At 40.8% G+C, this 532,846-nt stretch overlaps 6 protein-coding genes, 2 long non-coding RNA genes, 1 other non-coding gene and 1 pseudogene across 12 annotated transcripts in view; 5 read left to right on the forward strand and 5 right to left on the reverse strand.

Moving 5' to 3' along the window:
- Positions 1–5,783: 5,783 nt before the first annotated feature.
- On the reverse strand, positions 5,784–57,572 carry ZNHIT6 (zinc finger HIT-type containing 6). 2 transcript variants are annotated; one of them, XR_012086480.2, is made up of 11 exons: positions 57,414–57,572; positions 52,423–52,488; positions 52,232–52,338; positions 50,868–50,953; positions 46,082–46,185; positions 37,901–37,969; positions 35,489–35,569; positions 35,213–35,293; positions 22,705–22,847; positions 16,041–16,177; positions 5,943–6,204 (listed from the first exon to the last, which is right to left on the reverse strand). XR_012086480.2 is itself a non-coding variant. In XM_020795053.3 (10 exons), exons 1-10 carry the CDS (start codon positions 57,503–57,505, stop codon positions 6,128–6,130), a joined length of 900 nt encoding a protein of 299 aa, XP_020650712.3. In that variant the 5' UTR covers positions 57,506–57,571; the 3' UTR covers positions 5,784–6,127. The 2 variants fall into 2 exon arrangements, 1 of the variants encoding a protein (XP_020650712.3); XM_020795053.3 differs by lacking the exon at positions 22,705–22,847 and having other exon boundaries at positions 5,784–6,204; positions 57,414–57,571.
- Positions 34,273–38,761, forward strand: LOC144588796 (uncharacterized). Its single transcript, XR_013544504.1, has 2 exons — positions 34,273–36,350; positions 36,869–38,761. It is a non-coding gene; the product is annotated as an uncharacterized LOC144588796 (long non-coding RNA).
- Positions 57,573–61,790: 4,218 nt separating the features above from the next.
- COL24A1 (collagen type XXIV alpha 1 chain) lies at positions 61,791–306,929 on the reverse strand. 2 transcript variants are annotated; one of them, XM_020795023.3, is made up of 60 exons: positions 306,418–306,929; positions 287,778–287,842; positions 277,231–278,519; positions 271,172–271,225; positions 261,849–261,902; positions 254,716–254,769; positions 253,118–253,171; positions 246,483–246,527; positions 245,138–245,191; positions 235,228–235,272; positions 232,178–232,231; positions 230,663–230,707; positions 226,627–226,680; positions 224,099–224,143; positions 217,538–217,591; positions 217,360–217,404; positions 216,880–216,933; positions 213,364–213,417; positions 212,452–212,505; positions 191,827–191,880; positions 180,458–180,511; positions 179,818–179,862; positions 178,320–178,373; positions 177,721–177,765; positions 162,158–162,211; positions 159,921–159,974; positions 155,684–155,737; positions 152,725–152,778; positions 149,068–149,121; positions 148,629–148,673; positions 148,469–148,513; positions 143,410–143,463; positions 138,924–138,977; positions 138,200–138,253; positions 136,201–136,254; positions 133,321–133,374; positions 130,909–131,016; positions 123,106–123,159; positions 122,774–122,881; positions 118,703–118,756; positions 116,461–116,514; positions 108,391–108,447; positions 107,318–107,371; positions 106,030–106,083; positions 105,825–105,878; positions 100,596–100,649; positions 96,516–96,623; positions 95,597–95,704; positions 94,263–94,370; positions 94,122–94,175; positions 93,603–93,665; positions 90,870–90,923; positions 89,119–89,154; positions 79,390–79,425; positions 79,265–79,291; positions 75,461–75,526; positions 72,352–72,520; positions 71,170–71,279; positions 68,221–68,436; positions 61,791–62,919 (listed from the first exon to the last, which is right to left on the reverse strand). In XM_020795023.3, exons 1-60 carry the CDS (start codon positions 306,471–306,473, stop codon positions 62,773–62,775), a joined length of 5,064 nt encoding a protein of 1,687 aa, XP_020650682.3. In that variant the 5' UTR covers positions 306,474–306,929; the 3' UTR covers positions 61,791–62,772. The 2 variants fall into 2 exon arrangements, with proteins under 2 accessions (XP_020650682.3, XP_072853997.2); XM_072997896.2 differs by lacking the exon at positions 235,228–235,272 and having other exon boundaries at positions 306,418–306,583.
- On the reverse strand, positions 127,164–127,327 carry LOC140707258 (U1 spliceosomal RNA). The gene has a single exon (XR_012087178.2). It is a non-coding gene; the product is annotated as a U1 spliceosomal RNA (small nuclear RNA).
- LOC140707152 (U1 spliceosomal RNA) lies at positions 280,703–280,857 on the reverse strand (annotated as a pseudogene).
- Positions 306,930–364,739: 57,810 nt separating the features above from the next.
- LOC144588797 (uncharacterized) lies at positions 364,740–376,717 on the forward strand. The gene is made up of 2 exons (XR_013544505.1): positions 364,740–370,742; positions 374,396–376,717. It is a non-coding gene; the product is annotated as an uncharacterized LOC144588797 (long non-coding RNA).
- Positions 376,718–406,400: 29,683 nt separating this feature from the next.
- Positions 406,401–444,165, reverse strand: ODF2L (outer dense fiber of sperm tails 2 like). 2 transcript variants are annotated; one of them, XM_020795070.3, is made up of 19 exons: positions 444,026–444,165; positions 443,009–443,107; positions 441,211–441,381; positions 440,025–440,197; positions 439,247–439,373; positions 436,752–436,883; positions 434,787–434,849; positions 434,218–434,289; positions 433,780–433,896; positions 430,680–430,859; positions 423,978–424,087; positions 422,340–422,475; positions 419,850–419,960; positions 416,434–416,538; positions 416,138–416,296; positions 414,109–414,194; positions 413,839–414,001; positions 410,954–411,079; positions 406,401–408,057 (listed from the first exon to the last, which is right to left on the reverse strand). In XM_020795070.3, the coding sequence occupies exons 1-19, from the start codon at positions 444,038–444,040 to the stop codon at positions 407,929–407,931; spliced, it is 2,274 nt and encodes a 757-aa protein (XP_020650729.3). In that variant the 5' UTR covers positions 444,041–444,165; the 3' UTR covers positions 406,401–407,928. The 2 variants fall into 2 exon arrangements, with proteins under 2 accessions (XP_020650729.3, XP_078248328.1); XM_078392202.1 differs by lacking the exon at positions 436,752–436,883 and having other exon boundaries at positions 444,026–444,157.
- Positions 444,166–454,587: 10,422 nt separating this feature from the next.
- Positions 454,588–475,465, forward strand: LOC110079756 (calcium-activated chloride channel regulator 2). The gene is made up of 11 exons (XM_078393065.1): positions 454,588–454,788; positions 458,325–458,475; positions 463,664–463,772; positions 464,008–464,176; positions 466,566–466,793; positions 467,146–467,373; positions 470,865–471,042; positions 471,522–471,628; positions 472,440–472,661; positions 473,532–473,802; positions 475,234–475,465. The coding sequence occupies exons 1-11, from the start codon at positions 454,588–454,590 to the stop codon at positions 475,413–475,415; spliced, it is 2,046 nt and encodes a 681-aa protein (XP_078249191.1). The 3' UTR covers positions 475,416–475,465.
- A 989-nt stretch (positions 475,466–476,454) lies between these two features.
- CLCA4 (chloride channel accessory 4) lies at positions 476,455–509,028 on the forward strand. The gene is made up of 15 exons (XM_072997900.2): positions 476,455–482,611; positions 485,479–485,657; positions 489,244–489,384; positions 490,200–490,350; positions 490,996–491,104; positions 492,194–492,362; positions 492,746–492,967; positions 494,146–494,370; positions 497,019–497,196; positions 500,216–500,322; positions 500,983–501,213; positions 501,439–501,709; positions 502,758–502,922; positions 504,783–505,022; positions 506,936–509,028. Exons 2-15 carry the CDS (start codon positions 485,502–485,504, stop codon positions 507,373–507,375), a joined length of 2,805 nt encoding a protein of 934 aa, XP_072854001.2. The 5' UTR covers positions 476,455–482,611; positions 485,479–485,501; the 3' UTR covers positions 507,376–509,028.
- A 2,604-nt stretch (positions 509,029–511,632) lies between these two features.
- LOC110079459 (calcium-activated chloride channel regulator 1) overlaps positions 511,633–532,846 on the forward strand; it is a 46,043-nt gene continuing 24,829 nt past the window's right edge. Inside the window, exons 1-9 of the mRNA XM_072997902.2 lie at positions 511,633–511,833; positions 512,398–512,538; positions 515,168–515,318; positions 516,881–516,989; positions 517,953–518,121; positions 520,757–520,978; positions 524,550–524,771; positions 529,288–529,465; positions 532,757–532,846. The exon at positions 532,757–532,846 is cut by the window's right edge and continues 17 nt beyond it. Coding sequence (XP_072854003.2) covers positions 511,633–511,833; positions 512,398–512,538; positions 515,168–515,318; positions 516,881–516,989; positions 517,953–518,121; positions 520,757–520,978; positions 524,550–524,771; positions 529,288–529,465; positions 532,757–532,846 — 1,483 coding nt within the window. The remainder of the gene's footprint in view (positions 511,834–512,397; positions 512,539–515,167; positions 515,319–516,880; positions 516,990–517,952; positions 518,122–520,756; positions 520,979–524,549; positions 524,772–529,287; positions 529,466–532,756) is intronic.

Raw genomic sequence — 532,846 nt, forward strand, 5'->3', positions numbered from 1 at the left:
GCAGAACTAAACTGTCTCAAGAATTAGTAAAAAGTCTTAAGTGACACAAAGACAGAACATCCAATGCTGAGTTGAAAGTTGCTAGGGGTCTCAATATTCTATGGAAAGTAAAGTGTGGTATAATACCAAGTATGTTTGACTGAAACTTGAGAGGCAAAGCTTCAAGGTTTCCACCTAATCATGAAACACAATGGTAGTCACTAAATAGCCTAATAAATGATATATGAAGACTGAGTGACAGTGTTGTTAGAAAAACAAAATTGATCTAATGAAACCATGATTTTACAGGACTGTCGGAAATGAGCCTCAGCAACAAAGCATCAGAAAAAGCACTGCTGACTCCAGGGACTCATCCAAATAGGAAGGAAACATGGGGGAAATGTAGGCTGGCTACCATATAATACTGCTTGGCAGGATACAAGCCTACCTCATGTATATGATAATTTCCCTAACTTTGTCATCTGCAGCCACCCATTCATTTTGTGTGCATTTCTGTGGTGTGGTATTTGTGGCACTTGCTTGTTTGTCTTGCATACATCTGACTTCCTTCCATTTCATTGCAAATGTCCATGAAATAATACCATATGCTCTGCCATAGCAACATTCTAATACAAACACAGACTAATCTTTGTTCACTGGAGTACACAGCTCATTTTTTTCCCTCTTATTAACACAATCGGCATCTGCATACTGTTCAACCAAATTCCATAGCAACCACACAAATACAAATGGCTGTTTTGGGGATTTAATTTTTTTTCTGGGAAATAGCTTGGAACTTGAAAAGGCAAAATGCACTGTTTGTAAGCAAACACAGCTTGAATTGTGTAGCACTACTAACTATAAACTGATTCTTTGCATCTGTCTTTTTGCAGGACAAATGAATCCTTCAGTTTCATGAAAGAGAAAAATGTAGAATTTCATCTGTGTCTCAAAAATGTCTTCTGTTATACCAGTATTGTTTCAAAAATAATTATTGCAAGCAGCATCCGTAAGAGAAAGCCATATATTTAAGCCTAAAAGGGACATTATACATTTAGATCTCCAGTTTTGAAATCACACAAGTGTTTTGGCGATTAATGACGTTTATTAAGGTTGCAAGTGGTTGAAGACCAAGCTGAACGGTTTGGGTGATCAATTTCCCTTACTCTTGTTTTTATAAGCAATTAAGGGCTAAATCCTACCATTAGTCCCAAATGTGGTAGATCCACTAAGGCAGAGGGAGTTTGGTTAAGTTCATACTTGTGTAAATCTCTCCAATTCAGTGAATCTACTCTCAATAAGATTAAGAAGCAAGTTAATATACGGAAGCATCTTGAAGATTTACAAGTTACCAGAGGTACTAAAAGGACTCACAAATACAGAACTCTTCAAATCATCCTTTCTTTATTTGTGTTCCCAACCTCATTTTAATATCTAATTTTAATACATATGCTTGAAAAGTATCTAGGTGACTTTTTTGTATTATCTATACCATATAGAGATGCATAACATAGGTATGTTTAGTGGGGACCGGGAGAAGGCCTTCTCCGTTGCTGTTCACAGACACTAGAACTCCCTCCCACGGATAACTGGTCTACCCCATCTTTGTTGTCCTTCTGCAAGCAGGCTAAGACCTTTCTCTTCAGGCAGGACTTCCTTTAGTGACTGAGAAGTGTGTTTTTTTAATGGATTGCTGTACCTTGTTGATTTTTAATGTGTTGTTTTTGTTTAGTTTCTACTGTGGTATTTGTTTGATCTCTTTAGTATCTGTATAGTGTACTTACTGTTCTAGCTTTACCTTGAAAACCCTAATAAGTTGGCACATAACAACAAATGTATCCTACCACATGTTCTGCCTGGCTTGATAAATTATAAACAAACAAACAAATGTGCTTTAGTATTGATTTTATTTATCATTTTTAATATATTTATTTTAAAATATTTGTATACTTACTGCTTTTAGCTTTTAAATATTGTTTTTTTAAATGATGTAAGCCACCTTGGGTCCTGTCTAAGGAGAAATTTTAAAAACTAAATAAAGATTAGAGAATCCCAAAAAGGTCTGATCACAACAGAATAGTGGTATTATTCATTTTCTTGATCTGGACACTATATTTCTGTTGATACACGCTAGCACAGCATTTGCTTTTTTTGCTCATATTCAGCTTGAGATTTACTAAGACTCTGAAATCCTTTTCACATGTACTGATTCCAAGCCAACTTTCACTTCTTCTACATATGCGCATCTGATTTTTCCTGCCTAAGTGCAACACTTCATATGTTTCCCTGTTGGAACTTATTTTGTATTCTCAAGGGCTTTCACATCTGGGATCTGATGGTTGTTGCAGGTTTTTCGGCCTGTTTGGAGGTTTTTCTTCCCAACGTTTCGCCAGTCTGTGGGTGGCATCTTCAGAGGACAGGATTTAGAACTCTGCCTGTGTTCAGAATTTTAACTCCTGTCCTCTTAAGATTCCGGCCACAGAGACTGGTGAAATGCTAGGAAGAAAAACCTCCAGAACACAGCCAAACAGCCCAAAAAAACCTACGACAACCATTGGAAGCTCATTTTGTTTGTATTGGCCAAGCTCTATAATCTACTTTCATTGGAACTGATTCTGCCTTACAAAGTATTGACTACTCCTCCACGTTTGGTATTGTCAGTAAATTTAATAAGCATTCCTTCTATGCCCCCATTCAAGTCATGTACAACACCAAGTTCAGGGTAGAACCCTGTGCCACCTGACTTGTCACTCCACTCCAGAATAAGAAGGAGCAATTGGCGATTTCCCCTTTAGAAAGCAGGTCTGAGAAATAGAAATCACCCTTTTCCGTTTTATTAGGGGGTAGGGAATTACTTGACCACAGTGAACAAGATTCAGAACAAGGTCTGATCTTCCTTCTTTGCCTCTCATCCAATAATCTTGGAACTGCAGAGTTGGAAGATCTGGGCTGTGCTTCCAACAGAAAAATTCTCTAGTTAAGATTTTCAGGAACAGCTTCAGTTAGTGCTGATAGTACTTGGCCAGACCGATCTTTTGTCTCGCTTAGTATAAGTCAGTTTCATATCTCCTATTCCTGAGGGTCCTCTGAGCAGGCAGCTAATCCAGTAAACAGACCACAAGACCACATGAATTGCTTGGCTGTCACTTTGATATTCCACAAAATTTCCATGTGCCTTGGAACAGTTGTGGAGTTTGCTACACAACCTTACCTCCCTTTTTGTAAAACCAAGACAATAACATGATCATCATAAATACTTACCCTTTCATGCAAGGACAATGAGCTAATGTTTATTTAGTACTTTTAAGCTGCAAATGTACCAATACAAGAACTGAAGTTGCTATTACTACAGCATTTTTCCAGGGCTTTGTCCAATCTAGCTTTAAATGACTCAGTTAATGAGAAGCTCACAATTTCCCTAGGGAGATCATTGTGCAGTGCAGTTGAACAAGTTGTCAAGATTTTTAGGCTATTCATCCAAAATTTGTCAACTGCTTAAATTTGTTGTTTTTATTTTTAATTGAAGTTCATTCTGAACCATCTGGCCCATCTGGCAGTCATAGTTATGGACACATCAGTGTCCGTTGCTTACACTATGAAAGTATGCAATGTGACCAGCCCAATGGATCAGGTAGCTAACAACATGAATGGCTGCAGGTAGTTATTAATGAGAGCTATGCCTGAGTTATGTTGAATCATTAGGCACAGGTACAAGACATACTATATTTAGTTAACATGATGGCCAGAATCCAACTGGCAATTTACATTTGCATTAATGAAATCATGTAATTCACTGTGGCAAACTGCTACTAATTAACAAGGTGCTAGTTGCATTACAGGTGGTAATTTGCTGCTACAATGTACAGAAGTGTAAATTACCAACCTTTTTTTAAAAAAATACTTGCATACATAATGTTTTTAGCTTTAATATTGTCTTTGAATGAGGTAAGCTGCCTCTTTATACTCACTGTCTTTAAATGTTGTCTTTTAATGATATAAGCTTCCTTGGGTCCTTTTCAAGGAGAAAGGTGGGGTAAAATATTTTAAATAAATAAAATAAATAAATTGGATTCTGGTGAATACTTTGACTAGCCAATAGTAGAACTGCAGAGTTGTAAGGTATTTGTTACTCCTTTGGACACCACTACAGAATTTTAGACTTTCCAACTACATCAGATATTTTGACCTCAAAATAGTTTACTTGCTTTATATCTAGCTAGATACCCTAACTTACATATAAACAAATCTTAAGGTAAATTAAATATTCAGCTTATCTCAACAACTTAGATAGCAATTGAAAATACATAACAGAAGAACAGAAGAAGGGAAGACTGGAAGCAAACTATGATAAAAGGAATGACTGGATGAGTGGTAGGTATGTTGAGGTAGAAAACCAGGTAGGTAGGTATGTTGAGGTAGAAACCTTCACACTACAATCAGGAGAACTACTGAAGAAATACAGTCCAGAGTAAGGAGATTTGCCAGGGACAACTACTAAAACAGCAACGAAGTGTCAGGCTTATCAGTTGCTAACAGATGCATACAAAAAACGTAAGATAGTTTTTAGAATGAAAAACCTAGGGCAGGGATCAGGGAACTTTTTTACTCTTTACCCCCCCCCCCCAAAAAAATTATATAAGCCGACATTACCCCTTTGATTCGAAAGGAAGGAAATGATACAGTATTTGAATTCAAAACTTTACTAAATTTATTTATTTATTTGATTTATACCCTGCTCATCTGGTCTACAAGACTACTCTAGGCGGCTATTCAAAATTATAGTTCATAGTTTTGATTCAGTCTCTCTCTCTCTCTCTCTCTCTCTCACACACACACACACACACACACACAAATCAACCCACCCTCCCTCCATTTTCTCCATACATTTAAATAAGCTTGATGAAGCCCTACAACTGGATCCTTTCCCTCCTCCTGCTTGCTTGCAGTCATCTCCCGCAGAAGCAGTCATTCACAAGCTCTGGATTGATTGATTGCCCAGGGCTATTCCACAGCTGTAACCAATCAAGCAGGCTTATCTCCGATCTCTGAAAGAATGGATTTACAAGTGCCCTGCTGCAACCAAGGAAGTATCAGGGAAAGGTGGCTTACAATTTGAGGTTTGGCTGCAGGGGGTGGGGGTGAGTGGGAGGGAGGGGGTAGCGCTCTTCTGATTACCCCCAGGATTTTCACTTTTACCCCATTTGGGATAATTTACCCTGTTCCTCGACCACTGACCTAGGGATATCTCAGATCAGGACAATATGTTTCTTTATCTAAAAGTAATCTTCTTTGGCTGGGGGTCCAATTACACTTTTGAAAATGTATTGGTTGGAAGAATTGCATCAAAGAACATCGAAGGAACTTGCTTAAGAGACTTCTGAACCACTGTGTTATTTTATTGCAATCATGGAGGATGGGTGAAGTGCCATAGGATTGGAGGGGGCTAATGTTGTCCCTGTCTTCGAAAAGGAGAAATCTGGGAAGTACAGATCAGTCAGCCTGATATCAATCACAGATAAACTTGTGGAGCAGGTCATAAAGTAGTCACTCTGCAAGCACCTTGAAAACAATGCAGTAATAACTACGGTAGAAGCAAACATATATTTGTCAAGAACAAATCCTGCCAGACTAATCTTCTCAAACTGGGAGGAGGTAACAAGTGGTTTTGTCCTGGGCCTGGTGCTCTTCATTTTTATTAATGACTTGGATGGTGGAAGTTGTAGAAGGGATAGCTGTGTTAGTCTGTGCAAACATTATAGGTAAAAAGAAAATAAAAATAAAAAGCAAAAAAAGACAAAAAATGGTGGCACTTTCAAGATTAACTTTTATATTTTTAAATGTGAACGTCTGTGGACAAGTCCACTTCATCAGATGAGACAGAAAAAGTAGCAAGCATACACAGCCTGGCAATCCTACAAAATGGTAATGTTTTTGTCAGTAATTTTCTCCAAAGGATGCTGAAATTAAGCACCATAATCTTTATTGAATATGATTACATTAACAGAATACAATCCTTTTTAACAGTTACAGAACTGAGATGTTATTTATAAAAGTAGATGTTCAAAACTAATATATCTGCCGAATGTTTTTATTGTGGACATCAGGTATAAAATAAGCAGCTTCAACCTCCACATCAAATTCAGTTTCTTCAGGAGCTATCATGGATTTCCCCTTCTTCTTCAGATGAGCTTTCCTTAATTAAATCTTCACTGCATGCATTGGTTTCTAAAGAGAAGAAAAAAAATGTTTGTACAGTTTTTGACAAAATATGACGACTCTGATTTGCTGCTTCCATAGGTCTGTCTATTCACAAGAGGCAATTACTAGCAAAATACTGATAGAAAATAAAAAAAAAATATGTGGGCTTTCCTATGAATTGTTAATTCGCAAGTGAAGGTGTGTAGCTACAGATAACATGGAAGAAGTCCCTTTTCTCTCAAAAGCCTGTTATACCATCGGAAAACATCAGGTTCAAAGAAAGATTCCACTGTAGCATGTCAGAAAAGAAATAATGAAGGAGGCAAAATTTAGATACACATAGAAATCAAGATGCCAACTGTGAAGACATAGACTCAATTTTGCATCCTTCAAGGAAGGAAACCAGCAAGAAAAAGTCTAGTTTATGAGATAGAATTTAGGAACAGGTTGGAAGGATCTCCAGCCTCCAAGTAAAAAGCAGAAAGAAAAAAGAAATCTGTATGAATATAAAAAACTAATGACAAATAAGCCAGATTGTTCTGCTCTGGCTCCCAACTCTCACCCCTTGTGAAAGGATATGTTGAATAACAGAGATCTGAGGGTGAGCATATCAGTGAGCTTCCTGTGATTGACTCTCTCAGAAAACCCAATGTGCCCCAATTCACACACCTTTCTGATCACCCTTGTGGTAAGGGGTGGATTAAAAATATCAGTAAGTCCTGTATGTTATCCTGATAGGAAGATGCTTACTTGATCTGTTCTCCTCCCCTCTGTCAGCTTACACAAAGAGTTCAACATTCAGTCTGCTAAACAATGAGCCATTTGGTGCTCATTCTGTCACGTTCTGGCTTTAGTGAGGGTCCTCTTTACATGTGCTACTGAAACCATCAGGACCTTACAGTGGGGTCTTGACTTAAGAACGGCTTGAGTTAAGAACATTTTGACTTAAGAACCGCTCTCATAGGAAAATATTGACTTGACTTAAGTACTTAGATTTGAGTTAAGAACTGAAAAAAACCCACGTGGGAGGCAGGGAAAGTGCAAAATGTGAACTTTCAGTTAACTGTTGGCCAGTGAAAAGGGTGCCTGTCTGCTTCCTCACTCCTCCCAGCGTTTAGAGAGTGGACTGGGAGACAGTCTTCACACTGCCTGGTACTGCCTGGACTGTATTTTCCCTGCCTTCCCTGAACCTTTCTTGACCTAAGAAAAAAAAGAAACAAAATATCCCCCTCTAGTGGTCGAAGGCGGAATAGCAGCTTCCCATTAGTTTCTATGGACGGAAAAGAGCAGATACGGATCAAATGGTTTTCAATGCATTCCTATGGGAAATGCAGATTTGACCTGAGAACTTTTTGACTTGAGAACCGCCTTCCAATACGGATTAAGTTCTCAAGTCAAGACCCCACTGTATTAGACTGCTGTGGAAGAAATGGAAGCCAAAAGCAAGGAACCAAGGAGAAGAGCACAGAACTGGAACTGACACTGTGTAACTGAACCAGCTACAGGAGGACGACTAATTCAATGAGTTGCTTCTGAAAGCTACTAGTGCTTGGAATTGCTGTTGTCTATGGGACCAGGAAAAACTGTCCTATGGAGTTTTGAAAATTTTTTGGAAATTCAACAATTGCTGGCAGAATCTCTACAAAAACCTGTGCGGCGTTTGCCCCTTTGTGCCCCTTGCCTGACTTTCCAAACACAGAGCACACAAAGGCAAACTAATACTCCTTTTTACCCGCTGCCACCAGTTGATCACTAAATCAACATTAATTATGGAAGGATGAAGATGCAGGTCCAAACTTCACTGTCTTTTAAATAAAACTTGTTTATTGATTACAGAGGTTATTATTAATCACAGGTAACTTCTATTATCATCAATCACAATCTTCTATTTGTTATTACAGTCATTATTCACTTTTTACTCTAATCACCTCAGCTCTCCCAAATACCACACTCTATCTCCCTCTCTACTTTCTCACTCTCACTCTCTGACTCCGCCACTTTATTACATATCTCTCAGCTCCGCCTCTCAGCAATATTAGCCTGAAACATGAATATTCATAGCTACTTAACATAATAAGGGTGCCAGTCCGTGGCCATGGCAGGACCAAGTCGTGGAGACAGATCTCCCATCCCCACATTCCCCCTTGCACCCCACCCACACAGCCCGACACCCACATGCACGGGTGCCCTGCCCACCTGCGAGCACACCCCTCTGTGTATGCATGCCCCTGCCCTCCATGAGCGCCCCCCACCCCTGTGCATGAGCGTGAATGTGCCCCTCCCATCTGTGAGCACCTCCCCTCAGCAAGTGCACCCCACCCCTCTGTGCATGCACGCCCCTCTCTGTGCATGCATCCCCCGCTCCCCATGCACAGACCCCGCCCCACCCAACTAGTCCGTGGTTCAGAAAAGGTTGGGGCCCACTGCCCTAAAGAATACTTTGGTCAGATTGCAGGCAAAGGCAGCCTTTGTAAATACAGATGGTATGTGGAAACCCTTGAGACTAAGGATACAACTTCTCTCAGCTTTTCCAATTGTTCTCAGGAATTGTTTTGCATCACTCTCAAGTTGTTCTGCAACAGTTTTTTTTCAACTGAGCCCTGCATAAAAATGCCTACCTGAAAGGAAGATCAACACAAGAGGCTCTCTTCCTTTGAACTTCACATCTGAACACTGCTTCCCTGATCATGGAGAAGAGAACTTCCCTGAGCTATCTGTTCTCTCCTTCAATGGCCGCAATTGGGGACATAAATGACATATATAAAATCCTACATTGTCAGACAATAAGTCAATGGTTTCGGTATCTGGCTGTAGAGCTAGAGGCTGGGAGTTCTATTCTCCACGGTGCCTCCTTGACAAGGGCTGAATTCGATGATCCAGAGGGTACCTTTCAGCTCTGCAGTTCCAAGATTATTATTATTATTAAAGCTGTGTTTGATACTTTGCTAGACTTCTGATTTACACAAAGGGGTGCTGAAATTGTTTTAAGCTGGAATTTCTTCGACAAAATAGAGATGTGATAATATCCACGATGATTTTGTATACATCAGTGTTTCAACACAATGAGAGCCAAGAAAGATACAGACTCAAGCTGTCCAGCATTTCGAGACCCAGTGTGATTGTGCAGGATGTCATACTATGGAGAATCCATCCTTGTCCTTCTGATATCTTCCAAGCTCATCGTAGTTCCCCTACCATAGCACTGCCATTTCCTCCTTTGATGAAGTCTTTCTGCCTATTGCAAAGAAAATATATATAATGCTTCTTGGGAGTGTTTCCACTACCTGAAATTTCTCAACATGGATGTGCCTTTTTGCACATAGGATGTCAGGGTTCCTTGTGAGAGAAATATTATAAGTAGGACTTAATGGGAAATCATTTTTACATTGTCTAAATAACTGCCATGCCGAAGGGCAGTAGTGGAAATATTAGGCCCTAATGTGCACCTGTATAGCCTCAATGGAATCTGGACAAGAAAATTAAAGCATTTTACCCAGAAATGTCACATTTTACCCAGAAATGTCACATTTTCTCTACATTAAATCTAGTGTATAATCAATTAACATCTATATGCCATGCATTGAGTACTGATATAGAAACTATTGTTTTTGTCACCAAGTCTTGTAATAACTTCAATAATCTTTTCACAACTCTAGCTGCAATTATGCCTGTAGACAGAATGATGAACACCTGGATTTTCTTTAAAAAAACTGATCATTATGACTTCATAGAACAGAATAAACTAATTTGAAATGGCATTTAATGAATGTTTAGATTATTTTTTTATTGGTAAAAATGGAAAATAAAATAGACTTTTATTGTAGAATACTGGCAGCTTTTTAAATGACACAATTTATTTTATTTTTGGCGCTGCGGATTAAACCTCAGTAGCCTCTGTGCTGCAAGGTCAGAAGACCTGCAGTTGTAAGATCAAATCCACGCGTCGGAGTGAGCCCCCGTTGCTTGTCCCAGCTCTCGCCAACCTAGCGGTTCAAAAGCATGCAAAATGCGAGTAAATAGGTACCACCATGCTGGGAAGGTAACGGCCTTCCGTGTCTAGTCAGCCACGCTGGCCACGTACCAAGCAAGATTGTCTTCGGACAAACGCTAGCTCTATGAGTTGGAAACGAAGATGAGCACTGCCCCCTAGAGTCGGACACGACTGGACAAATTGTCAAGGGGAACCTTTACCTATGAATTAAATCTGTTTAAATATATTGCTGTTAGATGCAGAAGTAAATAACAACTAGACTAGAGTATCAATCTAGAATTTTGGTTAACACTTTTGGAGTATCTATTTAATTTTTTTCACAGTGACCAGAACAGAAAGAATGTGTAGTTTCTACAGCTTCATGAATCTCTTGAAAGTTCTTGAGCCTCATAAAAAAAAACCAACAATCGAGAACATTCAGTTTTTTTTTTTTTTTTTTTTTTAAGAAAAGCCTAGTTATGAACTCAGCTCCTATTCATGACACTGTGGACATTTTTATGCAATGAGAGAACATTCTATGCAATCAATTATGTCAACTCAAGCTTGCCTGAGATACAGAGTTAACATTATTTTGAAACAGTTTGCTAACTTTTTTGACTGTTTAGTTGCTTATTCTTATTAAAATATACATGTACTGATACATCTGTTTGATGGATTGTTTATGCATATACAGTACATATATGACAGAATATCACAGGCAAGAAAAAAGTGGAAATGATATTTAATAGTCAATAACCAAGAATATACAAATGCAGGAGAGGTGATGCCTTTATTAGACCGCTTAAAAAATTGAAAAAGATACAACCATGCACAAGCTTCCATGGTTCAGTCCACTTCACAAGGCCATGTACCACAGATAAAGTGGAGTGAACCACAAAAGGCAGCATATTGTTTGATTTTTTTTAGTGATCTAATAAAAGCTAATAAAGGCATCACCTCTCCTGCACTGTGTAAGGACTACATGGTTCTCTTTGGGTCCCCCTCCCGCCCTAAATATTCAGAAGTACATGCAATACTACTGTCACACTCTATTGGAAGGATTCTTTGACCAAACATTATGATGGTGTGTCTGCAGCAGAGGTTTGGCTGGGCTGACTGAACCTTGTCAAGGGACGCCCCAGACAATCCTAAATACTGCTCAAACAGCTGATCAAGCTCCAGGAGACTTGGCACAGACTTTAGCAGCAGATGGCCATCACAACTTTTTTCTTCTGTTATGATGCCTGCAGAACCTCAATGGTGCAATGCTAAAGCACTGGGATTCACTTGTCCACAACTCTGAAACTTACCCCGAAGCACTTAACCTGAAATCCCAGAGTCAGAAATGGAGAAAACCAAACCTGCAAAATATCTAATTACTTTCCACACACTGGCCTTAGCTAGCTGCAGGAATCCCACCAAACATTCCAGAGCTAAGAAACATTTTCTGTATAATTTCTGGGGTAGTTATTTCTTTAATTTCAATAAGGTATGTGGGTGGGGAGGATCCTTTAAAACATCAATGAAACAGAGTAACACAGCATAAAAAGCTGCAAGAATAAAATAGAATATTCAACTAAATCAAGGGATTAAAATATTTTTCCAGTTAGAAAGACTCATCTTCAAATTTTCTACCTCCAAAACTGCTGCACATGCCAAGAAGGAAGGTTTTAGCCCTCTTCTTAATGAAGAAGAGCTTAGAGACAGCATGTGACATGGCCTTTCCTGTGATGGATCTAGGTATACAATGAAATCACCCTCTGGCATGAGAATATTCTGCAAACCACACTGGAAAGATTCTCTTAGGAATGTGAGAGATTCAATCAGAATGACATAAAAAGCAAAGCTAACTCTTCATGAAGCTCGATGGTAAACAAAGCAAGGTGGGGGAGGAAAGGGAAAGCTGGCTGCTGTTGAAGCCACAGAGTCTGCCATTTAGTTACAGTTTTGCGATGGAATGTGGAGGGAGGTAGTAGTCACCCAAATTAGACTCCACTAGATGCAACCTGAAACTATCATAGCACCAAAGGTACAATCGTTTGAGCTTACCTCTTTTGGTGGGGCTCATAAAATTTCTGCCCTCATATGGATTTGAGAATTTTTATATGATAATGCCAATTTAATCGATAACACTCATGTTATTTCAGTAACTGAAATTACTCAGAAGCAGATTCAAGATCCGTGTGGAGATACAGTACTTATGCTTGTGTAAGGAGAGAGGTCTTGCAGAGATGCACCAAGTGCACGTCTCTAGCGTGGCTATTCCTAAAACCTATTCAGCTAAGACAAGAGCTAAACCAGGATCTGCAGATATGGAGGAGTAACCCAGAGGGAAAGATTGCTTTTAATTCAGGTCCCTGTTATTTATTTGAAAAGATAAAAAACAAAGGTGGCATAAATGAACAAACCTCAATTTTTTATTGTTGTTGTTGTTCAGTCATTAAGTCGTGTCCGACTCTTCGTGACCCCATGGTTTTTATAGTGAGGGATTAATAAGAATAGAGTACCATTAATTCAGATCCTCCCCTCATCAATATGCGGATGACACCCAGTTCTATCCTTCCACCCTTCTGCAGTGGATGCTGTCCTGTCCCTTGAGCGCTGCCTGGGCACCGTGCTGGGGTGTATGAGGGATAATAGACTGAGGCTGAACCAGTCAAGATGGAAATCCTGTGGGTGGGGGCCCCTAGTGTCAACGGTCTGAGTGCTTCCCTTCCCTTCCGGGGGTCACTCTTTCTACGAAGGCTGAGGTACGCAACTTGGGTGTACTTCTAGATCCAGCACTATCAATGGAATCTCAGATAGTGTCTGTGGTCTGCACCGCCTAAGGAGGATCACCCAGCAACGTACCCTTGACACCGGGTGCCTCACCACACTGGTTCACACACTGGTAATCTCGAGATTAGACTACTGTAATGGTCTCTATGTGGGGCTGCCCCTTGGTGCTGTCATGGAGACTTCAGCAGGTCCAGAACTTGGCCACCAGATTACTGAGTGGGGTAAAAAGATATCAACATATCTCCCCCACCCTGCCCACCCTGCACTGGTTACCTGTCTGTTTCCGGGCCAACTTCAAGGTGATGGTGCTAACATACAAGGCCCTAAATGGTTTGTGACCTCGTTATCTGGCAGAACGCCTCCTTCTGACTAGATCTGCCCACCCTGTAAGATCTTCCCAAGCTGGGCGGTTGAGAGTTCGGACCCTGAGAGAGGCTTGGAAAACAGTGACCAGAAATCAGGCCTTGTCCCATGGCAACCCCACAACTGTGGAATGGCCTCTCACATGAAATCCACCTGGCCCCTTTATTGGGAAACTTCAAACGATCACTAAAAGCCTGTTTACAGAGGTAAGGTATGTGCCGTTTTGTTCTCTCCTCAGCTATCTCAGCTTACTTCCGTGTAAAAGACACCCCTCAATTTTTAGGGTAATGATTTTAGGAAAAAAGTAGTGTCTTATAGATGAAAAAATACGGTAGTTTCAGACACAGACATTAATTTGAGATCCAGAATTCAGGATGCCTTTGTAGTTCTTCCTATTTATCTCATTCTTTCAAACTGTATGTCCACTGATTCCTAGAAGGGCATTTTATATTTCAGCTTAATCCCACTTATTTATGTAATTTCTATACTACCCATCTGGCAACCAAGGCCATGCTTAGCGGTTTACACAATACAATATAAAGCACAAGTAGAATAAAACAGAACAGTAGGACAAAATAATCAATACAGTATAAACAAAATGAAAATAATATCAATAAAAACATTAAAGTAAATAGTGAAAGAATGGCAGAGGGTTGAACATTAGCAAATTACTGGTTGTTAAAGCACTATTGTATCAGAATATTACAGAATCTGGGATGGCCCGTCTAAATAACCATGTTTCCTTCAGCCACACGGCCTAGTTTCCTACAGTCAGGAGACTTAGCTTCCTCCAATCACGAGCCTTATGGAACTGACGTCAGCTGATCCTGAACAATCCAACTGGAACACACCTCCTTGGAGGTCGAGCCTGTAGGCTCAAGACTCAACAGAGACAAAATGTCCGATGTTCTGAGCCCAGAGGCTGAATCCTCAAAGCTAAGTTTTCTTAATTTTGGAGTTAGAAAAGCAAGGGGGGGCTCTTATAAATGGGGGCGTGTTATAAATGGAAAAATACAACAGACAGCAACTGGGTTAGAGCTATGGTATGGCCAAAGACCTACTGACATAACTTGATGCAGCTAATTGACACAGCCACAGGGCACATCTCCGCTGCACAACTGGATATGTACCTCAGCAATTACCTGCAATAAGTTATGGAAACCTTACACAAACATTAATAGGATTCTGGCCTATGCTAGCTGAATTTGACTTAAGTTCTTACAGTGAAACTAAAACAGGAGCCAATCTGTTAAATTTCTCTTAGTTGTAATTCCCACTGCCAGATTAACTCCTTCTTTTGTATGGTTTAATTATTCTCAAATCAGTAAAATGAACATGCAGTTCACTAATGAGTTACAATGGGTAACAAAATATACATTTTGTCATAAGAACAGGCAAACCTTTCTGGATAATGCCAAAGGACCAGAAACCAATTGCCAACAGAAAGTCTACAATTAGAACATAAGGGCAATCATCGTTTCATGATATTGTTCCCATGGAACATGGGGACTGTGATCCTGGAAATATCATTTATCTATCACACCCTTAACATAAAGAATATTTATGTAACAAAACATTAATCAATATTACTATCTCTGCCTCAAATACTGATGCTGAAATATTGTAGACAAGCACAAAAATGAATTAGAACCATCTTTTTCCAAAATATTAGAACTATTATTTCACCAAAATATAGGCTGCAAAGCAGACGAAGCAGAATTTCCTCAGTTATATGGCCAATCACAACTTGAAAGAGATATTGCAGCATGATACATGCCTTCAAAATAATATAAACTTTAAATTACAAAACAGACACTTGATCTGGTAAAGCAAATCAACCACATATGTTAAGAAATGTTACAATGAAAAATTGCTCAGAGGGTCATTTCTATAGCAGGTGGGCATTAATTTGCCCTATTAAATGTGATGGTTAAAAAGAAAAGAGCTGTAATTTTTAATGCATTTTACACATAATAAATTGGGAAGTATGAAAGTATCATGCTGCAACATCTCTTTCAAGTTATTGTTGCCCATATTATTTAACTGTAACTTGAATTTATTTTGGTAAATAACTGAAATTACCAAACGTGTCCAATTATTTCCAAATCTAACTATAATTGAGAAAATTCTGCTCCATCTACTTTGTAAACTTTAAAATATCCTGGAAAATAATGGTTCTATTTCATTTTTGTGCTTGTTTGCAAGATTCCTGCATCATTATTCATGCTACTGTGATGGTACCATCACATGAATTCAACAGAAAGAGTAAACATATGGACCAATCTCTCTCTCTCTCTCTCTCTCTCTCTCTCTCTCTCTCTCTCTCACACACACACACACACACACACACACACACACACACACACACACACACACAATGTATGCATGAATACTCTACATAATTGCAGCCAAACAAAAATACTTTATATTTCCAGACAAGTATCAAATCAAATGTCCATTCCTTGTATAATAGATAAGATTAAATACCTCAGTTTTTGTTTGTTACAATATTTTTGGTTAAGTAACATATAAGACACCCAGTGGCACCAAATGTGGTGTACTGGATACCGTGACAGACTATGATTCAGGAGGTCCAGGTTTAAATTCCTGTTTGGCCACAGAAATGTACAGGTTGAAGGGTGATGCTGGTAAACCACCCCTTAGATATTCCACTTTTCCTGAAAGCCCTGTTAGGGCTGCTTAAGTCAATTCTGCCTTCACAGTACATAAAACAACATATGAGAATACATACCTTTATTCTTGTCACGTCCAAGAATTACCATATCTGTCTTGAGTTTTTGCAAAACAACAAGCACAGTCGGATATTCCACGACAGTTTTCCCTTTCAAATTGTCTAAAAGTCCTTTGTTAACATCCAGTTCTTCATACCTTTGAAGAAATTATTTTAAAAGTTAATGAGCATGGAAATATTTTGAGAGAGAATGCTAGAGTAACAAATCTACTTCTGAATATTAATAGAATTCTCCACCCATCTCAATATAAAAAGACAATGGAACACCTTGTGACCCAATGTTTTGTTTGTGGCTACTTGCTCTGTATAACAACATTGGTTATCTATTATGTGGTAAACTATAGGTCTCAAAATCTGACCATTACAGAATAAAGTTGTACTATTTTATGCTTTTTCAGCATGTATTGGGCACAGGTAAGAACAGGTGAAGTACCATGACTAGCTAGTATGCAGAGCATCTCCATTATTTCACAAATAACTCTTCCCATTCTGACTTTCAAGTGCCGAGTTGTTGGATCTGGTATGAAGTGTTGTTGCTATGTAATTTATGGCAACACTATGATTTAGTGACCTCCAAAAGGTCCTGTCATATCAGCCCTACTCAGGTCTTGCAAACTGAAGGCCATAATTTTTTTTTGTTGAGCAAATCCATCTCATGTTTCGTCTTTAAATTTTTCTGCTGTTTTCAGCTTTTCCCAGAATTATTATCTTGCCTTCTCATAATGTACCTAAAGTATGTTAACCTCAGTTTAGCCTTTTTTTTTTGCTTTAGCACCCACTTATGTATTTCTTGTGATCCATAATATCCTTACACCTCTCTTCCAACACTACATTTCAAATGACGAACATTTTTCCCCATCAGCTTTCTCATTGTTCAACTTCCACACTGGTACACAGTAAATTGGAGTACTATAATATACCCTAAATGGTTCAAGAATAACCCAACCCTAAAAATAACCTCATGAAAAGCCAGGATGGAGATGATGAAACCCAAGGAGAATGAAAGTATAATGCAACTAGACACTGCTATAAGGGGAGATCATGAAAAGCTTCTCTAAAGAGCAATTTTTAAAGATCTGTCTTCAGAATGTTAGGAGGGAAAGGTCTGATGCACCCCCTTCACTAACATATTCCATAAGACAGCAACTACTGAGAAGGCCTGGTTTCTGGACACAGACTTCCAGGGCTCCCTTGGGGTGGCCACCTGCAGCATCAAAGCTTCTGAAGTGTAGGTGGTAGATCTCAGGGAAATGTGATCCAACACGTAATGAGGTCCCCAACTGTTTTGGGCTTTGTACGTCAACATTAGCATCTTGAATTTGGCATGGAAGCATACAGGCAATCAGTGCAGATAAGCCAGGTCCAATGAGATGTGATCATATATCAAAGTCTTTGAAACAGTCTGGCCACCACATTTTGCACCTGTTGCAACTTCTGTACCACCTTCATGGGTAGCCCCACATAGAAAATGTTGGAATAATCAATCTCTAGGATTACCAATGCATGAATTATTGTTGTTAGGGATTTCCTGTACAGATTGGGCTGCAGGTGTGCTATCAGGCTAAGTTGGAAACAGGTCAAGATTAGACACGGGGGCTTTGCATTCGTCCAGGAATATGAAGCCTGCCGGCACAGGTGGCCAGCCCAATGATCACCCATCTCCAGAACCCGCCAGACCACTTACTGTGTGGAATGTAGTGCATGGCCAGGATCATCTTCAGCACTCCAATAATGGCTCTAGACCAGCTCCTGCACCCCTACCTCCCTGCTCACCTGGCCACCCTGGCAAGGGGGAAGGGAGGACGAGTCTCCCTGCCCAGTCACAGAGTGGCTGGGCAAGCAGGGAAGCTGGGCTGCAGCAGCCAAGCTACTGCCATGATTGAGGTGCAGATGACACCTGCCACATGCGCCACATGATGCACGGTAAGTGGTCTGGCAGGTTCTGGGGGTGGGTGTTAACTGGGCTGGCCACCTGTGCCTGCAGATTTCGTATTCTTATATAATGTCTAGCGAAGATCTGTTTCTCTATCCAGAGAGCTGGGTCCAGGAGCACACCCAAATTGCAGACCTGGTCCTTCAGAGGGACTGTAACCTTATCCAGGCCAAGCACACATACCCCCAACTGATCAGGATCTCCTCCTAAGAACAAGACCTCCATCTTGTTAGAATTCAAGCTCAGCCTGTTAGGCCTCATCCAATCCATAACTGAGGCAGGCAGTGCTCCAAAGTCTGCAGAGCTCACCCCACCAAAAATGAAAAGGAGAAATTGAATTGCATATTGATGACAATGCACTCCCAATCTCTGGATGATCTCCCCTGGTGACCTCATATAGACATGAACAGCATTGGGGAGATGATGTTAGTATTTTCTTGTATGTTATGCATTAACTACTCTGAGAACCCTATTGGCATGGAAGATGCAGGTGAAAGACAAGCACAAGTAGGTAGATATGCTTCATTCTCTCTTTTTCCATATACTTCAAACTATATCAAATATTAATTTAAATGTTTATTTTTCAGCTTAGCAAATCCTATAGATGTATCTTCATCATTCTAGAGTGCATCATGTTTCTCTTTTAAGGCAAACATATACAAACATTCTATTCTTTTTTAATGTAAATGTGTGTGTGTGTGTTTATCTGTCTGTATAGCAAATGCTCCTCACCTTGCTGTTATGGGAAGAGTAGCCTTTTGGTGCAAACATGTTTTAAAAGACAAATATAAAAATGTCCTATTTTTAGTTTTTTAAAAAATATTTGAGTATCCTGGACAATACATGCAGACTGAAAAGTCAGAAGGAGCTGAATTCTGAACACAGAGAATCCATTTATTCCAACTTGCTGAATGATTTCCAGCACATGGAGCTAATATACAGTCTACAAACAAGTTTGGAACTCGGAGATTCATTTGTTTTTTAAATTAATTCACCAGAAAGGTGCCATCTGAAATTTAATGTGAGAAATTTAATTATTTAGTAGAGCTAGTAATTGTTTGTTTGTAGAAGAGAATTTAAAATAACTTGTAATTTAATCCGGAGTGCCTCACATCAAACAGCTGGAGACTAAACTCCCCCAAGGAAACCTAATTTATATTTGTGTGTTTTGGCTTATCCATATGACTTGGATCTACCAGCCAATTCCATATAAGGGAGACTTTCTCCTTCTTTGGAAGATGCATTTAAAGCCAGGAACAAGCACTGATGCAGTGTTACTAAATAAATAACTGAAGTCATCTTAACCATGTCTATTCCTTAAAATTATGACATAAAAATGCTACAGCCCTTTCAAATTTAGTATATGTCAGGAACAAAATTTCAAACCTTAAAGCTATTAACAACTAAAACTGTTAGCAATTGCTAAAAAAGGAAAATGAACTGCAATTACTACATTACTATGCAGCTATTAAATCTAGCAAATCCCAAATGTATATATAAAGTATGTCTATAAAATAGATCAGTACCATCTAATCTAATTTTTATCTCTACGAACTACATTCAGTGTAAATTCTTGAACAATATTTATTTATTTATTTAGAATACAATAACAAAAATATATAGATATTGCTTGTCTATTACTGCAGATGATATATGGGAATAATATGGCACATATTTTTATCAAGATTCAGTGCTTAAAAGAATTCAAGATGTTAAAATGTGCAACTTGCTTTTTCTTGTTTTGGAAGAAGGAAGTATAAGTAATGGTATTTCCCTCAAATCCAACTTCAATCATCATGAAAACATTTGGTTTCATGTTTCTCTTAACTCAAAGTAATTATTACCATTTCTTACCGAAACCTTTTTTTAAAAAGGATGACAGCATACAGTATTCTAATTCAAAGAGTACCTTCATAACTAGTAGATTAACACATGAATAGAAACATAATTACTGATTTATTTACAGTACTCTAATGCGAAGCACGGAATACCTTTCTACTGGCAAGAGTCTCAACACATTCTTTTCTGGTTAAGCAAACATTTACCACCGAAAGGCTGAAGTTATTCACATGCCACAATACACTTTCCATTATCTCATGTTTTAGACAAAACATCTTCAGCGTCCAGCTTGGCACAGCATAAAACATTTGTACTTTAAACTATTTTATGATAGTAAATTATTCAAGTGTTAGATCACCAAAGCATAGCTTTAAGTAAACTTTATTGGTTGACAGACAGTGACAGCTCTTGGCAAATTCCCAAGACTTTGTTGCTGGGTAAACAGCCAAGAAATAGGGAGAAAAGAGTTATTCTATGGTAATCTGACTAAACATCTAAAACGTGTTACTCTGTTTTGTTTTTAAGCCCTTCCCTTCAAAAGGAAGTCGACTGTACAGTACTCTATTCTCCCTTCCTCCTGCACATTAACTCTGTCCTTCTTCCTGCACTTCACACACAAGTCTTGGGGGGGGGGGGGAAGGATAACCTGTTATGAATGTTTGGTGTTTTTAAGTGACAAGAATTACTGTTTGACTTGGCACCTTTTCATATTTAACAAGAATACATATGGAAATGTCCATCTCCACACTTACCTACAGCCCATCATGCATGAGGGCTGACATATGGGATATAAATATCTTTATGAATTTATAAATAAATATAAAAAGCAAACTCTGTTTTGGAAGAGTTGGGAAACACAGAATTCCCCCCCCCCCCAAACCTTCACATCTCTAAAGGGGAGGAGGCAATTTCTCCTTCTGCATCTACCTGTGTTCCTCAAGAGAAAAAAAAAAGTCTGCTCCACATGAAGATGGAAAATACTGCAAAGGTTTGTAATGGGGAAGTTAAAAAAAAACAAAAACAAAAAACACACATACACACACACACACACACACACAAAACCCTCCAGCTACTATTGTGACTGCAGCAGCAGATCTAGCCCATAAATTTCATACATCAGCTACAGAGCTAAAACATTTTTGCCCTTTTCCAGTCTGTCTTAGAATAATCCTAGTCTCTTCTCACCGTTCTACTATGGTCCCTGGCAAAGAACAAAAAGATTATGTTTGATGCATTTTAGCATTTTGTGTCTTTCACAACATTTGGTACTACTAAAGTGTATTTTGTCCCATTCTGCTACTAAAATTTCTTTATAAAATGACATCTGCTGCTTCTATAAACTATATTGAGTAACATATTTGAATGAGACTTTAAAAAATAAATACAGTGGTGCCTCGCTTAATGGGCACTCCATTTGACGATGAAATCGCTAGACATTGATGTTTTTGCGATCGCAAAACGATGTTCCCTATGGGGGAATTTCGCTTTGCGATGATCAGTTCCCTGCTTCGGGAACTGATCATCGCAAAGCGATGATTTTCGGCCAGCTGATCGGCGGTTTCAAAATGGCCATCAGGTAAACAAAATGGCCTCCCGCTCTTTTCTGGCACGGATTCCTCACTGCACAGGCAACGAAAATGGCAGTGCTATGGGTTTTAATGCGTTTCTATGGGTTTTTTAAAATCGCATTACGACGTTTTCGTTTTACAGTGGATTTAGCTGGAACGAATTAATGTCGTAATGCGAGGCACCACTGTAAAAACAATGTATATATACCCTGCTCCAATAGGTGTATAAATACAATTCTCAAAATGGATCAAATGAAGCATTTCTGTAGTGGGCAAAGACTATAAATTAGTAGGTAGTTAGCAGTTAACGTTAAGTTAAACACATACTGGCTCAAATCCCCTCCACACAGCTATGCTGCATAAGGTAAAGTCATCCTGGTGGCAGCAATTTTCAGAATTTACTTGCATAGGAAGGATCAACAACACACAGCGCTTGGTCCTCACGTGGCATTTGCACTCATTTTTATGGCTTCTGTGGTATCCCTGCACAGCATGAGCAGTTACTACTAGCATCTCCCCTACCAAATCATGGCAGCTTCTACCTTTCCTCCTATTCTTTTCCAGAAGAGAAAAAAGATGATCTGCTTGGTGGCTCTGTAGAGCTCATTGGTGCCAAGAATGCTCTGACACCCTCCTCCACCACTGCAATACCTGTCAAAATTTGGCAGCAAATCCCGGAGCAAAGCAGTCCTTGAAGGGCTGGTTCAGAGAGGGATCCACTCTGATTTCCTGGCTCTGTGCCGGTGGGAAGGCTGAAGGTAGTATTCTGACTCTGCGATATTCTTCTCAGGAAAAATGTCTTAACCCCTCTAATTATCTGATAAGTAAAATTATGACTATTAGTTGCATTTTCTGTTTAAACTAGCATTTCTATTTCTGGAACAACTACGATGCAGTCCTCATAGTAAAAAGATGTCTGAAAAACATGAGCCATCATTAAGACACAAAGGCTGAAATCCCATTGTATAGCGTAGCACACTACAATTAAAGTAGGCCCATTTGAATCAATGAAACCTATGGAGGAGTTCACTCATCAAATCTCCACTGATTCAGTATGTCTACTCTAGTGTGATTTACTCCACTAAGCAATAGGATTTCACGCAATGAGTTGGATTCAGCTCTTGTTCATAAAACAGAAGAACAGTCGAGCAGCTGCCTTACTGGCCAGGGCTCCAAGTTTGCATTTCCGTGCTCTAATAATGTTCATCATATCAGTCTGAAGTCATAAAAGATCCTATTGCCTCCCAAGAAGGCAGAAAACTCAGTTTGCTAATCCTTCTGTAAATTACTGCATTATAAGGATCCTCCCAACCTAATGGCATACCTCTCCAATGGAGCCTCCAGCGATTATCTCAGTGGTGAACTCAGCTATCTTTGCCAGCTCAGACAGCAGGAAATTCTCTAAGATCAGTCCTTCCGGCATGTCATCTGCAGAGTCTTTAGTTTTAATAATGGAATTTTTGTCATCTATGATTAAAGATAAACATGAAGATCCTAAGCAACTGCTCTCCTGGCTGCTGCAGTATGAATACTTCACTCAAGTGTTTGTCAGTTGAACAATGTGGTCTGAAAATAATTCCTTTCACACTTAAGTTTTAAAAACCAAGCTGACATCAGCATATGACAAAAAATGGAGAAGGCTCCTGAAGCAGCTATGATCATTGTCATCACATTTTATTGGAGCATTCCTTTAAGAGGAAATCTTGTCAAATGAAAACACAAATGAAAAACTAAGAATATGTGAATTTGGGGGAAACTGAGTAATGTTCCATGAGACTGAGCAATGTTAATGGAAGATTTCCTACTAATAATAGCGCACAGTGTTTCATCCCATTTTGGGAAAAGGGGAGGGTGGTTAGAGAGCCAGCAAGCATAGAAGAGATGTACATAACACTTAAGAACCCTTTCAAGTGCTAGTTTTGAGGGGCTGCAGCACAGCAGAGATAATAAGTAACAGATGGACATTCATTCCTATGTGGTGAATAACCCTTCCCTGTGGTTATGATTTGTGAACAGGAAAATAGTGAAATACATTTCTTAGTTATACAGCTAGGAGAAAAGTACATTTTGGATTATAAACTTTGTGTTGCCCAGAACTGCAATATACTGTATTTTAAAATTCTGCATTCATCTTTGTCACATTACAATGAAACTATTTTGACTTTGGAAGAATTAAGGGAGTCAACATTTTTCATAAGGATTTACACTGGCACTTCGCTATACAGCTTGCTTTAAACTATACACCTAAAAATATTAGGGCACTAAAATAAAATACAGCTTCATAGATATGGTTATGTTTTATTCACTGCTTATCACCTCAGCTGACCAAAAGTGCAAGTGCATATCAGCCACTCATGTACTTGCCAGCTGCATTCCACAATAAAAATCACTGTTGGGTGCATTTTAAACAAGAATAGCAATTCTCTTCACTGCTGTTTAGCTCTAGTTAAGAACTTTTGGGTATCTAACTACAAATGATGCTGTATTTTAAAAATACCAGAATATTACACTGTTTCCCTAAAATAAGACCTAACCTGAAAATAAGCATAATAGGATTGTTCAGGATGCTCATAATATAAGCCCTACCCCCAAAATAAGCCCTAGTTAAGTGAAACCCCAGCCTCTACCATTGTGCAGCATCCACAAGATGACCTGACTGTATTTGAATAAATGTAGATTGTTGTACATGAAAAAAAAAATCCCTGAAAATCCCCTACTGCATTTTTGGAGCACAAATTAATATAAGACCCTGTCTTATTTTTGGGGAAACAGGGTATGCACCTGAGAAAGGCCTAAATTAGAAGGCATTGAGGCTTAGCTAGGCTACGTTCCACCCAAACTTCCTGTTCCTGCCCCAGTGCTAACTGGGAACTTTATTTCTGAGAAGGAAGCTTGGGTGGACCTTGGTCTGGCTAAGCCTCAATGCCTTCTAATTTAGGCCTTTCTCCCAGGTGTATCACACTGAGTTGTTTGTAAAGTGCATGCAAGGCAGGCAGAAATCCCAAAATGGAGATTTATGGTATGCCTATAAAATCCAAAACTCACATCTCTATTTGTAGACGTATTGTGGGAATAGAATTAGAGACTAGATAGTTCTTTGGTCTGATCCTAGATAAATGGAAAAGGAACAGTCAATGCCCAGGCAATGACAGAATGTCCCACAGGCTCTCGGGGGGGGGGGGGGAGCAGACCTAAAAAATAAATAAAATCAAATCACATAACCTTGGATTACAACTATTATAGTTCATAAGGCAGAGAAAACTGGAACAAGGATAAGTCAGAGAAAACTGGAGCAAGGTTTCCAAGAAAGATATGAATAGGTCTTATGGGCCTTAAAAGTCTAAATCAGCACTTTTTAATTGGCCTTGGAAACTAAGAGGAAGCCAAAGTTTTGTCCAAAATTAGGATGATCTGTTCTGTTTACTGCTCCAGCCAAGAGCTTGGAAACTGAATGCTGAACAAGGTGCAACTTCATCTTACTTTTCAGAGGGCTCCTATGTAGACAGTGTAATGGTAATCCTATCTGGCTATCACCAAAGCTTGGATTTCTATAGCTAGGCAATTCCTCTCCAGAAAAAAGACACAACTGGCACACTAACTGAAGCTTGGAATATGCCACTGCTATCTTGCAAGCAATCAGGAGCAGGACTAAAATGAAGAACACACAAAGCTGACTCCTATCTATATGGCCACTTGGAAGATCAGCCACGTTTCCAAATAACAATACTTCCACTTATCCAGAATAAATATTTGTTTGTTCAGTCTTGTCCAGCAAGAACTGCACATCACTAGCACACTCACAATACACTCAAAATGTCCAGACAATCTATTCAACAACTTCATGTTAATCATCAAAGCTGTGTCTCCATTTTAGATGTTATCAGGAGTAAGTGAACCAACAATTTGTCAGGTGGAAAGTACCAACAGATACATGAGAAAAACCATCAGTATCCCCCAGTGTACAAGAACTGACTGTTTTATGACTAGTATTTGAGGCTCTCCATACATCTAATATCAACTGGCAAAATGCTCTGTTGATGATCAATAAGACATTCAGATTCCTGAACAAAAATAAAAAGCATATATGTACCTTAGATATAAATTTAAGGCAGACCACAAATCTGCCACACCATGACATGAATAATATTGAATGATGCAGAACAATCGTAGATCTGCCTTTTACAAGTTACAACATATTTGCCCAGTGGTCTTTCTGGCTCAATTGATTGTGCTGTTGGCAGCACACAGAATTCTTATTCTAACTTGAGAACCGAGCACCAACTACATCCACTCAAAACTGGGATGCTATTGGACAGGATACCTAGTGAGGGAATGTAGTAAATAGCAACCACAGAGATATCACCTTCTTGCCCACTTACAAGTTGTGGCACCAAGAACTGAAGCAGTTTACATGTCATATTTCTTTCCACCATCCGGAGATTATGAAAAAATATAGGGGAGGGAAAAATCCATTCATGGAAAGGAAGATATATATATATTTTAAAGGCAGCCATGACACCCACAGAAGGAGAGAAGTGGTGAGGAACACTTTTGAGACAGCAAGAGACATTATTTACCCTCCAAGGATTTTATTTTCTGCTGCACATGTAGCACAGAGGGAAGGGATGGGTGGAAAGTTTGATGCTTTCGAAAAGCAAGAGGCAGGGGAGAGTCCAGTAAAGCTAAGGTATAAATACACAGATAGCAGCCCATCAGAATCCAGGTCTCACCGAGAAGCATAAAAAGGAAGATCCGAGCCAAATATAGTTTGCTAGCTTGACATAGGAGGCAACCATTTAAAAATTCCAGTAAGTCTTCAGGCGTGACAGAATCAGGAGGAATAAATGAAGGCGGGGGGCTGTAGGCAAATATCTAATTTCAGGAACAGAATTATTCACTGGATACCACTGGAGGTAAAGGTCAATTATATAAAGGTCAATGTATATACATCAAGTATATACATTTCAGAGTCTAACCCGAGACCAGCACACATGAACAACCTTTAAGCTAGCAGCAATCATTTCCTACCCTATAAGAGCAGCAGTAAGGAACTTGCATCTCTGCATTCCAGTCATTACTTTCAATTTAGCAAAGACAGTTTATAAAACACCAGTACAAATGGGAGCCGAATCCCAGGAAAGCAGATGGTGGGAAAATATTCTGCAACTAAGACACAATAGGAGGAAATAGGAAAAGTAGTTAGGGAATCCCAGAAAACAGTGTAATCAAAACAAAGCAGGAACCCCCACAACATGCACACACCTCTTCCTTCCCAACTGTGGCATTGTGTCATGGGGTTGCTATGCTGCACTGCTCAAAGTGAATGCCTAAATAGCCAATCTGTAACTGAAAGGAGAGGAAGAGAGAAGTTCAGGGAAGGTTCAAGCCAGCTGAGAAAAATATAAACATGATGGAAAAAAAACTACAACAGCAAAACACAACTTGCGAAACATTATGGAAACTATCTGGGAAATGGGGAGGAAGGGAAGAAGGGCCGACCACCAACAGAAGTATCAGAAATCTTAGAAGTTCCTTTTAGAAAACTTTGTACAACAAAGTTTGTATCATTTGGGAGAGACATAAGCCTAAAAACAGGCCAAACTTGACATTTAAAACTACTATGTAATGGCTCTAGCCACTGTAGAATTATGATTGATGAGAAGCTTCCATAGTATCTCCCACACACAAACTAATGGTACAAAGTGATCATTTTTTTCCTGGCAATCTTAACTTTACAGCTTTTATTCATTGGGCAAAATCCTGTCACATAAAGCTATGTTGCCACAAATCATCATCATCATCCTAGAAGTGCAGAGCTGGAAGGGACCATAAGCATCATCAAGTCCAGACTCAGTCAAGAGGCACAGTGTGGAATCAAACTCCAAACCTCTGGCTCTGCAGCCAGAGTCCTAAACCACTGAGATATCCAGCTGGCACCAGAAATAATTACTGGAGTTCAAATGAACTAACAGCTTCTTATCCCCTCCCTGCCTTTTCAGGTTCTGAGGTCACTTAGAGCTCCCTTTTCCCCTGGAGAAGCCTTCAGGAGCCTCTGAATAGGGGGAGGGGAGAGTTTTAATTGGTATAAATTGCTGCCAGATTGCCAGCAGATAGGAATATTTAAAGGAAAAAAACTTGAACACAAGGGACTCTAAGCAGTCTGCTCTAAAAAACAAAACAAAAAACAAAACAAAACAACTTGAACACAAGGGACTCTAAGCAGTCTGCTCTTTTTGTCAAATCACACAACAAAATACAGTAGGAATGAAGAGTGACACAACAGGAATTGCATAATTCTGTGCAGTCATTTGAAATTCTGAACAATGGCATCTGAAACAAATACACAGGATCTTTAATAAACAGCATGAAATTCTACTGAAAGTGATTGTTACTGTCATGCATTCTTTTTATTTGGCACGTATCCTATGAATAATGGAAGGCTATTCTCTCAATTATCATACACTGGGATGTGAAATAAAGATCTTAGCCTCTGCATTCTTACATTCCGCTTATAGTTTTTTCTATTTTTGCAAAGGTTATTTGCTGTCTATTTGCCAGACGCCACAAACGTTGAAAAACAAATATTTTCCAACTTCTTTGCCAAGGAAGGAAGGTCAGCATTTGCCTGACAGGGACAGAAGAACAGGTCCAGTTCCTTTCTGTCAGCAAGAGATAAACAGAGGGATTCCCTTTTGGCCATGAGAGGTGGAAATAGTTTGGGGGTCTCTTTCCGACAGTAATATGTAAGATCCCCTTCGCACACTCAGTGAAAGAAACGATTCAAACAATAGCCCTATTCAGGCATTCAGAAAAGGGTCAACTTGAACATGTGGGCAAGGAGAAAGTTCTACCACTGCTTTCTCCTTGCTACTGCTTGTGAAAGCTCTGGGTTCCTAATCCTGTGGAGGGACTGCATTTCTAGCAGACTGCAATGATGATGAGGGGGACGGGGAAGGCTAGAATGCTGTCCCTGGTCATACTTTCAAATCAACTCCTTCTTGAATGCACGGATAGGGCAAATAGCAATCTTTGAACTAAACACAACCAACCAAATTCTATAATTTCTCAAAATATCTCTTGACAGCTCCATTGTGAAAAGTTCCAAGAACATCTAAGGCTTGTATGAATATTTATTTGTATCTACTGAAGAAAAGTTACAGTTTACAACAGTTTTGCCAAGATGGATACAGAAGACACCTTTGGGTTTATACAGTACTGATGTCCTAAAACCTCCAACAATGTCTGTGACCATCATCTTATGCAAGAGAGAGAATTACAGAGGTCCACACCAGGCTTCTTTCTACAAAGGAAGGAGAGAGTGAACTGATACACCTGGCACCTCAAAAAACAAACAAATGTCATGTGGCTCTTACACAATCCAAAAAACGAGGACAAGTGACACTTTCATTATCCTCCTCCGACACTAGGTAACACTGCTAATTTGGCTGTAATTGACTTTGCCTGGCCCTAGTGGATAGAATAAAATTTATTCCTAATTATCTGATGGGGTTTGCCACCAAACATTTCTGTGTAACCTCAATCCCTGGTTAAAAAGGAACCTTGAGTTTCAAAACAGATGATGGGGGAGGGGGAGGAATGCTGAATAGCTGGCAGCCCTTTGTTCAGTGAGCTGGGAGAGATAATTCAACCAACAGCCAATAGGGATGGCATTTGAAACCTGCACTCCTGAGTTGAAATATCAGACAAAACAGAACAAGAAAAATCTCCAAGAGACAAAAAGGTTGTGTCACCTTAGAGCAGTGCTTCCCAACCTTGTGTCCCCAGATGTTTTTGGACTATAATTCCCAGAAGCCTTCACCAATACCTGAGCTGGTCAGGATTTCTGGGAGTTATAGTCTAAGAATACCTGGGGAGCCAAGGTTGGGAACCACTGCCTTAGTGACTGGTGTATTTCCATGTGAGCTTTCATGGATTAAGTCCACTTCCTCAGACGTAAGAGTGAGACTACATGACTGTCATATTTATACATGGCCTCAAATACAGGTACAGTGGTGCCTTGCCTAACGACAATAATCCGTTCCAGGAAAATCACCATTAAGCGAAAACATCATAAAACGAAATTAAAAACCCCACTGAAATGCACTGAAACCTGTTCAATGCGTTCCAATGGGTAAAAACTCACCGTCCAGCCAAGATCCTCCATATGGCGGCCATTTTCGCGGCCTGTATAGTGAGGAATCCATCCCTAAACACAGCGGGGAGCTATTTTAAGCACCCGGCGGCCATTCTGAAACCGCCAATCAGCTGTTAAAAAACACATCATTTTGCGAAGAATCGGTTCCCGAAGCAGGGAACCGATCATCGCAAAGTGAAAAAAACCCTATTTAGACCATCGTTTTGTGATCGCAATTGCGATCGCAAAAAGATCATCGTACAGCGATTTCATCATAATGTGGGGCAATCGTTAAGCGAGGCACCACTGTAACAGACAAAGTGACAATGGTTCATTAGTAACAGAATAGGCTATGAAACTGTGAATACTGTCAATTATCAGTGAACAAGGTAATGATAGCAGAACTGACACAAATGACAAACTGTAGGAATCGGTGTAGAATTTCATATTTGGTAATGACTTAAGAACTAACTTAAGTAGGTATTTTAAGTGGGTCTCCAGAATCTGTATATATGTCCTGTTCCTGCCCTGGTACTAGTTATGAGCTTTCTTTATGAGCAGAACACTTGGCCAGAACTTGGCCTAGCTTAAGCCTTGAATGCCTTCTAATTTAGACCTCTCTCCCATGTGTATTACATTCAGGTACTTGTAAGGTGCTTGTAAGATAGGTAGAACTCCTAAAATGAAAAATTATGGTATTTGAAGTTTAGGAAAAATAATCTATGCCTGATTATGGCATCTCTAGCTTGATACAAATTGACTGACAGGGATTCTCTAAGGAGTCCTTCTGAATTCTACTTGCATGTGCCAGGCACTGGGCCTGTTAATTTTCTCATTCATAGTCTTCCATCCTATCTTTATTTGGAAAGGAGCACATTTTGTGATGACAATGCACAGGGTGGGTTGCTTCTAGACCAGAGGTCAGGGAATTTTTTTACCTATTACCCCCTAAAAATTTTATATATGCCAACATTACCCCCTTGATTTGGAAGAAAGGATCTCGGTCATGCGCGGCCAGTCGACCACTGCTGCCCGGGCCACTGCCTCCTCCTCCTCCTCCTCCCACTGGCGGGGCCGCGCTCAGTCCTTGGCCCCACAGGTGCAGCTTTCTTTCTCTGCCGGTGGGCGGTTCCTGGGTGGCCGTCAAAGAGCAGCAGATGGCTCGCCCGCCGGGGGTGCCTGCCGCCGCCTCCTGCTCCGGCACAGGCTCCAGCAGCTGCTCGCTGGGGTAGCCGCATCAGGCCTTGGCATCAGGACTCCCGCGGGCCTTGCCGTTGATGCGCTGTGACAGCTGCTGCACAGAGGCTAAGAGGCTCTGCCAGGCCTGCCTGGCTGACATGGAGGTGTCTCCAAAGGAAGCTGTGTGGCCTGGTGAATACCGCTGCTGCTGGACGGGCTCCTGAAGGAACAGGGATGGGGTGGCGGCCCGGTGCCGGGAGGCTGAGCCTGGCCCGGGCCACTGTTGTGGCCTCACCTGCCCCCCTCCACTGCAATCCACCTCTCTAGGCACTGGAAGGAGAGGCTCCTCCTGGCTGGGGCACTCCGACCACTTGTCCCCGCCTCACCCTCTGCCATGGCCAGCCCCGCCACCGCTGCCTCGGCTGCCATATGCCGCCAACTGGGTCCTGTCACCGGCCACCATCCACTGTGGCTTGGTTGCAGCCGGGCCGGAGAAGGGGGTGGGAAGGGGGTGATCGGGCAACTGGGGATGCCTCCCCTGGGTAGAAGAGGAGGAGGAGGGACAAGGGTTAGGGTTGCATCCTCATTACCCCCAGCATTTTCATTTTTACCCCATTTGGGGTAATTTCCCCCTGTTCCCTGACCACTGTCCTAGACCATTTTCACCACTGTCTGTGGATACTGCAATGGATATAATCCACCACTTTCTTTCTATTATAATACAAGAAACTTAGAAACTGTACCCAGTGCAAATGTTTTGAAAGAAAACAGTAATACAGCAGATTTAAAGCACAAAGACACAAGTGTTCTGATCTAACTAAGGAGATCCATGTAAAAACCAGGTGTCCACATATAAACTATATGCTGGATTGGGAAATGCCATAAGCTTATCTAAGGGCAGATAGTATCTATCTTTACCACATCAGCAAGCATTGAACATTTACATACAGATGCTACTAATCTTAACTATACTGCCTTTCATGTGCTTTTAAGATATGCACCCTAATTTAATTCTGGCAGAATTAACCACATGTCAATCTTTCTAACATGGAATTAAAAACTGAGCAGAAGCAGCACTGTTCTACTAGCTAACTCAGTAAGCACAGCTGACCAAACTTTTGACCCAGTGACAACACTGATCTTCACTAACATCCTGCATTAAATACATATTGAAATAAGCAAGAAATGAGTTCTACTGCTGAGGAAATGAGACAAAGACAGCTAACCTCTCAGTAGAAAGCAAATACCCACAGGAAATTGACAAAACATGAGAAAAGACCAATGCCTAATGCGTGGACCCCTTAAGCCTATTTCTGGTTTAAGGTATGCAATGCTTTGTTAAGATCCCAGAACAATGACAAATTGTGAAAGTTATTGGTTCTACCAGAAGTATACTTTTAAACACTCTCAAGTGATCAGGGGTAGAAAGCCTGTAAAGAACATTTGTATTAGACTACATTTTTTAAACCACAACTGTACGATAAAATGTTATGCTTTGATACAGCTCACTGTATTATAGATACAGTATGTATTTACATAACATACAATTGCATGTTGAGAAACAGTCACCTGAGGAAGAGGTGATCATGGCTACTGCAGCTAAGATCCATGCAAGTCCTAAAATCAAGGGCAACACTCTTGAAATGATAAGTAAACCCCTTCTGTAGCAAAAGCAAACAGCAGTGATACGAACTGAAAGCAAACTGTAATCTTTACATATTTAAATAAATATAAATGGCATTCAGGTCTTTTTGGGGAAGAAAGAAAAAGAATCACACATTTGAAATGCCATGTTTCCCCGAAAATAAGACAGGGTCTTATATCAATTTTTGCTCCAAAAATGCATTAGGGCTTATTTTCAGGGGATGTTTTATTTTACAGTCATGTCATCTTTTTCTGGTTGCTGCACAATGGTGGAGGGTGGGGTTTCACTTAACTGGGGCTTATTTTTGGGGTAGGGCTTATATTATGAGCATCCTGAAAAATCATACTAGGGCTTATTTTCAGGTTAGGTCTTATTTTCAGGGAAACAGGGTAAGCGTTGGTTCTGAAGGTTAATCTTGAAGCTAAAGTTTTACTGTACGTCCCATTACCTACCAACAGAGGAATGGTTTCTCCATCTCAAATAAGACATAGCATGTGCTTACCAGCAGAGAAAGAATTAAGCAGAAAAAAGTCTTGGGTATCCACATGCTTTGTGTACTAAAACAAAGACCGGTAACCAAATACACCTGGTCTATTATCTGAATGGCCAATATTATAGGAAGCAAGGGCAGTAGCTCACTATAAATCACCAAAAGAATCTCTCCAATGAAGGCAAAATGGACGGGCTCCCAATACTTTATTTCTTTGGTGGCAAAAAAGTTGATCGACATGAAACTAAGAATTATATTTACTCAACATTTATGTACAAATGGGAGCAGTAACATTCCTGTCTTTAGGCAGAAGCAGCAGATTCTTCACAGATGATCTAAAGTTGCCACTAATAGCTACAACTGACATAATGCTAGGCAGCCTTTAAAGGCAGGAGTAGGCAATCTGTGCTTCTCCAGATTTTGCTGGACTTCAGCGTCTATGAGCCTTGGCCAGTATAGCTGACAGTAAGGATGATGGGATTTGCAGCTGCCCAACCTGGGTTTAAGGGTTGGTCATGGGCCACAGACTGCATGGTTCAAGTGTACCATGCACTGACATTATTCAGAATTAAGAATACTCCTGAGGTATTCCTAACTAAGCATATAAAGCCAGATAACCCCGGGCTCCTACACATGCAAAGAAGCAAGAAAATACTAAATAACAAATGTTTGTCCCCGTGAAGGCTCAGAATGTCATATCCACCATTTGTGATTTATCACCAGATCAGTTGTATACATTAATTCATGCAACACTCCAACTCTACGTTAATATCAAATTCTTTGCTCACAAAGGCTTCTCTGACCACTCTACTGGGAAAATGAAAAGGTGTACTTCCCTAACGAGACTGTGTAATTTGGCAGTTGTTTCTTTCCTTCCCTTACTGGAAAAAAGCAATAATCCTACTGCATGAAGTCATTTTAAAAGCATCCCAAACACAAAAGCATTCAACAAAGTTAATAATTTATTTTGTAGAAGACAAACAGTTACTTCTGAAATGAATGGAACAAGAATCATCCAAAGCATCAAACATTTTGCTCCCCAAAATAGAAGAGGAAAAACACAATTCCTTAATGTATTACCAGAGTGTTATGTTCATAATGTACAGTATCCAAATAATTGGCAGTCTGATCATACCCAGAGGGAAAGTGTACATTTCAAGTTTAACAAACCTGCTTAGATGTTCTTTAAAATGCCATGGCATTTCCTAAATAATATATAACTATAGTTTTAAGTGATAACCTATTCTAGACTCCTACTTTTGATTTGTGTAATATATTATCATCTGCATTCCAGAGATGATCTCCTTGGAATTTTAAATTGTACAGTTTAGACACATACATAGGAACATGTTCAGTGAAAATCCCTCCCAAGTAAGAGTCTGTACAATTGTACCTCAAGTTGCTCAAGTATGGAAATAAAAAATCTGGGAAGTATCTATGGAGAGGGATAGCCATTCTTTCAATTTTGCTATATGGAGACTAGTGATAACCAAAATAATGGCAAACTAGTAAGCCAGATCAAAATTGCTGCCACCAACAGGATCAGGACCCGGCTGGGTTGCAAGAAAGAGGGGATTTTGCTCCCATTTTTATAATATGCTTCCCATGGGCATAATGACAGTACAGAATGCAGCTTCTGGACTTCAAACCTTGATTAAGAGTGAAGCCTGGGCAATTTTAGAGCAAATCATATACCACATACATCAGCTTAATATTATTGCCAGATAATGGAATCTGCATTCTCTTAATTATTGTTGAAAGGGACATTCCAAGATGTCTGCACTAGCTAAAGTAACAAATTACCCCACCCCCAAAAAAGCTTGCAACACAAAAATATGCATGGCTAAGATGAAAACACAGTTTCATGAATTGCAAATGTGCCCTTATATTTGACTTCTTAACACAAGGAGCTGACTTATACTGAGCAGCAACTTTGCTGTGTTTTATAAAGAAGACTTTTGCATTCTAACTTGAAGATACAGTATGAGAGGAAAGGGGAACTTAATGTGCCCCCCCCCTTTTAAATATAATCATGTTCTCTAACTCAAATCTCTTTTTTATGTACCAAAATTTAGAAGAAACTGTTTGGTTTTCTTCTTCATTCTTATGCTTTGAACATAAGGGCCTATGTCTCTTCCTACAAATTTTAGTGTTACTGTTTTGTAGTCTCAAGAGATGGACTTGAGGAAGCCATGGTATTAAGTGTGTAAGTTGTAAGTAGCTTTGTTAATGATAGGACCTTTTGAAAATTGGTAATTTATAGATCACGATACCTCAGAAGTGACCTGATGGCACACAGCAATACTATTTTGTAGCCATTTTATAATACATAGCATACATGGAGATAAAACTTTCCTTTATAAAAACAAAATTACATCTCTTACCTGGTGGAATTATGTGGTCTGTTTTCTACCTTCATTAGAATTTGTATGTCTGACTGAGGTGACATTGTGTAGATTTTTAATCTAAAATAAAAGACATAAAATTTAGAATCCTATTATATAACCAGCCATTTTTATCCAAGAGAAATTTAACTGTGCATGTTGCATCAGTACAACTTTTAAGGCAAGATGGAACACACCCTGTTCAGTATTCTGTGCTTTTATAACATTTTTATATTGCAACAGGTGATTTAAATAGCAATAATTTCAAAAGCATACCTTTGTCGAATGACAGGATCAGACTCTTGAGGATCAACATAGGGCTTAAGAATGTCACACAGTGGTTTATCATCCGGCACCCTTTGACCAAGAAGACAACACCATATCATGCACAATGTACAATACTTGCATGAACAGACACACCAGTCACTTCACGTGTATGAATATGTTTTATCAACTCCAGTATCATAAGTCACTGAACAGACTTCAACACGAGAGACTTATAAAGAAGATATACGACAAATGATCCAAGAAAAGCAAAGGCATTTCTGCTAAGGTTTTGCTGTTTTGTGTATCGTCTTGCACCAATAACTGGAATTAATGCCAGTTCTTAAAAACCCATCTATATTGGTTCTAATAGAAAACAGGACAGACAGAAGTTCTTTGTCTCCTATTTGTTAAATAAGAAATTATGATGGAGTGAATCACTAACTATTTACTGAGCAAAATATAAAATACGTTATAATGCCAAGTACATCAATGCATCACAATGAAGATAGCAAACATTATATAATGTTGTAAAATTCATTTCATTGGATAAATGGACAAAGAAACCCTAAAAGGTCCATAACAAGGCATTCAAGGAATAAAATCATATTGGTGTAAATTAACACCAGTGTAACCTGGACTGGGCAGGAGAAATACTTAATTTAACCCTCTCTCACAGACATTTTCAAATTCTGAGGTGCCTATAGCTCTTTAACCTTAATAACCTTAGAACTGCAGAGCTGGAAAGGACTCTATGGATCATTGAGTGCAGCCCTTGTCAAGGAGGCAGTGGGGAACTGAACTCCTGGCTCTGCAAGAGCTCTTTTTTTGCCCTAAGGAAGCCTTTAAAAACCCTGAGATGGGGGGGAGGGAGGTGCTGTGACAACCCCAGCCCTACTGGGATATGCCACAGTTTCACTAAGCTGCCACCAACCATTCCCTGTAAGGAGTCACCCAGACCAGGAATGGATTTTTAACAAACAAAGGAATAAGGTTTATTTAAATAACACACAGGGAAAAATAAAATGATCAAGTGAATAAGATACAGTAACGTGGCTTTGTCTCAATCATACATACACCAGTTTGGTTCACACAGAACACCTTTCAATAAAGCACAGACCCTGAACCTATCAGTTCTGGCTACCCATACAGACACCTGAACCTATCAGGTTGGTACTGACTGACACACAGTAGTACCCTGTCTGACACACAGACTCCCACACCAGCTTCTTCTCTCAGCTCTCCTCCAGCTTCTTCTTCTTCTCCACACAAACTCCACATATATATACAGTACAGCCCCTCCTCCTGATGTCCCGCCTTCCACTCCCCATAGGATGGAACTTTCCCTCCAAACCCATGACAGACAGGTAACATCAGTGCTGTATGTAACAGGTGCGTTTAATAATAATAAAAAATAATTGCTCAATTGATGGCAGTGGCCCTGGCCATGGCAGTAGCAACCATCTGGCAGCATTTTTTTTACTCTTAAAGGGCCCATCCACATCCTGAGGGTTCCAAAGGCTTCCTCAGGCGATAAAGTTCCCTAGCTTTCTATTCTAGATTATACTGGCATAATTTTATATAACAAGATTTTGCCCAGTTTTTGAAACACTTTGGTTACATCTCTAAACCAGTCATTTTCAGTGGGGACCATACTGCCCCCTGGGGGGGGGGGCTGGCACATTTGAAGGGGCCATATACTGGAAACAAATCTTCACACACCACCTTCTGTTATGCAATTTATAGAATCCTGATTCAGCCTCCCTCTGGGGTGCCCCAGAGGGAGACCACAGCTGCGATACAAGGATATCTGCAAGCGAAATCTGAAGGCCTTAGGAATAGACCTCAACAGATGGGAAACCTTGACGTCTGAGTGTCCAGCCTGGACGTAGGCAGTGCATCATGGCCTCTCCCAATTTGAAGAGACACTTGTACAGCAGGCTGAGGCAAAGAGGCAGTCCCGAAACAAGCAAAACCAGGGAGCTGGACAGGAGACAGATTGCATTTGTCTTCAATGTGGAAGAGATGGTCACTCTCGAATTGGCCTTCTCAGCCACACTAGACACTGTTCCAAGACAAGACCTCCATACAGAGCACGTTACCATAGTCTCTCAAGACTGAAGGATGCCTACACACACGATTCAGCCTATAGTCCTTTCATATTGTGTTTATCGCTGTGGCCAAAGAAAGGCTGAAAATGGTTGCTTTAAACAACAAAGATCAACGTTTTCAGCAAAAAGCTTATGTTCTTTCATACTACACTTACATACACACCCATTCCTCAAATTTAATTTTATTAATGCAGTTAACCAAGAAAAGGCTGCAATTGTAACACTTTTGAAGCAAACTCCAAGCAAAACTATAGTAACATACAGTATGCTTAAAATTGTTGAAGAGATGTTGCTGACTGAAGTATTTGGATACCTTTTCTCTGTGAATTTAGCATGACTGTGAGGAAATACGAGCTTCAAATGCCAGTAGAACTTTTGCTCCCTGAAATGGAATCAACACAGACTTTTTAATGCTTTGTCATGTAAACTATTAATTACAAATGCAGTTGCTAAGGCTCCATTGCAAAGAGTCCAAAATAGACAAGGAGCTGGATAAAGTAAGAACATCATTATACTGGTCAGGTTCATATGATCACTTATGCAGGTAATAAACCTCTTAAATAACTTCCACCTCAGATTTGCTTACACAACCAAAGCTTAATCTAATTTTGAACAAACTAATTGCAACAGCTTTACAGAAGAGGCTTCCTGTACTTTCTACAGGGTTTACAACTTTGTAAACTGTTGCAGTCTTCATACTTAAGATCTCATAATACTTCCTTTCATAAACAGCCCTATATATAAACGTAAGTATCAACTTTAAAGGAACACTGATATTGGAGAAAGAAAACAATGCAGTGTTGCCATAGCAAAGTTACTTTGAGTATCAGGCAGATAAAACAACATTCAGTTTAGCCCAACTGGCCAGCGATACAGGCACAGTAGCAAAAACAGTAGACTAATTTGTTGCTATGTACAATTAAATACACATTGAGTTACTGATGAAACCAGCAGGACATTTTGCAATGTTTACATAAAAATTCAAGACACATGTTTTGCTAGCACGAAGGAAAGATAACATCTTTCAGAAAATTATCAAGTGGAGTGTAAATATCCTGTAAAAAAAGTTCTTAGAAGGAAACTAGCAAGGTTAGGGTGAACTCAATACCAACATGGTCAGGCCTTGAACTTGGACCTCCAACAAGAGACTCTAGAAGACAGATCTCCAACAAAACGAGATAGAAGAGAATTTATAGGCAGGAAGGGGGCAGACAAAACAAGCAAGCAAAAGAAGGAGGGAAATCAGGGCAGGGCAGGGCAGGACTGACGGACGAAAGGAAGAAAGTAAGTTAGTTAGTTAGTTATGGGAAAGTAGTAAGATGAATGTAGTTTATGAGAACAAAAAATGGAGTAGAGGCTGGAAAGAAAAATATGGAATGAAGGGCCAGAAAAAAAAATAGGGGTACACCTTGGAAAGGGGTACTGAAATGACAATAAAGATGAAAAGAATATGAACAAGAGAGGGGTAAGTGAAAAGGATAGAAAAAGAACTGGGAATAGGATAAAGCTATTCCATTAGACAAGTTTAACTATCCTGCACTAAGTGTTGCACTGACAAGACAACGGAATTTAACGGCAACGTCATCTTTGCTGCTAGACATCTTTGCCGCCATCCATTTCCGCATTTACTTCAAAGTGTTAATGCTTACATATAAGGCCCTAAACGGTTTAGGACCTCAATACTTGACAGAACGCCTGCTCCCACCTAAATCTACTCAGATCACCCGCGCGAGCCAGGAGGTGAGGCTGAGGAGCCTAACGCCGAGGGAGGCCCGGAAGGAAAGGACACGAAATCGGGCCTTCTCGGTGGTGGCTCCTCGCCTCTAGAATAACCTTCCTCTGGTGATTCGTGCGGCCCCTACGCTGGGCACTTTCAAGAGTCAACTAAAAACATGGTTATATGTTCAGGCCTTCCCTCCTGTCAATATTTAATTCTTTCTTTATTTTTTCTTTTATTCAATATTCGTTTTATTATTGTATGTGTTTGGACTTATGTTTTATTGTATACACCTTTTTGGAAGCCGCCCAGAGTGGTCGACCAGACCAGATGGGCGGGATATAAATCAAATAAATAAACAAACAAACAGACAGACAGACAGACAGACAGACGCCCCCGGAGATGGGGAGTGTACTCCTGTCATGCAAAGCAAAAGGAAGAGGAGAGGTGTGCTATCTCAACAGCCATGTAAGGCCCTTTTAAAAACTTCTGTTGGGAAATGTGCTGTGGTTTTGCAGGTATAGCTCATTAAGTGAGAAAGTAGCACGCAGGGTCCAGTAAAACTTGAAAAAACAGTGTACAAACTTGCAATAATAGTGTACAAACTAACATGCCCATCTTCTCTGGCAAAAGCAATATATATAAGCCCAAAACTACAAGAAAGTTTGTTGATTGCATGTCTTCTCTCCAAGCTTTCTGGACAGTACATTTTCATATATCTCTAAGGAAGAGGGCAAATCCTAAGCACATTGCAGTCTGCTATAAAGTGTGAAATCTCTTTAGGAACACAACCACTTAACTGCAGAGCACTTAGTGCTGTAAGCCCAATCAGAGAAAAGTGTGAGGAGCTAATTCATTCTTATATAATTTTGAGAAATTCTAACAGATTAACAGTTAACTTCTTGAAAACTCACTTAATTCTGAGACATGTTCTTTTATCAATTATACTAGTATACAGGCTTGCCAAGACATCATCTGCTAGTTCTTATTCTTTATCTATTCACAATTAGCAATGTCTACTGACTTGGGTGGATTTCAATTTGATATATTGATTATACTAATATATTTACATTAGCATCCATTGTCCATAAATCATTAAAAAAATCATCGTTCAAAGAAAACACCCTATCTTTTTTTTTAAGTTTAACTAATAACCTAGCAGTAAAGAAGAAAAGTTTGGAAAGTTAGAAGGCCATCTGTTGCATTCTTATGGATGTCAAGTTAGCAAAATAAGTACAGTATGAAGAGTGCTTTTCTTTTTTTTTTAATCTAGTAACTACTGGTTTGTTTTAATATAACAATGAATTATAAGTCTACTGTATATGGACCACCACATGCTAAGCATCTGTTATGCTGTACTCAATATAATCACGAGTTTGTCAGGAAGTCTTATCTATCATGTTGTGAAAAGTGCTGCTGAGGTATGCTAAAAACAACACTGAAGCCACAGGAATGGGGTGTTATAACTACTACTCAAACATAATTATTTTCTGTATTTTTGTGCAGAATTAGGCATCTGAGAAAGGGCAGCAAAACAGGCTATGTTCGAATGGCCTGTGCTGAAAAATCCTCTTTATTGCTTTAAACATACTGTACAACTTACACAAGAAATAACCCTTTCTTCTAGACATGACATCTGAAAATCTTGTTCCACACCAATAAGGTGGAAGGAGGAGCTAGGGAAGAGAGTACTCAAAGGGTAAAGTAGAAATCATCCTTGAACCCCAATGAACTGATTTACAGCCTTGGTTAATTCACTTTTCAGTAAACTAGGTCCCTACAGTATTTTATATTTCTACTAAGCTTCTGTAAACAACACGGATCTGGCCTAATTAAGTGATTATAGTCTCCTGCGGAAACCCCCAAAATCTCATTAAAGTAAATGAACATGGAAGGTTTTATGATACACCAATCACAGAAATTTCAATATGACATAGTTGAAGTTCGAACAATATAAGACACCAGAGGAGCCCCCAGCTTTCCTCAAGCTTAGCTAATCGTCAGTAACTACCCAACAGAGATTTTATATATAAGCAAGAAAATTGTGTTAATTTTACTGCAAGTTCAACTATTTATTAATAATTATAAGTTGTAAAACAAGAGGATTCAAGAACTGATTGAAGCACATTTTCACTGTATATACAAACCCTTCAACTAAGAGACCTCAGAACAGCAGGACTATTCATTCAACATATATGCTGTAATGCTCAAGTGTATTACAGCAGAATCAAGAACCACGAAAAATGAAAAAATGCTTTCAAGGTAATTAAATATACACCAGTTTTAAAAATCTTAAAGACTTCCAGCCTATGCTTTTACTAAACATTGATTAAAAACAATATTCACTTATCCTTTTAACTCATTTTTGTGAATAGTATTTCAAGATAATAACAATTTTGCATGCACTACAATGGGTATCAGTGGGAGTGGGACTTTACAGCCTAATGTGATTTTTCTTTGCCACTATTTGATTGGAAAATGAATTTTTGCACCTCTGGTACTTGGTATAAGCCTCCAAACTCCCTAGTTGTTTTTGCCTTCATTGTTTTGTTGATAGCCCCTCTTCTTCCTCTGACCATCCTCTTGAATGCTAGATACTCCATTTCCCCTTATTTCCTTCTGACTGTAACTATGGATGGTAATTGTAAGTAAAGACACCTCTTTCTGTTTTACATGCTTCTAGTGATTTTATCATACAATGAGTTAGTTTGTTTCTAAGTGCACTGAAGAGATCAGGGAGTGCACTGATGAGATCAGGCTGATTTATTTATTTATTTATTTATTTATTTATTTATTTATTTATTTATTTATTTATTTATTTATTTATTTATTTATTTATTTATTTATTTATTTTTTATTTCCTGCCCATCTGGTCTGGTTGACCACTCTGGGCGGCTTCCAATAAGGTGTATACGATAAAACATAAGAATTTTACAAACAGTCCATAACACATACAATAATAAAACAAATAATAAATGAAAGAAAAAAATAAAGAATTAAATATTGACAGGAGGGAAGGCCTGAACATATAACCATGTTTTTAGTTGACTCTTAAAAGTGCCCAGCGTAGGGGCCGCATGAATCACCGGAGGAAGGTTATTCCAAAGGCGAGGAGCCACCGCCGAGAAGGCCCGGTTTCATGTCCTTTCCTTCCGGGCCTCCCTCGGTATTAGGCTCCTCAGCCTCACCTCCTGGTTCGTGCGGGTGATCCGAGTAGATATAGGTGGGAGCAGGCGTTCTGTCAAGTATTGAGGTCCTAAACCGTTTAGGGCCTTATATGTAAGCATTAACACTTTGAAGTCAATGCGGAAACGGATGGGCAGCCAGTGCAGCATGGCCAGAGTACGAGAGATATGTTGGTATTTTCTCACTCCAGTAAGGAGTCTGGCCGCCGCATTCTGCACCACCTGAAGTTTCTGCATCAGCTTCAAAGGGAGCCCCACGTAGAGCGTGTTACAGTAGTCTAATCTAGAGATTACAAACGCATGTACTAAGGTAGTGAGCGCCCCCGTGTCTAGGATAAGGTCGCAGCCGGGCAATCCACCAAAGGTGGAAAAAGGTGGTGCGGACTGCCAACGCCACCTGCGTTTCCATGGTGAGCGTCCAGGTGTACCCCTATTTTATTTATTTATTTATTCGATTTATATCCCGCCTATCTAGTCGGTTAGGCTGCGGACCCCATTCTTCGCGGCCAGGGCCACCCCCCCAAACATGAGGGAGTTTCCCAAGCCACCATCCACAGGGCCACCCACCCTCAGAACTTCCGTCCTGTCCGGGTTCAGCCTCAGCCCATTCTCCTGCATCCATTGCAGTATGGCCCCCAGGCAGCACTGGAGCGACAGGACGGCATCACCTGCAATTGGTGAAAAGGAGATGTAGAGCTGGGTGTCATCAGCATATTGATGACATGATGCTCCACACCCCCTGATGACCCCACCCAGCGGCCTCATATAGATGTTAAACAGCATTGGGGAAATAGTCGACCCCTGTGGAACCCCACATTTGAGACTCCACGGGGCCAAAATACTCTCCCCAAGCTGCACTCTCTGGGGCGGTCCTCCAAGAAGGAACGGAACCAGGCCAGAGCCAAGCGACCGATACCCAACTCAGAGAGCCTCCCCAGGAGGATACTGTGGTCAACGGTATCGAAGGCCGCCGAGATGTCGAGGAGGACCAACAAAGATATTTTACCCCTGTTGGCCTCCTTCAACAAGTCATCGTACAGAGCGACCAATGCCGTCTTTGTACCGTGGCACGGCCTGAAGCCTGACTGAAATGGATGCAGGGCATCTGTTTCATCCAGATGTGCCTGAAGCTGGTCAGCCACCACCCTCTCGACCACTTTGCTCATGAAAGAAACATTGGCGATGGGCCTATAATTGCCAATTTCATCCGCCGCCAAATTAGATTTCTTTCTTATGGGCCTAATGAGTGTCTCCTTGAGGGCAGAGGGAAACCTGCCCTCAAGGAAAGACCCATTTATTATTGCAGTGGCCCATTCTGTTGTTATCGGCCTGGCTGCTTTGATTAACGAGGCCGGGCAAGGGTCCAAGGAGGAGGTGGTGGCTCAACAGCGGTCAAGCACTCTGGCCACAGAATCAGGCGTGACAGGCTGAAAGGAGTCAAGGGTTACCGGGCAAGACGGAGCGCTGGACATCTCTGCTCGACTCACTGTGTTCAAAAAAGGAGAGAGGTCCTGTTGGATGGCCTGGACAGGTGAAAAACTAGGGGGAGGCCTATCATCCAGACCAGTTCCGGATAGGTCGCGCACTATACGGAATAACTCCGCCTGCTGGTTGGACGCTTCGCTTATCCGGTTAGTGATAACATTTCTCCATGTTTCTATGTTCTTGTTGTTTTGCAGCTAATACTGTACTCTGCTAACAGGAATAACCAAATTCCTAGAAACCTCCCCTTTCATGAAATTGTCTAATACAGAATGCAAAAGCTACATTAGTACCCACAAAACAGAAGACAAACGTTCACATTCTTGTAGAACAAAGAGTACACAATTTTAAAGTATTATCCAAAATGTATTCTAAACAAAAAGCTAATTTAACATGAATTTAATACTAGCTGAACCTCAAGAAACCTTCTAAAACACACTCTCAACAATCACTGTGGTTGAACAATTGTTGCATAATGCATTTGTAAATTGCATTTGTTTTATGCTTACGTTAATGCTTCCTTGATTGTTTCTTCCACTCTCTGGAGAAAGGTGGTATACAAATGCAATGAATAAATATAATTTTATTCTCCTATTTTGTTTTGTTGGTACCACTATGGAACTGTTTATAAAGAGTGTATGGGATGAAGCCATCATTTACATAAGATATCAGCTGAAATCCTATAGCGCTTCTACGCAAAAGACATCACTTTTGGAGATAAACTGCCTCAAGTTAAAAAAATATCCACACACATTTATCTGTTTCATGATGAGTTGCACAGCTCCATATGCACCAAATGTCTGTGGAGGCAATTCACCTTAATTTGAGGCAATTCACCTCCAACGGTTAGCCCTTTTGCGTAGCAGCACTATAGGATTTCAGCCACTGAGAAATTAACAAGTTCGCACTTGCTTGTTAATGCATGCATCAGTGTCAAGGACTACACTCTTCTTGGATCAATATTCACTCAGTGAAATTGTTGCAAGTTACACAAATAGTCCAAAGTCTAAGGAGCTAGGTGAGCACTGTTGCTAGGGCCTCGTTTCTATATTTTTGGAAGGATGCAAATAAACAAATGCTTTGCAAGACCATATTTTGCAGACTGGATTTCAAAAACACATGTAACATTTTCACATATTCTTCTGGTCCTTTATATCAAAAAACAGATTGTTTATTAGTAGCTAAGAAGACATACAGTAAAAGCAGAAGCACAGGTTCTGCAGGCTGGCTTGCTAATTAGTCTCTGCAAGCATATTAATACAATACAGTACATGTATCTTGTTTGTGAACATTTTGCAAGAGAGACATCTACTGGTTCATAGCTGAAATTTCACCTTCCTTTGCTACTGCTATCTATAAATAAGATGTCACAAAACTTTCGCCCACATCATCCAAGTCTTCTTAGTTTCTATATAATCAATACTGTCTTATGCAACGGCAATGTCACCTGTCCAGGCACAATTAAATAGATGTAAACCATAGATATAAATCAGTTGCCAAGCTCCCCGACTCAAAATCTTTCAAGGGTGACTGCAATGTCAACATAGCCATCCCCACCCCCATGTCAGAGAACCACCATTTGTTCAAGTCAGCATCACCTTCGTGCAAGGTGATGATGCATCATTAATAAGTCCAATACAGGGTCTTTCACGTTACTGAGACATTCATTATAGGACCTCATATTTACACAATATGAAGGATAGATATACACATACAAAATATAAAGGAAAAACTAATGACAAACCATTAAGAAAAACATTTGAAACACCACAAATACACAGAAGCAAATTCAAACTGTTAGATTTCCATGGGTTTAACACATCAGCCATATGGAATTGTGGCTCGTCATTTACAATTGAGCGCATGACAGGAATATCTAGAAATGAATTAACCAGCTCTGGACCTGCAAGCTATCTGTTCTGGGTCCCGGTTGCTAAACATCATATGCTTTCTGAAAGTCCTATGTATACAAACAAACAAGTTAACTGAGTCAATGTATTGAGCAACTGGAATGGATTTAACTGCAAGAGGGGCTGCAAACCATGGAGATCTAATCCACAATGAAGAATTCAACCAAACTATTCCACACTGATTCTAACCAGAAACTTACTTATTGCTAAAGAATGTAGAATTCTCTCGCCTCTTTGTGAATCCAATTGGTAAAGTTTGTAGCTGGATGCTGTGCTTTCGAGCTCGGTTTCTCAAAAAATGGACCTAACAGAAAAAGTAAATGTGTTTCAAAAGACAAAGAAAAAGAATTACTGACAACCTGGATTCTGAGTGAATGGGCTTATTTGGGCATAGCTATATCATGGTCCAGAGTTGTAGGACAAGACAAAGTGAGCCTTAGATTTCTAACCTTACTTCTCTATCTCCAGTAAAGCTGCAAGGAGAATGTAAACTTTTAAGTTAGATAGCCTCTAGCTTTATGATATCTGAACATTGATGTGGATACTGGATTTACAAGTCAACTTCAAATCATAGTATTTGAAGCTAGCTCATTTCAACAGATCATATTATGGCCTTACTGCAGTTTACAGTTTAGACAGCTGGCTAAACTGTGGTTAATCCAAATCAGAAGCTTTCAGTCACCTCATGGCTCTAGAATCAAAGAATAATGAAATTGGAAAGGGACTGTAAGGCAATTGAGCCCAACCCCTTGCTCAATGCAGGAATACAAATCAAAGGATATATGTCAGATGGAAGATGCAAGGACAGTGCAAGCCAGAGGCTTCTGTATTTTGCTACCCAGAGTGGTCGATCAGGCCAGATGGGTGAGGTATAAATCAAATAAATAAATAAATAAATATTTTAAGGCAATGGTTCTCAACCCTGATCTTGCTGTTTTCAGGCTATAACTTCCAGAAATCTTGGCCAGCATAGTTTGTGATGAAGGCTTCTGGGAGTTTTAGTCCAAGAACATCTAGGGACACAAGGTTGGGAACCACTGCTCCAAGATCTCACAACCTTTTTGTCTCTTGGTTGTTCTTTTTGTTCTTGTTCTTGTTTTGTCTTATATTTCAAAATGCAGGCCATAAACACAAGTCAGGAGTTCAGCACAATGATGAAGGCTTCTGGAAGTTGCAGCCTGTCTGTACACCCAAGGTTAGGAATCATTGCTTTAAACTGTAATTTAGCGTTAGGTCTGAACAGTTTAAAGTCCAGATTATTTTGTACAGATCAGAACGACAGCACATTGCAGCAAGTCCACAATTATACCATTAAGTGCAAGTAAATCCAATTGTTTTTTATAGGATTTATATTTCAGTAACAATGAGAATTGAAATCTTAGTTAACACTGCCATTTATGTTCCCATTTTTCTTATTCTAAACTATATTCTAATAATTAGTTTTAGGTACTACCAGAATTATCATTGATTGTGCTGCTAAGAAGAATGCTTGACTTTAAAATCAGGCAGTTGAATTACCAGAGAGCTCAGCTACCTCTCTAGTCCTTTCTTGCTGCTATAAATGAGAAATCACACACTCCCTTCACATCCACTTCATTATTTCCTTCATAGTTTATGCTAACTATAAATCTGTTGTGCTTTCACGTGAACCATCAAAATGTCAGGCCCTGCTCTCAAATAGCTGTGTCTGAATAAAGTGTAAGTGGTCCAAGCACTTTTCCAACTACTTCCACTTAAGACTGAGGTGATCTGTAAGACACATCTCCTGCTTCTGTCAACTACAGTCACCAGGGAGGGGGTTGGGTGGCCAACTTGTTGCCATCTAGATGTTGCTGCACTACAATTCCCATCAGTATCAATGAACGCAAGCAACAGTAAGAGATAATGAGATTGGGAAACTAACAATGTCTTTAGGGCAAAAAGATGTTCACTCTATTTTAAATGGGGAAAAAGGCAAAACAAGTATCTTCCAAAGAGTACAATGGACAGTACTGTAGCCGCCTAGAGTGGTCACAATAGATAAATGAAATAAATAAATAAATAAATAAATAAATAAATAAATAAATAAATAAATAAATAAATAAATAAATAAATAAATAAATAAAAATAGTTGCTTACAAAATTCTCGTATCTGTTTTGTGACATGTAGCCTATATGCCCATTTAGAGCAATGGTTAATTACAAGAACAATCTTATTCCACCGTGTATAAATCCTGCAATTGTTACAAAATTACTACAACAGCAAGCTAAATTGGTGATTTGTTTCTGTTTTTCTAAAACACAGAAATGCACTGATGCTTTTGTACTGATTCTCTAGTAATCAACAGAGTACAACTAGACTGTCAGATGCTGTTCTTTCATGTTTAGTTTTGACAGGATGGAAACAAGAGGACATTCCTCCTACATGAGTAAAGCAAGCCTTCATTAAAATTGTTCCTGTACTCCTTCATAACCAAGAAGCTGCAGTTCCTTGACTCAAGTCATAAAATCTAAGATACAAACAATCAAGGCAAAACAGATCACCACTTCTTCCCTAAGGAATGCAATTATCTTATTTTTATCCCTCTAATGCAGGACACTGCTGCATTTACTTTCCTTAAGTTCTCTGTTGTCTGATCTGAAGAACAAAATGGATTACAATGTACAGTATTATGACTGTTATAACTGAATATACAAGACTGTGATGATTTTGATAATGGAAACGACAAGGCATTACTCACTAAAATGTTTTATTTCTAAAGGCAAACTTAAGTAGAAAGTGTGTATTTATCAAATAAATAAAACCTTCACTGTGCCTTTTCTTCTGCAAGCTAAAGAGGAGTAACTCACTCCATGAGCCTCAGTCAGCCCAAGTTCATCGCTTGCTCTTGGCCTATGGATGCAGAGAGTTTTGCTGGAGCTAGCAGTTTTGGCTGCAGGGAGTCAACTGAGGAAGCAGATTTGGCAGGGAAGGGCCCCTTAAATATGTCACCTTTCTAGCTGGACTTGGAAGAAATCAGAATGAGGTGGGCAACATGAGAATTGCAAACTGCATGCAGTCGCTGGGGGGGGGCAAATGCACTCCCTTGGGGTCACTGGAGGCCCCCAGCAGTCCCACACCTTCTAATTTTATTTTATTTTTTAGATTTGGCTCAAATCTTCCCCTGTGTCCTCAAAGAGGTGTATTGGCCAATTCTGCAACATGTGTAGGTCCCCAGTCATCCCTGGCCCTCTGCTACCACATTTTAAAAGTTGAGCAATAAAAGGTGCAAGGGTCCCCTCCCCAGTAAAAAGTGTTTTGTTTTGTTAAAAAATGAGGGTAGGGTATATGTTACAGAATAAGAATTTGAGGCACCATTCCTCTTGAGGTTGCCCACCCCGGATTAGTAGGAATCTCAGTCTTCACAAGTTGGACTCTAAGGCGACTGAGGTGTCACCACAGATGCTACCTAGACTGATGTCCTCCAAATGCTTTGAACTACAAGTCTCATTATCCCTATTATCCACAGTATGATAGGCTCAATTTAGTCATTTTCACTTCTAATGAGAGTTCAGCCTTGATTTGATCTAGACCATACTTATTTGACTTTCTAGCAGCGCATGGTAGCCACAAACCCTTCTCCAGCACCACATTTACAGTGAATCACTTTTTTTCCTGTCTGCTTTCTTCACTGATTTCAAATTAATACACAATAACTGGGAACACCATAGTACAAATAATCTTTAGTCCCCGGTGACGTATCACTGTCTGTGACACACTACAAATGCTAAACAACTTTTTATATGCATTTCTGTATTGTTCCTCAATGTATTTTTGCTTGAAAAGTTCCTTCTCCAACGTTTTTTCAAAACATTAAAGTTTAGATGGAATCATCATTTTTTCAGCTAAATCCAATTCTTAGATCCCCTTAAAACCAACACTTAGGAAAGTCCCACTTATTCATCTCCTTTGGCAGTAAGAACTGGATTTGGGTTTTGAATCTACAGTGGTGCCTCGCTTAACGGGTGCTCCATTTTGCGACAAAACCACATAGCGACGAAGATTTTGCGATCACAAAAGTGATCGCATTGCGATGTTTTTAATGGGTTTTTTCCGCTTTGCGATGATCGGTTCCCTGTTTTGCAAAGTGATGATTTTTTAACAGCTGATCGGCGGTTCCAAAACGGCCGCCGGGTAAAAAAAATGGCCACCCGCTGTGTTTAGGGACGGATTCCTCGCTTAAGAAGCAGCGAAAATGGCTGCCGTATGGAGGATCTTCGCTTTAAGGTCAGTTTTTTTGCCCATAGGAACGCATTAAACAGGTTTTAATGCGTTTCTATGGGCTTTTTAAAATTGCATAGCGACAAAATCGCTTAGCAGCAATTTTTGCTGCATGGATTAACGTCGCTATGCGAGGCACCACTGTAGCTCTAAATATTTAGCTCTCTGAACTGTGTTTTAGAATTTACTGGCATAAACCTTATCAATATCCTATTTTTTTCTCTTTAAGTTTTCAGTATTACATTTAAAAAGTACAGTGGTGCCCCGCATAATGAGCCCTTTGTTTAACGACGAATCCGCATAGCGATGTGTTTTTCTGCGATCGTTTTTGCGATCGCATTGCGATGCTTTAAATAGTAAAACATCGCTTTGCGATGATCGGTAAGTGTTTCGCTTACCGATTTTTGCATAGCGATGTTTTAAGAACAGCTGATCGGTGGTTCCAAAATGGCCGCCGGGTAAATAAAATGGCTGCCCGCTGTGTTTTTGCCTGGATTCCTCGCTTACCAGGCAGCGAAAAAAGCGGCCGCATGGAGGATTTTCGCAGAACGGTGAGTTTTTTGCCCATAGAAATACATTAAAGGTGTTTTAATGCATTCCTATGGGCTTCTTTGTTCCGCATAGCGACGAATCCATATAGTGACGATTTTTCCGGAACGCATTATCGTCGCTATGCGGGGCACCACTGTAATAGAAAACTAACATTTATCGCTTGCAGTCTGAACAAAGATGCTAAGCATACTTACAAATTTATTGGTTTTTGGTCTATGTGAAGTATCATCTCGAGCAGCACAATCTGCCAGTCTTCCCACATCTTCGAGAAACCGGTAATCTGAAATTAACAATTTTTAAAATTATTTTCATTATTATTATTACTACTATAGATTAGATTGATACAATACTGTACTCTTCATAAAACAGCTAACAGAGAATTTGAGAATTTGAATACAGGTTTTAAAAAAGTATGAATGGAACTGGTGGTCACATCCTCAATGCAGGAATTTCATGGGTGGCATGAAAGCGACACATTACATGCCATGCATGCCAAAACTGCAATACCAAAACTGGCTGAAATCCTTTTGTGTAACTCAGGCCTGTGGAACAGTGATGGTGTTATGGGTGTGGGGCAATTTTCTGTAAGTTAAAACTTTCTGTTTCGCGAATCATCCAACTTTTGCATAGTCCCTTGCCTTGCCTGAAAGCCATGGGATGGATGGAAGAAGTCTTTAATTACCAAAAGGTGCTGTCAGAAGGAGATTTTTGGTAATTAAAGACTTCCGCCTTCCGTCCCACAACTCCAGAGCGACGAAAGGGATTACAAAGGAATCAGAAAAGGTGGAGGACAGAAGTAGGAAGTTTTTAATTACTGAACTTGCCCCTTACCTATAACTTCATTACCTTGCACTAGTGTAAATTACAGAACAGGATTTTCACCTGTTTCATAGATATGCCTTTTAACTGACAGCTTAATTTGGATCCACACCACCTGGGGATATCTGAGACAGAAAGTGGGGATATACATAGATGAACACTTTATATATATATAAAACACTTTTATATATATAAATAAAGAAACAGTAAAAAAAAAAGCTGACCTGTCAGTGCTAAAATGATCCTATTTACTGCTTTGAATAAGTGCTACACATAATTACAAAGACTACATTTTTAAAGATGAGAATGTGTGTGTGTACACACACACACACACGTATGTATGTATGTATGTATGTATGTATGTATGTATGTATGTATGTATTTATGTATGTATGTATGTATGTATGTATGTATGTAAGATTCAGAGCACTTAGTCTACTGGCCACTTACATAACCGCAAGCTACTACTGAGTCTTTGCATTCTCCACGCTACTTTAACAGTTCCGTGGAACTACACACTTGTCAATGCTAGCGATGTTTAAGTTTCAATTCAAAACAAAGTTAGTGGGGAAGAAACTTAAAAAGTACTTATCTTCTAACTGCTAGTATAACAGCACCAACCCTCTAGTCTTAATTGTTCAATGCATGGAGAACAAATATATGATAAACATCACTGTCTGCAACAGACTCCATAAGCACCTTTTCAACAGTATCCTGAGATTTCCAGAAACACTCTTACCGCTGAGAAGATGCAAGTCATTGAACTCATTCACAGGAACAAATGCTGTCTTTTCTCTGATTCCATTACAACTAAACGTAGTTTTATGCTTTTTCACACAGGCCAAACTGAAAGCACACAAAAAGTGGAGAAATGTCACTCTGTTCTCAGCAACATAATAAGAATAGAAAAAAAATTAATTTTATATCTACCTGCATGAATATTTCATACAACGAGGGCACCGATATTTAGCTTCCTCTCTGTCGCAGATTTCACAGCTTAAAGGAGAAAATAAAGCAGCTCATTTAAGCATAAGAAAAATTAGAGGATTTGTCATTAAACAAGATTTCAAGAAAAGATCCCCTGAAGCCAGAACAAGATGAAAATAATAGTTCAGGATGGAATGAGCCTGCTAACAAGTTGTTACTGTTTTGAAAAAAACTTCCGTATTTTACTACCAGCTGACTGCTACCAGAAAATTGTTCTCTTCCATTAATGGATGTGTGATCTTCAGGCTTTGTGATGGACAAATCAAATCATCCTATCATCATAGTATCAGAGCCATGAATCCTATAGAAGAGGTCCTATTTAGGGAAACATGACATGCCAGAGTAGCATGTTTATGTTCACAAATGGAATCCTTTGAGGACACAGTATGCCTGAGCAACGGATTACCAATCCCACAAGTATTTCTTTATGTGCTAAGAAGAGCAGAATGACCTTGTTCACATGCCCTCATCTCAATTGCTGGTTTTAATTGCTGTGCATTATCTCCCCCAAAGGCTCCAAATGTCACAGTATTTTTTATTTTAGTATTTTTTAAAATGTGGTTTGAGGCTGAGGTCAAATTGACTCCAGCTGGAATTTGACACGGTAAATTCTGGGAATCAATTTACAAGGAGAACATAAAATGAATGAAGAATCATTAATTGTGATACTTCTGTTTAAGGTTGCCCACATTTTCAAGGCATAGTTGTTATATGTTTAAAAGCTGCAACACAGAAAAATTGAGTACAGTGGTGCCTCGCATTACAACATTAATTCGTTCCAGCGAAATTGCTGTAGAACGAAAACATCGTAAAGTGAAAATTAAAAAGCCATTGAAATGTATTAAAACCTGGTTAATGTGTTCCAATCGGCTAAGAACTCACCGCCCAGTGAAGATCCTCCATAGGGGCGGCCATTTTCGGGTGCCTGTGCAGTGAAAAATGGCTCCTAAACACAGCAGGGAGCCATTTTGAGCACCTGGTGACCATTTTCAAACCTGACGATCAGCTGTTTTGATCATCGGGAAGCGAAAATCGGTTCCTGAAACAGGGAACCGATCATAGCACAGCGAAATTCCCCCATTCAAAATATCATTTTGTGATCGCAAACCATCATCGTAATATGAATTCGTCATTAAACGGAGCGCCCGTCTTGCGAGGCACTACTGTACCCAAATTTAGTTACTGTTGCCCAGTTTATGCTGCTTCTATTGTGGTCCTGAATGCTCGGTAACTCGGGCAAACAAACATAAATATCACTTATTTCTGATACACTGGCTGGAACAACAGGCACCTGTTTCTTACTTACATACCTTGAGAATAAGGATATGGAATATCATTCACTACACAAACATCTACTGTATGTGTAGAAGGGCAGTTAGCACTTATCAGTTTATCACACGATTTGAGGCTTGACTACAGTTATCCTGTTTCCCCGAAAATAAGCCCTAATATGATTTTTCAAGATGCTCATAATATGAGCCCTACCCCAAAAATTTTATTTATTTATTTATTTATTTATTTAATTTATAAGCCCTAGTTAAGTGAAACCATGCCCTCCACCATTGTGCAGCATTGTGCAACAACCAGAAGACGATATTACTGCACAGTATTTGCATAAATATAGGTTGTATATGGAAAAAAAAACATTCCCTGAAAATAAGCCCTGAGTTTTTTGCAGCAAAAATTAATATAAGACCCTGTCTTATTTTCGGGGAAACACGGTAGCATTCAGTGACTACTATCTTAAGGGAAATCATAACTAGCTGGAAAATTCTACAGTGCTGTAGCTACAAGTCTAATTCTAATCTAACTGTGGGGTTAGTGAGAAATTACATTGAATCCAGACTTAGACACATATTTTCAAAAGACCAATTGAAACCAGAAGTTGCAAAGCCAATATTGCTCCCAATGTCCAATGCAATGCAAATCTATGCATGTGCAAGCACAAGTTAAGACCCAGGAACTGTGCATATGAAAACTGAAAATGATCACTGAAGTCCACTCCTGAAATCTCACATTAGCTTCATCACAAAATCCTAGCACACATGGAGCAAGATTTCCCTGTTACATCCAACTCAAGAAACTCTGGTTTACTCTGAGCTATCCGATAAATAAACCAGGATTGGGGATGAGGGGAGGAAAGAGAAACAAGCAGAAAAATAAACCAGGAGAGGAGCACTTAGTCCCAACATATATTATGGGTTACAAAATACTGAATGACCATGGTAACAAGATATATTAACAACCCAACCCCAAATAGATGTAGCCCGTACTTTTTAACATGTATGAGGAACACATGGTTAAATCAAAAGTCCTCAGTATCAGTTACTAAGATTTGTGGTCTTATGTTTCATTTCAGGTTCAGATTAATCCTTTACATTTAAAAACATATGAGAAAGGAAAATATATTCAGAGCTGAGTTCCTCCTTTCTGCAATGACATTGCTGTGTAGAGCCATGGCGTCTCCTTTCTGCTGCCAACCAGAGTCAAAGGTCAGGCTGCTGCCCCTTGAATTCCTTGTCATCACCGTGTTCTTGTCTACTTTTTTGTTCACTGACACAAGGTATGAGTCTAAGCTCTCTTGCCTTCAGATTGTCTCTGAAGTACAAAGAACAATATACAATGGCCAGAACCTTGAGTCTGGTGGCAAAAATCTATTGGCATATATTTCAGCAGCAAGTTGCCACTAATGAAGGTGTACGTGTTGTTGTTTGCTGTCACGCACCATTCATATGAATCACTGCAACACCCATGCTGACTGCCAAACTTGACATCAGATGTCTATGCTGACTTTCTAACTGAAGGCAATCACAACTGAAAGTTACACTGAAAGTTACAATGTTTGCCAGTGCAATTTTTCAGTTGAATTCTGGCCTTTTTTAATTAAAAAAAAACTGCAATGAGATTAATGCTAGATAGCAAAAAATAAAGTGGCTTAATGTTTATTTTTATTTATTTAAAATGTTTTTCTCTGCCTTTCTCCTTTAAAAGGACCTGAGATAGCTAACATAATTAAGAACACAATATTAAAAGCAAAAAAAGTAGCTATATACATATTAACAAGAATCAGAAAAATTCCACACTAAAATGGTAAACAAAATCAATACCAAAACCAGATTCACAGCAACAAGACACAATACTCCATTTAAAAACCCCTCCCAACAGTCAATTACTGTGGCTGGATTCCAAAGGATCTCTTGTATGGAGAATTAGTGAAGGGAAATCACCCCAGAGGGAGACCACAGCTGCGATACAAGGACATCTGCAAGCGGGATCTGAAGGCCTTAAGAATGGACCTCAACAGATGGGAAACCCTGACATCTGAGTGTTCAGCCTGGAGGCAGGCGGTGCATCATGGCCTCTCCCATTTTGAAGAGACCCTTGTCCAGCAGGATGAGGCAAGCCGCAAAAGCAGCAAAATCAGGGAGCTGGACAGGGGACAGATTGGATTTGTCTTCAGTGTGGAAGGGATTGTCATTCTCGAATTGACCTCCTCAGCCACACTAGACGCTTTTCCAAGTACTCCATACAGAGCACATTACTATAGACTTTTGAGACTGAAGGATGCCTATAGGACAGCACATTGGATCTGCCTTATCAAAAGATGTCAAGAATCTCACAACTGATGAGAAAAACCCATAACAATCATTAGATCCCGGCCGTGAAAGCCTTCGCGAATACAAATCTCACAACTGCTTTTTTTTTTTTAATGAGGCAGTGGAGAAACAGATTTGCCTAACAGCAGAATGGACCACAAGTGGTGGGACTCAGATTTTAATGCAAACTGGTGAACCTGCTCTCTTCTACTAGAAATCTGAGCATTAGCCTGGAAGACTTTAAGTCCTACGCTCACTGTAAAAAATATATATGAAAGGCATGTGGATAAGGCAAAGATATTGGTGCTGGAGAAGAACTGGGGAAGGGTGACATAAGGCGTCATAAGAAAATGTTACTACAGTATTTGTAACCCATGTGGAAAAGGGCACTAGAATATCCTGGAATAAATGACACCTTGGATGTGCAGAGCAAAATAGTATGAAGTCGGAACAAGCACTAAGGCAGTGGTTCCCAACTCTGGATTTCCAGATGTTCTTGGAGTACAACTCCCAGAAATCCTGACTGGCACAGCTGGTGGTGAAGGCTTCTGGGAGTTGTAGTCCAAGAACATCTGGGGACCCAAGGCTGGGAACCTGTGCTCTAAGGGGACCAGGCTTCAGCTCACCCACCTTTGACGAGCCCTCGTTTTAACCCCATGGTCCCCAACCTTGGGCCTCCAGATGTTCTTGGACTACAACTCCCAGAAGCCTCCATCACCTCTGCTGACCAGGATTTCTGGGAGTTGAAGTCCAAGAACATCTGGAGGCCCAAGGTTGGGGACCCTCGTTTTAACCCACCGCCAAAGGTTGCTACGAACTTAGCACGTGTGTGTGGGGGGGGCACACGTGCTCACGGGAGTACAGACGGTTGGGGGGGCGGTTGAGGAGCACGCCCGCCGCCTTCGCTTCTTCGGCATGTCCTGCGTATTTCCATTCGTCCATCAACCCAGAACCCTCTCCAGGGAGGTTGACCGCGAGGAGGCCGAGGGACGGTCCTCAATCGCCCGCCCGCCCGCCCACCTCCTTCCTCGCGTCCCCGCTGCCCCTCAGGAAGAGCTCCAGACGTGCCGTTAACGGAAGCTTCACGACCACCCCACCGGCGGCGCTTGTGGGCCGGCTTCTCTTAAGGCCTGCTTGTTGTTGTTCTTGTTCCCCCTCCAGCCGCTTTAAGGGCTTTCCTGCCTCCCTGGATTCCTTCTGGCTTGAATGAGGGGGGAATAAGAAAAAAACACGAGGTGAAGCCAAGCCAGGAACCCTTCCCTGAAGGAGGAGGTAGGAACAGGAGGCTGCCCTCTCGAGGCCCTGGGGTGGGGTGGACGGGCAGATAACAGTCCCTACCCCTGCAGAGAGATCTTCCGCTTCACACCCCGCAGGGGGGACCCGGCGGTTTCGTCCTCCACGCTCGCCACTGCCACCAGCTCGCTCGCCATAATCACCACCGGCGCGCGTGCTTTCTTCCTCACTTAAAGGCCTAGAGCGGCCCATCGGTCTTCCGGATAACTAGACTCGCGGAGACAGGAGGCTGCCCCCTGGCGGTTGTTCGGATGAAAAACCCTCAACCGAAGGGTGGAGAAGGAAAGCGGAGGCGGGCGGCCCGCACTGTATTGCATTGCCTTCTGAGGGTGAAGACGTTTCTTGTGCATCCCGTGGAGTCTCTAGTCGGCTCCATGAAATGTGATGATTCAAAATGCCACAAGACGTTGTTTCAGCTACAATAGACTAACACACACTGCTGCTCTGAAAGCGGCATATGTGTGGTCTAACCGAGAGCTTCATGGTTTCCTCTTGTGTACATGGCCACAAAAAGGCCATTCTGTACAGTATGTGCATCTGCTTTTGTCATTGTGAAAACTATGGACAATTCCAAAGTTCTTTTATCAGTAATAATTATTATTACACCACCTCAGCTTGTTAACATGTGTTTGAAAAAAAAAGTCGTATCAGTTTAGTTGTTGACCTTACTGTGTCCAAATTACACCAGTTTAGGGCCTGTTTACTCAGGCTCTTTTGGATTCGGCTAGTGGGCACTAAATAGGGTCGCTCGGGGTCGGGTAGAGGTCTGGTATGCCATTTGGTGCAACCAAATAGCATATGGAACCTCAAGCAACCCTATTTGGTCTGGCTCCTTCCACTAGGAATTTTCCATATGATGAGGTGGCTTAAGACAGTCACTTCATTATATTGGCAAATTAAACACCTCTGCTCTGCAAAGGGGCGGATGAAATCAATTTTTAAAATACTTTAATAGGGCACCACAAATGTCCTGCAAACATATATAATATAAATATATCTTTTAAAATAAACACTGGGGTAAAGTCTTCTGTTCATTTAAAAAGAGAAAACGCTTCCTCTTGGAAGTGGGAGGAAAAAGGAGGCAACTTTTTTTAATAAACATTTTTTTTCTCTTTTTAAATAAACACTGGGGTAAAGTCTTCTACCCCTTCATAGATTGCTGCCTTGTTGTGGTGAAGGGGCTTGAGTAATTCGGAGAAGCTATGGGCTATGCCATGCAAGGACACCCAAGACGGACAGTTCATAGTGGAGAGTTCTGACTAAACGCAATGCACCTGGAGCAGGAACTGGCAAGCTACTCCAGTATCTTTGCTAAGAAAACCCCATGAACAGAAACAAAAGGCTAAAAGATATGAAGCTGGAAGATTAGTCCCTAAGGTTGGAAGACATCCAACATCCTATTGAGGAAGAGCGGAGGACAAGGACAAGTAGCTCCAGAGCTAACGAAGTGGTTGGGCCAAAGCCGAAAGTACGCTCAGCTGCGGACATGCCTGGAAGTGGAAGAAATGTCCGATACTGCAAAGAAAAATACTGCACAGGAACCTGGAATGTAAGAGCTATGAACCTTGGGAAGCTGGATGTGGTCAAACAGGAGATGGCAAGATTCAACATTGACATCTGGGTGTCAGTGAACTAAAATGGACAGGAATGGGCAAAGCAGACCGTTGGTCCCATGCCACAAGCATGGAGGACCTTGAGAGACTCCCAGGTCCCTAGCCAGTACGTGTGGGCCACTGCTGGTGAAGGAAAACCCACTGCCTGTTGAGGACAGCTGCAGAATGATGCGATGGCAGGTATAGAAGAGCAGGAGTTGCAGAGGTCACAGTTGTCATCAACCACATCATATGAAGGGGAGATGTGAGAGGAAGCAGTCATGCACTGGGACCCCATCTTGTAGGCCTCCATAGAGATCCAAGCAGGGATAGAGGATGAGAGCAGCCACCTCCTCCTGCTCAGCTCATTTGGCCATGGAAAGGGTCAGGGGCCTGAGGCTGTGACAAGGTAGCCACCACCTGATCAAGCATCACCCTAGCCTTGGTGTCCTCACTGCCCGATGGGAGCTGCAGAGCTTACCCCATCCCAGCTTCAATGCTCAAGATGCAAGTGGCAACAGGTGTGGCAAAGGAGGCTCCAAGAGGAGCAGTGCCACAGAGCCCAGATCCCATCACCAGCCTTTACTAGCCCTCCCTAAAAGGACTTCATCCCAGAGTTGGACTTATACTTGTCCGGATCTGGACTTTTGGGGACTCCAATGAAGTCAACTAGGACCCCAGACTGACTGACTGTACCCAGGGGTAGTGCTGGAAACTCAACCCCCTGGGAATGCAGAGGAAGGCGCAGTAGGGGCTGACTCTGTGCCTTTAATAAAAGATGTGCGTGACAAAAACCAGGCTGGAACCCATAGAATTATTGCCAGGGGACTCCTCAGCCCCTGGATGGGGGGATGGGGAGGGACTCAAAATATGACTGATGCTTCTTAGCATGCATATATGTATGGTTGTGCAAAGCAGCTAATGAAGCACAGGAGATGCAAGGAGGGGGAACTCTTCATGACTTTTCTCACACCCCTTTCTCGTTGCACAAACACATACTGCCCAGACAACAATAATCATCAAGATCAAGTAGGCCATGACTTAGCTCTGGAAGTGCTTCTTTGTAGACCTAGATGAAAGAAGTAATGTTTTCTGGTTCCCTCCCTTTTTTAAAAAAAAAAAATTCCAACTCTCAGAAGTGGATTAAAAGATTCTGTCTGAATCTTAAAACTTGTTTAGATTATATGCATTAACAGTAGGGCTGAATTGCAAATGATCCTTAACTCTTGTCTTCTGCAAATGTAAAATTATTTGAAAGACTGCAGTTGATAGCAATCAACTGATTTATTTACTTCCCAGTGCTGGTGTATTCCCAGCAGAAACATCTGCAATAATGAATCCACTCACCAGTGGGTGAACTATTAAATCCAGGAAGGGTGTAGAGTTCCTTGTACAAGCAGCAGTATTTTCAAATCCAGATGCATAAAAAACATGAGTCAGGTCCCCAAATGCATCTTTTCCTCTTAAAACAAACATGTGGATTGTTAACATCTGTTCGCTAGTTTCTGAATGTTTAGAACATGTAGTCCTATTTATAAGATCAACGAAGAATTCCCCCTTCCCTCCCTGCACCTTTCTTTTACAATCTTAAAAATCACAAGTTGACAGACTTTGAGAACACGTGGCAGAGGCTGGTTATGCACAAACTCTGGGGCGTAAACCAAAAATATATGCTTCTTAAGTTCAGCACATTGACACACGACAGCAAAGCTGGAGTGCCCTACAGGCAAACTGTTGTAGGGTGTGGCATCTTGTAATTGCACTTGCCTCTGACAGTTTCCCCACCATCCCCTTCTTCAAAGCTTCATTTGAACGGTAATGTTCATTTGAACATAACTGGGATTGAGGTAGTCAATTCCATACATATAAAGTGCACAACTTCAAGATGCAGCTGGTATTGATGGGGCTGCATATATACTGTACTTCCCCACTGGAAAAACCTCCTGCAAGTAGAAAGCTAGCAGATCTAGAACACTGTGTGAAACTCTGTTTTCTATGTGTAGAAATGTGTTTGCTTCCTTTTTATAAAATAGAAATCCAATTCAATATCCTTTCTGGAACTTTAAATTACAGTATATAGTTTAGATTAAACATACCGTATTTTTCACACTGCAAGACATACTTTTTTCCCACAAAATAGGGGAGTGGAAAGTCTTATGGAGCGAAGAAAACAGATTATTTTTTCCTATTTTCTTCTCCTAAAAATTTGGTGCGTCTTATGGAGAGGTGCGTCTTATGGAGTGAAAAATACGGTAACTTGGCCTTGACTTTACAGAAAGAGTAATTTAGGTTCCTATGGCATTTATGAATATAGGTAAAATAAATTTGCAATGGACAGAGAAAACTTAACATTGATTTCCTTCTCTTCCCATACATAAAGACAATAGCAGATTAAACACTGGTGACAACACAGATTGACATTTTTTAGGTATTCTACAAGAAGATCGACTCTTTATGTAAACTCCATTGATTTAATGAGTCTACTGCGATTCATAGAATCATAGAATTACAGAACTGTGGAGCTTGAAGGGACCCCAAGCATCAGTGAGAACAATCCCCCACCAAAACAGGAAATCAACAATAAAAGCATATCCGGCAGATGGTCATCCAACTTCTGTTACAAGTTTTCAGCCAGGGAGAGTCTACCATCATCCAAAGTAGTCCATTACGCTTTTAAACAGTTCTTACTGCCAGAAGTTCTTCCTAATGTTTAGTCATAATGCCCTTTCTTAGCAGTTTATTGCCAATAATTTAATGACTAAGCTAAAGTTGAAATTAATATACTTCTGAAAAAATGTAGTAAGAAAAAAACTCCCAAGAAACTGAAAGATTTAAGATTATTATAATTTAATGGCAGCCATTTAAATATATGCTGTATTAACATTTTGAACAGTTACAAAATATTTACAAAATACATCATTGTAGATTGCCTTGGATAGTTAAAATATTTAACTGCAGTCCAAAAAGTTTTAGAAGACCATTGTATGTAGCCCTTCTACAACTACAAAATCCTGTTTTTCTCTAAAAGCACCAGATACAAAGCCCTGTCTTATGCACCTCTTCCACGTCTCCAGACAGAAATATTTAAAACAAGATTTTCACATAAATAATGTTTTCGCTCATAATGATGTGTGTGGGCATTTTTTTTTTAAAAAAAGACACAATTTTACAATGAAATTATCTTGATGTAACCAGCACATAAGGTCTGAAATAAGTAATAATAATTAAAAAAGAACAAAGTCATCTTGACTAAAGCCACGAAACACTTTGTGTTATACAGAGAGCACCAGGCAACACAAACAGGAAACACGTAGGAGGTAGTGTATCATCTGTTAAGATTTCTGTGTCCAAAAGTACCATAATGAAACTTAAATGTTTAAGGAAAAGATTTATTTTATGGTGGTATAACTCACTGTCACAAGTATAATACAAGCTATTGCACATTTGGGAGCATTAGCCAGGGTTGCTCCTTAGTACTGCATTCTTCCATCTTTTCTTAAGGTGTCCTAGACAGTGCTATTAAGAATAGTCAAAACACTGCTTTTTCTGAAGAATTTCCACATAAAAGTCTAATTTTCATTTCCAGAGAATACCATGAAAAGCACCACTTAAAAATTAAATAGTTTATTCATGCTGTCAAGGTCTTTCTCTTTTTGAAAAACAATTTCTCCTTCTTAGGAGGAAGTCTTTTTCTTCCTGAGATTCTTTAAGGAATTACCAACAATTTTTTTCCTTATAATTCTTCTATAGTTGTTATTGCTCCTTGAGGCAAAACTGGGATGATGTGAAAAACACAGCTGGACTCTAGATGCCTAGAGGAAACAAACTGAACCGCTCTCGATGTAATGCTGTTGACCTTGTTTGAGACGAGGAAATTTATGCACCTGAACAACAGGAAGCTGATTGGTGTCTTGAGTATGAAAAAGGAATTGGGTTTTATGCCAGCTGCCATCTTGAATCTGTAATACATAGAGCAGATGCATCAGTGAAAAAAATGTTAAAAAGCAGGTTGAAATATGTAAACTGATTTTAATTTTTCCTACTGTTAAACACATGGGTGGGTATTTGGCTCTCCAGAGGTTGTTGGACTGCAACTTCCATCAGTCCTAGCCAGCAAAGTCAGTAATGAGGAAGACTGAGTGCTCTTGTCTAAGAACAAGACGTGGAGGGTTGCGTTTGTCCACCCCTGTTCTGGGCAGAAAAGCACCACGTAAGCATAATGTGTCATGGCTTTCTCTTCCTTTTGTCCTAGGACTTCGGAGTAGCCAAGAATATGGAACGTCCATATGTCTCTGATCTAGACCCTGACCAGGCTCACTGTTTGTTAGAGTCAGTAAGATGGCTGCAACAGTTGCTTCTGGATCATTCCTGGTTCTCTGTAAATGTATACAGTATATGTTATGTTATTTTATAGTTTCTTAATACTGTAGTGAAAATAGTAGCACAGAGTAAATCTGACAAGGATTTGAAATGTAGAGTGATGTAATTCCTTATTTTGCAATACACTTAATACTCAAACTGCTATTTTAAAATGTTATATAAAAGATCACCATTTTATATTCTACAAAGTTGAGAGTATATGAATCATAATAATGATCTTGTACAATTTATTATGAGAAAAGCAATGTCTAGGGTGGAAGAGAATTTTGAAAACGTGAAGTTTCGAGTCCTTCCTTCCTTCCTTCCTTCGCCAGTCAGTCAAAAGTTGTAAGTTCAGTGAAGGCTAATGAAAAGTGAACACCTGCAGAGAGCAATCTGTGAGATTCTGCAGGAGTACATTAGACTTTCCTGCAGAAAGAGAGATCTCAGAGAATCTCAGAAAAGCTGCACTTTTCAACAGCTGTACATTGCATAGATTATCTTTTTCATATCATAAAATTGCATTCACTACTCATCAGAGTTTTAAAAATAGCCAAAGTAGCAGTGAATATGACAGGAAGCTTTGGGTTCAAATCCTAATATGTATTTGTGAAATTTACTGCATGACCATAGGCTACATGCTATTATTCAACTGGACCTATCCTTCGGAGTGGGATAAAACAGAATGCATCTCATTTGGATTAAGAGTGGGATATAAATGTAATAATATACGTAAGATGTGTGGGTGGAAAATGGTACAAATCTAAGCAATTGGAAAATGCTGATTCGGTAGCATTTTAGCACCTACTCTGCACAGCTTCCAGAGTTTTAAGGGTTTGTCATCCTGCCATCTGTCTCCACACTAAGGTCAGTGAGAGTTGCAAAGAACAAATAATGACAAGACCAGATCATGTGCAAATGGATACTTTTTGGCTGTCTTAAATAAAAAACATGAAGTATTTGGAGTACAACATCTTGTTCATAAACCAGAGGTGATCCAATACCCATAGGAAAGAGACAAGCCTTTCCAAGTTTCCATAGAACAGTCCTAAATGTTCTGACTTTTTAAAGAAATTAAACTTTCCATTTCTGTGATTGATTTAGGACATGGGTGGCCCATATTTGGCACAGGTCTGTACGTAGCAAAAGCAGCAGCAGCAGCAGCTTCTGGTCTGTACGGATGAGGCAATGGTCATGTCAGATCTCCTATCCTGCTATCACCCCTGGTAGAAGGACTGGTAGTGGGAGGTGATGGAGACAATCATATAGTAATGCTGCTTGCTCTCTAATGGAGTCAAATTATCCAGAGTCACCAGAGGAGACATGTAGCTCTGGCAGTGTGGTGGTGTAGAGATGGGTCCTCTTTGAGCTTGTATAGTGAAGGAGTAGATGGGTGGTCAGGATAGAGGAGGATGAAGTGTAGTTCGGGTCTCCTCCCCCATCTCCCAGCATCAATAGCAAGGAGAAGGAGAGTGGAGGCTGGGCAAAGTCCTGTGGATCTGAGGGAGCTGCCCGAGTTGAGGGCATTCGTAATGGTTGAACCTATGTATTGGGAGAGGCAACTGGTGCAGGGTGTGGCACTTATCTCTGGGTCTGCAAGGGAGTCAACGTCAAGAAGGCAGGATCTGTTGATATAGAGTTGATCTGGGCCTGAAATGAGATGCTAGCAGTGGAAGAGACTTAGCACGGGGGTGGGGTGGGGTCAGCAATGGAGGAGGGATATGGCATAAAGTAGGGAGGCAACTGGGTGATAATATCAAGTGTAGGGATCTTCACATGGTATCCAAAGGGAGATGATAACAATAAGAAAGTAAAGAATGAAAAAGCAAAAGTTGATAGTGATACTGGTATTGTTGAGACTAAGAGCAAGATTGAGAGAAAGACCTACCACATTGAGGATGGCAAGGGTTCCTAAATGGTAAAGAAGATTGATACCACCTGGAGGAATGTTGAGACAGAGTCTTCAGCTGGAATGTTGTTGTCAAGCTGGCATGCAAGACAGAGGAGATATCAGAATATATGACATCAAAGAAGGTGAGAGGCCAGCGGAGATGAGCACTTGTCAAGGTAGGTAGGAGGTATGGGAAGTTGGTGGGAAGGTAAGTATAGTCCTCTGCAGGAGGAATGGTGCTAAGGCTCAGAAAAGAGAGGCTGGAGAGTCATGGACAAGGATTCCTTAGATAGAAGATATGGTGAACAGGAGTAGCAGCAGGAAGCTATGGAGTATTCAGCTAGCTCTTGAAGTAGGCGTCCAGAACCTGGTCGTCCAACAGAGTCTTGGCATTAAGAGGGTGCTAATGGTCCTTGCTTGAGATAGAAGAGGGAGATAGCAGAAGGGGAAGTACCATATTGAGCACTGAGAACAGGGCTAGAGGCTTCAGTGACAGTATGACATTTCCAGGGGATACAGCAGGTGAAAGTCCAATTAGTCAGTCCAAAGTCAGAAGTCCGGGAGATACAAAACAGATGCCAAATTGTCAAAGCCAAAACACAAACCGTAAGGTCAGAGTCCAAGAGCCAAGGGTCAAGTAAGCAAAGTTCAAGATAGCAGGAACGTGGACACAGACCAGAGAATGAATTTGTTATTTCCAAGCCTTCTAGGTACAAATTATATAGGAGCAGCAACCATCAAACTCTTAGAAGCCTTCCATCCTGTTAAAACTCAGGACTGGTTGACCTGATGTTCCTGTGGGAAGCATTCGTGCGAGCTTCGTATCTTCTTGTCATGACTCTTTGCCGAAGCTTGTCTCTTACTCTGGCTACTGGGGGAGGAGCATCTGGTGGTGATTCAGCTGTCTGTGCTTCTAATTTCCTCAGCTGAAATTAACCCCTCAGATGCCACATCTTCTGCTGAACTCATGACACTATCCCCCCTCTCAGGACTCCCCCCTTTAGATGGGTCCGGTCAATCTGGATAGGCTGCATAGAACTGTTGTACGAGGTCGGGGGGTGTAAGTCCATGAAGTGCTGAGGCCCCCCCTGGTGGATTCGGGAGTCTAGAATCTGATGAACCTTGTATTCTTCCTCACCACTGACCAAATCGGGTGGAGGTGGAGCCAGGGGTGGAGGTCGGGCGGGGTCCAGTGCTGCAACAGGGACAAAGAGGGACCGATGGAAAACCGGGTGAATACGGAGAGTGGCTGGGTTGATTTGGATAAGGTCCCACAAACCGAGGGGCCAACTTGCGCGACTGGCCAGGTCGGTGTAGATAATGGGTGGAGAGCCAGACCTGGTCCCCAGATTTCAGAGGTGGCCCTTCTTGCCATTTTCTGTTGGCCGCTGTCTCGTAGGCATTCTTAGCTTGCTGAAATTGCTCTCGGAGCAAATCTTGGAGAGCTTGCAACTTGCGCACGTGGGCATTAGCAGCAGGAACTATGGTCAATGGCAGGACAGCTGGGAAAAATGAGGGTGGTATCCATAGGTGGCTGCAAATGGGGTCTATTGGAGCTGTTGGAACACACATAGGACAAACCCGTATGTATCCTGCACAGAGACGTTGACAAGGTACTCAATGCTTTCAGTTAAGAACTCCGAGCTTAATAACTCTTAGGATAGAATACATTAATTAATTAATACAGTAATACCCTGTTTCCCTGAAAATAAGACCTAACCTGAAAATAAGCCCTAGTAGGATTTTTCAGGATACTCATAATATAAGCCCTACCCCAAAATAAGCCCCAGTTAAGTGAAACACCGTCCTCCACCATTGTGCAGAAACCAGAAGATGACATGACTGTATTTGAATAAATGTACTGTAGGTTGTTGTACATGAAAAAAAAAAAAATAAAGCATCCCCTGAAAATAAGCCCTAATGCATTTTTGGAGCAAATATAAGACCCTGTCTTATTTTCGGGAGAATACAGTAGTTCCAGGGACTGTGTGTGACTGACAGAGTTAGGAATGATTGCCAAAAAAGTGTGCAATCTGGGAATGGAGACTGGTTAACAGAACAAGATGAGAAAATGCTGTTTGGAATGCTGTGGTATCAATGAGTATGAAAGGAACAGACAGCTGGGAAAGGCAGTAGCCTTATACATTCATTCTTAAAAGACAAGAACACATGCAATGAAGAGAACATGCTAGCCCTGTTCCCATCTGTTGTTGATTTAATAATGTGAAAGCAGTAGTCTGCAGAATAGTGGGCTGTTATATCCATGTGCGTTCTCTGTGTAAACCAGAACCCTCATCTTTCCATGTTCTGCCTCATGTGGAGAACCAACACAGATACAGATTCTTCCTCTTCCAATGGTTGCTTTTGCATGAATAAACTGACAACAGAAGGAGTGGAGCTGTCTCTCTCCTCACCCTATATGCTTTGAGAAAGACTGAAAGGACTTAAATATATGAGTAAGGGAAAAGTATATTAAAGTGGTTAATACCTAGTGGTCACTTAGTGTAACTGGAACCAAGAGGATAGTTAGGAGTCATATGTAAAAATACAGTGACACAGTACTGTAATTCATAAAATAATATTTGGGTTTTTTTATATATAACGATACCCACTGTTTGGTTACTATTACAGGGGATAGTTGAATCTAAAAGTTAAAGGTAATATGACAAGACCTTATACAACACTAAGAATCTGATCTTGTAAACATCTTGGTAGAAACATAACCATGAAGGAGAGGATGACACCATTTGTGTTTGCTCAAGGGGGTAATCTGTGTAATTTAGTAGCCACTAGAGATGGATGGGGAATGAATGCTCTCAGGTGTTGATACAGGGTGGAATTGCCCCAGATGGCACCAGTACTTTTTTAATGGAATGAAACCTGCTTTGTTTAAGGAGAATTTTAATGGCAGTGTTATCTTAGTAAGAAAAGTATATATTCAGAGCTGGCATTAATTCTAGTGAAATGCCACTTTAACTGAAAATGTTGATAACGGCAAAAAATCATTTACCATGCATTCATCCAGAAGCACTTTTGGTTCAAGCGGTGTGTTTGCTTCAAACGTTTGGCCATTCCATCCTTTGAAGGTGACAGAGGGTTTCTGAGCATGCAGTTCAGGGGTTCCCCATACAGGAGTGTTTAGACAGTGTATTGTGATTGTATGGGTTGCTTCTGAACTCAGTAAGTGAAGAAAATTCATCTGCACTTTTCCGATGCCAAATTCCAACTGTTTAATAAAACACACATTATTATGCAAAGCAAGATTATACTTCATATCCACAAAGAGCAATGAACCACTCAATGTAGAAATACCTTTCCAAGTACTTCATAAGCATGTATTTCCACTGATACAGCAAAGTATTGGCATATAATCTGTTAAAGTCAACTATTTAGACAGCACATCCATGATTACTAACCACAAAATATGTCCTTACAAAAAGATTTATGCAACGTTAATATGAGAAGGAAGATGAGGACATGAAGTTCATAATGTGAAAAATAAAATTACATTCTTTATAGTAATGCCTGTCCTTTAAGATGTCATTCCCATATGGTTTCCACTTATGGCATCACACAGACACTGGGGCCACATTCCCAGTGTTTCTACAGCAGTCCATTAGCTTGTGACTCCCAGGGTGTAACGACGTTTGCAGACAACTCCCATCTTTTTTCAGTTTTTCCACTCAACCCACCAAATATTTTCTGAGCTAGGGTGCAGTGACAAAATAACAGAAATTACTGAATGATAGCTGTACTCGTAGCTTTGCTCTGTGTATGTTGAGAGCCTAACACATGGCAAGGTCTAACCTAATCGAGGGTGAAAATTTATTCTTGCTTACTAGGATAACTGTGAATCTTATCCTTATGAAGGGGACTGGTGGAATATGATGTTAAAATAGTCTCTAGTTTCACCCCAGCTAAGTTGGGCTGCATCTCCCATCCACTCCTGCTAACATGCATGAGGACTATGAAAGCTTGAAGTCCAGATGTCTAGGGGGCACTGGTTTGGGAAAGGATGGTCTAGAACCCTTTTAAACCACTGCAGGCAAAGAAAGTGGAGCATGCCCATTGTAATATCGGGGCTAGCCCTGACATTAGGCCGGGTAAGGTAGTAGCCTCTGGCTGTGGAGTGCTGGGGTCAGTGAGTAATCCACTCCCCCTGTTGCCACCGTCATCCTAGAATAAGGCCAAGCAGATCTGGTTGTGAAAAGAAGGAAGTGCTGCCATCCCAATGATTTAACCAGACAAGGAATGAGGCTGTTGCTGCCACCACTTAAGTTTTCTTCCAAGTCACGACCTTCTCCCCTCCGGGCCCCCATCTTTGTTGTAGAGAGGGAGCAAGAGGGCTGCTTTTTTCCCCTCCTCAGATCCAGACCTGCTGCCTCCCTCCCCTACCCCAACCAACTAAGACAAAAACGAGGAACGGTGAGGGGCGGCAACAATGATGGGTAACAGCAGGCAAGGCAGCCTTGTGCATGTTGCCCACCTCAACCGCCAAAAGAAAAGGAGGTTTAGGTGGTTGAGAGCTAAAAGCAAGCTCCAAGCAGACTGAGTGACTTCCAGGGTCCGAAGGTTCTGAAACCAAGTCACTGAGAGAGGGTGGAAGAGGATGATGGCCTCCTGAGCATTCCAGTCGGTATTTTTCCTCACCTTCCTTCTCATTGTGACTTGATTCAGACAACCCTTAGAGCCCAGCGTAGAAGAAACTGCCTGCTCTGCACAAACTTGAACTTCGCTGGCCTTTTAAGCCTTCTCCTTCTCCTTCTCCCCTGGCAAAGGGAGTACAGAGAGTGCCCATGTGCCCTTGGCTGCCATCCTTCATCATGACCACCACCACCAGCACCGGCATTTTCTTCAACCTTCTTGTGCCATCCTTCTGCATCTTCATTCTCGGGGTGGGCACAGCTCTGCTCCCTTCTCCTTCCTAATGTTTTGCAGTGGGGAGGGGATGTACTGCCTTTCAACCGCTGCCACTACCTCTTCCTCTGGTAAAGGGCAAAGCAACGCCTCCTTGTTTTGCAGAGTGCATGGCTGGTTGGCGAGGGTGATACAATGCTTCTCATCTCCAACGGCAGAAGAGCTTGCTCTGTCCCTGCATACTATTACTCAGAAATGCTGATTTCCCTCCTTTATTTGTTCTTCTTTGAACAACCAAATAGTATAAGAGCAGGCATTTTGACTCATGCCAAACAACGTGTTACACTCGGCCTGTGTGTCCTTGTTCTCTGCAAAGCTCTTTCCCCACCTGTTGCTTTTCTCTTGCCAGTGTTTTGAACCTGTTTATTTTGCAAACATCAGCCTGCTACCCTACAGGGGAAAAACAGCTTGGAGGAGGGGGGTTCCAAGAAAAAAGCAGCTGATGGACATTGTGCTGAGCAGATCCTTCCCCTGCCCCTTCCCATGTGCTAAGCACCTTTCCCTTGGAAAACATGTTGAACAGGTTTTCAGGCTGAGTTACAGACAAATACAATATAAAAGCAAAATGTGCTGCTTATAGGCCACCCCACGGCACTTAAAACACTCTCCAGGAGGTTTACATGCTAAATATGAAGGCTAGACATCCCCCCCCCAAGCAAACTGGGTACTCAATTTATTGACCTTACCAAACAACAGAAGGCTGGGTCAACTCGAGCCAGCTACCTGGGATTAAATTCAGGTCATGAGCAGAGTCTTGGCTGCAGTATTGCAGTTTAACCACTGCACCACAAGGCTCCTGTAATGAGTTGTTTGGCACCCAGAAATCTATACATGGCATTACAATTACTCACCGGTTTTAATTTACTCACTGTGTGAACTAGTTTTTTTAAGATGGACTCACACAGTCATTCAACCTTTATCTAATACAATAAAGCCCTTCAAGATGTTTTAGCTCTTACACAAACACAGCAAGGCTACACATAAAAAAGACAGAAGTAGAAACAGGATTATTATATGAGTCTTACAAAAGAAACCAGTATACCTTTGCCACAGATACGGGTGACAAACATGTTTGGCCACCAGCAGTGAAGTTGCAGAAAACTTCAATGGCATCAGAAGGGCATCCGATATTTGGATCAATCCAGTATTTTCCTCAGTTGAAAAAAATAAAAGACGTAAGAATTACAACAGGTTTTCCCCAATAAAATCCTCAATTTCATTTATTTTCATTTATTTTAATAAAATAAACTTTATTTTCCTCCTCCCCACATACTGGTATGAAATTTTATCTCAGTATGTGGGGAGGGGGAGAGAGAGGATAAAGTTCCCTCTTTAAATTTTCAGCTGCCTCAAGAGAAGAGGGCAGGAGAATGAAACCTCATAGAGCTTGGACTCTCTTTCAGAGAGAAATCCAGAGCAGGAAAATAGGTCACTCAGACTTCTCTTTCCTTTGCCCAACTAGCTTTCCTGCAAATGGTGGCACAAGTGCCATGTTTCCCATAGCAACAGGGTCCTGCGCTACCTGAGCCCTACAACACTGGCAAGAGATTTATCTAAAATGTACAGTAGCTGGGAAAACTTTGCTGTAGAGTAATGTCCTTCCAACATGGTAGCAGTATCTCAGAGGGACCAAATCCTAATACCCTGCCAGTTGCTGTCATGCTGTGCATGCCATTGCTATAGAGCTGGGGTCCCCAGCCCCCGGACCGGTTCTAGTCTGTGGCCTTGCCAGGACTGGACTGTGGAGACAAATCTCCTGCCCCCCTGCACACGCATGCACGGCCCCTCCCACACATGCATGGATGCCCTCCCGCCCACCCAACCGCTAAACCAGTTTGTGGAGGCAAAAAGGTTGGGTACCACTGCTATAGAGGACAAGTCCAGATTTATACACACTGCAGTTAAAGCCCCACAACTCTGTATAATTTCATAAATAGTTCCTCAGTTCTTTGTCAAAAAATATACGAATAGCTTGTGTAGGAAAAGACAATGTGTGTAATTCCTTCGAATCCGTGCCACTCGCTTTGAAAGCATGCCTGAATACATAAACTACACTTGTTAGAAGTATACATTCTGATTTGTTGCCGGCATGGAAAAAGTACAATTTGTTGCAACCAATGTGATTTTTAAAAACTCATCTATTTGCAGACTCCCTTAAGAGAACAATATTTGGTAAGAAAACATCAGTATCTGAATTTAAGTCAGGTTCTGATGGAAAACTTACCATCAGATACTTTACGTTCACAGTTAAGCAAATCTTTGCAGATACGTGCTGGGTTATCTCGAGTTCCTAGTGGGTTCTTGATACTGTGCAGCAAATTGCTAAGATAATGTAAGGTTTTGAATATTTCAGCACTGTGATCCAGCAATGTTACTTCTGTATTCTGATAACTCTGCCAAAAAAACAAAACAAAAGAGCCCAAAACATTTGACAATCAAGGCATCAAAAATATATCATAGTACTGGGAAACAGCCAAATCCCTAACTCAGCTTTTAAGATATATTGGTTCCACCACCTTGCCAAGCTCGTTTGGTGAGGACATGAGAGAGGGCTTTCTCAGTGGCTGCTCTCAGGCTTTGGAAGGACATACCCCAAAGAGCTAGGTTTTTCTATCCTTTAACTGCTGGGGAAGGGGCATAAGAGTTATGTGCTGATGCTGAACTACACAAGTTTTTTGTTTTCAGGCAGGCTTTTAGTAAATGGTTTCAAAAATGCTAGCTTTAACTTGCAGGTTTTAAAGTGTTTTGGGATTGTTTTTAAACTTAATTTTTAAAATGTTAATATATGTTTAATTGTTTTTAAATATGATACTTATATAGTATTTTAAAATCTATTGTTTTATCTTATGAACTGCCTTGAATCCTCCTTGGGAAGAAAGCCAGTATATAAATAATTTAAATAAATAAATAAAGGTATGAAGCCTGCCCCTTGGGCATTCTCTCTAGGTCAGCGTAATTTAGATGTCTGTAAGAGTGGGGTCATGCACATGAGGCTCCCAGAAAGGAGAATTATAGAATCTATAGTCCAAAAGATCCATACTGCACATCCCTATATGTAAACTGAATGATAACAGTAAAGAAATCAAAATTTTTGAAAATTTTCCATACACTTCTCCCTTCAACAATGCCAGGCTTAGGGACTCCAGACCCTTGTGTAGTTCAGCATCAATGTACAGTGGTGCCTCGCTTGACGACGTTAATTCGTTCCAGCGAAATCGCTGTAGAGCGAAAACATCATCAAACGAAATAAAAAAAAACTCACTGAAATGCACTGAAAACTGTTCAATGCGTTCCAATGGGCTGAATACCTGCTCGTCCAGCGAAGATCCTCAATACGGCGGCTATTTTCTGGTGCCTGTTAAGCGAAAAAGCCTTCCTAAAAACAGCAGGGGGCCATTTTCTTCAGCCGGCGGCCATTTTGAAACCCGACGATCAGCTGTTTGCTGATCGTCGTAAAGCGAAAATCGGTTCCCGAAGTAGGGAACCGATCATCGCAAAGCGGAAAAACCCATTTAAACCATCGTTTTGCGATTGCAAAAGGAATCGCAAAAACCTAATCGTACAGCGATTTCCTCGTTAAGCGAGGCACCACTGTATAACTCTTATTCCCCCCCCCTCACAAAGCAGTTAAAGGATAGAAAAAGCTTCTATCAGAGAGGGAAATGGAGACACAATCTTTCCCCCTCTCCAAGAGCAGCACAGTGCTGTGACCTCCCCTGACCTGCATCAGCCACCTGGCATGCTCCACTCGCCATGTGGACCTGCCATGCCAGGAAGGAGGCCAGCCACACCGGGGGCTGCCATTCTGCCAGCAACAGAGGCCTCAGTAAGTGCGAGATCCACCTTTCTCAGGCTACGTCCTGGAGACAAATAGCAGAACAATATTCACTGAATATTTATATACGTAATGTTTGTTTGTTTATTTATTTATTTTAATGTTTACTTTAAAAATCCATGGATAACCAAAACTGTGCTGCTTGGACTCACACAATTCAAGGGAGAAGTGTACTTCTGTTCAACTATCAATCCAAATAGAAATTCTGTCTAAGAAACCAAAAGAACACTGGGACTTGGAAGTGTGATCTCTCCATAGAAGCCAAAATGACTGAACTGAGGCTACTGTACTTTGGACATAGTATGAGAAAACAAGACTCACTGGAAAAGCCAATAATGCTAGGAAACAAAGGAGATGTGTTTAATTGTGAACTGACACAATTAAGTCTTTAGTTTGCAAGACCTGAGGATGGCTGTTAATGACACATCCTTTCAAGTTCATTAATTCACAGGTTTATCATAAATTGGAAGCAGGTAAAAGGTAAAGGTAAAGGTTCCCCTTGACAATTTTTGTCCAGTCGTGTCCGACTCTAGGGGGCGGCGCTCATCCCGCTCTTCAAGCCATAGAGCCAGCGTTTTGTCCGAAGATAATCTTTCCGTGGTCACATGGCCAGTGTGATGTAGACACGGAACGCTGTTTACCTTCCCACCGAGGTGGTCCCTATTTATCTACTCGTATTTGCATGCTTTCGAACCGCTAGGTTGGCGGGAAAATTGGAAGCAACCTGACATCAAATAGGAACCACATGTAGAAAAAAACTTCCTTTTTTCTGTCCTTAGTCTCTCATAATTGGATGACCTTAGGTTCCATCATCACAACTGAAAAAGAAAGAAGCCTTTCCTTCATTTGTTCTCTCCATACATGTTTTATACCTTTCTATCAAGTCTTGTTTATCTCACCTCAAAATCTCTAAACATTGCCTTAGGAGGAATTGTTCCAGCCTCTTGATTATTTGGGTTGCCGTACTCTGTAACTTCTACAATATTGAACTGGCCACCTTATTATAGATTTGTCTAAAGGTATTTAAATACTGCCAGATTTATTTTAATCTCCAGTGACGGACAAAATGAAATTTATCTTTTCACAGCACAGTGGGTCAACATTCCCATCAAACTCCAAGATTCCTTTCTTAGTCAGTCAATTCCAGTTCTGATCCCATCAGACTACATTTGAGCATGTTTTCTTTACAATAAACATCTCCTTACAGTTACTTATGCTGAACTGCAATTGCTGTTCAAATTGTGATATCTCCAATTTTTGGAGATACTGAATAATTTGCTAACAAAACAGCCTACATTTTAGTTTCAGACAGTAAAGCCAAAGATTTTAAAGACTCCCATCGAAGGTATCTTTTTATAGTCTACCATTAATTTTCTCCATACCAAGCAGCATATTTGAAAATATGTGGATAATGAAATATATGTAAAAATGTACCTCATCCTGATAAGCTCATCAGTATAATGGAAATATGCCAATCTAAACATGTAAATACAGTTACCTCCATCTGTAATGCAGCATTTGATTCAATCAAGGCTTGAATAGCAGCGTTGATGTCAATTAGCTTCTGCATAGAATCAAACATTTGCATATCAGCAGCATAATTAACCAGCAAAAGTTCAAAATTAATCCGATATATTTCTTGCTATAGAAGAAACAGATATTTTGCTACAGAAACACTTCCTGCAAAAGACTAGGGATCTGCTTACTACAAGAATCTTTGAACAGAATCATAGAATTCTATTTTTTCTCTATTTTTTTCTGCCAGACATTATAGGGACATGTTTGTAATTCCTAATACTACAATTTCTAGTCCTTGAAAATGATTCATTAAAAGTAGCAACGTAATTTTAAAAAAACAGGACCAATATCATTACCTAAACTGTTTCAGTGAACGTAAGATTAATTCTGTTAAATGTTATCTTGGGAGTACAGTGGGGTCTCTACTTAAGAACGTCCCTACTTAAGAACAATCCAACTTAAGAACAGCTCCATTTGCTAAATTTTGTTTCTACTTGAGAACAGAAATTCAAGATAAGAACAGAAAAAAAAAAACCTTTCCTGCTCTTTTTTTAACCTTAGGTCATTTTAGGTTAAAAAAAATTCTCCCCCTAGTGGTAGAGTATGTATTAACCAGCTTTGCATTAGTTCCTATGGGAACTAATGCTTCAATGTACAAACGCACCTCTACATAACAAAAAAACAGCCAGAACGGATTAATTGGTTTTCAGTCCATTCCTATGGGAAATTTTGCTTCAACTTAAGAACGTTTCAACTTAAGAACACCATTCCAAAATGGATTAAGTTCTTAAGTAGAGATTCCACTGTAGTTTCTATGGATGGAAAAGAGTCAATGCATTCCTATGGGAAATGCAGATTCAACATAAGAACTTTTCAACTTGAGAACCACCTTCCAATACGGATTAAGTTCTTAAGTAGAGACCCCACTGTAATTTTTGAGAATTGTTGTCCATTTCTCATACTTTAGAAATTAATGTGTAATGCATCACAAATGAACAATATAATGACCTACTTTTTTGCAGATTTTATACAATATGTGCAGCAGCAGCAATATTGACCACAATCCTGTTGCTTTGTGTAGTAAATCACACTAATCCAATAAATCATTGGGAATGTAGTGAGTCAACTCCTCCATATGTTCCATTGATTCAAATGGACCAGCTCTAGCTGCGACTCCCTTTGCCATGGTAAGCAACAGTTAGGGTAAGCTCATTTGAATCAATGGTACTTACAGAAGATTTGGCTCACCAAAACTGATCCAATGGTCCTACTCTAGCTACAGTATTTTGGCCATTATGTTATATACTACTAAGACCTATATTGATCTATCACTTCTTTGGATCATCCAAGAAAGCCTGAAGTGCTGAAATACAAGTACTCAAGGGAGATAGGATAGTGTGAAAATGTTTACAGTTTCAGCCAAAAGAGAGACATAGCAGGAAAGTGTTCACAGCAATATCTGAACAAATTACTAACAACATGAATAACTTTTGCTTTATAGCACATGTGTACAATGGTTAACATATGCATAATGGTTCAAAACATCAGTGATATGCATATGCTTAGATGTACCTTATTTATGTGTATACATACACAAGAGTTCAATGCATATACAGTGGTGCCTCGCATAACGATCGCTCCGTTTAGCGATGAAATCGCTTTGCGATGATCGCAAGAGCGATCATTTTGCGATGGCCCCTATGGGGAAAATTAGCTTTGCGATGATCGTGGGGGAGCACTCCCCCACGATCATCGCAAAGGCCCTGCTGGTCAGCTGTTCCAAAAAACGGGCTTTGCGCTGCTCGCGGGGAAGTGCTTCTCTGGGAGCAGCCCAAATGTCCGTCCCTCAGCTGTTCCAAAAGGCGAGCTTTTGGGCTGCTCACGGGGAAACGCTTCTCCGGGAGCAGCCCAAATGTCCGCCCCTCAGCTATTCCAAAAGGCGAGCTTTTGGGCTGCTCGTGGGGAAGCGCTTCTCCGGGAGCAGCCCAAAAGCCCGCCCCTCAGCTGTTCCAAAAGGCCAGCTTTTGGGCTGCTTGCGGGGAAACGCTTCTCCAGGAGCAGCCCAAATGTCCGCCCCTCAGCTGTTCCAAAAGGCGAGCTTTTGGGCTGCTCGCAGGGAAACGCTTCTCCGGGAGCAGCCCAAATGTCCGCCCCTCAGCTGTTCCAAAAGGCGAGCTTTTGGGCTGCTCGCGGGGAAGCGCTTCTCCGGGAGCAGCCCAAAGGCTCGCCTTTTGGAACAGCTGACCAGCGGGCCTTTGGGCTGCTCGCATGGAAGCGCTTCTTCGGAGCAGCCCAAAAGCCTGCCCGTCAGCTGTTCCAAAAGGCGAGCCTTTGGGCTGCTCCCAGAGAAGTGCTTCACCGCGAGCAGCCCAAAGGCTCGCCTTTTGGAACAGCTGACCAGCGGGCCTTTGGGGGGGAGCGGGGGCGCTCCTGACTGGCGCCTGCCTCCGGAGGAGGGAGGGAAGGAGGGGTGAAGGGCCTGGCCCCAATCCCTGGCCGCACTCCTGGGGTGGCCGCCGAGCCAGAGCGCTGCAAAGGAGGAGGCGCCCACCAAGACTGGGATCAGGGCGGCAGAGGCTTGGGGGGGTGGCGCACCAGAGACCTCCTCCTCGCCCTGTCTGTGCCCCGTCAAGGAGACCGGGCGTGCCCCTTCCCGGCTGCCTGCCTCCGATCCCTGGTTGGCTGGAGACAGCCGCGCTCCCTCCCCCTCACTCTCGCCCGGCCATGCAGACCGGGCGTCCGGGGCTGTCTGGCTGGCTAGCGGTGGGTGGCGCGCCCCTTCCTGGCTGCCTGCCTCCGAGCCCTCGCTGGCTGGAGACAGCCGCGCTCCCTCCCCTCGCTCTCCCCCGGCCATGGAGACCAGGCTTCCGGGGCTGGCTGGGCTGGCGGCGTTAGGCTGGCACACCCCTTCCCTCCCCTCCTCCCCACCCGGGCGGCTGCCTTCTTCCAGCTCGCTGCTCGCTGGCCTTAGCCGGGTGTCTCCTGGGCTAGCTGACTGGCTGGCGAGTGGTGGGTGGCTGGCGCGCCCCTTCCCACCCCCCTTCCCACCCGGGCGGCTGCCTTCCTCCGAGCCCTCGCTCACCAGAGAAAGACCCTCCGGCCCACCCGTCTGTGCCCCGGGACAGCCCCAGCAAGGAGGCCGGGCGTCGTTCGGGGCTGGCTGGCAGTGGAACTTCGCTTTGCTATGATCAGTTCCGATCATAGCAATGCTTTTATAAAAGCTGACTGGCGGTTTCAAAATGGCCGCCCGCTGTTTCTGGGACGGATTCCTCCCTTACCGAGCAGCAAAAATGGCCGCGCTATGGAGGATCTTCGCTGAACGGTGAGTTTGAAACCCATAGGAATGCATTAATCACGTTTTAATGCGTTTCTATGGGCTTTTTTGCCCCGTATAGCGACAATTTTTCCGGAACGGATTATCGTCGCTATGCGGGGCACCACTGTATCAAGAAAGATGAAAGGCAGAACTGGCAAAATGTTTCAGCACGATGTATTTTGAGGTGACAAGCCTAGGCATACTTTTGGGGCAGTAAGCCACAAAGAACTCAAAGAGTTCCAGGTAAATCTGCATATGTTTGAACTTTACATCACTTGGTAAGTGCACAAAATCTCTGGAATCTATTGCCATGCAAGCTTGGCTGAAAGGCTGCTAGGTAGAATTACCCTGTTCATCTCCTATACATCATTATTAATGGATGTGCTGGAGAAGTTCCAGAGGCCTGTTATGTAACTCTGAATTTTATTACCCACTTCTAAAACCATGATAGGAAAACATGGTACTTACTCTTGGACCAGGTGCCCCTGGTGGACCCTGAAAAACAGAGGGTGGGTGGGTGGGGGAGATAAATGAGATATGAGTCTAGTTTTATATAGTCACAATTATTTTAAAATAACTTTGAATTTGCTTACAGGTAGACCTGGATGACCTCGTGGTCCTTGAGGGCCCTGTATAAAGAGAAATGATAAAAATGCATGAAATATAGTTGAAGTGTTATGTTTTTAAAGTTTGCATTTCACTTTGAAATGATATAAATGAAACGAAATGTAATTTACAACAAAGAACAACAATTTTAATGTGTGTAATAAACCTGCTATAAAATGGATGAGGAAGACAAAAGCTATTCTCTACTACCTCTTACCTACACAAAGATTTCTCAGTACAGGAGATCATTTGGTTATGTTCCTGAAAGAGCCTGCTGTGTATTTGTAAATAAATGTGTAAACTTTAAAAAAAGAAGTTTCCAGCCAAATATTACTGGGTGACTGAAGTTCTTTTGCTTACCAGTCACACCTTAAGATATTTTACAGTGCATTTACCATTTAGAAATGATTAACTAAAGGATAGATGCATGTTACAATCACAAGTAACAGTAAGCAGCCAACTTGTCTATCTGTAACATTCAGTTATCAAAATGCTTATTATTAATTTATTAGTATCCATAAGGTATTGCAAGCTGCAGACTTAAATGTACACTGTGTACAATTCTGTTTTAAAACCCCGTACAAGCATTTCATGTAGCAGGAATGGCAAACAGCGGCCCAGGTGTCGCATGCCACCCTTGGAGGATGCTGAGCGGCCACCAGAAAGTGCCTTCCTCCATCTTGAGATGGTAATGACATTCATGCCGCTTTCACTTAAAGAGACTGGAGGGCATCCAATGTCTATATGCCCTCTTTCCCAGCAGAGATGGGCTCTCAGCAGCCTACCAAAGACCTGTCTGATGGACTTCTGCTGGGGAAAAGGGCCAGTATGACATTATTGTTACTTCCTATTTCCCAAGAGAACAAAACACAAGTGGGATCAACACTGCACTTCTTCTTCCCTATCTATATTCTTTCATTCTGAACTGGATTGCTGGAAATTCAGGGTTCAAAATCTATCCTGCCTCACGCCAACCTGGATCATGTGTTTTGGAAGGCGGGGGACGTTAACTCTGTTCCCCTCTCAGTGATTCTGTTCTATAGCAGGAGAAGATTTAACTTCAGCCCCATTCGAGCAATCCACCTCAACATGGCTGGAGTGGGGAATTCAAGTTTCACCATCAAGCAATCTGGAGTAGGGAGACCTAAACTCACTCTCACTTCATCATCTAAATCTAGAGGCTGGTGATATTAAAACATCTGTGTTCCAGAGTTTGGAAGGAATGTGTTAGAAGTAACAGCATTGTGTAACCAAGGAAGTACCTGTGGGTGGGTGTTTTTGAGGTAACATAATGGCTGGTAAGGTGTATTCGATTATTCTTTACTCCTAAAGTTCTGCTAGATGAGGATTTGGAACCATTTGTACATTTAAAATATATACTGTACTATTGTTGTTGTTGAAGAAACTAAAAAGTAGTGCACTAATAATACATTAGAAGAAATGCATGTTTTAAATTGTAAGCAAAATAGAAATAAAAAGTTAAAAAAGACAAAAACCATGGTGACACCTGATGTTGTAAGTAACCTTTATTGGCATAGGAAAGTTAAAAGCATGCAAATAGAAAAAATAATAATAAATAGACATAAGCATAATAGTTACACAGCTAGAAATGTAAGAAACGTAACAAGAAACACGACAGGAGATACTTAGGACAATCTGGTTAATTTTTAGAACCCTGGGAGGAAAGAACCTTTGCAAGGAACTCGGCTACTAAGGTCGTTGTTTCTTGTGAGTAGTCGTGGAGGAGGAAACCTGTGAGAAGCTGGGGAGGGCAGGAAAAGCCTGAGATAATTGGGCCTAAGGTACAAGCCTGAAGATCTTTAAACTCAGGGCAGTAACAGAGAATGTGTGTAACTGAGTCAGGCTCTAAACCACAGAGGTTGCAAATTCTTTGCTCAAAGGGTACCCGAGCATATCGTCCCTTAAGAACCTCAGAAGGGAAAATGTTCAGCCGGGCGAACATAAATGCCCTCCTGCTAAGAGGGTTCATCAAAGACTGGAAATAAGATTGTCCAGAACCAAAGGAGAGAAAAATACCGAAATGGATTGGGGAACATGTCTGATTCACATTGGTAACTAACTGGAGATACTCAGACTCCCATAGTCTCTCCTCGATAAGGGAAAGTGCCTGTTTAAAGTTACTGTTAAAAAGGGAGTTTAAAGATATGCCAATGGACACGAGTTTGGTTTGACACTGCGTAAACCATATGGATTGATAAGGGTCTTTAAGTAGGTGAACAAGGAGAGAATCTGGGTCTATTTTAAAAAAGAGACACAGCCAGAATTTAAAAGTGAGTGCCCATGCCGTCATTGAGGGGAGGTGCAGGCCTAGCTCTAGGGCTATAGTAGGTAATTTAATTAGGTTGGGAATCCCTAGAATCCGTCTATAAAAGGAAGCAGCCAATAGATCAACTTTATTGTTCATGGCATTGACCCAGATTGGGACACCATAGAGCAGGCGATTAATCAGTTTAGCTTGGAAAATATGAATGGCAACTGGAACGAACTGATTCCCAGCATTATGATGGAATTTAGTTATAGCTCTGAAAGGTGTGAGACAGAAGCTATCGCAGAGTCTCTATGTGTAGTCCACTTGAGTTGGAAATGAAGTGATATACCTAGGTATTTAAAGGATCTGACCTGTTCAGTGAACTGGTTATTAATTTTCCACTGAAAAGGCTTCCAAGATTTTGAGAAGACCATAATTTTAGTTTTCTCCACATTGATAACAAGGTACCAGTACCTCTTTTGTTATATGCGGATGATGCTGTCCTTCTTTCTATATCTAATTCAGGCTTAAAACAACTCCTCTTCTTGTTTCAATCATATTGCTGACACCTTAAAAACTTTTGTGGACAAGTCTGATGAAATGGACTTGTTCCACAAAAGCTTATATTAAAAAAATATAAGTCTTTAAAGTGCCACCATGTTTTTATCTTTTTTCTATTTTGCTTTTACCTGTAATGTTTGCACTAACACTGCTATACCTCCTACAACTTTAAATTATAAGTAATGTTAACAAGTTACTTTGATAAAGTAATGCATAATTAAAGTATGTGTAAAACATTCCAAGCTCTGGTATCTCCTCCTCCCAGTAATCCAGATCTGGATACATAGGTGTGCATTTTCACAGTCCTTGGCTACACATAATACCACATGTGGCTTTTGTAGTCATCAAGATTTTCCTCATGCCACGACATTAAGAAGCAGGTCATGTCTGCATGCTCTAAGTCAGTGGTTCTTAACGTGGGCGATAATGCCCCCCAGGGGGCGATTTCATTTTTCAGGGGGGCAGTAGAACGAAAAGGGGCGGTGTGGGGGTGCTGGAGCAAGCCAAACCTGTGAAGATGGCTACAGCCTTTTTACAGTGTGCATGAATATATATTTTCCTCCAATATTAATTTAGTTTCAGAGTTTTTGTCTTGAAAGTTTTAGTTCCTGCATTGCAGTTTGTTTTTATGCCCTTTTTAATATTTCTTTTTGCATCTTAAAATTCGCTTGCAACTAAATCATTAAATGTTACTTTTTGGGGGCATTTCATTTTCTTGGAATTGAATTTTGTTTTGAGGGGTCATTGGATTTAAGTGTCATAAATAAATAAATAAATAAATAAATAAATAAATAAATAAATAAACAAACAAACAAACAAACAAACAAATAAAAAAAGATATCATCACCGTGGGGAGGGGGGCGATGATAACTTTCTCAATGGCTCAAGGGGGCGTTTCTTTCAAAAAGGTTAAGAACCACTGCTCTAAGTGTTCTGATATAATTCCTTCTTAACAGGTAAACTTGCATTGTTGCTTAATGGAATGGTATTTTCTCAGATATGCTAAGCCCTGGTTCACATACTGACTATTAAAGATATATCACATAAGAAGCTGCCTTCTGGGGGTGATAATAGTCACTGGCCCCCAATGTAATTACAGGCAGTCATGGCTCCCTCCTTCAGCCCTCACTGCACCTAATGCTTTCAGGAATTAGAGGTCTGTTACCTTTCATTTCTGACAACCCTGTTTGTTTTGTTAGAAGGAACAAAGTAATGCTTGGGAACTGGTCGGTGGAGGGACTTCTAGCTCTGACAAGTCATGGTTCTCCCACTCTAACCTGCAGGAGGAACTGCAGTTATTATTTTTACAATACTTGAACCTTCTACAGTAAGAAAAAGTGACAAGGACAACTGAGGCAAAATGGTAAGACTACAAATGGATGACAACACTACATAGATTTCAATAAAATGTGAATGAATGAATCAGAGTAATAAATTGTTAATAAATGTGTCCTTTGGAAGCAGTCCTTGTTTCAACTCTGCATCTGATATCAAAACAAAGCTAGACCTCACGTTTCTGAATGAGCAGCCAGAAGTCCTCCTTATTCAAAGGGTGAGATGAAGACAGAAACGAAAAAAGAAGACTGTAGAACTACTTGGGAGCCACTGTAGTGGCTAGAAGCCTTCTTTCCCAAGGATGCATTGTCTTTTGAGGCAAATGAACCCACTACTTCAGCTTTTTTTTTTTTTTTGTAACATACTGGAAATCTGGAAAACACTGATAACAATTATTTTTCTGACTCAGGACCTAATTTGCTGTATGGATTAAACCCAGGTTAGAATGTTTTGATGTTATGTACGGGATTGACCTTTTAAATCTGCTTAAATTTCACCATGATCAAAGGCTAATTCATTGGAGGAACAGAGTATAAATCTAATTTTCTAGTCATAAAAAATATAAAAATTAATCTTTTAAGCAAATTGTTTAATAGTTAGCACAAAGGATCAAAGGCCAACCCTCTTTCCTTCAGAGAATCTAAAGACTTGATCCTACAGACATGTTAACAGATCTGCTTAACTTGAAATGTGTCATGTGTTGGACTAACAAAATATTAATACCTGATAAGAAACATGTGCTGATAAGAAATAAGCTGCAGCTTGTCTAAAGAAAAAAATCACTCAAAACAAATGAACTGACAGTTTAAGATTTATCATGTGTATGTTGGTAGAAAAAAGCCTTCAGCGTATTTTGAAGAGTGTGTTTACCACATTCATGTCCCACCTTTTAGCACAAAACGGTGTCCTTTCAGTGTTAATTTTTAAAAGGTATTTTAGAAGAGTAGACATTCAAAAATAAGAGATATACTTTGTTATATTTTTCCTGTGCATTCAGATTTGCAACTCACACTGAATATCAGTGAACAAATGAGAGGAAATGGTAATGGGCAAGACTGATGTTTCTGGCATCGTATGGCTGACACACAGATCCTTCAGGATTAATGAGAAAGCGTATTGCTTAGGAGTTGCAAACACTTATTTAATAGCAATTTAAAACTCATTCTGTAGAAACCCGATCCTTAAAACTGTCCCCAGGATTCTGAAATCACAGGCACTAGCCTAACATAGAATGAACGGCACTCATTACGACATTAAGGATATTTTTTGCCTTGACTTATTTAATAACTGATTGAAAAAAAATTCAAAATTTGTGCAGAGATTATTTCTTCCTCTTAGTGTAGCAGTGGTGCTTTGGAGAAGTACAGTGGTGCTATACTATTTAAAGATAAAAACTAAAAAAAAACTTATAAAGAAACCACTGTACTTCTCATATACTTCTTCAATATTAGGAAAACATGAAAACTCCTTTCATCTTTTTTCTTTTTGAAAACATTGCTGTGTCTCTTTCTTAGAAATTATGTCATTATTATTCAAAAATTAATAGTGATCAGTCTTTATTTTCCTCAAAGGAGTATGTTCAGATTCAGTTTAGAAGTAAATGACAATTATTTAATGTCTATGAATATAGCTGACTGAGGGTGAGACATCCCCTGGTTGTAAAGGGCAAGTAATTTGATTTGTGCTGCCAATAAGTTATAAAACCTTTTCTTGCAAATGCTGCATGCAGTGAATTCATGATGGAAGGAAATTACAAACTGCCACCGGAGAAGAATTTCAAAGCCCCAAACAATAATTAAATGAGATAGAGATGCCCATTTCCCACCGAAACTCCCTGGAATTGTCAATTAACTAAGAAGTGGAGTGTTTATGCAATAGTAGCAAAGAGAAAAATAGGCTAAAGAGACAAAAAGGAGAAGACCAACAAGAAAAAAGAGGAACATTTAGACAATGAATTTCCCAAAGAAAATTAAGAATCTCAAGCTGCAATTCTAAATGCATATAGTAAGAAATAACTACCACTGAGCACTTCTGGTACAGGACTGTACCATGTGCTGCATGTATCTCAGGAGCTGCTGAAAATACAGCTAATGCATGCAAATAAGAGAGTAAATTATGCAAAACAGTACAAGTATAAATGCATTTCATACAAAATCACAAATATATCATAAACCAAAGAACATTTAACTGCTGAAGAAGCAGCCTGGTTGAAACAAATTCAGTTTATTCATTTTATAACTGTATGTTGTATGATGTAGTCACTATCATGCGAAAATTTGTGATGTCACTGTTATTACTGATTTAGTTTATTATTTGAGATTTGTTATTAAACACATTTATATTGATTCTATTTTATGTTCTTATCCTTTTGATGGAATGCTGTACCATTCCAAGTAAGAACAGCATATTTTAGTTATGTTGTCTTTTTTGTTTTGAAAATGAAATTATTAATCACAGAAACCAGGGGTTCTTATGAAGCCATAGCCTGGCAAACTGCTACGACTGACCAGCTGAATATTAAAACAAATATTAATAAGGTCACTTCACCAGAATTAACACCAAATACTGTGTTTCCCTGAAAATAAGACAGGGTCTTATATTAATTTTTGCTCCACTAGGGCTTATTTTTAGGGGATGTTTAAATTTTTTTATGTACAACAATCTACATTTATTCAAATACTGTCATGTCATCTTCTTCTGGTTGCTGCACAATGGTGGAGGGTGGGATTTCATTTCACTGGGGCTGGCTGTGGAGCGGCGGAAGGCTTGAGCTGGCCCTCCCGGCTCGCCTCCTCACTGCCCTCCACCATTTGAATTTCCCGCCGTCGGCCCATGGAGGGTGTTGCGGAGCAAGTGGAAGGCGAGCTGGGAGGCGAGTGGCCAAAGAAACCTGGCCAGGCTCAAGCCTCCCAGCAGCAGCGGTCACAGGCTTTGGACGGGTAAGGTGCTCCTTTTTAAAAAACTGTTCTGGGTGGGTTTTGGAGTGTGGGTTTAGACTGGGGGGGTTTCTGTATTGTGTTGTGTTGTTTTTGGATTTGTGTGTGTGGTTTTTTTTTTTTTTTTGCAGTCCCAGCGTGGGACTTGCTCTGTTGTATTTTAATTTTAATTTTTGTTTTTTGTTTTTTTTGAAATGCTGGAACAGATTACTCCCGTTCCCATGCATTTCAATGGGAAATGGTGCTTCGACTCACGAACATTTCGATTTACGAACGCCGTTCCAATACGGATCAAGTTTGTAAGTCGAGGTACCACTGTACATCTGCTGAAATACTGTTGCTTTGTTTTACACATAGGGAAGGCAAAAGGTTTTTAACATTTAGTCCCTTCTAGCTGGTGAAGACCAAGTCGTTATTGGGATTCTAAGTGATATGCATATTTGCTGGCTTGCTGCATGCTTGTGAATCCCGTTAACTGCCAGCTAGAAGGCACTGAAAGTTATGCTGTTCACCTTTTGCATCTGTAAAAAACGCAACTGGATTTCAGCCTAAAACTATGTGCGGGTCTGCAGCATCACTGTTGATCTCTCATGAATGTTTCTCCAATATATTGCTAAAACATGAAGGTGAGCTTATATGTTGTATAAAGCCCTAAACAGTTTGGGATCTGGATATTGGAAGAAGCACCTTTTCCTACAGAAAACTGCTGGATCACTAAGATCTGGTGGAGAGCCTCTACTCTTTGTGCACCATTGATTTCATTATGTGAGACATGGGGGAAGGATTTTTCTGCTGTAGCACTCCACCTGTGGAAAGCCTTCCCCTTGGAGGCTAGATTGACACTGACACTAGATTATTTCTGCACCAATGCAGTTATTTATCAGAACCTTTGGAGGCTGTGGATCATGGCCTGTACAGGTTTTACTGCTATGCTTCTAATGTTGTTAATTTGAGTGGTTTGATTTTATATTGTCTGGTTTTAAACAGAGATGGGCAAAATAGCTGGTTCAGTGTGCTTCATTTCCCCGCTGAACAACTGATCTGGTCTTGTTGCCCCACCCCCTCCAGCAGAGTTGGGATACTACCACTGAGTAGGCACCCGCTGAAGGAGGCAGGGTGCCAAACTGTGGATCAACTGTTCGGCTAGGAAACAAACCTCACTGAACCGCCGAACTAGCAGTTTGTGAAGTTTTTAGGAAGATAAGCTGATCTTTGGTCCGAATTTTCTTACCCTATTTTCTTACCCACATTAATGTTCAAAATTTACTCTGTACTTTTAACTGAAGGTTTTTCTTCTTCACTTTTTGGGAAATTGCTCTATTTTTTTAAAAAAATACAGGAACACAGAGATACTAATGTTGAGGGAAACAATACCTATCTTGACCAAACATTATATGGAAGATAATTTTTTAACTACTGTATAAATTAACAAAGTGAACAGTCAATGGCAAAATAAATGACACCTACTGATAAAGAAGATAAAGGAGTGGTCATTTAACCCATTTTGTAACCCACCTGAGGATCTCAGGGTGAGTTACAAAATGGTATGAAATCATTTCAAAATGCAGATGTATGAAAATGCAGATGTACAAAGTTTTACTCATACATCTCCCCCCTCCAAGCATTTGCTGTAGTCATCAAAGTCCGCCACTCTAAGAAATACTGTCCAAGATCAGACAAAAACTAGTACTATCTTAGTGGAACAACAATTGTCACTTTATAACTACTATCCTAAATATTTAAAGTGGCTTACCATTCCCTTTTTCCTTTCCCCCAAGACTACACAGGCTAGCTTTTCTCCCAGGACACATAATGAGGAATTGAAACCCCAACCTCTGACTTGGTAGTAGCCATAATAATAAAAAGGTTCCAAAAAGAAACAGCCATAGCCACACCACGCACCATTGATGTCTTTGGGAGAAATAACATGGAAATCTCTCATCCACCATAAGCACAGAACTTGAAGCCTGATATAATCCAAGATCACCTGTCATAGCTTCCCCTAGAAAATCCTGGGAATTGTAGATTTGGTGAGGGTGCTAAGAGTTCTCTGTTAGTGATTTCAAGTTCCCCTCACAGAACTACATTTTCCAGAGCTTCCTGCAGAGAGGAGAGGCCACTTTCATCCTCATAGAGCTGATGTGGGGGTAAAGCTGAATGCAGCAATAACATTACAAAGTATCCCTAGCTGAAGAAGAAAAGATTTCTCATTCTGTTTCATTCCCATAAGCAAAAAAAATGATAGGGGTGGTAATGGGGTCTTGTTCAAAACCCCAAAGAGCTACTGCCAGCCAGTGCAGATAATATTGAGTTAAGACAACACAGTGTTCTTACTTGGTACAAAGCACCTTCCTCTGTTCATAATGTCTTAGCACCCTCACCAAATCTACAATTCTCAGGATTATCTGGGGGAAGCTTTGTCTCTTTATTCAAAATCTGTCTCTGTGCAATCTGTGAGCACAGTAACAGAAACTCTTGTAAAACCTGAAAAGTATTCCAGTAATGTGCTCTCTCTCTCTCTCTCTCTCTCTCTCTCTCTGTCTCTCTCTCTCTGTCACACACACACACATACACACAACATACAAAAGGAATTAACATTAATTGTTCTCACTTACAATTTCACCCCTGGCTCCTTTTTCACCCCTGGGTCCCTGAAAAAAGAAGTAAAATGAGTTATGTTTAACCTGTATGTCCCCAATCATTTGCTCTCATCACTGTTGAGACTTATAGCTCACAGACATTTCTATGTTTATATGAAGAATTACATTCCTGTTGACTAATTGGTAGAAATATTTACAGGAAAGAATTACTTTTTTGTGCTAGGGAAAACTAAGTATTAATGAATTTGTATAAACAAAATGCTCAATATTTTGATTTAATAAAATTTTATGTCTTGTATTTTAATAAAGGATTGCAAGGAATGTATACTAAAAACAGCAAATGACTGATTAATAAACCATTTATTACCATTAATCATACTAGGGCTTATTTTCAGGTTACGTCTTATTTTTAGGGAAATAGGGTACAGTATTTAAATAGCTCAGCAGCATATGGAGTGTGGAATGGAACTCACATGGCCATACCTAAATAATATTAATATGAATTTATTCACATGTAAGTTTAGAACATAGTTGTAGTTTTTATTTTTGGTGAGAAGGATAAGTAGCAATGATCCCTGTTTTTTAAACAGTGTGTGGAATTTCTAACTCTTGCCATTTTACCTACCTTTTATAGATGTATAATTTAGTATCACAACGTATCATGAAAAGATCATGACACCTCTTAGGAGGAAAAAAGGAAAACCATCCAAGATAAGAAGGAAAGGAAACCGAAGACCACATAGGTTGGAGCACATGAACTTTCTAATAGGTTTAAACTGTGCAAATTATTTTACTTTTTAAACTTGTTTTAATTTTTTTAAAAAAATTCTACATGTTTTAAACTGTTAACTTGATTTAGGTTCTTGTTGCAGCCCACCCTCAGATCTCATATAGTTCAATCATCATGACCATCATAAAAAAAAAATTATCAAAAAAATTATCTTGAGATATTGAGTATTGGAAAAAAAATGATATTTTGAAACGGTGTATAAGACTGTTTGGTTTTCTCCCGTTTTCTTCCATAATAATTCTCCAGCAGGAACATGCAGCAAAAAAAGCAAAAAGGCCTTTCCCTCATATTGTTCTGATTACAGAATTTTTTTATTATGGATAAACCCAACACTGTGAAATCAGGAGTTCACTTGCAAAACTACCGTATTTTTCGCTCCATAAGACGCACCTTTCCATAAGATGCACCAATTTTTTAGGAGAAGAAAACAGGAAAATATAATGTTTTCTTCGCACAGACTTTCCACCCCCCTGTTTTGTGGGGGGGAAAGTGCGTCTTATGGTGCGAAAAATACGGTAATTTTCTCTTCCTGTTCTCCTGAAGCCACAGGGGGGGAAACCCTCAAACTGTTTAAGAAATGCTTCAAACAGAAGCCTGAAGTTGACTGTTCTTCATTTAATTTTTTTTTGTAATATACAACATTTTCCCATCCACACTCTAGCTGCTTATGCTTAAAGCTACTGAGTTAGGTGAAGGAAACTGGTTAGGCTCTGTTCCCTTGTCCCGCCAAACTACTACTAAATGTGTGTACTCAAACATGTTCAGATTAATGTGACTGTGGTTGGTGATGAATGTTGGTTATTTTGAAAAGAAGCACCCCTGAGTCAGTCCTATCTGTATAAAGGAGAGAGCACATGTATCTTCTCCACAATTCTCAACTACTGTTCAAAGTGCAACAACCTTACTCTGTTGAAAGGCAATGGTAAGAAACAGTACTATATAAAGGAAAGAGTAAAGTGGAATAAACTGTACTTACAGGCTTGCCAGCTGGGCCTATCATGCCTTCAATACCAAAAGGACCAGTGTTTCCCTAAAACCAAAAAGCAAAGCAAAATATGTACAGCAATAAATAACTGCAAGTGATCAGTGAAAAGACCATATTGTGACATTTAAATATTTTTTTAAAAAATGTAGTTCTGGGCCTTTCCAAACCACATGAGAGTGAAATGGATTTGAGTTGCCACGCACATTCAAATAATGCCAATTTTAGTTTCTGGATAAAAGACGGAATCAAAAGACAAGATAATTTTAGTCTGTGTCAGTTTTGTTTTCATTCACATTTCCACTAGAATAAAGGCATTTATGAATATCTCAATACTGAAGGAACAGGAAATTGCCCATTCTTGTTTATCTAAGAATGAAAAATGACAGAGGCAGTCAGACTATACATTTCATGTTTAGACTAAAAGGAATCTCATCCAATATACTGAAAGCCAGGACTAATTTAAGAAAATATACAAAACCACCACTGAGTATTTCTAACAAATATGTGTTTTTTCAACATGACAGTACATAAAAATGGTGGTTATTTATGGTCCTATTCTGATAAAGCAAAAACCTCTCACTCAAACCGTTTTTCCGGTTAAACAATCTTATTTATTCATTTAAGTCTTTGTTTCAATTTTATGTTTTAGGGACTTCAAAACATGAAGAAAATTACAAAGCATTACAATGAGAACTATGATAAAATATTCTCCAAATCGTGTTCTTGGGGAAAGGAATTTCCCAGGTATGGCCCCTCCAATGAAAAGACCCTGTAACTCCGACACTCCAGAACCACATCTCCCTTAGGAGTGAGCTTCTTTAGCAGGTTTTCCATGTCTACTATTAGAGCTCTCATTACTGTATTATGGGGTAGGAAGTTCTTCAAATACTATATGAGCGGGCAGCTTCAGAATTCAGCTGAAGACATCACAAAGATTAGTCTGAAATAGTAGGCAACACATTAAAAGTGTTCTGTTATTTTGTGTGAGAAAGCTTTCAGAAAGTACAATATGATGTGAGGCATACAGGACTGTCCCTGAAAATGGCAATTCCATGGCCAAAATCCTGTAGCTTACCCTAGTAAATTGTACTAGAGAAGGCCCATTTGAATCAATGGTGTTGACTCAATAAATTCCAATTGATTCAACAGGCTTACTCTATTACAATTTATAAGCACCAGGATTTTGGCCAATGACATGTTCTTTCTCCCTTAAACATGGAAGAAAGTAGGATGACATAATCCTAATTTTTCTCCTTGTTTTTTTTTTCAGAGCAGTGACATGAGAGAACACCAGAACAGGAGATCCAGGTGTACGTACAGAACAGCATGTTACAACACAACTTGGGCCCAAACTACTTGAAAGACTGTCTCTCCTTTCATGAGCTTGCTGAGGTTCAAAATCATCAAGAGTCCTTTCTCTTTGTCTCACCACCATCGCAAGTGTGTTTGGTGAGGACACAAGAGAGAGACTTCCCCATTGTTGCTCCCAAGCTGTGGGACTTTCTCCCATGGAAAGTCAAGCTGGACCCCTCTTTGATTTCTTTCCACAGGCAGGCAGAGACCTTTATCTTCAGGCAGGCTTTTTCATAGTAACAAGCTACCTAAGAGGGGGGCTGCTTTCCCCCACTTCCACTTTATATATTGTATGTTTTAATATTGTAAGTCACCTTGGATCCTCTTGAGGAAAAAGATGGGGTATAAATATTTTAATTAATAAACACACACACATACACACACAAACTGAGGAAGCAACCCAATGCAACGGTGCTATGTGAAATGACAGTCCAAGGTTTTCACTAGTGTGTAGTTCTGCTATAAATACTGGAGAAGGAAAAAATTTATGCAAGCCATTTGGTATTTCATCCTGATCCTGAAATGAATTAAGATGGTTTTTCCATCGACACACTGTCTGGCTCTGAGGCAGTCAATCAACTTATGACATTCTAAATCAGGTTTACAAACTGCAACACCCCAGTGAAGGTTTGCTAGTTCATTCTTGATTTTTTTCGTCTGTTGTGTCAATTACTCGGAAAGATGAAGCTAACTTTAACATCCTGCTAATTTGCTATTAAACTTCAGGTGATCAATTAATATTTTCTCCTTTAAATCTGCAAATAATAACCTCAGATAAATTAATATAAATGAAACAAACAGCTGCATTTTTTGCCTTTGAGTGTAGCCCAATGTGGGAAACTCCTGCTTAAAGGTTGTAGCTGCAATTCTGTTCCAGTGACGTGCAAACACTCCTGGCAGGAAGTGGCAGCTGCCAGCAGGCAGGACGGCCCCTTCTTCTGCCCTTTTGCTTAGAGGTAGAGCATAAGATCAAAGGGTTATTTTAGCCAATCCTAGTTACAATTAGGTAACTAGTATCCTATCTGTTTCTCTCATAACATACTATGTAATTATACTAAGTCAGTAAAAAGATCCCTCAGGGTATTGCCAGTTGGCTCCGCTGGCTTGGACTTTCGCTGTCGACTCCTTTGTTCTCTAAGGCAATTAGCCATTCCTTTGTTCTGTGACAACCCACAGCCCAAGACTTTCTGCTTCAAACAAGCTGCCTCATCCAGGATCAGCTCTGGTATATATAAATTCCCTATCCCCCCTATTTCCCCCCCCCCCGCTATTTTTGGGCACAGCAAATGGCCACTACAGGCCTGAATTTAAAGAGGAAGGAAGCAAATAAACAGCTCAGTAGCTGATAAGCTAACAGGCAGAAAGACTTACTATTTGGCCTGTTGGGCCTTTAGGTCCCAGAATTCCAATTAAACCAGGGTCGCCTTCAGGGCCCTAAAACATAAATTGAAATAAAATAGTTATTCATAAAATTATTACTTGATAATAGCCCAACATTTTTGAAGTTATAGAAAATGCAGTAAAAATTTAGTAAAAGGAGTGAGTACAAAATGTGTAATACTTTATTTTGGACTCTTTTCTCAAGATCTCTGATTCAGTGTAAAAGTCTGCTTATAAAAAGGAAATGTGGATTAAGTCAAATTTTTACAGTTGCTTCTACAGCGAGCATCACCATTATTTCTTTATTCTCCAACTTCTGGGAATTCATAAAATACTTTGTTGAAGATATTTCATGAGAACATGGCCAAAACTCATTTTTTCAAAGGGCACAATCCAGCTCATGATTAAGCGGGGGACAACCAAGTACATGTTGAACTATCTCCCATAGAAATCACTGGGCCTCTAAAATGCTGAACTTCTGTATAAACTGTATCCAAAATAAACACATACCTTGGGACCTGGGAACCCCTGAAATCCCATTAAGCCTTGATCTCCAAATTCTCCCTGCAATATTTGCAGACAGGGAGATTAATATTTTGGAGCTAAAACAGAATTACTTTAACCGACTTCCATAAAATGGTAGATACATACAGCATGCCCTTTGGTGCCAGGATCTCCTGGTGGTCCTTGATCACCTTGGGTCCCAGGAAGGCCTCGTTTACCTTGCTTTCCTGGATGACCCTGAAGCCCTTGTTCACCCTGCAACAAGGGGGAAATTGCACATTTGTTATTGTTCTTACATAGGGGAATCAGATGGGCTCTCTAAATTTCTTTATGGAGCATTTATTAATAATACAAAGCTGATCTTTATGCTGAGGTTCAGCAGCAGGAATACTTCCAAACTGTATTCAGGATCTTAGTGAGCTTTGTCCGCCTCATCCTGATAAATGCAGACAATTCATAAGAATGAAATGTCTTTTTTTGCGGTGCCATTATTATTGCCTCTTGTTTTCTCATTATGGTTTTAGAAATAAAAGTCTTGCATGATCATGAGCGAATGAGTAAGTAAAAGAAGAGAATTCTTCATTTCCATGTAATACTGAATATTATGTTGTTATTAAAAAAAACACAATTGATATACAAAGCAGAGCATATTCTAATACACAATCTATCACAGGAGACTAACCTTTTCTCTCCCCTGCCCTTTTGTTTTACAGTTTTAATGAGTTTCTATAACAAGGAACACAGAAATCAAGAATCCTCCCACTGTCTACACCATTAACAGTCTAATAATAATGTGCTCTCCCTGAGAATCCACCTCTGTTTTTGTGAAGTTAGGATAAAAACAGAAGGGCAGTGAATACAAAATTGTTGCTTTTCTTTTCTGTGCAGATAGCAACAGACATTTTTGAAATAAATATTTCAAAAATGTCTATTTTGGGTATGTGTGAGACACAGCCTGTCTAACTCTTGAACTTGTGCAGATTTCCCATCCTATTTTAAAGTGTCACAAGGTTCTTTGTATCTTTTTTGCAACAGGCTAACATGGCTGATCCTCTGGGTTTTGCTTTAAGGCCACTCACATACATGGAGTTTTGACAGAGGCAGCCATGTGACTCTGTTTCAGCTGAAAAACAAAGCAAAGCAAACAGAAAAGCAAAGCAAAAGTATTGTGGTACTTGGAAGATGAATAAATTTATTCCAGTGTGAGCTTTTGCGTATTACCGTTTGCTTCTTCAGACACACTGAAATAATTCTTGTAGTTACAAAAGCCCCACAATATGTGTGTTTTAATGTTCCTTTGTTTAACATATACACATTTTCTCATGCTTTTGAGAAGGCAGCAACATGATGCTCTACAGTCCACAATATCAGATGCACCAGCTTGGTAAAATCTGCAGTTGTATTATCTTACACCTGAATGAAGGGACAGGGAGATTTCAAACACAGTGTCCACCAGCTGAAGAAGCTGACATTCCAAGTACCTTTATTCCTGGTGGTCCAGTGTTTCCTGGCATACCTGGTAACCCCTTGGGTCCCTGAGTTCCAGGATATCCTGCCAGTCCAGCTATTCCTGGCCTTCCTCTAGCACCCTTGACAAGCAAAGAGTAGTCAAATTAAACATTTGCTCAATGTGTATTCAGCAACACCAAATGCACGGTTCTATCTGTTTAAACTAGGAGTTTTTATTCATAAATATATAGGGGGGCATCTACTCATCTGTACCCAAATAGATGCATCAGCGTGCACACAAACCACTTTACAGCACAACACTGAAAGGATGGCATAATGCTGTAGATTACCATGCAACTATAACACTGTATAAATAATCCAGAATTAAGAAGAAGGGAGAGGAGGAGACTGGGAGAGAGGAAGAATTAAAAGAGCAACAACAACAATGGGACAATATCCGGAAATGCTATCAACATAAATTTATTACTACTTCAAAATTAAGTTGTGACATTACATAAACTTATATGCAGAGTTACTAGACCTACAAGATGTAACAATAAGGATCCCCACTGATTTGATTAGGCAAACATTGTGCTAAATTAAAGCAACTGGCTCCCTAATTTTTTATGCCATAAAGACACAAATATTTGCAAAACAGTATGGAGAAAACCCTGCTTATATGTTTCCACTGCGGTATGTGAGATGCTGTTGGAAGTCTTGGTTCTGAACTACAATGGTCCATCAAGAAACAAAAACTGCACAAAGAACTAGATAGTAACTGCTTTCTGTATTAAAGATTCATAATGAGTGATGACGTAAGCTTAGGAAGTAATTGCATAAGTCTCTTGTTCCATGTTATGTTTAGAAATGTCAGTGATGCAAATAAATCATTTTAAGTCTCTTGAAGACAGAGAACACATCTGGAGGAAAGGTAATTTAAGTTCTACTTACAGGAAGGCCCCGTTGCCCAGGTAACCCAGGCTTTCCAGAATTCCCAGGAACACCCTCTGGTCCAGGATAGCCAGAAGCACCTTTCTGGCCTAAAGGACCAGGTTTACCCTGAAATACATTTGGAGTCTATTTGAATAACACCATTAACTGCAGACAAGTTATATTAATGCTATTTTTTACATAATAAGAACACATCATAGCCCAACTTGATTACTTGACTTTGAGAACAGGTGTGCTGTTTGCTTTTAAATATGCTTTCTTTTTGGAGGGAAGTATGTAAGTTTCCCCTTTTATTTGAAAAAAGTAGTAATATCTGATGCTTATTTTGTCTCAGCTGCTCTAACACAGCACCAAGTGACAAAGCAAAAGACATTTAGAAATATACAACACAACTCCATTTTGCCTCAGCTGCAGCCACTCGTTTTTTTGATGTTTAGTCGTTAAGTCATGTCCGACTCTTCGTGGTCCCATGGACCAGAGCACACCAGGCCCTCCTGTCTTCCACTGCCTCCTGGAGTTGGTCAAATTCATGCTGGTAGCTTTGGTGACACTGTCCAACCATCTCGTCCTCTGTCGTCCCCTTCTCCTCTTGCCTTCACACTTTCCCAACATCAGTATCTTTTCCAGGGTGTCTTCTCTTCTCACGAGATGTCCAAAGATGTCCAAGAGCCTCGTGGCGCAGTGGTTAAAACGCTGTATTGCAGCTAAAACTGTGCTCACGACCTGGGGTTCAAATCCCAGGTAGCCGGCTCAAGGTTGACTCAGCCTTCCATCCTTCCGAGGTTGGTAAAATGAGTACCCAGCTTGCTGGGGGGGCAATGTGTAGCCTGTATAATTAAAAAAAAATTGTAAACCGCCCGGAGAATGCTTGTAGCGCTATGGGCGGTATATAAGTCCAAAAAAAATAATAATTATTGGAGCCTCAGCTTCAGGATCTGTCCTTCAAGTGAGCACTCCGGGTTGATTTAATTCACAATGCATAGGTTTGTTCTCCGTGCAGTCCAGGGGACTCTCAAGAGTATCCTCCAGCACCACAATTCAAAAGCATCAATTCTTCGGCAATCAGCCTTCTTTATGGTCAAGCTCTCACTTCCATACATCGCTACTGGAAAAACCATAGCTTTGACTATGCGGACCTTTGTTGGCAAGGTGATGTCTCTGCTTTTTAAGATGCTGTCTAGGTTTGTCATCGCTTTCCTCCTGAGAAACAGGCGTCTTTTAATTTCGTGGCTGCTGTCACCATCTGCAGTGATCATGGAGCCCAAGAAGGTAAAATCTGTCACTGCCTCCATATCTTCCCCTTCTATTTCCCAGGAGGTGATGGGACCAGTGGCCATGATCTTAGTTTTTTTGATGCAGAGCTTCAGGCCATTTTTTGCACTCTCCTCTTTCACCCTCATTAAGAGGTTCTTTAAGTCCTCCTCAGTGGCATCACCTGCATATTTGAGGTTGTTGATATCTCTTCCGGCAATCTTAATTCCGGTTTGGGATTCCTCCAGTCCAGCCTTTTGCATGATGTATTCTACATATAAGTTAAATAAGCAGGGAGACAATATACAGCTTTGTCATACTCCTTTCCCAATTTTGAACCAATCAGTTGTTCCATATCCAGTTCTAACTGTTGATCCCTGTCCCACATACAGATTTCTCAGGAGACAGACAAGGTGGTCAGGCAATCCCATTTCTTTAAGGACTTGCCATAGTTTGCTATGGTCCACACAGTCAAAAGCTTCTGCATAGTCAATGAAGCAGAAGTAGATGTTTTTCTAGAACTTTCTGGCTTTCTCCATAATCCAGCGCATGTTAGTAATTTGGTCTCTACTTCCTCTGCTCCTTCGAAATCCAGCTTGTACTTCTGGGAGTTCTCGGTTCTCGTACTGCTGAAGCCTACCTTGTAGGATTTTGAGCATAACCTTGCTAGCATGTGAAATGAGTTGCAATTGTATGGTAGTTGGAGCATTCTTTGGCACTGCCCTTCTTTGGGATTGGGATGTAGACTGATCTTTTCCAATCCTCTCGCCACTGCTGAGTATTCCAAACTTGCGGGCATATTGAGTGTAGCACCTTAAGAGCGTCGTCTTTTAAGATTTTAAATAGTTCGACTGGAATGCCATAACCTCCATTGGCCTTGTTTTTATCCATGCTTTCTAAGGCCCACTTGACTTCACTCTCCAGGATGTCTGGCTCAAGGTCAGCAGCTACACTGTCTGGGTTGTCCGGGATATCCAAATCTTTCTGGTATAATTCCTCTGTGTATTCTTGTCACCTCTTCTTGATGTCTTCTGCTTCTGTTAGGTCCCTACCATTTTTGTCCTTTATCATGTCCACCGTTGCACAAAATGTTCCTTTCATATCTCCAACTTTCTTGAACTGATCTCTGGTTTTCCCTTTCTATTATTTTCCTCTATTTCTCTGCACTGTTCATTTAAGAAGGCCCTCTTGTCTCTCCTTGCTATTCCCTGGAAGTGCATTCAATTTTCTGTAAGTTTCCCTATCTCCCTTGCATTTTGTTTCCCTTCTCTTCTCTGCTATTTGTAAGGCCTTGTTGGACAGCCACTTTGCTTTCTTGCATTTCCTTTTCTTTGGGATGGTTTTTGTTGCTGCCTCCTGTACAATGTTTCGAGCCTCCAGCCATAGTTCTTCAGGCACTCTGTCCACCAAATCTGGTTCCTTAAATCTGTTCTTCACTTCCACTGTGTATTCATATAAGGGATTTTGGTTTAGATTATACCTGACTAGCCCTTGGTTTTTCCTACTTTCTTCAGTTTAAGCTTGTGTTTTGCTATAAGAAGCTGATGATCAGAGCCACAATCAGCTCCAGGTCTTGTTTTTGCTGACTGTATAGAGCTTCTCCATCTTTGGCTGCAGAGAATACAATCAATCTGATTTTGGTATTGCCCATATGGTGATGTCCATGTGTAAAGTCACCTCTTGTGTTGTTTGAAAAGAGTGTTTGTGATGATCAGCTTGTTCTCTTGACACAACTCTATTAGCCTTTGCCCTGCTTCATTTTGAACTCCAAGGCCAAACTTACCTGTTGCTCCTTTTATCTCTTGACTCCCTACTTTAGCATTCCAATCCATTATAATGAGAATAACATCTTTCTTTGGTGTCAGTTCTAGAAGGTGTTGTAAATCTTCATAGAATTGGTCAATTTCAGCCTCTTCAGCATCCGTGGTTGGTGCATAATCTTGGATTACTGTGATGTTGAAATGTCTGCCTTGGATTCGTATGGAAATCATTCTATCATTTTTGAGATTATATCCCAGTACAGCTTTTCCCACTCTTTTGTTGACTATGAGGGCTACTCCATTTCTTCTACAGCAGTGGTCCCCAACCTTTCTCCAACCAGGGACCGATTGGGGGGGGTGCGGGCTCCGTGCGCGGACCGGTGGGGAGCGGGGGCACCCCCCCGCACGTATGGGGGGTGTCGTGCTTGCAGGTGAGCACACTGACATGCTGGTTTAACAAACAGACAAAACAGATGGCTTCTTTTGTGTGCAAGTTAATCTTCATAAAGCTCTATAGTTTGTAGGGTCTTAAACAAAAGGTACTAGTAAGCAAGCCCCACTGAACACCATGGAACACTTCCATTCTTTGTGTTTGAGGTATAATTAAAGTTACAGATTTTCTGCCTTTGATGTGAGAAAAGCTGGGGGATAGCTCAGTGGTTTAGGCATCTGAGCAGTTGAGCTGGCTGGATAGCTCAATGGTTTAGATATCTAGCTGTGGAGCCTGAGGTTGGGAGTTTGATTCCCCATTGTGCCTCCACAGAGAAGCAGCAGCTTGTGTGGCCCTGGGCAAGCTGCACAGCCCTAGGATGCCCCCAGAAGTGGACTGGTAAACCACTTCTGAGTACTCCCTACCTAGAAAACCCTGAAAAACGTTGCCATAAGTCAGAATTGACTTGACAGCACATGATTATTATTACGTGAGAAAAGAGCATTCCATTTCATAGGTTGTTTATCTTTCTTTCATCAACGACATGTCACTGTCTGCATTGCATAGCTTGGGCTTTTATTGTGTTACCAGCTGTCTGAAACAGAAGTACATGATGAACAAAACAGTTTGTTTACTTACAGACATTCCAGGTTTCCCAGCTTGACCACTAATTCCTTTTTTTCCTGTGAGACCCTGGAAATTTTGAAACATTTGTTAGCTGACAAAGAGGTTGAGATGCAACAATGGGTTAGCAGCCTGTATTTCTCCTGTACTGTGAAGCAGCAGGGAGTATTTGAGTTATCCAGCACTAACTGAAATACAGTAGTAAATTACATTGAATCAGTTACCTAGCATTAGTTGAAATACAGTAGTAAATCGCTTGAATCAGTGAAAAATTGATGACACAATCCCTCTGTAATTGCATCGATTCAATGGGCTACTCCAGTTATGATTTACTACTAGATTTCAGTCATTAGACTACTCCCAAACAATGTAAGAGCCACTCCCATGTCAGGGGAATCCAAGATTATAAGCAGGTGGCATGTTCTTAATTCTTTAGGTATACAGTTGCTCAGAATACAATGCTCCTTTACAGACACACTACCCGCTACCATGCCTGAGAGGCATTCCATTTATAGTATAGCATAAATGGCCGATCAGTGGTCAATCAGCTCCAGGCCCTCCTGGAGGAAACTGATGCCCTTCATCCATTCCAGTCGGGCTTCAGGACGTGGCATGGTAAGGAAACAGCATTGGTTGCCCTGCAGGATGACCTCCTGAGGGAGGCTGGCAGGGGCAATATGACCTTGTTGGCCCTCCTCGATATCTCAGCGGCTTTTGACACTGTTGACCACAGTATCCTCCTGGGGCGGCTCTCCAAGTTGGGAATCGGTGGTCTCGCTTTGGCGTGGCTCCGTTCCTTCTTGGAGGAACGTCCCCAGAGAGTACAGCTTGGTGAGATGACTTCCACCCTGTGGATCCTCAATTTTGGGGTTCCGCAGGGGTCCATAATCTCGCCAATGCTATTTAATATCTATATGAGGCCGCTGGGTGAGGTCATCTGGAGCTGTGGGGCCCAGTATCATCAGTACACTGATGACACCCGGCTTTAGTTCTCCTTTTCTCCAACTGCAGTGGATGCTGTTCTGACCCTTGAATGCTGCTTGGGGACTGTTCTGGAGTGGATGAGGGCAAAAGGACTGAGGTTGAATCCGGACAAGACAGAAATCTTGTGCATGGGTGGCCCCGGCATCATTGGGTTGGGAAACTCCCTCTCCTTTGGGGGAGTGACTCTTCCCACAAAGAGTGAGGTTCGCAACTTGGGCATCTGCCTGGACTCGGATCTCAAAATGGAAACCCAGGTGGCATCTGTGGTCCGGGCAGCCCATTTCCTTCTTTGGAGGATTGCCCAGCTGCGTCCCCATCTAGACACGGGGGCACTCAAGATGCTGGTTCATGCCCTTGTAATCTCAAGAATAGACTACTGTAGTGCTCTCTACGTGGGGCTACCCTTGAGGCTGATGCGGAGACTTCAACTGGTCCAGAATTCAGCAGCCAGATTAATAACTGGGGTGAAAAAATTCCAGCAGATCTCCCCCCATTCTGGCTGTCCTTCATTGCTTACTGGTTCATTTCCACATCTACTTCAAGGTTATGATGATAACATTCAAAGCCCTAAACGGTTTAGGACCTAGGTACCTATCAGAATAGGGACGTGGTGGTACTGCAGGCTAAACCGCAGAAGCCTATGCTGCAGGGTCAGAAGACCAGCAGTTGTAAGATCGAATCCACGCAACGGAGTAAGCTCCCATCGCTTGTCCCAGCTCCTGCCAACCTAGCGGTTCGAAAGCAGGCAAATGCGAGTAGATAAATAGGGACCACCTGGGTGGGAAGGTAACAGCGTTCCGTGTCTAAGTCGCACTGGCCATGTGACCACGGGAGATTGTCTTCGGACAAAATGCTGGCTCTATGGCTTGGAAACGGGGATGAGCACCGCCTCCTAGAGTCGAACACGACTGGACAAAAAAATTGTCAAGGGGAACCTTTACCTTTTAACCTATCAGAATGCCTGCTCCCAGCCAGATCTATCTGTGATACCCACAGGCAGGGCGGTTGAGGGTCTTGACCCCAAAGGAGGTCTGGAGGAAAACAAGAAACCGGGGCTTCTTGGTGGTTGCCCCCCACCTATGGAACAACCTGCCTATTGAGGTCCGCCTGGCACCCTCGCTGGATGGGTTCAAAAGAGCATTGAAGATCTGGCTCTTCTGCCAGGCTTTCCCAGAGCACTAGGATCTCACCCTCCCTTTTTACCATTCATTTTGCCATCCTCTCCATCACTCTTTTTACCACCTTTATTGCCATCTTTTAATTTCCCTATTTGTTATGTTTTTAATATTATTCCTTATATTGTTGTTAGCTGCCCAGAGTGGCCTGGTTGCCAGATGGTGTGGGATATAAATTCAAATCATCATCATCATCATCATCATCATCATCATCATCATCATCATCATCATCATCATCATCATCATCATCATCAATGGAAATATATCCATCTAGTCCACAGATCAGTTAGTTTGGAATCTCTTTTATAAATACACTATTCTGAATATCTTCTGTTAGTTTCCTTGTGATCTATTTGGAATAGAATTTGGAACCATTTATTACCCTGAGATCATTACATCTGAACCAGACCAATGCCATTTCATGTAGATGTTGTCAATTTCTACATCAGTTTCTTGCTTTTTTAAAGGAAAAGGATGGGAAAAAAATACTGTCATTACAGTCTAAAGTACTCCTCATCTTATATCTGCAACCAACCAGAAGACAGAGTGCACTGGAATTAGATATTTTACTTTTTGTATGTCTGGTATGGCTCTTTGGAGCGCATGCCAGTATTTGAAGTTTTGTATTCAATTTTGCATGGCTTGATGCCGTAACAATAAAGTATGTATGTATCTATGTATACATCCTGTTTCTACTCTAGTTGGGAGTAGCAACTACTAATTTTAGAACAGTTTTAAAACACTTCAGCAGCATGCAGTCAATCAATAAATGTAAAGTATTCCACAGCAAGACTCCTTTCTTCTGTCTAATTTAATTGCTAAAAACCAGTCTAAAAAAGAAGATACTGGAAGGAATTGAGGGAAGGAGCCGACCTGGCTTCCCAAGGAACAGCACTACAAACCTAGGAGCAGGTTCTTTCTCACATCTACACCAAACAGGGCTGTGAGGGCGGTGGGACTGAGAGAAGGGCATCTCCTGAAGATCTTAAAAATCAGGGAGGTTCATAATGGGAATTACCTTCCACATATGTTGCCCATCCATGATACAGATCTATATTTAAAATGTCCCGAATGAACACAACTCCACCTCTTATTTCTGAAAGCAAATGTCTTGAAGGTATCAGGCGCCTCTCAAGGTGGGGAAGTGTATGTGAATCTACTTTTCTTGTGCTTGCCTTGTATTTCTGAGTAGGAAATGAGTCTTGCTTTTGTTGCCAAACTGGAGTTTGTTTGTTTGTTTTAATAAAGGAAAGTGGGCATTTATTATTTGAATTCCTCTTTCCGTGTGATTAGTCTTGCAGACATTATCAGCACAATATTCAAGTTATGAACATAGGATTAACTTTGTTTTAAGAACAACATTGTTCATCAAGTTTCTGGCTGTTGAATTATTTTTAGGATTAACATTGTGATTGTAAATACAAATTATATAAAATTCCAGCCTAGGAGACATAATGGAAAGTTAGAAAGGAGCCATAGAAGACTGATGGAACAATGGGGATATTAAAACTCATTTTAATGCAGGCTTTTAAAAATATATTTTAAATCACTCCTTGGTAGAAGGCAACACTTCCTTGGCAGCCTTTACTGTACTCTCAAATCAATGTGTCATTAGAAATGAAACATTTGTATTGGTGTCCTTGAAATTTAGCCAAAGCTTGTTATGCCAAACACACATGCTTTGTGCCACACAGCTGTACTTTGTATACAAATGAATTCAAATGATTTGTATAATAGCTCTAACCGCAGAAAGCTCCTGAAGGCTACAGGTTCCTGAACTGTAGCCCCCAACCCCACTCAGCACGCCACATCACTCATTCTGAAATTCAGCCCAAGTTCAAAAAAGTAGCTTGCAGAACATTACAATCCCAAAGGACTTCTAAGCATGCAGAGTCTGTTGTGTGGTTCTCTGGTTGGTGGCCTTCATCAAACTGAATGCTCCTCCAAACCTGGATTCCTGAGTGGACTTCCTTTTCAGGGCATAAAATAAAATGATTCAGGTGTGTCTTGAGAAGAAGCAACTTTTTGAAAAACGAGATTAAAAGAAGGGAAAAAGGAAGCGTCATGGCACATGAGGTCAAAAAAGAAAAATGTCTTGAAGACATGAAGCCAGAAATGCAATCTCCCTAAATTCTTTTGCCCTTTCTGCTCCTGATGTCAGCACTCAAAAGAGATGTAGCTGCTTATATTTTCCAGCAGACCCTTTCCAAGACTTTCTGTGTAAATGCCACAGCATGCACAATCAAGAGCTAAGTTCCAGCACTTGAGACCAAGTCCTAATTCTTTATGAGGAAGGCCTTTCCAGCAATGGCACCCTCATTATGGACCCTTTTTCTAGAGAAGATTTTTGGAGCAATTAAAGAAGCTGGCAAAGAAAAACAGACATTTGTGAGGCAAAACGTAAGATAATATTCAGAGCAATAACCGTGCTTTTGAAAGTATTAGGCTCTTTTGTCTTAATTTTGAGCTGTCCAGGGGATTCAGCAGAACCTCAGGGGAACACAGCAGTTTGAGAAATAAACAATAGAAGAAAGTAGTTGCTAATAAAGTGAAAGACAAAGTAGAAAAAGGATTGTAACCTATGTTTCAGGTTAAAGCTGAAGCTTATAATTTCTGGTAATGCTTTAATCTTTAAGTGGCAATCTATGGGTCCCTCACAGACCAAAAAAGAAAGAAAGAAAGAAAGAAAGAAAGAAAGAAAGAAAGAAAGAAAGAAAGAAAGAAAGAAAGAAAGAAAGAAAGAAAGAAAGAAAGAAAGAAAGAAAGAAAGAAAGAAAGAAAGAAAGAAAGAAAGAAAGAAAGAAAGAAAAAGAAAAAAAGAGCTCCAATTGAGAGCTAAAGAACCTATCAGAAATGTTTCCTTGTTAAGGACAATTGATTTTTGCTCCCTTTGTCAAAAGAAGGATGCTACAGTAGCTTCAGTCACACAAAATATCCTTTACATGACCACAGATTCTGAACATGGGAACAGACAGACAAAACTATAGGTAAGCTGATAAATAAAATGGTTAGCTTTCAAAGCATCACAAACCTCCAACTTGAAATATTTCTTAAAAAAAAAAAACATATTTCCTTTTCTACCTACTTGAGATCCCCTTTCTCCTTTTGGTCCTGGTTCACCTTTTTCACCTGGCTCACCCTTTGGAAAAAACAGAGGTTAATGTGAAACAATGCTCAGAAGATACTTTAAAAAAAGGAATTCCCTCATCCTTCCCTAGGTAATCACCATTTTTTAAATTTTTCATTATATTGAACAGAAGAAAGTTAATCCACTTTTACAGTAGACTTACTGGGGGGCCTTGTTGTCCAATGGCACCTCTACGTCCTGGAAGCCCCAAATGACCCTAGAAACAGGAAGTACAATGTTTTATTTGCTAATGTTATCAGTTTCTGTTGAGACTGTATATTGAGAGGTGCTAAATTCTGCTTCATTATGTTGTTTACATTACAAGGGCATTGCTACATCCTTTTCTTCCAGATATACCCTGTTTAATCAGCTCTGATCTGAAGCCTCCACTGCCAAAGTTACATGAAAAATACATCTATGGGAATGCTACCTAAGAAATCTTGCCTCTGCCTTCTGCATAGAATTGTACATGCCCTGCTGAGCAATTCTGGGAGCATGTAGCCCAAAAATCAAGCTTTTCCAAGCTTTGCTTTTTCATAACTTCTGATTCCTTCTCTACCTGTCTTTTTGTTGGTGTAACAAAGCTCACAAGCTTTCCATTTTTAGCGTGCACATATACCACCCAAAAAGAAGATTGTCAACACATCAGTTTAGTAAGCATGAGGATCTGTCTTTTCTCACTGTTAACTGTGCAAATTTCATAAATATCTGCCATTCATACAAATGTTTCCTAGAATTAGGGTAGCCACTTAAGAAAACGTGCTTACATGGATTGAGGTCCCCTCTAGTACTGACATAGGTTGTGAAACAGTGACATGAACCCAAAACTGCTGTTTTGGTTTGGCCTGTTGGGTCATTTTATTTTATTTTAATTTCTGTTTTGGCTGGCCAGATGCTTCAATTTGGATTTATTTGATTATTATCTGCTAACTGCATTAACATACGGCTTGTTTAACTGTCCAATTATGGCTTCACTTCCAATTTGTTATATGTAAACATTTCTTCTGTTACTGATCTTATCACTGTATTCAAGTAAGACTCTTTTTTTGCATTTTGCATCTGACGCTTATTATTGTCTTTTTCGTGCAGGTCCTTATTTTCTTCTTCTTTTGTACAATTTTTGGACCTCTCCCTGCTGTGAGTTTCTGGATCTGTACTACACTTACACTCAATCTTTTCAGTTGAAATCATAAGCCACTGCCCATATCTTTAAACCCATCTTCTCAGCACTGACCTTGATATGTAGGATCCCAAATTCTGATTAGATTCTAGCATGACTGTCCATATTTCCCCAACTTCAAAAGCCCACTCCACTCCTGCCATCTCCCTTAACAGTTGATGAGGTTTTTCTTAAGAAGTGTTCCTCTGTGTGAGATGGACAATTTTGTATTTCTGGTTTAAATAATCTACAGAACATGGTGTATTTCAATAAAAATCACAACAAGTTTTACCTTGTAACCTACATCACCAGGTTCTCCTCTCTCTCCATGCTCACCAGCAGGCCCCTAGAGACACAACAACAAACAGTTCAGAATATTTGAAATATGGCTGCTTGGGGAACTAAATAACAACAAATGAAACAAAATATTCAAAAGGCAGCCAGCTTTCATCATAAAGGAAAAAAGAAAGAACATTTGATACTAATATTCAATTACAAAAGGCCACTGTAATTTATTTTTTCATAAAAAATGACTGTATAACTATTAACACCTGAGATATTGCCTACAATAATTTATAATACAGCTGTTTAAGGGTTTGTATCTTCTTTCTTAGGCATCCTTCAGTCCCGAAAGACCATGGTAACACACTCTGTATGAGTGTCCTCTCCAGAGCACAAAGCCTCGGTAGAATAATATGGAGGATAGGCTGTTACGCAAGCAGCAAATCCCCCCTCTCCTTTCAGTGAGCTCTCCATACCTAACAAAGATCTCTCCTTCTCTTCACAGATAAAAACTAACCCATTTATTCAACACCTGAATAAGGCTACAGTCTTACCAAGTTCATGATTAAACCTTTTTAGAAAATCACATGCAGAATATGATTAAAAACAAGACAGAGTTTGCATGAGTCTAAGTACAATTGGCAGGGACGTGGTGGCACTGCAGGTTAAACCGCAGAAGCCTCTGTGCTGCAAGGTCAGAAGACCAGCAGTCATAAGATCAAATCCACGCGATGGAGTGAGCTCCTGTTGCTTGTCCCAGCTCCTGCCAACCTAGCAGTTCGAAAGCATGTAAATGCAGTTCGAAAGCATGTAAATGCAAGTAGATAAATAGGTACCACCGCGGTGGGAAGGTAACAGCATTCCGTGTCTAGTTGCACTGGCCACGTGACCATGGAAACTGTCTACGGACAAACACCAGCTCTACAGCTTGGAGATGGAGATGAGCACCATATCCTAGAGTTGTACACAACTGGACTAAATGTCAAGGGAAACCTTTACCTAAGTACAATTATTTTCAACTATGACAGTTCTAGACTCTTTTCCACAATATGACTATAGTTTTCTGGATAAAGAAAGACCTACTGGTTCACCTATGGGCCCAGGTGGTCCTAGTATTGTGTTGTCTTCCCCAGGATAACCCTATAATGAAGAAAAAAATCACAGTTTATTCATCATGGTTTTTGACTATTTTGTTATTAAAACTAATAATTGGCACGTTGGAAAAACATGTCTTGTTCAAGATATACAAAGAGGTATGGGTATGATATATACACGGAGAACTATATTTGTTGCATTTCTTTTACTTAACTGTTTGTGATCATTACCAGTAAAATCAGTTAAGATATCTTACAGTAACTTCCTAATCTGAAGAAGAACAGGTTACTTACCTGTAAACATGGTTCTTTAAGTGGATTCTCTATGAATACACACTGATGGGTTAAACAGCGCCTGCGCTGGTTCCTCTTGGAATTTTCCAGAGCTATGAGGGAAAAGATACAATGTTTGAGTTGCCCTGCACTGCGCAAGTGCAGCCCGCCAAAAATCCCCAGTTCCATGTGCCCGCACATAGAGAGAGTTGGAACTCAATCAGCAGTGACGGACACGTGGGGAGGTTGGGCGGGTCGTGTGTATTCATAGAGAATCCACTTAAAGAACCATGTTTACAGGTAAGTAACCTGTTCTTCTTTAACGTGGTTCTCTATGAATCCACACTGATGGGTGACTACCAAGCTACTTACAGGATGGTGGGCCGTCACTGCAGCAGTGATGTAAGGATAGCCCTCCCGAATCTGGTCTCATTCTTGGCCCTGAGGTCCAGCCTGTAGTGTTTGATGAAGGTCGATACACTGGACCAGGTAGCTGCTCTGCATATGTCGGGGATGTCTACCCCACGCAGCAGGGCCGTGGATGTGGCAACAGCTCGTGTAGAATGAGCACGCAGGTTTTCAGGGAGAGGTTTGTGCTGCAACTCATAGGCCAACGAAATGGTGGAAACCAACCATCTGGACAGGGTCGACGTTGACGCAGCAGTCCCTTTACGTTGGCCATAATAGCACAAGAACAGTCTGTGGACCTTCCTGAAGTCCTTGGTCCTTGAGATATAAAAGGATAATGCACGACGAACATCCAGACAATGGAGCGTGCGTTCAATATCTGAAGAGGGCTCAGAAAAGAGAGTAGGCAGTAACAGAGGTTGGTTGACATGAAACTCCGAGACCACCTTGGGGAGGAAAGAGACATCTGGGTATAACACCACCTTGTCCTTGAAAAACTGGAGGTAAGGGGAATCAGCCCGGAGAGCCGCCAATTCACTAGCCCTACGGGCAGAAGTGATTGCCACAAGGAACAAAGTTTTCAGGGATAAAAACTTCAGGTCACAGGTAGCCATTGGCTCAAAGGAGGGATGAACCAGTGAGTGCAGTACTGTCTGTAAAGACCACTGAGGTAATGGCCGTCTCACAGGGGGTCTCATGTTGGACAGACCTCTGAAGAAAGCTTTCACCGTCGGATGGGAAAACCATCTGGAGGATTGAGACCCCTTTGGTTGGAAAGTTACAATGGCTGAGGTGTACACCTTTAAGGTAGACTTGGTTAAGCCAAGATCAAACAGGTGTCTGAGATACAGTAGCAATGTAGATAAAGAGACGGGAGATGCTTGTAAACCCCGCTCTGTAGTGAATTTGAGAAAACCTTGCCACTTGTGTTGGTAGAGCCGCATGGTAGAAGGCTTTCTTGCCTTGTCCAGGACCTCCATTATCGATGGGATATCCTCCATGCTGTCAATTGGAGGGAGTCCAAGTCTGGGTGGAAGATCGACCCCGAGTCCTGAGTGATTAGGTGTGGGATGAGGGGAAGCTTGACCTTGTCGACTGCTGTCTGCAGAAGTAGAGAGAACAAGGTTGTCTGGGCCACCAAGGTGCAATCAAGATTGCTTCTGCTTGCAGCTGGAGGGCTCTGACTACTGATCTCTGAACCAATGGCATGGGAGGAAACATGTATAGAAGGCCCTTGTGCCAAGGGATCATGAAAGCATCTCCCAACGATCCCGGGCCCCGTCCTGCCCTGGACGCGTAGCGGGGACACTTCTTGTTGGAGTCCTTGGCGAACATGTCGATTGTCGGAGTTCCCCACCTGTGGCAGAGTTCCTGAAAGATTTCTGAGTCCAGCTCCCATTCATGATTTTGAGTGGAGCGGCGACTGAGCTCGTCTGCAACGATGTTGTCCGTGGTGGCTATGTGGATGGCTACCGGGTAGATGTGCTCCTGGTAGCACCACTCCCAGAGATGTATTGACAGAAACAGAAGGGACTTTGACCTTGTTCCCCTCTGCTTGTTCACGTAAAACATCGCTGTGGTGTTGTCTGTGACGAGCTGAATCGCCCTGCCTCTCACAAGAGGTAGGAAGGACTTCAAGGCCTTTATGATGGCTAACAGCTCCAGGTGGTTTATGTGCAATTTTCTCTCCTGAGGGGACCACAGAGCGTTGATCTGATGACCCTCGCAATGGGCGCCCCATCCTAGTGGACTCGCATCTGTAGTGACTTGAGCTGTCAGATGGACAGGGCGGAAAGGACGCCCCACCAAAAGGTGAGGTCGGAAAGTCCACCATTGCAGCTGCTGTGCCAACTCCGGGGTGACAGTGAGGAGCTTGTTTTGACTGTCGAGGAGTGGATTGAAGAGGGACAGCATCCAAATTGGAAGTGAACGCATCTTGAGGCGAGCATGGGACAGGGTCGCTGTTGTAGAAGCCATGAGGCCTAGCAGATGTTGTGCAAGGCTTGCTTTTACTCTTGCCCTTGGCCTGAACTTTTTTATGGCTCTTACTAGCTTCTGGGTGCATTCTGGGGGCATGAACATCCGAGCGTGTACTGAGTCTAACCTCGCTCCGATGTAGTCCACCACCTGAGAGGGATTCAGCTTGGACTTTTCGTGATTGACGGTAAGACCTAGTGACTGTAACGTCTGGAGAACATACTGAGTGTCGTTTAAGGCCTGATGTCTGGACGTCGAGACAATCAGCCAGTCGTCGATGTAGGGAAACACCTGGATCCCTTGAAGGCGTAGGTATGCTGCCACTGGAGCCATGCACTTGGTGAAAGTCCTGGGTGCTGTGGAAAGGCCGAAGGGTAAGGCCACAAACTGATAGATGGTGTTGTTGAAGAGTAGACGCAGATATTTCCTGTGGCTCCTGTGTATGGTGACATGGAAATATGCGTCTTTTAGATCCAGGACCACAAACCAGTCTCCCTGCCTCAGAAGATGGATGATGGACTCTAAGGTCACCATCTTGAACTTGCGTGCCTTGAGAAACTTGTTGAGGCTTCTCAGATCGAGGATGGGACGAAGGCCCCCGTCCTTCTTTGGAACCAGAAAGTATCGGGAGTAAAAACCGTCGAGGACATCCTCTGATGGTACCTTCTGGATAGCCCCTTTCTGAAGGAGAGTGAGGATTTCCTCCTCTAGGATCGGATCGAATGATGTAGGGCTGACCTGTCCTAGAGGAGGCAACCTTATAAACTCCAGGCGGTAGTCAGAGGTGATAATGTTGAGAACCCAGATGTCGTTGGTGATGAGAGTCCAGTTGTGAAGGTAAGGAGAGAGGCGGGTGGTGTGGGAGGTTGGTACTGGAATAGTCAGGGAGTCAAAGGTACTGTTTTTGTTTCCTTGCAGACGTCTTGAAAGACTGCTTCTTGCGAGGTGGTTGTGGTCTGAAAGCAACAGATGAAGAAGATGAAGCCTGAGGAGGACGCTGAGAAGAGGTGCCTCCATAAGAACGGTAAGTACTGGTGGATGGCTGCTGATAGGAAGGGGAGGTATACTTTGAACGCCACTGTGGTTTGAACTGTCTAGTTTGAGGTTGCACTGAGTAGGACTTGGCTGTCTTTTTACTCTTGTGCAAACTCTCCAGGTTTTCGTCGGTGTTTTGGCTGAAAAGACCTGAAGCATCAAAGGGGAGGTTTTCCACCCTAGTTTTAATGTCCTCAACGATATTAGCTGAACGCAGCCAAGCATGTCTCCTCAAGGTGATGAGAGAGGCAAAGTTCTTAGAAGTGGCTTCTGCTACATGGCGGGCGGCAAGCCGTTGATATTTGGATACCGTGAGGGCCTCAGCATGTGTATCTAGACAGAGCTGCCTTATATCTTCTGGTGCCATTTGAAGGGCTGGGAGAACCCTGGACCAAAGTTGTTTTTGGTAGGCACCCATGGCAACCAGATAATTGACAGCACGTAGGGTGAAGGTTGTCATAGAATACATGCGACGTGCCAGGATCTCAAGCTTCCTTCCCTCTTTGTTGGTTGGGGTAGGGTGGCCCTTTGCTGGAGTCTTAGTAGAGCTAGACTCCACTATTAAAGAGTTAGGAGCCGGATGCATGAGAAGGAAAGAGGTATTCTCTCCATGTATTCTATACAGATTTTCAGTCCTCTTTGAGATAGTGGTAGCATTGGCAGGATGCTCCCAGAATTCCTTGATAAGATCCATCAGTTCTGGGATGAAGGACAGACTGACTGGATGTGTCCTCTCTGCCTCAATGTCTCCGAAGATTAAATTTTCTTCCCTTCTTGGAGACTGTTCGACCGCCAGCTTCAGAGCTTGGGCCATACGAGCAACCATTTGAGTGTAGGAAGAAAAATCTTCCGACGGAGAAGATGGCTTGAGGTTAGCCGCCTCTGGAGGTAAAGGCTCCCCAGGAACAGGGATTTCTAGGGACACCTCAGACTCGTTGTCTTCTTTGATGTCGGAGGAATCCTCTTTGGGATGTTCCTCCTCCGAAGGATAGGAAGAAGGGGGGGGAAGTATCCCCGAGCCCGAGGGTGCCGTTTTCGGGCATGAAGGAATCCCATCCCGAGGTTGCAGTGGTACACCAGGAGGGACGACGGGAGCGTCCTTCGGCGCCGATGGTTTCGTGGAGCCCATATCCACCGGCCTCTTCGGGGGAGGGCTTCGACGTGGAGACCGGGAGCGAGAGGATGAGGAATAGGAGTATTTGGTTCTCTTTCTCCTATGTCTCCTTTCTCTCGAGGTCGAAGAGGACTCGGTGGAAGAATCCCTTCTTCGCCGTCTCCGGTGGGACCTCTTCCGACCCCGACTGTAATCTGAGTCGAACGGTGAGGAGTCCCTTCGGCGTCGGTGGCCTCGTCGGTGCTTCCTTCGGTGACGGCGCTTCTTTCCCGGTGGCTCGTCGTCGGCCGAATTGGAAGCTGGACGCCGAGGGATCGGGTCCTCCAGAGGTTTCGTTGGTCGACCCCGTGGAGGGGGAGGTGATGTAGAACGACCCGACTCTGAGAGGAGTGAAGGAGATCGGGTTGTTCGCCCGGTAAGTATCGGGCTGAGCGGAACGCTCTCGGTGCCGGCAACGAGCTTGTCGAGCTGGCTAACCATAGGCGATTTCCCCAAGTCCACCGGAGGCGGTTGGCGAGGTGGAATGGGAGCGCCCTGATCGGAGACCGAATCCCGGTCCCGAGAAGAGTCTTCCAGGAGTGGAGAAGGCACCGACGCCGAGACAGGCGAAACAACCAGGGTTATCTCCTTGGTCTTCGGCTTAGCCTTCGGTGCGGCCTTGGATGCAGCTTTCTTTGTCGGTCCCGAGGTCGAAGCGGGGACATCGGCAGGCTTCTTCCCCGTAGGCAACCTCTTAGACTTTCCCTTGGAAGCCTTCTTAGGAACATCTTTGGACGTCGACGGGGGCGAAAAGGAGACCAAAGTCACCTCCGAACGGACGGTGGAGACCGATTGGACAGACTCCATATCTGACGGTTGGGAAGCGGACAAAGTTCGGTTCCAAAGGAAAAACTTGAGTCGTTGCTGGCGAGATTTTAAGGTCGCCTTAGTAAATTCTTTGCAATGTCGACAATTTGTGGGCGAATGGGTTTCACCCAAACAGAACAAACACAAAGAATGGTGGTCCTGGAAGGGGAGCTTCCCGGAGCAAGCAGAACAGCGGCGGAAAGGTCCCTTTTTCGCTGACATAAGCTAAGCAGTCCACAAAGGCAGCAGAGAAAGTCAGTAATTGAAAGAATCCTGCTGGCGCGTGGCGCCTCAGCAGGAGGTAATAGGCCTCAATCAGGATCAAGCGGGAAGCGAAAGTACTTGCAATGAGCGCGCCAGAGGCAAAGGAAGGTCAGCCGGTCCGAATTCAGGGCAACGGAGATACGGATAGACGAAAGACAAGCCAGGTCAAGTCCAAAAAATCCGAAAACAGCGAAAGGAGAATAAGATCTCACGAGCTCTAACCGAGAGGTTCCAACTCCGCGGGCGGATAAATGGAACTGGGGATTTTTGGCGGGCTGCACTTGCGCAATGCAGGGCAACTCAAACATTGTATCTTTTCCCTCATAGCTCTGGAAAATTCCGAGAGGAACCAGCGCAGGCGCTGTTTAACCCATCAGTGTGGATTCATAGAGAACCACGTTAAAGAACAATATACTTGCTGCTTCATAATGGCCCCATTATTGATGTATTTTAAGAGAACTCTTACGAAGTTTTTATTTGAATTTGTGTTTCATTCATTGCCACATTTGACAAATTGTTTCTGCTCATTTTGAAGGGGTGTATTTGAGGTTTTTGTATAGAATGTCATATGGAGTTTTCTCTGTATTTGTTTGCAACAATAAGGGGCCCTGAAAAACAATATAAAACAGTTTCTTAAAAATAAAGAAAAACAAGACATTCTGTACATTTATGATTCCTGTAATACATTTGGAAAGCAGAACTGTTTATGAGTAAAACATAATATTTCAATTAGAGCAAACAGGAATGTTACAATGAACGGAGCAGGGTGGTTATACAAGTGAATGTCCTTATTTGCTTCTTGTGGGGAAGTGCAGGTCAAGCCAGTCTCCTTAGCCTCTTCACAGGAGGGCCATATGAGGTGACAGCATGAGTGACCATCTCTGCCCGCTTGACAAAGGCCCTACCCCATGCACTTGGGCAGGAGAGAGAAGAAGCAGAGGTGGTAGCAGCTCTGACCTCACCAAGGTATCTTTCTCTCCAAGACGGCATTGTGAGGCAAAATCCCAGAAGCTCTTTTTGGAGGGAAAATGATGGTGAGAGTGCCTGCAGATGTCACTCTGTCAGCGAGGGAGCTTCAGAGAAGGAGGTGGCAGAAGCTAGAGATGTTGATTCTGCGTTTGAGGGATTTGCATTTATTTGCTTTGTACATGGACTCCTAAGGAATGTGAAAAAGCCTAGTCCCATTTCACACTGAACAAAAAGATGCTCATGTATTCTGAAGATCAAACATGATTGATCTAAAGGTCATCAAAGGTGAATAACTTCAAAGTTGTTCAGAAGTACAATAAGCACAATATCTTACATGATGACCTCTAGGTGGTGTCTGCACAGTTTGCAGCCAGATGCCTGATGTGACTGAAACAATCTTTTTAAAATCAAGGATGTTATGGAAAATAAAAAAGTATCTGTGTCCCCTGCTCCCACTACAATGCAGTCAGTGCCATCAATGCCACAGCTTTTTAAAAATATGTGTGCATCTTTGGGCTAGAAAAATAATAATGCTTAGCAAATTTTTGCCAGAGCTCTCTGAAGTCCTTAAAGACATGACTGTTATTGCATGTATTTTTCCTAGTGACGTATCTTTTATTTGGTAGGTTTTGTTTTGTGAGTTGTCACTGAATGGTTGAAATTCCTCTGTGGGAGAGTAAACAAGTTGAGTGTAGGGAATGTGCATTCTCTTGAAGATCTAGTAGGCAAAATCCTGTTGCGTAGTTATGCTGGTGGAAAGGACATGGTGCAGCTCACAGCAACTGTTAACAAGTCACCACTTGGATTCTGCATTGCACCACAGTTGGGTAGCTTGGCACTTGATCAGGTGGACCCAAGCAGAGACTACTTATCTGGGAGGAAATTACAGCCTTTCTCTTCCAACACTGTAACTACACAACAGGATTTTGCCCAGCATTTTGTAAAACCATTCTCATGCCAGACACAACCTAAGTGGTTCTATTAATTCATGTCACAGTTTATCTTGACACTGTTTTATCCTCCCAGGGTGTTTCTATTTTTTATGTAAATCTGGAAAAAATCATGTGGTATGCAAAAGATATGCTTATTTTGTGAGTTTTTGTGATTTCTGTCCAATAACAATCTCTGTCAGCTACAAAAAATGTAAGAAATATACATTACTGCTCTTTTTACCTTCTCTCCTTTAGGTCCTGGAAGGCCAGGTGCTCCTGGTGGCCCTTGGTGGCCCTAAGAAAATAAAAATCTGTGTGAATTTCCTTCCATTTTTGCACTTAGAAAAATTAGCTATAACTATTAACTAAAAAGCTAATGTACAGTTTATGGTGACATGTCAGATAAATTGTTCCCTGACCAGAAAGACTTTTTTAAAAAATAGGCAGGCTCCTATTTGGATTGAGGCCATAGATCACGATGTTGACACTTTGGCAGCCGCCTTCTTCAGGAAAATCTTAGGAGTCCCCAACATGATTCGTCTTTCAACTTTAGTTTTGGAATTGGGTACCCATCTCCCTTCTACCCTTGCTTGGTCCACCACATTTAAATATTGGCTTCGTTTACATTTAAACTCTAAGCCCAATTCCTTACTATACGATCTACTCAGAGACAATTTCCTTTCCAAGTGGCTGAAGTTGATTGAGATTAAACTTCAATCCCTTGATTTGAATCTAGAATCCCTAAATGATTTAGGAATTCAACAGGCCCATGCTCTTATTAAATCTAAACTCTGGCAGCATGAGTTTGAGGTTCTTGCAGCCAAACTGAATCCTACCTGTTCCCCGCTTTCCTTTGGTCTTTTCCCTTCACTTGGTTATCATCCAAATTATTTTTCCTCACTTATCAACCCCAGGTTAAGAAGAGCATTTATGTTAGCCCGATTTAACATTTTTTCCCTCAGCGAACCATACCGGTCGATTTGCAAATATTCCTAAAGAGGATCGATTATGCCTGTTCTGCCATTTGGTTCCGGATACACTTGACCATATATTGTTTTTCTGCTCAGTTCATTTTTCCATTCGTAAGGCACTACTAGAACCCTGGTTATCTTCCCTGCCGAACACCCCTGAGATTTTTCTGAATGATTCTTCCTCCCGTATCACTGAAGCTGTCGCTATTTTTCTGCTTGAGATTCTTAAATTAACTTCCAAATTATAACCCGTTGTGTTTATTGTTAGTAATCCCAGCTGTATTTATGCCAATAAAGGTTTGGAGAAAGAAGAAGGCAGGCCACAAATGCTTACGGATCAGATTGCTAGCTTTTCAGCGGGTTTTAAACTGATTAGAGAGTAACGGCTTCTTAAAAACATGTGTTGACATCTTTAAAAACCCTGAAATTGTGATTGGTAAGTAAAATTTTTCATTTCCTCCCCCCGCACTCAGTTAAAGGTAAGTATAGCTCTTGAAAGCAATGTAGGGATCCTTCAGACCTTTGAATGATCACCTCAAATAAAGCAGGAACAAATAAAAATCCTACTTTCTTATCAGGGCAGCCGGTAATAAATAGTTTACATAAACTTACATACAGTGGTGCCTCGCATAGCGATTGCTCCGTTGAGCGACGAAATCGCTTAGCGACGGAGTTTTTGCGATCAGAAAAGCGATTGCTTTGTGATGGTCCCTATGGGTTTTTTTTGCTTTGCGATGATCGCGGGGAAGTGATCATGGCAAAGCGACCCCTTTTAAACAGCTGATTGGTGGTTTCAAAATGGCCGCCTGCTGTTTTTCCTTGCTTAAGAGGCAGCGAAAATGGCGGCGCTATGGAGGATTTTCGGTTAAAGGTGAGTTTTACGCCCATAGGAATGCATTAATCGCGTTTTAATGCATTTCTATGGACTTTTTAATTTTACTTAGCGATGTTTTTGCTTAGCAATGTTTTTTCCAGAACGGATTAACGTCGCTAAGCGAGGCACCACTCTACTACCAAAATGTCAGCATCAATGCCGTTTTTGTAAATATAGAATGTAGTTGAGATGAGATGCTAGTAAGCATTTAGTGGACAACTCACAGGCCCTGAATTTTCTGACTTCACGGCACAGAATGACTATATACTTGCAAATCCCTTGGAAAAGGAAGACATTCAGTAACCATGGCTTATTCCAGCCATTCTCCCCAAGCCCTCATGAGCACACACCAGTTGTTATAGCTAGCAAACAAGTGTGCTTCAGAGTGGCATAGAAAGGAAAGGGGCAAAATAGGTAGAAAAGTGGTGGTTTCTGAGCCTCCTCTTTCACTGGGTAATTTAAATATCCAGATGACAACCTGGCAATGATACACTGCAATCCACTCTCAGACAAATATGCATGCTTATCGCAGAAGCTGATAGACCATGACAATTAAAGTACAATATGGATGACAGTTAATATAAACACAACAGAAAATATGAAGAGACATACAAACACATTCTGGAAATGTATCGTACCCCATAACCTGGAATTCCTGGCTCTCCTACAGATCCCATGGTGCCTAAACGTCCCTATAGAAGTAAAAGCAGCAATAAAACACATTTTAATTATTTCATTAGTCAAACTGTCACTCCACATAACACTTCTAATTTGGAAAAAAGACACTGGAAAATTATGGAACACACATATTTCAGCATATGTAAATCCAACTGATCTGAAATGGAAAGAGTCGGCTATATTGTTAACTCCCAATTGCATTCATTGTAATTTAAATATACTTAGTTCTGGCTGAATTGACCCTACAGAGATTCCTCTTCTCTTTCCCATATATAACATTTAGACGGCTAAACATTCTGGCAATCACAGTGACTGAAGATACAGTGGGGCCTCGACTTACAAACGTCCCTACTTATGAAAATTTTGAGGTACAAAAAGCTCCGGCCACAAAATTTTGGTTCGACTTGCGTCTGGAGCTTTGACCTATGAAAGGCAGGGGGAAAAGGCGGGAAATTCGAAGCTGCCCCCACGCGGCAGAGGCAGTGGGGACAGGAGGCAGAGGGCAGCAGGGACGGCTTTGGAAGTCCAGGAATGGTTTTCAATGCATTCCTATGGGAAATGGTGCTTTGACTTACGAAATTTTGAAGTTGCGGCCACCATTCCAATACGGATTAATTTTGTAAGTCGAGGCACCACTGTATGGGATATGCAGTTATGAAGTGACAATCAATCAATCAATAAGCAAGCAAGCCAGTTTATAAAAACTGCAAGAAATGAAATCCAATGAATTTCTTTCCTAAAAAGTGTCTGAAAAGTTGTAGGCAAGCAGATTCCATACTTTTAAGAATCAATCTAACAGAGTCTCGGCAAAGAACACTGCATCTTCTAACAAAGCAGGCCAACTTTAGAATATTTCAACTAAACACTTTGTGGGGGGAGTAAGAGATCTTAAAGACAGAAAGTCTCAGAAGTCTTTCATTAAGGTCTTCATATTATATAGTTTGAATACCACGTCACAGAAATATTAAATATAATTGTAAAAGAACATATTCCACGCGCCATCATTTTTTCCCAGTTGTTCTGGAAAACAAAAAAGCAGCTTTGGAAAAAAACTGGAAAAATGTGTATTTCCACCACCACCACCACCTTTTCCACTTTCCCCCCAGGCCTTTTTATCTCTAAGGAGGACTGGATCATGGGTGCCCCTGTTGGTGTCCCATATTCGAACCAGGGACCTAAGGCCCCCAAACTACCTCAGTGGTTGAAGACAGTTTACAAGGCACTGGGGCCTTGGTGCTTAGCCCTTCCTAAGACACCAGAATGCAAACAGAAGACACAGTAATGATGTCAATCCTGAGAGTTGGAGGATGGTCACTGGGGGAATGGTGGGAACTAGTGCACCCCTGATGGATGAAAGATATAAAAGTAGCTTTGCTACCAGAGGAGGCAGAAGCTTGGCAGGAGACTAAGAGAGAGGAGGATATTTGCCAGGTGGAAGAAGGACTGGTGCCAAAGGAGGGAGGATCATCTGCTCCAGGGACAATAGGCACCCCTGGGCCAGAGGGGCATGCAGGTACTCCTGTGATAGGAGGGGAGGAAACAGGTATTCTTGTGACAGAGGGGGAGGAATATCACCTGTGAGGGGAGTGATGGGGGAAAACCAACTCTTGTCCAAGAGCGGGAAACCCAACCCCAGGACTCCAAAGATGCATAAGGATCAGAGGCAGAAGAGACATCCTTTGGGGGAAAAAGACTGATGAGATGCCCATGAGTAGTAAAGTAATTACTGGGCCTCAGAGTCACCTCAGGAAGACGTTCAGGGTGAATGGGACTGCATACTGTATATATGAAGTAGAGATGGGATATTTATGTTTGTATACAAATATGACTATCCTGGACTCAAATGGCCGGGATCCCCAATACCACCTCCCTGAACTGACCCGTCCACTTACGGGTCGTCACGTAGCATCGCAGCCAGCATCCTGCTTGACATGCCAATCCTGTACCCTTTCCTGCTTTTCTGGCCATTCCAGCCAGGGGGGTGGGATGATGAGTTTTCCCCTTCAGCTGGTGAGTGGCCAGAAGAGCAGGAAGGCAGAGAAGCGCTAGCCAGATTATGTTTGGGGTTGGCGTGATGAGCAGAATGCCGGGATGGTTTGGGGAGGCGGGAGATCCCAGCCACCTGGGTTCAGAGTATTTGTATACGGATATTCCATCTCTAATAAGGAGCATTCCAGTCAAGGGGTCTGGATCCAATTTCAGATTTCTAAGGAGAGTCTCTAGAGGCCACCTCCATAACCCTCCTATTAGGGAAAAAGAGAGAGGAAAGAAAAGAAGGAATGGAGAAAGGAAGGCATCTCACTTTCCCCCACTGGTGAAGAAGGAAGGGGGCACCATGACCACCAAAGCATAGTAGTAAGGAAACAAGTGATCCCAGAGAAGGAATCCCAACAAACCTGCCCCGACTCCAAGGAATACCTCTGGGAGACAGACACCTTGGGTGTCAGACTGGACTGGCTGAATGGAATGGGGACTTGGTGAAGGGAACCAAGTCACCCTGAGAGACTTTGACCCCCTTGGTGAATAGAACCAGAGAACAGAAAAGCAATAGTGAGGATGCAGGAATGTTGTCTGAAACTAGAATTTCTGATGCTGATGCAAGCCATTATTATCTTTCTCCCTGATCCAAGTTTCAGTAAAATCACACTTAGTTTGATTCATTGCCTACCGATTGTGTGGAGAAAGGGATGGAAAGCAGGAACTCAGCAGAAGCTGCAGGAGTAGTTTAACTGACTGGATAGATAATCAAACAGAGTACCTGATTGCAGAGCCAGAGGTTTGAAGTTCAATTCCCCACTGTGGATACCCAAGAAAAGAACCAGCCTATATAACCTTGGGCAAGCTGAATAGTCCCAGAGTGCCCCAGGAAGTAAAACACCTCTCTATATAAACACACTTTATACAGATAAAACTCCGGCAGGGGTTGACATAAATTGGAATTGATTTGATGGCACCCAATTATCAGAGATAGTTTGTGAAATAAGCTTCAAATGTTTCTGTGTCCACGATGGATAGAGAACTATGTTTTTAGAAACAGGTATGTGTAGGTTTTACAAGACTTTTGAATTCAACGCATAACTAAAGATGATGATGAAGAGTTTATACAAACACATAGCCAGAGAGCCAATGTGGTATAGTGGACTCAGTAACTGAGGCTTAAATCTCTACCCAGTCTTGAAAGTTCCTACTGGCCTTCAGCCCAACTTCTGTGTCTTAGAGAATGCACGTCATGAGGTTGCTGTGACAGTAAAAGGGAGGGAAGATAACCATGCATGCCACTTTAGAGCTCCATGGAGAAAAGTAGAATATAAACATAATAAATGAATGAATGAATAAAGCTGCCACACATTAGCTGAAATTCTGCTGCTTTGTTACACAGGCAGAAAGCAAAAGGCACAGCATTTTGTTTGCTTCTAGCTGCCACTGTGATTCTTGGGGACAGACATGCATGATGGCTTAAGTGTGCACTTAAGAATTTCAGCAGGGACTCGTTAATTGTTGGCTAGAGGTATGCGAATGTTACACCATTATACAATGGTTGTGTTTAATCCAGAATCATCTACTTTGGCTGGTAGTGCTTCTCCATGGTCTCTAGAAGACACCTTGACAACTCAACTTTGTTTTGGCTGCAGTCTGAATTTGGAGCAAAGAATCTGTTGGCACTGAGCTATTGTTGCTATTCACAAAGGTGCAAATGTGACTGAGTGGGAAGTTACTTGTGCAAAAACAATCCAGATATTTAAAGGTCTATACAGTCTTTTTAACGAGCATCTTTCATCCATTTTGCCAACCCATTCAATAAATGTTGACTGAACTGGCTAAAAAGTAAATTAAGCCTTAAAGATACTGCAGATATTGATGTATATGCACCACAGATTTTTGCCTTTGGAAAATTCATAATTCAAAAGACAGAAAACAACCCTATAAATACCTATTGTCTTTCATATACAGTATATAATGACATGTTTTCTAATAAAGATGCAGGACTTCTGCATAAATGTGTATACATAATTATAGGGCATTGCACCAACCAGTAGGCCTCTAGTTCCTCTTGAACCCTTTGGACCAATTTCTCCAGGCTGACCAGGATCACCAGTGGCTCCAATTTCTCCTGGGGGGCCATGCTGTCCCTTTTCCCCCTATTTGGGAGAAGAGAAAAAAAAACAGAATAAAATTAGGCTGAATGAAAACTCCTTGAGAAAGCCAATATAATCACATAATCAAATTAATGTTCTGTTTTAAAACTGACAGCTGTCCAATTACTAATGAATAGTAATTTTTTAAAAGTACATGCAATACATAATTGCTCATGAAAAAAAGAAATTTCAATTTAAACATAAGGTGAAGCATAAAGACCAACTACCTTTTTCCCCACACGACCTCTTTGACCTGGACTTCCTGGAGGTCCTTCAGGCCCCTGTAAGATTTGTCAGGAAAGAAAAGAAAATTGAGCACATGTCTACATTATGATAGGAATTTTAAATTACTTTTAAAATCCAGGCTTTTATTAAATTTAGTCTTGAACTCATAACTGGGACTATTCAATTTTGAAGAACAGCAATATCACCTTTAGGATGATTTTTATCAAGCCAATGGAAAATGCAAGAAAATATAATGTCTGGACAGAGAATAGCAGCCGAGGACCAAAATAAACTTTGTTTTCAGGGAAAATATTACATGCAGTAAAACAGAATATGCAAGCAGGGAAGGACAAAAGCATCTTAGACTAAGGCCAGTGAAAGCAGATATACATTTATGCCTGAAGCTCCTAACAGAGAGAGTGCAATCAGATGGGGGGAAAGAGGTCACATTTTGGACCATTTGTGACCTGGTCCTATGAGAGCTATTTCCAGGTGATCACATCACATAAGTGAGATTCCCAAACCAGCCCAGCCTCGATCCATACCAAGCTGGAACCTTCTTAGTACAGCAGCAGGGCTACTCTTGGGGAGTGGGGGAATGGAGTGGAGCTGTTTCTACATGGATGGAAGGGTTACTTTAAGGGAGCTTGCTCCCAGCAAAACAACTCTTTCCAGTGCAATCAGATGTGATCCTTTCACATCATTTGATCCCATCCTAAGTACAGTCAAGATGGCTGAGGACCACCTGAGTCAATACTAGGCCAAATGAACGTGTGCTGAATCCACTCACGCTCCCAACCTAGAAATGCAGGAAATTACTTAGGGCTGCTGTCAACCTGGCCTAACCTTCTGCTGGTATAGTGGCTATGTCCATAGGTTCCAAGAAACTGGGATTCAGTATAATTTGCCTGCTCCCTTTCTTATGTCTTCTGCTGCCTTTCTTTGGCTCTTCTACCCACAGATTTTAGGCAGCAGAGCAGTTCTACTGACAGCTCTTCAGAGCCAGACCTCTGAGATCAGGCAACAGAAGAGGCTTCAGTTGACACAAGGACACTTCTGCTAGCAGAAGTGGCTTCTGCCTATTCCAAGCCCACTACAGCTGGCAGTTTTGAATTAGAATTACACTGTGAGCCAGGTACAAGGGTCAGTGAAGTACAGAACTACCTAGTATTTTAGGAAAATACCTCCTAATAATAGTCTGTGAGCTCTTTTAAATGAGAATAAGATGTTAAGTACAGTATTTGAATTCATATAAGACAAAGCCTCAAGTACTGCCCCCTCACTTATTGGTACTGAAATATTACCCACCCACCCCCCACTATACTCCAAATGCTTTAGAAGATCAGAGATCAGCTAGTCTGTTCCCACCAATACAGGTTCCTCTCTCTTTTCAAATAAATAAATAAATAAATAAATAAATAAATAAATTTATTTTAAAGATGGGAAACCAGAGCTAAGGGTTCAGATGGAAAATTAAACAGAATTATGAAATGGTAACAATAATCTATTTAATATAACCAAAGAATATCAGTGAGATAAAGGAGTCCAACTACTAATCAACAAATTCCAAAAACCACTTGGATTGAGAAATTATCTCTGTATTTGAACCCTCACCATCACCAACATTCAGCAATATTAAAGGTAGGCGGGAATCATGCCAGGTGACTTATTTGGCCTATGCTATCTCTTTTCATGTAAATCCCAGCTCAGCTGCGTTTGATAACTGACAGCAATCAGAGCCTAAAACTAGGACCAATTTTCCTGGCATATATCTGTACATGACTGCTGTCTTTTTTTTAACCAAAGAGCAAGACCCAGAGAGTGTTTTGAAAAAAAGTCAGGAAATTTAGATTCCAGCTGTGGACTTTTTAAAAAAAGAATTTTTATTTATTTATTTATTTTATTTCTATCCCGCCTATCTGATCGTATTCGACCACTCTAGACCACTCTTGATATTTTTTGTTACACTAAAGTAGACTATTGTTACATTTCATAATTCTGTTTAATTTCTCATTACAACATTCAGATTTTTACAGCTACAAGTAATTTTACCCGGGCTTCATGCTCTGGAGAGGATACTCCTCGATTCAGAGCATGTCACCATAGTCTCTCGAGACTGAAGGATGCCTATGATGATGAAGTAATTTAGGGATGGAAAGAAGCTGTTTACAGTCATAACATGAAAAAGAATAGTGGAGCCAGAGTAAAAAAGATTTTTGGCAGGCATTTTCATAAACATCTAACTTCTGGATTACCCTTGTTAATGGATTTTTAACAAAATACTGCTATTATGCTTGGTGATGAAGATAAATAAATAGAATAAAACATGTTGCAGCTGCTTTGATCCATCCCCCAACACTTTTACCTCTTCCTATGCAAAAATGTACTTGAGAAAACCTAACAGAACATTTCTGGTTTGTTCAAAACTGTGTGACAATTATGAACTAAATTAAAGGGCAGGCCCCACAGAATACCAGAGTCCCAGTTCATATACTCCCTATGCCTATTTACTTTTAAAAGGCCATTCATGCAGTTGGCAAAATCCACATTTCCTAGCTGTTTCTCATCTAGTTTGCCCTGAGGCAGGATAGTTCAATGTTTCAAAACATCCGTTAAAAAACTAAGGAGAGACAGAATAATGGGAAATAAATGTTTAAATCCTGTTCATGCAAGTTCCATGGCATAAGTCTGATGATGTCAGGCAATTAAATGTTTTCCCCTCCTATCACAAATCCCTTCAAGTCCTGAGTAATTCCTTTCAACTTTGGGAATGTGTGTGGGCTAAGGGATTGGATTGCACCATGCATGCGTTTAGGTAACTTTTTGTCATGTCCTTTCCAGCACTCTCTATTGGTTGATTGTACGATGCAATCTAATGTTGAGGTGCTTAGGAACCATCTATGTAAAAGTTTAACGTTTTCCTTGATGTTCACTGAGATAGATTTCAGTGCCATGCTTCTCCATATAACTAAGCATTCTTCATATGTGAAATTTCTATTCATATCTTTTTCCCATATCAGTCTGATGCCTATGAAATATCCAGAGGTTTTGCCATTCAATATTTTTATACAGATTAATTTAAGTTTTAAACTGCTTCTTATGAGATAGTATTACTGCCTCAAAAGCAGTCAAACTTGTGGTGCCTTGCTGGGTTGTTTATAAAATATAGCACTTGATGTACAGAAAATATGGTATTTTAATTTGCTTCCTTAGTTTGTTGTCCTATAATCCGCTTATGGCCACAATATAATATAAATCTTTAAGTCTGGCTAATCTTGCACTTTTCCTTTCTTTAAATTGTCAACATTTGTCATAATGAAATCACAGTGTGATGAACTGGTGAAGATTCTCAATCATCCAGGTGAGGTTATCTGGAAGCTGAGTCTTTCTTATTAGGTTGAAATGTTTCGCTACTCATCCAAATAGCTTCTTCAGTCTGAGGAGAGTTGGTAGGAGACCCCAATATATCTTCCACATTGATTTCACTTCCCCCCTGGTCTGAATAGGCTTGTTAGATGGACACAGTGTGATCTTATGTTTATTCAGAATAAGTTCCTTCCAGACCAATGAGACTTGGATGTAGGCAAGTAAGAATGGCAAAGTGATGCTCAGGGCTTTGACTCATATGGAGTGAGAAGTACCTGATGTCCAAGCTGGATTCCAAAAAGGAAGAGGCACTCAAGATCATTTTGCAAATATCTGTTAGTTATCAGAATGTATCAAATAAATTCACTCTATAGAATACAACATAGAAAACTACCATATTTTCCCCCAAAAGTGGGTGGGAGTATGTGCGTCTTATGGAGCGAATAGTGTAAAAAAGGGTTCAGCCACCATCACCCAGAAGCCTCCCACTGCCATGTTGGGAGGCCTCTGAACAGGCACCAGAGGCTGCTCGCCATGGCAGCTGCATTGGACCTCGCCACTCTGCCATCTGCACTGCTGGCTTTCAGGATCTGCCTCCTGGAGCCCACCTCCAGGCCTATGGCAGCAAATTTAAATGGCAGAGGACAATGAAAACAGCCAAGGACCGAAAGGGAAAGAGTGATTCTAGAAAGACCAGGGTAAAGCACAAACACAGTTCCCCACTACCACAAATTATGCAGTTGATTTCCCCACATTTGGGGAAATTACAGGGATCGGCACACCTCAAGTGCAATGGATGAGCCTCATGCTGGGAAAACCACTTTCATGATCATGGTATCTCCCCTGCCAGGTAAGTATGAGTTGGAGTGGCCCCTGCACCTCCTGCCACCTTCTGTGCCCTGCCCCCCCAAGGCATGGTGACCCCCCCCCGGCTGTACCTCCCACTCAGAACAGGGCTGCACAGCCCCAGTCCCGCCAGAGGCCAAGAGAGCTCCTCAGTGTTTTGGGGTGCCCTGCGGGACCCCCATCAGGGGCCGGGTGTTCCTCCCACAATCCTCCAGTGCACAGATATTAGCATACCTAATGTGCGGGGAAGGCAGGGAAAGCGGGAAATTCAAACGTTCAGTTAGCAAAGAGGCTGCTTGTCTGCTTCCTCACTCGCCCAAGTGGTTAGAGAGCTGGGAGAGAGACCTGGGACTCCCTGGGACTGCCTGGTATTGTCATTTTAAAATGTAAAATTTAGTTTAAAAGCTGCTTGTTTTGGGTTAAACCATGCTTGGGTGAAAAGGTGTTCCGTTTGAGTTGAAACCTGCTTGTGTAGAAACATGCATGCTTGCTTTAAAAGCTGCTAGTTTTACTTTAAAAGCTGCTTGTTTGGGGTTAAACCATGCTTGGGTGAAAAGGTGCTCCATTTGAGTTGAAACCTACTTGTGAAGAAACATGCATGCTTGCTTTAAAAGCTGCTTGTTTTGGGTTAACTCGTGCTTGGGTGAAAAGGTGCTCCATTTGTTATAGTTTATTAAATATTTTATTACACTATTTGGTTGAGAATATTTTTTCCTATTTTCCTCTTCTAAAAATTAGGTGTATCTTAAGCTCAGGTGTGTCTTATGAAGCGAAAAATACTGTATATAACTTTAATGTTGACAACAAAGAAATTTACATTGATTTTTTTGGGGTAAACCTTGGTTCAATCACCAATCCAAATGCAGCCAAGAAATTAGAAGGAGGCTGATACTCAGAAGGACAGCAATGAAGGAATAACAAAAAGTAGTGAAGTAAGGGTGTGTCGCAGGAGTCCAAGACCAAGCACATCCATACTCTTGTATTCCCTATCACCATGTACGGGTGTGAAAACAGGACAGTAAAGAGAGCTGGCAGAAAAAACACCTGATCCATTTGAGATATGGTGCTGGAGGAAAGCTTTGCAGATACCCAGGACTGACAGAAAGATGAACAAGTGGGTCCTAGAGCAAACCAAGCCCGATTTATCTCCAGAGGCAAAAATCATGAAACTGAGACTGTTCTACTTCAGGCACATCATGAGAAGGCAAGATTGTCTGGAAAAGACAATAATGCTGGAAAAGGTTGGAGGTAGCAGTAAAAGAGAAAGACCAAATATGCGTATAAGATGGATCAACTCCCTAAAGGAACCACAGGTTTGAGTTTACAACAGCTGAGGAGAGGAAAGGACATTTTGAAGATTGCTCATTCATAGGGTTGCCAAGTTGGAGGCAGTTTGGTGGCACATAACAAGCACATTTTGGATATGTAAAGACTACCACCCTCTCTGTGATTTTTCTGCTGAATGTCTACTGCAGAGGACAGAAGCTTTGTACAGGACAGTTGGCAGATCTTTGGGGCCCAATCTGGGCATTTTTCTCCAATGAGGTGGACACCCTATAAATTGATACCTTTGTTACGTCTGTCTCATGTAGAGTTTAAAACTTCCTTTTGTCTTTCTGAGATTCTGACTTCACGAGCCATGGCTACCACATCTGGTTCAATTCTGGAACTTTCTGCTTGGACCCCACGTTTAGTGCCATCATTGCCTAATCAAGAGTTCTTAGAATTCAAAAAGTCACTTTATCTTACCTTAATTATACAGTAAAGCTATTGCATAACCCATAACTTTGCTTCTATGTGTATTAAATTATTCTTACGCACTTACAGTGAAGATGAATTGCATCATATATGAATATACAAAATTACTAGTAAGCAATGCAGACAAGGTGCCAGAGTTTATTAGTCAACAAAGTTAGACAAGCCACTTTCTCTTAATCCACTAGGTGAGTGCCAAGTGGGCTTGTGATAAGATGTATGCTATTAATGAGAATATAAGGACAGCACACGAGACTACATGTTTTAGCTAAATTTATGGAAACAATGAATGGTTAGACAGTTGTTGGAAAATAGCCTTTTTAAGACATATAGTACATAGTACATGGGATTATCACAATCAAGGAAACACTACAATGAACAGACATTTACAGTGCAGTCCTAGGCACGAATACTCAAAATTAAATTACTAAATTAAATGGGACTTACTCCTCCTAGGACAATGTATAGGATTACAGAAATAAATGGATGGCTCTTCTAATATCTCTTGAAGGCCTACATTTTAAAGCATACTCTGGGTTGTACAATTTTTTTAAAGAAATAAGATATGGAAAACTACTTGATTTTGAGGAAAACACAAATTTTCCCATCATTTGATTTCATGACAACATTGTAACAAGCAGCCCAGCTCTGTTCACTAGCCAATGTTTTGCTGGATTAAAGCTTTAGTATGTAAGAATCTATTTTGAGACCACAGCTTATTCACGGGATTGGGAGAGGCTTTTTATGTTAAATAAACATTGAAAACAGGGAATATAAATCAATGTGTACTTCCTGTTTTTGTACTTTTGTGTAATGTCTGAAAGAGGGAAAATAAGAAAACATAGAGTACAAATACAAGTGCTGTTGTCATTCTGACACATACTTAATTCTCCACAACCATCCAAAGTGTGGCTGCCAGAAGAAGTGCAAACTGTGAGACAGAATTCCATCCAATTATATTTGGTGTGGAATCAACAGCTTGTTTCTTATGAACTTTCAACTATTATAACCTTGCTTATGATTTTCAAGGTCCACACAACTGTTGCATATTTCTCACTTGACTGTGGAAGTAGTCCTGATGCCTCCAGCAAGGTAGTGCTCCTTCACATCTTCCCAATGCTCAAACCTCAGTAATCTGGTTTTCTAGAAAATATACCATATTTTCCTGTTTATAAGACGCCCCCTACACTTTTCTAACCCCAAAATTAAAAAAACGTAGCTTTGAATATTCAGCATCTGGGCTCAGAACACTCGGACACTGAGTCCCCATTGCATATGAGCCTGAGCCTACAGGTTCCACCTCAAATGAGGTGTGTTCCAGTTGGTTTGTTCAGCATCAGCTGATGCCAGTTCCACAAGGCTTGTGATTGGAGGAAGCTAAGCCTTGTGATTGAAGGAAGCTATTTACAGAGGCAAGGTATGGCCCATTTTGTTATCTCCATGTTCTCAGCTTACTTCCATGTATAAGATGCCCCTCAATTTTTAATGTAATGATTTTAGGAAAAAGTAGCATCTTATACACGGAAAAATATGGTAGTTGCATTCTTTCTCTTGCACCTGTCAACTCATGCAGCAGCTGTAGTAGTGGGTAGTGCACACAGTGTGTATATAAAATGTTAATGGCTCCTACTGGACACTATCTGTGACTTCACTGGTGATGAGCAAAATAATTCACTCCTCCCCTTCCTTGTGCTGTATTATGATCATGTGAAAACATTTATTTTATAGTTTCATGCTTTCTTGAGCAATCCCTTGCTACACTACTGAAATGAGGTACACTTATAGAGCAACAATAATTACATTTTTGTTAACAGTGCTGTAATGCTGTGATTACTTACAGGGATGCCCCTTATGCCAGGTGCACCTATAAGGCCTGTAACTCCTAGAATCCCAGTGTCTCCTTTTTCACCATCTTCTCCAGGTAATCCCTTGTCTCCTGTACTCCCCTAAAGTACATACACACATAAACACAGGTCAAAATGGTAGCCACTATTTTATTAAAAATAACCACTGCAGAAAAAAAAAAGTTATTTTAATGGAAGCGCTTTCTTTGAATAAAGCCTAGACCAGGAATTGGGTGCAAGGAATATGATACTTTCACCCACGACTCCAACCTACTTTTTTTACATTTGCCATATTTGCAATTCATATGCTAAACTCACTTCAGCTACAATATAAATTTGATTAGAAACCTTTTTTTTTTTTTGCTTTATATACCTCTCTGACAACTTCCACACCTATACATTAAACAGTACACGACAGTTTCAAACCCACTTAGGACATCATGTGTGAAGATGTATGAGGAATGCTGCAGACTTCTTATGAGTTCCTCTTCTGGGTTGACATTTGAATAGTCTTTGCAATATAATCATGTTGCAGCATGATACAAACAACAATCAAACTCTGTGTAGGACTAAGGGCTGGGAGTGGAAAAACATTTATTCTTGTGCTACACTGGAAGACAAATGCAGAAGCAAGAGTAATAAAGCAGGAAGGTGGAGAGGAGGACCAAGATCCTGAATGCTTGTCCTTCTTCTGATGTGCAGAGCAGATATGTATACGTTGCTTTATTAGTGAACAATAAAGAACTAACATGGCTGATCCACAGACAACTAGTTTAGATCAGAAGAGCAGTTCTGGAAAGCGTATCTGGATGTTAGTTCCCCATATTCTGACTGTGTACTGTTGCATGCTGCAGTACACAGCAGGTACTGGAAAAGCTTTACTGGAAAATCAGATTCTCTTTCTCCTTCCATTATCTCTGTAATCAAATGAATGCAGTATAGATTACATGATCTGCCCTTGTCCCTTTCTGATCTCATCATTTTAATGAAGTGGGAGAAACCTATGGTAGCATTGCATCACAATATAAAGTGGAGGTGGGCAACTATGGCCCACCAGATGTTTTCAGCCTAAATATTTACAAACATTCTTGTCTGTGGTGTTGTTTCAACACATCAAGACTTCTTATTGAAAAAATAGTCAACCATGGCAAGGTTTTTCATGCATCAGCTGTATTAGCAAAAAACGTGTGGGGGGGTTGTACAAAATCTTGTATTTCTCATCAAAAATCTTGCATTTTGTGTAAAATAAATTATAAATTATTTCTGTAAAATACCTCAAATAATTTATAATAAACATTCTAATTGGTTAAACCACAATGCATGCCTTAAAGCAGGCATGTCCAACCTGCGGCCCAGGTCAGCTCGTAATGCGGCCCAGTGTAATTTCTTATTTTTAAAGAAATTCCAAAGTTTCAAGTTACACTGCCGGCGATTGTGGCCAGAATGTGGCTGGGGCATGTCACAACGGGGGGGGGGGGGGAGAGGGAAGGAAGTAAGGAGTGGGAGGGGAGGGGACAGGGGGGCTGCGTGACTGCATTGCCCTGTCCCCATCAATAGGTGGACCCCCTCCCAGCCCCATAAAGCCACCAGAGTCGAAGCTGGCAGCCTCTGCTGTCTGAGATCACAGCTGCCGGTAAGCCTGCTTGGAGCGGGGCTGCAGAGGATGGCTAGGGCTGCCCCCCATGTGGCCCAAACCAAATTTTCATCTTCTAATGTGGCCCAGGGAAGGTGAAAGGTTGGACACCCCTGCCTTAAAGCAATGTGTGAATACGCCCAAGGAAGTTCAGGCTAAAGAAATCAGAGGCATGAAATAGAATTTCTAGTTCTGCAGTTAAATCCATAACCAATGGCCCCTCTGGTGGTCTTTGAAGAAGAAGGAGACATTCTGATTGAAACACCTTAATTTGAGTTCATATTTTGTCTTAATTTAGGCCAATCTTAGCCAGGAAAAATGTGTTCTATGCTGCTTCATCTAATTTTTTGTAACAATTTATTTAATTTTTCTCCAGACTTATAAGAAATATTCATCTTAATCCTTCAAATATTTTGTTGCAAGGCCCCTGTGGAGGCTGCAGTAAGTGTGACCAGTAACACTTGGTCAAGCCAGGGAAAAATATACTTGGAGTATATTCCACAGCGTAGTTAGGGCTGACTGCAACAGCTCATGACCAAGGATTGTGTTAGATAGCAACTTATCTGCACTTTTGTCTCTCTGATTTCTTGCTGCAAGTGCAATATTTCTGATATAGTCCACCATCATCAGGATGTAACAGAGTACATCTGTGTACGTCCATGTAGCAACACTATTCTTTTGGCCAAGATTTTCAAATATAAGTTCTTCATTTAAGAACACAGCAGAAAACATTTCACTGTAGCCATTTAACAGTAGTAACTATTAAAATTTACCTTTAACCCATCCTTCCCTTGGACACCTTCTTCCCCTGGTGGTCCGGGCACACCCTATTTTTAAGAAGAAATAAATACACCTGTAGTCATTTCCAAATACTACGATTCCCATACAAATTACACACATTGTACCTTTATTGTTTCTGGCCATAGGCCTTTACAAAGGCAGATTTACATAAAAATGGTTAAAACAAAAGGATGCCCCAGGGGTCAATAAACCCGTTCTGGGAATTGTGGCATAGTGTATAATATCAAAGTCACTATATTCAACATTTAATTAATATTATGAACCTTAACAAATCAAAGCCTCAACTGCCAGAGCAAATTGTGCAACCAAGTACGTAATATACAACTGTGTATCAGCGAGTAGTCTTATTATGATTTCCACTGATTACAGTTGGGATACAGCTGAATAATGGGAGATAAAAATCTTTCTCTGAGGACAGAGTAATAATTAGTGAATTAGGTTTTCAATCTGATTGCAGCCACAGACACATTTCTGCTCCTCCGCCGGGATACCTTTATACAGTGGTGCCTCGCTTAACAACATTAATTCGTTCCAGCGAAATCACTGTAGAGCAAAAATGTCGTAAATCGAAAATAAAAAAAACACTGAAATGCATTTAAACCCATTTATGCGTTCCAATGGGCTAAAAACTCACCGTCCAGCGAAGATCCTCCATACGGCGGCCATTTTCGCTGCCTGTATAGTGAGGAATCCGTCCCTAAGCACAGCGGGGAGCCATTTTGAGCACCCGGCGGCCATTTTGAAAACCCGACGATCAGCTGTTTTGATCGTCGTAATGCGAAGAACCGGTTCCCGAAGCAGGGAACCGATCTTCACAAAACAAAACAAAACAAAACAAAAAAAACCCATTATAAACATCTTTTTTCGATCGCAATTGTGATCGCAAAAACATCGTCATGAAGCGGATTCGTCATAATGTGGGGTAATCGTTAAGCGGGGCACGACTGTACCTCCCTTCATGATATGCTGTGGTCATCTGCTCAAATGTAATTTCTGTGAATGCTCTGCGGATCTGAGGAAAAGTCAGTGACTCAAAGTAACTTGGTTTTGCATGATTCAACTGCAGTGGGGGGTACCAGGTGGGAAAACAGGACCCGACAATAACAGCCCTGTCCTGACTGGCATCAAAGTCGAGAATCCATTTTCTAAGGTCCCGGGAGCCTAGACTGAGGAATTTTTCCAGTGGGAGGTTATAGGCTTTTAGCCAATTTACATCATAGTCAATCTCAATCTATCAGGTCAAAGGCTGATGAAAAATCAATGAAGATGGCATAAAAATATTTGCAAGGCGGTTTGGTGTATTTGCTTTTTATGTGATGTAGGACAAAGGCTTGATCTATTTGTAGTCCTGCCTTTCCTGAAGCCTGCCTGTTCTTCAAAGATGATCTAGTGTTTGCTGTCCCAATCTAAAAGCCTATCCATGAGATATCTAGCATGAAGCTTTCAGGCCACATTAAGAAAACTGATAGGTCTAAAGTTGCCGGGGTCTGGGGGGGTTACCTTTCTTAAAAACTGGCAAAACACTACTGTTTTGCCAGCCTGTAGGGAGATTTCCTGTGTTGTTAATGTAGGAGAAAAGACTGGCTATCGACCACACAATGTCAATAGCAAAGACCTCGGTAGGGATCATGTCTTCGCCAGGAGCCTTGCCTTTCCGAAGACTTAGGATCAAGTCCTCAATTTCTATGGGGGAAACAGGTGGCCATTCAGGGAGATTAGTGGGAGTCATGTGCCATAAAAATGATCAAAACAGTGGCATGTCATCCCCCCAGGACCATTTACGGTGGACCCTCGACTTACAGATCACTCGACTTACAGACTTTCCGAGTTACAGACTTCTCTGGCTGCAAAATTTAGTTTAGACTTGCAGCCGGAGAATCGACCTACAGACCGGGGGGAAAAAAACACAAAATGGAACAAAAATGGCCAGTTACGGATTAATCAGTTTTCAATGCATTGTAGGCCAATGGAGCCTCAACCTACAGACTTTTCGACCTGCAACCACCATTCCAATACGGATTAATTCCGTAAGTCGAGGGTCCACTGTAAAGGCAACACTTTATAGGAGAAGTGAGCCCAGATAGTATATCAGAGGAAGCTGCCTAATCTTCCTTCCTGTAAACTGATTTCTGGTCTTAAAAAGGAGAAGAAACAAGATGGTATAGTCCAGCCAAATCAATGCAGCAGACCTTGAGTGAGTGAATGGTACATGCGAGAGTATAACGGGGTATGTGCAGATGTAAGGAAAAAAGAACAAGGAGGTTAAGGTGATCTGAACCTTGAAATGAGAGCCTCACACAAGCATGTTGTGTGTATCACATCACAATCTGAAGTATGCTTAGTTTGGAAACACTTTTTGTCTATTTAAAACAGCATAGCATTCTAGAATATCTTTCCTTCTACCACCATATCTGGTTGTTTTTTTAAAGCAAAATGGAATAATAAAGCACACTGTAATAATCTGCATATTGTTTCTTCCATAATTAGTCTAAGACTAAAGCTGGGCCTACACGTTGTCCTCTAGAACACTGGTTCTTAACCTTGGGTTACTCAGGAGTTTTGGACTGAAACTCCCAGAAGCCTTCACCACCAACTGTGCTGGCTAGGGTTTCTGGGAGTTGCAGTTCAAAAGCATCCGAGTAACAAAGGTTAAGAACTACTGCTCTAGAAGAAGCATTTTTCTAATGTGAAGATGATTTGTCAACTTGATAATTCACTCACAGATTTTGTTCAGTTATAATGTAAGAAGTTTGCCCTCATAAAGAGCTCAAATTCACCAACCAATGTCTTATTTTGCATTTTAAAACACAACTTGTTTTATTTCCCAAATATACTTCATATTTACCACTTACTCTTAAACCTTGTTCTCCTGATTCTCCAGCATTGCCAACATGTCCAGTATCTCCCTGTTAACAAGCAATATAAGCAACAGAAAGAGATCAAACCTATAGGCTTGACAGTCCAAACAACAACATGGTGCAAACAACAGAGCAGAACGTGATGTTTGGCACAACAGAGGTCTCGTGTTAACAAGCCCAAGCAACAATAACATTTGTCTTTATGTCACTTACATCTAACACATAAACAGTATGGGTATCAACAGAAAAGCCACAAGATAACAGAAATGCAACAAGCCTGTAACTGCTGTACATGTGCTACCTTTCAAGGTTGTGTGTATGCACATTCTTGCAAGATCACTTGGGAACTGTAGCACAAAAGCAAAAGAAAGCAATGTGTTGCACTGGTAGCTATGGGACACATCATTTTCTTTTGAATATGCCAACCTTTCTTCTTTAGTGGCTATTATTGCACATTCTGTAACATGGGCCAAATGGCAATAAAATTCAGTGACAACAAATGGAGCCTTGGACTGTTTCCATCACATGGATTCTCCATGTTCCTGCTTGATATTCTCCACAATCAGTTGTGGCAAGTTACAAGAACATTGCATGAAGGCAAACAGGATTCTGTCTGTTGTATCAAATTATATGAAAACAGCTGAACTTCCAAGTCTCAGACAGAACTTGCTGCTTACAAACACAAGCAAAGAGAACTTGCAAAGGCTATAGAAAAAAGCAGCCAAGGCACATGATGTTCCTAAAGATATATACATATTTAAAAAGATAGCAGTACATCCAGAGGATTTTTCTAAGCAAGCTTGAGGATGGCTTCAGACTAATCTCCAAAATAATGGACAGGTTACTATTATAAGAAGAACAAAGTATCTTTTAACACCTTGAAGACTAATAAATTTCATTTAGCATTAGATTTCACAGACTGTCACCCACTTCATCAGATGCATCATGTTATTTCAAACTTTGATAACTGTCCCTTTAGTATGGGTCTCCTAGATTGGCGAGGCTTTCTGTAACAAAAAATGACTTCTTTCTGGATGTTGTACAGAACCCTCCATCTCAGCATCCAGAAGGACAGCTATATTGTAGTTTCAGAAGCCCTGATAAAGAATTTAAGGAAATGCCTAGTTTCCTTTGGTCTTGGAAAATTTATACTTTTGAGGACTGCAGAATGGGGGCTGGGAAAGTCACAGACATTGGAAAATTGCCACCAACCATCCTGGTGGTTGTGGAAGAACTGGTAGTGGCAATTCTCAGACTCTCTCTAATCCTGCTGCCGCAAAACGAGACCATATATAGTATTTCTGTAAACTCTTTAGTGAGATTTCTGCCTATATGTATTATAAATATGACACATGTTTATACTACATATAAATATAATGCAAACAATAAGAAAACATAATAAAAGCCTTTGGGTTTTGCTAGGATAGGTTATGAACCTTCTCCTGGGCTTAGATAATGTCTGGAACAGCTAATTGTGGGGGATGATTGGTGATCTACCTAGAGCCTTAAACATCACCTTGGGTTATGTGTTTTGCTTCATAGGGCAGCAGTTTCTGTGCATGATGGATTAAAAATGGATTAAAGCTAAACTCTGTTCCATGCACGCAAAGAACCAGTTTTTTTAAAAAAATTGATTTGGAGAAAAACATTTAGGAAAATTATGTTTATGTTACATTCATTTGGAACACTGCTAGCTGCCAAATTTGCACTTTGAAGTATGAGTTTTGCTAGGGTGTCTACTGTCTCCTATTTAATAACACCATTTCTATCAATAGAGTACCCACAACAGTCATAGGGAATTGTGTTTAAGACAATCATATGCCACTTTAATTGATGTCACAAGCCATCCAGGGCAAAAAGGACAAACAAATATGGAATTGTGACATAATCAAATGTGACCTGAAACATCAGAATGAATGTCAGGGCACCCCTTTCGCTTCTATTCCTCTTCCAAATTGTAGCCCCCCAACAGGGCACTCCAACAATCAATCACCTTTGTGCCTGGTTCTCCTTGTGGTCCTGGTTCTCCTTCTGGGCCAGGTGGTCCCTGTATTAAAAACATACTTAAGATCATTCACTGTTCATCACTAAATGCTTCCCAATATAAAAGAGGCAAGAGACTTATATGATCAGGGTGGAATTAAAACCATTTCCCCTATCGTGAGCTTGCCTTAGCATAATATCACCTCAGTACCCCTTATGGAACCTGAAATACCCTGCTGTGTTTTATCTCTGTATGTCTTATCTAACTCAGTGCAGTACTGGCAAGAAAGATATTCATTTCTGCTTATTGTTAGGACTTGTTTTGTTTGTTGGAGGGCCACCCGCTACACTTCCAATTCATCTGTGCTGCAGGAGAGAGAGACATTCTTAGGTTCTTGCCTCAGCAATGGGCTTCCCTTGATGGTAGTCAACTGAAGGACTTAACAGGGAAGCATTCTGACTCACATTCAGTTTTCCCCTGCCACCTTGGAATTCCTAGATTTATTTGAAATATGTATATTAAAAACAGACATTCTTCAAAAATTTAGACATTCTTTTTCAGTGACCTGACACCACACCTACACAACAATTAGCACTTATAATACCTTCTGGCCACTAGGTAGACTGTGGAAGTTAGTGGAAGCCATAGTGCAGTAGTTTAGTGTAGTGAGAAGCTTTCCTATAATAGACTCCTTTGTCAATTTTAAAAATAAAATAAAGATAAGGTTACTCACCTCAAAACCGATTTCTCCTATAGGACCAGCATCACCCTGTTGTCCCCTTGGTCCCTACAATTAAACAAAACCTTATGTGTGCACGCCATCCAATATTTCTTTCACAAAATGTAGCACAGTATGTACTAAGGGGATTCTACTGTTGTGAAAGAAAATAAACAGTTGCTTTTCACATTTTTAATAGCTATACCAGGAACATTTAGCGCCCATCAGAACATATGAGTTCTTTTGTCCATCTTCAAGATTAATTTCTGCTTTGGATTAGACTAAGCTTGTATTTACATCCTCTCTTCATATTAATTAATATAGACTCTGCTTACAGATGACTTAATTTACTCTCTGATTTGTTTTGCTGAATGTTCTACTGTCTAGCACAAAATAATGGGAAAGCAATTATGGTATGAAAAAAAATCTGCAATGCCAGGAAAAGCTGAAAGCAGCAGCAGAAGGGGAAGACCAAATAGGAGACAGTTTGCCTCCATAAAATAAGACCTAGCCTTGAATATACAGAAGCTGAGTAGAGTTCTTGAGGACAGCACATTTTGAAGGTCACTCATGCATAGGGTTGCCATAAGCTGGAAGCAATTTCATAGAATGTAACAAGAAACCCTTTCCTTTAAAGAAGAGTAAGAGTGTGCCCTATGCTGCAAAAATAATAAAAACAAGCCTTCAATCTATCACCAGGCTCACTCTAACTTAATTGCTATATACTTCGTTTTCCACATTAACAACAGACACTCTCATACTAGTCTTTTCTTCTTAGTACTTACACTTATTTCTCTTGGAAAATATGAACATCTATCATTCCAAACCTTTGCCATTCTGTATATTTCCATTGCTGCCTAACAGCTAGATTACAGTGGTGCCCATTTGACAACGATAATCCGTTCCAGGAGAATCGCTGTTAAGCTATATCGTCATCAAGCGGAAAAAAAAACCCTATTGGAATGCACTGAAAACCGGTCAATGCATTCCAATAGGGAAATACCTTATAGACCAGCGAAGATTGCCCATAGAGAACTGCCGATCAGCTGTTCAAAATCACTGTAATGCGAAGCTTCCCTCCGGAAAGCAGTCATTTTGAGAAGGGAGGGAAGCCATTTTGCAGAGGTAAGCCATTTTGCGGAGCCGGGAAAAAAATCATATAGCGAACAAATGGTTCGCGAAACAGGCTCCTAACTGATGTCAAGCAGACTCCCCCCATTTTAACCATCATTTTGCGATCACAATAGCGATCACAAAAATGTCATTAAGCGATTTCAACATCATGCGGGGTAAGCGTATAGTGAGGTACCACTGTACTATGAAATGTTGAAGCTTTCCAAACACAGGAAGCAGTTCCTTGCCCAGTCTGCCTTTGTGATAACTAAAGGGCTGCATTTCTGTTCAACGTCTTTCCTGGATGTGTCTTCCACATGAATCCTCCCTAACTCCAGGGCACTGCTGTGGGGAAAATTTAGCTGTGAGCAGGGTTCCACAGGGTCTGCAGGGTCTTCATTGTTATCATGACAGTTTACCCATTTATTAATTTAAGTTTCCTTTTCTCCCATAACTTCATGTGTGTGACACATTGCTGACATTGGCATTTCAGTGGAAAGCATATGGTCTCTTCTCCTGCTCTGAAAAGAGAAGACGGGGTCCACACATGGAATCTTGTGAATGGGAAGGTCTTTAGGAATGTGCCTACCACAGCTTGGAGGCCAATGTGTCTGCCCCATTCCCAGGTTTGTATATATGTGCATGTGGAGAACATTCCATTGCTTCACACACTATTTAATCCATGCTCTATTTGATTTTATAATATATGGTCTGGGGAGGACATCAGGCAGCAAGCAGGCTGGAGATTAGACCCTACAATGTCTACCAAACCTGTGACCAATAAAGTTGTGGCCAAATGGTGAACCATCACAAAATGGTTTGTTCATCTTCTGCCCCCTCCCTCTTCACATGCATCACCACTGAAGGGCATAATCTTCACCACACCACCCCTACAATGTCTATAAAAACTGACAAGTTGTTTAAAAGTTTCCTATGCTATATTTCTAACAATATATGACAATTCCTTTGTCTTCTTTCATAACCCTCAACAGTTTTAATAGTAGAGAAATGATGGATGCAGAAAGTATCTCAGAATAACCCCTTAAGTAAGAATTCCAACTTCCAAACACTTTAGGCAAAATAAAATATTACAGACACACTGATACCTGCTTTATACTCCGGTCATAAGAGTGCCTTCCCTTTCTAATTTTTTTTAAAAATTCTTTTTGGTCAACTCATGACAAGATAAGTCTAAGTGAAATATTAAGAAAGTAGCAATTCAGGGAGAAGTGACTTTCCACAAAACTATTTTCTCTGCGTAGATCATCCCCCTGAAGACATTGTTTGCGCTTTTGACTTGCATACATGATTTCCCTTAACGGAAAAAAGGAGGTGTTAACCGGGGGGGGGTGTTGGGAGTACTGTTGTTGACACTCCAGTACCATGATCTCTGTCTGAACTGGAAGAAGCACCGCTGCTATCTGTGAAAAGTTAGAAAGAAAGGAGGTCTGATCATGGACCTCACTTTCTTGTCTCACAAAGCAGCTTCACATTTTGACTGAAAGTACCATCTGTCTCCTCAAAATAGCTGTTACAAGAAAATGGATCACATATCACCACAACAATACTAAGAATTTTACAAGACAGCATTGTTCTCACATGGTAAAACAGTAAGCAATGAAACTGATTAACAGAAACCTATTATCTTCTTTTTAAAAAACTTTGTAGATGCGTATGTTCAAATGCCACATCATTTGCCTTAGATTCACACCAATTCCTCCCCCAAAACATAGTGCATTTGAATAGAACTACATAATCTCCCAGAATTTATTATAATGTTGAAATTCAGGTTTTCAGCACTCCCAGTTTTAGTGAAGAAAGGAGTGGAAAGTACATGAATTATTCACAAGCTTCGCTGGCAGAGAGGTAATGCTTGTTTGATTTTCTTTTTGTTTTCAGACATCTAAACTCTTGCAATTCTGATATTCCCTTGCTATGCTCCAGATTCTATGCATAGGTATAGAGATGGAGAATACCCACAGCAAAACAACATATGCAGCAGGACAAAACACTATGAAAAATATGGAGTTCTGAGCCTAAATGGAAGGAAGGAAGGAAGGAAGGAAGGAAGGAAGGAAGGAAGGAAGGAAGGAAGGAAGGAAGGAAGGAAGGAAGGAAGGAAGGAAGGAAGGAAGGAAATCCTCCATAAAAATGTGCATTGATACCAAGAATGCATTGGAATCATGCCATTCCAACTTTAAAATAAACCATGCCGTACTGCATTTGCTAGCTCTTCAGAACTAAGAGTGCAAATGCATTAAGTGATATTGGTCCAATATGTAAAGTTTTGAATCTTTTTTATCTCACTTCTTTAGGACCAATACAGTTAACATTAGAAAACAAAAAGTCTGCCAGCAATGCTTTTAATAAGCCCCCCTTTAAAGCTCATGGACTGATGCAATGGTTTTATTACAGCTTTGAAATACAAAGGGGTGTATAAATGAGAAAGATATCACTAGTAACTGATCAACAGTAATGTTTCTAAAACATGAAACACATTTTAAAAATCTGAATTTCTGCATTAAGAAGAAATCTACGTGACAACACAATTGACTGCAGAGCTGCTTTAGTGTCATGTAGCTTAGACTCTAAGCATTCAGCCAAACATTTTTCTATACTGTTCCCACGGAGCTCAGACAGGGTTGGCACAGATACTTCTATCTCATGACTCTACTGGAAAATCAGTAGGCCAGACCTATAGCAAACAATATTGGGAACTTTTCCAGCAGTAATGGGAAGTCAGGTAAGCAGCAGGTAGCCAACATTAAGACTGTAATGGCAGGTATGACACTTAGGTGAAATCTCTCTTATGCTACATTTAATGCTACTTCCCCATTTAAGGCTAAACAGAAACATCCTCTTGCATTGAGCAGTTGATAAGCAAGGTATAAAAGTTACTCCCGAGCTGCTGTGGAGAGAGAGGGAGGCTATCTGACAGTCTCACCGCTATGGATGAAATCCCCAAGAAATGAAGGGAGTAATCCCCCCCCAACAACCTTATTTTGTTCTTACAGGAAAGAAGGAAAACTATAATATATCCCCCCCCCCCCCGTTGGAGGAGATTACAAGAGGTTTTGTGAATTGCTTACATCTTGGTACTTTTCTGTGAAAAATTTTCAGAAGTGTTTTTTGTACAACCTCCATTCTATTTTGTGCAATATATAAGGCTAGAATTCTGTTTGGGATTACTTCAAGTGGATCCAAATTTGCAGCAGCAGTTGCGGCTACTGGGCAAGTTGCTGATTGTGTGATCTGATGCATGACTGGCACCTTCTCCAAACAATCATCACCACTTCTGCAATCAGTGCTGCTCATGGTGAAGAAAAGTTCCCAGGAAACTCCACAATTCATTTAAGAGTGTTATTGAACAGTATGGGAAACAACTTACTGGTTCACCTATGGGACCCATGTCCCCTGTGTTTCCAGGAGGACCAGACAAGCCCTAAAAATACAAAATTAACAAGGAAAAAAGCATTTTCAAAATCCATATGTAAAAGTTGTTTGATTCATTGGCCTGCACATCTAAAACAGGAAACCCATTTATTGACAATTGTTCTTCTCAGCTCATAAATATGTATCTGTAATCAGTACTGATGTTTAACTGGCTAAGTGGTTTAAAAATCTCTCCATTTTGATAAGCAGTTTCCTTAGTAGTCTTTGAGTACACAGAAATGCATATATACAGAGATTATGCTTGCAATCCTGCAAACCAGTAGTTCCCAATCTTGGTCCCCAGATGTTCTTCTATTAAAACCTCAGAAGCCTTCACCACTAGCTGTACTGGCTAGGATTTCCAGGAGTTGTAGTCAAAGAACATCTGGGGATCCAAGGTTGGGAACCACTGCAGATTGTTACTTTACTTATCTGTAGACATGTACAGGATTGCACTGTCAATGTCTCAAAGCAATTACAGTCAATGTAAGATCAGCCTGGCGCCAGAAAATGACATAAAGTCAAATTTGGCTCAGTTTCATTGCTACACCTGTTGCCTTAACTCCAAAAAAACCCTGTAAGTACAGAAAACATACAATACTATTAAAGGAAAACCTTCTTCAATAGTAGCATAATTTTAAGTTTCAAGCTGTAGAAAAAGAAAATGTATTTCGAATCACATTCTACTCCAGTAATTTTGTATAAACCACACAAGACACATACCAATGAAGGTTTCTAAATATTAACAGAGTTTGTGGATTAAATCCAACTTTTAATTCCAAATAAGGCTAGACCCACTGGATGAATGGAGCCTCTTAACACTTCTCAAAGTTCCACAAATGTGATGAGTGTAATCTATTTCGGGCTAACAACTGGATCTAGCCCTTTACTGAATATAGTGAATATTTTTGGGGAGGGGTGACATTCAGAGTGATAATCCAGTAAAATTGATTTTGTAGTTCAAATTGTAAACTGAGATATATTATGAAAAAAGCAAGAAAATAAACAAAAACAAACAAAAACTTACCAAAATCACAGAAGCATAAACAGCTATACAGTGGTGCCTCGCAAGACAAATGCCTCGCAGGACAAAAAAGAAAAACTTGCAAGACAAATGGTTTTAGCAATGGGGTTGATGACTCGCAAGAAAAATGTTCCTATGGCTATGCTTTGCAAGACGAATGATTTCCATTTTTTGTTCCTGCCTCACATTTGCTGATTTTTAAATGTTTTTTCTATGATGTTTAAAAAGTTAAAGTTTTTTGATTGAAATTTTTAAAATCCTCTGCTCAATATGTATGGCTTTAAAGAGCACTTAATAAACCTTTTGTAAACCAAATTTGACTTTGTTCTGACTTTTTTTGCCCATAGGAATACATTAATTAGATTTCAATGCATTCCTATGGGAAAATGCATTTCGCAAGATGAATTTTTCATAAGACAACATTAACAGCGGAACGAATTAAATTCGTCTTGCGAGGCATCACTGTACTGCAATGAATCTAGATGTGTATTTGTGTAAGTTTCACAGGAGGCTATTGAATTGTGCACCAACAGCTGTCTTGATGGCATCACCTTATTGGGGAATGCTCTTATCAAGTACCATCTTTATGTCTTTTTGATACCAGGCAAAGGCGTCTGCATTTTCTGTTTTATTTTGTCTTTAATTTCACTTAAACTGTTTTACCATAACAAGTGTGTTTAATATTTTTATATTGCTTTTTCATATTTTCATGTTGTTTTTAATGTGCCTCAATTTTTACAAATTGCCATAGAAATCTGGCTGAAAGACAAGCTCTACATCCTATGTGCAAATAAACATGTACATATATACATAACTCCTCCTTTACGTCAAGGCAGGTTTTGCACAATTTGAAGTAACTACACGGACTCGACATTATTTACCTAAATATTCACGTACACCTTTTAAAAGAAAAGCTTGCCTCACCTTGCTGCTCAAGGATATATATTTTTTCTTTTGTTATGTGTCCTACTAATGTGCTCTGGAGAGGACAATCCAGCTTCGCATATAGCGTCAACGTCCTCCATACAAAGCACATTACCATAGTCTCTCGAGACTGAAGGATGCCTATGAGATGAGGTTTACCTCATAAGGTGTTTGTGAACTAGTCTGCTGTATTTCCTCTCTCTACCAACTTGCATAATATTGGGGCACACTGCTGGAATTATACATTTAGGGTACTCATGTTGGCAGAATGGCAATACCATGGCAGCAGTAAAGTTGTTTCCCACTGTGCCCATAAAATAATCATCCAAACAAAGTCAGAGGGAGAGATTTGTTGCTAAGCACAAAATATGAATATCAGGCACCTAATATTTATGCATTCAGGGCAAACATGCAAAGCACTCATAAGGTCTTAGAACTCCAAAGACAAGACTACCCCCCCCAAAAAAGTTATAAACAATACTATATGCTTTCACATGGGACAGTAAGCGAAGATTCTGACAAAAATGTACTGTTACAAAATTGGTTACCACTTTGCTTGTTCCACTACTGTAAATAGATGAACAAAAGGCTTTTTTTCCTTTTACCATCATAGGGACCATGCTTGCTGATCCTTTCACAAGATAGGATCACAGAGCACAGTTTGTCCTTAGTTAACAAATCTCAGTTTGTTTGGAGCATTAAACCAGGACCCTGGGGGCAAAACAGGAACAATTTTGGGGCCAAATGGAGAGGGGCATCACCCCAAATCTTTTGGGGTGATGCCCCTCTCCATTTGGCCCAAGAATCTTTTGAAGAGACAACTCCTTTCCCAGCAACAAGCCACCTATGTTCCAGACAATACATTAAACAAAGCATATCCAGGTTACTTACATGCAATCTGGATTAGGGGCATGCACACTTACTTGTGAGCAAAAACAAAATATACCATAAACTTCATGCTATACTGTATATTTAACCTACTGGAGAAGTTTAGTCTTGAGCTCAAATAAATATTTGAACTAGATAGGATATTATGAACTAAAACTTCAGAACTTAAAGATAGTAGAAAGGATGTAGGACCAGGCATCCTCCTGTTAAGAGCAGGCTGGAGAAACAGCGCAGAATTTCTGCTCTAATTAATTACAACACATACAGCAATGCTTCTCATAACTCATTTACACCTTTTTCTGACATTTACTTAGCATGCACTCTTCACATACTGTATTTCATACTTTCTAGTGAATACTATGTTTCTAGTGAATACTATGTTTCAAAAATTCGTGAAGTGGATATAATAAAGATAAGATTTCTGTTCCTCTGGCAAGCAACAGGAAGGGGGCAGCAGACTTCTAAATTAAAAAATAACAAAACTTAGAAGTCATATTATCTTCTTTGTATTCCACCATAGTTTAAGAATATTCCTCTTCCAGCAAGCTTAATATTCTCTAGCTGTTTTAAGTTATCAGCTTCTTTTTAATGTTGCTTTTTTATTACTACTGTGTTAATTAATTTCATTCTCTAATAGTTCTGATTTTTAAATTATTTTTGTGTTGTAAATTGGTTTTGTTTGCTTCTCTGAACACCTCTATTGGCCAGACAAAGCAAGTTATATATTTTAAAGATAAAATAAAAACATCAAGAGAATTAGTCTAACAGTATATTGCACATGTTTATTTCAAGTGTGTTTGTCCTATTTTTTTCTTTTAAAATGTGCATGTTGCATATTCTTCCACCTTTTCAAAATAGTTAACAGTGGACACCATTCAGCCTGCATGCATGCTGGCCTGGTACACAATCAAGAATCTCAGCAGGGACTCATTAATTGCCAGCTAGTAATGACTGAAATGTTATGCCTTTTGCCTTCCATGTGCATAAGAAAGCAATAGGATTTCAGCTACTGATTCAATGGGTCTGTGCTAGCAATTGAATTTTGGCCTACATATCCGAACATAACATCTACCTTCCTATATTTGACCAAGGCCTATTTAGTTCTGGATTTTGTCTTCAACAGCAATATTCACAAGTAGGACATGTCAGGCAAAAAAAACAAAAAAACATTGTGGCACCTCAAGGACCGACTGCTATATTTGTATGTGAGCCTTCATGGACAAATCCATGTCTGAAGAAGTGGACTTGTCCACAAACACTTACATTAAAATACAGCAGTAAGCCTTTAACATGCCACAACATTCTTGTCGTCTTTATCTTTTTTTAACTGTTTTGGTTTTGTCTGACATGCTAGCAAAGACTAACGTGGCTACCTCTTCTAAAAATAGGACATGGTGACCCTTTTATCTTCAAGGATGTCACGGCCATTTGAGTCCCAATCTATGTATATTTAGAGTTGGGATTCAGTTTTGTCCAACTGCCACACCTTTTGATTTGTTTGCAATGTTCTTGCCAACCATTGTCACTGCTTCGCTTTCTGTATAGACTTTAAACAAAATCTGTATCAAAACAGTATTTCTAATATGGGTTCCACAGATCTACATTCACAACTGTGCAAGGATTTTTTTATTCCTTTTTGAGTACCTGAATCCTCTTTAGGCAGCATCCCAGATTGTTTGACACACTCATAGACATACAGTTGTTTCTAATAACGCAAACATCCACAGATAGCTTCAAACTGATCAGTGGACTAGCAGATGGTAAATAGCCATTTCACGTTTTTCTCCCCAAATCTGTATTTACTCCCTCAGGCTCCTCCCATCTCCTTTTGCATCACTATTTGGACTTATAAAATATCGATGAGGGATATAGTATAGGGACAAGTATATCTTAACTTATGGGGCAAAGCACTGTTGAGGTGATTTTTGGTGATCAATCAATCAATCAACCTTTTATTTTCTTTCTGCCAGTCTTCTGTCTAATTTAAAACCACCTATGAGCTCCTTTAAACCACAAAACAGCTTATTTTCTTAATAGCTTCTACAACAAAGCAGTTCTGATTAACTGCGATTCATCAACAGAAGCTCTCATATAAAATATACAAAACAATATGGGCAAAATGTAATGATTATATTGACAGTATTTTTAAAAATCTTCTATATAAGCATAAACGACTTACTGGTGCTCCCGGGCTACCTCGTTCTCCAGGGTTGCCAGCTTTACCCTGTTGAAATAAAATGAAGGGAAAGCTAGTATCATACGGATTTCAAAGAAAGGACTGGTTCAAATTGGTACATTAAATATGATGGCTGGAAAAGCACTACGTCTCTAACACGTACAATGAGTCCAGGAATGCCTTTTTTCCCTGTGTCTCCACGCTCTCCCTGAGGGAAAAGGAAGCAAGATAAATTTAACTGTGCATTTACTAGTTGATTAGTTCTTTAAGTCCTTTTCTGAATCCCAAACTACTGGCATTTATCACCACATATATTAGACAAAAGCAGAGTTCCTCTATCATATATTTGTTTGTTTTAAGATGTATAGATTTCTGATGAAAGTCCTCAGAGCACCTGACAAAAGATTAACTCATCACAATTAATTCTGAACTCCAGAATGAATATGATGAACAGAACCCAGAATTAAGGAACAACACAGTGTTGAAAAACTGTATCCCAACAGAACGAAGCTTATTTTTAAAAATCTACTTTCTCACAATATCATAGTGCTTTCTGGAACACACTTCCTTGAGCACAAGAAAGATTAACAAGTGAGTATTACCTTAATACCTTGTGTCCCTTGCTCTCCAGGAGGACCATCCTGGCCTCTTGGTCCCTATAAATTAAAAAGATAATTCCTTGTATATACTAAAATAAATAAATATATTTTACCTGGATCAAACAGAACCAGCCTGTTAAATAACTGCAACTTGCTGCCACAACAAAATACATTTTATGTACTCTCAAGCGAAATCCCAATTGGATTCTAGCTCATGTTCACCAACTACTGGAACAGCTTCTATCCCTTGTGAAAGGACTGTGAATTCAGTCCTGCTCAAAAATTATTTTTATTACATTAGGGTTCAATATTGTCCACTGAAGATGAAAAAGAGTAGCAAACTGGTACAAGAATATATTTTCAAGGGGTTGCAACTGTAGATGAAAGAAAGGCTTAAGCCTCCTCTACTCAAGTGCTGCTTTGACTCCAGCCAACAAAACCAATCTTCCCTCTGTGTAGGAATTACATCTGGAGTCAAAGGAGAAAAATACTGCATTGCTGTAAAATAAGAGAAGGAATGGAAACAATTTTCCCAAAAAGAGAGAGAAAAAGAGCTAATCATGAGTGAGAAAGTAAAGGAAGAGAAGGGCAGAAAGGGAGAGAAAGAGAAAACTGGAGAGAAGGACAGGGAAGGAAAGTGGAATGGCAGAAAGAGAGAAAAATGGGATGACCCCTCCAATTTACCCCCATTTTTGGTTTAGGTGCTTGCCTGGAATGTAGTTCATAGGACAATCCACAAAAGAAGATGGCCTTTGACCTAGGAAGAGTTATCTACTTATGCTATCCATATAAATATGTGGAATCTTCCACATGGAGCATTCGGATGACTCCTGTCGAGAAATTCTCTACCAAGTATAAAGAGAACCACTCCAAAACATTTCTCAAATGTTACTAAGTCATATGGCCAGAGATATTATCACTTTTCAATATTTCTAGAAATATCTAAAATGGAAAAGGTCCATCTATGTTTCATTTTATGAAACAGGCAAGACAATATGTAGACGTAGGTTATATAATATTTGAATGTGAGTCTTAGTTAAAATAGACCAACAAATGTACATCCAGAGTGGACTCTTACACACTTCTATGAAAGTATAGTAGTATTTCTATAAATAGCACACTGTGACTCATTGCTGGCATGACTGAACTGTATCAAACAGAAAGCATCCCTTCTCACTGCAGTGAATGAACAATTAACAAAATACTGTATGTCCTTTGACTGCGGTCAGTTGTGATGGTCTGCCTAGTGTATAAATAATACCATATAAACAAAACTGCTACAGCTGTATCACTGCCGAACTGTAGCCATTGCATATTTCATCTAATGATATAGATTCAACTTCATTTCAAAGAAAAACAAAGCATTTGGATTTAGCATTTAAGAACTTTACACATATTTTCTGTGATTATTATTACTATTGTAAGATAGGTTAGTGATGGGGGCACACCACAAACAGCAGGCAGAGATGTAGCATTTTACCTAAGGTAGTGAATTTGTAGTTGATTATCAAATTATATGTTACAGATACCGTAGAATGATATATTACTTATTATTAGAACTGCATTCACATTACCTCTATAGACATGATTCTGTCTGAGAAATTAGGGAGTGACTAGATGGAAGGCTGTTCTGGGTTGATGCAAAGTTTTCTATACCACACCCCAGCATTTTCAAACAGCTGAAATTGTTGTTGTTCACATGGAAATGTTTAACGTTTATAAACCAAGTTCTGCAGCTCATTTCAGCTGTTTCTTACTGTTATCACATATTATACACTAGGCTCCCCTGAAGGACTGAACTGGCATGGCAAGAAAGAGCAGAATAATATTAATAAAACTTTAATAATGAAGTACTGTCTTTTGATCCCATTCAGCTTACATAATAAGTTCAGAGTGATCAATCTCCAGGTGCAAACATTTCCACTATGGTGCCTACATGAATTCCGGGACGTGGTGGCGCTGTGGGCTAAACCGCAGAAGCCTGTGCTGCAGGGTCAGAAGACCAAGCAGTCGTAAGATTGAATCCACGCGACGGAGTGAGTGCCCGTTGCTTGTCCCAGCTCCCGCCAACCTAGCGGTTCGAAAGCATGCAAATGTGAGTAGATAAATAGGTACCATCTCGGTGGGAAGGTAAACAGCGTTCCGTGTCTAAATCACACTGGCCATGTGACCACGGAAAGATTGTCTTCGGACAAACGCTGGCTCTATGGCTTGAAGAGCGGGATGAGTGCTGCCCCCTAGAGTCGGACACGACTGGACAAAAAATTGTCAAGGGGAACCTTTACCTGCCTACATGAATTCCAAGTTGGCCTGGATATTGCAGAGGAGTTTTCTTTTTCTTTTTCTCATTCAAGTTCATACTGTTTTAAAAATGCCCAAGGAGGGCACTAAGGCTAAATAGAAATATCACCAGCATTTACAGAACTGTTTTATAAGTTTCAGTGTAACAGTAAGTAACTGAGTCAGTCCTTGATATCCAGCCACTGCGTACTTGCTGTCAAAGTACAGTCTTCAGAACAGGAACAGATTTACTGGGGATTAAACCTTTACGTAAATGGCAGGGAGCCATGCAGTGATTCTAGTTCAGTTGGTTATACATGTTCTAGTTAAGCCAGGGTCCCTGACAAGAGAAGCAGGACCTTCAGTTGAACAAAACACAGCTCGTATCTTTCAGGAGACAACATACAACTAAAACACAGTTTTGGCTAACGTTTACTTACAATTACCTAAGTCCAATGCAAAGGACCAGAACCAAAATGTCAGCATATTTTAGGCTGAAGCTTTTACTGGCACCAACTAAGCCTTAGGAGCACCATTTTCCCCTTTTTGAATGAGGTGGGGGAGAATGCACAGAAGTACTGAACAACACTGTGACGAGCAAAGGGCTGTGCAATGAGCAAGAACACCAGACATGGACTCCCTGAAGGCTAGCTTCACATCCAGGGCCTGATACTGACCATTCCTGGCGTACAGAAGCATTGTTTGTACAGTGGTGCCCCGCAAGACGATGTTAATTCATTCCGCAAAAATCGCTGTTTAGCGAAAACATCGTCTTGCGAAATGCAGTTCCCCACTGGAATGCATTGAAATCCGTTTAATGTGTTCCAATGGGGAAGAATCGTCATCGTTTTGCGGAAATCGCCCATAGGAAAACCGTTTTGCGAAGCGTGGATCAGCTGTCAAAATTGTCGTCTTGCGAAAAACGCCCCCCCCCAAAAATCCCGTCTTGCGAAGCACGGACCAAAACATTGTCTAGCAAAAATCGGCCAAAGGAAACACCATTTTGTGAAGCGCTATAGCGATCACAAAAACTCATTGTCTAGCGAATAAACCATTTTGCAAGGTAATCGTCTAGCAGGGCACCACTGTAATTACACCTTTCTTGCTTACTAACTATCCTCAATTGAATGATTCTCACCATTTCATGGCCAACAATTAAGTGTGCTGAACTGAATTTCTTCACATATCTGAGGAAGTGAATTATAATCCACAAAAACTCACACTGAGATAGTTTGTTAGAATTTAAGGTGCTACCCTTCTTTTGTTTCTATTCTTGTTATACATGAGAACAGATAATCACCTAGTGAATATCTTTCTGTACTGCTGTACCTAAGAGTTTAGACAAGCATATTTTAGATAGAATAAGTTACTGCTACTTACTCTTTGACCTTTAGAGCCTGGTGGTCCAGAAGGCCCTCTTGTCCCTGCAGGACCCTAAGAATTAAACAAGGTTTTGAACATTAATGATTTCAGAAGATCAGTTAAAATAGCTTGAGAATCTAACCATTAGCAAAAGATATACAGTTGTGTTCAAAATTATTCAGCCCCCAATGCTGTAAAGGGGTTTAGGGACTATAGTGTACATTTGGAATTGTATTCAGAATGAAATCCTACAAGGACGTTTTAAAGAACCAAATGCAACTAAAATAACATCAATTGTTTATGTAATACAGTAGTAAATGTTTCTTTTGTGGTTTCTTCATTGCCACAATTATTCAACCCCTTAAAGACTACCACTCTGAAGAAGAGAGGTTCATTCAGGTGTTTTCGAACAGGTATTGAAAACACCTGTGGATGTCACCGAGCACCAATCAAGCATAATAAGCACCAATTAGGCAGCTTTAAAAGGACTGTGATACTCAGCTCCTTCTAGACATTTACTGGTGTGGTTACAAACATGGTGAAGTCAAGAGAATGGTCCAGGAAGACAAGAGAAGAGGTGATTTGTCTTCACAGGAAGGGCAATGGCTATAAGAAGATTGCAAAGAAGTTAAACATACCAAGAGACACCATAGGAAGCATCATTCGCAAATTCAAGGCAAAGGGCACTGTTGAAATGCTACCTGGTCGTGGAAGAAAGAAGATGCTGACTTCGACTGCTGTGCGCTACCTAAAGCGTAGAGTGGTGAAAAGTCCCCGTGTGACTGCTGAGGAACTGAAAAAAGATTTGTCAGATGTGGGTATAGAAGTTTCAGCTCAGACAATAAGGCGCACACTGCGTAATGAAGGTCTCCATGCCAGAACCCCCAGGCGCACCCCCTTGCTGTCTGCCAAGAATAAGAAGACTCGACTGCAGTATGCCAAAAGTCATGTGGGCAAACCACAAAAGTTGTGGGATAGTGTTCTGTGGACTGATGAAACAAAATTAGAACTGTTTGGGCCCATGGATCAACGCTATGTTTGGAGGAGGAAGAACAAGGCATATGACGAAAAGAACACCTTGCCTACTGTGAAGCATGGCGGAGGGTCAATAATGCTTTGGGGCTGTTTCGCTTCTGCAGGTACAGGGAAGCTTCAGCGTGTACAAGGTACCATGAATTCTCTTCAGTACCAGGAGATATTGGATGAAAATGTGATGCAGTCCGTCACACACCTGAGGCTTGGGAGACGTTGGACCTTTCAACAGGACAATGATCCCAAGCATACCTCCAAGTCCACTAGAGCATGGTTGCAGAGGAAAGGCTGGAACATTTTGGAGTGGCCATCGCAGTCACCAGACTTAAATCCGATTGAGAACCTCTGGTGGGACTTAAAGAAAGCAGTTGCAGTGCGCAAGCCTAAGAATTTGACTGAAATGGAGGCTTTTGCCCATGAAGAATGGGCGAAGATACCCGTAGATCGCTGCAAGACACTTGTGTCAAGCTATGCTTCACGTTTAAAAGCTGTTATAACTGTAAAAGGATGTTGTACTAAGTACTAAGATTGAATGTCACTTGGGGGTTGAATAAAAACTAATAATGATGTGAGCACAGAAAAGACATTTGTGGTTATTTCATTATAAACTTAAGGTTATATTTCTCTGACCTACAAGTGCCTCTTTCATGTAAATGTAAGCAAGATGACTGAATGATCAAAATCAATGTCAAAATGGCCAAAACATTCAATTTCAGTGGGGGCTGAATAATTTTGAACACAACTGTACATTCCTGAAGTGCTTAAACCCTGGCTGTTTACAACCAGAACAAGAAGAATGATAAATGTTTCCCGAACTATCGAAAATTGTTTATTCAGCTGGATTTATATACTTTTTCTAGATAAGAAGTGATAATATGATACAAACATGAAAAATTATTTACACCTGCTACTCACTTAACAGATTAAAATTCCGAACCATTTAGATAAAGGGAAAAAAAACAGCTACATGGTTTCTAGGTGACTAATCCATGTGAAGGTTAAAATGTGTTACTTTACTCTGCAATTACAGCAGTGGTTCCTAACCTTGGGGTCCCCAGATGTTCTTGGATTAGAACCTCCAGAAATCCTGACCAGGCAGCTAGTGGTGAAGGCTTCAAGGAGTCTTAATCCCAGAACATCTGGGGACGCCAAGGTTGGGAACCAGTGACTAGAGTTACAATTTTATCTTAAAGAGCAGAAACCTGATTTCATGACCACCTTTTCTCCTACCCTTCCTCCAAAAAGCTAAGAGCAAGAAAATGGCCATGCCTCTTCCCCCTCACAGCAACCCTCTTATGAAAGTGGTCCTTAGGTTAGGCTGATATTTAACCAAACCGACAAGTGAGTTTCATGATCAACCAATGATTTAAACCAAATCTTCCCAGCCCTATTCCATTACTCTATCGGCTGTACTAGTCAGCTTTTAAAAAAACTAGAAATTCAGGATTTTTGAAAATTATTACACTTTTCTAAGCAAGTTCATTAGAAAAACACCATTCATGTGACACATTATTATTTTACTATACACAGTTTTTTTTAAAAAAGCACAATGATCAATCAATAATGAAGGACAGATTTTTCAGGGTGATGTGGAAATGGATGAAAACTATCTGTGTTGAAACAAAGCCTCTTTTGCTGGACCCAAGCACTGCAGCAATCCATCTACCTATGTAAGCATGTTCTTGTTTTATTGATTTTATAATAGTTAAGCATGAGCTTGAATGTCTTTTTTTTTTAATCAACCCTCACTGGGACTTTAAATGTTCTGAAATTTGTTGGCTTATATCCATGGCTAGTTTCTCTTCTTCCTTTCAAGTTGCTATGTTTCCAAAGTCTTTCTGCAAAGATACACTAATTACTGACAAAGCTAAACTTAAGCTATAACTAAGGACTAATGCCCAGTAGGATGCACCCAACAGTTTTTTTAAAAGTGTTTTATACTTACAGGCAATCCTTGTGGCCCTATACCACCAGGGCCACCTGGGAGTCCTGGATAACCCTGAAAAAGATGATGTAGAAAAGTTTTTATTTGTTATAGCCTGCTTGAACTCTAATGGTTGCCCAATGGCCTGCCCCATCCCACTGCTGTTTGCAATTTGAATTTGATCATGACACTCTGCCAGCCAGCAAAACTCAAGAGAGCACTGCTTATTAAGACTGCTAATTGTTCCTTGGGAAGGCAGGATACAGTACTAGAAAGCTGAAAGGTCTTTTCAGAACAAATAAAAAATTGAATGAATCTTGCAGCTTGTTCCAGAGCCTGGCCTTCTGAGGCAGGAGAGCTCATTGGATGGTCTTCTCGGAGCTTTAAGTTAATTTGATAAAATTTAAATTTTTGTGCACATACCTGGTTGATTTCTAAGTGGTTAATGATCAGAAGTATTCTTTGCACCTCTGATCAATAGTCTTTTGAGTGCGTGTGCGTGTGTGATTTCTTTTTAAAAAACTACCTCCCATGTCCCTGGGAACATGGTAAGTGGAACTGCTTTATGAAAAAGATATCTTTCATCTGCCAGCTTCTGGCAAGATTTAGTTCACACACACATCACTCTGTATGAATAGGGCTTTACCATCTCAAAGAAACACAACATCATTGTGTGAGTTACTCCAGACAACCTTCTATAAATAAATGATAATCAGCAACAGTAAAAGGCCAGTATAAATAACATTCATGTTATTCTACCATTGTTATTAACGACAGAGGTTCTTACATCCTTTACAGCACAAGCTTTAATGGAATATACCTGTACATCAAATAGGCTGTCACCCTTCTGTTAAATACCCATTGACTTACTTTCCGACCAACCAAACATCATATTTATATTTGTTGCCATTTTATATCTCCTTCTTATTATGTCTGAGGAAGTGGACTTGTCCACAAAAGCTTACATTAAAATACAACAGATTTTATGCTCCTGTCATGTTTTTGTCTTTTTTATTTATTCTTTTATATTAGTTTTTCTTTACCTATGTTTGCACAGACTAACATGGCTACCTCCTCTACAACTAAAAAGCAGTGTATCCGACATTACTTTATGTTCCTTCTTCTATGTACCATGTTTCCCCAAAAATAAGACAGGGTCTTATATTAATTTTTGCTCCAAAAATGCATTAGGGCTTATTTTCAGGGGATGTTTTATTTTACAGTTACTGTATATCATCTTCTGGTTGCTGCACAATGCAGCACAATGGTGGAGGGTGGGGTTACACTTAACTGGGGCTTATTTTTGGGGTAGAGCTTATATTACGAGGGACGTGGTGGCGCTGCGGGCTAAACCGCAGAAGCCTGTGCTGCAGAGTCAGAAGACCAGCAGTCGTAAGATCGAATCCACGCGACGGAGTGAGCTCCCGTCACTCTGTCCCAGCTCCTGCCAACCCAGTGGTTCGAAAGCATGCAAATGCGAGTAGATAAATAGGGACCACCTTGGTGGGAAGGTAACAGCATTCCGTGTCTAAGTCGCACTGGCCATGTGACCATGGATGATTGTCTTCGGACAAAAATGCTGGCTCTATGGCTTGGAAACGGGGATGAGCACCGCCCCCAAGAGTCAAACACGACTGGACAAAAATTGTCAAGGGGAACCTTTACCTTTACCTTTATATTACGAGCATCCTGAAAAATCATACTAGGGCTTATTTTCAGGTTAGGTCTTACTGTTGGGGAAACAGGGTAAGTAACTCTCAATAAAGTAAATACATTTATTTACTTTATTACGATCAACAGATCAGTACCGTAATTTTTTCCAGTAAGTTGTTTATTTATTGGACTGTATTGTTGAATGCAAAATAAGGAAGTTAATAAAGTCAACAAGGACAGAGGTCAGAATCTTCCTGGTATTGCTGAGGTCTTTATGAATCTCTTTTGACCTGGGGAAGCCTCAGGGTGTGTGTGTGTGTGTGTGTGTGTGTGTGTGTGTGTGTGTGTGTGTGTGTGTGTGTGTGTGTGTGTGTGTGTGTGTGTGTGTGTGTGTGTGTGTGTGTGTGTGTGTGTGTGTGTGTGTGTGAGTGAGAGAGAGAGAGAGAGAGAGAGAGAGAGAGAGAGAGAGAGAGAGAGAGAGAGAGAGCATTTAATATCGGAAAAATGCTGATGGTGGTCCTGCCACTGTGCCTGGAACTGGCATTTGCAGTTTTCTGATATTAAAGGCTCTCGTCATTATTTTGAGGTTCCCAAAGGCTTACTTACTTAAAACCTTTATTGGCATTAAAAGGGGATAAAACAGCAGTAACAATTTATGTCATAGTGTTACAAACCAAGAAGGACGGGCGTGAAGGTAAGAACTGGGAGGGTGATGCGGGGGGAGGATGGGGCAGGGGTTTTGACTTGGAGACCGCTAAAAGAAAATCCGCTACCACGCTAGTAATGGTCGCCGAGTAATCGCTTAAAAGGGTGGGGAGGGGGTCAGCTAGGGAAACAAAAAGGGACGACAGAAGGGGTTCAAGGATGTTGTTTCTTAAATGTTGATGAGTCGGGCAGCGGAATAATATGTGGTCTAGGGTATCGGGCTCAGATGAGCAAGAGAGACAGAGTCTATTGATGCGTGGTATGTTTGCAAATCTTCCAAAGTGAACAGCTGATGGGAAAATGTTTAGTCTTGCTAGCATAAAAGCCCTCCTTTTACTTGGATTAATTAATTTACTAAAATAGTTTGAGGGTCTACCGAGTGAAGGGGAAAGGCCGAAGAAGTGAGGGGAACAAATAGGATTTAAATTGGGGAGTAATAAATTGAGTTCCTGTTGCCAGAGTTTAGATTTGATGATTTGATGGGCTCTGTGAAGGGTGGTGTCTGAAAGAGATTCGGGGGAGAGGTCCAAGGATGCGAGCTTAGTATCAAGAATATTGAACCACTTGGATGAAAAGGGATCTTTTAGTAGGTCATTGAGTATGGAATCTGGTTGGGTATTGAGGTGTAGTCTAAGCCAGAACTTGAAGGTTAGGGACCAAGCGATAGTAGAGGGAAGGTGCATGCCTAATTCGAGTATCAATGTGGACAATCTAATTAGGTTTGGGACTCCAAGAATCCTTCTGAGAAAGGAGGCAGCGACTTTATCAAGGTCTTGATTAGCAGCCTCGATCCAGATTGGGGCTCCATATAGCAGCTGGGAGAGGATTTTGATTTGAAATATATGGAGAGCAGCCGGAATGTACTGGTTGCCACTATTGAAGTGGAAACGGGCGACTGCGTTTAAATGTGGCATGGCAGACGAAATGGCAGCTTTACAATGGTGAGTCCAGCTGAGTCGGGAGTGGAAGGTGATCCCCAGATATTTGAAAGTCTGGACTTGCTGGAATGATAGATTACCAATCTTCCAGGCTGTCGGGGCCCAGGATTTCGAGAAAACCAGGATTTTTGTTTTCTCGGGATTGATTGATAATTCATTGGAGAAGCAGTATTCTTGGAAAGAGGATAGCAGAAGTCGGAGGCCAGGTTTAGTGACAGACAGCAGCACTGCGTCATCTGCATAAAGAAGAATAGGTACAGGGACACCATTGAGAGAGGGAGGGGAGGTTCCAGAGCTAGGAAGAGCGGGAGGCAGATCTGCAAGGAATAGATTGAAAAGTGAAGGGGCAAGTATACACCCTTGGCGGACTCCTTTGTTGATAGGGATTTCGTCGGTCATGGAGCCTGTGCCATCGAGGCGAATCCGGCACGAATTGGAAGAGTGGAGGCGTTGGATCAGGAAGAGAAGGCGGGGGTCGATCCCCCAGTTGGACAGTTTCTTCCACAGTATGTCCCTATTGATTGAGTCAAACGCTCCTCTAAGATCAATAAAGGCCGTGTACAATCTGGCTCCATAATGAACGGAGTATTTTTCTGCGAGAAAGGATAGTGTGAAGGCGTGGTCAAGTGTGGAAGCACCTGGGCGGAAACCTATTTGTTCTCTGCCCGGGAGGGCTTTTGAAACTGCCCAGGTTGTGAGTCTGTTGAGTAGTAGTTTGGAATAAAGCTTCCCAATGGATGAGAGGAGGCTTATTGGTCTGTAGTTATTCGGTGAGGCAGGGTCGCCCTTTTTGTAAATGGGGTTCCCAAAGGCTTCCCCAGGCTGAAAGGGATCCCTAAGAAGCCTCAGAACCTGAGGGTTGGGCATACATTAAATTAAAGACCAGTGTCCATGGCTGAAATCATCATCCTTCACATGTGTTGAGTTTCTCATGTAAATCTGGAATCCCAATAATCACTTACCATGACGCCTTTTTCTCCAGGAGGGCCGATTGGACCTGGGTTACCTCTCTCTCCCTTAAAGATAAGCAACAAAAATAAAGCAACTAAGGGTCAGGTTGTCATTATAATGTTCTTTCTCTCTGTCAGAAGATCAGAGGAGAATGGTGATGATGGGCTGCAGAATGAAAGCTACAGTAAAAGTGAAAATGGTGACTTCTGTGTCTAGAACACCTTTTTACATTTCTATGGGGAGGGAAATAAGATTCATAGTAGTTTACTTAACTGTGTTTCTTTATGCACAATGACTTAAGTGCAGAAAATCTAATTGTGCACCTATGGCAATATTTATCCTTCCTGTTCATTCAGAGGTAAAGTGGGAAAATATCATGGTAAAAAACGGCTTTCATCTATCTGAACAAAGTATACAATTGTGTAACTCAGCTGTTCCTGCAAAAGTAGGTGGATGTAGATTTCATACAATACAATCTTTGCACACCAAGAAAACCCAACCCTTTACAATTAAATTGGAAACATTATTTTCAGTGTGTGAAATGCTACATTGCATAGAAATAAGCAACTGATGTGGCAACTGCAATATTGTTCTGTTTGTACTTCCATTCTGTGCAGATTTATTTATTTATTTATATATATTTATATATATTTATTTATATATATATATCTCCCACCTATCTAGCCAACTCAGGACCACTCTAGGTGGATCACAATCATCAAATAATAAAGATATACATATATAAAACAGCATAAATAATAAAACTTTACAAGGGAAGAAACCAAGTAGAGAGGAAAGAAAGAGGATCATCAGGGATTGTCTGGAGGAAAGGCATGCTGAAATAACCATAGATTCATACCATACTTCAATTTCTATTTGAAAAAAACACCAACATATCAGAAAATGCTTTTCTCAGAATATTTACAATTATGAAGCAATCAAAAAATAATATCCGTACTTGTAGTTATTCCTTAGTACTACTTACCATGGTTAACATCAAATTCACAGTTTGTTTTTCAGTTATTTTACTTTGAAACTGACATAAATTGACACTAATTTTTCACATACTCATGTAACTTATGATACCATTATAGGATAAAATTTTCATCTCGTATTTCGTTTTTCGAATTCCTGCTATTAAACTGGGTGAAAGAATTTTACCTTCAGGGTAAAAATAAGGATGCTAGATCATTTACCTTTCTAGCATAATCAAACCTGACATCCAGTCAAATAATAATTTCCTGTGTTTAAATTTAAGAAAACGAATAAATAAAATGCCTCTTAATTTTAAAGGAGCTTAATAATAACACTTTGAAATGCATGTTAAAATCTGTGTGTCCCAAAACAGAGAAACCTATTAATCTCCAAACCCAAATCTTCCAACTATTTTATTAGCATCATTTTGAAACCCACAAACATAGCTCTTGTAAAGATTCAAATCTAACCATTTTTATGAGAACTGTAAATCTGTTTGTATTCTCATCACCTTTGGGATGTTTTAAGACAAGTGGTGCTATACATAATGATCTTATGATTTTAATGAAGAGTAGGTAATAAATAATTGAGAAAATACAATTTTATTTAGAAACTACTTATTTAAAAACTACTGGATTGTCACTCAAGACGCAGCTCAACAAGACAACAGATCCATGACCAGGTCTTCCATTACTGTGAAGATAAAACATTGTTGGTGTGGCTCTCACAATATGGATTGGCATCCGAGAAGGTGCTATTGGCTCTATTAAGGAAAATTTTATATTAAATGTAGGTTTTCCCCATAGGAAAAAAAACAGTAGCTATAGTCATGCTGATTTCCTGAACTATGGCAAAGTTGAAGAACCCTTAGAAAATGTTAGGGATCCCACAGTCATGCCAAGACACTACATTATGCCAACAATTAAGAGGTCCAAAACATCTTATAATGCATTTTTCCTTCCTTGGTTTCTGGGAAAAGGAGGTGTATTTAGACTGTCAGCTGTATCTATTTATATATCCAGCACTGAATTGCAGAACAGGGCTCATAAATACTTGGAAATTTTCTAGGAAACAGTTTTAAACCCCTTTTAACCCCCATTAGAGATGCTAGATCCAGTCACAGAACTTCATCAACTCATTTAGCTTGTCTCTGCATTAAACAAGATCAATTGTTCAATCTAAATGAAAGATATGACATTCTACTGCTTTTGGAATATTACTAGGAATATTACTAATGTTAGTGAGATCATTACATTGCTAGATATTAGCATACCTTCTCACCAGGACCTCCTGATGGTCCAGTTTCTCCAGGTAAACCAATGGGACCCTTTAAGGGAAAAAGAAAAGTAATTCAGTGGATAGTCTATGGCCCTGCCATCATCATATTAATGGCCACACCACACACCACAGCTATTGGGAATCCATATAGCTAATTCTTAGAAGAATTTCTTAACATTTGTCATGTGTGGATAGATCAGTGAGTTGGAATAAAGAGTTTGATTCCGTACTGTGCTTCCCAGGAGATGAACCAACCTGTGTATCCTTGGGCAAGCTGCACAGTCCCAGAGCGCCCCCAGAAAAAGGAATGATAAAGCACTTCTGAGAATTTTATACCCAGGATACCTCGGCAAGGGGTCAGCATAAATCAAAACTGACTTGACAACTTATTAATTACTACGTCTTCCATCAAAATACTGCTTCCTACACATCATTATGATTGCCACATTTAGTACTTTCACAAGATACTCCACTAGACTAAAGTTCACTCTGTGAAAACTGCAATATAACTCAACCTCCTTCTGCTTTCTGAATCAACAGATGAAATCCTGTTGCAGAACTCCACCTGAGGAACAGGAAGGATCCTAGCCTCAGCAACAGCACCACCACCACCAAAGCAAGTGACTGCTGCTTCCTTTGGTGATTTTGGGGTGGAAATAACTTATACATACTGCAGTGAAACTACATGCACTATGAAATCATTAATGAAGCCTTTGATCTGCAGCAATCTTCTGCTGCTGCTGATATCATTCCCCCCTTTGCAGGCAGGGCTTCACAAGACTGGACAACAATCGCGAAAACGCATATGCTCAATGTACATCAGAACTCCCTGGCAAATCTATAGTCAGAATAAACAGCAGTAATGATAAGGAAGTATTAGACGGATCTTGAAAATTCCTTTCTTTATGTGTATGTTTGAAGGTTGCTGCATCATCCTTTGAATGTGACAATGTTAAGTTTATTAGAAAAATGAAACTGTCACTGGATCTGAGCCATCATCCCACTGCAATCACTCAGATGGATAATTAGTCAGCTACATATCCTACTCCTGCTTTGGGTCCTTAGAATATGAATTTAGGAGGTCTAATATCCACTATTATGACCTTGTGCTATGAGAAGTTTTACAGATGAAGAGAGAGAGAGAAATGCTTCAGACATATAGACAGGTAAATAAATAAAACACATCATCAGAGATTCTTCGTGGATGCCAGACTGAATCTCAGATTAGAGACATGTTTGAGAACAGACAACACAGTCATTTGGAATAAATTAATATGCAACGTTTTCAATTTCATGTGGTTAGATGTTCGTGCAATAATCACACCTTTTATTAATGTATTTTATAAACAGTATAATGTATAACATTTGCACATTGTTTTAACTGTACTATTCTATCAAAAACCATAAACAAGTGTACAAAAGTGAAAGAAACTGTACAAATTAAGCAAAAATAAGAACACAGCAAAAAAAAATTCAAACATCATCAGTGCATGTAAAGCTTCTTTCCCTGCCCAGCTTCTGTTTAAAATGACCAAAAGGGAAGCTTACTTAATATAAAAAAATTATATTAGTAGCTGCCACTCCTACCCCTTCCCTTTGCCTCTTCAAGATGAATGGAGTCTCCAACTCATCAACAGATGGAAAAAAATGTTGTGGGGTCTATGTCCTGTTAAGAATTATAAACAAGAGAGAAAAATATCTAAAAAGTCTACAGGCCTAGCAGCTTGTTCTTTCTTCCCTTAACTGAGAAATTCTGTGGTATGTGAACCAAGCAGAAGATGTATAAGGCTCGATTATTTCTAAGAAGGAACTAAACTTGATTAGGTCTTTAATAAAAATAGGGTAACACGTTCAACAAGATAATGCAAGGTAGAAAAATCACAAAGTCACTTAATAGCTATACAGTGGAATTGGCAGAATCAAAGTGAACCTTAAGAAAATAGGGGTTTTACACTAACAGTTCTCTGAAAATGTGAGAAGAACAGGGAACTTTACAACTATGTCAGTGTACTCTATGGCCCTCAGCATAGTCTATGGAACACTTGATGTTACCTGTCCCAAATGCTCCCAATGTTTCTCGTTACTAGGCAAAAATTAACTGATATATGTATTAACTACTGTGTTGCTTTTGACACCAAGCACAAAGAGAAGGGTCTGCTTTGTACATCTATGGCAGAGAATAAACTATATTCAAATATGTCTAATTAGCAGTACTAAGAAAAAAATACTTCATTAGTTGCCATAGCAGATAAAATTGCAGGCACACATTCTGTATATAACTAATTTTTTCAATGTAAATTTAGAGTTGAATTTTAAAACAGTTACCTTGTTGTTTTTCATACGTTATTCAATGTGTTTTTTTAATGTAATGTGAAGTCACTAATTCACTCCATCTAAGTAATGGGCAAAATGATTATTCCTGAAGCCAGATGCAAAACCGTTAAAAATGAAAAGCAAAATTTTAAAATAAGTGCACCAACAAAATAAGCTTTAACTTTGCAATACAATTCGCTAAATAACCATTAAATAAATAAAATGTCTTCTATGGAGGAACTACCAACATAAACTTGACCAAACTCTGGGAGGTAGTGGAAGACAGGAGGGCCTGGCGTGCTCTGGTCCATGGGGTCACAAAGAGTAGGACACGCCTTAACGACTAAACAACAACAATAAAGGAGGAGCTTTTAGAAGCAAAGAAACATAGAATCATGGAGTTGGAAGGAGCCTTGAAGGTCATCAAGTCCAAACCCCTGGTCAAGACAGGAATCTGAATCAAAGCAGATCTGATGGATGGCTGTCCAGTTTTAATTTTGTAACATGTTTGCAAACAAGTCCTATTATTTCATTGTGTAAATAGGATTTATATAATTTCACATAATTGGAATTCACCATTTCTTTAGAATTCAGACTGCCAATGTACTAGCTGTAGAATGCTTTCGCTATAGCTGATGTAGCTGTCTTGACAGCTCTGTGAGTTAGGCTGTGGAGTTAGAGGGCCCAGATGAGACTCCAGGGAGAAGGGCTCTCCTACGTGGTATTAGGTTAGTTACATGGCCCCAGAACATCCCCAGAAGAGGAGAACGGCAAACCACTTCCAAGTATCCTGTACTTAGAAAACCATTGAAAAAATTTCAAGGGTTTTCTAAGTACAGGATGTTTTGCTTTGTCAGAAGTTGGAATCAACTTAAAAGCACAGAATTATTGATATTTGTCTCTACCACTCCTTTGATTTCAGTTACTTTAAATGCTAAGATAGTAAAAGTTAAAAATAAATAAAAGTCAAATCTGACAATAAAAGAAAACAACTTTTCACAGGGAATATAAAAACGTATCTTTTTTGCCATAATGATCTTTAATGAATTTTGCCAACAAGCAGAAAACATTAAAATACAATAGGTATTATTACCTTCTTAACAAAACTAATGAACATGTCCTCTACATAAAGTGAACGTCTCTTTACAAAAAATGAGAATGAATAAGGTCTTTAAAAACACACATGTATGCATATAAAATACCCTTGCAAACATAATGACGAGCAATAGAGTGTTCCTCAATTTGCCTGCTTTCCCAACATCACAATGTTGTGCAAAGGATAGTGCTTGCTGTTATATAAAAAGAATGGTAATCTCCTTGTCCCCAGTGTGGGTGCACATCTAAATGTGATGGAGTTTTGAGAATTTCAGGGAAGCTGAGAGCAATGCAGCTAAGAGATTAAACTCTGTTATGAGTATAGATTCCTAGCAGGGTCAGCCTGGGTGGAATGTTCATGGCTGTAACACCACAGCACGATGCATCCATCTTCTTCAGGAATTAACAGTCAAATGAACATGTAATTCCAATGATGATGGAGGAGAAGAAATTCTTGAAAGGCAGCAGCAGATGGGGAGTAATCTTTCGCAGACAATGGCAATGACACTCAAGATAAGTCTTGCTAGTACTTTGAAGAAGAAAGCAGTGGTAAACTACTTCTGAATATTTTATCTTTCAAAAATCCTAAGATAAGACATTTCAAAATGAAAGAAGCGATAGTGCTGGAAGATAAATCTCCCAGGTTAGAAGGTGCCACTGGGAAAAAGTAATGAATAAGTACAAATAGTTCTGTTAGTAATGAAAAAAGTCAGTTAAAGCAAAGAGGACATCCAGCTGCTGATGTGCACAGAGGTAAAAGGAAAGCCATATCCTGCACCACACATGTAACTGGAATATAGAATGTGAGAATCATGAATCAAAGTGAGCTTGAAATCACAAAGAAGAAAAGGAATGTTTAAACACTTTAATAGGTCATCAGGTAGTTTGGAGCTTTGTGTCACCACTATGCGGATGACACCCAACTCTATTTCTCCTTTCTTCCTTCTACAGTGGATGCCTTTCTGTCTCTTGAGCGCTGCCTGGATGCAGTGCTGGGGTGGATGAGGGAGACTGAGGCTGAACCCGGACAAGACAGAGATCCTGTGAGTGGGTACCTCTAGTGTCTGTCAGTTGGGGGCCTCCCATTCATTTGGTGGGGCTACTCTCTCCCTGAAGGATGATGTTTACAGTTCATGCATACTTCTGGACCCAGTGCTATCGATAGAGTCCCAGGTAGCATGAAGTCTGTGTGGCCTTACATCTGAGGTGGATCACCTAGCTGCATCCCTACCTTGACACCAGTCCCTCACTATGCTGGTCCACACACTGGTAGTATTGAGATTAGACTACTGTAATGTTCTTTACATGGGGCTACCTATGAGGCTGCTGCAGAAACTCCAGCACATCCAGAATATGGTGGGCAGATTACTGAGTGGAGTGAAGAAATACCAGCATATCTCCCCTACATTAGCCACCTTGCACTGGCTACCTGTCCATTTTCCTGCCAATTTCAAGGGGACCTTGATGTCTAACAGAACACTTCTTCCCAACAAGTTCAACTACTTGATCTTCCCAGGCTGGACAATTGAGATTATTGGCCCAAGAAAGGCCTGGAAAGAGAATACAGTACAGTGGTGCATCGCACAACGATTGCTTCATACAACGATGAATTCACACAGTGATGGGTTTCTTTGAGGAATTTCCCCCATCGTTTAACGATGTTCTCTATGGGGGAATTTCACTTAACGATGTCCCTTTTTCGCTCCTGTAAAGTGTCTTAAACTGTTAGAAACCTGTTTTAAATGCTTGCAATCGTTAGCCCACCTCCTGAAACCTATGCAAACATAATTTGGTGTTGTTCTGAGTCGTTGTTAATTTTTGGTGATTTTTTAAATTCCCCATTGAAAGCCTTTGAATGGTCCGTTCAAAGGCTTTCAATGGAGAATTAAAAAAAATCACCAAAAATTAACGACGACTCAGAACAACACCGAATTAAGGTTGCATAGGGTTCAGGAGGTGGGTTAACGACTGCAAGCATTTAAAACAGGTTCCAAACATTGTAAGACTTAAAAATGAGCGAAAACGGACATCGGAAAGGACTTCAAAAGCACTGAAACCGGCTTCAGTGCTTTCGAAGCTCTTCCGTTTTTGCTCATTTTTAAGTGTCTTACAATGTTTGGAACATGTTTTAAATGCTTGCAATCATTAGCCCACCTCCTGAACCCTATGCAAACGGACGGTCCAATGCTTTTCAATGAGAGAGAGAAAAAATCACCAAAAATTAACAACGACTCAGAACAACACCAAATTAAGTTTGCATAGGTTTCAGGAGGTGGGCTAATGATTGCAAGCATTAATCTGTTCCAATTGGAACGGATTAACCGGTTTTCAATGCATTCCTATGGGAAATGGTGTTTCACAACGATGTTTTCACATAACGATTTTTTTATGGAACCAATTAACATCGTTAAGCGAGGTACCACTGTATTAGAAACTGAGAGTTCTTGGCAGTCGTCCCCCACCTCTGGAACAGCCTCTCGCCTGAAATGCACCTGCCCCATTCACTGGGAACCTTCAAACGATCCCTTAAGACATGGCTTTTCAGACAGGCTTTTCCTATGGCAGTCTCAGCATTTATTTCTGCTCTGCCATCTTGCCTGTTAAATTAATGATATTTATGTTGATGTCATTTTGGTTATTAGTGATTGTATACTGTAATTTTGATTTTTGTAAAATGATTATGTTTGATTTTATTGTTATTGTTTTATTAAACCACCTAGAGTTGCCTTGCAGCCAGATGGGTGGTATAGAAGGTGAATAAATAAATAAATAAATAAATAAATAAATAAATAAATAAATGAACGAACGAACGAACGAACACACACACACACACACACACACACACACACACACACACACACACACAATACTTGGAATGAGCTGTCTGCTGTATAGCTTCTGGAGAACCCATTTTTACCTTCAAAGCCTTTTACAGCCTGGGCCCCATTTAATTTGGAGGCTGGCTGCCCAGGTAAGATCAGCAACTGGTGATGTTCTGTGGTGCAGGATACAGGATATATATATATATATATTTTAAAAATCATGTCATCTTTTATGAATAGTTAGTGATACATCCCAGACCCTACAAGTGGTTTCATCAAGGAACAATTTTAAAAGCATCCTATTACATGAGCAGCAAAGAATATAGAGGCCATCCTTCAAATGTCTCAAAGTTATAGAAAGATCTTGCTGACATGATGTGAAGTGGCACAGTTCTTCTGGTGTTTCAAGTACTGTACATTTCAAATCATATCTCCTTTAAATGGCCTAAATTAGATCAGTATGGATGTCTTGTTTTTTAGTACTCTTCCTACAGAGTCCTCAGTGAGTGAGTTACTGTTAGAGGACTAAATAAAATCGAATTGTTACTATAGTGCTTCTTTTGCAAAGTATCTGAAGACTAGGATACAAATGTCTCAAACTATTTAATACATATTAAGACAAAGAAGGAGAGACAAAGCAGGGGAGAACAAACTTTTGAGATTGTAAACACTTTCTTGTCTGGTGCCTTTAGGCACTTCTAAGGAGACACAAGCAAACACTAGGCAAGTGGTTATTTACAAGCCTCACCCAAGATGGATTTGGCTAACTAAAGCTGAATTTCAAGCCTGCCTCAGGACAAGTTTGCAAGCTCCCTTTCTACAAGTAAAATGCAGGTACTGCTAACTACCTGCTATGAAAATCATATTTCGGCCCATCTTCAAAACAGGTGGCAGTGACAACAAAAAGGGTAGTGTAGGCTTCCTACTTAGGTGTTAGAAATCCCATCCACACGTAGAAGACGGCTGCAATACAGCTGTGTTCCTACATAAAAATGGCAGTAGCCGAAAAGATTTTAATCTCTGCGCAAATATCTTTGAGGCTTTGTACAACAGCCGCACACAAACTGGAAGAGACAAAACATGTTGCATTGTCTTGACATTTTAATTGCTTTTTGATTTTGCCTATACAGTGGTGCCTCGCTTGATGGGGATAATCCGTTTTGTTCAAATCGCTGTTAAGCGAAATCCTCGTCAAGCAAAATGAAAAAGCCCATTGAAATGCATTGAAAACCGCTCAATGCGTTCCAATGGGCGAAATACCTCAGCGTCCAGCGAAGATCTTCCATAGGGCGGCCATTTTCTGGTGCCTGTAATGCGAGGAATCCGTCCTAAGCACAGCAGGGAGCCATTTTAAACAGCGGGTGGCCATTTTGAAACCCGACGATCAACTGTTTTCTGATTGTCGTAAAGCGAAAAATCAGTTCCCGAAGCAGGGAATCGATCATTGTGAAGCAATTTTTCCCATTTAAAACATTGTTTTACAATCGCAAAAGCAATCACAAAAACTTCATCGTTAAGCGATTTCCTCATCTAACGAGGTAATCATCAAGCGGGGCACCACTGTATTTCATGCGTGTCCATGAGTCTGAGTTCTGCAACACTTTGATATGAATACAGAAAGAATGTGAAAGAAGCATTACTGCAAACATCTTTTGCTTCCTCAGAAAGTCTACATTTTAGTTAGGATAACAGAAACAGAATCCTTTTAAGATTGTTCCTTGATGGAACCACTCATAGGGTCTGGCATGTATCACACTATTAATGAAAGATGGCATGATTTTTTTTAAAAGGAAGATATTAAAGCATTCTATCCTATCTGGAGAGTATTTTATGTTTTTCTCCACTTACAGAAAAAGGGATAAAACTTTGAAACTAGGGCCAAGATTGCCCTCAAAGGCTTTTAGGGGCTTTTAAAAATTCTGCACACAAAAGCTCCCTTCTCAGCATCTGCCTACAAACTCTGCAGACCTCTGCATAATTCACATTCAGCACGTTTATAGTGGAATACAAATGTTTGGTCCTGGTTGTGGGGAACAAAAATGGATATATATATATATATTCTTGCTTGATAAATGCCCTGCTCCTCCTGAATTATGTTTTTTATTTTGCAGACTACATTTTTTGATAATTTGATAATTTTGATAATTATCAAAAAATGTAGTCTGCAAAATAAAAAACATAATTCAGGAGGAGCAGGGCATTTATCAAGCAAGAATTAGAACTAACAATAAGAAAGTCTCACATTAGGAGGCAGACTTTTAATGAAATCAGGAGTTAATATGAAAATATCAGGCCCCAGGTTTCCTCAGAAATAGAGTGCAAGCAAAAGTGGGTAAAACTGTAGGATCTGAACACAAAAATCTCAGGATCTGAGTCTCAATAAATGAGCTAAGCAGATCAAGGATGTCACTTCCTCTCCTTAATGTTTATCACAGATTTACTGTAAGACACCATGAAAATTAATAAGTTACTGGGTTTTCATAAAAGCACTGTCTTTTGAAATAACCATTTGCTACCAGTGTGATAATCAGATCTTGTAAGTTATATATTACAGGTAAGTATAAACTATCACAAGATATTTGTTTTATTAATGAGGCAACATCACCATCACAGTATGTTACAGTCCTTACGTTGAAAGAGGGCCAAATAATTCTTTTAGATCTTAGTCAATATTAGAGTCTGGGGCAGAGTGCTGCCTTGATGCAAGAGCCACTTAAGTTTTCTAACCTTCAGCATACAAGATGGCTGTTGAAGGGATATGTAGGTGTTTATTTGTTACCCTTGAACAACGACCCTGTATACACTATTCTATGCAGCTCACAATAATGCTGTAGAACAAGATACCCAGATATGTGACCATATTTCCTGAACTAGCCAACCATTGGATATTAAAGGCAAAGATGAGTTTTTGGATGTGTATCCCTGACACATGCATTTTTTCTGGAAAATTAATCAGAAAGTAGATTCCACATCTAACACATGCTTAGGGTAGGCGAACCATCTGTCAGGGCATCTGCTGTGTGTTAAGGAACTGGACTACAGAAAAATAATTGGAAGCACACTGCATGCTTACTAGGGGGAGGGAAGAAAGAATCATGTAATAGCAATAACAGCTATCTATTAATATATCTTCAGCAGGAAGAATGTAACCAAGCAGTCACCCTCAGCCAAACAAAACAAAACAAAACCCAAAGGCCATCAACCCCTCCTTGCCTAAGCAGTTACTTGCTGGATATGTATGTTTATATATTGCCATGTTCCACCTTCGCCTCTTATGCGACAGGAGAGCACAGCTATGTTTACTGGCTCACTTTCTCCATTATTTCACTTGTGCTCTGGTGTCCTCCATACACAGCAATGCAAATGTCTGCAACAACAAGTCCTGAAAACTCATAAGGCCTTCTCTTGCCATTCAGAACCCCACAGAGACCTACATGAGCAGCGTGGACTTCTCACTGCAGACATTTTTCCTCCAATATATGGAGGAGGACAGAGTTGGCTGACAATAATGATGCAGAGGGAGGGAGCTGGTCAGCATGGTCCTGCTCTCCTCCCCATACAATCCCAAACAGGAGGGTAAAGGGCACAATGTCTGAACAAGGTGTATACTTTGCTTCTTTTTATTCTTATAAATGGACATTTCACATACTTATTTTATTCAATCATAGATACTTGAAACAATCTATTCTTCTTACCAATCCTTTCTTTTCCTCTTACCATTCCGTGTGTATATTTCTTATCAGAGTTTTCCCCGCAGGGGAATTGGCAGCTGGATGGGCAATGATACCAAAGGAGGAATATTACTGATGGTTCAGAATACCACCACCTCAGGAATCTTAAGGGGAGGCTCTCTCAATTATATTGTGCAATGCTGGCATTGGGGTGGTATAATTAGGACTTGGATCTGGGAGAGGGATGGCTCTACTGTGCAAGCTGCTTATTTGATCTCAAGTCTCATTCTATGCAACAATATTATTGTCTCCATTAAAGATATTTTAGGGCTATTGGAGCTTTGCTTCTTAGCCATAAGTTGGAAACAGAAATAAAGTAAAGGTGCCCACATAGCATGGAAGCATGCAGTATGCTCCCAATTATTTTCCTGCAGTCTAAACTAGCAAAGAGTTTTGAAGTCTAATAACACGAGAATGAAAGACAGGACATTTGGCTATGACTAAATTATCGAGTTAATATGTAATTCACAGAGTAAATGCAATGCCTCATTACACTGGCAAGCCAATATTTACCGTATTTTTGCTCCATAAGACACACTTCCCCCCCAAAAAATGTGTGTGGGGGGAAGTCTGTGCATCTTATGGAGCGAAGGCGGTGATTTCGCCCCTGCTGGCCCCGTGGGGGGTGGAGTGTCGCAAGGGTCCGAGTGAACCTTCCTGGACCCTTGCGCCGCTCCCCCCACAGGGCCAGCGCAGGCGAAATCGCCAGCTTCCAGGTGGGGGGAGCATTGCAAGGGGCTTGGAAGGCTCACTCAGACCCTTGCGCCGCTCCCCCCACCCCCACGGGGCCAGCGCGGGCGAAATCGCCAGCTTCCAGGTGGGGGGAGCGTTGCAAGGCTCCTGGAAGGCTCACTCAGACCCTTGCGCCGCTCCCCCCACCCCCACGGGGCCAGCGGGCATGAAATCGCCAGCTTCTAGGACTTTTTCTGAGCCTTTCAAACCTCAGAAAAGCCTTTCAAGCCTCAGAAAAGGTCCTAGAAGCTGGCGATTTTGCCCGCGCTGGCCCTGTGTCTTATGGAACACACCCTAGGACCCTTTAGAGACTCACCTTGCACCCCCGGGGTCAGAGGTGGCAAAATCGCCACCTTCTGGGACTCTTTTGAGGCTTGGGAAGCTTCAGAAGAGTCCCAGAAGGTGGCGATTTTGCCCCCTCTGGCCTCCAGGGGGGGCTGGGTGAGCCTCCAAAGGGTCCTAGGGTGTGTTCCATAAGACAGATGTCTCCATAAGGCTCACCAATTTTTAGGAGAAGAAAACAGATTTTTTCCTGTTTTCTTCTCCTAAAAATTTGGTGTGTCTTATGGAGAGGTGTGTCTTATAGAGCGAAAAATACCGTATGTATGCTCTCTGAACTGGCATTTCACTTTCACATTTAAAACTCAATTTCCTGGCACTTCAGGTACCAAGAATTTTATGACAGGAACACAGGCTGCATAAAATCTCACACTGGAGGCATGAATAGAAAGGCAGTATGTCTTTCCCAAAAATTCCACCTAGTGGAATCCGGTGGCTGTTGGCACTAACAATTTTGACCTTTGAAATCTTTATCTGGAAAGGAAAACAAAAGTGAGAGATGATGTAAAGGTCTTTTCTTGCTAAAGTGCACAATTTACACAAGTAAATTTTGTGAAATGACCAATCGAATGATAAAATTTCAAAGCTGCATTTGAAATTCCATGGAATTAGCTAAGGCGTTTTTTATCTGAGATTCTTAATTGCAGGAAAGGCAATTTAAGCAAACTCTATAAGGAGTAAGGAGAACAAGGGCTTCACCTTTCCATTTCTTCACCTGTTCTCTATTGTTTATACATAGTCCACAGACCTACCACAATTGAAATGGCCCCTAGGAAGATTCCAGACTCTAAAAGCACTGCTCTGTTAGTCCTGACACACTTTTGTTTGTGTCTGGACGACAAATGGTAAGGGATGAAAATTTGTGTGGGACAGTGTGGCAAACCTTTGGCCCCACCATCCTGGAGGGCAAGAACAGGCTTGGGCATCCACTTCTTATTTTCATTTTTGGGACTTCGAGCCTTCTAGGAGCAGAAAAACCATCTCTGGTATTAAAAAAAAACTCTGCCTTGGAAGCATTGTGGGGCTCTGGAGGAACAACTTTGGGGGCCATATGCCACTCCAAGTTGTACTTTGCCCACCCATGTTCAAGAGTTAAGGCTCCTGTTATGGCTCACAAAGAACGAAGAGGGCCATTTGGAGAACCATAAATATCACCTCTGCCTCTCTGTCTTTGCTTTTCTGTAGCTAGAACAGAACGTGTACATTTTAATGCATACAGTTACCAATATATACATGTTTTCGGGTACGGTTTTCACATTTAATTTATTCGTGGTGCATAACTCAGTGCCAGAGAACAAAGGTTCTCTGGTTCAGTCCCCAGGATTTCCAACTTAAAAGATTGCACAGGATTCAGAAAGAGTCCCATCTAAGACTTCACCTTAGAAAAGTTACTTTTCAGATTACAATCCCAAAAGCATAATGAATGAATCAGAACAAACAATTGTGAGCTACATAGACTTGTGATCTGTCTCAGTGTAAAACAGGTTAAGGAGTTTATATGACATTGTTATTCACTCTTCTAAAAATAAGTTAGCATCATGGCATAGATACCACTGTATGATCCTTAGCCCTCATGTAATGGCTGAAATCCTGTACTGTACTAAGTTGCAACTGGAGTAGGTCTACTGAACTGGAGGATTTGAGGAGTTAACATCTACATAAGTTCTATGAATTCAATGGGCCTAGTCCAGTTGTAATCTACTACTGGATTTCAGCCAATATGTCAAAACATTTTAACCTACAGTCTCCCACAGTCCAAAAACTGGTTTGCTTTTCTGGTGTTCTTTTTTTTTCTTTCTTTTAATATCAAGAGACCTGTCTAAGAAGAACTGACATCTGTGAAGATCTATTTGGACAGAATATTCCTCCTTTTGGCAATGAGCTGTCATGTTTTCAAACAGTACCAACAACTTAGAAACATAACTCATTGTCAGTCACATTAATCTTCATGTGTGAAAGGATATTAGAAGAGAATCATCTTTCTGATGTGTCTAAAATCATTCACGCACTGGATTAGGCCCAGCAATGGAAAAGACAGGCTACACATTCATTTCTGTGTGTGTAACATACTGCTGTTTCACAGTTTTGCCAGCTAGTAATTTAAAAATCTGGAACCCAACTGTGCATGCCATGACAATTGAGATTTTTCTTCCTTTAATCCAGGGGCAATTTTCTCAGTAGCTTAAGCCAGTGTTTTTTTTGGCATCACTTCCAAAAAAGAAAAACCAACAACCTTTGTTTCATCAGCATTATAAATTTGCTCTGGCTGAACTTCTTTAGTGCTCATTAAATTAATCAAATACTGTCTAGATGGATCTGCTGATTCTGTAAGAGACTGCTAATCTTACCAGTTAGAAAGAGATGCAGAATCCAATGACAGTATTTAAATCCTGCTTAGCCAAAGCAACACATTTGAGATATGTTAAAACCAAATATTGTAGTTCTTCTTTACAACAAATCCTGTTGGCTGCTTCTTCACTGTTACCCTCACATTGTTCCAAAGACTCCCTCAAATTTCCAGGGTAGATTTTGGAGAGGAGGAAATGGGGACTGAAGGAAGGAGGACTAAAACAAGATCACATTACTTCTGCCTGCAGTATTGTCCAGTTTGTGGAGTTTGTTTGTCTGTTTATTTATTTAATTTATATGCCGCCCACACTACCCGAAGGTCTCTAGAGTTCTACTCTATATAACTTCTGATCCAACCTGGTATACCCTGTTCTGAAACAAACATTTTGGCACTATGGAGCACTGAAGAAGGAAAAAGGAATGAAAGGACCAGTTCTACTTGCCTTGGAGAGACAAGCACGCTATTGGATCTTGACCTGTGTATTTTGAGGACAATGACCAAACAATTCAATGAGTCCCATTGATCCCCCCTTTGGGGGGGCTGGCACCTGAGGAGTCCCCCAACAAAAAAATCCATGGATTCCAGCCTGGTTTGATCACTCATTGTAGCTTTTATTAAATGCAAAGAGTTATCCCCAACTGGCTTTTCCCTCATGTTCTCAAGGAGTTGAGTTTCTGGCACTAAGAACCTGGGCATGCCTGTCTGGTCTTGGAGTCCAAATTGACTTTACAAGGATCCGCAAAAGTCCAAGTCCGGAGAAGCAGGAGTGGAAGCACGATTCCCATTCTGCGGCAAATGCCTTTTAAGGAGGGCTGGTAAAGGTGGGTGATGGGAACCAGGCTCCACAGCACTGCTCCTCCTGGAGCCCCCTTTGCTTGCCTATTGCTGCTTGTGCTTCCACTGCAGAAGCTGAGTTGGGGTAGGCTTGTCAGCTCTCATGGGTAGCAAGGATGCCAAAGTGGGGGGTGACACTGGGTCAGCTGGTGGCTGTGTTGCCTGAGCCAACTCCTTCCACAGCTGAACAGGCTGGGCAGAAGGGGGTGGCTTTATTACACTGAGGATGGCATGCTCTACACTGGGTAGACAGAACAATCTCTGTGCAAAAGAATAAATGGACACAAATGAAACAGCAGAAATGGCAACACACAGAAATCAATTTCAGAGCAATTCAACTTCCAGGGCACTTTGCTGCTGATCTCAATTAGCAATAGAATAACAAAAGAATTACAAAGGGAGATTTGAGAGCAAGGCAGTTGAAGCAGGTGACCCTCATAAACTTCAGGGTGTATTATGAGATCAAACACAGATTTCACACTATGGCCGAAGTCCTGCTGGGTGGATATGCCTGCGCAATGGCAATTATGTGACTGACACCAGCACATTGCTGCTGAGGAAAGGCTTCCTGTTGCAATTCTGGGGTACACATGATCTTTTTGCATTGTGTGCAAGCTGTGCATACCCCCAAATAACAAAAGAGAGCTTTTCTCAATGGCAGTCTGCCATGGCTGATTACATCGTTCTTGCTGTTCAGATGGAACTGCAGAACAAGATTTCATCTTAGGAGCATTAACAAGTTCATTTCCTCTACAGCCTTGTGTACAACAGTTTTTTTTCTAGCAAAACAACACACTCAGCCAATGTTCCCTCTAATTCTCCAGAGCTCTGTGCAGAAGCTGTACCCCCTGTGCGTGGTGTTCCAGTCACAAGCAGATGCAAATGGGTGGATACACTCGCTCAGCGGTGCGTGCCTGATGCAGCGGCTTGCTCCCGCATGCCCACACGGCTTAGAGGGAACGTTGCTCTCAGCATGACCTACTACTTTCTGAAAACCTGGGTCCTGAAAACAGAAGTCATTTGCATGTACCTATTGCCAGGATGCTAATGTTATCCATATCTCGAACATCCACTACTAGTGTCAATAATCACAATTGCTACCCTTGAAGCTCATTACCAAGTGGTTAATATGCAATTGTCATTTCCTGATTTCCATTCCATATGGTCCTACTCCCATCAACAAGACATTATCACTATATAGGGACTTCTAGCCTAGATGTTGTGCTTCATGTGTCTGAAGATGTGAAGTATACTCCACAAAAGCTCACACTGCAAAATATCTGTTAGTTTTAAGGATGTTTTTATTTTTGCTGCTGGAAAACAGAAAATAACTCATTCTTACCATTTCACCAGTTTTCCCAAGAATTCCTTGATCTCCCGTTTCTCCCTATGAATTAAAAACAGACAGTAATTTAGCAAAAGACTATGTTCCCCTATTGGTATGGTGATAGTGCCTTAAAGACCTTGTGCCCAGCATAATTAGACTGTCGCTCTGCTTGTTTCACCCAGGATATGATACATCACATCTGCAAAAGCATACAAAGAGGCACTCTTGGTAGCTGTTCCTCAGATCATGTGAACAGTATATTTAAATTTATAAAATTCATCAATTTCCTCCTATTTAGGAAAAAAATACTTTGCAATCTAAAGAACCCCAAAGCACTGAGTGAGGGAGAAATCAAAACCTATAGGTTTATCAATTCAGTCTTCCCAAGCTATTTTGGCACTATTTTTGGGGTCAGAAATCTGGAGAGAGAGAGAAAAAATCAACCTCTCCTATAAGAGAAAATTTATTTTTGGAATTTCTAAGAGAAAGCTATTTAACTCTCACCCATTTTAAACCATTCAACAATTTCTACTTGTGAAGTAAGTACATTATATATTTCTTACAGTGCACGCTGGCACTTCAGATTCTCTTTTTAAAAGCAACTTTATTCCTACCTTTAGACCTTCTGGTCCTTGTTCACCAGCATAACCCTTCCGACCAGGTTTACCCTATATTCAAAAAAAGAAACACTTTTGTTTTTAAATTATGTTTGAACCTACAGTATAGTGTCACTGGTATCACTGTTAACAAGCACTACATCATGCTTGGGGAAAAAACTATCTGAGTGATTGACGGCCAAACAGAATGTTGCATGGAGGTGTGGGCATTGAATTCTCCACCGCCTCATTAACAGGGACTGGACTGAATAATCCATAGGGTACCTTTCAGCTCTACAGTTTTAAGATGATGCTATAAAGATTATCCAATTGTTTTTCTTCCTTTTCAACAAAACAGCTGTGAGATGCTACAATTAAGATTAGAGTAATGGCAGGCAAAGAAGTGTTTAACCTCTCCAGACATTTCCGTACCACTCACATTTGCTGGGAGACAAAGATATAGGAAAGAAGACAGCTGAAGTATGTGTTTGTATATGTGGTTCTGAGCAGAGAAGTGGCTTAAACAGTTTTCTCCTACAAGGAATGCAGCCTCGAGTGTTGCTCATTAACAAAAATTGGGGGAGGTTTACGTAAGTAACCACACATAATTACGATTATTATATCCTTCTGTTGAAACAAAGACTTATTTCCATGTTTCACAATGATACTCTGATCATATTCTGGAAATCTTCTGCTATCAAGAGGACATTGTTCAGTCAACCTAACCCACACAGTCAAAAATAATGCAACATCTCTTTTACCGGCTGGCCCTAATCCCAACCATACGTATTTGAAAGAAGCTTCCTCTGAACACAATAGCATAGAATTCCAAGTACATGTGTTTTGGATCAAGCTGAAGAAGCACATTGAGAAAACAAAGGAAAATAAACTGTTTACGTGGAGTTAAAATAATATGCTCTAAAACTCTGAATAATCTCCCTTCAATACTAAGTTTGCTTATCTACCTCCTGTTTCATTTTTCCTTGGCTCAGTTCCTTTATTCAAGCTTCCAAGCCTTCAGCTTTACAAGTACAGTCCCAATTTGCTATTACTGCATAGCTCCTTCATGTGCTCTTCATGAGCTTTTATAGGGGCACCTGGTTAGACTTTGTGAGAGAATGAGTGCTGGTGTACTGACCTGATCCTATGTTCGCATTTTAAAATAACTCCATGAGAAAAGAACACACTTTGGTTTTCAGTAGTATACAGGAAAGGAATCATTATGATTTTTTTCTCTGTGCAGCAGGTAGCTATGTTTCCTCTTCTATCATTTAAAACACTAAGTGCAGCGAGGGTGCTACACAAATACTAATATAACAGCTTACTATAGAATGTTACCCCACAGAGATAGAACAACATTTTCAAAGGGCACACCAAATCTGCCATAGAAACAGCAATTCCATTTGTGCCATCTCACATATATACACATTATACCAGACTACAATGGCTGCTCATTTTGAGGAGCATCACTTTCAATTTTTCCATCAGTTTTAGCAGCAGAATTTTCCATACTTACTCTTGGGCCAGTTCCTCCAATGGGTCCAACAGGTCCTTCTTCCCCCTGAAATAAAATCAGGTTTAGCAACCATTCTTTTTTGGATATTGTATTTATTTTAATCACCTGGAGAAACAGTTTCCTGGTATAACAAACAACTGAGCAAGTGCCTGGTTAAACTTCAGAGAGATTTAAAATGCATTTAATTAACAGGCATAGATTAAGATAAGAGTGTCATGCCCATCATCTAAAATCTCCACACCAAATATTTTATTACTTAGATATTCTGGGTAAAAAGACATTGTTTCAATCCTACAGATGTCATTTCATAATTCACCTGCCTCTGTAGCCTAGATAATTTATTTGCAATAACTTTAAAAGAATTTGCTGGTGTTCTAAAATACAATGTACTGAACTAAACCTTTGCTTTCATTCATTTATGCAAACAAATTCTTCAGTGTTATGTGCTAACTGCCAGATTCAGTTCATCTAAACATTGCAAGGAAGCCACTGAATAAATAACACAGCTACATGCACCTGCCAGAAAAGAAAGTTGATATATCTGCAAACCAAAACATAAACAATCAAACAAGTAGAAATGGAGTTTGGTTTCAAGGGAAAAAGATATGTGTGCAGTTGAGACAACAGAGTCAAGCCTTACCTCAATTCCTTTGGGGCCTGGTGGTCCTAGAGGTCCCCTGTCACCTAAAAATCCCTAAGTGACACACACATACACACAAAATATTCAGATTAATGAAAAAATACGTAGGTCCAGAAAGTCTAGAAAGCCGCCTTGAGTGGTCTTAACCGACTAGATAGGCAGGATATAAATAAAATAAAATAAAATAAAATAAAATAAAATAAAATAAAATAAAATAAATAAATAAATAAATAAATAAATAAATAAATAAGAGTAAAAGCTAAGACACATCACTTCCTTTTATTCCCCTACATTTTTCATTTAATTTTGGTTTATATTTGGTTCTTTTGATTATTGATATCCTGTCATTTTTGAAATACTTATCTCTGTCTGTTGCCATCTTTTGTGTCACCTATTTTTATTTATAGTTATAATTCTTGGTTCTCTTTATATTTGATGTTATAATTTGATTATTATTGAATTTTTATTTTATGTTTATGTTGCAATAATTGTAAGCCACTCTTATAATTAATCTAATTACTCTAATTATTAGAGTAGTGGCCTTGCTATTAGATGGCTAGGTAAACAAACAAACAAACAAACAAACAAACAAACAAACAAACGTCTCAATGAACCACAGTCTTGATTAACACAAAGAGTTGTCAACACTTTTAAAAGAGGAACTGCTTCAGCTCTGCCAGACACATTATTATGATGTACTTTTAATCCATGAAATGCATACAAACACACACTAGCCATGCCCCAAAATATCTGGCATGAGCCTTGAAGCCTCATAGATAGTCTGGAAGTGCTATAGTAATCAAGCCTGACTTTCACATACAGTACTGTCTACTTCTATGACAGAACAGAACAACCTGAGATAAATGCAGTGGAACCAAGTACCGTATTTTTCCACGTCTAAGACTATACTTTTGCCTAAAATCTTTAGAATAAACATTGAGAGTCGTCTTATACACGGAGGTAAGTTGAAGAGAGAACAAAAACAAGTGGAAGGGAAAGCAGAGACCAAAGTGATCCTGCAAGGCTTTGATCCCTTTCCCCCTACACTTGCTAAGTCCCACTTAGATTTCTTACTTTTGGGTTAGAAAAGTGGGAGGCATCTTATACATGGGGGCATCTTATACATGGAAAAATACGGCAATTGCACAATATCTTCCATTTATAAATGTAACCTTTTCCTCCAAAACATCAGACAATTTCCATAAGAAAAAAATATAAACAGAGACTTTAACAGCTGCAGTAGCATCTGGGGGCATGCACTTGATGATAACATCAGAAAAGACGTGCTAAAATTAGTGGAAACATCCTGACTAGCCCTTATTCGTGACAGCAAACTTTCTTTGTCTTTCATTAGAGGATCAGGAAAACGTGACTATAACCTGGAGCAGATATTTCCTAGTGAGCCTATATAGCCCAAAAATACACAAAGTCAGTCTGTACCCCAATTCCAAATATGCAGCACCTGTCTATAATATGTCAAATATCGCAGTGGTGTAACCATCAACAGTATCATTCCACAAGAGATGTAATTTTTGAAAAGACAATTGGTAAACGTTTAGTACACCATTGGATGGAACTATATTGAACATTTGGCCAACTCCGGAGGCCTATAACCAGTTCATCCTAATTGTCCCAAGGATACAGAACTAAGTACCTCTAAGGCCTGACACTGGAAATAGTTACCCAAATAAATAATTGCTTTTCTCTATTTGAATAAAATCTACTGAGTGAATAAACCACTTTGGCCGAGCACCAAGTAATTTCGTCAGTTTCAGAAACTAAAAGAGACAATTGGATAAAACCCATAGAAGAAAAGAAAACTATGTCAAGATTCTGTCAAAAGGCCTGGAGATTATTAAAGCAGTTTAACAACAATCCAATTAACATTTCAGCAAACATTTCAGCAATCAAATAGCGCATCACCTCCTCTTCATTAAGGACATCTGAATATTAGTTCTAATTAGAAAATTAAATTTCAAACTTGAAAGAAACAAGCAACTGGAAACTAGTGACCTTACAAGACCATTCAATTTAAGAGAACTGGAAAAAGCTAGCTGTAGCTGCAAACATGGCAAGGTAGCAGGCATAGATTCCATCTGTGTAGAACAGTTAAAACATTTTGGCATAATAACAAAACCTGGCTGCTTATTTTCTTTAATAATTATCCTGATCCTCTTAGGTTTTCAAAAATTTGGAGAAAGGCACAAATGATTGGTGTTCTGAAAGCTGTTTAAAAAAACCCCAAAGACTCAAAAAACTTCAGTCCAGTCTCACTACTTTGCCATATTTATAAAGTCCTGGAAAAAATATCCTTAACTCTCTGATGGAAGCAGTGGAATCAATCCTTATTCAGCAACAGACCTGGAAAGAACTGTAAAGACAAACCCTGCATTTAACACAACATGCTGAGAATTCCTTTGAAATGAGGAAGATCACTGGAGTATTATTTGCTAACTTCTCGGTCACCAATGACACTGTTCATCTTCAAGTACAACAGCAAAAACTCTCTAACCAAGGATTATAAACTAAGAAGTAATAGAAATCTTTTTGCAAAATTGTAGATATTCCATCAACTTTCAGTAACACACCCAACGGAGGTCTCTAAAGAATGGTCTGCCTCAGGGCAGTGTACTTTTATTATGTTAAAATCTGCACCAATCACTTCCTCAAGGGACCATGCTGAGGATCTCAAACTTGCTCCTCAGTTGGACAGCTTTAGATAGCAGAACAGCTTCTAAGAATTTCATTAGATGTGTCTGCCATGAATTATGATAGAAATTAATTTAAACACAACCCTACTAAGACTCAATATTCCCTTCCATCTGAGAAACAATCAGACACCTAGTAAACTTCAGTTTACCTGGAAGGACATCCAGCTAGACCATTACAGTATTTTGCACTCAAATACTGTACCTAGTTGTTACTTTGGATTATACACTTACTTGTAAGAAACATTGCCAAACATAAAGAACAATATTCTTCTAAAACTGCCAGTAACTAGTTAGTGTATACAACCACAAATACTAAGAACCACAGTGTTTGCCCTATGCTAAATTGCAGGAGAATATGCCAACCCAGTGTGGTATAGTTCAGCCCATGCATAACAGGTTGACATGGTACTCAATTAAAGCTACAGATTCAGGCACTGAACCCAGTAGCATATGGAGAGCAGCGGCAGCTAAAAGTGAAAGATCCAAACCATCTATATCAAATGTGTATCCACTCTTCAGCTACTATCCCATCATAACCAGATTAAAATCAAGGAATTTTTTTTCAGAACGTCTGTGAACCTTGAAGGAATAGCAGTGAATACTAGGACTATAATGTAGAAAGAAAGAACTACCCATCTCAAATGGATGGAACCCCAGTAAAGCCTAATCCCCAGTAATATGGAGGACTTGGGAGGGAGGGAGGATAGTATTAATTCATATTTCCCCTTTCATGCAGGAGAATATGATACTCTTCAAAGAAAACAGGGAAAAGGCTAAGCATCTTCTCCATCAACACTGCTGATGCTACAGAATTTGCAAGTTTCCAAGGTTGCACTTCAATTTTTAAACAATCAGCGGAGCAGTCACCTTTTCCTCATGTATAGTTTGGTAATAATAAGATAGCAGCTAACATTTTATAGAAGATTCTTCTATATGTATCCAGATGTGACAATCATGTTTAATTAACACTCTCTCTATTTAACATTAATTGCTGATTTATATGAAGAATGCCAGAAAAGTTCACCATGCAGAGATACAATGGCTAAAATCCAGTAGTAAATCATAACTAGAGCAGGCCCACTGAGTCAATGGAACTTATGGAGAAGATGACTCAGCAGGTGCCCACTGATTCAATGGAGAAGTTCACTCCAGACTTCCAGGGGAGGGGTACTGCTTTTTCCAGTCACGGGCCATCTACAACAGATTAGCATCTTCAACTCTATGACAATTAATGAGTAGAAACAATCTTTTGAATCCACTCAAGTATTACCTGTTTGAAAACAACAGCATATATTAGCTTCCTCACTTGTGCCAGCATTCTGCAAGCCCAACACAATTCCTATTCAGAGATATGTCCCATATCCCCAAATTGCTGACTAGTTTCAGAGATTATAAACTCAAAGGGTTACATGCACACTCTGCTAGGGTATTGCCTGGTAAGTAAACATTGTTATTCCAAAAAAAAAGAAGCCTGCATTAAAATAATTCTGAGTGATATTTACAAGTACTTTATCTGATGATTGCTATGCATGTAAAATTTTCATAATAACCAGTCTAAAAAAATAATCTGCAATGAAATCAATTCTGATTTATGGTAACCCTTTTCAAGGCCTTCCAGATAGAGCAGGGGTGGGCAAAATGCAGCCTTCCAGAAGTTGCTGAACTGCAACTCCCATAATTCCTAGCCCACACAGCCAAAAGTGAGGAGATTTGGGCCTAACCCACACAGCCAATAGTGAGGAGAGTTGGGCCTAGCCCACACAGCCAATAGTGTGAGGAGAGTTGGGCCTAGCCCACACAGCCAATAGTGAGGAGAGTTGGGCCTAGCCCACACAGCCAATAGTGTGAGGAGAGTTGGGCCTGGCCCACACAGCCAACAGTAAGGAGATTTTGGCCTAGCCCACACAGCCAATAGTGAGGAGATTTGGGCCTTGCCTACACAGCCAATAGTGAGGAGATTTGGGCTTAGCCCACACAGCCAATAGTGAGGAGATTTGGGCCTAGCCCACACAGCCAATAGTGTGAGGAGAGTTGGGCCTAGCCCACACAGCCAATAGTGAGGAGATTTGGGCCTAGCCCACACAGCCAATAGTGTGAGGAGAGTTGGGCCTAGCCCACACAGCCAATAGTGAGATTTGGGCCTAGCCCACACAGCCAATAGTGAGGAGATTTGGGCCTAGCCCACACAGCCAATAGTGAGAAGATTTGGGCCTAGCCCACACAGCCAATAGTGTGAGGAGAGTTGGGCCTAGCCCACACAGCCAATAGTGAGGAGATTTGGGCCTAGCCCACACAACCAATAGTGAAGAGATTTGGGCCTAGCCCACACAGCCAATAGTGAGGAGATTTGGGCCTAGCCCACACAGCCAATAGTGTGAGGAGAGTTGGGCCTAGCCCACACAGCCAATAGTGAGGAGATTTGGGCCAAGCCCACACAGCCAATAGTGAGAAGATTTGGGCCTAGCCCACACAGCCAATAGTGTGAGGAGATTTGGGCCTAGCCCACACAGTGAGGAATGTTGGGATTTGCAGTTCAGGAACATCTGGAGGGCCGCACTTTGCCCAGGTCTGAGGTAGAGAATACTCAGAAGTGATTCATCATTCCCTTCTTCTGGGGGCTTCCTGGGACTGTGCAGCTTGACCAAGGCCACACAAGCTGACTTTACTCACAGGAGGCACAGTAGGGAATCGAACTCCCAGCCTCTGACTCTGCAGCCAGATACCTAAACCGCTGAGCTATCTAGCCAGCTAATAACTAGCCTCCCATTGCCTTAATCAAGCCAGATTTCTACAGTTTGCCAGGATGGGAAGGCACATTAATTTAACAACTGGAAGTCTATAATTGCCATGCCAAGATGCATCTAATCTATGTCAACTTCACAACACTACTAGGTTTCATGTACAAAATTAATTGCATAAATCAGCCTTAATATCACGAATGGTGACTGACAAACATGGAGGTGACTGGGCCATTATTTCACATGTATGTTGGCAAAAAAAAATTGGCACTTGGCATTTTAACATCTGTTGATCAACTGGAAACCGAAGCAATTGGCATGACAGTTATAAAGCATTATGTGCAAGAAAGAAGTGGTTAAATGAGTAACTTGCAGGGCATCAAATCTGTGTACGGTTTATTTTATCAATTGGTGACTGATTGAAATTTCTCAGCATGAAATCAGGTAATCCACATCCAACAATCTCTTCATATACTAATCCAGCCTCAGCAGTCTGTTGCCAAAGAGCACATCTGGAGGAACTGTCTTGTCTCTAGCCTGGTACAGTTTTCCTGCCCTACAACTGTCACCACTTCAATCTTTTCCCTCAGCATGACTATCTGGTTGATCCAGTACCCTCTCTGGCTATGCACTCCATTTTCCCTTTTTCATGCAGCTGGACCAACCTCCAAGTACCAGCACTGGAAAGCTAGTTTTATCTTTTGCGGTCTCATATCCTGCAAACATACATTAAGCTTAATTATGCAAGGTGAATCACAACACAATCCTTGAGCCTTACGTGGCACTTCTAAGTGAAAGAATCTCATTCTCACTGAGATCTGCCAATCTGCGCCTTTTATAAGAGAGCTTGAACTTCCAGTTTTTACACCTTTTAAAATTATTTCCGAATTGGACAGAAGAGAGTAAAAACGGGATATACTGGATCTAAATTTGTTGGAATGAGCCAAAAATCACATTAAAAATACCAAGTTGTAAGTCTAGACACTTCAGGAACATAAATATTACTGTATGACTATGGATTTTCTTTCCAAGATACTCATCAAAGAACACAATATACTTTTCACTATTAGTTAACAAGATACAATCTGACAGCAGCTCTCTCTGCTACTACAGATTCTTAGAAATTACTTATCCTAGTGTTTTTTTTAAAAAAAACGTTTCCAGTAACTATCAAGATAATTAATAGAAGTTTCCATCCTCATTCTGAAAATTTTAGCTATAAAAAGAAAGTGTCTGCCTTTTAGAGACATGTAAAGAAGGAATTCGGAGAGTCTCCAAATAACCATATGCACTTCACATAGCCATGGAACTTTTCATTTAACTTTCTTTTATACATTCTTCATGAGCACTTACATCGTGCAAACAGTAAATGTGCTGCAGGTTTTTCAGTGCAAGATATAAATTAAATAATTAAATGTGTTTTTGAACCAAAAGACCCATATAGCTAATACCTGTTGTATTATCTATGTGATGCTCTAGTCTGGGTTTGTTCCCATGGAACCCATCTCTGCTAGGAGGCAGGTAATTGTGTTACCTATGATTGGATCACATCACTGATAAAAGAGGAGAATACACATCTCTACGACCACAAATGGTAGATGACCATAGTCATCTACCTGGAGAAAGTCCCACTTAATCATTGGGCCTTATTTTTGAATAAATAGTACAAGATTACAATATACATGAATTACTGCTCTGGGCTCAATTGCTTCCAATAACTCCAGATGGACACGTACCTCTTATCCATCAGTTCACTTTAACAATTTCTAAACTGCCCTTTATTTTGGCCGATTCTAGGGCAGTGTAGTGTAATAAAAAGCACAGAACAATATGTGCCATGCAATGCATCACATTATCTTTCACATAAAATATGAAATGAAGAGGCAACAAAATGATAAACTGTAAGACTAGAAATGCTGCAGAAGTACTTGGAGGGGAGAAAAAATTGCTCCCATGACAGGCAATTCCTACTTTTCAGTACACTATTAGTTCACCTTTCCAGATGTAAGAAGTGTGCCTCCATGTATAATTTAGAAAGAAATGGGAACACTAGCTATTAGCAGTTTGGGTTACACTGACATAAGCTTGGTTATTTGGTCATCATCGCGTCAAAGACATTTTTAAAGGAAGTCTATAAATATTTGTATCTCATCTTTCCAGACACAAATGTCTACTCAAGGTGGTTCACTCTGTCTTTTCAATAACATTTAAAAATCAAGAATAGAATATATAATCAATGCCAGTAAGAAAATACATCACAGGAATGCAAGGGTCAGGAAACTCCAACCTTAGATATAACTAAACTCAAATTTCATCAGCTTCAGTCATCATGGTTAATGGTCAGAGATAATGGGAGTTACACATAAACATTTCAATGGTTGCTGATTATCTACTTTTAATCTAAGGCCAAACTAGACATGACAGAAATCCAGTTAGTATTACATCATGTCTGGTCCTTGGAAAAGACATTTGCCCTTCTCTTACACATAATTTCGGGCAATATGACAATTGTTTCTTGCAGTTTTCTTAAGTACCAGCAAACTTAAAAAGCAAAACAAAATCTGCTGCCCTGTTAATTGGGAGGACCTCTTTCAATAGTTAAAATGTTCTAAGCTTTTTCTTTCTTTGTTTTATAGTCTGTCTTTCTCCTGATAAGGTAACACAAAGTGGCTCACAGTATCTAAAAAGAATAGAATTGAAAACACCGTGAGGTATACATTAAAATACCAATTAAAATATAAAACTGATTAGAATACACAGAATAATTTTAACAGTTAAGTAGTAAAACCATCTTAACTAAAAATGGCACTCAGGGACTCAGTCATGATTGTTAAAAATTAATAAAACAAACTAATTAATTGAGCAACTAACTATGCACCCTAACTGCAATAAAAACATTTTTGTGTTAACTGCCAGTTGGAAAGTATGTCTCATTTTTCTCTTGTGACAAAGAAAAGGCACTTGCAAATACAAACCCAACACAATTCACTTTTATGAAACGACTGTAATGAAACTGATATACTTAAGAGGCCAAAATTTCACTCGGGAATTCCAAGTCATGCACAAAGCTGGCACGCAATGAGGAATCCTATGAGGGACCACAGCAGGGACTTTTAATTAGTTGCATCTGCTGCTGCGGAGACATAATTTCCCCTATGTCAAGATTTTGGCTAGAGTTTACAAGAATTACTTTTTGGATTACAAGTGCCAGAATCTCCCAGTCACTGTGGCCACCGGCTATACTGCCTGGAGGAGTCTAGCAGCTTTCAAAAGTAACTTTCCTAAGCTCCAGAAGCCCATTTAATTAGATGAGACCATGGATCATAAACAGCTCAAGGTCAAATGCTTTACAGATCATTGTTTGCACGTTGTGCTGTTTTGTTTAGATCATCGTCCATAATGAGAATATGCACATGTGTTGATTCCTGGAGGGATTTTGGGGTGGGTGAGAAACCAGATAACTGAGTACTCCCAGACAGAAAGGAACATGGATATGTTTCATTCATGAGGGTCAACATCTCAGTCTAGTGCTAACAACATCCTGCTTTCTTGGCAGTTAGTGCACATTAACTTCTGTGGTAGCTGAAAACAGAAAAATAAAGAAAAGAGAAGCTTCATGAAGCCGTCTTCTAAAAATATGGGAGAGGAAACTCCTCAAAACCGCAGTCAACACAAGACAGCTGGGAATGCTAAAACTGAACATTTCCACTTTCATGTAGGCCTAGGCTTTTTGTATTACGGACTGTGTAAAAGCTTTTCCATTTTGGTAATATCTCAAAAGTAAGCCACCAATTTTCTCTGATTAGAGACGGCTGTCCAAGCTCTTATTCCTATGAGAGCCAAAAAAGCTACAGAGACTATAAAGTCTCTTTATACAAGTTATTCTTTTATCAAACAAATCTGAAGATCTCAGATGACTAATCACCATTTTGGCAGAATGACCTGAGTGAACAACAATCAACCAGCACACTCGGGATTGAGGATTCTAAACTAAATATTAAATAGCGGGAAATGTGAACATGTTTCCCAATCAGAAATGCCATAAATATCTGTAATGCTGGCATACTATAAGGTGTGTATGGCTGAACTTCCATAATGGCTGATATAATGTTTTTTGCTACACAAGGGTTCTCACAGACTCTTACACTTTTAAGAATTTTAAACAGTCATTACAAGAACAAAGAGTATTGTGGCAATTAATTATGATGTGATCTTTCAAGCCTACAAAAGCTTATGCCATAATAAATTATTTGGTCTTCACAGTACCATAGTGCTTATTAAGCTGCAACAGACCAGAATGGCAACCCTCTGGATTTTGTTATGTTAAAAGTAGTCCATATCATTCTTATAGGCCTAAGACATTATTCATATCAGATGTGGACTGGGGTTCAAGAAAAGAATGCATATCTCATCCCACAATTTTGGGATGAGGCATTTCACCTCTGGTCAGCCCATGGGGCAGTTACGATTCACACAACCATTTCAGACAATGGCAGCCACGGATTTTGTCCAGCATGCGTGGATTTCAAAATAGCCAATTGTTTGACAAGCTAATTAAAGACTCACTAACCCATATATTAAATTTGCCTTTGGGTGATAAATGACAACAAAAGCAAAATCTAGATTAATTTCAACATCTTCTTAAAGAACTTCCTTGAAGTATGTTTGAATAGTTACCAAATTTCTGTGTCAAGATCAATCACCTGATCTTCCCTGATTGGGATTCAATTGGAATGATCTTGATTTTCCCATCTTCATTAGATCCAGTCTCCTAGAGACCTTTACAGAAAGAAGCGGAAAGAATGTCCATGGTGGGCCATCATTTGTTCTTGGAATTGTATCATGGGAGGAGCTTTTGCCTTATGAACCAAACTCTGTTACAGTTCTGGTGCTGCTGCCCACTTAAGGCTTCATGTATAATTAAGTTGTATAGTGGTGCCTCGACTTACGAACACCCCTACCTATGAACATTTCAACTTACGAACAGCTCCAGTCGCAAAATTTTGCTTCTACTTGCGAAAAGAGCTTCGACGTACGAATAGAAAAAGGCGGGAAATTCAAACCGTTGGTGGTGAAGAGGCTGCTTCTTTGTAGCTCTTTTGCCCCAACGGTTAGAAAAAGGGAGGTTCAGCCTCCCGGGATTCCACCACCACCAGCGGGAGGTGAGCGGCCGGAGCATCCTGGCCATGCTCAGCCTCCTGGGCTTCCACTGCTGCTGCCTGGCCCGGGCTTCCACCACCGCTGTGACCGCCACTGCTAGGAGGCAAGCCGCCTCCTTCTGGCGGCGGTGGCGGAGGCAGCAGTGGAAGCCGAGGAGGCTGAGCCCTGCCAGGATGGTCCAGCAGCTCGCCTCCTGGCAGTGGAAGCGAAAGCCCAGGAGGCTGAGCCCAGCCGGGGAGTGAGTGCGATCAGAGGCTTCGGACTGGTGAGGCAAGGTGCTGCTTTTTGCTTTTTAAAAACTGTTTTTGGTGGCTTTTGCAGGGTGGGTTTGGGCTGGAGGGGTTATGTTTCTGTGCTTTGTTGTTGTTGGGGTTTTTTGTGAGTTCCCTTACCTTTTTCACCTTGAAAAGGCTCACCTTGAAAGGTCTACTCTGACTTTGGACATATCTCCATGAGATTTTTGTGGCAACAAGGAGAGACAGAGTCTGATCCTGAATTTCCCACCTTGTTTCTGCTACATAACTCCATTTAGTAGAGCCCAGTAATTGCACATATGGGCTTACTGACAGAAACACAGCTACATATAGTACAGAGATCAACAAGTTCCCCCATGCTGAGCCAGAAAATATTTCACAAGGTGACCTGTTTATCATAAGTAAATGAATTATGGTTTTCATTTAAATGAAGAGGGTTTTTTTTTTGTTCCAAATTCAATGCATCCTTCATTATTAAAAAAAATCATAAATTAAGATATTCCTACCTTAGGGCCTTCAGGGCCATTCAGACCAGGAATACCAATATCTCCTGGAAAACCCTAGGACCAAATAAATAAACATACTTAAGACCAACAATTCTATAGATAAAATGTTACATTCTTTTATATAGTTTTTAACCAACTTAATTATTTCCAAGCTTTACATTTAGTGCCATCATTAGCTTGTGGCTTGGGTAATGATTCTCCACCTCTTCAGCTACCTAACTTGGAAGATCCCATGTTTCGGCATAAAAGACCCGCAATCAAATTTTTATCTTGGAATATTGCGGGCTGGCAGACGAAGGCCTCGGATCCTGCCTTCATTGATTATATCAGTAATTTTGACATTATTCTACTACAAGAAACATGGTCTTTAAATGATCCAGTGTTAAATGGTTATGTGGCATATTCCATTAATGCCTCGCCCAGCGATAGAGGAGGTCGACCCAAGGGTGGTATGGCCACCTTCTTATCAACAAAGCTACAGGCAACAGTAGTGGCATGGGATTTTTCCATCAGGATAGCTTCTGCCTTGACGCTGAAGATTGCTACGTGTTTGTTAGTACTTATTAATGTTTATATTCCTCCGCAACAATCTCGGGCGATGACAGATGACTTGTGGGCTAACCTAGAGTATTATATTGAGCATTTAATACAACTGTATCCTGATGCTTCTATAATAGTCGCTGGGGATTGCAATGCTAGGATAGGTACAAATGATGAGGCACTTTCTGCACGGTTCAACGTGACATTCCCAGAACCTATTCTTCATCCAAATTTTAATCACAGGGAATTTAAAGATTGTGGCTGTAATTATGCTGGTCTACGCTTGAGGTATATGATCAATAATTCAGGTTTATCCCTTTTAAATGGGTGCATAATTGGTGATAGACCTGGTGAATTTACCTTTACCTCTCTAGCAGGTGCTTCCACAATAGATTATGTTTTAGTCTCCAGGGACTTGATGGATCGTATACATGATTTTAATGTAGTATATCGTGCAGAAAGCGACCATCTACCCTTGGTTTTAAAGATCTATTTTAATAATCATAAAGTGTTTGCGGATCTTGTTTCTATAACTCCCATTGCTGCCACTACAAGAGGGGCCCGCATTAAGTGGTCAGAAGAATTGGATGCTTCCATGAGACAGCTGCTGTTTTCAGAGCCTTATTTATATTTCAGTAATTTAATTACTTCCCTAAGTTCAGTGGAACCAGTCTTAGAGGCCTATAAACGTATGGTACAATCTTTGCAAAATCATCTAACATGTAAAAGGCTAGACAAACCAGCTACTGGCTTTCTCCATAAAAAGCCCTGGTTTGACTCGGAGTGTAAAGCAGTTAAACATGAGTTATTGGTCACTTATAGGACCTACAGAGAACAGAACTTGACTAGAATTCCATCAGACTGGTTTACACTTAAGAAGAAGTATAAGGCTCTGGTAAAAAGGAAAAAGCTTCAAGCACAGAAGGAAACTTGGCAATGTTTAATTACTGCTTCCAATTTGAAGGACTCAGCTTCCTTCTGGAAGATAGTAACAAAGGGTACACTTAACCATATTCCCAAACAAGATTTCTATATATTGACTAGTATATGGGAAGAACATTTCCGAAGTATTTACACAGTCCATTCAGCTAGCACTTTAACTTCTCAGAATGATCTCGATCATATACCCGAATGGCCCCCAGTTACTATAAGGGAAATCTTAATGTTAATTAAGCAACTTAAACCAGGCAAGGCTCCTGGAACTGATTATATTCCACCTGACCTTATAATGTCTAACGCTGATTGGTGGGCTCCAGTACTTGCCTCTTTATTCACCTGGATTGACAAAACAGCATGTTTTCCAGAGGATTGGGGCCTAGCCATTGTAGTCCCAATTTACAAAAGAGGAAATAGAGGGGACCCTGCTAACTATCGTCCAATAAGCTTACTAAACACTATTAGCAAACTATATGCAAGGCATTTATTGGGTAAATTACAAGATTGGCTACTCGATGAGAATATACTGGCAGAGGAGCAAGCTGGATTTAGGCTGGGAAGATCCACCATAGACCAGGGTCTTATTTTACACCACCTGGCATCTAAATACTCTGCCCTTAAAGGTGGTGCTCTATATGCAGCCTTCATAGACTTCAAATCTGCTTTTGATCTCATACCAAGGGAACGCCTTTGGACTAAATTCGAGATCACAAGTATTGATAAACGGCTTCTTCTGTTAATGCGGCGACTTCATGAAAATACACATTTGCGGGTTCTTTGTAACTCCGTGGGGATCTTATCCAACCAGGTCTCTGTACTTAATGGGGTGAGACAAGGATGCATACTAGCCCCCACATTGTTCAATTTCTATATCAATGGCTTGGTTGGAAATTTAAGTAACCCCAACTTTCACCAACCAAAACTTGCCTCTCGCCCAATTTCAACTCTACTTTATGCTGATGATGCCGTTCTATTGTCAACTACGTGCGTGGGATTTAGAAGACTTCTGAGATCCTTCTCCACCTACTGTAATGAAGAACAACTAATAATTAACTATGCTAAAACCAAGATTATGGTGGTGAGTAGAAGGAGAATAAAACACAAATGGTCTCTAAATGGTCACCCCGTAGAGCAAGTAGCATGCTATAAATACCTTGGCATAGTTTTTCACTCTTCAGGATCCTGGGTTACTCATGTAAACCACGCTGCAATGAATGCCCAGAAAAATACTGTGGCAATAACAAGATTTTTTCATACTGTTGGGGGTAAACATGTACCTTCGGTATTACAAGTTTTCAAGGCCAGGACTATATCACAAATGCTTTATGGTTCTCAACTGTTCGCCTATGCTAATTTACGACCTCTGGAGATTGTTCAGACCAAGTTTGTGAGAGCCATCCTTGGAGTCCCACCTTGTACTTCCAATGTGGCTCTCCGCTTAGAGGTCGGGTTAAAATCCATTAAAGCACAGGCTAAAGTCCTTATGCTGATATACTGGATTAAACTGATTTTTTCATTAGAAGGCTTGGCCCCACTGATCCTACTAGATTCTTTTCAGTCGGAGTGGAAGAAGCACATAACAGAAGAGATATTGAAAATTGGCTTTTCCCCCAGTATACTTATAGCAATGGGTCTTACAGATGCCATTAAAGCGGTGAAGTTAAGGGTATGGGACATTGAATTACAGGACCATGTTGGCCAGTTAGGGAAATATAACTTCCTTAAGAAATCTGCCTTTATCACCTCCTCGTATTTAGCCAGCACTATGTCATCTAAAGCCATAAGGGCTTTTACGCTAGCTAGGCTTAACGTACTACCTTCTAAGCTTCTGGAGGGAAGATTTCGAGGTTTGCCTGCATCAGATTGTCTCTGCCCCTGTAATAGTGATAAAGTTGAAACAGTTGGTCATGTTCTTCTTTTTTGTACCTGTTATCGGGATCTTCGCATGGAGCTTTTATCATCTATTATCTGTAAATCTCCTGGGAGATCAGAGGAGGATTATGTGCAGTGGCTACTCTCTGACAGTACCCCTTATATTACTAGACAAGTGGCCAAATTCTGTGCTGCAGCAATGGTTATTCGTAAACAGATGTTTGGGTAGGTGATTTTAGATCGACAATATAATATTTTTAATACAACACTATCTGTGGTTTTATCTATATCAAGGATATATTATGTTATTAATTGGAAATAAGGGTTTGTTTTATCATGTTTTAATGGAATTTTATTACCCTGCTCGACTTTCCTAAACAATAATTGTATGTATCTATTTTATACTGTTCTGGTTTTACTGGTCTTTGACCGTAATAAAGTATACCTACCTACCAAGCTTTACATTTTACAGATTTTTTGTGGTTGATTAATTACATAAACAGAGCTTAACATCACATCAACCTCTATTCACATGTTCCAATTCACTCCAAGTGGTATAAATACAAAGGAGAATGCAATTCCAAGACTTATATCTCCCTACATACGTACAAACGTATCTGCCCTAAAAAATTAAATTACTTCCTGTTCTGAATTTGAAGTAAACAATTCCACCTATAAGCTCCCCAAATGGATGCCAGCTGTTGACAACCACATATAATTTTTTGTTGTCTTAGCAGAAATATATTCCGCTTTTCCTGAAAGGTATTTGTAAATCAGAATTTTTAAATTGATATAAAACTAAAATACAAATTCAATAATAACTACATACAATTACACATTACACATTGGACTGTCCCCACCTGTGCCACCTTCATCCTTTGAACATATATTGATTATTTTGCTGGCATATAGCCTTTTCCCTTCAAAAAAACATGCTCCAAATATAAATTCCATACATCTTTAAAATTGTTAAGACTTTACAATTTCTCTTATTTTCATTTCACATGTTAAGTTATCATTAATTGCTAAACTCCACATTTCTTTATACGTACCAGCCTTCAAGGTTAATTTGTTTGTCACTTTTCGAATTCTTTGCAAATATTAATCTTGCCACTGTAACCATGATAACAATTAACTCTTTCTGTTCTTTTTTAAGATGATCATAATTATATTTAGGAGGGCAATGATTGGTGATATCTGAATATAATATCTAGTAATTTTTCTAATTCCTTTAAAAACCAGTGCCCATTCATTCTTTCTTATTTTACATGTCCACCACATATACATATACGTTCCTTTCTCCTTTTTGCATATCCAGCATTGAGATAGTTTATTTTTATTTATTATATTCAATCTTACTGGAGTAAAATACCACGCTACCTTATAACAATTTTCTTTTACCCTTATAGACATATTATTCATTATTCTTTGTGACCATATCTTATTCCAATCCTCTCCTTTAATCTCTTCCTCAAAGTCCTCCTGCCACTGGTTTTTCATCATCACTTGTTCGAATCCAGAATGTACTAAAATCTTATAAATTATGCTAACTGTTCCCTTTCTTTTGTTTTCTTCTTCTTGATCTTATCTTTGTTCGATAATCTCAAATTTTGTTAATTTTCTAATTTCACCTATTTTTCTAGTCCACTCTCTTGTACAACTTTGCATTTGGAGTATATTTAACCATGATATTCCCTCTTCTTCCCCCAAAATTTCCTTTATCGTATTTTTATCTTTAGTCTTTTTCATCCAACTCCTTTTTGTGTTTACCCCTTTCTCTATTAATACTTATTTAAGCTTAATTTTAAGAATGTTTGGGAAACTGTGAACCTCCACTACTTGTTGCAAAGCTGAGATAGATGGGCTCAATATATATCTATAATTATCCCAACACTCTAACACAGGGGTCTCCAAACTTTTCAGTATGAGGGCCACATAATATATTTTACAGATTTTCAAGGGCCAAAGGAGGGAAGGGGGACCCAAGTAATCCCCCACCCCTGCTGTCTTTTCAAGGACAGCAGGAGTGAGAGAACACTTGGATCTCCCTTCCGTCCTCTTCCTATGCCCAGGCTGGATATAAAGGCAAGGTGGGCCAGATGTGGCTGTAGTTTGGAGACCCCTGTTCTAACATATTCATTAAAAAAGGATTAGTTGTTCTCTTTATTTCTTCTAATTTTTTTCTTTTTTTAAAAAAAAGGTCCTCCAATCTATCAGAGTATTTTGATATTTCTATTTTAGGTTTCTATTGTGTGCAATTACATCTGATATGTCTAAGCTGATTTGTGATGTAATATAATTTAATATTAAGTAGTCCAAGCCCTCCTTCTTTTTGTGGAATATACCATAACCTCTTATTGATCCTTGTTCACTTGCTTCCATTGCAATAATTGTTTATTAACTTTTGCCAGTCTTTCAAATATGTTTCTCCATTCTTTATTGGGAGCATCCAAAATACAAAATTAAGTTTATGGATAATCTTTATTTCACATAATGCTATTCTACCAAACCATGACAATTTAAATTTTTGATACTGATTTATCTGTTCATTAATTTATTTCTTCAATTTATCCATATTTAATTTAATCATTTCTTGTAAATTCCATGTGATATAGATTCCTGAGTATTTAATTAGATTTTCTCTTCTTCCTTTAAATTCTTTTTTCAATCCCTTCTTATCTACTTCAGAATAATTTAATAAAATACATTTGGATTTCTCCCAAGTCACTTTCAAACCAGTTATTTCTTCAAATAAATGGAAATGTGTTCTGATTTTCTGCAACGTATCTTTCAGGTTTTTAATTGTTATTAATAATTTATCATCTGCAAAGAGATTTAGTTTATCCTCCTCTCTTCTATCTGCACCTTTAATTGAACGATCATTTCTGATTACTTGTGCCAGCACTTCTATTACCAATGTAAATAAAACTGGAGATAATGGGCAACTCTGTCTTATTCCTCGGCCTAGGAATATTGATTCTGTCGTATGAGCATTTATTATCATGTTTGCAGAATTCTGTGAATATAGTTGTTGCTTAATCAATATTTTTAATGCATCCCATTCAATCGAGCCAAAGGCTTTAAAAATATTTAGGGATACCACTGCTGCCTTAGATTTTGATTCTTTTGCCAGATGTATTAGATTAAGAACCTTTCTCATTGTATTTGACATGTGTCTACCTTGTATGAATCCATTTTGATCTTTTTCAATATATTTCCCAACGGAATTGTTTAATCTTGCAGCCAAAATTTCCGTAAATATTTTAGCATCTTGATTTATCAGTGAACTCAGCCTGTAAGATTCCATATTTATAGGGGTTTTACTCAATTTTAAAATTAAAACTATTAATGATTCTTTCCAGGACTGAGGAATTTCTTCTCCATTTAGTATACTATTATATATTTTTTTTAATTTTGGGATAAGAATTTTTTGAAAGTTTTGTAATATTCTGGGCCTAGTCCATCTGTGCCAGGTATCTTCCCTGCCTTTAATTTATTTATAATAACTTCTATCTCTTCCTCTGTAATAATTCTCTCCATTGTTTCTCTGTGCTCGTCTGGTAATACTTTTTGAAAATAATTTTTTATATATTCTTCAATCTTTTCTATAGAAGAATTCTTACTTGTATTTGTAAAATATGAAAGTATACTTGTCTTTATAATTGTTTTTGAAAAGCTTCTACCTTTTCTTTCATACTATTACATCCTCATTCTGATTTTTTATGATTCCTATATTACTCTTACTTTTCGGGGGGGGGGGGAATGCTTTAGCCAAAGATTCACATTTTTATTACAAAATTCAAAGTAATCCTTATTTAAATATATTAGATCCCTCTGAACCTTTTCCATATGTATCCCTTCTAGTTCCTCCTTTTTAGCATGTAATCCCAACATTATCTTCTTTTTATTTGCGAAAGCTTTCACAGCCGGGATCTAACTGTTGTTGTGGGTTTTTTGGGTTCTTTGGCCGTGTTCTGAAGGTTGTTCTTCCTAACCTTTCGCCAGTCTCTGTGGCCGGCATCTTCTGAAGATGCCAGCCACAGAGACTGGCGAAACGTTAGGAAGAACAACCTTCAGAATACGGCCAAAGAGCCCGAAAAACCCACAACAATCATTATCTTCTTTTCTCTAGTTATTATAACTTATTTTTTCTAACTTCTTACTATTATCTCTCAGTTCTTGAGTTCTTTTCTTTTGCTGTATCTGAATCATATGTGCCAGTTTTATGGAGTAACCTCTGGCCACAGGCTTCATGGCATCCCAAATTATCCTAGCCTTTTTGTCTCCTTTCATATTTATTTCCCAAGTCTATTCTAAGTTCTTTTGGAGCCCTTCTATAACATTTTGATATCAATAAATGTTCGTGTCTATCTTCCATCTATTCGCTTCTTTGCAATCACATTTTACTGACAATTCCATGTTTACCCTGGCACGGTCCGAGATTCGAATAACAGATTTGTTTTTCAAGATTTCGAGATTTGTATTATATACCCTTGATAACAATTCTTTAGATATTAATATATAATCTATTATTTTGTAGGTTTTATGCACCAATGAGTAATAGGAGTATCTACTTTCATCCCCTTTTAATTCTCTCCACACATATTTTAAGTCTGTGTTTTTGATTAAATTGTATACAGTGGACCCTCGACTTACAGACGGCTCGACTTACAGACTTTTTGAGTTACAGACTTCTCTGGCTGCAAAATTTAGATTCGACTTGCAGCCAGAGAATCGACTTACAGACCAGAAAAAACCAAAATGGAATAAAAATAGAATAAAAACCACTGGTTATGGGATTAATCGGTTTTCTGTGCATTGTAGGTCAATGGAGATTCGACTTACAGACTTTTCGACTTGCAGCCACCATTCCATTACGGATTAATTCCTTAAGTAGAGGGTCCACTGTAATATGGTACTTTTGTTTTGTTTATCCACTTTCTGTACTTTTGACTTATCTTTTAGAACATCCATAGGCATATTAAAATATCCTGTCCTTTCCTTACTTTACCCAGTCTACTTAATATATTTCTGAAAAAATTCTCCTGTTTCTCATTTGGTGCATACCGTGTTTCACCGAAAATACGACAGGGTCTTATATTAATTTTTGCTCTAAAAACACATTAGGGCTTATTTTCAGGGGATGCTTTATTTTTTTTAATGTACAATCTACGTTTAGTCAAATATAGTCATGTCATGTTCTTCTGGTTGCTGCACAATGATGGAGAGAGGGCTTTCACTTAACTAGGGCTTATTTTTGCGGTAGGGCTTATATTACGAACATCCGGAAAATCAGGGCTTGAAATAAACTAGGGCTTATTTTCAGGTTAGGTCTTATTTTCAGGGAAACAGGGTATATATTCATCAAGGTACATTCTTCTCCCCTTAATTTACCTTGTATTATTAAGTACCTTCCTTGTGTATCTTTTTCCACTTTTTCTAACTTAAAATCACACCTTTTGGAAATTAAAATTGCTGCTCCTCTTGATTTTGAAGAACCAAAAGATTTTTCATATAGATCGCACCAATTACATTTCAGTTCATTTTGAAACCTCTTTTTTCTGGTGAGTTTCTTGTCAAAACACTACGTCCACATTACTCTTATTTAACACATTTTGTATCTTTACATTCCATCCACATTACATCTTTACATTCATTCCAAGGCCTTTCACATGGCAAGTAATTAATTTTATCTGTTTAACCATTATTTATTATACCTGTTCCTAGTCTCAAGTTTCTTGTGCATACCCTAATGTACATGAGAATTTTAGAAATGCAAACAATCTCTTATTGCCTCTGTATGAGCATGCAGAGGCATTAAGGGATTCTTTGTATTCTGCAAAGATAGAAGGCAGAATACAAGGCAGAAAAGTAATATGAATACTTTTTTCTTCACTTTTCATAATCCACTTCCTGTTTATCACTAGATAGATTCTTTCATCTGCCACTGTGTCAAGGTTTGAAATTTTTGTTATGTACGGAGTGCTACAATGATTAAAGAGACTGTAAAAAGCCAATGTTCAAAATGTACACTGCACTTTTAAAAAATAAGGTTTGAACAGCAGTATACTAAAAATCACTGGAAGGACAGATCCTAAAGCTGAGGCTCCAATACTTTGGCCATCTCATGAGAAGAGAAATCTCCCTTGAAAAGCCCCTGATGTTGGGAAAGTGTGAAGGCAAGAGGAGAAGGGGACGACAGAGGATGAGATGGTTGGACAGTGTCATTGAAGCTACCAAGATGATTTTGACTCAACTCCGGGAGGCAGTGGAAGACAGGAGGGCCTGGCGTGCTCTGGTCCATGGGATCATGAATAATCGGACACAACGACTAAACAACAACAACAATAATAATCATTTGCAAAAGTCATTGCAAAACAATCAGCCAGTTATCTAGCCAAGTCTGGAAGCAGGGTCAATGTAAAATAACAAAAATAACATTGCCTCACAAAGGAATGTCTTACACAGTGAGATGACACTTTAATATGCATATGTAAACACTGATAAGTAAAATGGAAAAATTGGGGATGGGGGTGGAATCTAGACCATGAACCTCCTACAGTTCTAAAATGCAAGTATGCCAGATTGGTACCTGACCAAATTTGGTTGCCACCACTTTTCTCTTCTAGTATTTTGCTGGTGTCACAGGATCAAGGAACAAATCAACATATTAACAAAGGATTTCCTTCCTTATGAGTATGTTATCTTAGTAAAAGCAAGAGAAATTCTCATAGAAATTACAAGACCCATATTTCATAGGGCACCAGTTTGTCACCCCAGCAAATATGTTTACATTTGAAAAGAGACACAAATGACAGAATATAAATATTTGTGGCTGGTCTTAGACCGTAATAAAGTTTTATTCTATTCTAGAAATATAGGGAGGCAAGAAACAGCAATATGTGTGTGTACTACTATACACACACTGGACACCAGAAACACAGATTCCAGGTGCTGGCCACAAGACATAAACAGCACGCATGCAGCAGTGGAGTTCATGTCTAGAAGCCGGAAACACAAACTTCATGATTTTGCATATGCAAACTGGTTTGGCTGACTGAGAACATTGTTAAATAATTTTTGGTGTGTCTCCATATAATGTTTATGCCCCTGCATTTTGCACTAAATACTGACGTATTTGCCTGAAACTGAAGTTTAGACTTCATATGTTTTAAAGCATTTGTGCCTACTGTTTCCCCCCCAGCTGTAAGACTAGGAAAATCTTTTGAATGGTTTAAGTTTTCATACCTGTAAGACTAATTTCTGTATGAATGAAATGAGCTTTAAAAATAACCCCTATCAGGCTTAGCCCATTTTGATTCACTGTAAACATGGGTGAACACAAAATTAACAGCAGATTAATTTGGTGGAGAATCACGGCTTTTTTTGTTTTTTGTTTTGTTTTTTTGGGGGGAGTGCCAGTGAACTTTTTACTCCTCTGCCAGAGGTCTATTTATTTTATATTGCTGTTTTATGAATCCACTTGCCCAATGTTCCCTCTGTCAGGGGAAACTGCTCCCCATTTCTATGTCACCATGCTAGTTCTCTGTGTATGTATACGTGTGCAGGTCTCTCCTCTACACAGAGCTATTTTATTCAGGAGGCAAAGTAGGCATTTGCCCAGGGTCCACTGTCTGTAGGGGCCCACATGAAAAGGGGGATGGAGTGGCCAGAGCAGCAACAGCAGCCAGCCAGGAGCTGCTGGGGATGTGAAGGTGAGGCCAGCTAGGGGTAGTGGTGCAGTGCACGCAGGTGGTGCTCCTGGCCTGTGGGGGCTGGACGGCAGGTAGACGGTGCTCATCTCCTTCATGCACCACCTTCTGCCCCTGATGGCCTGTCATGCCACCACTACACTCAGGGAAGAACTGTATGGCCCTCCAGCAGGCACACCACCTTCCTCCGCCTCCTCTCCACTCCCCCAGAGGCCAGGTTGCAGCTGCCGTGGGCATTGCCAAGGTAGCTGATCTTCTTCCTGTGCCAAATGGAGTCACTGCATGAGTGGGAGGTACACCTGTGGGAGATGCTGAAAAGGGCACCCTCCTGAACCTCGAGAACCTTCTCCAGAACATCTTCCAGAGCCCCAAAGGTGCTGCACCCCTGGAGGTGCACATGGCTATCTTTGCCCCTGGCTGCCCCAACAGCATCCTAGAACTCAAGCACCTCAGCAAGACCACCTCTCTCAATGGAGGTCAAGTGAAGAGAGGGGGAGTAAGGCTGGCTGGGACATGCAGGGCACTCTGCTTAGGCTCAGAGGGACTCTTCCCACCAGCGGCCTCAGTTGGGTGGCAGTGGCTGTTCCTTCAAAGTGCCCACTGCCCTCCACCTCCTCCTGTGCTCGAGCCCAGCATCTTATGACCCCACACAACAGGTAGCCTCCCTCCCTCCCTCCCACATGGGGCCTGCTCTGGATTGCAGCCTCAGTATGTTGTGCACAACTTTTCCTCTTCTCTGGGCATGTGCAGAGTGCCTTGAAACTCAGCTTGAGGGTTCCCTTGCCTCGCTCCTCCCTCATAAGCTAGACTTTCTTTTAATTGTTATGTTGTTTGTTTACCTAAGCATTGTTCATTTATTTACTCCTACCAAGATTACCTTCGTGAGCCAGTCTTATTTATGTTCTATTACTGTATATTGTTCACATTGTGTGACCTATTTAGGGGGGAAGTAAGGGACAAGAGGAAGGCCTCCCCCCTCACTATTATCTTTTTTGCCCAGGGCCCACCAAAGCCTTCAATCAGCTCTGCTTCCACCAGGGAGGGAGGAGAGGGAGGGAGGAGGAAGACCAGCACATGGAGAACTAGCAGCTGGAAGGTCGGCAGGCAGGCAAACCGCCACCACCTCTCTCTTCCACCCTCCAGCCAGCCAGTTTCAGCCTGTGTCTCCTTCTCAGCCCCAGTTATGTGTACGTGTGTTTTGTTTGCATGTTTGTGGTGTGTGTCGGGGTATATACACATGCAAGCCTGCTCACCTGCCTCTCTGAATTTTAGCCTCTAGTTTTAGAGAGTATGCACATATCTGGTGAGGTTGTTCCTTCAAAAACTCTGGATTAAACATTTGTTCCAAGGGAACACAAACTGTAATTTGAATGCCATGTGCCTTAGATTCAATTTAACTTGATTTATTTTACACCAACACATATTCCAAACAATTGCTTTAATGTAAACAAGCCTTGTGATGCCTGAAGAAAGTTCACATTAAAATACAACAGTTAGTATTTAAGGTGATACACTTCAAAGATACAGAAGAATTCACATTGTTTCAGAATAGTAACAAAGTTCCTTCATGCTAAAGCAATTTAGTAATTTTATCATTCTTTGAATAAACAACAGTTTTTTTTTTTTAAAGGCATACAGCTTGACTTCCACAGTAAAGCCATTGTTTGAAATAACGAGAGATCCAAAATGCTGCTTAGGCTCATGCAAGCAATTCACACTATACAAATGGAATGTTTGATGGTTTTCTTGAACAGCAGGCCCCCTGCTGCACACTGCTTTTAAAAAGTGTCCTAAGTTTTAAAAGAAGATAATCTTTAGAGATGAAGTTCTTACTGGATTAAAAAATATATACATTTAGAGTCTTCTTAAAATCCATCTAGTTTCATAGTAATTTATAAATTTTAATTTTGCCTCTGCAAACTCTGTACTGTAGAGTCTACAGTACATCCAGCTTGATCCCTCATTCACTCAAAAGGGGCATTTGGTTCTGCAAAATCATGTTTTGTTGTAGAATTCACAACAACCTAGACCAGAGACTTCCCATATATACTGAAGTTTTAAAAAAACTGTGCGTGGGTACTGGAACTCTCACTTGGGTCAGAAAATACCCCACAACTCAATAGATTTTTTTTTAAAAAATGCTGTTATATGATAGTTAAATGTTACACTGCAGTAACTGATTATATGATCCTGTAATTCTGCCAAAAATGCTTCCTAAAGCAACAACTAATACTGCAGGTGAAAATAGAAGACCTAAATGAGAGAAGTTGAAGACTATTTACAGAAAAATCAATTAAAGAAGACTGGAACACCCTTCAAGAGGATGCTAGGCAGAAATGCTCCCCACTTCACCTGGGAGTTAAATAATCTATTTTGATCCACCTTTTTAACTTAACATACTGACAATTCCAAGGCTAAGGAGGGCGTATATGATTACTTGTTGCAAGACACTCCCAGCATCTTAGATGAAGGGACGATTTCTCAAGGTATCCCTGAACCAACATTAGTGTGACTGTCCTGTTAGAACTTGATACACCATCCCATACCTTCTTCTACTGTCCTAAATATGCAATAGCAAGAGGGCAATTCCTTAAAAATGGCTATTGAAATATTTAGCCTTCTTGGGTATCTCAAGACTAAAATTACTCTTGAGCAGTCTGCAAAAATTGTGTTGTAGATATGGCAAATTTCTGTATTTTTAAACTCTAAAAGTTCATATGGTGTATGGCCTATGGGATGCTAAACCTAAATCAACTTGAAACCTGAACTGTCCTGCATATCATATACAGTCCTGTTGCCTTTAACCAATGAAGCATATTTCTGTGGGAAACATGAAAGCTTATTTGAACAACAACAAAAAAGCCCAATGACATGCAAAATAATCAATCAATCCTGTGAACAGGCATGGGCTTAATGAGAAAAGACTTTGCTCCTGGGTCAGGTAATCACACACGCATCCCCAACACACTAAGCAACCTCGTCAAAGCAAATGTATGGGGAAAATAACATACATGTCAAAAATACATGGTCTGGTGCTGTTCTGTACAGAGGTATTCTCAATGTAGCAAACAAAGCACAGAATCCTGAATGGTAAACTGTAACTTCATAGTGGGCATGGAGGGCTACAGAAGGCTATTCTCACTTCTTCCATCATAGAAAAAAGAGGCAACTAATTGCTCCACTGTCACTCTGGCTGTTATCTGTATTTTCACCTCAACATGAATCTCAACATCGTGGAATAAATATAGGGCACAGGTATTTGTCCTTCCTGTATCTGAAGAACTGGGTTTTGATCTACAAAAGCCCACACTGAAATAAAACTGTTATTCTCTAAAAGGCTACATATTTGCCTCTTTTCTTTCTTTTGGCAACAGCTCCTATGTCTCTTCTTTTACTTTGACATATCCTAATGTAACAAATCCTATTAAAAAAACATAAGACAAAGCATTTCAATTAATTAATGCCCATAGGCTATAAGTATCTGAAAACTCACAGACTAAAATCACATTTCTATTTCCTGCATAAATATTAACACATGAAATTAAAAAGAAAGCTAACAACCCAGAACTGAGTCAAATAACAGCTGTTCATGTTTTATTAAAACGAATGCTAAACAGAAGTTACTGGGCATCCAAAAGATTGCATTGCTGTCTTTAGAACTTATATGTATGACATCATGAAATGAAACACAATTTGAAAGTATTTTTAATGCTAAATAATGCAACAATAGCCAATGAGAAATGCATGAATAACTTGCATTTTGTTACCACTAACAATTACTCATATCAGAAGTTGCCTTTTTTTTCCTCCTTATGGTCTCAGAGTTCTGAGCACAAAACATAGAACAGCTGACTTCCATGTGCTTTGCTGTCCTGAGAGAATTATGCATGCAATTACAGACCAAAATAAATTGTGGATTAAACAAAAGATCTATTAAAATTATGACTTATGTTTTTTTTACTCCAGGTGCAGTCTATGAAGAAGTTTCTCTTGAGGAAACAATGCATTCAGCTTTGAAAGAGGTTTGCTGGGTACAATGCAGGGCTTTTCCTACTAAAGAAAGAAGATCCACATGAAAACATATGGACATAAATCCAATGGGATGCTTGCAGTAGCATCAGCATTTTTGGCCCTTCTCACCTACAGCCCTCTCTAAAGCAAAAACCCTACTACAATGGGTTTAATAGATCAATGGAAAAGATTTTCAGGGAACTGGCAGGGCAGGATGGAAGGCTGGTTCTTGTAGTGAGATGACAAAATTGGAAACAGTTCACGGAGCTCAATTTACCATAATGGGCAAGGAAGCCTTTTTCCATGTACAGGATATGGTGTCTACCATCAGATGGCTTATCAATAAAGCAAACATCAACAACATGCCTGATCTTGTTCGACTGCAGTGAATAAAACCACAACATTGGATGTGAACACATACCGTATTTTTCGCTCCATAAGACGCACCTTTCCATAAGACGCACCGATTTTTTAGGAGAAGAAAACAGGAAAATATAATCTGTTTTCTTTGCTCCATAAGATGCACAGACTTTCCACGCCCCTGTTTTGTGGGAAAAAAGTGAGTCTTATGGTGCAAAAAATACAGTACTTTATGTGGGCTAAAAGGCTTGGGTGTGCCATTATTATTTTGCATAATTCAAAAGATGGACTTAACCTAGCCATCCCATGCGCTATTAGAGGATATTTTCAAAGTCCAACATGCAACAAAGTTGCTGGTGCTTTTAGAAACACCCATCCAAATACCCTCTCCAGCACCTGGAAGTAGTTGTGAGACTCTCTCAATACAAGCAGCCTGGAGGTATGCACATGAGCATATGCACATATACTCACATAATTCCATGTACATTCCATGAGAGAGAGAGAGAGAGAGAGAGAGAGAGAGAATAGTGCAGATATTCAGATGAACGGTACATTTTCATTTACTGTTTGGAAACATTTCTGAGAACTCTGGGTTACATTTTAATTTGGAACATTTGAATAGTGGGAATCCTGCTGTGAAAACCTGAAATTGTGCCAGCATGTACGTAATCTAGCCAGCTGTTCATTGCACACTCAGATGTGCAACCAGATGTGCATGTGGTTGTATGTCTGACTTATGACCTTTCTCTTCAGGCAGGCTTTTCCTTAATGACTGGTGGTCTGAGAAGGGTTTTAAATGGACTGTTGTGCTCTGTTGTTTTAATGTGTTTAATATTGATCTTAGTTACCATTTTAACGTAATACTTGTTTAATTCTTTTTAAACATTTGTATACTTACTGTTTTTAGCTTTTTAAATACTGTTTTAATGATGTAAGCTGCCTTCTGTCCTTTTGGGGAGAAAGGCTGGATAGAAATATTTTAAATAAATAAATAGTAAATAAACAAATATGACAGACATTGAGCTATGAGGGGTTTGCCCCTGGCACCCCCGTGGGCTGTCAATTGTCACCCAGAGCATCCTGGCAGGGTCCCTGAGCCCAGCGGCTGCTGAATCCGAGACACAAGCAGGGCAGGAACGACTTGCCTGGGAGGGGGCTGCCACAGATGAGAGCCACCTGGTGGAGGCCGAGGAGGATGGAGCTACCCTGCAGCTGGGGACCAGAAAAGTAGCCTTAGAAAAAACAGGGGGAGGTCCTGATGATGATGATGGTTTAGGACGGTTTAGGACCTCGATACTTGGCGGAACGCTTACTCCCAACTAGTTCTACCCGTGTCACCCGCGCGAGCCAGGAGGTGAGGCTGAGGAGCCTGACGCCGAGGGAGGCCCGAAAGGAAAGAACTAGAAACCGAGCCTTCTCGGCGGTGGCTCCTCGCCTCTGGAATAACCTGCCTCCGGAGATTCGCGCTGCATCCTTGCTGGGTACTTTCAAGAACCAACTAAAAACGTGGATGTATAGGCAGGCCTTCCCTTCCAGTTAATTCCTGACCTTTTTCCTTTTTTTTCCTCTGTATTTGATTTGTTTTGTATTTTTCCCATCTTGCAGAATCATTTAATTAATTAATTGTTATAAATTTTTCTTGAACTTGTTATCCTTTATGTTGTTAGCTGCCTAGAGTGGTCGAAATGACTAGATAGGTCGGGGTATAAATACAATAAATAAACAAATAAATAAATGATGGGACCCCTGCACTTGGTGGGGAGATCCTCCAACCTAGAGAAGGAAGCTGAAGGGATGATGCAAGGGAGGAGTGGGGAGAAGCCCTGAGCACAGGTTTGGGATTCTGATGAGGATTGGGATGACATCTAATGTAACGACTCTTGGAGAGGAGTCCTCATCTGTCTCAGGGTCCTTGGCCCAAAAGAAGCTTGCCCTTCTTGCTGTTTTCCACCCCAACACCAGGGCAGCTGCTGGCAGCCAGTGCCAGGCCAAGCCAGCTCCACTTCCACGCAGAGGTGATGCTGGAGGCAGAAAAGACAAGAAGAGCTCCTGCCACCACTATCTGCGAGCCTCAGGCCTTGCCCAGGCTGCAGGCTTATAAGCCCTCCCTCCCATGAGACTCCACCTTTGGAGACTTATGGAGGCCTCCTTTGAAGGAAACTAAGGACTCACAAGCCCAGTGGACTTAACTAGGGGTCCGGACCAGACTGAACTATCACAGGGGAAAGTGTAATGAACTTCATCCATAGCCGGGACTGTGAGAGTGGAATGAACTCCCAAGCCTATTGTTTCCTAGTTCAATAAACCCTTTTGTTGTTGATTTGAACTGAGTGCAGCCTATGGCTACAGGGACAGAGAAGGAAGTAACCATACCGTAGGTGTGAATCACAGAGAACATGAAGAAGAACTATGTTATCAACACAGTATTGCATCTAATTCAAGCAGTAAATAGATGACATATATTTATATATTCATTTATTGAACCAAAAAAAAAGCAAAACCACGAAATCATTATACAACTAGATTCTCAGGAGGCTGTAGATATTCTGACATTTTGGGCCTAGTGTCAATCACAATATTTAAAAACTTAGCAACATTAAGATCAAATGGACTGTTCTAATTATATACGATTATCAATTTTCTGCATCAGGAAAAAAAAAACCAAGTTTCTTTCCTAGAAGGTCTTGAACAACAGCTGCATTACATGAAGAATCAGTGGCCGCTGTTTAGTTCTCACATTCATAATTAATGAATTGGATCCTGACTCAGTCATGCCCAGAAGAGAGCTGCAGAAATACATGGGATAAATTAGACATGGCTTATCTATTTTAGTTGGTTTCCTCTAAGATGACCAAGTCTAGATCCAACTCATTCCATTTCTTTTGCATGAAGTAAAATTGCCAAGAGGTCCCCCATCAGACCCACCTGTGCCTTTTTTCAGTAGCATTGTTTCATCGTGTGCCTTTAAGACCATGCCCTTTGAATATACATGCAAAACATTCCCTCATAACGGGACTCAAGAGTCAAATGCCTCTTGCTGTCTAGTGCTATTATGCTTTATGGAGGTTTAGAAACAATGACTTGTTTTTTGATGATTTATTAATGACTGCAGAATCGGAAGATTACAGAGCTGTTCATGCGGTAGTTCTTCCAAATCACATCCACACTTGCGGAAGCACACTGATCTGTCCGTTAACCAAGTGAGCTTTCTGCATCAGGTAGTGGACCACCAGGAGTGGTAGATTGTGCTGCTTCTGCACTTCTCAGAGAGACAGATGGCTACCATTGCATTTTCTCCCTGCCCCCCCAAAACCCCTCACCCACTCTTGTATGGATAAAGCAGCAGTAGCCACACAAAACAGCATAGTGCTGCTTTACATACACAGCACCAAGTAGACCTTAAGGCTGGCTCTGTGTAAAGCATCAGCAACCACTCAGATCGTATCTGGCTGCTGTCTTTCCTTCAGCATGGTTTGACGACTGGATGGCTAACTGATTGGACAGCCAGAAGCAGGGAGATGTTGCTGTAGCCCTCCTACAGCCCTCCTTTGGTCCTCCTTGATATCTCAGCGTCCTTTGATACCGTCGACCACAGTATCCTCCTGGGGCGGCTCTCCGAGCTGGGGATCGGTGGCCTCACTTTGGCATGGCTCTGTTTCTTCTTGGGGGACTGTTCCCAGAGAGTGCAGCTTGGTGAGATGACTTCCACCCTGTGTATCCTCAATTGTGGGGTTCCACAGGGGTTGATAATCTCACCAATGCTATTTAATATCTATATGAGGCTGCTGGGGGAGGTAATCCGGAGTTGTGGGGCTCGGTGTCATCAGTACGCTGATGGCACCCAGCTCTACCTCTCCTTTTCTCCAACTGCAGTGGATGCTGTTCCATTCTTTGAACGCTGCTCAGGGACCGTTCTGGGGTGGATGAAGGCAAATGGACTGAGGTTGAATCCGGACAAGACGGAAATCTTGCACATGGGTGGCCCCGGCATCAGTGGGTTGAGAAACTCCCTTTTCTTTGGGGGAGTGACTCTTCCCACGAAGAATGAGGTTCGCAGCTTGGGCATCTGTCTGGACCCAGATTTCACCATGGAAACTCAGGTGACATCTGTGGTCCGGGCAGCCCATTTCCATCTGTGGAGGATTGCCAGCTGCATCCCTATCTAGTCCCAGGGACTCTCACGACTTTGATTCATGCACTCGTACTCTCTACGTGGGGCTACCCTTGAAGTTGATGTGGAGACTACAACCGGTTCAGAATTCGGTGGCCAGATTAATAACTGGGGTGAAGAAATTTCAGCACATCTCCCTAATTTTGGCCACCCTTCATTGGCTATCCGTTTATTTCTGTATCAATTTCAAGGTTATGATGATAACATTCAAAGCCCTAAACGGTTTAGGACCTCGGTATCTAGCAGAACGCCTGCTCCCAGTCAGATCTGTCCGTAATACCCGTTCTTCACAGGCAGGGCGGTTGAGGGCCTTGACCCCAAAGGAGATCCGGAGGGAAATAACAAGACGCATCCCCCCCCCCCCCGGTTGAACAATCTGCCCATGGAGATACGCCTGGCACCCTTGTTGGACGGGTTCAAAAGAGCACTGAAGACCTGGTTCTTCCGTCAGGCTTTCCCTGCGCATTACATTGCTGATATCTCTGCTTCCCTTTTACCATCCTTTTTTGCCATCCTTTCATCATCCTTTCTACCATCTTTATATCCATCTGTTTTAATTTATCCTACTAGTCATGGTATCTGTTGAATGGTTGTATTATTTTATTCTTATTGTGTTTTAATATTGTGTTGTTTGTCTTGTTGTTAGCCGCCCAGAGTGGCCTGGTTGCCAGATGGTGCAGGGTATAAATCTAACAAATAGATAAATACCCACTGCTCCAAGTCACACTGATGGGGGGAGAGGTGGGGAGGTGAAATAAAATGACAAACTGGGCAAGTTAGATGGCAATAGTGATGGGGCAAAAGTGGCATTTCCCCACGCTGCTCAAGAGGTGGATGACAGCTACTTTAACACATAAGCAAGCACCAGCTTGCATCATAGGAGGGTGTACTAAGCTATTCAAGAAGAAATAATTAGGACACAAGCTAACCATCCTTCATGCATAAGCCGTGGAAGAATAATCTATTTGTGCTGCTTTCATTGTAAAATAGGATGTATTACTAACTTCTTACAAATTTTCTCACCTCTGGTCCTGGAGGGCCCATTGGTCCCTGGGGTCCTGGATCTCCAATTCTACCCTAAAAATAGAACAGGCATTATGAACTCAATTTTTTTCTGACCTGGTCTGCTCAAAATATTTTCTACTTCTTAATAAAACTGTAAATATAAAGTCAGTAAAAAGTAAATCAGTAAAAAATAATTGCAAATATATAATTATGCAAATGATGAGTATTTTTTTTCAAAATAGACAAATGAAATATTTTGTTTTTTAAAAGTTGTTTGTTTTTAAAAATCTGTTTTTAAGAAAAGAATTCATTTCTCTATCACTTTGCCGTCAGAGTGGTCATAATAATCCTAACAGGGCTTCCAATGCAGGCAAAATATTTATGAAGTGGTTTTATCCGTGAGTTTCCACAGCCAAGCAGGGATTTGAGCCCAGGTCTCCTGGTATAATAATGCTCTTTAATCTTTGGAAATCTTATTGCTTGATCTGTGTTGAATTAATGATAAATTATTTTCAGTTTAGTACCCATAATATTCCTGCTGTAAGAAAGAACATCTGAAAACTCCCCCTGTGTCTGATATCCATAAAGCCCAATGGCTTATGAATCTCAGTACTATTACTCCTATACTATATGAATCATTCTGAAATTCAGATTATGGATGTCAAATTAGGCAAGCAACTTTGCATTTAGAAGCTGGCAGCACACTAAACATTCCCCTGACAGGATTTTGCCGAGCTTGATGCCTAAGCAAACTAACATGCTCACATTTACTTCCCAATGGCTACTCATAAAACAATAAGATATTGATGGTTAGAAAAGTTCATTCTGGGACAAACAGATACCGTTCAGCAGTTAATCCACACTTTTAGGGGTGTGAGTTGCCAATTAAAATAGTTTTAAAATACAGACAACATATGTGTTAAGACGTACCATGGGACCTGGCTTTCCTCTAATTCCTGGCAGTCCTGGCAAACCAGCAGCACCCTTTGAGAAAAGCAGAGTAGCTATAATTTAAGTAAAATTTATCGCCATTTGGTCTCACTAAAACTCAAGGAAAGACAGTGCAGTATTGTCCGAGAAAATCACTAGTGTTTTTTAATTCAAGCAAAAAAATTACAGTGGTGCCTCGCAAGACAAAAGTAATTTGTTCTGCGAGTCGTGCTGTCTTGCAAAATTTTCGTCTTGCAAAAAGCGGTTTCCCAGAGGGAAACCTATGGTAACCTCACAAGGCGAAAATAATTCATTCGTCTTGTGAGGCATAGGTCTTGCGAAAAACATTCATCTTGTGAAGCATGGCCATAGAAGAAGCTGTCTTCTTCTGCAAGACACCACAGCGATTGCAAAAACCATTCATCTTGAGGGTTTTTCGTCCCATGAGGCGTTCGTCTTGCGAGGCACCACTGTATTTGGTTTTGCTCAAATATTTTTAAATATTTATTTATTCATGCATAACAGATTTTTGCGATGATCTATATTCCATCACATTTTGTTTGCAATTGTATAAGAAGCATTGATTATTTGCCATATAGATGATAAATACATGATATATCCAGTACTGCAGGCACTAGATCATAAAACTGCAATTCTCCACTCTGCATCCTCTGATATGCCCTCAAAATTTGGATCATAGGGCTATGAATTGATTTCAAAGTATTAATGATGACATATAAAGCCCTAAATGGTTTAGAACCTCAATATCTGACGGAACGCCTTCTCCCATCTAGATCTACCTGTATCACTCACTCTAGCCAGGAGGGGCGGCTGAGCGGCCTAAGGCTGAGGGAGGTCTGAAGAGAAAGAACAAGAAAGCGGGCCTTCTTTTTTTTTTTTTTTTTTTTATAATTTTATTTTATTTAGAAACAAGGATAGAGGGTACAGAAAGAAAGAGGGGATAGTAAAGGAAAAATAGTTTTGGGGGATAGGAGAGCATAAAGTATAACATCATCCAATCAATTCATATTACTAATACATATCAACTTTTTGCTTTTTCACAGTTTGATTACCCTCCTGCTTTTATCTTATCATTTAATTTTAATTTTATTCTATGTTATTCCAACATTGTCTGGTAGCTGCTGCCATTTATACAATACATCCCATCTTTCCGTTTCTTTTTGAATTGAACAGTCTTTCAGCCCATCTGACAGAATATCCATTTTTTTCACTTCCCATATTTTCACCATAAAATTATCTGGTTTCAGTATCTCTGCCTCCTTAAGATTTTTGTCATAGTGCTTTTTAATTTTGGAAGCTGCATGGGTCACTGGATAACTCTCTACTGCATTCATATTACCTGGTGTCATGTCTAATACAGACGATTCTAAAGTCTGTACAACTTCATTTAAGTTTTGTTTGGCATCTACTGTCCCCTCTTTCGTCCCTTTCATCAAATTTTCTATTTTGCTAAGACCTGCATTCACTCGCTGGAACCCTGTTAATATTAGCCTTTGTATATTAATCTGCCATTCCTTTTCTATTTCTTGCACCACTATTCCAGAACTTTGGGATTGAACAGACCAAGTCTCCATTTGTTCTTTTGAATTTTTGGGGTCCATCTCAGGCTTTGGGGTTTGTTTAAATACCACAATAATCAACCCCTAGAAATCCTTCCAGTTTCCACAATTTTATCAACAATTCAAACCCCTCATCATAAACCTCCCCTTAGATCTCCCTCCAATCTTTGTCCAGATATTGTAGTATAAAAATCAACTTTTAGCCCAGCAAATACAATATCAATTAGAATCGTGACGCAGTTATTTCTTCTTCTCCTGAGTTCAGCAAGCTTCTATTTTTAGACTCACACGTGGTCACAAACAAAACAACAGTCACAGAGTCTCAAACTGTCCAGTAGATTGTCCTTGGAGCTCGTCTTGTGATCTTCATTAACCCCTTAATGCTCCTTAGTCCAGTCGGCCACGTCAGCTCCAACCACCAGATTCTATTATTTATAGTTCACAAAGTCCAGAGAAGGCAAAGAATAACGTATCCCAACCACGCTGCATCCACCGAAGTCTCTTAAATCCAGTCAGACGGTGTTGCTGTCTGGGATTCTTCTCCAGAAACATAAGATTTATTTTTCCATCTCAGACTCTCGGCTTTAGAATCAGCCTGGCGTTTTAATAGTTCACTTGGAGAAGCTTAGTTTCGCTTTTGAGTCAGACTGATAAGATAAACCCGCCGCTGCATTTATTCTTTCTGCCAAATAATTTCATTCTTATTTCAGCTTAATGAGGCTGTTTCATAAATCAGAGGCTTCGGCTTACTTACTTGTTATATATTTTTAGTTTATATTGATTGCTCTCCTCTCCCCCGGTAAAGGGTTCCTCGCGGCTCAGTGCCAAAAAATGGCGCCCGCTCCAGTCTGTGCACGGTGATTTCTTCAGAAGAAAAAAGTCCGGGTCTGCCTCCCTTTCTTCTCCTTCTGCTGCTCACCATCTGCTTCAGAGAGACTTCTTCTAGACTCTCCTTTGATCCCCATTTCAAAAAGGGGATCCTGGACCGGAGGGTTCCAGCTTTTCCAGAGAGAGCTCCTCTCTGGAGTTGCTGGCAGCACCGCAACAAAGCCCCGCCAGCAAGAAAGCGGGCCTTCTTGGCAGTGGCCCCTCGGCTCTGGAACAATCTCCCCCCCCCCCGAATTTTTTCTGCCTCCCTCACTGGATGTTTTTAAGATCCAACTTAAGACCTGGCTCTTCAGAAAGGCCTTACCTCCTGTCGATGCCTAACTTATTTTGCCATCCTCTAGTGTAGTAATGTTATTGTTTTATTTTATTTTAATGTTGTTGTTATTATTTATTTATTTATTTGATTTATACCCCACTCATCTGGTCAAATTGACCACTCTGAGCGGCGGAGAGTGTTAGCCGCCCAGAGTAGACTTCGATCTAAATGGGTGGGATATAAAATAAATAAACAAACAAATAAATAAATAAATAAATCCCTCTGGATGAAATAGAAGGATTGTGAAAAGAGCTGTGGTGGCAGAGATGGGAGAGTTCCACTGCACTAGCTGAAATACACTAAAAGAAGAATTAGTTCTGAATAAATCTCTGTAAGAGATTTTAATTGTTTTAAAAAACAATTAAAAGCACTGATGTTTCGGCAGCCCTTCCCCTCAACCAATTCCTGATTTTCCCTCTTTTTTCCTCTCTCCTAGTGTCTGTTCCATCTTGTCCAAAGTTTGTCTCCTTTTTAAAATTGTTTTAATTATATTGTATCACGCTTGTTGTAAGCCACCTAGAGTGGTCTTAAGTGACTAGATAGGTGGGATATAAATAAAATAAATAAATAATAAAATAAGATTGTTCCTTCAGTGATAAATGAACACAATACAGGGCCGCTTTGTATAAAACGTTCACACGTCAACAACGTGTTGAGATTAAAAGAAATGGTTATTTCTACGATTATTAAACCTTTATACAGCTTTGATGACATAGAGCCCTTATTAATTACCTTGTCTCCTGGATAGCCCGGCTCCCCTTGCTCTCCTGCAACGCCTTGATCACCCTAAACAACACATTATTATATTCAGAAACACAAAAAGCATTATTAGTAGTAAGCTTTATACAATCCAGCTTTATACAATGGGCAGCAAGTAGTAGACACCACAGTATTAGTTTTCCACATGACTATAACAGAAATATTTTGACATGGGCTTTTTATTTCATAGCCAAAGTACAGTCTCCAGCTACATCACCAAGTATGATGTCAGAGTCTCTAACAATTAGAACAGCCCATAATTTCTGATGTGATTATTCACAGGCATAGAGAACTACAGCAGGAAGTGCATGTTGATTTCAGCACTGAGTAGAAAACAAAGCACTAGAGGATATATCGAACCTTATCAGGGATGCTTTTTCTAAAATGAGAAAGTATACTTGCACATAAGGTTCAAAGTTAAAGTAACTCTGATAATGAAGCTCTTTAGATCACCTTATCACCTTTCAATCCAGGTTGTCCCATACTCCCTGGAAGACCCTAGGAAAAGAAAAGGTGGTGGGGAGAATAAGTACTATTGCTTCACTGTTTGGCAGAGGAATAAAAGAATAACAACTACTCTATTTGCCATTGTTTGGCAAAATGGTCACGTATGAATTAAATAATACTGTACCAGAGGTCCAGGAATTCCCGGTAGTCCAGATGGTCCGACTGGTCCTATCACACCCTAAAGGATGATAAATAGCAGATCAATTATCACAAAGCGTGAAGCTGTCTGAAGTTGCACTGAATTTCTTAAAAGCTTCCAAGAGAACGGTATCTCAGTTGTCCAGGTTAGAGATTTTTTTCCAACAGCTTTTTTTTTTTTTTTTTTTTTTTGGAAGGAGGAGCTTTAGGTGCTACAGAAAAGAATAGGCCCTACAATTAGCTCCTGGGTCCTAGGTTCTCCATTCTGGTCTAAATGGATTGCAAATGAACCAATAAGCACATGATCACACCTGCTGCCATTTTTAGAAGTCTAAACAGCTTCAGAGTGGAGTGGAGTTGATCTACTCAGAGCTACTGCAAAATAAGTGTTTAAGAAAGTGCTGATTAACCCTATCCACTATAATTTTCTCCATGTAAGGTACTCTTTAAAGGAACTGTAGGGGTGAAATCAGTTTAACCAGAAAAACAGTACAGTGAAGGTTTAAGCCCTTCCCTCAACTTCACTTCTCAGAAAGATTCTTGTCCTTCTACAAAAGTGTTAAACAATAAACTTAAACTTTAATTTTTTTAAAAACTGCAGTATATTCAATCAGGGATCTTTTGATTTTATGACTAGTTGTACCCTGAACTGAGGACTATGGATAATGCAGGTAGAAGAATAATTACAATTTTCAGTTATACAGAGATCTGGAGTAGATGAATTTTCAGTTTTACAAGACTTTATCCATTTTACTCTTCTGTGCTATTTTTATACTGCCACTGTAATCATTTACAGAACCTCCATTACAGGGTAGCACAGAGAGACAGTAAACTAAGGGCTTGTTTAGATAGGTATATAGGTTGCCACTTGGATTGCTTTTGATGTGGTTTGGTTTGAACCAAATCACAGCATCTACACATTTTTCAACTTAAAATAAATCTATCCTGCCCCTTTAAGAGCTGTCCTGCTCCTTTCTGGTGCAGTGGTTGAACTTCAGTTTTTTTGGGGGGAGGGGAGTTGTACGATTCAGCACATTTTTTTTTTGCTCACTGTGTAGTGTAGCCTGTGCAGATGGTTATTTTGCTCCCAGAAGGAGTTGTGGATGGTGTAACCTGACGTGACAACTCTTTGATGTACAGTATTAGGTAGGTTGTGACATTAAAGGGACAATCAAGAACCACCTCCTCTATTTTGTCTTCTTCTTCTTCTAAATACTTCCCTAAATGACACAGTGCAATTCTAATACCATGCTAGATTGACGCATTGCTGTTTTGATATGCCACTTACTTTATTTAACAAAAGAATTGTTTATTAAAAATATGTACAAGTCACCTTTCTGCCCAGAGAGTAGTTCAACTGATGTCCAGTTGAAAACAAAATCAGAATAAAATGAAATAAAAACAAACTCAATAAAATTAGCAGTGGAGACTTACATATATAAAACATAAAAGAGAACATAAATGAAATGCTAGATGGAATAATACAATCTTTACTATTCTTCCTAAAGTGCAGAAATTCAGGGGGCCATTTGATCTCTCTACGTGAAGAGTTAAATAATCAGAGTTCTGGTATTGGAAAGGTTTTGTCTTGCACACCTTTCAACCTAACCATATTAGGTGATGGGTCAACCCACATGATCTCTAGTGATGATAACAGATTATGGGCAGCGTCATACAGAAGACAGGCTTTTAGATACACTGCCCCCAAGCCATGGGTAAGGTCAAACACCTTACAGAGGGACAGCAGGTCTCAGGGTGCAAGCTGCGCAGAGAATTACAAAGCTTCCACAGATTTGAAAGGAAGCAGATAAACCTTAGAGCAGGACATGCTGGAGGAGGAGAAATGTGATTTTTACCTGTGAAGTACCTTGAAAGCCAGGGCATCCATCCTCACCCATCTTCACCCATTCCCAGATAGTTCCAGGACATAGTGGCTCAACACAAAGGTGTTTCCATGTATACTATACTTATGTAATGTCAGCACACCAAACACTCAGGAGGGAGGGAAGGGCTCTATAAGAGGGAGCTGCTAGATTGTACTGGGTGCATGCACTTGGACTCATCATGCTATCTAGAGCAAAGCAGGAAGTAGAAGGCTTATATTGTAACTCATGAGCCTTCTTGTTGCAACAGCATTCCTGGCAGGAGTGGTATAGAGTCAGGTTTAAAAAAAAAAGATTAGACAATAAACCTAGCTGTAAGGCCCAGAAAATTCTCCATGTATCACGAGATGTAGGGATGTAACAAGTACAGTGGACCCTTGACTTACAGACGGCTTGACTTACAGACTTTTTGAGTTACAGACTTCTCTGGCCGCAAAATGTAGGTTTGACTTGCAGACTGAGATTTGACTTACAGACCAGAAAAAAACCAAAATGGAACAAAAACGGCCTGTTACGGGATTAATCGGTTTTCAATGCACTGTAGGTCAATGGAGACTTGACTTACAGACTTTTTGACTTGAGAACCGCCTTCCAATACGGATTAGGTTCTCAAGTCAAGACCCCACTGTACTCACAAAATGCCTTGTTCTGCAGCGGCAGAGACTGCGGGGGCAGCAGGCAGAGGGCAGCGGGGGCAGCTTTGAAAGCCCAGGAAAGTGGCACCCAGCGCGGAGGTTGGGGCGGCTTCCGGCTTCCCAGGCTTCCAAAGCAGCCCCCACTACCCTCTGCCTCCCATCCCCACTGCTGCAAATTTTTGGATTTTTTTTTTTGCAGCCCCAGGGGGCTTGCAGTGTGTGTGTGTGTGTGTGTGTGTGTGTGTGTGTGTGTGTGTGTGTGTGTGTGTGTGTGTGTGTGTGTGTGTGTGTGTGTGTGTGTGTGTGTGTGTGTGTGTGTGTGTGTGTGTGTGTGTGTGTGTGTGTGTGTGTGTGTGTGTGTGTTTTCTCAAGGGGACATCCTCCTAAAGCACATTAAAGTAATCCAGCTGGGTTACTGCTGGGGACCAGCTGGAAGCTCTCTACCTCATGGAATGCAAGGATGGCATCTTCAAACAAGGCTTTCATTTGCCTCATTTTCTGTGATGCAATCCTACTGACACTCTACCAATTTAGACTACCTACAGGAGAATACATACTTACACGTTCCCTTACATTAAAAATAGAGATATCTGTAACTGGCATACAAATGTATCAGTCAGCACGTTTTATGCTCGTTCTTTCTTTCATATACCACATGAGTGTCCTGATCTGGAGATCAATGATGCCAAAAAACTATCTGAAGAGTGAGCAAGTTGTTCCTAAATGGATAAATAAAATCTAACTGGAAAAAGGGGTTTTATAGCTCAAAACAGCTAATGAACCAAGTAATTTGGCATCAAATATTCCCTGAAAAAAGGCTTACATTTGTTGGCTCTTCTTATGGGTCCTTTAATATCAAATTTTGAACCACACACTTTGAGCAGATTGCTTTCTGATTACAAAATGCATGATTGCCTCTTTCATTTAAATGTACACACATGTTCCTTCATATCATTTATTTCCAGAACTTCAAAAGTAGCCACCATGCCATTAGCCTTAGTATTTTCTGGCAAAGCCCTCCTTAGTCCTGTTTCCAGTTATTTACATTTTTTTCTTTTTACAGTAGAATATTGAGATTTGATTTAAACCACACTTAATTGTAACTAAGCGCCACTGATTTCACTGGAAGTTGCTTTCTTCCAAGTGTGCTTGGGATCTCAGCCATCGTCTGTAAGCAGTGATTTGGCACTGGCTTAATGTACTTTTGTCTAGAAACAGGCAGTCCAATGTTGATGTTATGGAAATATACATATGGCAAAGTCTTGTGCTGCTCTAAAAGCCAGCTGAAACTATTCCAGCTCTAAGAAAGAAAGAGAAATAACTTAGGTCCTGTGTGTGTTGATTTAGACTCACATGTGAACTTGGATGAAAATGAAGGTTTTCTACAAGTATTGAATAGGGAAATATTTCCACTACAGGGAAGGAATACTTTCTCCTTGTGCTACTTGCTACTTAGCAACACCCAAGAGAAACACATTAAAAATTCTGTTTTAGGAAGCAAAACCAAAGAATGCGACGAAAAATAGAAGTTATGGCATTGAAAAGCACATTGTGTAACATGATGACTAAAGAACACAACTCCATTCACTTCTTGCAGAGTAAGAAAAGAGATTGCTTTTAGTTTATATGGTGTGTTGCCAAACGTTTGGGTACACGTCACAAAATCAGGTATAAATACAACATCTGAATCCATATTCAATCCTCTTTAACATCACTACAAGTACATTATAGGAAACATGACCAAAAGATACACACACATAAAGTACAGCTAGTTTTGCCACTGATTTCAATTAAGAATCATTATTCAAGTATATATTCATGCCACAGGACTTTTTATTATGTTTGCACAATTCACCACAAAGCAGGAACCTTTTGTAATCAGAACTGTACTGAAAAAGCAGCTTGTAACACATAAAACAGAATCAGAAGTCCAAGCAACAGATACGTCTGTGAATTCCAGAAGTCACCACCAGATGCTATATAAATGTTATGACTTGACCACATTAAATGTACGTACATGATCAGTTTATGTACTTTTCATGTGCCTGCTGGGATAGTTGTGAGGTATGAGGCTGAGTACAACCAGGGAAGAATTATAGAACTGGTTAAAGATTATAGTTTTAGAACAGGTTGCTGTGTTAGTCTGTGTCTGAGGAAGTGGACTTGTCCACGAAACCTAACATTAAAATACAGCTGTAAGAAGGCACAATGTTTTTGTCTTTTTAATTTTTCTTTTGTTTTTTCCCTGACAGGGTTGGTTATATACAATTACAGCTTCTCACCGAAAGACTGAAAGCCTGCCAGGAGAATAGGAAGGGAGAGATTCCCTCTCTCTCAGTAGCCCTGCACATCCCTCACAAACTGGTCTGGAGCATGTGAGCACCTTCCAGAGCAGAAATGGCAGAGGCATGGGATGGTGAAGGAAATATAAAGTTCTGCCACGTAAGCAGTGGCCTTGGATCTTGCACATGGAATCTGATGGCCAGTCATCAATGCCATGACTTACTCTGTCTTTACAGACTGGTTATCTCATGTTTCTTCCAAAGATTTTGAGCTGCAATGCCTTTAAAAAGGTGGGTGCTACAGAACCATAGGCTAAACCAATGCAACTCACATGGCCATAATCCATGAGGATACATCATTTATTACTTCTTTTAAAAAATCACATAACAAAGATGTATAATTTGAGTTACAGCCAAATCTGGTATGCTTTTTATTTAAACTTCATCTATTCATACCACTAGCCCTGAAACAAGCACACCTTGTTACTTTCTGGTACTCCTTCTTCTGGTGTTCATAACCCCAAGGCAGGAGGAAAAGTGAATAATGGTAGGGAAAAAGCCAGGTAATGATCTCTAGCAGGGAAGGACTATAAGTAAAAGTTATTAACAACGGCTTATTATAATAAGGTTATAGTCATTCTTGATATAATGAATCTTCCAAAATGTTGAGAATGCAGAAATGCCACAACACTGCAAAAGCTGTATTTCCTTTACTGCCCTCTTCCAACAAGTTACTGGAGCATACTTCTGAACTGTTCTAGAGCTATGATGTTTCCATAGAGCTGCACCTACAGTTAGGCACAGTGAGATAGCTCCCAAGGTGATTCTGGCAATTATTAGAGTGTAGAAAATGTTTTGTTACTTTATTTACTATGACTGAATTTTCCCTGGAAAATATGGAGATGTGGATACTAGAGAACTGACCCATCGGAGTTACAAAGAACCCTGATTTGCAGAAGTGGGGGAGCACCATTTGCTCATCCTTGGGTAGAAAATTGATTTGTGTTTTTGGCCCATTCTCGGAAGTCTGTATTCACACAAATCTGTGCATTTTCTGCAAGTGGTATATATCAAGTCCACATGATTCTGTTACAGTTCCACTTGCCAGAATAATAATAATAATAATAATAATAATAATAATAATAATAATAATAATAATAATAATAATAATAATAATAATAATAATAATAATAATAATAATAATAATAATAATTTATTGTCATTGTAAGTATATACACAGTATACCCATACAACGAAATTCACAGACACCCAGAGACCAGACTCATGCACACACATAAAATTCCCCAAACACTCCCCACCCACTAAAAGTCCCCCACTAAAAATACAAACATCTACACCGCAGGCCAAGTAACACAGTCCAACTAATTATTCACTACTGGTGGTCTTTAAACTCATTATTAATTGCAATTATAGCTCTGGGATAAAAACTATTCAGAAAACGTGTGGTCCGAGTCTTAATTGACTTTTTTAATTGAAGCCCCACTTTTTGCTGTAATTATGGAATCACAATAAACTGAATAAAGTAAAATGACCTAGAATCGGAGTACAGGAAGCCATGGACAAGATCTCCTGGTTCAGACTGCAAAATCCAGTTTAATCTTGCTATTTAACACATTATCCTTGAAATCTTGTCTATTTTAAGGAGAATGATTTTTCTCTATGCCAAATAACATTAAAAAATACCTGGACATTTGAAGAAGGAACATTGGAAGAAATGCATACTCACTCTAAGTCCAGGAAATCCAGGAGGGCCAGCACCACCCATAATTCCCTTTCAAAAAACAAGCATTTGAAAATATCAATTAAAAATAAGTATATTTCTTAGTAAAAAGATTAATATACAATTAAACTATACACTGCATATGGAAGCTGGGCCACTGTCTCTGAAGATGACAGTGGTGGAGGACAAAGAGAGAGAGAGGCCGTAGGACCAAGTAGAGAGTCAACAGAGGCTCTAGGAAGGGAGTGGGCAGGCGGCAGATGGGGTGGAGGCATTAGGTCTCCCTCTCCCAGGTACAAACTGAAAAAACAACAACTATGAACTGATTCGTTTTTCTGGGGTTAATGGGTGGTTCACAGTTTGTGGGTAGCCGTAAACCACTCTGCTTCATCATTTTTCTTGTTCATGTCCATTTCTATTCATTAATTCTATCCTGGATCATCGTTTACATCTCAATTTATCTGCAGAGTATCCACCGAAACAGCCAAATGAAGGCTACATTATGTTTTTCAATGAACAGACCACCATGATTTGCTGTTGACTTTAAAATCTTTATGGACATGTAGGCAATTGACTGATTGGCCATTCACTGCTGTACACAATGATCTGTACAGAAATTACATTTAGAGAATAACACACACTTACACAAAACAATTAAATGGCTAGGTGTCCCCATATGAGACAGAGCATTGGGACACTGGGGGGAGGGGAGTCAGAAACGTTTAATTAATGATAAAAATCTGAGGCTGGTGACATCATCAGCCTATGTGCAGAGTGACACCAACAGGATTTAACTACAATATAGAAAGGCAAACTCATCCTGGGTTTCTAAAACCTAGCTTTAAGAAGTCACTTCTTCTCTCCGTCTTCTTCCTAGCCAAACATTTGTACTGTTAGATTGGGCATGGCACATTACAATCTTAGTAAGTGCATAGGTGCATATGCATGGAGAGAGACGGAGCATGCATATGCATAAGAGCCCAAAGCCAAGACAGATGGACAAGTACTTTCATGCAAACGATACAAGCATGGGTCTGTACTTGCATGTTCTGTTTACATGGTCATGATCTCTAATCAAGAATAGATTTCAGTTCATCAGCAGATATACATGTTCTAACCTCATAAATTTGCAAGGAAATTTCACTACCTTCGGACCCACCACACCTTCTGTTACAGGATGTGTAATAAATATCTTATTAGCTGTGTGCCCTGATGCAATATCATCCACTTCACAGCACCCCAGCAGCTGCAGGCTTGGCAACTGGTCAAAACCAACCTTGGGGAATAGGTATGACTGGTTGTTTTATCGCAGTAGTTGTCACAGACAATTAGGAGGAACTCATTTGCAACTGGATTTATTGACTCATTTTTCTAATGTTTGCAACTTCACTGAACAGGTTAATGTTTACATTTTAGAACACAGGCTTCCAAGTTTGATCTTACTGTTAAATGGTTTGCTCTGATGCAACCATCATACAAAGTTGTTTCCCAGTTGTTTAAAAGATATTACAAAGTAGTGGCTGACAACAGAAAATGTAGAATTCTTCCCCACAAAAGCCTGAAGTCTCATACATTGTTTATCAAATAATCTTCCAATTGACAGACCACTGCTAAGAAACCTTTTAGAAGTGTTTTTAAATGTTTGGAGATATTATTATCAAAGGCTTCTGTCCAACTGTTACTACCTATTTCATGAGTTCAGATGTGAAATAGTTATAGAGGTTTAAATAATACAAGCGATTATTTATTTTGTTTCTGTTGGCAATCCTAATAGAGATCACACTCTGAAGTATTGGAAAATCTGCAACTCAGAATAATATTTTCAGAATACTTTCATTATTGCTGAGAACATTAGTGATTCTAGGATGGCGATCATCAGTAGCCCTGAGAGGTAATTCTTACTGAGAGGTAGTTCTTTGAGCAGCAAAACTGAACGGCTCTTAAATAGAGTGAATTGTAACTCTATAGAACTCCTGCATCTTAAGACCTGTCCAGTGCAGCCTTCTCCATAACCAACAGGTTTAATGCAATACTGCTAAGCTAGAGATTGAGGAAGTAGGTGGTGTACAACAGATTATATTTTCAACTCCACCGTCTAACATATTAAGCCCTCACTGGCAGGGGCCCAAGTTATCTCAAGGATCGCATCTCCTTTTATGAGCCTGCTTGAGTATTAAGATCATCAGGAGAGGCTTTTCTCTCTTTCGCACCACCTTCACCGGCGCATTTGGTGGGTACACGGGAGACGGCCTTCTCTGCTGCTCTCCCACACTTTGCAACTTATTCCCACAGGAGGCTAGGCGGGCCCTATCCTTACTGGCCTTCCACAAGCAGGCAGACCTGTCTCTTCAGGTGGGTTTTCCATGACTGACTGGCTGTCTGAGTGGGGTTTTCAAATGGGTTGTCTAATCTTAAGGGAGCTTGGAGGTGTCAAGCACTGAATAAATTCACTTGAAATTAAGAAAATGCTTTGTCTGAAACTTGTTCTGGTTTGTACTATAATGGAGACAGAGGGAGAGTGACATCTTACTTACAGGACTTCCATCAGAACCAGGTGGCCCTCTGTTTCCAAAATCACCTGGCAAACCCTGATTAAAACAAAAATATGTTTGTTAGCAATCACAGTACACACATGTACATATATTTAAATGAGAAAGCTTCCTAGCAAATGCATTCTCTTTGGAATGTCTAGAAACATGGCTAGAGCTTTTGGTACAATTACTCGTTTTCCTGATTTGACAGCCTGATTCATGCATTAATGCGGTTTCCAGCAATGTTTTGAACATATGAATGAACCATAACAACAACACAACTGAACTGTATTACTGGAAATACCTTTCTTTGCAATCAATTTACCTGTTCAGCTGTTGATCTCCAAACACACAGTCATTAAGCACAGAGAGGTCAACAGGTGCATATGAATCATGGAAACATATATATATTAACAAAAGACAGCAGAGCTAAAATAGACATGCACCAAATTCCAAGTCATGCATCTGCTGCTGGGTGGCACAATCCATACTGCTGTTGAGGTTAGTGGGGGAAAAAAAGAACATTCCTTTGCATAAAAACTCAGACAGCTACCATGTTCAAGAGAGATTTGGAATGGTACAGATTATAATGCATTTCTACTGCATCTTACAGAATTTACAGCATCAGCCCAGACTAGAAACATTTGCTAGAACATCACAATAAATCCTGTGTTATACAGACACTAGCAGCACATCCTGCATTAGAAGGGGACTGAAAGAAATCTGGCTTGTGTGGCAGAATGAAAATCAGTGAGGAGAAGCCATTTATTTACTGGATCTCAGAAACTTACCAGCAGTTGCGGCTTGATGGCAGCGCTGCCAGAGGATAGCTTGGAAGGCACTGTGTTGGTATGTAGCTCCTTAACAGCCAGTCAGCGGCCAATGTGAAAAGAGACTAATGAGCCATCTAACGCTGCTGGCTATTTACCAGCTATACACCAGTGCGGTGCCTCCCAAACTAGCTTGGCACTGTTGAGAGACAGAATTCTGAATCACTAAGTAGTTCTGTGTTAACTGATGTTAATGATCATGATTTCTGTTAATCTTCATAGATTTTTCTGGCATAAATTGCTCAAAAAGTCTCCTGGTGGCATTCTGGGACTGTGCAGCTTGCCCCAGGTTCAGGGAAAATTTGAACTACAGGCCCATTAGCGCTACATGTGCTCCAAACCACTGAGTTATATCAACAACTTTTATAATCATGGTAGAACAAGGCAATTCTTTGATTCGTGGGTTTCAAAGTTTTAAATCCATAGCTACGTATTCAGAAAACTGAGAAGTCCTAAAAAAACAAGGGTGGAATCTGAAGAAATGCCCAGCTCTTGAGCAACAGACGCTCTCCCTTGGATCCCTTGGCTATTCCCTTCACTCTTCACTAGAAAGTGAATTTTAAAAATCCTACTAGCCATGCTCAGACTCTTGGGGATCGCAAAACAGTTCCCGAGATCCAAGTTTAAACTCTTATTATACGTTATTAGAATGTGTCTTGCCTCTGCCCAAGTAAATTTCTCCCAGTGTAAATTATATACCACTTTTAGCTATTTTGGGGTATACAATGTTTGTAGCATTAAAAAAAACACTTGCTGTTGTGCTACTGTAGAACATCTCATGAAGGAAGTCTATTAACATTTTATTAGGAACTGTGATTGATTCTTCTTGCTATTACTGAGCTACATGGGAAAAATTTTAATAAAATTTATGAAGTGTTCTACATCACACTGACTTCTAGCTAAAAGAAAGACCCCCCCACAGAATTTATTTCCCTGGTCAAATATAAAGTCTGTAAAATTCTGCGTTGCATATAATACTATTGGCAGTAACTTTAAAATATGGTAAAACTTGCCAGATTTCATGTAATATACATATGTGGAAAAGAAACTTGATATATATGTTTCGGATAACAGTGCATTTTATTTAAGAATACTATATATTCAGCATATTGAAAATGCTTGCACTCCAAACCCTATAATTTTCTTAACTGTAAATTTAACCAGTTTAATATTTTGTTCCATTTCATTTATGCCAATAAATATTTTAAGTACTAATCACAAATACTCTACACTGCTCACCAGTAGCCGTTTTCCTCATGAAGGCACAGTTTTAAGGCTATCAATCAGTAGCAAAAAAAATAACAAATAGGGAGCCACGTTTATTTTCAAAGCTGTATGCCAGTGTTAGCAGGGTGGGTTGGGGAAATCAAACAGATTTGAGAGTTGTAGGAGATTATTCATGGAAACAAGACCAATATTTTTCAAACACCAAAATGTTCTTGAAGATCTATTCTTCTTACAGAATTCTTTCACAGTGTGACAATCTGCTAAAGGGGTGCTCTGTTAGTCTGCTGTGGAAAAAACAGAAGAGCTCTCTAGCACAGTGGGGCCGGGGTCTGTACATGGGGGGCATGGCATGCTTGTGGATGGGCGTGGCTCGCTTGTGCGCATGTGCGGATGGGCAGAGAGTGCTTGTGGACGGGTGGGGTATGCTTGTGGGTGGGCGGGACACCCATACATGCTGGTGGCTGGGCCATGTGTGCGGGGTGCATGGGAGGCGTTTGTGGGAGAGGAACAGGAGATATGTCTGTGTGGCCCAGTCCTGTCATGACCATGGACTTGCACCGGGGGGCAGACTGGGAGTTAGGGACCCCTGCTCTAGCATCTTTCACAAACTACAGTGGTGCCTCGCTTGACAATTACCCCGGTAGACGCCAAAATCGCTTCACAATGAGGTTTTTGTGATCGCTACTGCGATTGCAAAATGATGTTTCAATGGGGAAAATCCGCTTCACGACGATCGGTTCCCTGCTTCAGGAACCGATTTTTCGCTTCCCGATGATCAAAAACAGCTGATCGTTGGGTTTTCAAAATGGCCACCCGGTGTTTTCCGGACCTATTTCCGGAAGACACTGATCGAAAATGGCTTCCCCTATGGAGGATCTTCACTTTACAATGAGGTTTTTCGCCCATTGGAATACATTGAACCGGTTTTCAATGCATTTCAATGGTTTTTTTCTTTCGCTTGACGACGGTATCGCTTAACAGTGATTTTAACGGAACGGATTAACGTTGTCAAGCGGGGCACCACTGTATAACCTTCTTCACTAGATAAAAGTTACTCTGCATTCTAGGTACATGTAGATAGGCAAAAACAGACAGACACACACATACACATACAAGAAACGTGTTGTTGAGAATAGGATTGTAAACAGTTAGGCTAGAAGAAAATTAAATTCAGGACTTACAGTGGCAATTACACTATTAACACTAGCCATTTACCAAACTATTGCTGATAACACAAAAATACTACCACTAGAACATCCTAAAGAACTGTAATACTGTAAAACGGTCCCTCTGTTACTGTCTCCTAAAACAGAAGACAATCAATCCTGGAATCAAGCAGTAGTTTCTAGTGTTGTTCTGGTAAATCCAGAACGCAGGTGCTCAATATGGCAGTCTCCATAACCAGCACCCCTCCCCTGCAAGAAGAGTAACAAAATGCAGGCAACTGGGTCAGTCCTATTAAGAAATGAGGGGTGAGTTTTTTTGTAAAGCTAATAGTTCTTAGCAGACCATTAAAGATAAAACCCCACTCAAATAGCTTGCATTATAGCAAGGACAGCTAGCAATGATATACTGTACCATTTCTTAAAATAAATAAATAAATAAAAAATCTTCCCTAACTACAATTATTACACCTAAGTTCAGGGGCAATAGGAAACCTGAGAGGGTGATGTATGATGTCATAGTTCCTGCTACTCAGAAAGCCTGGTGCTTTACCCTGTGAACTCTGGCTCTACTACACCATTACTTATTTTTGCCCCAACCCCACAGATATATAATGAGAGCCTTCTGTTTTCCTCCAGCTCTGTAAGAAATCTCCTATACTCTCTTTCAGATATAATGTAAAAAAGAAATATTTAACTACCCTCATTTACTTAGATGTAAGTTTCAGTGAACTTAGTGAGATAGCCTTCTGTATTACCATTCCGATAACCAGTATCAATATCCAGTAAATGAAGTGAATAACAAATTAAGTATCTTACCAGTCTCCCCTTCAAACCTCTTTTTCCGGGTACACCTGGAATACCCTGAGACAAAAATATATATTTTAAAATTTAATGATGTTAGAAGCTCCTGGTTTTTTTTCTACCATTCTTGTTCCTATTCATTCAAATATCTTCTCATCTCTTATTCTTCACAATTACTATACAATGTGTGTGCCTTAAAGGCATTCCAAATGTTTTATAAAAATAACCTTCCAAAGGGGAACTAAAACATGGCACAACATCTATGTTTAAGCTGGATGACTTGTCTCATTTCAATTTTTTAAAAAATAACAACTGGAAAGTACCTCACCAGTCTGGCAATTTTTGGCCTTTGTGAAGACATGTATGGAGTTTCTGAGGCATTTGCATCCAACTAGCACTACATTTCATCATCTTAATCTTACAGCCTTCAATCTTATTTGCCCCACAGTGCTATCTAATACTATTGGGCATAGAATCTGATGAGGTCATGGTTGCTTATTTACCACATTTAAATCGATCATCCACAACCAAACAGATCATATGGCAGTGTGACAGCAATATAAGACTAAAAGCAGCTAAGAGAAGGGCTAGCTGTATGGGATTTTTCTAGAAATCAGCATCCCACCACTTAAAGAAGGTCGTCTATTTCAAGGGAAAAGGCCCACAAAATCAGTAGGGGCTTCAATCAATTGCATTCACTGAGCTGTGCTAAGGCAGGTCCTCTTGCAGGAAAAAAAAAACAGCTCCCAAAGAGCTGAAATTGTGCTTATTAGGAACCTTCATTCTAAGGCCAAATAAGAAAATATGCTGTCCTCTAAGGCTGGATTTTTTGGAAATCCAGGGCTTCTAGACCTAGAGGTTGCCTAGAATAGCCCAAGAAGTCCAGGGGAGGAAAAAAAAACTGGGACTGGGAGAGGAAAAAGGAGATATATATTTTTTTTACTGCCATTGTCTGCTTCATTCCGCAGGTGTCAGCTGGGGAGAAGGGAAAGTTATTTTAGTCCTACTGCCCGATGGGAATTGCTACCCATTAAGTTCTATAGGGGAGTCTCTCACTGAACTATTCTCCCATGATACACTAGAGCAATTCCACCCCCAATTCATGAGGAATGAAGCAGATAACAGTGGTACAAAGACATGTCTTTCACCTTCTTCTTTCTTCCCTTCCGGGAGTCAGCCTAAGAATTCTAAGGGAATTTGGGGATTGAAATCTTAGCATTCTGAAAATCCAATCCCTGCTCTTCTCAACAGGCACATAACAGGATGTGTGGGGTTCAAAAGGATAACGGCCCAGGAATTAAACCTCCCTGTTTACTGTTGTGCCAATCCTGTTGAACCCCCTCTCACAGAAGCTATTCCGTTTTGTTTGTTTTGTTTTATTACATATGTGCATTGAATGCCAACATAATGAGACAACATGTTTGGCCTTCAGTTTGGTATCTGTGAAGCAAACTACCACGAAATGTACAGCAACTTTGGATTTTATAGCATTTTCTTATCTTAAATGTTTAATAACGGCATAAAACATACTCTTTCTCCCTCAGGTCCAGGCAGTCCCGCCACTCCTGGGGGTCCAATAAAACCCTTAAAAGTAATAAATAAGAGAAACAAACAGATGAGAAAAGTTTTTGCCAGTATAAAGTTAAGATAATTTGCGGTGCTTTTAGATGGCAAGATTACCAAATGAAATCCAATGAACAACAGAACAGCCACTTTTCTTGCTTCCCATGACACAGAAGCTACAACAGTGTGGGTTTATCTGTACAATTCAGTTTATCTGTTCCCCTTCAACAAAATGGTCTCAGGGCGATTCATATAAAACCAGATAAAACACAAACACAAACTGAATAAAATCTACATATATATAAACTAAACTGAAAGCCATAGAAAGCATTATATTTCAATGTTACAAGTCTTAGTAACTTTTGCACACCTTTGCAAGGCTCAACTCACAACTGATGTAAGTGAAAATAATGAAGAAAACATAGGATTCCTCCAGATAAGGCACTTGTAACCCTTTAAGTTTCCCATTAAGCCCTGAAGTTAACAGGATTCCAGGACATCCAAATGATATTTTTAATTAGCGTACAGAGTTCATTTTCTATAAATCCTTTTGTCCCTCCTAAACACCTTTATATATTTTGGGCCACTATATACCACTTTCCTTTCCATTCTGAAGCTTGCCTCCCTACTTTTTTCACTTTAAAAAGTCCCTAGGGTCTGCAAAAATGGGGGAGAGACTGTTTATACTTTGCTACTTCTCTGACCTTCAAAAAAGGGAAAATACGAAAAATGTGGGGACACAGGAGACAGCGAAGTTACTGACAGAGGAGGTGATAGAGGAAAAGATGGCGCCAGAGGGGCAGTATCTGAAAGTACCCCAAGTAGCATGCTTGCTTACTTGCACAGAACTCTCACTGAAATAACTGATGCTTACTTAAAAATATGGCTGTATCTGTTAACTTGAAAGCAGCCAGTCCCACTGAGCTCAATGAGACTAACATCCCTCTCAGTCAGACTGCTCTCGTTTCCATGGGCTCAGCATGGAGTGAGGAAGAACGCTGACTACAGGTACAAATTCAACAAAATCTCATGGTCTTCCAAACTGGGTAGGGGGAAAGGAGGCACAAATGTCCCATCTGGAAGAACACACACTTACATTTACTGTTCTTATATGAGCACTGTTTTCCTGGAGAGAGCATTCCAACATGATAATCTTTTCACAATCAGCCTACTGTCTTTAAAGTTACTCATTTTCCTCATCAGCGTAGTTGTATATTGTATCATTACGATAAATGCGTCAAACATGGCATCTCAAGACAAGAAAGGAATCTATACGTCAAGTCAGCTATATTTGTCAAATATGGAAAACTACAACTAAAACCAAGTCATGCACATGATATTTTCTTCTGAAAAAAGACGCAAAGGGAAACAGAACTTGTGCATTAGTAACCAGGGTGACAACCACATGTTTATGGAGAAGAAGAGTCACATTTCTCTGATGTTACCACAAATATTCCACTAATCCACAATTTTAAAGTATAGGCTTTGGTGGTGGTAAAAGGATCCCACGTTCAATTCTCAACCTATCCATTTAAAACCTCAGAAAGAAAAGCTGTGGGAGGGAAAACCCTCCAGAAGCAAGATTTATAGAACTGAAGAAGTCACATATTTAATTATGCACAAGGCAGCATTTGAATCCTTAAACCTCCTGATCTTGACACATTACAGATCATAATCCCAGTTAGACTAGTCTGTCAACTATTTCAACAACACATTGCTGAATCTGAATAATCTCTTTCATTCAAAACAAATGAACTAGCTACTTCCACAATCTTATGCTCAGAACTTGAAGATGGTGCATTAAAATTAACATGTTAACGTTAAATTCATTACTTATCTAGACCAGCACCAGAAAAGCCTTCAACATTAAATGTTTAACAACACCATTATTTAAAGTATGATTAACTGAAGTTTTAGTAATTAAAAACACTGGTGTTACAGTATTCCCCTCTATAGAAAGGAATATGTTATTTAACCTTATCCTTCCCCAAAGGGAAAAGGATCTGTGGCTTCCTCTTAGAAGTAAATGTATACTAAGTAGGCCATGTTTCCAGGGCATTCTAGGCAAAGAATACACAGAAGTGGTTGACCATTCCCTTCTTCTAGGGGTGCCTTGGGACTGTGCAGCTTGCTTACGAATACACAGGCTGTTTATTCTGTGTGGTGTAGCGCAGTGGTCCCCAACCTTGGGCCTCCAGATGTTCTTAGACTTCAACTCCCAGAAATCCTGGCCAGCAGAGGTGGTGGTGAAGGCTTCTGGGAGTTGTAGTCCAAGAACATCTGGAAGCCCAAGGTTGGGGACCACTGGTGTAGCGGACAGAGTGATGGACTGGAACGGTGCCTGAATCTCTGCTTAGCTAGCCATGGAAGTTCACTGGGGTATGGAACTGATAAAACCACTCCTTAAGTATCTTACTTACAGTATTCTACTAGAGTCACTATAAAATGGTTCCAATTTAATGGCACATAACAAGAACAACCGCAACAACAAGCCATGTTTACATCCAGCAGGGTGAAATAAGATTTCACACTTGAATAAGGTCTTGTGAAACAGTTGTTATCTTCCATAAACAATGACAACAGAGACTTATGGAGAATGTATGCCCAAGAATTTCTCACATTTTAACTGTATTCAGCTATAAAACTAGGAAATTATTGTGCAAACAGATATTTTGTTTTGCAAAACTGATCACTGTGAAGAAGTGTTTTTTAAAAACTGTTACTTCATAACATTTTCTAAAATAGAACCATTAGCTCAGGCATACAATGGCCTATATTCAACTATAGGCAGAGCAATGATATAAACAAACTACAGTATAGGCTATGAGGATGAAAACAAAACAGACTTTCCACTACATATTAATCACATGCAATCTGTACGTAATTGTGAAGAAATCACAATGAAGTCATAAACAGAGAAACAGCAAATCTAAATGAGTCATCTCCAGTTCCATGTCAAACTATGGATGGGGAAAAAAAGGAATGCATTACACAATTCTTTAAAAAGGCTTACTTACTCTTACACCTTTAGGTCCTGGGTTACCTTCTGGTCCTGCTAAACCCTAGCACAAAAAGAAATTCCTTTTATTTCATTTCTTTTTTTAAAAAACTGAGATACGGTATTTTAAAAGTGCACAGCTATTAATTCACAAAGCTGGCAATGTGCTTTTCAAAATCATGACTCTGAAATGTCAGAATATCATACATGCAATCTAGTTCTCAGAGGAGTTTTAAAATATATTATTCCCATGGCATGGGCACAACTTTCTTTTTACTACAGTATTTCTGTGAGTGTATAGAACCCCTTCCCCATTCAATTAGGAACCTAGCAAAGTTAATGGAACTCTGCAAGAATTGTTAATAAATTTTAAAGCCTGGATGCAATTCCAGTTATTCCCCAGGCACTACCAGAACAATACGGCAATCCAAAATTCTCAAAAGGGCACAGCATTTAGGGGAAAAAAAAGACTGGCATATTGTTACCAGTTGTTATGTTAACTACTGATAATACTTTCCAAAAATTTTAATACCCTATATGAACAATTGTGAATGATTACAAAGCAATTATCAGGCAAACTGATAATTATGAGACCCAAATTATGAGTCAAATCCATTGAGGTATATGTGTAGCCATTGTATATATGCAAAGATATTCTTGATATATCAAGTATTTTGAGCAAATCCAGTATCAACAGATGTTTTCATTGATTCTCACACCTTCTGCACCACAGTGATGGAAAAACTCTTTAGAAGATTAATAGACTTGTGAAAGTTTTTCAAAAAGATTATCTTCTTCCAGTTGTAAAAAAAACAACAAGATGAATGCATGTACTTAAGGAAACTGCAGAGCACTTGAAGCAATGCTTTTGCATTCCACTACTTGAAGGGAGGAGTCACACTTGCCATCTGAGGCAGCAGGTGATTAGAGTGCAGGAGACACACTCCTTCTCTCCCTCTACCTGCCCAATTTTAAGAAAAGGCAAACCTACACAGAATCCACGAGCCACCTCTCTTCTCCACTCCCACTTCCAGGAATGACCTTGTCCATTCATTAACCTTTCTCCCCTAGCAGCTCTATCTTCCAGAAAGTTTATTCCTGTCAATTAAGCTAACAGCAATATAACAAGTCACATGCCCCTAGATTCAATTCAGAGGTTGGCTCCTGCCTTTATAAGAAAGAGCAAAGTGTGGCCATGGGCCACATACGGACCTCCAGAATCCCCAACCCCCTTCTATCCCTTTTGCCAAGGTGTTTCCTAACTTTCATTTCCAAAGGAAAGCCGTTCACAATCAAATGAATTTGGGGAACTACAGTTATTAACTCCAGAATATAACTGTGGTTTAAAAGCTGATCTACTCCAAAGCTGATAATCACAGTTTTCCAAATACAATCAGAAGAAAATAGACTTTTAAAAAAGTATTTACTTAGAGTTCTAAATCATCTTAGTTAACTTTGTGTTTAGATTTCCAGACTACTAAGTTTTTTGTTTCCTTATTTCTAGAATAGTAAGTTCAGTTACTTTTTAAAAATCTGAATGCTACGAGCTGCTGGCCTGTGATACAAATAATTTGCTTCTATCTGACTCCATCATCTCAGCACTCACAATAGCAAATAAGATAGGAGTACAAGGCACAGCAGAAGACAGCACTTGAACCAAGACGTATTCCTCCTTAACTATTCAGTGCGCCCACACCCTATAACTGTACAACTAAATACAGAATTTACATTTACCATGCCACAAAGTGCAATTATTTCTGAACAAGTTATAACCATAATGTAATGTAATGATGCCTTCATTGTTCAAGAAAAAGAACTAAACACAAGTAAAATGTTATATAGTGGTGCCTCGCATAGCGATTGCTTTGGATAACGATGAAATCGCTTTGCGATGAAGATTTTGCAATTGCTTTTGCGATCGCTTTCCGATGTTTCCTATGGGGGAATTTCGCTTTGCGATGATCAGTTCCCTGCTTGGGGAACCGATCATGGCAAAGCAATGCTTTTAAAACAGCTGATCGGCGCCAAAAGCAAGGCTTTTTAAACAGCTGATCGGCACCACACTACCCCCCCAGAGCTCCTGCATAAATAGGGGACAGCGGGAGGGGGGAGCGGGGGTGCTCCGGATTGGTGCCTCAAGAGGAAGGAGGGGCAAAGGGCTTGGCCCCGATCCCTGCACGCACCCCTGCGGCACTGAGCCAGAGAGCAGTCACGGAGGGAAGCGCTGTAAAGGAGGAGGCACCCGCCGGGGATCGGGATCAGGGCGGCAGCGGCTGGACGGGGGCGGGGCGCCAGAGACCCCTCCTCACCCCGTCTGCGCCCCACCAAGGAGACCAGGGGTCTGGTGTTGGCTGGCTGGTGGTGGGTGGCGTGCCCCTTCCCGTCCCGGGCGGCTGCCTACCTCTGAGCCCGCCACTCGCTGCCCAAGGAGGCCGGGTGTCTCCCGGGCTGGCTGGCGAGCGGCGGGTTGATTGCGCGCCCCTTCCCGCCCTGGGTGGCTGCCTCTGAGCCCTCGCTTGCCGCCCAAGGAGGCTGGGTGTCTTCAGGGCTGGCTAGCTGGCTGGCGAGCGGTGGGTTGATGGCGTGCCCCTTCCCGTCCCGGGCGGCTGCCTCCGAGCCCTCGCTCGCCAGAGAAAGACCCTCCGGCCCACCCGTCTGCACCCCGGGACAGCCCCGCCAAGGAGGCCAGGCATCATCCGGGGCTGGCTGGCTGGTTGGCTGGCTGTGCTTTGCCAGGATCGGTTCCCTGCTTGGGGAACCGATCCTGGCAAAGCAATGCTTTTTTAAAAGCTGATCGGCGGTTTCAAAATGGCCACCCGCTGTTTTCTGGGATGGATTCCTCGTTTAACAGGCAGCGAAAATGGCCGCGCTATGGAGGATTTTCGCTTTAAGGTGAGTTTTTCCCCATAGGAACGCATTAAACGTGTTTTAATGCGTTCCTATGGTTTTTTTTGCCCCGCATAGCGATGAATCCGGAACGGATTATCATCGCTATGCGGGGCACCACTGTATATAACTAGTTACTTCCAGACCCTGGTTTAGATGAAGCAGAAATTATGTTTAATTAGACCATTCCTGCTCTGTTTGCTCATATCATAAAGGGAGTAACAGAAGTAGTAGATGCACAAACAAAAGGTTTGCACAGATCTCAGCATTTTAAGTTGATACAGTAATTGGAATTGAGCCTGTTGGTCACGACTAGTTCCACAGAATAGTCTTAGTAACCTTTTATTTTTTATATGTACTGGTTTTTATGATGTGGCTTAAACTCTCTCATTATGATGCTGCCTCAAAACCCTTTATTTTGAGTTTTATGATAGTCCAGCTATGATATTGTGCAGCACATCAACATTCTACAAGGCAATTCTAAAATTGTAAACAGCCCAAACAAAAACTTGTAACTTTGAAACCAGGCTTCGGATCAACACCAAATTTGACACAGATACTGGATAGCAAACCAACATCTCTTGCTTCTGTGAGAATTCTGGGGAAGTCTGGACAAATGGTGTTCAATTTACATTTTTTAAATATAAAACTGTTTTACCGCCAACCACATTCAGAAACAGGCAAATCCCAGATAACTCCAGATTTAAAATAGATCACATAAATTGAAAAGATCAGTTTTGTTTATCTTGAAAGAGAATGGTTGGCCTGCTTTTTAAAAAAGCCTTTCAAAAGGGAAAAACAGCAACTTTGTTATTGCACTGAGCATGCATGGTATAGATTCATCAGCAAATGCTTTGTGAAATGATACATTATATGCATTCCTGGATGGAGCACAGAAATATATTTGGAGAGCTGCAGGGCAACTAAAGATCACAGAAACAGTCAAAAGAACTTATTGAAAAACAGCCCTGACAAATACTTTGTGTTTGGATTTGAAATGGTTAATTGATGAAATAAAAAGTATTCCCTTCTGAGATTCTACTATTTACAAAGAGGTGTCTCTGTGAATAGTAGAGAGCACAACAGGGTATCCTATACACCATCTTTGCTGCTGACACCAGTGCCATATTCAGGCTGCCCTGTTGCTTTGTAAAATTTAGCATCCTTTTTCCTGCAGGCAACATGGGCACAATATTGTGCAACAGTATCAGGCCACTTCCTGGTGTTCTGAATTGTGGATACAGAAGCACACTATGCCATGTGAGGAAGATGACAATAGCATAGATACCCTGTATAGGCAAGGCATCTCACCTTATCTCCAGTTCTGGGGAATCCCAGACAGCAAGCTCCCAGTGGATCTGGGAGACGAATGGCCAAATGAGTGACAGGGGGACCCATGTCCAAGGAACCCAGGGCTCTAGAGCAGGGAACCCATATGGAAGCCCTGGAGGGGGGAAGTGCAAAGGGAGAATTCAGACTAAGAATGACCCCTAGAGAAGTAGCAGGAGGAAGGCCCATGAGAGCTCAAGGATATAAAGGAGGTTCTGGATGCAGATATAGGAGAAATCATCACGAGGCCAGAAAGCAACAGGGGGTCCAGACAGGCAACCAATTATCATATGTAATAGTGGAGGACGTGGAGGACGAGACAGCCTGGGAAAAGGCTTTGGAGGATGCAGAACCCACAGGAGACTCATGCTTGCTTCAGGCAAAGTGAGCAGTATTAATATTCTGGCTATAATTCACCTAGTTTGTCTTATATAAACAAAACTAGACTGGTAGCAGTAAGTAATAAATTTATTTATTTATTTATTTATTTATTTATTTATTTATTTATTTATTTATTTATTTATTTATTTATTTATTTATACCCCGCCTATCTAGTCACTTAAGACCACTCTAGGCGGCTTACAACAAGCGTGATACAATATAATTAAAACAATTTTAAAAAGGGGACAAACTTTGGACAAGATGGAACAGACACTAGGAGGGAGGAAAAAAGAGGGAAAATCAGGAATTGGTTGAGGGGAAGGCCTGCCGAAACATCAGTGTTTTTAATTGTTTTTTAAAAATACCCAGCGAGGGAGCCGCGCGAATGTCAGGGGGAAGGTTATTCCAGAGGTGGGGAGCCACCGCCGAGAAGGCCCGATTTCTTGTCTTTTCTTTCCGGGCCTCCCTCGGCGTTAGGCTCCCCAGCCTCACCTCCTGACTTGCGCGAGTGACACGAGTAGAACTTGGTGGAAGTAGGCGTTCCGCCAAGTATCGAGGCCCCAAGCCATTTAGGGCTTTATACGTGAGCATCAACACTTTGAAGTCGATTGGTAATCGGATGGGCAGCCAATGCAAGGCGGCCAGAATGGGTGAAATATGTTGGAATTTTTTCACACCACTGAGGAGTCTGGCCGCAGCATTCTGCATCACCTGTAGTTTCCGCAGCAGCCTCAAAGGCAGCCCCACATAGAGCGCATTACAGTGGTCTAATCTTGAGATTACGAGCGCATGTACCAAGGTAGTGAGGGCCCCCACATTGAGATAGGGCCGCAGCTGGGCTATCCGCCTAAGATGATAAAAGGCGGATGCCACCTGGGAGTCCATAGTGAGCGCCGGGTCCAGATGGATCCCCAAACTGCGGACCCCATCCTTGGCGGGGAGGGTCACCCCCCCAAAAGACAGGGAGTTTCCCAAACCCCCCATTGTGGGGACACCCACCCTCAGCACCTCCGTTTTGTCCGGGTTCAGCCTCAGCCCATTCTCCTGCATCCATTGCAGTACAGTCGTCAGGAAGCTGAAGGGACTGAACGGCATCTCCTGTAGTGGATGGAAAGGAGATGTAGAGCTGAGTATCATCAGCATACTGGTGACATCGAGCTCCACACCCCCGGATGACCCCTCCCAGCGGCCTCATGTAGATGTTAAACAGCATTGGGGAGATAATTGACCCCTGTGGAACCCCACAATTGAGGCTCCACGGGGCTGAGAAACTCTCCCCAAGCTGTACTCTCTGGGGATGGTCCTCCAAGAAGGAACGGAGCCAAGCCAACGCAAGGCCCCCAAATCCCAACTCAGAGAGCCTCCCCAGGAGGATATCGTGGTCAATGGTATCAAAGGCCGCTGAGATGTCGAGGAGGACCAGCAGGGACACTTTAGCCCTGTAGGCCTCCCTCAGTAGGTCACCGCACAGGGTGACCAATGCCGTTTCTGTACCATGGCGCGGCCTGAAGCCCGACTGAAATGGATCCAGGGCATCTGTTTCGTCCAGGTGTGCCTGAAGCAGATCGGCCACCACCCTCTCAACTACCTTGCTTAGGAAAGAAACATTGGCGACGGGCCTATAATTGCCAATTTCGTCCGCCGCCAAACTTGGTTTCTTCCTGATGGGCCTAATGAGTGTCTCCTTGAGGGCAGATGGAAATCTGCCCTCCAGGAAAGACCCATTGATTATTTCAGTGGCCCATTCCGTTGTTGTAGGCCTGGCTGCTTTGATTAGCCAGGCCGGGCAAGGGTCAAGGGAGGAGGTGGTGGCACGACAGCGATCCAGTGCTCTGGCCTCAGTGTCAGGCGTGACAGGCTGAAAGGAATCAAAAGCCACCAGGCAAGACAGAGCGCTGGACATCTCAGCTCGACTCACTGTGTTCAAAAAAGGAGACAGGTCCCGGCGGATGGCCTCCACTTTAGCTTTAAAAAATGCTGCAAATTGGTCCGGTGAAAGACTAGGGGGAGGCCCATCACCCGGGCCAATTCCGGATAGGTCGCGCACTATACAGAATAATTCCGCCTGCTGGTTGGAGGCTTCGCTTATCCGGTTAGCGAAGTAAGTTCGACTGGCAGCCTTTACCTTAGCCAGGTAAAGGTTAGTGGCAACCTTGACAGCTATCCAATTATAATCCGTCGGGTCCTTTCTCCATTTGCGCTCTAGCCGTCTCTTAAACCGCTTCCACGCCCTGAGGTCCTGGTTAAACCAGGGTGCCGGGCAGGCTCTGCGTTGGAGAGGGCGCTTAGGTGCGATCATGTCTGCAACCCTAGCCGCCGCAGCGAACCAGCTGCTGGTCAGAGCCTCGACAGGAGCGCCTGCCAGGTCAGTCATAGCACCTCTCATGGCATCCTGGAATCCAATCGGATCCAGTAGCCTTCGAGGGCGGACCATAACAATAGGTGAATGAACTATGAATGAACTATGTACTATCCTCCTACCAGCAGGAACACATAAAAAATAATAGCAAAAACATAACAGCTTTTGTTCACCAGCAAAAACTCAACAGCAAGACATGGTGAACAACTCTCCAGCAAAAAGAAACTTTGCCATTTCATCTGAACCCATTTCATGGCATGTTGTTCCCCCAAAATACAGAAAGCTAGACTCAGAATCCTGGTTTGTGGTTCGGGGATCTTGGAGGAGTGACAAACCAGGAGACCCAGTCTGGACATAACTGTTAGAATTTTCTTACTGGTACATTCCAGCTTTGTTTAGTCAAACAGGAGTGATCATGAAGCATGCACCAGCACAAAATAATCATATGTAATAAGCCAGGATTTGCTTAGTATTATGGATAGGGATGGAAATACATTTCATTGGATTCAGCAGTCTTAACAAAAATAGTGTTTTCTTATCTCTGGATATTCATTGCAAGAAGAAACATCATTTTTTCAAAATTCTGCATAACTGCAAAGCTTGTACGACATTCTGAAAAAATAAAGCACCCAAAAATAATATACAGTGGTGCCTCGCAAGACGGATATCTCACCGGATGAAAAACCCGCAAGATGAATGGTTTTTGTGATCGTGTTGGTGACTCGCAAGATGGCTTCTTCTATGGCCGTGCTTCGCAAGACTTTTTTTTTTTGCAAGACTGATGCCTCGCAAGATCAAAATAATTCATTCGTCTTGCGAGGTTTCCCATAGGAATGCACTGCAATGCATTCCTATGGGAAACCGCTTTTCACAAGATGAAAATTTTGCAAGACAGTGCTACTCATGGAACGAATTATGTTCGTCTTGTGAGGCATCACTGTACACATTTCAAAACATGAAATGTTAACATAGGAAACATTGTATAAGCTAGGTAAAATGTGCAAATAAACATGCACATTAGGAAAAATGTTTGATAAAGGTGCACACATTTCAGCATAGCAGTTGGGAAATCCAACACAATTAAGATTCAGATATTGTCATAGTTTTATTTTTATATGCTGTGCAAAATTAATAATTCTTGAGGACAGTAAGGTTTCTTTTTGATTTAGATTATAACTGATTATCAAGCAGGATACCATCAATTATTTCTTCATAAAACAAATCACAGAAGATAATTCTTGTGCAATGAATACTATTTGAAATAAATACCGAGGTTAAACAGAATATTGTAGATTATACCTATTTATGATGAAGATAATAATAATTTCAGGGGAAAAGCTTGTAATTTGTTTATGATACGACTACAGTGGTGCCTCGCTTAACAGGTGCCCCGTTTAACGACGAAATCGCATAGCGATTAACTTTTTGCGATCGCTTTGCGATGTTCCCTATGGGGAAAAATCGCTTTGCGATGATCGGTACCGTTTCACTTACCGCTTACAGCTGATCGGCGGTTCCAAAATAGCCGCTGGGTTAAAAAAATGGCCACCCGCTGTTTTCTGGGACGGATTCCTCGCTTACCGGGCAGCGGAAATGGCCGCCATATGGAGGATTTTCGCTTAAAAGTGAGTCTGAAGCCCATAGGAACGCATTGAAGGGGTTTCAATGCATTCCTATGGGCTTTTTAATATCGTATAGCGACGAAATCGCTTTGCAGCGATTTTTGCTGCACCGATTATCATCGCTATGCGAGGCACCACTGTATGTAGTTGCTTTCACTGGATTCGGCAGATCTCGATCAAATCCAAAGAGGATCCAAGGTAAGTCCCAAATGGACCTGAATCAATTCAAACTGCTGCATTCAACCATTTGGATATTAAAAGAAAGCCAAATATGTCTCCAAGATATTGCAAAACATCACCAAGAAAACACCAGAGTATGGTGACTGGTGAGGAAAGGGGAGCTGGATTCTACTCATTGACAGCTCAAATTTAGGACTAGAACATAACGAGTATTTTCCAGTCACCATATGTGATTTAAGGGAAAAGAGAAAAGCAAATAAAAACCTCTCTTATTCCCTCCTGTGTTCTTCTGCTTCCGGGAGGAAGTTTTCAGTTTCTCCTTTATTTTTTTTTTTAAGTGATGCAGTGTATATGTTACACTTTTAAAAAACTTTTCCCCCCACTTTCTTGGCCCCTCCAAAGCTTCCATCATTTCATTTCTAAATCTTTTGTCTTTAATTATTTTGAACAGCCTACTCCAGGTCCCTCTTGACCTTGCTCATTAATATGGGTGGTATTCTGGCTGTGCATCTTAGGAAGTGACTAGAAATGGGCAGGAAACAACTGGTTTGGTGGTTCATGCCAGTTTGTTTTCTAACAAACAGGTTTCAGCACTTCACCACCCTGCTTCTTCTGGTGGGAACCCACTCAAAGGCAGCTACCCTGCCCCAGCTGCCTCTGGGCACTGCCTCTGCGTGGGTATCCACCAGAGGAAGTGGGGCAGGGAACCTCCGAACACAGCAGCTTGTGTCCATCTCTAGTAGCTACACATGTCTTTTACAGCTATCATAACCCAGTTTCCAAACAACAGTAGCCAACAATCTCACCAGTACTCTGCAATCACAGTGTTTAAAATAACTTTGTTCTGGTCTGGGCAGTAGTTTTTTGTTTACTGTAGCTTGTGTTTCTCTTCCCTTCATTCTGTAGTACCCAACCTTCTTTCTAATCCTAGGTCTAGTATTGCTTGTTCCTGTTCTAGTCCTATCTTTTACTTATACCCCCGTATTTGTTGCTCAGCCATTTTAATATGCCAGTGCAAATCAACAAGATGTGGAGATTCAGATTTCCAGATTTTGATTCAGATTTAGAGTGGTCTGAAACAAAATTATGCCTGAGTCAGGGACTGCTACACAGCTTCAGTCTGCAATAAAAGAACAATCTGGAAATTTAGGTTTGAAGTATAGTTACTGCACCTGCCTGCCAGGGTAACCAGGAGCCCCAGGATTGCCAGCCATTCCTACAATTCCCTAAATAAAAAGAAATAAGAATTAATGTTTTTTTAAACCTTTAGTAAAGACTGAATGTTCACCACAAGATGTTTTTTCACATACATTAACATTAATTTCATACAATTTTTTTTTAAGTTTGCTTATATTTAGGGGGCAATCCTGAAAGTGAAAAACTGGTCCCCAGATTCTCCAAAGACCCTACTATTGAAAAGAATGGGGATTACTCTTAAACAGATATGGATATAGGATTGCATTAGCATTTTCAAAAGTTCAGACAATATGTAAACACTACAGAAGTCAAACTGCATATTAATCCTTTAATTCTACATATATAATCTTCAAGGCTGCCTGTTTTGATTTTGACACAGAACAGATAACAAGCTAAGTGTCTAATCTAAAGAGCTACCAAGCAAAGTCTGGTGGGGGAAAAAACTCCAGACATGGCCTAAGTTTTTCTGGGTGGGTAGCCATAGAATAGATTTGAGAGGGACACAGGCACTGAAAGTGCAATTTCAGGAGAAAGTAAAGGAGAGAAAATAGTTTACATTTAATGAAGCAAGATTTAAAAGCAATGTTTACACACAGTCATGCATGAATTGAAGCCACAGAATCTACAACAAGGTTGGTCATAGATTGTTAACAGGCTCAACCTTTTCAAACTGGAGGTTGTCATGTCTGAATCCACCCAATTCCCAACTTGCACACTTGGGAATGGTCTTTGGTGGGGTGGGACTGAGGACTACTGTTGCATGCAGTAACTATACAGATTCATTACATCATGTATTTTTAAAATGTTTTCAGAACAATCGATCAATTGTCTTGATTAATCTTCTCTATTTTGTTTAACAATGGCTCCTTGTTACCTTAAAATCTTTTAATTTACAATACCTGGTGCATAATTCATGCAAAAGATGCATTTCCACTGAAAATCTGTCTAATGCACAAGCCTTGTTTTTCCCATATCCATGAAAGTAGGAAAGTGTCACCATGTGCCATTATTTCTTTTTTAATGGTGGCCCTCACAGAGGTTTCTAAGCAAGTACTAGTCAAAAGTGGCTTACTGGTTCCTCCTTCTGGTGGTCCTTTGGAGCTATGCAGCTTGCCCATGGCCGCACACATGTAGGGCATGTAAACCCATCAGCCACATGTGCTTCAAGTAATCTTGGCTGGCTCTCACCCAGGAGTCATAGTGGTGATTTGAATTCCTAGCCCCGGGCACTCCAACTCACTGAGGTAGACTAGCTACCAATAAGAAAGCGAGAATTTTTAAAAAATTTAATATGCATCTGATTGAGGCTGCATCGCTTACTTGTTCCCCTTGTGGTCCTGGTGGTCCTGGATATCCCATGGGACCCTGCAGGTACAAAAGAATAAGTCATGTTGCAAAACACAAACACACATACAATGTCAGACACAGTAGTCAAATTTTTCCCCTTTGAGCAAAGAGTATTTCCTCTAGTCGGTTTTCATGTCATATCATAATGGCACAATAGATTCTCAAGAGTCGGATTATGAATGAGAAAGACTAATGGTGAGCAAGGAAGAGAAGCTCTATTTTCCATAACTTAATTTTTTGATATCCCATCTTGCTGAAGTCAGACATGGGTTTGCATTAAGTAACACGTAGACAAAAATGCCTGCAGCAACAATCTGCTTGTAATTATTCAAAGCTGGATTCAATCCAGGCAGCTTCCCCATTCCAAATCCTTTTCATAACACTCTGAGTAAGCTAGTTTGAATGGAGTAGCTAGAAAAAAAAGTTTTCACAGAGAGCACCAAGAAGCTATCTAGGAAAAGAGATTTATTAAAATAATTTTACACATGTAAAAGAAAACACTAGGAGAATTTTTTCTTATTACAATGGAATATTCAATATACAAACTTTCGTCTGACTACTGAATCCCACAGTACTTCATTTTTCCCATCATATAGACTGAACAGCATTGTCTTAAACCAGAATTATCCATAACTTATTCTTGTTTATTCATGTTAATGTTTCAGAAATGTGATTAAACCTGTAAGCTTAGCAAATTTTCCTTTAGGAAATAAAGCTTAAATATATTTAGAAGCTGCTGAATTACACTGCAACTAATCCATTACTCTTTCTGTTTATAATTTTAATTACTCACTCCCTCCGTCCCTGTCTAATACTCTACCCTTCTCCTAATAAAGACCAAAGCAGGCTTACAATGTGTTTTAACAACTCAGTATTAAAACAGCTAAAAATACAAAAATTATAATCTTAAAAAAATTATATAAACTACAAAATAAAAATAATCGAAAACATTTTAAATAATTTTAAAGTACATTTGAAAAGTTTTTTAAAAATAATACAAAACCCCACCCCGGAACCCTTCCTTAGGAGCCAGTTACTTATTAAAGAGCCTGCTTAAAATCAAAGTTTTTTTTTACTGCCTGGCAGAAAGACAGCTGGGAAGGAGTTATCCTGTTCTTCCACTAAATGGAGTTCCACAGCCTGGGAGCATCTACCAAAAAAAGGCTCTCTCTAGGATCTTCACCATGTGTGTTTATGAGGGCAGTAGGAGTGAGAGAAAGGCTTCCCTCAAAGTTATTTAAGGTGCTCATAAGACGTTATACAGTGGTGCCCCTCATGATAACGATAATTCGTTCCCCTGAAATCGCTGTACAGTGAAATCGTCATGCGAAAACAGTTTCCCCATTGGAATGTATTGAAAACCGGTTAATGCGTTCCAATGGGGAAAATACCTAGTTATCCAGGAAAGATCCTCCATAGGGCAGCCATTTGGTGAACGCCGATCAGCTGTTTTTAATTGCTGTCTTCTGCAGCATGGATCCGGAAAACAGCGGGAAGCCATTTTATGAAGCCGACGATCAGCTGTAAAGATCGTCGTCTTGCGAATAAATGGTCCGCGAAGCTTGGACCAAATCGTTGTGAAGTGGAATTCCCCCACTGAAATGCCTGTTTTGCGAATCGCTATAGCGATCGCAAAAAGTCATTGTCCTGTGGTTTCGTCATTTAGCGGGGCTGTCGTCATGCGGGGCACCACTTTACAGTCATCCAGAAATCCTAGACCCGATTTGTTTAAAAATTAACCAATTAACACAATAAGAATTACACTACCCTTCCTTTAGTAGCTCAGTCTGTCCCAGCCAGTAAGGTGCCCAAACCTACCTAAATAGAAATGCCCTTGCCTGCTGCACGATGGACAACAGGAAAGAGACCAGTTTAGCCTTGCTTGAAGTGAGCTCCAGGAACAGAAAACAGCCACTGAGAAAGCCTTCCTCAGCATCCTCAGCAAACATATCTCTGAGGGTGGCCAGACAGAGAGAAGGGCTTCTCCAGTGACCTGAAATCCTAGGGAATGTGGGAAAATATATGGGAGAATAGGCTGGACCCAAGCCATATAGGGCTTTACAGGTCATAACTTGCACTTTCAATTATATCCAGAAACAGACTGCCAGCTAGTAAAGCTGTTGTAACATGGGAATCAAAGGCTCGCTCTAATGGGCTCTGGTTAACAGGTTAGTGACAGTATTTTGGATGAGCTGAAGTTTCCAATTGCTTTTCAAAATTACTCCTATGTAAAGTGTGACAAGTATGCCAAATGGGATGTAACTAAAGAATGTAATTTCATGTTCAGATCAGACATTCCAGGAATGGGCACAGCTGGTACACCGGTTTTAGCTGTGCAAACACATTGCCAGCTACTGCACAAATCTGAGCAGCAAGGTTCAAGGCTGCATCTAGGAATATGTTGAAACTGCAGACCGGAGTCTTCATGGCGAGTATAGCACAAGTTGAATGTTCACTCTCTGGATTAAGCTTCAATCAGACACTTATTTAAGTTCCGTAACAGCTTCCTGAATTTTAGATGAAAAGGGGAAATGGATTTCAGTGTCATCAGCATACTAACAGTACCGAACTCCACACTCTACCAGTGGTTGTGTTTAAATGTTAAATTGCACAGGGGAAAGGCATAGCTCTGAGCAACCCTACGGGTAAACAGATAAGCATCAACCAGGACTGCAGATTACAGAATAGTGCCATCAAATTCTGGTCCCAGAGGCGGCCCAGAAAAATATCATTTGTTGACGGAATTAAAAACTGTCTAGAAGTCCAAAAGAATTCGTCTTCTGTACTCTCACTGCTCGGCAGCTGGAAGAGGGGGAGAATTCCTCTGCTCCAGTAATGGAGGCAGGATACGCTGCTCAATGTGTCTGCCTCATGATGTATGTGATAATGTTGGGGACAGAGGCCTGAAGAGGCTTGCCCCCCTGCAATGCTGGTCTTTTCCTCACTGATGCCAGTTGGCACCCCTGCCCTGCAGGTCAGAGTGAGGTTTCTAGTCCCTTTGTAGGCTAGATAAGAATGTTGTGCCTGGATTCCTCATTGGCGTACTGAAAGAAAAGGGCAATTTTTGTTTGTCCCATTCTGATTCCTACAAGGCATAAGAGGCAGATCGGGGCGTTGCCATGTTAAATAGGTCACAATTTGGCAAACAGTGCAGGGAGAGGGTAGTGGAGGTGGCTTTCACAGGGCACTGTCAGACAACTGGAGGCCCTGATTGAGTAGCACAAATCATAAGATTCAGGGACACAGGCTGGTACAGCCCTCTGAAACAGCCTCGGTCTACAACAGCCTTAAATCCTGCGATTTGGGACAGAATCAGATACAAGGTTTTCTCCCCAAATTGGCCTCCTGAGACAAAGCTAGCAAGGTACGCAGGCCCCCAGGGGCAAAGGAGAAGAGGTTGGTCCTTAGTCAAGGTACTGTACTTAGTCATGGTTCATGCATTACCTTAGACCCTACCACAGGTTTGGGGAGTTACATAGTTAAATAAAGTTGTGGTCCCTTCTGAAACCTGTAGTATATTGTGTCTCCTCTCTTTAGTTACTGGTTGGGTGGCATTGAAGAGACTCTGCTGTACCTTTCCCAGCAGAGTATTTACCAAGGTAACCAAACCCATAAGGTGTGAAACCTGAATTGAACACAGAATATGGGAGCTATTGTTTAAGCTACTTTGCAAGACTGCTTGTTTTATGTAATTTTTCTAAAAACATAAAAGCTTTAAGAGGAATTCTAAACAATACAAAAAATATTATTTCACATAAAAACATTCACACATATGAGCTGTACACTTTTACAATGTGCAGAGGTTTGCATAAAAAGCCTATTTCATGTTGTTCATGGTCCCGGTTATTCATATTCTATCCAGAATAGATTGTGGATGTAACAGTAATGAGCAACACTCTCCATTCTCTCAATAAACTGTGGCCTCTAAAGACTCTTGTGGAATTTAATTAGATGCTTCTTTCATTTAAATCAGCCATACATTTTTCTGAAATCCAGACTTAACATCTGGCATGAGCAAAGCAGCACTTAATAGGCCAGGATCCAAAGAAGCCTATATGCATGCATTCCCTATATGCATAAGGATTCAGCTACAAACCTCCAGCCCACAAGAAATTCTCTCTGAAGTGTCTCCCTCCATGGACCCTCATGACTGTCTGGATGTTGGCAGAAAAACTGCTGTGGGAAAGGAGATCCCACAACCTCCCGTTCACATGAAAAAGGAAAAGTAGCTCTCTGGATCTTAACATCTAGACTGAAGTCATCTTTCTGCTTTTATTTTTCTCATTTTTGTGTGTGTGAAGATATACTGACTTAAGGCAACAGGATTTATATACTATGGTCTATGTGTTAGCATAGCAGCAACATGGTTTAGCTTCAATTAAGACAGTTCATCTCTCACACAAATCATCAAGACAATTTCAATGTTTATTTGCTACATCCTTTAAGCAAATTACAGTACTGTTGTAAGTTAGGAAAAGAACATGTACAAGAAAATATGACCAAATCAATTATCATTACATACAAAACCTTGTAAACATATTAACTGCACTAAGCATAAATTAATTCCACAGTTTAGTGTAACTCAAACCATAGGAAACTAGACTAATTATTTGCAAAAGTTTTGTTGGTCAAGATTAAAAAGAATGTTAGAAGCATCCCTAATGCTGGTATTTATTCACACACACTTCAGCAGATCAACAAAAAATTTCATCAACAAATAGAAATGCATATATAATTGTTTGCACGATTCCCTTGCACATGCAGTACACTTTAGGGTGAACTAATATTCAAATGACAATAGATGGAGAAAGTTACATTTGTGTGTGTGTGTGTTTTTTTAACTCCTTGGATACCTCAGCTAGCATTGCTAGGAGCTGTAATCCTTCCAATGGTTTGGCACCAGCAAGACTGCTTGTGCATGGTGACCTGCAAAGTGGGATTGACTACATTCATAAACCAGCATGGTGTTCAGCAACCAATCTTGTATGTAACTGCATTACTCTGACACTTGGACCTGCAGATCAACAGCATATTAGCACAGATGATGTACACCTACCTTGTGATTTGATGAATGTCATTTGAAAGGTTTCAAATTAATTGGGTGATATAACTGCACATTTTTGCTGATGAGGGCAATCTCTTACGATTTAGAAATCGTTTTTATTTATATATATATATTTTAAAAGTAACTCAGACTAATAGTTCGCTGAACAGTTGACAAATGGCATTTTCAGCAAGGTTTTGGTCGTCATCAGGTTTTAATTAGACTTTTCCTAACCTAAGGATAAGAATGCATTTCTATGACACAGTGTATTTTTTAAATGAATAACTTTGTTCTATTTTCCAGTCACCTCTCATACTTTAATTTTTAGCTGTTTTCATTGCACATTTTATTTCTTTAGTCTCCTGATATTAAACTGACATTGCCAACGCACCATGGGAGAATTCAATTACAGTCTGAGACACGAAATACTCTCCGATTCAATGACCAAATGAATAAAAACAATTGGACTGGAAACATCATTAGGTAGAGAGAAACAACCATTGTTACTTTCAAATGTATTGTCTTTTACATTTATATTTTGAATAAGAGGTGTTTTTAGGATTTTCTGCCTCAGCTGCCAAAATGACTAGGACAGCATTGGGTACAATGCAAACCAAAAAGCAGAGCACTCTTTGTAGTCCCACTGAACTGACTTAGGCTAGTCCTAAATATTGGCTGAAATCCAGTGGTAATCAGCAACTAAAGCAGGCCCACTGAATCAGCAGGAATTTGGTGGATCAACTCCTCTATAAGTTCAATTGATTCAATGGGCCTACTCTAGTTGCAGTTTGCTATTAGATTCCAGGTATTACGTCAATAACTTGTTTCTTGTGTTCTGTGAAAGGTATTTCCATGGATCACAAAAATATTTAAATACTGTGGGACAACTATGTGGTGCTGCGGTTAAACCGCAGAAGCCTCTGTGCTGCAAGGTCAGAAGACCTGCAGTCGCAAGATCAAATCCACGCAACGGAGTGAGCCCCCGTTGCTTGTCCCAGCTCCCGCCAACCTAGTGGTTCGAAAGCATGCAAAAATGGGAGTAGATAAATAGGTACCACCTCGGTGGGAAGGTAAACGGCGTTCCGTGTCTAGTCACGCTGGCCATGTGACCATGGAGGATTGTCTGTGGACAAAAGCTAGCTCTATGGGTTTGGAAAGGGAGATGAGCACCGCTGTCTAAAGTCGGACACAACTGGACAAATTGTCAAGGGGAACCTTTACCTTACTGTGTGTAACCTAATCTTTGACTGGCATTTCCTGATTCTGCTTCTCTGCATTTGTAGTAGCATGTTTTTACCATAGGAAACAGGGACTTTGGGAATAGCTGAGAACTTCCAGATGACTGCAAATTATAAAAACATCTTTCCATGTAATTTTGTCCTTGGAAGGGTTTAGGGTGCCCAAATTAACTGCATCAGAGAAACCACAATGTAAAGGAACAAGCTTGATAGAAAAAGCTCTTCCCACATTCTGGAACTCTGTGCACATAAGCATCAAATTATATTTGTAGGTATCAGTACAGTAGTATATGTGAAAGTTAAAAATAGATAAAATAAATTCTTACCTTTTCACCCCTGATGCCTGAAAACCCAGGTAAGCCAATCAGCCCCATATCTCCCTGTAAATTCAATATGCAATAATCATGGTAGCCAATTATAATACTGGGAAAGAATAAAATAAAAAATGCATATGACTAGAAGCTAGTTATGCTGAGCAGTAGACTATGGGATTCACAAAGCCAAAAAAGTATTTTTTCCTAATCTCTGGATGGAAAGCATAATAAGGCAACCATGTCTTCTCAGAAGTCAATGAATCTGGCATCTGACCCTTGATCTCCAAGCACTCAAGACAATTTAATTCACACAAACCCAGGCCACACAAGTACATGACTGTGGCTATTATAAATAATCAGCATTCTCTCTGTTAAACAAGGCAGGAAATACTATTCCCCAGCAGAGCACACTCTTTGCATGCAACAGACTTTGAAGTCCAACACCCATTCTTGTCTCCAGTGAACATATTAGGTAGCAGGTAAGGGGAAAAACTTACAGCATGTGCTTGAACCCTGAGAACTGTTGAACATCTGAGAAAACAGCAGTGGGGGAGATGAAGAAACAGTCTTACTACATACCCTTGGCTGCTTAGAGGCGGAGTGAAAGGGAAGGTGACACCTATCCTTCAAGTTGTGAAGGGAGAGATCCTGAGTCCTCAGTCCACAAGCCATTCATGCCTGGCACAAAGCATTATCCTGTGTGAACTACGCTTGCTTTCCACCATGATATTCATCAAGAGGGAGAAGAAGCCACAACAATGTTGAAGATCCCAGTATTTGTACATGACACCTTTATCTAATGGTGCTTGACAACTGGGATATAGGTAGGTGCTGATGCCAGGCACAATCAGTTTTCCCATTATAATGTAACAGTGCCTATACCACACAAAGAGTTCCACACTGGGACTCAGCCATATGAAGGAATCTAAAATGATATAAACTCTATAACCTACTAATGCCTTTCTCTCCTCTGCCAGCACTGGACTGCACTGTTTATATCTCTAGCCCAGCACTGCCTATTCTAACTGGCAGCTGTTGTCTTGGATCTCAACCAGGCCAAGGCATTGCCCTTCCCTCTACCTGCTCCTTTTCACTGAAGATGCCAATGAATCTGGCATCTGACAAATTTATGTATTTATTTATTTATTTATTTAAAATGTGTTCTACTCTGTCTTTCTCCATAAAAAGGATCCAAGGCAGGTTACACCATTAAAAAAGATTGCTAAAAACATTAAAATATGTGCTCTACTAGTGATCTGTGGTCCCTCTCTTCTTAGAGTAATGCTAGCGATTTACCTCTGCAAACAAACACAAGTAAATCCAGTGTCCTCCTTGGAAACAGCTTTTAGTATTACTCAGCCTTACCAGCTCCGGAAAAAGCTTCAGGCCAAATGGTACTTGCAAATCTGCTTTCGATTCTATTTTGTTGTGTTATTTAACATATCTATAAGTGCCCAAATCACAACTTCCCTCACCTATAAAACTTCATTAGAATTTTATATTAAAAACATTTAAGAAGAGGTAAAAGCTTTATGAGACACTGGTATAAATAAGAATAGCGGCAAAGCTGGTCAACATCTTTGTAAATCATTTGGTTCTCAAATCATTACCTTTTCTCCACGTTTTGATTGTCCTGGAGAGAATCCTGGATCACCTTTAGGGCCCTGTGGTGAAAAAATGAAGCATGTAGGAAAGACATCAATATATATAGTTAAATGCAGTTAAATGCAGTTCTCTAGTCAAAGGATGTACACAACATGTGAACTTTAGATACACAGGTAGACATCCTTCAGTCTCAGGAGACTATGGTGATGTGCTCTGAATAGAGGCCTTGGAACAGCGTCTCATGTGGCTGAGAAGGCCAATTCAAGAGTGACAATCCCTTCCACACTTTAGATAAAATCGCCCAAAAAAACAAAACACAACAGAAATACAGTACATTAGATGAAATGCATACAAAAGTGCATTATTAGGAAGAATACATGCAAAATATAGTATATTTCTACACATTTCTCTTAAAATATACCATGAGCAAAAAATAAAATAAAACAAACTGATGCAGAAAGAGGACAGAACCTGTGCTTCAAAATGACTACAAAGTTGTAGCAACTAAAACAAACAGATCCACACATTCTCTACTTTCTCACCCTAAGATATTTGTTTCTGGATGTGCTTTCATGCTTTACAATTCACTTCTTCAGACAACTAGCAGATAGCCAAAATGTGCAGGTAACCAGATAGTGGTCAGGGATAATGTTGAGATTGTCCCTGTCTAGGAACAGCAGCAGCTGGTGAACGAGCTGAAGTTTTTTTAAAAAAACAAACATCAGGTAACCCATCAAGGTTACCTGATACTCAAGTATCAAAGCCAAATCCAAGAGAACTTGTAAGATATGCATCAACTTTGCAAAGGTAAGTGTGATGCTGCCTAGAACAGCCTACATATCAAATCTATGCAAATCTTAAAAAGAGCTATCCACAGGGATGGATGATTCAGCTTTATTGTATTGGCTCTCACCTAGTCCCTTATTGAATTCAAACATTAGTTCAGATAGCTAGAAGAAACAGAACTTGGTTGCATGAGCCTATTGAGGGTATCTGTGTATCACCTAATTAGCAGATGTGTATAATAAGAAATAATCTTGGGAAACATTGTAGTATAAGTACCACAAAACTGAATAGCAATCCCTGCCTTTGTATCTTCTGAAACCAAACTTGCAGACAGGAGCAGAACCACCATACTGCTGTATCTCATCCCTCCCATCCACTCCCAGTGTGTAGAACGGGTCCACCAAGATATCTTGGTATAAAAAGCCTGTTTTTCTCACAACAGACATGATCTCTCAGGGCAACCAAATACCCTTTCAGCCCCAGAACCAAGCCTAAATGAGGATGGAAACGGTTCTATCTTTACTAGTGCATTTCTAGTAACAACAAGAAAATCTCTTTCCTTTCTAATTATGTATCTTCTCTCTTTCTTCCTCTCCCACACACCCCGTCTTTCTGTCATTCATTCACTTGCTCTCTTTGTTTGTGTCTTTACTTGCTAAGTTTTGGACATGAAAGGTAGCAGGTGTCTGTCATGGCTCTGTCAGAAAAGTCCTCCAGGGAGGACAAACCAAAAGTTTGAGGGCTTGATGTCAGGGATGAACTGTCAGGTCTTGCAGACCCCAAACAAACAGCACCCTGAAGCTCAAGTCCATCACTTAGGATGGTCCAGCGCTGATCAGAGGGTAAGGTGAGGCCCCTGCACATTCCACAGGAGCAACACAAACTGAAGGCCCTTTAGCAGCAGGTACTGTAGTCTCCTTGGTAGAAAATTCTTCATCCTGGGGAGACCAGGGAAGCCAACCCTGCAACTAAGCACCTGTCCCAATTGACCAAACATCTGTAGCTGAACACTGTATGGAGCCCCAGTTGCCAGGTTTTGTTCACTCACAGCTGGAGACTATTAGACACTGGAGACAATGTTCTCTCTCCCTCAGAGAACTGGATAGAGTTATTCAGAGGTACTGAAATAAATTTATTTGCTTTGGATTTGTAGAACCGAGTTCGCTGGACCGAGAACTCCCAGAAGTACAAGCTGGATTTCGAAGGGGCAGAGGAACTAGAGACCAAATTGCTAACATGCGCTGGATTATGGAGAAAGCCAGAGAGTTCCAGAAAAACATCTACGTTTGCTTCATTGACTATGCAAAAGCCTTTCACTGTTTGGACCACAGCAAACTATGGCAAGTTCTTAAAGAAATGGGAGTGCCTGACCACCTTCTCTATCTCCTGAGAAATCTATACGTGAGACAGGAAGCAACAGTTAGAACTGGATATGGAACAACTGATTGGTTCAAAATTGGGAAAAGAGTACGACAAGGCTCTATATTGTCTCCCTGCTTATGTAACTTATATGCAGAATACATCATGTGAAAAGCTGGACTGGAGGAATGCCAAACCGGAATTAAGATTGCTGGAAGAAATATCAACAACCTCAGATATATAGATGATTCCACTCAGATGGCAGAAAGTGAGGAGGAATTAAAGAACCTCTTAATGAGGGTGAAAGGCGAGCAAAAAAATGATCTGAAGTTCAACATCGAAAAAACTAAGATCATGGCCACTGGTCCCATCACCTCCTGGCAAGCAGACAGGGAAGATATGGAGGCAGTGACAGATTTTACTTTCTTGGGCTTCATGATCCCTGCAGATGGGGACAGCAGCCACGAAATCAAAAGACACCTGCTTCTTGGGCGGAAAGCGATGACAAACCTAGACAGCATCTTAAAAAGCAGAGACATCACCTTGCTGACATAGGTCCGCATAGTCAAAGCTATGGTTTTTCCAGTAGTGATGTACGGAAGTGAGAGCTGGACCATAAAGAAGGCTGACTGACGAAGAATTGATGCCTTTGAATTGTGGTGCTGGAGGGGACTCTAGAGAGTTCCCTGGACTGCAAAGAGAACAAACCTATCCATTCTGAAGGAAATCAACCCTGAGTGTTCACTGGAAGGACAGATCCTGAATCTGAGGTTCCAATACTTTGGCCATCTCATGAGAAGAGAAGACTCCCTGGAAAATACCCTGATGTTGGGAAAGTGTAAAGGCAAGAGGAGAAGGGGACGACAGAGGATGAGGTGGGTGGGCAGTGTCATTGAAGCTACCAACATGACTTTGACCCAGCTCCGAGGCAGTGGAAGACAGGAGGGCCTTCTGTGCTCTGGTCCTTGGGGTCACAAAGAGTTGGACACAACTTCATGACTAAACAACAACAACAACAGATATATATTTATTTGCTTTGGATTTGTAAAACAGGCAGAGTGCCAATCTGGATTTCAGTTTTGGACAGCAAGTGAACCGAAACAGACAAGGTTTGATTTCTTGTCCCAATGGTGTGGCCTAGGTGTGGCCTACTAACCATCACAATCACTGATAATTTAAAGTCACTGGAAAACTTCTACATTGCCCTGAACACACTCTTGCCTGATTTCAGAAACTAAGCAAGGCCAGGCATAGTTACTATTTGGATAAGTTACCACCTGGAGTACAAAGAATCTCCAAATAGGGCTATATTAGGAATCTCATCTGAAACCCTGGAAAGCTGCCTTAAATGGTACAATAGTCTGGCTCAGAATAAAATGGTTTTCTGTGCTCCCATATAAGCCTGACATTTTAACTTAGAAACATTTTAATAACTTACAGGTTTCATTAGTGACTCAGCAGAGCACAATGATTACATTGTACAATCCATCAGTTAAGAATTGCCCTTATTTTTATAATTGTACATTTAGCTGTTGTTGAATTGCAAAACAGACTGTTAATGTGTAACTTTTATTTTCTTTAATTAATTACTGTAAGCGATAATGGGGCTAGAAACTGGCTCTATGCAGGCACAAACCCATTTGTGTGATCATTGTGTGAGACCACAATGAAGCTTTGGCAGCTTTGAGAAATGTACTACAAGGGCAAGGCATACTTGCTTAATACATATGTACAGGAAAACTCTACTATTTATATATTCCAATGTTAAGCCTCAGGATTAACACACAGAGATGTGTCTAACTGATGCACACACTGCCTATGACTGGCAGGATATACCTACAGGCTGAAGGATATACGCAGGGTAGCTGTTTATAAGCTCTGGGACCATGTAGAACTCTATATGCAAAGTACAGTGGTGCCCCGCTTGATGACGATAATCCGTTCCAGCAAAATCGCTGTACAGCAAAATTGTCGTCAAGAAAAAACAAACCACACACACACACAAATTGAAATGCATTGAAAACCGGTCAATGCGTTCCAATGGGGGAAATACCTGATTGTGCAGGGAAGATCCTCCATGGGGCGGCCATTTTGCGATGCCTGTAAAGCGAAGAATCGGTCCTGAAAACAGCGGGGAGCCATTTTGCGACCCACCAATCAGCTGTTTCTAATCATCGTCTAGTGAAGAAACGGTTCCCCAAGCAGGGAACTATTCATCGTCAAGTGAAAAAACCCCATATAAACATCGTTTTGCGACTGCAAAAAAGCATCGTAAAGCGATTTTGTCGTCAAGCGGGGTAAACGTCTAGCAAGGCACCACTGTATAGATTATGTTTCTCTTGAAACTTGCAAGACACATGAAATGGCTTCATTCTGTATAGGTACAATAACATTATCGATCTGATGTTATGTCACACATAGTTTCACTCATTTGGGCCAGAATATAGAAGGCATAATTAGAATAACGGCATGTCTCTGATACTTAGATATATGCCACCACTGACAAATATCATCTTCTCTTTCCCAAGACCATCTGTCATCATCATCATCATCATCATCATCATCATCATCATCATCATCATCATCATCATCATCAATTCCAAGAAAGTGGATATGTATGTCAAAGGCTGATATGTTTTTTTTTGTCAACCACAAATATGCTTAAAATGTTTTTTTTAACTGAAAAAGCACCTTTGTGCCTTTTAGTGGCCAAAAATATTTTAAAAAATTACAACTCTGGGGGGGTAAAGGGGTCCCAAGGTGCTGAAGAGCCATCAAAACATAGCAAAATTGCCCCCAAATCCTTTAGAGAACACAAGGGGACTTCATATATCAAAGAGCTTTTAAAAGTGGTTAGGGATATAAGAAGGCTGGGGTAGTGCATATATGGCCCTATGAAATAGCATTGATCTTATGTAACCATTCTCAACCTTATTTTGGCCATGCCCATAAACACAATATGAAAGAAATATAGGCTGAATCAGGATTGTATAAACTACATAACAAACCTTATAAAGTGTGTGCTTCCAGTATGTGGCCCCCGTCAAATGTGCTTGGGGGCCCCCAGGGGGCCATATGGTCCCAAATGAGAGTGGATGATCTAATGGGACAATTTACTTCATCAGGGATACTGCTGCAAGGAGATGGGCAAGGATACTTTTTCCTAATCTCTCAGATTTGTTTCAGAAAATCTGCCAATTTCCCTTCCAATTTAGAGTTGCAAAAACCTGGAAAATTTCAGAATTAATCCAAGGCATGTTTCTGAGGATCAACAATCTCTAACACCCATGGAACTTTAGCAGTTTATGCTAAGGTCCCAATAATCTCCAGGTTGTTTTTCTAAAAAGATTATTTGCACAATCCACTAGGCAATTGCCTTTTCTGCCATGGTTAGTTTGACGTATAAATTAGTAGCTACTGAGTCCAAAAGCAGGTTTTAGCTATCTCAAAATACAAGAAATTCAGTAGTCATTCAGTTTCCTTAACACTTTGCACATCCATTTAAAAAAAGAGATAAAAACAGTTATAAAAGATGCTTGCTCTCATTACTAATACAAAAGCACATATAGTGAAAACCAGATACTTTAAAATCAGAAAGTACTCCTAGCCCATCTAAACCAGCAAAGACTAAAACGGTGGGTGCCATACAGACAATATTCCACCTTGAAAACTTGTCTTTTAAAAAAGACAAGTTTTCAAGGTGGAATATTGTCTGTATTCTTTTAAAACAGTGGTCAGGGAACAGGGGTAAATTACCCCAAATAGGGTAAAAATGAAAATCCTGGGGGTAATGAGGATGAGAAGAGCCCCAATATTGATGCTCTCATATCCAAGATGAAGCAACATCGTTTCTCCAAAATCTGAAGTTTTCAAGTAAGTTGAAGCTTTCAAAGTAATTTTGAATAGATTCAATAAGATTTTGAATTCAAATAATGTACGATTTCCTTCCTTTCAAATCAAGGGGGTAATGTTGGCGTATATAAATTTTTTTGGGGGGGGTAAAAGGTAAAAATGTTCAGTGATCCCTGTTTTAAAAAAAGGAAGGAAGGAAGAATGTGTCTAGTGGGGAGCTTGTAATGGCAATTAATTGATCTGCCTGTTTTTCAACACTATCATGAAATCTACATATTGCAAATAGACCTTGACATATTCAGCTTCACTTTTCTAAAAACATCAAATACTAATTACAGTAAGAGGGATCCAACAGTCATGGGCTACTTTGTTTTACAATGTCAAACTGCGCAAGCCGTATTTGATATATTTTCATGGCCCGGAGGGCTTTTTAACACCTGTCACTAAAGGTCAGATTCCTGCCATGAAGAATCACACTAGAACAAATCAAGGCTGGGGTTGTTTTTTCCCCCTAACATATCTATCAAATTGTTATAACTAAATATGAGTTGAAGGCATTCCACCACTGCACAGATCTGTCTAAAGCTATTTAAGTAGCTTGTGCTATTTGGGTTTGAGTTTGCCTGCTAGGCCTTAATTCATGAAACCTTTATTTTACCTTTTTAAAAGCCACTGCCAAGCATGGAGAATGACACTGAAAGACAGTCCTTAATCCAGTGCACAAATGTTTTCTTTGAGTACTCTTTTTAAAAATCAAACCTGGAGAAATAAGGTTAAATGACCACTTCAGGAAACCTTGTCCTCTGAAACAATTCTGACTTGTTTGTGAAAAGTCACCATTACCAAGTGGAGTAAAAAACATTCAAAATGAAAATTTAACTCAATTGGCAATGTTTTTCCCCCCTCTGCAGCACTGTCTGCTTCTACTCAAGCATGACTCCAGTTTACTAAATTACATGGAGCAAGAACTATTTATAGTTAGGGCTTCATTTATAAACTAAATAAATGTTTTATAAACCAAATAAATGATCTATTAATGTTAACATTAAACTCAGAGCAATCCAGTCTTCATAATTTCAAATAGACACGTGTAAATAGACCCCATGATTCATACAGCAGTGTTACGTTTAAGTTTCCTTACCTTTGGGCCAGGCAGCCCTGGAAGTCCTGGGTTCCCATGTGGGCCTGGAATACCCTAAGAAAAATGGAGAATAAAGTATTACATAGGTAAGTATCATAGAGTATACAAGTTAGAATATTCTTGAAGTCAACCATGGATCATTTTTTCCGGAGGAAAAAGCCAATATGACGCATTATTTTAATTCCCTAAGCTATGCATTGTCCATTTTATTTTTATCCTGCCTATCTCTATAATATGTATCAAGTCCGACATACTTTAATTAAAACAAAACCATGCAATCATCAACATCATCTTAGAAATAATTCTGTCTAACTGAAATATTCAAGCCACTAAAGCAAAATATATTTTAAAAAAACCCACAAGGAATAAAATGCATCATCCTAAGAACAGAAAAAAACAGAAATCAACGTTTCCTGCTATCTCGGCAAACATTTTAACATAAGCCGCATTCAGGTGTTAAAAGGACCTTGCGGTACCTCCTACAAGGCACCAAGGAAAGCAAGCTAGCCACACACGCTCCATTGCTGAGTTGGAGTTATCCAAGGTTGTGGAGAGGCTGCTCAGGAATCCCATCCCCCCTCCCTTCAGAGAACTGTGTTTCTGTGTTCAGTGCAAAAATGGAGGTGTGGAAACTAGTGTGATTGAAGTTCCAATAATTTCCTTAATGATTTAATAGGGTTTTTGTTTTTTAAAGAAATGAAGCTTATCTGGAGAGGATCAAAATCTGGGCACACCACTAAAAAGGCCCTGCCCTTGGACATTCAGGGACACCCAGGCCTGGGTACAGTGCTGGGCCTCCAAGTGAAGCAAGTTTAGCAAGTAAAACACCAAAGTCCAAAACTGCTGATTAATACCACATGAGGAAAACCTTCCTTTGCATAAACTGAACATTAGGCTCTTTGAAATACTAAATGGAACAACCTGTTTTTCACACTCTGTTGACAACCCTGCCCGAACAATTTTTGATCAACAAAGGCTAAACATCACTTTAGTCACATATCTTCCCAGATGTGAAAAAGAGAAGGTCATCACAAGGCGTTAAGCTCCTAACAAAACAGAAAAGCATGAATGAAACGGTGAGTATGATCCCATGGTTCTCTTTGGGACCCCGAAAGAAACACCTCGCCTAATGTATGAACTGAGCTGTTGGCGGGGGAGTAACAGTGATTTTTGGATGCCTTCTCAGGACATAATAGTGATTCAATTAATTTTGAACACTACTCCTTCATGCAAGTCTAATCAAAATGGTACGTCCCTGTTGATTTCAGACAGGCTGAATACCAGGTCATTAGATCAATCCAGCAAGGTTAATCCATTTGCAGAAATGGACTTCCAATGCATTAACCACTTGTAAAGAATGAGACCCAGATCCAAAACAGGGCTGTGCAGGGCTGCTCCCTCTGTGTTAAATAATCAATGAAGTTGGCTGTGACAATGCTGATTACTACTGGAGTGTGTGCGGCAAATGAAAGTTACTGGTATTTTCATGCCTTCTCCTTCCTTCCAATGAATGCTAAAAAGTGCCAAAACTGTGATTTTTACTCTCCTGGCAAGAGAGGCTTTCATGAGCGGCTTGCCAATGACCATGGGAATCTTTGCTTCAGTGCCATTACATTTAATAGGAGACAGGCTAACATTTTTACTTGGTGAGTTAACGCTTTTCTTTAATGAATTATAAGGTACTGAAAGATAACTCCTCTTAATAGTCCCAACTAATGTGCAACTGTATGCCACAAGAGAGCAGAAATGTGGATCACACATTGTATAATTTATTCATAGGAGTGATAGCAAGTTACGGGCAGAGGAAAGGAAAATATGGTCCGCCAGATGTTGCCAGACTGCAACCCCCAGCCTTAGCTGATGCTGCCAAGGATGCTAGGAGTTGCAGACCAGTAACATCTGACAGGCCATACCTTCCCCATCCATTTTAAGGTTTCCTAAAACATAAGACACTTTCAGAGAGCCTGGGTGGGGAGGGACCCATCCATTTAATGGTGGAAAGGATTCATAAAGCTCCAGAACATGGAACTTCTGTAAAAACAAAGGCATCCTAGAATTTACCTTAGGTACTTTAAAATGTAATTATCTGCCAGAACCACCCTTGATTAGTTTAAGAATTCAGTGAACTACTATCAGAAGCTTTGGAATTCTTTGATAGAAGGCCTCAAGACACAAGGTGCTGTAAAAACACACATTTTCCTTAGGAGAAAACAAATAAATAAATAAATTTATTCTAACAGAGCTTGTCCCAACCAACATGTGATGAATTAATTTCACTTTTGATTTGTCATTCTCAATGGGGAGCCTTGTCTGCATATTAAATGTTTCAGTCACATAGCGCTGAAATATTTACATGTCTACAGGGATATCCAGTTGTAAGAAGAGGAAACAGAAAGATCTCCAGTTCAAAGAGGAGGAATATGACCCTCCAGTGGCAATTCTCATGATGTGTGAAATCATCATGCAACTTTAATGTTGTGCACATTAGAAACTCCATAAAGTAAGACACTTTTTAGGACATTAGGATGCCTTTGCACTGGCATCCTAGCTGGTTACAGGACAAAATTAGTGGAAGCAGGGAGGAATTATTAACATTATTATGTATTTATTTCAAGCAGAAATAGGGAAAGTGCAGCCTTCAGTTTGCTCTTATTTGACTGCAACTCCGACCAGCTAGCATTATCAGTGGTGAGGAATCGTAGGAACTATAGTTCAATAAAATGTGGAGAAGCTAACTTTGCCCATCCCTGATTTAAGGCATTTCTTTCCTGATCTTCAGAGAAAGAAGTCTCAAAATAGTTCACCTATCAATTGGGGGCAAGGCAGAGGGGAGACAAGCCAATGCCCTTAAGCTTAAACTCTAAAAAGCCACAAAACGAAGACAAGGGAGAGGAATAGAAAGCAAGGGGGAAGGGGGGGAAATGTTAATGCCACTTCTTGATATTTCAGATTCCTTACATGACAACACCTAGCTGGGGTGGGAATAATTCAGGGAAAGGAAAGGCCTTTCCACAAATTTCTAAATACAGTGGTGCCTCGCTTAACGTTTGCTTCGTTTAACGTTTTTTTCGCTTAACGTTTATTTTTTCAGAGTCAGATTGTGCTTCGTATAACGTTTTTCCCTATGGGCGATTTTCGCATAGCGTTTTTGGGACCATGCTTCGCTTAACGTTTTTGGTTTTAGGTCCCCTGCTTCGCTTAACGTTTTTTTTGTTTTCAATTTAAAAAGTGTCTTAGAAGGGTCCAAAACGGTTCTAAATGCTTGGATTCGTTAGAGGACCCCTTAAGTCATGTGCAAACCTGATTTGGCTTTGATCTGACGTTTCGTTAATTTTTTGTGAATTTTTGTTTTTTGGCCCATAGGAACCAATGGACCTGTCAAAATCTGACAGCTCCATGCTTTCCTATGGGGGAGAAAACAATTTACAAAAAATTAACGAAAGTTCAGATCAAAGCCAAATCAGGTTTGCACACAACTTAGGGGGTCCTCTAACGAACCCAAGAATTTAGAACAGTTGCTGAGTCTTCATTAATTTTTTGTGAATTTTTTCTTCCCCCATAGGAAATAATGGAGCTGTCAGATTTTGATAGCTGTCAAAAGTTGGGGGAAAAAAATTCACCATTAATTAACGAAAAGTCAGATCAAAGCCAAATTAACTTTTGCATCCGTTTTAGAGGGTGCAGAAGCTAATCCAAGCATTTAAAACCATTTTTGACCCTTTTATGACACAATTTTGCAAAAATTGACTTCGCAAAGCCATTGAAACCTATTGAGTCAGCTACAATACATTCCAATGGAGGATACATTGTATCGTTTAACGATGTTTCCTATGGGTATTTCGCTTAAGGACGGCAATCCGTGCCTATTGGAACGGATTAACCGGTTTCCAATGCATCTCTATGGGAAATGGTGTTTCGCATAAAGTTTTTTTCGCATAAGGTTTTTTTTTTTGGAACCAATTAAAAACGTTATGCGAGGCACCACTGTATGCAGAGTGACTTGGAGAAAGCCCTGGTTTCTCAGGAGAGCTGATGGCATTGACAGGATGGTGGGATTCCCTCATTTCCTTATTTAGTTGTACAGGTCTCACTTTCCCAAAAGAGAATTAGCTATTTTATCTTTGCCAGTAGAGACTGCTACATCTGAGAAATGAAAAGATGCTCTGGGGATACATGCAATTTTTTCTAAATGAGTTTATATAATATTTTGGATCTAGGTTCTGCAGCTGTCTGTGGGTAACATAATGTTTTGTCCTAAGGCCTGCCACTAGAACAGAGCGACTTGTGACTCTTGGACTAGTTTCAGATTTTCCAAAGGAAACTATCAAGTCTAATCTCTGAGATCAATCTGATCCTTTCCTGATGGCCTTCTGAGTAGGGTGGAAGAGAGAAGGGGGGGAGGCGTAGCAGACAGAAAATAAGAGAAAATGGTAACTCAGCCAACTTTAGGCTGGTTAAAATAAATTTGGCTTCACATCCTCCTGGTTTGCAGTCAATGCTCAACCATGATTTACCGTATTTTTGCACCATAAGACGCACTTTTTCTCCCAAAAAAACTGGGGGGAAAAGTGCATGCGTCTTATGGAGCGAATACTGTCCCCTCCATGCCACCATCGCTGGTTTCCCAGGCCTCCAGAGGCGTCAGCAGGCCCCGTGGGGGCCTCCTCCAGCCACCATCGCTGGTTTCCCAGGCCTCCGGAGGCCTCAGCAGGCCCCATGGGGGCCTCTCCCAGCCACCATTGCTGGCTTCCCAGGCCTCCGGAGGCCTCAGTAGGCCCCGTGGGGAGTCCCCCACCACCACCATCGCTGGCTTCTGAGGACCTCCAGGAGGCTTTCGACCGGTAAGGTGCTGCTTTTTACTTTTTAAAAAAAAATGTTCTGCGTGGGTTTTGGAGGGTAGATTTGGGCTGGGAGTATGTTTCTATGTTGCTTTGTGTTTTGGTAATTTTTTTGCAGTCCCAGCATGGGACTTGCTCTGTTTATTTATTTTTACTTCATTTTTTGGTATTTAAAAATTAGTTGCTGCTTTTTACTTTTTAAAAAATGTTCTGGGTGGGTTTTGGAGGGTAGATTTGGGCTGGGAGTATGTTTCTATGTTGCTTTGTGTTTTGGTGATGTTTTTTGGCAGTCCCAGTGTGGGACTTGCTCTGTTTATATATTTTTATTTTATTTTAATTTTCAGTATTTAAAAATTAAGTGCGTCTTAACGTCCGGTGCGTCTTATGGAGCGAAAAATACGGTAGGTTTTATTCCAGCAAAAAACTCGTGTGTGTGTGTTTAGTCGTTTAGTCGTGTCCGACTCTTCGTGACCCCATGGACCAGAGCACGCCAGGCCCTCCTGTCTTCTACTGCCTCCCGGAGTTGTGTCAGGTTCATGTTGGTTGCTTCGCAGACACTGTCCAGCCATCTCATCCTCGGTCGTCCCCTTCTCCTCTTGCCATCACACCTTCCTAACATCAAGGTTTTTTCCAATGACTCTTTTCTTCTCATGAGATGGCCAAAGTACTGGAGCCTGAGCTTCAGGATCTGTCCTTCCAGTGAGCACTCAGGGTTGATTTCCTTTAGAACTGATAGGTTTGTTCTCCTTGCAGTCCAGGGGATTCTCAAGAGCCTCCTCCAGCACCACAATTCAAAGGCATCAATTCTTCGGCGGTCTGCTTTCTTTATGGTCCAGCTCTCACTTCCATACATCACGACAGGAAAAACCATAGCTTTGACTATTCGGACTTTTGTTGGCAAGGTGATGTCTCTGCTTTTCAAGATGCTGTCAAGATTTGTCATCGCTTTCCTCCCAAGAAGAAGGCGTCTTTTAATTTCAGGGCTGCTGTCTCCATCTGCAGTGATCATGGAGCCCAGGAAGATAAAATTTGACACTGCCTCCATATCTTCCCCTTCTATTTCCCAGGAGGTGATGGGACCAGTGGCCATGATCTTAGTTTTTTTGATGTTGAGTTTCAGACCGTTTTTTGCACTTTCCTCTTTCACTCTCATTACAAGGTTCTTTAATTCCTCCTCACTTTCTGCCATCAGAGTGGTATCATCTGCATATCGGAGGTTGTTGATATTTCTTCCGGCAATCTTAATTCCGGCTTCGGTTTCTTCCAGTCCAGCCTTCCGCATGATGTATTCTGCATATAAGTTAAATAAGCTGGGGGACAATATACAGCCTTGCCGTACTCCTTTCCCAATTTTGAACCACTCAGTTGTTCCATGACCAGTTCTAACTGTTGCTTCCTGTCCCACATATAGGTTTCTCAGGAGATGGATAAGGTGGTCAGGCACTCCCATTTCTTTAAGAACTTGCCATAGTTTGCTGTGGTCCACACAGTCAAAGGCTTTCGCATAGTCAATGAAGCAGAAGTAGATATTTTTCTGGAACTCTCTGGCTTTCTCCATAATCCAGCGCAAGTTAGCAATTTGGTCTCGAGTTCCTCTGCCTCTTCGGAATCCAGCTTGTACTTCTGGGAGTTCTCGGTCCACATACTGCTGAAGCCTACCTTGGAGGATTTTGAGCATAACTTTGCTAGCGTGTGAAATGAGTGCAATTGTACGGTAGTTGGAGCATTCTTTGGCACTGCCTTTCTTTGGGATTGGGATGTAGACTGATCTTTTCCAATCCTCTGGCCACTGTTGAGTTTTCCAAACTTGCTGGCATATTGAATGTAGCACCTTAACAGCATCATCTTTCAAGATTTTAAATAGTTCAACTGGAATGCCATCACCTCCACTGGCCTTGTTGTTAGCCAGGCTTTCTAAGGCCCACTTGACTTCGCTCTCCAGGATGTCTGGCTCAAGGTCAGCAACTACATTGTCTGGGTTGTCCGGGATATCCAAATCTTTCTGATATAATTCCTCTGTGTATTCTTGCCACCTCTTCTTGACGTCTTCTGCTTCTGTTAGGTCCCTCCCATTTTTGTCTTTTATCATGTTCATCTTTGCGCAAAATGTTCCTCTAATATCTCCAATTTTCCTGAACAGATCTCTGGTCTTTCCTTTTCTGTTATCTTCCTCTATTTCTTTGCATTGTTCATTTAAGAAGGCCCTCTTGTCTCTCCTTGCTATTCTTTGGAAGTCTGCATTCAATTTTCTGTAACTTTCTCTATCTCCCTTGCATTTTGCTTCCCTTCTCCTCTCTGCTATTTCTAAGGCCTCGTTGGACAGCCACTTTGCTTTCTTGCATTTCCTTTTCTTTGGGATGGTTTTCGTTGCTGCCTCCTGGACAATGTTACGAGCCTCTATCCAAAGTTCTTCAGGCACTCTGTCCACCAAATCTAGTTCCTTAAATCTGTTCTTTACTTCCACTGTGTATTCATAAGGGATTTGGTTTAGATTATACCTGAGTGGCCCGGTGGTTTTTCCTACTCTCTTCAGTCTAAGCTTGAATTTTGCTATGAGAAGCTGATGATCAGAACCGCAGTCAGCTCCAGGTCTTGTTTTTGCTGACTGTATAGAGCTTCTCCATCTTTGGCTGCAGAGAATATAATCAATCTGATTTCGATATTGCCCATCTGGTGATTTCCATGTATAGAGTCGCCTCTTGTGTTGTTGGAAAAGAGTGTTTGTGATGACCAGCTTATTCTCTTGACAAAACTCTATTAGCCTTTGTCCTGCTTCGTTCTGAACTCCAAGGCCAAACTTCCCTGTTGTTCCTTTTATCTCTTGGCTCCCTACTTTAGCATTCCAGTCCCCTAGAATGAGAAGAACATCTTTCTTTGGTGTCACTTCTAGAAGGTGTTGTAAATCTTCATAGAATTGTTCAATTTCAGTCTCCTCAGCAATGCTGGTTGGTGCATAAACTTGGATTATTGTGATGTTGAATGGTCTGCCTTGGATTCGTATTGACATCATTCTATCATTTTTGAGATTGTATCCCATTACAGCTTTTCCCACTCTTTTGTTGACTATGAGGGCTACTCCATTCCTTCTACGGGATTCTTGCCCACAGTAGTAGATATGATAATCATCTGAGCTGAATTCGCCCATTCCTGTCCATTTTAGTTCACTGATGCCCAGGATGTCGATGTTTATTCTTGCCATCTCCTGTTTGACCACCTCCAGCTTCCCAAGGTTCATAGATCTTACATTCCAGGTTCCTATGCAGTATTTTTCTTTACAGCATTGGACTTTCCTTTCACTTCCAGGCACGTCCACAGCTGAGCGTCCTTTCGGCTTTGGCCCAACCACTTCATTAGCTCTGGAGCTACTTGTACTTGTCCTCCACTCTTCCTCAGTAGCATGTTGGACGCCTTCCGACCTGAGGGGCCCATCTTCCAGCGTCATATCTTTTAGCCTTTTGTTTCTGATCATGGGGCGTTCTTGGCAAAGATACTGGAGTGGCTTGCCATTTCCTACTCCAGGTGGATTGCGTTTAGTCGGAACTCTCCACTATGTCCTGTCCGTCTTGGGTGTCCCTGCACGGCATAGCCCATAGCTTCTCTGAGTTACTCAAGCCCCTTCGCCACGACAAGGCAGCAATCCATCCAAAAAACTCACCAGTAGTTAAAAAGAACAAATGTATTTCCATGAACGTATCCTTCATATCAACACTCCTGTCTTCTTGTTTTCCCAGAACATTTCTACTGGCAGATGCCCCAGCTGGAAATCAACCAGCAAAAGGTGGCTCTATAAGAACAGGAGTATTTCTGCTGGCAAAAGAAGCTTCTGCCAATTTCAAACTCCCTACAGCTGGTATGTCTTTTGGTTAGTTAGTATTGCAGTGACAGTGTTTGTCCAAATATTCAAAACTCTCAAAGACAAAAATGATACTGTATGTTGCGTTGTAATAAACCGGTCAAACAGGAACTTCAGTGGAAATCTGGTTAGTTTGGGGTAGTGTTAGATATTTCTTAAATAAATAATGACTGCTTTTAGCTGCTAGAAAAGTATTACTGATTCCTAGGACAGGTTTCCACCTTTCCTGCTGTGGATAACTCCTTCCTTGTGGTTTTCTACTTCTAATTCTGGAATGCAGCATGCCAGAGAGCCCACTCCCCCTCATTCCAGCAACCAAAGGAACATGACCTTTATGCTTCAGAGTCACAAATGACAAGAGGACTAAAACTGGAGGATTAGTGTGTAGCAGCAGATCATCACGTTGCATGTTTTCTGTTGATACAACAATACAAACACTGCATTTAGTGGAAGTGCAATCAAAATGCGCTGCTTTACTCATTTCTCAGAGCATCTGTCATATAACAATAATGAACAACAATGCCCTCTGGATTAGATTTGCTGTGACCACATATGCATAGTCAGATATATACTGCTCTATTGATCTTTAACAACTGACATTTTAGCACTCAGCACATGAATCCTTTACTCACTCTTGGGCCTCTCTTCCCTGGCAGACCAGGTAATCCTGGAGGACCTGGGGGTCCCTAAAAAGGGAAAGACAAAAAAATGGTTAAGGTGAACGTCAGTCAAACATTAAGTTGTGTGAACATTAAACTAAGCAATGATATAACAAACTTCTTATCATTTTGTTTTTCCTCAGAAAGTCCAATGCTTTATTCTACAATTGGGCACCAATCTGACATAAGGAGTTGTAGTGTAACACATTTGGAGGGTACCAGTTTGAAGTAGGGTAAAATACAGTCTATAGTTATCTTTTCTATGAAGCCATTTTGAATACTCCCCCAAATGGCTACCTGAGCAGTAGGGCTCCGGCAAAAATTACTTTGCAGACTCTGGTGAAGATGCGAACAGATTAAGAGTAGAGTGAATCGAATTAGCTGTGCTTGGGTTTCAGCTCAGTACTGCAGTGAAATGTTATGAAGGCAGAAAGCCCTTTTTGGCCATCAACAGTCATGTAGCACCACCATGTACAGTAAATTTCAGGAGGGCATCTGATTTCTCTGTTTGTTTCTTTGTGTTCAAACTTCTCTAATCACACTTTCTCAGCATCCCTGCAAGAACACCACCACACAGAATTCCAGTCCGGAGACTTAGCAAATGTGTAGCATATCCCAAACAAGAGTGTTATATTTACAAACAATCCACCTCAAAACATTTCTGTTGTGAGAAAGGCCTCTGGAATTCCTGAGTAACCTGCCCACACATGGGGGAAAATGCACTCAATCTCTTTTTTATATATATTTAAAACACCATCCCATGCTTTAAAATAATTACCATCTGAATTTAATTATATTGAATCTGATGTTAGAAAAGTTACTACTGGACTCCCCCATGCCAGCTGGGAGATTCTGGGAATGAGGGTTCAAAAATGAACTTTTCCAAGCTCTAAAGAAAAATTAATAACAGACAAATAAACAATAACATAATAACAATCATCATCAACATCAGACACATTCTGAAGTCCCTTGTGTATTCATGCATAGCTTGGGAAAAGCAGCTTTTAAATGTATGACAGTAATTTAATCTAAACTTGTAAATTGGCACATGTTCATTTGCCTGTGGTACGAGTCACACCTGAGATTTACAAAGTCTTTTGAAGAACCCTGAGCAGCCTGTAGGAAGAAAGAAGATGTTTAACTTCTTCTCTCATGGAAGGTTGCATCATCAACAACAAAACTATCCTCTCCAAACTGCTATTTGCATTTCAAGAGAAGCTTCCAGTGCCCCACAGCCCTGAATAGAGATGGGCACAAAATGGAAAAATCACAAATTGGGCCATGACCCCCCCCCCCAGAAAAATGAACTGGTTCACAGTTCATTTTCCGGTTCGTGCCTGTGGGGGGGGGGAACTACTTGCTCCTGCCATCCGCTACCTCCCCACCCATTTCCACTGCCCCTATCACCTCCCTTTCTGGTCCTGCTGTTGCCGCCATCCTTAGAGGCAGCAGGCTTGGCTCCTTTCCCAGAAGCCAGGCCCACTGCTTCTGCGCATGCACCCGCTGCTCAACTGATAGGCAGACGCATGCACAGAGACATCAGGCCTGGCTTCAAGGAGACGGCCTGCTGTCTCTGCTCATGTACCCACTTATATGTTGGGTAGTAGGTACGTTTTGCCAAAACAAAATGAACCATTGAGGGGAAAAAAGTTCAGTGCTTTGTTTCATTTCGGCAAAAGGGGGTCCCTAAAGTAGGTTGCAAACTGAACCACAAACCAGCCCAGTTTGTAGGGTTTTTTTTTCCTGGTTCGTAGTTCGGTTCGTGCCCATCTCTAGCCACGAGCAAAGTTTGGAAGAGCTACTTCTCCGAACTGCCATTTCTGAACCCCCCAGTCAGCATGTGACAATAGCGACTGGGGGATTATAAGTAGTAGTTGTAGTCCAAAAAATGTTAACTTTTCTAAATTCTTCAGTCTACTGAAGCTGCTCCCACTTCTATTTACATAATAAAATATGCATATATACTGCATTTGTATAATTAACACCATATTCCTTTCTCTTTATCAGGAAATCAAGCAAGTAAGTTTTAAAATAAGTTTCTCTCCCTCAGTTTTGTTCTCTCCTACTCCCAACCCTCTTTCGGCTCCAATGACTGGACGCAGGCAACATTTGTGACTCCATTTAGCAAGGCTGCCAAACAATAAAAAAATTGTAAGTTACCCAGTAGTCAGCCACAATTTCTAGAATCAAACATAGGATCTTTTAATTTTTTTAAATCAAGCTGTCTCCAGGTTTTTTACAAAAAAACCATTCATAATCTGCTTATTGTCAGTTAATAATACTCTGCTCACATTACATGATATCCTGTGGCTGGTGAAGCTGTCACAGGACTTCCAGTATTTGAAAAAGAAGGTCTAGTGATGTTGTCATCCATCATCCTTCAGAGTCAGAAACATATTTTAAATTTTGAAATACAGAACACATTTTTATGTGTATCAGTTTTTTAGATGCCACCTTTTTACAGGGCTGACATTTTGCACATTTCTAGGAACTTGTGCTACGCACCAAACTTCTAAGCTCAAACCATCATGGTTTTGCCTATAAAGCAATGTTGATGCAAATACAGATCAGATGATCCTGTAAACACTGAGATATTTTTTTCTTTTTTTGTTTTCTGCTTCTCTTTTTTGGCGGGGGATTCCATCCGCATGTATATATCAGTCACAGCTGTACTCCAAAAAGAAAAAGGAATATTCCAATAGTTTGTGTTAACCATTCATCTGTTGCTCAAATCCTGAATTACATAGCAGACAACCAAATAAACTTGGTAATTTCTATTGTCAGTTACCATTTCACTGCAGGTAGTTCAGGGGGGAAAGCCAGACCACTGCTGCAGGTTCTGACATCCAAATGTGCCATGTTTAAACAAGGCAGAGTTCATATGTTAACAACAAAACATGGTCTCAAACTGTGATTTGTGGCAGGTTAATAAACCACACCTTACTAGATGCAAGTATTCAAACCAGAAGAAGAAAGGTTTCAAAAACAAACAAAGCAGGGCTTGTTGAGACATGTGAATGCAGTTAGAAAAAAAACAGTACAGATCAGAGCTGAGCAAAGTACAGTCCATAGGGGCCCGACTGTGCCCTGGCATCCCATGCCCCCCCATATATTCCACACACCCCAAAATATTTATAAATTACTATTAAGACTCCTTTCCTCTACCTGAGGGACACAGTGAAAAAATTGTCATGTACCCCCCCCCCAGTTCTTTTCAGATGGTGAAGCATTTGTTTAAAAGTGGCAGATGTTCAGAAAAAATCAGGAGCAGGCAAAAAAAAGTTAAATTGCTCTTTACAGCCACTAGAGGGTGTAAGGATGCTTTCCCAGTAAAAATAATTATTTTTACCAGAAAAATTTGGGGGATGGGGTGCCAGAGCAGATGCACACCTTCAATTTCTAGGGTTAGCCTGGACACTGCTCACCCCTGATGTAGGTCACACATGTTATATAACCAACAACATCAACATATATATCTTGTATCACACATTACAGGGTATGTTCCTTAATATGACCTTAATACGCAGAAAAGAAAATCAGGTTATAGAGTGACACTGCTGTTATATAACAGTGAGGTTTTAGCTGTATCTGTGTAAAACAGAAATAGACAAAAATAACAAAAGATAGCACCTGAAATGCTATCAACTTTATAGTGGCGTAAGCTTTCCTGAGCTACGCTCCAACTTTTATCAGATGCTGTCAGTAATAAAGATGCATGCACACCCACGTAAATACTGTAAACAAAATTCAGCAAACGTCCAGCTTTTCCCCAGCAATCTAAAATGAAATACAACCAACACAGTCTGTAGCGCATAGAAGTAAACCTGTTAGAAATTATACTGAAATCAAACAATGTGGACTTCCCACATGTGGCTCAAAAGTAAGTAAATTGCACCTGTGTATTATAAAACTGCCTTTCATTCACAACTCACCCACGGACTACAAAGGGATTCCATCTGGATAAGAGAAAGAGATGGCTAACCTGAAGGATAATAACTGGCATACTCATGTTGGCTGAAGAGGAGTTCCCCCCTGCTTTGTGGCAAACAAATGGAAACTAACAGCCTCTCTGCAGGCTACTTTCAACATATGGCAAGCTAATAACTGATTTATCCACAAGGTTATATTGCACAATATATCCGGAAAATTCCTGAAGTTTGCAAATCTACCTACGCCTCCGTTGCAGCTATCCAGCAGTGAGGAATCATATGTATGGACGTTTCCCAATGCCTGGGATGGCTTCAAACCCTGACACAGACTACAGGGAAAGTAAAGCAGTAATGTTCCAGTAACCTGTTCCAACTCTCTTCTTACGTCCACTTCCAGCAGAGACTTTTTGACTGCCAACCGCTACTACTCTAAGTTCACTCTTACAAGAGAACTCCATTTTCCTGCGCCAAAGAAACTGAGGAAACTGGTTCACTCACTATTTTCTTTCCTTGGGACAAAGTAAGAGTAAAGAGATGTTTCCAGCACTGTATGTGTAAGAGACACATGAAAGATTTTTTTCCTTCTCGTTTTTCCACTCCTAACTTTGGCCTTTGAAAGATTTTATAGCAGCATATTTTCTATGTTTTCATGTCAGCACACTCTATATCTGATTTTAAACTTACACACCGTTACAATGTAATACCTTTATGCTTCCCTGATGTTGCTGGAAATAGCTTTAGTAACAATTCTTCTATAGTTTCCCATCTTAAAAGTTTTGTAAATTTCCCTCTATCGATGGTTAACTGGATGAAGGGAAGTTTATCTATCTATATATATATATATCAGAAATAATTGTTTCCTTTCCTAATTCACTGCTTTTCTTTAGTGCTTCCCCTCTTTTATGCTTGTGACAAAAAAAGAGGCCATTGTAAGAACAGGGAACTTCACTCCAGATGGTTGCCCGTTCAGAGGATAATGTGTCAACCACTTCTTATTGCAAGATCCTTCTTGTGTCAACCATGTTGAACATTAAAAAATATTAAGATACACTGCACTAATTCTTACCCCATTTTTTATATGTCAACCCCTGCATTTATCTCCAGTCAGAGACCAAAGATCCCTCTTCCTGCTAGCTTCCAGAAGGTCAGGTTTAGAAAAAGGAGAGGTTTATTCAGTAACATAAGTAGTCAACTAGGGCAGTGGTTCTTAACCTTTGTTACTCGGATGCTTTTGAACTGCAACTCCCAGAAATCCCAGTCAGGACAGCTGGTGGTGAAGGCTTCTGGGAGTTGCAGTCCAAAACTCCTGAGTAACCGAAGGTTAAGAACCAGTGGACTAGGGAATGTCCACAGGCCAGTTTAGGTCTACGGGCTGTGCCTTCTATACCCCTGGCTTAGACAGAAGTTATTATTTTGTATACAATAAAGAATGACGCTGATCACTTATCTGGATCACTTCAAAATTCTACCATTATCTTCTTCCAGAAATTTTAATTTTCTCTGTACAGAAAACTGCATGCAAGGAAGAATGCACATGGGTAGCTAGAGGAGTATTCAGCCATGTGTTATATTGCACTTTGGATGCAGACGTCTATCATCTCTCAGAACTAGGCTTTAGAAATAAGGGACTGAGAGTAATTCAGACCAGAGCTTAAAAAGAAAAGTCACTGGCACTTAATTCCTTTTTTGAAATGGCCAAAGCATAACCAGGCTATATTATAACTGCAACTAAATGAGGGATAACTTCATTCTTTTTATGGTATAAATCTAAGTTGCTTTAGCTACTTCTAAAAGGTAACTTTCCAAACTTTGATTCAAAAAGTGGTACAGTACTTCCCAAATGAGAAAACCTCCCTTCCCGTGGCCCTCAGCCAGTTTCTGTCTCTGCATACTTGCCTCCAGAAAAACTAAGAGAAATTTGATCCATAACAGCATACCTAACTTCTTTCAGGAACCAAAAGTTCAAGGTTATTTCTCATAGTTCTAACACCACAAAAGTGAAACCACAGGAAATTCCTACAATAACACATCCCTAAAGAATAATTATAAAACCCATTACTGATAGATACGGTTGCTTTCTACTGAGAAAAACAGACAACTTACTGGCTGTCCTGTATCCCCTTTAGGCCCTTTCAGATTCTCCATTTCAAGCATTCTCTCCAATTCTTCATAGTCGTAATCATAACCATCAATACCAAGTTCATAGCTGCTTTCTGCATTATAAGTCTCATCAATTGGAAATGTATGGTCATCCCGTGAACCAAGCTGGTTATTTGAAAGCACGGTATCAGGAGCCTTGTATAATGTTGTGTTTAAAATTTGCAGCATCTCCATCGGTTCATAAGAATACTGCTTTGTTGTGTTTCTTATAATACTTTTTGTTTTAGTCTGTTTTATGGAAAAGAGAAGATCAGGATACATTTTCGCATCTTCTGTGGTATTGTCTGTAAGGTTTAGGGGCAATCGTGTGAAGATCTGGAAACCACCTTTCTTTTTACTGTTATCATGCTGGTGAATTTTTGAGATATTCACGATTTGATTGTTACTTGGTTCAGGTATAATTTCCAGTGCAGTAATAATCTTTAAGAAAGGAGATGTTGAAGAAGAAGCTTTCTCTAGGAATTCTGGAAGTATATGCATTGATGAGGAAGTGTTGTGATAAGGACTTGAAGCATCTCTCTTTGGCAGGTGATTTGGTTGGGTTTCTTCATCCACCTGTTTTGTTGGGGGCACCCCAAGCCATGTGTCTGGAGTGGTAAGTTGAGATCGGTATGTGTCAGCTTGGCGACATTGTTGTTTCACATATTTACAATAGTTTGCTAAAGCTTGTGCAGAAGGGATAATATCCAGCTGGCATATTATTCCTTCAAAGTTGATTGAATGGGAATTCATTCTTCCTAAGGTAAACAAACTATGAGGATCAAACTCTGGTCGTTTAGAAAGAATCTCTCTGCTGAAATGCTTCTTTCCACACTGAATGTACAGAGACACTGCTTTTTCAGTAACACTGACAGCAAACGAATGCCACTGCTCATCATGAATACTGTAATCAAAATATACAGACTGCTTTCCTCCAGTGTGGACCATTATCTTCCTTGGCAGCAACTGTACACCGAACTGCAATCTATTTTTATTCCTAATACTGAAAAGAAAGGCGTTGTTCACATTATAAGAGCGTAGGCTTATCACTATAGTGAACTGGGTACCCAAACTTGATGCTATCACTGGAGGAATGGGAACCTCAATGGCAGCCGCTGCAGACAAAACAACTCCTGAGGCACTTAGGTGAACCCCTTGAGGTAACGAAGTACGTGATAAGGGCATTGTAGTCCCTGTTGATGGGGGATGTAGGGGGGCCCCACTTAGGCCTAAATGATAAAGAACATCTATGCCTGAAAAAGAGAGAAAAACAGTGGTGAGAACAAAAGAAAGTTGCTTAGTTTCACACACCTGGTTTTTAATATAAAGCTGTTTTTGAGCATCCATTACTGAAAATTCTGACACCTAAAAACAGAACTAAAACACAGACCAACCACGGGTACCTCTGATTCCTGTGATCCTTCTAGGTCTTTTTAAAATTAAGATAGTTTTTAATGTCTACTTGCTTGTAATTATTCAACTGTATTTTAATCAGTATATTGTTTAATTTTAAAAAAATATTTAATGCACTATTGTTTTAATTCTATTCTTTTTAATATTGTGAGCCGCCTTGACTCCCCTTATCAGGTGAAAGGCAACCTATAAATAAAAACAAATGAATAAAAATAAAGAGGCCAAACACAGAACAGCAAAATTATGGAGTAAGTGGTATAAGAGTTTATCAACAGCTATAAAGCTTCGAATACAAATAAACATTAATCTTCAGGGGGAAAAGCCCCCCCCCCCAATCCCCGAAGGTAGAAATAATGATTCCAAATGTAAGGTATTTTAAGAAATGGTAACAAAATATCATTTGCTATAGTGAACATGAAATGCAAAATGTTGCTTGGTTTCTCTCCTTGTAAAATAAAGGTATTTTCTCCAGTAAATCCCTAAATCGAGCAAGCTGATGTTTTCTATATATCAAGCACCTTTGTTAACATTCTGATATACAGACTAACATGCATCTGTAAATGCCTGAAGAAAATCTGATGCATATAACTTCAGATAACAGCCACAGGCCAGGAAAAGAAACAACAACAAAAACTTGCCCACAATCCAGAGCTTGATGAATTTACATTTTTTTGGACTGCAAGCCCCAGGAATCCTTGCTTGGTGGGGAATTCTGGGAGCTATAGTCTCAATTCATAGAATCAAACAATTATAGAACAGTGAAGTTGCAAGGGCCCTATAAAGCCATCAAGCCCAGCCCCCTGCTCAATGCAGGAATGAACTACTACTCCCAGCATGTCTTGTCATTGGCCATGTTGACTAAAGGTAATGGAAGCCATAATTCCGCCATATCCTGAGGGCAGCAGGCTGTCTAGGCTCAAACTAGGGAAACTGCTAAGGGAAAATATGCTATAGTGTTAAGTCTAAAGTGGGATGGGAGGAAAAGCCATAAGCAGCTTCCTTTTGGAGTTGCACGTGGCGGAGAATTTAAAATGCAGGATGGGCAGAAAGCAAGAACTGAACTTTTCCGCCTTCCAATCTTTCTTCCACTTTTTACCTCGCCCAGAGCATTATTTCCAGTAAAAGAAAGATGGCCAGAGACTAATGATTAGATGAAAAAGTATGAGGGAGGGAAAGCAGAGGCCGGGGAAAGTGTCTGACATTCCCACCACCTCTTAACTCACCCTGTGCTTTAATTCTTTCTTCTACTTCATTTCATTTCAGATGCACAGGCCTCCTATTGCCACACATTGTTTGCCTTTTGATTCAGTAATACTGATGGTGACCTTTTTCAGGGCTTTCCAGATAGTGAATACTCATAAGCAGTTTACAATTTCCTTCTTCTGCAATTACCCTGAGACTGTACAGCTTGCCCATTGCTCTGCTCACAGGAGGCACAGTGCAGAAGCCAGCTCCCAACCTGTAGCTGTACAGCCAGATACCTAAACCACTAAGTCAGCCAGCCAGCCAGTACACTGGACATGCAAGTCCCTAAAAGGGGACAACAGCACTAGTACTGTAATTGAATACAGTGGTGCCTCGCTACATGATTACCTCGCAAAACGAGGAATTAATGTTACACTTTGCAAAACGATTGTTCCTATGGGCAATTTTCACTGGATGATGGTTAGGTCCTTGCCTCACAAGATTTTTTTTAACCCTGTTTTGCAAGATAGCCCCCCCCCCCATTAGAACACACATTAATTACATAAGACCTACTTTTTTATCCCAAAAAAGTGGGGGAGAAACTGTGTGCTGCTGGCTTTCCAGGGTCTGCCTCCTGGAAAAATAGCAGCATACACTTTCTCCCCCACTTTTGTGGGATAAAAAAGTAGGTCTTATGTAATTAATGTGTTTCAATGGGGGGAACAAATCTTGCAAAGTATTGCCAATGGGGCTATGGCTGCAAATTTAAATGGTAGAGAATGATGAAAATAGCCAGGAACCAAAGGATAAAGAAATTGCAAAAACATCAGGAAAATCATAAGGGCATTCCCCCCATTAACACAAATTATGCAATTGAGTTGCCCACATTTAGGGAAATCATGGGGATCAGCAGCACCCCCAAAGTGCAATGGATGAGCCTCCCCCTGGGAAAACCACTTTTATGACATGGTATTTCTCCTGCAAGGTATGAGTTGGAATGGCCCTTGCAACTCCTATCCTCTTCTGTCCCCTGACCCCCAAGGCATGGTGACCCCCTGACTGCACCTCCCACTCCCCAAAACCCTGAGGAGCTCTCTTAGCCTCTCGCAGAACTGGAGCTGTGCAGCCCTGTACTGAGTGGGAGGTGCAGCCAGGGGGTCACCATGACTTGGGGGTTTAGGGGAAAGAATGGGGTAGGAATTTCAAGGGCCATTCTAAAGGCATTTCTAAAGGCAGTGCAGGTGAAGGGATTGCTTTTCCCCAATATGATATGGGGACCTGTGTTTTGCAAGACAGTGGTTTTCCCCCCAATTGAAATGCATTAAATAGATTTCGAGGGACGTGGTGGCGCTGTGGGCTAAACCACAGAAGCCTGTGCTGCAGGGTCAGAAGACCATGCAGTCGTAAGATCGAATCCACGCGACAGAGTGAGCTCCCGTTGCTTTCTCCCAGCTCCCACCAACCTAGTGGTTCGAAAGCATGCAAATGCGAGTAGATTAATAGGGACCACCTCGGTGGGAAGGTAACAGCATTCCGTGTCTAAGTTGCACTGGCCATGTGACCACGGGAGATTGTCTTCGGACAAAACGCTGGCTCTATGGCTTGGAAACGGGGATGAGCACCGCCCCCTAGAGTCGAACACGACTGGACAAAAATTGTCAAGGGGAACCTTTACCTTTACCTTAAATAGATTTCAGTGTATTTTAATGGGGAACTAGGTTTCGCAAGACAATGTTTTTGCAAGACAGCGATTTCTGTGGAACAAATTAAAATCGTCTTGCAAGGCACCACTGTATGTGTATGTATATATATATATACGTATACAGTATATGCCCATCACCCTATCCAACAAGCTACTACATCACCATTAAAAGTTCTTAAAATCTATCAATAAATTACCAAGTTGAAGTGAAGTCAGCTGGCATAATCAATCCGTTGTGTTTTATGGTGCAGGATTTTAGCACACTAGACTAAACATATCTATAGTCGAGTGTCAGTCAGCACTAGAGCAACCTGAAGCACAAGTGAACAACTAAGAAAATCCATGAACTGAAGAATTTCCACAAACCTTACCAAAAAAGTAAGTTTCATTTTCCAACTTGCTTTCTTTTAGTTTACTAAACAAATTATTAGCAAATGTTAAGAACAGACACATCTTGGCTCGGTTTGTAGAATATACACATTCAGGAATGTGTGTTTGTGTGTGCGTGCACGCACGCACACACACACACGCGCGCGCACACACACACACACACACACACACACACACACACACACACACACACACACACACACACACACACAATCCTTAACTTAGACTTCACTAGGAGAATTTTTTAAAAACTGGCAAGAAATGTATAAATGCATCTTGAAAATTAGTCTCACACCTTGCCGTGATGTTAGCCATGTTAGGAAACAGGCAACTGTGCCAAGTTTATAAATGGGAAGTAGCCAACATGGTCAAATGCACAGGAAGACAATTCTCTTGAAGAATGATTACACGTATCTGCCAATTTGTTTGGAAGTTCCAAGTACAAAATAGTTCATCCACTGAAACCATGGTTTAATCCATAGCAATCACATGGACTTGATCATAGAACAATTGCAAAGCTCCATACCTACCAGTATTTTGAATAAATAAATAAATCATTGCTATAATATCAACTAAAAATCAAAATATGAATTCCATCAATCCAGCAAACATAATCATGGCTTAGACTGCATCGTTTGTCTGTTTTTTTTTAAAATGCCTCTGCAACTCCACATAGTCCTAACAGAAGCATTGCGGCCAAATGAACCACAGGCAATGAAACAGGAAAATTTGTTCCAAGTCTGCCATGATATTTGCTACTCTGGGAGAAAAAAAACAAGTGGAATCAAACATATTTTTAAGGTATCAATTGATCATTATTTCAAACAGTAAACTGAGCCAGTGAATGCCAATAAGACTAGCCAATGCAGACTTGTTTGGAAACAGGAATGACACTGAAGTCTGTTTGGAAGGATGCTGAAGTTTGAAAAGATATAGAAAATTTTCAGAGAAACCACACACGCAAGTGGATAGCTCCGTTCTCACAGAACAGACCTTACAAAGAAGTTCCATGGCCACAGGGTGCTGGGGTGGGGAATGGGAAGCTAAGTACAGGGGAAGCAAAATGGAGTCTTCTGGACCCACTTAGTTTTTGGGCCCCACAACAGCATGACTTCCACTCTGCTACACTCTGTTGAAAGCTCCACTTGGACCTACTGCCATGAAAACAATGTCAGACTATAATAAATTATGTACATTTAGTTCAAAGTATGATCACCTTAAGGAAAACCACTGATATGACTGGATGCCAAATTGGGTCGAAGATGCTTTCCAGGAGGCATGAATAAAATCCCAAAGGGTGGGGCAAGATTGTGAGATTTTCATTTTAAAGGAAGTTCCATCATCTTAGACATGATTCTGTGATATATATATATTCTCATTCTCATCTGAAATGCTAAATCACAGACTACAGGGAATAATATGCCTGGGGGGAAAAGATACGTACTAACTTTACTGACATACGAGTACTATCCAATGTCACAAGTTGGAGTGAAGGGCTAATTCAAACGTTTGCATCGTAGTGATGGCACACAGGTAAATAAACCTACTGTACAGTACTATATGTTTTCCTCTAGATTCTAGAACAATGGTTCCCAACATTGGATCCCCAGATGTTATTGAACTACAACTTTCAGAAATCCTGGCCAGTCCAGATAGTGCTGACGGCTTCTGGGAGTTGTAGTCCATGAACATTTTGGGACCCAAGGCTGGGAACCACTACTCTTAGAGAAAACAGCAGGCTCCCTTTCACAGAAACCAATATAGGAAAGCCACAGGTAAAGCATTTGATCTCCCACAGGATCACTCCAAGCCATGGCCTGAGGTCATTCATGTCAAAGTATATAGTACAGTGGTGCCTTGTTTAATGACAATAATCCATTCCAGGAAAATCGCCGTTAAGCAAAAACATCGTAAAGCAAAAAAAAAAAAAAAAAAAAAAAAAAAAAAAAAAACCACACACACAACCCATTGAAACGCATTGAAACACCTTAAATGCGTTCCAATGGGGTCAAAACTCACTGTCCAGCGAAGATTCTCCATAGGGCAGCCATTTTCGCTGCCTGTCTTGCGAGGAATCTGTCCCAGATTCCTCGTGGCGCAGTGGTTAAAACGCTGTACTGCAGCTAAAACTGTGCTCACGACCTGGGGTTCAAATCCCAGGTAGCCGGCTCAAGGTTGACTCAGCCTTCCATCCTTCCGAGGTCGGTAAAATGAGTACCCAGCTTGCTGGGGGCGCAATGTGTAGCCTGTATAATTACATTGTAAACCGCCCGGAGTGCTTGTAGTGCTATGGGGTGGTATATAAGTCCAAAAAAAAAAAAAAAAAAAGCAGGGAGCCATTTTGTTTACCCTGCGGCCATTTTGAAACCACCAATCAGCTGTTTTAAAATCATCGTTTTGTGAAGAATCAGTTCCCGAAGCAGGGAACTGATCATTGCAAAGCGAAAAAACCCCATTTAGACCATCGTTTGGCGATCGCAATTGCGATCACAGAAAGATCATCATAATACGGTTTCGTCGTAATGCGGGGCAATCATAAAGCGAGGCACGACTGACTGTAATGAAAACAAGCCAAGTTGTTCTGGCAAATGAGACAGAAAATCCCACAAGCATCTTTCCCTATGCATAGCAGTGGGGAAAAATCCAGTTACAGCAAAATAACTAATAATGTGCTGCCATTTATTTATTTATTTGTTTGTTTGTTTGTTTGTTTATTTATTTATTTAATATGCCACCCACACTACCCAAAGGTCTTTGTCCAAAACTGCTACCTAAGACAGCTTTGGCTAATGGTACAGTTGGCCCTTCTTTTACTTCATCGTGCTTGACACTGCTGACCAACAGAGAAGTCAGAGTTTCCATCACCGACCCAGTACAAAGTAGTACCCTAACAGCACTGCCATCTCAACAGTACGCTAATGATGACATCAGCCTGTTGGGTAAGCCCAGAGTCCAGTATAGGTAGAAGGGTGCTTGATTACACGTTTCCTCCCTTCTCCAGAGTGCCAAGAAAGGTAAAAAGAAAGTTATCACTTAGCTTGACAAGCCAGTGAATACGCAAGCAAAATTTGGATTATGAGGAAGCTGACCTTGGCTAACACACTGCCCACATCTCTAAAGGCCAGGCTTGACGCCTGATGCACATGTCCAGAAAACTATAGCCCTGTAACCTGCAAGAAGAAATATAATAGGCCTTTTAAAATACATTGTTCAAAAGTGTTTAACAAAATACACACTTTCCGAAGACACGTAATCCAGTCCAGGTGCCATGCTATGTCCATTAAGGATCTGTTCCTTTTCCCCATCTGTACAAATGTTGGCATCTGATTTCATTTAGTCTGTAACTTTAAAGGGGAGGGGGAATCAAAGGAGATCGGCAACAAATATTTATGGTTGTCATCTTGAAAATGGCTTGTTTCAATCTTGGAAGACTGATGCTTTCTTCCCAATTTTCCTGCAGACTTCATTAATCATTCTCCTACAGGATGGGGGATATGGGTAGCTGGCTCATGTCTTTTTCTTCTAACACGCCCTGGTTTGCCAAAGGAGCATGATTAGAGACCCCATCAAACTCCTTTTCCCTTTGCATGCCATATGTCTTCAATTTATTCTGAATTTTGAAGGAGTATGCGATTTTAAGAAAACCGAAGAAATTTTGGACACCAAGTGAAAGGCCAGCAAAGACTACATGTTTTTGACTGTGACATCTAAAGGGCTTGGGGCAAGCCATAATAATGCTTTGAACTACACATGTGTATATGATGAGTTCAAAGGCTAAAGATGCACTGGCTGCCCATCCGATTCCGCATCGACTTCAAAGTGTTGATGATTACGTACAAAGCCCTAAACTGTTTAGGGCCTCGATACTTGGCGGAACGGCTACTCCCACCAAGATCTACCCGTGTCACTCGTGCGAACCAGGAGGTGAGGCTGAGGAGCCTAACGCCAAGGGAGGTCCGGAAGGAAAAGACAAGAAAATGGGCCTTCTCGGCGGTGGCTCCTTGCCTATGGAACAATTTACCTCCTGAGATTCGCAGGTCTCCCTCGCTGGGTATCTTTAAGAAACAGTTAAAGACATGGATGTTTCGGCAGGCCTTTCCATCACATACCTCCTGATCCTTTCTTTCCTCTTCTTCTGTTTTTGTTTTGTTTCCTGTGTAATGTAATGTAGTGCTTTTATCATTTAAAATCGTTTATTTGTATTTTTATTGTATTGTTTTTGTTGTTAGCCGCCTAGAGTGGTCCTCACCGACCAGATAGGGTGTAAACTAAATAAATAAATAAATAAATAAATAAATAAATAAATAAATAAATAAATAAATAAATAAATAAAAAAAAATAATAAAAATAATAAAAATAAAAATAATAATAATAATAATAATAATAATAATAATAATAATAATAATAATAATAATAATAATAATAATAATAATAATAATAATAATAATAATAATAATAATAATAATAATAATAATAATATTATGAAGGCAAGGATTCAAGAGGTATAGAACTAGCTTTGTGTTTTTGAAAAGCGTTTCTTAAAACAACAGCCACAAGATCAACAGCTAGAGGTACCAGGTTGGGAAATCTGCAGGAGAGTAAGGCGCTCCACTCCTGTCCTTCATTGGCCACAATCCTTCTTGCAGAAGAATATACTCCTACATACAGAAGGAAGGTCCCTGCTTTTGAACATCAACAGAATCTCAGATCTAATATGCACAAACAGTTCACTCTGGATTACACCAGTGGTTCCCAACTTTGGGTAACCCAGATACTCTTGGACTGCAACTCCCAGAAACCCTGGTCAGCACAACTAGTGGCGAAGGCTTCTGGGAATTGCAATCCAAAAACACCTGCATTACCCAAAGTTGGGAACCACTGGATTATACTGTTCTCATTTTGTACTGCAAGTGTCATGCTGCATGACTGAATGCAACCCTATACTGTATTCTGTAGAGGCGAAAGAGAAGGAGAAAAAATAAATTCACAAACTGTCACACTAGTTCTTTATGTTTTTTGTTTTCTACCAGGAAGCTTTTAAAATGCAGCTTTTATCTATCACATGCACTCTAAAGACCAGGAACAGTTTGTTTCTCTTGACTGGTTTAGAATTCTTCAACTTCCTCAGCAGAGAAAGAGGCCGTTTTGTCTCCATTTTAATTACCCTCATAATTAAGTTTTAATGTCCATACATACTTAAAACTGAGACAATAAGATATCGTAAGTTCACTGCAGAGGAATATTTGCAATGAAGTATCCACAAGCCATCTCTCCCATTCATCCATACTCCAAATACACAAAACAAATGGAAAAAAAACCACAATCATCCTTTTCAGTCATATGCATATGAGAATGCAGTGGGGGAAGGGGGAATAAGCCAAAAGGCAATTTAAGCTTTAGAGCCTTAAAAATGCAAATCCACAATAACTGTTTATTATGTGCTCTGGTTTATTTTGGAGAGTCCCAAGGAGTGGAAAGGTAATTCAGCTTTAGTTTGCCACCCCCAAAACACCCACATGCAATGAAGTCACAATTAAAGCCTTTACAATGTACAAAACTTCCTTTTTACAGAGAGATTGCCTAAATATGTAAACAATTTCACAGACAGAAAATGTGAGTAATTTTAAAAAGGTCAACTTGCCTGAAGTGGTTTCTTTAAACTTTTGCACTCAATGTGATTTTATCTGACATTTAGGTGAGTGGCCTTTGAAAACCTGGATCTGAGGTTATTAATATTAAATCAAAGCTGGATCTCATCTTCTTGCTCTGTTTTACACAAAGATTATTCAAATATTCTATAATAGAATGAGAAACATCTCACCTTCGTCTTGTGTTTGTGTAGCACCCACAGCTATACATGTTGTGAGAAAAAGAAGGAGGGTTTTCCTGAAACAGAAAGAAAATATATTAATGTACAAAAAGATTTCATTACCACAAAGTAGAATCTATAGGTATAAAATGCCTCATTCAATTTCCACTGGAGAACCCCTGAATTCTATTACTTTATTGCATTGGCTCCCAACCGTGGGTCCCCAGATGTTATTTGATTATAACCCTCAGAAATCCTGGCCAGCACAGCTAGTGGTAAAGGCTTCTGGGAATTTTAGTCCAAGAATATCTGGAGACCCAATATTAGAAACCACTGGATTCTGTTATTTTCTACGTCAGTAAGAAGAAATTTTGTAAACATATCAGGCAAAATCCAAAGGGGGGGGGGAAACAAGACAAAAACATGTGGCACCTTATAGAATATTGTATTTTAATGTGAGCATTCGTTGGTCGAGTCCACTTCTTCAGACGTATAGAATAAAATGAAATACAGAATGAAATAAAGAATTCACAAACAAAACATTCAAAACATTCATTGGCTTTAAGAGTCTTGAGCGTGTGGTTACATCTCACGTGCATTAATTTACGGCCTATGTTTAGTATTAAGTTCTATTGCAAACATTTCCACAGACTGTGTATCAAAACTACTGTATAGTAGGTGGCAAAGCAACTCCACCAACACCTGAACTTTTGCCTCTCCCACACCTGCCATTTTCCTCTCATTTGCACACCTCACCTCTCTTGAAGAAAGGAGGACACAGAAAAGGAACATGAGGAGTACCAATGTTCCTGCAGGTTTCTGAACTGCACCCATATGCACAAATACATATGCATGCATGTTTGTATTTGTATATAGCTCTGTGTGTGTGTGTGTGTGTGTGTCTATTTAACACATCTATACAGTATGCACGCATATATGTACATATGTGTGTTTTATCTCTCTCTCTCTCTCTCTCTCTCACACACACACACACACACACACACAGAGAGAGAGAGAGAGAGAGAGATACAGGGAGAGGAGGGATAAACCAAGAGAAAGTCTCCTTTCAACTTCATTTGGATACCTGTATATACTACTATATACTGTACTTGCATATCACGTGAATAAGGGGGGAAAAGGTGAAAGCAGCTGTCACCTCCTTCACTTTCCCACTAACACAGAAGTGTCGGTATCTACACAAAGAGAAGTAAGGAAAGAACACTGAATGAGGGACAGATAAAGTCACAAATTGCCTGTTTCCTTTTCTCACGCCACTGGTTTAGCAAACCATGCTCTAAAAGGGACATTCTCAATGGAACACACGCCACTACTTGCCACACACCCCTACATTAGTTCACTCAGATCCATGTAAACACAATAAAGAATTTTACAGATAAACAACAGATGCTTGATTCACTACTCCAAAAGGCCACACTTTTTCTAATGCAAATTGAACACTGACTATGAGCCTCGTGGCGCAGTGGTTAAAACGCTGTACTGCAGCTAAAACTGTGCTCACGACCTGGGGTTCAAATCCCAGGTAGCCGGCTCAAGGTTGACTCAGCCTTCCATCCTTCCGAGGTCAGTAAAATGAGTACCCAGCTTGCTGGGGGGCAATATGTAGCCTGTATAATTAAAAAATTGTAAACCGCCCGGAGAGTGCTTGCAGCGCTATGGGGCGGTATATAAGTCCAATAAATAAATAAATAAATAATAAATATTTATTGCCATCTCCAAACTTTCTCCATGCATGTAGATTTTTAAGAGTACAACTCTAGGAAGATTTATTTGGGAATAAGCCTACTAAACATCATAAAAGTTCTTCTTACAAATTGTGCAAATGATCAACACACAGAGGATCAAATATAATCCTATGCATAGTTACTTAGCTGGGAACAAGACCCCTAAATTCACTAGCATGTTCTTTTTCAAACAAAATATACATCTACTTGACATGTGGCATATCTTGATGAGAGGTTTCCCCATTTATCAGATAGCAAATCTCCTGTTTTACCTATATACCATGGTGGATTCAAATCTGCCTGTCATCAGATGCAGCAAAAGGCAGAAGCACCTGCACTTCTGACTTTCACAATTCTACTGGCATGCCCATTCCTCTACAGCAAGATGTGTATGTTCTACTGTATTGAATGTAAACATTCTACTTAGAATATATCTCACCACAGAAGAGCTGTGAAAGTCTTCCACTCTATGTGTAAAAATCAATTGCACATCTGCATTTTGCTCATAATATACTACATGACATTCACATACATTGGAACTGATAAACCATGCGGATGTGCTTCATGTGGGTCTTTTGGAATAAATGAACATGGGGACCAATTCTATCATTAGGCAGAGTGATACAACCATCTCAGGCAGCAGAGGCTAAGAGGCAATAGCAGACGTCCTCACCTACCCATGCCCTTCTGCTGGAAAATATTGTCCTACCCTTCATAAAGGAGCCTGCTGCCCTGCCAATGCTGAAGACAGGATCAGTGGCTTAGCTGGATCTCTTCTCTGCAATGAATTATGGTTATGTGGAAATGCAGCCTCAGGCAACAAAACATATTGTTTGGGTCTGGCCCCACTGTACATTTACAGTACTGTATATACTTTTTTCCTACCTATGTTTCTCATGGATTGAGCCCCCCCTTTTTTTTGCTCTTTTCTGTTTTCCTTTTCTGCCAATTTTCAATTGTTTTGGTTCATTACCAGATCCTATCTGTCAGTGTATCTTACCATCTTCTGAAGATGTTACTTCTGCAGTGAAAGAATGGAGAACATCTACAGTATAGCTAGATGAATAAATTATCTCCTGGTTAGATTTGTGGTGGTCTCATGCCATCCGTGGGCAGGGCTGCCCTCTCCCTCGCTCTCTCAGTCATGTGAAAACCACACACCCATGATGCAGAGCTACTCAGTCGCTTACATATATGGCTTTCTCTTCATAGCTGCTCAGCAGCTGAATGAAGAGGCTTAAAGTTCCCTTTCCCTTTCCTCCTCTCCCGCTGCCCATGTAAAGTTCAGCAGCAAGCAAGCAGATATTGTAGCTGCTTCACCCGTCCTATTATCTACATAGGGTTTACAAAATCTTTTATTGTTGGATGGGTGCAACTTTATCCATTTTCTTATTGGGTGGTGAAGCAGAGCACATTTTGCTTTGTTGGTCCCAGACAGCCAACTGTATAAACAACAATGACTCTTGTGGCACCTTAATCCAGTGGGGTCTTGACTTGAGAACTTAATCCGTATTGGAAGGCGGTTCTCAAGTCAAAAAGTCTGTAGGTCAAGTCTCCATTGACCTACAGTGCATTGAAAACCGATTAATCCCATAACAGGCCGTTTTTGTTCCATTTTGGTTTTTTTCTGGTCTGTAAGTCAATTCTCAGGCTGCAAGCCAAACCTAAATTTTAAGGCCAGAGAAGTCTGTAACTCAAAAAGTCTGTAAGTCAAGCCGTCTGTAAGTCAAGGGTCCACTGTACTAGGTTTTATTTGGCAAAAACATTCAGGGACTTCATCCCACTTCAGATGCAAACTGAAATACATACAATCATATACTGTATCAGTAACCAGGAGTATGAAAAGTGACACTTGAATCAGTGCTGTATGAAGAGGATATTAGAAAGTTAAGTGTGACCAGTTTACTGAAACCAATTTGCTGCACCTAATTCTGCATAAAATTAGTTGTTGTTCTTAGGTGCCATCATGTCAGAACTGACTTACAGTAATCCCACAGGGCTTTACTAGTGAGATATTTGATGAGTGGTTTTACCAATTATACTCCCTCAGTGAGTTTCCAAGACAAGGAAAAAGCACTATCTTTGAATTCAGAGGCAGGAGGGGAACAACTGGTTAGTGCTGGAGAGATTGACCAGATTCACCCCAGCCCAGGAAAGTCCATTCCAATCACTCATACCATAGAAGGTTGTAAAAACTTCAACAAAAATAACATACAAAAAACATGTTACATAGGCAGACATTGCCTATGAAAATTTGAATACCAGGCAGAGGTGCATTAAAATACACCTGGAAAAATGCATATTAGAATATGTATGAACATTTTTGATCTTTAAGAGAAATAGCAAAGTGACGTTAAAACTGGAGCAGCACAGGCAAATAATATGCAAATAGGGCAGAATAGCTGGGAAAGAAAGAGAAACTGAGAGACAGTGGAAAAGGTTCATACATCTGTCCTTTAGAGACTAACCACAATTCTCCATTTCTTGGGTGTGCTTCTAATCATCTTTTAGCCAGAGGAAAAAAGGAAAGATAGAGGTACATGAGTACAGGGCTCAGGGCAGACTGTATATGAAATGCTAAGGGACAGGGATGTGCTTTCCACTCCAAGAGAAAATTCATTTGCTATTAGCCAACATGACTAATTAGCATGAGATTTTTTTAAAAAGAGTTGTATTAAAAGAGCTGAACAGATCCCTTCAATACAGCCTTTATTGTATACCTCGATACAGGCAGGGCTGGAAGTTTTTTCAAGAAAGGACTCTTGGGCTTTTGCAACAGAGAAGAACATTTAGAAGATGAAATCCCCATCTCACCACTAAAGAAAGTTCACCTACAGAATTTCTGCTTCTCAGACAGTTCTTAAGGCTTAGGAACCTTTCCAAAAAAAAATGCTGGCAAACTGAAACTCAAGTTAAAATATGGCTTTTTGTCAATATTTCATTTTTACTATACAAGCTTTTCCTGAGAGACTCTCCAGCTAAATTTATCCTGTCTGGGTTCCTTTTGACATAATGAGAAAACACACCTGTTGCAGACGTTATATGTCAGAAGTTATTTTCTATAAATTACTAATGCACAGACTCTGAAGGATATGTACCTTAACATTGCTTTCTCAGTGGCTTACTTTAATAGAAAACACACACACACACACACACACACACACACACACACACACACACACACACACACACACACACACACACACACACACACACACACACACACACACACACACACACACACACACACACACACACACAGAGTGAAAAGTTACGCTGGTGGAGGATCTTTCATAGACAATGCCAGTGACATTCAAGCCCAAACCATTTCTAAAACACTTCCCATAGCCTAGGAAAATCCTACAAGACAGTCCAAAACAAAATAAGAGATAATGCTGGAAGAAGAGACTCCGAGACTGGAAGGCACTCACTCAGTCAGCCACAGGGGATAACTAATGGACAAGTACAAACAGCGCTGAAGCCAACAATGCAACTGGGTTAAGTTAGAAGTTAGGTTGCCAGTATATGCACAAAGGCAAAAGGAAAGTTAAATGCCACATGATAGAAACATAACTTGAACATGAAAGTGTGGGTTGTATTAATCAAGGTAGGCTTGAAATCATAAGGTAAAAATGGAATGTTTAATCAAGGTAATACTTGCAATGAATGAACTAAAGTGGACTGTGATAAAGTACAGTAGGACCTGTATCCACAGGATCATTAGCTGTGGTTTCACTTATCCACAATCTGAAAATATTAAAAGAAAAACATCCTGAAAAAACTATTTTCACATGCATTACCAGAATGGGCCATTAGAGGGAGCCAGATATCATGCTATTAATACTTTTAGTGAAGAATGCACAGCGTGGTCTCTGGTGCCCTCTACTGGACAGATCTGATAATTCATGTACATTTTTTTAGTTTTTCTCTTTTACCATTCTCTCTCTCTCTCTCTCTCTCTCCCTCACAAAGGCTCACACCCATTTCTCTTCTAGCTGCCACCAGGTATTCTCCTAATGCCAATTATGTTATACACATGTGGTGCCAAAACTAAGGGTTATTGAACTTAGGAACCAAAGGTTTAATTAACAAATATTATTTTATTGTCAAGTAAATCATAAAGGTAAATCACATATGAACTGTATCAGGTATTAACACAGATTGGATCATGTAGGCAATCACTTTTATTCCAAACTGCTATATACTTTCAATCAATATCTCTCTTATAGTGCTTATTATTTCATGGTTGTTGTGGCTTTTTCGGGCTTCTTGGCTGTGTTCTGAAGGTGGTTTTTCCTAACGTTTCGCCAGTCTCTGTGGCTGGCATCTTCAGAGGACAGCAAACTGTGCTCTTGTGTAGTTTGTCTGGGGCGTGGAGTATTTATGGCTGTGAGATGGGATGATTAGTGTGTATTGTTGTGGGTGTATTGTTTTCTGTGGATGGGTGATTAGTGTGTTTTGTTATGTGTGTATTGTTGTGATAAGGAGATTGTCTGTCACTGTGGTTAATGGTGGTGATCCCCTTGACCTTGTGGTTGGGTAGAGTTCGTGACCTTTTGCATGCTGTATTTTTGAGAGCTGGGAGCCAAGTTTTGTTGAGTTTCAAACTTTCCTCTTTTTTATTGAAGTTTTTCTGGTGCTTGTGGATTTCAATGGCTTCCCTGTGCAGTCTGACGTAATGATTGCTAGTGTTGTCCAGTATTTCCGTATTTTGAAATAGAATTTCATGTCCAGTTTGTTTTAGGGCATGTTCAGCTACTGCAGATTTTTCTGGTTGTTTTAGTCTGCAGTGTCTGTCATGTTCTCTGATTCTGGTGTGGATGCTTCGTTTTGTGGTTCCAATGTATACCTGGCCACAACTGCAAGATGTCCGGTATACTCCTGCAGTGGTGAGGGGGTCCCTTCTGTCCTTTGCTGACCGTAACATTTGTTGTATTTTTGTGGTGGGCTTGAATACTGTTTTTAGGTTGTGTTTTTCCAGAAATTTCCCCATGCGGTCTGTGACCCCTTTGATGTATGGCAGAAATACTTTGTTTGTGGGTGGCTGTTTTTCTTCTTCATTTCCGTGTTGTTTTCTTGGTTTGATGGCTCTTGTGATTTCATTTTTGGAGTAGCCATTTGCCTGTAGGGCCCAATTCAGGTGGTCGAGTTCAGTGTTGAGAAACTGAGCTTCACAGTTCCGATTTGCACAGTCTACCAGTGTTTTGATTATGCCTCTTTTTTGCCGTGGGTGGTGGTTGGAGTTTTTGTGTAGGTACCTGTCTGTGTGGGTGGGTTTTCTGTAGACCTTGTGTCCCAGTCGGAGGTCAGTTTTGCATAGGACCATGACATCTAGGAACGGGAGCTGGCCCTCTGTTTCTTTTTCCATGGTGAATTGTATATTTGGGTGGATGCTGTTGAGATGGTTGAGAAATTCTTCCAATTTTTCTTCACCGTGACTACAGATTGTAAAGGTGTCATCCACATATCGGAACCAGACTGTGGGTGCGAGGGGTGCCGAAGCCAGGGCAAGTTTTTCAAAATGCTCCATGTAGAAATTTGCTATAACCGGGCTGAGAGGGCTGCCCATGGCCACTCCATCTGTCTGTTCGTAGAATTCATTATCCCACTGGAAATAGCTGGTTGTAAGGCAGTGTTATTATTTCATTCCTGCTTGTTCAATATTGTTTATTGAACAATTCACTCTCCTAACACTCCCAGCTCAATTCTCTAACCCTCTTCTTCTCACTTCTCAACCCTAACTGCCATTCCACATCTCCAACTGTCTCTCTAACTCCGCCCCTCCTGCCCTATCCTTGGCTCCTCCCTTTTGGGCTTCTGTGATGGGCAGGCAGGAAGGAATGATGTCACCTCTTGGTATTTTGCTACAAGGGTCAACTCCCATTCTTAGATGTCATGGTGGTACGAAAAACTGACCTCCTATTGCAGTGGTCAGGGAACAGGGGTAAATTACCCCAAATGGGGTAAAAGTGAAAATCCTGGGGATAATGAGCAGAGCCATAAAATATCATAAAAGCATTAGGGGTCCTTAAATACCACTAAAATACCACCAAATGCAAATACAGCATGGGCATTACTGGATACCTAAAATATAACAGGGACAATGCCAAACAAACACATCTCAGGGGTTTCATCCTAGGGTGGCATCACAGGCAAAAGGTCAAGTGTTCAATACCTCAATACACCTTATTCAGACATACAGAAACAGCCTCAGGAGATAGGTACAGTACATTGTTATGAATGAAGGTGGCCTTCTAGATATAGTTATCTCAGACTAGCTAAAAGTCTAAAGTTTGACATCACAATCTTTTCCTCTGGCAGCAATGCACCTCGTCTAATTAGTAATGGGCACTGCTTCCCCCCTTTATTTTTTCTTTTAACATACAAGGTATTTGGACAATGAACAGCAGGCTCTCCAGCCAGAAATCTGCAAATTGTTTCCAGAGGTTCAGAATAAGAACCCTCCCCCCCACACACAAAAAAGGTAAACTTCATCCTGACAACCACTTTCACCAGTCTGTGTATATTTTTTTCTTTATATACTTATTCACACCCATTTCCCCCTCATCTGGATCCAATTTGCAACCTCCTAAACTAACCTACCAACATGAATTTGACCAAACTCCGGGAGGCAGTGGAAGACAGGAGGGCCTGGCGTGCTCTGGTCCATGGAGTCACGAAGAGCTGGACACAACTAAACAACAAAACTAACCTGTAAACTATTAAAAAGTTAGGAGGGGGTGTATGAGTAGAGAAGGTTATGAAAAGCTAAATGGCAACCAAATCTAATCACAGCTACTTAAGAAATAAACTGTTGTTCAGATCCACATCCTGAAGAATAGTATCTCACAATCTCCCAAAGTGCATAAAACATCATTTAAAATAACAATATGTAGAAAAGGATATTCACTTCACCTTGCATTTCATGTACAGTGGTGCCCCGCTTAACGATTTCCCTGCTCCACGACAAAATCGCTTAACGATGAGGTTTCTGCGATCGCAATAGTGATCACAAAACAATGTTTAAATAGGGAAAATCCACTTGGTGATTATCAGTTCCCTGCTTCAGGAACCAATTTTTCGCTTTATGACGATCAAAACAGCTGATCGTCGGGTTTTCAAAATGGACACCCGCTGTTCAAAATGGCTCCCCGCTGTGTTTAGGGTGGATTTTTTGCTTTACAGGCACTGGAAAATGGCCGCCCTATGGAGGATCTTTGCTGGACGCTGAGGTATTTCGACCATTGGAACACATTGACCGGTTTTAAATGCATTTCAAAGGGCTTTTTACTTTTGCTTGACAGTGGTTTTGCTGGAATGGATTATCGTCGTCAAGCGAGGCACCACTGTATACTTACAATCTGACCTACTTTTTTGTGCAGATAGAAATGAGACTTGCTTACATTTTCCTTAGAATTGGTTAGTAATACTGTGAAAGCAAGGTCTAAAATAATGAATATATTATTGTATTATAACGAGCATGGGCTCACTTCTTTCATATATGTGAATCATTCAACATAGGTAATAAGTGGCCCTTGAAGAATTTTTGGGCAACCCAACATTTCTTGCTAGGCTCACAAGAGCTGCAAATTGACTCTCGCAATGCATCCCTACAGAAGTGAACTTGACAAATGCTTAGAAAACAATGCAGATGAAAGAAGCTTAAGGCTACAATCCCGTGTATGCTTATATTAGAGTAAGTCTCAAGGAACACAATGGGAATTCCTTTTAAGTAAGCATGCATAAGGTTGCACTCTAAGAATTCAGTCTTATACACATTTACTTGAGAGGAAACCTCACTGAACACAGCAGAATTTACTTGCAAATAAGCGTGCAGGGAATGACAATTCATTATGTTTATAAATATTATATCACCTAATAATTCAAGTACAACACTTTCACAAACTGATTTAACTTTCATTATATTATTGTTTTAATACTACAAGTGACTTTACATAATTTTGAGTAAAAAGGTAGGATATAAATATTTTAAATAAATAAATAATGTACAAATGGTATCACACTGAAATTCATGCATTCACTCTTTGTTTGGTCTTATCAAAGACCAAACAAAGAGTGGCTATTAAGGCATTCATCCTGGTTGTAAAGTATGACTAGGAACCTAGATACACAACAATCATTTATCACTGCAACATCAAATCAAATCTTGCATGTGTAAAACCATCAGTAGAGATCAAATCCCAGCGATAGAAACCAACTTTATATTCTCCCAAAAACCAACAACTCTCTTCCTCATTAAAAGAAGGTTTTGCACATTCAGCTACAAGTGAGCAGATACTTGGCTGTACAATGTTAGCCTGGGATGCTGATGTACATATGACTGAACACTAGCTGGGCACTGTATCACACATTACCTCTACATGACAAGAGGCATCTCTCAAACTCCTTGGAAGCTGGATTAGACTGTAGAAGAAGACAGCAAGCTCTTTCTCTTCTACTGGAAAGTACTGTGAGTGGTAGTTAGTGTGTGTGTGTGTGTGTGTGAGAGAGAGGAGTGTGTGTGTGTGTGTCTGTGTGTGTGTGTGTGTGTGAGAGAGAGAGAGAGACAAAGAGAATACAACTCCCATAATACACTACTGCACATTCAGATGATCATCTGCCAGAAAGGGTTACTACTGCTGAAATGGTGTTGCTCCATTAATTCTGGAAGTAGTTGCTTCATTCTACCAAGAAGCTGTTGGATAGAGGGGAGGTTGTCTATCTGTATTGCACTGCCAAGGAAAGAAGCAATTAGTTCTAGGCATATATGGATTCTGCAGGAAGACTACTGTTGGCATTCCCTGTACCAAAAAGAAAATCAAAACCTAGATGGATAGTGATGGAAGAAGCTATTAATATTGTATAGGACAGGAAAAAAGCAAAAGTAGAAGGTGACAAAAGTAGGGTCATAAACCTGAATGCAGTTCTTCAGCAAATGTCACATAGAAATAAAGAGAAATATTATAACAACCTGTGCAATGAAATAAAGGAGAACAACAAAAGGAGAAAAATGAGATGACTTCCAGAAGGCCAAGAAATCAAAGGGAAATTTATGCTTAGATTAGGAATGCTGAATGAACAATAGGGAAGCATACTCTCTGACAAGCTCAAATAAAGAGAAGGTGGGAACAGTATAATGAAGACCTATACGGAAGAAATAAAAAGAATGCCAGGCTCCTCTGAAGAAGAGTCCTATCATGAAGAACTTGCAATTCTATAAAGTGGTGTGAAAGATGCTCTGAAAATGTTTGGAAGAAATAAACGTTGATGACATTTCGGCGCCAGGTCAAAACCTTCCTGTTCCAGAAGGCTTATAATTGAAACAACATCAACTGTGGGTCATGATGGCATTTTTTAGAGTATTTATCTTAATTGTATTTTAATCATTTTATCTTTTATTGTATTTTAATTGAATTTTAATTGTTGTAAGCCGCCCAGAGACCTTTGGGTAGAGTGGGTGGCATATAAGTTAAATCAATCAATCAATCAATCAATCAATCACCAGGGGTAGATGGAGATCCACAGAACTATTTCAAGCTATTTCAAGAAACCAGATTTGTCCAAATCCTACCAGGAGATGCCAAGGAATGCAGTAACAATAGGACCAGTGCTTAGATTTCCTACGCAAATAAACTGATGCTCAATATGTTGCAACAAAGTCTTTTTTTACCTTATACAGAGTGAGAAATGCCTTATATTTGAGCTGGATTCTGAAAAGGAAGAGGCACTCAAGATCAGATTGCAAATATCCCCTGGCTACTGGAGCTCACCAAAGAATTTCGGGGAGGCAGGATCAGTCTGTGCTTTATAGACACAAAGCCTGTGACTGTGAGTATCATGAGAAATGATGGGCTATTCTGAAAGAAATGGATGTGCCTCAGCACTTCACTGTCCTGATACATAACCTGTACTGTATTGTGGACAAGAAGCTACCAACAGGACAGAATATGAGACAGAATGGTTTCCTATAGGCAGAGGTGTCAGACAACGGTGCATTTTATCCTCATCCGTTCAATTTGTATGCAGAACATATCACAGAGAAAGCTGCACTAGATTCAGATGGAGGAGTGAAAATCTGTGAAGAAACATATATCATTGAAGATATGAAGGTGGGTGGGGGGAGATTGATTTGAAATGTGGTGCTAGAGAAGAGTGTTGCAGATACAGTACCTTGGACAGCCAGAAAGACAAACAAGGGTCCTAGAGCAAATCAAGCCTGAATAATGAATCTGAGCCTGTCCTATTTTGGGGACATCATGAGAAGGCGAGATTCTCTGGAAAAGACAATGATGTTTTCAAATCCTGAGGGCAGCAGGAAAAGAGGAAGACCAAAAATGAGATGGATTGACTCCCTAAAGGAAACTACAGGCTTCAGTCTGCAGGAGCTGGGCTGGGCTGTTGAGGAGATTTTTGGAGATAGCCCATTCATAGGGTCGCCATAAGTTGGAGGCAACCTGATGACACACAATAACAAAAACAATAATTTCAGGAATAGGACTTTGAAAAACAAAAAGGCCAGAATGGACTCTTACTTGGAAGTCAGCAGGTGTGAGCAATGCTGGTTTTACCGACACACTTACTCCTCCATAAGCTAAGGATTCTCTGACACCATCTATCACAATATGAAATGCTTCATAGGCCTTCTCAGAGTCTCCCACATGGATTCTGGCACTTTTTCAAGCCACAGCAATTCCAGTGGGCTTTCTCCTGTACAATTTGTAGTGATATGTTCTTGTAAAAATCGGGACAGCGGCATATCTGTAGGTGGTGTTTCGGTGATGAAGGCAATTGTAGTGTGATGTTCAGGCCCAGGTGGACACACAAAAGCAAATCACCATGATTTTAATGTGGTAGATCAGGTGCTAGACCGAAATTCTGTTAAACACAGTAAGCGTCAGATTGTATGGAAAGGCCCTTTTATTGTGAAGCAAAAGCTTAGTGCTCATAATTACTTAACTGATGGGTCTGAAAGTGGACTAGTTTTTCATTCCAATAGTTTAAAGCCATATATGACCAGGAACTGCATATATAATCTGAAAGGAAGGGAAAAGGGTAATGGATGAGAAGGAAAAGGCGGCGATCCCTGTTCTGACATGTGAATTATGACGTATTTTGGAAAATTACTCTTCAGACTTTTGATGTTCTGTACTCTTAGACTGTTAAGTACCTTTCCATGTTATTTTTTATAGAAAAGTTTCAGACTACTGCATTTCTCAAAATCTTTAAATAAGAAAGTGGCCTCACAGCATATCTTAAAAGGATAAGCAGAAATGGGGGAGGAAGGAAAGGAGGGCTGTGGGCTGGAACGTGACTCACATTATATCCAGTATGAACGGTGTAAGCACTGATTGTGATTTCAAACATAACATAGGTTGCAAATTGCACTCTGAAGCGAGAATTGTGACAGTGTCCTAACTGCTGAGCATGGGAGACAGAAAATTAAAAATATTTTTATTTATCTCTCAGCTTGCTTTGAGATGAGGGTGAGCCTGATGAGAAGCCTTTGGAGGGCTGGCCAGCTGTCTGTCACCTGAAACCTCATCACCTCGTATCTTGGAGATAATGCTTTTTTAAAAAAAATGTAAATCAAAATGGTATTGACATTTCTAACTGCAGCATCACGCTCACTATATCCAGTTTGGAATATGTGATGAGCCCTACATTTTAGCCTTCCTGCTGACTGAATAGCTTATTGCATAAGCCTTTCCCCCACATGTAGAACATTATAGCATAAGCAGTATTTTTGTAGGAACTGAAGTATTTTTAGCCATTGTCAAAAATGTAAGCAGTTACAGTGGTGCCTCGTATAACGAGCGCCCCGTTTAACGAAGAAATCGCATAGCGATGGCTTTTTTGCCATCGCTTTTGCGATCGCACTACGATCTTGCCTATGGGGAAAAATCGCTTTGCGATTTTTCCCCATAGGCACCATTTTCCCCCAGCTGAGCGGCGGGAGCTTTGAAGCCCCGCCGCTCAGCTGGGGGAAAATGTCGGCAGTGGGCTGTGGCCTCGGAAGGACCCCGAAGCCACCGTCCCCTGCCGACAATTCCCTTCCGAGCTCTCAAAGGGCCCCCTCCAATATTGGAGAAAGCTCTTTGAGAGCTCAGAAGGCTCTCAGCAGTGGTGGGGGAAGGGTATGGGGGTGTTGAAGGCTTCCAGGCCTTTGCCTGGAAGCCTTCCGGACACCCCCCACCCTGTCCCCGCTGCCGGCAGCCTCCCCGCGCCGCCTCCCCCTGCCGTTCTCGGACTTCTGGAAGTCCGAGAACGGCTGGGGAAAGTGGCACGGGGAGGCTTCAAGCATCGGGGACAGGGTGGGGGGGATCGGGAAGGCTTGAGTTAGCCGCCATGGGTTAGATCCAAGCCGCGGGGGGAGGGAGAAAACCGGATAATCCGTTCCAATTGGAACGGATTAACCGGTTTTCAATGCATTCCTATGGGAAATGGTGCTTCACATAACGATGTTTTCACATAACGTTTTTTTTTCGGAACCAATTAACATCGTTATGCGAGGCACCACTGTATTATATATGGCCATATATTCTGCAGAAAGTGTGGGAAACACTTCTGGGTTGTTTTTGTTGTTGTTTTTGTTGTTGTTGTTTTTAATTTGCAAACAGCAAACTTTACAGCAATGCCTGTTTCACAGGCTTTCACATCTGGTCAACTTCTTCAAACCCAGTAGATCCAACACTGCTTTGACAAAAACATAATAGGAAGGTTTCCACCTACAGTGCCAGGAGCTAAAGTTGGTAAAAGTAGTGCCAAAAGTATTTCTCTCTGCTAGTTCATAACATAAAGATGAAGCACCTTTAAAATGATGTTATTTCATTCAAATTAATGTAATTAAGATTATCTTTGTCCAAACAGATGTTGTATTTATTAGAAATAATGCTGGTATGGAGGAACTACAACCCAAGAAAACAGAAACTCATAAACTTGGAAAATCACATTCTATCTAGAAAAGTATCAGCATAGGTTCCCTCCACTTTATCAATCCTATTATAGAGCATGTACGACACCTGAGGTCTTAAGCTTTACATACCAAATGAAACCCCCTTCATGTCATAGGAAAAGAGGTTTCAACCAAGATAGTCTGAACCAAGGCCAGAGAGAAGACATAGTGGCAAAGCAGGCAAGTGATGCAGGACGTAGAGGCCTACATACTATCTGGAGCTAGGAGATTTAAGAAAGCATCCTCTCAAACATTCATGGGAATATAAGGTTTATATACAGAAATATCAGCTGATCCAAAATGCTGCTCCCAGACCGTTAAAACTAGACTGTTTACAAAGAGCACACAACTCCTTCACTGTAACAGCTTCACTGGCTACCAACTTTTTTTGGGGGATATACAGTAGCTGAAAGTTCCAGATTAATAGGGCCAGCCTATCTGAAGGCTCTGCCCACGTTCTGAGATATTTAGGAGTAATCCATCCCAAGGCAGAGACAGACCTTAAAGATAATTCACAATTAGAAGCACACTGATGTTGCAGACAAGTGCCTGGGGCAGTTTTTTGGGTTTGTGCAAACGAACTTCAAACAAATCCAGTGATTTAAGTACTGACAACCAGTCACCAAACAAAGCAAGCTATTCCACATATGCCCAGGGAGAGGAACTTCTGCTGGGACACTCAGACACTTGTGTTACTTTAGGATTTCTCTCTTCTGATTATGGCCTACCTCTAACATTTGTTTCTGGCCTTGGTACCACCACGTTCTGAGGCACATTTATTTGGTGAGGATGTAAGAGAGAGAGAGATTAGCGGCCAAAGACAGTCACATACTTGCCATCAGCCCAGACAAATGGAGAAACGTCTTCATCTGCAGTGGCTGAGGTAAAAGTGAGGGCACTGACCCAGATGTGAAACTCATGAACAACGGCAATGGTGCACTGGCAGAAGATTCCACAACAATAATCATGAGTGCTTGGAACTGCTCGGGTCTTTACTATTCCTGGCAGAGATGAAAGTTTCCAAAGCATTTTACTTTAGATCTCCCTTCTTCCAATGTAATCAATCCAAAATCATGGGTGACGGGGAACGGGGACAGACTGACTAATCACAGAAAATGAGTTGTCAGGAAAAAGCTTCTACCTCCTTGCTGATACGTGCATGGGTTTTTTAAACATGTGGGGTCTATCAAATGAGCCCTCATCTGTGACCCTGAAGTAGTACAATCCAAACAAACGTTTATTACCTCAGTAGAAGCAGGCTTTAAAGACCAGATACATCTGACATGCACAGATAAATTCAAACCAGCAAGGCATGAAACAAAGGAGTCAGCCTTGCAAATCCAAACAAAGCAGTAACACTGCTCTCCAGCTCTTTTGTGGAAAGACTACCTCACACGCCAAGGGATTTGTTTATAGAAAACTATCCCAAGAGACTTTGCTTTATCGCATCTTTTAAAATTGGCTGCTTGGTGCATCCTGTTCATTTTCTAAGCAGAAAAGCCCAGGGGAAAATCAAACTGCATCCAGAAAGATCACCTTGATTTTTCATGCTTGAAAGCTAAACTTATCTAAGTAGTCTACCAACCACAAGTAATAACAAATGCCTCTTTGCTTCTGTTGCCTTCAGGGGAAAAGAAAGATGATTACTGAAGACAAAACAGGGGGAAGCAGATTGAAGTTACGTTTTTGGCAAACCAACCTCTCAGAGAAAAATTTGCCTGTAAAATGAGGGAAACAGGGTGGGTAGGGAAAGTCTTCAAGTCTTATGCCTCCCTCTGCCTTACATATAAAAAACCACACACATACATAAAAATTTGCAAGCCATCTTCGAAACTGTTTTCTCTCCAAGGACTAGTCATTGCAATGCCTTTTCCTTCTTTCCAAAAACAGGACCAAAAACAGTAGAGATGGGAAATCAAATGCCATGCTTCATGCCTGCAAGCACTTTAAATAGTCACAGCTCATGACTAAAAAGTTTTATTTTTAAACCAGGATTTAAGAAAGGATGAGGGAGAGGAGGAAGATGCCTGCAGGCACCTAAGAGGATTTAATAGCCTAATCTACTTGAAAACCTAATGATTTGCCCTAGAAGTAACACACAAATGTCATTCCAGGGAGAAAAAGAACAAAAAAAGAGAACACCTCCCCCCATTACTGTTGCACACTTAGTGAGGTCATAAAGATGCGCAGTCACCCCCAGGTCCATATGCCCTCAAATACCTGTCTTCATCAGTCAGGTGTTCTTCAGTTGATTGAAATGGACAACTCTGCGGCAAGTTAAAGAAATTCAAAAGAGGTAGTTCCTCCTGCTATTGTGATGCAGCAAAAAAAAAACACACCAATAAAACAATCTCTGGCACCTGAATGACCAAGAACGGGCTCCTGCTATGATAAACTGGTTATATGCTGAGGTTGCCATAGAATTCCTAGCTGTTCCAGTTCCAGTTGTCTTCTGGTGGGTTACTGCCATACTAGCATGCCTAAAACAACAAATCAAAACAGCTTCCAAAACCAAGAAATTATATCAAACAGAAATCTTGGGTGAACAGACCTTGCAAATCGAGGGTCCCACACCATGTTCAATGCTGGTCACAAGATGCATCCACCAGCCCACTGGACTAGGTACACAGGACTCTGGTAGGTTGCCAATGCTAATGGAAAGGTTGGAAAGGCTTTCTAAATTCTCTGGGGCGATGTCGAATCCCTCCTCAGCAAAGGACCAAAGAACTCAAGTTCCACACCTAGTCCCCATAAGAATGAAGTTTGGGAACCACTGTTCCGCCAAGTTGTCATGTTCTTGCAGACAACAGAAGAAAGCTGGTTAACTGTAGGAGAGTACCTGGTGACGACAACAGAGCTTTCTCTGGGTTCAGCAACACAAACACACTGGTTACCCCACTGTCAATCTGCTTCCTAATCCATTACCAAGCCAAGAAAAGGTAAGGTTGTAAGAAGGGTAGAGTAATTGGGGCTTTGCCCCAGGGCACCAAAATCTAGAATGCTCCACCAAGATCTAAAGGGGAATCTCCTGGTGAGTTTGGGGGACATATACAGTGACATCTCTCACCCATTTGACCTTCCTTTCTTTTCAAAAACATAAACGGCCTCTTTCTCCTGGAAGGACACCACATTTGCTTCCCCTTTTTTTCATTGGGGGAGGAGGAGACGTTGCATCCATGCCTCACAGCAGAGGAGGTGGGAGAGAGCGCCTCTTCCTGTGCATGTGCACCAAAATGGCTAGTTATGACTGACAAAATCATCAGAAAGTTGTGGGAACGCGCGAAAGGAACAGCAGCAAAAACATTTTTTTCCTTCTCCCTTTTTTATGAGGGAGAGCCGGTCGGGGGTGGTGGTGGCTTGCGACTCTCCCCCTCACACCTCACCCCCAGGAAACAGCTGAGGAGAGCGGGGAGTCCCGGCCTCCCGCACAGACTGGGTTTTGTCCAGAAATGGGACACATGCCAGCAAGGTATCCACTGCTCCTTTCCTCCCACCCCCGCCACACGAGCGCTTTCATATCGACCGCAGGACCGTCTGGCAGGCTGGGATCGACGCCCCTGTGTTTAAGGTGCCTGATTCGGGGCGTAATCCCACACGCTCCGAAACAAGACCTGCTCCGCTTTCGGTGGGACGGACTCCCACGTAAAGCGGCGCCTGGGCTCCAGCCGTGTTTGACTCTTATCGGTTTCCTCTCAGAGAGGGTCCCTTCCAGACAAGGCGAGGATCCGACCCCAAACAGCGCTCACATGTGTGACAAGATGATCTGCTTTCTGTGTCTGTGTGTGTGTGGGGGGGGGGGGGGGCCTCCGGCGGCACCCCGCCCCGCCCCCGCCTCTATCCGCAGCGCTCTCTCTCTCTCTCTCTCTCTCTCTCTCTCTCTCATACACACACAAACATACACACAAACACACACACTTTCCCGCTTCGCCCTGCTCCGGAGCCCTTGCTTCGTACTCACGTTTTTGCAGTGGGAGAGATGCTTCCACTCCTTGTCCTCTGAGCTCCTAAATGCATTTGTATGCATTTGTCCCAGCAGCGAAGTTCTAACCGAAAACCGAAGCCGACTCCCCCGACCGCTCCGGGTTCAGGTACTGTCCATGTAACCCGAGCTCCGGAGCAGGGGCGGCGGCTGGCGGGCTTCCTCGCGCTTCGCCTCGGATGTCTCCGGACCGGAGCGCTGCCTTGGGCACCTTCCTCCCCTAGCGGGTCTTCCACATGGCGAGGGAGAGCCGGTTCTGAGCCCCCCGCCCCTCCCCAAACCAACCGGGGTGGTTGCTCACACCGGCAGGCAGCCCGCGAGTGTCGAGGCCGCTCCGTGGATGCTCTCGTGCGCAAAGCGTGGCGCCAAAGTTGCGTGCAATTGAAACTAGGTGTGCGTGTGTGTGTGTGTGAAGAGTTCTTAGCAAGGAGGACTCCCTGGGAAGCAACAGCAGCGCTGCCCAGGACACCGGAGCCGGAGCCGGAGCGAAGGTCTCAAAAGAAGAGCAACAGGAATTCCTTTTGCTATTAGTACTGTATTATTGCTCTTTGCAGCGTCTTGGGGGGGGGCAATCGCTCCAGCATTCAGCGCGGAAAGGCGACTGCCTCTGGCTTTGGAGCAGAGGAAGCAGCCAACCCGAAGCAAAGAAGGGGGCGAGACCTCCCCACCGCGGCTCGGCTCGGTGTTAAATTTCATCGCTCCCTGACTTGCGATTACATCATCAAACGCATCTCAAGCATCTCTCTCTCTCTCTTCCCTCCCAACCCCCCTCCACCCCCCTGCGCCTCCCCGGCCGCAGCCCGAGCAGAGGGAGGCGAAGCGCGAGACCCTGCCCCAGGCGCCTTGGCACGCGGCGCCTCGGCCGGCTCGAGGCTGCCGCTAGGGGGAGCCCGGGAGGCGCTGCTGGTTTTTTGGCGCCTTGAGTCACGCAGCGCCTGTTCTCTCCCAGGACGCCTCTTTGAAGGAAGACCCGTGTTGAGCGCGGCGGGGGAACCGTCAGGCTTTCCCCAGTTGTTGTTGTTTAGTCGTTAAGTCGTGTCCAACTCTTCGTGACCCCATGGACCAGAGCATGCTAGGCCTTCCTGTCTTTCTCTGCCTCCCGGAGTTGGGTCAAATTCATGTTGGTAGCTTCCATGACACTAACTATCTCGTCCTCTGTCGTCCCCTTCTCCTCCTGCCTTCACACTTTCCCAATATCAGGGTCTTTTCCAGGGAGTCTTCTCTTCTCATGAGATGGCCAAAGTATTGGAGCCTCAGCTTCACGATCTGTCCTTCCAGTGAGCACTCCGGGTTGATTTCTTTCAGAATGGATAGGTTTGTTCTCTTTGCAGTCCAGGGGACTCTCAAGAGTCTCTTCCAGCACCACAATTCAACCACAATCCCCGCGGTTACTCCGCTTTTACTCGTGCAGGGAGAGATCAGGGACAAGTTCATCAGAAGTCATTGGGCTTCTTGTAAATCTCAGGGACAAGAAAAGAAGCTCCGCTCTACTATCTTTAGGTGTTTTGTTCAAAATGACAGTTTTAAAAACTTTTATTATATAAAAACAGCAAATGAACTAAATGGACCAAAGTGACAACTTAGAAAGAAGGAAAAAAGAAACACTATTACAACATATAATATAGTAAGAAAGTACGGTAAGTCCAGTTGCCATGACTCAACTTCCAGGTAATCTCACCTGGATGAGTGAGAGTCTTCACAGACTATTATAACATACATTTCCCTCCAGAAATATAGTGATTCATCTCCAGTGGGATAACCTTTCCCTTTTCTCAAACACAGATACCAAGAATAAATTCCATAGTTGTTTAAAATCATTTGTATTCAATATTCCTTTTCTTATCTTGATTTCACAGATTAATTTATCATTAATGGCTGTGTTCCACGTTTCTTTCTACCATTCCTCCATATTAAGTGGATTATCAGTCTTTCAATTCTTTGCAAATATTGACTTTGCCAGTTACAGTAATAATAATTAATTCCTTATCTTCTTTTAGTTGATGTTTATTAACCATATTCAACAAAGCATCATTGGAGACATTTTTATATTAATATTCATAATTTCCATAATCTCTTTAACAACCATTGACAACTTCTTTCTCATTTCAAAGGCCCACAACATATGAAAATATATCCCCTTTCTTACATCTCCAAGATAAAGATAATATTGGGTGATTTTTTAAAAAACAAATTCAGTTTCACTGAATTTCTCCTTACTACTTCATAACAATTTTCTTTAACCCTTACAGACAGATTTTTCATTATTCTTTTACTCCACATATAACTCCTTTAATGTCTTGAAATACAGTACAGAAATTAAAAACAGAGCAGCGGGAGCAAAACCTATTAAAAAACCTAATTAGGCGATAGTGACGTACTGCTGTCACTTACAGAAAAAAAAATTCAAATGACAATGGCAGCCTGGCTATGAGAGGTAACAAATAAATTCCTTATTAAATATTCCAAACGTTGAAAGGAACCCCTCACAACCTGTTCCAAGGGGGGCATCTCTACATTTCCCACTCTCAGGGGGTTTCTGTAGGGAGTCCATTCCCAATCCAGCCGCAACTCCCTGCACCAGAGGTGAGGTGCATCCCTGATGTTGTCACCTGTTTGAGAGACCCCAGGAGTAAGCGCTGGACCCACCACAAGGCTCAGGGTGGGCAAGGGTTGGAGGACTGAGGATCTAAGTGGCCATCCTGTCCTTTTACTGACAGAGAATGAGAGGGATCCCAGTGGGGTTCTCTGCCAAAAATGGCTTGGCTTGCCAACAGAGGTGGGGAGGGGGAACATTACTAGTTTTCCTGACTAAAGACAGAGCAAGCAGAAAAACAAGTAATGTCCCCCATCTGTTGGAAGCTAAGCCATATTGGCAGAGAACCCTGCTGGGATCTCTCTTATTCTCTGGGAGTAAAAGGAGAAGATGGTGACTCATGTTTAGGATCCCCAGGCAGCTGGTGGGGGATGTCCCAAAAGGCCACCCAGTGAGGAACTGCTTCCCTTGTGACATCTTCCCTACTTAGGATTGCGAGAAGAGGGGCTTAGAGGAGAGGCTGCCCCTGTGCCTAAATAAGTGGGATGCCTTTTTCTGTAGAGCTACCCAAAGCCAAGACCAGAAGCTATGATCCAATTTCACTGGAAATGAAGGGTTATTTGGGGCCTGGCCCATTCCACCCAAGGGCTGCAGGCACAGCCTTTCCAGCATCCTCACCTTTCTGGTGCAGGAGTTGATCCTAAAGCCTGCAGAGACCCTCACAGGCCCAACAGCTAACCTGCTACTTGGCATCTGTCACCTGGATGCCAAGGTCAGCCATGTACTGACTTCCTCCACAAGCTGGTGGAAATAAAGTGGGTTATTTTAAGCACACGGGAGGTTTATTTTAAATCTCTCATGTCCTGTTGACAAGTCATGTATGACTTTGAGCAGCCCTATGGAAAACTGGGCTCGGACAGGTCCCATCCACCTAGAGCTGGTGCAGCCTTGGGAAAGGAAACTATGCCAATCCTTCAAGTACGTACATCAAAATCCGGCAGCGAAACTGCAGGGTTGAGCACTGGAGCCATATTCTGCATGGCCCAGACTCTTTCTGTGCCCTTTTCTGAATGAAGCCGCCAAACCTGTAAGTGCTGTAGGAACAAGCGGAATCTCAGAAACATTTCCCTGGACAAACACTTTTCATAACAGCATGGCTTTTGCTGCAACACCCTCACATGCCAAACTGAACTGGAAGGGGGAGGCAGACACAAGCTCACAGGTAAGCATCACAATAGCCCATCCTGGGTTGCTTATGGTTACCACATTGTGGTCCCTCTCCAGTGGGGCTCCTCCTCTTTGTGCTTACATTGAAGGAGGAAAACAGGTGGCCACTGGTGGGGTCCTCTTGAAAGAGAACCTGCACATTTCCCCTCGTGCTTTTATACAAGGCCTGCATGAAAACACAGGTGTCTTTGTGAGCTTGCAGGATTTGCTTCTAGATAAAAGTATCTCTATTCAAAGGTGGTGGTGCAGTGGTTGCATTTCCCAGAATCTACCCTTCCCAGACCTATTTTGTATTGGGTTCCTGCTTGACATTGGGTGGAATCACCCATAGATGCCCTGAAGGGTAACCTTCAATGGGAGAGGGATGACAGAGTGCAAACCTTTATTTTCACCTTGATTTCTAGCCACCCAGAGTGGTCGATCAGACCAGATGGGCAGGATACAAATCAAATCAAATCAAATAAATAAATACATTTCTCACTGACATTGGCACTAACCCATTACAGATGATTAAGTGAAAGGGACTGAAGGAGCATTTTCTGCGTTCCTGCTGAAGAACTCAAGGACTGACCTTCCCGTCAGGATCCTGGCTTGGCTCCTCCAGGCTGACCACAGCACAGAGGGCCACACAAGGAAGCAGGTCCTCAGATCCCTGAAGTTTTTTTTGTTTTTTGTTTGGTTTGGTTTGTTTTTTTTTTGCTTCACTTTGCTGTGGAGATGAAAAGGAAAGCATGAGATGATGGGGCAGGGGGAAAGGAGCTTCGAATGGGCTAAAGCTTGACCTACAACTAGCGGGAGGCTGCTTTTCAGCCTAGAGCAGCCCAGGATGGCTTCAGGTCCCATCCCAACCCAAGAAGACTGGGGAGCAGAGGCAAGGGGGGGGATCATGGGCCTGTTTGTGGGGATCCTTTGCAGGTTGTGAGGGAAATGCCCATAAGCCCTGTTCTTCCTGCCACTACTGCTTCTCCCCGCTCCTGGTGCCTGGGTTCCTTAACCCCTTGCACTTCTTTTCCATGCTTTCCTTGCAAACATCAGGATTGCTGCCCTCATCTCTTCATCTCAACCCCCACCCACCTGCTAATCCCAATGACCAGGGAGAGACACAACTTCACCCATCCTATCCCAGCCCCCCACCTGCCAGCCTTCTGTCAGTTTCCCTTCCCTTCTTCAGCTGCATTAGGAGCTCTCCTGGAGCTCCTCCCTCACCAGTAGGCTAAGGGAGCTCAGGTTCAAAGGGTCTAAGCCCTCAGAGTTTCTGGGGAGTGGGACTAACATTTCCTCTGTCTCTCCTCTCCCCTGCCCTTTCTCTTTTCTCCTAAGCTCTCTCCTCCCTCTTCCACTCATAAGCCAGTCAATGACCCCAACTGGATTGAGTGAGTCCAGGGATAAATGGACTGATCCCAGAAAGGAGTGCATGGATGCTGTCAGGGAGCACCTCAAGAGGCTGGAGGAAGATTCTGAAAAGGCTGAGGGGAGACAGGGAATTTGCCTTAACAGTCACAGAAAATCCAGCTGGCCATGGCCCCCTCCCCACCCGTATGACCTTGTGGGTCTGACCTGGAGATTTGCACTCCCCGAATTGCTGGGGTGACAGCAACAGCAGTGGGGAGGCATCTGGTGTTTTGTGCCCCCAACCCTTTTGCAGAGTGTATTTTCCTCTTCCAGAAGGGAGACCTCCAGTTACGCCAGAAGCTGCTGTGTCCCTCCTTCTCTCCTGATTCCTCCCTCCTTGCAAAAAGCCTTTTCAGCTTGGAAAGCCTGGAACAGGAGAAGATGAGAAAGAGGGCTTTGAGTGTTCACCTGATCTCACTGAGATATAATATTCAGACCATTGGGTGCCTGTGGAACCATTATATTCTCATCTGTGGCAGAAATCCAAATGTCCACAAGGAGTGTGAAGGCGTTTATATATTTTATTTAAGATATTTTTACCCCACCTTTCTCTTTTCAGGACTCAAAACAGCTTACATCATTAAAAGACTATATTTAAAGCTAAAAACCACTAACTATATAAATACTAAAGGGATCAAACAAACACCACACTAAAAATCAGCAAACAAAAGGAACACCTAAACCACATTCAAAGCAGTAAGGCACAACATTTAATTACCCCACTCAGGCAGGCAGTCACTAAGGAACAGCTTGCCTGGAAAGAAAGGTCTTTGGCTGTTTGCAGAAGGCCAGTGAAAATGGGGCCAGCCTGGCCTCCTGTGGAAGATAGTTCCAAAATCTGGGAGAAAGAGACAGAGAAGACCCTCTCCTTTGTGCCCACCACATGTGAAGGAGGAGGGACCAAGAGAAAGACTTATCCTGATGATCTGAACAGGCTCATGAAGGGAGAGGTGGTCTTTGAGATAGCTTGGACCAAAGCCCTTTATGGCTCTGTAGGTTAAAACCAGCACTTTGAATTCTGCCTGGGAACACTTCAACAGCTAGTGGACTTGCTATAATAAGAAAGTTATGTCATCCCTGTAGCCAGACCCTACTGGCTGCCACATTTTGGACCCACTGAAGTCTTCAGACATTATTCAGAGGTAGCCCCAAATAGAGCATGTTACAGTAATCCTGCCAGGATGTAACTAAGATACGTGTCACTGTGGCCGGATCAGACCTCTCCAGAAAGGGCCACAGCTGGTGCCCTAGTTTTAATTGTGGAAATGCACTCCTAGCCACTGCTGAAACCTGGATATCCAGGTGCAGAGATGAATCCAGGAGCACCTCCAAGCTGCACACCTGTGTTTTTCAAGGGAGCGCAACCCCATCCAGCACAGGCTGCATCCCTATTCCTTGATCTGCCTTGCAACTGATGAGGAGCACCTCAGTCTCTCTCTTGTCTGGATTCAGTTTCAATGTTTTCACTCTTCTCCAGTCTATTAGTGACACCAGACACTGACCTAAACAGTGTCCTCGGTTCCTTCACCCAGAGTAAGAGGGGAATAACAGGGCAACCTGTGTTTCTCCAGCATCTTGCCTACTGCAGTCAGTGTCAGGAAAGGACAGAGAGGGGATGGGCATGAAATGCAGGCAAAGCTCATAGTCTGAGTTGAAGGCCAGGTGGATCCACCTTCTAGTTTCATGAAAAGCCTTAGGAAACCCTGAGGCTCTTTTGCTCTCTGCCACATGCTATTTTTATACCTCCCACCACTAGCCAAGGGTGAGTATTTCTCTTGGAAACGAAATAATACACCAACTCCTTTTCTTGCTTTCTCGGTGTTATAGAGCAGCCATTCTCAACTCCCCACAGTTGTACCTATTAATGACCAAACCGCAAGTGAGACACTGCTGACATCTTCTATTCACATTTTTGCTCCTGCTCCGATACTGTAGCAAGCAAAATGCAGGATTTCAGACTTCCTCACATAGGGCCACTTGAGAGGTCAGTCAGAATGAAGGACATGTCACAATGCCGAGAGCAAAATGGCAGCCAGGCCCCTGTTGCTACTGAGGGGGTGCTGCTTGGCAGGGATGTACAGCCTTTGATGGCTTTGAAGTGCTTCTGTTTCAGACTTGAATGAGGGATAGCTTTCAAAAGGAAAAGGTCACCTCTAATTGCCACCTAAGGGGCTAAGATTTCCTCTGTCGAGATATAAAATGTCAGCGAATGGAAGTGTTTAACCTGAGTTGCATGCTTTGTGATTCCTCACACCTAAGGGCCAGACAAGTGCCCACAGTAGTATTGGGTACAGAATGCCTCCTCCCAAGGATCTCAGCATTCGTTTAAAAAGAAAACCAAGTTTCTAGTTCACATAGATAAAAAGTAGCAATGGACCTACATTTTTTGGGGACCCTGATGCTCAAGCCGTTATGGAGGCACCTTCACAACCAGCAACAAGGCCTGAGTAACCAGTGCTGTCTCCTTCAGTGGGGTTGCTCTATGACAGATCACCACAGATTTTTTTTTTAAAATGTGGACTGAACTCACTTCTGGGAGCCGTCCAGTATTGGGGTCCCCAGAGCTTAAGCGTCATTAATTTCCTAGGAGATCTAGCCCCGTCAAAAGGCTTTGGGATGGGTGAGCCATGATTGGTTTCCAACCTTTCAGGGCAAGCGCAATTTTAATAGGTCTTGGAACCTGTACATGGGAGGGAGGGAGAGAAGTGCTGTCTGCCATTTGCACTGAGCGTTAAGTGAACTTTCCTTGTGCCCATCATATTGGTTCTGCATCCTGGTGTCCCACACAACATAAGGGTCAACAGAATCAAAGCAGGCCAGATCTTGCTTTCTGGACATTTTTGTTCTCCTTTGCTTGGATTGTCTTCATATGGGATCTGTTCACGTGGGGCCCTAGTGCTGGATTGTTCCATGTGGGTTCCATGCACTTGGGAGGTGGGTGTCATGGGAAGATGTTTCCATATGACATGGGTGTCATTCTCCTGACACATCTCCACCCCTTCTATACTTTTTAGATGAGTAAAATGAGGGAGGAGTGACATTGGTGGGAAAGGGCAGAGAATAGAAGCAAAAGAAGGGTCATTTTAAAGACAAAATTGATTGGATTCACTGTGACTTGGACACGGTAGTTTCTGCAGGTACTGTGGATGTAACTTTGGCTTCTGCCTGTCCTGTCAAGGTGGAAACTTTTCCATCTGTGGCTCCTGAGGATGTAGGAAAAAGGGAAGTCAATCTGTGTTGGGAGTGAGAGGCAGCAATTCCGATCATGTTTGGACAAATAGTGATGGGAAAACTCAGCACATTCCAGTATAGCCAGTGACAAATATACCCCTCATCTGTGGGTTCTAATCAAATCTGTAACCAAAAGTGCCAGAATGACTCACAACCACCCCACAAACAACTGGAGAAATGAACACTATACGGATAAGTCCCTCGTCTCGCTTGAGGCTCAGGTAGGGACTACTACAACTACTACGTGGTGTCTGCAAGAGACTTCCAGTTGGATGTGGAATTCAAATATCCAAAAACATTGTCATGGGGTAGCCTAAGACATCATGGTGGAAGACATAACCTGAACCTGTTCTCTCAAAGTGAGAGGACCCTTCTTGCATATATGCTGTGCTGCCATCCTGCCAGTTGTATGTTTGATAGTTAACACAATAACGGTGTTGACTTTTGTAATATCAAAATGGAATTTGGTCCTGAAATCCAAGGTACAATTAATTCAGTGTTTCAATTTTTAAAGTGAAAGCAAGATTGCAGCTGGGACTTGAATTTGAAAAACAATTGTGTTAGCCTGAACGTGCCTTCCAATCGTAGAATCAGAGAAAAGTGAAGGGGCCTACCAGGCCAACCCCCTGCTCAATGCAGGAATACAGTCAAAGCGTATCGGTCAGGTGTCATTTCTGACATCACTCTCAGTCTTCAAGGAAGGCACTGCATTGAATTGTTTTACATCATCATAAGCTGGAATCCTTTTGATGGCAGAAATTCCAGAATGTACAATACAGATGCTTATGCTTCACCAGCAATTTGCTTTCTTGCAAATTCAGATATTGTTGGATACTGAAAAGGATTATTTTATCAAGGAGCAAATTCAGCACACATGTGCTAAGTGTACAGAGTTGAACGCTGAAGCTGTTGATCACTGAAATAAATCGTCCTGGGTGCCGTATTGTCTTGAATAAGGAAGTCAGTCCTGATGAGCAGATTGCTAACCGGGCAGCTTTAGATTTGCTTCAGTGGGTGTGGTACGGTGGAAAGAGTGATGGACTAGAATTCCAAAGACCAGTGTTCGAATCTCCACTCAGCCATAGAAGCTCACTGGGGGAGTGGAATTGATAAAAACACTCTTTAAATATCTCATCTTGAAAGCACTAATAGGGGCACTATAGTCTGGTTTAATGTTGATGAAAAGGAACAGGGAACAGTAAAGAAGGATGAAAGGAGCCATTTTAGGGGGCAAAAACATGTATTTTGATGGGGGATGGCAGATCTGGAGTGTTGCAAGCAGGAGCAGAATAAGAAAAAGCAGCATGGAAGTCAAGGAAGACATCCTCCACACCACATCATACTTTCTTGCAGGACTCTGCTTGTTGAGTGGTCTAGTGATGAAGATGACGACTCTGGACACTTGTTGCAATACTGGGATTTCTTCCTCGGTTGTGTAACCTGTACTGTCTGCTTCATTTTGAGTAAATAATACATACCAGAGGCCTTGGGAAAGGATTCAGAACATAAAACATTAGCCCATCGGGCCTACGCTTTGTTTGACAGTTGCAGCCCAGCAACGTCTGGAAACCATGTTTTAAACATGGAAATACAAGGTCTTCATCAGGCATTACAGGAAAATTTCATCATATGGTTGGCATCTTGATATAATCCATTTCTCTAGAATCTTGTCTGCCTAGGATGGCAAAAATTGGGGAATCAACTATTAGCCGCAGGCATGGTTAGAAGCAGCAATTTCTTAAGTTGCTAAAAATCATAGTTCCACAAATTCTTCACCTGTAGCTTGAAAAGTAACTTCCTTTATTTTGGGATCCATTACTAGGAATTAAATGTTTGTTTGTCAAAACTAACTTTAAGAAGAAAGACAATTTCAACTCTATTCCCTGGCATCTCTGAAAATGACCCTTTGTTCCCTCTTTGCTTTGCAAACTCTGAAACTGCCATATGAGTATTTTACAGTAAACAGGCCGGATCAGAGCTTTGAAGTAACTAGTTGTAACTTTCCCCCAATAAGGGAGATATACAGTAGGTATGATCTGAAGAGAAATCTGAATAGAAATAACTCAAATATAGGTACATTACATTACAAATTTAGGTACATTATCGAGTTAACTCAATATGGAATACTTTCATTATTTTGCCCTGAAAATGTAACTTTTATTTATTTTTATAGCTGTGACCTCACGAAAAGGGGGAAGAAGGCTACCACATGGTTCAAGTGCTGTCTTATGAACTGCTGGATACTTTAATGGTTTGGGAATCTGGCTCCAGAACCAAAAGTTGGGAATTCGAATCCCGTGTGCCTCCTTGACAGGGTCTAGACTCGTTATCTGTAGGGTCCTTGCCTCGATGATGGTATGTCTCTTGCTGCTGCCTTATGTTTTGTTGTGGGTGTTGAGATAAATAAATGAGCAGGCAGAATATGTCTTTTGTACTAAAGGCTAACAAGCTGAACCATTCAGTTTCTTTAACTCATCTATTTTAGTTACTTCTGAGAAACAAGAATGTTGAAAGTTGGATTTAATAGTCACTGTAACACTGACTAACTGATTTTCTTGGCCATAAAATTAAAATGGCAAATCACTTTTTAAAAGCAATTTTCTGGACTGTTTGATCAAAACATCTACTTATTTTCTTTGTTTCTTTGTTTTAGCAATGCTCAGTATTTTGTAGTACTGGTCTTCACAGAGAAAATACTGGGCTATCAAGTACCGTTGATACAGGAGACAGATCCTTCTCAATCAATCTGCACAGTTCTTTCCACGTAGTTCCTGGACTCTCAGAAGTTTTTTCTTCTGTGAACCAAGTGTGGAGGCTCGGCGCTTGAATGGATGGTGGACATTTATAAGTGATGACATAACCTCACCAGAAGCCAGCTGCGGTGTTGGAAGGGCCTATGTGAGACATGCCCCCATTGCATCTTTGAAGCTTGTCAAGTACCATTCCCCAGCATCTCCCCTGTTGGGACAACATAATGGTTTCAGCCACTGCTAAAGTTATTCTGTCTTATGGCATTGAACACCAAGTAATTTCTGCTGAAATAAAGTTAAAAAACAAAATCCCCCCTTGAGTTTCAGAACAATTGTCTCATCCCCATCTTTCTTCATGCAAACAAGAGAACATAAGAAGAGCCCTGCTGGATCAGGCCAAGGGCCCATCTAGTCCAGCTTCCTGTATCTCTCAGTGGCCCCACCAGATGCCTCTGGGAGCACACGAGACAACTAGATCCCTGTCTCCTGATACCCCTCCCCTGCATCTGGCATTTGGAGTTACCTTCCTTTTAAGCCTGGAGATTATACATCCCCATCATGGCTTGTAACCTGAGATGGACTTTTCCTCCAGAAATCTGTACAATCCCTTTTTAAAGGCATCTAGGCCAGATGCCGTCACCACATCCTGTGGCAAGGCGTTCCACAAACTAACAACACGCTGGGTAAATTTTTTTTTCTTTTATCTGGTCTCATTCTCCCAACACTCAATTTGAGTGGATGTCCCCTATTTCAGTATCACTAAAAATATTTTTTTTCAAATGAGTGTTTGTCAGTTAAATGATTCTTCACTGTAAAACCATAGCTGTGGGATGGACAAACTGTGGGTCATGAGCTTTGGAGTCCAAGTATGGCCCTCGCAGAACCCCAGCATTTTGGGAATTGTTTAGTACAGTGGAGGAGTAACTGAAAATGGTAAAATTGTTCCCGGGCCAGTGGAGGTTATGTGAATGACATTGGAGGTGGATAGACGGAATCTGATTCAGACCTCCAATGATACAAATGGATATGCAGGGTCCCTTGATTTGTGTCAGTTTATTGCTTTGGATGCTGATATAAATAGCCAATATTATGTCTTTCCTATTGCGAGAGTGATGAATGTGTAGAAATGTCTATTTCTGGCACACCTAGTGTTACATGAATTCTGACAAACTTTTCTTCATCACACAGTAGGTATTTCATCTCTCCTACAGGAACGCTTCAAAGAAAATATTGGGTTTTATTTTCAATATTGTTGAAAGGCACAACACAAAGAGGTAAAATGCATATATATGAAACTGTGCTCTGTCATTCAGACAGGTTCTTGAAAACAGGTGGTACTTGATGGTATGATATCTAGAGTCCAGAAATGTAACTTTTTTTGTACTGTTTCCAAATACTCTCCAGTCAGCTTGACTGGGTGGAATATTCTAGGAGCTAGCATCCAAGACTGTAGGGTTTCCAGGAACTTCTTTAACTTTTCAAAGGAAAGCTTGTGCAAATTTTCTGCTTTCTTGTCTCTGTGATTTAAGAATGGTCATTTTCTAATGGAATCCATAGCTTTAGAACCTACCTCAAAGAGGGGGGAATGCATAGTGTTCAGCTGATTACACAAGAACGATCTTATTACCCTGAGGTCCTCTTCTCAAGAATGGGAACTTGTAGATCAGGAAGTTCAATATTCCTAGGAGGCAAAAGGAGATGCAGAGAAAGTAAAACAAAGCTCAACATGAGCCAGGGACAGCCATTTCTATACTACTTCTCCTCCTCAGGAGCAAGGATAAGGAACTGCAAAATTATCAGGACAGCGAGGCATTTTGTGGTACAATCAACAAAAAGGAGAGGGGGAGGGGGAGAATGAGAATGATATTTGTTGTGAATTCAGCAAAATTACACCAATAACACTTTGGTGCAAGCCAGGGAAAGGCTCGCTCTGTGTGTGTGCATGCGTGTGCGTGCGTGCGTGCATGCGTGCATATGCTTTGGTTGCACTTTATATACTTATATGGAGAAATTACCACAAAGTACACTCTGGAGGAGTGTTTTCCAGCCTTGGGTTCCCAGGTGTTCTTGTAGGTATGACTACATAAAGCTATAGCTTCCGCTGCATGAACATGGAAAATAGAAGCAATTAAGTGTGAGGAGAGTTGCCCCTCCTATTTACCTGTTGCAAAACTGAGGCCACAGGTGGCACAGCTGAGGAAAAAGGACCATCTCTCAGCAAGATTGTCAGTTGCTGGTTCCAACAATTCATCAATCGTGACTTGAAATATCACCAAAGCAGTCAGAACAAAGAAACCTATGAAACACAATCGGGAAGTTTAGGAATCTGTCCAAATGTGATTCTTGAGAGCAAGAAATGTGTCTGTTCTAAAAAAATTAAAAAAGAACAGTAGCCATGCTGGTTGTTGTGGGTTTCCTTGGCCATGTTCTAAAGGTTGTTCTTCCTAACGTTTTGCCAGTCTCTGTGGCCGGCATCTTCAGAGGAACAGGAGGAGGAACTCTGGGATCTGGTTAGTAGCCATGCTGCTTGGGCGATTGTGGGAACTGTGTTATAACAGCATTTTAAATGATCGCCTTATTAGCTGTCTGGATGGCTCAGTGCTTTAGGTCCAGGGCTTCTAGAGCCAGAGGTTGGCAGTATGATTCCCCATTGTGTCTCCTGGAGGAAGAGCCAGCCTGCGTAGCCATGGGCAAGCTAAATAGTCCTTTTCCTATAGTAGTCATTTCTTAAGTAGGATGTTGGTGCAACAGCTATTTAGGACTCCCAGAAATTGATATTGCAATACTGAGACATGCCTCTGCTAATAGGGGGAAAGGGAGCACTTCCCCCAGACTAAATTTATTTTATTCTTAACATACATGAATAAACACACTGTGATGAAGCATTGCTCTGGTATCTTGAATTATGTGGACAAATCACTATACAGGTTTCTCCTCTCAGCTGTGAAAAAAAATTCTCCCAGTAAGTTCTGATTGTTGACAGTCTTACCAGTGAGAAAGCTGAAAACAGCAGCAAGGGGGCCTTTTGGGAAAAAATCCTCAGTGCAGGTAATGAGAGGCTCCCATTCTGTTGAGCACAGTATAGCCAGGAAACAAGTAAAGAGGGCCACAATCATGAAGGCCCGGACGAAGTCCAAGTTTGCTGAAAGGAATACGAGGGGTTATATAAGCAAGTGAGGAAAATCTCATCTTGTGCTTCACAGGGTAAACTATAGAACTTATATTTATTTATTTATTATTATTTATTTTATTTATATCCCGCCTATCTGGTCTTACGACCACTTGAACAAGTGTGTGATTCTACACTTTTGCCAAGAAATCCAAATAAAAAAACCAAAAACAATTTAACATGCTATTTTTAATAAATTCAAACTCTCTCTTGGTCAGAGAGAATCAATGAACCAATATATTCACTGATTTCTGCTGTGGACCTGGTCCAAATCAATACCTTTCCCCCTTCCTTAAATCTGTATTGTAAAAAAAAAAGTCACTCAGAAAGAGATGCCAGGGGGAATTTTTTCAAAAGTAAATTCAGCTGAGCTCAGTGGAATGTACTCCTGAGTAGGCAGGCACACTTAGCAATGTGGTCCTAATCCCTTAAATATGTCATAGAGCCAAAATTCAAAAACCCAGATTGGCAGACAAGGCATATCCATTTCAATGAAGCTTCCTCTTTTTCATTATCACCACCAATCACCATCATCACATTTGTGCTAAATCGGATCAGAAAGGCCGGGGAAATTAAAATGTGGGGAAATCCACCTGAGGGGAACCAGAGCACCATTCAAACCCAACCCAACCCATTCAGACTTTACTTTCTCTGACAATGATGAAATTGCACTCCTCATCTGGGCAGACGGTCCATAAGCCAGTATAGACGGGATGCACAGGATCTTCTTCGTATATCGCCCATCCCTTCGTAAACTGGGCAACCGCAAGAAGTGTGAAAGTAATGACAGAAAGAACACAGCTTGCTAGCCTGTATGTAAACATGGGGAGGGTTTGAGGTTCTTTGTGTCGCTGTTGAGCAGCTGTTTCCACCGGGACCAGCCTAAAGAGATGGAGGTGACTGCCTGGAAATGAGCAAAAGACTCCTAGGAGATGGTTCGGTTTCAGCTGCAGCCAAAGGAGGTGGATACTGTTCTACTGGATGTCTCTTTTTTTGCACCAACTGTAATGGAATCTTCACATATGGTGGGAGGGAGGAGGGAATGCCAAGGCCCGAAGGAGTAGCTCGGTTTCCATCCAGCCACTCTTTCTTTGTTAAAGCAATTTGTACGTCTCTCTCTCTCTCTCTCTCTCTCTCTCTCTCTCTCTCTCTCTCTCTCTCTCTCTCTCTCTCTCTCTCTTTTACATTGAGAATAGGCAAAAGTGGGGTGGTGAGGCCCGATAGTTTTGTTCAACTGATACGTCCATGTTGTGTGTGTGGATAATAATTGTTTTCAGTATTTCAGTCCCTCTGCACTTTTGCTTTCAATACTGGGCAAGCATATTCAGCTCTTCCATACCTTGTGTGAATGCACATGAACTCATCAGTTTTTGGAAACTAAGTGTTACATAACAGCACTGATGTTACCTGTCTGTCATGGGTTTGGAGGGAAAGTTCCATCCTATGGGGAGTGGAAGGCGGGACATCAGGAGGAGGGGCTGTACTGTATAAATATGTGATGCCTGTGTGGTGAAGAGTAGATGCTGAGACAGACTGTGAGACACTGGGGTGTGACGAAGCAGCAGCTGGGAAGAAGAAGCTGTTGTGGGAGTCTGTGTGTCAGACAGGGTACTTCTGTGTGTCAGAGTACCAACCTGATAGGTTCAGGTGTCTGTTGGTTAGCCAGAACTGATAGGTTCAGGGTCTGTGCTTCAAGTTAAGGGTTCTGGGTGAACCAAACTGTATGCTTGTATGAGTGAGAATAAGCCACGTTATTTTATCCTATTCACCTGATTGTTTATTTTTCCCTGTGTGTATTTAAATAAACCTTATTCTTTTTATTGTTTAAAAATCCATCCCTGGTCTGTGTGACTTCTTACAGGGAATGGTTGGTGGCAGCTTAGTGTAACTGTGTGACATATCCCAGTAGGTCTGGGGTTGTCACATTGATTGGTGTCCAGCGTGTGGGATACGACTGGTCCAGTTGTCCAGCGGTCCAGCAAAGCCTTGGCAGGTGTGCCCAGAGCAAGGGGGGTCTAGTCAGGGACAGTCTGAGGCGCGTAGGTAATCTTCTAGGTGTACCTCACGGGGAGGTGCGCTAGTAGAAGAACGTGCCAACTGGGGAGACTTAGATTAAGGTGCTCTGAGGCAGCCTAGTTTTGGCGGGAAAAAAGCTGAGGCAAAACTGCGTAGCAACAGTGATCTAGCTTGCCAGCTGAGAGGCCCAGCAGAGGGGGGTAGGCTCTGACTCGATACTGTTGCAAATTAGTGCTGAAGAACAGCAGCAATCTCTAGGGAGAGCTGGTTCTGAGGCAAGAAGGAAAAAAGTGGTCGTTTTATTCTGAGGCTTGACTTTTTAAAGCAGCCTGTTCTGAGGGGGGATTATGCCCTTGACTCGAAGCCAAGTAGCAGACATGAGTGAAGTGAAAGACCCCCAGATTGACCAAGGTTCTGAGGATGAATTTGGCTCAGTGCAAGGTGATAGCACAGGAGAACAGAACCCAGAGCTCAGAAAATTACTCATAGCCCAACAGCATGAATTGAGGATGAGGCAATTGGAAAAAGAAGAAAGATTAGAGAGAGAGAGAATGGAAATGGAGAGGGAATTGCAGAGAGAGAAAATGGCGTTTGAATTAAAAAAATTGGAACTGATGAACCAGAACAATAATAATAATAGGGATTCTGAGGGAGGCCAATTGTCTAAGGCTGACCTGAAGAAATTCCCTGTGTACCACAAGGGAGATTGTCCTGAGGTGTTCTTTTCCTTAGTGGAAAGAGCGTTTGTGGACTTCTCAGTGAGGGAAACTGAGAAGATGACCATCATGCGATCTTTAATCAGTGGTAGCCTGGCTGAGGTTTATGCCGAGATGCCTGAGGAACTGATGAAAGATTTTGCAGAGTTTAAAAAACTGGTGTTTGCCAGACATGGGATAAATGCGGAGCAGCTGAGACAAAGATTCAGGTCCCTCACCAAAAAACCAGAACAGACTTTTACCCAAGTGGGGGCCCAATTGGTGAGGCTGCTTGAGAAATGGCTATCGCAGGAGGGAACAGAGACCTATGAGCAGCTTAAAGATTTGATAGCGCTGGAACAGTTCTATTCAGTCCTGCATGGGGAATTGAAATTCCAGGTGAGGGAAAGGAAACCGAAATCTGTGGCAGCAGCCGCAGAGATCGCAGATTTTATTTCTCAAATAAGAAAGCCCTTGGGTGAGGGGAAATCTGTAGGTAAACCCAAAGAAACCTACAGCAAGTACTCTCAGGGACCAGGGAAAAGCCAGCAAGGGGGAGGGGCCCATGGTGAAGGGAAGCCCTCAGACATGAAACCAAGACCTCAGATTTTGGAGGGAAAACCAAAACAAGATGAGAGAGAATCAAAATACACCAGAAAATGTTATTTCTGTCAGGGAAAGGGTCATCTAATCTCAGAGTGTGAGAAATTAAAGCAGCTAAAAGGAATGGTGCCTCAGAATTCTAGTGGGACCAAGCCAAAGGCTGTGTTCTGTGTCCAGAAAGAGCAAGGCTCAGTGTCACAGAGGGAGCCTGTTGCCATGACTACTCAGTCTGGAACAGCTACCTCTGCTGATCAGGCTGAGGAGAATGGTCCTCTTGTGGAGGTAAAGCGCTGCTTGCTGGTAAAAACAGATTCTCAGTTGTTTGAGACAGCCGGGGTGGACGTAGGAATACTTGACCGTCAGTATAGGGGGCTGCGGGACACTTGTTCCCAGGTAACCCTGTGCCATCCAGATATCATCCCTAGGGAGTTTATAATCCCAAATGAGAGCATGAAGGTGGCAGGGATTGAGGGGCAGGTAATCTCTCTGCCAGTAGCAGAGGTACCTGTCAACTTTCAAGGCTGGAGGGGAGTTTGGAGGCTAGCGATTTCATCGACTCTGCCAGCAGCCGTGCTCGTGGGAAATGACCTGGCTGAACATGTGAAACGGGTGCTAGTGATTACACGCTCACAAGCCACCACAGGGACAGTTCAGGGGGGTAATGATGAGCCAGAGACGGAAGCAGAGGGGAGTTCAGAAGCTGTGGTGGAAACCTTAACCACAGACAGCAGATTTGGACAGGAGCAAAAGGCAGACGCCACTCTCCAAAAGTGTTTTGAACGGGTGACTGACGCCCAGCTAACACCTGAAACCCCAGTGAGATTTCTGGAGAAAAAGGGGATTTTATATAGAGAAACCCTGAGGAATATCTCAAAAGGGGGAGATGGGATCAGAAGTCAGCTGGTGGTACCTGAAAAGTATCGCCCCATGATCTTACAAAGGGGTCACTCTGACATGTCTGCTGCACACTTAGGGGTGAAAGGGCCCCTTGATTTGATCAAACAAAATTGGGAGCAGATCACCCAGGATGACCCACAAGACGTTGTGGCTTACATAGACACCTTGATGAATGACCTAAGGAGAAATCTAGAGCTGGCAGCAGAAAACCTGCAAGCTCAGAAGGTCAGACAGAAAACATGGTATGACCACAAAGCTAGAGAGAGGCATTTTGACCCAGGGGAGGAAGTGCTTTGGCTTAGGCCCTGCAGAGAGAATAAACTGCAGCTCAAATGGGCAGGACCATATAGGGTCATTTCCAAGATGTCAGACCTGAACTACCTAATAGAGCAGGAGGAGAACCAAGCAAGGAGGGTGGTTCATGTGAATGCCCTAAAACCCTACTACAGAGGGGAACAGAGGGTTTTATTCGCGATAAAAGCAGCTGAGAGTGAGGAAGCTGAATTACCCTTCTGGGAGGGTAGAGGGGAAGTAAAATACAACCCAGAGGAGGTAAAGATCAGTCCTGCACTCACCCAAGACCAGCAGCAAGAACTAAAAATGCTGCTTAGTAAATATCAACAGGTGTTTTCCAACAAGCCGGGGATAGTGAAGGGAGTGATGCATCGGATCCACACAGGGGATGCACCCCCGCAGGCAGTATCCCCATACCGAGTAACGGGACCCTATAGGGACAAGGTGCGGAAGGAGCTGGACGAAATGCTGAGGGAGAACATAATCGTCCCCTCTTCTAGTCCTTGGTCCTCTCCGATAGTCCTTGTGGACAAGCCTGATGGGAGCATTAGGTTTTGTGTTGATTACAGGAAATTAAACCGTGTAACCACTCCTGATGCCTACCCAATGCCCAGGCTAGACAACCTGATTGAAACCATAGGGGGTTGTCGGTTCATCTCATCATTGGACCTGGTAAAGGGATATTGGCAATTAAGAATTGATCCCAGGGATCAAGAAAAAACTGCCTTTTGCAGCCCTTTTGGTCTCTATGAGTTTCGAGTCCTGAGCTTTGGTCTCAGAAATGCACCAGCCACATTCCAAAGGCTGATGGACCAGACCTTGGCAGGGCTCAGTGACTTTACAGTGGCCTACATTGACGACATAGGGATCTTCAGTAATACCTGGGAAGATCACCTGATACACCTGGAGTTAGTGCTGCAGAGGTTAAGTGCAGCAGGGCTAACAGTAAAGGCCAGCAAGTGTCAGCTGGGTAGCCCAGAAATAAAATACTTGGGTCACATGGTAGGGGGAGGAATGATAAAACCCCTGGAGGCCAAAATAGAAGCAGTTCGTGATTGGCCTAGACCCAACACCAAGAAAAAGGTCAAATCATTTCTTGGGTTGGTGGGCTACTACAGAAAGTTCATCCCGAGGTTTAGCGAGATTGCGGCTCCGCTGACCGATCTGACGAGGAAGACGGCTGATGACCGCATCCCGTGGACCAGCGACTGTGAGGCGGCGTTCCAGAGGTTGAAGGAGGCGTTAATCAACTATCCTGTCCTGCGTGCTCCAGACTTCGACCGGGAGTTCATCATCTACACCGATGCGTCTAACAGCGGGGTAGGAGCAGTTCTGTGCCAGGAGGATGAGAATGGTGACCAGCATCCAGTGTCCTACCTGAGTAGGAAACTTCAAAAAGGTGAGAGACATTTGGCAACCGTGGAGAAGGAGTGTTTGGCCATAGTCTACGCGATCCAGAAGGCCAAGCCTTACATCTGGGGAAGACATTTTGTTCTGTGTACTGACCATTCACCATTGCAATGGTTAAAGACAATGAAAACCCACAATAGCAAACTTATGAGGTGGGCTTTAAACCTACAGGACTATGACTTTGAAGTGAAGGTGGTCAGAGGGTCAGTGAACTGTGTTGCTGACGCCTTATCAAGAAGACCTGAAGAATGAAGACGGCGAAAGAACATGGACTATGTGTATATAATGAAAACAAAAAGTTAAAATGTACCTGGTTTTGAATTTGGTTGGTATGAATAAAGGTAAATGGATGTATTGTATATGGTAAATGTTTAAATGCCTATTTGAAATGTTTAACTTAGAATGTAAGTAAGTATAATATGGTAGGTATAATTGGTGTTGTGTGTTTTATACAGGTTGTTTTTTGGGAAAAAGCACCTTAGCTTTCCCCCTACAAAACAACTTATAAAGAGGGGAGGTGTTACATAACAGCACTGATGTTACCTGTCTGTCATGGGTTTGGAGGGAAAGTTCCATCCTATGGGGAGTGGAAGGCGGGACATCAGGAGGAGGGGCTGTACTGTATAAATATGTGATGCCTGTGTGGTGAAGAGTAGATGCTGAGACAGACTGTGAGACACTGGGGTGTGACGAAGCAGCAGCTGGGAAGAAGAAGCTGTTGTGGGAGTCTGTGTGTCAGACAGGGTACTTCTGTGTGTCAGAGTACCAACCTGATAGGTTCAGGTGTCTGTTGGTTAGCCAGAACTGATAGGTTCAGGGTCTGTGCTTCAAGTTAAGGGTTCTGGGTGAACCAAACTGTATGCTTGTATGAGTGAGAATAAGCCACGTTATTTTATCCTATTCACCTGATTGTTTATTTTTCCCTGTGTGTATTTAAATAAACCTTATTCTTTTTATTGTTTAAAAATCCATCCCTGGTCTGTGTGACTTCTTACAGGGAATGGTTGGTGGCAGCTTAGTGTAACTGTGTGACATATCCCAGTAGGTCTGGGGTTGTCACATTGATTGGTGTCCAGCGTGTGGGATACGACTGGTCCAGTTGTCCAGCGGTCCAGCAAAGCCTTGGCAGGTGTGCCCAGAGCAAGGGGGGTCTAGTCAGGGACAGTCTGAGGCGCGTAGGTAATCTTCTAGGTGTACCTCACGGGGAGGTGCGCTAGTAGAAGAACGTGCCAACTGGGGAGACTTAGATTAAGGTGCTCTGAGGCAGCCTAGTTTTGGCGGGAAAAAAGCTGAGGCAAAACTGCGTAGCAACAGTGATCTAGCTTGCCAGCTGAGAGGCCCAGCAGAGGGGGGTAGGCTCTGACTCGATACTGTTGCAAATTAGTGCTGAAGAACAGCAGCAATCTCTAGGGAGAGCTGGTTCTGAGGCAAGAAGGAAAAAAGTGGTCGTTTTATTCTGAGGCTTGACTTTTTAAAGCAGCCTGTTCTGAGGGGGGATTATGCCCTTGACTCGAAGCCAAGTAGCAGACATGAGTGAAGTGAAAGACCCCCAGATTGACCAAGGTTCTGAGGATGAATTTGGCTCAGTGCAAGGTGATAGCACAGGAGAACAGAACCCAGAGCTCAGAAAATTACTCATAGCCCAACAGCATGAATTGAGGATGAGGCAATTGGAAAAAGAAGAAAGATTAGAGAGAGAGAGAATGGAAATGGAGAGGGAATTGCAGAGAGAGAAAATGGCGTTTGAATTAAAAAAATTGGAACTGATGAACCAGAACAATAATAATAATAGGGATTCTGAGGGAGGCCAATTGTCTAAGGCTGACCTGAAGAAATTCCCTGTGTACCACAAGGGAGATTGTCCTGAGGTGTTCTTTTCCTTAGTGGAAAGAGCGTTTGTGGACTTCTCAGTGAGGGAAACTGAGAAGATGACCATCATGCGATCTTTAATCAGTGGTAGCCTGGCTGAGGTTTATGCCGAGATGCCTGAGGAACTGATGAAAGATTTTGCAGAGTTTAAAAAACTGGTGTTTGCCAGACATGGGATAAATGCGGAGCAGCTGAGACAAAGATTCAGGTCCCTCACCAAAAAACCAGAACAGACTTTTACCCAAGTGGGGGCCCAATTGGTGAGGCTGCTTGAGAAATGGCTATCGCAGGAGGGAACAGAGACCTATGAGCAGCTTAAAGATTTGATAGCGCTGGAACAGTTCTATTCAGTCCTGCATGGGGAATTGAAATTCCAGGTGAGGGAAAGGAAACCGAAATCTGTGGCAGCAGCCGCAGAGATCGCAGATTTTATTTCTCAAATAAGAAAGCCCTTGGGTGAGGGGAAATCTGTAGGTAAACCCAAAGAAACCTACAGCAAGTACTCTCAGGGACCAGGGAAAAGCCAGCAAGGGGGAGGGGCCCATGGTGAAGGGAAGCCCTCAGACATGAAACCAAGACCTCAGATTTTGGAGGGAAAACCAAAACAAGATGAGAGAGAATCAAAATACACCAGAAAATGTTATTTCTGTCAGGGAAAGGGTCATCTAATCTCAGAGTGTGAGAAATTAAAGCAGCTAAAAGGAATGGTGCCTCAGAATTCTAGTGGGACCAAGCCAAAGGCTGTGTTCTGTGTCCAGAAAGAGCAAGGCTCAGTGTCACAGAGGGAGCCTGTTGCCATGACTACTCAGTCTGGAACAGCTACCTCTGCTGATCAGGCTGAGGAGAATGGTCCTCTTGTGGAGGTAAAGCGCTGCTTGCTGGTAAAAACAGATTCTCAGTTGTTTGAGACAGCCGGGGTGGACGTAGGAATACTTGACCGTCAGTATAGGGGGCTGCGGGACACTTGTTCCCAGGTAACCCTGTGCCATCCAGATATCATCCCTAGGGAGTTTATAATCCCAAATGAGAGCATGAAGGTGGCAGGGATTGAGGGGCAGGTAATCTCTCTGCCAGTAGCAGAGGTACCTGTCAACTTTCAAGGCTGGAGGGGAGTTTGGAGGCTAGCGATTTCATCGACTCTGCCAGCAGCCGTGCTCGTGGGAAATGACCTGGCTGAACATGTGAAACGGGTGCTAGTGATTACACGCTCACAAGCCACCACAGGGACAGTTCAGGGGGGTAATGATGAGCCAGAGACGGAAGCAGAGGGGAGTTCAGAAGCTGTGGTGGAAACCTTAACCACAGACAGCAGATTTGGACAGGAGCAAAAGGCAGACGCCACTCTCCAAAAGTGTTTTGAACGGGTGACTGACGCCCAGCTAACACCTGAAACCCCAGTGAGATTTCTGGAGAAAAAGGGGATTTTATATAGAGAAACCCTGAGGAATATCTCAAAAGGGGGAGATGGGATCAGAAGTCAGCTGGTGGTACCTGAAAAGTATCGCCCCATGATCTTACAAAGGGGTCACTCTGACATGTCTGCTGCACACTTAGGGGTGAAAGGGCCCCTTGATTTGATCAAACAAAATTGGGAGCAGATCACCCAGGATGACCCACAAGACGTTGTGGCTTACATAGACACCTTGATGAATGACCTAAGGAGAAATCTAGAGCTGGCAGCAGAAAACCTGCAAGCTCAGAAGGTCAGACAGAAAACATGGTATGACCACAAAGCTAGAGAGAGGCATTTTGACCCAGGGGAGGAAGTGCTTTGGCTTAGGCCCTGCAGAGAGAATAAACTGCAGCTCAAATGGGCAGGACCATATAGGGTCATTTCCAAGATGTCAGACCTGAACTACCTAATAGAGCAGGAGGAGAACCAAGCAAGGAGGGTGGTTCATGTGAATGCCCTAAAACCCTACTACAGAGGGGAACAGAGGGTTTTATTCGCGATAAAAGCAGCTGAGAGTGAGGAAGCTGAATTACCCTTCTGGGAGGGTAGAGGGGAAGTAAAATACAACCCAGAGGAGGTAAAGATCAGTCCTGCACTCACCCAAGACCAGCAGCAAGAACTAAAAATGCTGCTTAGTAAATATCAACAGGTGTTTTCCAACAAGCCGGGGATAGTGAAGGGAGTGATGCATCGGATCCACACAGGGGATGCACCCCCGCAGGCAGTATCCCCATACCGAGTAACGGGACCCTATAGGGACAAGGTGCGGAAGGAGCTGGACGAAATGCTGAGGGAGAACATAATCGTCCCCTCTTCTAGTCCTTGGTCCTCTCCGATAGTCCTTGTGGACAAGCCTGATGGGAGCATTAGGTTTTGTGTTGATTACAGGAAATTAAACCGTGTAACCACTCCTGATGCCTACCCAATGCCCAGGCTAGACAACCTGATTGAAACCATAGGGGGTTGTCGGTTCATCTCATCATTGGACCTGGTAAAGGGATATTGGCAATTAAGAATTGATCCCAGGGATCAAGAAAAAACTGCCTTTTGCAGCCCTTTTGGTCTCTATGAGTTTCGAGTCCTGAGCTTTGGTCTCAGAAATGCACCAGCCACATTCCAAAGGCTGATGGACCAGACCTTGGCAGGGCTCAGTGACTTTACAGTGGCCTACATTGACGACATAGGGATCTTCAGTAATACCTGGGAAGATCACCTGATACACCTGGAGTTAGTGCTGCAGAGGTTAAGTGCAGCAGGGCTAACAGTAAAGGCCAGCAAGTGTCAGCTGGGTAGCCCAGAAATAAAATACTTGGGTCACATGGTAGGGGGAGGAATGATAAAACCCCTGGAGGCCAAAATAGAAGCAGTTCGTGATTGGCCTAGACCCAACACCAAGAAAAAGGTCAAATCATTTCTTGGGTTGGTGGGCTACTACAGAAAGTTCATCCCGAGGTTTAGCGAGATTGCGGCTCCGCTGACCGATCTGACGAGGAAGACGGCTGATGACCGCATCCCGTGGACCAGCGACTGTGAGGCGGCGTTCCAGAGGTTGAAGGAGGCGTTAATCAACTATCCTGTCCTGCGTGCTCCAGACTTCGACCGGGAGTTCATCATCTACACCGATGCGTCTAACAGCGGGGTAGGAGCAGTTCTGTGCCAGGAGGATGAGAATGGTGACCAGCATCCAGTGTCCTACCTGAGTAGGAAACTTCAAAAAGGTGAGAGACATTTGGCAACCGTGGAGAAGGAGTGTTTGGCCATAGTCTACGCGATCCAGAAGGCCAAGCCTTACATCTGGGGAAGACATTTTGTTCTGTGTACTGACCATTCACCATTGCAATGGTTAAAGACAATGAAAACCCACAATAGCAAACTTATGAGGTGGGCTTTAAACCTACAGGACTATGACTTTGAAGTGAAGGTGGTCAGAGGGTCAGTGAACTGTGTTGCTGACGCCTTATCAAGAAGACCTGAAGAATGAAGACGGCGAAAGAACATGGACTATGTGTATATAATGAAAACAAAAAGTTAAAATGTACCTGGTTTTGAATTTGGTTGGTATGAATAAAGGTAAATGGATGTATTGTATATGGTAAATGTTTAAATGCCTATTTGAAATGTTTAACTTAGAATGTAAGTAAGTATAATATGGTAGGTATAATTGGTGTTGTGTGTTTTATACAGGTTGTTTTTTGGGAAAAAGCACCTTAGCTTTCCCCCTACAAAACAACTTATAAAGAGGGGAGGTGTTACATAACAGCACTGATGTTACCTGTCTGTCATGGGTTTGGAGGGAAAGTTCCATCCTATGGGGAGTGGAAGGCGGGACATCAGGAGGAGGGGCTGTACTGTATAAATATGTGATGCCTGTGTGGTGAAGAGTAGATGCTGAGACAGACTGTGAGACACTGGGGTGTGACGAAGCAGCAGCTGGGAAGAAGAAGCTGTTGTGGGAGTCTGTGTGTCAGACAGGGTACTTCTGTGTGTCAGAGTACCAACCTGATAGGTTCAGGTGTCTGTTGGTTAGCCAGAACTGATAGGTTCAGGGTCTGTGCTTCAAGTTAAGGGTTCTGGGTGAACCAAACTGTATGCTTGTATGAGTGAGAATAAGCCACGTTATTTTATCCTATTCACCTGATTGTTTATTTTTCCCTGTGTGTATTTAAATAAACCTTATTCTTTTTATTGTTTAAAAATCCATCCCTGGTCTGTGTGACTTCTTACAGGGAATGGTTGGTGGCAGCTTAGTGTAACTGTGTGACATATCCCAGTAGGTCTGGGGTTGTCACACTAAGTACAGTTGGAAACAGCATCTGGATGGGGATCACCAAGCATACAAATGATCTTCAAGAAGGGTTAAGACAGAATCCTACCTAAAACCTGGAGGACTTGTGTTGATCAGAGTTGATCATCCTGGTGTGGGATTTCATCTCTTCCAGCTGGAAGCCAATGACTCCTCTCCCAGACTGAGGCTGAGGCCTCCTCCAATGCCAATCCCCTGGGCATGCAGAAACACACAATGTACACACCACCAAGCCATCATTCTCTGTACCCCTCAGGCTGTACGACAGAAGGGACAAAGCTGAGCTGTCGTAGAAATTTGTGGTGATGATGGTGGAGGTGAAATTATCTCCACCCTACTGTAGGATTAAGATGTAATAAAGAGGAGGAGGCAGTGATGATGACAATGTCACAAAGAAGCTACTGTTGCTTCTCAAGACAAGCAGAGAAATCTTCATATACAGACCTCTGAGGCACAGATTCCTCACCCTCACTTTGACACACAGATGTGCGGTTTCCCAAAACAGCCATGCAAATCCTCCCATCTTTCCTTCTCTTTCTGTCTATACCATTTGTGGATTATTGTGGAACCTTCTCTACTGTTTGTAAATTCACACACATACTCATCCATTTCATTTCCAGGGAGATGGCTGTATATGTTCGTTGGTGTTAAAAAAAAAATAACACAATGATCTTCTGCTACCTGGAATAGCAACCAAGTACTAGGAGGCCAGTATCATGGGAGCATGGAAATGTCTTTGTTGCTCACAGTCAAGTTGAGTAGATATTTTGCTGAGGCAGCTACAGAATCCATAAGGAATCTTTAGAGAATTTGGTGGAGGTGTTCAGAAGAGGCTACTAGGAGTCAGGCCTTGTTAGTGTTTAAATGGGAGCAATCAGGCATATTAATGATATTTCAAACAAATTATGCAAGTTCATCTAGCTCTTTCTCCATATCATTTATTCAAGGATGTTTGTATACTGTTTCTTTTCAAACAGATATAGACCCATAAACATACACACACAGGCAGATGTACATTTCCAGAATGATAGCTGTATTAGTCCATTGTGCTAAAAAAAATCTTGGAGTACCTTAAGGAGTAACATAATACTGGAAGGCCATCATCACCACCAGGTGAGAAATGTCCAGTCCATCATGGTCAAGCTCTGTTGGGTACTTGCTGAGGTGGGAAGGCTGCAGAATCCGTAGGGAGTCCCTAGTGTTCTTGAGGATCATCAAAAGAACCTTTCATCTAATGTCTCTACCTTTGTCAGTATATGTCCTAGCCACTCTCACCTCTAAAGACAAGCCAGGAATTGTGTTGCTATCTGGCCATTATAAGGAGAGTACCAGAGCATGGAGACATTTGGATAGCAGCTTTCCCAGGACACCCTTCAGTATGGTCTGGGTGCTTCTGAGAGATATAGTGGTGGTGTTTGCCCTCATGGCCCCTGCTTGTTTTTTCCTCACAAAGGCTCACATCACATTTTCTTCTCGCTGCCACCAGTGGATTACTTCAATCCACAATATAAACGACATTTGTCAGAACACTTGACTTGTGAACAGAAACAGAACTTATTTATTGAAGTGAAGCAGATTGAATAATAACAGGTTTCTCAGATAAACATTATATATAAGATATTATGCATATACAGTACATAACATTATACATAATACAAACATTATACATCAACAGTTCTCTCAGTATATACTTCTTTTCTCTTGCTATATCATTACCACCTTGTCTAGCTATTTTCCTAACCATCTCTCTCTCAGTATCTGTTCCCTCTCTCTCTGACTGACCAGCCCTATCTGACTCCTCCTTCTCCCGCCAAGCCTCATGTAGCTGCTGACTCTGCCTTTCCAGTCCTCTCATAGGTTCATGCAAATCAGCTCATGAATATGAATAGAATGAATGACATGGGCGATTGCCACAATAGTCCAAAAAGCTACTTGCACAAGTTCTGGAGAAGACCCACCTATCTCAAGGTGACATCCATTTTTGTCAACTGATGCACTAGTGGTGCACTTTCTGTACACGTCAGACATTTCTTCTGAGACCCCTTACTGTCCATTCTCAGGATGGCTGGAAGTGGCAGCAGGAACCCCTTTTCACCCTTTGCATGGTGCTTTCCCCGTGAACAAGAGATGACTGCAGAGCTGTCCGGTATTCTCGTCAGGTAAATGTTTCCTGAACAAACATCTGAATGAAAGGCTGACACATCAATCTTTCAGATAAATGGATCATTTAATAATAATAAAAAGTAAGTGGGAGAAAAGGGGAAATCATTGGATTCCCTACATAAATCTATACAATAAATATAATATATAATATTATGTTTTTAAATGTATAAATATACAAGGAATTGAAGCATGTGGGTTTGTTATACAGGAAACATCCTTTTCCGGTGACGTATCCTTCTCTGGAGCCTGAACCCATATATAGCCAACTTGAATAGTCCTAGGAGGCAAAAGAACATCATCAGACTGGGTGGAACTCAACTCAAAGGCAAGAGACCCCCAATGGAGAGTTGCCTCTGTAGATAATCTCACCTAGAAAACATCCTGGGAGGGCTTTCATTATTAAGATGTCTTCTTGCTTTTAAAATAACTGACAAATTGTTTGCTTCCCTTTAAGTCAAGGTGTCATTCTGCACTATGTGTGTTTTTAGCTTCACAAAGTTTTTTGTGCATTGTTCATTTATGCAAATTAAAGGCACCTAGATGAGATAAATTAGGGTTCTCCTTATCTCATGGAAATGAGGGTCTCACAGGATTTGAAATTTTTTTAGCTAGGTGTCTCATCAAATCAATATAGCCTAAAAAATTAATTTGGAGAGAATTCTTATCATCTCCACTGTAACTATTGGTGCCCCTTGGGCTTGTTGGGAGAAAAATTAAATGGATGACTTAAACACATCGTCTGGAATCTGCTTAAGAACTGAGACGATACATATAATTCAGAGAGGACAATGTACAGAGGGAGGCAAATTTCCCACCCAAAGGTGAAGGAGTAGAGTAAATGAAACGAAGGGATATGGGAATTTCAATCCTGCTACCCTTTTTAAATCCCGTAGTAGAACCAAAAACAACTCTTGATTCTGAATGGGATTACAATTCATAAAAGATCTTGAAAATACTACTCTCTCTCTGTCTCTCTCTCCCCTCCCCCCTCACTTTTGCACTCTTAATAACAGTTTCTCAGGCCAGGAAGACCAGATATTGTCTCTCCACCACTTACTTGGTTGAGGGTGGTGTGGTTTGGGCTATGTAAAGGGACAGTGATCAGCAACCATAAGAGAGAAGGGGAATTTCTCACATTTACCTGTCAAAAAGCACAGACCACAGTTGATACAAGTGAGGAAAAACATCTGTCTTTCAGAAAGCTTCTCCGCCTCTTTTTCCAATGGCAGGTAAGGTGTAAAGTGAAATACCAACAAAGCTCCCAGCATAGAGAAAACTATAAAGGGAAAGGGAAAGGTTATCAATCCACTGCCAAAACAATATTCTTGACATGGAAATGTGGCAATTCTCTGGGAAAAGGACCATGATGGCTCAGGAACTCTGGCAACTGTAGTCCAAAAATATATTTTTCCAACCTCTTCAACATGCCCACCTGAACACAGGAGACACCATATAACAAACCCTGGGCGTTGGTCAATTCCAGGACCATCTAAGGACTGGAGAACTATCATCTGCCAGATGTTCTTGGACTGCAGCTTCTATCAGCCTTAGTCACCAAAGCCCAAGGTGAGGGATGCTTGGAGTGCCAGTTCAATAACATCTGGAGGGTGACAGTTGCTAATTCTTGGTTTACACTGACCAGTACCTGCCTAGGTTCTCTCCCAGCCATAGTGCCGATTTTTGAATTAAGGTTTTTTTGAATTAAGGTTTTTTTTAATGTATGTAAAGAATGTGCTTTCTGGACCATTTTGGTGCCCTGGGTTTCATTCCACCGTTCATTAAGCTTTAATCCCCTTCAATTAGTGTAGCTAGGAAGTTGAGTCCTTGTTTTCAACCATTGATGCCCTAGTTGTTTTGGACTTCCTGAATTCCTTTTCATGGGAAATGTTGATTGCAGCTTCTGGGGGTGGGGGTGAGGGGAGTCCAAAACTGCTGGGGATCTTGAAAACCAATGATCTGGCAGGACTGATTTGCTCACCCTGATCTACACTGATTGATACTAACATGGTTTCCTTCAGTATTATCTTGAGTTGCCAGGAATTGAACAAAGGACTTTCTTTGGGGAAGCATTTCTGTCCTTCACCTTCTGGGTTCAACCTCAGGGTGGGTTTGAGCATTTCCTGTTTTCTCTCAAAACACCCCCCACCCCATTCATAAAATGCTTTTTTTTTTAAACAGCCTTTATACTGTTTTGTTTTGAATTTCTTCTTGCATTATATCCATAACATGAAATGCTTGGTGACAGATATTCTCCACTGAAAAACAGTGTGCTATGCTCCTAAATTACATTGAATTCGCAAATGGAGCTCAGGCAGTTCCCTGACACTAGAAAAATGTTTGTATAGACTTTCGGTGGCTGTAAGCTGTTGATTGTCTTACATGTGAAAAAGGTGAACACAGCAGCAACGGGACCTTCCAGGATGATGACCTTGGAACTGTCAAGGCAATTGGTCCAATCAATTGAGCACAATATGGCCAAGAAACAGGAACAGATAGCAATAAGCGTGAATCCCCGGATGATCACCAAACTTACTGGAAAAAAAATATATAATTATATTACATCAAGCTGTCCTTTCCAAACTCTGTCAAACACTTGAAAAGGTATATAATTAACATTTTTCTAAAGAGAGAATTTAAAAAATTAACAAATTATTTAACAGGAACTTCTGGATAGCTCAGTGGTTTAGGGATCTGACTGAGGAACCAAAAGTAGGGGAGACAATTCCTCATTGTGTCTCCTTGACAGGGGAGGGAATCAATGATCCATAGGGTCTCTTTCAGATCTGCAGTTCTAAGAATATGATTTTGATTATGATTTTTAAATCTTGGTTAACCAACTAAATTCTGTCTTAGGGACACGGAGGAAGAGCCTTAACTTCAGTCAAGCAGCCCTGTCATTGAGTGTGGTGGCCCAATCCAGATCTCCAAGCATAGATTTAAATGGGATGGGGTGTTTTTTTTTAATCTGTTAGCCTTTACTATGGCTTTATTCCAGATTTCTACCTTTTTCCTATGCCTGAATACTGTACTATACTGCAGAAAAAGTTTCCCATCATCCAAAGCCAATTTAAATATAGCTTGTACTGAATCTGAGCAATAATTGTAGAGGTAATAAGAATATGGACATTAATTAGAAGCAGCAGGTTGTTAAGAAGGGTTTAAATGTAGCAAACACTTGAGAAAGATCATCATGCCAAATAATATCTAAAGTAAAATGTGTATAACCGTGGAATCACAGCAGGTAGAGTAGATCTGTCATGATCTGCTATGACTTTAATTTTTTAAAAAAACTTCTTGTTTGAATTTAATCGGATTAAATTAAATTAAATTAAATTAAATCCGGTGGGCCAGATAGGCGGGGTATAAATTAAATAAATAAATAAATAAATAAATAAATCCAATCTGATGGGTGGGATAATTAAAATTTAACTCATTCTTCTATGGCATGGGTTCCCAACCCAGCAGTCATGACCCAGCAGACAAGGGGGTCACTGCAGTTATTTTTAGTTGCAATTATTTTTACATTTATTGTATTAAATATGGTATATGCAATTCTGTTTTGTTTTAATCCTCTTGGCCCACAGACAGATCACTTTAAATCTGAACTGGAATTGAAGGCAATATAGAGTTCTTAGTTATTTCTATTTCCCTTTGGGCACATTCCCTTTTTTATATATTTGCATCACTCCTAAGCCCTCTGAAAGCCATTCTCACTCATTTCTCCTTGCTCCTACAAAACCACCTTCAGTGGACTGACGTCAGCCCTTTAGAACAGGGTGTTAGCCTTGCTCAAAGAGGAGTGGGGCACAGGGTGAGGCCCATGGAGGAGGCATTTATTTGGTCTTGAGGGGGAGGGTTCTTCACTAAGGAGGCTTTTCTGGGCTAGATGAGACGTGAAGTGATGGTTATTTCCATACCCAAAACTGTAAATTAAACTCAAAGTATATTGATATACTTTTCCTTCTCAAATATTACATAGTATAGTTGTTTTATAACCTCCCATATGAAGTATTATGTTAATATTAATATATTAGGTTAGACTTATATTCTGAAAAAAAAAAGTTTTAATCGGTTTTCTTTACCCCATTCAAAATGCCTTTTTATGCAAATATGGAAGGGAATCACAGGTTACATGACTATTTTAAAGGGGATGCAACTCAAAAAGGGATTCTACACTACTGTCATTCATCAGTCAAGCCCAGTCCACCCCAATCTAACTGAGCCCTAGCAATAGCCCCAGCCCTAAACCTAAACCGTAAAACCCAACCCCAAACTCAAGCCACTGTACCCCAACCCAACCCAATTCAAGCAAAATTATACCTTCTCTGCTACTCAAGAAACTGCACTTCCCATCGAAACAGAAGGTCCACACACCACGTGAGCTGGGTTGCACAGAATACCTTGAAAATATTGCCCATCCAGGGGACCACTGTGTAACCAGAAGAAGTATGAAAACCATTATTGAAAGCATTAAGCTTGTGTGCTTGTAATTTAGCATGGCTGCCTCACTTTTGTGTGTGTGTTGGCACCAGCCTGAAGAGACAGAGGTGGCTGTCTGGAAATGACCAGAAGTCTCCTGAGAGATTATTCTGATCCACCTGCGACCTAGCAACGTGTCTCTCAGTGGATTCCATTTGACCGGAATTCTCTTCTTGCACTCTAGCTGCCGTGGAACCTTCAGCCTTGGAGAATGCTAAGGCAGAAGGCCGAGAGAGGATTTGCCTCTTTCCAGTATCTTCCACAGTAGAAACAAATGGGGCACCAGAGCCCAAAAATATTGCTCAGTTTATGTGTTCATTTTGGGTGTGAATGAGGGGGAGATTAATCCCATCAGGAGGCCAAATTCCATTATGAGCATGGACTCCTAATAGGGTCACCCAAAATGGAATGGTCACAGTGGAGACACCAGACTTGAGATGCTTCCAGCCTTTCCAAAGCAGCTACTTGGCAGCAGTGGTAGCTGAAGGTGACATTGGCTGAGAAGGTAACGGCAGTGACACTCATGCTAACAATTCTTAGTACAGCGCAGATGTTTGCAATGGTAAACCCCGGCTGAATGTTTCTCAGAGATGTACTTTACAGGGGCCAACATGTGCCTTTTTGAGACCCCATTGGGCCAACAATGACTTGGAAGCAGTTTGATTGCACATAGCAACACAATATTGAGCACAGTCCTATTTTTAAAAATGAAAAGAAAATGTATGTGTGAGTTTGTTCTTCTCCTACTAAATATAAAACAGGCTTATTCATCTTCAATTAATAAATATAATTTTAAAACATTTTTACTCATCAGTGAACAAGATATCCAGAACAGCTTAAAATCTATAGCAAATACCTTCACAACAATCTGAAAGACACGAAATAAAGTAGGAATATAGCATAGAAACAACCGGTTTGCCCAGTGTGGAATGGATTGTCACTCTCATATTGCCCTTCTCAGTCACACTAGGCTCTGTTCCAAGACCTCTATTGAGAGCTGCTACATGCGTGATCATCCAGGACCGAGCACAGCAGATGGAACGCTGGGTGCAGCACTACTTTGAGCTATATTCCAGAGAGAATGTAGTAATGGAAGAGGCATTAAATAACATTGAGTGCCTGCCTGTCTTGGAAGTGTTGGGCAGCGAACCAACTTTAGCAGAAATAAAAGTGGCCTTGGACTCCCTTGCCTTCGGCAAGGCACCTGGAAAGGATAACATCCCTGCTGAAGTGCTGAAGTAAAGAGATCATCACCATGGAGCTATATGAAATCTTTAGTCTATGCTGGAGGGAAGGTGGAGTACCACAGGACATGAAGGATGCAAACATCATCATATTGTATAAGAACAAAGGAGACAGGGGCGACTGCAATAACTACCGTGGCATCTCCCTTCTCAGCGTTGTAAGGAAACTGCTTGCCCATGTTGTACTGAAGAGACTCCAGGTGCTTGCAGACAGAGTCTATCTAGATATTACATAATCCATCAAAATTGTATTGTTCAACAGAGACTGGGATCATGACAGTTGCAATATTTGGACACATCTCAAATCTTCTTACATGAACATTTTACTAACAGCTGAATAACCAATGGAATTGATGGCATTTGACAAAAGTGTTCTATCTCCTATTTGATGTTGAGATATGAGATGTAACTGAAGATCAGATAGTAGAATACAGTATCTGAAATCTTGGAGCAAACACAGTTGACACGCATTTTTACAGTCTTGAAACAATGACAATTTAAGTGGGCTGGCCATGTCATCAGGACGTCAGACAACTGCCTCCTGAAATGTATTTTTTATGGAGAGCTGGCTTCAAATGCTCAGTTGCACATACGTTCAGTTGGACAAAAGAAACAATTCACGTATACACTGGAGACAACACTGAAAGAATTCAATACTGACCATGTCAGCTGGGAAGCTCTCACTCAAAACCAACCTTTCTTGAACAACGGGCTAAAGAGCTCAAGATAAAAAGAGTCAAGGCTGCACAAAAAGACAAGTGGTATGAGAAACCATGGATGCAACCTCTCAAAAGCCCAAAAAGTCCAAGATCAGCTAATCTGTCCCCACTCTTTCAGTATGTTCAGGCTTATATTGAGCTAGTTAGTCACCTGCATATCCATCAGTGAGTGCGTTACTGTTCAACCTTAACTGTTCACTTCTTTTCACTTCTAAATGGCAAAACTGATGGAGATGGTCATATCTGAAAACAAATATCTTATCCACCTCCTGCCTCTTGAGCTTAATATCCAGATTAGCAATGATGTCATTTTGCCATACTGTCTGATGTGTCAACTGTGTCATACACATCATTATCAGCTTTCTGGAATTTATTTTATTTATTTAAACTATTTTTACCTTGTCTTTCTCCTTAAATAGGACACAAGGCAACTTAAAAGGCAAAGACCAAGTCTCTGTCACATGCTCTGTTTGAAAATAGCATCCACAGAGATGATTGTAACAGACTTCTCCAGTCTAGTTTGTGGAGCTTGAAGTTCTAGTGAAAAACAAGGTAGACTATGCAAGTCCAGTGTTTGCCTCCCCATTACAATGGGAAACCAGGACAAACTTGTAAGGTCATAGCAGTCTTACAAGCATTGCACCATCTTCTGTTTACCTCCAGCACCTCTGTCTCCCTTAGAGCTACAGCCCTTCGTACTTTGTTGTATTAAACATCTTCACAGAAAATCACAAGTTAGTAGTGCTGGTTTCAGCAAACTCAGTATATGCTGCCTTTACAATGACATTTCTGTCGCAAATCTTTGCTGTCTTTTTATCTTTTAATATTTTTGTCTGTTATCTGTAGTACAGCCCCTTGTCATACAGTCTGACAGATCTCCAAACTTTTTCTCAGTACATTTAGCACAAGTTTAGAAGCTTGACTACATTACATTCCTGCTCTAAGAAGGTTTTGCCTCTTTATGATTACCATTCAGCTCCAGGGTACTAATAGTGTTTCTTTCCATTGGATAGGCAGAACAGGGGCAGTTAAGAAGAATATACACACACTAATTAGACCAGCACCCATGGTTCATTATACGTGTTTGAGAACATGACATGCTTCTATAGAAGGTGATTTTGTTAACAGCCCAACTGCTATGATGGAACTCCACAAATAACCCCTTCCATGTCCTCTACTCACTTGGAATGGGCACTTCCATCCCATTTTAGTCCCAATATTTTTCATATAGGCATGGCCTAAGTTATAACTCGATGTAGCCTAAGGTCAGGAATAGCAGCCACACATGGTCTGTATGCCTACATAGGCTTCTTTCTCGCTGTATTCAAGGCTCCTTCTGTCCCACTTAGAGATGCAAAACTTCAAAAAAAATCAATTTTTTTCCAGAAAAAAATTCCCCCTTTTCTTACTGGAAAAAATGACAATTTTCAAATATTTTATATGTCTAGTCCCACTTGCTATTGATGCTGATATTGGTGGGGATGTCTCTGCTGGAAGAACAGGACTGCCAGATATGCCACCACTACAAAATGGGATGAGCACCGCCCCCTAGGGTCAAACACGACTGGACAAAAATTGTCAAGGGGAACCTTTACCTTTACCTAGTGTTTGAACACGCAGTGAGAGAGAAAGTACTGATTGCATTAAGAACTCTCCCCAGCTGAAATGCAAGAGAAATCCCCATTCACTTCCGAACATCTGTCAGCTTCTTGCAATGTTCATGTGTATTTGATCAGATACGGATGTTCCCAAAACTTTAAAGTACAGTAAGACAAGCAATCCTGGACCTGCCTGTTCGAAACAAAGACAATAGCAGAGCCTTTCGTGGTTCATTCTTTCAGTCTCCATGACCTTAAGAAATGCACACTTTGTTCAAGGCTTAAATTAAACCAATGGCAAGTCAAAAGAGGTCCACATGAGCCACAAAACCACTGTTTATTCATAGTCTTCTTGATCTGGTTATATGCACACATGCTGAATAGAAGTAAAAATGCTAAGCCCTCAAAGGAGGTAAAGGGGAAATGTTAGGAGATGATACGGGCAGTATCAGTGGGCTTATTGTCAGCATCTGCCTGACAGAATTTGGGAGAGCTGTTCAAAGTGTCCACCACAAAGAAAAGCACTTTACTAAAAGCTTTGTAGTCTCTTTTTTGGGACCCTACCTTGGATTCTAGAAAGATGGCAAACTACACCTAACATAGTATATATCCATGTATGTTAGCTGTACTGGTATTTGAAAATCACAGTGTTTTTCTCCCTGTGCTTTGTAGCAAGGCATGTAAATCCCAGGGAAATTCTGTCACCCACTCCTTGGTACGGGAAAGGGCTTCACAGCTCCACAGCCTCTCACTAATTATATGCCCTCTGTCCCTGCTTAGAACTTGTCCCTAAAATAGCCCTCTTCATCATTTTTTTCACAACTCCACCATTAACAAGATTTGCTTGAGATTCACATTTCATATTGCCTTTCATATTCTCCCATTTTGTTTTTAAAATGCCAGGACCACCAACACTTTCCAGCCCCCACAAATATAACAAACTGTCTTACTTTTTTTAAAATGCAGGACACAGTAAAAGGGAGGCCTTAAAATACAGACTTGTGGATGTAAATCATTGTTCTCAGCTTAAAAGCCCTGTTGCTGAAATGTGGAGAATTGTTTCAAAGATGATGGAATTGAGGTTTTGTATTGAATACTGTTAAAAGTAGGATCCAGCAGCCCTCCTTCTGGAAGATATTTGAGGAACAGATGTAATTTGGAAGTATTATTGTGTCAAAAGAAACACGAGACAAACTTGTCCCTTTTCCCTGTGGCTATTTTAGCTTCAGTCGATTTTTCCAGTGTTTCTTCTATCTTTACTGTGAAATGCTAGACAATCCTGTCTCAGAGGTTTCATCTCAGCTGTCTCCTGAAACAGGCGCAGGAGAATATTAAACAATACAAGCCAGGGCCTTGTGTACATTATATAAAAGTCTAGCGGGAAAAGATTTGCCAAATCCATAGATCTTATTCATAACAAGCTCTTATTGATACAATACTCCTACTGACTTCAGCAGATTTTCCCACATGAGTGGTTTTTATTTGCATGGTGAACCATATGAAAAAATATTCATTGCATACATACACAGTTACTTTTCCCACTGTGAGGTATTTCCACCACAGGCACATTACATGCATTAAACATCAACTTCCAAGATTCTAATTCTGATTTAATTTTCCAAGGGTCTTGATTTAGGCAGACGGAACAACACCAGCCATATACAAGAAAGAAGCATCAGTACATTTGGTAAAACCTTGAATTTTGTCAAAGTGAAAAAACAAAAACAAAGAGCCTTGTGGTGCAATGGTTAAAACGCTGTACTGCAGCTAAAACTGTGCTCACGACCTGGGGTTCAAATCCCAGGTAGCCGGCTCAAGGTTGACTCAGCCTTCCATCCTTCCGAGGTCGGTAAAATGAGTACCCAGCTTGCTGGGGGAGGCAATGTGTAGCCTGTATAATTAAAAATTGTAAACCGCCCGGAGAGTGCTTGTAGCGCTATGGGGTGGTATATAAGTCCAATAAATAAATAAATAAATAAATAAATAAATAAATAAATAAATAAATAAATAAATAAATAAATAAATAAAACCAAAGCTGTAAGAAAATGTTTCTAAGGAAGGGGATAGTGATGATTTGATTTAAAATCATGTGGTAGTCATGTGGTTCCTGAGTCAGTGTTTTTGTCTTCTTGAGAAAAGTTTTAAATCCATTTTTAAACTGTGTTCTATATCAGTCAAGAGAGCTACATGGGCTTTTACACTAGTTACATTTGAGGTTTTGTCCTGTACCCTCCCATCCTTGTAATGGCTGCTTCTCACAGCCACCAGCTGCTGCTGTTGCGATGTTATTTTAAAAATTCTTTTATTTTTTGCAGTCTGGCATAGTGCTAACTCAGTAGAGAGAGAAAAATAAAACAAGTTTCTGTGCAACCAGATACACGGTGCATGCGCACACACACACACACACACACACACACACACTCACACTCACACTCACACTCACACACACACACACACACACACACACACACACACACACACACACACACACACACACGGTGGAGAAGGAGAGGAAGCATGGAACTGCCAGCTAGGGCTGGCAAGAAGGAAGGCACACCTGTGTGTGGCAAATTCCACAATAATTGACACCAACAGAGGTATTCGCACATGCCAGAACGATTCGAAATAAATCTGTTTCACAAGTGATTTAAAATAAACCACAACCACACTCTAAGTTATCAACAGCAATCTATATTATACTAATGATACTTGCTCCTAGACTCATAATGACAGCCAGTAAAGGAAGAGCACCCCCCCTTTGTTTTCCACTCAGCAGTCATGGCCTCTGTATGTACCACACAATCTGCCTTTCCAACCGTCATGGAAAGAACAAAAGCATCCAGCAGATTATTTCAGCAGGATAAGCCCAAGGCATTCTGATGCCTGAAACAAAGCAACAAACTGTGCCCTCATCTTTCACATACCCAAAACTAGACATACAGTATCCAATAGCCAGGCAACTGCCTTGACAATAAAAAAACAATAGCAAAATAATTTGCATCTGTTACACCCAAAACCTAAAGTAACCACCCGATTCTATCTTATAGTAGGGCTAGCCTGTGAGTAAGGCTTGTACAGGAGAACTTCCCAGATGATATGCTGTTTGTTAGAAAACAATAGCAAACTCAGAAATTTAACTGGAAATGAATATTAGTTCCATTGTGTCTCTTATTCCCTGGTGTATAAGAGTAGACCACCTTAATATTAGTTATAGAACTACAAATGTTCCTCAACATCATTATGGAAGTTTTTCAGTCTATGTGAGGGGAGACACCACGCACACACAGAGAGTAGAACTTAAATAAAAGAATCATCAATAAAGTGGTACAGAAGACAATGAGGAGCCTTGTGGTGCAGTGGTTAAACTGCAATATTGCAGCCAGAACTCTGCTCATGACCTGGGTTCAATCCCAGGTAGCCCACTTGAAGTCCACTCTGCTTTCCACCCTTCCAAGATTGGTAAATTGAGTACCCAGCTTGCGGGGAGGGGGTAATGTGTATCCTGCATAATTAAACTGTAAACTGCCCACAGAATGATTTGAATCTATAGGGCGGTATTTAAGCAGCACAATTTGCTTTGTATTTTCAACCTTAGGAATTGCAAATAAGTAAAATAAAAAGCAAACTAATGGTGTCCTGAATGCATCAGTGCTGCCCTAGGACAAAACCAAGTCTAAGTGCAGAAACAGGCTTTCTTGTTTTGCAAAATTGGGTTTCAAAGGGAAGTCTTGAAGTCCAGCTTCAGTGTTGAAGACCAGTCACAAAGGAAGAACAATCTGCAAACTCAGGGAGATAAGAAAGGCTCCTTCATATAAAACAGGCCTTAAGGATATTCCTTTTCTGTTCACAGGTTATCTCTGGTATTTTATTTGTTTCTTAGTTATTAAAGTAAAATGGCAGTTACAAAAAGGCTCCACTGTTAATATCAGAAATTGGGAATCTTTTTTGCCTCATGTGCCACTTTTCCTCAGAGACAGGGTCTTCCAGCTGGTAGTGGATGACACCACTCTTTTTCTCTCTCTCTTTCTGGCATCCCCTCCCCTTCTTCCCCTCCTCTGTCTTTTTCTAGCCACGCGAACAGCTTTCCAGATGGAGAAATGAAATCATGTGGTTTTTCTACCAGTTTTGCCATTATTTCCATAAGTTACATGGGTACTGAACATCATTTCCCACCTCAACACAGATTTAATTGAGCATGCAAACAGATTTAAAAATCTATAAACTGCTTTTTAAAAAACTGCCTCAGAGATCATTATATAAACATTAATTCTAGAAACTCCAAGGCTTTGATGGGGTAAGCCACAAGAAACCAGAAGGCGAGCAGGAGACAGAGCTCTTACATACAAGAACAAAATTCTTATAAAGGAAGAGCTACTCAGGAACAATAGCTGGCTGGATACCTCAGTGATTTAAGTACGTACAGTATCTGGCTGCAGAGCCAGAAGTTGGGCGTTCAATTCCACACTGTGCCTCCCATGAGTAGAGCCGGCCTGTATGGCCTCGGGCAAACTGCACAGTCGCAGGACACCCTTAACCACTTCTGAGTATTCTCTCCCTGGAAAGGATTGCCGTAAGTCAGAATTGACTTGAAGACACATTGTTATTGTTAAACAGCCACAAAATTACTGGATTTGGGAAGAAACGAGGACAGTAGGGAAGAATTCTGACCAGGAAAACTAATTGGCGAGGCCACAACTTGGTACAGCAAGAAAGCAGAGATACAAATATTTAATATCCCCATTAACGTGAATGCCTTGTACTGTATACGCAGCAGTTATTTTGTATAAAATAGGGAAGTCCAGCCTGTTGCAGCAGGAAAATGCCTTCATAAGTACAAAGTTACCTTTCTCAATGAAGTGTATATAATTAGGGATTTATGCTTTTAACCTTCAGACCACACCTAAATGCTACTAGGTTCTTAATTTGGAGCGTTTCCTCTTTTGCCTTCAAACTCTACTTGACTTCTTACTGTTCAATATTCCTAGGATTCCAAACATAGTTAAAATAGATAAATTACTGTAGTAGAAGCTATTCTGGTCTTTGTCACCCATCCCATTGCTCCTTCAGGTTGTTAAACCTTATTTTTGGAACTCTTTTTACCAGCTGTCTAATTCTAAAGCCCCCATGTGACTATCTTCTCTCTGTGCTAAATAGTAATAGCAGCTGGGTGATGTTGACAGTTTACGTCCAATCACCTACGCACTCTTTGAGACTGAGGAACCATATAACAACTCAATCATTCATTTGAATTATTTTTTTCTTGCTAGACCCTAAGCATTCTGCCTAGTTTCCAGTCAGCAATTTGTACGCATTATAATGGGAAGGCAAAAATGCTCTCTTCTGCCTATGTCTATACAGCAGGAATAGGCCAATTTAGCTGGTCTGGAGGTCATTTTGTTGCTTCAGTACTCACGGTGGGCATGCCCTATCCTCTGTTAAAATTCAACAACAACAATAAGTCAGGGATCGAAATGGTTTATTGTGGTCTGTCACTAAAATTCAGCAACAAACTGCTGCAAGCCATTTAAAGCAGACGTTTCCTTGCTCTGAATTGAGGATTTCCCACTTTCAACAGCAGAATGTTACAAGGCATTTCAAGCCAGCAAAAATTTACTTGCTTGGAATGGAGGTTTCCAAGAGTTGTTGCACAAATTCAGCAATGCTATTTGCAACCCAAACTCAACGGCGCAACTTGCCACTGAAATCCAACAGTGTAATTTTAATTGCAAGCACTTTCAATAGCCGCAAAAGTAGTCTTGGAGTTGGGAGGCACCCTACAGGCTACATGAGTTCCCGTTATATATGCAGGCTTGTCAGTCCAGGCAAGATAACCCTTCGGTTCCTCCCCAGCCCACCAATAATAGACACCAATATGCAGTAACCAATTTATTACAGAAAATTATAAACAGGCAGAAAATTATAAGTGGATTGAAATACCATGGTGTGGATTGGTTACAGCAGAGCAGTCTTGGTATAGCATATAGAGTAGATCCCAGCGTTGGGAGATCTGCCTACCAGCTAATACTATCCTCCCAGCCCCTGCTGGGTACTCATGGGATGGCTGAGTACCATGTGGGTATGAATACCACCCTGGGTGTAAGACCACTAGAGGGTGGTCCACTGCCACTTGTTCTGGGGGTCTGTGACGGCCCTCCTGAGCCAGATGTGGCCCAGTCAGTCCCCCCCCCTTCCCAGAAAGGATCTCGTGCCTGAGATAGGGCTGAATGCCTATCTCCTGTGCCTAAGATCCACACTTCTGCACGATTTCACCACTCCACTGCAACCAATGACACAGTGACCCATTCAGTAACACATATGAATACAACACCCCTTCCCACTTCTCAACATAAAGTAACATGCACAGAAAACAGGAAAGGTGGGTGGGCAAAAATCAACTTCTGATTGCCAGAGGTTAGGCCGGAACCTGCCTTTGAACTCCCTTAGAGACCAGAAGGGAAAACCCACACCATAGCCCTGCCAGGCAACTGCCACCCTTCTTGGGCTTGTCTCCTGAGGTACTTCTAAAGCATTTTGACTGGTCTTTATCAACAGCCTATCACTGTTCCCTCAGTGCCATTATGACCATCTTATCTCCCTCCCAAAATCATGTGCTATACAACCATATTCTTTTTTCTTAACAAAAGTATGGTTTTGCATCTTCTTGCAGAGTCGGTTCCATTATTCCTAATTTTAATTCATTTCCAGTGACAATTCATGCAGTATGCTTCTCGTTTGTATGAGAAATGAATGTCGGACAATCAGAGTTTAAAATCACAGAATGAAATGTTTCCAAGTTCTTGAAACAACACAGATCGCAAGTCTTTCTAGTCATTGTTTCTGCTGTTGCTACTACAAAAACACCAAGCAAAGAATGATAGAATCCATTGTTCCGAGGCATTTAACAAAAATGTATTTAGGGACAACAAAGTCTCTCTTAAGTTTTCTGCAGCAGTCTCTGAAACCTGGCAGAAGCAGCAACTGAAACTACTTCCAAATTCTATTTCTTCTGTACACCACACTCTATAGTGCTAGGCCACATACCAAACTTTCTGGAAAGTAATGTAGCACAGTATTTATTTTAACGTCTGTAAGGGACAGCCAAAAATTATATGTAATTGCTTTGGTTAAAGAAAATATTACAAGCCCTTCAAATATGGATTGAGGAAATCCAAGAAATGGAAAGGTTTACACTACACCTTTCATGGCAACTGACTAAACTTAGATGGGTTCTCAAAATCTTTCTACTACTCATGAGTCTATGGAAATATAAGAACTGAAGTAAAGAAGAACTAATCTACACCCTTAGAATATTTGTACAGTACAATTTTAGTAGAACCATATCCCTTAAGGCTGCAGCTGAGGTTTACCTCTGCACCAATGAAAAAGCAGCCCTGTATCTGGGAGGTGGCATAAATCTTCCTGCAGAGACCATCCTGTTTAACAAAGCCCTGCCATCTTGTTCCAATTGCAAATAGATTTTTTTTAAAAAAACAAGAGGCCAGATTTAGTCCTAATTTTGTGACCAATTGTGTGAGAGAAGAATGGGAGGCTTAACTACAAATCTCTCTCTCGTTTTTTTTTTTTTAAACTTCCCTCAGCATCTTTACCTCTGCAACCGTCCTCCATTCCGCAGCCTCTCTTACCACTGGCTCTACCTCCCCAGTAGTGCATTAAGAAAAGAAATAAATTTACAAATATTTCATTGTGAAAGGGACTTGCTACAGAGAAGGATCACAAATATGAAGTGGATATCTGTGAGTGTGTGCGAGAGAGATCGTATATCGTCTAGCCTTTTAAAGCATTTGCTTGCTTACTGTGCTGTGCTTTACCCTAACCAGGAAGTTTGGTCAATGCTTATTTTTTTTCAGACACCTTGTGGAAAACTGAAAGGAAAAAAGGGGTTTACTTTTCTTAATTTAAGGTAACATGGAATAACATCAAGATCCAGAACAGGAAGGAGAAGCATTATGTGTCTGTGTGTAATATCACCTGATGTTTGCAGTTATATCTTATTCCACTTCCGGGTCATTTGTAGTGCCCACTAAGAGCATGGTAGGGCCATGTTTCTCTTCAGACTTTTCCCTTAGTGATTGGCTCCTGTTTTTTTTTTTAATGAATTGTTGTGCCTGACTGCTTTGAATGTGTTTTTGATGTTGCTTTTGTTACCATCTTTTCTTGTGGTATTTATTGCTTTTAGCTTTAAATATTGTATTTTAATGATGTAAGCCACCTTGTGTCCTTTTTAAGGAGGAACAAATATTTTCAATCAATCAATTGATAAAAATGTGGTTGAAATTAGGCCAAAAAAAAAGAAAAAGAAAAAAAAACAAAAAACCAAAACCCACACAGTCAGTCAAGTTCCAGTATGCTGGCCCTGAACCACTCAGAATTCCAGCTAGTTCCCCACTAACTCATATTGCCATTCCACCCTTAGCGGTATCTTTGAAAACCCCAAATATAGAAGTCGCCTATGAGATTAAACTTGAGGTTGTATATAGCACACAAGGGAAAGGCCAAACCACAAATAACTATACAGTCTTGAAATGTTGTAAGATGAGCAGCTACAGTAAAATGGAGGAATGCAGACCGAAAGAAAAATGGAAATGTGTTGCGGAATATGGTTAATTGAACTGTACAGAATGAATGAATGGGATGGGGAAAGGGGCACCGCAAAGGTTTAGAATCTCTAAACTGATGGCAGTGGGGGAAGCAGCTAGAAGATATTTCTCCTGAAAAGTGGTGGTGGGGGAATCACTGTCTGAAGGAGACGTCCACCGTAAAGTTATATATATACTGTATAACTTATATATATAGGCAATTTTAATGCAAACCATGGGAGCCATTCTGTGCTGAAATGGGAAACGTGCATTTTACTGAACAGATGGTATGTTGTGTTACTCACCAGGAATCATAGGAAACCTAGGCCAGCACCCAACAAATTACAAAAAAAAATAGGAAAAAAGAAAAAAAAATCAGCCAGGGATTTAAACTAGATAATAAACTGATGTGTACTGGTGGTGGTGGTGGTGGGGGGAGAGCCATGATTTATCTAGTCAGTGAAGGCATGCCCGAAACACAATTTAGCCCTTGCCCTCAGAGTCTCTGTTGAAAGACGACAGCACAATATCGGATTCACGTTTAATGCAAAGAAAGATGAAAAGAAGAAGATAGTGTTACGGTATAATTATCAACATTAAAAATGCTGCCTTTTATTTTATATCACAATTCCTATTTGTAACAGATTAAAATCAGTAGAAATTCATGCAATTACATATGTAGAAACCATTTCCAGCCATTATTTTCCATAGACAGAATTACACTTTCCACTGCCCTTGCAGTCCTAATCAATCATTAAGGTGCCAGGTGGAGCCCACATGCATTGAAAGGAATGAGTTAACCCCGTCTCCTACACCATCACTTTGAACATCGAAATGTAATGGTCTGAAGGGGGGGAGGGTCCTGCTGCATTTGGGTAACCTCTCCCTGTGTGTTAAACCCACTGCCCCCCAGCCCCCAAATCCAGGTTCTGGCTCACATGGAGAGGCTACATGGATTGAGCAGCCTTTCCCTCTCCAGTCACTCACATTCCCATATTCAGCATGATGATTGTGCTCCTTTGAATGTCTGTGGGCTCTAGTTAACTCCATATGTAGACTGAGTAGAGCTGGCTAGAAGGACGCCTTTGCAAAACAGGACCAGAAGGTATGGCAGGTGGGAGAAGGACATGTAACATTTTCCCTATTCCCAACCCCCTTCAACTCCATCCAGAACTGACTATTCCAGACTTATGTTTTCAGTGGCTCTGTAAGTTTTGTAGTTGGCTGGATAGCTCAGTGGTTTAGATATCTGGCAGTGTAGCCAGAAGTTGGGAGTGTGATTCTTCACTGTGCCACCTGCGAGTAGAGCCAGCCTGTATGGCCTTGGGCAAGCTTCACGGTCCCTGGGCACCCCCAGAGGAAGGGAATGATAAACTACTCCTGAGTATTCTCTACCTGGAAAATCTTGAAAAGAGTCACTGTAAGTCAGAATTGACTTGATGGCACATTTTTATGCTTCTGCTTGAACTTTACTGTATAAAACCTTACAACTCAAATTCTAACAGTAAGAGAGATGACAGAATGAGAGGAAGTATGTGTAAAGAGTCACATGGGATTTACAGTAGTAAATCAATTAACCAGTGTGGCCTTGCAACTCTATGAGTTTGATTGCTATTGTTTCTGTTTGACGGACCTAGAAACTAAGGGCATGTCTATGCTGGCTCTTTTGGAGCAGTCTGAACACTCTCAGTTGAAAGGGAGGGGAAGATGGTGAGAGACATTAAGAAAATAGATCAGCATCACAAAGCTGCAAAGGAGATTCTCTTCTGCTGCACAAAGAAGCCAGAAAGAAGGTGGTGAAAGGGAGCCAGAAAGCAAGGGAGCCCCCTCTCCTTCTGCATCAAGAAAGGAAGAAGGAAGTGGGAACCGGAAGGGAGAGAAGACAAGCAGGAGAGAGAGGAGGGGGAAAATACCTAGGCAAAAGGAGTCGGGTGGATCCCCCCCCACCTTATGACTGCTCTCTGTGTGTGTGTGCATGGGCCTATATGTGTGCTTTGCCAAGTGAGGTGATGCACAAAGGGAGAAGAGGGCAAAGGGCTCCAACAGCCATCAGAGGAAGGTTCTAGGAAGAGGCATCATATTACTAAAAACCTCCCTAAACTATCTAGTCGGAAGTGAAATTATTATTTTTTGTCTATACTAGACTGATGCACTGAATCACTTTGATTAATTATTTTTCTTTGCCTTGTGTGTAGTGCCAATCAGTGTCCATCAACACTTCACACAAAAGCAAAAAATTAATTTAATCTAAGTGATTCAGCACAGCAGCAATGGTCTAGCAGGGTTAAAGAAAAGTGTCATTTCCCCTGCCCCTCTCCAGAGGAGCAAGGTAAATGTTTAATTTGCCAATAACCTGAAGAGGTTTGTTTATTACACCACTTCACAAAGTTATAAATTGATAGTGGAAGGAGCTTTGGCTGCTGCAAGGCTTGATTTTAGTCCATTCCCAGTAATTGCACACACTGGAATGGACTGAATTAGCTTGTGCCAACTGCCCCCCAAAAGTAGAAGCTTCTGATAAGAGTTAAAAAGGTGCTGGTTGGAGTGCTCTGGGGGGGGGCAAATTGGTCCACTCTAGCAATTTCTTCATGGGATCATAGAAAAAAAAGTGTGAACCAATCAGCTCCTGCAATGCACTGAACAGTAGAACAAATGCCCGTCTGCGCAAGCCCTAAGACTCAGAAACAAATACTATGGCTGTAAACTTTATTGTGAAAGAGAGCAAAGTGCAAAGTGGGCAACCTTCCCTAGAAGCCTAAATGTTCTCCTCCTGCAACTCAACCTTGGGCACTCAAAACATTTTTTGAATTGTAATGCTTTGTTGATAAAGTTCCCTTGTGCCATCTAGGTGATGGCAGAGGGCAATATTGCCATGTTTGGGGTCCCAATCATTCCTATTTCCTCACCCACACCATGAAAAACCTTTTTTAAAAAATCATTAGAGAGCAGCAGATGGTTTTTGTTGTTGTTGAAAAAACTGTTGAAGAAAAAATGGGGTGCACACAGGGGCAGCTGTCGTCCTCCATGTTCAGAGTGACACATTGTATGTGGTCCTTGGATGTCTGGAAGTTGTCCAGCTCTGATTACTGTATGGAGCTGAGAGTATAGATCAGTCTGTAGTCTCAGCTTGGAGCTCTCTCCTTATCAATCTCCTTGAGAGAAAAAGGAATGTCACGTTATGGAAGCCTACCTGATATTGCAGCACTCCGGAAACAGGGTATACTGTATTTAAAATGTACCATTTATTTCCATTAAAATTCTTTATTTTGTTTTAGAAAACCAAAGAGTAAACCTTTTTTTTTAAAAAAAAAAAATACATACTAAAGGAATTCTTGATTATGAGGCTCAGGTACAACTATTTTAAATGTATTTACTTGGAAATAAGTTGCTTAGAAATCAGTGATTCCTCCCCCCCCCCCCCCCAGTTAAACTTGGATTATGAATTGGCTGTAGTTTAAGTAATTTAACAATGATCTTGAATTATAAGAAAAACAGAACTTTTTAGTTTTAAGACTGAGGGAAGATATCCTGAAAACAAGCTGCTGTATTATGCATTTCAGGTAGGTATGTTCATACATGAATATACTATAGAATATTTGGCCATCCATTGAACCTTGAGGGGAGGAAGAAGCATCCCTCTTTTAGAATGCTTAATGAGTTTTCCATCTTTTACAAAGTCTGTTGTTCCCAGCTAGTGAATTTTTTTAAAAAAAATATTTTATTTAAAAAAACTCTGAGTTACCAAATATTTAGAGCTCCAAGTTACCAAAATGATAAGGAAAGTTCTTGAAAGCAAACACAGTATTTGTACATCTCCAGGTAAATATGTACCAAGAGGAAACTTTTCCACATATTAAACTATAAAACTTTATATTATTTTACCTAGATGCTACTTTCAATCTTTAGCGAACTAGTCCAGTTGTGTAAAGTAATATGTTTTCCTTCTACATTCACCACATTTTATATACAGGTCCAATTTCTACTGCTTACAGTTCAAGAAGAGACTGCTGCCTTTACAAGCGTGAAACAGCTCACGCAGTTAGCCAGTGGTCATGTTGTGTGGGGAAATAAGGGTACCATAGTCCAAAAATATAATTTTTTCAGTCTCTAGCTCAGACCATTGTCTCCCCTATACCTCAGTGTTACCTGCAGATGCTAGTAACACAACCAAAGATTGTCTGCACTTAAATCATGAGTTCAGCCACAAGATTATTTGTCCTTCGTAGCCATTAAAAATGTTACACTGAGCTCACTTTATACTCATGGAAAAATTAATATATAAAATAGCCCAGTCCCCCTCCTCAAGTCCACATGATTTTGCAATCACTGGCTCATCATATTCTTGTTAAACTGGATCCTCACAATTTGTCAAGGTTAAACTGCTTCAGGAAATCTGTCAATTCTTTCACTTCTTCAAATTAACTAAAGTGGTGGTGTCTCTTTCTTGAGGGGTTCCAGCTTAACAGTATAATCCTATGTGTCTTTACTAGGAAGTAAATTCCCATAAGACGGTATCCTGCTGAGAGTTGTCATGTGTACAACAAATGTTGCAGAAGCAGTTGTGCTATTTGGTGAGGCTTCTGTTGTGTGACTGGTCAGTTGCACATGTGAAAATCCCCAATAAGATACTGGCCATACTATTCAGTGGGGTTTACTCACTACAAAGTATTTGGGAACATCCTTCTTTCTATACACTGGGGTTTATTTTGAATTAAACAGATGTAGGGGCATAAAAAGGCAAATAAAAGCTCCCTTGGATCAAGTCAAACCATTGGACTCAGTTTGGCTGAGCATATAAAAATAGGACAGGTTTTTTTCTACCATTCATGGCTGTATAGAAGAAGATATTTCAGCAGATGTGGCTGGTCATGCAAGTTTTACATGCTGAAATTCCTTCTTCCACGCAACTTTGAAAGGTACAGGAGCCCTGTCCTTTTCTGCATGTGGTCACTCAGTATAGTCTACATCAGCTTTTTTCTATGTGACGCCTTCTAGAATTATTGAGCTACAACCCCATGCTATTCCCAGCCAGTATATCCTTTATAGCACCCATCTGGAGCACACCAGTTTTAAGAAGAATGGTTTACACTGACTGCCGATGAGTGTTTTATCAGGGATATTTCCCAGCCCCGACCAGAAATACCAAAAGCTTGGGCCTTTTTTGCACAAAGCACGTACTCTGCACATGAGTTCTGTTGAATACAGCACTGTTGGTGGAGAATGACTTTCATCTGAAGATTTCTCCTCCTCCTCCTTATCCTTCTGCTTCTCCTCCTTCTCTTCCTCCTCCTCTTCCTTGTCCTTCTTCCTGGGTTTAATGGTGAAGCAGGACCAAATGCAGTGTTGCCACTGTGGATAGTTGACTTAATAAAAACAAATCCTAAAGATCTGAAAAGAAAAGAGGAAGAGAGAAAGGGCAAAAAGAAGGGGAGTAATTATAAATAACCTACTAAATTACAGGACCAGAAGAAAGACCACAATCCACCTAAGTTATATTCCACAAATTATGATCCTGCAATATACTCCCCAAATTACCAGCCATAACACCTTTACTCATTAGAAGATTAAAGAGAGGTATTCTTTCCTCACTATACTTTAGACAATCCAACAAGATATGAATCTTGCACTCCACATAGATCACATAATACTTGCCCATTACTAAAAAGATTGCTGTGAGCTGCATAGCAGGCAGACAGGTTAGATGTGATAATGGTTTCACTGACTTTGTTATCTGTAACTACTGTGTTTTTCATTCCTGACACGAGTGAAGTATTTTAGCTTTTGAATTGTATGAGATTTATGGCTTCTTGTGCTTTGTTCATTTATCTTAATATTTCTTTATTGATGATCTTTGCAATCCAAGAAATTCTTAGCATCCTTTGCCAGAATGAACATTATAGTGCTTAACTTCTAGCCAAAAAACTATTGAGGCTCACACATCTGTTTGGGAATACAGGCATCCTCCAAGCAGGAAGCCTGTCTTCCTAATTCCCTGATTGGTAGACCTTCTGTTTGTTTGCTTTTTAACTTTTAAAACAGTTACAATCTATCTGGAATCTTCTCCTGTGCTAATTCCATTAAGAATAGTCAAGATTACAGCTGTATGTATTGCAATGTCTGCATTCTGCACCTGCTCAAGGATAGACAGGCATTTCTGATTTAGCCGATTGATCAAATGCAGATGTTGAGGAGGAGTCCCTGGTGAATTTTGGCAGAAATTAAGCCTTTTGTGCATAGGTTCTAGCCACAAAGGTAAAAGAGAAAATAGCCCTTGTTTGCTACTGTAGTAGTGAAGGTTAAGAAGAGAAAAATCAAACACGAAAGGAAATTTGTATTTCCTGCTATTGTAACTTGTTTGCTTCTTTGCCCCTGACATTCTAAAGACCCATGCCTGAGCAATCAGACTTTTAAAAGAACCTTCTATTTACCTCTCTAACAACCAATCACAAAACAAAATTATCTTAATTTGCATCATGTGGAGTGAGGCAGGCTTTTCGCAGGTGAAACAGATGTATTTTACCTGTTATAAGCGTTCTGCTTTTAATGGTGTGCAAATTGAGTTATCTTGTTTCATCTCAAGTTGCAGCTAATAGTGGGGGTGGGGGGAAGCAGAGGTGTGTGTCACGCTGTTGTTACTAGATGATACTGGACCATTTTGTCTGTGCGGAAAAAGGAGTTTCCCTATCCTTGTAACAACTGGTGACTACTGCATTGTGACTGGTGGGACGGAAGACATGGCAACAAACGGTGGACAGAGCTGCAGCAAAAATGGATGTTCCCTTACACACACATACTCTCACAGAGGAAGGTGGTCAAGCAAGCATTCATACATCCACATAATCAGAGCATCTCTGCCTCGGGCAAAGAGGCAGGCAGAAACTGGGATGACTGGGGGTAACCTTAGCTGGGGGTGGGACAGCACCTGCTTATCCTAATGGATGAGCCACCACTGCCGGGTCCTGTTTTTGTTGAGAAAAGACAACAAAAGACGTCCAGCTGTCTGGCAGAGATGCTCCTCTAATGCTTTAAGAAGTAATGGAGGGGGGGGGGTTCCCCCTGAAAAAGGGATTGATTTCTGACATTGGCATCAAGATGCTCAGTTCTTGCCCTCCACAAGTTGGTGTCTTCCAGATGCTTTGGGGAGTTTTGATTGACAGCTTTGCTAACCATTGAGCCATGCTATCTGGGACTTCATAGGAATGGAAACTCTAAAGATCTAGAAGGCACCAAGCTGGGTTTGGTGAGAAGGAGAACAAACTCAGAACAGGACCACCGCCCATCCAGAAAAGCCAGCCTGTCCTTTTCTTCAAGTACCAGCTTGAACTGTAGAACCCATCAGGTGAAGCTAAGTGCAGAACGGAAATAACATCATCACTTGCCTGTCGCTATAGGTCAAGAGGCTGTTAGAAGGCATAGCTGCGCAGCTGGTTCGGCAGCTGACAACCCCGTGCAGAAGAGGCAGAAACAAACCCAAGCCCTGTCCCTCATAGCAGATGAACTCATGCTGACTGGAATGTCTGCGCTGCTCAACTCTAAGCATTTTAGAGTTTTCATTTAACATTGGCCATATACACAATGCAGTGAACTAGATACAGAGGCCCTGATTCTGCTTGAGCGCTCATTTATTAGTAAACAGGTAGATTCCTACTGGTTACATGGTTACTGCATGTAACCAATGAACATTTAGAATGTGAAACTGGCATTTCATCTACATTTCATTCTGTTTCTTAATGTCTGACAAAGTCCATGAAAGCTTACATTAAAATATAATAGTTAGTCTTTAATATGCAACATGTCTTTGTGGATATCTCAGTGGTTTAGTTCTCTGGCTGCAGAGCCAGAGGTTCGAAGTTTGATTCTCCACTGTGCTTCCTTAAGGTTTGGTCTCGATGATCCATAGAGTCCCTTCCAGTTCTGCAGTTCTAAGATTATCATCATCATCAACATCCCCAGACATGTTTGTGAAACTTTCCTGCTGTAGCCAGAGCATTCCTACACAGCATTTGACAAGCTGTTTCACTCATGGCCATGGACATCTATGGCTTCCTCCAACAGCCTCCTTGAAGCCACGTTTCTTCATCCACCCCACATTTCACTGCTTTTGTCTGCCTTCTTTATTCTGAATAGTCAAGAGGTGTGTGGGAGCAGCCTATGTACTAGGATGGGCAATCAGGTACTAAGGCTACTCCTGCACACCATCTGACCATTCAGGATGGGAGAAAGTCTCTTCCTCCTGATGGTCATGCACAACATTTTCTTTGTCCATGGACACTGGTGGTGCTGCGGGCTAAACCGCAGAAACCTGTGCTGCAGGGTCAGAAGACCAGCAGTTGTAAGTTCAAATCCACACAACGGAGTGAGCTCCCGTCGCTTTGTCCCAGCTCCTTGCCAACCTAGCAGTGCGAAAGCATGTAAATGCAAGTAGATAAATAGGTACCACCTCGGTGGGAAGGTAAAACGGCGTTCCCTAGTCATGCTGGCCACGTGACAACGGAAACTGTCTTTGGACAAGCGCTGGCTCTACAGCTTGAAAACGGGATGAGCGCCACCCCCTAGAGTCGGACACGACTGGACTAAAAATGTCAAGGGGAGCCTTGACCTTTACCTTTTACTGGCTTAAAATGCCTGCTGTCTGTCACTTTACTTAGCACCTACACCTGCTCCTGCAGCATGTCATTAGGCAGAGTTTCCTCCTCTTCATTTATTTGTTTATTACATTAATTATCTATTAAATTATTTATTTATTAAATTAATAAATTAAACAGTAGCCTGGCATAGAAATTCAGCACTTGAAAAATTTCCTAGCATGGGACTGGAAGGGAAGGGAAAAACCTCCAGCTACTTACTTTCTCCTTCTCAAATTGCTATTAAGGGCAGAGGAGACAGAACTAGTAGGGGAAAGTTATAAAACCGTAGCTCCTTATTAATTTTGAAAGTAGCCAGCTTTTGACAACTCTAATAGATGACAGCTATTTTTACCTCTTGTCATGTTGTTAGCCAGGCTACTTTTCTGGTTCAGTTATAAAGTTGTTGCTATCTTTACAAGCCTGGTTATAATCTTGAGGCTTTAAGAAATGCCAAGAATGAATGAAACAGCTGCATGGGAAGCTGTCCCTTGGCATCAAAAGCATTTTTGAAAAAAATGTTCCCCTTTTCACAGATGTTCCAACTACTTATTTAAAACGAGAACTCAACATGTAGACTGGCATCCGGAGTAAACTTAGAAATGAGCATCAGGGTTTAAATCCGTATGGCCTTACATTGCTCTCAAAAATGTGGGCTCATCATTGTTGCAGGTAGAATTTATTTATTTATTTATTTATTTATTTATTTATTTATTTATTTATTTATTTATTTATTTATTTATTTATTTATTTATTTATTTATTTATTTATTTATTTATTTATTTATTTATTTTTATTTGATTAATTTGATTAATTTGATTAATTTGATTTATATCCCGCCCATCTGGTATATTTATACCACTCTGAGCGGCTAACAACAGGATATATACAATTAGAATAATATAAAACCAAAACATCGGTTATTAACAAAACATACCAAAAATCATAAATGATAGATAGATAAGGAAGAGAAAATTAAATTAAATTAGATTAAATGCTGGCGGGAGGGAAGGCCTGGACATAAAGCCATGTTTTTAGTTGAATTTTAAATATACCCAGTGTAGGGGCCGCGCGAATCTCAGGAGGGAAATTGTTCCAAAGGCGAGGAGCCACCGCCAAGAAGGCCCGGTTTCACGTCTTTTCCCTCCGGGCCTCCCTCGGCATCAGGCTCCTCAGCCTCACCTCCTGGCTCGCGCAGGTGGTCTGGGTAGATCTTGGTGGGAGAAGGCGTTCTGCCAAGTATCGGGGTCCCAAACCATTTAGGGCCTTATAAGTGAGCATTAGAACTTTGAAGTCAATGCGGAAACGGATGGGCAGCCAGTGCAGCATGGCCAGAATAGGAGAAATGTAATGGTGCTTTCTCCCTCCATTGAGGAGTCTGGCTGCTGCATTCTGCACCATCTGAAGTTTCCGTATCAGCCTCAAAGGCAGCCCCACATAGAGCGCATTGCAGTGATCTAATCTTGAGATTACGAGCGCGTGCACCAAGGTAGTGAGTGCCCCCGTGTCGAGATAGGGCTGCAGCCGGGCAATCTGCCAAAGGTGGAAAAAGGCGGAGTGGACAACCGACGCCACCTGTGTTTCCATGGTGAGCGTTGGGTCCAGATGTATGCCTAAGCTGCGGACCCCACTCATCGGAGCCAGGGTCGCCCCCCCAAACGAGAGAGAGCCGACCAAGTCACCACCCCTGGGGCCCCCCACTCTCAGGACTTCCATCTTGTCCGGGTTCAGCCTCAGGCCATTCTCCTGCATCCATTCCAGTACAGTCCCCAGGCAGCGCTGGAGGGACAGGACGGCATCACCTGCAGTTGGTGAGAAGGAGATGTAGAGCTGGGTGTCATCAGCATACTGGTGACACGACGCTCCACACCCCCTAATGACCCCAGCTAGCGGTCTCATATAGATGTTAAACAGCATTGGGGAGATAATCGACCCCTGTGGAACCCCACAATTGGGGCTCCATGGGTCCGAGACACTGTCCCCAAGCTGCACTCTCTGGGGGCGGTCCTCCAAGAAGGAACTGAACCAGGCCAGAGCCAAGCCACCGATACCCAACTCAGAGAGCCTCCCCAGGAGGATACCATGGTCGATGGTATCAAAGGCCGCCGAAATATCGAGGAGGACCAATAGAGACGTTTTGCCCGTCAGCCTCCCTCAGCAGGTCATCACACAGGGAAACCAATGCCATCTCTGTACCATGACGTGGCCTGAAGCCTGACTGGAACGGATCCAGGGCATCTGTTTCATCCAGGAGTGCCTGAAGCTGGTCTGCCACCACCCTCTCCACCACTTTGCTCATGAAAGAAATGTTGGCGACAGGCCTATAATTGCCAATTTCGTCCGCCGCCAAACTAGATTTCTTTCGTATGGGCCTAATGAGTGTCTCCTTGAGGGCAGGCGGAAACCTGCCCTCAAGGAAAGACCCATTTATTATTGCTGTGGCCCATTCAGTTGTTTTCGGCCTGGCTGCTTTGATTAGCCAGGCCGGACAAGGGTCCAAGGAGGAGGAGGTGGCCCGACAGCGGTCAAGCACCCTGGTCACAGAGTCAGGCGTTACCGGCTGAAAGGAGTCGAAAATAAACGGGCAAGACGGAGCGCTGGACATCTCAGCTCGATTCACTGTGTTCAAAAAAGGAGGGACCTCCCGGCAGATGGCCTCCACTTTAGATTTAAAGAACTTGTGTTTATTATAAGGAAGGACCCTTGAGAGTAACAATACATCTCTGGATACTGCTGTGGAAACACAAAACTTAAACAAGTCTTGTGAGCCGGAAGAGGGAAGAAGGCAGGCTAAGACAGACTCATATATGACCAGGTAATTTTCAGCAGAATAGCAAAAAAATTCCCCTGATGATCTTGCTGCTTAGCCAGAGATAGGAAAAGTTACTTTTTCAGTCTGCAATTCCCAGAATCCCTCCATTGGCAGGCTGTTTGGAGGAGCTACAAAATAATAATTTTCCGCAACTCTGTTCTCAGCCTAATTGGGGCTGAACATGGGTCGGCCGGGGGGCGGGGCGGGGAGAACCAGCTGTGAGTCTGGTATGTGCAGTCTCACTCATAGTTAGGATAAAAAGAGGGAGTGCTGTATTGTTACCAAGAAACCTGATTGTCCTTCTATTTCTATCAAAAGCACTTTCATAATGCTGTCATTAGAAACATTTAGACTTCAGTCCGAAACACAGCTTTGAGGAATTAAGCCTTATTAACTTGCTCTGCTTTACTTTTGAGTAAGCACACATCGAATCAGACTGTTAGTGTGTCATTGATGGCCACGTCTGCTCACCACCAACACTGTGCAAGATGGAGAACCTGTTATCAAGGAAAGGCTCCAAAATAGCACCGCTTTTGCATCTTCCAGCATTCACTTTGCAAATAAAATCCCGTAATTAAAATCCCAGCACAGAATGCAGCCATGGTTTAAAATGGATTCCATATGGTGGGGTATGTAAGAATAGATAGAAATGGCCTCAGTATAATCAGTCATCGTAAAAACGACCACTTTTGACCGAAAAATGAGGTATCGCCAGTGTTTCGGGTAAAGGCATAGGGTGCAAATTACAAGGCTAGAGTTGAAAAATTGCCCCCTCATATCTCTCAGCAGGAGAAATACGCACACTCACAGCGGCATGTGTATAATTTTATCTGGATTTTGCCTGCTCTGTCTGCATAGAATGTGGTTGCTCAAGGTGTTTCTTGCTCAGCACCTTTTGAACCACGAGTCCACAAGGCTGCTCCATGTGTCACATAGCTATAACATACGGGCTAAGTATTTTCTGCTTGTTTGTGTCATCAGTTCTCTGAATACTAGATATCAGATATACTAAAAATAGCATAATTTTTTGTGCCTTGTGCAATACTAAAATTCATGTATATGCAAAAAAAACCAGTCAAGTATGCTTGAATATTTCAGGTGAATTTGCAATTTATTTATTTCACTTCTGGTTATAACAGGGAGAGAGGAGGAACTGTGAAGAATATGGGCTATGCCATTTGACTGTTAGAAATTGACACATCTCACAGCTCTGCTTCCTTGCACATAGACATTTTTTAAATTTCAAGTTTCTTCCAGCACGTTCATGAAGAAATCTGCCAAACCAAATTTACCCTGTATTTGATATTAGGCCTTGGCCATGTTTCTGTAAGTATAGTTTTCTGCAGTATGGAGGGGGTTCTATTGCACCTCCTTGTCATGTGCCACAGATCAGGTTTTAAAAGTTAGAAGGTTTTTAAAGATTAGGGACGTGGTGGCGCTGCAGGTTAAACCGCAAAGCTTCTGGGCTGCAAGGTTGAAAGATCAGCAGTTCGAATCCATGTGGCGGATTGAGCTCCCATCATTTGTCCCAGCTCCTGCCAACCTAGCAGTTCGAAAGCATGTAAAAATGTGAGTAGATAAATAGATATTTATTTATTTATTTATTTTATATCCCGCCTATCTAATCAATTAAGACCACTCTAGGAGGCTTACAACAACAAAAAACAACAACAATGTAATTAAAAGCAATTTTACATAAGGGAAAACTTTCAGCAAGATGGGACAGACAGTAGGGAGTGGAGAGAGAGGGAATCTTTCCTCGGTGGGAAGATAACAGCATTGGAAACTGTCTACGGGCAAACGCTGACTCTGTGGCTTGGCAATGGATATGAACACCATCCCCTAGAGCCAGATACGACTGTACATTTGTCAAGGGGAACCTTTACCTTTACCTAAAGAGTGGGAGGTTGCCAAAAAAACCGGAGATGGCAACCTTCACTCAGTACCATAAAGATGGTTTGAATACATACAGGATTTTAAAGCTAGACATTCGCCACTGGAAAGTTTACGTTAAAAATGAATCCTATGAGCTTCTGGCATTCTTACTTCCAGTTGCCAAGACTGCACCAAGCAGTGCTTGTACATGTCTTTAAATTCACAAGTGCTAAATATTTACATAGATGGAGGGTGAGGTGGGGAACCAAAATTATAATGCAGTTGGAAAAAAAAAAGACAAAGAAGGAATTTATTGAGAAGATTTTGGATCTAGCAGAAATGGATATTTTGACAGATACACTAAATGACAGACTGTATAATAATAAATGGGAACCTCTTTATTCCTGGATGAAATCTACACCAATTTAAATAGAATAGATTAGATTAATATTATGTTAGACAGTATAAGAAAGATTAAATGAAGGAACATATTGTAATAAATCACTCTGGCTGCAATGGATAGAAAAGCAGAACAAATACAATAAAAATGGATTAGGCATCCATCAGTCTCGAGAGACTACCGTAACGTGCTCTGAATGGAGGTCTTGGAACAGTGTCTAGTGTGGCTGACAAGGCCAATTCGAGAGTGATCATCCCTTCCACACTAAAGACAACTACAATCTGTCCCCTGTCCAGCTCCATGGTTTTGCTGCTTTCGGGACTGCCTCTTTGCCTCGGCCTGATGGACAAGGGTCTCTTCAAATTGGGAGAGGCCGTGATGTACCACCTACAGTATCTCCAGGCTGAACACTCAGATGTCAGGGTTTCCCATCTGTTGAGGTCCATTCTTAAAGCCTTTCGATCCTGCTTGCAGATATCCTTGTATCGCAGATGTGGTCTCAATCTGGGGTGATTTCCCTGCACTAATTCTCCATACAGGAGATCTTTTGGAATCTGACCATCAGCCATTCTCACGACATGCCCAAGCCAATGTAGACATCGCTATTTCAGTAATGTATACATGCTGAAAATTCCAGCTCGATCTAGGACTACTCTATTTTGAACTTTGTCCTGCCAGGTGATACCAAAAATGCATCAGAGACAATGCATATGGAACGTGTTCAGCCTCCTTTCCTGCCGTGCACAAAGGGTCCAGGACTCACTGTAGTACAGGAGTGTCCTCATGACACAGGCTCTATAGACCTGGATCTTGGTATATGCCATCAGCTTCTTATTAAGCCATACTCTCTTTGTGAGTCTAGAGAACGTGGTAGCTGCTTTGCCAGTGCATTTATCCAGCTCGACATCTAGGGAGAGAGTGTCAGAGATCATTGAGCCAAGGTACACAAAGTCATGGACAACCTCCAATTCTTGCGTGGAGATGGTAATAGAGGGAGGTGAGTCCACACCCTGGCCCATGACTTGTGTTTTCTTCAGGCTGATTGTTAGTCCAAAGTCTTGGCAGGCCTCGCTAAAACGATTCATGAGTTGTTGGAGGTCTTCAGCAGAGTGAGCAACAATGGCTGCATCATCAGCGAAGAGGAAGCCCCGCATGCATTTCAGTTGGACTTTGGTCTTTGCTCTCAATCTTGAGAGATTAAAGAGCTTTCTATCTGATCTAGACTGGAGATAGACACTTTCTGTTGCAGTTCCAAAGGTGTGCTTCAGCATGACAGCGAAAAAGATCTCAAACAGGGTCAGTGTGAGGACACAGCCCTGTTTTACTCCGCTTTGGATATCGAAAGGGTCTGATGTTGAGCCATCAAAAACTACAGTGCCCTTCATTTCCTCACGAAAGGACCTGATGATGTTAAGGAGTCGAGGTGGACATCCAATCTTGGGAAGGATTTTAAAAAGGCCATTCCTGCTAACCAGATAAAAGGCTTTTGTGAGATCTATGAAGGCCACAAAGAGTGGCTGTTGTTGTCCCTACATTTCTCTTGCAACTGTCAGAGGGAGAATACCATGTAAGTGGTGGATTTATTAGCTCAAAATCCACACTGTGATTCCGGATAGATTCTGTCTGCAAGCACCTGGAGTCTCTTCAGAACAACACGGGCAAGCAGCTTCCCTACAATGCTGAGAAGAGAGATGTCATAGTAGTTATTGCAGTCGCCCCTGCAATAAAAATTAAAATATTTTTTAAATATATATATAATGAAGCTGAAGTCTGCCCCAGTTCTGTAACCTGCACTTGAGTCGAATTGCAGAATACACAGAATCCTGCTTATAGTACAGGGCATAGAACCTCTGGCTGTCCAGATATTTTGGACTTCAATACATGAGCCATCACCATTTTCATGTGGACTGAGACATCTGGGAGATGGTATTTTCCTGATATTTTATTCCTAAAATAGCAGTAAGGCCAAAGGCCAAGTTCTGGTATAACACATCCATTAGTATTTTGATTCCAGAATTGTTGACTGCTGATACAGCTGTTTTCCAATCACATGTGGGTTGATGTTAATATTACTTTCACATTTGTAGCACAGATTGATATTTAATCCTGACCTGGTTGCAGCTGTCCTCCTTTACATGTCTGTTTTTAGGTACACCTGCAAACAATTGCAAGAAAATGTTCAACTGAGCTCTTTCATGTAGGTTTTAGAGCAGAACAGGATGTACAAGTGCATTTGTTTTGTGTGGGCTTTGGAGCTGGTTACTCCGCTAGTCTGAATGTTGTGTTCTATTTACAGTGCACGGTTCTTTGTCTGAAGGATGTTATTTTTGAAGGAATCCTGGTTTTGAATGGGTTCCCAGTCCATGTCCAGATTAAATATAAAGACTCATAAGAAGAAAGAGCAAGATTCTTGAAGATCTCCATCAAGAGTTAGCATTTGGATGGTAGACTGAAAGTATGAGTACACAATAAGGAAGGTACAATTTAATTTGATTTGACAGTTTACTAGATTTCCCCAAGTGAATCGCTTGAGCCGTCCAGACAACAATTTGCAGGAGTTCAGAAGGGCAAAGGCAGAGAGCTTGGTTTGCACGGAGCTCTAACAGCATCTGCTATGCTAATAAAGTGCTGTTTGGTAAGTCCTGGCAAATTAAAGCTCTGTGTTGGGGAAAGACTTGAAGATTGAGTCAAAAGCCAAAAAATCCCTCTTTATTTACATCTACTGCCACAGTCTCTGGAAATCTGACTAATAGCAAACTGGACTGACAAAAAAAGGCTAAATGGGCTAAAGAGTGAGCATCAACATTGGAGCAGCTTGGGTTGTTAAAAAGAAGAGGAGGAGGAAGCAGAGAGGGAGAGAGAGAGAGAGAGAGAGAATTACATTTCTTACAAGATCAGGAGTGATCTGAATGCCCCTTTGCATTGGATCAGTTCACACCAGCCAGAAAGCGGACAAAAGCTATGCCAAACTGATCGCGGAAACTTAAACTATCACTGCCTGCTGAAGAAAAAGAGGATTCCCAGTTCAAAAAAGATGATTCCACAACAGGCTTGCCTGCATTGAGCTCTATGCTATGTAGTCGCTGGATTTTCATTTGAATTTACCCATGCCCAATCTGATATCAATTATGGGGTAAATGGACAATGTAGTCACCCCTCAAGAAAGCAAGCAGGTCACTTATTCTGAGAAATAGATTTCTCACAATATACATTTTTGTTTATATGTTATGCTGATTCTTTCTACATTTGTATACATGTCCTTTTTCGTCCTCTCTTTTTGTAATTTGTCTTCCATTGAGTAAGTGCCACCCTAAAATCCTACCAGTGCTTAGGATATGTGCCATGTTATTTCAGCAGGAGGAATTTTCAGAGAACACCTAGTCTTTTCTGCTTGCTTACTATTTTGCTGAGTTCCGCCTTAACAATCTCTCCTGTATTTGTCAATGGGATCATCTGCAGAGAGCAAATGGTGGGAAGAATGCTGAAATGCTTGGACTCTTCTATCAAAGGAAATGACAACAATGAGCCACTTGTGAGTTGTGGGTGGTATATTTGTTATTTATGAACACATCTGGAAGCATTTGGTGAGCAAAAGCTCTTGATGTGTGATAGGAACATTGCTACTGAATATCTTAACAGCTTAGCTAAGCAGCAGTCATTTAGAAGCAACCCTTCTCTTTTAAACAACCTATAGCCTATTGTTCAATTATACTGTTACAGATTGGTCAGGATGACTTTGTGTGTTCCCTTCTGCTTTCATATTAAAGATTTTGGTAAAGTGAGTTAGGAGTAGCCACATCTGGAGGCAACACATTGGAAGACCTAATGATAGTCAGCTGCTGTCGATAACATTCTATTGATATGTTTTAATGGGTGTGGGGATGACCTAAGAAGGCACGGGTGGCAGAGAGGAATAGAGCTTAGAAACATCAGGCTTTCAGATGGTGAATCTCAGAAGCCCCACCCAACATGGGAGTTGTTATCCCCCAAACTAATGTTTTAGGTGGAGGTAACTTATCTTTCTCTTTTCTACCACTAGGCTGTGCCCAAAGGGATGTGTGTTAACTTTCTTAGCCATCTAAGGAATGTGCTAATTTAAATATCTGTGAGAATAATAAGAGCCAGTTGAGTCCATATAGTTTTAGGTCCTGGAATATGCTGAAACAGGGAAATTGGCAGAGCTTTGCTGCCTGTGGAAAATCCTATGGGACCTCTAGATCTCTGGTAGGGAGCCAAAATCTGTTGGGATACTAATGCTATGGACCCTTATTTTATGTTTAGCCTGTGCATATCTGTAAATAAACATTACATCTGTAAAGAAAACTCCATGAATCTCTAGTGACCTCCTTCTAAGGAAACTAAATCCTGGCTAAGTGCTAGAACCTCTGAAATCCCTCACTGCTCAGATATGTAGTACACAGTTGTAACAATATGATGGCAACTAGACACTCCCTGACAGTGCTCTGTGAGGGTTGTCAACTTTTTAAGTAGCCACTGTTCCAATACTGTACCCTTAAGTAGAAGATCGATCTATAGTCATCAGGAGGTTCTGCCCTTTACCTGCACACCATACAAAACATTATGTGCAGGTGGCTGCTCCTTTGATGAGAAAGAGGCTGGTTTAATTTATCGTGTCAGTTGGCAGTTGAATTCTGTCTTCGTATTACCGTTGGCCATGCCATGAAAAAGAAAGTTATTTCAGACTGTTCGCGTCAGCACACATAAGGCCGTGCATTTTCACTTGGAAGACGGTGAAGGCTTCTGGGAGTTGTAGTCCATCTGGAGGCCCAAGGTTGGGGACCACTGAGTTAGAGCACCATTCTGTCTTCCCCAATGTGAAAGCCAAAATTATGCTATAGAAACAATTACTTCGGAGAGTACCAAATTTCTGTTCTCCATCTCACCAGCCTACCATAATCTGTAGTTTTAGGAGGATTTGGAAAAGGTACTGTTTTATACTGCAGCACCTAGTATCATTCAATGCAATTTTTATGAGTGTTGCAAGACAGGGCAGTTTTTCTTAATATATGGTTTTTTTTGCCTTTCCAGTAAAATGCTTTCTGCTTCCAATCTTGCTTAGCTGCATTGAATCACAAATGTATATATAAGTGACATGGAAGATACAGGAATGATTGGTTCCAATCCTGTTTCTTCAGCAGTGAATAGATTTCAGAGTTGAAATTCAAAGCAGAAATTCCAGTTTTCCATCATCCTAAGATCAAAGAATAGGCATAATGTCTAAGGGTAGGATTTGTTAGTTTTAAAGGTACCATGAGATATTTGTTTTTCTCTTTTGTTATACATGCGGAAACAAACCACAATTACTTCTTGGAAAAAAGGGATGGAATTCTAAATCTCATATCATCCCCATGATCCAAGACCACTGCTAAGAATCAACCACAATCCAAACTAATACCATGTGCCACAAGCACTAAACTATATGCATAGAAAGTAACTCAAGCATATGATCTTATCCACAGGTTCATAGTAAAAACAAAACATGGCATTCAGTTATGTACCATTTTATCGAGGAGTTAAGCATTTGTAAAACAGATAACTTATTCTAGAAAAACAGACTTTAAGTATTTGCCCATTTTATAGATGACGTTCACTACTGAGATTTAATGTTTTAAACATTTATATTGCCTGCAGTTTAAAACATAAATGTTTAAAACATTTATATTCTCTTCCTAACCTAGGAAGAAAATAAGATAATAACTAGATAGGCTGGGCCCACCTTTTGAAATAAGTAGATATGTCTGGTTCAAAAGAAGCCATCTTAAATTCAGCCTTGCACTGTGCTTTTTGCCCCAGTGAATGACCTGTTGAGAAGTTTTCTTTCCCATTTAAGCCCTATTTGGACATTCAGTACTGTAGTTTGTTTGCAAGTAGATGAATCAAGAGCTGGGCTAAATTACAACTTCATGAAGATTCTGGATGTCTGTGGCTGAGATATACAGTACATATGGAGACTTCCACAAGTCAGACTCCTATAATACAAAGATCCAGGTCATGTGGAAGTTCCTGTGCGCACACCTGTAAACATGGCCATCCTGTCTGCAAACATCCACAATCTATGTACAGATGTCAGCAGGAAGGATGACATGACATACGTTAGATTAGGCATCCTTCAGTCTCGAAAGATTATGGTAGCGTGCTCTGTATGGAGGACTTGGAATAGCGTCTAGTGTGGCTGAGGAGGCCAATTTGAGAGTGACAATCCCTTCCACACTGAGGACAAATCCAATCTGTCCCCTGCCCAGCTCCCTGGTTTTGCTGCTTTTGTGACTTCCTCTTTGCTTCGGCCTGCTGGGCAAGGGTCTCTTCAAATTGGGAGAGGCCGCGATGCAGTGCCTGCCTCCAGACTGAACGCTCAGATGTCAGGGTTTCCCATCTGTTGAGGTCTATTCCTAAGGCCTTCAGATCTCGCTTGCAGACGTCCTTGTTATGCCACAGCATGACCATGCTTCTTGCTTGTGTATTCATGGGGAGGTAAACACCCAAATTGGACTTTAATTTGAAACCTGAAGATCTCCACCGTGTGAATGTTGTGAAAGTCCATTGACATTTGAATGTTTTAATAGAATTGTGGCACTGCAAAATCCTTGACAAATAAATAATAGGAAGAGGAATTCTTTACCGAGAACTCAATACAGTACAAGACATTATTAGAAAACAGTGTTAAAATGTTTCACCAATAGATGCGAATGAGATGAAACCTCGAGTCCTGTTCACAGCTACAGAAACAAGCCCTGTTGGCTACAGTTGGACCCAAATCCCACTCATTTTTAATATATTCTTCTAAAGATTTCTGTTGGGAACAAAGAATAGGCTTGAGGAATTCTGCTGAGACACACATGATGAACTTACACACCCCAATGGTCTTTCTAGACCAGCAATGATCAATTCAGGAGTGACATTGGTTACATAGATCACCAGCTCTTTAATGACTTAAGAATGAGTTTTGTTTTTTCAAATTCTGCTACATGTATTTGAATAAATGCAAGCTAAGGCATACATGATCAAATTACCTGTGCGGACATTATAAATGTCCTGATCAGACATTATAATGAATCACAGCTTAATGCAGATGAAGAATGAAGTCTGGAAGTTGGTGTATTCAAACATTCAAACCTGATACTCATTTCTAGCTTCATAAACCAAATGAAAGATGTCCAAATTTAACTCATAAATTAACAAGCCAGGCCATATTTTTAAACTATAAGGCTAGAAATTTGGAACTCAGGTACATGTGCAGAACAGTTGCTAGTGTAATTAGACAGTGTAGTAATTACAGTGTTCTGACTAGAACTCAGAAAACCTGGTGTTTAGTCTCTGTTAAGCCATGACCTTAGACCAGTCACACGCTGTCTGCCTGATCTTCTTCTCAAGGTTATGAGTATAAAGCGGGCAAGAGGAGAGCCATGGATGACATCTTGCGGCTATTGAGAGAAAGTGAGGATAGAAACATAACAAGCAAATGAAATAAATAAAAGCAATTACCCTCATGTAATCATGAAGTATGCAAACAAACAAAAGACAGGGTTGAACAATGGTAAAGTAATGTATTTCAGCATACTAAAATGTCAAGGCAGATTTATCACAATGATCCAAATTATTATTGGACTTGAAATGTTTGTCCCTTTTATGTTATAAAGTGCTTTTGGAGTGCCTTATCTCTCCCTTTCACTTGAAGTTAAATCTAAGTGAACTGAATAAGTACATCCTCTTTCTATAGGTATTTCAACCTGCAATAACCTGCCCTGTGCTTTGATGCATGGAACATTTCTTTAACTGGAGCATTTCTTTATTCGTATACTGATTTTAAAGATTTCCTGCACAGGCATGTCATGTCTATTTAAATCTGGAGCATTCATTTTTAATAAAGCAATATAAAGTGACAGAATCCTACAATGGGAAATGAGTGGGTCACAGTATAACAAATTGGTATATAAGCCTGGAAACTATGAAAACAAATTATTTCCATGGAAACATACACATATATATTTTGAAACCCCACAGGGGTCAAAAGTTATAGCTGGAGGTTTTGCATAGCTGGTCATTTTGAGCAGATAGGCGGGGTATAAATAAATAAATAAATAAATAAATAAATAAATAAATAAATAAATAAATGTAGGTGATTATTGATGCCTTCTTCAAGAGACAGGACCAATGAGTAGTGTCACGGAGTTTCATTTTATTGGCTAATTTCCAAGATAGGGTCACAGCTGAATAAAATCTGGAAAAGTTACATTTTGGGGACTACACATCCTGCTTGACAGGAAATAATAGACAGAAAGCGATAGGAAGGATGGAGAATGGTGGGGCCAAGGAAATTCAGGGGGTGACAGTGAACACCCTAGCAACATGTGGGCCTCAGCAGATGCTCACAGATGTTAATGACTGATGTCTGCCAGGCAGCAGATACTGAGTATCTGGGAATAGCACTGAGGGTATTGAAGGGCATGGTTGTATGTGGCACTCAGCATGCCACCCGTGGCCTGTAAGCTAGCCTGCTGCCCATGTTGGTAGTGAAGGCCACAGTCTTATATGCAGGATTAAAACCCAGTCCAGTTGACTTCTATATGTGGACAAATGGCAGTCCTCTTTCAGTCTATTTTTCTTTGTCAGTCTCCATTCTGATGATTAGTTCTTCCCTACCCTAGTGATGGTGTGGTTGGCAAATGTATATCATGCAAGTTCTCAAAAACCAACTCTTTTAGACTATAGCTCTACAAATCCTGAAATCGACCATTGTGGAATTCTGGGAGTTATAGTCCATGAGGGCCTTTCCATGCACACAGTACTCCAAATGAGTTCCATCCAAGGACTTTTGGCAAGGCTGCGAGTTATTCTGCTAAGAAAGTTTAAGAATACATCCTAATTGTTGCCCCCTCCCACGTTTCCATACAAAAAAGAATTCAAAAAGGAAAGACACTCATTCCGGGCGGGGGAGAATAGAGCCAACTTCATTTCAGTTGGGTTTGCCAAGATTTACTCCTGGGAGCTATTTAAATCAGTGACAAAAATAAGACATTCTCTCTCTCTTGCTTGCTTGCTTGCTCTCTCATACGCCGCATAAGCCTACTGTGTTTTTCCCTCAGAATTGAATTAACGCAGTGGGACGTTCCTGGACCTTCAGATTGCAGCTTCTCGGCAGATTGAATGAGTCAAGTCACCCTTCATAGAAATCAGCAAAAGCTAGACCAACCATTATGCTTTTCTGAGAACCCTAAGTGACACAGGGTTCTGTCCTGCAATGAGTTAACGTTCTATAGAAATGAAGTGGAAGCTAATAAAATGAAAAAAAATGTACAAAATGTGCACAATCCATTCCTTTCCCATTTACTCATCTCCTCTTGTTTCCAAGAGCAAAAATCAGCCTTTTCAAAGTTTTCTGTACTGCCCATGTTGGATTTTAGCTCCCTTCTATTAAAGGGGGAGGACTGGGGACAACCTCTTGTAGAAGAGGAATATGATCCTGTGTTTGGTGCACCGGATAAACCAATGTAAACCAAAAACAATACGAAGAAGTTAATCAAGTCATATTACATACCTCCTGCTTTGAAGGAAAAGAGGGACTTGTTCCTTGTTATATGTCATTTGATCTAAAAGCACCTCTGAGTTGGTGTGCCTTGTGATGTGGATAAAAAGGTCTCATAAAAGTTCAATAAGTCTGCCTCATTGCTGACTCTTGAGTTCATCTTCAGGCTCATACCTAGTCCTAACATTCTGGAGGTGGAACCTATTTTAGATATACCGTACCTGGAAGAAACTTCAATCCAGCTGACCTGTTGTATTTATGATAGCAAATTGCCAGGTAATCTAGTGCAAAACATGTCCTAGTATAACATGGTAACTGGCTATGCTGTAAGTGCAGCAGAACTGCACATCCAATAAAACCTTCAAAACAATAGTTGACCGGAATGTTAAACAGTATAGTTTCCCACAAAGTATTTCATACACTCAACAAATTACTTTTCCATGTTATTTCTATGCTTGGAGTACATTTTTAAAATGAGTGAATTTATCTTCCTGATTTATTTTCCAGTTTTCTTTCAAAAGAGGAAATGGGAAAGACTGTGGTTCATCCACTGAAACAAAAGGAAAAACAAGATTTCTATTTTTCTCTTGCCATTTAAAAAAGAAATGTAGTTCAAGAAAATCCACCGCCCTGCCAGCCAGCTCTTGGAGGAGGAGAGAATTTGCATCCGCCTCCAAAAGGAGAAACACACACATATATACACACAGAATAATTTCTGCCATTTGATATTTTTTTTAAAAAAGTAGCAAAAGTGCTGCAGAATTTTCAGTGTATTAAAAAAAATTATTAATGCAAATGTTTTTAATTCTGCCATTCAACGTATAGAATATTTGACATGTCTCACTTCCTTCATTCATGTTTTCTTCATCTGGTATGGGCCTGGGGGCAAAAACAAAGAAGAGCATGATATTCTTGGGAATGTACCACGACAAAATGTGTGTGGATAGTCTCCTGATTTGATCATCCTCCATGTTGGAATCTGAGTAATGGAAAGCTAGCTAGCCTAGCCTTTCCCTTCACTTACACAGAGGTGTGCATGTTTTTGTTTTTCAGTGAATGGAACATTCCAACTTATAGGTTACACCACTGGCATTTTAAACTGGAACAGCCCAGGAAGGATCTGCCATGTGTGTATACACATAAAAATGGATGAGCAGTTCTCTCTGCAAGCCAGCTCTACCGAAGTACCAAGTGATATCCGTGACCTTTCTCTATATTTTGAAACACAAATAAATGCAAACTCATATTTATAGGTAAATGTGGCAAATAAAACGATTGCAAGAGTTTCACATGCTACAAATCATCTGTTTGTTTCTCCTCAGAATACACAGTGAAATCAAGTATCCCAGGTTCCCTTTAATGGAACGAATAATATCCAAGTTAAGATGAAAACAAGACATAAACTGAAAGCGACTAGACTCCAAGAGTGGAAATATCTGTATTGCCTAGACAGTTTTGATAAATCAGCTATTTTAATCTGCTGTGGAGCAGACATCTTAATTGCATGTCTTAAATTATTTCAGGCCCAATATGTTGTGGGTTTTTAAAATAAAAAATCACTCATATTTGGAATTAGAAGAACACACACACACACACACACACACACACACACACACACACACACACACACACACACACACACACACACAGAGCATCCAAATGTAAGTGTTAAAAATAAAAACCTGATGGGAATAGAGCTCATCTATATTGATCTAAGTGCCACACTGACAAAGTCAGGTTCTTCGAAATTGCTTCTCAGAAAATGAATCTTTACAGATTCCTTCCTCATTGTGGGTTCGCCTCTGGACGCTTTTTAAAGATGGTTAATTAGAGGGTTAATTAAAGACTTCTTACTGGAAATCTTTGACATGGAAATGAACTCTGCATAGGAAGCACTAAGCTCTGCCTCCTGCAACAAAACCTGGGTTCAAAATAATACAAGAACTGATTGGATCAGCTTCAGACATAGATTGTCTGGCCAGTAGGAGAAATAACTGAAGAGAACAGAACTGAACCAGGTACTTTTGCTTCCATATGGGTAAGCCCTTATTAAAGTGTAGTATCTTTGTAATACTAGGGACAAGGTCTTGTTGCATAATGTTATACTTGAGTAAAACCCATCCAGTACCAGAATTAATTAATTTAAATAAATTTAAAGCCCCCACCCCCTCCCCTTTAAGGTTCTGAGGCTCCCAAGGGCTCCTTTTTTGCCTTGGGGAAGCTTTTGGGAGCCTCAGAACAAGGGGAGCCTTTAATAATCAAAATCTGCTGCTGGGCTGCCACTGGTATGATTGGGACCCCTGCTGTGATCAGGCAGCGATTAAGGCTCTTAAAGGCAGCCCCACGCTCCTACCCTTTTCTGAGTGTCTGAATAGAGCTATTGTGTAGAGCAAAACCATTAGCCTAATTTTTGTGTGTGTGTGGTCATCTATATCTCCCCAGAAGACCAAGAGACCCTGTGGAGCGGAGGGGTTATGTGTAAAGGCTATAGCTCTGCTCCAACTGCTAGTGTCACCAGGAGCAGAATTTTTATTGTTTTGATAGTACTTAAACCCCTTAGAGCACCTTTTTCCCTCCACCATGAAAGAAGGCCAGCCATTTTGTGAGCAAAACATTGTCTACAGCAGTGGTTCTTAACCTTGGGTTACTCAGGTGTTTTTGGACTGCAACTCCCAGAAGCCTTCACCAACAGCTGTGCTGGCTGGGGTTTCTGGGGTTGCAGTTCAAAAACACCTGAATAACCCAAGGTTAAGAACCACGGGTCTACAGTGTTACCATCTTGGTCTAAATCAGTAGTTCCCAAACATGGGTAACCCAGATGCTCTTGGACTGCAACTCCCAGAAACCTCAGCCAGCAACGTTGGTGGTGAAGGCTTCTGGGAATTCTAGTCCATGAACACCTGGTCTAATTGTTTGGCTCTAGTGGCAGGGCAATGAGGCATAATCCTGATCTCACTTTCCACATTCTGAAATAAAAATGAGGATATAAAGTGAGAACAGGATTATTTATATCATTGCCTTGAAAAGCAACAACAAAAGAACTTCAGCACCGATTTGTGATGCTTCACATGCATGGGTTGTGTATGCTTCACACAGTGTTCATAATGAGTCATATGTTCAGGACAATACTGGAGGCCTTCGTTTACCAACAGTTAACGTTTTTCCAGATGTAGCCAAATTCTCTACTGAAAGCAAGACATTTGTACATTACTTGATGGAGCAAGGCCAACAACTGACTGTTATAAATGATTGGCACTAGTCAATGAAGAGGTAAGTATGAATTAACTGAAATTCCCATAAGGAAACATTTTAATGCACTTGATAAACTAGGCCCATGGCATCCTTGGCTGCATATCCAATGCCCAGGGCAGATCAACTTTTATATGAATGGAATCTATTCATAGCTGAAATGACAAGTCCAAACAGAAATCCCTCATGGGTTTTTACTGCTGGACTGAGCATCTTGGACTTCACTTTGCAGGAGTATATTTGACATGAATGTCCTACAGTTTTCTCTACTGGCACCTGCACTTCATAAGAGTAAATCAGAACGGGACGTGGTCATCTAGGATTTCAGAAAATTACTGTTGACTGGAGCTGCATTATCCAAGTTCCTTTTAGCCCAATTCCTTCTCCTTCCTTAGGCCAACTGCGTATTTATGGAAATGATACCCCTATTTATCTGGCTTCTGATTCTGCAAGAGAACACAGATAAAACTGTATTAAATTTCTCAATATTTTCCAAGAATTTAACCGCAGTGAGGTGGCATAGGCACTAGTGTATGGAAAGTGATAGACACAGAAATATGTCACACATAAATAAGTGAATTCATCAATAACTAATCTAGTCCAGATAGAAGACGCATTACTTTATGCTCTCTTACTTTGGGATTTGCTTTAATTAAGGGGCAAACATGGACTTTTAGAAGTGCACGGCTCTATCACAGAAAAGATATATTTTGTAAGTTTGAAATTTTAATTGGCATCTTGTAATATACTTTACAGATGTGGAAGTCTTTTGTATCAGCTAAGTGAAAGATATTCCTATGCCTTTATTTCATTTATTATAATTTCATTCTCTGTCTGTAATTATTAAGGTATGTGTATTGCCTTTTCTTGTTATTATTATATGCTGTCATGTTACTTCTGACTTCAGATTACCCTAATAGGATTTTTTTTAAGTTGGGGAGGTATTCCAGGAACCAGGAAGCAATGCCACCCTCAGTGAGTTTCCATGGCTGAGCAGGAATTGGAAACCAGCTCTCCTGCATCCTTGTCCGGCACTCTGTCCACTATACCAGTGGTCCCCAACACTGGGCCTCCAGATGTTCTTGGACTTCAACTCCCAGAAATCCTGGCCAGCAGAGGTGGTGGGTGAAGGCTTCTGGGAGTTGTAGTCCAAGAACATCTGGAGGCCCAAGGTTGGGGACCACTGATTTAGGAGATACACTGGCTACTCTTGAATGTGGAGATTGATAACTTTCCATTGGTACATCTAACTCATTGGATTATGCTGTGTTTTATTCCCAGCTTTACTTTGTTCACTGCACTGTTCTATAAAATATTAGGAAAGCCACCCTATGCAGGAAAGAGAGCGAAGGCAAACCAGATGTTTGCATAGGTACACATGCCCTACCACAGCAGAGTCTTTCTGTCTTGAAATAGTTACAGTCATCAGTGTCTTGATCCATTCTTTTGTTTTCAACTAAAGACAAAGCAAATATAAATCCTAAAATAAACAATTACAAAAAGATTCATTGTGTCTGAAATATATGCCAATGCTGAGTTTTGCAATCTGATTTTCCATAAGTATACAGTAATTGCTCCTTAACGCTACTCTCCCTGCAGTTTTTTCACTGCAAAGCCTGCAACTCAAATTGAAGTTTTACTCCTAAACAAGAATATCATTACACAAAGCAGCATCAGCCCAACTGTGCAGGAAGTATTTTGAAACGTTTGAGCAGAAACACTTAGACAAAATATCTATCTATCTATCTATCTATCTATCTATCTATCTATCTATCTATCTATCTATCTATCTATCTATCTATCTATCTATCTATCTATCTATCTATCTATCTATCTATCTATCTGTCTGTCTGTCTGTCTGTCTGTCTGTCTGTCTCTCTCTCTCTCTCTCTCTCTCTCTCTCTCTCTCTCTCTCTCTCTCTCCTGTTCCAACATCATGGCCAGAGAAGCCACCCAAAGGTTTAGTATCCCACTGCAAGCTTCAAGGGGAAAACAACAATCTTCTTTCCTATGTCAGAGGACATCTCTTTTCAAAATTCAGGAGCTACTGGGATATCTTTGAAAAGCATTCAGACATTCCGTCTGTTTCAGAGGGCAGCTGCATGACACATGAAACATATTCATTATTACACATGTCCTTAACACTCTTACTGTATTTGGTGTGTTTACTTAGGGTGCAACTACACGGCAAGAGGAGAAGGGGAGGTAAGAGGAGAAGGGGACGACAGAGGATGAGATGGTTGGACAGTGTTATCGAAGCAACCAACATGAATTTGACACAACTCCGGGAGGCAGTGGAAGATAGGAGGGCCTGGCGTGCTCTGGTTCATGGGGTCACAAAGAGTCTGTCATGACTAAATGACTAAACAACAACAATATTGCAATACCCTACAGTTTGTTCTCAGATTGGAAGAGTTGAATTCTACCAGCTACACAATATATACATAGTTAATCACAAGTAAACCCAGGCTTTTTTCATGGGCATTTTTTGTTTTGTCTCCAGCCAGGGGCTGGTTTTTCTTTTGTTTGTTTGTTTCTTTTGGTAATGATTCTCCTTGCATCATTTTTTTTCTGATTTCCGACATGTGTAATCATGTATACTGTATATTATTGATCTGGATGGGCAGTGGAGGGTGTCAGTGACAAAAAAAATTTCAGCAAGTGACATAGCACTGAATTGATGTGACAACTTGTGAAACTACAGTGCTTATCTGACATACAATAGTATATTGGGAAAGCACAAGCTAGAAAAATTGGAGGAAGGTCAAGAGGAGCTCATTTGATGGGGTGAGAGTCAAACAAACATTGTATACACTCTTTTGTTCTTTCCTTTTTGCAAACATGCTACAATCAAGATAATTTCCCCCCACCAAATTTATTAATAACCTAACTTTTTCATAAAGTAATTCTGACTCAAATTAAAACCTGAGCGAGCAGCAAAATGTCTTCATCTGCTTTTCATCAGGATCTAAGAGTGTAGCTACATAGTAGCAGCCCGATATAACTTTAACTGTCTTGTGTCCATCCTATGGAATCCTGGGATCTATATTTTAGTGGGATACTTAGAACTGTCTCTAGAGAGCTTAGTACTCTCCCCTATACCACAATTAAACTAACTACCTTCCTTTTCATCATGAAACATTCAAATGGAGCAAATGATCATGATGGGCAATATATGCTATGTTACGAGAATACCTGTATACAAATTGCTTCAAGTCATTTTAGGACCTGTCACACAATTATTTATCCTGACAAAAACATATCTCTGTCAAGCTGCTTTTTGTCCCAGGAGGAAAGTAGTAAGTTGCTACTTTAAAAGCGAAACCAAGACAGACCCACTAAAAGAGCAACCTATCCTTATGTACAAACCAGCTGTTTGGGAAGTTAAAATGGGGTAGAAATGCCCTTGTATTGGAAGGAAGAAGCCCTGTTATCTAGTCCAATGGGATGGGTAAATTTCATTGGGCTGTCCTACTTAGAAGTTGCTATTTGGGGAAATATGGGGTTTTGCCCAGAACAGTACCGGAGACCTGTTCCTCTCCAGTTCCTGGGGATGCTTTGTGGCTTGCCACATCAGTTGCATCTAGTCACATGTGTTGAAAATTTGGCTCACTTTTCCCAATCTAAAGTTGCCATTCCAGACCATTCTGTCCTGTTCCAGGTGGTTTGGGGTCGGCATTAAAGGGCTAATGAAGAGCACTATTTGGTGAGTTTGAGTTCTAACATATTCTTTTGATGTGTGTCCATCACAGTCCATTAGTTTTGGTATCAATTTTTATTAACCACTGCCCATTCTAGACCACTGGTCCAAGCTTTTAACTAATACCTTCACATTGCTCTGCCACGTGTTTCTGAGTTCAACCTAACACATAGTTTGGCCTTCCCTGAATTGAGAGTTTCAGAGTATTGAAAGATACCAGCCTTCCTCTTAGCCTCCTCTCTCATCCTGGTTGTTCCGAGAGGCTGTGCAGATATGTCCAGAACAGCTGCCTTAGGCAGTAGCTTTGTTCAATGCATTTTTTTCTTTTTAAAAGCAAATACTGTATAGTCTATATATAATTTATTGTAGCTGAATAACTTTTAATTATCCATCCATCACAGTTTTGTTGTGAACCACCCAGAGAGTGCTTTACACTATGGGGTGGTATATAAGTTGAATGAATGAATGAATGAATGAATGAATGAATGAATGAATGAATGAATGAATGAATGAATGAATGAATGAATGTTACTGAGCTGCTTTGAAATTTAAAATAGTAATCTCAGCCTGCAAGCAGCTGTTCCTTAACTACATTTCCATCCTTTTCTTACATGTTCAGAAGTCATTGCTTCACCATGAGAACTGGATGTACTTTTACTTGTCTTCAGGGCTTTTAATACCTAGATATCCATTTTGATTCATCTCTGTGGGTTTCTAATGCTGGAGACAGAGTACCTTACCACTGCTGTCTTTATACCAAATCAGTTCTATGATTGAGCTCTACACCAGCCTGACTGATATTTGCACATGGTATATATTAAATTCCAGTTGCATATCCAAAAATGTTCCAATACCCAGTTTTCACATCTTCAAAGTAATACATGAAAATCCATATGTGCACATGTCTCCTATATACAGTACCAGATGTGTGAGAGAAGTACTCTGTTCAATACTTAAGTTATTGAACAGAATAGGAGGGAAATGACATTTCATTCTGACCTGGAGTTTCCAGATGCTAGTTTTGTATTTTCTTCCACACTGGGAAACATTGATGCAATTACTGAAATCCTTTGTTGTTGCTACTGGAATGGAAATGTAGAAAACCTCAGGGATATATTTCTAGATTATTTAGTACAGCCTTTAATCCAGAAGAAGCATGTTCACCCTGCTGAATGGATCAGCTGGTGTACTGAATATACACACAGCCCTGGTTGTTTATTAGCATCTCATACTATTATTTCTGTAAAAATAGTTGTTGGACTGCATGCAGAACATATATACATAAACTAAGTATAACTTTATGTGTGATATTCCTACATATTTATATAAACCCATGATTCTTAAAACAGTGATCTACAGATTATAAGGAGTGCACAGTTTGTTTTCATGAGATCAAGAAGTGAACTTAATAGACAGTTTTCTTCCTTAGATGCTATTTTTGTGGAACCAGCCTGAAAGCCAAACTATATGTTACAGAAGGCTTATTATTAAAGGCCACTCTTGTTGTCTCTCCTGTAGTAGACTCTTATCTTTGGAAAGCTCACGCTACTACAAGTTCCACAGGAGGCTCTCTAATTTGTATACCTTTCACCTGGCACATGTCTATGGCAGGACTAAAAGCAGATGAAGCTGCAGGTTGCTCAGTGGTGTTCATGATATCACCTATCAGTGATCTTGCAGTCTTCACATATGACAACACAGAACAGAATCCTATTGGTGATTTATGTATGCAGAAGAAAAAGTTGTGTAAGTGGTTTTGTCAAATTGCTACTAATCAATGAAATGCTGGTTGCATTCTTGGGCATGTGACTCATCATATGACCAGGTATGCAACCAAGAAGACAACTAGCAGTTTATTAGTTAGAGATAATTGTGACTCTCATAATTACCTTTACACATAGAGTACGTAAACCAAAAATAGATCTCTGGACATATTTGTAGTTTTCCTAGCTCCTTCTCCCGTACAGATGCACAACTGTCAAGGTTTGTATAGAGTTGCAAAATAATTAAGGGGAGTGCAAAAATGCACCCTTGAAAATGGACATTATGCTTAACAAACTGAGACTGGAGCAGCCGTGTGCAAAACAGTCACTGCAAGACACTCAGTCAGATCACTATTCACATTTGTTGAAAAATGTGACAATGACCATTTCTCTGTGTTTGAGTGACAATGGTTAATTGATGAAAAAAGGAGTCAGCTTCTGGGATTTTCCTTTGTTTGGTGTTACTTTGTGAATGGTAGCGAGCACAAGAGAGAATCCTGTAGATCATCTTGACTGCTCCCACTGGTGTCAACAACATTCAGGCTGCCCTATGCTGTGTAAAGCTGGCAACTTTTTTCCTGCTGGCAATATTATTCAGCAATATAATTCCATTTCCTGGTGTTTGAATCATAGATACAAAAGCACAATGCCCTACATTTATGAACAGGAAGGTTTTCCTTAAAAAAAAGAATTGAATATTTAAGGTGGTTCTCAACTACATCGTAGATGTCCTTTATTCATGCACACAGCCCACTAAGCCAAGTCTTTTAAAAATATTTTAATATGCATTTTTCAAAAAGCCAGTTCTTCTCTTGGTGTGAAGCAGGGAAATGGAAATCATGTGTTTTGGATTTCAATTGCCTGAAGCCAACATGAGGAATAGTGGGGGTGGGGGGGTATGGATGTTTCAAACCAGAATATCGGGAGGTCCAAAATTTCCCCTCACTTGTGTAAACCAATCTCCTTTTTTGTTTTTTCCTAGGTCGGTGGATATGGGCCAAGCCAAGGGATTCAGAATATCTCCAAAGAAAAAGTCTAACCCCAGTGAATTTTTACAATTTAAGAGCTGCTTAGAACCTGGGGTATAATTTATGCCATATGGTCTCTGCTGTACCAATTTCAGACTGATGCATGCAATATAGAGGTTTTTATCATTAGACCATTGCACTGTAACATTCCATTAAAACAACAAGCCTGGCCTTTTCTTGGGTACCACATGCCCTTTTCTTGTACTTGTGATTTGTTTATCAACTGTATCTTAGAACAGCCCATCTTGCCCCAGAGGAAAGAAGGGGAATGGTAATATACTACACAATGAGATTTGAAAAGCTTATGTTGTTAGAACTCATTTTCTGTAAATAGTATTTCTACAGAGGTGTTGGCATTCAAATTATTTCTGAAATAATATTTAAAATCCTCTCTGGTGGAAGAAAAACTTCCACACGTTAAAAAAATGACTTGCACAATACATTAAATGATTATATTGTAGAAATGTATAGCACTGATAATGACCACAGAGTAAAAGGAATAAAACCAACCAACCAACCAAGATATTTTCAGGGGTTTAAAAAGTTACACCTCTCAATTGCTGTTTAATTTGTACATTGTGGATTCCAAAGTCCCTTTCAGGGATGAGGGGATGAAAGTGCATTGTAAAGTCCTAAAGTAAAAGGAAAGGAAAGTCCTAAAGTAAAACAAAGTGAGTGGAAATCTCAGGACTGCATTCTTACTTATTCATTGAATCCCAATAAATATGGATCTGCATTGCAACAAATATGGACAACTTCCAAGTTATTTTCATAGCCAATTACCAGGCAATAAACATAGCATTTTATGATGCATGAAACAATGTTACACCATGAAAGCATGTGTTAAAGAGAGGAGGACTCGTACCTCATATGTTTCTGTTTTACAAACCTAAGTTGCCTCGTGTTGAATTCAGTTAACCATATTCAGGATAGTGATTAGACACAAATCTGTCTCTTACTTCAGCCATGAAGCTAACTGGGACTATCATTATTGCAGCCTTTATTTACTTTGCATGGTTTGTTTCTGAGGGCATAAAATGGTGCAGAGGTATAGCGTACCACCCTGGCTTCCTAAAGGAAGGATGAATCAAAAGTGCAATAGCATGAACAAAAACTAAATACATATATTTATATTCAAATACTATATGTAAATGTCACCATTGTATTAACTATACTGAGACAAATAGGAAGTAGCACCTAGAGGTGGGCATGAACTGACAGTTCTCCAGCTTTTGCTGGTTCATCCTTTAGGCGAACAGGTGCTTGGCAGTTCCCAGCACAACCTCCTCTGATGGGTACCCACGCCAAGGCAATGTCCTAGCTTCCTTGCTCCACCCCCTTCAGGCACTGCTTCTGAGTGGTTGTCCACCAGAGGAGGTGGGGCTAGGAACTGCCAAACACTTGTTCATCTGAAGGATGAACTGGCACAAACCACTGAGCCACTGGTTTGTGCCCATCTCTACTCCTTCTTCTGAAAGAGATATTAATTTATAGCTCTTTCTATGTGTCTTTCTGATGTAATTACCACTCTGACAAAAAAAATGTAGGCCTATATAGCACTGGTAGTGACCACGGAATAAAATGAAGCATGTAGTAAACAGTCATAAGATTTTAGTAGCTTACAAACCCATACATGCCTCCAGAATCTTTTATGAACAATTGTCATAGATTATGTTGCCACATTAATCCAAAGAGCTAATTTATACATTTAGTGTGCTGTTAGAATGGCTCAGTGTGACTTTGGAACAGAATGTTGCCTAGCTATTTGGAGCTGATTGCGTGATGGTGGAAAACAGCAGAATAATGATATATTAACTTAGCTACTGTTCATAATTATTACTTAATATACTTAACAACAGTGATAAATTAACTCTTAAAAGCTGGACATTTTGACCTTCCATTTAAAGAAATTTACTACTTTTATTCTAGAAGTCTGTTGGACGGGGTTGTAGTTGTGCCTGATGTAAAGTGCTATTTTTTATGTTGAGATAGAGATGACAAGCGTTTAGCCATACCCTTTGAATGAGGAAATTGCTTCAAGAAACAAATTGTTTACTCTTCTGCACCTTCTCTCTTTATCACCCTTTCTCGGAGTTCTCACTGCCTTTTTTGTACTTCCATCAAAAAAAAAAATTCTCTCACCCATTGCACAAAGGCATTGGGCTTGGCTCCACCATTAGGCAGAAAAAAACGCTTGCACTGGGTCATGTCCATGAGATGTTGGAGGACAGACCCACATATGCCACTGTGGCTCTGGCCTCAGCCCCCTAAGTTAGCCTGCTGCCTTCAAGTGCCTCGGAAAATGCTGCCTCATTGCCAGTCTTGAAGTACATTACAAATGCCAATCCAGACAGCTTCTCCACATGGAACTGAGGGGAAGTACATCTTCTTATTCACACCAGACAATGAAATGTGTCGGACCAGCCCTGACAGTCATAACGTATGTTGCTTTCTCTTCCTCATGCCTCTGCTACTGCCAGCTCAAGGGCTTCTTTCTTCTCAAATAATGACGAGTGGGGAAGGTTAACAGAGGTGAAGTCCAGAACTGTATGTTTGCTGTGGTTCTGTGGTACACACTTTGGGCATGTTTATTTTTTAATTAAAATACACAGTTTCTAGCTATTTTCTTTGAATCCCCTGGCGCTGCAGTGAGGGATTCCAGCTTATGGTCCTGAAACACAGTCTGGGTGGTTCTGTAATAAAAGGATTTGAAACTGTTTTTCATTGTGTGGGAGATGCTTATTTAACCAGATACTGTTCTCTGATGGCTGGGTATGTTCTGTCTTTTATAATGAGGGAAGCCCATTCACCTGATGCTGTTTTATTTCTCCCCATCTCCATCCTTGATGTTTCTATTTGGTAATAAAGAAGGATCAGAACTGTAGAAGTTTCCTTTGAACACAGGTATTTTGCAAAAATAGGAAGATTACCTCCAGCTGCAGGAGCTATACAGATGTTTATATTTTTCCATACACTCTTCTTTGTGCTGCCACTGGATCGCATACAAAACTCTACCTGACTGTCAGCTTGAATACACAGACTATTTGTCAGGAAAAAAAGAATGATTCTTCTATAAATATAGATGAGGGTAAATGAATTAAGCTACAAAAATATGGCAGCTATGCCTTAAGGAACAAAATCATGGGTGCCCCACGTGCATAGCACAATCAAACCAAGGGCATTGTTCATTTATCTTATTTTTCCTCCTGAATGGATGGACGGATGTCTCTGTGTGTGTGTGTGTGTGTGTGTGTGTGTGTGTGTGTGTGTGTGTGTGTGTGTGTGTGTGTGTGTAAAAGAACAATATATACTGTATATAGAACAAGTGATGGGGTGACAAACGGAGAAGAAGCCCATAAACATTCTATGAATGAGATGGGAAGGATTATAACACAGTAAAAAGACTAATCTGGAAGGCTCCTTTGGGTGGCAAGCCACCTTTCCCCAACTTGGGTTCCCCCGATACATTTAGGGAACTGTATTCATCACTGCTGCTCACTGGTCATGGGAGTTGTGTTCGAATGACAGCCATCAGCTTCAGACAGAACAGAGACAGCTTGAATTCACAACTGGACTCGACAACAACGGGAAGCCAAAATTTGCCTTGCATTTTTGTTCTCGGCCAATACAGTGATTGCTTTCTATTGCCACCTCACACTGGCAGCTTGTTGCCTGGGGGGGGGGGGACACATTTCAATGTCTGCTGATTCTTCCCCATTACTTTAGCTGGAACAGGATGAGCACATAAAAAGACCCAGTCTGATTTTATGCTTTTTTTCCCCCTTAAATCTCTCCCCTTTCTCTATCCCCAAGGGCAGCTTGGGGACTAAACTCGGGATATTGCCTGAACATTTCAGATGGTTTTATACCAAAAGCAAGACTGGTCTAATAAATGTATTACCCTGTTATAAATGTCAAAATTCATGTAATGGTAAACTTAGCTTCCTTCTACTATGGTAGCTGAGGACTCAAGGGTGAGAAAGGCTGGGATCTTGGGTGAACTAAGAAGAGAATCCTAGCATGTGATTGTGTGTTGTGTGTCATCATGTCACTTCAGACTTATGGCAATCCTCCGATGGTTTTCAACATATGTAAGATATTTTATGGCGTGGCTTATGATTCTCATGCCCTCCCAGTGACTTTCTGTGGCAGACCAGGGATTTGAACTCAGGCCTAGTGACTCCTAGTCCAATATCCTATCTACTACAATACTTGATTCTTGTTTCATGATCATCCAAGAACCAAGCCATGGAGGGGATTAGAGTAGCGGAATTTACTCCTAGAGCTGGCTCCTCCACTCAGAAAGGTCTATACAGAAAGTGTATGTGGGGGTCTATCTTGCTACTTGACCTCTAGACATTCTGGAAGATGAAAAACATGTATTTTAGTAGATACCTATTTATAGCTATAGAAGAGCAACGAGAAATCAGTCATTTCTCATTCAGTAAACATCAATTAGCATGAATAATATACTTTTAGTTGCAGCTTTGAAAAGGATACGAGATTTTATTTCCCTATCTCTAACCTATGATCACCTCTGTAATAAGTGTAATTTCAGAGTATTCTCTTTAACTTCCTATACAAGGTTATGCCTATAATATATATTTTAATGCACTATCACTTAAAAGGTAGATGAGGAAGGCTAAGCTTTGCTTTAAAACACAATCTGAGTTTTACAGCTTGGTGCTTTGAAGTTAGTTCCATAAGGACCTGTGACTCACTAACTTTTAATTTAAACTTTGTATACTATGACTTCCAGAAGATAGAATGAAAAGTTTGGATAATGAAATGAAGGAAACATGAAAAAGATGCCTTTGATCTGGGATTCTTCCCACTAGCATGAGATCACAACCATTTCATTATGTTTTATTGACTGGAAGGAGTTGAAAGCTACTAGAAGGCAGACATTGGCACTAACTCCTCGATTAAATAACTACTTTTCTATCAAGCATGCCTCTTACCCGGTACAGTAGTTCCTGTTGAGTTACAAAACTGATTCCTTATTATTTGGGGTTTGAAGAGAACCTCCTTAAAACACTGTTCAGCTCACATTGTATATTAGACTGGTTATGTTGTTGTTGTTGTTGTTGTTGTTGTTGTTGTTGTTGTTGTTGTTGTTGTTGTTGTTGTTGTTGTTGTTGTTGATCTACCTATCCACTTTTCACCAAAAATGTTTGCAGGTTAAACTCTAGTGATATAGAAAAGTAAGCACTAAGTTGAACACAGTGCACTTATTTCATTAAAAGCAAGTGTGCATTTAAAAGCCAAAAGAAAAGCTATGATGAATGAAAAGGCTTTATCTGGCTGGCGCCTAAAAGGTAACAACATTACTACTAGGTGAGCTTCCTTGCAGAGCAAATCAGAATTTTAAAAAAAAATTCGTTGGATACAGACATTGGTAGAGGGTCTTGATACATGAACAGAATATGGCGGTAGTTATAGTTCAGCATATAGTTTGACATCTTTGGCAGACACCAGTTGTGCTGAGGCTGATGTACAGGGAGAAGGCCTTCTCTGCGGCTGTTCCCAGACTCTAGAGCTCCCTCCCACAGGAGGCCAGGCTGACCCCATCTTTGCTGTCCTTGTGCAAGCAAAGTCTTCAGACAGACTTTTACTTAGTGACTGACTGTCCGAGATTTTTTAAAATGGGTTGTTGTGCCTTGTTGCTTTGTATGTGTTTTTGGTCTTGATTTTGTTTACTATTTTAGTGTGGCATTTGTTTGATTCTTTTGTAATATTTATACATTTACTGTTTTAAGCTTTTAAACTTTGTCTTCTACTGGTGTAAGCAATCTCGGGCCCTTTTTAAGGAGACAGGCAAAGTAAAAATATTTGTAATAAATAAATAAAAAGTAAAGTAGAGGCATACGTATTTCTATGGGAGCAGTGAATATTTGCTATGCATAGAATCTGATAGCTTGGAACCCCTCTTGAGTGAAATATAGGGCATTTATGAAAGAAATGACATGCTTGATCAATAGAGAGGAATGGAGTCACTGGCTGGAGCTACATGACTATGGCAAAGAAGAGAAGTGAAGAAGAGAAGAGAAAATGAAGATAGATCTCAGAATATCAGTCTCCTCATTGAGTGGGTACCATGTGCCTTGTGGGCCTTACAAGGTCCTCTAGGGGCATATTTGCAGTCCCCAGAATTCCTGGGCACCCAAGCCCCCTCTATACTGAAAAAAAGAGAGCTTCTAATAAATTTTTTAATGAATTGTTTTTCCTCAAAGCTCCCCTTGCACCTCCAGAGTGTTTGTGTATGGGGGGGGGGCAGGGTTTCCAATTTTGTCTTGTTTTGTGAGGTTGCCTTTAAAAAATATTGGCCACAAGAGGCTGCAAGAGGCTTTTAAAGCTTTTTTTTTAAATAAAAAACACTAGGTTTAGAGAAAAAAATTTAAAGTAATTTTTAAAATATGCAAATAAGTCTCTTTGGCTAGGTCTCTTCAGTTATCTCCACCATCCTAGGAGTGTAGCTGCAGGGTTTCCACAAAATCTGAAAAATACTTCTTGGCTCTGGTGTAATTAATTACCTAGCCCTAACCCTGGGAAGAGATAGAACACAGGAGACAAAGGGAAAGCACTCCATCCTAACAGCTTATTTCTGCTCCTACTGCCCCCAGGAGATGCATCCTTGCTTTTGCAGGTGTGATTGTGCATCTTCTTCATTTCTAGCTGGAACTAGCCACAAATTTTAATGTGTGAATTGAAGAAATGCTTTGTTTATCCTACAATGCCAAGATTGCCTGCGTCTTTCCGTCAAGCGTATTCCGAAGTCACAAAACTGGGTTTCTTACTGTAAAATGTCTGCACCACCCTATCACACTCTCAAACTAGCAGAAGCACACAATACGATGTTATCTCTCTGTTTGCACTAACAGGAAAGGGTGAGATCAGTCTTGGTGTGGGAGTGTAGTTTTGCTTGAGTTTGAAATGACTGCTTTGTTTAAGAGAAATAACAAATGGATGTGTTTTGGCAATGAAGAAAGTGAATATTTAAGTCGAAAGCAGCTGTGACCCACCTGGTATCTTTCAGTGGTGTTGATCTGGAAATCCCATCATCCGCAGTCAGCATGGGGAAGATTGGAGATGTAATCCAACACATCTGGAAAGCTTCACATTGGAGGGATGGTAATCTAAATCTAGAGAAAGTGTGCCTAATTTTGTACTTTTAAAAAACATAATGTGAATTTGTAAGCCTGTTTTAGACACAAAAATAGCACTATATGAGATCACTTGTTTTCAAAAACAGATGTATGGGAAGAGCCTGAGGGTTTATTCTATACTGTGGAGAATGTTTAGATACTATGAATTACTTCAGGCTTGCCTTCTGGCAATCACTGTAACTATTGTATGGCCTTTGGACGTACACAGATGAACGTTGGGCTAGACACACCATTTCTGTAATTGCAGATGATGTTTGACTGCAGTCTGCAGGGGAGCTGGGTGTTGATGTTAACCAAATGAGGAATTTCTTCCAGAACATCTGGCACCAATGAAGACCAGACAAATCACAGGTAGTTAGGGTCAGCTATAAAGAGCATGCAACAGAAATGTGTTGTCTGTTATCTTATTTACTAAGTGGAACACACATTAAAAAACAAACCCATTCACTTTTCCTTTCTGGAAATTTCATGAATTTCAAAGGCTCACGTATTCTTTTCATGTATTTATAATTTCACCTCTGGAATGCTAGTATGGAGTTAGAAATACCAATAAAAGAGATGAGGAAGCATCCATCAGTGCTATGTATTAGTTGTGCACATAGATGGTGCTATGTATCAATCAATAAAATGAATGTGCTTATCTGAATACAGTATCTACATCCTGATTTTATAGTAAAAGAAATCCTGCCTCTTACTGAGGATTCTGGGAAGATAAAATATTTCATTCACACACGGCATCATTCAGGTTTTAGGCCTCAATATCCCATAACGCTCGCTCAGTGCATCAGTGATGGTCTGCTACAATCTAAAAAAATATTATTAATAATTCCTCTGACTCTCTGCAGAGGAGTGGAAGAAGTGTTTAATTTGCCAATATCCTGAAGTGGTTCCTATTAAGCCACTTCGCAATATCAGAAATTCCAACTGGAAGAAGCCTTGAAAGTCAGAAGACTTGCTTTTGGTCTGCTTCTAGTGATCACACACAATATAAATGGACCGAACCAGGGTGATCCTATCTGCACAAAAAAAGTAGAAGCTCCTGACAGGGTCTCATAAAGGTGTGGATAAGACCACTCTGGGGACAATTTGGTTCACTCCAGTGATTACATCACCTGATCACTGGAAAAAGGAGCAAACCAACCCATCCCCACGTTGGATCAAATAGTGGGCTAGATGCCCATCTGCTTGCATCCTTATTTTTTTCCCTTTGCTTATTGTACTTCCCAGATCCAGGAAAGGAGAGAGATCCTCAGCAGAATTTTCCCTCGCTACTCATCTTGATCAAGGAGAGGGAGATCACGGCAGCTAATACTTTGTTACATGGTGAGTGCCCTTGTCAGCTTTTCATAGAGACCGGCTAGGGATATATATTTCGCATGTTGAAAGAGACCCCTTGCATAAGAATTTGCTTTCTTTTCTTCTGGTTGCAACTCACTTAGAAATGTCAACAAGATGGAACATTTGCAGACCAGTCTACATTGACACCCAGAGTGATTTGACAGTACAGTGATTTGGTATCACTTCAACTGCCATGGTTCTGTCCAACAGACGTTTGAGGTGAATAGTTTGGCAGACTATCTAGAATTTTGTGTTGTTGTTCAACGGAGTGCATGAGAGCAGAACAGAATTCCAAGTCCTTTAATTAGACTACAAATCAGGGGATCCCTTAGGATAGTGCCATGGCACTGAGAGTACCAAACTGCTGTTGTTCTGTAGTGTAGATACAGTCATTGCATAGAAGAGTATGGTATTTTACAATGGGCAAGTGCAGCAGATTAAAATTTCCACGAGACAAACAGGCACAGACTCTTCTACTGCAAGTCAATTGTGAAAAAAAAACACATGACATTATTCAGTTAAGCAACCCCCCCAAGGATTATAAAACATGTGACAAAATTGTGAGATAAATAAATGTTATGTAGAAAATTCTGTTTCATTCAACTCTCTTTACCTTTGTGAACAAACCGAAAGTCCTCTGCAAAGCTTGTTGCTGATCCTGTTATATTATTGCTTTTTAAACGACAGTACTGTTACGATATTTTCTCGCTGTTTTGTGGCTTGTTGTAGCTGGTTAATCATTTTAAATAATAAAAGAGCTTCTTCTCTAGATGGTCTGTGCCCAGATACAGTACACATTTATATATCTTTATATATCTTAACATATTGAGTAATATTGACAGGGGATGCTTATATGAGCATCCATGAACAAATGGATCAAAAGCACATATATAATTCAGGCAGGTACTGTAGATCTGAACTTGGACCTGGAGGGCCAAAGTCTAGAGGGTATACAAATGAGTTGCACTGTTGCATATGTGAAGCATATATAGTCTAAGTATGCATTAGTAGCAAAGACAATGGCGTTTTGAGGACAGTTCCTTTGTTCACCATCTAAGCCTGAACATGGAGCCTGAAGGAGGCTTATCCAGTCTGTCCTCCCTTTTTCATTATTGCATTCTAACAGCTGAGCCACTTTGCATTGTGGAAGCATAGCAACTATGCTTCCCACCATGCCATGCAAGCTTATTTTCCCCACTGCTTCCTCACAGGCAGCCGATGAGCCACTGCTCAGTGACTATAGGAGATGGAGCAAGGTTGAGACCTGTGGATCCACCTCTACTGCCTATCCCTCCTCTGCTCCTCCACCTCTCGATTTCCCCCCACAGGGAAAGGAAACCTAGGAACTTTTGGACTGATGTTCCATGGCTGCGTCCGACGGCAGCGCTGGGCGATGAGGTCAACCCTGAGAAGCCAATAAAGTTCTGCTGCTCATGGGTGCTGCTAGAGCTGTAAATGTGAATTACAAAAAGGAATGGAGGGTGTGTTTCATGCTGCTAGCTCTGGGCAACAATTTTTCCAGCTATGGCCTTGATTAGAACACCACAACTACAGATGCTGAGGAGATATTAAACTTTCATTTACATATTACTTAATATAGCATTAAGACATGTAAACAACCAACAATCAACAATCATGTACAGATGCTTTTTTTAAAAAAAGAACTAAATATAGCAGCTTTCAATGTGTCAGTACTGAGAGAGCAACCCAGCTGTCTGCAATATGCTCTTCTCAAAGAGTTTCATGAGAACACTGTAAAACAGTTGTTCTTAATTTAAAAAGTATGGTTACATTGGTAGTTGCCTCCATGGGCAAGTATGCGGTTCAAACATAATTTTGGATATGCAGCCATGCATGTCCATTGACTATTGCTTGAAAATATTATTTTTTTGATTACAACTACCAGCATTCCCTTGACAGCATCTCCACTGGACTATGTTGTCTGAGCAAGGCTATGAGTTGTAGTAAAGAAAGAAAAAAGTATTTTTTTCCTAAGATCTGCAGCTAAAACATTTGGAGGGATATAGGAAAGAAGAATGTTGACTTCAATACATAAGACTAAATCCTTGTAAAATAGCAATGGGTGAAGAACTAATTTCTACATATATTTATAATTTTTTTTTAAAAAAAATCCCACTTAGAAACTTGAAAAATACACATGAAAAATCCATCTTCCTGGGACAGTGACCTTCCACAATATTATTTTCATTGATGCAGTATATCCCATTTATTGAGTTTTGGAGGGTTCTAGTATCCTATGAAGGACGTTTGCAGAGCACAGGTCTGTATGAAAAATAACATTACGTGTAACCTATCTATTCATAGCATACAGGTATGAGAACAATCTGGTTCAAAAAATGATTAAGCAATTCTGGTGCAAGACATGTTGAACAAAAATGATTTGTTCCAGATTTCTGAATGACAAAACCAAAGGTTTGTGTTTCTGCAGAACTCAGGAAGTTTGCGCTAGAGCCAGAGAGACCACTGACCACAGTAAGATGTCAGAGAGCTCATCCCCCAGCAGGAAACCTTTCCCTGAGACAATTTGGCAGCATCCTTAAATCTCTTACCTGCTGTCTCACTGTGGTGAGTTAATGAAGAATCAGTCTGTGTATTTTAAGGGGGGGGGGACCCACCTTTATACTTTGTCTGCATGAAAGTGTTTCTGCAATCCATATGCTCTCACATACCACATCACTATTCCCCACTGGCAATATTCATCTCCGCGTAAAATCCCCATCTGACAGTTAATGAGAAGGATCCCGTTTTTGGCAAATGTTGTGTTGAAGGAACCTTCCATTCTTCTGTGAACAAGAGAGCCTGCTCACATGCATGCCTGCACTCACATGGAAAAAAGTCAAGGAAGTGGTGCAGTTCCACACTGTTGGAGGCTATGTGTGAAATAAACAGTCAGGCAAGCAAAGCTGATCGCATAGGCTTTCTCACAGGCAATTACTGAATAGCATGGCCTGACGCCAGCGACTAACCCAAACTACAGCAGAACATACAACAAATGGAATTTTCATAACTGTTGACTCACCCATTCAGCCATTAATGAATTAAGTCTGTTCAACTTGGGACTAGGGTTTGGATTTAGACTTATGAATGCATGTTACAGGAAGAAGTCACTTGGTGGCCAGGAGTCTGTCAAGTAATAAAGATTCCCACTTTTTTTATATATCTCTCAGTTTCTCTCACGTGAACCAAGATACAAGTAAATAAGAATAGCAGAGTTATATTAAGGGAGACCTCCCCCAAAGCTTCTGTTTCTTCCAATAGTCTAGGACAGTGGTCCCCAACCTTGGGCCTCCAGATGTTCTTGGACTTCAACTCCCAGAAATCCTGGCCAGCAGAGGTGGTGGTGAAGGCTTCTGGGAGTTGTAGTCCAAGAACATCTGGAGGCCCAAGGTTGAGGACCACTGGTCTAGGAGGCCCAGGATAAAATCAGGAGCCCTTCAACTAGTCTTGATTCCTGAATGAATGAGTTACTGGACCTTTAGCTGTTAGTCAATGCATAAGAGGTGATGTGCTGTCTATATCATTCAGTTGAAGTCTGAGCTGAATGCAATGCTATGCTGAACCCACCCATTACAGGTTGCAGTAAATGAAACTGATGTTGTTGTTGTTTTTAAAGCAAGGTATTTCCCCTCATGGTTTGCATCCTAAACTGTAGAGATGAACTCCCACCAATTAACTTCAAAATAGATTTCCTTTCCAGCAGCCAGTCTTCAGGTTTGGTATTGTTCATAATCAACATGTTACCATACAGAGTCTGAATGTGCTGTCAGGTGTTTGAAGAAACATACAAGGGAACATATCTGTGAAGATTCTCAGGCCTCCAGGTGAGGTTATCTGGAAGCTGAGTCATGGCAACCGGACTTCTTTCTTATTAGGTAGAAACGTTTCGCTACTCATCCAAATAGCTTCTTCAGTCTGAGGAGAGTTGGTAGGAGCTATATAGTATATGTGGTCCCGTGCAAAGAGGAGTGTTGGGAGCTCTGCATTGGAGAAACCAAACAACCACTAAACAGGAGGATGGCCCAGCATAGGAGGTGCTGTGCTCCTTCATTTGAAGGGCAAAAGACACACATTTGATGACCAAGATATACTCATTTTGGATTGAGAAGATAGGTGGCTTGAGAGAGGGGTCAGAGAGGCCATACATGTATATATAGAAAATCCCTCACTCAACAGGGGTGGAGGCCTTAGATACAGCCTATCTCCTATTTATCATGCTGCTCTTTCATCCGTCCCCAGAAAGATCAAGACCGCACACCAGAAAGACCACTGTTAACAACTGTTAACGACCAATGACAATGGGTGGAGAAGGACTGCAGAAGTAGGATTTTCACTCCACCCCAATCCTTTGTCCCTCTAAGGAGCCTATTCAGACCATGGGGAAGGGAAACCAACATGGGGGATATATCAGGGATCTCCTACCAACTCTCCTCAGTCTGAAGAAGCTACTTGAATGAGTAGCAAAACTTTTCAATCTAATAAGAAATCCAGTTGCCAGGATTCAACTTTCAGATACAAGGGAACAGTTCAAATTGGCTGCGGCTCTTAACTGAGTGTACACAACCCACAGCTCTGCTGTAGAATATGGGCATTCCATTGCAGAAGACTCATTCACTGCCATCCCCTATGAAAAGGACCAGCTAGCTGATGATGGGAAAAGACCACTGTCTGCCTAAGACTCTGCAGTACCTCTGCCAGTCACAGAAAGCAGTTCTGGCCCTTATGGACCAATAGTCTAGCCTTGATCAAGTCAATGCTTGTTTCTAAACCTACTTTTGCTACATGTCCACATAACTGTGATGAGGGACAGTGATGGTATCTGAAGTAGTTTTAGGAATCAACCCCTGGGCTCTGAAATGCTTTTTTAAAAAAGCTTCCTCGAAACTTCCTGCTCAGCAAGATCTCATTAACGGAAATAAATTAACTTACCACCATCACTAAGTGTCTGGTTTGGAACTTAGTAGCAGTCCCTAAATGTTTGGCTTACTTGTTAAATGTTCACACTTTTGAAGCTAATTTGATTCAGCAACTTAAACTAAGTGATTTATCCGGAGTGGAGTAGAAACCAAGCAAAATATGACCCCAGAAACACCCAGTCTCATGCTTGTAATATTACCAAAATACCATCATAATTGGGGGGGGGGAATCACTCATTTACCTTTAGGAATAAAACAAGCAACCTCTCTAGAATAGTTCGGTACAACTAAAATAGCAAAAAACATAATTTTACAAACAGAATTTTTTTTAATCAATGAAATAATATAAACCATATATATTGTATTTGTTTCAGCCAGAGCCTGGAATTGTATATCTAAAAAGTAATGCATTAATGCAAGACTGTTAGCGGGTATCGTACAGAATGCAATGTTATGTCTACTTAATTATTACTACACTTTTAAAAACAAAAATATACTTAATAATAGAAAAGTAGCCCCAAAAGGTCAAAAACCATCCAAAATGACCCCCAGCCAGCAACATGTTAGGGAAACATTACTGATTATGTGCAAAAGATAGGAAAATTATTGACTGTGATCCAATTCTGTAAAAATGATATCATTATGCCCTCAGTCCTTGGAAAAATAATATTACTACACAATGGTACTTTTGAGAACAGATACTTATGACAAGACTCTGGCAAGGATGGAGGAAATAGAACCCCTTGATTTATGTGGATTGTATGTATGGTTTGCAGGCATCTACTATTTCTGACTTCAGTGTTTTCCTCTCTCTCCCAGTCTTGCCTCATTGTAAGGATGTCAGGAAGCGGCCTTGTACTAAGTCATACAATTGGTCCAGCTGACTTATAGACTTAGCTACACTTACAGCAGTTCCACAGGAGTTTCTCTCCTTGCTTATCAGGAGCTGCTGGAAACAGAGCCTCAGATCCCACCACTGAGCTACACGGCTTCCCCACAATCACTCCTTGACAACTGAACTTACGATTTTGCCCGCTGGGGGTAAAGAACAGCTCTTGATCTCTTCCCCCACCCCCGTGTCTCCTAGATTGATTTTTCTTATACCCAAAATAATAACACCTTGCATTCTCAAAATAACAGAAAAATGTCAGCCTAGCATTTTGCTTCTGTCAAAAACATGTTTTCCTCTCTGTAGACCATGACTGCGAAATTAAGGCTGCTAAAAATACAAGTTTCTTTTCCGTAGTTTATAATTCACAATGGCTTTTTTCTTTGTTTGTTTGTTTGGGTGGGGTTGGTAAATTGGTATGTGGAGGGTCACCACAGATAAGCATGCCGCCTCTCTGGAAGGAAGTGCCTCCACCAAGAATAATCCTGTGGCCTGGGCGATAATTAAAAGGAGGAACAGGCACAGCTGATCCTTTGGCACAGGAGGCTTGAAGCTGGGCAGGTGGTTGCCGGATATTTAAAAACTGCTCTAAAAATTAGATGGTATGGAGAGTCGGGAAGAATGGCACCGATTTTTAAGGCATAGCCTTTTTCAGAAGATTTAGTGTTGTCTTTTTAATTAGAGTTAACTATATTAAAACCATGCACAGAACAGCAAGAGCCATAGTTTTTAGGATAGAGATGAAAAATGATTGGCCTTCCTGACATTATGGATGACAGCTCCCGGAGACCACAATCACCATGGCTGGTGGCACTGCATTTCAGGAATTCTGGCCTGAAACACATCTGGAGGGCCAAAGGTCCCCCACCCTTTAAAATGTCATAAGCAGTGGGTTCAGTCTATACTTAGTTATAGAGTAAAGCCATTGGAAGAAATGAACATATGTTGTTCACGACTAAACTCAGCCCATGGGTTCTAAGGGGTCTCCTCTGTCTCCTCCTGACTTAAATCCCATTTACTCAGTGTGAATACACCACATATGAAAAAAGATGAATCCAACTTCATGGTAAAGAAGATATTTTGAAATTATATTGGCTAAATAGCATTTGTTTCTTGCTGTTCCTTGAAGAAGTTCAGAGTGGCATATGCCACACTTCCCTCATTGTGTTATCACAGCAATCCTGTGGCATATTACATGGGAAGGTTGAAAATATGTGTTTGATTTCATAGTGACTTTCATAGCTCAACTGAGATTAAGTCCATTCTGAGAGACAAGAATGAAGCATACATTATTCTTGATAGTATATGTTGTTAACTAGAAGAATTAAACAAATCAGCTCCATTCGTAAGTGATGAGGTCACATAGATAAGTGCATCATACAATACCAAATTCAGTTGCTAGGTGGCAGGCTTTTCCAGCCAACACTGTGGCAGTTGTCATGAGGCTTGAGATATTGTACTGTCTTCTATTGGGTCCCAAAACTATAGTTGTGAGAGGGAGGAGGACACATGTGGTTAGATTGCCCAAAAGTAGGAGTATTCTGGTATGAGGTAATTAATTGGGTAGGAAAAAAATATGAAAAAATAGTTCCAAATGAAACGTTATTATTATTTTCTCTGTTCACTGGAGGAAATGAAAATTTATCAAATGAAGAATTGGTGGCAACTCATACGGGCCATGTGGAACAAAATTGTCCAGTGCTGGAAAGATGCTCAGGATCTTTCTTTGCAAAGATATATGAATAAAATACAGGCAGTGGTGTTAATGGAGAAACTGACTAATCGAATCAGATTATCCAGAAGGGAAATTAAAAAAAGATAATTTTATGAAGATATGGCAAGCCCTGTTGATATCCGACATGGGATCAAAAAATTAATTATTCTTGTAGTTCACCTGCTTTTTAATCTGTAATTTATAGTAGTTTTAGTGTTACTTGTTTTAACATTGTGGAGCATATCACTGAAGGAAAATGGCCTAGAAATGATACTAAGTAAGTAAGTAAGTAAGTAAGTAAGTAAGTAAGTAAGTAAGTAAGTAAGTAAGTAAGTAAGTAAGTAAGTAAGTAAGTAAGTAAGTAAGTAAGTAAGTAAGTAAGTAAGTAAGTAAGTAAGTAAGTGATTTTTATGTGGTGACTTTTCATTCCCATGTTATAATGACTCACACTGATGATCACACTGTTGTAAGGCCATCAGAGGATTACCAGGGCTCTTCTAATTCAGCTAAGAGCCTAAACCGAGGGATCCACTGCTGCCAGTTGGGTCACAATATTGGGCAAAAGAGGTCAATGGCCTGACATGGTATGAAGAAGCTTCCTTTGTTCCTAAAATTATTATCCATAAATCACTCTAAAACAGAGGTCAGAAAGAAAACCTATTGGGTAGCTTCCTTCTTCCTTATTTGTGTCACAAGCACCACCTGATATTTAATAAATATATCGGATAATGTATGCAGAATAATGGGCAACACCAAGAGCATCTGAGACAGATGATGCCAAGCCTTTTGAGGTACATGTTGGGGGATATAGAGAGATGTGAAGTTGCCTGTTCTTTTCCACACTTGCAAAGGAATGTGGCGGGTAGCAACAACTTTGCAACAAGAAATCTATTTAAAACACAGGCAGTTGAATACAATGGTGCCTCAACTTACAAACTTAATTGGTTCTGGAACTCTGGTCATAACTCGAAATGGTCGTTAAGTCAAAGCACCATTTCCCATAGGAATGCATTGAAATGGAATTAATCCATTCCGGCCGAAGGGAAAAAATCACCAAAAACACAAACAAACAAACAAACAAACAAACAAACAAAAACCACTACAAGACCCATCGGAAATGCAATTAATCCGTTCTGGCCCAAGAAGGGGGGGGGAGAGGAAAAAGCAAGCAAAATGTGCACGACCCATTGGAAATGCAAAAAAGCAAAGCAAAAAAGCAAAAAAAATGCTGCTTATCTACCACCCCATAGTCCTTCAAACACTCTCTGGGCAGTTTACAAGTTATTATGCAGGCTACACATTGCCTCCCCAGCAAGCTGGGTACTCATTTTACTGACCTCGGAAGGATAGAAGGCTGAGTCAACCTTGAGCCGGCTACCTGGAATTGAATCCCAGGTCGTGAGCATAGTTTTGGCTGCAGTACAGCGCTTTAACCACTGCACCATGAGGCAAAAAGCAAGCAAAGCATGCAAGACCCATTGGGAATGCAAAAAACACAAAGCAGAAAGCAAGCAAACCCCACAAGACCCATCAGAAATGGGGGGAACCCAAAAAGCAAGCAAACCCCTCAAGAGCTATTGGAAATGGGAGAAAACCCCCCAAAGCAGGCAAACCCCCCAAGACCCATCAGAAATGGGAAAAAAACACAAAAAGCAAGCAAACCCCCAAGACACATCGGAAATGGGGGGAAAACCCAAAAAGCAAACCCCTCAAGACCCATCACAGCATAGAAACATAATGCCACCACCCAGCCCAAAACCACGATGCAAAACCCACCCAGGACAATTTTTTAAAAGCAGAAAGCAGTACCTTACCTTACCAGGCAGTCCGAAGCCTCCTCCAATTGCACTCACTCTAACTGTTGGGGCAAAAGAGCTACAAAGAAGCAGCCTCTTCTTCGCCTACCAACGGTTAGCAATTTGAATTCCCTGCCTTTTTCCCTGCCTTTTTTTTTGTTGTAACTCAAAGCTCCAGCCGCAAGTCAAAGCAAACTTTTGCGGCTGGAGCTGGTTGTAACTTGAAATGGTCGTAAGTCGGGACGTTCGTAAGTCGAGGCACCAATGTAATGGCAATCTGCAGGGCTACAGTGTAAAATAATACCCATTGTGCTGGCTCTGGAAGGACCAGCATCAGCCTGAGGTGAACCTGTCCGTGGAAGACAAGACCAAAGAGCAAGCAGAACCAGAGCAGGCAGGATTCAAGTTAGGACTAAAAAGCAAGGTTTGAAGACAGGAAAGTTCAGGCAGGCCTTCTTATTCAAACAAGACTCAACTGCAACAGGAAGCCCACTGAACTCCTTCCTGTCCAGAGGACCAACAACCAACTCTGGCAGGTGGAGTCAGTTTCAGACTTGCAGAAGGGCAGTTATGAAGGACATATAAAAGATCATTAAGAGTAAATATATGTTCCTGGAGACCAAGGCCAAGGTCATCCCTACTATGTTATTCCTGACTACTGTGTACGGGTGTAAATGCTGGACACTGAAGAAAGATGACTGGGGAGGTGGACAAGACATTTCAAATGTAGTGTTTGAGGAAAGTTTTATGGATACCATGGACAGCCAGAAAGACAAAGAAGTGAGTTCTCTATCAAATAAGGCCTGAAATCTCTCTTTGAAGTGAAAATGACAAGACTGACGCTATCATACTTCAGGCATATCAGGAGGAAACAAGCAGGAAACAAGGAAAAGACATAAATGCTGGGGAAAGTGGAGGGCAGCAGAAAACATGAGATTAACTGACTCAAAACAGAACCCACAACCTTGGTTTGCCAGACCTAAACAGGGCTATCAGTGAAAAGATCACTAATTCATAGTTGCCGTAGATTAACTTCAGGGCACATAACAGCTTCTCATAACGACATAGTTTCTCTGTAAAACTACGTAAACATTAATTCCAGACTGTGCTCAGGATTCTGCAGGATGATTGAAGGAATGAATGTCTTGAGCTAACAGTCTATGCAAGACTACCCCAGTGCAAGAACCTCAACACAGGTTAGCATGTCTTGTAAGAAACTCCTTAAGGCAACACACATTTATAGTGAGAAATCATTAATGTTCTACTATCTGGCAGGAAACATTTCTATGGTAAGATTTACAGCACTTCCATGCCATGGAAAGGAAGCAGAGATAAAAAGGTTTGTACGAGTCCTGAAAGACTAGTAATAGTGTATTTGGCAGAGAGGATTAAAGGAGATGGGGGCCCCAAGTTGCCTTAAGAGACTTAGGCTTCTGCTTTAAATCCTGCTTTCCCAGACATCTAACAAATCAAAAGCATATGATAATAGGAGCCTTCTTCAGCTTCAGACTTTGTTTTTCCCCAAGTGGAGAGAAATGTAAGACAATGATGAACATAAACCTTCTTGTGATCCCCAAAGGTTCAACTACTGTCTTCCTTTAGGTCTTCTGGTTTACTGAAATACTGTACAGACAATAGAGCAGAAATACTGTTTCCCCAAAAATAAGACCTAACCTGAAAATAAGCCCTAGTATGATTTTTCAAGATGCTCGTAATATAAGTCCTACCCCCCAAATAAGCCCCAGTTAAGTCAAACCCCACCCTCCATCATTGTGCAGAAACCAGACGACATGACTGGAGGAGGCTCTTGAGAGTCCCCTGGACTGCAAAAGAGAACAAACCTATCCATTCTGAAAGAAATCAACCCTGAGTGCTCACTGGAAGGACAGATCCTGAAGCTGAGGCTCCAATACTTTGGCCATCTCATGAGAAGTGAAGACTCCCTGGAAAATACCCTGATGTTGGGAAAGTGTGACGGCAAGAGGAGAAGGGGACGACATGGTTGGACAGTGTCATCGAAGCTTCCAATGTAAATTTGACTGAACTTCGGGAAACAGTGGAAGACAGGAGGACCTGGCGTGCTATGGTCCATGGGGTCACAATGAGTCAGACACGACTTAACGACTAATCAACAACAAAGTCAAAACCCGCCCTCCACCACTGTGCAGCAACCAGACAACATGACTGTATTTGAATAAACATAGGTTGTTATACATGAAAAAAATAAAATAAACATCCTCTGAAAATAAGCCCTAATGTGTTTTTGGAGCAAAAATTAATATAAGATCCTGTCTTATTTTCAGGGAAATGCAGTACTTAATCTATCATCTTTTAGAAGTAAAAGTTTAAACCAGACTGAGGCAACTGCTGGGTAGATAAGCAAACTCTTATGCTGGGATTTGCAAAAACAAAGCAAAACAAAAAACCCAAACAGGTGGATTTAACAATGTTTGCCCTCATCCTGCATGTTAACCAGCCTCCGAATCCTAGGAACATTGGGAGTTTGGAAAACAAGCTTTTAACTACAGATACAAGTTCGAGATACCAAATCTAATTAAGCCATAAAATCCCAAAGAAGATCCTGTTGAAAGACATCGAGATTGATTATGCCCTCTGGCTTCTAGTCTTGCTGTTTTGTCCTTCACAGATCTTCTATTCAATATACCATGTGGTGGTGATGGGCTTCCAGTTTGTAGAATGATGTGTTTAGCTGCTAAAGCTGCCCATAGGATCCACAATGTATGCCCATTTCTGGTGTTCCACTTTGCTGACAGGTATTCTAGCTATGCTTTATGTGCTGGTAATTCCAGAGCTTTCAAGTTAATGTGCTTCATTGTTTCTTGCCAAAAGCCAGCAATGTCTGGGAACAACCTCAGAATCTCAGTGCTCCCCCCCCCCCACTCCCCAGAACTCAGTCCACAGCTCATCCAGCATCATCAGATCTCGCTCAATCTTGGCACAGGAATATAACAGTCCATGTGCTTGTGGTCTGCTGTGTGTATAAATCAACAGCGTCCCTGCAGTGTCTGGAACTGCTGGAGTGTCTGGGCAAAATCTAGCCTTTAGGCAGTGGCTTGAGTTGTAAGATGTTGCCAAAGGGGGGGATATTTTAGGGGCATTTCAATTCTGCCTTGAGGCCATCAAAGGATTTGCTTGTGAATTTATGCTAGGTCAATTTCAATTTTAACCCATTAATGCGACATTATTAGTCTACCTCCAAGCTACAAGTTGAGTGTGAGGTCTTTGTGTGTTTAAAGGTCCACAGCACAACAGGAGGGAAGCTGACTTAATTAATAAAATACTTTTTAAAAATCAAAATATATCTACTGCTTTCCTAGAATTGATTGGTGATTGACCTAGATAAGATTTGAGGCTATAAAAACTGTAGGCTGATGCCACTTTTAAACTGTCCCCCTCTTCATTTGCCTCCTCCTTTCCTGTGCTTTGCCACTAGATGTTTTATTCTGTCTGGTCCTGTATTTTCGGGAGCATGAATGATCTATATATGGTGTAACTGTAATTGTAAGTATATGTGCCAGGTTACCGAGTCAGGTGGCAGATCATGCAAAGCAATGCAAAGCGTGTTGCTTATATACTACCTTGTGGTGTTTAAAGCACTTTCTGCATACTTTAATTATGCAGGCTACACACTGCCCCCTTGCCCAGCAAGCTAGGTACTAAATTTACCAACTTTAAGAGAATGGAACGCTGAATCAACCTGAGCCTCTTGAGATCAAACTCAGGTTGTGAGCAGTGTTGACTGCACTACTGAAGTTTAACAACTACTTCACAAAGCTAAAAATACTGGGGAGGAACACATGGTCTAGGTTCAAAGAAGGACATGTTTTTTAATTGAATTGTTTTTCAATAAACGTTTTTTTAAAAATAGATCAGGCTATATTAATATTTTGCACTCTGCGGAGCTAAGAAATCTTTGTTTTTTGGACTACAGCTCCTAGAACCCCACAGAAAGCATGCGCAGGAGAAGCAAACCTAACAAACTATTTTTATTGTCAGCATCGAGTCTTTACAAAAGAATTGCAATAAAAAGTACAAAACAGCAAGTAAAGTGCAGACATAAAAATAAAATATTGGCCCAAATCCTGTAGTTTAGCAAAGTCATTCACACTTCAGTGGGCTCACTAAATCGAGGAAGATTTAATGAGTTAGCTCTTCCATAAGCTCCACTGATTCAGATGGACAGTAAGTCACAGTTAGAGTAGGCCCATTTGAATCAATGAAACCTATAAAGTGGAACCTATAAATCTCAATTTTATTACAATTTACTACACCAAGTAACAGGATTCTGGTCATTAAAATTTTTCAGATTTTGCTGGATGTCTATTTCAGATGATTTGCCAATTGAAAGAAATGCTTGGAAAAGTTACATTTTCAACCACAGAATATGGGCTTCCCAGATCACGGCTCTTTACCAGACATCCTAGCTGGAAGATGCTAGGAGATAACAGTCCAAAGAGGGAGAGCATAATCACAAGCCTGAAAGTCTGTGGGAAGTTTAGTCAGCTTCACTAAACTGAAGTTTAGCCTCTCCTCAAGCAAAGAACATGACATTGGATTTTAATTATTAAAAATACATAAATATAGTTTTGTGAAAATATTCAGAGGTTTGCATTTGTTTTTCCTTAAAATATCATCAATGGGATTTCAATTAATCTGGAGCCAACTGATAGTACTACTCTGCCCGATTCAAGAGGAGTGAACCAGACGGAGTAACTACAGCACATATTGAGGCCAGAAAGACCATTTCCAGCCAGTCAGAGTGAGCATCAGAGCAAGTCTTTCTCTGAACTTGTGCCACCTTCCTGTTTTGTTCTTGGCTTGTACAGTAACCTTAAATCAAGACCTCAGATCCTTCTTCTCTGGCCTATGACTCTCCAGATAAGTTTGGGCTTCCTGCTCCCATCAGCCCCAGCCACTAAGGCTAATGGTGAGAAACTACAGGCACAGAAATCCAAAAACACTGAGCAGGCGGCACCAGACTGAGGGAGGCTGCCTCAGAAATGTGCTCGAGACGAGCAAAGTTCCTGATTCATATCAGCAACAGAGCGGTTCCTAGGGAGTTCAAAGGCCATCTCTGGATTCAGGCAGCTATCTTTCGATGGTATCCCCATCATTCAAATCTCCAGTTTACCAATATCGGGTCTAAGACCAAATAAAAATTTGGCCAAATCAAAAGTAAGAAATGGGGTTGTTTGGAAGAGGGCATCCTAGTTATCATGGGGCATTAAGTAACCTTTTGAATTTCAGAGACATTCAGGGTGAAAGAGTGGCTTCAGATTTGTTCACCATGTGTCATCTTTCTTGATGCTCAGTTTGTTTGCTTCTTTCAAACAGAGAGGCTTTCCCAAGAGTATGTGCCTAGAAATTAACACAAAATATAACCTTCAGACAACATAGCAGAGAAGGTCCTACACAGCAAGCTGTGCTGTGATGAACAGACACACACGTGGGCCCCAGAACATGCTCCTTTACTTTTTGAAAGAAACATGGAAAGTTCAGCCAAACATGGTTACATAAGAGGCTTTCAAAAACTTTACATAATTCTGAATACTCTGGGTCTGATTTTCTGATCTTTGAAGGTTGTGTTCCAGTTCCTTCAAAGACACTTCATGATGTTTTTCTCTCTGTGGGGAAAAACATAAATGTTATTAATAAACGTAATATTTAATTACTGTATAAGAAACAGGTACATAAAAATATCTCTGGTCATTCAAAACTCGTACCGACTGACTGATTGACTGAGCATCTATTTGTGCCAAACAAGGAATGAAACATTTCATTGCTAGGTAAGTGAAGTAACCTAGAGCTTTAAAGGGCTTCTTTATATGTTGAGAAATAAGACAAAGATGACCATCATGAAACAATCCTACAAATATAATTAACATTTTTGTTAAAGAAGGTTCTGTGACACTATTGTACCAGTGCAGTCTTGAAACCCCTGTACTGGATTTTTTTTTAAATGACTACACCTATAGCCAATTTAAATTACATTTTTGGTACCAAAGGTACTTGTTAAAACAGATGATTGATAGTGCTTTTACAGAATCCATTTACAACCCCAAGACCTATAAATTATTTGCACCTTTCTTAGGATTTACTTTTATGTTTATGAGAACATAATCTTTTAAAATACAGATGGTTAAAATAAATGTCAAGAAGTAGCCCAGAATTTGTATGTGCTGGGTTTATTTTTATGTGCAGTAATCACTTCTGGTTAAAAGTGATCAAGCAAATTACTTTCTTGGGGCTTGTTGTTCTTTTTATTGTGATGCCCCATGACCTTAATAAATTTAGTAGTTTTGAGCGTTGTTTGTAAGTATTTACAGTACATCTGTACTTTCAGCAACACTGCTTCACCAGGAGTGGAACAATCTGGTCTGTGTTTTACACACACACACGTTAGCTTCTGCAAACACACACACACATATGTGTATATATGTCTGTAACTGGAGGAAACGAACAATGAGCATGTTCTGTGTTCACTCAACGCCACCATACTCATGCTTAAATAAAATCAGGTTCATATTTATTTTAAACTGTCAAGGCCAAGGCAAATGAAAGTGGAAAATGCTTAAACCACAAACAGCCTGACCATGACAAAAGGAAGAGAAGGGAAAATGCTGCTGGAAAAAAATATATATAAGAAACACATGATTCCGATGTAATAGGCCTTCAGATGGAAACCTTAGGCATGTTAACAACTCCCAAATAAACTAAGGATTTATGGGTCAAGGGAGCTCCTGATTAACTCAACAACAGTGGACCCCAAGATACAAAGACCCACTTGCCACCTTGCACAAATCCTGGAGCATTTTAAACCAGGAAAGGAGAGGTGGGGATTTATTTTTATTTTTTGCAAACTAGTGGTAGAACAGGGTCTAGGCATATAGAAAGCCACAACTTCAATCCCTTGCAGGCAGAACTATGTCTGAAACCTCAAAAAGCACTTCCAGTCAGTACAGACAAAACGCAACAGTGGCAGTGAAATCCTTCTACACATAGAAGTACAGGATTGCTCCATTAAGAAGCATCTGTAAGGCTGCATGCAGCCTGCTTTGAGCTGGAGAGAAACCTGACCAAGGTTTCCGAATGAACTTTACTTCAAATACCATAGCTCAGGTCTACTGCCCTGGCAGCACCAGCATGAAGAGTAAATTCAGAATTAAACCCAAAAGTCATGTCAATTCTGTAATTGTTGATATTCCCTTGAAATTCTATTTATTTATTTAAATAAGTGGGGGGGGCAAGCAAAATTAGGACATAAAGAGGAAGATCTGGACCCATACAATCATTAAAAGAAGAGAAAAAGAGATAACTGCTACATGGGAGTGAAGGATTTGGGTTGGAAAGGATGATAACTCACTGCCCCACATGCAATGGGGTCCTGATATGGACTAGAGGAACCTCACACTTATTTTGCAATAGAGAAGGGAGCTTTGTACTATGTTACATGCTATGTAATGAGTGGAATATTTGGTTCTGTTTCCAACACTTAAAGCAGACAAATTAGGAACTAAACAGATATCTCCAGATTTACCATTAGACTCAGCCTAGGAGACTGTACGTCGAAAAATAGGGAGCAGTTCACAGGCTTCTCAAGTCACCGCTTCCTTCACCCAAACCTTGCTTCCTGCAAGCTGAAGGAACCAAATGACATGTCCACACATCCCAATGCCAACAGATCCCTGTCCAAAGTCCCAGTGATATTCTCTACCTGGTGCTTTGGCCAGGAACCCAAGCAAGCAAGAAAGGAAGACTGTGCCTGTAGCCTGCTCTCAGTCTACGGGGAGGGGAGCATCATTGGATTCCTGTCCAGGAGAAGAAACGTGGACAGGTGCTGTTGATGGTGGCCTGGTGTTGCCAGTGGGTCAAATATGTTCACTGAGACCATCCAGAGGGCCTTTCAAAGAGTCTGCTGCGTTTCCCAAAACTAGTCTCCCTGCTCGCCCACCCACCCCTTTGTGAAAAACCATGCATATATGAGTTTAATAAGCCTCTTCAGGCACTTCCCCCTCTGCATATAAACTATGTGACAATAAGGGACAGTATTACTTTAGTTACAACTTGAAAGCAAAATGAACAGCATAAACAGAAACAAAGGGACATCACTAAAAATGAGGCTTAATTCTCCAAATACGCATTTTATTGGCTTTTAGAAACAAGAGAAAGCACAAAAACTGAGGATTAGCTGGAACATCTGGCAACCTCCTCTGAATCAGAAGACAGCTGCTAAATTTGCCTATTTTAAACACAACATGTGCTTGAATTTTGTAAATACTATGTACTAGAACTTGGGTGGGTCATGTCACGTTTGCATGTTTTTCAATCTGGTTGAAATGCAAAGAAGAGGGAAATGCAGAACATGTAAAGCTTGCTATTCTTTGTCTTTAAATTAAATATGTGCAAGGTGGCTTTCCTTAAGATCAAAATGATTTTTAAAAAACAATATTAAAATCTCTACACCAGATGTTCCGCTATCATACAGACCCAATGTTATGGAGTGAGGTCACATCTACTTACAGCATCCAGTCTTCTAGAAAGCTGTTTTTGCTCTTCTTTTTTCTTTCTTAATTCATTTTCTAGATCCAGTATTTTCATTTGAAAGGCTTGCTCTTTAGAAGTGATTTTTTCCATCTCTTCTGTTAACTGTAATAAAAATTCAGCCATATACCATATATCTTACAATGTGCATCTGATGTAGTGGGCTGCAGTCCATGAAATGTTATGTCAAATAAAACATATTAGCCTTTATTCTTTGCTGTTTTTATTGAAACACTTAACTTTTCAGTTTCGGGACCAGATGTTAAGGGCAGATGGAGTGATGTTTTCACTGAAGATTAAATATACGTATTGTAAAAAATTGCAATAAAGAGTAATGGGGAACAGAAAAAGAAGAGAAAAATAACATGTTAATCATTTTGGTTTGTTTGTTTTTATCAAGAAGAACACTGCTAGTTCACATATGTGAATGTTACGGAGTCACCATACCAGAGAAATGTATTTATCTCATGTACAGGCCACCTTGTTCTAGATGAGGGGACTCAAGGTGGCTCGGTGTTAAAAAATAAATAAAATTAAGAACCTAATACATTACACAAAAACAAACTGTAATATTTATTAAAATGCAGTGAATGATTAAAAAACATTTAAAACTTTAAAACAATCTTACTTAGCTAAAAACCAGCATTCTGTTATGGTTATTAAAAGACTGCCTGAGGAGGTGGTCTCTAACAGACGAAGACCTGCCTCTTCAGATGGCTTGCGTATTGGGGTGGGAGGGTGGAGGGTTTACTCCTTCAGATAGCCTGTATAGGGCTTTATAGGTAATAACCAGCAGTTTGAATTGGGCCCTGGAAACGGACTGGTAGCAAGTGCAATTGTTGTAGCAGGGGCGTAACGCAGTCATTTGGGTCTCTGGCTGCAGAGCCAGAGGTTGGGAGTTTGATTCCCCGCTGTGCCTCCCTGACAAGGGCTGGACTCGATGATCCATAGGGCCCCTTCCAGCTCTCCAATTCGAAGATTATTATACACATTATGCACATAGTTATATGCTCCCTATAATTGGCCCCAGTCGGTAGTCTGGCAGCTGCATTTTGAACCAGCTGACATTTTTGAACCATCTTTGAAAGCAGCCCCACCCAAGGCAAGTTTCAGTAATCCAAATGGGATGCAATTAAGGCAAGTGTCACTGTAGCCAAAATGTCCCTGCCTTGGGGCTAGCAAAGAAGAGGCGCGAGAGCTCTGCCCTTCCTGTGGTAGCCTGTTAAACAACATGCTCTTCTGGGCATTGGAAGGAGGAGAGACAGGCCCTTGCCTCTCCCGTCAGTTCCCTTGCTCACTTACACGCCCATCCTTGATGCCTTCAGAATCTAAGTCAGGGATACGATGCAAAAGAAGACAAGAAAAGTCTTGCTGGATGAGAACAGAGGCCAAACTCTGTTAGTACAATAGCCAGCCAGTTGCCTATAGGAAACCCATTAGGAAAACACAAGAACTGCCCCCTCTTATTTCGTTTCCCCCCACAAATGATATACATAGACATGCTATCTTGAATAATGGAGAAGATATACATCCATCCTGACTAGTAGCCACAGATGGCCCCGACTTTCAGGGATTTATCCAATCCTCTTTCAAAGCCATTTGAGTTGGTTTTAACTACGCAACTACATACTGTGGCAGTGAATTCCACAGTTTAACAATGAGTTGTGTGAAAAAGTATGTTATATCTGCCTCCAGTCTCAGACTATTTCTCTTCAGTGGGTAACTCCCAGATTCAAGTATTACAAGAGACAAAAAGAAAAAGCTCTTCCATATCTGATTTCTCCACAGCAGGCAGCTATATGTTGGTGGACTACATGGCCCACCCTCCCTCACCACTCACTGGCTTAGCCAACGGGAAGTACAGTCCAAAAAGATCTGATGGGCTCTGTGTGCTCCACCTTCTGACATGATTCACATCTGTTGGCTATGTATTCGTGTTATTTTGGGCAGAACTCAAGAAAAGCAGAAGTCACCAGCAACGTCTCCCCTCACTATGTATTTTTGCACCTCTCATTTTGGTATTGCAGAACAGTGAAGACCATGGGGTGGGATACATGCATTCAAAAATGCCTGAGAATCCAAAATCTAAAAGGTGTCAGGTTGGGGAGACAAGGTGGAGGAAAGAACCTTTGCTTCATGTGGGAGTTTTTTTGGTCTACATCGTTCCACATGTGGTTTAATTCATTTTAAACTGCCCCACTGTAAAAACAAAACACAAGACCTGTACCAGATGGGAAATGGTTTCACCCAAAAAACTGTGTTTTCAAGGGAAGCAACACCATTAATCAAAGTATGAGTCCTGCTTAAGATACAGATCAGTTCAAGGTGTTCCTTTCTGGTGCTTAATCTGATCCAGAACATGGCTCTGGAGCCAATTTTCCAAGTCACTGAGCACCTTGGAAAATGTAAAAAAAAGTCATATGAAAAGAATGCCTTTGGGCATGTATAGAGTACATTCTCTCTCCACAGTGAGTCATCAATGGCCGCGCTCCAAAGATTGAAGAAGAGAGGAAGAAAATGCATTACTGCTGCTCCACAAAGTTTTCTGCGAGAGCTAGTAGGAAACATCTCATAGTACTAGCGTCGCAATGGAAGAGGGGTTATTACCATAAAGAAAAAAGGGTTTTCAGGGAGGAAAGTAAGATTACCTGATTAACTGTGTGCAGCCAGAGCTTCAGTTTATAAAAAGGTGGCTCTTTCCCATTCACCAGGGAAAAATAGTATCACATGGAATTTTTGAGAACCCAGTCAACTGTCTAATTTGTGAAGCCCTTTGCTTGTAAGACACGAACTTAGCAGTTGTTAAGTAATATAATTAATATATTTCAAACAGGAACTGTCTGAATGTTCAAAACTGCTTTTACCTTTTTCCTCCCATCTTCCAAAGCAGCTTCCAATTGTCTGGTTAATGCATCACTGTCTGCAAGTTTTTGTTTGAACTTGAGTTCAGTGTTCCGAAGACTCTCTTCTTGGCTTGCTAGCTGATGTTCAAGTTCTTTGTTTTGCAGTTCCACCTCTTCTAGTTTTCTTTTAAGGTAAGAAGCCATACAGAAGATTACCGCGGGGGAGGGGAGGGAAAGAAAAGGAAAGGGGGAAAAAAGCAATTATGAAGGACAATAAAAGGTTACACTTACCTTTTAACTTCTTCATACTTCCTCTGAATGTTTCGATTCTCCTCTTCCAAAGAAAGTTGTTCCAAGAACCCACCACTGTCCCCTACCTACAGAGGCAGTCGGTTTAAAATCTCAGACAAAATCATGTGCAGAAAATGTACTGATTGCAAATTAAGTTCTGTGCCAGGGATGGGGAAGGTAGGGTCCTCCAAACTGGCACTGCCATTCTCCCTCACCATTGGGTATGCTGACTACAGCTAATGGAGGTTGCCAATGGATTGTTGCCCTGTCTAAGTAGGGTGAAGAAGCAGGTTATTAGAGGACCAGTTATTCACAGCTAAAGTGCAGGAAGTAATTAGCAGAAACCTACATATACTCTTAAGGGGATGTGGTGGCGCTGTGGGCTAAGCCGCAGAAGCCTGTGCTGCAGGGTCAGAAGACCAAGCAGTCGTAAGATCCAATCCACGCGACGGAGTGAGTGCCCGTCGCTTGTCCCAGCTCCCGCCAACCTAGCGGTTCGAAAGCATGTAAATGCGAGTAGATCAATAGGAACCACCTCGGTGGGAAGGTAACAGCGTTCCGTGTCTAAGTCGCACTGGCTATGTGACCACAGAAGATTGTCTTCGGACAAAACGCTGGCTCTATGGCTTGGAAATGGGGATGAACACCGCCCCCTAGAGTCGAACACGAGTGGACAAAAATTGTCAAGGGGAACCTTTACCTTTACAGATACTCTTAGGAGATATTTCATCTGCATATATCAGTCCCAGCTTTTATGATAAAATTCTCCTCGTCAAGGGAGTCAATCAATAACAACATTTTTTGTAACAATGTCTAAATCCCCCAAATTAAAAACAACCCCAATAATTAAAAACACACACAGAGAGAAATGACAACAGCAATGTACTATCAAGCTGATTTTGACTTATGGTGGCCATTTCCAGGGTTTTCCAGGCATAGAGTACTCTGAAGTGCTGTGTACCTTGCTGTGTACCTTGCTCAAGGCTACACACACAGCCTGGCTTTTCTCCCAGGAGGCAACATAGTGGGAATTAAACTCCCAACCCCTGCCTTCTCAGGCAAACAGCACTGAAGAATGACACAGCAGGTAAGATGTAACCAACAGTGAAAAAACAAATCAGAGACTTGATTTAAAAACAGCCATTGGGATAAAACAGGCTTTGGGTGTGTTTAAATGCAAGAGAAGAGGGGGCCGGAAACTCTTTTGTAAGGAAATTTCGTAATTTAGGTGTCCCCTTTCCTGTTGGCCAAGAGACAATGAAGAACAGGAGAAAACAGTTCCTGAGATATGTAGGTCTCAGTCTGTTTAGTGCAAGAAATTTGTGAGAATGATTTGTTAGCAAAGGCACTGCTACCCTGACTCCACTCACCAGTTTCAAAATTGGATGGCTGTGGCAGGAACCCTTGGCCCAAAATCAAGCACTTCTCTTTCAAAAAGAAGGTGCATGGATAGCGCAACCCTCGCTGTGAAGCTGATCAGCAGCAAAGGATTGCTAAATGGCTTGAAAACAAGGCACACTGTCTCCCACAAGTCTTGTTTTAAAGAGGATGCGCTCCAGGAGTTTGGCTGCTGCCACAAATCAGTGGTACACATCAGTAAATTTCCATGAAAAATGGCAAGGAATCTGCACCAGGCGGCAGGAAGGCTACAAAAATGTGAGTAATTTTGTGGGGTCAAAATACTGCTCACTGATGGTTACAACTTTAATGGCCAAAATCAGCTCCTTGAACCGAGGCAGGAAACAGCTCTGATGCACTAAAAGAAGCAACGGAACTTTTGTTTTTTATCCATTTCGTTGGAAAACAACACAACACAACACCCACTTGTATCTGTGCTTATTCAAAAGCTACAAGGACAAGAGAGGTGACACGAGCGCCCTCACCTGGCGAAGCACATTTCCCTCCTTGGAAAACAAAAAACAATGAAAACAAAAACTTACAAACAGAAATAGAAAGAAACCCTACATTTCCTGTCGTTTCTTGCACACCAGTTTAAATGCTTTATAGACAAGGATGATCCTCCAAGCACCTGAAGCTGTAGCTCCCGGAAGGTTTTTGATTGATCAAGACAGCTCTTTTGGCAGGACAGGAGGCTCTCCTGACACTTCTGCAGCTTCTCTTCAGCTTCTTTCTGCAAGTCGCGGACATGTTCCAACTCCTTCAAGCGAGCCTCTGTCTGGCTCCTCATCTGTGTCGTCACATTGGGGGGTCGGGAAAGAAAGAAGAAGCAAAATTGCAATCATGTTCCACACCCTACCCTACCAAATTTACTCTACACACACACACACACACACACACAACACTGAATAGGTTGTGTATCCTTACCGTGTCCATCTCTAGATCCTTGGTTTCTGTGACCCTTTTGCTGTCTTGCAGGACCCTTTCATGCCTGGTTTCCAATTCTGTAGCTTCCATTTCTAATTTCCCCACCTAGAACAGGGTTATATTGAATACAGGTTTATTTTTTTAGCATTGTCCAAAGGCACTTTTTGTGCATGAGGAAAATGCTTCTACAAGCTTGACGCCAGTGTCAGGCAACCCCTCCCCACATGCGAGAAATTCTAACATGCTGAGGCCGGAGCGGCACGCAGCTACCATGTTTCCCCCAAAATAAGACAGAGCCTTATATTAATTTTTGCTCCAAAAACACATTAGGGCTTATTTTCAGGGGATGTTTTATTTTTTTCATGTACAATAATCCACATTGATTCAAATGCAGCCGGGTCATCTTCTTCTGATTGCTGAACAAGGGTGGAGGGTGGGATTTCACTTAACTGGGGCTTATTTTGGGGGTAGGGCTTATATTACGAGCATTCTGAAAAATCATGTTGTTGTTGTTTAGTCGTTAAGTCGTGTCTGACTCTTCTTGGCCCCATTGACCAGAGCACGCCTGGCCCTCCTGTCTTCCACTGCCTCCCGAAGTTTGGTCAAATTCATGTTGGTAGCTTCGATGACACTGTCCAACCATCTTGTCCTCTGTCGTCCCCTTCTCCTCTTGCCTTCACACCTTCCCAACCTCAGGGTATTTTCCAGGGAGTTCTCATGAGATGACCAAAGTATTGGAGCCTCAGCTTCAGGATCTGTCCTCCCAGTGAGCATTCAGGGTTGATTTCCTTCAGAATGGAGACTCTCAAGAGTCTCCTAGAGCACCACAATTCAAAAGCATCAATTCTTTGGTAGTCAGCCTTCTTTATGGTCCAGCTCTCACTTCCATACATCGCTACTGGAAAAACCACAGCTTTGACTATGCGGACCTTTGTCGGCAAGGTGATGTCTCTGTTTTTTAAGATGCTGTCTAGGTTTGTCATTGCTTTCCTCCCAAGGACCAGAAGTCTTAATTTCATGGCTGCTGTCACCATCTGCAGTGATCATGGAGCCTAAGAAAGTAAAATCTGTTACTGCCTCCATATCTTCTCCTTTGATTTGCCAGGACGTGATGGGACCAGCGGCCATGATCTTAGTTTTTTTGATGCTGAGCTTCAGGCCATTTTTGCACTCTCCTATTTCACCCTCATTAAGAGGTTCTTTAAGTCCTCCTCACTTTCTGCCATCAGAGTGGTATCATCTGCATATCGGAGGTTGTTGATATTTCTTCCAGCAATCTTAATTCCGGTTTGGGATTCCTCCAATCCAGCCTTTCACATGATGCATTCTGCATATAAGTTAAAGAAGCAGGGAGACAATATACAGCCTTGTCGTACTCCTTTCCCCATTTTGAACCAATCAGTTGTTCCATATCCAGTTCTAACTGTTGCTTCCTGCCCCACATATAGATTTCTCAGGAGATGGATAAGATGGTCAGGCACTCCCATTTCTTTAAGAACTTGCCACAGTTTGCTGTGGTCCACACAGTCAAAGGCTTTTGCATAGTCAGTGAAGCAGAAGTAGATATTTTCTGGAACTCTCTGGCTTTCTCCATAATCCAGCGCATATTAGCAATTTGGTCTGTAGTTTCTCCCTTTGAAATCCAGCTTGTACTTCTTTCTGGGACTTCTCGGTCCACATACTGCTGAAGCCTACCTTGTGGGATTTTGAGCATAACCTTGCTAGCGTGTGAAATGAGTGCAATTGTACAGTTGTTGGAGCATTCTTTGGCACTGCCCTTCTTTGGGATTGGGATGTAGATTGATCTTTTCCAGTCCTCTGGCCACTGCTGAGTTTTCCAAACTTGCTAGCATATTGACTGTAGCACCTTAACAGCATTATCTTTTAAGATTTTAAATAGTTCAACTGGAATGCCATCACCTCCACTGGCCTTGTTCTTGCCATGTTTTCTAAGGCCCACTTGACTTCACTCTCCAAGATGTCTGGCTCAAGGTCAGCAACCACACTATCTGGGTTGCCCGGGACATCCAGATCTTTCTGGTATAATTCCTCTGTGTATTCTTGCCACCTCTTCTTGATGTCTTCTGCTTCTGTAAGGTCCCTACCATTTTTGTCCTTTATCATGTCCATCTTTGCACAAATGTTCCTTTAATATCTCCAATTTTCTTGAGCAGATCTCTGGTTTTTCCCTTTCTATTATTTTCCTCTGTTTCTTTGCACTGTTCATTTAAGAAGGCCCTCTTGTCTCTCCATGCTATTCTTTGGAAGTCTGCATTCAATTTTCTGCAACTTTCCCTATCTCCTTTGCATTTTGCTATTTGCTTTCTTGCATTTCCTTTTCTTTGGGATGGTTTTTGTTGCTGCCTCCTGTGCAATGTTACGAGCCTCCATCCATAGTTCTTCAGGCACTCTGTCCACCAAATCGAGTTCCTTAAATCTATTCTTCACTTCCACTGTGTATTCATAAGGGATTTGGTTTAGATTATACCTGACTTGCCCAGTGGTGTTTCCTACTTTCTTCAGTTTAAGCTTGAGTTTTGCTATAAGAAGCTGATGATTGGAGCCACAATCAGCTCCAAGTCTTGTTTTTGTTGACTTTATAGAGCTTCTCCAAAAATCATACTAGGGCTTATTTTCAGGTTAGGAGTTATTTTTGGGGAAACAGGGTAGTAGTTCACATTCAGCACAGAAATTAACCTAAATTTGGAATTAGGCGTTTTGGATGTTTCTGGATAGACTCCAAAACATAACAAAAAAGAGCCTTGTGACTCCTAAAAAGTCACCAGATTTTATGTGGTAGGTTTTTCTGGGTTGGATCCTGCTTCATTAGACACAGAGAATTGCCTCCATTAGTAGGTTACTTTACTCATGCTGGAGTGAACGGGTGAGTAAGTGGACGACTGACTAATAAGCTGCCTGCAGAGGCAAGACTCTGCTTATCTGATTAAGTTGGCTACAGTCCACACATGCTTGTGCAAAAGTGTTTATCTTGAAGGGGCTAGAAGACTCTTTTTTCTTTCCTGCAACTGACCATCATAGCCATTCCTCTGGAAATTGGAACAGAATGGTAAGCTCTCTTGTGGATTTCTGAACCAGACTGGGGTTGCCAGATGGACAGAGAGGAAGGACACTCTCTCCCTACCAAGCACTGGGTGAGAATGGCATCCAAAGGACAGTGGTGCCTCGACTTACGATATTAGTCCGTATTGGAATGGTGGCCGTAACTCGAAAATTTCTTAAGTCGAAGCACCGTTTCCCATAGGAATGCATTGAAAACTATTTAATCCGTTTCGGCCAAAGGAAAAAAAATCACCAAATAAAAAGCAAAGGGCAGTGGGGACAGGAGGCAGAGGGCAAGTAAGTCAAGGCCCCACTGTAGGCTGAAGACCTCAGTGCTGCACAGGGGCACAACTTACCTCAATTCTGTATTTCTCAACCAGCTCTTCCTGCTGCTGTGCCTCTTCATGTAATGCTATAAGTTCAGCTTCTGCAGAAATAACACTCATTTCCAAAGCAGCAATGGTAGCCTAGAATTAAAATGCATCTTGAATATATACTACCAAAATAAATCAAAAAATTAATGGCACATTACATTACTTTATAAGTATGGGTTTTGGCATGTAGCATACATAAACTAAGGTTAATGCATTTATGGCCAAATTGTTTTTAAGCAAGAAGCAAGACTAGAACTACAGTCCCAGGCAGAGTGATTTGCGAGTTTCAGTAAAGTTGGTGGGAATGACATCTGAGTAAGGGAGTGTAGGTTTGGCTTGAAAATGCTGGGTTTCCACTAACATTTTACTTTCTATTTCCCTGACTTTCCCTGATCAAATTTTGTCAATTTCCTTGACCACCATCCAAATGTAAGTTTTCTCTTTTTATTCTCTAGCTCTTTTAATTTCTGGGAGTTTCACATTTGCTACACAATGGAAAATTCTGGGAATTAACGTCTAAAAAATCTGAATGGCAGATCTTTATTGTTGAGCCTCTGTGTGTACTGTGTGGCATGAACAAGCCTGCCTATTTGGCTGTAACAGATTCCTATCAATTACAGTAGATTCAAGTCTTCCAGAATTCAAGACAGCATCATAAACCTGGTACTGACAGAGCCTCGTGGAGCCATGGTTATACTGCAGTCCTGCAGTCAAGACTCTACTCACAACCTGAGTATGATCCCAATGGATTCAGGTAGCCAGCTCAAGGTTTACTCAAATTTCCATCCTTCTGAGGTCAGTAAAACGAGCATCCAGCTCCCTTTGGGGGCAAAGTGTGGTTTGCAAACTGCCCAGAGAGTGCTTCAGCACTATGTAGCAGTAAATAAGTCAAAGCAACTACAATATCTTCATGCACGTTTTCTGCTAACATTGACTTATCTGAAAATCCACATTCAAACAGAAGCATTGCCATGAGACAAGATAAGGCACATTCGGACAGCATTCCACAGGGCTGAGAAATTCTTGTTGGCCATCAAAATACCACAGCAAAATGCATCCAGTCCAACTTCATTACCTTGTTTTGTACCATATGCTTGAAGGTGAGCCTTGAACTCATGGCAGGCAGGTGTGTTTTAAGTAGTCTATTGCTGCTCTGATTTCTCTGCGATTGTGTCAGGGATTCCATTTGCTGCAAGCAGAGTTCTAAGTACAGCCGCTATTCTGGAAATCCCAAGCTTTGGCTCATGTATAAAGAGAGTAGGATCTAAGGCTGGTCAGCCACAAACCATTTTGAACTTCAAAGGACTGCTCTCAAAAAGCATTTCAGCAACTGCTACTACCACATTTCGACATCTTCGTTAAAACAGCCGCTTGATGTTTGCTCAGTTTTGTTTCTTTCAACAGCTTCTTTGCTGCAAAGCCAATGCCAGCCTTGGTCATGCCAAGCAAACTCTCTGACAATTCTGTGTCAATTCTTATTAACAGAGACCAGAAGACACAATCTGCGGCTTTTCCAGTTTTACGCAATGACTCGCCAGCTTCCTAATTAGCTCCGACAAAACTCTTCATACAAAAGGACAAAAAGGTGCCCATGGTTGTTGCTTTTGAAACCTTTGTAGAAACAGTTCACTGTCTCTCTTCTTGTGCACTTCATGAGTGGCTCTTGCATTGCAGCATTTATGCGACTTATTTATTTATTTAATTTATTTATTTAATTTATATGCCGCCCACACTACCCAAAGGTCTCTGGAAGACTTGCAGGCTTCCTGTGGGGGAGCCTTGCTTCTTCGACAGACTTCCTGATGTCATCACAAACAGCAACGGCCTTATCAAGGCACTTAACATTCTCCAACTGCCTAGCAGAGCAAAACGTCAAGGGATATTCTGTGCTTCCAGCCACAGCAGTGAACGAAGCCCCACTAGCTGGGGAATCCTTGAACAGATAATATATGTTGCGCAAGACTGAATTGAGGTCCCACCTCACTGCTTGCAATCCTGTTTTAAAAGACCCATGTACAAGGGGAAGGCTACTACAAGTTCCAAAGTCAATCAATTATTTTTCTTCTCCTTTCCAGTCAGCATTGGTTTTCATTTCTTCTTTCAGTTTTTTCAGAAAAAGATGATTTATATTTGGCCCATCTATAGATACCTGTAATGTCTTAGAAGTGATTAAAAAATGTGCCATTTTGACACTTCAGAAAAAGGTCTTCAGCAATAGCAGTTTATAGCACCATGTCAACAATCCATTACTGAGTATAATTTCAATTTCTCAGATTTTCTGTGATCAATTTCCATTTCTCTGACTTTCCAGAAAGTAATAACCTTGGAACACAAACTGAATATATGATCCCTTAAGAAAATGGTTCACCTTTATGGCAGAAATTTATGGCTGAAGTGGAATTAAAACATTTTCCAATAGCGGACATCTCCACAAGCTGAAATAACTACATTTTGAACTGTTGATGACCTTACCTTTAATTCTGTATTCTCAAGAGAAATGTTTTCATTTTCAGAGATGATTGAATGGATCTGTCCAATAAGCTCATTCTTTGCCTTTCTTCTAGCATCTTGGATTCTTTTGAGATCCATCGCACGGTCTGCTATCTGCCTTTAACATTTTAAACAGAACTTTTGTAGTAATCAAACACACACAATACTATTTAATAAATAGTAACTCTGTTGTACTTTTAACTACCTTCACATTTTTAGAGATAGTCTTACCTCCATGTGCACTTCTGTATTTATCTTTCATTAAGAAAGGAAAAAATATCCAAACTTTCCATTTAATGGTGATGCTAAGTAACAACAGATGACATCACAATACATTTTCTAATTTGAAATTCAGAGATCCACTGGAATGGAATGTAGCCAGATCTACCTTCTTCTCCCAGTATAACACTTGGTGGGACTTATTTCCAAGTAGGCATGCACTGGCTACAGACTTAGACTCCACACTACTACAAACAACTGAAATTTATGATTGGGAGCTAGCCTAGAGAAAGTGACTTATAGCGTTTGACTGCTTATTACAAAGAAGAATGAAACAAAACAAAACAAATTAAGCTTTATACATAGACCATTTCTAACTGTAGCCATAAGCTAAGCATGTCTTTTCTGCTCCACTGACAAAAGCGTACAAACCAGACACAGGACTGGAAGGAGAGTTCAGCATGGAAGCCAATGATAGCCTCCTCTTTAGAGCCACATAAGCAGTGGCACTGCCACCCAGCACTGCATGTGGAAAAGAGTCCTGCGCTATGGCCACCACATCCACAGGGTCTCCCACCTTTAAGTGGCAGTGGGAACATGACGGCTCTCCAGATATTGCTGACTAACAGCCGTTCAGGCTAGGGCAGGTGAGAGATGGATCCCAGGAAATTCTGGAACGGGCAAGTTCCCCAGCCCTGCTTTAAATGGGTGGCACACCTTTGAAGCCAGAGGTGGCGTGAGAGTGCTCATATGGAGAGAATTAAGCTCCTGCATTCTTAAAATGAAACTAAAATATTCTTTTTTTAATATCTTATTGTGCTTTTTATGCTACGTTATTTTGGATTCTGTTCTGACATAAGTATTTGCCTGCAACTTAAGTTTAGTTTTCATATATGTTTAAGCATTTGTGCCTATAGTTTTTACATACTGTAAAATGTTTGTATTTTTGCAGCCTCAAAATATTTTTATACTTATATAGAACATAGAAGCAATGTAGATAAATGAAGACTTAGACAAGCTGATGTTGCCTGGAATCATTGCAACAATGAAAGGACTTATACTCTGATACTCAGATGAATTTTGATATGATTAGAAATAATTGCCTGATTTTGTTCTGGAATTAAATCTTTTTGGGGTAAATGCCAGCTGTGATGAATGGAGGCTTCTGAATTTCCCCCAGAGGTCTAACAAAGGTCTGTACGGCTCTTAAGACAGATGTTCAGGAACCAGACCTGAAAAAGTTGCTGCTTCTATATGGTGCCAAAGGTCTATGCTTTAAATTCTGCATGACATTTGGAAATAGCATACATCCTTGAGTGTAACAAACTTGTGTGTCGGACTAATTATTCCACCCACCCTTAAAACAGGTTACATACCAAGAGGTACAATACATTCACTTACTTTCTCAGATTATCAGCCTGAACTTCTAACCTGGTTTTTTCATCAACTACCGTCTCGTGATGACTTTTCCAGACATTAGAAGCTGAAACTGCCTCAGACAATTGGATTTCCTGGACAGTGTAGAAAAACAGAGTATGTAACATAAAGAACTCATTTTCAATTTTACACAATTCCCTAAACACAGGGGGCATTTTCATTCAAAGCAGCTTCCAAGAATACCGCAGGAGGACAGAATAATATAAACTTAATCTCAACATAAACACAGCTCTAAAAACGTGGAAACTGTAAAACACTCTGAGCCCACCTAACCTCATAGCAAAGTAGAATTCTTAAGGCCACTGGGAATGCTTTTTCCCCAAAAACAAGTATTTTAAGGTTTTGTTCAGATGCTTCTTTTTGTGAGAAAAGAAGACAGAACTTCAACTCTTTAGTTACAGAAGGCAGTCCAACTTTGTGGTCTGCCTAGCAGTTCCAGAGAGAAACTGGTGTTTGTTGCTTAGATACAATTCTCTTAATTCAACTGCCACATCTCCTAATTGGCCAGTGCCTGTGACATCACTGATGAAGAAAGCAATGGGGAATTTTAAATCAGTTAGAGCTCAGCTCTTACTTTTTAAAAAAAGGGTTTTCCCTCCAGTGTTGTTGTTGTTGTTTAGTCGTTTAGTCATTTCCCACTCTTTGTGAACCCATGGACCAGAGCACGTCACGCCCTCCTGTCTTCCACTGCCTCCCAGAGTTGGGTCAAATTCATTCTGGTAGCTTCGGTGACACTGTCCAGCCATCTCATCCTGTCGTCCCCTCCTCCTCTTTCCTTCACACTTTCCTAACATCAGCGTCTTTTCCAGGGAGTCTTCTCTTCTCATGAGATGGCCAAAGTATTGGAGTCTCAGCTTCAGGATCTGTCCTTCCAGTGAGCACTCAGGGTTGATTTCCTTTAGAACTGATAGGTTTGTTCTCCTTGCAGTCCAGGGGACTCTCAAGAGCCTCCTCCAGCACCACAATTCAAAAGCATCAACTTTCTTTATGGTCCAGCTCTCACTTCCATACATCACTACAGGAAAAACTATAGCTTTGACTATGCGGACTTTTGTTGGCAAGGTGATGTCTCTGCTTTTTAAGATGGTGTCGAGGTTTGTTAGCGCTCCCCCCAATGATAAGAGCAAAAGGATGGAACAAAAAAAAATACCAGCAGCATATTTTAGCTTTAAAATCTTAATGTCAGTATTAAAGCATGGAAAACATAGGAAACCACTGTATGATGATATTAGGAGGATGACAGCATGATAATTTGGAGAGCTACAAAGAACTGGAGGGAGGACCCCAGGAAATCTGGATCCAACTCCACAGCCTGAGGTCCCCTACTTTTGCAATAGGGCAGCTTTATACGTAAACATCTACTTGGCACTCAGGGGTGATAAGAAAGGTCATGCAGGCAAATGAGGGCTTGTCTACACTTGGCAATTAGAGCTGTCTGGATCTGGCACAATAGGTTGCTACCTTCAGTATGACATTGGGTGTGATCCTTGCATCCAAATGGCATTATGGACCGCAAACAGTCCTATTTGCTCTCCAGGAGTCTGTTGTCAAATTCCTAACATTATGAGGCGGCTTAAGAAGAGAACCACTCCACCACATCGGCAAATTATACACCTTCTCAATTCCATCTGGGTATGAGGAAGTTTTTAAAAAAGTGTGAACCAGAGCAGCAAATATGCACTGCATCACTTGAAAAATAGCACGAGACACATATATTACAAATTAGGCACGTGTATTAGGTAGACATGCCTCATTTATAATACACATACCTATTATTATTTTTGAAATGAGGCAGTGCACATAATCCCCTCCTTCCTTGGTCCCTCCGCAAAGCTGAAGAAGTGTTTGATTTGTCAATACATGAACTGGCTTTCTTCCTAAGCCACTTCATGATATGGGCAAATTAAAAGAGGAAAACTTGCTTTGGTTTGTTTCCAGTAATCACATGCACTGGAAACACACCCAAATGGAGCGATCCTACCCATATCAAGAAAGTAGAAGCCCCAGGACTTCTGGCTTGACGTCGCGACGAGACAGCAGCAGGAGGGCAGAGCTCTGTCCCCTGGGGTGAATTCTGACCCGTTTTGGGACACCGTAGGGTGTCGGAACCACCCTGGAGGGGTGGTGAACTGGGGGAGAAAGCCTGTTGATCATGGGGGGCGGCGGCCACCCCGGTTCGATCCAGGAAACTCCCTAATCAGCCAATGGGCAGAAATAAGCAGCTTCGGCTAGCTTCCAAGTCGCTGGCAGCCGCCTGAGAGAAGCAAGGAACAGCACCTGGCATCGCTGTTTTTCCATCGGGTGAGAATCTTTTTACAACTACAGTGGTGCCTCGCATAGCGAGGTTAATCCGTTCCGGATTAACCTTCGCTATGCGAAAACATCGCTAAACGGAAATAAAAAAGCCATAGAAACGCATTGAACTTCGTTCAATGCGTTCCTATGGCTTGAAAACTCACCGTTAAGCGATGTTGTCCCATAGCGCCGCCATTTTCGCGCCCTCGGTAAGCGAGGGCAGGGCGCGAAAATGCGGCGCGGACCTTCCGGCGGCCATTTTGGAACCGCCGATTAGCTGTTCTCCCCCGCTTCGTTTTGCGAAGATCGCTAAGCGAATCGCTTAGCGATCATCGCAAAGCGAAAAATCGCCATAGGGGCCATCGCTGAGCGAATGCTCCAGCGATGGCCCGGACCCCCTCGCTATGCGAATTCATCGCATAGCGAAGCACTCGCTAAGCGAGGCACCACTGTAATTGCCTACGTACCCTACATATGGAAAAAAAAAGAATTGCTATCTTATCTCAGTAACTTTTTAAAGCGGCAGAAAATCTGGTGAGAGGGATAGCTGAAGAAAGTAACTTTTTTAAATTATACTTTAAGAATATTTATAACCTGGCATTATAAGCTTAAGAGACCTTCCTGCAAATTAAGTGCGGACATTGTTTTGACTATCCAGAGCATTTGGAATGATTCGCAGAAGATGTGACCTTGAATATACTGTTGTTGCTTAAGTCTGAAAAACTGTTTATTTCCTCGTGAGCTTCTGGCTGGAATTAACCCTAAAGTGGACTTTTCAAAAACTGTTCCTTGGGTCGAATTTGGTTCAACTTTACATAGCCAAAGCAGAACTCTTGAAATGACTCTGGAAATTTGGAATATCTGTTTATAAGCATCTAGGCAGCAGAAACAGAATGGCACAACAAGGACAATTTTGGAATGAAGTAAAATCTATGCTTCAAAAAATATTAACGACCGTGAAATCTCATTATCAAGAGGCAAAATTATCTAATCAACATCAGAAGGACTATAGTCCACAAGTAACAGGAAACAATAAGGAAGGAAATGGGAGTATCACAGATGATGTATGCCAAACCAAGCAGCAGCTTGAGAAAGTTAACCTAAGAGAAACATCAGGCTTGGACCAGAGGAGAGTACCAGGGGAAGACAAAAGGAAAAAAACAGCAAAATTAACCAAAAAAAGCCTGGAAGACTCATTGAAGATAGACCAAGTACAAAAGGAATCAGTGGACATAAATCAGAACTACAAAATGGTTTCAGAGGACATGAAAGATGACAGAATGTTTAGAGATATAGCAGGGAATGAAAAAAGAGGAATCAGAGAGGGAATTACCTAGAAAGATGAAAAAAGGGAAAACAAGGAAGGGCCCCTTAATATTGGAAACATGTTTATATTTATCATCTGGATCTGTAAAAGGGTATATTCTATATATTAAAAGGAGAACTAAATTGAAATAAGGGAGCCCGAATCAGGGTAAAGATGTAATATGGTGATTTTTTACTTTAGGCAAACTAAACTAGATATAAAGCTGGGTCATGGATCTGGAACCACTTTCAATAAGAATGTTATTAGAAGATCCTGAGAACTTTATATAATATGAGAGTAATATTATGATAGTAGTTATATTATATACTAAAATCTGCATATGAATGGTTTGAAAGATGGTTGGAATTTGGGGGGATAATCGGGAAGACACTGAGATGTAAAAAACAAATAATTGTAAGCAAGTATGTAACACAATGTTTGACAAGCACAAACAATGTAGATAGATTGGAAAATTAATAAAAAATGTTAAAAAAGAAAGAAAGTAGAAGCCCCCAACAGGGGCCAGAATGGTGCAGGTAGGGCCACTTTGGTGGCAGGCTGGTTCACTCCAGCAAAGATGTTGTCTGATCACTATCTTTAGGAATGTGCCAGCCTGTTCCTCCAGCCTAACAAACAATGGGCTAAAGGCCTGTGTATTCAGCCCGTCTGGACTGCCACAGAAGGAACAAAGTGGTTCATTCCTTCCTTGTATCCAACCCACAAACCAAGCAGGTGGTGAGAGAACACCACCACCCCTTTCACATTTAGCATATAAATGCTATGGACTGTTCTTGGCTTGGCCTGTATCAGAACCACTACACTTCTGTGGGCTTATTCACACGGATGCAACAAAGTGTTATTTACATTTTAAAAAACTACTCAGAATACATAAAATACAAAGGATACAGTGGTGCCTCGCTTAACGGGTGCCCCGTTTGACGAAATCGCACACCGACGAACTTTTTGCGATCGCATTGCAATGTTTTAAATGGGGGAAAATCGCTTTGCAATGATTGGTACCCTGTTTTGCTTACCGATTATCGCAAAGCAATGATTTTCTAACAGCTGATCGGCAGTTCCAAAATGGCCGCCAGGTAAAAATGGCCGCCCGCTATGTTTAGGGACAGATTCCTCGCTTACCGGGCAGCGAAAATGGCCACCGTATGGAGGATCTTCACTTAAAGGTCAGTTTTAAGCCCATAGGAACACATTGAAGGGGTTCCAATGCATTCCTATGGGCTTTTTAAAATCGCATAGTGACGAAATCGCTTTGCAGCAATTTTTGCTGCACCGATTAACGTCGCTATGCAAGGCACCACTGTATTTGAGATCTTGGTTTTTAAAAAAGAACAAAACCCCAAAGCAAAAATAATACTACCACAGAGTAATCTGCACATTCTTAAACAACACTTAGCTATACATTACACACACACAAAAATAGCTGGCTGTAGCCACAGAAATGAAAATAAGAACATAACCTTTTTAAAAACATAAAACCCCCAAACAAACAGGATTAATATTTGAGTTGGCTATATATCGTTGTGAGGGGACAAAGCAGGCTAGAACAAAAATGAAATTATTTACATACATGTTAGAAAAGCCAATTGCCTAAACAAGAGAGTCTATAATATAGCATCTATAATTTATGCACTTATTTTTAAAAAAGCTCTCCTTTTTCTATTTAAAGGAAGGCTTTATGAAAGATTGTCTTCAATTGTTTGAAGCAGAGAGAAAGAGACAGAGAAAATTGCAGAAGTAATTTTAACAGGATAGTTTCTTCCATTTGAAGAACCGCTAGAAGATCATCCTTTTGCTGAAACCATTAAATGACTGGAGGGAGCCTTTCAAGAAGATCCAAAAGTAGAGATTCACAATGAGCAATTTCTCAGACTGTCTCCAAAATTTGCAATACCCACAAGAAGAACTGGCTTCTCAATTAAATATTGCAATGTTACTTTCTGCTAGATCTTTTTTTTTCAGATTACTGGAAAAAAATTATATAGATGTGAATCAAGAGGCAAAAATCTTTAAAGGGCTAATTCCTGTGCCAAATAGTACACTATGTTTAAGTCTGTTGGCTTTCCAGATCTGTCCACTCTCTGAGATCGAAGTGAGAGACGAGGGTTTCAGTGTGCAAGTAGGGGAAGCAAAGGTTTGGAATCAACAAATAACGGACGCAGAAACAATGCTTTCACATATTAAACAATCTTGGAGGAAATGGAAAGCAACTGATCTGATGAGATCACAGGTTAGGAGATGAGATGTTGGTCAAACAAGCATGGCATATGAATTCAGCTCATAGAGTTAATCAGGAACCTCTTAAGAAGGGAAATCCGAGTCAAGCAGTTTTAGCCAGGCCCACGCATTGAGGGCATCACTCTGCCCTGCAGCATCTGAGCAATTCTAAATAATTGTGAGGAGCACTTAGCAAAGCACGGCCCATCTTGAGCCAGGATAGGGCCTGGAATATGCTTTTCACCTAACCTCTGAGACTCTCCAAACCTGCTGCTCATTTCATCAAGACAGAAAACATGATCTTGGAGAGAAGGTCTTGATGACTGTTAGTGCTTTGCTCAAAATACAGCACAAGTCCAAGGAGACCCAATAGCAAAAGACACTCTGCTCATCAGTTTATGCTGAGAAAGAGGGCTTGCAAAACTTTTTTCTGCAGCAAATGATGCTTTTTCAACACCAATAAGAGTGCCTGCTGCTGTCACCAATCCTGTCTCCAGCATGACGCACTGCTTAAGAGTACAGGTATGGCACCTGGAAGACCCAGATTCAAGTCCCACTATAGCTAGTAAGCCAGCGTGGCCCTCTTGAATAAAAACAGACCACCTTTTCAGATGATTTCTGGCCACCATCACCAGGGAGGCCATTTTGCTTCATAACTCCACATAACACAGGCAGCTTCATTTTATGGACTTATTCATGTGGACAGAAACACAGAAAGAGGTTGCTGAAACAAAGTTCCCCACAGTACTCCTTCCAGCCAGTTACTGGCATTCCTCCAGGAGATGACCATTACCTCGTCTTCACTCCCCCAAAACAACAGAGCCACTCACCTTCTCCCTAATTTTGGAGATCAAGTGCCGCACTGCTGCTTTAGCATGTTTAGCTCGTTGTCTCTGAACATGAGCTGCTCTTTGGAGGGCAATCTTCCTCTCCTCTCTTCTTTCCTTTTCAGTCAAAATCTGCTGTTTATGCTCCCCACGTTTCCATTCATAAATCTGCTTTTCCAGGGTCTGCAACACAGAAGGAAGCGAAATCATTACGCATTCTCTACGTGAGAGTTTGCATGTGGGCTTCAACTGCAGAGCAGAAGGTTTGGACATATGCACGGGCATGGACACAAGCCATCACAGCCCCCTCCCCCACCTAAAAATCAAATTAATAGCAGCTTACAAGTGTTTAGTTCTGAAGAAAACTGATTTATGTTTGGCACATGGACCAGTTAAATTAATTTGGCAAAGCAACTTAAGAAGAATAAATACACATGAGGTATTTCAAAAAACCAGCTTCAGTGTGACAGGGAAAACCTAAACACTGAAGCATTTATAGTTGCAGCCCGACCCAGTGGGCTGGCTGAAGATTTAGCCATGAGGTACAAGTAGAGACTACATCGCTACAACTGACACAGTAATGTCCTGTTTAGTATACTCTCCCCAGATGATATGGACTACAACTCCCACCATCCACAGCCACATAATACTAGTTGGGGATGACAGAAATAGCAATCCAACCCATCTGGAAGGGCACCACATTGGGGGAAGATTAACCTAGAAAACAAGGCATGGACAGCTCTACTGCCCTACTTCCCAACAAATTATTTGGACAATTTGCACAAATTGCACAATTTCTATCAACGCCGCTTGTCACTCAAACATTTGCAGCTCCTGTGGACAAAAATACACAACCAGAAAAAACTGAGGTAAGATGCTGAAAGAGAGTCATGCTGCTCCTGTTTCTAAACAGTTTGGCTCAGCATCACTTGTGTAGGAAAAAAGATATCCCATCTCACTCCTGTGTCAGGGAGCCCAGGACACGCCCAAGGCAATGTTGCAATGGGTCTGAGAGACTTTTTACAGGAAGCTTTACTTAGCTGAGCATCTCCCAGAGAGGCTTGCATGCTTGCTAATACCACTATAATACTTATGTCTCAAAGCCGGTGCCAGTTAGCACAGTGTTGTTTCCATATAGACCAGCGGTCCCCAACCTTTTTGGGACCACGGACTGGCTGAACCTCTGAGGAAGGCAGCCCCTCCGTGCTCACGCATGCACATGCTCTCCAGCACATGCGCAAAGCGGTGGGGAAGTGAGCAAGCGCACGCACCAGCATGAACGCTCCCCCACTCCTTCACACATGTGCAGGAGCGCCTGCATGCCAGCCCACGTGTCTGCCTACCCCTTTGCACAGGTGCTTGGGCGCATGCATGAAGGGGTGGGGGAGTGCTCACACCAGCGCTGGCACACGCATGTGCGCACAAAGCAGCTGTGGGGAGGGGAGTGTGTGCAGGGGGGCGGGAGGTCTGTCTCTGCGGCCCAGTCCAGCACAGGCCATGGACCGACACTGGGCCGCAGACCGAGGGCTGGCAACCTCTGATATAGAAGACAGGGTGGTCTTTCCAGAAGCTGACACCAATCTTGCGGGCAGGCCTGTGGATCCATCTATCTTTATCATGGCATGTCTGCACGGTTGTTTATTTGGGGGATAATGGCATTAAGAAATGAAAAAAGCTAAGGGGTAGAGACGTATTGTAGCTGTTGGACTGGCTGACTGAAGATGTGCCTGTGGAAATAATCTTAAGCAGCTAGTCCAATACAGACCCATGAATCCGCACTGCTGTTTCTGTGTACTTGGGCTGCCTGCTCACACCTTCATCTAGAACAGGCCTGAGTCAGATTTTTCAAAAGCTACTCTTCCAAGCCCTGATTGTGCTGGTCTACTTGAACAAATTTAGGTTTCCCAGTTAACCATAGCTGACCGTTACCAGAGAATGCAGCTGCTCTCTTCCCCTGTGGCCACAAGATGTCAGCAGGACAACACAGCAGCAACTGGGGATGGGCAACCCAGGTACTGTATCATGAAACAGCCTTAACAAACAGCTCTGAGTACTTCAAAATGCCTGCCAACGTTTTACAGTCTGGATACACTTGGAAACTCGTATCAATGACATAGAACAGATTGGGAATGTAAGCAATTGGGAATGTAAGCAAACAGCATTGGGCATACCCCTACTACAGCTTATAAAAATACTTCAGACACATGGAGAAATATCGATGTAAAGTTTCCAACCACAATTCTGTCTATTGAAGTTTTAAACTTCAATTTAAAAACAGGCTCCTCACCACCACAAAAAAACCATGAAAACTTTCCTGCCCAAATTTGCAATTTTATATATATTTTCTATCAAAACCTATTTCATAAGTCTCATAACAGCTGGCTTTTTAGCCCGTATTTTGGCTGCGTGTAGCCCATATTCTTTTATGCTGCTGTCACAAGTTCAAAACCAGTGGCTGAAGAGCCCAAGAACCTAAGAATAGCTTGGGAGAAAAATGTCTTTTATAGAGGCTACTCTAATTGGCAATATGGTCTACCCCCCACCCTCTCAAAAAACAGATGATAGAAGTGTCCATGAAAGCCACTCTTCACCACGGAAAATGGTTGGATCAAGTTTTTCGCATTGCTCTTGTCTGGTATCCATAAGGCTGGTTCGGGGATTTCAGGGAAATCCACCTATTCCTGCAAGTTTAGAGGAACTTCAAATACTTCTTGGCCTCTATTTAAATATAAACCCCACCCCACTCCATGCAAAGAAAATATATTTAATGTACATCTGCTGCTTTTTGAACATTTTGATCCAATGTGGCCAACATAAGTGCATCTGCTCCCATTTCTACATAGTGTGTATTCACAATCACCCGCCAGGCATGCCCCAAGTTAAGAAAAGTTATCTGTTTATATCTAATAAAAACATCCACTAAAACAATAGAATCTTTAAAAAATAGATCTGTGAGGTTTTTTTTTCCCAAAAATGTAAAGGAAAGGGTTTATATGGGGACAACTAGCATCTTTATTCCATAGTTGTCTTGACAGCCCAACTCTCCCAACCCCATCAGAACATCTGTCGAATTACGGTAGAAGTGAAACAATGGAAGTGTAACCTGAATTTTTGATCTTCGCTGATTATTCTCAGCCTCTTTTTTCTCTATCTGACACTGCAGGTGAGTTTGCACTGATTGTACTGATTCAGAGTGACGTGATGCTTTTAGTACATTGACCTGAAATATTAAAGAAAAGCCAACATAAATTCAAAGTCTATTTATGGAAAGGAAAGGAAGAGAGGACTGTATCTTTTAAGATTAACTTAAAATCCTGAATTGCACCTGCTAGCTGATCAACAATGAAGCAAACAATAAAAGCCTTTGTCCCCTAGATTTAACATTTAGTCCAAGTGAAATCAAAGTTCTGACACTTCTCTGTGGGTATTTTAGTTATATGTTTGTACCCCACTTTTATTCCAAACAGAAAGAGTCAAACAACTGATTTTTACACTGAAAACACATGCATTAATATTTGTTAAAAGGGAAATATTAACTTACGTTCTCTTCCTGAAGCTGAATTGAAAGCTCTAAAATATACCTCTCTTTCTGAACCACTTCATTTTTGAGAACCTTCAAGTGAGGAATAAGAAATATAGTTTGACTAGGATAGAGTACACATTAAAAATGCATACATCCTGGCTTTTCCTTACTGACTGAGGAGTTACATGTCTATTTGACCCAAGAACAACCCAGAAGAAGCAATACAAGAAGTTGTCAATCATACACAGGTTTTTATGAACAACTGGCCCAATCACTGTGATTCTGGCTTCTCCTGAAAGGACTGTGATTATACCTACATTCTTGGATATGATGACTGAGATTTTCCGTTGGCCCACATTTGTTCTGCACTAGCAACCAGCCATGAGTAAAACTGTCCCTGCCCCAGTACAACTTCCCATAAAGCCCCAGACTCTGATCCAAAGGATTTCTCAGTCCAAGCAAGGACTCAGCATAAAAATATGTGTTAAGAAATGATGGGAAACTAGCACAAAAGAAAGACAGGCTGTGTCATGCATAGCTGTCCCTGGTGGTGTTATGGTAAAGTCATGCCAGGAAATAGAACTTACTGCAACTTCCATTTCACTTTCAGTTAACTTCTGTATCAAATCTTCAATCTGTTTACTGATAATCTGGAAATAAGAAAAATGGGGGAAGCTGATGCAATGTCCCTGCACACGTAGCTGGTACAACACAGCAGTTCAATAGATTTCTTGCGATATCAAACTCCCAATATTTCTAAAATAACTGCAATCTCTATTTGCAGTTCAGAGCAAAAGAAAACAACCTATCACACTGACAAACACCAGGCTTAGGTCAAATAACACCTTAATGAAGTCTTGATTTCTAAAGAGCTCGGGTAAAAGGCGGCTTGCCAAGCCCTATTCTATTAAAAGGTGAGAGAAAGGGAGAGAGAATGTACTCAGAACTGCTTCCCTACTGAATTCTTCTTCAAGTAAGAAACAGCATCCTATGTATTCTTCCTACTGGAAAGATATACCATTAACAGCCCTTTAAGAACTCAACTGAACATTATCTGGAGCCTCAATGCAGAAACACTGCCAGGATTCCATCCTGCTTCTACTGCAGTCTAATACACCAAAATGTTTATTATAATAACACTAATAATAGTAAACTCAGAACTGCAGAGCTGGAAGGATCATCAAGTCCAGCCCATCAAGGAGGCCTAGTCCAAAATCAAACTCACAACCTCTGGCTTCACAGCCAGACACCTAAACCACTGAGCTATTATTTTTTTCTCACTATTTCACACAGGAGTCTTATTATTGAAGGTCAATGTTGAGATGCTTTGGATACAATAAGCCAGAACTTTCTGAATTCTGGTTTATCAGAGATAAGCAAACATGCTAGAACAGAGTATTCAACTGCTCCTGACTGGCTGTTTTAGCCAGTAGGAGTGGCTAAACAATGAGGAAGTCACCTTCTGTGGTTCATTTAGCGTTACATGCAAACTGGGGTGTCTGTAGCACTGAATGGAACTTCCTGGCTGTTTAAACCACTCCCACTGGAGGCAAAATCCAAGTGGGGGGCGACTAAGCAGCACACATCAGCATGTAGACTAATTCCAAATAGACACAAGATCTGTGCAACATATATATCCCAAACATCAATATCCATCATGGCTACAATCCAGAAGTAAGCCATATGTGGCCTATCGAGGCCATTTTCATAGCCCATGAGTGTCAACCTGCCAAAAAGACATTTGCAAAAAAATGTTTTTTTTTCCCTTTTGGATTCCTCCTGCTATGGTGGTTTTGCAATAAAATACAGAACAAAGTTCTACAGACCCCCCCCCTAAAATACCCAAACCCACAGAAATGAAGCCAAAGGCAGACTTCCAGCAACATTTGGCCTTGACCAGGAGCTTCATGGTGGAGTGGTTAAACTGCAGTACTACAGTGAAGACTCTACTCACAACCGAAGTTTGATTCGTAGCTCAGGTAATTGGTTTGAACTCGACTCAGCCTTCCAGCCCTTCAAGGTCAGTAAAATGAAAACCCAACTTTCAGGGTGACGGCAATGTGTACCCTGCATAATTAGACTGTAAGCCACTCTGAGAGAGCTGTAGGTCCTATGGGGAGATGTGCAAGCAGCATACTTTGTTCGGCTTATCGATTTTGTCATTTTTGTGCCCTGTTGGGACTGATGCTGCCTTTAGTGGTTTGGGGTGGGGGTGGTAAAACACTGGCCCTGCAAGTTCCCTGAAGTTGCCCAACCCTGCTGTATTCCATAGTTACAACTCTCTGTGCTGACATATCTGCAGTGAACCCTTGCATACTGCCTATGAAGATTCTGCATTCTCTGCAAGAATGTTGACAGTAGAAGCGTCAGGAACCATCTGCCACCTCTGCCCTCTGTTCCAGGAAGAAATGAAGAGCTCCATGCTTGGTATTTATTGTTCTCTTTCTGCACAGGTTCAACATTCTTTGAAAAATCTTACTTAAGGTTCAAATTACTGAAGGGTGCTGCTGAGCACTGCCATGCTTGGTCCCTGCTTCTGCACACTGTCTTACTTCTTTGTCTTTGCTTGCTCTGAGCAGATCCTGTAAGAGTCCCTTCATATCGTTGAGAGCCTCCAGCTCCTTTATCAGCAAATCCTCTTGCATTGTAATCTTTACCATGTCTGCTGCAGAAACATAACAGGCCTGACAAAATATTAAACTGGCGTTAAAAATCATTATTATCTCAAAATAAAGAAAGAAAGAAAGCTTTGACCAAGTCAATTTTATCATTAAGTTAGCAACCTCGATATAAAGTCATTTTGAAAACCAGACTAGCACTTTTTTACATGTATGGAAGTCCTGCAAAAACACCCAATATGTTGCTGTAATACAGATACAGTTAGGGCACTATCATACTCTCAGTCAGACAGCCTCGTATTGGCTTTTCTAATTGAGCTGGAAATCTGAAGGATGATCCATATGATTTAATACAGATGTTGTCAAACCAAACCTACAGCACCATTTTTGTTGGGGATGTAAATTATTCACCCTCACATACGAACCAAGAAAATTCTCAAGACTATCGCCTTGGGGCAAGATTTTTCTTTTTCATCTGTGTTGGAGAAAAACTGTACACTTGTGAGACCAATTATGGGGCAACTACTCAAAACTAAAAATTACAGCAAGACCTTAATGTTGTATGAATTTGAAAGGTGGAAGGATTAAATGGGTCAATTTGCATCTTCCTGAGCAATCCGTCCCTCCTTTTATGCTCGCTCTGTGTGTGTTAAGAGAGTGCTTGTGCAAACTATAGCAGGAGGGGGAAAGTATTTGGCACCCTAATCTTGTGCTGAAGGCAAGAAGTCTCATGAGGTTAAGAATCCTTGACAGGCAGTCTGTCTTGATCACAAATGAAAGCACATCAATACTCCTTTACACTGCTAGTTTTTCTACACACTTACTTGAATAAACATTCAGAGTCACTTGTATTGTTGCATATGGCATTTAGCCCTGCTCCATTCATGTGTTTCTTTTCTACAGGATGTATAGTGGTGCCCCGCATAGCAACGTTAATCTGTTCCAGGATTAACGTCACTATCCGGATTCGTCACTATGCGGAGGGGGGGAACTCTGTTTAATGCGTTCCTATGGGGGAAAAACTCATTGGTAAGCGAAGATTCCCCCATCCGGCCGCCATTTTCGCTGCCCGGGAAGCGAGGGCAGGGCGCGAAAACGCTGCAGGCAGCCATTTTGCTGATTTGGCGGCCATTTAGGAACCGCCGATCAGCTATTTTCTAAACATCGCAATATGAAGATCTGTAAGCGAAACGCTTACCGATCATCGCAATGCAATGTTTAGCCTGTCTAAACATCGCAATGTGATCGCATTAGCGATCACAAAAAACGCGTCGCTATGCGGATTCATTGTTAAATGGTGCGCTCGTTATGCGAGGCACCACTGTATGTGAATCCTACATGTATCTTTCCATTCATAGATGGACGTGTTTTATGTGAATAATAGGGGGGGCATGACAAGTGTGATGTTGGGAATATGTACAGTCGTGCAACTCTGCTTCCTGATAGTTTCATCTGGCAAGCATGCACAGGAACACCTGAAGAGAGCTACCAGTTCCTGCCTATCTGCTCGGGCAAATAACTGTGAAGGAAAGGTCGGCAGTGCCTGTGCAGACCAGTCTGGCAGACTCTCACCCTGACTGAGTAAATAGTCAAGTCCTGTGATTCAGGCTCCAAGTACAAGTGTTCTTTTAAATTTAACACGTGTTTTAGAAGAAAAGCAAAGATTTAATGCGCCTTATACTTTTTGATATGCCTTGCTCTGCAAGAGCACCATTGTTGGTTGGCATGTTCTTTTATACTCGGGTTGGAACGTTCTTTTATACTTTTGGGGGCTGCAGCTCTCAGAATAAGCCAGCCAGAATGGCCACTCTTGTCCAGAAAATAAACTGCCCCTACCTCTGCATTTTTAATGGCCCTGATTAAAGTATGATCCAATAGCAAGTTCGGGGAAAAAATATTTTCATGGACCAGCATAGCTATTTTTGTTTTCTTTTTATTGCTAGAGAAACACAGGGCACATTACGGTCCATCCACATTCTTCAAAAACACATGCCCTGCAGCAGCCAACCACACCTGTACTAAAAGCCATAGATTATACAAGCCCAGATCCACAACGCCTGAAGATGTGTGGCTCTGCCATTCGTGCAAAGAAAAAGTACGCCATTCTTCCGAGATTTGGCGACAGCTCCTGGTGAGGAGTTAAAAACTATCCCACAAGGTCCCCTGAGCCCTAACGTGCCTCTTCATGGTACGGCACAACTGAGATTCGGGGGGGGGGGGGGGGGAAAGAGGCAGAATTACCCAGGGTTGGTAAATGGGCAGTCCAGCTTTTATTGGACTGCAACTTCCATGATCCCTTTTTCCAAGCTATGGTGGTTAGGACTGATGAAGAGTTGGAATCCAACAGCATCTGTAGGACTGCATGCTCCCATCTTTGTATATTGTAGTATCTAATTCTGTAACCCTTCATGCTTGCTGATTCCACTTACTTTTGTAATTCTTGCAAGCGTTTCTCTAAATGATGGTAGAAACATTTCTGCAGAACCTATGGCCAATTCTGCTTCATGAAGCTTTCTCTGAAAAGCGACATCATCATTAGCGGTATCTTCCCACATCCTAATATTAAAGAGAAGAGGTAAACTAGAGGATAATTCTTATTCAAAAACACCAGACACAGTCAATCAAAATTATAAAAACACTGACTGGTATTATATAACAGATACAAGTTTTTAACAAAAAGCATCTGTTGAATATCGGCATTATTACTATCAGCATCAGCATCATCATTATACATGAAAGCTTGGGAACAGAAAGCCTTTGCTAGTGCTGTAATAGAAGTATCAGGTAAACTACAACTTTTGGACTTGAATAATGTCTCTTCAGTTCAAAATAAGAGATGTTTTGTCTGAATACGTTCTAAAGATTTCAACCAGGGTGGACGTATACACCCATGGGGAATTTTTGCAGACCTCCAGGCCAGCCTACAAAACCCCTCAAGAATCCCTGAATGCAAACTAAAAACAAAAATTAACAAAAAATTAGCAAACAAAAAACAGCCAGCATGGGGACAGTGGCAACTTCAGTAAAATAAATCACGGGGCCACCCTCATGCAGAAGACTGGCTCTAATGCTTGGAAGTAATTGCATACCATATTGTGCCAGATATATGAAAAATGACTTTTTAAAAGTACTTTTTTTTTTATCCCAAGAAAAGCACCTAGCCTGTAGGATATGCCTGTGAATACAACTCTTCCCACTTACACTTACCCTTTTGTTTCGCTCCCACTAAAGCTTGCTTCCAACGAGCTCTCCTGAGATTTGCTTTGAAGGCACAGTAACAGTTCTTTCACCCTGGTCCGGTGTTTATCCACAAGTCTGCTGTAGGAACTCAAATCCTCCTTCACAAATCCTCCTTCACCCCCTTCTACACTTTCTGGAAGCTTAAAAAATAATGATTTAGTTATCTTCTCCTTCTTCTCTCCCCCACTCCAAGTGAACGAAAAAACTTCATTAAAAGCAATCTCTGCATCAAAATTAGGCAATTCAGAAAAACAAAAGTGCATTTCAGAGACTCACGTTTCCATCTCTCCCACTCTATCTCACTGTGACACAGAGATAAACTATACGCTTGTTCAAAGTGTTTGCTATTTGATAATGTAAAGTACAGGCACAGTGCCCCTGATCCAGATCAGGAATGCAGGAGGAGCAAAGAATCAGCCTGCCTCCAACAGGATTCTGATCCAGATCAGGTCCTCAGCATTTACCTCTAAATAAAACAACAGAAAGATTTAGATTCTCACTATACCTTCAAAGTAGCATAATTTACACATATTCATGAGTAATCACTGCCACATATATCGGTCAAAGTTTGTAATTTTGCATAAATAAAATGTCAAAATAATTAAGGGGTGTAAGAATTATAATCCTGGAAAAGTGAGATGTGACCATATAATGGACGTTTGAACAGCAATGTACTTAATGCCTGTTAGAGGACATCTCCTTCTCAGACTTCTTGCTGTTCATGTGATGAAAGGGAGACAGCACAGGTGCTCTACTCCAGTGGTTCTCAACCTGGGGTCCCCAGATGTCCTTGGACTGCAATTCCCAGAAGCCTTCACCACTTTCTGTGCTGGCCAGGATTTCTGGGAGTTGCAGTCCAAGAACATCTGGAAACCCAAATTTGAGAACCAGTGCTCTACTCTTATCTTGTTGATGGTGGTGGATGAGCTAACCCTTGAATAGTGTTTCTGACAAGTGGATCACAAAATTCCCCATGCCAATTAACCAGGCACTTATTGTGTACATTTTCATGCACATGAAAATACATATCAACAGAGATATTTTAATGTCTCCTCTAACATATAGTTTAAAATGACCCCTTCACTATTTTTAAATGAAAAGTCCCTTATCAAGCCAGTACGTAAATGCTATTTGTACAGTTATCGTTTCTTACATGGTTATCTGAATTGTCCACGTTTTCATTTTCAGAAGTCAAATACTCTCCAAGCTGGCTGGATGTTTCTGTCACAGGGTGATCTTTTTTAAAGCTGGAATCAAAGGACTGAATAACTGAACAAAGTCTGTCTGCTTCCCCAGAAGTAAGGTATGGCATAAGTCTTGACTCCTAAAAATATAATTCATAAAATGTTTTGTAGATACTACTGCTAAAGAGACACAACTGCCCACATTTACAGAATAATTTGTATGATCGAAACAGAAGTTTAAATTGCAGGAACTATTTCAACAGGTTCTTATATTTTGAAACTGAGGGGAATTTCAAAAACATATCCTAGATTCTGGTTAAGAATAATCTGCCACAAAAATTTCTTAAGTCGATAGATATACACATACCTCACAGTACAGTGGTGCCTCGCATTACGATGAATCTGCTTAACGACGATCTTTTTGCAATCACAATTGCAATTGCAAAACAATGGTCTGAATGGGGGAATTTCGCTTTGAGATGATCGGTTCCCTGCTTCGGGAACCGATTCTTCACAAAACGACGTTTTTTGAACAGCTGATCGGCGGTTTCAAAATGGCCACTGGGTGATTAAAATGGCTCCCCACTGTGTTTAGGGACGGATTCCTCGCTGCACAGGAAGCGAAAATGGCTGCCATATGGAGGATCTTCGCTGGACAGTGTTTCAATGCATTTCAATGGACTTTTCATTTTCGCTTTACAATGTTTTTGCTTAATGGCGATTTTCCTGGAATGTATTATCGTCGTTAAGCGAGGAATTTGTACATGCCATCAAGGAGAGATCATCTCCTAAGGTATGGAGAGAATAGTAATGATAGATATTCTGGAAAGACTGTTATATTGTTTACTCATGTGATTTCCCTTTTTAGCATAACTAAGTAAGTGGATGTAAGAATACTCTTTCACTCTCTGGAATTTTACCCTTTTCCCATCCTTAGTCATCCCTTCGTTATTTCCTTGTACTCACACCCCAACCCCTATTGAAATTAATAAAAACTTAGAACAGGAAAGAGATATCATCTTCCTTCTTCCATGCTCACTTGGGTGATATAGCATGATGATACTTGAAAAACAGTCACAGATTCCAAACCTTTGGTAATCTGGGTTTTCTTGGATTATACTTCCCAGAAACCGTGGCCAGCACAGCTGGTGATGAAGGCTTTTAGAAACTGCAGTCCAAGAACATCTGGGTCACTCAAAATTGGGAACCACTTCTCTAGTCTATTAATTCCCAAATATGGAGGGGATGTGCGCTCTGTTGATGGCATACACAAATTTGAGGGGAGGGCAGAGTATGAGAGTTCCACATAGAAAATCATTTTTTAAATCTGCTTAAACAAATTATTGTGACAGCCACCAGCATTTAGCATTTTTCAAGAAGGACAGCTTGTGCTTATTTTTCATATAATTTTTAAAATTACTGTTAATTTACAATTATGAATAGACTAAAACAGGACTGGAAGATGGTCAAGAATAGGTGGGGAGGCATGAGAGTTTCTCAAAAAAAAAAAAAAGCTGTGATGCTGAAAAACTACTTTGCTAGGCACAGCTATAGCCCTCACATGGGCCAAAGCAGATATTTTGAATTAGCGTCTGTTTCCTTAAGATGTCAAATTAGAAGGGATCTATTTTTAAATTCTGCCATAGGAACACTTTTATCCTTATTTAACATATGTGAAAAAAACTGGGTCACAATTGAAAAAAAAAAGATTTTTCTGAATGAGGGAAAATGGATATTTCAACAGCAAACGTTTAAAAAACAGCTTACTTCACAATAGCCAGAAGAAAATAGTTCTTTTTGCACATTTTCACAAGATTGATCACTGTTCTGTTCACGTAAACTTGACAGGGTCACTTTCTCTTCTTCCTAATAAATAAACATATACTGTACATAGTCTTTATTTTAAACCATAAAATACCTTTCTAACTTACTGTTTGATAGAAACTGTAAATGAACAAGCTCACTGTTAATTCAGCGAAGAAAAGCAAGCAGTTTTCCAGTTGCATTGCTGTTAAAGTAATAGCTTGCCACTTGACTGAAGTGTTGCAGTTTTTCCTCCAATTAAATAGAGAAAAGAATTATTTCATAGAACCAACATTTCTCCAACAGACTGGGAGAAAAACAGAATGCAATGTTTCTTTCCAGGATATTGTATGGAACTAAATACTTCAAAATCTTGTTTTAATGATACGTAAGGTAGATTTCATAATTAGGTCAGACCTTTTCACATCTGCCTCGAACTCACTTGACCCAAGGAGACCTTATACAGTTCTGGTATTGGCTTCATGCACTCATCCAGCCAACCCTAAATGGGACTCTTCCTACTTCAACCATTCACCACAGGCTATCTGCATCACAAGATAAACAGGACTGCAGCCAAACAGGAGAGCGGTAAAATCAAGTGTCTTCTCTGGTCCATGCTGGGGGTGGAGAGCAGTAGCAGAGGGAAAGGTAGAAGAAGATCCTGCAGGCCAGGGAATAAGGGAAAGGCACTCTGCACATGCTTAGAGGAAAACTGCTTTTCAAACGTTAGCATCGCAGCCTGGCATTTCAACACAGGACCTCCTGGAATTTAGTTTACGAGCTAAGCACCGTGACCACCCACGGCCACAGCCTGCGATCCCTGGGGCTATGAGGAAGGAAGGAAGGGGCTTTGCAAATCAGAGTCTCGACTGCTCGCCCAACCGAGCTCCCCGCTTGCCCCCATCCCGCCTCCAGGTCCCCCTCCCTTCCGCTTGACTCTTTTCCTGCAATCCGTTTCAAGGAGACCATCCCCGACCTTACCCCACTGCCCTCCATTGCCGCCCTTCTGCAGCCGGGCGCCGCGATCTCCGGCGGGAAAAAGCAAAGCCGCCCTGACGCTTCCTTCCCTGCCTGGCAACCTCACGAGCAGCTGCTGCAAGCGAAGAGAGTCAACTCTCCTTACTGAACATGCGCGCTTCCCTCCCGCGCATGCTCAGCAGAGCGTGGGAGCCCTCCTTTGCCCTTACTTTGCCCTCACTTGTGTATCTCTTGCCTCCCTGACCGTTCCAAAATGAGGAAGCATGGGTTCGGACGGAGCCTTGGCGAGAGGGCAGTACGACTGAGGAAATACTATTCTAATTCTGAAAAACAAACAAATTATGTGAATTAAAACAGCACGAGTGGAGCATGCGCAGTGGCTCTCGCTGTAGCTGCCGCGGTCCCTATCCTGCCCACATCTGATGTCCTTGAGGGCAAGCAAGAACGGAAGCACGTGTTGAGTTATAATTCGCTGCAGAGGTCCTGTGTATCAGGAATCGATATTCAGGTTTTTTCTTACACTACCATTACCAGAAAAATATCTACTTCTGCTTCATTGACTATGCGAAAGCCTTTGACTGTGTGGACCACAGCAAACTATGGCAAGTTCTTAAAGAAATGGGAGTGCCTGACCACTTTATCTGTCTCCTGAGAAACCTATATGTGGGACAGGAAGCAACAGTTAGAACTGGTCATGGAACAACTGAGTGGTTCAAAATTGGGAAAGGAGTACGGCAAGGCTGTATATTGTCCCCCAGCTTATTTAACTTATATGCAGAATACATCATGCGGAAGGCTGGACTGGAAGAAACCCAAGCCGGAATTAAGATTGCCGGAAGAAATATCAACAACCTCCGATATGCAGATGATACCACTCTGATGGCAGAAAGTGAGGAGGAATTAAAGAACCTTGTAATGAGAGTGAAAGAGGAGAGTGCAAAAAACGGTCTGAAACTCAACATCAAAAAAACTAAGATCATGGCCACTGGTCCCATCACCTCCTGGGAAATAGAAGGGGAAGATATGGAGGCAGTGTCAAATTTTATCTTCCTGGGCTCCATGATCACTGCAGATGGAGACAGCAGCCCTGAAATTAAAAGGCGCCTTCTTCTTGGGAGGAAAGCGATGACAAATCTTGACAGCATCTCGAAAAGCAGAGACATCACCTTGCCAACAAAAGTCCGAATAGTCAAAGCTATGGTTTTTCCTGTCGTGATGTATGGAAGTGAGAGCTGGACCATAAAGAAAGCAGACCGCCGAAGAATTGATGCCTTTGAATTGTGGTGCTGGAGGAGGCTCTTGAGAATCCCCTGGACTGCAAGGAGAACAAACCTATCAGTTCTAAAGGAAATCAACTCTGAATGCTCACTTGAAGGACAGATCCTGAAGCTGAGGCTCCAGTACTTTGGCCATCTCATGAGAAGAAAAGAGTCCTTGGAAAAAACCTTGATGTTAGGAAGGTGTGATGGCAAGAGGAGAAGGGGACGACCGAGGATGAGATGGCTGGACAGTGTCTGCGAAGCAACCAACAAGAACCTGACACAACTCCGGGAGGCAGTAGAAGACAGGAGGGCCTGGCGTGCTCTGGTCCATGGGGTCACGAAGAGTCGGACACGACTAAACGACTAAACACACACACACCATTACTAATTGATTTACTTCAGTACGAAGACGTTTTCGTTATCAGCCACTGTTCTGTGAATGGCCAATTTTAAAAATCTAGCTGACAATATCAGTATATCCGTGTTTAATTTCTCCCTTTAGCCCACAGTTTACGATCATTCCTTTTCTAACGTGTGTACCGAATTCCATAGTGGTTGAAGAACTACATAGTAGAATTTTTGACAGAATGTTTGTTTCTAGCAGAATGCACTATTTGAAGTACTACAATCTGGACTATAATGTTTTTCATCATACCAAGTTGCAGCCTGCTTCCACAGAACAATGTGGTAATGACACAAAACTTAAAAATAACACTTCACAATTGACACATGAATGTTAAATTCATAACTTTTTAAATGATCACAGCACAAACTTCAACCAGTGTTTCAAAACCAAGTCAATGTTAACAAATGGCAGTGTTTGCAAGAAAAGAGCATGTGTGCAGCAGCAGTGAGGAGAGAGATTTTCTCGTTCCCAGATGATGGCAGTACTGTATTTTTCATTGTATTTTCATAGTTTTATCTTCTTATCTTTTTATTGCATTTAAATTGTTGTAAGCAGCCCAGAAACCTTTGGGTAATGTGGGCGGCATATAAGTTAAATAAATAAACAAACCAGGTTATTATTACTCAGGCACCTTACCAATTTGCACTTGTATCATTCTACACTTTGACAAACCTATTATGAATTTTTAAGCAAAATGAATTAATTCAATGGAGTATTACAACACATAACATGTCCCACGAAAATCAGAAAGATCCTGTTCTAGCCTCTCAGCTGCCTGCATTGCATGGTATTTGTGATTAGACCAATTCAACTGGGCCTTTGGACTATCAGTGTGATAGACAGGACTTTAGGAGAGGTGCCATGCAAATTTTCACAACGCTGGTTTATAGAGATGCTTCAGGGTTTTCATTTTTCCCTAACAAAATTATTTTTCAAGCATTATCCAAGATTCCAAGGGATATAGAAACCTGTAATTGTTATTTTGAAGTAAAAAGCGGAATGGTACTAAAATCTGTCTTCCCTCAACCACCTACCAGAAGCATGTGTGTTTTGTGAATAGTTTTGGTATTCTTACTTTGCAGGGTTGGTGTAAAAGTCAAAGTCCTTAAGCGTGAATTTTTGGTGACTCCCTGGAAGCACTATGTGGTCACCGTGGGCTAAGGTGTTTGGGAGGGTACCCAGCAGCAAGATTTTCCACAGCCATCACCACACTTGGCCCTCCTGGATTTTATCCATACCAGGGAAGTCAGGGTAGTGTGGATGAATGGTTAGTGTGGTCTTCCCCAACCTGGCATAATCCTGACAGAAAGGAAATGGATTGGTACATTAAAGAAAAGTTAGTTCTGGGGGGAAAAGGACAGTGATCTACACTGCTTTGAGACCATAACAGAAAAAGAGGGGTAAAAATACCACTAGTAATTATTGGAGGAAAATTCTACGAAGAGCAAATAAATCAGAATAGTGGTCCTCTTTAAGGTACAGTAAGACTGCAGTCCTATCCACATTTACTTGAACTCAGTGGGAATGAACTTCCAAGTAAGCTAACACAGTTAGATTACAGTATTTCATTTTAAAATTGGTTAATACAACAAATAATGGAGCCAAGCCAATCAATCCTGATTAAACTTCCCCTTTCAGGAAAGAAGGCTGCACTGATAAGGTACAGATAGGTGCAAAGTTCTTCACATATGTGGCACTCTATACCATTTGGTATCCAAACAAATAACAAGCAAATGCTCATATTTACCTTTGATCTGATTGTTAACATACAAGTCATAACTTTATGTACTGTTCTAGATGTGCTTTGGAGAAAAATGAAGGTGTCCAACATAGATTAATAGTACAAGTAAAAATAAGTTTTGAGCCTGTGAATTGCTATCCTAACAAACATGGTGTTAACCCTCAATCCCTGCTAACTCATCATTTCATTATGTGTTAAATCTTTATGTTTTCGTCAGGCATCCCTGGGGTATAGGGAAGGCTCTACAATACTAGGCTTCCTCAACGTGTGTAGAGGCAGGGGCATGCCCATGCAAATTAACTTAGGTAGGTCCAGCTTGTACAGAAGCTACAGGGTTGTAGATTTTGCTCCCAAAGCAGAATGATTATAAATCAGCAAAAGAGAAAAAGAGCAGAGACAACTTTCATATTTGTGATAGATACTCACATACATGGATTTCTTAAACTATTAGCAAATATACCGTAATATTTTTTCTTTGATCTATTGTCACTGTTATTTTCTTTAAAATTACCAAGCCCATCTCTCCTCACAAGGCCCAAAGGTAAAACTATAAATATTCCCTACATGGAATTCCTCTGTCATTTTTTAAATCTTTAAATTGTATTTTTTCCCGCTCTCTCTTGAGTTTTAAGTGAATCCCCACTCCTCTCTCTATACTCCTCCTCTTTCTTCTCTCTTCCTCTCATCTTTGCCCAGGCTTGGTGTATGTTTTCTGTCTCTTGAGGCATTTTTACAACAGAGCCCTAAAACAACCTAAGCCAAATTACTGCATGTATATGTACCACACGCCCAAGAACTAATAAATATTAGCATGAAACTGATATTTCGTTCAACATTTCATTCTGCTTCCATGTGTCTGACGAAGTGGACGTATCCATGAAAGCTCACATTAAAATATAATAGTCTTTAAGGTGCCACATGTTTTTGTCTTGTCTTGTTTTGTTGCTTTCAATTTCCTTAAAGTACTTCATCATTTTAAATTAGACATGGGAGCGTTGTATTCATCTCCTGGGGGAAGACAAATATGGAGCCTGGCAGCAGATTTGTCCTGGAAGTCCATCCCCCCCCCCCCCAAGAACCAGCCCATTCCACTCACTGGGATCCTTGGCATGTGCTTGCCTAGTGGCAGCGACATCGCAAACGTCGTCTCATTGGCGCTTCCGTCTCTCTTTCCAGCTATCTGCCCAGCAGCTGAGCAGGAAGACCTATCTTTCAGCCTCCTCTCTGGAATGGGTTGGCAACAGAGAGAGGCGGAGAAGTGCCAGCAGGACTACATTGGTGATTGCTGCTGTCACTGGGCGCAGACTGGTTCTGGGGGGTAGAACTGGACCACCAAAACACCTGTGCTGGCAGATGAATACAAAGCTCCAGCAGATGAATACAAAGCTCCCATGTCTAATTTAAATATGGACCAGGTTTCAACAAATATCAAATTCATTTATTGAAAACAAACAGATCCACCAGGAAGGTGAGCAGTCTTTCAAGGAAGTGTTCAGTTCAGTGGAATATTTCAATAAAGGCCTTAAGTCTCACAAATTCCTTTGCAATAAATTGATAAATTGCCTTAGGGGAAATTATACTCCAGTTCCCAGATGCAGGATATGGATTTTCTGCATCACCCCTGCTTCCTTGGCCAAGCAGAAACATGTCTGTTTCAAAGGAGAGCCAAATGCAGAGGAGGGCGTGTGTGCCCCTTTCTTTGAAGAACTGGAGTGTGAAATCCAACCCACAGCTGCCCCAGCGGTAACTTTAGAACTACTGCCTCATCTAAGACACGAGTACCTGGTGAAACTTTACATCTAAAAATAATCTCCCGGCAAATCCCGCCTTGCCATGAACCTTTGGATTTACAGAAATTGAGTTACTGTGGGAAATTTGCCTTTAGTGAAACTACATGAGGTTTCTTGGTTTGGGTGGCTAGTCTCACAAGGCAGCCTCACCTTTATTTTAATAATGATCAATTTAATTTAGTTTAATAATGATCAATTAAATTTATTCAATGGTTGTTTAAAGAAAATTGGGTGTTAACAAAACGTATTGACAGCAAAAAGAAAATAAAAATATAGGTTGTTAGAAATTTTGTTGCTTTAAAACTAAGGCTATGTTGTCAGGCTGTGGTTGTTAAGTTCCTCAGTACTAGGATTGGCGGCAATCCTAGTACTGCGTAGCCCACAGACTTTCCCTTCTCACCTTTTGCAAAATCAAGACTGCAGTTTCTTTTATGAAGTTCAATGGTCTCATTTTTGGTCTTCTTTTCCTGCTGCCTTCAATTTTTGGTAGTGTTCCCTCTTCCAGCAAGTCTTGTCTTCTCATAATGTGCCCAATATATGATTGCCTGTTTCGCTTTTAGAGAGTTATCTCTTTAACCAGCATATCCAGTTGTCAGGCATGATGAGAGCTTTAATTCAGCAGCCTCTAGGGGCTAATAAGATACCCATCCAAGCACAAGGAAATGAGAGAAGGAAACGGAGGCTTGGATACTGTACTATTTCTTTCTTTTTTAAAAATTGTGCTCCTACTTCATGTGCACACTCTATAAAAGGTTCTTCAGAATTCTGAATACAGTCATTCAGTTACAATTTAGGAATCTGGAAACTCCAATGCAAGTCTTTGTTCATTGTTTCAATTTGGCATCTGTCTGAATCTAACAGATACACCTCTCTGCCATGTCCAGTTGCATATAAACTGCACATAATTTTCAAAATACAGTGGTGCCTCGTATTACGAGCGCACCGTATAACGACGAATCCGCATAGCGATCCCTTTTCCGGTATCGCTAATGCGGAGGCATAGCGTCAGCCCCAATGGGCAAAACTCGCTTACCGATCTTCCATGTGGGGGGCCCGTTGGAAGGAGCCGCTGCCGCCGAGAGAGTGATGTGGGGCCGTGCTGGCCGGGGAGAAAAGCAGGCGGCGAGACAGGCAGGTGGAGGGAGGGAAGTGGCGCGCGCTCGTGCGTCCGCCCCCTTCTTCGTCCTCCTCCCCCCACACTTTCCCTCTTCCTCCTCCTCCCTCTTCTGCCGCCGCCTGGGAGGAACGCAGGCAGGCAGGCAGATTGAGGAAAGGAAGTGGCGCGTGCTCGTGTGTCCGCCCCCCTTTCCCTCTTCCTCCTCCTCCTCTTGCCCTCGGGCGATCGGCTGTTGCCGGACGCCCGAAATGGCCGCACGCATTTTCGCGCCCTCCCCTCGCTTACTGAGGGCGTGAAAATGGCTGCCGGATCCCGGGAGCATCGCTGAACGGTGAGTTTTGGGCCGATTTGGAACGGATTAAACGATGTTTAATGCGTTCCAATGGCTTTTTTTGTCCCGTTCAGTGATGTTTTGCTATAGCGAAGGTTAATCCGGAATGGATTAACCTCGCTATGCGAGGCACCACTGTATGCAACATTTATTCAAATATATATTAAATGGCAACAGCTAACACACTTTGCTACAAAACAATACATTGACATTTCGCTTTGGATATATTTAAAAATAGGGACGTGGTGGTGCTGTGGGCTAAACCGCAGAAGCCTGTGCTGCAGGGTCAGAAGACCAAGCAGTCATAAGATCGAATCCATGCGACGGAGTGAGCGCCCGTCGCTTGTCCCAGCTCCCGCCAACCTAGCGGTTCGAAAGCATGCAAATGCAAGTAGATAAATAGGGACCACCTCGGTGGGAAGGTAACAGCGTTCCGTGTCTAAGTCGCACTGGCCATGTGACCACGGAAGATTGTCTTCGGACAAAACGCTGGCTCTGTGGCTTGGAAACGGGGATGAGCACTGCCCCTAGAGTCGAGCACGACTGGACAAAAAATTGTCAAGGGGAACCTTTACCTTTAGCATAGCATAGGCATCCTTCAGTCTCGAGAGACTATGGTAACATGCTCTGAATCGAGGAGTGTCCTCTCCAGAGCATGAAGCCCGGGTAAGGTAATATGGAGGATAGGCTGTTACCCAAGCAGCAGATCCCCCCTCTCCACATTGCTGAAATGGTCCAATGGAAAGGCAAGAGCCAATACAACTGGTTCCAGCAATGTCGCAGGAGTTGGCAGAACGACACATGCTGCCTTCGGGACTCCAGCTCCGGATTTTGCCTCGAGGTTAACTCCTGAAGCCTTTTCCATGAGTGGATATAGCCACAAGGCAGTGGAGGTTTGAAATCGGAGTTTTCCTTCTCCTAGATGGGCTGCCTTCCATGGCTGATGAGCCCCACCTACCCGGAACCTTTACCTTTACCTATATTTAAAATATTTAAAAATGCTGGCTGGAATCCAAGTTGCAAGTAGAGTAGGCCCACTGAATTAATTGAGCTTACATAGGTGTTAACACCTACTCTATGAAACAGGTCTATTCGTGACATACTACCTCATTTCAGTCATTTTTGCATTGAAGTATGAAATGTGTCTTTGAGTCCTACACTCCGCTCCCCGGAAAATTAACAGAACAAAATTCCCAGCTTCAAAAGAGGTGTAATGTAGTTGTAATACTTAAAAGACTAAGGGCAGGCATAGAGCCATGATCCTTCAGATATTTTATGAATATTACAGATAATGTTTTTGAAATTGTTAGTAGGGGAAGGGGACTCAAGTCACAGGACTTGTTATCAAGTCGTTATTTAAGTTGCTCTGGTGACTCAAATCATCCCCCTCCCATGACTTGGACTTGACTTGCAACTCCCTTCCTTTTTTCTGGAGAAAAGGGCTTGTTTTTAATAGGACTTGGTATCAAAGACTCAGACTTTGATTTGGACCCAAGGACTTACCAACATCCCTGCTTTATACTTACTGGCCAAAATCTGCATGCAAGAGGAAACACATAAGTTGTTGCATCTGACAAGATGCTGGGTGCATGCTGGTCATACACACCCATAAGCGTACATGCGAGGCACCTTGTCAGTTAGCCCTGGCAACATATGTAATACCTTTTCATGTATGTAAAATGCCAACAAGATTTTGACCCTTGTTGATAACTAAAAGCAACTACAGCTGCAACAAGAACAGCAAGCCGAATCTTGTTTAGGCAAATAAACACAATTTTACTATGTCCAATACTTACAGGAGCATAATATGAGTAATTGGCTTATCACTATGCATTTACGTATGCAGGAAGGGCTCCTGCATATTTCTTGGTTCTTACTCTAAGAGCTTGCACTTGCTTTCACCTCTTTCTCATTAAATGACATCATGCAGAAAGATACTTGATTGAATAAACTATTTGGTGAAATACCAGTCAGATTTTCTTCTATATATAGATATCTGCAAAGTGTTTTAAGGTATTTGGGTGAAACAAGCACTTCTTTTATCTACAAAAGGCTTCTGAGGGAATGGGGAGCAGGGAAGGATCTCTCTGGAGCAGTGGTTCCCAACCTTGGATCCCCAGATGGATTATAATTCCCAGAAATCCTGGCCAGCACAGCTAATGGTGATGACTTCTGGGAGTTTTAGTCCAAGAACATCTGGGGACCCAAGGTTGGAAACCACTGCAGGAGGAAGAGGTGTGGAAATATTCTTGGATTCCCCTTCCTCCTGCTTTGGAGGGTTGACCTTCTGAACTGAGAAGGTGAAAGCAAAAATTGTTTCTTGCTAAAGAAACTCATGTTTCCTTTTACATGTCTGCAAGATTACTTATTGGCCTTGCTCAAGCCTAGACTTGCTTGATGTCTTGTGTCTGTCAAGGCAGTTCAGGTTTTCTTTACATGTTACTGCAATGAGTTCCTGTCAAGGCACATGTTGAGTAACAAGACCCCATGCTAATCTAGGGCTGAAGCTCAAACATATTTCTAAGAAGCTTAAAGGTGCATGACTGTAAGACTGCTACCTATTTTATCTCCATTAGTATTGCTCCAATAGGAGCATGGGAACATTGCAAAATTGGTTAGTTGCTGGAAATAGAAAAAGACATGAGGTTGAAAAGCTATACACATTTAGATTTAAGACATAACCCAACGACCTCACTTAATGGTGTTGGGTTTTCCCTGAAAACATGCATCTACTTGTGCAGGCCGATGCTGTGCAAGTGTCCACATATTGTGGTTTGTGGGAGTTCCCATATTTATTTTAAGCACCATGAAATATATATAAAATTTCGTGTGTTTCCAACACCTTCTTTATGACTTCTTTATGTCTGTCAATGAGTTAGAATGATTTGTGTCCAGAGGAGAGTGGGCAAGATGATGAAAGGTCTGGAAAAACTAAGTCTTGTGGTGTGTTTGTGAGAGTTACAGAATTCATTCAGTTTTTTTAGTTATGTTATATTCCACCCATCTAGTGGTGAGCCACTACTTTGGGCCGTCTACAAAAGTCCAACATATACCCACAACATCCAACCAAAAATAACACATAAGAATAAAAATAACAAACCAACCATAAGCATAGTAAAATATGGCATAACAAACTCCCTAGATGGCAACAGCTACGTCAATTAAAAATTATACAGGATGGGTAGAAGAATCTCTCATCTGCAGAGGATGGTCTTGAATGCCTCTTCGAATAGCTTTTGACCTGCTTTCTCAGGGACAAAAGGATGGGATTCTGGCGTACATCAACAGGCAACAAGTTTCCTAATGTTGCAGGTGCTACTGAGAAGGCCGGGCTCCTGGTGGTTGTTTCTGGGCCTCCTTTGGGGTAGCCACCCACAGGTTCTGTTCCAGCTTTGCAATTCTGATTCAAGGTTGGCAGCTGAAGGTTCTGTCCCGCCTGCACAAGGGCTCTGTGCTTTGGGGTGTATAAACCTTCAAGTGTGAGCATGTCCCACTGACAGTGCTAGGACTTAATTCTGAGGAGACAAGCACAGGATTACTCAAGGAGTTGAAGCAGCCGTATTTCCTAGTTAATCCCTTTCCACGAATTCTTGTAAGGAGTCCACCACGGGGCTTCTCTTGAGATCTTAAGAATGAAGTGCTACCATAACAAACGATCAGAAGGGTGTGTTTCTCCTCAGAAAACTCCCTGGGAAATCACCGGGGACAGGGGCGGGGGCAAGCTGGGAGCGAGAGTTGACAACCAAAGAAATGCTGCATGCACAGACACACAAAACTTAATCCGACCTGCAATTATGAAAGATCAATCCACCACTCTTCCTCCAATTTATTGAGTGCAGCCACCTACAGCCAGTTTGGCAACAAAGGAAGAGACTGGCGATCGACAAGCAGTGCTCCGTCCCAGATGGTCCCGGCAAAATGAGTATAGAAACCAGTCAGGCTGCTGGGACGGCTACTGGTGTCCGAGGCCGGCTGCACTGGTGCCTGTGCCTGGCCTTTGTCCAGCTGCTCGTTGGTGGCACCCTCACCGTGATGCTAGAGGGCAACACTTACCATGGGCTGGTGGTTGCTATTAACCCCTCTGTCCCCGAAGATCAGAAAATTGTCTCCAGAATTAAGGTAAGACCCCCCGCCCAACAGGTGAAGGCCATTTTCAGTCAAGAATCTTAACTGGAAGAGGCTTTGTCATGTATTCTAAAATGTCTTCCTCAAATGGGTTGGTCTGTTGCCTCCAAACTAAGAGTCCTGGAGCTCAAATTTGTTAAAGAAATAAATTGTAGCACAAGTTTTCCTGAATTATAATCCATTTAACCAGATAGGGTTAAACAAAAGTCATGTGGTCAGTCTTCAGAGGTACCAGAGGAATTCTGCCCCCCCAGGTAGCTTCTACATTTAATTTCTCCCTGAGTACGTTGCCTATAAGTTCCTGACAAATATGGACCTGGTGAAGTAGCCTATAGCTTACAAACACTTATGCTCTCTCAAAGGTGCCATGAAACCTTTTTGTTGTTTAGTTTATACTGTATATCTATGGATTTGGTTCCTCTGCACTCAGCTTCAAAATGATTTGTTGCAGGGAAGTGTCTTGTCAATTTTTTGCTTTGTTGTGATTGATGATCTTGTAACGCTGTTGCACTACAGTGGGGTCTTGACTTAAGAACGGCTTGAGTTAAGAACATTTTGACTTAAGAACCACTCTCATAGGAAAATATTGACTTGACTTACATACTTAGATTTGAGTTAAGAACTGAAAAAAACCCACGTGGGAGGCAGGGAAAGTGCAAAATGTGAACTTTCAGTTAACTGTTGGCCAGTGAAAAAGTTGCCTGTCTGCTTCCTCACTCCTCCCAGCGTTTAGAGAGTGGATTGGGAGACAGTCTTCAGACTGCCTGGTACTGTACTGCCTGGACTGTATTTTCCCTGCCTTCCCTGAACCTTTCTTGACCTAAGAAACAAAATATCCCCTTCTAGTGGTCGAAGGCGGAATAGCAGCTTCCCATTAGTTTCTATGGACAGAAAAGAGCAGATACGGATCAAATGGTTTTCAATGCATTCCTATGGGAAATGCAGATTTGACCTGAGAACTTTTTGACTTGAGGACCGCCTTCCAATACGGATTAAGTTCTCAAGTCAAGACCCCACTGTATTTATGTTTCGCTGTAATTTTCTTCATTTCAGTTCACTTTAAATCGCCCAGATAAACCATGGTTATGTGGCAACCTGTACTTTATAAAGTTATACTGGCTGAAATCCAGCAGTGTAACTTACACCACATAAGACTGATCATGTCATCAGCCACGATTGTTTTTTAAAAGTTAAAAGTTTTTTATTCCTCCCCTAAAATCCTGAAGCTTCTTGCGGGTCCCTCCATGATGGGGGCGGGGGCTGTTGGAGGTATGAGACAGGTGACAAGTCTTTAGTTTCCAAAAATTACAGCTGCTAGTAAAATCATCCTGGCGATCATGATTTTCAGCAGTTATACTGCTGGATTTCAGCCATTTTATAATGTACAAATAATATGCTATTTTAAGGGGCCCCTCCTGGAGGCATTTCCTCCCTCTGTTTCTGCTATACTGGATTTTAGACTATAAACTTCTTTAGTCTGGGATAGAGATGGGAAGGCCTTGAAAAAAACTGGAAAATTTTGTGTTGGGGAGTAGAATTTTTTTCATTTCTTTTCCAAAGCCAATTTTTGTGGGGGGGGGGGGTTCCAGAAAATTTGAAAAAAAAAAGGTGGAGTGTGGAATATTTTTTAAAAATGATAAATAATATGTCTATGACATGGTGAACAAACTACATAACATGAATACCTTAGTGAAAGACTTCTGAGACTTTATATATTTATGTTCTCAATTTCAGTTACAGTTAGGGTTACCATTCGGGTTAGGGTTACAATTTGTGTTAGAGGTAGGATTAGATTTGTGGCTTGTATTTGGGCTGGAGCATAGAATAGTGCTAGGGTTAAGATTAGGGTAAACTTTAAAGTCAAGGCTATGGCTTTGGCTTTTCTTAGGACTTGGGCTCAGCCCTAGCCCTTATCCTACCTTTACCCTAACCCTAAAAGCAAATGCAAACAGTACCTTTAGACCTAACCTGCACCCAAACCTCAATCATAGTCCTAAACGGGAACCTAACACCAACCAAAGCCCTAGCCCTAACCTTTACACCCTAAACCTTAAAGCACAACCACTTGAGGATATTGGCAAATACTTCCTTTCCTCAGCAGAAAGGCAGGGGAAGTGAAAAAAATGAAAGTAGACTCTGCTTGTCCACTGTTGATGCACTTCAGCACTTACATAAAAATTTAAAACACTGTTTGCTTTGTCTTAAAGCCAGGGTCCCCAACACCCGGTCTGCGACCAGGTGCCGGTCCATGGGTGTTCCAGCACCGGGCCGCGGAGACGAATCTCCGCGCCCCCCTCCACTTGCACCATGGGCAACATGCCCCTGCCCCCCCATGCACGGAACCCGCCCTCCAACCGGTCCGTGGTTCCAAAAAGGTTGGGGACCGCTGTCTTTTAAAGGACATTTAAGAAACTCCTCACAGTTCTGCTGCTGGTAGTTTCTTGACCAGTCCTTCAGATTTCTTGATCAGTCCTTTGGATGAAGCAAAGAAAAAGAAATGTATATGTGATGCAGCACAGCAGTGAGGGGCAGTTAGTATCTTAGGAAAAGATCCTCATGAAAGGGAATTAGTATGAGACAAAGGTTTTATCGTGCAAATAGCTTGCCTAATTTTTGCATTTTTGCACAAAGCATCCCAAACTTACCCTTGTAACTCTCTTGTGTATTCTCTCCCCCCCTTTGCTTAAGTCTTTCAGTTTCCACGAAAAGTCTATTAAAGAACGAAATATGTGATGTTTTCACAATGTATTTGGCATCTATCTTAAGGTGCCTCTCCACCTAGAAATAACCCTGGGCTGAAATAGCGTTGCTTGGTATATATTAAATTGTAGCTTATTGAACTGGTGGGGATTTGGTAAATTAACTGAGGCATAATTTCAGCTTTACTTGTTTATAGAATGATTTATGATCCTTCATTTTTATTCTTGCATGAGCTAGAGATTCCTGTTAACACATTTCCCTGCTACTGCATTGTCTTATTAGGAAATGATTACTGATGCATCTTTTTATTTACACAATGCTACACAAGGAAGATTTTGTTTTGGAACTGTCAAAATCTTAATTCCTGTAAACTGGAAATCAGGTGCTTATGCAAAGCCCAAGCAAGAGCTGTACACAAAGGTAAAAAGCTGAGTCCAGTTTATTCATAAATCTTTATTTCAGTCTTCCAGATATGTGGTAGAAACCTTTAATTTTTAAAGCAGCTGGGGAATTCCAGAAAATGTGTCCCAAATAGAAGTCAAACTTTAGGAAGAGACAGTATTAAAATATAGAGATAATCTAGGATTACAACAGTGGAAATAATCTTTTTAAAATAAGAAATTAGCCTTTCTTGCGATATTTTGGTAGTGAAAACCTTGTCTTGCGTTTCATTGTACCATAAGAAATATTCAGCTGAGGATGAAGTAGAAAAACTGTAGTGAGATATAGTAGAGAGAGGATAAGATATTAGCATGAGATGTGGACATCAAAATAGTTCTTGTTGGATGGTATATCCACTGCTCGTTCACATGATTTTTCTTTGATTTCAGGCAGATGTCATTGTTGCTCCACCTTACTGGAAACATGGACACGATCCATATACGTTGCAATATGAAGGATGTGGAGAGAAAGGAAAATACATACATTTCACCCCAAACTTCCTGTTAAATGATGGTTCAGTTGGAATCTATGGCTCATGCGGTGAATCTTAGAAACATTTTTATCTTATAAGATTCTTTTTTGCCTTGAGAGTAGTTTCAAGTATCTCATATCTGTTTTTCCTTACAAAAAACAAACAAACAATACATATATAAAACTGAGAATGCACACATGCTATTTTTGGAGAATGACTAAACTTTATCACTGTTTCAAGGACCATTTATTACATACCAATATGCCAATGAGATCAGTGTTTATTCAGTAATTTCAGGTTCAACACATAGGAATCAGTTTTTCTAAAATGGAACAACAGCAACTGGTTTTTTTTGTTTTTTGTTTTTTGCCCTTCTCTCTTACAAGATACAGGTAAAGGTAAAGGTTCCCCTTGACATTTTTAGTCCAGTCGTGTCTGACTCTAGGGGGCAGTGCTCATCCCGTTTTTCAAGCCATAGAGCCAGCGCTTGTCCAAAGACAGTTTCCGTTGTCATGTGGCCAGTGTGACTAGGGAACACCGTTTTACCTTCCCACCGAGATGGTACCTATTTATCTACTCGCATTTTTACATGCTTTTGAACTGCTAGGTTGGCAGGAGCTGAGACAAAGGATGGGAGCTCACTCCGTCACGTGGATTCGATCTTACGACTGCTGGTCTTCTGACCCTGCAGCACAGGCTTCTGCGGCTTCAAAAGACTAATATAGCATTTTAAAAAAAATAAATAACAGTATTAAAGCACTATTAAATGAATTAAAAAGTTAAAAAGAACAATGAATGAACACAGTTTAAAAGCCATTTTAAAACACAGCAAAAAGAAGTACAACACACACACACACACAGCCCCAAGCAAATACTGGGACCACAAAACAGCAACACCGACAGGGATACTAAACCCTGTCACAGACCCAAATGCCAACTCTGCCCACATATCTGTTCATGATTACGGGACCTAACAATGCCACGTACAATATCAAAGGCAGCTTCACTTGCTCCTCAACTAATGTGATCTATGCCATTTTTTGCCAACAATGCCCCTCTGCACTCTACATAGGACAAACAGGACAATCGGTATGGAAATGGGTCAATGGTCACAGATCTGACTGACATCAGAAATCATAACACAGAGAAACCTGTCTCCAACCATTTCAATCTACCAGTAAACTTGGTAGAAGATTTGAAAGTTGCTATTTTAGAACAGAATCATTACAAACCAAGAATACAAAGGGAAACAGCTGAGATATAATTTATACGCATAATGGACACACATATAAATGGACTGAATATAAGCCTAGGTTTGTTAAGTCATTACCAAATGTAATACAGTACTTCTACTGTTATTTACTGCCACTGTTATTTTCTTCATAACTACCAACCTCATCTCTCATCAAAAAGTTCAAAGGTACAAACTGTCAATATTCACTACATTAACACACGTGATTCCTGTGCCAGTTACTTTTATATATTGTTTTCCCCCCTCTTGTGTTTTAACTAAATCCCAGTCTCCCAACCCCAACCTTTTCTCTCTCTTTGCTCAGGCCTGGTGTCTGTTTTCTGTCTCCTGGAGGAAGGTTTACAACAGTACCCTAAAACACATTATTCATAAATTATTGCATATAGATGCACTATTACTCAAGAGCCTATGAATATTTAGAATGCTCTGCTTGCGTTTCCATGTGTTTGGTGAAACTGACATGTCCACAAAAGCTTACATTAAAATATAATAATTAGTCTTTAAGGTGCCACATGTTTTTGTCTTTTTCGTTTCGTTTTCCTTTGGATTTTGTCTGATATGCTTGCACAGACTAACACAGCTACCTCCTCCAAAACTACACTTTTTAAAATTAGTCAGTCAGTGGCTGAAATAAGCACGACCAATATCCTGTTGTGTTACACAGTTGTGGCAGGGTGTGATTGGGTTATTTACTCTCTCTGGGTGACTCCTCCGTTTCTGCGGGAAATAAGATGGGAGACGTCTTGACAGCGTCTTAAAAACTGTCATTTTGATTGTCACTTACTTCCTCCAGCACATTACTTATGGGGTCAAAGAATTTCAACTCGGGCAACAAGCCACAACTAACAGAACTGAAACTTTTGCCATAGTCCCACGGACTCGGCGGTGAATTCTCCCACTCCATTCCCTGTAGTCTGGCCTTCGGGGAGGAGTACTTCTCAGGGCGCAGATCGTCCCCACAACATGCATGGCGAATCCAGCCTCTTTCATCTGGTCGGTCATAAAAACAGTAATGGACAATTTTGGCTTCCCTCTGTAGTTCAAACTTGCGCGGCGCCACAATCACAGTCCATTCTATTGTCATGAACTGGGTCGGCTTCGTCTCATCTGGCTTAGGTTCCGGCAACAGTCCTCCTACCTTTAGGTTCAGGAAGTCCTTTAGAAGTCCCTGGGTTCTTATATTCTCAGTTTCTCTTCTCCGCGCTTCTATCCTCTTTCTGTCATAATCTGCTACAACCGAACTGAACCAATGCACACCCTCTTCATTTATATCATCCTCCCACACTGTCAACTCTTGCTCTACCCTATATCCCTCCTCACCCTCTTCTACCAGACAAATCTCTACCTTTCCCACCTTTTCCTTGGATTCAGCTTCTCCCGCCTCTTTCGCAACTATCAAGCCTTCACCCTCTTGTTTCCCCTCACTTTTCTCACTCTCTCTATCTTCTTCTATGGACTTGATTACTATGGACGGCTCACTTATACACACTCCTCCTTCACACAGGGTGATAAGGTACACTATCCTCCCACTCTGGCAGGTTCTCTTCTGAAGGACCAGTCTCACACTGGTTTTGAGACAGATTGCTCAACAGCTGCATGAGTGGTTGTACAATGGATAACTTGCTGCAGCAGGTCATGTAAATGCTTACATAATTGTCCTAATAGGATACTGAACCAAGTCTTTGCCTGTTGGGTGGATGGACAACAAGGAAGGAGACAGACGTAGCCTCTTTAGAATGGAATTCCATAGTCTTCTCAGAGCAGCCCCTGAGAAGGCCCTTTCTTGTCTTCTCACCAAGTGCTACAAAAAGTGGAACAGGAAGAAAAGGTCTCTCCCTGAAGGGCCTTTGCTGATTCATATGGGGAGATACAGTCTTCCAGATTGTCTGGACCCAAGGCAGATGCAGCTCTGTGTGTGATAATCAGCAGTATTGATTGCTGGCTCTGACTTAAGTAGGCTCAAAATTAAACTCATATCCTTTTTTCTTCCTGCAGACAGTCAAATATTCTAGGGTGTAAAATAGAAAGAACTTGAACTTGAATTTATTGTACGGTCAAAGACCCAAAAATACAAGGATAAAAACATTACATAAAATATACAAAACAAGTTAGATATCAAAAGATAGCAGGAATATGAAACTTGAATCATACATCTATTTTAACACAACACTTTACGGATTCTTAAAACTGAGAATAAAAACTTAGCCACTGACTGTGATATTAATTGGTTCTCTCCGGACAGCAGAAACTTAAAGTAGTCTGCGGGAGGTATACTAATGCATTTACACATTCTTGGGTAGAGGTAATGGGTACATTCAGACTTATATAAACTACATTCTAGAATGGTGTGTGCCAGGGACTCAAGTGTTTCTTCCCCACAGGGGCATATCCTTTCTCCATAGATGAATTCACTTTTTAGAGAACCAGTTACACAATGGAAAAGCCAATTCAAATCAGCCTGGCTCTTTTTGCTCTGGAGGTGGAGTCCCCCCCCCCTGCTGCTGGGGGGGCTTCTGCTTTTTTTCAAACTGGAAAATTCAAACAGACTTTTCTCCGTTTTGTCCTCCAAAAAGGTGGGAGGAGTGATTGTGGGTGGTATTCTGGTGGCCTGCTAAGCTGGGCACAATGTTTTGAACAGCAGGAACACCCATCCCCACAATCTTTCTCCTTAATCACCTCAAAGTATTTTTATTTTTAAGAAACAAACGACCAAGTTTAGTGCTAGATCACCTTATCACTACATTGATGCTATATTCGTTTAATACTAGATCACCTCTTCAGGGACCATGAGAAAAAGAGATAAACATCAATATGAAATAGAAAGAACTCTGCTAAACTACAGCAGATTATGATGTTTCTATGGTACAGTATATGCGCTTGTGGTTGTGCGTTAAGGAGAACTTTAGAAAATGGTCTCTTTTTCTTAGTGCCATGTAACACTTGAAACAGCCCACCAGCTTTACAATGAACCATAAAAAGAAATCGAGATTGCCACAGCCCCCCTTAATTTGATTAGAGGGTAGGATCAAATTAAGGGGGGCTGTGGCACAGATCAAACTACATGGGATTGAGAGGCAAGTGTGGGCATTGGCACTGAAACAATCTGCATCGATCATCTGTGTGATCTCCTATGAGTAATCTGATCAGAAACATGAAATGGGCTGGGAATCAAGCCGCAGGAAATCCAAATCATTCAAATTCAGCTGGCCGGTGTAGTTGCAGACTAGTCTATGGTACTAAATTCTTTCCTCCCACGCTGGTCAGCACACAGAATATCAAGTGTTAAAATAAGTAGTGTTATATAAATGTGACAAGTTTAGAACTCAGAATTTATATTTCTTACTGCATACCAGTCTTATAACTTGGACCATGACAAGAAGTCCAAATGCTAACTTCTTAACTAGCAGAAGATCAGCACTGAAATTTACACCACTCAACACTGGCCTAAATACTTTATTGGAGAGAATGTAACTGAGTAAGTCGTGGCATTTAATTTGCAAGATCTGAGCAGGGCTGTTAATGACACAACACTGAGGTACCACCAACATGAGTCTGCACAAATGAATTCAAATACATCTTTTATAGACATCTCTTTTGTGGTTGGTCATTTTTTGCATGAAAAGGTATTAAGTAGTCAGAAGTAAATCCCATTGATTTCTGCTAGCTACTAGGAAAATATGCTCAGGATAGCAACCCTGAGATCCTTATTCCCTTTTGCCAAATCTCCTGAGATCACTAGTTCTTTACACAAGCAAGGAATGAAGGTTACAATCCTGTGGGTGCCTGTCCATGGGGAATTAGTTCTGTGGAATTCAGTGACATTTTCAGTGGCTCCGAATAGAGCATCATCAAGGACATTCATTTTGTTTACAGCTCTTCCTTCCAATGCTATCTTGTTTCTTTGGTTCAAAACTGAACACGATATTTGCTGCTGATCTTCTTTGGATTATGTTAAATACTTATGCCAAATGCCATCATAAGGTAATTTTTTGTGCTCTATGCAGGCAGACTTTTTGTCCATGAATGGGCCCACCTTAGGTGGGGAGTATTTGATGAATACAATAGTGAAATGCCTTTCTACATATCGGGACAAAATCAGGTTAAAGCCACAAGGTAATGTGTATGTATGTGCGTGCACACATGTATATGTGCATGTTTGTGTACATTCCTGTGTTCACGAAACATTTTCCCCTCAGAATTTTAAAAAAAGGACCAAACAAAACTATGATCTGTTTTGTGTCTCTGCCCATTTCGATATTTATTTCCTCCCTTTGTACTCACGTAAGTTTGCTGATTCTTTGGTGGCATTTATCTGACTAGGTCCTGCTTGCCTTTTTTGCATTTCTAGATGTTCCTCTGGCCTTACTGGAATCTATGTCTGTGAAAAAGAGTCCTGTACCCAAGGGAACTGTGTCATTGACCAGGTGACAGGACGTTTGAAGGAAGGATGTGTTTTTATGCATGACAAAGATCAAAATGCATCGGCTTCCATAATGTACATGCAAAGCCTGACTTCTGTAAGTGGCTCTTCACAACCTCTGCTTCTTTTTGAATTATGAACTACACAAACCTTTATTTCAGTACTGTATATTGGGTGAGGGAGTAGAGTGGAGAGGCCCCAGGCTGAAATTGCCCACAAAAGGAAGAACATAATTCCTCCGGTTGCCAAGCCAAAGGGAAGGGTATTGTGAAGAGAGCATGATAATGCTGCAGAGTGCTGGGCAGCTATACACATTTATAAATTTTAACACTTATCTTTTTGAACTAATTGGCCAAAATCCTATTGCCCAGTTATGCAAAAGGTATAACTTTCAGGTATGAATCACCGTAAATTATGAAATCTCTATAGACATGATCTGTTTCATACCCAATTGCATGACTCAGTGCACAACAGATAATATCTACAAAGCTTCCTTAACTTACAGTAATTTGCCTCTAAAAGTTACACCATTTGTGTAATTGCACCACAGGATTTTGGCTACTGTCACTTATCTGTCATTTCCAATTCTTCCCAGCAGGCAGTGGTTGGTGTTTGTATAACCACACCAAAAATTGGAAAAAGGAAGGGAATAAGACTGCAGTGGGAAACAGACTCCATGCTCTAACTGTATGACCTATGCAATCAAAGCTCCTACAGCAAGCTTCCCTTCTGTAGTCAGTCTTACGGCATACAGTAATTATATTTCTGTAAAGTTTAGTAAGTTGGGTGAGATGAGAGAAAAAGAGACTGCACTAGATTACAAGAAGGCTATGTAAGGAGCAATACAAGTCATTCACCTTGCTGTAAAGCCCTGTGAAATTATAGTGGCTGCTAGAGGTGCTCAAGGATCTCATCTGAGCCCTTTCTAGCACCTTTGCAATTGGAATGTACTGGGCAGCTCTTGGGCTTCACCGAGGGACTTAGTTTTCACTTGTCTGTTGATGCCAGGAACTCTGTGTAACATACTGTTTTTCCTTTCCTCATATATATGGGCCATATACAGTATGACAAATAGAATAAGAAGGATCCATTGTGATGTTGTTCTGCCTTGGTGGAGAATAGTGTTTCTTTGCTCCAGCTCATATTCCTCTGAAATTTGAACAAATACCCCCAATCTAGGCCATTTTTAAAAATACCGGTCCAAAGGCAGTTCACAATCCTATTATATAAACAATTCTGAAAGCCTAAGCTGCATGTTTATGACCTTATTTTTTGGACAAGAATGACTCACCGGATAATAAAACCCGATTACAACACTCAAATTAAAAATAAAATAAAAGAGAATGTTCAAAAACACAGTGACACTACAGTCGAAAACTGACAGGTGACCAGCAGATGGAAAGCAATTTAAAAGACACAGATAAATAGCAAAAGGTTAGTATATCTGTGGAGATTCTTAGTCATCTCGGTATGGTTATCTGGAAGTTGCGTCATGACAACTGGACTTCTTTCTTGTTAGCTTGAAACGTTTTGCTACTCATCCAAGTACAGTAGCTTCTTCAGTTGTTAAGGGTCATTAACAGTGATCTTTCTGTTATGTGTGGTCCGAATCTTTCTGGGGATGGTTGAAAAGGCAGCATGATAAATAAGAGAGAGATTTTATCTAAGGCCTCCACCCCTGTTCATTGGGAAATTTTCTATATGCACATGTATGGCCTCCCTGACCCCTCTCTCAAACCACCTATCTTCTCAGTCCCAAATGACATCTTGGTCATCAAATGAGTGTCCTTGTTCTTCAAATGAACACTGCTGATTGTGGTCCTGAGCCGTTGCTCCTTCTGTGCTTGGCCATTCTCCTGTTTAGTGGCTGTTTCGTTTCTCCAGTGTAGAGCTCCGAACACTCCTTTTTGCATCCCCATGCACTTCAAACCCACAAACACACTAAGGCAAAGACTCATCCACCCAAAAGACCTGATACCAAAACACAACAGGAGCAATATAGTATATGTGGTCCAAAAGAGGTCACCTCCCTCTTTTCTCACTGTGCATACTGCTCCACCTTCCAGAAACATCCAGTCTAGGTTTAACCCAGTATGTATTGCTAAAGGGAGGAGTGCTTCTCTGTTTAAGAAACTACAGATCTGCCATCACTGTAGTCTGCTTTGGTATATTAAAGGACGATCTCAAGAAATAGGAGGAAATTTTTCTGCTCTGATCTTGTAAAGTGATCTGACACAAATTCTTGGGAGTAAGTTTTGAAATGTTGCGAACTGATGCCAGGGTTTGAAAAAGTTTCTCTTTTAGACTATAGTTCCATCTGGCAAAGTTGGCTGATGTCAGAGGGAACGTGTTCCAAAATGTCTGTGTCAGCGGTCCCTCTCCGCCATTTCTGTGATTCCAAGCTGCCCTCAGCTGGAGAGCTGTAGTCCAAAAATGTAGTTTTTCCGGGCTCTGAATGACACAAGTCTTTTGTTTCTTGATTCCAGGTGTTTAAATTCTGTGATGCAGGCAGCCATAATGCTGAAGCTCCCAATCCCCAGAACAGAATTTGCAGCTACAAGAGCACATGGGATGTAATCAGGGGTTCTGACGACTTTAAACTCAGCATTTCTCTGGCCAACAACAGCTTCCCTTTGCCTCCCACCTTCACATTGTTACAGGCTACGGAGAGAGTGATCTGCTTAGTTCTGGATTTTTCTGAAAGTATGAATGAGGTAAAGTCTTAGTGTTTGAGGGACAAAATGGGCATTGATCCTAAAATTGAAATGTCTTTGCTTTTGGTTAAATTGTGCTTTTAGAAATACTGTTGCCCTTACTGTGACAGAGAATAATACATAATACATATATATCCCTATATACAGACATTCAAGTTACACAAAACTCTTGATTATGAAAGCAACAGTGTGATATAGTGGTTTGCATTGGACTGGGGCTTAAGAGACCCGCTTTCAAGTCCCCAATGAACTATGACACTCATTGGCTGACCTGGGGCCAGTCACACTTTCTTGTATCATATTATTTTTAGTGAGTAAAGGAATAATGACATGGTGTTTTATCTTCCTACAGAACAACCGGTTCAATCATTTGCGCCAGGCAGTGCAAGTGTACCTGCTGCAAATTGTGGAAGACAATTCTGACGTTGGGATTGTCACTTTTGGTGGTGTAGCAGAAGTCAACTCTCACATCCGTCGCATAGTCAGTGCTGACGTGCGGAAGCAGCTTGCTTCAGGCTTGCCAGTTGCTTCATTTGGCCAAGAGGCAAATGCATGCGCTGGTTTACAGCTGGCACGGCAGGTGAGCACGATTGGTTCAGATATCTTTTCGATATTCTTACGCTCATTGTAGGAACTCAGCAGTTGTGGTTCTGGAACTGGTATTTTTCCTCACGAGACATCCAGCTAGGGGATGGGTGGGTGTAGCCCATGGGGTTGCATAATCCCAGAATTAAAATATTTTTGAGGGGGAAAAAGACTGGCCTAGAAAGTCCCCTTCGTCCTTTACAGGGAATATAGGAGATTTTGCTAGGTTTTGAGGGTTCCTCAGCATTCTGCTCCCCATCCCATTTCTCTTTAGACTAGCTGCTAGAGGGCTGGATAGAGTTTTATGAGTCTGTTTTTTTTAAAAACATCAATGTTTGTGAGGGCAGAGTTGGTGGAGGCATTAGTAATATACACATAAAATGTGTTGGTTTTCCTTTATCTGATTTATAATCACGTGACAGTCACATGATTATAAATCACTTTTAAGATTTCCTAGAGGTAGTGTAGCACTGAGCTTTGTTGCCTGGATCAGCTGGGTGGTGCAGCGCCTACTCAAAGGCAGTGACCCAACTTCACTGCTGCTGAGGACTCAAAGCCAGGTTGCTGCAGCTAGGCAAGTGCTGCACTGCCTGGCTAATCCAGGCAGCGAATCCCAGCACTGTGTGTTAGACGGCAGTGCCGTGTCTCTTCTCTGCCGCCTCTCACACCACCTCTGCGGTTGCTGCTTCCTCTTCCTCCTGCCTCTGCCACCACTGGTCCTCCTCCTCTGGTCCTCCTCCTCTCCCCTCCCATTTCTCGCCTCTTGCTGGTAAGCCAAAGTCACAATTAACTCCAGCAGAGGGGTTTACAGATGCCCACCTGGTTGAAATAAGTCAGTTTCACCATTGATTTAAAATAAATGACCCTCTTGTGCAGGAGAATTTTACCTCACTCTGCAACCCAAAAACACGTTCCTAGGCCAAAAAGAAAAAAGAAAAGAAAAAAGAAAGAAAATTTTTAAAAAATCATGTTTCCATAAGACACCTTATTTTAAATGAAAAATTTAAATGCTAAACTTGAATCAACACCAGTTCTTATTGGGAGCATAACCACAACTTTTGGGATAGGATCTCAGGAGCAATTTTGGCCTTCCAAAGTCCAGGGATTGATACATGCACCCACCCCTGACCTCTGGAGGTCCCCAACGTATATCTAAAGCTTCTTAATTGAACTACCAGATATGGCCAAATGTCTAATTACGAAATGGGAAAAAGAAAGATTTAAAATGTTATTTATTCCAGCCACCGAATATGACAAACCAGAAAATGTAAGGAAATGCTGAAGGCACAAATTCAAAATGAAACATAGCGAAATGAGTTCCTGGTTAGGTTTTCAGACCAGTACAATGTTCTTTTGATAGTTTCAGTATTTCTACAGCATTTAAGAGAAGCTTTCAAGCTTCTAAGCACAATTCTATCAATACTGTCCCAGAAACATGTCCTGTTGCCATATTGGAGCAGGCTGGATTGGGCTAAATATGGTTGCTCATAGTTTTGTAGAGGTGTGGTGTGCTGTTTGGTGTGTTCCTTGCATCTACATGGTGTACTCATCTCAAACAATTCTATTTAGCTCACCTATGTTTAAAAGGAAATAAAAAAGAAACAAAACAAATCTCTTTCTTCATACCCTCCTGTTTCCTCCTCTATCTGGGAGGAGGCTTTCATTTAAAAAGAAAATTTCTGGGAGATACAATGGATTAGCACTGCCTTAGTGGCCTTTAAAAAAACCAACCATTTTCTTTCTCCTTCTCCCCTTCTGTAGTAGGGCAGAGGAAGTATTTTATTTCCCAATATCGTTAAGTAGTTAAGCTGTCTACTTAAGCCAGTTAAAGATATTGGGAAATTGAAAGTAGCAAGCCATCTGTTTTTGTTCGGTCCCAGTGATCACACATGGTGGAACCTAACCAAAATGGAGCAATCCTAACCACAGCTAAAAAGAGTAGCCCCTGAAAGGGAGTCAAAAAGATGTAGGTAGGAATGGTTTGGGGTCAGGCTTGTTCATACTGGCACCTACGTCATGTGGTCATCAGGAAAGGGAGCAAACCAGGCCACCTCCAAAGCAGACCAGACAGTGGGACAAACCCCAATGTAGAGGGGGGGACATTATATTTGAAAGAATAAGATGGATCTCATTCTTTTTATACAACATCTCATATAGCAGCACTGTTTATATAAGCATCAGTGAATCATACATCTGGAAAATACACAGTGGAAACTCACCTGGACAACAGCACGTTGTTAAGAAGAGTATATAGACACCATCTATTTGTTCACTTATTTTGTTTGAATATTTTTATTGTCTTATTGCATTCCTCTTTGGTCCTCCAAGTAAGAGATATGTTGGGGAAAATATTACAGAGAATATTTGTGTTAAGGTCAGCAGCTCTTTTGAATCGCGAGTAATTAAGGAGAGGTGTGGACTGTGAGGCATATCCTGAAAGTAGCGTTATTGGTGGCTCTACCCTTTGGTACACTTCCAGCTATGCATAATGCAAGACATGCAGTAAGAACTGGTCAAAAGTTATACAATTGCTGACTGTTGTACTATATCACTAGCTTTAAGAAAATAGCTTGGGGATCCACATACTGTAGTAAAATATTTTCTGGATTCATGTTATTGAATTCAAGTTGGAAGGGAGTAAAAACTTAGCGATTCAGGCAGGCCTTCCCTCCTGCCAATACTTGATTTCCACTTTTCTTGTTTTTTGTTTTTTTTGTTTTTTGCTGTTATCTTCCCATCTTGATTATATTATTATTGTAGATTTTAATTGTTGTTTTTAAATCCGTTTTGTGTACAATATATTGTGAGCTGCCCTGAGTAGACTTCTGTCTAGAAGGGTGGGATAAAATCTAATAATAAAATAAATAATAAATAAAGGGAGGGAGGGAGGAAGGAATTTGTTCATTTATTTTAAAGGGTTGCTTCTTGTTTTGTTTATTTTCTATTTTAACTGATATTTCCAAAGCTTCCTGCAGTATTTGTAAAGATATGATAATTCCATGCAATTTTTAAAATTTAAAAACTAAAACCAAGAAGAAATTAGCGTTTTTCCTTTTAAATAGTTATTTACTTAAATGTGTTTTTTTTTTAAAAAAAAACATGTTTAAGAAAAGAGCCCCAAGGGCAAGATATAGCAGCTTTGAAAACATTTTCTATTAAAAATGGTATTAAAAACTGGGCTCAATGACCATGTTGGCTGGAAATTCTGAGAATTGTTGTCCTCAACTGTACCTTTTCCAGGCCTTGCCCATTACGTCAACAATATTATTGGGATATTGTTTGGAGGGATTTGGGGCCAGTGTTGGTATTTTTAAAAAAATAATTAATTTTTTAAAGGATGTAAAAGTAACATGTTAGGAATATATTCCTTAAAATTACTTAAGCTCCTGAAGCACCTCTACACTGCTGAAATTCTCTGCCCTCTGAAATTGTGATATTGTTCTCCCAAATGTACAGTATTTGTAATACTGAATCATTTGCTCCAAGGTAATTATGAAACATGCTGGAGATGCTTCTGGTTCTGAAATCATACTACTGACTAGCGGAGAAGACAACACATTAAGCAAGTGTTTCTCTGATATGGCCAACGTCAGCCTAATAATCCATACCATTGCAGTGGGCCCATCTGCATCTAAAGAACTGGAACAACTGGGAAGATTGACAGGTGGATACCCTGTTTTATTAATCTATGGTGGAATTGTACATAACATGGTCTAGGTAATTGTTCTCAACTTTGGGTCCCCAGAAGTGGTTGGCCTGGACTGCCCAAAAGCTGGTTCATTGCTTGAAGCCTTCCTGAATAAAAATGTCTTTACTTGCCAGCAGAAGGACAATATGGAGGGGCCAGCCTGGCCTTCATTGGTGGGGAGTTCCAGAGCTCAATGGGACCAGCATTGCTGTCAGCTATACTGTATTGTATACCCACAGGGCTTTCTATGGACATAACCGGAGATTCCTACTCCTTCCTACAGAGATACTTCTGCCCTGTCCTAACCTATTGCTATCCAGCAGATCTCGGGATTGCAACTTACTCAGCTAGTGTGAAAGTCAAAGTCTAGATTCTTTTCTTAATTATTCTGAGAGCACAGTAGTCAAATGAAGCTGTCAGACTTTTAAAAAATTGCAACCTCTGTTCTCTTTCAGGAGGACTGAATTTTTTTGCCACTGATCGACCAGATTCCAATAGCCTTATAGAGGTCTTTGCTGCCCTCACAGTACATCATGGAAATGGAAGCCCCCAGCCTGTCCAGGTCTGTTTCTATACACATCCTTGCTGTACTTCCCAACATCGTGGACAAAATCCTGTTGCGTATTTTGGATCCAATGCCACTCAGATCAGGTGCTGGAAATGCTTAATTTGCACTAGTTAAAAATGTCCTATCTCCCCATTTCAGATTCCAAGGCTCCCTTAGGCTCCCTTTTGCCCTAGAGAAGTCTTTGGGAGCCTCAGGACAGGAAGAGGAGGACATTTAAAAGTAAAAATAATTGCTGCCAAATCACCGCTGATGGGATTGGGAGCAATACTGTCACCAATCTGGCAGGTATTTTTTATTTGTTAGTGAGCTTAAATTCCCGAGGTTTTCAACATGAACAGCGTAGCTGCCTCCTGACCAAATCTTTCTCTCATTCAGCTCTCAGTTTTACCTCCCTTAAGATGGACTTGAGAGGCAGAGAATTCCGCCTGGCTTTTAATATGTATTAATTTTGTCTATCCATGGTTTTCTTTGCCATCTTTGAAATGCTCTTTTTAATTGTTCCCATGCCTTAAAGACCCTACTTTAAAAGGTGATTCCACCTGGCAGGCACTTAGCATTAAGCATCGGAAAGCATAAGGTGGCTTTCCTGTCTTTTCCTCCCTAATGGATTTTCCATAGTACGAAATAGATGTAGAAAATGCTGGCGGAAACACAGGAGGGCTTTGAGTGGAAGATGATGGTGTCTGGACTTTCACCATCCCATGATAAAGGCAGAGCAATGTGATCAAAGCCTCATCTGGAAGCATCCAGAATCCACAGACAACGTGGAAATGTTTTAAAGTGTGATAACTTTGGATTTGAACAGATCGAAAGTACTGCCGAAAGTGTACAGGGCAACAGACAGATTCACAGGACCACCACAATCGACGGCACTCTTGGAAAGGATACATTCTTTGTAGTCACATGGCAGATAAAGGAACCCGCGATTATTCTCCATGACCCCAGAGGGAAAAGCTACACCATGGAAGATTTTAATGTGGACCCTGTTTTGCACATTGCTCACCTGCAGGTTCCAGGGATTGCCGAGGTAACAGGGAATTATCCCCTTCAACTGCTTCTCTCTGAAGCCAGAAAGGGAGCAAGGGTGGGAGAGGCAGGGGCTAAATCCTGCTGGGCCCTGACACACGCTGGGTAGCCTTGGGCCAGCCAAAGTTTCTTAGTCTGACCTACTTCCCAGGGTTGTCATGAGGATGAAGTGGGGAGAGGAAGGCCACGTGCTCACTGCCGGAAAGTCAGCATATAAATGGATTAGATAAATAAATAAAAGATAATGTGTATTGTTGTACAGTGGGGTCTCTACTTAAGAACTTAATCCGTATTGGAAGGTGGTTCTCAAGTGGAAAAGTTCTTATGTAGAATCTGCATTTCCCATAGGAATGCATTGAAAACCATTTAATCTGTATCTGCTCTTTTCTGTCCATAGAAACTAATGGGAAGCTGCTATTCCACCTTCTACCACTAGAGGGGGATATTTTTTCTTTTTTTTCCCCCCTTAGGTCAGGGAACAGTGTTAAAAGCACTTCTGACGAAGCTAATTTTGAAGCAATGGACTGAAAACCAATTAATCTGTTCTGGCTGTTTTTTTGTTATGTAGAGGTGCGTTCGTACATTGAAGCATTAGTTCCCATAGGAACTAATGCAAAGCTGGTTAATATGTACTCTACCACTAGGGGGAGAACTTTTTTTTAACCTAAGATGACCTAAGGTTAAAAAAAGAGCAGGAAAGTTTTTTTTTCCTGTTCTTATCTTGGATTTTTGTTCTCAAGTAGAAGCAATTTAGCAAATGGAACTGTTCTTAAGTGGAATTGTTCTTAAGTAGGGACGTTCTTAAGTAGAGACCCCACTGTACTTCAATTTATTTATTTATTTTTTGAATGTATTTACATTTGTTTTTCAGACTGGGGATTGGAAGTATACCCTCACTAACAGTCATATATTTTCTGATGTTCTCACAATGACTGTGACCTCTCGAGCAGTAAAATCTGACGCTTCCACCATCTCTGTGATTGTTCACACCAACAAAGATAAAAACGCTTATCCTCGTCCAATGACTGTGTACACGAGGGTTCATCAAGACTTTTCTCCCATTCTTGGTGCCAATGTGACGGCCATTATTGAGCCAGAGGATGGGGACCCCATTTTCTTGGACCTCCTTGATAATGGTGCAGGTAACAAGATCTTGTAATGATGTTCATTGAACAGAGGTGGAAAATAAATTATGGTCCGTTGGCTTTTGGGGTTTGGTTTTTTTAACTTACCTTGAAACAAATTCCTATTGGATTCTCTAGCTCAGCAGTTCTCCAGATGTTTGGGCTTCAGTTCAGAGATCTTAACCACTAAGTACTCTGGGAGTTGAAAAAGGGCAAAAGGTTAAAAAAATGATTAGAAATCTTCAAGTGAGTTTAGTGGAATTTACTTTCAGGTAAGCATTAATATAATCAGATCCCAGAAGTGGTAAAAAGATTTCAAAATCCATTCATTTTAAAGCATAATACAGATGCTAAGAGGTAAATTGTAAACACATTTCTTCGGAGGTAAATTCTGTGAGCATTAGTGGAGTTTATTTTCACATACTTATGCTCCAAGAACTATAACTGTGACTTTGGCTGGGAAAATTTAAGAGATCATCGCTAGCATTATTTTGTAACGCCAATGTGAAATTGTATCCAGAGGTGCAAATCATGAGGCTGTTTTCTGGCCACTATTTAAAAAAAAAATTGCAAGGAGAATAGCATCTAATGAAGGTGTGAATCTCTTCTAAAACGAAGCTTACTCTCCATAGCTTGCTAAAGCAAGAAACCTGCCCCAGTCCAAAGAACAATGTTTCACAGCTGGACTGAGAAGCTCTGCTCCCATTTTTTTGTAGTGTGAAGACAAGGAAGAAATATACATGTGAACTATGAGACTGTCTTATATTGAGTCTGTATTACAGGAAGTTAGCTTGATGATAGTAAGGTGCCAAAGTCCAATAGAGCTCAGAAATTACTGTTTTACTGTACCAATGAGTTATTTAGTCCAAACACTTTTTGTCTCCCCAATTTGATCAATGTTATATGTAAGGGATAGCCGTGGATCTAAGAGGTCAAGGGTGTCTCACTTCAGAATGTGTGGGGGTGGGTTGAGGTGCTTCGTCAGACCCACAAATTGTTTGTGGTGAGAGTCCTTTACACATGAGTTGAATTCTGACCTTAGCCCAGCTCAATTTAGTTTAATAAATTGTGGGCTCCAGAGCTAGCCCTACCCTTAGGCAAAGCAAAGTAATCATATCAGACAATAGATGCTGGGAAGTGATAACAAGGTCTTAGAGTACTGAACTCTTTGCCACGCAGTTCACCCTTCACCCACTTAAGCCAGCATGTTTCCTTCCGATATTGCAGAAGGTTCTGTTCACTGTTAATGTAAAGAAGTTGGCTCGTGTACATGGAACTAAGGGTACAATTAACACTTCATGAAAAAAAAGAACAAAAAATTCTAGATTATACAACAATCCTGATTCAAAGCTTACGTTCTTCATTCTAGCATCACGGCTCTCTAATACAGTATTTGAAAATTCTTCTGTGTAAAGTAACTTTTATTTTTATAATTTCTGGTTGTTGCAGGCGCTGATCTGATAAAAAACGATGGTGTGTATTCTAAGTATTTATTCCGTTTCACAAGAAGTGGAAGATACAGTTTCAAAGTGCATATCCACAGAAACAACAAAACTATTGGTTCATTGCCTACAACATTATGGAGTGATGCCATGTATATTCCTGGCTACATTACGAACGGTAAGACATGATATTGTCAGCTGAGTATTCCTTTTTTGTTTGCTTCCATGCCCCTTGTATCAGAGAAGTTCCCACTGGCTTTTATCTCCAATGGGAAGAAACTAGAGAGAAGAAAAGTGACTTTTTAAGATTTCAGTTTCCGGAATTCCTCAGATGGCCTGCCTCCTGGTCACTGGTTCTAGTGCAAAACAAAAGTAAAATTTCCCACCACCTGAGGAAGCACTACGTACTTTGCATTCCCTTGTAGAAAGACTGCAAAAAATATCACAGAAAGTATGGAACCACAGAACTTATTTATGCTCACAGGCTTTGCTGATTCTTCCAAGTATACTCTAAAGGTGATAATCAGGTGAAAACATTGCAGCAGAAAGAGTGAAATGTACTTTTGTCAAAAGCTGAAGAGGTTAGAAAAACACATCCAACTTATAAGTTCTTAACATGGTTGCAGCCACAGAATGAATGATATTGACTATGAATGGATTTCCAAACTATCCAGCAGAAGTTTTCCTACCATTGTTGTTGACATGAACTTTGTGATTTCTCCATGGAAGGCATGGGCTCTACCAATGAGAGATGGCCTTATCACTGTCTCTCTTCTGTTGACTTTTTTTTTTTTTTTTTTGGTTTTGTTTCCAGTTACTCAAGATTCTGTTACTATTTAATTCTGTAGAGGTCATGCTTGTTCTGGTTCTGTGTCTTTAATGTATTTATATGTACCCTCTTGTGATGATATGTAGGCACAATCCAGATGAATCCACCAAGGCCGCTGATGAGTAGTGAAGACATGCAGATCAAATTAGGAGCATTCAGTAGAATAGCTTCAGGAGGCTCTTTCATAGTTTCTGATGTTCCACCTGGGCCAAGTACTGATGTATTTCCACCATGCAAAATCATTGATCTTCGTGCTGGAACAGAAGGTGATATAGTAGTTTTGACCTGGACGGCACCTGGGGATGACTTTGACGAGGGACAAGGTAAGTGCAGTGCAGTTCCTAATTTCTTGTACTAGTGATTGCTGAACAGAAGGAGAAAATCTATGTTGATCTTTGGCCACAAATCCTTTAAGCAAATACCTGGAGAAGTGTAAGTAAAACAAGCTTTGGTGTTCATGAGTATTATTCTAAGCCAATTTATAGCTGCTGAAATAGTATCATCCAGAAAATGGAAGAAGATTCTCCCACCTGCAATTTCAGACCCTCCTCTCGGTCCCATTGCCAGCACAAGCACAGCTGATGGGGACACAGGAGAGGGCCTTCTCTGTGGCAGCTCCCAGGCTGTGGAACATTCTCCATCAGGAGATCAGGATGGCCTCTTCCCTTTCATCCTTCCGAAAAAAGCTAAAGACCCATCTCTTCAGGCAGGCGTTTAACAAGTACAAATGAATCTCTGAACCCCATTTCAGTAGAAATTTCAATCTGTTTTTATGTTTTAATCTTTTAATTGTATTTTAAATCATATGTGGTTTAATTTATCTTTTAATATTTAACTTATTGTGTTTTTAATTTGTGTGAATTTTAATGTTGTGAGCTGCTTTGGGTCCCTTGTTGGGAGAAATGTGGCATATCAATCAATCAATCAATCAATCAATCAATCAATCAATCAATCAATCAATCAATCAATCAATCAATCAATCAATCATATCAGAAGTATTCTCAAAGGCTTTCATGGCTGGGATCCTATGGTTGTTGTAGGTTTTTTGGGCTGTTTGGATGTGTTCTCCTGAACACAGCCAAACAGCCTGAGTAACCTGCAACAACCAAATACCAGAAGAATTGCAGAAACCATTTGTAGAAGAATTGAAAATCAATGTATGAACTAGATAAAGGGAGTGACTGTGTTATTTGTTTGCATAATAATTAACAGCAAATTAAACTAGCCACCCAAAACCGGAGAAACATGGAACTATAATCAAGCAACAAAAGAAGACCTGTGAAGTTTAACTAAATATAAATTTCTCACAGTAACTTAATTTTCTTAAGGTACTTTATCAATCTAATTGCTTAAATATTGATCAAGTTTTAATTACCACAACATTCACTGATAGAAACAGTAAGCCGAAAGGTCTTTCAAGGAAGTGTGCAGTTCATATGGTCCATTTCTTTTAGTTGAAAGCCTTCAATAAAGGCTTTAAGTCTCACAAATTCCTTTTACAGTAAAGTTTTCTTTGATGACGTGGGTGGCAATATGGGTTAAACTGCTGAGCCACTGGGCTGCTGATTGAAAGGTTGGCAGTTCAAATCCGTGCCATGGAGTGAACTCCTGTCGCTTTGTCCCAGCTCCTGCCAACCTAGCAGTTCGAAAGCATGCAAATGCGAGTAGATGAATAGGTACCACCTTGATGGGAAAGTAACAGCGTTCCATGTCTAGTCATGCTAGCCACGTGACCACGGAAAGTGTCTACAAACGCCAGCTCTTTGGCTTACAAATGGGGATGAGCACTGGCCCTTAGAGTTGGACATTACTGGACTTCATTTTCAAGGGAACTTTTACCTTTATCTTGATAATAGTTGTCCCAGCTGACCAGGATGTTGCATACATCCCTGGTTTCAATTCCTGTGGTCAAAGCTTAGGAACAAAGCCTTATCAGTAAAGGATCTAGAACATAAAAATGCAAATTCATTTCCAATCAACCGTAAACAATACCACTTCATTAATACTTTATTGTCACATACTATTACCTTATTGTCACTTACTATTCCAGTTGAAACGGACTTCCCAGGAGAGGAAGCTCTCACCCATCAGCAGTTCACACCCAGTCTTCAGTCCGTACAAAGAAACTGATGACTGTATGTGACAAAGATGCAGGTTGAGCAAAGGGGGAAATTCACATCTCAGCATAAGCAAGAATATCCTCAGTTCCAGCTGAGGTCTCTGACCTTCAGACTGCCGTTTCTCAGGGTAATATTGACTGCTTCATATTACAGCTGGGATGAGAAGACCGTGCCCTACAGATGCAATTGGGCTTTAGCCACATTCATCTTCCCTGACTATCGGCAGAGAGGGCTAAGGCTGACAGGAATTGGGCTCCAAAATCATCCAGAGAGACACAGGTTTCCCACTCCTAGATTGTCCAGGCAACTTGAATTGCATCATCAATCAGCAGGGAGGAAGGGGGGGGGGAATAAGAGGTGCCCTCTGTCAGAAGTGTCTTGGAATATCCACCTGGCACAACTCCGTAAGCTCTAGAGAATGCTATCCACAAGAAGGAGAATCACTGCATTGGAGCGAAACTATTGACCCCCTTTGGTCTTCCGAAGAATGGGCAAGAGCACAGTGGGTAGGCTCTCTGCCAGTAATAGAATTTGATTTCTAATTAGTCAGCTAAATAAAAATAAACAGAGTCAGGTAGGTGCGATGTTGTGACCTGAGATGTACAGAGACAATTCTTAAATTAAATTTATGGCATTACCTTGTGCTTTTGGAACAGGCCCAGTTTCATCTTGATTCCAAAGGTTTGCAGGATAGCACACCAAATAGTAAATATAAGTTCCCACATGCATTTAATGAATTGAGGATCTTACAGTTGTTTCAGTGCTGGGATACATAGGATATAGATAAGAAATATATGCAGAATTACTTGAACATTTGATTAATTTTGACTGAAGTTTTTGTGCAGCATTTTTAAAATTGTATTTTCAGTTTAACAGCATTCCCCCCCATGAAGTGCATTTCTTTTCCTTATCCTTTCCTTTCTCTTTTTTTTAATTTTTACTTTCCCTTTTATTATTTATGCACAGCAAACAATTGGGAGTTGGACACACCAGAAAGTACATACTGAAAAGGAAGTGGAAAAAAAAAACTACTTGTGCTGACATGTCTATGTTTGTGTTTTGTTTTCAGCTGCAAAATATGAAATAAAGACAAGCGAAAGTCCTCTGGAACTAAGGGACAATTTTCAAAAGGCTCCATCTGTAAATACTTCTAAGCTGACACCTCAGAAGGCTGGCTTCAGGGAAGTTTTTGCATTTAAGCCAGAAGCACTGATAAATGTCACACTTCTATACGTAGCCATTCGCACAGCTGATAAAGCCTTCCTATATTCAGACATATCTAACATAGCACAGGCAGTTATTCTTCCTCAGAAGAACAGCGTCATTGCTCCTACCAAGTATAACAGCTTAACAATCATTCTGACAACATGTGGACTGTTGTCTGTGGCTGCTGCTTGTTGTTTAATTCTGAGCAGAAATCTATGGACTTTAAAAAAGAAGAAGTTGGTTACTGATGAAGCTGTACCATGATGGCTGATGTACCATTTACCTTTTAGGCCTTTTAATGTTTTTAGAAAGATAATATAGAAGTTTGCATTTTGTAATTGTGGGGGAGGAGTGGAGTATATGTAAATGATGGCCTTTCACACAGGAGGTGAAAGATGGTTTATTGTGTCGTGTGGCACATTTATTATCTAATGAGAGCAATGAAAAATGGGTGTGTGTGTGGGTGGGTGGGTGTGTGGGTGAAATAACTCTAACCTGTAAGGCAAAAACATTTCTAACGTGCGCATGATGGAAGTGTAAAAAAAAACATTTTTCTAATGAAGAAAGCAAGATACCTATAACAAATAGAGAACCAGCTCTGAAATAACTCCTAGAATACTTAGACTTGAGGGATCAAACAAATGTACATAAAGTGTGTTTGTGTGTAAGGCTGTTACCCCAAGATTTGAGAGTTATATTAAATAGTTGCATGAAACAGAGAGAACCTCCCAAGATCTGGCAGTTATATGACACTGTCAGAAAGGTACTTCTAGTAGTGTATGTGTGTGTATTTGTGTAAGATGTTTAGTTGAATCGTGACCTTTGATACAACTACTGCTTGTGGTCTCATATAAACTAAATCTGGCTGGCTGGGGCAAAAGAGGGTAAGAATGAAGAGAGACCCCCATTTGACCATAATGATTTCCTCTGGCCCAAACTATAGGATCCCCCATAATAGAGCTCCTCTTGAAAGTACATTTCACAGCAGATCTGCAATACCACAAAAGTTAATGATATTCTAATGCTGCTCTGTTTCTGGAAGCCAAAAAGTGGTATGCAACCGAGATAGTATAAGAGAGAAAATAGTTAAGAACAGGATGATAGAAAAGGTGGTAGGTTGTTCGGCTGGCAGCCTCTTCTTCTGCAGGCAGATCACAGACTGTTTCTCCTCTAGGAAAGCTGAGCCATGTCAGCAACACTTATTGAAACAGTATAATCATGAAACAGGTACATTGACTGTTTGGTTAGCGCAACATCACGCATTTCCCATAAAAGAAACCAATTAAAACTCTCTGCATGATTTAAAGGGTGGTAAAATACTGTTAGCACAGTAAAAATGTTTGATTTGGTGGGGTAACAATTTGAGCTGAAGAGGAGTTATGAGAAATTATTGATTCATTGAGAAGGCAAGTTTTTACAGTTCTCCAGTGTGAACCCTTTGCAAGCATTCCTTCCTTCTTCATACATGTCATATAATTACTTCCCCCAACCTTATTCCATCTGCTCAAATAACACACGGTGCTTACCCAGAACGCAGAAGACTCACTGTTTTGGACCAGAGTTCCCACAATCCCAGCCTGGCCACTGGTGCTGTTGGTTGAGAGAATCTCGGGAGTTGTAATTCAAAACGTAGCTTCTCTAGGCTCTTCCTAACTTTGTCCCCTTGCCCTGAGACTGGGAATTGACTCCTATTTGCCTCTTCCAGCTAAGAGGCTAGTAGCTGTGAGAGAGGCAGCCAGCATGAGGGCAGGTGGGCGCAGGATAAATCCTCAAATGCAACTATTCTAAAAGCCCCCTCAAGCAAAATACAGCACAGTTTAAAAACAGATTAAAAGTTTCCCCAAGAAGATGCACACACCACTCCCAAAAGCATGTGACTACCACATGACTTCAAACTGAACTTAAAAAAACCCCTCACCTGAATTATTTCAATAGTGTAACTGCGTCAAGGTTTTTCAAAAGGAACTGTATGCCAAAAAGCAGCATGGGATAAAGTCTTCTATGCATCGTTCATTTATCTACATCAGTGGTTCTTAACCTTTTTGAAAGAAACGCCCCCTTGAGCCATTGAGGAAGTTATTATCGCCCCCCCCCCCCCGCGGTGATGATATCTTTCTTATTTATTTATTTATTTATTTATTTATTTATCTATTTAGTTAGTTAGTTAGTTAGTTAGTTAGTTAGGACACTTAAATCCAATGACCCCTGAAAACAAAATTCAATTCCAAGAAAATGAAATGCCCCCAAAAAGTAATATTTAATGATTTAATGAAATATAAAAGGGGCATAAAAGCAAACTGCAATGCAGGAACTAAAAATTTCAAGACAAAAACTCTGAAACTAAATTAAGATTGGAGGAAAATATATATTCATGTACACTGTAAAAAGGCTGCAGCCATCTTCACAGGTTTGGCTTGCTCCTGCGCCCCCTTACCGCCCCCCTTCTGCTCCAGCGCCCCCACACCGCCCCTTTTCGTTCTACCGCCCCCCTGAAAAATAAAATCGCCCCCTGGGGGGCATTATCGCCCACGTTAAGAACCACTGATCTACATGATCATGTTAGCCCTCCTTGTAAATATTTCTAAGGTATATTATGTTTGTACACCTCAATTTTTGTTCTTTATAAAACAAGAACAGCAGAAGTAACGGAGGGTTTGAGAGATTCTCCCAGTATCATATTCCTGATTTAAAAAAACACCCTCTGCCATTGTCTGGGAGAGAAACTGTTACTGGTGCTAGATGCAACCACCCACTGGAATATGAGGGCGAGTTTGCGACCAAACTAGAAATGGCAGCAGACTTCTGGGTTTAAATCCAGGTCTGTCTCAGCCATGCATAAATCAGGATCCACTCTTCAAGCTTGTGTGGGTTGTGATAACAAAACCCTTCCTTATTGATGGCTCATACACATTCTTCTGAGGTACTAGAAAGTTTAATTAATAGTTGAGACCAGGGTGACTTACAATATGATTGCATTCTTTTATGGTTTAATTGTGGGTGATGCAATTGGCGAAGCATCAAACTAGTGAATAGTGTAAACAGATTGTGAAAATGAGTGTATGCTTGAGAGGAAAAACATGTTTATTCTAACACAAGATTGCCTCAATCCACATTTGGCAAACCTACCTGCTTTTGTTTTGTAGTTGGTCATCTTGGAAACAGCATGGCTCATCTGGCTGATGTCTCAGGCTTTAGCATTGGACGATTGTAATTTCAGGAGAAACAACATTGTAAGTATAAGGAGGGGATACCCATTTGCTTTAACTTGTGTTCTGGCCCATAGCATGTATTACCAAGACTTAGGTGGGTGCTCTTAGTAGCATTGATTTCAACGAAAACTGCCCATGCATTTATTTACTGCAACACCAAAAGAGGTTTGAAGGTTATGGGGCAGGGCCACCAGGGGGGCTGAAGTATGTGAACCTTTGTAGAACTCTTACAGGAACCCTGAATTTGTGTCCAAAGCTGTGGTACACACGTGAGAACTCTTGCACATATGGACCGATCACATGAAGAAATCTCACATGCCGTCCCTTCTTGTTCTAAGAAGAGAGCTTTTCCATGGCAAAGAAAACTCTGCTGATTGGTGGAGTTTATCTCACAGACAAATTAACACTGGGAAAAACATATGCCACGAAGTCAAGAGAATGCAAGAGGAGGAGCAAAGTTCAAAACCTTTTTTGTTATTTAGGTGCATGGAAGTGGAATGACAGGTCTAGAAAAAGTACTGTACATCTTTCTGACCATCACGGAGGCCATGTCATGCAGTATATCATTATCAATTATTTGCTTTGTAAATGTGTTCTCCATTGAGGACATGATGTCACAGCTCAGCCTATCCTCTCCAGTCAGTGGCCACAGGTAGTTCTTTTAAGCTGAGTACAGGGAAGGCTGACAAGAAAAAGACATCAGCAAGCAAGAGCAGATCTGATGGAACACAGATGATATGCTTCAGGAAAAATTAGGAAAAGATTGTGTGGTCCCCAAAACAATACAAATGAAGGAACACGTGATACTGTGCTTTTATTGGACAAGTAAAGAAATGAAACAAAACCCGTTGGGTTGACCATGGTTATGGGTTCTCTTCTTTTCCCTAGCCAAATAGAAATTCTTTGAGTTTCAAAAGAAAGCAGAAGGGGAAATGAGGGGAGATCAGATTGATGGGCTGCTCTTTATTTAAAGAGTTGAGTGATTAAGTTCCAAAACACTGGCAGGGGAGTGGTTTGAAGCCACACTCCCATGGCCATAAGACTTTGGGACTTTAATAAAAGCATATAATTTTGGAACCACCCACAAAAAATTGGTGCACAGCCTGAAGAAGATGAGCTATCATCGAAAGCTCACTGTTCAGTTTTTGTTTTTGTTTTATTTCTTTAATAGTCTGTTGCCATAAAACTGGTTCAGCTTTGCAGCTCATCCAGAGAAACATCATTTACTGTCTTCCCTGATCTGTAAAACAGGCAAAGCTCATTTTGTAACTTATTCTTGTCTTGTGGATGGTGACAGTGACGGTGCAGTCACTGGTGAATGGTGTCTCCCTCAGTTCTACACGACTCTACACTTTTTTCTACAACCAAATATTCTGGATTGATTCCAACTACTATTCTTAAATTAAAAATTCCAAAGAAACCAATGTATTTCAATGGGCATCCTCTGGCATCCACTGTCTCTTGCTGGCACCCTCCTCAGATCACCTCAGGAAAATATTTCTTGTCACAAAAGGACAGCAAATTGCTATGTATATATACATGTGTTTATATTGGCCTGGGTTGCCAGATGGGTGGTACACAAATCAAATCAAATCAAATCAAATCAAATCAATCAATCAATCAATCAATCAATCAATCAATCAATCAATCAATCAATCAATCAATCAATCAATCAATCAATCAATCAATCAATCAATCAATCAATCAATCGTGTTGCTTTTGCTGCTGATTCTATCTTCTTACTGGCAGGGATAGGGAAAAATGCTTATGGGATGTTTTTAAAAAAATCTTTGCCTCAAACACCATAATAACATGGTAGGCTGTGGGTATTATGCACAATGGCTTGGGTGGATAGAGGCCTTCGTTTCACCACTCTTTCTTGGGTAGCAAAATGTCTTGGCTCAGACCTGACTGTCTTTCAGTGTCACTAACTTGCAGAGTTATGCCGCAGTTTGACTTAGGAGAGTATTCTCGCTCAGTGGAAGGGCACTTCAGGGCTTTACTGTTCTTTGAACAATTCTATTTGCTCTGTACTTGCAAGTTATAAAACTGAACAAACAATGGTAACCATATGTTTGCTTCCCGGAACTACAGCTTTTAAAACTAACTTAACAATTGCAAATAAGAGTTGTATTTTCTTTTTTTTTTTACTATACGATGAAAGAGGGTAGAATCACCAAATGTGTCCTTTGTTTGGGAATTTCCAGCATGCAGAGATCTAGAAATTATCCATGCCTTGATAGTTTCTATCGATAATGTTGGGGAGATGTAGTGGTGGTGATGGTGGTATGGGGAGATGGTCTGGCTGGAGAAAAGGTGCAGTGCCTTTGTTTTTTAATTTAATTCTCTTTTGGTTATTAATAGGGCTTCTATTAAACACCTCCTACTTCCAAAGTGCCACAGGGAAGCTCAGCAGGTCTACAAATTAGTAAAATTACTAAGGTGTGATCCTCAGGTCACCAATATTAGAGTATCACATTTTCTTCTTCTCTCTCCATGTATTAAACACATCACTGCATATAATGCAGCTGATAAAGAATGTCAGTCTTATTCCTTGGATGGGTATTTATTTCTTCAGTTGGGAGGCACTTAGTTCTAAAGGAAATTAGAAATTCAAAACTGCTGCTATGTCTCACATTGGTTTTCAGTCTTAAATGTTTGTGATGTATTCATGATAAGAACAGGGCAAGGAATTTCTGGGTTGACCCATTTATAATATTATTTAAAGACTTCCGTAGGTTGTTAACAAGTATACTCATGTCATAAAACATAACCCATGTCTAAGTACATGCATCTCTCTCTCTCTCTCTCTCTCTGTTTATACACATGTACTTACTTACACACACACATATGCATCAATAAGGTCTCTGTGACACTCTTTCTGCCAGGAGCCAGGCTGACAGAAGCAAAGATGGTGCTGAACCAATGGCATCTTTTAAATGTGTTAGTGCTACTACATTTGGTGGCAGGAACAAGGGTAAAGCTCAACAATGGTGGCTTCGAAGATGTTGTTATTGCAATTAACCCTGGATTACCTGAAGACAACAAAATAATTGACAACATTAAGGTAAGTTTTTTTAAAAAATGTATAAATTATTTTCACAATCTAACTGTCACTAACTGCAAAATTATGATGTCCTAAGGGTGGAGGAATCCAGGCACTGTATAATTACAGGCTTATTTTGAGGGCTGCTACTGGAAATCCCATCCTCCTCTCAAAGGCTTATTCAACTGCAAAACCAGGATATGCAACCAAATGTAGCAATGCAGAGTGGTCCTGTTTACTCTTCCAGTCCTTCAGTTTTTGTCTCCAAATGGTCAATAGGATGGCCATCTCTCCTGCTTTTGAAGACCAGTTTTGATTATGTATGTCCTCCTTCTCATCGATGTGCAAGTGGCCACCCTCTTCCCATCCCAAGTCTCCTGACTCTGCACTCGACACTCTAAACAGTACAGTATACAGTACTGGCTATCAGGCAATATCTTTCTTAAACCGCCCCCCCATCTCAAAAATAGGCTACTGTTTGAGGTCTGCAGAACCCTTCATCAGAGTGGGGTTTGCAAAGCAGGGGGTTTAATGGGAGAAAAAAATCCCAGAAATCATACTGGTAAGAAATTGTGTCCAGATTTATGAAATTAGATCTTTGTGCGTAGTAGAGGCTTTTGACCGGTAAATGTATCTTAATCAGCCCTCTCTAGTTTTTTTTTTTTAAAGTAAAACAGTTCCAGGGAAGTCATTTTGTAAGAGGGTACGTAAATCACCCTCTTACAAAACTAGAGATGAATGGCAGAAAGGATGTGGCATGGCAATTCTGTATGATCTTTAGATAAGGGGGTCAGTCCCAGGAGTGAACATTCGGAAAGCACAGTTTGGACCATTATTCTGGAGTAAATTATTATTACCTAGTTAGATATTTTAATAAAATTACAATGATCTCTGTTTATTCTCTTCCCATATACATTTATTTTAATAAGAAAACACAAGACACATGGTTATTAAACAAATTTAACAGAGTTATTACACACATTCCTTCTTTCCTTTATTTATTTCACATCTTTATCTCAGCATTTTGTCCCAAGTCACAATCTTGAGCAATATGGTGAGCAGTACTGTAGTTCCATTAGAATTACAGTAATAATGCCTAAATATGTACTGTCCTTTGCAGATATTAGTTTAAATTTAGCGCAAACTGACCTTTTTTGTGAAGAATTTTTCCTTTTTCATGTTCCTTATCCCTCATGTTCTCTATTTTGGTGATGTCTGTCCTGTTTTTGGTGATAAAGCAGTGGCCATCATAATGGTCAATCAATGTTTCTGTTTTGGGGCCCCTTCCCTCACCTTAAGTGTTTCTTCTGAATATTTCTATATTTTCACAATCCTTGGAGCTTCATGTTACTCTAAACTTGGTGACACCTGGCTCTTGTGCATGGATGGGACTGTCTTGCATACACAAGCAACCATTTTAATAACTGGAACATTGCAAAGGACATTTTAATTATGAGGAAGCAGCCACAGAGCTCCTGAAACCCAACATGCGTTCTTGAGTGTGATTATCTTAGCTTTCTGCCAAAACACTGGCCTATATTCTAAGGTAAATTTTAAACAAGTTTTGACTATCAGAACTGTCCTTAAGATATTGTATTAATCAGAGTGAATGTGCTGGGCTATGTGTGCACCAAAAATAAGTAGAGTGGGTAATAAAGAGGCACATTAACAATTCGGGCTTAGAAAAAAAGGAATGATACATAAAGAACTCCTTTCAAGTTATCATGACATTTTAGATGACATGTACATTTTATTTACTTTCTTACTCTGAAGAATTTATGTGCTGCTCTTCAGAAAAAAAATTTGTGACGATTCCTTGAAAATAAAAATAGAATAAATATATACAGGTTTGGATTTAGTCTAAGGTAGTTGCAGAGGTGTCTCATTGAAATCAAGGAGACTTCATTAACTCATTATTAAGTCACCCACTGATTTCAGCAGGACCAGAATTCAGCTAAATCTTAATCTGACCAATTTGTAAAACAATAATAAAACCCAAAACGGTGGCTATGACTATCGGCATAAACCAGCAAAGAAAAAAAAATTTAAGAGTGTTACTTACTGTTGAACAGATGCAACAATAGTTGCAGGGTAGCATTTCCAAATCTGTCCGTTACTAAGGGGACCCTTCTCTCTCACTTCATTTTAGATACTGATAGCTACCAGGGAGGGCCTCTAAAACTGATCCCAGCATACTAAATTTCAACTCGCCTTTAGCATTGGAGTAATTCATCTGTTTGATATGATCCTCTTCTCCCCTCTTTCAAGGAGAGAAGTATATATTTCCCACCTCAGATCTATTCTATTAATCCAGGCACTGAATGTATGTGTGGCAACCAACATTAAGCAACATGGGTGTACCTTTTTCAGGAAACAGGGCTTCAAAGTATATACTGAGTAGTGTGATTGCCCTCGCTTTGAAAACAACACTGGCCCCATTCTTGTGCCTTTAAAAGAAGATGGTGTCACAGGAATTTTTCAGGTTTTCTCACATTTCTTCAATACGGAGGAGAACAGCTTAGCTCAGGGTGTGGTATTTTTCAAGGCCAAAACCCAAGATTAAGGTGGAAAGGCCTTTGCAATGTCACCCTGGAGTGACAGACAAGGGCTGGAACTGATTCTGAAAATAGCTGGACAGCAAATGTCCATAACTTGCTCCAAGCTGAGGGATGGACCGAATTGTGTGCACTCTCAGTTCCATCTCTTAACTGTCAGTGAGCTGTTGTATGAGCTCAAAAAAAGACATGTCAATTCCTTTGTGCTGAGCCAGTGAGCACTGGTGACAGCTGGAAATGGGTGGAGATACCTATCCATGCTTTATGGCCGTTTCATAGATAAAAGTTCAACTTCTTTTTCCTCCAGCACTGACATTTGTTCAACTTCTTCCTCCAGCACTGACATTTGTCTTCCTGCCTAGAGATCAGGAAAAGCATAGCAATCCCAGAGACTTTAGCCAGCACCCTGTGAAATGGTCAGCCCTAAAATGGCTTCATGCATAAACTACATTTGCACATGCCAAGCTATTGTTAAAGTCATGTTAAAAGTGACAGATTCAAATATGTGATATGAATTTAGTCTACCAGCTTTCTCAGATTTCCTGGGGCAATGTTCACATAATGGTTTAATTTTGTTTTGCTGCCAAATTCCACAAATTTGTTCTCTCTAATTTTCATACAACATCATCAATAGTCCAATAGCAGCCTGTTTCCAACCAGGGAAGGATCAACTGGGAAGGAGGTGGGACCATCTTGTATGTAACTATGTACATGAAACTGAAGAGATATAAAAGTGAAGTGAAAGTATTGTATAGATACAATTCAGTTGTGAATGCAGGAATTTCCATGTGGTTCAGATCCACATTACTGTATTCATATTATGATTTTAAAGAATCACTGGCAGTTTCTAATTTCCAGGAACATGCACCCTTCCTGCTCCATCTTCAACCTTCATGACAACATGTAAGACCACTAGCTAAATCATGGCCTTAAGGAATGTAAGGGGGGGATCAATGCAAATTCTCTAAACACAAAATGCAACTACCAGCCAATGTAAAAACAGGTCCAAAACACATAACATATTTTTCTTTCTTTCTTTCTTTGCTTGTCAGGAAATGGTTACAGAGGCTTCATCTTACCTCTTCAATGCTAGCCAGCAAAGGTTTTATTTCAAGACAATAAAAGTTGTAATCCCATTGACATGGACACCCAAAACTGAGTATAAAAGAGTTACCACTGAATCTTATGAAAATGTAAGTATGGGGCCCACTTTCAAATGCTAAATGTCTACGTACTATTTGTTAATTTTTTGTTAGAAATATGGGTTTTAGAAATATGAATTAGTGACCTGCAATAGGTCCTATCATTAATAACACTATTCAGCTCTTGGGATTCCAAGAGTTGAGCAGTGTTTTTCTTTATTGAGCCAATTCATTTCTTATTTGATCTTCCTCTTTTCCCCTGGCCTTCAAGGCTTCCCAGCTATATATATATATACAGTATATATATATATTGACAGTAGTACCACACAAGACTTATTTGAATATAAGTACAACTGAATATATTGGAGCTTATATCTCTGTTAGTGCCTTGTACTTACCAGGTTGTGTGTCTCATGAATTACAGAAATATCTACTGACAACTATTTGTGGCCAAATTTCGTGATACTAAATCAGGAACTTCCTTCAGGGTTGAAAAATGTCTAATTATCATAGCAGAAGCTTTCTCACCTCCTTTTCTAGAAAATTAACATGCTTTATCTTGTCATTGGACATGGGGAGATAAACATGGGCTTTGTTTCCAAGTCTGCTTACCCGGGGATGATAGATCTATGGAACTGTTTTCACCTTGTAATGTCATGCCATCTATATTGTCGGATATAACTACAGGCAAGAAGTCCTGTCAAAATAGTCATTCAAAACGTAGGCCCCAAACCTGTGCATTTTTGCGTGTAACCAAAAGCTAGGAGATACTTACCTTAGCAAAAACTGGCATGCAATGTTCCTATGAAAGGTGATTGTCATTTCTCTTCTTGGTGATTTTTAAACAAGCTCCTATTTTATTCCAGGCTGATGTCATTGTGGCTGATCCTTACTTGAAATACGGAGACGATCCTTACACCTTGCAGTATGGAGGGTGTGGGGAACAGGGGCGATACATCCATTTCACATCTAACTTCCTGACTAACGACAGCTTGCATGATGTTTATGGATCACGAGGTAGTACCTGTTAGATTATTCAGTACCTTTTCACGCCATAAAGGCAAACTCATTGAAGCTAGCAGGACTGGCTGTTGTTTGGCTTCAACAAGGTTATGACATCATGGATGTTCAGGCTAGGCATTCTTGGGCTGGACCCTAGAATGAGGCAGATTAAGGGGGGGGGGCTGTCTCAGGGGCCCAGTGCTGTAGGTGGAGAGTGGTGGCAAGATCTTGCAACACAAGCTGTGTCTAAAAATAAGCTCTTCTTTGCTCACTAGTCTAATCTGCTTACTTTATGAACATCATGGGAGAGACCAGAGCGCCATCTGGTCCCTTTCCTCAGGCAACGCAAGGCCTTTGGTTGACTTTAACCAGGATTAAAAGGCAGTGCTTTCACATAGCTCAAAACAATTTGTATACCGCACCTTAATCTCTCGAACAATAAAATAGTTTCCAGAGTTTCCTTAGCAGCGCCATCAACTAACCTCCATAAAATGTGGCTATCTCTGTTACAGCTGCCCAATTTCTGATGTGACTGGTCAGCTTTTCCAATGATGTTTAGTATGGGATTTTTTGGGAGGAAACTATCACCATCTAGCTAACCTGACACTGTAAACACTAATCAGAGTGGTGAAATCAGGGTGTCTTCCCTCCTTCCAACAGGCAGAGTCTTTGTTCATGAATGGGCTCATCTCAGATGGGGTGTCTTTGATGAATACAACAATGATGCACCTTTCTACACTACTGGAACAAACAAGGCTGAAGCAACCAGGTACTATCCTAGACATATATCTTCAATATTGGGAGAAGTCACTGCTGTAGCAAAGATTTTTGCTGGCACCTCCTGTGTATGCGTGTAGAATGAAGGATAAACTAGCTTTCACATAATTTTTGAGTAATAGTAGTACAGATATTTCAGTGCCTGTTTCCGAAAACAAAGGAAGCTTGATCTACAACTTTCACATTCTTTCTTCTGTGATCTAGTATTCTTGGAAAGCTAGAAATAAAGGAACTGGTTAGCTAAATATTGTGCAACTTGTCAGTAAGCATTGCATCCTGTTTCAGTGATAGTGGTGGAATGATATGTTGGAGCTTTAGCAACCTTGTATGCTGCCTTTAGGAGGTGTGACTGAGAGGGATGAGCACCGCCCCCTAGAGTCGAACACGACTGGACCAAAATTGTCAAGGGGAACCTTTCCCTTTACCTTTATGGCTGTCAATCAATCCAGGAGTAACAAATTGTTCCTTCCCTGCCTCTGATTTCAAAGAGACTCACGCCTCTCTGCTTGCCCTGTCCCCCTTTTAGTCTGCTTATTGTTCTGGTCTTGCTGGTATTTGACTGTAAATAAAGTTAATGAAAATTAGTCTGCTGTGCAATTAGTACAGTTAGAATGTAGTCTGCAGGAGTCTATTAGAAGCAGTCTGGTAGTCTGTTGAGGCCTGTTGCTGTAAGCAGTCATTGTTTTTACAGTATGCCAGTTTTTGATCTGTTGAACTGCGAATAAATGAAACCTTTTATTCTTTCTCTTATCAATGTCTCAGAGTGAGTTACTGAAATGTAAGTGCCAGTTGATGAGACAATAAGGGATCATCTACTCTGGGGAGACTTGAAGCTAATTCTACTCTGTAAATCCCTACACTTCTGTGCAGCCAGAGGTTTTTAAGCAGAAATCCAAATCTTTTCAACATGATATACCCCTCATCTTACAATCCCTGTAATATATTGTGATGATCAGTCATCTGTTTGTAAAGTGTCTTCACTTTTTAGAATTATCTAGAATAGTAGTGCACTGTTTATGCCAAACTATTAGTTTCTCCACTGTTTAACTGGCTAAATATACTTGTTGCTCATATTCTCCAGATGTTCAGCAGCTATCACTGGTCAATATAGAATCCAAACTACCCCTGGAAGTACTAGAAAATGCAAAATTGACCATCGAAGTCAGCTTTATGAGGCTGGATGCCAATTTATTCCAGATAAAGTACAAACTACTCCAGTGTCTATAATGTATGCACAGAGTATCGCTTCAGTAAGTCCAATTAATGACACTTTGAAGACTGCAGAACTTATTTTTGTATCATATCTATCTCCACAAAGACAACTTTTCTCATTTTTTGGTCAGAGATTCAGGGAACTGTAATTTGAATTTCTATAGCCAATGCAAAATCACTCCAATCATTTCCTGATAATTTCTGCTATGTAGATATGAGTGCATAATATAGCAAGTAGTTCTCTGATGACCAGGACGGATTACTTACAGACACTCATCATTTTATTTTGTAAATTTGAGGGCAAGAGTTATGTCTAAAATTAATGATGCATTATATTTGCATTATCTTTTTACAAAGTAGGAGAGGCTAAAGGGGTTAATGAGGTTGTAATCCTAATCTACTTTTCTCCACTTTTCTTTAGGTTACCCAGTTCTGTGACAAAAGCAACCATAACATTAATGCAGCAAATATGCAAAACAAACTCTGCAACTACAGAAGCACATGGGAAGTTATTATGAACTCCACTGACTTTGCTAGTTCATCTCCCATAAATACTCCTTTCCTTGACCCCACCATCGTCTTGATGCAAACACGGGATAGAGCTTTGTGTCTCGTACTTGATGTCTCTGGGAGCATGCGAGATGTAAGTCTATTGGCTACCTCCCCCCACCTTCCCAGAAGAAATATTTTCATCAGATGTGATAGTTTTTAAGCAATGCAATTATGGTGGATGGCAAGACAAATGCCAACACAGAGGCAGTGTTTCTTTAATGAGCTATAAATGATGTTAGAAATTGTGAGGATACCTTTACTGTTTTCTAATTAGGTATGTTCATTTGGACAATAACCAAATGACACCAAAAGATGAGTACAGGAGAAAAGCTATTGGTGAACCCACTTCTAGTATTTACCACTGTGATTTCTTCAACACTGAATGGTTAATGTGAATAACATGGACACATTGGATTAAGGGGATCAGAATATTCCCAATTCTGCTTTTTAAGTGAAAACTTGTGCCCTCCCCCCATCTATTTATGTAGCTCTAAAAAATCTACCAATGCCAAATGGACTTTAAAACAAGATACTTGTTTTGAGTAGGTTTATACTTCCAGATGCCTCCCTGAAGAATAAATGCACTTGTAAAGCTGATGGCATATACCAAGATCCAGGTCTATAGAGCCTGTCCTGAGTACACTCCTGTACTGTAGTGAGTCCTGGACCCTTTGTGCATGGCAGGAGAGGAAGTTGAACACCTTCCATATGACCAAATAATCCTCCTGTCCCAATGGTCCTTGCCAATGTGGTGAACCTTTGTACCTTTACAGATATGAGGGGGAAACCAGTGGACCACCAAAATAATGATTATGCTAAGCCATTGGTATGTTACTTTTGAGCCCTGCTATGCCATGATATATTTTTAATGGGCTCAAAGCATTATTTAAATTATTAATCTTGATAGTGTAAATTCAGTGATAACTGAGGCAGGGAATTATATCACTGTGCTGAGGCATAGGGAGATGCCATGGCTTATTTGCTTTATTATTTGAGTAAAATGATCTCAAACTGTCTTTATTTCTTGGCCAAAAAATTCTATTAAAGAGACAAAACCAAATAGCTACACAGTACTTCTTAACTATGTACAAAGAGCCCTCAGTTCAAAAGTATGCTAAAAATTGCATGGTTGTGCCTGGATTTTTTAAATAGAACTTTATAGAGTTAACGTTGGTGTCCTTGATGTAACAAAAATCTATTCAGCATTTTATCCTCTATTCTGGAAAGCACTCACAATTTTCTGTTCTCCCCACACTTTCCCCAATACAGAATGATCGACTTCTCCGTCTGAGGCAAGCTGCAGAAATATTCCTCCTGCAGATTATTGAAACAGGGTCCTGGGTTGGAATTGTGACATTTAATAGCGCAGCAACAATTCAGACTGGTTTGCAACATATTGTCAGTGATGCAGTACGCCAAACTCTTACAACTTATTTGCCTACTTCAGCAGGTGGAGGAACTCGCATATGTGCTGGTGTGGAAAAAGGATTTCAGGTAAGGGAGAAGAAATTCCAGACACTTTAATTCCTATTTGTCTGTTTAGTGTATATACGCACATTACTCAATTGTAACATTTGAGACCATTTTAATGTTTACATCAATATCCTATCAAATTTTGGAATTTGTAGTTTGGTGACATCCTAAGATTTTTCTGCTGGAGAGTTGTAGTGCGTTTCCCTGACTGATGGACAATAATCCTACAAACCTAGCCAAATTATAAATCCCAGGATTTTACAGGGAAACTGATATCAAATTGCTGTAACTTTACAGTCAGTGTAGACATAGTTTAATAATGCCGTGACTACACTGGCAAGCTGAATTGGAGCAAATTATTTGTGAACTGTGTTATGGTTGAATTTGCAATCAGTGATGACACAGGGCCTAAGGACTGATGTGAGAGTTCCTTGTTCACAGTTGATGAGAGTCCATTTGCATTTAAGCCCACAGACCCACTTCTTTCCTTTCTTCTTCTGGTCCTGCTTCTGCCAATCCTTTTATGGCTCATTGTCAAACTGCTTGGTTTTTCAAGAGTTGTACAGTGTTCTGGAAAAGGTGGCAGTGTTTCCAAGTTCCTCTTAAAATGTGCAGAAATGCTACATACCATGGGAAGATCTTTTATTAGGTCTGGGTTTTTTTTCCTGTTCTGTTCATTATTTTTTTTAAAAAAAAATCATCCAGAGGTGATCCAGCACTAAATTAATTTATCAGCACTAGTGATAAGGTGATCTAGCACTAATCTCACATATGAAAAAAAAAAATACATCTGAGGATGATTGGGAGGAAAGAACATGGGGGCAAGTATTCCCCCAGTACTGAACATTACATCCCAACTGCCTATGTCACTGAAACACTACGCACAGATATGCCCTTGTCTTTACAGGAAAAAAAATCAGCTGATCACACAGGAAAAAGTCAGTTCAAATCAATTCAGCTTGAAAAAAGGACAAGCCCCAGTGGCACAACAAAAAACAAACAAACAAAAACTGCATTGGGAGCAAAAAGCATTGATCAGTTCAAATCAGCTTTTGTGTTGTGTGATAATAAAAAAAAACCACTTTGAATCAACTCTTATTAAAACCACAGCAAGCCTACATCATTTGACTGTATGAGTCACAGCCTTAGAATGTTATTTATCCAATTACCTTGGGATGTATTATTCAAATGATTAGAAGATTGGTTTGTTAGCATTTCATTTCTCCTTCTCAGGTGCATTTATGCTAAGAGGAGACTCTGTTCTACTCTTAGTACCCAGCTCCATCTTTGTTAAATTCAACAGCCAAATAGCCAGGTTGTGACATTATAGAGCAGGGGTCTCCAAACTTTTCAGCATGAGAGCCACATCATATATTTTACACATTTTTGAGGGCTGAAGAAACACACATGCTCATGTACGCATGCACAGGCTGAAGGGAATGGACCTGAGCCTACGGTTTTCGATGGGCTGGATGAAAAGGCAAGGCATGCTGGATGTGGCCCGCAGGCCGTAGTTTGGAGACTTGTGGTGTAGAGCAATCAGTGCAGGCTTTTCTGTGCTGACAATGGCACATGACGGCAGTAGCTGACAATCTGACCTGGCCTCTGAAATCCTGCTGATGTGGCTGGATAGTGAGCCAGCAAAAGATAATTAAAGACAAGGAAAACCCAAGTGATGTCTTCTAGCCATGCCCACATCAGTCTTGCTTAGATGTGAGCATCCTGTCACTCTGATTGCTTTTCAGTGACAACAGCTGAAGAGTGCAAACTCTACTACTTCCATTCAAAACCACCAGATGTCATGTTGTTCATCATTTAACATAAAAATCTGGAAAAGGTCACAAAAGTCTTTGAGTCAAGCTTCACTCTTCACCTGTGATCCAACCTGAAAATGTTCCCCAGGAGTTTCCTATATGAGTCATTCATGAATCCAGTGGATATCCTAAAGTATAACTATGCAACAACATTCCATACCAAACTCACTAATAACAACTGATTGTGAGAGAGGAGTAACACTTTTCTTAACAGCAAAAGGTGGTGGCTTGAGTGAGATGAGAAGAGCAACATCTTGGGGTTAGATGTTCAAACCATTTGATGACATAAGAGAAGGGTTTTCATTACTAAAGGAGGTAGTGACAGCTGTCTGTCTGACATTATGGGTGGCCACCAGACGTGACCTGACCTCTTGTACCAGCAACAGCACACCTCGATATATCAGTTGCTGGGAAACATATGTAAGAGCTCCTGCCCTCACATCCAGCTTCTAGACTTCCTGAGGGCACCAAAAGGATCCAGCATCCCTCTTATGGTCTTAAAAATAATTGTTTCTTCATAATAGTGAAATTCTGCATTCCTATGAGATTCTGCATTCAGTAGCCTTAAATACAGCCTTCCTGAGATTTAAAAGTTCTGCTCCCTTTAAGGCCACTAACAATGGCCAAAATCCTGTTTCTTAGCATAGTAAGTTGCACTAGAGTTGGACCCACTGAATCGGTGAGGATTTAATGAATCATCTCCTTCATAAGTTCCATTGATCCAAATGGGTCTACTCTATGTTTAAAACAGTCACAGTTAGAGCAGGCCAGTTAGAGAGGCTCTATATATTTTATTTTAAACCCCTTCTTTGTTCTAAAATTGCTGCTAAAATTTCAGTGTATTTTTCCACACAGGTGTTTTTACAAAAATATCCAAGTACAGAAGGCTGCGAAATTGTGCTCCTGACAGATGGAGAAGATAAAACCATAAGCTCTTGCTTTACTAATGTTGCAAACAGTGGCTCTGTAATTCACACCATAGCTTTGGGTCCAAGTGCTGCCAAAGAACTAGAAATGCTGGCAGACATGACAGGTGAGTAAACAGAACATCTCAAGTCTTGTAAGAAGCTTTCGTGCTATGTGGCAGCTAGTAGCTACTGGGGATTGTCTAGATAGTTAAGTTGCTACAATGTTCAGTCAAAGCAGTGATTAAATGACATGAAACAAAACAAAAATGCTTTCATTGCGTTAAGTATGCCTCTAATTTCAATAAAAGAGAGAACAAAGGTATAAATATTAAAACATGGCTGTGACATATGCCTTGAGGTGCAATGGATCAACTGCAGTACTGCAGTCAAGGCTACATATGGTTCCCAGCAAATCCCCCCCCCCCTTTTTGTGGTAGATACCAACTCTTTTTATTCATCCTAGCTTTCATCCCAGCAATACATAATTAATTTATTATCTGTTGTATTTCTTTTAATTCCTGTTTTGAAAACTTAACTCATTGAAAACAAAAAAAGTTTGTTAATATTTTCATTTTGCAAAGCACAATCCTGCCAAACCAGAATAATTTCAATCTTTTATAGTTCTCTAATCTATCATTTATTCCTTTCTTTATTCTTTCCAAATTTGTTTTCTTCAAATCATGTGTGTTTTTGTGACGTCTACACCCAAATATGTAATACTCTCAATCACTTTGAATTTAAACTTTTACTTCATTTTTTCTGTTCCCTCTCTAGAATAATTGTATAACGTCATTTCAGATTTTTTTCCAGTTCATTAAGAATCCACTTAATTCCCCAAATATCCTTAGGCATGTTTGGATTTTATCTATAGCTCTTGACAGGGACTTTACAGATAAGGGGGTGCCCTTTCTTTTGCCCCAGCCGAGGTTTATTCAATTCAGGTACCAGTAATCAGACACCAGTAATCAGACAGACAATAGAATTGAGAGTATTAAAGTAAAGAAAATTGTATTGTAGCAATATTGTAGCAGTAGTAATACTGTACATACAGAGTTGTCCTTTCTTCAGTCCTTTGGTCATGCACGTTACAGCATTCAATGTCAGTACATTTACCATAGCATAAATCCAGTCTGTAGTAATATTCTGCTTCATAAATCAATCCTGCAGAGTAGCTCCTTCTTCTCTCCATTTGACACCCCCCCCACAGTGTTCTGAGGCTTTTAGCTTTATTGCCCCTTGCGGCCAATTAGAGATTAGCTTCTACAGCCTTCTCTAGCATTTTATTTCCACAGCTGTATTAAATCTAACTGGTAAGCTTGTTGCTAGCACAGCTGTAGTATTTGATCAGACTCTTTCTACAAACTTTCTACAAACTGATTATCAATTCCTACAGGGATGTTCTAGACCTGACAGCTCTTCCTAGATTTTTTATCATCAACAAAGTGTTATCTGCAAATAGACTTATTTTAGTTTTCTGCTGAAATATAATCCCCTTTATTAAATCATCTCTTATGGCACAAGCCAATACTTCCATTATAAAAGCAAACAATTTTGGAGATAGAGGGCATCCTTGTCTTGTTCCTCGACTTTTATTACAACTGTGACACCATAATTTACTATTACTGTTGCCTTATTTCCTGAATATAATTGATGAATAACATTTCTAAATCTTGTTCCAACTCCTATTTCATCTTGTTCCAACTCCCAGTTCATCCCATTTCACCAGTCCGTTTCCGGACCCAATTCAAACTGCTGGTCATTATCTATAAAGTGGTATACAGCTTGGGTCCAGGCTACCTGAAGGACCGTATCTCCCCATATGCACCTTCTCGGTGATTAAGATCAGCAGAGGAGACCCTCCTCTTGGTCCATTGCCAGCACAAGCACAGCTGATGGGGACACGGGAGAGGGTCTTCTCTGTGGCAGCCCCCAGACTATGGAACGCTCTCCCTCAGGAGATCAGGATGGCCCCTTCCCTTTTATCCTTCTGAAAAAAAGCTAAAGACCCATCTCTTCAGGCAGGCGTTTAACAAGTACAACTGAATCTCTGAACTCCATGTCAGCAGAAATTTTAATCTTTTTTTGTTTCATGTTTTAATCTTTTAATTGTATTTTAAACCATATATTGTTTAATTTATCTTTTAAAAATTAACTTATTATGTTTTTAAATTTTGTGAATTTTAATGTTGTGAGCCGCTTTGGGTCCCTTGTTGGGTGAAATGCGGCGGCATCATCATCATATCTTCAGCATTGGCTATTCTACACAATCAAAAGCTTTGCAAATATCTAGTCCTAACCTAACTGTTTTTAAGTTATTTTTATTGATAAAATAATTTTTATTTAAAGCTCTCCTAACCAAATTAGATATTTGTCTTCCTTCTATGAAACCACACTGATCATTTTTCATATATTTAGCTACAAGTTCACTAATTCTGCTTGCCAAGATTGCTACAATCTGTACAATCTTAATTTAGCTTCAATATTAAAATTATCACAGACTGTTTCCATGGAGATATTTCTTCTCCATCTAATATTTTATTGAATAATATTTCCTTTATTGGCACCAGTATGCTCTAAAATTTTTTATAATACTTGACACTCAATTCATCTATTCCTGCAGCTGTGCCCACTTTCAATCTATTCATTACTTCTAGGATCTCATCTTCTGTTATTTCTCATTCCATTCTATCTCTTTCCTCATCTTGGATTTTATCACTTATATTTTTATATAGGTATTAATCTCATGTAATGATATATTTTTCCCAGTATATAATTTTTCAATTTTTTTAAAAAAAATCATTAATTTTCCTTTCATTATATTATACAATTCACTCTTCTTATTCCTTATTGCACCAATTATATATATTGCTTTTTAAAGTCTGAGTGGCCTAGCCAATATTTTTGAATTCTTATTACTATTTTTTAAAATTATCTTTTTATATTTTAAAATCATTGTATTTTTTCAAAGAAACAAAAAACAAACAACCTACATATCCTGATCAAATCACAGCTGTTTGTCACACTGAGCTTCTGGATGCACAACTGCACAACCTCACTTATATGCACTAGTACAAAATACAGAAATTTATTTCATTTTATTTCCATAGGCACATTGTTCTAAGCATTCTTCTACTCATGTTTCAGGAGGCTTGAAATTTTCTGCTACAGATCGTTTGGATTCTAATGGCCTCATAGACGTTTTCAGTGCAATTCCATCAGGAAGTGGAAACACCAGTCAACAATCTATTCAGGTCAGCTCTTCAAAGATTTGGGAGGAAGCAGAGGTCACTGTAGTAGTTGTTAGTAGTAGCAGCAGCGGAGCAGTAACTATACATTTTGGCAGCAGGGGCAAACCGCACCATTTCTCCTCTGCTTTGTGCTAATGCATGGACAAGAACTCCCACAAAGGAAAAGAAAGAACAGGATGGGTTGCCCACAAGGAAAGGGAAGGGAAGGGGAGGGAAGGAAGGAAGGAAAAGAAATGCAGCTTAAAGGGAATAAATATATGAACAAATAATAATGATAAATGAATTTAATGCAGAAAAACATTAGTTGTAGCAGCATGCAGGCACTGCATTTGGAGAGCATTCACAACTGCTCCCACCTATTTAAATGGAGGTGGTCTACATCTTCCTGTGTTTAGCTGTAAGGCATTAAAGGGTACCAGTTTTAGCATCATTAGACTATCAAGATCTTGAAACAAAGTAGCCCTCCTTATGGCTGTACTAAAATTTATGAATATCTGGGAATGACATAATTTTCATCCTTTGGAATATTAAATGTATAAATTAGTAGGGCATCTTGTAGATAATACCTGTTTACTCTCTTAAGGAAATGACCACAGGTGTATGCCGAGCTTAATATTTAATTTTTCTGTTATAGTAAAATATTCTTAATTTCCCCCCTAACAGCTGGAAAGTAAAGGAGAAAGCATCAATCCCAACCAGTGGCTGGATGGTATTGTATCTATTGATAAAACTGTGGGAAATGATACTTTCTTTGTAGTTACATGGAGTCTGAGCACATATCCACCGGGAATTTTCCTAACGGATCCAAAAGGGAGAAGATACACACAGGCCAACTTTGTCATTGACAAGACCAATATCCGAACAGCTCGACTCCAGATTCCTGGAACCGCATTGGTAAAGTCCACGGTTCTCTTTAGATTTATATAGATAACTGTAGAGGCACGAGGAAAGTGTCTATAGGTAAATGGCTGCCTTATGGAGCCACTGGAACTGCAGCTATGCTGACCAAGTGTTGTGTCACTGCAGCCAAAATTGCATGATAATTATACAGTTAAGGAGGAGTATTTATTCCAGAAGTTCTATATACAGCTTTTCAAATTCTAACACATTGATTTGCAGGCAGGAAATTGGGTGTATTCAATTCTGAACACCCACTCAACAGCTCAGGTCATATCAGTCACAGCCACCACCCGAGCAGCATCTGCATCTGTGCCTCCAGTGATGGTGAAGTCCTACGTCAGCAAAGACACCAATAGTTATCCTAGCCCAATTATCATTTATGCGGAGGTCAGCCAAGGATTTTTGCCAGTGATTGGTGCAAATGTCACAGCAGCGGTTGAATCAGCATCTGGACAAACTGAGGAGTTAGAGCTTCTTGATGATGGTTGGGGTAAGACTTTTTAAAAGTATCTGAGGTGGTTCTGTGTTTTTTCCAGTTAGGATGGGCCACCAGAAAGTGGTTCCAGATTAAATCAGGCCTAAATTCTTTCTAGAAGCAAAAATGACTACAACACTTTTGGGCACAGCTTAAGAAGATAAGACTCACTGGAAAAGACAATAATGCCAAGATAAGTTGAAGGCAGCAGGAAAGGAAGAAGACCAAATATGAGATGGATTGATTTGACAAAGGAAGTGATGGCCTTGAGTTTGCAAGACCTGAGCAGGGCTGTTAATGACAGGACTTTTGGGAGATCACAAATTCACAGTGTTGCTGTTAAGTCAGATCAGAAATTTGTACCATATAAAAGAAGAGCCTTTTTAATTGGAGATGTTGGGGTGTTAGTCCCTGCACATGTAAAATACAGTATGTGCTCATTCACAGATCTGTGATTCTTCCTCTTCTACTTAGACTATTTATTTATTTATTTATTTATTTATTTATTTATTTATTTATTTATTTATTTATTTATTTATTTATTTATTTATTTATTTATTTATTTATTTAACTAATAATAGCATGGATGGGATTTTCAGATTTCTTTGACCATCAGCTCCACAGTACAGTAGTCCATCTGTCAAGCAGAACTCTCAGACACTTAAACGTGTCTTACTTGGGAGAAAGGCCTTAACTGGAAACCTCTGAGGCTGAGGTAGACCTAGCTCCTCCAGGATTCCTGTTTCTGCCTCAGTTTCTGAACAGGAAGCTAGAACACTCACACTACATGGACAAGTATGCTAATCAGTCACACTGTTCCAAATGAAAGGAAAAATGCACACAATTGTTTTAATGCTATGTTTAATTAAGTTTTTTTAAAAAACAATACTATGACTTACTGTGATTTTTAACTGTACTGTATTTGTTTCATATGTTACTTTGGATCGCATGGCTCCCATATATGTGGTGAAAGATGCCTGGGACTGCAGGAAACAGGGCTTGTCAAGCATGCACCAGTAGAAGATTTGTTGTAGATGCTAATTCTCAGTATTTATGTCTTCAGGTGCTGATATTATAATGTATGATGGGATCTACTCAAGATATTTTGTAGCGTTCAAAGAAAATGGTAGATACAACATTAAAGTGCGTATCCAGGGTCAAAATGAGACTGTCAGACGTACCCGCAGACAGAGCCTGTCTCTTTATATACCAGGTTATGTAGAAAATGGTAAGGATTAATAATAAAACAACATCACTTTCTGATCAAAATGTGGGAGAGTATGAGTAAAGAGTCAGGTTAAGAATTCTCAAAAGTGTCAAAGAAGTGTCTTTAAAGAAATGGAGGCTTCTCCTGGCTCTTCTCCCTACCATTGCCTTTGTTAGGTCTTAATTCCATACATAGGTTGAGAAAAGATTCATGTATACATATACTGTATAAACATATCTGCACATTGGTCTTATTGTATCTCCTACAATACTCGAATCAGCTGTGCACCTGCTACCCCAGCAGGCTAATAGAATGTGCTAGAGACCAAAGTGTATCCCGAATCATACAAAAGATTTCAAATAATATTTTGGCAACCTTCTTTGAGCCTAAAATCTTCATCAAGGTCCTTTTGTTTTGTCACAGTGATGCAAGACAACCACCTGTAATACAAGACTATTATATTGTTATATGCTGTCAAGATATTTCTGACCAATGACAGCCCTAATAGGGTTCTAGAAGTATATAACAGATATTTGTGGAGTGATTTACAATTGTCACATACACACCCATAAGTTTCCATGGCAAAGTGATGATTTGAATATATTCTATTTGAGGATTTTCAAATATTTTACCCACTACAATATACTGCACATGAGGATATTTACGAAGCAATGTGTGATACAGTACTGATTGTCCTTGACAGAGCCACATGATCTCACTGCCTATATAGTTGTCATAAAGGTAAAGGTTCCCCTTGACATTTAGTCCAGTCATGTCTGACTCTAGGGCGTGGTGCTCATCCCCGTTTCCAAGGCATAGAGCCAGCATTAGTCTGAAGACAGTTTCCGTGGTCACGTGGCCAGCGCGACTAGACACGGAACGCCGTTACCTTTTCCACCGAGGTGGTACCTGTTTATCTACTCACATTTTTACATGCTTTTGAACTGTTAGGTTGGTAGGAGCTGGGACAAGCGACGGGAGCTCACTCCGTCGTGTTGATTCGATCTTACGACTGCTGGTCTTCTGATCTTGCAGCACAGAGGCTTCTGCAGTTTAACCCACAGCGCCACCACATCCCTTTGTCATAGATGCATGTTTTTCTAAAGTTCCTGGCAAGCCTTAATATTTTTGCTATTGACAAGTATGCAGGTTGAACAAGGGAGGAAATTCACATCTCAGTAAAAGAATGAATATTTTCACAAGTTCCAGCTGAGTTCTCTGACCCCCAGCCTGTCTTTTCTCAGGGTGATATTGACCGCTCCAGATTACAGCTGGCATGAGAAGTCTGTGCCCTACAGATGTAATTCATCATCCCTGACCATTGGCGGTGAGGGCTGAGGCTGACAGGAGTTGGACTCCAAAATTGTCCAGAGGGAAACAGGTTCCCCACTCCTAGATTGCCCAGGCAACTTGAATTACATCATCAACCAGCAGGGAGGAGGTGGCGAAAGAGAGATGCCCTCTCCCAGAATCATCTTGGAATAGACACCTTAATCATGCAACAGTTTGGGGTAGAGTGAGGCTGCATTTGAAAGGGCATTTTCTGCAAAACATTCCAAATAGAATAACAAGGTTGTATGGGTACCTCCTGCAGTCCGGTGGTTCTCAAACCTGGGTCCCCAGATGTTCTTGGACTGCAGCTCCCAGCACAGCAAGTGGTGAAGGCTTCTGGGAACCGCAGCCGAAGAACGTATGAGGACCCCAGTTTGAGAACCACTGCTGTAGTCATTCAGAGCAAATCTATACTCATAAAAATAGTAAGTATCTGAAAACCAAAAAAATTACTGCCTGAAAGACAATAAATCAGAGTCCCAGTGTAATAGAGAGGGGGAGATGTTGTCATTTATGCTGCTGCGTTGTTTCAAAACCATTTTCTCATAGGTGAAATAAAAATGAATGCACTCAGACCTGAAGTGAGTGAGGAAGAAATCCAAGCAGACATAGAAGATTTCAGCAGAACCACGTCAGGTGGTTCTTTTGCAATGTCAGGGGTACCTGCTGGAAATCTGAAGGATGTCTTCCCGCCCTGTGCAATCACTGACCTTGAGGTAGAACCAGTTGATGAGGGTGAATTCCTTTTATCTTGGACTGCTCCAGGAGATGATTATGATTCAGGAAAAGGTAAGAGAATTCTGCCTCAAGGACAAGTGCCTCAGTCATCAAAACAACGGGGTGTCTTTTCTGAAGAATTAAGGAGAAAGACAGCCACTAGTTTTATTTACACTGGGAATTCTTTCCTTTAAATTTCCTGGAGTAGCATCACTCTGTTCTTATGGAGCAAGGCTTACAATTTCCCTAAGTAGGTCTACTATTGCTGGTATTTTCTTGGATTTCAGGATATGGTAAGATGCATTTCATCACACCTCTAAGTTGCCAAAAAGTCCTTATTTGTAATGGCTGTTATTGTTGCCTGCAATGTACTTTGGAAACTAGCATATAGTTTCCAGAGTTCTAGTTTGGGTAGGGCATTATCTTACCCAGAAGCACATACAGGAAGACTTTACATACATAAATATCTTTGATCTTGTCATTCCCAAGTGAAGAAATGACTGGAGACATCATGGAGTGAACTCTAGACTCAGAGAAAGATTTACTGGAAAGGACAAAAGGGACTTCCCTCACCACTGCAGGAGTATACTGGATACCTTGCAGTTGTGGCCAGGTATATATTGGAGCCACAAAACGCAGCATCCACACCATAATTGAAGAACATGAGAGACACTGCAGACTAAAACAACTGGAAAAATCAGCAGTAGCTGAACATGCCCTAAAAAAAGCTGGACATTAAATTCTATTTCAAAACATAGAAGTACTGGACAATACCAGCAATCATTATGTTAGACTGCACAGGGAAGTCACTGAAATCCACAAAAAGAATTCAACAAAAAGAAGAAGGTTTAAAACTCAACAAAACCTGGCTCCCAGCACTGAAAAATACAGCCTGGAAAAGGTCAACAAACTCTACCAAAACACAAGGATCAGGGATCACTGCACACAAAAGACCAGCTAACAACACCCATCAATCACAGTGACAGATAATCTCTCCCCCTTATCTCAACAATACACCCACAACAAAAAAAAACACTGATCACCACAATCACCCATCTCCTGAAAAGGACAAAAACCACAGCTATAAATACTCAACTATCCAAACAAACTGCATCAGAGCACAAAGTTCTGACTCCTGTCCTCTGAAGATGCCAGGCATAGAGACTGGCGAAACGTTAGGAAGAACAACCTTAAGAACACGACCAAAGAGCCTGAAAAACCCACAGCAACCATTTACTGGAAACCTTTAGACTGATGATACAAAAAATTAAGATAAGCGGTACACAGCAAGGATAGAAAAAGTAACAGGAGACTGTTTGCATACCAGTGATTGATGTGGTGGTGGTGGTGGGAATCTAGTGGCTGACAGATCACCTCAAAAATCATAGTCCAGAAACATGTATTACAGAATATTTTCTGTCACACAATGAAAACAACCCTATTTTTAATTTTAACATCTAAGAAACATTTATATTTGGAAAGAGAAAACTGTGCACATGAATTTTTATTTCATTCTTTACTTATTATACATGAAGCATAGTTAGTTGGGGTTTTTTTTGCCTAATTGTTTGTAGCATTTATAACACAAATAATCATGAATTGTTCATTGACTCTTAAAGAAAAAACCTAGTCCTCCTGGTTTCTGTTTTGGATGAAGATGTCTTTGGTCCTTAAAGTGCTTCTATTACAGGGAAGAAAGGGTTTGCTTTTGCTATACCTGGTTTAGCTTTGGACTCCTAGACAGAGAATCTGCAACTACAGCATAAGTGGAACAGAAGTACTAAAAGAATCCTCCAGCCATAGAGGTTAGCAGCCAGTTTTGTTGGCTTCTCCATAGAATCTAAAAGACATCATGTCCTTCTGCTCAAACAGCAACATGCTTGAAATGGGCAGGCTCTGTTGTATCGCTCTTAGTTTCAAATCATAGTTGAATACATCTATTCTAATACACATATGTTGTCTTTTTTTGTTTGTTTGTTTTGCAGCTGAAAGATATGAAATCAAAATGAGTGAAAGCCTCTTGGAATTAAGATATAACTTTACTAATGCCACTTCCCTGAATACATCTAATTTGATACCTGAAATTGCTGGGGTCAAACAATACTTCCAGTATAAGCCTGAAAATGTCACAAAAGAAAATGACACCATACTCTACTTTGCCATTCGTGCCATTGATAACAGCAACAACATTGGACAAGCATCTAATATAGCAAGGGCTGTTCTTCTTGCGACGTTGCCCACTACCCCTAGTCCAGCCACAAGTGACCACCACACTACATTTCCTGCTGAAACTAATGATGCTCATAATGGGTTAAATACTGTTGCCATAGTTCTAATTATAGTGTGCGTTGCTGCAGTTATTATCTGTGCTATTGTTGGCATAACAGTATGCCTTTTATGCAAGAAAAAAACCCGGACATTATGAAACAGGAATGTGATAACACTGCTAGTTATGACTATGGACAAAATGGCTTCCCATGTAATAGTGAATGAGCATCCACATATTTGTGGTTGAAATACCTGTGACAGCACAAAATCCATGTATTTAAAATTGTATCTGCTCTGATCATGTACAAAGTAAAAGCAAGATCTATTTCATTGTAAGATGTGTAACAACGGTTGCCAAATCCACCTACACTTGTGGTACAGCTCCTCCCATTCTGTTCATTCAGATACACTTCTCTTTTACCCATTTCCCGCTCTGACAGAGTGAAGAAGAGGGCTGAAAGGTGTGCCCACAGGTTAGGAAAGCCAGGTCCCAGGAATGTAGCAAACTCTGTGTGGCAGAACAGCTTGTGTTCAGACTTCTTCACTATTGGCCATCCTCAGTAGCTATACTGCAACCATTATAAAAGAATCCCTAATTCTGCCTTCAGTAGATGTGCATAGTTATAGGAAAAAACATTTTTTAAAGAAATAAACATATATTTAGTTCAGGCAAGTATTAGTATATTCAATATGTCTATTCAGTTATCTACATTCCTTATATAATAAGAGAGCAATAATTATTAATGCTGTTTTTTGAACTACTGCTTAGCATGTTGCTCAATTTTACTCTCTACTGTATCAAAAGCCAATTTCTTTGCCAGACTCTACTTAACTCATAAGAAGGAGCTCAATGGTCAGTCTGTACTCGCTTGGCCCCAATGGTGACTGGGACTGGGTAGCTCTGCCCTTTTCTTTGGATGCTCTAGGCTCAGCTCTTCACTCACTTAGGGGCCTGTGGCTTTCTTGAGGGCTCCTTTTAATGGAGTCATCACCTCCATATCCTATGCAGACCACCACTTCAATAATTTGCGTTCAAATCCTAGGGCTCACCACTAGCTGCTTTCTTCTGTCCCACAGATCAAAGTTCTCTGTTGTAGGGACTTTGCACTGCCTAGTCTCTTCATCTGCCATCTCCTCTCTTTGGCTTTAATCACAGTGTTTTAGGCACCTTGAAAAATATTTGCAACTCTCCAGTCAGAATTGTACAATATGGATCCTCCCTGTCAGTACAAACCTGCCTAATAAACACTTGGTCCTACCAGTTAACAACCAAACAGCTACTACCCAGAAACAGTTTATCCCTCTACCAAACACCAAAGTTCTCCTATAGTTGCTTAACTTTCTCAGTACATATTTCTGCTGCAGTTCACATGAGTATATATACACAATACACTCCTTTTGGGGGGCATGCATTAGGGCCCGTTTTTATATCTGGAATTAATTAAATGGGTCCAGCACTGTTACATCTTCAAGAACATTGAAGTCTCCTTGGTTTTAACTCTCAGTATATCTCACAAAGGATGACTCCCTGGGAAACAAAGGACATTGAATTCAGATTGTGTTGCTTGGCTTCACAACTGGGTAGATAGTTGTTGTTGGGGATTTCTAAAAGAACTGAGATATAGAAAAGGAAAATTATTGGTTCACTTTGTACACTTCTTATTGTTCATTTTTATAGGCTTTAAAATTCAAATAAATGAAACTAATCTCAAAACTGTTTTCTTTTTTGTGCTCATCTACTGGAATGGTAGCTATTCTGGACTACCATAAAATGTACTGTTTACCCAGAGAGCAGAATTACATTTTATATTATATCAGTCTTCTTAAAACAAAAAAGAGCCTCCTGTTCATGAGTATGAGATACCATGACTGTATTCCATGGGGGTGGGGGTGGGGAGACCAGTGATATCCATACTTAGAAAGTGTTTCTGTGTTCTATGCGCTGTCTCTGACTTATGGTAACCCTAACAAGGCTTTCACATTAAATGAGATATTTCAGGAGTGGTTTTATCATTGCCAACTTCCAATGACTCCATGGCCAAGTGGAGATTCGAATCTAGGTCTCCTGATTCTTAGTCCGTCACTCAACCCACCACACTACACTGAGTACCACACTTAGAAATTAGGGAAGGTTATTTCACAGCATTTTTAAAAGTTTAGATTTTTGACCTGGGAAGCTGCAGAGCAACATACATCATATTTTGCCTTATTCTATGACTAACTGGTGCAGCAACAGCTAGTATTCTTTCACTCTACAGTGACTAGGTTTCTTCCTTGCCATTTGTATTTCTGGTGCCTGCTGCATCTCAGAAAGAAAGAAGCAAGAGGGAATGCAGATCAGTCTGGAAACAAAGCACAAGAAGATACAACATGAAACATGATTATAAAGAGCATGGTTCAGATTTCTCTCCATCCTTCACAATGTGAAGAGCCTCGTGGCGCAGTGGTTAAAACGCTGTACTGCAGCTAAAACTGTGCTCACGACCTGGGGTTCAAATCCCAGGTAGCGGCTCAAGGTTGACTCAGCCTTCCATCCTTCCGAGGTCGGTAAAATGAGTACCCAGCTTGCGGGGGGGCAATGTGTAGCCTGTATAATTAAAAATTGTAAACCGCCCGGAGAGTGCTTGTAGTGCTATGGGGCGGTATATAAGTCCAATAAAATAAATAAATAAATAAATAAATAAATGTTCATTGGTCAATCCTAAAGGAGCCCACTTCAATTATGGACTTTGCGTCCTCAAAAGCATATCGCACACACATTGCAACAACAGATCGCCATTCTGAAATTAGGCGTCGAGAAGCCATTGATGTATTTCAATGCCCATCCTTTGTCATTCATTATATTTTGGTGGTACCACTCTCAGGGCTACCCTACCCTTAGGCAGTGTGAAGCACACACCTCAGGCTGATATCAGTTGTCATAAAAGGGCATGGAAAAAAATAGCTTTTGCATTTGTATTGTTAAGAACGGGGAATAAATTCCTGGGATTTTCTGTCTTATACTTCAAATAGTTATTGTCAGTATTGTGCACCTTGATTTAGATGAACGTGGGCAGCCTTTTACGGCCATGTCTTGAGGTCAGTCCTGATCATCTTTTAGCATTCCTGACTCACACTGTTACATTGCAGTCTCACCTGGGAGTGTATCCTTGCTCAGGGGAGGTTTACTTCAATACATTTCTCCTCTTTGAACCATTCTGTTTATTCAGTGTTTAGCCAGTTTGGAACTGAGCAAATTAAACTAATCCTTTGTTCACTCACTGTAGATACAGTTTAAAAATGTAACTAGTTCATCAGGAAAAAGCGTTGCAGTTTCATTTTCATCTTTCTACGGTATATAGGAAAATTAGCATGCACGTCTGTGGAAAATACAGCAATATAAATGTTTGCAAAAACAAATGTCACTGTGTTTGTTTTATAAAAGAGTATGGATGTGCATGGCAGAATCTGTCATTTCTGTTTTGTTTTGATTTCTTTTGGGAAGGAGTGCCATTTTCTCTTTTGATTTTTTCTCCATGAGCAAGGAGCCATTTGGGCTACTTCCATTTTCTTGTTGTTTTTCACCATGTGATTAATGACACTGGCATATGTGCAGAAGGTGTAAACTTCTGTGGTTAATTGCTGTTAGTTAATGTGTCGCCACTTGCATATCAACTCACATGACTACTGTACAAGATGGGATACCGGCAGCAACATATTAACTAATGACAATCCGCCATGGCAGTTTACACCATTGCAACCATGTAATGAACTAACTGGGAATTAGTAATTATATCTCGTTTAGTCCTACAAGTGCTATAAACAGTATTAAAAGAATCAACTTATTCTAACTTTACTACAAATTTAATGGTCCATCTCCTGTTGCTGAATTATGTCTGTAGAAGGCAAATGGATTAATATGCAATGGCTTCTTGCCTGCTAATTAAAGAGTCCCCACTTAGATTTTTTTGGCACGTAGCAGAAAAGTGGAGGCTCATTTACCAGCAGCGAGAAGCCACTTTGAGTTAGTCTTCTGAAGACATAACTACAGTATGTAATAGAATTTTGGCCACTATGTCACCAACCATAATCTCAAGGGCATCCACCTGGTTCAAGACACATATCCTTTTTTCTGGGCACTTTAAAGCAAATAAGAAATGTTAGTCCGCTGCTGTGATTCACTTCAGGTCCAACCTTTGGTAACCTCTGGACCTCAGGTCATGCAGAACAAGGAAGTATAAGATTCGTTTATGTCTTGAAAGATTTTTTCCAGTTTGTTAACATGTAACCAAAGGGACAATTAACATTCTCAGATTATTTTCCTTGATAGAACATTCTCCAGTAATAAAACATCCTAGGGATTTTCTCTGTGTGCAGATATATAAGCTCGTGTATAAGGAAGCCCTGTGCACCATTATTTTTGGCAATTAAAATGATGTGCCACAATTTTGGACAGCTGGATCACTGTGCACAGAGAAAAACTGGGCTTCTCCGGTGGCTTCTTTTAACAGTGTTGGTGTTAGGAAATGGGGTTACAGGGACGATGATCAAGCTCAACAATGGTGGGTTCGAAGATATTGTTATTGCGATAAACCCTGGACTACCTGAAGACGACAAAATCCTGAATAATATCAAGGTAAGATAAATATTTATAATATATTAACAAATAAATGTAACAAATTATGGCATTTGAGAAAAATCAGTTCTGTAATCAGAATCTCTGTTCTGTAATCAGAGATATATATTTAAGGCTGTTACTGAAAATATCCCTGCCCTTGGAGGATCATTAAATGTACTAATGGGATCAGAAACCAAATATTGCACTGTGGAGTGATTTTTGTCCCTTCAGTTTGTTAATTAGCCATTTTTTCCCTACAATACTCTGTTTCAAGTGTAGGTACATGTGAAGTGAAATTCCTGTGCAAAGTAGGATCAAAGCTGTTAGCACTATGATAATATTTTAGGATTTAAGCCACTGCACAATCTGTTCTTTGCTGCTACAACAGGCATGCCTTTGTAATAGTAATACAGTAGCCGTGCTGGCTAGGAGATTCTGGAAGCTGTAGTCCCAAAAAGTAACTTTGTTCAAGCTCTCATTTCTATTTTGGTTTGCTTGACTTTCAGGAAAATGCCAATACTATATTAACTACCACAGACCAAAACACAATTCTCATAAAATGTTCTTTCTTTTTCTTTTGAGGACATGGTTACAGAGGCTTCTCCTTACCTCTTCAGTGCTACAAAACAAAGGTTTTATTTCAAGACTGTGAAAGTAATTGTTCCTTTGACGTGGGCACCCAAGCCTGAGTATAAAAGAGTTACCACAGAATCCTATGATAAAGTAAGTCTGGAGCATACATCAAGTTATTAAATGTACATGGGCTATTTTTAGAAATATTGGAATAACCTCATTCCCTGCTCCACATTAAACGGTGTTCTGATCCAGTATGTATTCAATGGTACTAAAATCCTTTGAATGTCGACTCGTGAGACAGTCTTCTCAGGAAAAGTATATAGAATTCAGCTGTACACAGTTCAATGTTCTTAGCAATGGGATATTGGCTTTAAAAGAAGAGACATAAGAAAAAAAAATTATGGGGATGGCTTTTGCCATGGCTGTCGGCTGAAACACCCAAGTGTGTCCTTCAGGTTCAGCCAGAAGCATTGTACTAGGATGAGTGACCTGCCACCCATATAGTGGCCCTATATGGTCTCTTTTGTGGTTCTCAGGGCTATTTGTGAGTCCCCTCCTTTAAAAAAGTATTTCTAGTCTTGGAGGTTTCCAGGAAAAGTGCTTTCTGTAAATGTGATTTTAAAAAAATAGGAGCAAAAGTTACAAAATGGGTCTGTTATCCAATCAATTGTAACTCCTATATTTTGAATTCAGTGGGACTTATATCTCAATAAATGCACAGAATTGCGTTGTACACAGTTTCACATCCTTTCAGTGTGATGATGGCTTTAAAGTAAGATTCCTAAGGCAAATTGACAGAGGCCAGTTTTACTAATGGCTATTGGTCATAGATGCCATTGTATTGTAGTGGACAAAGCGATGGACTAGGCCTCAAGCATCAGCCGTAGAAACTCATTGGGGGCTGATGCTTGCAAAACCACTCCTTAAATACCTCACATACCTTGAAAACCCTATTAGGTTCACTACAAGTTGAACACATCTTGACAGCATATGATATAAACCTCCACATTCAGAATGGTGTTTGTGTTTTCAAATGCCACCAGTTGCTGAGCCCCATGGTGCAGTGGTTAAACTGCAGTACTGCAGTCAAAACTCTCCTCATGCCCTGAGTTCGAGCCTTCCATCCTTCTGAAGTCAGTAAATTGAGTACCCACCTCATAATTAAATTGTAAACCACCCAGAGAGAGCTTTAAGCATTATGAGGCGGTACATAAGCAGCACACTTTGCTTTGTTTTGCTGAAGTATGCAATGGAGAAGGAGTGCTCCATTGAAATCCTGATTCTGAATTTACAGAAAGTATTTTGATAGCCACTCTTAGAAAATGGTTGTTGGATTGCTGCCACCCTTAAGGAACCTGCATAGTCTTCTTTTGTTTTTACTCTGCAACTATATATACATACATATTTACAAATTAGACTGTAATCATATGTGCACTTACTTATGGAGAAGCCAAACTGAATACAATGTAGTTTATGTTTAACTCAACCTGCACAGGATTATGGCTGTTACATCCCATGGATCTTCCATAAATGTGGCTCAACACTTAATGTTCATGATACACAACTTATATTGTGGACAAAAAACTACCACTAGGACAGAAAATGGAGAGATAGAATGGTTTCCTATAGGCAAAGGTGTCAGACAAAGGTGCAATTTATCCCCTCATCCATCCAATCTATACAAAGAATATTATCATATGGAAAGTCAGACTAGATTCAGATGAAGGAGGGGTGAAAACTGGTGGAAGAAACATCAATAATTTAAGATATGCAGATGACACCATCTTACTGACAGAAAGACTTGGAATGATTTTTACTGAAAGTGAAAGAAGGAAGTGCCAAAGTCAGACTGCAGTTGAACATTAGGAAAACAAAAATCATGACTACAGTATAAAAGAACTATGTGACCTTAATACTGACAATGAGGAAATTGAAATTGTTAAAGATTTTCTGTACTTTGGTTCAGTCAATCTAAATGGAGATTGTAGCCAAGAAATCAGAAGGAGACTGAGACTCAGGAAGGCAGAAATGAAGGAATTAGAAAATGTCATAAAGTGTTAAGGATGCATCACTGGAGACTAAGACCAAGATAATCCACACTCTTGTATTCCCAATCCCATGTATTGATGTGAACGCTGGACAGTTAAAAAAGATGACTGGGAAAAAATTTGATTTATTTGAAATGTGGTGCTGGAGGAGAGCTTTGTGGATACTCTGGTCAGCCAGAAAGACAAACAAGTGGGTCCTAGATCAAATCAAGCCTGAACTCTCTCTAGAAATGTGGAAATAGAGGCTGTGCTACTTTGAGCACATAATGAGCAGGCAAGATTTTCTGGAAAAGACAATAATGCTGGGAAAGGTGGAAGGCAGCAGGAAAAGAGGAAGACCAAGTATACGATGGATTGACTCCATCAAGGAAGCCATAGATTTGAGTTTGCAATTGCTGAACAGAGCTGTTGGGGACTGGACATTTTGGAGACGGTTAATCCTTAGCGTCCTTATAAATTGGAGGTGACTTGACAGCACATAACTCCAATATCCCATGGACATATAAACATTCCCAGCATCTGAAAAATAGGATGAGATTCTAGCTGGTTTAGGGTTGAAAACCCACCATTGTCCCACTCCTGCTGTAATGAATACTGCAAACTGAAGTCCTACTGTATAATAAAAATCTAGGGGATCTTGCCTCAGCAAAAGTTTCCATGCAAAAGTCATAACAAAACTATAATTTTTCTTCTTAGTGGTTTTTAAACCAGTTCCTGTCTTTCTTTAGGCTGATGTCATCGTCGCCGATCCTTACCTGAAATACGGAGATGATCCCTACACCTTGCAGTATGGAGGGTGTGGGGAACAGGGGCGATACATCCATTTCACATCTAACTTCCTGACAAACGACAGTTTGCATGATGTTTATGGATCACGAGGTAGTATCTGATGATCCGTATTCAGTGCCCTGAGAAACAATGAGTGGCTTCTATTTGGTAATGTCTTATGTCTACATAGGAATTAGTTTGATTGTCATTTGACGTTCACTAGTACAACTTTAAGCTATTCTGTAGCTTCAGCACAATTACTGTGAGGCAAGGGACTTTCATATTTCTTGGATTTTAATTCCCAGAATACTGCAGGAATTTCCCCCAGCCAGAAATCAAAGTCCTCACAGGAGTTTTCAGTTAAACTCGGGTGAAGAATGAAAGATCTGACAATCATCATCTGCATGTGAGGAAGAAAGAAATTGGCTGGGAGAGGCTAAGCAGGATCAGCAAAGATTTAAGGAACTGGCAGTGCCTCTGCCCATTAGCCTCAGTTCAAGGTTAATCTAAAAAAACTACCACCACTCCCCTCATTCCTTGCAGTTCCTATGGAATTTAGCCCCTTCCAGCTCCATTCAGTCCAAGAAATACAAAATTCCCATGCTTAATTACTGTACCAAGCTGTGTGTTGTTGAAGTCAGGTCTACCATAAAAGAGATTAAGTTACCTGTTTCATGTGCCCAGTTCTGTTGGTGAGGAGTTGTGGTAAGAGGTTAGAAGACAGACTTGTCACTAGGCATTAGGAATGGGATTTTTAGAATTAAAGGACTCCCAGACCCATGATTTGGTGGGAATCCCTCAGACCCAATTGTGAGTCTGGGAGACCTCAAACCAGCAGGAGGTAAAGCAGCCCCCTCACCTCCCACACCATTTCTTGCAACCATTAGAAAAGTGCCCAATTGCACCATGGGAGTTGCGAGCATTCCATGCGCCTTTGAAAGGTGCATGAGGGAATGAATTCCAGAGAAAGCTCTCTCCATATACTCTGGGGGGTTTAACATTCCCGGAGGCACCTTTGCAATTTTCAGGGAAACCTCACGACTCCCAGGGTGCAGCTGGACACTTTTCTAATGGTTTGAAGAAGTGATGTGCAAACAGTATAGAGGCAAGGGGCATGATCTACTTCTTGCCAGTTGGAGGGCTCTTAATCCCATAATTTGGCCTGGGGGATTTCCTGAAAATTATGGGTCTGGGAGGAGTCCTTCAGTTTTGAAAATCCCATCCCTACAAGACATAGCTTCATTCCCCATGCCTTCTGAGGTACTTTGTTCAGCTTCTGTATGTGAAATGTGAGGGAAGATATCAGCTATCCTTCACTTTAGACATCAGGCTCTGATTGGGATTAAAGCATTCTTCTCAGAGATGCATTGTCCTGCTGTTTACCACGCCTTATCTTCACACCAATAATGATGGATTTTCTATGTCTCCAGAGAACTAAAAATGCATCTGTTAACTCAAACATTACAATTATAGCTCCATCTTCCCAAATTCACTCAGCGCACAACCGTTATAGGCATAGGAGACATGTACCAAAAAGCTGGTCATTCCTGTTATAGCTGCCGTGTTTCTGGTGTGGGTGCACACCATTTCGACTTTTATTTTAGATCTTTTTGAGTAAACGGCGAGCTGTTACTTAATAAATGTAACAACTGGGTTTTTCTACTTTTCCACAGGTAGAGTCTTTGTCCACGAGTGGGCCCATCTCAGGTGGGGTGTCTTTGATGAATATAACAATAATGCACCTTTCTACAATACTGGGGAAAACCAGGCTGAAGCAACCAGGTACTATTCTAAAAGTGTATCATCTGCTGATATGAATGTTTTACTGACCATATTTGTATTGGGCTTGTTACTTTGGGTGTGAACGGTCGTTGTCCAGGGGATTAGGCACTGCTTTGGTCTTATATGGAGAGGATGGTTGTTTTTTTGTTTTTTGCAGAGGTGTTCCCTACGTTCCTCATCTATCTCTCATACACTTTGGCTTTATTGCCTAGTTTGACTCACAGACATTTGAGTTTAAAGACTTGTATTAGAATCTCACTGGCTCCTGAGCACTCACTGGGACAGCAAGTTTTCAAACAGACAAGAATCAGCTGTCAGTAGAAATAATAGCAATTGGTGTCAAAATCAGGGGATGTCATTATTGCAGCAAGGATCCTTCTGACAGCTCTTGTAAATCCATGCAAAGTGAACAATCCCCTGATTTTCATATGCAGTTGTTGATTAGTGGCAGAACAAGGCCTCAGTAACTGCTTCCATAAGAAGGTTCACCTTCACCAACAACTTTTATGTCATTTCGTCATGACTGTATTATCTCCATCTGTTACTGTTCTGTGAACAGTATATCTCTGGCGTTCTAGGAATAAAGAGATTGCCGCAACTCAATCTCATTTTAGCTGTAGTGGTATGACACGCTCCGTGCCCTGAATTTGATTGCTATTCCTAACTTAGGTAGACCCATTCCATCAGTGGGACTTACAGAAGCAGTAATTTACCTTTCAGCATTTGTTTCAGGGATTCTGCTCTTGTCTGGACTCGCAAATGGACTGAATGGTCTGAGTTTGCATCACTGTAGCCAATGTATAGCAATGTGATTAGCCATTTATTACCGTAAGTCCTGATGGACATGTTTTGTTTTACCCAGATCAGCACAGAACAATCTACAGTACTTCCGTGTATGATGAGTTCTTAATTTTTTAAATTTTTTTTTGCTGGCTAACCATTCTTGTTTCTAATACTGTTTAGATGCTCAGCAGCTGTCACTGGTCAATATATATTCCAAGAAAAAACAGGAAAAATCAGAAAATGCAAAGTTGAACACCGTACTCAACTTTATGAAGCTGGATGCCAATTTATTCCAGACAAAACTCAAACATCTCCAGCATCTATAATGTACATGCAAAGTCTCTCTTCAGTAAGTACAATGAATGTTGTATTCGCAAAGGCTTTCACGGTCGGGATCTAATGATTGTTGTGGGTTTTTCAGGCTCTTTGGCCATGTTCTGAAGGTTGTTCTTCCTAACGTTTCGTCAGTCTCTGTGGCCGGCATCTTAAGAGGACAGCACTCTGATGCCAGCCACAGAGACTGGTGAAATGTTAGGAAGAACAACCTTCAAAACACAGCCAAAGAGCCCGAAAAACCCACAACAACCACAATTAATGTTAAGTAAATAAAACTTAGAAAACTGCAACATGTATTTTACATATTGTTCAAGAATGCAAGGGTAAATATGATTTTATCTATGCTATGCTATACTACCCCAAGATTTTGTTGATTCTTTTCTCACAAATATTAAATAATGGCTATAAAATAACAACTGTACAGGTATATCTATCTTCTTTCTTTACTTTTACACATATATTTCTGCCTAGCTCCTTCTGACATTTTCCTTTTCATCCTTACTTCTCTTATCACTTTCATTTTTGATGGGATTTTTTACTACTTTCTTGCTCCTTTTCCTCACTTTTTCTGTACTGCTGCTTTAGTTCTTTCAGTCTTCTTTTAAAATCATTTAGTTCCTATTTACGAGGCAGCACTTCTGTGATCCCCCAATGAATTTTTTTTTTTTTAAATCACTTTCTCTGAGTTTCCGTTTTAATTTGCCAATATCCTGAAGTGGTCCTGTGCACTCAGGAGTAGGACTCAGCAGATCCCTGCTTAACCATAGAAACCCACTGAGGGGTGGGTGGGTGGCAATGGTCAAGGTGCTCTTTAAATGCTGTATCTCACATACCTTGAAAGCTCTATTAGCTAAAGGTAGCTGTGACTTTAGAGCACAGAACAAGTATTCAGCAGGTTAGTTCAAAATCATGATGTTATATAAAGTTTATCTCCCATCTTGCTTGCTGAAGGGATTCCCAGCCCTCTAGAGCCGCTTTTGAGGTTGAACAAGAGGGTGCAGTAGACAGGGGGCATCCCTGACTCCAAATTCTTTTGTCACAAGGAGTTCCATCAGTGAAAGTACAGCCTTAAGTCCTAGTCTTCAAAGCTACATTTCCTCTTTTTTTTTCTTGGCTTGTCTTAAATGGGAGAGTTGTCCCAAGGGTAATGGCAGCTGTGAGATTCCACTGCTATACTTTCCCTTCTAAAAGTTGAAGGAAGTGAGACACTATAACATGATGAAACAGCAGGAACTAGCTTGCATATGTTACAATCTGGACTTGTAACAACATATTAGTGTGGATGGCTTCTGTTGAATTGTTAATCTTGAACTCCGTTGGTCACATAAAGTCCTGTCCATAGTGGGAAAGTGGGATAATATTTGATTTTTTCTTCTTTGTTTATTTTTTGTTATTTTTTGTTTTCCCTTTTCCATCTTGTAGAACTTGTTATTTGATGTAATAATCTCTTATTTGTTATATTTACATGTTATTTTATGTATTTGGAAGCCGCCTAGAGTGGTTGCAAGACCAGATAGGCGGGATATCAATTAATTAATTAATTAATTAATTAATTAATTAATTAAATAATTAATTAATTAATTAATTAAATAAATAAATAAATAAATAAATAAATAAATAAATAAATAAATAAATAAATAAATAAATAAATAAATAAATAAATAAAAACCAAACCAAGCCAAAGTAATGACAATCCAAACACTCCATTCTCTTTCTCCTGCCAGTTTTCAGTCCTCCTTCACTGCCTCCCAAACAACCAGTCAGCATTCTGTTGCCAGTCAGCATGCTCAGTTTTTCATTGGACTGTTTTGGTCTCCTTGGACTCTTTTTTATTTTTTTAATTTTTTTTATTTTAGGTTTTGTTGATTTAAAACTTCCATGTGCCTGTGCAAATTTGCCACACATGGAGCAGTTCTTAAAGAAATGAGCTTGGTCTTAGTGTATTTTAACTTAACTTATATGCCGCCCACTCTACCCAAGGTTCTCTGGATATATCAACCTGCAATTCCTATAGTCCATCACTGTTGTCTATGCCGGGTGGAAACCATCTGGAGGGCCAAAGGGTTCTACTCCTGGCATTTATAACAATAACTATGTGCTATCAAGTCAGTTCTGCCTTATGACAACCCTTTTCAGGGTTTTCTAGGTAGAGAATACTCAAGAGATAATTCACCATTCCCTTCCTCTGGGTGTGCCTGGGACTGTGTAGCTTGGCCCAAGGCCACACAGGCTGGCTGTACTCGTCGGACAGATACTGGAGAATCGAACTCCCAACCTCTGGCCCTACAGCTAGGTACCAAAACCACAACTTTCTGGTATATATAGTATTATCTGGTATATGTACAGTACTGACTAATTACTATCTAATAATACTAGTTCATAGGCTGAGAAGCAGTTTTCTGGGGTCATTCATAGCAGTTTCTAAATTAGGATAGTTCAGTTATAATTAAATGTTTGTGAGGTGAAGGGAAAAATATGCCCAGACTTTAAAATCAATACAGCCTCTGTAGCCTTTTGAAGGAGGCATATCTGACAAACTATTTCTACATATGCACCACCATATTTATTATAAGGTAGGAATAATTATCATTGCATTGGAATTGCTAATGAGCTGTGATTTTCACCTCTTCTTCTGCCATTTTATTTAGGTCATTGAGTTCTGTGACAAGAATAGCCATAATGCTATTGCAGCAAATATGCAGAACAAGTTCTGCGACTACAGAAGCACATGGGAAGTTATTATGAATTCTACTGACATCAGCCTTTCGCCTCCCATGAATACACCTCCTCCTGCCCCTACTGTCTCCTTCCTGCAAACACAGGACAGGGTCCTGTGCCTGGTACTTGATGTTTCTGGAAGCATGATTGGGGTAAGTCTATCTGCTACGCAGATTTGTGGAAGAAATATCTTCATAGAATTAGGTTTTCCCCAGATGATGAAATTCAGGTCAATTTTAAAAACAGATGTCAACACAGGGGAAGCATAATAAAGTGTAAAGATAAAGTGTGGGAATGTACCTGGAAATGTACGCCATAGCTAAACATATTTCTTGTACACCATAGCTAAACATATAAATGTATTTCTTGTCATGTTAATGTCCATGTTGTATGAACCACGTTGATATCCTCATGTGATGTAATATGGTGTGTTACTGGGCAGAACGCCCTATTGGCTCATGTAAACCTGACAGTTAATGTTATGTAACCTGTAAGAGAATAAAAGGAGGTGCCAGGCATCATTGAGGGAGCTGTTATCACAGAGAGCGATCACAGGACAGTGATCAGAGAGCCATTGGAACAGCAACTTCAGCCGATGATCCTGAGCACGCATTCAAACTGTTAATTCGACTGCAGTCTCCCTTATTTCAGAGGTCTCTCCCTCCGGAACCTTTCAGGGATCTCTCCCATCACCACAGGTTGTTGGAGCCGGATTCCAACAGTAAAGGTTCCCCTTGACATTTAGTCCAGTCGTGTCTGACTCTAGGGTGCAGTGCTCATCCCCGTTTCCAAGCCATAGAGCCAGCATTTGCCTGAAGACAGTTTCCGTGGTCATGTGGCCAGCGCAACTAAACATGGAACGCCATTACCTTCCCACAAAGGTGGTACCTATGTATCTACTCACATTTTTACATGCTTTCGAACTGCTAGGTTGGCAGGAGCTGGGACAAGCGACAGGAGCTCACTCCATTGCATGGTTTCAGTCTTACAACTGCTGGTCTTCTGACCTTGCAGCACAGAGGCTTCTGCGGTTTAACTCGCAGCGCCACCACGTCCCCTTTAATAAAGTGTACATTGCCTTAATTCCTGTTGATATAAACCATGTGTGTGGAAAGGAGATGAAGTCACGTGGAAAGGAGATGAAGTCACCAGGAAAGGTATATTTGAGGTAATTAAAGATTTCCTCTTTCCTCCCGTAGGGTTTCCAATTTGTGAATAATCTGTTTCATTGCATGAAAGTTGTGGGAGTTGCAAAATGGAAGGAGGAAATATTTAATTACCAAAAATATTGCTGGATAAAGTAACTGGCAGGACTGTTTTTTGTAATGAATGAATTCCTCCTTCATCCCTAGCTTGCCCAGCTTCCATGCAATGAAAGGGTTTACACAGGAGTTAGAAGAGGCAGAAGTAGGAAATCCTTGATTACAAGAAATTACCCTCCTGTTAGTGATATCCTCACCCTTCTATAGCTGTAAACTATGCATGATGATTTCAGCCATTATTTTGACTGAGTATGTTCCGCTGGATATTTTTCACATTTCTGTGACAGATATCTAACAGCAAACAATCTAGGGCCATCTGCTCAATAGTATTGTATTGTCTTCATCATAGTAAAGTCTCCACCAGCAGGTATCCTTGTTATTTGGGACATAAACTGGTCAGAATGCTTGCAACTGAGATTTAGGACTGAGTTTTAAATTGTCTGTTTGGGAAGAATTAAGATTACACATCGATCCCTGTGGGGCAGGCTGTGAAACTAGATGTCCTTGAGCATACCAGATTAGAATTCTTCTTTGGAGCAAACAGCAGTTTCAAAGAAAAGTGTTTTGCTTGTGAAAATATTGTGGGTTGAAGGCTTAAATACCTTCTTGTCAAGAATTCCAGGGCCTTAGGAAGGCCCCTCAGTAACCACTTAGTCACACTACACTGATTGTGACTAAATGGTTGGTGTGGGTGAAAGCAGGAGGGCCAAATGGGGTGATTGCTGGGGAAATCTTCCTGCCTGACACCTTCCAAACACCTTAGTCTTACCTCAACTAAGCAGTGCTTCTGGGGAGTTCCTCAAAATCCACAAGGTTAAGCACTTTGACCTTTATGCCAACCATGCGAGGTAGAAATGCCACCGCACCCACAAAACATAAAAGGCTCCTTTTAGATAGCAAAGGAAAGGCCTGGCTCCTCTCGGCTGGGTCCAAGGGTCACGCCACAGCTGCAGGGACTCCAACCAGGGACACCCTGTCCCTTGTCCCCTGTCCCCTTCTGTCTCAGTGCCCAGTCCTGTGAGAACAGAAACTTCTTACACCAACTGTGTTAAATTAAACAACCCTCTGGCTAAAGAATAAAATACCCCGCTTTCTTTAAAAAAAAAAAAAAATACACACTCCAATTCCTTGTTTTAAAAAAATGAGCTACTTATGCATCATGCAATCTCTTTTTTAAATATATTGATTCAAATTGTGCTAAGTGCAATTCAACTATGTTTCTTTTTGCAAATGAGACCGTGCTGCTTGACAATAAAATAACTGCTGACTCAATTTTTATGCCTAAAGTTTTTTTGCTTCTGGACTTTTCCAGAGGCTCTTCCAATCAGGTATCACATCTCCTTGAACATTCATGAAGTCAAGAGCAGTTCCTGCCACCCCCCTCCCACTCAGCTGAAAATCATCTTCCCGAATAGCTCCCTACCTAAGAACGAGCCAGCCTGGCAAGCGTTGCTCCCTTCCAATTATTGGTGGGCATTACCCCTCTTTTCTCTCAGCCAGCTCATTCCAGGCACTGAGTACAAAGCCTGAATTTTCCAAAAGACCACCAGAGTCCATGATCCCCCTGTTTCCCAGTTTCTTGACCCTTCTCCCTTCTGCTCTTTACAACCAAATTATTCACAGGAATGTAAACATTCATGCACTTTTGTTGGCTGTATTTCATCAAAAGGTGAAGAGACATTATTTGCTGCTGGTGTTTTAGAAAAATTGCTTCTTTTCAAAAATAACCTCTTCTGTTTCCAGGCAACAGTCAATACCCTATGCAATGATTGCTTTATCATAAGTTACAAGCAGAATTGACTTTCCACATGCCAGGGAATATTATGCTTTCTCTGTGAGTATGCACAGAGTCAAATCTATACTAGTGAAGTTACCAGAGCACCAATCTTTGATATCATCCCCCCCCCACTTCAGTTTCTCCACTAAACTCTCCAAAACCACCAGGGGCAAAAGTCCACCCCAGCAATTGCTCTTGCTCATAGGCTAGAGAGCCGGCTAGTTATTGGGTCTCATAGTAGCCAAAAAAGAAACAAAAAGACAGTACGTACGATTGAAAATGACTGCTTACCTCTTCAAAATAAAACTCCTGCCTCAGCAGTATTTGACACTGGTAGCCGTCTGTCATGAAGATGAACTGCTGGATAACTCAGAGGTTTAGGTGGTTGGGAGTTTAGTTCCCCACTGTGCCTCCTTGACAGGGCCAGAACTCCATGATTCACAGGGTCCCATCCTGCTCTGCAGTTCTATGATGATGATGATAAGTTGATAACTGAATCAGGGAATCCTGTTTCGCCAGAAGTCGGGCAAGAAGCCACAGGCTCCTTGCTTTCTAATATAATTTAAAATTATGTTGCTTTTTTTGAGAATACTCAAAAGATGGCTTCTTATCCAAGATGACGCCCAACAATAAATGACTTTGACGGCAATATAATTCTCCTTTATCCCTTTTTTCACATAACAGCAACGCATTGCTCGACTGAAGCAGGCTGCAGATCTATTCCTCCTACAGATTATTGAAGCAGGGTCTTGGGTTGGAATTGTGACATTCAACGGTGCAGCAACAGTGCGGACTTGGTTGAAACAGATCACTGATGACGCCGTGCGTGAAGATCTCAGAGCCTATTTGCCTACCTCAGCAGGAGGAGGAACTAGCGTATGTAGTGGAGTGCGCCAAGGATTTAAGGTGAAAGAGAACTATTTCCCAATATTTGTATTCCTGTTTTTCAATTTAGACATATTATCTACCCAGACTATGTTGAGGTGTATTTTTGAAGCATCTAAGATTGGTTTGGAAGAACATTTTTCCCCTTGAGGGGAATATTTATGGAAAGGAAACTGATATTCAAGTTCTATCCATTTAGCTTGATTTCTGTTAAAGCGAAAAGTGAAGTGAAGTGTGCTGCTTATGTGGTGTCCCATAGCACTTAAAGAACTTTCTGGGCAGTTTGCGATTTAAATATGCAGCCTACATTTTGCCCCCACCCCCCAGCAAGCTGGGTGCTCAATTTACTGACTTCAGAGGGATGGAAGGCTGAGTTGGCTACCTGAGCCCAAGTTCAAACTCAGTTCGGTATTACTGTTTAATCACTGTGCCAGAATGCTCCTAAAGTCAACAGCCAAACAGCAAAGCCATGCCTATCAATTTGTTTCTTTAAAAAAAGAAAAAAAAATCAGGCTTGCCTCTTCCTACCAGAAGATTAATTTGCAGCAGCAATAAAAAGTGTTCTAGGTTCAGAAATGCTGCTGAGACTGCAGAATTTGGGTTAGTGAAGGAGTATTAAATACAAGAGGGGGGTATTAACCCCCTCATTTTTGTGTCTGCATTTATGCTTGTCTTGTTTAGATGTTTTATGCTGTTTGAGCTTTATTCCCCTTTGAATCGTTTCTCAGTGGCAACCGCTGAAAATAACAAAACTCACCTTTACCTTTGGTAGATCTAAGACCACCACTGCTCCTCCTAAAGAGCTATTTAATATTTTAAATTAAAAGGTCACAGAATAACAGGAGCATAGCGTCATTTTCCATCAGTAATATCATGAGCATTTCCAATAGACTCCCAAAGTGCAACCTGACATATATCTCTTCTCAGATATGAAGTTCACAGACCTTTCAGCCCAGAGTGAGTGCCATTCTCACCACCTATTGAAGCAGACTCTGGCTCAGATTAAACATTAAGGGAAATATGCGTTCTGTTAACCCATTTTCTCTCACACAACAGGGATTTCTTGATGCTTATGGATCAGGCTTACAAATTAAACCTCTGTTTGCCTTCTGGTGATCAATGCAAGCAAAGTATGCTAAATGCAAAACAAATAAATGAGGAAAATCAAACAAAACCTTCCACCATATGAGAAAATGCGTTCTAAAGACACGTAAAGCTAATAATCTAGTTATGGCAATTGTAGTGAAGTTAGAGAGTAGATTAGAATAACTCAGTGCAGATTTCTTTAAAAGGCTGCCCCTACTTCTACTGTAAACTTTAAAGTACAGAAATATCATATGTGGTTACATTCTCAATTATAGTAAATTATACTGCATTCCTCTCACCAAAGGAAATCTGAAGCTGTACAACATATACAATTGGAACACAGAATGTGAGAAATATGAACCAAGGTAAACTGGAAACTGTAAAGCAAGAAATGGAGCATATAAACATTGCAGTGCTTAGCTTCAACAAACTGTAGTGGACTGGAGTGGGATATTTCCATTCAAACTACTAGAAAGGATTCTGCTCTGGAGTAGCTCTAATATTGAGGCAAGTTGTAGCATGGGCAGTTAGTGGCTATAATGCAAGATCTGAACAATTAATATCAATCAGACTGTGGAAAACCTATCTACATAACCACCATTCAGTTCTATGCTTCAAATACTAATACTGAAGAAGATGAACTTGAAAGCTTTTATGCAAGTATTCAATAGGAAATTGATCACACATTAAAACAAGACATGATATCATAGCCAACTGGAACACAAAAATAGGAAACAAAGCAGAACCAAATGTTGTTGGAAAATTTGGCCTAAGCGATACAAATGAAGCAGGAGAACAACTCATATGGTCAATATAGAAACCAAATAGTCTGGAAGCAGAAGATGGAGAAACTGTATTCTCTGTGCCAAAACAAGACCAGGAGTGGTTTGTGGTACTGATCATAAACTGTTAATATCCAATATTAGAGTAAAGCTGGGGGGGACCACTAAAAGAATTGTAGTGCCAATATATAATCTAAACATTTCTGATGAATTTAAAGTCCACACAAGAAACAGATTTGCATCACTAAACTCAATTGACTTTGAACCAGAAGAACTGTGGAACAAAAGTAGAAATATTATCAGGGAAGAAAGCAAAACACAATTCCTGAAGTAAAAAGAAAAGAAAAACCTAGATGGCTGACAGAAGAAACACTTAAAATTTCAAAGGACAGAAAAGAAGCAAAAGTAAAAGATTACAGAAGTAGGGTCAGAATCCTGGACACAGTTCTTCAGTAACTGTTGTGTAGAGACAAAGAGAACTATTACAATATCCAGTACAAATAAATAGAGGAGAATAGCAAAAGGAGAAAAACTAGGTATCTCTTCCAGAAGATCCAAGAGATCATAGGGAAATTTAATCCTAAATTAAGAATGCTGAATGATCAACAGGGAAGATCTCTATCTCACCAGGGGAAAATATAGAGAAGGTAGGAACAGTATACTGAAGACCTGCACAGAAAAGATGAAAAGATGAGACTCATTTGAAAAGGATTGCTGTGATGAAGAATCTGCAGTTCTAGAAAGTGATGTGAAAGCTGCTCTGAAAGCACTAGGAAGAAATAAGTTACCAGGGGTGGATGGAATACCAATAGAACTGTTTCAAGTCACAGAAACTGAATCTGTCAAAAATGTAACCAGAATATGCCAATATGGAAAACAAAAGAACGGCCCACAGACTGGAAATGCCCAATATACAGTATACCACAGAAATGAGTACACCCCCTCCCATTTCATAAATGTTTTAGTATATCTTTTCACGTGGCAACACTGAAAAAATGACACTTGGCTACAATGTAAAGCAGTGAGTATACAGTTTATATAACAGTGTAAATGTGCTGTCCCCTCAAAATAATGCAACACACAGCCATTAATGTCTAAACCGCTAGGACTCACTTTTGTTCCCAGAATTTTAGACATTATTGGCTGTGTGTTTCATTATTTTGAGGGGACAGCACATTTACACTGTTATGCAAGCTGTATACTCACTGCTTTACATTGTAGCCAAGTGTCATTTCTTCAGTGTTGTCATATGGAAAGATATACTAAAATATTTATGAAATGTAAGGGGGGGTTACTAACTTCTGCGATATACTGTACATTCCAATCTCTAAGACCGGAGATGCCAAGGAGTGTGTAACTACAGGACCATTGCTTTAACTTGCCATGGAAGCAAAGTGATGGTCAAGGTGTTGCAAAAAAAGTATTTTACCTTATATGGAGTGAGAAATGGCTGGTGTTCAGCCAAGACCATGATAATCCACATTTTTGTATTTCCAATTACTATGCACGGATATGAAAGCTGGACAATAAGAAAGCTGACATGGATAAAATTGAGTCATTTAAAATGTGGTGCTGGAGGAAAAACTTTGTGGATACTCTGGATTGCCAGAAAGACCAACAAGTGGGCCATAGATCAAATCCAACCTGAAGTATTTCTGCAGGTAAAAATGTTGAAACTGAGGCTGTCCTATTTTGGGCACATCATGAAAAGGCAGGGTTCTCTGGAAAAGACAATAATGCTGGGAAAAGTTGAAGGCAGCAGGAAAAGAGGAAGACCAAATATGAGATGACCTGACTCACTAAAGGAAGTCATGGGCTCAGACCTACAGCAGCTGAGCAAGGCTGTTAAGGGCAGGACATTTTGGAAATCCCTTATTAATAGGGCCACCATAAGTCAGCAGCGACTTGAGGGCACATGACAACAACACTCACCAACCATTGCACTATTACAAGTAGGCAGTTAATTTGCCCATATTTCATGGCCCAAGCCATCATGTTTCCCTAGTTTTACAGAAATGTTTATTTCTTCTACAGAGCTCCAAACAAAGCTGAGCTCCAAATAATTCCCGCAATTCCCGCTAGGAATGTAAACCTTTTGCTTGACTTGTTCCTGCATGGAAGAATGAGAAACTTTTCCTCTTACCTGTGAAATGGTGAGGTTTGTTCACTGCTCCTGAGGCTGATTTGCAAGACTTACTTCTGTGCAAATTGTGGGAAACTATTATAATAGCTTCCTTGTTGCCTGGATGTCTTAAAGAGGGGATGCAATGGATGGGCTGTTGCATCCTTTTGATCAGTCAGCTAGTCCTTCTGTGCTTGCTGCACGCTGCGCAGCTTCACAATGGGAAACGACACCAGTTCTGTGCTGAGACATTTTGTACAACACGTGGAGATATCAATTTAAATATTAAATATTTAGGAAGAGGACTAGTCTTGTTCTTACACCAGAGGCAAGGCATCTTACAGAGGTTAATGAATTCTCAGCAGAGTGCTTTGATAAAATAAGAGCACCAGCAAGATTTCTATACATGCTCTAACATTATTTCTTTTAGTAATGCTGCTAAAATATATTTATTTATTTATTTATTTGATTTTTTTTTAATACCACCCATCTGGCTACCAAGGCCACTATGGGCGATTTAATATTGTGAATGTCCTTTTTCACATAGGTATTTTTGAATAAATATTCAAGTACAGAAGGCTGTGAAATTGTACTTTTGACAGATGGAGAAGATGGAAGCATAAGCTCTTGTTTTACTGAAGTTACAAATAGTGGTTCTATAATTCATACCATTGCTTTGGGACCAAGTGCTGCCGAAGATCTTGAAAAGTTGGCAGATATGACAGGTAAGTGAAACAAAGAGAATATCAGAATCTTAATCCCTATGCTAGATGATACTAGTGAATTCTCATAAAATCGTTGCTGCTGCTACTAAGGATGTGTTTGGTGAAAGCTTTCATTTTTGTTTCATTTTTATGTTTTTTGTGCAGTGTTCCTTTCGTTTAACATGAAAGGACCATTTATCAAAAATAAATGGTCCCATTTCATTTCTTCTCATTTATGTTCTCTGGCACTGGTGCAAAAAAGGCCCTGAAAGACCCATTAAAACTTTCCAAAAAGAAAAAAAAGAAAGAAAGAAAAAGAGGTAAGGCAACAGAGAATTCATTTGCTCCAAAAGCAGGCAACAGTACAACCAACCACCAACACCACAAAGCAGAACTCTCCCCCCAAAAATCCCCAACAAAAAAAATCACGCCTTTAAAGAATAAGTGCATAGTTAATTAAAGAAATAACCATTTAAAAAACACAATCAAACTGAGAGGGCACTCACACACACAAGGAAAATAGCAAAATAACATATTTTGGTTGGCTGCTGTCAGCAATCATTTCAGCACAACTCAATGAAAAATTTCTTGGGTGATTGAAAAGGTAAAATGAAAGAGGGAAACACAAAAGAACACAGAAAGTTTGTGTTCCCCTCTTGTTAAAATAGATTATTTGTGCTTTAGAGGCTCGCTTTTGCTAGTCAAAGAACATGAAAATGAAAAGAAAAAGAAAAAAAACACAAAATAGCCTCTTTCATGGTTTTTTTCTTTCTTTCATTAAACCATAAAAGTCTCATCCCTCATTGCTACAAAGTCCCAGGCCACCCTTCAAAGTTACTTCCCTGTATGCAATGTCCATCTTGTTTGTTTTGTCCATAATCTTTCTATATGAGGTTCTTTGTCCTTCTATCCCCATTAATATGGTCTGAGCAGGTGCTGCTGTCGGATGCTTGTATTTCGTATCACAAAACAGAGTTCTTGTAAGCATCTTAGGTAGACAAATGCTAGCAATGCTCTTTTCACATATTTATTTGGCTGGCAGCAATGTGAAGAGCATCATTTGTAAACACAGTGCCTATTCCTTATTGTTTTCATTAATGCTCCAGATGACTAGACTGAGAGCACAATCAGCCCCATTGCACACATGCGGCCATTTGAGTTATAATTTCTCTGTTCAGAATTTATACACTCCCTCTGATGTCCTGTAATTGGATGCAAAGCAAATAAAAATCACATTCTGTTATTGTGAAATGAGTGTAGCAGGGGAAGGGAACAGTGTGTCCTGAATGCCTCCCCGGAGCACAACAGTTGACATTTTCCATATTCTTGCTCTGCAATCAGTATTGAATTGTATGTGCGCATGGAGAAATCCATGTATATCACACATACATGTGTGCAGAAGGGAGGAAGGAGGGATACATAGAGAAAGTATGCATATGATGCCCTTGTATGACAAATTTCCATCCAAAGAAGTTGACAATTCAGACAGACATAGAAAACAAAAAAACAGAGAATGGAGGCACAAATTAGAAGAGGAAGAATCCCTGAATGCCTTCTTAGAGTTAGTTTTTTTGCTTTTATTTATTCAATTGTATTTTAATTAGTATATAGTTTAATTTTTTTAACATTTTGTTTATTATGTTTTAAACTCTGTTCCTTTTACAGTAATATTGTTCCTTTATTGGGAGAAAGGTAACATATAAATAAAACAAACAAAGAAACAATTATTTATTTATTTATTTATTTATTTATTTATTTATTTATTTATTTATTTATTTATTTATTTATTTATATCCCGCCCAATATGTGATTGGTTCAGTTTGATGCATTTAACTCAATATGCACTTTTGGCCTCACCCATGTTGCTACCTTATTTTACAGCAAAACTTGGATTACATTACAGTATTGGCTGAAATCCTGTTTCTTGTATAGTAAATTGTACTAAAGTCCATGGAATCAATGTGGATTTGCTGAATCAACTCCTTCATGAGTTCCATTGATTCAGATGATTCTACTCTAGTTAACATTTACTTTTGCATAGTAAATGACAACTAGAGTAGACCCATTCAAATCAATAGACCTTACAGAGAAGGTGACTCAACAAATCACACTGAATCAGTGGGCCGATTCTAGTGTAACTTCCTATGCTGAGCAGTAGGATTTCAGTCATGGAATAATAAACAAACCAAGTTTTTAAAAAAGCAGCAAATGCAACAGTCACCCTTAATCCATATATATATATATATATATAATTACACTTTTATCTACAGTAATTAATATATTTACAGTTTTATGGATTAAGGGTGACTGCTGCATTTGCTGCTTTTTTAAAAAGTTGGTTTGTTTCTTATTCCATGACTGAAATAAATTAAATAAATGAACATGCTGATACAGCCACAGAGAGTTTTATACTTTTCAGAACTTGTTTGTTCTGTTGTGCTCAAACTGGTATCTTGCAGTATTTTATAACTTAAGACAGCCATTGGACAATTACATCTATAAACCCCCTGGTTATACCCTCCACTGGCTGCTGATTCATTTCTGGGCACTATTCAAAGTGTTGGTTTTAACCCATAAAACCCTAAACCGCTTGAGTTGAAGCTATCTCAAGGACCGTGTCTCCCTTTTGAACCTGCTTGGGTGTAAAAATCATCAGGGGAGGTCTATAAACAATACTGTACTTTGTTGCTTCTAAATCTGTTTTTAGAAATGCTTTTATCTAATATTTTAAACATGATGTTATTCTTTCTATTGAATAATTTACTATTTTTACATTTTAACGTTGCATTTTTAAATCTTGTTAAGCTACCTTGTGTCCATTTTTAGGAGAAAGGCAAGGTAAAAATATTTTAAATAAATAATAATACGTGTGTGTATCTGTTTCTCTGTGGATAGCTATATCTGTATCTATAGAAAAATAGATAAACACGCACACATAAAACCAATCTTGAAGCATTAAGAAGCCAACATTCCATTATTGGGTCCCTCCTTTGTGATGCAAGCTCTGTCTAGACAACTATAGAAGTCTGTTTTAAAGAAACTGAGGAAAAAGCAGAGTCATTTTACCCCATACTTTTCAAAGGAAAACAATTTTATTTCAGATCTATGTCAGATATACCTTTCCATAGTAATGGATTTCTCAGTGCTTCCAACAGTTTCCAACACACAAAACAAAACAAAAAACAAAACCATTGAAACAATCAGCTATGTGTAACCCCTGCTGGATGCCAAACAGAAGAGGAAGATGCATTATACGTTTGTTTGTTTTTCAAATGGTATGTTATTTTAATTAGTCTTCCAATCATGTTTCAGGAGGCTTGAAATTTTCTGCTACAGATAGTTTGGACTCTAATGGCCTCATAGACGCTTTCAGTGCTATTTCATCAGGAAATGGAAACATCA

This window comes from Pogona vitticeps, chromosome 4, assembly GCF_051106095.1.
Source record: "Pogona vitticeps strain Pit_001003342236 chromosome 4, PviZW2.1, whole genome shotgun sequence".
Lineage (NCBI taxonomy): Eukaryota > Metazoa > Chordata > Lepidosauria > Squamata > Agamidae > Pogona > Pogona vitticeps.

What these genes read in the sequence shown, in the direction of transcription:
- ZNHIT6 (XM_020795053.3), bottom strand. Translation starts at nt 57,505, where the DNA reads ATGGCGAGCGAGCTGGTGGCAGTGGCGAGCGTGGAGGACGAAACCGCC. An exon ending in AGACCACATAATTCCACCAG is followed by an intron (nt 16,178 to 35,212) that starts GTAAGAGATGTA and finishes ATTTCTTCAAAG; the next exon opens with GTATGAAGAACTGGATGTTA. An exon ending in TGGACGTGACAAGAATAAAG is followed by an intron (nt 6,205 to 16,040) that starts GTATGTATTCTC and finishes TCTTCTCTTTAG; the next exon opens with AAACCAATGCATGCAGTGAA.
- COL24A1 (XM_020795023.3), bottom strand. Translation starts at nt 306,473, where the DNA reads ATGCATTTAGGAGCTCAGAGGACAAGGAGTGGAAGCATCTCTCCCACT. An exon ending in CAGGGAAGAGAGGCCCAAGA is followed by an intron (nt 261,903 to 271,171) that starts GTGAGTAAAGGA and finishes CATTTTTCTTAG; the next exon opens with GGTATTCCAGGCCCACATGG. An exon ending in CTGGCATAAGGGGCATCCCT is followed by an intron (nt 123,160 to 130,908) that starts GTAAGTAATCAC and finishes CAAATCTTACAG; the next exon opens with GGGCCTGAAGGACCTCCAGG.
- ODF2L (XM_020795070.3), bottom strand. An exon ending in AAAGTGAAATGGAAGTTGCA is followed by an intron (nt 434,290 to 434,786) that starts GTAAGTTCTATT and finishes CCTCACTTGAAG; the next exon opens with GTTCTCAAAAATGAAGTGGT. An exon ending in TCCGGGAGCTACAGCTTCAG is followed by an intron (nt 414,195 to 416,137) that starts GTGCTTGGAGGA and finishes CTGCCTCTGTAG; the next exon opens with GTAGGGGACAGTGGTGGGTT.
- LOC110079756 (XM_078393065.1), top strand. Translation starts at nt 454,588, where the DNA reads ATGAGTATAGAAACCAGTCAGGCTGCTGGGACGGCTACTGGTGTCCGA. An exon ending in AAATTGTCTCCAGAATTAAG is followed by an intron (nt 454,789 to 458,324) that starts GTAAGACCCCCC and finishes CTTTGATTTCAG; the next exon opens with GCAGATGTCATTGTTGCTCC. An exon ending in TTTCTGAAAGTATGAATGAG is followed by an intron (nt 466,794 to 467,145) that starts GTAAAGTCTTAG and finishes ATCTTCCTACAG; the next exon opens with AACAACCGGTTCAATCATTT.
- CLCA4 (XM_072997900.2), top strand. Translation starts at nt 485,502, where the DNA reads ATGGTGCTGAACCAATGGCATCTTTTAAATGTGTTAGTGCTACTACAT. An exon ending in TGATGTTTATGGATCACGAG is followed by an intron (nt 490,351 to 490,995) that starts GTAGTACCTGTT and finishes TCCTTCCAACAG; the next exon opens with GCAGAGTCTTTGTTCATGAA. An exon ending in AGATTCCTGGAACCGCATTG is followed by an intron (nt 501,214 to 501,438) that starts GTAAAGTCCACG and finishes ATTGATTTGCAG; the next exon opens with GCAGGAAATTGGGTGTATTC.